Here is a 488,815-nt window from a genome sequence, read left to right as displayed (position 1 = left end):
GTGTGTATCTCCTTCAGGGGTAACTTATACTAGGATCACCCCTTAGGATTTGGAGAGAGAGAGAAGTGAGAGAGACACTGTCAGAATTCAGTTACTCTTCACTTCTTTTTCTAAGCTCCTCAAAGCAGTGACTTTTAGTATACCTTAAAGGCCTTAAAATTGCAGAATGTGTGGCAGGTACAACAAACTTGAACTGTCTAATAAGCCTCAAAGCTGTGCAGAGGCAAGTGTACACCTGCCAGGCAAAGTGCACAGAGTATAGAATATCTGTTCTGATCAAGTAGTAGTATATGTTTGACCATATCCTTCTCCTCTGATAATAACTTTGGGCTTCCTAGATGCTCGGTAAATCCATGTAAGTGAAGGAATACAATTTATTCACCTTAATCTTGACCTCACACTGAGTCCATTCTAGCAGTAATTGGGGGAGGTGTACTTACCTGGCATTCACCCTCATATGGGTAGTGATCATTTTATAAAATATTGAGGAACTTAATCTCCCTCTTGAAGATATTCTTGTATTCAAGCCTTATCTGAGTGAGTAATTGAGGCAATCTATTGAGAGCCCCAGTATATTGGATCACTTTTCGAAGTGTTCAGACACCTCCATCTGGGAACTGTTTCTCTCTATGCCTGTCAATATTAGATTAGTTTTATCTTTTTAGGGTTTCATGCAAAAGGAATCATACAGTGTATTTTTGTGTGGCTTTTTTTTCACTCAGGATAATGATTTTGAGATTCATCCTATAGTTGAATACCGGCAATGAAGGAACAGCCTCACACAGGGAGAGACAACTGCTTATGAAATCAAGGGAGACTCATTGTGCCCAATGAGTTCAGCTATATCTGAATCCAAATACATGTAATCATTCCAATTTCCAGGTTCCTAGACTTTCCCAGTAAATGTCCCAAATCTCATCTAATACACCTCCACAAATTGTGGATCTAATAGCTATTGTAATTTTTTGAAGAAATAATGTCCAAAACTTCCCAAAGTTGATGAAAAAATGTTAATTTACACATCCAAGAAGCTTACTGAACTCCAAGAAGGATAAATACAAAGATATAGTTTTACCTAGACACATCATAGTCAAACTGTTGGAAGCCACACACAAAGAGAAAATCTTAAAAGAAGAAAGAGAAAAACAACTGAACATGTACAGGAGAGCATCAACATAAATAATATCTAACTGCTCATCAGAGAAGATAGACCCTAGAAGGCAGAGAAATGGCATATTCAAAATACTGAAAGAAAAAATGGTAACGAAGAATTTTTTTATCCAGCAAGACTATCCACTAATTATAAAGGTGAAATAAGGACATTCTTAAATTTAAAAAGACTGGAAGAATTTCTTGATATCAGAACTGAATTGTGAGAAATACTAAAGGAAATTCTTTGCGCTGGAAGAAAATGACATCAGACAGTACCTCGAATCAGCTGGAAGAAATTAAGAGAGCCAGAAGTAATAAATTTCTGGGTTTTAAAAAAAAGAACCTATAAATATATTTTCTCATTTCTTCTGTTAAATTCTTTAAAAGACATGAGATTGTACAAAGAAATAATTGTAACACTGTAGTATTGGTTTGGTAACATATATAGATATAATATATATAAAAATAATAGCACAAGAGGGGAAAGTAATAGAGTTACATTGGAGGAAACATTCTATATTTCATAGGAATTAAGTTAATATTCGTTTGAAACAGACCATAGTCAGTTAAAATGCATACTGGAATCCCTAGCACAGACACTAGGAAAATAGCTCAAAAATAGTAAAAAATATTCAATAGAGAAATTAAAATGATATACTGAAAGATTTATTTAGCACAAAAGAAGTTAATAAAGGAAGGACAGAGAACAAAAAAGCCTGAAGACATAGAAAACAAATAGCAAAATGGTAAATGTAACTCTGATCCTATCAATAACTGCACTAAATGTGAATGGTCTAAAAAAACAATTAGAAGACAGAGATTGGGAAAATGAATAATAAAGCAAGATCCAACTATATGTGATCTACAAAAGACACATCTTAGATTCAAAGACAAACAGAAGTTGAAACTAGAAGGATGGAAAAGACATATCATACAAATAGTTACCAAAAGATTGCTAGAGGGTTGTATTAATACTGGACAATGTAGATTTTAAAACAAGAAATATTATTAGAAGCAAAGAGGGACATATCCAAATGACAAAATGTCAATACATCAGAAAGATATAAAAATTATCAATGCTTACAAATGTAACAACAGAGCTTCAAGATACGTGAAGTAAAATTTGACAGAAATGAAAGGAGAAAGAGACAATTCAACAACAATACTTGGAAATTTCAACTGCCTCCTGTCCATAATGGATTAAAAAGAGGAAAGACAATCAGCAAGGTTATAAAAGACTTGAACAGCACTATCAACCAAATTAAATTAAGTGACGTGTATAGATCACTGCACTCAATGACTACAAAATACACATTCTTTTCAATAGCACATGGAACATGCTCCAGGATAGACCGTGTACTCAGCCATAAAATAAATTCAACAGATTTAGCAAGAATGAAATAATATAAAATATGTTCTCCAACCACAATGGAATGGGAGCTATCAAGAATGGAATATATCTGGGATATCCACAAACATTTGGAACTTAAATGACATCCATCTGAATAATACATGAGTCAAAGAATAAATTGGGAACAAAATTTGAAAGTACTTTGAAGTGAATGAAAATTTAAAAAATAGAATATCAAAGTCTATGGGATGTGCCTAAAGCAGTACTTAGAGAGAAATTTATAGTATTAAACACCTATAGTGGAAGAGAGGAAAGTCTCAAATCAATAATTTAAGTTCCTACCCTAAGAAAGGAAAGAAAGGAAAATAAACCAAACTGAAAACAAGCAAAAGAAAGGAAATACAAAAGATTAGAACACATGTCTGTGAAATACAAAACACAAAAATCAATAAAACCAGAAATTGGCTGTTTACCAGATAAAGTTGACAATCCCTTAGCTAGCATCCCCAAGGAAGAGAGAAGATAGAATTTACCAAAATCAGAAATTATAAAGGGCCACCCACAGAGAAATTAAAGGATTATAAGAGAATATTATGAACAACTTTATGCCACAAATTAGACAATTTATAAGATATTGGCAAATTCTTAGATCCAAATTTCCAAAACTGACTCAAAGAGAAATAGAAAATCTCCATAGATCTGTAACAAACAAGAAAATTAAATTAGTAATTAAAACCCTTTCAGGGAAGAAAAGCCCAGATTCGGATGACTCAACTGGTGAATTCCATTGACTATTAATGGAGAAAATAATCCCAATCTCCCACCATCTATTTCAGAAAATATCGAAGGAGAGAGCTGGTCTCACATCATTCTATTAGGCCAGAGTTACCTTGATTTCAATGGCAAGTGAAGACATACATGCAAAGACAAGACCACTATCCCTCATGAATATAAATGAAAAATCCTTAACGATGTGTTAGTGAGTGATGTCACCAAGATGGGGGAGTAGGAGATGTTAGCCTCTGTCCTCCCAGAAAGATCAACAATTAGACTGCTACCTACCCATGATCAAAAAGAGTTCTGGGAGAGCTCTAAAGCCCTCTTAAGAAACTTTAGCAACATAGCAGAACAAAAAATGTGAGGATAACCACACATAAAGAGAAAGAACAGCAGCTTCATTTTGCCTGCATCACCCCGTCCTTTAAGCTGGCATTACTCAGTGCTAAGAGGGAACTCCTCAGCTAGAAAGCGCTCTCCATTCAGGGGAAGAGAGAGCAGAGTGAACGACCAGCGTCCCAGCCTTTCAGGGCACACATGAAGTACCCACTTTGGTTTCCCCCCACCCAGAGTCTGGCAAAGCAGAGAGATATAGAGATGGCTAGGGACAGGGAAGAAGAGCAGGGTTTACCAATATCGGGCACACAGCAGTAAAGACCACAGTTGTGTGACCTGTTCTATAGATAACCCCAACATGGAAGGGCAAGGGGAACAGTGCACTAAGAGAGATACACAGCTCTGTGGGAGCAGGGGAGGAGCAGTCTCTGAACACGTTCCAGGAAAGGGGTCACCTTCCATGCCAAGATGAACTTTGCATGAATAAAGATTTAAGTGAGGACAGACTGAGAAGAGTGAAGAGGGGAATGGGGTGTCGACCAAATTTCATCCACCTGCAATTTTACCTACTCAAATTTTATCTACCACGGCAAGAAGTTAGTATCTAATATTTTAAAATAACTTGTAAATACAAGTATTCGTACTAGTTATATAAATGGAGGTAAACACAAGAACAGCTATGATAGAAATGGCTCAAGTGGTTTCCATGGGGAATGGAACTGGGGGGATAGAAAGGACTGGGGTTGTGAGGTTGGGGAGGGCCTGTCACGGTTCTTTATAAAGCCTTTAGTACTATTTGATTTTAAAGGCACAAGTATGGATTCCTTAGATAAATATTAATTTTTAAGTGAGGTTTAAAGAATGAGTAAGGTTTCTACAAGGAGAAACTTGTAGTTTCTCAGTTTACTTTTCCTGCCACTCTAGTGCCTACGACCACAGGGCGTGGGAAAGCCCTGGCCCCGGCTTCAGAGTGGCTGTGGCTTCACGGGAACATGGATGATCTGTCCCTGTGGTACCACAGCATCACGTCTGCCTGCGATCCTGCTCTAAACCAGCAGCCTCTGTTACTGCCAGAATCCCAGCATCATCCCCGCTGGCAGTTCTTCATGCCAGGCCCCACCCACTGGACCAGACTCCTGAAATGCTGAAATGGACCTGAATCCCTACTTTCTCCATCCCTAGTTCAGCCTCCTTTTTTTATACGTGGCCCACGTCAGCCTCTGGACAGCATCCACGAAGCACTGATGGTCTCCCACCAGAACTCATTTGTACATTTCTGCCTGTTCCTCCTTCACCCGCTCTCTTCCTGCAGAATGGCTTGGCTGCTCCTTGGAGCTCCTGCAGGATCGATGTATCAGTTAGAGCAGCTCTAAGGAAACATCTGGTGAGGGGGAAACAGGACTCACTCGAGGCAATTACCAGACGTAGGAGGTACTGCTGATTTCCACAACCAAATAATGCACTGCACCAAGCTCCAAGGTAGGAAAGGGCAGAGATCCTAGAGCCAGGCTGCTGAGGTTGGAATCCCTATAACACCACTTACTAGCTATGTGATTTGGGGCTCTTGATTGAACCTCTCTCTGTCTCAATTTTCTAATCTGTAAAATGGGGCTACTAATGGATCATGGAGGATCCAAGCCGAAGATACTGAAAGTGGTTAAGAGGTTCTTGCATTAATCCAGACAAAAGACAATAAGGGTCTGAACTGAGGCAGTGACAGGGAGGATGAAGCTGAGGACACCAAATTAGAAAGTTATTTCGGAGGCTGAATGGCACAATTTGGTACCAAGTGACCATGGGGGATCAGGCACGAGAAGAAGGGGACAGGTAGGAGGAGAGAGAAACCATTTAAGTGTAGCTCCTAATTTTTTTATGAGGGTAGCTGAGTAAATGTGGAAGCTATTAACATTGACAGTTCACAAAAGAGACTCATATTTGCTGTGTGTGTGGCAGGGAGGGGCATATTCCAGAGTTCTGTTGTAATGATGACATGTCTCCTTTCATTTTCATCACCACACTGTGGTTCCGATCCTCAGATGATGAAAGTGTGTCTGCAGCCTGACATTTGTTACCTCACTTAATCCTCACACGAGTCCCATGAGGTAAACGTGCTGCTATTATCTCTGTGACGTAACAGGGTACTTGAGTCTCAGAGAGGTAAAGCAACTTGCCCAAGATCACACAGCACCCTGGCTGGGATTTAAATCCAAGAGGATTGGACTCCTTGAGCTATCAGCCTTCCAGTATTGCACAGTGCCTCTCAAATACACTCTTCCAGAGAGGCGTCCTAGATATTTTCATCTGTGCAGTCCTCCTGCATGAAATAGTTCAGATTCTTCTTCCTAATTTTCATTTGAAACTCTCCTTGTATACTCTAGAATTTGTCCCAGCTAGTGAAAAGGTGTTTTACCATATTATATATTTGTCACAGCTGCTCTATAAACCTGCATGTGTGCACTGTGTTGGCACGGTGTGGTTTCTGTGTCTAATTACAGTGTTGAAAGCTACTACATGCACAGATAGATATGTATATAGATTAGGAACACAGAGCGGTTCCCCTTTCACATAAAAGTGCATGTGCTGTAGAGGAAGAATAGCATATTTTTAACTCTTGAGCACTATTTGCTTAGCTGATAGGTAAGTGAAATGAGGGGGTGTTAGAAAGCTGTGAATAATGTTCAATATGAATATTATAGGTTACCTGGGAAAAAGGGGTTTTACAGTATAAAATGATACTGCCAAAATCCAGCAAAAGGCTTAAAAGTCCAAACCACTCTAAACATTGATTTGAGTCAATCGTGCAAGTTAGAACATTCCATTTCCCCAGAAAGAAGTCATTCCTGAGAAAAACTGTGCAAATGAAATGTAAGAAGGAGAGAGAAGAAAAAGTAAGATTGCAGATCCACAATGAACAGCGTCCACTTGCATCTTTTGGGAAATTTATTTCTACCCCTCAAAAAAAGAGAGCCACAAACAATGGTTTTCCCGATGAAACCACCCCAGCTGGATCATGCTAAAAAGCTTTCAGGAGGGAAGCAGTAAGTAAATTCAACTGTTCAGAGACATTTGGATGTCATCCTAAAGCAGCAGCCCCAGTAATCGCTGCGCCATCAACAACTAAAAGGATCCAGACTATTAGATATGGACAACAGAGAAATAATGGATGCTAAAGAGGTCGGAAACAGAAATGATGGCATTCACCCACTACATAGCTTCAAAGCGGATGAGGGGGAAATGGAGGCTCCATTTTCTAACTACTGAACTATTAAAACACACACACACACACACACACACAGACTGATAAATGCCAGTATCAGTTTTATCACGTAGGTGGTTAAACAGTCACTTTCTTCTTCAATATTTTGAAATATACAAGGACTTTGGTATTCTACTAATTTCAGAGTTGAAGAGGCAGGACGGCTTCCTTCTCTGCCAATGTGCAGACTGGGAAGATTTGATGCTGGGGCACCAAAGGTTCCAGAACCTTGGAGGCAGGATGCTGGAACATAAGGCAGGCAGGGATGCACAAAATCTCTATCCGTGAGCTTAAAGAATTTTTGGATAAGAAACAGTTCTGCTTCTCCAGCCAAGCTTTCACTACTTGCCAAGAACATTATGCTTCGGTAGCCCAGTGATTCTTGCAGTAAGGACCCACGAAGTCTGCTTACATCAGAATCAGCTGCATCCCTTGTTGAAATGCAGACGCCCAGGCCCCAACCTACTGAAGCAGAATCTCTTGAGGTGGGGCAAGGATTCTCATGCCACTGTCCTTGAGACTTAGCAAGGTAATTAATGTGACCAGATGTCGTGGTTTGACTGGGACAATCCGAAATTCCAAGATCTTCGAAGTATTATGATATAGACTAGGGGTCCACAAACTACAGCCCATGGACCGAATTTGGCTGCCATTTGTTTTTGTAAATGGGTTTTAATTGGAACACAGTCATGTTCGTTCATTTTTGTCTTTGGCTGTTTTGACTCTACAACAGCAAAGGTGGATAGTTGCCACAGACACTGTATGGCAGGCAAAGTCTAAAATATTTACTATCTGGCACTTTACAAAACAAGCTGGTTCACTCCCAATGTAGACCAAAGGTTTTCAACCATTTCTGCACATCAAAATCATGTAGGGATTTTTATAACACTACTTCCCCAGACCTAGTCCCAGAGTTTCTGAATCAATTGGCCTGGGGTAGGACTGGATATAGCTATCATTTAAAAGCCTGTTCAGGTGATTCTAATGCGTGGTCAGGAAGAGGCCAATTGCTCTAAGGGAGACTGCACATACTTTGGAACCAGGCTGAAAAGACTCTGCTCCATAATCCCTCCCTTCATAATCCGGCTGAGTGTCCTTGGGCAGCCTGTGTAACTTGCGTGAGTCTCAACTGCTTTATCTGTAAAACAGAGCTACCAATAGTCACTTTGTTGGGTGAGGTATTAGGAAGATGAGAGACAATATACGCACACCTCCCGAGACAGGGCTTAGCATCCTGTGAGACTAAATAAATGGTACTGGCAGTGATGAGGAGGACGATAATGATGATAACCATGATAGAGGGTAATGCCTATGGCTTCAATAATGCAATTGGATATACATTCATTAAGCACTGTCTGTGTGCTCTGGAAGGGGAAACCTTGATAAATAAGATGTGATGACCACCTGAAGGAGCTCACAGTCAAGTAAAACAAACAGACACGTAAGATAGCGACAGCAAGAGAAAAGAAAAACGGGCCAAGAAGATGGAAAAACGAGTCACAAAAGAGAAACTAAATTCTAATAAATATAGACAAACATGTAAACTTCAGCAATAATCAGGGAAATGAAAAACAAAACTCGAATGAGACATTTTCTCCCAGCAAATAGGCAAATATTAAAAATATCCCACCTTCACAGAAGCATAATTTTTACAGGCTTTTTAAAGGGTGAATTGGCAGGTTAAAATCTGCACACTTTTCAAATCCTCTATTTCCCTTCTAGGTATGTAGTCTGGAGAAACACATATGCTCTAACAGACCTGTGTAGGAACTTTCACTGTGGCATGGCTGCAGCAATGTGAACCATCTAAATACCCATAAGATGGGGAATGGCCAACTAAATCTTCTTGCCTCCATTCTATCTAATTCAATGCTAAAGTATTTTTTAAAGTGATTTAAATGCATACAGGTACAAAACGGACAATCACACAAAGTACTCTGTGTCAAAGATGCAAATCATAGAAAATGCCAGAACATAGGTATAATAAAGCACACACATGCACACTCAAAACAAAACTTTACTTTTTTACCCATGTATGTGTATGTAAATTCCCAGACAAGATTACTTCTGGAAAGGAAAGGTAGATTTTGAGAGTAGCCTAGAGGAGATTATATTGTTTGAATATTTAATAAAGTGAATGTATTGATGTACTGCTTATGTACATCTTTTAAAAGAAAAAAAAAACACCAGACAATAATTGAATGTAGTGAGTATTATTAGAGAAGTATGTGTAAAGTATGATGGGGGAACCAAAAACAATGCTGCTGGGGTGGGATGGAGAGGAGGAGGTGCCGCAGAGATAGGGTAATGCTGAGCTAGGCCTTGAAGGAGAAGATGTTGGTGGCATCCCAGAAAGAGAGGGGACCATATGCAGGGGCTCAGGGGCATGGCATGTATGCTTTCATTCATTCATCCCATTATTCACTCAACAAACATTTGTGGAGTGTCACCTCTGAGCTCAGGAGTGTTTCAGGTGCTGGAGAGACAGCAGGGAACAGACAGACAAAGGTCCCTGCCCGCACGTTGCTTCTCTTCTAGTCTGTCTAGATAGATAACATGCAAGAAACAATCAAGACGCATAGTGTGACGGGGAGTGCTGTGCGGAGAATAATGCAGGGAAAGGAGGTGGGAGATGCTGCGGTGGGAACGGGGTCCCCTACTTTAGTTGGGGTCACCAGAGAAGATTGTGCTAGGAAGTAGCATAAACAGAGAGCTGAAGGAGCTGAAAGAGCTAGCCATGGGGACAACCAAGGGAAGAATGTTCCAGCCACAAGGACAGCAGGTGCAGAGGACCCCATGCAGGGCTGAGCTTGACGTGTCCCAGCGACCACCAGAAGGACAGCATGGCTGGAGTGGGTCAGCAAGAGGACAGAGAGACGGTGGATGGAGGCTGGGAGGTGTCGTGCAAAGCTTTGTGAAATGTGGAAAGGATTTTGACTTTTCCTCTGGGCGGGGTAGGTGGGGGTGGGGAGCGGTCACCGTAGGCTTTTAAACTGGGAAGTGGCTTGATTCATTATATGTTTCAAAGATACCTCTGGATGCTTGACTGAGAAGACTCCAGGGGGCTAACGTGGAGGCAGGGAGACAGTTGGGAGCCTCCGGCATTTGCAGGGTCTGCTCAGGGCCTGGGCAGCTGAGTCCCGGGGCGCTGGGTCACTACATACAGGGGTGGGAACACGGAATCTCAACAGCACGTGGACATCACTGGCATCTTCCTCGGGTAGCAGCATCCTGATGCTCTTTGACCGACCTGCCTATACCCTTGCAGGACCCAGAGGAAGAGTACAAATGAAGGGCCATATACCACATGCCCAGGGATTTGAAAGTTATAAAGCAATCTATTAAAGTGTCATTTAAAATATGTACTATCCTCCTATCTTCATAATGACTCGGAAGGCCAAGTTCAAATTTGGAATCCTCTGACTTCTCAGGTTTTCTTGCCAGAATATAGCAGCATGGGGAGAGCTGGCTCCTGGCTTATGGCTCCCGGATCCCTACCCTCAGCCTGTTCCCCACTTCTCTTCCTACTCCCAGCTCTGCCCATCACTGTAGTGGCTTTTTGTACGTGTGTGAGTATATCATAACCTGCACAGTGAAAATGGGTGGACAGCAGTCTTTACATCCCCTCTGGCTTTCATGTGCCATGTGCCCTCGGGAGGACAGATCCAGGGAAGAGCCAACTTGGGCAGGGAAGTCCAGGGTCTCTGTGACCAAGAGAATGGTCCAGAAGGGAGGGTGCAGGTTGAGGTGGGCAAGTGCCCTTGGCCTGTGGCCTCCTTCTCCCCTGGGAAGATGTGATGGGAGAAGGACTAGAGTGGAGACTTCTAGGGTGGATGACTCAGTGCAGGGATGTTTTCTGCATGGGCTTAAGAATGGCGCTGCCCTCCTCAGTCAAGCTGGCTGAGCTTAGGTCACTGCTGCTTACCCAAGGGACATGGGACACCTTGGTTGGTATTTCCTCTAAGAAGCCACACAATGGTGGTGGGAGGCGGTTCTTAGGAATTTAAATCATGAACGGAGGGGCTGAGGGAAATGTCTTGGAGCTGGTTTGTACCAGCCACAGGGTCTTGAAGAGACTGTCGCTTAAGTCCTATTCTCTGGATTATTGGAGGTCTCCTGGTTCCAGTCCTTTCTTAGGCTTCTTTGATCAGCTATGCCTTCCATTCCATGAGCTTTCTAAGGCTTGCACCATTCAGAGATAGTTACTGTGCCTGTAACCAAGAAACCCCACAAGATGCAGGCTGTGTTACAAAGAATTCCATGTGTCACATTAGAGTGGTTGAACTTTAGTCTGCAGAAAATTGGAGGCTTTTAAACAGAGAGCTGGCTTTTTTTTTTTTAATGTCTCTAGAGAGACACAAAAGATGGGCTGAAAGGGAAGAAACTCTGTCTGGCCTTCCTTGCTCCTCCAGCACTTCAAACGGTGGATTAAACAGAGGCACCTATTATGAAATATAAGTTCAACTTCAAGAAGGAAAGAAGAAATCTTCAGGGTAGGTAGGTGAGAGAGACACCGGGAGACTGGCGATGAGCAATTGAGCTCATTTTCAGGCAAGAACAAAGATTCAAGGCCGACTCCCAGGAATTAGAGATCGGGCAGTACAACATCAAATCCCAGTTCAATTCTAGAAGACATTATAGAACAGATGGTTTCTGAGCAGGGAGAAGCCAACGGAGGTTCAGTATGACCAAGTCATGCCAGACTCCTGTCAGCCCCAGCCTGCTCCTGTATAGCTCCATGAACTGGAAGTCTTCAGCAGTCAGATGCATATTAGGTGCCTTGGCCTCACCACTAGTGTGGTCTTACTAACACTGCCCTAAACTTGATATACGTGCCCTGATTCCACTCAGTCAGCTTTTCCCTAAGCCTATAAGGTCTCTTAGTCTCTTGCTGAAACCATTATCTCAGCCCACCTGTACAGGGTCTTGAAATCCTGTTAATCCCTTGCAAAGTTCTTCCTTGAGAAAACTCTCCCTTGAGAGACTGCCCTTGGGTGGATGTCTGCTGTCTCTCCATGACCAGCATCCACTTCCCCTTGTGTAACAGCTTCATATCTGGCCTTGATAAAGGACCCTTCCTCCACTCCCACTTCCGTGCTCAGCTCGGGGGAGCTCACTTTGTCTCCAGCTCTAGAGCCTATCTTTATCATATGAGCAAGGAGCCGCCACTGAAGAGTTTTACTATGTCCCTATGAGGACAGACTCAATGGCAGGGTGATGTGATCAGAGATGCATCTGGGTAGAATCCCTCTGGGTGCAGGGTGAGGAAGAAACTGCATGCAAGAAGATCAGCTGGAAGACTGAGGGGAATTTTGAGGAAAGAAATGGCAGTTTGGACTAGCATATTGGCAGGAGGTGGAAGAGAAGTAGATCGACTCAAGTGACTTTTAGGAATTAAAGTCAACAGGCTGGTGATGAATTGGATATGGGGGATGGAGGGAGAAAGAGATGTCACAAATGATTCCTAAGTTTGCGCTTTGTGCAAGTGAATGGATCACGGTGACTTCACCGATAGAGGGAAATCAGAAAGAGAAGCAGACTCGAGGAAGGGAGTCATGAAGAGCATGGCTTCAGTTTGGAGTATTTTGCAACACCTAAGAGAAAGTGTTAAGAGGCAATTGGATATACAAATATGGAACACTGAGGATGTATCTGAGTTGGAGATATTAACTTGCCAGTCCACGTAGAAAGCCAAAGACGTGCATTATATCAGTGAGGGGAGAAGAGCGAGCCAGAGACCAACCTCATAACTGTCCCCTCTGTGTTCCCTCTGACAACTCTCTCTTTCCATCTTACATCTATGCTCTTGGTTTTTCTACCTCTCAAAATGCACGCACCCATGACTTGTTCCTACTTAAACCCAATATTCCCCCCCTGCTAATTTCTGCAGATGGTATTTTGACTTTGTTAAATATTTTTCATGGCAGAATCATAGCAATGCCTTGCATAGAGATGGCAAAAGAGATCTGGGCAGACGATGAGGCTAATTCTATTTTGTCTTTTATTGGTTCTTGAAATGGAGACACCAGGCATCTGGAATCTGAAACCCTGTACTCTATGCGTCCAGACCTCCTATTCCATACTTCATGAAGCATCTCCAGTTTGGGAGATTACACAGTAGGACAGGAATGGATGAACTAGTTTATGTCCTGTGGACAAGGGTCCGGCACAGAGAGCAGGCTGGAAGCCATGCAGGATGGGGAGCAAGGTAACTTGGGGATATTATCTGACTTATTCCATGTGGTCCCAAGAATAAGGGCAGGATCCATGACTTACACCTCTTGTGTTCTTGGGCCAGGACAGGCCTGTTACAAAGTGGGCTTCCATAAATGTGTGTTAATAACTCTGCAGATGATGAATATACGGAGCAGTGATGAGGCCTGGCTGAGGATGCTGAAGATGTCATTCAGACATCCTGGCATATATTACCCTTAAGTGCTGCCTCAGTGGATGGGCATCTGCACTTACAACCCAGCAGAGTCTTGCCCCTGATATCAAGATATCCATGGGCCTGCCTCCCGCCGTCCCTCCCTCACCCTACCATCCTCCCAAGAACCTGTGGAATTCAGACACCAGAGACTCCAGGAAGGTCCTAGAGAAGAGGCGATCAGGGGTGAGACTCTCTCAATCATTTATTGCAGCTCTCATTGGCTTTCCTAGAATCAGCCAGAGCTGAAATCTGATTGTGGAACCGGGGATTCTGGATTGCGGGGGTATGGACCCAGGGAACATTTATTAAGCAAGACTATATGTAATGTCCACTTAATTCTCACTGCACACTGGCGTTCTTATTACTTTTGCTTAGGGAACTGAGGCTCAGAGAGGCTGAGATTGTCCAGCCTGCAAGCAGTGGAGCATGCATCAAATCGAGACCAGCCCAATTCCACAGCCTGTGTTCATTCCACTCAACTTCACAGCCTCTCTTCAAGGTCTTGATGAGGGGGTCTCACCTCATACACACTCTCCAGTGAGTGTAAAGAGAACACCTGAGCTAGAGCCACTTTCTCCTAACGTATTATGAGGATACTCTGGCTTAGAGTCGAAATCAGAACTCAAACCACACCTTACTCTCCGCTGGGCCATGCTGCCGGTGAATCAGGCCAGCGCCCCTTGTTGACACGCTTTCTAAATGATCATTCTTCTCTTTCATTTTTTAAATTTGGAACCAATTTGCTCCTCTCTGCTTGATTAGGATCTAACACTTGCCTAATCAAAACAAATGGAGTGATAATCAGAGCTTGCTTTTGTGCAGCGTGTTGCAGTGGGTGCCAGCCTTCCCCAGCCCCTCCCTGGCTGGAATACAAACACCTTCCTCAGGTAAGCTAAGCTCTACCACGATTCTAAGCTTACTCTGATAGAAAAGAGTGAGATGAGAGCCTCATCTCTGCCTGAGGGAGTCGGGGGGCATTCTTCCTGCTGCTGCGTAAGTGGAAACTGCCACGTGACCTACAGCCATCTCCTTCCCCTCGTTCTGCTGGAGAGGTCCATGCACCTGGTTTTCACTTCAGCAACTCTGCTCATCCTTGCTGTGGCAGATCCCTCTTCTCAATCCCAGCAGCACGCCTGGGCAGGAGCAGGGACAGGCAGTCCTGCTCCAAATGGAGCCCTTGGCTAGACCCACAGTGTTCCCACCCACATGACTTGAAAATATCCACAGCCATTGCTTTCCTGAGCGTCTGCTATGTAGGGGCCTGTCTCCATGCTAGGTACTTTACATAAATCATGCTATTTAATTCTCTCAACAATCTCTTCCTTCAAATATTTATTTTGCATTTCCTGAGTGCTAGGCACTGTCCGAGGGATGCAGCAAAGAACAAAGCAAGCAAACCCCTCTCCTTGTGGAACTCGTGTTCTTTTGTGGAGGAGCACCTCTCTAAATGATACTGCTACCCCCATTTTTAAAGAGAAAAATAAGGTTCTGGGAGTTTTCATAACTTGGAATTTCACACAGCTGATAAAGAGAAGAGATGAAATGTAAGCGCTGGCTTCTAAGACCCGAACCTATGCTCCTTCCCTTACATCCTACCTCTTGCAGCTGATCGCAGATCTTACTCCCAGAATTCCTATGATTGGAGGGGTAAGATCAAGATATAACAGCTTGTGCCTGGGTTCGCACAGCTAGCAAGTTCCCAGGGGCAGCTGAAAACTGGTTCTTACTAATTCTAAAGGTCTTTCAGTTAATCAGGTCACAGAGCATGGAAAAACCTCATAATTCTAGCTTATGGACAAGCGTACCCACTCTGCAAAGGCATGGCTCCAGCTGCTGTGTCTGCATGGGTTCATCTGCTCCTCCTAGCTGACCTATGAATGTAGGTAATTTTAGTATTATTTCCTTCTTATAGATGAGGAGACTGAAGGATTGAGTGTTTATGAAACTCCCCCAAAGTCATGGAGCTAGGAAGGGGCAGAGCTGGGATGTGAACCCAGGCTGGCTGATGCCGGGTCCAATTCCTCCCCACTATGTCTACTCACTCCTCAAAGATGAGATACAAATTGATCTTGCATTAAAGGAAGCCTAGATTCCCAAACGTCCCCAGGGTTATACTATCATGCCACTTGCTCGCAAGTTTGAAAGGTCTTTTCTCATAAAGAGCAAAAGATGTGGAGGACTAAGAGTTCAGTCTTGACAGGCATGCAGGGGAAAAGTGTTACTGGCAAGAGGAAAGGGTGTGCAAAGGTCCAGGGGTAAGGAAGAGCACATCCTGGTTCCCCAAAACATGGGCCAGATGATCACTCAATCCTTTTGACACCAGATGTGGAAACGGTGCTCTCCCAACCAGGAAGAGCCCCTCCCTGGCCAGCTCCTTCTGGGGAGCATCTTTTTCCTCCTGGGACTGGTGCTGTAACATGTCCAGGGGATCTCCAGGCAGAGCAGCTACAGACTTCGTGGGGCCCAGTGCAAAATGAAAACGTGAGGACCCCTACTCAGAAATTATTAAGAATTTCAAGATGGCGACAGTAGATCATTAAACCAAGCGTGGAGCTCTCCTAAGCACAGGGCCCTGTGAAACTGCACAGGCCACATGCCCACAAAGCCAGGCCTGCCCCTGGTCTCCCTGAGCTACAACGTCACCTCCCTTATCTCATTTTTTCTTCATGACAATTCTGGGAACTGAGTATTGTCACGCCCAAGTTCCAGCTGAGGAAACTAAATCTGTAAGGCCAAGAATGACTTGATCAAGTTCTCGGAATTAGTAACCATATCAAGATCAGAATAATAATGAAATGACAACTAATGCATAACATTTGTGGAGTCCCGGGGCTCAAAGCTGAGATCCTCTGACGCCAAAGCCCATGTTCGTACACAGTCTGCTACTGTGCCTCCTGCCCACAGCTCAGGGCTTCTGTGTCTAATCCCGACTTCAGACGGTTTTGTGCCTGGATTGTAAAAAGGGCCTGGACCAGTTAGGCTTTGCCGAGAGATGGAATCAACACATGTCAACAACCATCCAGTGCCATGAACATCTTCCCAAAGCCTAGAGAGGAAACCCAAGTGGAGATGCCGGGTAGCCTGAACTTCTTAACAAACTGTTGTTGCTGCCGAGGCCACCTCATCCCTGGGCTATCCCAGGGACCAGGCCTCCACGCTGCACTCAACAAGCAGATCGAGAAGCTTGTCTCCTTGATAACCAAACACATCCATTCAAGGCATCAGAGTTTTCTATTCAATTATCACAATTTTTAAGGGGGTTTAAAAACAGAACCCCAAGTTCACACCCACTCACTCTTTTACCCTATTTAGTCCATTTAGACCAAAATTAAGAAGACTCTGTTATCCAGGTCATTTCTTTCCCATGTGATGGAGCATAATCCAACCACATCCTTAGATGTGCAAAGTGCTTAAGACCGTGGAGTCAGGCATAACTGAGTTTAGGCCCAGCCCCTCGTGTTACCAGATGTGTCAACTCGAGCAAGTATCAAACCTCTCCTAAGCCTCAGTTTCTTCATCATGTAATAAAGTAATGCCCAGTTCACAAGGTTGCGACTCTTAAGCGCCCAGCACATTGGTAACGTGCTTCATGGGTGTTAACCATTAGTAGTGGCGTGATTGGCAGTAATGTTATTAAGTTGTTCTCAGCTAACTCCTCTGCTGGTTCAGTCATGTATTCATTCATTTATCAACATATAGAAATATTGCTGCATACTTCCTATGTCCAGCTCTGCACCACAGTTTGCAGAAACAGAATGAGATTGAGGCCCAGATCCAGAGGAGCTCACAGACTAGTCAGCAAGGAGGAGGTAAACGTGGACCTAAATAACTAGACTACAGAGAAGACAATGTTCACAGAGAACTGGAAACAGGATCTCAGACTGGGTGGACTAAGGAAGTCTTCTTGGAAGAGGAAATATTAAGCTGGGCTGTTAGACTGAACAGTAAGCACTCAGTAGGTAGTGTTTCAATTACCGGCCAATGAAAGCCACACTACCTCTTAAGAATGGACCTCTCTATAGTTCCCCGACAGCATGGCTGCATGCAAATATTCTCCAGCTCAGAGTTTGACTTTCACTTTTGAAAAGGTAAAACAGATTTTACTTCTGAAATTAAAAAGGGTGTTTTTTCATATTCCAAAGGTCTATAGTTGGGACTCAGGCAGTAGAAATTTATAAACAGGGGCCCTTTGAATGAGGAGGGTAGACAATGACTTAGGAGTAAGGATTCTATCATGTATCGCAGGATATTTTCTAAATGCTTAGCCCACAGATGTATGCACATAAAAAGATTTGTCATTTATCATTTAAGTGACCCATAACGACATCTACTCCCCCCTTTGCCCTGTGGCAGCAGGTTCTCGTGGCTCCTTCTTTGATGGCTTGAGCACCAGTGTCCATTTCCCCATCTGCCTTAGAGGACACATCTGATTAATCCAAAACAATTATGATGATCCCATTTCTATTGCCCGTGATTCATGCAGGGGAGCTATGTGACTCAATTCTGGAGAACAGACTTGAGCAGAAATCAGCTGGGTGGCTTCCGAGAAAGGTTTCCTCTCTGACAAAAAAAAAAAAAAAAAAAAGACACCAGAAATGTGGTGTCATATCTTGTTTTTCACGTTCTTGTTCTTTTGGATGGTGTTGATTCTGGGTGTGATGCCTAATATTGCTGAATCTACTTCACGACCATGAAGAAAAGCTAGCTTGTACAGAAAACTGACCTATCACAACAGGAGAGGAGAAAGCCAAGAATAACCAGATCACCCGTGACATCATTGAGCTGCTGAATTATCCAACCTTGGTGCCACCCTACCTTCCAACTTCTCCTTATGTGCAGTAATGAACTGTTCTTATTGTGTAACCTGAAAGAATCAAAGCTCTTTGTTACAGGTGGCTAAAAGCACGCTTTCTGATGAAGCTCTAATATAGCGGCTTTTGAAATCAAAGAATTGGTCCTGGCTGTAAACGTAAGGAGAGATAAGGAAGTTTATCAACAAAAACTGTTGTTTCTAAGCCTTTCATTACTTAGGAAACTTGATTCCCTGTGATTGCCCATCCTGCATGTGACATCCATCCATACTACAGAGGCAGTAGTAGTCAATCCTAGCCTTAAACTCTTGCTAAAGAGTTGACTTCACCACCCTCTCTTTGCTAGCTAACAGTTGAAGACCCAATGGCACATCGCCAGGTGACCAAAGACCACTTTGAGTCCTGGGGAGCATTTTGGATATTAGATGTGGAACTCGGGGTAAGAATGAAATAGTAACAGGTAGTGAGACAATCAGGGAAACCTGGTGACCAACCACACCCACAAGTGGGGTCGATCTGAACACCAGGTGATAGGGTAGTACTTTCCTATTGGAAAAATTTGACCTTTTTGTTAAAAAGCAACACTATACGTAGCTTCTTACATCAGAGGTGGCTTAGGAGTGTCACTTTTATTCTCCGGAAATCTATAAAAGAGCAACATGAACCCCACGGTCTGGAATGGATAGGATGGAATTAAGTAAAAAAATAAAATTAGAATCTTACCCATTAGCAACTTTACTACTAATGGAAGGGGAAAGGAGGGGTCCATAAAATCAAGATAAGTCATATCCTACAGATAAGCTCCTAGCTGGCCACACAACTCTAAGCAGGTCACTAAGATAATCTGGCCTTTGGTTTACCCACAAAAATGGGAATGCTGCACTTGACTTGCGGCTTGTGCTAGATTATATTCTGTCAATTGGCTAAGGCTGGGATTATACGAAGATCAATTAAAGAGGTATTGAGAGTGTTTTATAAACCATGAAGCGCTATGTGAAACAAGACTTGTTTTAAAAAAACAAAAACAGACAAAATAGTTCTAGGGCGCTCTTCTTACATGTGACTGTGTCATAGTTCTAAAGGGAAGATAGACCATTAAATTGGGTCATGATATAACACTGAGTGACCTATGATAATACTCAGAGATCTCATTTATAGACACCTTCTGGATACCATGCACTGAGCCAAGTGTTTTCGATACACTGCCTCTAATACCAAGAATGACCTTGCAGGAAAAGCATTTTCAGATGAAGACATGGAGACTCAGGTTGAACAACTGGCTGAGATCACACGACTTGTAAGTGACAAAGCCAGGGTGCAGACTTTTACATGTCCGGCTGCAAACCTCATGTTCATTCTGCTCTACTGAGCCATATCAACTAGGAAGTCCGATGGCTCCTTCATTACGCATATTAGACTTTCAATGCAATCACAATTGCTTTTTAGGGGCTGGAACCGTGGCCGAGTGGTTAAGTTCACGCACTCTGCTGCAGGCAGCCCAGTGTTTCGTTGGCTCGAATCCTGGGCACGGACATGGCACTGCTCATCAAACCATGCTGAGGCAGCGTCCCACATGCCACAACTAGAAGGACCCACAACGAAGAATATACAACTATGTACTGTAGGGCTTTGGGGAGAAAAAGGAAAAAAAATAAAATCTTAAAAAAAATTGTTTTTTAAAATTCTGTCCTTCTGTTCATTTAAATACCTTTCCTCTTATCAAAACAGCTGTGCCAATGTTTGAGGCAGGAGAAAAACCCACATATATATATCTGGTCCGCATACATATGACCCATGGATATACATTGTCTTTATAGGGAAGCACGTGGCACAAATCTTACATCAATATGATATAATCTGTAGCCATAAACCATGAAAATCATTAAGATGTTTTAAAAACATAGGAAAATGCTTGAGAAATAAAGTGAGATAACGAAAAAGAAAAAATACCAAGAGGTATGTGCGCTGAAATGACCACAGTGATTTAGAAAGCATTTTCATAGACTAGAAAGGACTCTGCAAACAGGGCCTTCTTATCCACTTAGAGTGGATGAACAAACTGAGATCCACAGGCCAGGTCTGACGTGCTGCCTGTTTCGTAGAGCGTGTGAATGCAGCCACACGCCTTCCTTTACGTATACTCTGTCACTGCCTTCATGCTACAAAGTTTAGAGCAGGAGGCCTCTTAGCCCCTAAAGCCTAAAAATCTTTACTATCTGTGCTTTCCAGAAAACGTGTGCTGACCCCAGACTTAGAGGGCTGCAATTATAAACATGTGCCCTTGCCCACTGCTCAGTATTAGTCCTGTGGGAACAGTAGATAAAGAGTAGAAATCAGTACCGTTAGAAATCACCTCCCACTAACACATTTAGATTTGGCTTTCTTGAATCCAGCCGAGATTCACCCGTCAGGTGTGTATTCCCAGTTTTACTGAGATGAGAACCTCCATGGGTTGTGTTCAGAGGCCTCGAGCACTGCCTTGCAGCTCTGTGGGTTTCTGCTGCAGACTCAGGAATGGCCACTTTATATCACTGTCAGTGAAACTCATATAATAAAGTGCAGGCACTGCTAACTCAAAAGTCTATAGGAGCTAGACACATCATGCAAATGAGGAAAGTGGGCTGCTTGTAAGACAACAGGCAGTGATAGACACAGAGGCGAATGGGAAAAAATGCCCATCCCATCCGTCTAATGACGGAGGCTGCTGCCCACCCCCGGCTGGTCACTGCTCGGTGGGAATGAAGAGCCAGAGTGGCCAGCTATTTTAATGTTTCTAAGGAAGCTGAAAATCCAGATATTAGGTGACATAAAATCTCCCCATATTCAAAAGTTGGCAACTATTTTTTTAAATCACCACATGGAACAATAGAAATTTGCCAGACCAGTTTGGTCCGTAGGCTGAAAAGTTGTCCAAGTCTGCTAAAATTAAATTCACAAATGTGTGAGTTCGCAACGGTCTCAGACGTATACCTGACAGACATAGATTTGAATACCTGATGGATATTCACGTCCTTACACAAGGTCTACTTCAAAGTATTAAAGCTCCAGACACTCAGATAAATATTAACAACTACGTTTAATGAGTGCTTGTCACATGCTGGGCACTGTTGTAAGAGCTTTACATATGTGAACACATCTATTCCTTTATGAGGCAAGGGCCATCTTCACCAACACCATTGTACAGACATGGAAACTGATGCATAGACAGGTTAAGTAATTCACCAAAGATAACAAAACCCATAAGTGTAGAGATGGGTGTGAACCCAGGCAACGTGGGTCCAGACTTTGTGTTCTTAGCGGAAACTCTCCCCCTTTAATGTGGACATGGATCATTTGAAGATCTAGTTAAGGGCAGATTCCGCTCCCTGGGAGCCCCTTAGAAATGCAATTCATCAGTTCCCACCCCAGACCTGAAGTTTTGGGGTGGGGCCCAGCAATCTGTTTGCCACGCCCTCCAGATGGTTCTGATGCAAGCTGGAGTGCTTAGAAATGCAAAGCCTCAGTCATAGGGCTCCCACAGCCCCACCCTTTCAGATGAGCCCAGCTTGCCTGTGGAAGTAACCCGTGTCAGATCTCCCTCTCTTAGGACCTTGACTCTCGCCTGGGTAGCGCAGACACAGCAGAGAGTGCCAATGGCTCTTAGTATCTATAATTCCTGACGCCTCATGAAGAGCAGCACTTCTTTAAATAGAAGCAGGGGCTGTGGCCTTAGAATGTCTCTGTTTTGCACATTTACCCTCCACTCAGGCCAAGATCAAGCGAGAGGAAGTTATCCTGGTTTGACTCAAGTCACCTGTTTGTTTCCACTACCACCTGTCAAAGGTGACTGCCACCGTGTGCTCTGGGCTTGACACCCCCTCTCAGAAGCCCCCATGCCCTGGCTTCAGATGTCCATAGCCTTTGGAAGGGAAGATTGGTGGGAGCTGGGTGTAATTGGAGGCGGGGTGTCGGGGGACCACAGAAACCACACAGCTGTTATCTGGAGCACCAGAAGTGTTTTGACAGTTTTCAAGATGGACATTAAATCACTTGCTGGAGAGAAAGTGAAGTGGGTGTCAGTCAGACTGGGAATGGCGGGGGGAGGGTGCAGCTGGCAAGTAGCAATTGCAGTGACTGTGTGATGGGAGTCAGAATGAGATTCATAAATCTTGATTATTCTCTGTCTCAGCTGATTTGAACCAAACGCCTTGGACAGAGATAGAGTTCACATCTCGCTGAAAACTGCAAAAAAAATCTGATTAAATGTACAAACTGATATAAATAACCCTCGATCCATGTTAATGTTCAAACTGTCACCACTGAGGAAAAGATTTTGCAGATCCAGGATCTGTTTTGATAAGAAATGGCATACTGGATCCCCAGGAACCAGAGGGATCCACCTCCCTCCTTGTGTGTTTTCACTCTGGTCCCAGGAACATTATCGCTCTGGTGCCTGAATGCTAGCTGCTCTTATAATGAAGGCAATTAGTACAGCCAGCCCTCCTGATTCTGGATGCCCTCCTGGTAAAATCAGGCACTCTATAGAAAATGGAAATGGAAAGTCATTACTATAAAGCAATAATAAAGCAAACCATTCAATTACGGATGAAAAAACGGCACTTGCTTTAATAATATTTATGCTTAAGAGCATTAAAGTACCAGCATATTACCATTTTTGCATACATAATGAATGAACTTAGAGACCAGAAGGATTAGGATATAAAAATGATGGTGCCCTATGATAGGATAGATGATGGCGTCCTTCCTCACACACCAACACCGTGCCTCGGGATCTGGGGATGGAGGGATGTGTGAAGACCACAGGACCCCTGGACATTCCTATCACTGTTTAGAAGTCAGGCTTGATTTATGCAAATTGATTTTATACCCTGCAACTTTGCTGTAGTTGTTGATTACTTCTAACAGTTTTCCAGTGGATTCTTTGGGGTTTTCTATATATAAAATCATGTCGTCTGCAAATAGTGAGAGTTTCACTTCTTCCCTCCCTATTTGGATTCCTTTTGTTCCTTTTTCTTGCCTGATTGCTCTGGCCAGGACCTCTAGTACTATATTGAATAAGAGTGGTGATAGAGGGCATCCTTGTCTCGTTCCTGTTTTCAGGGGGATGGGGTTCAGTTTTTGCCCATTGAGTATGATGTTGGCTGTGGGTTTGTCATATATGGCCTTTATTATGTTGAGGAGTTTCCTTCTATGCCCATTTTGTTCAGTTTTTATCATAAATGGCTGTTGGATCTTGTCAAATGCCTTCTCTACATCTATTGAGATGATCATGTGGTTTTTATTCCTCAGTTTGTTGACGTGGTATATCACACTGATTGATTTGCGGATGTTGAACCATCCCTGTGTCCCTGGTATGAATCCCACCTGATCATGACGTATGATTCTTTTGATGAATTGCTGAATGCCGGTTGCCAAAATTTTGTTTAGAATTTTTGCATCTATGTTCATCAGTGATATTTGGCCTGTAGTTCTCTTTTTTCGTGGTGACCTTGTCAGGTTTTGGTATCAGCGTGATGTTGGCCTCATCGAATGTGTTAGGAAGTGTTCCATCTTCCCTAATTTTTTGGAATAGCTTGAAAAGGATAGGTATTAAATCCTCTCTGAAAGTTTGGTAGAATTCCCCAGGAAAGCCATCTGGTCCTGGGGTTTTATTCTTTGGGATGTTTTTGATTGCTGTTTCAATCTTTTTCCTTGTGATTGATCTGTTCAAATTGTCTGCCTCTTCTTGAGTGAGCTTTGGGAGATTGTAGGAGTCCAAGAATTTATCCATTTCCTCTAGGTTATCCATTCTGTTGGCATATAGTTTTTTTGTAGCATTCTCTTATAATCTGTCGTATTTCTGCAGAGTCTGTTGTTATTTCTCCTTGCTCATTTCTGATTTTGTTTATTTGAGCTTTCTCCCTTTTTTTCTTTGTAAGTCTGGCTAGTGGTTTGTCAATTTTATTTATCTTCTCAAAAGACCAGCTCTTTGTCTCATTGATCCTTTCTACTGCCTTTTTCGTTTCAGTAGTATTTATTTCTGCTCTGATTTTTATTATTTCTCTCCTTTTGCTGACTTTCGGCTTCATTTGTTCTTTTTTCTCTAGTTCAGTTAGGTGTGCTTTAAGGTTGCTTATTTGGGATTTTTCTTGTTTGTTAAGATGTGCCTGTACTGCGATGAATTTTCCTCTTAACACAGCTTTTGCTGTATCCCATATGAGTTGGTATGGCATGCTATCATTTTCATTTGTTTCCAGGTATTTTTTTATTTCTTCTTTAATTTCTTCAATGATGCATTGCTTGTTCAGTAGTGTGTTGTTTAGTCTCCACATCTTTGTGCCTTTCTCAGCTTTTTTCTTGTAATTAATTTCTAGCCTTACAGCACTATGATCTGAGAAGATGCTTGTTATTATTTCAATTTTTTTAAATTTGTAGAGGCTTGCCTTGTTTCCCAACATATGGTCTATCCTAGAGAACGTTCCATGTGCACTTGAGAAGAATGTGTATTCAGCTCTTTCAGGGTGGAGTGATCTATATATGTCTATTAAGTCGAATTGTTTTAGTTTTTCATTCAGCTCCACTATTTCCCTGTTGATTTTCTGTCTGGATGATCTGTCCATTGATGTGAGTGGGGTGTTGAGGTCTCCTACTATTATTGTGTTGTTTTTAACATCTTCCTTTAGGTCTGTTAATAGTTGCTTTATGAATCTTGGTGCTCCTGTGTTGGGCGCAAAGATATTTATAAGCATTATTTCTTCTTGATGAAGTGTCCCTTTGATCATTATATATTATCCCTCTATGTCTCTCTTTACCTGTCTTATTTTGAAATCCACTTGGTCTGATACGAGAATTGCAACACCTGCCTTTTTTTCCTTGCTATTTGCTTGAAGTATTGTCCTCCACCCCTTCACCCTGAGTCTGTGTTTGTGCTTGGGGCTGAGGTGTGTTTCCTGGAGGCAACAAATTGTTGGATCATGTTCTTTAATCCATTTTGCCACTCTATGTCTTTTTATTGGAGAGTTCAATCCGTTCACATTGAGAGTGATTACTGATGCATGTGGACTTAATGCTGTTAATCTGTCACTCATTATCTTGTTTTCCTGTGTTTCTTTTCCTGTTTGCTTTAGACTACCCATTTAATACTGCAATTTCTTATGCTGGGTTTCTTACATTTTTCCTTATGTATGATTTGTGACTCTGTTCTGTACTTTATTTTAGTGTCTACCTTGAAGTTTCTATTTAGAATCTCGTGTATAATATAGTCTATTCTCTGGTGGTCTCTTACCTACTTGACCAATACTGATTTAGACCCTTTGCTCTTCCCCTCCTAAATAATTATTTTCATTTTTTATTCCAACTTGTCTTACTAATTTGTAGTTCGAGTGCTAAGATCATCTTTGCTTTGGTAGTTTCCTTACCTTTACCCTAACGCTATAATTGAATATTTGCTATCTTGTTCTGGTTCTATCCATCGGTCTCCCTAGTCTGTGGATTGTGTCCCCTCTCTCCCTTTTTTCTTTTTTCAGGTATGAGAGCCTTCTTGAGGATTTCTTGTAATGGAGGGCTTTTACTTACAAATTCCCTTAACTTTTGTTTGTCTGGAAAAGATTTAATTTCTCCCTCATATCTGAAGGAAATTCTTGCTGGATAGAGTATTCTTGGCTGAAGATTTTTATCCTTTAAAGCTTTGAATATGTCACTCCATTCTCTCCTAGCTTGTAGGTTTTCTGTAGAGAAATCCACTGACAGTCTGATAGGGGTTCCTTTATAGGTTATTCTCTTTTTTTCCTTTACTTCCCTGAGTATTCTCTACTTATCTTTCCTATTTGCCAACTTTACTACTATGTGCCTTGCAGTAGGTCTTTTTACATTGACAAATCTAGGAGAGCTAAAACCCTCCTCTACACACATTTCTCCATTGATCCCTAGACTTGGGAAGTTCTCTTCAATAATTTCGTTAAGCACACTTTCTGCTCCATTTTCCTTTTCCATACTCTCGGGAATTCCTATGATCCTTATGTTCTTACTCCTCATTGAATCCATTATCTCTCGGAGATTTTCCTCATTTTAATTCTTAGTTCTCTTTCTTCCTCTGTCTGGCGCCATTCAGACTATCTTCGATTATGCTAATTTTCTCCTCTATATTGTCTACACGGGCATTCAGGGAATCCGTATTCTGTTTTATCTGGTCCATTGTGTTTTTCATCTCAAGTAATTCTGTTTGATTCTTCTTTGTGATTTCAATCTCTTTTGTAAAGTAACTCCAGAACTCGGCTTGTTTCTCTATCTTTCTCTCTACCTCATTGAGTTTTTTGATTATAGCTGCTCTGAATTCATTATCATTTAGTTTACCTAATACCAAGTCCTCAGGACTTAATTCTGTGTTTTTATTGTTTTCCTTCTGGTCTGGGGCTTTTATAAATTGCTGGATGGTAGAGGAGCGGTTTTTTCTCATGGTGGTAGAATTCAGTTGCAGTTACAGCCTGTCACCACTAGATGGGGGTCGAGAGCGGCATGTTAGCTCTCCGCCTTGGGGCAAGATGGCTGCGCCCACTGGCTTCGCTGGGGGGGAGGGGCTGTTACTCACACGCACTGGTCTGGGTTCAGATCAGTTCTGTTCTCTGGTCTCCCAAGGCCCTTGATTTGTGGGGTCCCCGTGGACGGAAGCTTTCCCCCCGTCAGCGGGTCTCCACTGAATCACTGGCAGGAGTCCTGGATGATCCCCCCGTCGTGTGGCCCCTCCCCCGCTCCTTCCCGACCTGCGCTGCAGCGACCGCAGACTCTAGGGGAGGGAGCGATGTTCTCTCTACCGTTCCAGCGCCTCCGAAGGTGTAAGCAAGATTTATGATCTCCACCTTCTTGGTACTGTAGGTCTCTAACGAGCTGGCATTATGTTTATTCTCTGAAATTCAGTTCTTTCAATCTTTTGTTGTATATTGGAGGGGAGAGAATCCCAGGTCAGCTCACCCCGCCATTTTGCTCCTATGCCCGAGTAGAAGTCAGGCTTGAGAGGCAAGATGGAGGGGAGATCGGATGAGAAAGAAAAGTTGAGTAGCTGGCAGCTTCCGCTTGCAGGATAAGAATGTGATGTTTGCCACCCTTTGTTAGACGGCTGGAAGAATCGTTAGCACCAAGATGTGGAAATTAAAGATAGTGTGGAGCAGGGGTTGCAAAGTCACATGACTACGGGAGACAGGTGGCACCACAAAGGGAATGGAGATGGGGTGACTGTGTTGAAAGTAAACACCTGCTTGCTATTCAGCTCCTGTCAGTTTTTTGCCACGAGGAAGCATGGGCCCAGCGTTGCCAGATCTTCTGATTTTCAAGAGAAAGTCGAAAACTTGATGTATGTCTAAATTTCCCAATTTTCCAAACACTATGTGAGCCAAATACAATGTTTTTGAGGACCAGGTATGGCTCCTGGGGCACTAGTTACGGTCTTTGGTGTAGTTTCTAATACTTAAAAGCAGAGGTCAGGATATTGTGTCCTTTCCTGACCTTGTCAACAGCTGGCTGTATTACCCTTCCCTCTCTAGGACTCAGTTTCCTCATTTGTAAAATAGAGTCTTTTAGGCTGTGAACACTTTGAGGGCAATTATTATGTCTCTTTTGCTCACCAGGATCCCTCCAGAGCACAGCAACATGCTGGGAGCATAGCTAGTGCACAGGAAATGTTTGTTGAATGACTGAATAAATGAAAGAATGAGTGAGGGTCCTAACATCCAGTCTTCTGGTTCCTTACTGTCAGTTCTGACCAGTCTTCTCTCTGCAACTCCTCGTCCTGTTGACCAAGACATAAACCCTGGTCCCCAACTCTGCTGCTTGCTCAATTTATATTTCCCTTTATCCACTTTCACTCATTTAGTCATTCATCTATGAAATCTTAACGTAGTCCCACTCTCCTAGGTTAGGTCCCGTGCTGGGCACTGGGCATAGAGACAACGACCTTAGCTCTGCTCTCAAGCAGCACCCAAACTAGAGAGGTTGAATAACAAGTGAGCCTCGAAGAAGAATGCCATGTGATCAACTCTCTAGTGGAGATGTGTGCAAGGAGCCATTTTGGTGTATCTTTTTGACTCAGCTGTCTAACTCACCCATAATCCTACCTTAGAAAACACATTCTAGAATCCTGGTGCTGCTCCCTGACTTCTGAAAATTCATGTCAGAAGTCCCTCTCTGCTCCCTCCTGACAGTCCTTCTCAGCATAATCCTGGCTGTCCCAATCTCCCTTGGGTACCATCCATGGAGTCTGCCTTTCCTTCCAAATTGTGTTATCTTCTCAAGGCTCTTGCCTCCCTCAGCCCTTCAGCATTAAATATCCTAAACCTATATCTTAGCCTTATTCATCAAGGGAGTTCCTTGAAGACTCTTTCCAACTTGAAGAACCCTAGTGCTGATTTCACATGAACTCCATGATTCTGCTGATGACTGATCCTGGAGACGTGCCCTCCTGACACAGGGGACTTCATTTAAACAGTAACTCCTCAACAGAAAGAGTCAGCTCCGGACAACACTGCCATAAAGGGTGTCCATTTTTGCCAGAACTACATACCTCCTGTTCTATGACTATGATTATGCAAACAATTGCTGGAATCTCTTTATGCATTTATTTTTTATTTCTGACTACAAACTGAGAAATTTTTTCCTAGCTCATTGCTTTCACAAAATATATTGTCACATGCAGCCAACACACACTCCTAGTATCTTATTTTCCAATTCTTTCTTAGAGCCATCAGTCAATCAGGTACATGGTCTGCCTCCCAAGTTATCACAAGGGACAGTGTGACCAAATGTTTGCTGCTGCCCACCAGGGAGAACCATGCCAGTGGCCTCTGACAGCAGTTTCCAGGCGCCTCATCTTCCAACTGCTAAGCTAACGCTGCATATTTTCAGTTGTTGTTATAAAATCACCCCACTCCTGGTACTAATTTCTGTGTTGCAAAGAGAGCTAGGCTATGTTGTAATAACAAACGAATCCTCAGGTGTCAATTGTCTAATGCAGACAATGCCTACTTCTTGCTCATGCCACGTGCCCTGTGTTGGCTGGCAGGAGCTGTGCTCTGCCCCCACCTCAGGGAGGCTCCACCAGAAAGTGCTTACGGTCCTCTCAGCACATGGCTTCTGGGTGGATGGTGGCTGAGTGACAGTGGGGAGATCACGCGGGCTACTCCCTGCCTCAGCCTGCCTCTGAGCCAGGACTAATGTCCCGGCCCTGTTTACCTGCAGGAAAACGGGACAGAGTCCCCTTGGATGCCCAAAGGGAGGACCAGATATGAGTGAGTACCACAAGTTTCTACCACATTTACTTAATATCGTCTTTCAATTGAATGACTTTTACATAAAAAGCTCTCATTTAAATTAGAACTTGTACTTCTTGAGAGAAATTATATGTAAAAGGAAACTTAACATAACTGGTATCATTTGCCAAAAATAGATGGTAAGCACAAATATATCAGAAACAGAAACGAAGTACACTTTAAAATTTTACGTAGATATTGTCGATAAAGGGTCCAAGTGGAAAACCACTCTTTCTTTATAAAAAACAAGGAGGTAAGCTAACGATAGAGAGGTGTTAAAGGTACACTAGCCCCAAACTCAGACACTCTCCTTGGCAAAATCAGACAGAAAGAGAAGTAAAATGTGAGTAACATCCTAATTATCCTAATTATGTGACTCGGTGTTATTTAATGCCCTGTCCACGTAGCTTCTAGAATGATGTAGTATATACCAGCCGTACTCACACCTGTGAGCTACTCTGACCTAGAGCATGTCTAGGTGAACAGAATCAGATATTTGGGGCCTGGTCTGACCGCCACATTTGTAGGCAGATTCCTATATCCTTACCTATAAGGACGGCCTCATCAGAGTTGCTGTGTTCGCAGGAGCAAGACAGCGTGTGAGAGGGCAAAATCAGTCTGTTCATATTTTGGTAACAGTCGCACCACCTCCCACCACAGTTGTGACAACCAAAAACATCTCTCCTACCTGACAATGTCCCTGGGTGGGATTCTAAGAACTCTTAGCTGAGAAATGTTGGTTTAACTTAAATCCAAAAAATTGGAGAGGCAGCTTGAGGAGTAAGGAATTTGGCCTCTAGAGAGAGGTCTGACCTTTGTCCTCGCTCTTGGGAGAATTTCCTGAGTGACTGGAATGTCTCTGTTATTCATGAGGGGCCACACCCGAATAGTTTATGCTAATGAAGTTCCTCAAAGGGGGCCCAGAGATAGTTTATAAACTGTTACCCAACTGCCTGAGAGGGGGCTGGCCCTGCCCGGACCACAAAGACCAACGCTGTGCTCAGAGGCTTTGAGCTTCACAGCAGCAGCCTGACGTGGGTGGAGGGGAGGAGGGCTGGAGATGGAGCTCAACCACATGGGCAATCATTCAATCAGTCATGCCGAAGTCATGGAGCCTCAATGAAAACTCTGGACAACAAAGCTTGGAGGAACGTCCTGCCTTGGCAATACCACATGGAAAGGCCACACTTGATGTCCGGAGGATGAGGCATCTCTGAGGAGGACAGAAGCTCTGCATTTGGAACTGCCTGCCTGATTCTGCCCTAGACGCCTCTTCCTTTGGCTGGTTCTGATGTGTATCTTTTTGCTTTAATAAAGCACAATCATAAGTATAGCACTTTCCTGAGCTCTGAGAGTCATTCTAGTGAAATATTGCACCCGAGGGTAGTTGTGGGAACCCCAAAATTTGTAATCAGCTGGTCTGAAGTGAGAGTGGCCCTGAGGATCCCTGAACTTGTGGCTGGAGTCAGAAATCTTGGGCAGACTGGGCATCTAGAAGACTATATCCTTAACCTCCCGTTAAGCTAACTCCAAGTACAGGTGTAATAGGGTCATCTATTTTTAACCATCAATTTTATTAATTTTGTCTTAAAAATCTTTTCTCTGGTGGCTCATCATAGCTCCTTTGGGGGAAGGGCTGTGTTCAAGAGCTTTAGCTCACTGTAACAGCCAGGAGTAGTTTCCAACACATTAAGTCACATAGGTGTGGTGGAAATAGCCCGGACCTCGGAATCATGACTATAAATCCTAATTCTGTCCCTTTGCTTATATATAGTGGGCAAGCGACTTCACCTTTTTGAGACATGCTGTCCTCATGTGTAAAATGGTGATGACAGAATTTTCATTCGTCCATTCACTAAGTATTCAGGGAGTGCCCACCATGTGCCAGGCACTGAACTGGCCCCCAGGGTACAGCAGCGAACAACACGAGGTCCCTGCCCTCAGGGAGTTCACATTCCAGTAGGAGAGATGGACCACAAATGAACAACTTCAGATGATGAAAAGCGCCACCAAGGAAATGAAGCAGGTAAGGAAGAGAAAGGGACAGTAAGAGTGGGTGTTCTTTTCAACAGAGCCCTTCGAGAACACCTGAGGAGAATCATTTGTGCAAAGGTCCTGAGGTAGGAACAAGTTTGGCATATTTGAAGTACAGAAAAACACAGTCATCAAGGATTAAAGAAAATTAAGCCTACAAAATTAATGAACTCAGTACCTGGCACTTAAATGAAAATTCAAGGATCTTTTAGGTATCTGCATAAATGTGTGTTGAATGTTACCAGAAAACACCCCAGGAATAATACTGATTGAATTCTATTGTGTGCTTCCCATAGATTTAATATCAACTAATGTATGTGATGCTCACAACAACCTCCTGAGGGAGATAACGTTCTCTTCACCATTTTGATAGAAGAGGAAACTGAGGCAAGTGTCTTAAGTGAATTGCCCAAATTCACACAGCTTTTAAGTGGTAAAACTAGGAATAGGAACTGGGTAGTTGGCTCTCGATGACCGTGCCCCCGACCACTCTGCTGAACTGCACGTTTTAACAATAGCTCCAATCTAAGATCTGGTCTCTTTGTTGCGACCTCTCCAAACACACTTGGGCTTTTACTGTGAATTTCTTATTTAATAAATTTATTTATTCAACAAGCATTGATCAAACACCTGCCAGGTTCCCGGCCCTCGAACAGGCACAGGAAATATAAAGAATGTGGCCCAGCCTCTATACCTCCTGGAGTGCAGGGGTAGAGACAAGGGCAAAATTATAATGTACTATTTCAAGCCTCGAAATGCCATTTAACTGTCTCATGCTTTTCAGCTTGTCTTCCCAACTGGGACATGTCAGCCGAGGCTGTGATGTACAAAATTTATTGCTAGGGTACCTGGACATTTTCATAAACAATGGAAAAAATATTAGTGGCTTCTGAGAAACAAAAAGCTATGGTAGTGTAATTACAAATTTCAGGAAATCTTCAATAGTGCTTAGAAAAGATTCCTCTAACCAGGTTTTCTCAGCTGCCTGAATCTTGATTTTCTTCTCCCTGGAGCTTTCTTTATTAGATTTGGCTCATTGGATGAGGAAAAAACCTTCCATTCTTTTTAGTGTTCTTGCATATCATTTCTCCTCTCCCTGCTCCTCAAACTCATACACTTTGACAGGAAAATGCTGAGTCCTTTCCGCAGATGCCACGTGAGAGGAGGTAAGATGTGAATCTGTGTCTTCCTGTTTGACGGTAAAATGGGCTTGTCTGCAAGCCACTCTCTGCTGGCTTATCTGCTGAGACACAGGCCCTGTTGCCTTGGTTAATTAATCCTTGAGATTGACTTGGAACTTGTACATATCTCCTTCACAATCATTAAAAAGGCATTAACTGATTATTCAGGTCTAGAATCTACTCTGTTCTCCAACTTTACAGCCCTCTCAATCTCTTCCAGAAACTCCAAAGGCTCTTTGACCCTGGCCCGGCTTTCATTAATTTTGGTTTGAATAACACATGGGAAGGGAAGCCTGGAATCTATAGATTTCATATCCTCACTTCTGTAACTCAGATCTCAACCTCATATAGTCCTTGTAATTTTGCCTCCCTTTCTATTATAATCCCTCACATTGTCTCCATTCCAAACCCGTTTTCTTCATGCACACACACACAAGCACACACACTCATGACCACACACATACCTGTTATCAGGCTGTTATTGGCAGTCCACCAGCCAAACCCAGCCTGAAGTCATGATTTATTGTACCTGCTCGTGTGTTTTAAACAGTTAAATTTCAATGTTTTCAGGCAACAGGTGGGCTCTCCAGTTTGCCATAGTCTCCACCCATCTTTATTCTCTGGTTTCACTTGTTGATCTTACCTGCCTGGCCCCTGGAGGAATTTGAGTTAGCAATCCATAGCTCTAGTAACATTGAACTACTTCCACTTTCCTAACCATGCCAAGCTGTGTCTTAGCTTTCTGCCACTGCACACGTACCTCCATACTTGGACTCTTTTTTCCTTCTCAAGCTGGTAATGATAGCTGTGAATGTGGTATGTGTGCTAACCGTTCTCACAACAGGGAGTGTTGTCACGTCCATTCTTACAGAAGAGAAACCCAGGTTTAGAGAGATTAAGAGAATTGTTTAATATCGTGTAGCTGATCAATGGCAAATCCCAGACTAGGAATCAGCTATCAGCTCCAAAACATACTCTCTCTTCTAAGTTATCTAGTCATTCTGCCTTCTTCTTCAATACCCAGTTCAGACAATCTCTCCTCTGTGAAGGCTTCTTTCACTTCCCACAGGCAGAATCAGTCATTCCCTCTTGAGTATTCCCTCAGCACTGTACATAATGTGTCTTTGTGAAGTCATCAGACTTTGTTGCATTTATTTGATTCCATGTAAATATCCCCCTAGACGAACACTTCTCAGACTTGACAGTGACAGACATCCAAGAATATATCCAGAGATTGCCGGGTTTCCTTGAACCTCAATTTAAAAGCCCTACCTTAACAAACAAAACTATATTTAAAAATTACACTTTCCACACTGTAAAGCCACTTAGACTATAAACACATTAAAAACTCCCACCCATACTAGTCTATAGACCTCTTGAAGGCAGGGACCACGCCTTACTCATCTTTGGCCTCATTGCTCACCTTGGGCCTGGCCCAGAATGCAGTTTCTGAAAATGTTAGTTGAAGGAATGGAAGAATGGATGCTAATGTGGGCTTCCTAAGAACAAGGGAGATGTGGCCCACGCTGCCAGGATAAATTAAGCTAAAATGAAAGGCTGACTTGGCAGAGTTGATTCCCCAAGGTCAGTGGCTGTAGTTCACACAGGTCTTATAGCCAAGATGGTTAAACTGGTTTTTACACAGGAGCATTGCACTTCCCACCCCACTGAGGTTAGGCAAGAACATGTGACCTGCTTTAGCCCATACAATGTGAGTAGAAGTGAAATATGTCACTTCTGGGTGGAAGGCTATTTAAGAGCTGGTGCACATTTGGCCACACTGACCATGCAACAGTCCAGATGGCAGAGGCTGCCTCTGCCTACAGATCTGAACAAGGATGACACGTGGCAGAGGCTGGAGCCTACTGCTCTGGACAAGAAGCATGCCTGAAGGGGAAAGACCCCTTTGCTGTGTTAAGCCACTGGAATCTGGAGATTGCTACTCCAGGAAAACCAATTCTCTCATTCACTTGACAAATATTTATTGAGCACCTAATATGTTCTAGGCACTATGCTGGGAGCTAAGGATATAAAAGTGTGCCAAATCAGATATGGCCTTTGACCTGAGAGAAGTGCAAGTCTATTGGGGAAGACAAATACTTATTAAAGAGACTACAGCATAACAATGACAGATGCTTTGAGAGGAGGAGCATGAGGCCATGAAACAAACTAACAGAATCAGGTGATCAGAAGACATTTCCCTGAGGAATTCACAATTGAGCAGAGAGCTGAAGGAAGGGAACAAGTAACTAGATAAAGGGTTTGGGGGAGAGGAGAGGCACACGTGAGACAGAGGGAGCAGCATGTGCAAAGACTCCAGGACAAGACCCCACAGTTTAAGGAGCTGCGTAAAGGCCACTGAAGCACCAGCGAAACTAACTCAGAACGTCCCACTTTCTCTGACCACCAGCAGGATGGAAGCTGCCAAGTGAGACAGTACAGGAGAAATTACTCAGGACCTCAAGGTCCTAGGAGCTAATTCACAGACGCCAGCTGAGTCCGAATCCGTGCTGCATGTCCTGAATGCCTGACTTCCTGCTTGATTTGTGTGTGTGTGTGTGTGTGTGTGTGTGTGTGTGTAACGGGGGCACCGTATTTAACTGCCTTGGTCCCCAGACGTTTGTCCTTGAAGGGAAAGAGAGAAAAGTAGTATTGAAGCGGCTTCCCTTGATATTGCCTCATAAACCCCCATTTCCCCTCATAGTTCATAAAAACAAAGTGTGGCGGCCCTGACGGCCATTGTCAGCTGATGGATAGAGGCTCCAGTCGCCAGGGCCTGAAAAGATGCAAATGAGAAAGGGAGGAAATGGCCTAATCTTATGAGTCTGCGCACCTTTGGAACAGAAGCCCAGGGGCATTTGAAAAAATGAAACAGGGGAGCAACATTTATTAAGTTCTAGGGCTTTCAGATATGGTCCCTTTTAAGTCTCTAACTTCTCTAAATTGAATATGTTAACATTCCCATTTTGCAGATGCTCCTGAGGCTAAACCATACAACAGATAAGGAAACTGAGAAAGAGAGAAGTCTCAAAAGCGGTAATGGTCAAGCCAAGACCTAAGTTCAGTTCCATCTGATCCCAAATCCTCCTGGCGTGAAGGGATAAGCCTCTGACAGTGCAAAAGGTAAAGCAGGAGTTAGAAAAGCAAATGCCTCCAGGAGCCAGTGCAGGCAAATGAGAGAAGCAGCCTGGGAGAGACACAGCAGAGGGGGGCCTGGACAGCATGTGTCTTTTTGAAAAGAGACAGCTACTAACCACCTCCTGTTGGTAATTACCATGTGGCACTGAGGAAAGATCTCCTCATATTTAAGGAGAACCCCAAAATGCAGATAATTACGTGAAATCTCCAAACTATTAAAATTCTAGCATCTAATAGAAATACATACACACATACATACATGCCTACCTCTGCAAGGACCAAAGCTATATCTGAGCCTCATTTAAGCCAGTGGTCCTCAATCCAGTGTGATGCTGGCTCCCAGGAGATAGTCGGCAATGTCTGGAGACACTTGTTTCTCAAAACTTGGGGCAGGAGTGCTACTCTCCTCTGCTGGAAGGAGGCCAGGGATGCTTCTAAACATCCCCCCCATGCACAGGATAACCCCCACCAAAGAATTATCCAGCCCCAAGCGGCAATAGTGCTGAATTTGAGAAATCCTGGTTTCGCATGTGGTCCCTCGAGCTCTGATGACTGATTTAAAGTTTTCTTCACCCAGCTAAGTCTTCTCCAGCTCTTATTACCCCTCACAGCTGTCCTATGCCAGGGATGGCATGATACTTGCTTTTCATTTGGTTTGCCTTGTTCCAGACCTGGGCTAATTCTTGAGTTACACTTGCAAATCCAGCTTAACATTCAAGTGTATAAGAAACAGGAGCAATTCAACTCCAGTCAATAACGTAAACAAAGCCTGGTTTAGATAAAGCCCATTACCAGGCCTGAAGTGGCCCAGGGCACCTCTGCTACTGCTGATTAGCCTAAATGCTAAACACAAACCAATTAACACACTCTAAGGCTGCTTATCTCCTGTCACTTACTGTAGAAATAAAGCCCTAGGCTAAATACACATATTGATTTAGCCATTAAATCCAGCATCACTCAAAATAAAACTCATTATATTATTGAGTAAAAACAAAGTCACCTTAGTTTTCAGGATGGGGTATTATTAAGAAATTCCACTTTTACACTTTCCCATTGATTTCCCAAACTGGCCTGAGCACTTCCTTCTACCTGCCACCTTCTGGGTCTTAACCAGCACCAAGGCTAACTTAGAGAGTGGAGTTTTTGTATTCACCTTAAGAAGATCTTTGCTTTTAGCCCTAAAACTACACACTCATATGGGAACCCTTCTTCTTGAAAATGCTATTTCAGCATAGGCGGGGAAATTTTATGCTTGAAAGAAAAGACATTAAATGGGAAGATGAGCTCGGATATTAAGTAACAACAACAAATATAAAAACCACAGGCATTATAATAAAAATGGGTTAACTCTGAACATTAACCATAGGCACTGAGCTGATGCTTATGGACAAAAAAACAGAAATACCTTCCCAGTTCAGGTGGAAACCACTGACTCAAGAGTCTGAAAAAACGTAATCAGGAAATCACTTTGACCAGGTAGTTTAATTTATTCTGTATAACATGCTATATGTCATATCCCACAGTGGGCATTTTACTATTTTGGCAGCCATCACATTTTACCAAAATATTTTAGTCCTTCTAAAGGGAAACAAAGCCCCCGTGGATGGTCTGTTTTATTCACCTTCATATCCCACATGCTGACCCAAGGTGTTGGCACCTAGAAACACTGTTGCATATGTAACGCAGAGACATTGGCCATGAAATGGATGCTTCCAGAAGTGCCCACAGAAGGTAAGCATCTGCTTCTTGTGTTGAATTTCCCCACAGATCTCATTTAAGGGCTCTTTTACCTTTATTTATGATTAATAAGACTAGACACATGATCTTAACCATTGTACATCTCTCTACCAAATGCTGTCCTTACCAGAGCATCTTTAAGGCCACTTCCCCTGAACCGGCCTGAGCTTCAGGCCCACAACAGGCTTCGTGAAAACCCCAATGGAACGTAGCCTCGAAAAGAGGGAGACCCGCACTCCTCAGAACGCCTCGAGACCAGTGTCCTTATCGACTTCGCGTCTGTCCTTCCAAGAAGCCAAGACCACGGTTGGCGATTCAGCGCCCGACTCCCGGGCACCGCATGCCCAGGCTGGCCCCGTGCCCGGCACACACCGCCCGTTCCACGAACGCCTGAAGCGCACGAAGAGACCCCCTCGCTCCCCGCGCCGCACAGCTGTCCCGCGACCTGACGGGCACCTCTGGGCGCACAAGCCTATTCCTTAGGGACACCCTCCTGGGAGAACTCCTGCGGCCCCGCCCACATGCTTGGGACCTTCGCGGAGCGGGAAGGTGCGCTGACAGGGACGCAGGGTCCCCGCTACGCTCGCTCACGGGGAACCGCAGCCTCCTCCCTCGGCTTTCACTTGAATGTCACACCCGAAACCATGCAACGTCTACAAGCAAACATAGGCAGTGTGCTCTTTGACATCAGTCTTAGCAGCCTATTTTCAAGTACCACGTCTGACTGGGCAAGGGAAACAAAATACAAAATGAACAAACGGGACTACATCAAAGTCAAAAAACATCCTCTGCACCGCAAAGGAAACCATCCACAAAACCAAAACACAACCTAACAACTGGGAGAAGATTCTTGCAAACCGTATATCGGATAAGGGGTTAATATCCAAAACACAGAAAGAACTCATACATCTCAACAGCGAAAAACATCAACAACCCAATTGAAAAGGCGGGCAAAAGATCTGAGCGGTGATTTCTCCAAAGAAGGTATACGGATGGCCAACAGGCATATGGAAAGGGGCTCAACATCCTTAGCGATCAGAGAAATGCAAATCACAACTACAAGGAGATGTCCCCTTACTCTGGTCAGAATGGCTCTAATTAACAAGACAAGAGACAAGTGTCGGAGAGGATGTGCAGAGAAGGGAACTCTCCTGCACTGCTGGTGGGAGGGCAGACTGGTGCAGCCACTACGGAAAGCAGGATGGAGTATCCTCAGAAAACTAAGAATACATCTACCATATGTATGATCCAGCTAGCCCACTGCTGGCTATTCATCCAAAGAACTTGAAAACACCAATGCAGAGGGACACACGCACCCCTAGGCTCACTGCAGCATTATTCACAACAGCCAAAACTTGGAAGCAACCTAGGTGCCCATCAAGGGAAGAATGGATAAAGAAGATGTGGTATGTATACACAATGGAATGCCACTCGGCCCTAAGAAATGATGAGATCCGCCCATTTGTGACAACGTCGATGGACCTTGAGGGTATTATGTGAAGTGAAATAAATCAGAGGGACAAAGTCAAACACCGTGTGATCTCACTCATAAGGAGAAGATAAAAACAACGACAAACGCACACAGAGCAAAGGAGATTGCATTGGTGGTTACCATAGGGGGAGGGGGGAGGGGAGAGAGCCAAAGGGGTGATGAGGCTCACATGTGAGGTGACGGACTATCATTAGTTTTCGGGTGGTGAACACGATGTAATCTACACAGAATTCAAAATATATTACAACGTACATCTGAAAGCTATATCATCTTAGGATCCACTGTTACTGCAATAAAATAAAATAAAATAAAATAAAATAAAATAAAATAAAATAAAATAAAATAAAAAAGTGTAGGAGCCTCAAGAGGCTCACAGGCTTTTGAAAAGTTATTCCAGGGATTTTTATGGCTTAGCTCAGGGCGGCAGACACCAGCCTGAGACACAGCTGTGGCACAGCTACTAACTTCAACTAAACTGGATTCCGACTGGAGGGAAATCAAAACTACTGCAATCATAATTTCTTGAAGGCTTCACTTTGTGCCAGATCCTGTGCCGACTGCTTTGCACCAACTGTCTCATTTAATCCTCACCTCCAAAAGGCAGGTTACCGTTATTCTCCCCATTGTCAAGGTGAGGAGGCGGAAGCAGAAAGATGGCAATCTGCCTGGAATTCACAGAAGGATTCTCTAGGTAATGACATGACTTTTGGACAAGATTTCAAGGTTTAACACATTACAGTGCAGATGCAGATCCCAGTATCACAGAACGTGAAAAACACTGAGTCCTGCCAAATGTCTTAAAACACTAATTATGGATCCTCACAATCTCTTGGCCTGTTTTCTCAGATGAGGGAAAACCCAGCGTGAAAAACCGTTGATGAGATGTCTGCAGAGGAGGACTACGTCTGGTCTTTAAAGCCGGGACCTATCCCAGTAGATTCTGAGTCAGTGGGTCCAGAGTAGGCCTTGAGCGTCTCTGTTCTTTTCCAAAGCCCCACAGGCTACACTTCCGTGCCCTTGGAGTTGGGAAGTACAGTCATGCCCTACATCGGGACGTTTCAGTCAACAACGGGGGTCCCATCAGATTAGTCCCATATGGCCTAGGTGTGTAGGAGGCTCTGCCATCCAGGTTTAGGAACTCCGTGGTGTTTGCACAGTCTCGAGATTGCCTGACCATGACACACTCCTCAGAACTCATCCCCACTGTTAAGCAAAGCATGACTATACCGCCTTGGATTCTCCACGGTCCCAGACCTGAACTGTTTAGATGACTGCACACGCAGAGGGCACCGTGTCTGAGGCAGAGAGCAGCTGGAATCACAAAAGCTCTCGACAGAGAGTCAAGGAAAGGCGTGCTCTGCTTACACGACTCTCTACTTTTCTCTGGGTCTGAACCATTTCCTAGCTAATCTGCTTTTTTGAACCGAGCAGCTTTGCCAAAAAAAAAAAAAAAAGAAAAAACACAAAGTTACCAACAAACACTAAACAAACCAATATAAACAATACATATTAAATAAGCCTAACCCTACTATGCTACTGAAAAGGCTTTTATTTCCCTGGGATAATTTGGACAGCATTAGATTGTTTTACCAAGAGCAGCCAAGTCGAGGCAGATTATTTCTAATTCCACAGTGCTGCAGACGCGGTCAGTAGCAACTGCAAGCCGGAAAGGAAACAAAACAAAGTTGGGTGTAATCCATTCAAGTTCACACGTTTCACCAGGGACAGCCTCCAAGCCTTGAATAGTTAGGTATGCATTTAGCCATTTCTTTAATCAACCACTACTAACGCCTGCTAAAGGCCAGACACTGCTCTAAGTACTTTACGGATATGAAATATCCTCTCACCTTTACACTCACCTATGGAGTGTGTATGATAATCATCCCCGTTTTACAGATCAGGAAACTGACACACAGAATGGTACAGTAACTTGCCCGAGTTCACACAGCCCGTAGGTGGCAGAGCCAGGACCCATGTGACAGAGTCTGGCTCCAGAGTCCACGTTCTGAATCACCACGCTTAGTCCCCAAAAACCTAGAGAAAGCGCCAGCCTCAATCGAAAAGTTTTCTTTTCCCCACCCTACAGTCCCTACGCGGCGGCCCCAGTCTCCAGGGCATGCTTTCAGCTCCTCTGACAGGCCCTACTCCTCCCTTGCCCTGTCCCAACACTCTCCCGCCCAGGTCCTCCTTTTCTTTTAGGCATCTGCTCTCAGCTTCAACATCACTGCCTAAGTCACCAAGTCTAACAGGAAATGCCGTCTTTCTCAACACTCGACACAAAATTGCTTTTACGTATCTCCTAGGTAATTGGTTGCTGCCTGTCTGTCCTTTCCAACCAGGCTGTGAGGGCCAGTACGTCAAACAGCCTGTCAGTCTTGCTCACCAAGTGTCCAGACCACTGAACACGCACCGACCAGAGGAAAGGAAGGACTTGTCCCAAAGTCAACTCTCCAGACTTTCTGTGCAAGGAGGGAACGAACGGAGCACCCTCCAGCCTCACGCTTTCTCTTCCATGCTTTCAAGTGTGGGGCACATACCTCTGCTCACAACGCTCCCCGGACAGCCCCCACTGCACCCCTAACAGGTAGACTTCTGCACAGTCAAGGGCTTTGGAAAGCACTGGCTCTGCACACAAATCTTACGTGGCCCTCGACAGGCCACTTCCCCTGAACCGGCCTGAGCTTCAGGCCCACAACAGGCTTCGTGAAAACCCCAACGGAACGTAGCCTCGAAAAGAGGGAGACCCGCACTCCTCAGAACGCCTCGAGACCAGTGTCCTTATCGACTTCGCGTCTGTCCTTCCAAGAAGCCAAGACCACGGGTGGCGCTTCAGCGCCCGACTCCCGGGCACCGCATGCCCAGGCTGGCCCCTGGGCAGGTGCCCGGCACACACCGCCCGTTCCACGAACGCCTCAAGCGCACGAAGAGACCCCCTCGCTCCCCGCGCCGCACAGCTGTCCCGCGACCTGACGGGCACCTCTCGGCGCACAAGCCTATTCCTCAGGGACACGCTCGCCTCCCACCAGCCCCCAGGCCCACGCCCCCCAGGTACCTCTCTCAGATGGAATCCTCTTCGCAGGCGCCCTGGTCGTCCGTGTCCGGCGAGCAGGAAGAGCGGGAGCTGAAGGACGGCCTCCTCAGGCTAGCGGCCGTGGCTGTGCACGGCCCGGGCTGCTGTGCCCAGCGGGGACGCGGAGCGCCGTCCACGGACGCCGGGGGAACGGACGAGCCCGGCCCGGGAGAGAGCAGCACAGCGCGGCCGGACTCCGCCGGGCTCGGCTCTGGGCAGGCAGGCGCGGCTCGCCGACGCCTCCCACGCCTCCCAGGACGGCGGCCCAGCAGCCGCGCGCTCCTCTCCTCTCCTCACGCGCGCGCGCGCCGCTGCCCAGACGCTGCCCGGCCGTTGCCCCGCCCCCCCTCCCCCCTCTGGCGGTGGACTGCGGACAGCGACAGGGACACCCTCCTGGCAGAACTCCTGCGGCCCCGCCCACACGCTTCGGACCTTCGCGGAGCGGGAAGGTGCGCTGACAGGGACGCAGGGTCCCCGCTACGCTCGCTCTCGGGGAACTGCAGCCTCCACCCTCGGCTTTCACTTGAATGTCACACCCGAAACCATGCAACGTCTACAAGAAAACAGAGGCAGTATGCTCTTTGACATCAGTCTTAGCAGCCTATTTTCAAGTACCACGTCTGACTGGGCAAGGGAAACAAAATACAAAAGGAACAAATGGGACTACATCAAAGTCAAAAAAGTCTTCTGCACCGCAAAGGAAACCATCCACAAAACCAAAACACGACCTAACAACTGGGAGAAGCTACTTGCAAACCGTATATCGGATAAGGGGTTAACATCCAAAACACAGAAAGAACTCATACATCTCAACAGCAAAAAAAAATCAACAACCCAATTGAAAAGGCAGGCAAAAGATCTGAGCAGGGATTTCTCCAGAGAAGGTATACGGATGGCCAACAGGCATATGGAAAGGGGCTCAACATCATTAGCGATCAGAGAAATGCAAATCACATCTACAAGGAGATGTCACCTTACTCTGGTCAGAATGGCTCTAATTCACAAGACAAGAGACAAGTGTCGGAGAGGATGTGCAGAGAAGGGAACTCTCCTGCACTGCTGGTGGGAGGGCAGACTGGTGCAGCCACTGTGGAAAGCAGTACGGAGTATCCTCAGAAAACTAAGAATACATCTACCATATGTAGGATCCAGCTAGCCCACTGCTGGCTATTCATCCAAAGAGCTTGAAAACACCAACGCAGAATGACACATGCACCCCTAGGTACACTGCAGCATTATTCACAACAGCCAGAACTTGGAAGCCACCTAGGTTTCCCATCAAGGGAAGAATGGATAAAGAAGATGTGGTATGTCTACACAATGGAATGCTACTCGGCCCTAAGAAATGATGAGATCCGGCCATTTGTGACAACGTGGATGGACCTTGAGGGTATTATGTGAAGTGAAATAAATCAGAGGGAGAATGTCAAACACCACACGGTGTTTGTGATCTCACTCATAAGTAGAAGAAAAAAAACAATGACAAACGCACACAGAACCAAGGAGACCGGATTGGTGGTTACCATAGTGGGAGGGAGGAGGGGAGAGAGCAAAAGGGGCGATGAGGCTCACATGTGAGGTGACGGACTGTAGTTTTCGGGGGGGTGAACACGATGTAATCTACACAGAATTCGAAATATATTGCAACGTACATCTGAAAGCTATATCATCTTAGAATCCACTGTTACTGCAATAAAATAAAATAAAATAAAATAAAATAAAATAAAATAAAATAAGATAAAAAAGTGTAGGAGCCTCAAGAGGCTAACAGGCTTTTGAAAAGTTATTCCCGGGATCTTTATGGCTTAGCTCAGGGCGGCAGGCACCAGCCTGAGACACAGCTGTGACACAGCCACCAACTTCAAGTAAACTATATTCCGACTGGAGGGAAATCAAGACTACTGTCATCATAATTGATTGAAGGCTTCACTTTGTGCCAGATCCTGCGCCGACTGCTCTACACCAACTGTCTCATTTAATCCTCACATCCAAAAGGTAGGTTACTGTTATTCTCCCCATTGCAAAGGTGAGGAGGCGGAAGCAGAAAGATGGCAATCTGCCTGCAATTCACAGAAGGATTCCCTAGGTAATGACATGACTTTTGGACAAGATTTCAAGGTTTAACACATTCCAGTGGAGATGCAGATCCCAGAACGTGAAAAAAACCGAGTCCTGCTAAAGGTCTTAAAACACTAATTATGGATCCTCACAATCTCTTGGCCTGTTTTCTCAGAGGAGGGAAAACCCACTGTGAAAAACCGTTGAGGGGATGTCTGCAGAGGAGGACTACGTCTGGCCTTTAAAGCCGGGAACTATCCCAGTAGATTCTGAGTCAGTGGGTCCAGAGTAGGCCTTGAGCATCTCTGTTCTTTTCAAAAGCCCCACAGGCTACACTTCCGTGCCCCTGGAGTTGGGAAGTCCAGTCATGCCCTACCTCGGGACGTTTCAGTCAACAACGGGGGTCCCATCAGATTAGTCCCATATGGCCTAGGTGTGTAGGAGGCTCCGCCATCCAGGTTTAGGAACTCCGTGGGGTTTGCACAGTCTCGAGATTGCCTGACCATGACACACTCCTCAGAACTCATCCCCACTGTTAAGCAAAGCATGACTATACTGCCTTGGATTCTCCACGGTCCCAGACCCTGCACTGTTTAGATGACTGCACACGCAGAGGGCACCTCGTCTGAGGCAGAGAGCAGCTGGAATCACAAAAGCTCTCGACAGAGAGTCAAGGAAAGGCGTGCTCTGCTTACACGACTCTCTACTTTTCTCTGGCTCTGAACCATTTCATAGCTAATCTGCTTTTTTTAACCGAGCAGCTTTACCAAAAAAAAAAATAAAGAAAGAAAGAAAGAATGAAAGAAAGAAAAGGTTACCAAGAAACACTAAACAAACCCATATAAACAATGCATATTAAATAAGCCTAACCCTACTATGCCACTGAAAAGGCTTTTGTTTCCCTGGGATAATTTGGACAGCATTAGATTGTTTTACCAAGAGCGGCCAAGTCGAGGGAGATTATTTCTAATGCCACAGTGCTGCAGATGCGGTCAGTAGCAACTGCAAGCTGGAAAGGAAACAAAACAAAGTTGGGTGTAATCCATTCCAGTTCACACGCTTCACCAGGGACAGCCTCCAAGCCTTGAATACTTATGTATGCATTCATCCATTTCTTTAATCAACCACTACCAATGCCTACTAAAGGCCAGACACTGCTCGAAGTACTTTACGGATATGAAATATCCTCTAACCTTTACACTCACCTATGGAGTGTGTACGATAATCATCCCCGTTTTACAGATCAGGAAACTGACACACAGAATGGTACAGTAACTTGCCCAAGTTCACACAGCCCGTAGGTGGCAGAGCCAGGACCCATTTGACAGAGTCTGGCTCCAGAGTCCACGTTCTGAATCACCACGCTTAGTCCCCAAAAACCTAGAGAAAGCGCCAGCCTCAATCGAAAAGTTTTCTTTTCCCCACCCTACAGTCCCTACGCGGCGGCCCCAGTCTCCAGGGCATGCTTTCAGCTCCTCTGACAGGCCCTACTCCTCCCTTGCCCTGTCCCAACACTCTCCCGCCCAGGTCCTCCTTTTCTTTTAGGCATCTGCTCTCAGCTTCAACATCACTGCCTAAGTCACCAAGTCTAACAGGAAATGCCGTCTTTCTCAACACTCGACACAAAATTGCTTTTACGTATCTCCTAGGTAATTGGTTGCTGCCTGTCTGTCCTTTCCAACCAGGCTGTGAGGGCCAGTACGTCAAACAGCCTGTCAGTCTTGCTCACCAAGTGTCCAGACCACTGAACACGCACCGACCAGAGGAAAGGAAGGACTTGTCCCAAAGTCAACTCTCCAGACTTTCTGTGCAAGGAGGGAACGAACGGAGCACCCTCCAGCCTCACGCTTTCTCTTCCATGCTTTCAAGTGTGGGGCACATACCTCTGCTCACAACGCTCCCCGGACAGCCCCCACTGCACCCCTAACAGGTAGACTTCTGCACAGTCAAGGGCTTTGGAAAGCACTGGCTCTGCACACAAATCTTACGTGGCCCTCGACAGGCCACTTCCCCTGAACCGGCCTGAGCTTCAGGGCCACAACAGGCTTCAGGAAAACCCCAACGGAACGTAGCCTCGAAAAGAGGGAGACCTGCACTCCTCAGAACGCCTCGAGACCAGTGTCCTTATCGACTTCGCGCCTGTCCTTCCGAGAAGCCGAGACCACGGCTGGCGCTTCCAGCGCCCGACTCCCGGGCACCGCATGCCCAGGCTGGCCCCGTGCCCGGCACACACCGCCCGTTCCACGAACGCCTCAAGCGCACGAAGAGACCCCCTCGCTCCCCGCGCCGCACAGCTGTCCCGCCACCTGACGGGCACCTCTCGGCGCACAAGCCTATTCCTCAGGGACGCGCTCGCCTCCCACCAGCCCCCAGGCCCACGCCCCCCAGGTACCTCTCTCAGATGGAATCCTCTTCGCAGGCGCCCCGGTCGTCCGTGTCCGGCGAGCAGGAAGAGCGGGAGCTGAAGGACGGCCTCCTCAGGCTAGCGGCCGTGGCTGTGCACGGCCCGGGCTGCTGTGCCCAGCGGGGACGCGGAGCGCCGTCCACGGACGCCGGGGGAACGGACGAGCCCGGCCCGGGAGAGAGCAGCACAGCGCGGCCGGACTCCGCCGGGCTCGGCTCTGGGCAGGCAGGCGCGGCTCGCCGACGCCTCCCACGCCTCCCAGGACGGCGGCCCAGCAGCCGCGCGCTCCTCTCCTCTCCTCACGCGCGCGCGCGCCGCCGCCCAGACGCTGCCCGGCCGTTGCCCCGCCCCCCCCCCTCCGGCGGTGGACTGCGGACAGCGACAGGGACACCCTCCTGGCAGAACTCCTGCGGCCCCGCCCACACGCTTCGGACCTTTGCGGAGCGGGAAGGCGCCCTGTGTTATATACCCCCAAGAGGATGCTTTACATATGATTGAAATGTCCCTCCCACAGTAGTCACAAGATTGCCCTTTGGGCACAGCGCTTGATGGACACAGCAGGTAGTGGGTCTGCTATCTCGGTGGGCTGGGCGTAGCAGGAGGCAAGTCTATTGTCTCAAGCTGGGTGGTCACAGGTGAGCACAGCAATCAGTTCCTAGCCTAAGGAAAGATGCTTAATCCTTAAGGAAATGCCAACATTGGGAGCGGGAGGGAAGTTGCACCTTTATCTCAAGGGCCTTCGCTCTTGCCATAGGGAATCTCTAAAGCAGATATACAATGCATGCTCAACTGCCTCGGTCAGGCCCTTTTGGAAAGGCAAGGTCAGGCCGAATTAGGTTTACACCAAATGGCTTCCTCATATTCTCCAATATATCCTATTGCTTGCCATTTTTATTTGTCACTTCATTACATATAGTTACAGAAAAAGTCACGAGCCTGATTTAGAAATTTTGGATAAATTATTTTTACATATCACCCATGAAGAGACTATATAGCTTATTGAATTGAAATGGCTTTAAAACCATGTGAATTAAACTGAATGTGGCTACAACTAAAGAACTTGGGGGATAGGAGAATATTGGAGATTATTGATCTTTAACTTCTGCATTCTTTGGATAAAAATTTCAGAGAATTTTGTGGTAAAGGAATTTCTTGCCACTAATGGGGGTAAATATAAAAAGTATAATGCATGATCAAAGTTGATAATATCAAGGTTTCTCTGAAAATAGGGAGTTATGAGAAAACAAGTAAAATGGCATTAAGTATAGAAATAAAAGTTCTGCTTTCCAGACAAGCTCAGTTATGTTTGCTAAAAACAACAAATCCAGCTTGTCTCTGACTCTTCTTCAGCTTTTCTTTTGGATCATCTCCTCCTAGTTTTTGTGATACTTTGCTTCTGTGTTGTTATCTGTGGAAGTATGTTCTGTCGCAAATATCATGTTATGCTATCACTTTCTGAATTTTTCGGACTGGGTTTTTAATGCCTTTTGTACTAGTATACTTTTTTTCTTTTCTTTTGAGTTCTAAAACACTGTTTGATTTGCTTAAGGGCACATTTTCTAGCCCTTGATTTTATATCCATGTATAAGAGTGTAAACAGACTTCTGATCTGTATATTACCGCCTTAGACTTGTTCACATAATCTTGGGAGGAGGAAAAAATAATGTTGCTGAATTATTTTTGGATTAGCATTTACATTATTCTAAGGATTCATGAATTTACTCAAAAGCCGCTATTTGGCTTCAGCCTTTGCAATGCTGAATAGTTGAATGCCTACTTCAACAACATTTCTGCATCCCTGAACCCACATGTGATCAATGACCATACCACTGTGTGGGTTATCATCATATAACATCATAAGGGTAACAATGTCAATAATATGAGCAAGGCATGGCATTTGGATTCATTGCTAATATCTGAATATTCACTTGCAAATATTGGCAAGCACTCTACGTGTAACTTGTAGTGAAATTTTCTTTTGTCAAAGACAAACTGGGGCTGGCCTGGTGGCGCAGCGGTTAAGTGCACATGTTCCACTTTGGCAGCCTGGGGTTTGCCGGTTTGGATCCTGGGTGTGGACATGGCACCACTTGACAAGCCATGCTGTGGAAGGTGTCCCACATATAAAGTAGAGGAAGATGAGCATGGATGTTAGCTCAGGGCCAGTCTTCCTCCCCCAAAAGAGGAGGATTGGCAGCAGATGTTAGCTCAGGGCTAATCTTCCTCAAAAATAAATAAATAAATAAATAAATAAATAAATAAACAAAGACAAACTATTTGACATACAAGATATTTTAGAACTTCCTTGTCATATACTTAAACAATATGTTATAGGAGCTATTGCATATTTAAAAGGTTACTTGGATGAAAGAATGCTGTAACACTGTGCTTTTGCAGACATTAATATCAACAGTGCAGGGACTGGTCTGGGGCATAGTGGTTAAGTTCGCACACTACGCTTTGGAGGCCCACAGTTCACAGGTTTGGATCTCCAGTGTGAACCGAGCACCGCTTGTCAAGCCATGCTGTGGCAGCATCCCACATAAAATAGAGGAAGATTAGCACAGATGTTAGCTCAGTGACAATCCTCCTCAAGCAAAGAGGAAGATTGGCAACAGATGTTAGCTCAGGGCCAATCTTCCTCACCAAGAAAAACACCCCACAAAAAAAACGAGTGCAGGATTTCTGACAATCGTTGCCTGCAGAGAAAGTGGTTTGTTTGCTGTTATTTACTTGTTGGAAAAGTAAGCAAACTAGTTTGCCTTAAGGTTACAAGTATTTATTTATAGTATATGGCATCTTCTGTAAAAATCTCCATATTCAACTATGGGGAAGGCCTCGAAATTGGTGTGCAAACAGCGAAAGCTGAGATGCAGATGGAAAATCAGAGAGAATTTTGTCATTCTGAAAGCCAGTTACATTGTACCATTGCCACAATTCCAGCTCTGTGGTTTAAGTACATAAAGATGTATTATCAATAAAAATGTAAAAAGGGCAACAACTTTAAGTCTGTTTTTGAAAAGACTCAGAAAGCCTTTCTAGAAGCAGCACACTTTCAGTTTGTGGGATTTTGTCGATAAAATTGCATCTTCACCATTGACCAAGTCTTTAATTCCAGGAGTTGAAAAGGAGATAAGTTTTGCCTCAGTTACTATTAGAGAGATGACAGTATTGCTATCAGCAGTACCCATTACTGGCAGAATTAGCTGAAAAGTACTTTATTCTTCAATTGACCTAAGTTGAGATTAAGTATGTAATTTAGTATCCTAAATGTGCATTATCATGAGCAACGGAGCAATCTAGGAGCTGATAATGTTGAGAAGTTATTGTTCGTGCAGCATGTTACATTTTAAAATGGTTACTAAGTTTTAAAATAAGCTAATTATAATTAGATCTTGACAAAATTTCACATTTATTCTTTTGGCGTAAGCGTTCAATCCAGGATGATGCTATTCAGCTTCAGCTGAATATGGATTTTACACTAAGTCATTGATAAAAAAGTATTTGCTGCATGTCTAACTTTTATGTCTAAAAAGATCTCAGAACTTTAGTATTTTGGGTTGCAAATATAAAACTGCACTATCTTACTACAGCATTTCACAAAACTAGCTGATAAGAGGTAATTTTAAGATTTAATTTTATTGGTCTTTTAAAAGGCCTTGTAATGTTGAGTTTTCATTATTTATGACCATACAGAACATGGTGCGTAGATTGCTATGAAATATGCAGCACAGGGCTATTGGGAAGAACACATCAAAGAGGAATATGGAAATGCTCCGAGAACTGCAGGGGCCTCTTAAAGTGGTTGTTTTCCTGATTTTTCTTTAATACAGTTGACACCTTACATGATATACTATTAGATGCCAAGCAAGTTCCCATTAAAATGTGAAGTTTTGTTTTATTGTTACTTAATAACAGGTAGATAATGATAGGCAGTCTTTTTGTAGGAAGATAGCAAAGAAAATAAAACCAGATGAAGACTCAAGTAAAACTCCTATAAAAACTCTGTGATGTTTACAGTTTGCTCTTGCATGATTAATTACTTGGGAAGTCACTTATTTGCCATCTCTTTCTCCCCTGCTGGACTGTAATCCATTTGAGGGTAAGGACTCTACGTGGTGTGTCCTCCGCTGCCTCTCCAGAGTGGCAGGCACTTAGAACACGCAAGGGTTTATTAATATAAATTACTGTATTGTGTTTCATTTTGACTACAAAGTAATATCTACTTTAAAAAGGAAAATATTATTACTACCTCTAGCTATTGCTGTTTCTGATAGTTTAGCACATTTCTTTCTGGCCTTTTTACTATGCTTATTTAAATTGTTGAGATCACATTATGTATACAGATTTGTGCCCTGCTTGTTTTTTGCTTAATGTTATATCAATATTTTTTGTTATGTTATTGAAATCTTTGTATAAACATCATTTGAAATGACTATGGTATTCTGTCATATTTGATAGAATGATATGTTTCTTAGTCATTTCCAAAATTTTAGCATTTACTTTCTGCCTGATTTTTTGCTATTATAAGTTATCCTGAATTGAATATCTTTTTATTTTTTAGTCCATTTCAGATTTTTTTCACCTTGGTATAGATTTCTAAAATGGTAATTACTGAGACGTGAAAGAATATGAGTATTTTTAGAATTCTTAATTATATTGTCAAATTATTTTGTGGAATTGTATCATTTTGCATTTCCACCAGGAACATATGAGAGAGTCCACTTTATAACTTCTTGCCAATATTTAATGTTACTTTAAAATCTTTTGCTAATTTGATAGAAGAAAATGATATGTTGTAATTAGTGTGTCTGTGATTCCTAGAGAAGTCAGACTTTCCCCAAATGTTTATTAGCTGTTCTCTTTTTCTTTTTCATTAATTTTCTGTTGACGTCCTATTCTAGAGTCTTAGTAGTTTTTGATGAGCTTTTTATTAACTAAGACTAATAATCTGTCACATTTATAACAAATACCAATTCCAAGCCCTTTTAATTTTCATTTATGCTGTCTGGTATTATATAAAGCTGTAAATTTGGACTTTTTCCAAATAGTAAACTGATTATTGCAACACCCATTTGTTGAGTAATCCTTCCACTTCTTCTTCTTCTTTTTTTTTTTTTTGGTGAGGAGGATTGGCCCTGGGATAACATCTGTTGCTAGTCCTCCTCTTTTTGCTTGAGGAAATTTGTCGCTGAGCTAACATCTGTGCCAGTCTTCCTATATTTTATGTGGGATGCTGCCACAGCTTGGCTTGACGAGCAGTGCCAGGTCTGCACCTGGAATCCGAACCCCTGAACCCTGGGCCACTAATGCAAAGTGTGTGAACTTAACCACTACACCACCCGGCTGGCCCCTCTACTTCATTCTTAATGTAGCCATTTCTTACTTTTTATGAAGTTTGCGTCAGTCCAGTTATGTTATTTCCTAACTAAAATGATACAGTGCAACATTATGTATAATCGTGTGTAATCATAATGTAACATTGGTTTCTGTACTGCTTTACAGACTGAATGTAGAAAGTGACACTGCATGAAAGAGACCAAAAATCAGTTCTTCATCCCAAGGACCCGTTAAACTCCAAGAAGCATCATATTCAAATAATAATCAAATGATTTCCCAGAGTTTTTCTTCAAATGGAACTAAAAAGGATATCAATAAATGTGTAGATTTTAAAGTGAAAGATAGTAAATTGACAAATGTTGGGAGTAAGCTTGACCATGGAAATAAAAACTTTAGCAGTCCTGAGATTGCCAAAGATGTGAAACCCAAAGCTGAAGGCAAATGGAAAAGATGGGCTCATTTACTTGCTCAGAGGGAGAAGATGAAGGAACACAAGAAAGAAAAGTACAATAAATTTGGAGACAGTTCTGAAAAATGTGTTTTGGAGAAATGGAAGAGAATCCAGTTTTCTCAGGATTACAGTTCCAACAAGATAATTAAGGAACCCTCAAATCTAGAAGAAGGAAGATCAGTTTCAAAATCCCAGCAAAAATCCTGTGATACTCTCCAGAAGCTTGTAGGAGGAAGTGTCTTCAGTGTAGATTCTACCAAGTCGAAGACTAAGCTGGAGAACAAAGAATGCCTGGAAGGCTGCCGGGTGTCATTAAATTTGACTAGGCACCCAAGAGAACGTTTATTTTCAGATTCCACGTGTAAGCAGACTGTTCATGAGTCAAAAGGAAAATATCATCGTGAGCATCATGAAAGTAATGATTCAAGTTCTAGTGCAAACCTAACCCAGGTAAAGTAGTACAAAATGAAGAATACAGGTTTTAGTGAAGAGTTTCAATATGGTCAGATTTGAGTTGTTCCTTTCACTGATTATGATCGTAGAGGGCTGATTCAAATTTAGTTAGGAAGATTTGTATTGGTTCCTTTATTTTGCCCTTTTAATTCCAAGTTCCTTAGGAAGATATCCTGGTAAGCATGAAGGATAAGTAATAGAAGGGAATGTGTAAAAATGTAGAAAGATGCAGTTAGAGATAGTCCTTTCAGAAAGCACTGCTCCAGTGTCTTAGGCTCTTCTGTAACCCCAGGTACTATAGAACACCCAGGGCTTAATATCCGGAATAGCTTTAACAAATTATTTTTGGAGTGCCCCTGTGTGCCAGGCACTGCAGTCACAGTCTGTTTTCAGAGACTTATTCCTGTGAGGAGACATGCAAGCTGTCACCCTAAGTCTGATAAGTACTTATCACTTAATATGGGATTACAGTGGAGGATTAACATGGCCTTGGTACACTGTGGAGGGATTAGTTAAGAAAGGTTTACTGGAGGGGGTAATGTTTAAACTGAGAACTAAAGAATGCATAGGAATTATTCAGGCGAAGGCGAGGTGGGTGGGATGGGAGAAGGAGGGATGTTCTAGGCAAAGGGAACTACAGTCCTGCGTTAATGAACCCTTAACGAAGGGATGTGTTCTGAGAAATGTGTGGTTAGGTGATTTTGTCATTGTGCGAACATCATAGAGTGTACTGAAGGGAAACAAAATTTACCACCCCAAAATGTGTCTCTTCAACATGGAGATTACTTTAGGTTGGTTATTTTTAAGAAACAAAAGATTCAGGAAGTCTTTCACGTTACCTTCCCCTTAACTGCCTAAACGAATGTAAAAAACGTGTCTCAGGAAGTGAGCTATCACCTTAGCACAACATGAACTAGGTGGTAGACAGGGAGGAACCTAGACAAGCCTGTTTGTTGGGCTCCCCTTTGTGTCCATCTGTTTCTGTATGGCCCAACACTTGTTTTCCAAATATTTGCTCCTTTTCACCTACTTGTAAATTATCTTCCTTCCCTTTGAAGTCCCTGACTCTGCCCGTCCCCGACATCTTTTGTCTTTAGCTGAGGATGTTATTTAAGGTGAGAGTTTCAGCCATTTTGGCAAGTTACTCAGTTTTCCTAGATTTCTCCCATATATATGTGTTATTAAGCATTTGTTTGTTTTTCTCATGTTAATCTGTCTCATGTTAATTTAATCTTACCAGCCAGAAGAATCTAGAAGGGTAGAGGAAAATTTCTTCCTCTCCCACCATACTTGCACAAACCTAGATAGTATAGCCTATACTACACAGCAATGCTATACAGTACTAATCTGTGGGACCACAGTAGCATATGCGGTCCATTGTTGACTGTACATGTACAGAGATCCAGGCTACAAAGCTTGGCACATCTAGTTTGCTTTGAAATTATGTAATAAATTGGCTTTTGTGGACTAATTTGAGAAACTAATCTCTATAGCTTTGTTTCTATGGCAAATTATTTACCTTTAAGAAAACTTTTAGAACTTCGGTAACTTTAGAACTTGAAAACTTCAGAAATTCTGAAATTTAGAGACTGCTTGAAATAGTGGTGGTTGAACCTACCTGCTTTTAGGAATCAAGACTATAGATCGCAGTATAAGATACTTCCTGTGAAAAACGGAGGGATTATAAAGAGCAAGGCCAGAAGAGCTTGAGAGAGAGCACTTTTTGTTCAGTGAACTTAAAGGGTCCAAAGAGAGAAAGAATTGAGTTTGTTCTTTTTATTGCTTTCTTAAAGGAAAGCTCCAGTTTTCTCCTGTGTTATAATTAGTTCCCTAGAGTAAATGCAAGAAAGGAACTTGAAGTTGCCAGCATGTTCAGTAAACATCGTCGTATCATTGCTTCATCTTCTTCTTGTGGTGTACACCTCAGGAATAGTATGAGAAATCCCTGCAATGCATCTTCTGGGTTCCTTTGGTCTCTATACTGAATTGCTACACAAACCGAAGGAGGTACATAGCATGAATATTAAGTTGTAGGGGAAGCAGTTTTTGCATGTGTAGGGGAGGAACACATTTCCTCTACCCTCTCTTGGTTCGTCTGGCTGGAGAACTAATTAAATTCACAGGAGACAGAATAGCAGGAGAAAATTAAACAAAGCTTTATATTCTGAGGACCATGGCCCAGGGCCTTTCTTCCCGAAGGAAGAAAGGGTACCGAAGAAGTGGGGTGCACAGAGTGGTTATATACCCCCAAACAGGATGTTTCATGTAGGATTGAAATGTCCATTTTACAATAGTCGCGAGACTGCTCTGTCAGCACAGTGATTGATGGAAACAGCAGATAGGTCTGCTGTCTCGGTGAACACAGCAGGGTGGCAGGTCTGTTGTCTCAAGCTGGGTGGTCACAGGTGAGTTGGGTGGTCGAAGGTGAGTGCAGCAATCAGTTCCTAGCCTAAGGAAAGATGCTTATCCTTAAGGAAATGCCAATGTGGGGGGGAAGTTGCACCTTTGTCTTAAGGCCATTTGTTCTTGCCATAGTAAATGTTTTAAAGCAGATATGCAGTGCGTGCTCAATGGCCACAGTCAGGTCCTTTTGGAAAAATGCAAAGTCAGGCCGAATTAGGTTTACACCAAATGGCTTCCTCGTGTACTCCAATATATCCTATTGCTTGCCATTTCTATTTGTCAATGTATACATGGGAGAGGCTCAGGCAAGCCAAGCAACTCACCAAAATGGCTGAAACCACCACCCCAAACATCATATCCAGCTGAAGACAAAGGATGATGTTAGGGGTGGGGGGAGTCAGTTACAGGAGGTTACCAGACAGGCACAATAAACAAATGCAGATTTAAGTGCTTGCCTTCCCCATTGATTAAGTCTCTAGAGATAAGGTCATCCCCCCTTCTTCCTGGTAGAGAGGGAGATATCGTTACAGATGGAGATTTCCTTTACAATGTAAATGTCTCTTATAAAGGGTAAGTAAATTCTACTTACCAGTTGCCTTCCAGCCCCAAATAATCATCATGCCAAAGAGACATATCTTGGGATGGCCAATTCCAGGCCCCCACACATGATTACTTTCCAGTTATTGGAATTAATACTCTTTATAAACTATGCCTTTAATAGCAGTCTTATCTGACTTAAAGTCATTGAGACACAGGAGCAGTAAGGAAATATTGTTCTTTCTTGAATATATTATCTTTAGTATATTATTGACTGTAGCTAATCATCTTAATATTATGTTTATTGTCGTTTTCCTCACAAATTCCGCAATAGATAATTATCTGCCTGAAATAATGAGTGTACTTTACAAGGAAATAATTGTATTTTCTGGATTTAGTAATCCTGTGGTTTAGAAATCTTGTTATACTTTCCTGAGAGAAAATAACTTCTTCTGTTTCTGAGGTCTTGGAGTCCTTTGATATAGACCACTCTGAGTTTGCGCCCTTCCCTCACCATGGCAAATTAATGTTCTAGAGATTTGTCACTTATAGGCCACTTTTACAAACAGTATCCCACTTAATCCTTACAAGTCTGTGAAGTAGAAATTTATCAGTTTATCAAACATTAATTAAATGTACTTATTATGTACCAGGTATGTTTCTAGGTTCTAGGGACTTAAAGATAAATAAGGTGCTCTTTATCCTCAAGAAGTTCCCAGGGAGGGAGATTTGTAAACAAATACTCTGTGATACAGTGAAGGAAATAGTAGAGCCCTAAGAATTGGGTTGGTGTTAGTATAAATTTTGGGATGAGTTTAGGGAGGGCTCACAAATGTGGAGATTCTTAAGCTTGGTGTTAAGGGTATATAGAGCAAGGAATAGCAGTTTTGTCCCACCACGGTTGAGGGCTAGTGTGTGTAATGGCACAGAGTTGTGAAATTGAATGGCAAGAGTGTGCGTGGGCACTAAGCTGGTCAGTATGACTGGAGTTGAGATATGTGGAGAATCCATAGGAGAAGAAGTTAGAGAGGAAGCCAATGTATTACTTCATATCCCATGGGAAAGATTGGTTTTCTATCTTGTATTCTGTAGATAGTACAGAGCCCCTGAAATGTAATCAGGGAAGCAGTCTAATCAGATTTTCACTTTAGAACCACTCCAGTAGGTAAAACCATTATTACCCTCATTGTTGGTATTCTTTTTGTCATCCCTAGGGAAAGCTTCATCCCATTCCATGTATTTATTAAGCATGGTGGGGGAGGGCAAATAGTTAAATGCCCATTAAGACTTTCTTTTTGGATAAGGAGGAAGTTTTCAGGGACAATTGACATGAACTTTTCTGGATTTGGGGGTGATAGAAAATTTATTGAAGTCACTGGAAGTGGCCTGTGGTCAAAGAGAGTGAAGGGTAGTAGTGACGTAAGTGACAGAATTAAAGATTTCAAATGTCAGGAGCTTCAGGAAGTTCTGCTATTAGCTTGCTTGGCACTTCTTAGCTGAAGAGAACCTTAAAGATCTAGTGAGCTTGAAAATCAGGTGGAGAAGGGATCATGAAATCCAGGGTCATGGAATAGAAAAGCTGTCATGGGCCTAAGTGTGTGACGTATAAAGTGTTATATCACGTGAAGATGGATGTTAGGCAGTTAGGTTGGAAGCTGAATTCCCAATGAAGCAGCATTCGATACACTTGTTTAAAGAGGGTCTGTAATTTGTACCATGTGTAGCCTCCTGTAAAATACATGTGAGTTTGGTGTTAACTTGGAGAATTCTTAGAAGATAATTTGGTTTAGTAGTGTCTTTTGCCAAGTTCCCTACTGGTTTGTAGGGTCAGGTAGGTCTCGTCCACTCAGCAAAAGTGCCAGTGAGACACTGGAGTTAGTGGAGAGATTTTCAATCTCTGCTGGAAGACCAGAAATAAAGCACAAACCTCTGGTGCTCCACCCCTGTGTAATACAATTGTGCGTTTTTTGGGTTTTCCTCCTCAACCATGTTATAATCTTCAAGTTCCCTTTGTTGTTTTGTCATGTCCCTTTTAGAAATGGCTCAGTTACTTCTGGATGAAAACTTCCCACCACCGAAGGCCAGCCTGTTTACCTTTGCCATGGTTCTTTCTATTTCTTAGAGTGGCATATAGTTTTTTTCTCAGAATATGAATATTTGTAGGAATGCATATATGAATGAGAAAACCCTAAAGAATTTCTACCGTCTTTCATGACTTAACAGAATGAGGCTTTTCTATTCTAGGGGCAGTTTCTCATCTGGGGGTAGTTTTGCCCCTTAGGGGGCATTCGGCAACTGCCTTCGTGGAGACATTGTTGATTGTCAGGAGAGGGAGCGGGTCGTGCTAGTGATATCTAGTGGGCTGAGGCCAGAGATACTGCTAAACATCCTACAATGTGCAGAACAGCCCCCAAAGCAAAGAATTATCCGACCCCAAGTGTCAATAGTGCCCAGGCTGGAAAACCCTACCCTGGGTATCTGCTTCATTCTTAACTAATAAAATTACTTTGCGTTTCAGAGTTTTGAAGCACCGTGTTCTTCAGTGTCCCTTGAAAGTATTCAAGATACAGATCAAGAGGTTACTCAAATACTTATTTTTTGGAAGATTTTTAATGAAATTATGTCAAACAGTTCTAGTTTTAATTAGAAATAATGACCATAAAAACCTTGGTGATATAAAAATAACAGTGATCGCTACTTAAATCAATATATAAGTTTTTATGAAGTGCTGGAAAATTATTTGGAAAAGTATTTACATTTACTTGATCACCTTTTTGCCTTTGTTTCTGATAAGCTCTAATCTGTTTTGAATGAAGAGCATGCAGCCTATGGCTCACAAGTTATGTCGATTTTTATTTAGTGTTATCACACTTTTGGCATGCTTATGCCTAGGCTTGCCAAAATGCAGTATATTAACGTGTTTTCGCCTCCTTTTTCTAATTAGCAATAACGTGAAAATGTTGTTCAGTGAAAATGAGAGTGCTGCATATTTATTTTTACCTGCTGCTTCATTTCCCTGCTAGAATCTCCTGATTGACCCTCAGAGTTGTTGCATAGGATTTTATGGTCTCTGGTCCTAAATTAAACTTAGATTCATAGAATACTTTGTGTTTTCTATTTAAAGAAGACTTTAAAACCATGTTGTTTGCTTTTTATTTGTGACAGCATTCAAATTTTTGTATTTTTCTGTCTTCTGGGTCAGTGCTGCTTGGTAGAAGAAAGATCTCAGCCCTTTGCTCTAAAGCCAGATTATATTTTCATTTCTTTGGATCAAAATACATCAGGGAACTACTCCCCCTAAGTGAGAAGGGTCTTGAGAGCTAGACTTCAGTTTGTGATGGTTCATAAACTATCTTAGAAATCTCAAGAAGAGCACTCACCATCCACATAAAAACATATTTGGCTCCTAAAATACTTTGAAGTGCTAATAGGAATGAGGATTAAGTTATTTTGAAGGTGTACCATGTACTAGGCTCGGTGAGAGGAGCATCACATTATCTCACTTAATCCTCACACAAATGCTCAAAGGGAATAGGTATTTAACATTCCTATTTTGTAGATGCATAAACTGAGACTCAAGGCAGTTGTATAACTTGCTTGCCTAAATTAAAGTAATGAGAAAAGACCTATTTTTAGAAACCCTGTGTGTGTTTACAATCTCTATTCTTTTACCATGCTGTCTCCATATTTCTGTAAATTTCTTTATTTCCACAAATCATCTCGTCTTAAGTCAGTTAATTGCCGTCTTCTCTTGCTAATCTGCAGACTAAATAATTCAAACTATTTTACTGTGAGTCCTTTACAATGTAGATGCAGATAGTAGAAGAGCCTCGTGCTGCGCATGTGGGAAAAAGTGTGGATTTACCTGTGCTTCCACCTTCTGGAGAGTTAACGAGGTTGGAAATTGACTTGGTGGAAGATGATGTACATTCTTCTGCTGGTATACTCTATATGCGTATGATAATGTTCATGATCTCCTGTGCTTTCTTAAAAATTAAGAAAGTATATTTCTTTTGGCTACAACGATAAGGTCTAATATTTGTCTTATCATCATTTGTTTTATATATCTCACATTATTAGATGGTTAGAAAGATTTTCGCTTTCTCTTTTTGCCAAGGGGCGGTAATCAGAGTTGTGAGTTGTGTTTTATTCTTGCTCTTAATCATAACTTTTAACAATTTCATTTATGTAAAGCACTGATCAGAAATAATGCAAATTGCTCAAAGGTATTTCTATTCATGGATTTCTTATATATAAAATTTTGATCATTCTCACTATGGGAGAAGATAATGACAGATATTATCCAAAATCTGTTGGTATACTCTCTCAATTTGTGTTTATAAAAATAGTAATGCTGTCTTACATTCACATTGCATTTTTCAGTTTACTAAGTGTTTCCTGTGCATTAACTTATCTGATCCTCACGTTTACGTTTTCTTTCTTTTACACATATTTATCTTTTCAATTATATTTTACTCAGAGTATATTTAAAATTAACTTATAATTCCTAAGCACACAATTACCAGTGATGCAGGACAGTGTTTGGCAACATAGTTACTACTAGGGCAGGTTAGTTTATGATTGAAAATTCACCCATTTATCATATTCAGCTGAAGTCAAAATTCAGCAATTCATAATATTCTGCGAGTGGATAATTAAACACTGATTACTGTTCTTAAATAAGAATTGGAGTAAATTTACCTTTGTTATTGTTGTCTAAAGAAATACCTTCTCTTAAGAATGCTCTCAAAGTTCTGTGATATCGAAATTTTAGTTATTATACAACTCTATTATGAGGTGTCATCAAATCCTAACTTTGCTGTTTTTCTCTAGCAAATACTGCTTCAGACAAAAAGCTTCTAATCGTAATTGATACAGATATTCTGATGAATCATCTCAAATTTGCTAAAATTTTGAAGACAACAGAAATCACAGGTATTTATAAAACATTTACTGATTCTGATTTTCTTATTTGAGTTGATATTTTATATTAACAGTGATGTGGGGTTTTTTCCCCACGTATGTTTCCATTTCGGTATGCTATTAAGCACATATGTATTAAGCATAATCAGCTTAAGTAAAAAAAAAAAACAACAACAGAGCCTTCACAGGTTAACCCAGCAATCTAAACTTCTCTTGTTTGATATCGAATAGTATTTGTTTTTGTAACATTCTTTTGACACTTACATCTATTTTTAATTTTCATTTTTTATGTATTATCTCTTTGTTTAGGTTGTGAATTCCTTACTTTAAAAAACTTCAAATTCTCCTACAGCAGTTCAATTTAGTAATAAGTACTTGTTGACTTCTAAGAAATCTTTTCATTTTTCAGGCTTTGACAGACTTGTATTAATAATTCCCTGGGTTGTTGTGCAAGAGCTAGATTGTATGACGGCAGGAAAACTGCTAAAACATGCCCAGCACAAAGCCATACCTGCAGTTCATTTCATCAATGACAGTCTCAAAGATCAAGATCGAAAGCTATGGGGTCAGTCAATACAACTCGAATCTCAAAAACTTTGTAAGTATTGTTCTCTCACGGTCCTTCCTGATTAAGATTTGTTTGGGTGCTGACTCGTTGGAGGGAAATGGTGCAGAACTTCTAAGAAACTTATAACAATTGGAATGTGAAATGCAGAACACAGTGATCGTTTGGGGTATTCTATTAGGCTTTGGTTTTGGGGGTCTTTGATTTTTCTTTTTCTTTTTCTCCTAGACCACCTTAGGTTATGTGTGTATTTCACAGATAGTGACAACATAGTTCTAACGTATAGTTGTCTATATTACAGTACTTTGAATTCCTTTTGTAAAGATCATTGTTGAGTGATGAGGCCAGTAAGTGATCTGGGTTTCTAGTCTGTCACTGTATGCAGTTAGTATGATGCAGAAGCAGGCACTGTTTTCCTCTCGTCTGTCAGAATCTATAGTAAGCAGGTGTTCTTATAATAAAGGTCTATAGATTTCCTCCTAATTTTTTTTTTCTGTATTAGTTTCTTTTATGTCATTTTTAAATCACTCTAGTCTTAGAACCAAGTATGTTTTTTATGTTTTATATAACTTTTTAGAAAAAAATCTGTGTGTAGAGCAACACTGTTATATACACGTGTAGAGGATTTATTTCATGCTTCAAAAATTTGTTTCTTCCCAACTCAGAATTATTTGTATATGTAGATTCACATTATTTTAAATATCATGGATTTATGTTATTTACTGTACCCATATTTCACTATAAGACATGAAAGACTTTGTCCAAAACTGAATCTAATCATGATATTAATCCTGAGAAGCCTTTTGGCACAGCTATTTAGTCTTAACTCTTTGAGGAAAAAAGGCTTCCACCATCCATTCATTCATTCCCTTTGCAAATATTTATTAGCTCTTGGTATATCCCAGATACAGTGCTTATGCATTTTGAGAAGTAAGTTCGTATGATGTTTCAGAGCTTTTAAAGGAAAACCATGAGTAAATATGACTTATTAGAATCAATAAAATGTTAAAATATTTAAACACATTGTATTAAATTGGACATCTTAGTCTTTTTTTTTACTTTTCTTTATGAAAAATTTCAAATGCAGAAGAGAATAATATAATGAATCCCTATGTACCTATCACTTGTTTTCCACATTTTGCTATTGTTTATTTTCTCATTTTCTTTTCTACTTCTCCCCCAACTCCTGGAACTCCTGCAGTAGTTTGAATCAAACCCCAGATAACATATCATATCATTTTTACCCATAAATACTTTGGTATGTGTTACTAACATATAAGACTTTTTATTTTATTATTATTTTCTTGTTGCTTTTTCTCCCCAAATCCCCCCAGTACATAGTTGTGTATTTTAGTTGTGGGTCCTTCTAGTTGTGGCATGTGGGACGCTCCCTCAACATGGCCTGACCAGTGGCCATGTCCACGCCTAGGATCTGAACCGGTGAAACCCTAGGCCACTGAAGTGGAGCACGCAAACTTAACCACTCAACCATGGGGCCGGCCCCAAGACTTTTTATTTTAAACAGCCACACAGTTAACAAAACTAATCCCTGATCTAAGCTATCATTTTGGTAAAGCCCCAGTCCTTATAAGCGGTGGGAATTTTTCTTACTCTTAATATTTTATTGTTTTTAGTTTGTTGATGCAAAATGCATTTTATTATATAATGATATAGATATTAATGATAATTATAGATAACACTTATATGACCATTATTCTCCAGACCCTTTTCCAAGTGCTTTACAGCTAATATCTCATTCAAACCTTATAGTACTTGTGGAAGATAATTTTATTAGCCCCATTTTTTTTTTTTGAGGAAGACTGGCCCTGAGCTAATAACCTCCAGATCAAAAAGTGGTTGTGAAGATTGGTTAATATGTTACATTATAGTCCTTGATTGCTCATGGCCTGCAGTAGGTGATAATTCTCTCATGTCTTCATTATATGAAAAGCTTATGCAGGTTGATTGGAATATGTAAACTTCTCTTCCCCTAAATGGACAAAGATTATTAATGGGTAATTCACAAAAGAAGAAATACAACTAGTCAGCCCATTGTTTGCTGCAAATATGTTCCTGTTTGTTGTTTTTAATATTATTAATTTCCCATGTATAAAAATTTTTATTTTGTAGCTTTCACTTTTTCCTTTTTTTTTTTTTTATTGCTTCTAAGTTTAGAAAGTTCCTCCTTCTCAGCAGCTGCTGGGAATACTTACAGTGCTTCAGGGCTTTAGGAATATGAGTTAGTAACTTTCAGGAGAGCAATTTATCAGTGTGGATCAAGAAGCCTAAAGATATAATTCTCTTTCTAGAAATGTATCCTAAAGAAATAGAGATGCTCACAGTGATTTATATAAATAGTGTTCACCACAGCGTTATTTATATAGCAAAAAATTTGAAACAATGTAACAATTGGAGAAGTTATATACGATGCTATAGCCATATGAGGGAATACTATATTTTGAAAAATGTTAATCAAATGTAATATTAAACAAAATACGATTTAAAAGAATATAAAGTACAACTCCAAATTTGTTAGATTATGCATATATACTTAGTGAATGTTGGTTATATTTAGCTGATGAATTATGAGTTATTTTAATTTTCTTTATATTTTCTGAATTTTCCTGATTTTCTATAGTTATTTTATTTTTATAATAAGGTAAAAATAATTAAAGGCAAAAATAAAGTTATATGCCACCTCCCCTACCAGACGTTTGTTCCATCATTTTTATGTTTTCTTTTATTATATTTTTTGTTGATTCATTTATTTGCCAAATATTTGTGCCAATGCTGTTGTAAGTGTTGGGGCTGCAGCAGTGAATGAAACACACACAGCCTGCTGCTGAGAGGCTTAAATTCTATTTAGTATTAAAAATCATATTAACTGTAGTTTATACAGAATTTGTTTTAGTGTTGTATGTCAGTATAGGTCATTGCTGTTGAGGTGCCATTTAAGCTGACTCTTAGTAAGTATATATAACTTAAAAAGCACATGCTGTTGCCATATGTTGGGCCAAGTGCTTCATATCAATTTCCTCCTTTAAACCTCCTGGTTAAGCAGTTTGCCCAAGGTTATACGTCTGGTAAGTGAGAAAGCAGGGATTCAAACCCAGATTCGTCTGTTTCCAGAGACTTTGTTTTGTTCACTTTTGAATAGTACCTGAGCAGATGCTCAAAAATATTTGTTCAATAAATACTTCATGACTATTCTTGCAGTTTTAAGTGTCTTTTCCAACCCCATGTATCCTAAAAACGTCTTTTAAGTTGAGATAGCTTTAAGCATGATGTAATCGCCTAATTTACTTATAATCTCTAAGTGACTGAACTGAGACTAGAATTCATAGCATTTGGTTTCTAGTATGGCACTTAACTTGCTGATTATGTTTCTTTCCTTTGTGTTCCTGAATAGGCATATCTTATTCCATTTTAGCAGTAAACTAACCACTTTGTTAAACCCATGACTATATGCTACTGAATTCTAGATCTAGAATTTTCATGGCATTATTTTACTGTGTCTTACCTTCCTCTTTTTATTTAAAAAGTTTTCTTTCTTTTAGATGTTTTTGATTTGTAAATACAGCCTAGATTGTTCATATAGTATCTGGATTTTTTTTTCCTTTTTCTCCCCAAAGCCCCCTGGCACATAGTTGCACATTCTTCGTTGTGGGTCGTTCTGGTTGTGGCATGTGGGACGCTGCCTCAGCGTGGCTTGATGAGCAGTGCCATGTCCGCGCCCAGGATTCGAACCAACGAAACACTGGGCCACCTGCAGCGGAGCACGCGAACTTAACCACTCGGCCACGGGGCCAGCCCCAGTATCTGGAATTTTAGTGTGCTGATTGATTGTTGCTTTTGTTAAATTTGCAGATGGATTGAGTGACGAGAACAATGATGATTGAGTATTAAAATGCTGTCTTCAGTACCAGGAATTATTCCCTTGTTCTCTTGTTATTCTGTGCATGTGAGTTTCATAGTCATTTTACTCTTTTGTTTTAATAGCAACTTATCCCAAAGAATTTTTAAAAATCATACTGTATCCACCATACCAAGGATCTGAAACATGCATAATTTTCTAAATCTGCCGGTAAGCATATTCAGTTATATCTCACATTCTTATAATGTGTAAGCTATAGAAGAATGAGATTTGAATCTCATGAAATTTCATTTCAATTTAATTTGTATGATATTTAGAAGACTTTTGAAAAAGCAGGGGAAAGTCAATTTAATATCCCAGTAAAGTAGTTCAGAAATAAAAATCTGACATTTTTTGGTCATGAGGCAAGAAGCTTATTTAATCGACTAATTAGTTTGTTGGGGAGGGTAGGTTATGTAACACTTATGTCCTGGGTGCCTGTTATGGGGTTGGAGTTGGAGTCCTGGGTCTGCCACTTATCAGCTTTGTGACCTTGGAAAGTTGCTTCACTTAGTTTTCTTACGTGTAAAATATAGGGAGAATAATAATACTTGCCTCGTGAGGTTATTGTGAGTATTTAGAGAAAAAAATATATATATATATATAAAGGACTTAAAGTTGTGCCTAGTACATCAGATGCTCTCTATAAGAGTTTTTCCTCCTCCTTCCTTCCTCCTCCTTCCTTTCTTCCGTTCCCAAGTGATATTTTCATAACTTAATTCTAAGGTAAAACTAACAATGTTAAGCAAAATTGTATTCATCATATGTGAGAAAAAGCTCTGAAGGAACCAAGCAGAGCAATTTTAATTTGCAGCTTTAGTCTGAATTTTATTCACTGCAAAATGGGAGTTTTACAATTTCATGATTGTGCCTGAATTCTCTGTGAAATGGAGTGATTATAGAAATGAAGAGCCCTAAGATTTTTCTTGTAAGGGGGCTTGGTCAGTTATCATTTTAGCTGTCTTCAAAGATGTTATTCATTTTGGCATTAAATGAAATATTAGAGATTTCTATCTCTAGGTTTTAAATTTTTTTTGATGAAGGACATAATATATCGTTTTGGAGTTTGTTCAAGGCTGAAATAGAACTAGTAATATGTTGATCAGTTTGAATTTGAGATAAGCTAGATTTGAGAGATAATTGCTATGTAATTTTTTTAAAGTTCAACTTAGAATGAAAATTAAATTGAAGAGACTTTATCAACTCTCCATTATTTCTGCAATCAGTGTTTTGGGATTAACAGATGTAACATTTTGTAGTGAAATGAACATTTGTAATCAAACCTTACTTTTTAAAAAAAATTATTTTATTGAGGTCATATTGGCTTATAATATTGTGCAAATTTCAGATGTAGTTTATTATGTGGGGCCAGCCCAGAGGTGTAGTGGTTAAGTTTGTGTGCTCTGTGGCCTGGGTTTCATAGGTTTGGATCCCAGGTGTGGACCTACACACCACTGTAGCAGCCTCCCATGTACAAAATAGAGGAAGATTGACACAGATATTAGATCAGGTGCAATCTTTCTCTCACACACACACACACAAATACATTATTATATATCAGTTTCTATATAGACTGCATCATGTATACCACCAATAGTCTAGTTTTTATCTGTCACCACACATATGTGTCCATTTACCCCTTTCACCCTCCCCGAATCCCCTTCTCTGGTAACCTCCAATCTGTTATCCTTATCCATGCGTCACACCTTACTTTTCATTCTGGCGTTAGCATGCTCCACATGAGCCTGTTTTTATTTTTATTTTTTCCTATAAAGGGTGATAGTCATGCCTACTGTGTAAGTCACACCTCCTTATTATAAGGATACATTTATATTGCTTAAATGGATGATGAAGATGATAATTAATATTAATTGATAATGATAGTAAAGGAGAACCCTTCTATCATACTATATACTATACCTCATTCTAAGTGCTCTACTTACATTTACAATCCTAAATATGGGCCAGCAACCCCTTGTTAGTAACTTCAGTCCATATCTCTCTTCTAAACTCTAGACTAGTACATTCATCTACTTATTTGATATCTCTACTTGGATGTCTCACAGACATCTGGGACGTACTGTCTCCAGAAACGAACTCCTGATCTTTCCTTCTAAACTGTTTCCATCTGAACAAAAAGTCCCACCTTCCACCCATTTGCTAAAGCCAGAAAACTCGGAGTCATTTTTGATACCTGGCTTCCCCTCATAATCTATATCCAGTCAATTCGCGAGTCTTGTATGGTCTTTTCTTTATCTCCCCTGCCACCATCCTATGTCAAGCCATGTTATTTTTCCTCTTTTCTTCCTTTTCTACTCTAAGATTAATTATGCTCTCTACTTCTACACTAGCTCTCCTTCATTTACTCTTCAAAAAGTAATAATGGTATTTTTAAATTTTTAATTTAAAAAATTTCATTATGGAGAATTTCAACATATTCAAAATGAAAGAGAGCTGATAAACTCCAAAGTACCCAGCTGCAACAATTACCGTAATTCTGCCGTCTTCTATCTATATTTCCATCCACTCTCTGTTCCCCATATGGTTATCTTCATACAGTTCTTTTTTTTTTTTTGAGGAAGAACATACAATATTAAAATGCACAAATCTTAACTCTACAATGTTGACAGTGGGTACACTGGTGTAGCCTGCATCCTCCTTGATATATAGAACACTTCCATTGCCCCTTTGTGCTCTTTTTCTGGTTTCTAAAGGTGGAAGCTTAAGTCATTTATTTGAGACTGCTGTAGATTTCTTTTTAAGCACTGCTTTAGCTGCATCCCACAAATTTTGATATGTTGTTTGTTTATTTTTATTCAATTCAATATCCTTTATAACTTCCCTTATGATTTCCTTTTTGACCCATAGGTCATTTAGATGTTTGCTGCTTAATTCCAAATATTTGCAATTTTTCCAGTTATCTTTTTGTTATTTATCTGTACTTTAATTCTGCTATGGCTTGAAAACATAATTTATAGGATTTCTATTCTTTTAAATTTGTTAAAGTTTGTTTTATGGCCAAGAATATGGTCTACGTTGGTGAATGTTTTATGTGCACTTAAAAAGAATGTATATTCTGCTCTTGTGGGTGGAGTATTCTATAAACTTCCATTAGGTCAAGTTGGTTGATAGTGTTGTTTGGGTCTTCTATAACTTTTCTGATTATCTGTCTACTTATTCTACGATTACTGAGAGAAGAGTATGGAAATCTCCAACTATAATTGTGGATTTGTTTACTTCTCTTTTCAGTTCTATTTGTTTTACTTCATATATTATGAAACTCTGTAGTAAGATGGATACAAATTTAGGATTATTTAGGATTCTCTTCTTGGAGAATTTACCCCTTTCTCATTATATAATATCTCTCTTTGTTTCTGACAATATTCCTGGTTCTGAAGTCTCCTTTGTTTAGTGTTAAGATCACTATTCCAGTTTTGTTTTGGTTAGTATTTATGTGGTATATCTTTTTCCATCTATTTACATCTATTTACTATCTGAGTCTTTAGTTTTTTTGAGGATGGCATAGAGTTGGTACTTTTGTCCAAGCTGACAATTTTTGTCTTTTAATTGATGAGTTTATATCATTGATTTATTTGGTTGGATCAAAATCTACCATTTTGCTAATTATTTTCTATTTGTTTCATCTGCTCTTTTCTTCTCTTTTTCTTTCTTAGGTTATTTTTTATGGTGCCATTTTATCTCCATTATTGATTTATTTATACCTTTTTGAAAAAACTTTTTAATGGTTTCCCTAGTGTTTCCAATATACGTCTTTATTTGATCCAAGCCTACTTTCAAATAATATTATATTGCTTCACATGAGGTGTAAGGATCTTATAACAGTATATTCCCAATTTCTTTCTCTCATGCTTTGTGATGTCATTGTCATATATTTTACCTTTATGAAATAATAAACACATAGTACTTTGCTACTATTTTTGCTTCAGTCATTTACTGTTTAAAGCATTTAAAAATAAAAAAATGAATATTTTAATCTTTCATTCCATTTTTAGCACTTTTCATTGCTTTTTATAGATTCAGGTTTTTGTCTGGTATCATATTCTTTCTGCCTAAACAACTTTCTTTGACATGTGTAAGTTTGTTGGCAATGAATTTTCTAGTTTTGTTTGCCTGATAATGTCATTATTTATTATTTATTTTTGAAAGGTATTTTTGCTGGATATGCAATTCTGGGTTGACTTTTTTTTCTTCTGGTATTTCAAAGATGTCACTCCATTTTCTTCTAGCTTGTGTGGTTTCTGATGAGAAGTCTGCTATAATTGTTTTGATTCCTCTTTATATAATGTGTCTTTTTTCCCTCTCATTGTTTTCAGGATTTTTTTCTTTGTCTTTTGCTTTTTTAGCAGTTTGTTTTAGCAGTTTTTAGCAGATGTGCCCAGGTGTGTGTTTGTGTATGTGGGGGCAGGGTAGAGAAGAGGGAAGTTATGCTGTTTGATGTTCTCTGAGCTTCTTGGATCTGTAGTTTGGTGCCTGTCTTTAGTTTTGAAAAATTCTTAGTCGTTATTTCTTCAGATATTTCTTCTGCTCCATTCCCTCTTTTGTCCTCTGTTATTACAGAATTACATTGTAGTAGCCAGCCTCCAAGATCACCCCAATGATCTCTGCCTCTTAGTATTAAAGCCTATGTGTAGTCCCCTCCTCCACCATACCAGGCTCAGTTGACTGCATAATAAAGAGCAGGCATCAGAACTGATAATGTTACTTCTGCGATTAGGTTATAAAAGACTGGGACTTCCTTCTTGGTCACTCTCTTTCTTCCTCTCTCTCTTGGATCACTTCTTCTGGGGAAGCAGGCTGCCATGATGTGAGCAGCCCTCTGGAGAGGCCCACATAGTGAGAAACTGAAGCCTCCAGCCAAGAACCAGTGAGGGCCTGAGGCCTGCCAACAGCCACATGAATGAGTGCCAACTAACCTTGAAATGGCTGCAACCCTAGGCAATACCATGCTCCTGCCTTGTGAGAGAACTTGAGCCAGAACCATCCAGTCAGGTTGCTCCTAGATTCCTGACTCTTAGGAGCTGTGAGAGAATAAATGCTTGTTTTAAGTTGCTAAGTTTTGGGATAACTTGTTACACAGCAGTAGATAACTAATACATGTGTGTATGTTAGACTGTTTGATGTTGTCCCACAGCTCTGGGTTTTTTTTTTAACCTTTTAGTCTCTTTTTGTTTCAGTTTGGGTAATTTCTGTTGACTTGTCTTCAAATTTGTTTTTCTTTCCTCACGTATTTCAAGTCTGCTGAGGAGCCTGTCAAAGGCATTCTTCATTTCTGATAACTGCTTTTTTTTTAATTGCTAGCCACTTCCATTTGATTCTTATAATTTTCATCTGTGCGGAAACTGCCCATTTGATTTTGCATGCTATTTACCTTTTCCATTAACTTTTCCATATCCTTTAGCATATTAATCAAAATTATTTTAAATTCCCAATCAGATACCTTCAACATCTGTGTCATATCAGAATCTGGTTCTGTTGATTGCTTCATCTCTTGGCAGTGTGTTGTTTTTTCTAGGCAGAATTTATGTGCAGCTTTTAGGGCTCACCTACTCTGTGGTTTCCTCCCTTCTTCAGTTTCGCCTTTAACTTTCTATCTGCCCTGGCCAGTCCTGAACATTGTCTTCTGACATTTCAAGCCACTAAGACTGTGGCTTTCTGTCATAAGCCGTTGATGAATTGGGGAATGCCCTCAGGCGAAAAGATAGAAACTTCTTGTTTTCACCAGTGTAGTGTCTGTCTTGAGGGTAGACCCTCTTCTAGCTTCTGCCTACATTTTAGTGCTCTCGAGAGCCTTCAGATAGTTTTCTGTTGTTGTTCAGATTTTCTAATTCTCATCTGTGGGAAAGTTAGTCTGATCAAGCTGTTCTGCCATTAACAAAAGCCGGAAGCCTGCTGGACTCCAGAATAACAATTTAACAGACACAGATGTGATCATGTCACTTCCCCATTGAAGCCCTTAAAAATGTCTTTGCATTTGTTAAGGTCCTTGCCTTTCTCTCTAGCCACGTAAATTGGTCTCCTGCACTATGCTCTAATTATACCGACTTCTTTCTGCAAATAGCAAATTTACACCATTTGTCTTATGCTCCCTCAGACTAAATTTGTAATTGCCTGCCCTGTGTAAATTATTTCTCTTACTGTGGCTCTCTATTTATTTCTTTTTGGATGATCGTATTCTTGTGTTCAAATCTGGCTTCCACGTACCAGGTATAACTTTGGACAAGTTACTTAAACTTTTTACACCTCAGGTTCTCATCTGTGAAATGGCGATAAGATTAGTACCACTCCCACCTAGGAGGTTTGTTGTGAGAATTAAATGGATTGATATGTGTAAAGTGCTTAGAACAGTGCCTGGTACCAGGAAAACTTTTGATATATAATAATTATTATTATCCTCAAAAACTCATATGATGTGCCTCTGCTATGTGTTAATTCCTTTATCTTTTCTGTTAAAAAAATTGCTATCCTTTGTTAATATGTATGCTGAGAATCACCAACCTCTGATTAGATCCCATGTATTTTGAGTTGCTGTGTGATTTATCTTACAAAAAATAAAATATTTTTTACTCCTAACCTCAACCTTAGGTATGATAGAAATTTAAGAAACAAAGGCCTAATAAGTGGTGTGAAGTCACTCAGTAAAGAATAATTGAGTGCAGAGTTGTTAAACTTATCTCTGAACACAGATGTATGTCATCAGCCCTGTATATCTAAGCAACAATTGAAAGCAGGTAGTATTCTTACTACAAATAATTAGAAATATATCTTATTTTATATACTAAGATTATTGATAACAATTGGAATTAATAGTAAATTTTCATCTTGTACATTTAAAATAACATTGTTTGGAATATTTGCTGGCACATAAATGGTAGAAATAAATGAATGCTATAATGGTAATCCAAAAGAAAACATAATTAACATTATTGCCTTCTACATACACTTTTACAAATTAATTTGAATTTTTGTCTGCACACTCACATTTTTACATATTTATAATCACTGTATGCATGCTATTTTGTACCTTGAAGAGTATGGCTTTTAAATTAATAGTAGCTACAGGAAATATTCATTTGAGGTGGAGAGAATTTTTTTGTTTCTTTCTACAATTAGCCTTATATTCATAACCTTCTATTAATACAGTAAAAACTCAGTAATAGAGAAACTTGAGGGACTCTAGTAATAATTATTTTTTAATTTTAAACTAATACTTAAAAAAGCTAAAGGCCATACTGTTGTTTAATCTCTTTTTCTTGACCAGAATAATCTGTTCTATAGCTTGTTATTTGATGGTATATTATATTAAATCTGACATAATTTAAAAATACATCCCACCTTTTTCCTCTGTGGGGAGTGTAATTATTGAAATCTCTAATATTGTATGTACCTTTTACATATAATTATAGAAAAATTCATATGTACACATGCTACTTTTTTGACCTTTTTGGTAATAAAATTTCTTTTGTCATAAAATTCAAAATGGCATTTATTAGAGGTAACAGGATATTCCAGTGTATGGTTTTTCAGGGGTCACATACTTTCAGTTTGCCCATTATATGACTGTCATTTTTAATCCTTAGTTTGTATGTCTAGAGATAAACCACTTAATATTTTGAATTTTCCAATAAAGAAATTGCAGTTCTTTTCAGGTATCAAAATAGTAATGTTAATGAAATGATATTAATTAAAATAATAAAAGCTCATTTTAAAAGGAGAGGGTGTAAAGGCAGTTAAGCTGGAGATTTTGGTGCTTTCATAACATATTTCATCCTTCTTGATGTGAGCAGCAATTGGAAAAATATACTATTTTTGGAAGCAAAACATTTTGATCCATAGTTCTTGGTTTTCTATTATAAATATATGTAAAGCATTTTTTGAATTTTTCCTTTTTTGGAAAATAAAAATAAAATTGTAGTTAAAATATCACACTCATTTCTTAAATTTCTATTTTAGTAAAAATATTTAGTTGCCTTTTGTCAAAAAGATAAAGCATTGGCTAACATAGTATATTTATCTTGCATCTAAAACAAGTATACTAGAGATACATGTTTCTAAAGAAAGTATAGGTTTGTTTTCCAAGTAATTCAAATACTAATTATATACATAAAGTATTTATTAATTATGGCTTAATACTAACTGTATATGTGAAATGTTTACTATTCGTGTCCTAAATAAAGCCTGTAACTGGTTTTTTTAAAGAAGCAGCACCTTTGGAAGAGAGCTATGAGGAAGAATCTACAAATTCTGGACTACTCATTCTACTTGAAAGCATCATATCTGACCTTGAAAAATCTCTTGGAACAACTTTATCTTCAATATTAGAAACAGAAATGAAAATTGCTTTTGGAAACCTTTGGATGGAGGTGATTATTTCAACCCTAATAGTTGAAAATTTCTCTTTTATTGCTAAAGATTTGTTACCTTACTTTAAGAAATATTTCTTGTATAAAATGTGTAAGCTTCATTGAACTAATCTATATAATATTATGGTTTTTTTTTGAAGTTTTTGAAAATACTTTTTGAAAATTAATTGATGGACATTTCCTAAAGACCAGGACTATATTTTATTCATTTTTTCAGTGAACAAATATTTATTGTGAATCTCCTAGTGTCAAACACCTTGCCTCATGGAGCTGAAGTTGAATTCAGAAAAATTTCTCTCATATGTGAGTCAAAATGTCTTGTATAGGGAATTCCCCTAGCAATATGTATTCAAAGAAGTATATATTTTGGCTTATGTCATGTAAATATGAGAATCAGAGTATAAATTTGATCTTATTAGCAAGATATCTTGAATTTTCTTTAGACTCACATCTTTTCTGCAATCAGTAAAACACAGCATTTGGCAATAGTGGCCTTTTTAGTTTAGTTTAAGGTTTGTTTGCTGTTGACATTTATAGCTGGGAGAAACATTATTCCCCATCAACTATAGACTGTATCTATTCCAGATGTTCACGGAGATGCTAATGTTTGCCAATATGATGTGTTTGCTGCTTGGTTATTATCAAGTGTTGAACCAAGATGAAGAATGATCAGATGCTTCTAGGAGGGTTGACATAAATTAGATATTTCCTAATAGAGTCTAGGAAAATCATTGCATGTGAATGCTTCCAAAAAGGCCATGCTGACGTCTTGAGGTACTAAGTGATCAATCTTTTTTTTTTTTGAAAGATTTTATTTTTTTCCTTTTTCTCCCCAAAGTCCCCCAGTACATAGTTGTATATTCTTAGTTTTGGGTCCTTCTAGTTGTGGCACGTGGGATTCCGCCTCAGCGTGGCTTGATGAGCAGTGCCATGTCCGCGCCCAGGATTCGAACTCACGAAACACTGGGCTGCCTGCAGCGGAGCGGGAGAACTTAACCACTTGGCCACGGGGCCAGCCCCTCAGTCTCTTTTTATACATGTCTTTGCAAGAGTGTAGCAAGTGTCGAGCATAGTTGACAACTTTTTCTATATAGATTTTTTCCAATTATATGAAATAACTAGACTGATTTCCTCAAAGAAATGACTGTGTTGAAAAGTAGATTGATGCCCTTTGCTGGTTAAAACTATGCTTTTTCCAATTAGAACTGTGCTTGCTTTTCACACATATAGTTTCTGAAACTATAAGGACTAATACAAATATGAATTTTACAAAAGCAATTTGCAATGGAATTAGCCTTTAAGTTTATGATTGACTTTAATAAAACATCTTTTTAGTTTAAAAAGAATTTAACTATATTTTGCCCAAAAATGTATGTAGGAATTCCTGAATAGGTACTTTTTAATAATAGGAATAATAAATAAATCAATAGATGCTATTTTTTTCTAAATACTTTTTAGATGCTGTACTTGAAACCACCATGGACTCTAATACATTTGTTACAGTGCTTTAGAAAACATTGGTTGGCTATATTTGGATTAGTTATGGAAAAGAACTTGCTTTTAACCATTGAGAGCCTATATGAAAATCTCTACAAAGGTATGAATCTTTTATTTTGTATTTAGCAGTGTTGTGTTAAAGTGAGACTAGGAGATATATTCCATGGGATGTGAAGATGAATTAATAAAAAATTTGTCATTTACTTCTTAATTATTCATTTTTAATTCTAATTTCTAATAGGAATTTGTGACAGCTGGTTGAACAGAGCTTATGACTCTTAATGGTATCATTGTTGATGTTACTGGATGTTGTGAATATATAATTTTTAATAATGTTTAAAACTTTTTAAACCATATTTTACAGTTTATTCAGATATACAAATAGAATTATTTAGATTTTTTTTAATTTCTCATTAGGTTTAACATGCAAACTCTGACCACATTTCATGTACTAATTTTAAAAATAATGTATCAAGGTTTCTATCTAAGCTGTAGGGATAAGGAATAGGAAAGCTTTGGCTGTGGTGCGTAGTGAATTTTAGAACCACCAAAGACTATATTCCAGCACTTAGTTGGTGGCTTTTAAAGTACGTGGTACAGAACCTCTCGCAGCACCTCTGGAGTTGCCACAGACTGGAGGAGGAAAGGTTGGTGAATGGGGAGCCTGGTAAGTGGCCTCTGGCCCTCAACTCCGACTTTAGTCATGCAGCTTCCTTTTATCTGTTTATCTTTGGAAATTCCATGTAAGATTTGAAAAAGAAAGTTTCTCTGCTAAGAAGAAAAAGATGTGAAAAGCACTGATCTAATGTTATTAAAGCCCATTGTTGTATGATGAAGAAAACTAGCCCTGAGAGGGTAAGTGATTTATCCAGAGTCAAACAGGTATGTATTGCTGTACCTTTAAAAAGCAAAGTGTAGGGGCCAGCCCCGTGGCGTGGCGCAGTGGTTAAGTTCACAAGTTCCACTTTGGCCACCCGGGCTTTGCCAGTTCAGATTCCAGGTGCCGGTTCGGATCCCGGGTACAGACATGGCACCGCTTGGCAAGCCATGCTGTGGCAGGCATCCCACATGTAAAGTGGAGGAAGATGGACACGGATCTTAGCTCAGGGCCAGTCTTCCTCAGCAAAAAGAGGAGGATTGGCAGCAGATGTTAGCTCAGGGCTAATCTTCCTCAAAAAACAAACAAATAAAAAGCAAAGTGTAACCATTACTAGGATGTTCAGTTCTTGATTTTTTTGAACTCCTAACATGAAGTGATCTATTTATTCTATGTATTACTTTATTTATTACTTATATCCTGTCAACTTTTAAAAAGTAACTGTGAGTATGAGGGCTATTAAATAACAATCTGATTACAAGAGGGTTTAAGTTAGGTTTAAAGGCACAAGAGCCAGGTAATAAAGAATCAGAAAGATAGCTTTACCGTAAAACATATGCAAACAATTATTGCATCACTTGAATACAGATTTGAACACTCAGCTTCCTGGAAGCTAAGACAGAACAAAAGCAAAAACGTATTCTATAGTAGGTATACCAGTTCTCTCTCTCTTTCCCCTGAAGTGTAAACTCTTTGAAAATTTTTATATTTTTAAAAATTCCTCCAGGGGATTTAAAGCTCCTAATTAGCGACTTATGACTTATACGTGGTAGATGTTGCATGAATGTCTCTTTTTAAAAGTTACCAATTTTTAAAATAAAGATACTTTCCAGGCATTGTCTTTAACTTATGGAACTTATTTATTAGGGGTATTATTATTTAAGGGACATGGAACAACCTACTGGACATGTCTTCAAAGCAGTTTTACAAGATATATAGAAACACTTTTCATATCTTTTACTAGGGGCATAATTTAGTGGAGTCTCTCAAAAGAGAAAATCCATAAACCGTGTATGATCTTGAACGAGATTTGGTTTCAAACAGAGGGTATCTGGTTGCCATCTTCCATCTGTCTGTTTTCCAGCGGTGGGCCGTGTTTCACTCTTACACGCAGCTCAGAGGTAGTGGGCAGCAGCTCTAACTGGCAGTAGGGAGAGAAGTGAAAAGATGGTGACTTTTGCTTCTGCTAAAAAGTCATTTTTGGAATCATTGTGTGTGTAATTTATTGACCCTTGGTCTAGAAGAATCTGATGCCTAATGTTTACTGACTTGTGAAGAATACATAATAGAAGTACAAAAGTGCCTTCTGCTCCAAAATAATTTTGAATTGGAAAAATCACAGTTTATGATTTTGTTTAATATCTTTTTTTTTCTTTAAAGATTTTATTTTTTCCTTTTTCTCCCCAAAGCCCCCCGGTACATAGTTGTGTATTCTTCGTTGTGGGTTCTTCTAGTTGTGGCATGTGGGACGCTGCCTCAGTGTGGTCTGATGAGCAGTGCCATGTCCGCGCCCAGGATTCGAACCAACGAAACACCGGGCCGCCTGCTGCGGAGTGCGCAAACTTAACCACTCCGCCACGGGGCCAGCCCCTTGTTTAATATCTTTTAATAGTATCCTCAGCTGTTGAGTTATGCATATGTGTTTAACTTCAGTATAGCAAACTCGTATCCTTAGATCCATTCATAGAAAATTGTATGGAAAATGACTAATAGTTTTTTCTGGCTTTGTTATCTATATTTACTTTAATCTAAATAATTATTGACCTATATAAGCATTAAACTGTTTAAACCGTGTAGATTTCTTTACGTTGTGTCTAAGTACTGAATTTATGTTTATTTCCCTTTTGCCCAAATCTTAGTAAAGGATTTTTGTATGACAGAAGTCAAATGATTGATTCAAGAATGTAAGCCCTCCTGAACACTGACTGCCTTGGAGAAGCACCCTTAAAAGAAGTTGTGTCCAGTTTCTCCTCCTCAGGAGACTTACTGGATTCATCTAGTCTACATGCTGTCCTATGTGTAGCATCTCTCATCTCTCTTTTCCCACAGGAATTTAAACTCATTGATTTAAAAAATAACTAAAAATGTGTTTTTGGTTTTTTTTTTGAGGAAGATTAGCCCTGAGCTAACTACTGCCAGTCCTCCTCTTTTTACTGAGGAAGCCTGGCCCTGAGCTAACATCTGTACCCATCTTCCTCTACTTTATATGTGGGACGCCTGCCACAGCATGGCTTGCCAAGCAGTGCCCTGTCCGCACCCGGGATCCGAACCGGCGAACCCCGGGCCGCCAAGGAGCAGAACATGCGAACTTAACTGCTGTGCCACTGGGCCAGCCCCCAACTAAAAGTGTTTTGTAAGGAAATAATAGTGTTTGTTTGATAAAGGAGAAGCCAGAAGCTTGGCTATAACCATCAGATTAGATTAGAATTTCTGAATGTTGTATAATTAAGTATTAAAATCTTTTTATTTTCATTTCATCTTTCAGTATTTCATAAACAAATGCTTCTTGTGTAAGTGATACAGAGGAACTCTGGGGGCCGGCCCGGTGGTGCAGCAGTTAAGTGCACATTCCGCTTTGGCGGCCTGGGGTTCGCTGGTTTGGATCCCAGGTGCGGACATGCCACCGCTTGGCAAGCCATGCTGTGGTAGGCGTCCCACATAGAACGTAGAGAAGGATGGGCACGGATGTTAGCTCAGGGCCAGTCTTCCTCAGCAAAAAGAGGATTGGCAGATGTTAGCTCAGGGCTGATCTTCCTCAAAAAGAAAAAAAAGAAAAACAGAGGAACTCTGTTACTTTACCTCACAGTTCCAGTAAAAAAACTATGCTGATGTTTCAGAATATAACAGAGTCTCTGAAACGATGAACATTAAAAGAAAACAAAACAAACACATTGTAGCATGGTTATTCTAAATGCCTTTGAAAACTATGTAGCATTCTATCTTAGTAATGGAAAGAATTTTTTCTGATCTGAGTTTTGGTGACATTAGAAAGTTACTTATCTTCACTGTTCTTAACTTTTTAAATCTTTGAAATTATTGCCACTAACCTCTAATTGGTTTGAGAATTTAATGTAAGTAATTTAGTTTCTTGAGAGAAAATTGTTATACCATTAAATCATTATTTGTAGATTAACTCACTTTACTAATTTACAGGGGACAAAAATTCTGCCAGCTTCTTTTGCCCACAGCTCACTTTTACCCAAATTGTTTATTTTTTGCTGAAGTTGTGTTGTGCAGAGAGAGAGCACACATTATTTTCAATAAACCTAGTATTACATTTCATGTAATGGAATGTGAAGGTAAATCTCAACGTGATAACTGAGTTGATTGAGAGGTACCACATAGAACTTACACGCCTACCACCAAAATGTGACTCTTCCAATGCCTCCACAGTAATTTGTGTATGAAACAACCTCAGTTTTCAAAATCTGTTGTTTAACTCATTTGGTGATTCTCTCTCTTTTCTGAAGAGGATAATGTTCTTTCACTTAACTTTTACTTTGAAGTTGACCGTGTTTAGGGAACTCCTGGAATCTGAATACACAATACCAGAAGCAACTCCAAGAACTTTATCTCCAACAAAGCCTGTTTAATTGTTGCTTTTTATACCAGAGCGATAAATTAGGAGTGGCATGTAGGTGTGAATGCGTACTCTTCTTAACTTCCATAATTAATATTAGATTGGCTTTACAAAGATGTTTTTGTGTTGTATACTCATTCTTATGTGTTTTTTCCTTCTTAATTTTCAGTTTCCAGCTAACAGTGCAGTGGATTTTACAACAGTGGAATTCCTGCTTCAGGATTCTAAGAGTTTTTACATGCTTTCAGCACAAGGTCGCATTGTGATGCTATTCTTCCACAGGCCTTTGCTCAAGTAAACTGCTCCAAACATTTGCAGAGGTAAGATACCTTTGGAATGCTGTTTAGAGTAGCTAATCACATACCTTCTAAAAATGTATTTAGCAGACAACAGCAGGTAAAGGATATTTTCATTCTAACTTATTCTAATGTACTAAAGGCATTAAGCAAATACTAAGTGAATTGAATGGAGAGTAAACAGTTATTATTATAAGTTATAAAACACACATCCTCCTATGGAAGCCGTGTCACAGCAGTGCTGGGATTTTATATTATTTCATTTATGGATGGAAGAAAGCTGTGCAGTGTTGTTTGATTGTTCATTTTCCAGTGCTCCAGACCAGGGGATCAAAACATGCATCAAAATACTCTGGAAATTTTTTAAAACATGCAGATGCCAAGCCTTTATCAGACGTTACTGAGTCAAATTTCTGGCAGTGGTGCCCAGTAATGTTGTTGTTCTTGTTTTACTTTTTATTTTGAAATAATTTAAAAGTTAGAAAAAAATTGCAAGAGTAGTACAAAGAATTCCCGTATATATCCTTTACCTGGTTTCCTGATGTTACATCTTAGCACATTTGCTTCATTGTTTTTCCTTTCTACCTGCCTACCTGTCTATCAACTTACCTATCCACATTTTTTTCTGAACTCTTTAAGAGTGTGTTGTGGGTCTGATGCTCCTTTACCCCTAAATAGTTCCATATAAATTTCCTAAAGAATAAGGATATCTTATGTAACTAGCATAATTAGTTAGGAAATCAGTGCTGATACAGTACAATTTTTGAACCTATAGACCTCGTTCAGACTTTGCCAATCGACCTACCAATTTAACAAGTGTCTTCATGTGATTCTTGTGCAGTCAGCCTAGGAGTCATGACTTTTTACCCCTTTTAAACTATGTAAGTTTTGTCCCTGGTAATACTCTATTTCTACAGTCTTCTAATTTCAAATCTGGGAAATTCTGGGAGTTTTGTGTGCCAGAAACTGCTCAAAAAACCTCATTATCAAAATTACTAGATAAGATATTAATGCTGCTTTCATCTAACATATATATATATATATATATATATATAGTCTGGAAGGGGTGAGATTACGGAGGAAGCTCACTTTTCCTCACATAACCCTCCGGAGTCCTGTGGATTCCAGCTCATACCACATTCTGGATTTCCCTGAATTGGCCTATGGTTTGCATCAGTATTACTCAAGCTTTTAAACTAGAAAGCAATATACAAATATTAATACTTTTAAAAATATTGCTCTTACAAACAATGACTTTATTTTAATATATAATCTATAAATTATGTTATATTAATTACATGTAATGAATTAAAATAATATAATTATATAATAAAATATAAAAATTATAAAATATAATTTTAATAATTATATTATTGAGTTTATGTGATTTTATTATATAATTAATATTATGTAGTATGTAATTATTACATAATTATTTTTACATAATTAATTATAAATCTATATAGTAAACAAATGGGTGCACTTTATTACAAAAATATCAACTCGTATAAGCACAGACATAGCTAAAGTATTGGTAAATTTCCCCCAAACGATGCTTAGGTCATTTAACATTTAAATCAAGCACATGGTATGAATCCCTTTAAAACACGCTTTTGCTGAAGTATTTGTGCACATACATGATTAGAGTCCTTTCTTTCTGTTGACTGATCACACCAGTGAAATGTGAAATGAGTTGTTTGACTGACTGGACTTTTAGAAATCAAATGGGATAGGCACAGGGTTTGGAGAAAAGCCAGGTCTTACGTACAGCAGTATTCTACAGTGCAGGGACGGCCACTTTCACATGGCTTTGGGTCTGGGCTGCCCGTGGCCTGTGTGTGATGCTGTCGGTGACGGGCCCTGAGATCCCCCACAAGCCCCGGAGCGGGCGGTGCTTCAGTGGACCAGTTGACCCATCTCTACCACAGACACACGGCACAAAGCACACTGAGAGGTCGTGAAGCTCAGTTAATATTTAAAACGTTTTGATGCTCAGGTAAAAGGGGATTCAAGTTGTCACCAATTAGTAGGAAAAGACCAATTATTATACAGACCTATGATCTTTTATAAGCAGAAACATTAAAGGAATCTAAAAGCTGTCACTTTTTATGAAAGAGCAGATGGCCTGAATTAGACCCCTAACATATAATGAGTGTGAGTGTGTCTGTCCAGGTCTGGATGCAGATGATCCAGATCTAGGTATAGACAACTGAACAGGAACACTTTTAAGGGCTGTTGGGGGAGGGAGAGAAGAGAATGGAAAACACACTGTCGATGTCCTTTGAGTCATTCTATTCAGTACTATCTATAGGGATTGATCCAGAAAAAGCATTGCCTTCTGTTCCAGACTTTAACTACTTGGAAATATGTTTAAATTATCATATTTCAATAAAATTCACAGTTTAGGCAGTAGAGACTTCCTGAGTCCCTCCTCTGGGCCAGACACTCAGCTACTATGATGAACAAGCCACAGCACTGGCTCTTCAGGAGCTGACAGTCCAGTGGAAGGAGCCAGGTATATAAATAGGGCTGTTACCCTACACCCCAATTTCCTACCTTATCACCCCATCACCACTAAATTAGCATCTGGTTCTTGGAAGGAGTAGTTTGTCTCATGTCAGCTCCTGAGTTTTCTCCTTAGTGGTCGTGTTCCTCCCCAAACCCCTAAGTCAAAGGCCACCACTGCCTTTGCTGCAGCTCATCTCCTGAAACCCCCCAAAGGGCTCCACATACAATTATGGAGATTGTGTAAGGCACCCTTTGGGGACATAGACTACTGTAGGTTCACAAGGTGACTAAGGGAACTTCATGTAGGAGAAAACATGGCAGGCTAAGTCTGGCTTTTCCCAAAGGCAAAAGAAAACTTTTTGCAAAGAAGTTCAAATCTTTGTAACCCTCCCAAGCATCTCCCCAAGAAACTTGAAGAACACCCGTGTCCTTTGCTAAAGCAATTATCTTCTAGTTGGGACTGGGGACTGGGGTGATGGCTGAGGGAGCCTCCTTCCCTGAGAGATCTAGCTGGTGCTTTGCCATTTAAGGCTGATCTTTGAGGTGTCTATGGCAGTCTGAAGTGAGAGTGGTCCTCATCACTCTTCCAGGTCTTCTGGAGGAAACCTTTGATTCAAACACACACACACACACACACACACACACACACCCACACACACACACACACACACAAACAGGCACACACATACACCACCTGTTTCCTTTGCCCTTAGACACAGGAATTCTTAAGCACGGGGTCATCAATGCTTGTTTCCCAGAGCAAACCCCTAGGGACTGGAGGAGGGTGATGAGTGAAGGGAGTAGCTAGTCTTCCAAATAAAGCAGGAACAAGCGATAATAGCCACGGGACTGTGGCCTTTGGGGAGAGGGACTGGATTAAACTGTCTGCTTTGAAGGTAAATTGTCTGACTGAATTAGATAAGGTTTTTTTCCAATTTGGTTTGCAACTATAGTGACAGGAACATTTTTGTTTGAGTTTACTCCACAATCTCAATAGTCATAGATTATCTACAAACAGGTTCAGATACTTAGGAATAAGGATTTTGGGTAATAAAGATTCTTTTCATTGAGTGTGGGGTAGTAACTAGGAACAAGAAGAAGAAGCATGCTAAAGTGGTGGGATGATTCAGCATGGGAGAAATAGTGAACCTTCTGTAAACCTGAGGATCTTTTCTTGACTCAGCAGCAAGAACTGGTGTCTTAGCACTTTTTTGCCAGAGTTACTAATGACCCATTATAAAAGAACAACTGAGGTTGATTATTTATCACGAAGGGATTTCTGTGTGTAGATAGAGCAGCATTTGCTCGATTGAGCCTCTCTCAGTCCTAATCCAGCGCAAAGGCACTGCTTGGCCTGGAGAGGGGTGTGGCGTGCCCTGAGGAAGCTGGACAGAATCTTCTTCCCTCGAACCACGTGTTCATTCATCTAGTTTCTGCTCTGCTCACTCTTCCACTAGTCTGTTTTCTCCACTAATGGCCTGCCCCACCTCTCTCTCTCTCCCAACACTTTCTATTCTCCATTCATATGGCAGACAGAAGATGCTGTGCATAATGGAGCCCAGTTCGTGAACACAGGTCTCTCCTGGTCAGAGGGGAACTTCTCCTGTTTTCTTTTATTCTCCTTTTGTCCCTCTTTTCAGAATTTTAGCCAATTACCTCTTTTTGCTCCTCACCTTCTGTGACAAGTCCACTGACCTTCTTAGTTTTAAGACAATAAGGGGGATTTGTTCCTGTAAACTCTTTGGTTAAAAAAAAATGAAAAACAGTTCTGTCAGAGATGGAAGTACAGGTAAGATCTGAAGCTCGTCACCGCTGGGCAGTGCCAGTTCACTGGGGGCTCTGTAAGTGACCTGAGAGGAGACATATTTAGCAGTTAAAAGTATTTTTAGGAGACCTTAAAATAGAGCCAAAGAATAAATCTAACAGAAACAAGAAAAGGAGAACTTGGATTCTGGGATACCCTGTGGTTCTTGAAATGTGAATAAAATTACTTCCTGAAAAAGCTCAAAAAGGTTGTTAATCATTCTCTTCTCAGTCACCATGTTCAGCAGGGTCTCAGGTGCCTGTCTGACAAATAGCTCCATGGGCGTGAGTGATCCAAATGAGGCACAAATCTTTACACACTTCCTACGTGTCAAAACAGCCTGCAAGATTTTAAAGAAACGTCCTCACTTGACAGCTCCCGTCAGTAGGCCCTGGGACCATGCGGGGACCCGACACGTTAGGTGGACCTGTTCCAGCTACTCCATTCTTTCCTTTTTCATTCCCTTTCTTTTCCTCTCTCTTTTTAATTGAGTATTTTATATGTTACCACCTTCATAACTCTAATGTTCTTGGTGGTCAAATGTTACTGAAATCAGGATCCTGAGAGTAGTTCAAGAAATAGTGTAAGTGGGAGTGCAAGAAAGGTTCTTCAACGGATGTGTTGAGTCCAGCACACTTTTATCTTATCAGTTGGTTTCTTCTTCCTTGAGAGAAGGAGGGGAATAGCTTGAATGAAAAGTACATAGACCAACTTGCTATAATGCGTCATCTTAGAAGTTGACTTTAGACAGATGAAGTTGAAGTCGTATGTGAACACATAGTACACCAATTCCTTCCCTAACCCTTCTATTAGGGCTCACTGTGCCCTCACCATGTGATGGTCATTGTGTTTTTGTGCTATGCTCCATGAGAGCTATCAGCTGCAATTAACCACCTCCTTTTCAGATATTTAAAATCTACCAGTGGGAACAAGTATGTACACAAATAACTTTATTACTAAGTGGAAGGTAATGTCCCTGTAAAGATATAAATAAAGCTCTTGAGTGTTCTTAGGAGAAAAAGATCAGATCTAACTAGAGGAATGTGAGGAATTCATGCAGGAATGGATTTTCCACTCAAAATGATTTCTCAAGAACTACTAAGCCTCCAGCAGCTAGAGATTCGTAAGAGGTCATTCCAAAGCTCTGGGAATTGTGCCTGGAAAGCCAATAATGTGGTAAGGTTTAGGTGTATTTGGGAAATGTTCATGTAGGCTCACTGAGATGTTCCAGGAGACATTTATGGATAAAAGACAATGAAGAAGACACAGATCCTGTCCGTGGAGAGCGTCCAGTCTGGTGTGGGACATGATGAATAAAAAACAATGTTTGCTACAGTGTTAGAAGTGCTGTATTAGAGGCACATACAAGGGAGGAGGAGGAGGAGTCAGAGAAGGCAGTAAAGACTGGTCCTGAAAGAGACAGACAATTTTATTAACCTGCATGAATTACAGGGGAAACTAGAGTTTATACAGAGATACAGAGATGTGAAATGCACATCCTGTTGAGCAAATTGTAAGATTCAGTGGCTAGAGCGTGTGGGACAGGACGAGCCAGGAGGGGCAAGAAATGAAAGTCCAGATAATTAGGTTAGGGAAGGACCTTGAAGGCCAAGGAAAAGAATTTGGATTTATTTGCCAGGCAACAAAGGCTTCTAAGTGAGGAAATAAAATAATCATACAAAATTATATAAGTAAATACTTTTTTCTTTAACCAAAATAAAACACAGAACCTCCTCTCCTAAAGACTATGGAATACCAAAGAATAGACAGACATACAAATCCAAATAATCTGGCGAATAGGGCAGTTAAAAATTTTTCATAATGGTCAAGGGCAAGGACAGCCCTGAGCTCCTAGGATTTTAAGATACATGAGAGCGCCAATGTCTGTGTTCATCACCAAGCCCCAAGTGTTCAATTAAAATTTGTTGAAAAAGTGAAGGAAATATCAGATAAGTGAGTGAAACAATGAAAATGACCCCCAAATAATTTCAATCTTTATGAAAGGAGGAAGAACAAGGAAGACCAGTGCCCTCCAGCTTTGCGTAGACAGCTTCTACATGAGAAGGAGGGAATCAATCCTACATCTTGTGTTCTCCTTGGATGAGTCAATAACTAAATGGTAGTAAAAAGAATATGTCCCAAAGTCAGGGGAAAACAAGAGGTACCATTCCTAGTGAGCACACTTCCTGTGGACTTTCAACACATGTGCACAACACATAGGTAGGAATGAAGAGATGATAGGATGCTGTAATTGGTGAAACTGAGAGCAACAAACGTACTCATCTTGGTTACATGATAAAAATGACTATAGGAGGGATGAACACTAACACTCCATAGCAGAATAAATATCGAGTAGTTAATTAACAGTTTCAGCAGAAGTGATATGTAAATACACATACTTACTAAGGAAAACAAAGTAGGAAATCCTATTATCTGTTTAATATCTGTGACCTCTTTAAAGCTAGAAACCACATATTTGATGTCTTTGGTTCCTAGCACTGAGCACACTGCCTTAGTAGGCTAGCAGGCTCTCAAAAAATAAATACTAAATGCAAATGAATATACTCAGATGCCCCTTCAAGTGTCTGCATCCATCACCTTCCTCCAGGGTGTGAAGGTGGTGTGGTCTACCCACCATCACCTGCCATCACCCAGGGGGACCTCAGGAGACCATCCTTCCTCTGGAGCCCACCTGTCATTTCAAGGTTATGACAGTAAGGTGGCAATTTTTTACGAGATTTTCTCCTTCTTTCCTTTTACTGTTTCGAGGATCGCTAGGGTGGCCGTAAAAACAAGAGCCTGATAGCTCTGGAGAGAGCCAGGATGAGGGCAGGGCAGGTTGTACAAGCCCTTCCACAAATGCTCTGCCAGGCCCCTGCCTTGTGTGCGCAACACCTCAAAGCTGACTTAAACGCATCCCACTGTTCCAGGATGGCTGCCTTTCCAGACTGTAGACTGCTGCTGGGGCAACTTGCCAAATGCTGCTCCTGGTCTGAGAAGGTTAACCAGTGTCCATGCTGCATGGTAATGAGCCTGCAGAATCAATGCCTATCGACACTGAGATTTCACTTGGATCTAACTCTGCCAGATAAAGCAGTAAGAGGCGTGAAATCCAGCAGTTCACCTGAGAACAAATTTCATGCCGGTAAATTCTAATCTTTGCTATTGGCAGTGTTGTTCAGCTCTGCAAAGGCTGCCCCGCCTTCTGCCCTTTCCCAGCCTGGAAAGCAAAGCCAGCTTGGGTCACACCTGTCCTGGTGGCAGAATCCATTGTGTGTCACGGCCTCCCCTCCATGTCAGCACAAATATCCTTTAAGCCAAAACTTTCCTCTTACCATTTCCATGACGGAATCATTTCATCTGTAATAATTTTCCATCAGAGGCTGGAGAGGAGGCTGCTGGAGTTTACCTGCTGTTCAAACCAGGCACGGTGGAGAGAGACCATTTTTCTTTGTATTTGAAACCACCAGGAGGATGAAAATGCCCCATCAATACAGCCAATCAGGAGTATTTTATATCTATTGCTGCAGTGAGAAAGCCCACCTGTAACAAAATAGAAGAGGGATGCAAAGAAATAAGAAGCAAAAAATAAAGAAGAGAAGGAAGAAAGATTTAGAGAAAAAAGGGAGCAGGAATAGTCAATCCTTCCTGTCGAAATGCTCTGTGGTTTATAGCGAAATAGTGCTTTGCACAGCCGGGGTTGTTTGTCAAGGGTTAAATGTCACTCAAATCACGCCCGTTATGAACTGGAAAGTGTGTACGTGTGTATGCGTGTGTGTGTGTGTCTGGAAGGATCGAGATGTGACGCTACTTTCTTATGCATTTCAAATGGAGCCACGCTGGCCTGGAGGTGACCTGCCACACGATTTTTAAATTATCTCTGAGCGCGCTCCGCTTGTTTTGGAAATGCTCTAAATAAAAATAATGGACTGTCTTTTAATAAGTCTCATTGTGAGGATTCCACATGGCAAACCACGCAGCGCAGCTTGGAGGCAAACATCGGGCATGTGTGATCTCGCTGGAAGAGAGACAAATGGTGATGCGAGGAACTCGATCGAGGGACTGCTGACAAGAAAATGGCATTTGCAAACTGACCCATCTGTCAGGGTGGAGAATATTGGCACCTGTCATGCAATTTCAGTCATGACTTTTAATAAAGCTGCTTTCCCTTAGGTAAAATTGGAACTTGACTGTAATGTTAGCTGCGAGCACGTCTTGTTTTCCCCTTCAGAGCGCTTTTTTACGTGAGGCGGTTCAAATGAGTCTTAAAGCCAAAGTAATGATGTTTACCAGCTTTTCCCCTGTTCTCCCCAGAACTCTGGATTTGAAAAAGATGTTGCACTGAGTTTTCCTTTTTTTTTCTTTCTTTCTTTTGCAAAATGTCTCCTTTTGCCAATGAATGCTGGTTTCGGCATAGACTTTCATACGGTTCGGCTCACCCTTCTCCCCACCATCCCTGACCTCCCTCTCCCCCTCGCCTCCGCCTCTGACTGGGTTGTTTCAGTGAATTTAGTCCGAGGAAGTATGTATATAATAAAAACTCGATTGGGATTTGTTGGGTGTCAGTCAATAAACCAGTCAGAGTTTAATTACCAGGCAAGTGATGGGCTGTGGTGACAGGCACCAGCTCCACTGGAGAGGATTTCTTTTGGGGCAACCACTACAGAAAAAAAAAAAAAACTAAAAATGAGGTTACTTTGAATGTGTGTGTGTGTGTGTGTGTGAGAGAGAGAGACAGACAGACAGACAGACACAAGGAGAAGCTAAGAGACAAAATCGAAAAGCAAAAAGTTGAGTGCAAAAGCCAAAGAGAAATGAAAAGTTAAGGAACTCCACTGCTGCCGTCAACCCTATCGAAACTGGAACTCTCACTTCCTACCAAAACTATCGGAAAGAATTACTGTATAAAAAATGACATAATGTGTTAAATGCTGTTTCACACAGTAGGAATCAAGTGTGTTTTCTCCCTTATTAACTTCCCACAAACAATGAACCATTTCTTTCCCACCCCTCCCAGCGCCCAAACACCACTTTGGAGCAAGATTCCAGGTTGAGAGACCCTACTACAGATTCAGGATTATTGGGGCGGGGAGGGGAGGGCGGGGGGAATATTCTTGTCTTTTTTTCTAAAGGCAATTCACACTCAACATAGATTTTATTTTTGACTAGTTATAGGAAATGTCATCTTCTACCTGTCATGTGTCATGAAGCTGTATGTGAAGATGCAGGGTATTTTGACTGAAGGGATGTTCTATTTTCTTTTCACTGTTCTCCAGTGGTATGTCTCAGTTTGTTTATTTGAAATTCTTAGATCATTTTAAGGAATTGTGGGGATCTTTGACTCAAGGTAGTATATCCACTACTCAGAGAACCCCTCTCGGCTGGAGTAGGAGAGGAAGGGAGGCATCGGGCTGTGCTGAGAATCTGGGATGGTGGAGGAGGCCCAGAGTATAGATCCTTTCCTAGAATTTAAATTCCATTGAATTTTACCAGAGTATCCTGGATCTTTTCCTCCTTTCTGGAATTCTTTTAGAATTATACAAAAGCATGAGATTTTTATAAATATATCATAAAGGTTTAAGACAAAAAAGATCAGGCAGGATGAGCTGTGAAGATATATGAAAAAAAATTATACACAGCACCAAAGCAAAATCAGCAGGCTTTTGGCTTTTGCCAATTCTTTGTGAAGAAAATATTTGGCATTTTGCCTAAAATCTTAGCAGCAAACATCAGCCATTCAAGCTTAAATTGATATTGAAAAACAAAACCAAAAAGGAAAATAAGACAAAACCCTGCACCCCTGGGCCAGAAAATTGCCTGTGACCTGAGTCCTGGAAACCTATAAACTAGAGCCAATTCCCCCACTTCCATTTGCCCTGGGTTGAATCCTTTCTAGGCCTCAGTTTACCCAGCTTGCCGCTCAAATGCCAATGCTCTTGGGGACCAATAAATTCCTCTATGGTTTCAGTCCAGGTAGCAAGTGATCAATTTCAATAAACTTAAGAATGAGCAGGCTTTGTTTAAATGTCTGTTAAAACAAACTTTATGACTGCTTCAGTGCTGTATCAGATAGCCCACCATGTCCACATACCCCATAAAACACGTCACCAGGCTTCCCGAATATGTCAGGTTAAGAGAACCAGAATCTTTCCTGGAGCATTTCTGTTTTGAATGTCTCACCCCATATGAACAACCTTTAAGTCCAAACCTAATGGGACATTGTAACCAGAAGAACTAGAATTAGAAGAAATAATAGTGGTATTGTCTCAGAGAAAAAAGGAAGATCATGAAGTGGAAAAAATAAGCGAAATACTATTTTAAATTAGCCAAAAGGAGCTTCATTCTCTATGGTTTGACATTTTGCAGTGTCAAAAAACTGCCTGCGTTTTCAACCCATCAGGATTCTTACCTGCCGCAAAACTGCGATCAAAGGAAAGGCACAGACAATCATCCAGCCACAACTGGATTATAATCCAATGCTTACCAAGAAGGTAAGACAAACCTAAACACGCCTCAACAACAAAAAGACAGGCGGGTCCCTCTTTTAAGCCCACTATTTCTGTTGAGTATCATTTATGTACATCTTCAAATAAAAGAGAAAAGCAAACACTGAAACAGTTATTAAGTGTGGAGCTTTCCACTGCTTCCAAGCGATCACTATCATGGAGAGATGTCTACGGCAACTCTCTGTGCAACATCCCTCATTGCTGTTGTTGTTGAAATAACCATGGGGTTTCAGAAATGAGTAAAAATTAAACTACATCTTTATATTATCCTATTTTTAAAGATCTCCAGGAATGGGATTTTCACAAAAGGAATAACACTCTATTATGGTGCCCTAAAACCCTTCACCACTTTATATTCGAAGTGCTGCACTAGGAGCTTGTTTCCTCTTGTTCTCTTAAGAGAGAGAGGAGAGATTTCACTTATGTGCTGTTTTTTTAATTTTTATAGACCAGCTCACTAGCACAGGATGAAAGATTTGCACAAAAATGGGTGTGGAAGTCACTGTTGGCAACAAGTCCCTGCTGGCGGATTGTTCCCCGGCAGCAAGCTCCTTTGTGCCCAGCACTCCTGTTGTAGTTGTTAGCACACGCTCCTTCATTCACTCACACACGGATCCCTCGTTCATTGGGGCAGGCCACGCATTTTGACCAAAGACCTCCTTAAGCTCTAGGGAGATATTCAAAAAAAGGAAGGCAAGGCCCCTGCTTTAAAAGAGCTGGCCTTCTCATGGGGATAGACTGAAAACAACCAAACACGTAAGCAAGAGAAGCATCAGGTGGTGATGAGTGTTATGTGGAAAATGAAAATAACACGCACTAGAAAGCTCCTTTGGTTTTCTGGTCAGGAAAGATCTCTCTGAAGAGGTGACATTGAAGCAAAGGAGCCAGGTGAGTGAAGGTCAAAGCAAGAACATTCCGGGCAGAGGGGACATCTTGGAACCTTGGGAAAGGAAATGAAGGCTGGCGTTTTTGAAGTGTAATGAACAAAGGCAATGTGACCAGAGACGAGTTAGGACAGGCAGGCGGGAGGAAGACCATGTAGGGTCTTGTACCCATGGCAGCAGTTTACATTTTCTGCTAGGTTTAACAGCAAGCTATTGTAGGGTTTCAGAATGAAGACTGACATGATTTGATTTGAGTTGAGTTTTAAAAGCATCACTCTAATGTCTATTTAAGTGGCCAAAAGTAGAAACAAGGAGACCAAAGAGGGGATATTGCAATGGTCCAGGCAAAAGATGGCTTGTGGCTTGGGCTGGGATGACTGTAAAGAGATGATGAGAAGTGGATAGATGCAGGACTTATCTTGAATTAGTCAACAGGAACTGCTGATGTATTGCTTGATGCTGAGAGATAGTGAAGTATATCCTTCAGTATGAGCGGGCTATACTGTGTGACACACAGCACCAAAATCTTAATGGCTTAGAACAACTTAGATTAACTCCCCCTCCATGCTCCATGTCCATGGAAATTCAGTAGGGACTTTGTTCCACATTGTCCCCACTCAAAGACCCAGGTTGATGGAGACGCTGCACTTGGAATGTGGCTGCTTGCTGCATTAGGATTAAAAGAATACAGACAATCATGCACTGACTTGTAAATGCTTCCACACAATGGTGACACCTGTCACCTCTACTCACAGCTCATTGGCAAGGATCATTTGGTCAAGGGGAGGGAAAAGTAGAGTTATTCTCTGTGGAAAACAGTGGAGGGAAACCGGGTATTGGGGCACATAGCTAATATTGATCACAGGAGGTGTCAAGGGCAATGCCTCCATTTTTGATTTGAGTAATGGCATAGATGGGGCCGCCATTTCTTGACTGGGAGATGAGGGGAGGAGCTCTTGTAATCCTTCACCATGATTATAGCTGTTGGTTCAACACTCATCTTGCCAGAGACGGTGCAAGCTCCATACTCCCAAGGTCACTACTGTCCTAGACTCTATGAACCCAGCACCATGACTGGAGTATAATATTTGGTGATTTTATGAATGAATTAATGAAGCAAAGAATAAGTCATTAAGCCTTTTTTTTTTTTTCACTTTCCAAGGGTGGCAAACGATTCTATTTTCAACCTTCCTGTCTGAAGTCAACCCAGAAGTCCACATTTAAGCCTGTATTATAAGCCAGGGCTCAGCTGCATGGGCTGATTCACACAGGAGGGGTTAACAGCTACATACTTTCCCTGGCCAACATTTGGCTGTGATGAAGTTTCGTGCTCTAGTTCCTGATACCTCCATGAGTTTTGGCAACTTATCTGAATGCTTCAGATTATCTTCCTGGTCACCAGCTGACTTCTCAGTTTTTGAGTTAGCTGCACTTTCAACTCCAGCTAAGGGACACTTTGGTCAGCCAAGGCATTCTGACACTATCCTATGAGCCATTGGAAGTATGGACCATTTTCAAGTCAAGAATTGGCATGAACTGTGTGCTGACTGGAAACTCCTGAGGGCTGGTGCTATATTCCTTGAATCTAAACATTCCCAACACCAATCAGAGTAATGGTCACACATAGGCACACAATAAAAACTTGACATGTGAATTACTGAGCAAATGAATGAACACATAGATGATTGAATGAGGTTTAAAAAGATTAATGTTGTGGCAGTAGCAGGTTTAATTGGAGGAGGTACAAGCTTGTGGCAGAAAAACAAGCCCTGTTGGAAGAGTCTAGAGGTGAATTTATAATGCCCAGATACCGTCTGTCTCAGTTCAGTGAGTCCCTGGCTGAAGAGTGATATTTAAAATTGCAACTCAATATTCCTTCTGATTCAATGTCAGTGCGACTTGTTAGAAAGACACAGGGCAAGATTTAAAGAAATAACTTGTAAAAAATTTATATAGAGAGATAAAGTTATGTCATCAGAATTACTAATACCTGACTCCCCATGCAACAGTAACTCTGAATTCCAACACTATATAATTTGATCTAATGAAAACATGCATTGAGTACAACTTTAAGATGATAACGCTTATGGTTTTCAAACCCTTTTTAAATCTGTGATATCAATTTAGGCACCTGCTCAAGACACCCAAACCACACTTTTGGCATATAGGAATACTAAAATCCACTTAATTTTCCAGTGGTATATTAACGTGGAGTTGTTTACTTGCAAGAACAGAAACACAACTAAACTAGCTTAGAGGAATGCAAGTGCTCATATGAACAAACCACAAGCAGGACAGGACACAGCTGGAAAGGTTGTGTGCAGCTGAGCTTTGAGGATGGCTGAGACCAGGTTCTCACACACCATCAGCTTCTCTCCTTGTCTCCCACTCAAGTCCACTTCCTTCTGTATGTTGACTCTGTTCCTTCACACGACAGATCAGCTTCCTTCACAGTAAGGAAGACACGGCAGCCAACAGCTCTAGACTCTGATGTCTCCTCTAGGGAGGAACTCAATCCCTTTTCCAAGCTCCAATTGGATGGCAAAGCAAGATGCAGATCATCTGTCACCTGGAGATGAGAGGGAAAGTGATTGGCAGCTTTTACTGAAACCACAGGGCTGTGGCTCTTGATCAGTGGTAGGAGCAGCTCTCTGAAGAAGAATGGGGTTGTTTCCAGCTGAAGAGAGCCTAGGCACTCATTCTTCCACCGTCTCTCTATGCTGTAAACCTTCAGGAGGCTGCTGCTGCTGCTGTTTACTCTGCTGGGGTTGTTTTTTATTTTTAACCCCCACTGTATGAGTGAGAGAATGAGCGTGTATTAGCTTGTTCAGGCTGCCATAACAAAGCACCGCAAACTGGGTGGCTTCAACAACACAGATTTATTCTCTTACAGCACTAGAGGCTGGAAGTCCAAGATCATGGTTTAAGCAGATTTGGTTCCTTCTGACGCTGTGAGTGAGAACCTGTTCCAGGTCTTTCTCCTAGTTTCTGGTGGTTTGCTGGCAATCTTTGGTGTTCCTGGGCTTGTAGATACACCCCCTTGATCTTTGCCTACATCTTCACCTGGCACTCTCCTTATGTGCATACACATCCAAATTTCCCCTTCTTATAAGGACACCAGTCATATTGGATTCGGGCCCACTCTTGTGACCTCATTTAAACTGAACCTCTGCAAAGACCATGTCTCCAAATAAGGTCCCACTCTGAGGAGCTAGGAGTTAGCAGGGCAACATATCCTTTATGGGGGGAGGGGGGACACAATTCAACCCATTACAGAGGGCGAGGACATTTTTGCTCAATAAAATGGGTGGACTTCTTGAGAGTGAACATCATTCAGTCTCTAACTCAGTTCTTCTTAAATCCCTTTCACTTGCTAATTTATTGTGTTCTTAGCATTGCTATCTGTGTTTTAGGAGGTTTTTTTTTTTAACCAAAGTTAATATTGTCTATTTGCATTTAACTTTGGCAATACAAATGTAAACAACTTCACTTTTCTTCACTGTTACCAAATCATAAGTAATTACACATTTTTTATTGTAGACCTATGGACAATCAACATACAAATTCTTTATTTAGAACTTTTTCAACCAAATTAGTTTTTCTTTAGAATATTTCTCAAAAGGAACATTGGCTTCTTCCCCATCTAGCTACTAAAATAATTCTCAATAAAATCAATCACTACAGTATAATATGTTAAAACCGTTTCACACATTCCGGTAATCGAGTACTGGATCCCCTTTTGAATTTATGTCTTCCATGTTACATCACAATAGGTATTAAAGAAAGAGGTTAAGGGAAAAAATGAATGACTAATAAGTGGTATTATTCATTGTGATAATTTGTGAAGGGGAGAAAATTCGGTTTTCAAATGAAAAGGTATCAAAATCAAGGATTGATCTGAAATTTTGTTTTAAAATAGTGTCATTTTTTGCCCCGGTCTGTGAAACCATTTGTGCCCTCAGATGAGCCACTGGGAAGACTTGCTGGAGTCTCTGAGCAGAGGAATTCCTGGACACCCAGCTTACCCATTCTGGACTCTCATAAAATGTTCTCAACATGATAAAAATGTGTGTAAGTATATTTTTTTCTTATTTTTTAAATTAGTAAAAAGATAACTGAGTGGGACCCTCAGAATGGTGTAATGAGTAACTTGGCAATTTTCCCCAAAAAGCAATGATGAAACTGCATAAAATTATTAAAACAATTACTTTCACACTATGAAAATTGAGCAAACACATAAATGAATCAAGAAGCATTTATTCAAGCAAAACTACTGAACTCTAGGAAGGGACGATGAGAGTGTCCAGAGTTTTAGCCTAGGGATGCTCCCATCTCCCTCTGGCTTTGTTTTACCAGAGCTGAACAAGGTATGAAAACCAGCACCTTTGAGCTCTAGGAGACTGCCATGAGTTAGAATGGAGTATGGAAAAACCCCATGCCTGGAGGTGCTGTGCAAAAGGAATATGAACCTCAGTGCAAACAATTGGGGATGGATAGCTAACACAGATGGTCTGAGGGTGCAGTATCATGAGACTAACCAGAGGTTAATCAAGACAATTCTGGAAATGAGAAAGCCAGAGAAGCTCTTAATAAGATTTGACATATTCGTGGCGGTCTGGAAGGTTGGGTGTATGCATAAAGTTGTGAGAACCCTAGCCATCTGTTCATCTCTGGCTGAATATGAGGTCTTGAGTATGCAAAGAGGTGACAGGAGAAGGCCCTGCAGAAAGTAAAAAGTCAAGGATTTATTTTTTTTATTTTCTTGAGGTCATAATAATTTATATCATTGTGAAATGTCAGTTGTACATTATTATATGTCTGTCACTATATTAATGTGCCCCTTCACCCCTTGTGCCTTCCCCCCAACACCCTTTGCCTCTGGTAACACCAAATTGTTCTCTTTGTCTGTTAGTTTATCTTCCATTTATGAGTGAAATCATATGGTGTTTCTCTTTGTCTGCTAAAAGCTGGGAATTTTAATGTGTTTCCCAACCAACACTCAGATCCATTGTCAAGGGGTAGAATGGCAACATCTGGCCATTCATCAGCTGACCACTAAGCTATGGTGACCCAGAAGTGACTCTATGAAGCCAGGCTTAGAAGAGAAAAAAAGAATTAAAAAAATAATAATAAACTGGTCAGAGACATCAGCCTCTCCATGTTGCAAAGGAGACAGATTACATAATTAGTCAAGTCGGTACACAAAAGCAACAATATCAATTCTGGGAGAAGTAGGAGATCTAAATCCAGAGTTGGTGCAATATTATCTAAAATGTCCAGTTGTCAACAATAAAAAATGAGACCTGCAAAGAAATGGGAAAGTGTGAACCATACATGGGGAAAAGTCAACAGAAACTGTTTCTGGGGGAGGTGAAGATATTGGACTCAGGAAAAAAATACTTAAAAAGAGCTATTATAAATATATTCAAAGATCTAAATGAAACCATATTTGACAAACGAAAATAATGTCTACAATGGCTCATCAAATAGAGAATCAATAAAGAGAGATTACTTTTTAAAAAGAACATAACAGAAATTCAAGACATAAAGTGTTGAATATCTGAAATGAAAAGTTCCAAAGACAAGCTCAACAGCAAATTGAGTCGTCAGAAGGAAGATTTTGTGACCCGGCTGATAGGTCAATGGAGATTTCCAGTCTGAAGAAACAAAGATAAAAGGAATAAAAATTAACAGAATGTCACAACCTGCTGGGAAAACAGTCAAGCATAGCAAGAATACACATGACTCAAGTTCCAGGAGTATAATAGTTACTTTGAAGGAGAGCAGAGAAAAGGGCAGAAAAGTTCTTTGAAGAAATAATGGCCCAACATTTCCCCAAATGAGGAAAAACCAATCTAGAAATGCAAGAAGGTCAACAAACTTCAAGCAGTATAAACAAAAGGAAATTCACATATTAACACATCATAGTCAAGCTACTGAAGGCCAAAGACAAGTAGAAAATCTTGCAAGAAGCAAGAGAAAGAGGACTCATTATGTACAAGGGAACCACAAGCAACTGAAGCTGACTTCTCTTCAGAAACAATGGAGGCCAGATAACATTGAAAATGCATTTTTCTCTTTCTTTTAACTGATTGTAAAGATGATTGCACAAAACGATAAAACTGTATTGTTGGACCTATATAAAGATGTAATATATATATGAAAATGGGACAAAGGCAGGGAGGAATGGAGCTATATTGAAACAGTTTCTAAACCTTACTGGAAGTTAATTAATATTAATCTTAAGAGTATTATGTTAAGATGTATATTGTCTTCCCCTGAATAACTACTAAGAAAATAATTCAGGATATTAAGAGAACCAGTAAAATGTTCCTCTGGAAAAAATATATTTAATATAAAAAAGCAGTAAAAAAGGCACAAAAGCACATAAAACATAGGAAACAGCAAAATGGGAGTTATAAAGTAAACAATATTGATAATTGAATTAAATTTGAAATGTATGAAGGACTCCAATTGAAAGCTGAGATGGTTGGGGCCAGCTCTTTGGCATAGTGGCTAAGTTCATGTGCTCTGCTTCCGTCACCCAGGGTTTGCAGGTTCTGATCTCAGGTGGGACCTATCAGCCCTCATCAGGCCACACTGCAGCCACATCCCACTAAAGCAGAGCAAGATTGGCACAGATGTTAGCTCAGCAACAATCTTCCTCAGGCAAAAAGAGGAAGACTGCCAACAGATGTTAGCTCAGGGCCAATTATGTTCAGGGAAAAAAAAACAAAGATTGTCAATCTCGAAACACAACAATATACAACTGTATGCTGTTTACAAGAGACACACTTTAGATTCAAATAGACAAACAGGTTCAAAGTAAAATCATAGTAAATTACACCATGCAAATAGTAACAAAATAGCTGAAGTGGCTATATCAATATCAGGCAAAATACTCTTTGATGTCAAAAACGTCACTAGAGACAAAAAGGAATATTTTATAAGGAGGAAAAGGGCAACTTACATAAATATTTAACAATTATAAACATAAACATATTTGACAACTGAGCAACAAAATACATGAAGAAAGTCTGACAGAATTAAAGAAGATATAAACAAATTGTCAACAATGGCTGGGGTCTTTAATATGCCATTCTCAGGCTGGGTCCAATGAAGAAAGAGAAACCTCACAGTAATTTGAACAGGAAACTGTTAATATAAATGACTATTAATTAATACTTACATAAGCAAATTAGAATAATGAGAGATTAGCAAGTAAGTAAACAGAACGCTACAGAATATAAGACTAGACATATAAGGAACACTAAACAGGGCTGAGATTGAGGGCCCATGGGAGATCCACTTGACAGGACTGAGATGCAGACCTTGTGGGAGAGGGCGAGGCATTCACTTACTGAAAGGACAGTGCAATAGGCTGTGAGAATGGATCTTCAAGAAGCCCACCCCCTAGGGTGCTGCGTAAAGCTGTCCACGGGACATCTCACCAGAGATACTTAACTGCAAAACTGCTCAATGGGAGACACACATGGAAGCTGCTGATTAGTGTGAGCTGCTGGCACCAGGCACTGGAGAAGCTCTGAGTGATGCAGGAGCCAAGGAGATACTCCACCACAAAATAACCCAAGGATGGGTGTGTGATTAAAGAGCAAAAGTGTATTTACAGAGCAGCCAGAATGAATGAACTTATAGCTGAGTCAATAATTTTTTAACTGTCACACTGTATTCCCAATAATGGAGAGAAAAACTAGATTAAAAAATGAATATGAACAATCTTATCTGCCAATTGGAATGGTGTCACGTATAGAATAGAGGCACAGACCATATGCTAGGCTATAAATCACTCAATATATTTAAAAGAACCGAAATAATGTCAAGTTCTCCTATCACAATATAATTGAATTAAAAATCAACAGAAAGAAATGTGGGAAAATCTCAAAGTTTGGAAATTAAACTACCTGCTTCTAAACCGCCCATATGTCAAAGAAGAAATCACGATGGAAACTAAAAATAATCGGAATGAATGAAACAAAAACAACATCCCACAACTGATAACAAGTAAACGAGGATGCAGAGGAAAATTTATAGCTGTAACACCTATATTAGAAAAAATCATTTTAAATAAATACCTAATTGTTCACCTTAAGAAGATATAAAAGAAGAGCAAAAAAACTAAAAGCAAGCAGAAGGAAGGAAATGATCAAGAAAAGAGAAGACAGGGAGAGGGGCAGAGCGAAATGGCGGGGTGAGCTGACCTGGGACTCTCTCCACTCCAAACTACAACAAAGGATTGGAAAAACTGAACTTCAGCCAATAATCCTAATGCCAGACCATCAGAGAACTACAGAAACAAGACCACGGAGGATGGAGAGGCTGCAGACGGCCTTGGAGGAGCTAGAATGGGGTAGGAGAGAACTTCGTTCCCTCCTCTAGAGACTGGGATCGCTGCTGTGGGTGAGGGAAGGAGTGGGGAAGGGGCTGCACAACCGGGGATCGTCCAGGACTCCCGCCGCTGGTACAGTGGAAACCCACTGACAGGGGAAAGCTTCTGTGCATGGGGACCCCATCAAGCCAGGGCACCGGGAGACGAGAGAACGAGAGCTGGTCAGAATCCAGATCGGTGCGTGAGAATAAGGGCCCCTGCTCCCCAACCTGCACTGGTTGCCGCCATCTTGCTTGAAGGCGGAGAGCTTAGAATGTGTGGCTCTCAACCCCCATCTAGTGGTGACAGGCGGTAACTGCAAACGAATACTACCATCATGTGCAAAAACTGCTCCTCTAACATCCAGCAATTTATAAAAGCTCCAGAACAGAAGGAAAACAATAAAAACACAGAATTAAGTCCTGAGGACTTGGAAATAGGTAAACTAAGTGAAAATGAGCTCAGAGTAGCTATCATCAAAAAGCTCAACGAGGTAGAGGGAAAGAAAGAGAAACAAGTCAATGACTTCTGGAGTTACTTCACAAAAGAGATTGAAACTATAAAGAAGAATCAATCAGAAATACTAGAGATGAAAAATACGATGGATCAGACAAATCAGAATACGGATTCCCTGAATGCCCATGTAGACACCATAGAGGAGAAAATTAGCATAATCGAAGATAGATAGGCTGAATGGCTCCAGACAGAGGAAGAAAGAGAACTAAGGATTAAAAAGAATGAGGAAAATATCAGAGAGATATCAGATTCAATGAGGAGAATGAATTTAAGAATCATCGGAATTCCTGAGGGCATGGAAAAGGAAAATGGAGCAGAAAGTGTGCTTAATGAAATTATAGAAGAGAACTTCCCAAATCTAGGGATTGAGGGAGAAATGTGTGTGGAGGAAGTTTTCAGATCTCCTAGATTTGTCAATGTAGAAAGACCTACTGCAAGGCATATAGTAATAAAAATGGCAAAAATGAAAGACAAAGAAAGAATACTCAGGGCAGCAAGACAAAAGAAAATAACCTACAAAAGAACTCCTACCCGACTTACAGCGGATTTCTGTACAGAAAACTTACAAGGTAGGAGAGCATGGAGTGACATATTCAAAACTTTAAAAGATAAAAATCTTCAGCCAAGAATGCTCTATCCAGCAAAAATATCTTTCAGATGTGAGGGAGAAATTAAATCTTTTCCTAACAAAAGTTAAGGGAATTTGTAACCAAAAGTCCTCCACTACAAAAAATCCTTAAGAAGGCTCTCATACCTGAAAAAAGAAAAAAAAGTGAGAAAGAGGTCACAAGCCACAGAGTAGGGAGACAGATAGCTAGAACCAGAATACGATAGCAAATATTCAACTATAGCATTAGGATAAAGGTAAGGAAACCACCAAAGTAAAGACGATCTTATCACTCTGACTACAAACTCATAACACAAGTTGGAATAAGAGATGAAAATAATAATATAGGAGGGGAAGAGGAAAGGGACTAAATCAGTCTAGGCCAAGTAAGTAAGAGACCACCAGAGAATAGACTATATTATACATGAGACTCTAAATACAAATTTGAGGGTAGCCACTAAACTAAAAAACAGAACAGAGCCACGAAATATAAATAAGGAAAAATCTAAGAAACCCAGCATAAGAAATTGCAGAAGTCAATGGGTAGGCTAAAACACACAGGACCAGAAACAAAGGTAATGCAGGGAAACCAGATATGACAGCATTAAGTCCATGTGCATCAATAATCACCCTCAATGTAAACGGATTGAACTCTCCAATAAAAAGACACTGAGTGGCAAAGTGGATTGAAGAACAAGATCCAACAATTTGTTGCCTCCAGGAAACACACCTCAGACCCAAGGACAAACACAAGCTCAGAGTGAAGGGATGGAAGACAATACTTCAAGCTAATAGCAAGCAAAAGAAAGCAGGTGTTGCAGTACTTATATCAGACAAAACGGATTTCAAAATAAGGCAGGTAAAGAGAGACACAGAAGGGCAATATATAATGATCAAAGGGACACTTCATCAAGAAGAAATAATGCTTATAAATATCTACCCATCCAACACAGGAGCACCAAAGTTCATAAAGCAACTATTAACAGACCTAAAGGAAGATGTTAAAAAAAAAACAATAATAGTAGGGGACCTCAACACCCCACTCACATCAATGGACAGATCATCCAGACAGAAAATCAACAGGGAAATAGTGGAGCTTAATGAAAAACTAAAACAATTGGACTTAATAGACATATACAGAACACTTCATGCAAAAACAGCAGAATACGCATTCTTCTCAAGTGCGTGTGGAACATTCTCAAGGATAGATCATACGTGGGGAAACAAGGCAAGCCTCTACAAATTTTAAAAAATTGAAATAATGACAAGCATCTTCTCCAATCATAATGTTAGAAGGCTAGAAATTTATTACAAGAAAAAACCTGAGAAAGGCACAAGGATGTGGAGACTAAACAATATGCTACTGAACAAGCAATGGATCATTGAAGAAATTAAACAAGAAATCAAAAAATACCTGGAGACAAATGGAAATGATAACATACCATGCCAACTCATAGGGGATACAGCAAAAGCTGTATTAAGAGGAAAATTCATCTCAATACAGACACATCTTAACAGACAAGAAAAATCCCAAATAAGAAATTTTAAATTACACCTAATCGAATTAGAGGAAGAACAAACACAGCCCAAAGTCAGCAGAAGGAGAGAAATAATAAAAATCAGAGCAGAAACAAATGCTATTGAAACGAAAAAGGCAGTAGAAAGGATCAATGAAACAAAGAGATGGTTCTCTGAGAAGATAAATAAAATTGACAAACCCCTAGCCAGACTTACAAAGAAAAAAGGGAGAAAGCTCAAATAAACAAAATCAAAAATTAAAGAGGAGAAATAACAATAGACTCCAAAGAAATACAACAGATTATAAGAGACGACTATGAAAAATTATATGCCAACAGAATGGATAACCTAGAGGAAATGGATGAATTCTTGGACTCCTGCAATCTCCCAAAGCTCACTCAAGAAGAGGCAGACAATTTGAACAGACCAATCACAAGGAAAGAGATTGAAACAGCAATCAAAAACATCCCAAAGAATAAAACCCCAGGACCAGATGGCTTTCCTGGGGAATTCCACCAAACTTTCAGAGAGGATTTAATACCTATCCTTTTCAAGCTATTCCAAAAAATTATGGAGGATGGAACACTTCCTAAGACATTCTACGAGGCCAACATCACGCTGATACCAAAGCCTGACAAGGACACCACAGAAAAAGAGAACTACAGGCCAATATTGCTGATGAACATCGATGCAAAAATTCTAAACAAAACTTTGGCAACCAGAATTCTGCAGTTCATCAAAAGGATCATACATCAGGATCAACTGGGATTCATACCAGGGACACAGGGATGGTTCAACATCCGCAAATCAACCAACGTGATACACCACATCTACAAACTGAGGAATAAACACCACACGATCATCTCAATAGATACACAGAAAGCATCTGACAAGATTCAACAGTCGTTCATGATAAAAACTCTGAACAAAATGGGCATAGAAGGGAACGACCTCAACATAATAGAGGCCATATATGACAAACCCATAGCCAACATCATACTCAATGGGCAAAAACTGAGTGCCATCCCCCTCAAATCAGGAACGAGACAAGGATGCCCTCTATTACCACTCTTATTTAACATAGTACTGGAGGTCCTGGCCAGAGCAATCAGGCAAGCAAAAGGAATAAGAGGAATCCAAATAGGGAGGGAAGAATTGAAACTCTCGCTTGTTGCAGATGACACGATCTTATATATAGAAAACCCCAAAGAATCCATTGGAAAACTCTCAGAAGTAATCAATAACTACAGCAAAGTTTCAGCATATAACAGTAATTTGCATAAATCAGTAGCATTTCTATATTCTAATAACAAACTAACAGGAAAAAGAACCCAAGAACACAATACCATTCACAATCGCTACAAAAAGAATACAATACGTCGTGGTGAATTTAACTAAGGAAGTGAAAGACCTATACAATGAAAATTAAAAGGCCTTTCTGAGAGAATTGGATGATGACATAAGGAGACGGAAAGACATTCCATGTACATGGATTGGAAGAATAAACATAGTTAAAATGTCTGTTCTGCCTAAAGCAATTTATAGATTCAATGATATCCAAATCAGAATCCCAATGACATCCTTTACAGAATTAGAACAAAGAATCCTAAAATTCATATGGGGCAACAAAAGACCCCAAATTGCTAAAGCAATCCTGAGAAAAAAGAGGAAAACGGGAGGCATCACAATCCCTGACTTCAAAACATACTCCAGAGCTACAGTAATCAAAACAGCATGGTACTGGTACAAAACCAGGTGCACAGATCAATGGAGCAGAATTGAAAGCTCAGAAATAAAACCACACATCTATGGGCAGCTGATCTTCGACAAAGGAGCTGAGGGCATACAATGGAGAAAGGAAAGTCTTTTCAACAAATGGTGCTGGGAAAACTGGAAAGCCATATGTAAAAGAATGAAAATTGACCATTCTTTCTCACCATTCACAAAAATAAACTCAAAATGGATGAAAGACCTAAAGGTGAGACCTGAAACCATAAGACTTCTAGAAGAAAACGTAGGCAATACACTCTTTGATATCAGTATTAAAAGGATCTTTTCAGACACCATGTCTTCTCAGAGAAGGGAAACAATAGAAAGATTAAACAAATGGGACTTCATCAGACTAAAGAGCTTCTTCAAGGCAAATGAAAACAGGATTGAAACAAAAAAACAACCCAATAACTGGGAAAAAATATTTGCAAGTCATATATCTGACAAAGGCTTAATATCCATAATATATAAAGAACTCACACAACTCAACAACAAAAAATCAAACAACCTGGTCAAAAAATGGGCTGAAGACATGAACAGACATTTCTCCAAAGAAGATATATGGATGGCCAATAGGCACATGAAAGATGTTCATCATCGCTGATCATCAGAGAAATGCAAATCAAAACTACACTAAGATATCACCTTACACCTATTAGAATGACAAAAATATCTAAAACTGATAGTAACAAATGTTGGAGAGGCTGTGGAGAAAAAGGAACCCTCATACACTGCTGGTGGGAATGCAAACTGGTGCAGCCACTATGGAAAACAGTATGGAGATTCCTCAAAAAATTAAAAATAGAACTACCATAACCCCCAGCTATCCCACTACTGGGTATCTACCCAAAGAGCTTGAAGTCAGTAATTCCAAAAGTCCTATGCACCCCAATGTTTATTGCAGCCTATTTACAATAGCCAAGACTTGGAAGCAACCTAAGTGCCCATCAACAGATGATTGGATAAGAAGATGTGGTGTGTATATATACAATGGAATATTACTCAGCTATAAAAAAGAACAAAATCGTCCCATTTGCAACAACATGGATGGAACTTGAGGGAATTATGTTAAGTGAAATAAGCCAGTTATAGAAGGACAATCTCTCTATGACTCCACCCATACGAGGAATTTAAAAATGTAGACAAGAGAACAGATTAGTGGCTACCAGGGGAAAGATGGGGGGGGGGTTGGGCACAAATGGTCAAGGGGTGCACCTACAAAACGAGTGACAAACGATAATGTATAACTGAAATTGCACAAGATTGTAACCTATCATTAACTGAATAAAAATTAAAAAAAAAGAATAGAGAAGAGATGCAAGTCTATTAGAAATAATAAAAAATTACGGCAAAGTTGCAGGGTACAATACAAACTTACAAAGATCAGTTGCATTTCTATACTCTAATAATGAACTAACAGAGAATTGAAGAATACAATCCCATTTACAATTGCAACAAAAAGAATAAAATATCTAGGAATAAATTTAATCAAGGAGGTAAAAGACCTATACAATGAAAACTATAAGACATTACTGGAAGAAATTGATGATGACATAAAGAAATGGAAACATATTCCATGAACTTGGATTGGAAGGATAAACATAGCTAAAATGGCCATACTACCTAAAGCAATCCACAGATTCAATGCAATCCCAATCAAAATCCCAATGAAAATCTTCACAGAAATAGAACAAAGAATCTTAAAAATTGTATGGGGCAACAAAAGACCCAGAATAGCCAAAGCAGTCCTGAGAAACAGGAAGAAAACTGATGGCATCGCAATCCCTGATTTCAAAACATATTACAAAGCTATAGTAATCATAACAGCATGGTACCAGAACAAAAACAGGCACACAGGTAAATGGAACAGAACTGAAAGCCCTGAAAAAAACCACACATATATGGACAGCTAATCCTCAATAAAGGAAGCAAGAGGGGCTGGCCTGCTAGCACCGTGGTTAACTTTGCTCATTCCTCTTTGGTGGCCCAGGGTTGGCCAGTTTGGATCCTGGGTGTGCACATGGCACCGCTTGGCATGCCATGCTGTGGTAGGCATCCCACATATAAAGTAGAGGAGGATAGGCACAGATGTTAGCTCAGGGCCATTCTTCCTCAGCAAAAAGAGGAGAATTGACAGCAGACTTTAGCTCAGGGCTAATTTTCCTCAAAAACAAATAAATAAATAAAAAATAAAGGAACCAAGAACATAGAATGGAGTAAGGAAAGCCTCTTCAATAAGTGGTGCTGAGAAAACTAAGGAACCACATCTAAAATAATGAAAGTAGACCATTATCATTCTCCATAGACAAAAATAGACCCAAAATGGATCTAAGACTTGAATGTACGACCAGAAATTATAAAACTTCTGGAAGAAAATATAGGCAGTACACTCTTTGCCATCAGCCTTAAAAGGATCTTTACAAACATAGTGTCCACTCAGACAAGGGAAACAAAAGAAACAATAAACAAGTGGCCACGACTTCATCAGACTAAAGAGCTTCTGGAAGGCAAAAGAAACCAAGATCAAAATGAAAAAACAACCCAGGAACTGAGAGAAAATATTCGCAAATCATATATATGTTAAGGGATTAATCTCCATAATATATAAAGAGCTCACACAACTGAACTATGAAAGAATAAATGACCCAATCAATAAGTGGGCAGAGGATATGAACAGGCATTTTTCCAAGGAAGATATACAGATGGTCAATAGGCAGATGACAAGGTGCTAAACATCACCAATCATCAGGGAGATACAAATCAAAGTTACAGTTAGATATCATCTTACGCCTGTTAGAACAGTTACAATCACCAAGACAAAAAAATAACAAATGTTGGAGTGGTTGTGGAGAAAAGGGAACCCTCATCTACCGCAGGTTGGAAGGCAAACTGGTGCAGCCACTTTGGAAAACAGAATGGAGATTTCTCAAAAAATTAAAAATGTAATTACCATATGACCAAGCTATCCCGCTACTGGGTATTTATCCAAAGATCTTGAAATCAACAATACAAAGAGACGTATGCACCCCTATGTTCACTGCAGCATTATTCACAATAGCCAAGATGTGGAAGCAACCCCAGTGCCCAATGACTGATGATTGGATAAAGATGACGTGGTATATATATACTATGGAATACTACTCCACCATAAAAAGGACATAATTGTCTCATTCACAACCACATGGATGGAACTTGAGGGCATCATGTTGAGAGAAATAAGCCACACAGAGAGAGAAAAGACCATATGATTTTACTCATATGTAGAATATAAACAAACTTATGAACAAAGAGAACAATTTAGTGGTTACTGTGGCGGCAGGAGAGTCGGTACAAGGGGTGCAGTGGCACATTGATATGGTGTTTGATAAATATTGATGTACAACTGAAATTTCACAATATTATAAACTATTTAGACCACAATAATTTTTTTTAAATTGGTTTTTTGTAAAGTTCAAAAAAAGTGAGACAACATGAGTGACATCAGCATCATGGTGGAATTTTCCCCCTTGTCTCTCCCCTCTCAGTTACAGCCAAATGGACATGCACTGACCAAGAGAGGATTTCCTATACAGCACTAGAGGATGCCTAAGAGATCCATGCATCTATACATCTGAAGGTGGGTGGACTCAACCCCCAGTAAGCAGTGCTAGGGGAGAAGCCCCCACCACCCTCCCTGAGCAGCAGCAATCCAGGTTGTGGATCCTCACACAGTGGCTTGCACAAGTGGTGAGGACAGCCCAGCTCACATGACTGCCAGTGGAGCATGGATGGTGGCACCCTGGCCTGTGTGACTGCTGGCACAGTGGAGGTGGCCTGGCCCACACAACTGTGAGCAAATGGAGTTGGGGCATAACAAATAGCCCCTTTGCCCCAACACTGGCATGTGGAATGTGTGACCAGAGCCTTCAGGAAACACAGCAGAACTGATGACCCAGCCCCCACTGGTGGCACCCCCCCCCCAACACCAGCTCAGCAGCAGCAGGAGATACATATAGTTCTCCAGGTCCCTGGCAGGGAAAGTGACACCTGTGAACCCAGCACCCCTGGCAGCAGTGCAACCAGCACCTTCAGACAACCCAGGACAAGCATCACCGGTCATGATGGGGCAGCAGCACCCATGCCTATGGGAGCCAACAGAAAGCCAGTGGGGTCTCAGATAGACCAGCCTCACTATACCTGGAAGACCTAGAAAAAGAACAAACAAAGCCCAACGTCAGGAGAAGGAAGGAAATAATGAAATCAGAGCAGAAATAAATGAAACAGGAAGTAGAAAAACAATAGAAAGGATCAATGAAACTAAGAAGCGGTTCTCTGAGGAGATAAACAAAATTGACAATATCTCAGCCAGATTCAGAAAAAAAGAGAGAAGACTCGAATAAATACAATCAGAAATTAAAGAGGAGTAACTACAGTGGACACTGCAGAAACACATTGGATTACAGAAGATACTATGAAACACTATATGTCAACAAACTGAATAGCCTAGAAGAAATGGATAAATTCTTAGAACCATATGACCCCTCAAAACGGAATCATGAAGAAATAGAGAATCTGAATACACCAATCACAAGCAGAGATTGAAACTGTTATCAAAAGCCTCCCAAAGAAAAAGTCCAGGACCATACAGCTTCTCTGGTGAATTCTACCAAACATTCAAAGAAGATGTAATTCCTATGCTTCTCAAACTATTCTGAAAAATTGGGAGGACAGGACACTTCTGAATTCATTTTCTGAGGCAAACATTATCCTGATATGAAAACCAGACAAGGACAACACAAAAAAGCAAAATTACAGGCCAATATCAGTGATGAACATAGACGCAAAAGTACTCAACAAAATATTAGGAAATTGAATACAACAATACATTAAAAGGATCATACACCACGATCAGGTGGGATTTACTCTAGGGGTGCAGAAATGGTTCAACATTAGCAAATCCATCAATGTGATGTATCACATTAACAAAATGAAGACTGAAAATCACATGATCATCTCAATAGATGGAGAGAAAACATCTGACAATTTCCAACATCCATTTTTGATAAAAACTCTCAATAAAATGGGTATAGAAGGAAAGTACCTCACCATTACAAAGGCCATATATCACCAACCCACCACCAACATCATACGCAATAGTCCAAAAGTGAAAGCCATTCCTCTGAGAACAGGAACAAGACAAGGGTGCCCACTCTTGCCACTCTTCTTCAACATAGTACTGGAAATTTTAGCCAAAGCAGTAAGGCAAGAAAAAGAAATAATAGGTATCCAAAAAGGAAAGGAAGAATTAAAACTATCACTATTTGCGGTTGACATGATTCTATATACAGAAAACTGTAAAGAATCCAACAAAAAACTATTAGAAATAATCAACAAATACAGTAAAGCTGCAGGGTACAAAATCAACATTCAAAAATTATTTGCATTTCACTCCACTACAGTGGCCTGTGGTTTGCCAGTTTGGAACTATACACCGCTCATCAGGCCATGCCATGGTGGCATCCCAAAGAGAAGAACTAGAATGATTTACAACTAGGATATAAACTATGTACTGGGGCTTTGGGGAGAAAATAAAAGAGTAAGATAGGCAAAAGATGTTATCTCAAGGCCAGTCTTACTCACACACACAAAATCAGTTGCATTCCTATACACTAATAATGGACCAGCAGAAAGAGAAGTCAAGACTATAATCCTATTTACAATTGCAACAAAAAAGAATAAAATACCTGGAATAAATTTAACCAAGGAGGTGAATGCCATATACACCAATAACTATGACATTAATGAAAGAAATCAAAGAAGACAAAGAAATGGAAAGATCTTCCATGTTCATGTATTGGAAGAATAAACACAGTTAAAATGTCCATATTACCTAAATCAATCTACAGATTGATCTACAGCTCAATCTACAAACTTAATGCAAACCTGAATGGAATACCAATGATATTCTTCATGAAAAGATAAAAAAGAATCTTAAAATTTATATGTAAAAACAAATAAGACTGAATAGCCAAAGCAATCCTGAGGGGGGAAAAATACACTTGGATGTATCATGCTCCCTGAACTCAAAATATAGTACAAAGCTGTAGTAATCAAAACAGCATGGTACTGGCATAAAAAACCCAGATATACAGATCCTTGGAACAGAACTGAAAGCCTAGAAGTAAAACCACACATCAAGGGACAGCAAATCTTCAACAAAGAAGCCAAGAACACACAATGAAGAAAGGACAGTCTCTTCAATTAACAGTGTTGAGAAAATTGGAGAGCCACATGCAAAAGAATGAACGTAGACCACTGTCTCACATGATACACAAAAATTAACTCTAAATGGATTAAAGACTTGGATGTAAGACCTGAAACCATAAAACTCTTAGAAGAACATATAGGCAGTACAGATTTGGTGTAGGTCTTAGTAGTATCTTTCTGAATACCATGTCTCCACAGGAAAGGGAATCAAAAGACAAAATAAAGAAATGGGACTACATCAGACTAAAGAGCTTCCGCAAGGCAAAGGAAACCATCATCAAAATGAAAAGACAGCCTACCAATGGGAAGAAAATATTTGCAAATCATACATCTCACAAGGCGTTACTTTCCAAAATATATAAAGAACTCATACAACTCAATAACAAAAAAAAGAATAATCCAATCAAAAAAATGGACAGAGGATATGAACAGACATTTTTCAAAGAATATATCCAGAAGGCCCACAGGCACATAAAAAGATGTTTGACATCACTAATCATCAGGGAAATGCAAATCAAAATGACAATGAGGTATCACCTCACACCAGTCAAATGGCTATAATTACCAAGACAAAAAATAGCACATGTTGGAGAGGATGTGGAGTAAAGGGAATGCTCATAAACTGGTGGTGGGAATGCAAACCAGTGCAGCCACTGTGGAAAACAGTATGGAAATTTCTCAAAAACTTAAAAACAGAAATACTGTATGATCCAGCCATCCCACTACTGGGTATTCATCAAAAGAACATGAAATCAATAATTCAAAAAGATATATGCACCCGTATGCTCACCACAGCATTATTCACAATAGGCAAGATGTGGAAGCAACCTAGGTGCCCATCAAGGGACAAATGGATAAGAAAGTGTTGTATATATATACAATGGAATAGTACTCACCCATAAAAACAGACAAACTCATCCCATGTGAGACAAGATGGATGGATCTTGAGCAAAACAAGTCAGACGGAGAAAGAAATACTGTATGATTTCACTCCTATGTGGAATATAAGCAAACACATAGATGAGAATAGATTAGTGGTTACCAGAGGAAAAAGGGATGAGGGAGGATGAAATGGTAAAGCCACATATGTATGGTGACGGATAAAAACTGAATTATTGGTGATGAACACAATGCAGTCTAAAGAGAAACTGAAGTCTAATGATAGACACCTGAAATGTATACAAGGTTGAAAGCCAATAGGACCCAATAAAATAACTGTATATACAGGTACATATATATATATATATATATATATATATGTAAATATAGACAGTGACCACTAAAAATAGGCACACATAGAAAAAGCAAGTTAAAATGGAATTTAAAATAAATATTATTAACCCCAAAGAAGCAAAAAAGAGAAAGGGGAACAAAAGCCAAATGGAAAAAAAGAAAACATATAGTAAAATGGATGACCTAAATCTAACTGTCAATAATTACATTAAATGTAAAAGCATAAAATTCTCCAATTGAAACTTAGAGTTTGTCATAACAGATAGAAAAACAGCACTAAAAAAAAGCAAAAGAATATCTTAAATACTCAGAGTCTTTGTTAAATTCTATCATATGTAGTTTCGTTATTTTGACAAATATTTTGAATTGCTGCATAGCACTCTAATTTATGGTTATAATAGAATTAATCATGTTTAGATATTACGATGCTATACATTAAGTTGGACAACTTATCTAAGGTCTTTTCAGTTCTTGCTCTTTGTTAATTTAAGACTTATGATTTTATTCTCTTTTATGGCCACTAGCAATCCCTGACTGAGTACTTCTGTGGTTCATGAGTTAGAGGATACTAATGTAGCATGATCCAGAGTTGTGTCAAATTCATTCAAATTCATTGCATCCTAGTTAGCAATAAAATAGTCATACTTATCATTCAGGAATCCCTTACAAAGGACCATGATCCATATAATTTCAAGTCCTAAATCATATTGCTATTCAATTCCAAAAACCTCACAGAGCATTGGATCTCAGCCTCCAGAGACCGTTCATTGCTGGGCTTTATCACATGTATCTAGAAAACTCACGTCTGTGAGAATGTCAGAGTCTTTCCCTGCTTGGCCAAATGGGATCTCCATCTCTCCTCCAGCTACAGTTCTGACACGGGAAGCTCAAATAATTTCTTGACAGGACTTAATTTCTTCATTCCTCCATTATAGCTCTTAATATTACTAAGTTGAGCACATAGGAGAGAATAATCTGGTCAGTGAATACATAAACACTGGCTGGAAAAGACTGGGCCACATAAGGAGGACTAGGTTATTTGGAACCATTGTTCAGTTCACTGGAATGGGAGGAACTGGGAAGCACATAATCAAATGGGGTTCTTAGAACAATTAATGAAAACGTTTACGTCTCACTATTTCAACGAGAAGGAAACACTAACTTACACATACCATGGTTTTGCACCTACCAAAACTGATCAGTCCTCCTTGGGATTCCTCTACTGGGAAAGAACAAAGAGAATCCAGAGCTGGGAAAGGAAAAAGAGACCATGAGAGCAAGCATAATTTAGGGTTACCATGAAAGGAAGTAACATTTGGCTCCTCCATTCCATTTTGCATAATACCACTAACTGTACAAACACAATATGAAAAGATTAGAAGGATTGTAGATAACCCCAAACTCTTCCCCTAACCCCCAGGAAACCCAAACACTTCAGCAGACAGTTTTCTGGCCTGTCCTCCACTTTGGGGAAGCTGCTCTGCACCTGAGACTAGGCTGCTCAGCCCTGCCCTGAACAGGTCCTCGTCCCTCCATTCACACCTTCCAGGACTGAAAAGGAGCCACGCCATCCAACCACACCTTACCTCATGGCCTTGGGGTCCCGTGAGGTTGAAGAGGTTAGAAAAGACATAGAACTGGTCAGGAAGTATTCAGTATTCCAATTCCAGAAAAACTGACTGCGATTAAAGACATTACGACATATTCATGTAATAAACGTGAAGTCAGGAAAAATATCGTGAACATGGAAAACATTCCAGAAATACTGTCAGTAGAAAAATCAGGTTATAAAACTAGGTACAATATGATACCATTTGAAGAACATATGTGTATCTCAATATCAAATGACTGAAAAATCATCAGACTTCAATAGACAGAAAACAAGCTAGAAAGTTGTACATTCAAATATTAACAGTGCTTATCTTTTGTTCCTGATGGGGGTTTTGTTTAAGTATGTATTAACTTGCTGATTCAATGGCCATTTCTTAAAATATCTATGCATGTGAAAATTTGTTGTGTGTTAAGTGGAAGCTGTTTTCTAAAATGTGGAAAGTTCATTCTTTTTAGTAGGTCTTGGAGAAATGTACTAAATTTGGGTTGTTTTACTAAATGTTTTTTGTTTCTTTCAGTTACCAGTGACACAATCTCCTCTCAGGTTTCTAGGCATGCTCATTGTTGGATGACTGTCTAGACAGATGGTCAAGTCCCTGAGTATAGCTAATATGTACTGTTGCTGGTCTCGGGGTTACATCCTTCTGCAAGTTTTCTGTACGGAACCCTTTCCCACCCTGTGAGTCACGTCCTCCAGAAAGCTGCTCAATTATCTTATCCCATCAGTCTCACTCAGCAACCACCATCATCAGAATAAAAAATGTAATGTAGGAGTTACCGTGTGACCCAGCACTTCTGCCCTTAGCTATATACCCAAGAGAATGGAAGTATGCATTCACACAAAAACTGGTACACAAATGTTCACATTTCTAACAGCCAAAAAGTGGGAGCAACCCAAATGTCCACAGATGGGTGAGGAAAATGTCGTTTATGGATATAAGGGAATATTACACGGACATAAAACTGAAGGCTATTTTGATACCGACTCCTCGTGGATGACCTTGAGGACACTGTGCTAAGTAAAATGAGCTAGTCATGAAAGCATAAATTTTGCACGATTGCTCTACTATGAGGGTCCTAGAGAAGTCAAATTCATAGAGACAGAAAGGAGAACGGTGGTTGCCAGGACTGGGCGGAGAGGGGAATGGGGAGTTAGTGTTTAATGGGACAGAGTTTCAGTCGAAGATGAAAAAGTCCTGGAAGTGGACAGTGCTGATGGTCACACAACAATGTGAATGCACTTACTGTCACAGAACTGTACACTGAAAAGTGGTTAAAATGGCAAATGCAATGCCATGTATACTTTCCAAAGTAAAGTAAAAGAATAATGTGCTTATCTACCACATGGACGAACTTTGAAAAACTCTTGCTAGGTGAAAGGAGCTAGACATAAAAGGACACACACTGCATGATTCCATGTAGACTGAATTTCAAGACTCAGCAAATCCATGGAGACAGACGACGTGTTAGTGGTCTCCAGAGTATGGGAGGACGAGGGATAGGAAGTGACAGCTAACAAGGCCAGGGTTTCTTACTAAGGTGATAAAATGTTTTGGAATTAGATAGTGGTACTGATTTTTACAACCTTGTGAATATAGTAAAACGTTTTCTTTTGAGTACATTTTTACAAGGTGAATTTTGGGGCTGGCCCAGTAGCATAGTGGTCAAGTTCAGCACACTTTGCTTTGTTGGCCCAGGTTCACACGTTTGGATCCCAGGCATGGACCTACGCCACTCAACAAGTCATGCTGTGGTGGCACCCCACATACACAATAGAGGAAGATGTGCACAGATGTTTGCTCAGGGCCACTCTTCCTCAAGCAAAAAGAGGAAGACTGGCAACAGGTGTTAGCTCAGGGCCAATCTTCCTCACCAAAAAAACAAAAAACAAAACAAAAAAAAACAGTGAATTTTATGATCATGAATCTATCTCAACTTAAAAAGTAATGTAAAAATTTGCAACATAAATTCCTTACCATCACGGTGCTCTCATAGGTCATCAGAGTTTAATCACAACCCGACAGTGGTGACTGCAGTCAGAATGACATCACTGCCGTATAAAACACCAAGTCACATTATCTGAATCTCCCTAGTGGCCTTCGATGCATCTATTCCTATTCAGGGTTTACTTTACTTACCAGAAGGAATGTAAAAGTGTCAACTATGTCATTTGAGTCTTTTTATCACCCCGAATACTAAGATGGCATGCTCTGGCATATCATAAGCACTTACTAAAAATCTGATTATTCTACCCCAAATTCTAGTTCTAGACATTTCTTAAGAAAATACTGAGATAAAGAAATGCATGTACAAGTATGTTCAATACTTAGTTTATGACAGCCAAAACTAGAAACACAAAAATCTAACGGAACAGGTTAATTAACTTGGTTCTGCTATATGATGGCAGGTACAGCATTATTAATCAGGATGATACTGGTCCAAGTGTAAAATACGCACTCATAACTGGGGATCCAGTTGAAACTTAAGACATAGATTCTGTTCTCAGATTTTCTAAACGTAACTGCTCTTAGAGTTCATGACATTTTAATGCCTTGGGTTGTTCATCAGTAAAACTAAGAGTGTGAAGATCACTTACTAAGCATGAATATCTTGGAGAAATATAATCTACATAAAAACTTAATAACATGTTGTAATCCTATATAAATATGTTAGATATTTTTACTGAAGAACATTGCATGCCCTCTAATTGGGTATTATAAAAGAAACAATTATTCTTAGATTAAAATTGTGCTTATCAGCCCTGCTCTGATAATGCTCACAAAACAAAGGGAAAAAAGTCAGGACTTTTGCTTGAGAATGCATTTTTAATTCATAAATCAAGAGTTTCTAGAAAAGAGGAGGAGGAAATTTCCCTCCCACCGAAATGCAGCAGAATCAAAGAGACATTTGTGAATCACAACCTGCCCAAAGAAGCTGATGTGATCAAGCATCTCATAAGTGAGAACATCAGTAAGACTCTCAGTGCCCTGAAGCAGCAAAGAAAGACGTGGGGAAATAAAATGATTCCTTAGTTTCTTCTATTTCAATCAGTATTTGGAAATGTTTTTGGGAAGACAACTAAAATCAGATATTATTGCAAAGTTTTGTTAAGTTTTTCTTATATCAATAATTTAAAATCAATGATGTTATGGAAAAAAAAACTATCCTCAATGTTGACTTTTTTGTGTAAAACAATTATTTTCCCTTTTCATGGTTCTTCTTTTGGGGATGGCAGGACTGAGGAGGAAGTCAGGAGGCACCAGGCTTTTCTTGGGGCACAGAATGACTTCCTTACACGACACTCTCCAGGTCCACACCCGCCCTGCTCATACACATAAACGGATGGAAAAGAGGACAGAGCCTGGAGTACGGGAATAGGTTTACAGCACGTTCCTGGGGTCGGAGCTCTGGGAACCCCCAGGCTCTGAGACAGTAGCTGCCCCTCAGAGCTCCCAAGTAGAAAACTCCCCAGGCTTTCCCAAACTGACCTCGGTGCCCCCTGGCTGGAAATCTCCCTTTAGGGCTCAATGTCCTACTTCCCTCTTGCAGCCAAGCAGCTGTGAGGAGAGAAGAGGAAGAAGCGCCAGGGAGCCCAGAGCCACCAGACAGTGAAGCCACAGAGCCACAGCCATCACACCTGCACAGGTGAAGGACATGCACCAAATCCCCGTCACCCCAGCACAGCCACGCACCTGTCACAGCCTCGCAGCCACACCCACGGCACGGAGGCGCATCCCACCGCTCACTCGCGTCTCTCACACACACACCCCGCCACACGCTGCCCGTCTGTCCCCACAGACACACACCGTCCTCTGCCTTTCAGGCCCGAGAGTCCCGTGAGGACTGGCGTCCCTACTACGGGCCTCCAGGCTGTGAGCGCTTCCGCCGCCAGCCCTCCTGGTTCACGTCGGGCTCGAATTGACTCGCTTCACAGGATTCCCGCATCCTGTGCTAACACATCCACAAATGAGCTCCACTCACCCTGCAAAGAGGGAGAACCGCGCGAACACGGAATGGAAGCCGAAGATCTGGAGTGACCGCTACCCTCTGGGAAGTGTCGCTCCAACCTGAACATCTCTGGGCGCCGCGGCTCGTCCGAAAGGCCGCCGAAGCGCGGAAGTCCCGTTGGAACGGCAGCTCGAGAACCGCCCGGAGCCCGGCCCGAGCGCAGGTCTCTCCACCAGGAGCGCGACGCGAGGGCGCGTGCGCGGGCACGGAGCCTGCGCGGAGGCCGCTGGTGCGCGTGCTCGGTCCAGAGGCGGCGCTGCGCCCAGGAGGCCGAGCAGGGCTGTGCGCGCAGAGCCGCGCGGGAGGGTCGGCGGGGCGGCCCCGGGGCGAGAGCGCACGGCGGGTGTGAGCTCTGAGGGCGGGGCCCCGGGCGAGTCCCCTCAGGCGGCTGCAGCCTGGGGACAGCATGTGGGGCAAGCAACTCTCGATCCCGCCGGGGATGGGCTGGTTTATTCAGTGTCTGTTAGCTGCGTTTAAACAGTGTGTAGGAGTGAAGTAATACACATTTACTTAATTCTCTAGGCTAAGCTATAATAGTCAAAATGGAATGAATAATTAAATGTAAAAGCGATCTGGAGATACACCTGCATATGTTTTTGTAATATTAAGTTAGGGACAGATTTTCCAACCATAACTGAAGAGAGAAATGCTAAATAAATACTGAGATTTGACTTGATAATTATGTGTAAACATCCGAATCATCTAAATGACAATCAATTATTGAAATAAAAATTGATGCAAGACAAAAATTCAATAACTTAACACATGTAATGAACAGACAGATAATCTCAAGGCACTGTGTTTTTGTCGCTCAAAATAATGGTCACTAGTCTAAGAGGAGAGTAGCAATAACTATAGAAATATAAATTATATATGCAAATTATCAGCATTACATGATGATAGTTGAAAATACAAATTACCATTAGTAATAAATATTATCATCAAATACATCAGAATCAGAATTACTTGACCTTTTAGGAATTGATCCTGCTCTCCATAATGAGTAACTAAGAAAATATGGGTCATTTTATTCCCTTAACTCTGTTTATGCTCCTGAATCTCCTGATGCATTTTATTGCTCCATCTTTTTCATAATTATTTTTTGTAGCTTCTTTCTCTTCAGCTGAGACGTCTCCTACGTTCTCTTTACACTATTCCATAAATGATCCCAATTTCTTCCTAGGCATCATTGGTGAATTCCATGCTTGTGATGACAATGTAGTGATAAATTATCCATGTGTTTTTTCCTCCAGTTTTGTCTATTCCTCAAGTGACTCTCCTGGATGTAGCAATAGGCCAGTAGCGATGCATGACATTTCGGTCAGGTCAGGCAGTGAGAAGGAAAGAAAATCTAAACTCTCTCTTTGAGATTTTCAATGCAAGATCTGGGTGGAAGCCGACAAATAATTTGGAAGTACCCACGATTAGTCAGTATGAGGATTTTATGCTCCCTCAAGAGTAATTGAGGTGGGGGGTCGGGATGGGGGGTGAAAGGGATGAAGAGGGTTGAATAACAAACTTCCAGCTATAAATAAATGTCTTGGGGATGTAACGCACTTGTTGACTCTATTTATATTTATATTAACTATAGTTAACGCTATATTGTGTATTTGAAAGTGGCTGAATAGATCCTAAAATTTCTCATCAGAAGAAAAAAATATGTAATTATGCATAGTGATGGATGTTAACTAGACTTATTGTGGTGACCATTTCACAATATACACAGATATTGAATCGCTATGTTGTACACCTGAAACTAATATAATATGTCAATTATATCTTAATTATTGTTTTTAAAAAGAGTACTCGAGGTTGTTTTATCAGATGGACAAAAGAAGCTATTTCAAAGGAAACAAGAAGACCTAATATTTAGAGTCTAATATTTAGACTCCGTGGGGTCCTTGAGAAATGACTCTGTGTCCTGGCCACACTACTGGACAGTGCACTTGAAATACCAAGTAAAGTAAAAGAAATAAATGATATCAGTGCCCCACAAACATTTTCACGTAGGATGATGTAGGAATCCCGGGTTCCCTCCTACCCTGTCCCCCACACACAAATCTTGACCAGGGACAGAATTACAGAAAGGAAAAGGCTGAGTAAATTTACACCACAGTCATCACCACACACCCGCCAGAAGCCTCAAATTAAAATCTGGACAGTATTAAGTGTCAGCAAGAATGTGAAGATATGGGAATTACAGTGTGGGACTATCAATTGGTTTGTTGACTTTGAAGAAAAAAATGACAATATCCCCAGTAAAGCTGAAGATATGGTTACCCTATGATCCCTGCTTAATACCATAAGTAAATCCATGCGAATGGTAACCAGATATATATATGTGTGTATATATATATATATATATATACACACAGAAGAATCGTCTCAGAAGCATCATTTGTAACTGCCAAAAGTGAACCCAATCCAGACCTCCATCAACAATTGAAGGAATAAACAAAATGGTGTATTCATAGGATTAACTTGCAACACTGAGTATGAATCTTAAATACTTAATATTGAATGAAAGAAATCAGATGCAACAGTATATATATGTTACCCTAATTACACAAGGGAAAAAAAACAGGCAAAAATCAGACTATGATTTTGGCATAGAAATAGACATGATAAGAGTATAAAGAAAGGCAAGGGAGGGTTATTATACTAATTTGGATATTCGATACCCTGGGGGCAAGAGGAGTCTAGCAACAGTAGGGGGCATGCAGGAGACCTACTGGTGGTAGTAGTACTCTATTTCTTGACCTGGGTTGATGTCACACAGTTGTTTATTTAATAACCATCTATATGTATCCATTTTTTTTTGTTAAGATTATGATAGTTTACAACCTTGTGAGATTTCAGTTGTACATTATCGTTAGTCATGTTGTGGGTACACCACTTCACCCTTTGTGCCCTCCCCCTACCCCCCCTTTCCCCTGGCAACCACCGATCAGTTCTCCTTGTCTAATATGTATCCATTTTTGTGTTTGTATATTTCACAATGAAAATGAAATAGAAGAAAGGAAGGTGAAAAGAAAGAAATTTCTCTATTCATGAAGTTCTTAAAGTTATAATTTTGGTCAATCAGGTTTTTCTCCAAATTCAGATTCTAAAAAAGTGAAAGCACAAACACTGTTTTCAGGACAAGTGTAACTGTTCTTTGTAAATGTATTTCAAGTCAATGACCAGCTCACACTGACCTCTGAGTCCGTAGGTTACAATCTGATTGCCTCAGTACTTAAAATAAGCTTAACTGGACATTTTCAAAGATTATTTTCACAGAGCTACAATTCTCTCAGGCTCTTTTTTCTGTGGATCTCAAAACAGGAATCCTGCCTCAGCAAATCTAGCATTTATTTGTCAGTATGCTTTGGAGGAGAAAGAAAAAAATTCTTAATTTTGTCAACTTAATAATGGAAATTGAATGTGACTGTTGGGGGAGGCGAGCCTCCTTTCACAATTATGAAAGAACACAGGTTTATTAACCGTGGAGGATCCCAAAGTGAAGCCTCTGGGTCTCTTCCTAGGTCTGAGTTGACTTGTGGTGTCTTCTTTTTGTCCTTTTCTTCATATTCTGATGATTAGACCACTTAACCCTCCTTCATGCTGACAGATCACCGTTGGAGCTGTGAGGTTCCTGTTACCCCAAGCTGGTGGCATAGTCTCTCCAGTTCCCGCTTTCCTCATTGCCACTGGAAAAATCCCCTAGGTTTCCTCAGTTTGAAGTTCTGCTTATTTCAAAATAGTTTCATTATCCCTGCTACTGCAAACATCTCGCCCTCTTGTTTCCAAGAACAATGTTTAATGAAAAGACCTCTTCTTAAACTAAAGATGAAATCCCATCATTCTACTTATTGTATGTAGGAAATCCACATCTACAGGACCCTTCAGAGAGGGACCCCTCTTGCCCTGGAGTAATCCTATTAAGCACCTTCATCTCACTGTTTCTAATTATAATAAGAAAGTCAGAAGAAACTCGGTTTCTCCTATAATGAATTCATACAAGAATTTCTGCAAGTGACAAAACGTTGGAGAGAATGACTTCAACACTCAACAGACTGATTTTTTTTAAAAAAACAGATCTGATTATTTCCTACAATGTGAACAGCCTTTGTGTGTCTCCTATGGCTTGACTGACTCACAAAGTTGTCCTTTCTTTTCCTCCAATACCAGAAGTTGGAAGGAAACCCCTCCCAGCTACTGTAACGTATAAGCATGTAACTCATTGTCTAAACACTGTAATCGTGGAGGATGTTAAAACTTGGCAAAGTGGAGAAGATTGTTCTGTGCCATGCATCATGAGGTCATGACCATCAGTGAAGACTGTCAGAGCCCTCAGTGGCCAGATGGCCCGCGTGCATCAACTGGCATGGTGTCACTGAGTTGGAGATCTCTCCTTGTGTTCCAGGAGTAAACACATGGAAGATGTCATAGACATACAGAAGGGAATGCTGTGTGAGGTCGTAGCGAGGACTCTCCTCTTCAGACCAGGGCAGGGAACCCAGCACACCAGAGGGATATGGCACCTGCATAACTGCTTCAGTGTTTTTGTTATTATTGTTGTTTTTTATCAAAATAAAGCATTGTTTGCTTTGATTCTCATTCAGAATTTTCTTGATGATACATTCCATCCTTTGAATTATAGAAAATTCCTGTATTTCAATGAGGCGAGGACATGTTCACAGGAAAATGGAGTTCCCTTATATGTATGAATCTTCTTGTGTCCATTAAGGAGACATGGCAAGACAAAGCTTTCCTCAGCACACTCCACAGACATCCACTGTTAACTCTTCCCACTTCCAATGTCCTAGTTCAACATGTCAGTTCTGGCACTCCAAAAGTAAGTAATAGTTCTTCTAAGTGATCTAGGATTAACAGAGAAATTTCTCTGCTAGGGACCTTATCCCTATAGTGGAAGCCTAGGCTGAGAAACCCTGAAATCCAGCTTAATAAAGTTTCTCTCTGTTGTCTTATTCATTCCGCTGCAGTAGACATTTTTAAAAAGTTCTGGAACCTACCCAATATCCCCTTTTGGTCTCGGGTCATTTTTCCAAATCCAGTAGTCCCTGTGGCACTGAAGTCTCAGGGAAGGAGTAATCAAATCAGCTAGCTCAACATGATATTCGTGATCAAGTTGTTTAACATAGCCTGATCACATGTACCCCTCCCAGAAAAGAGAGACAAAGGATGCAGCAATCTGTGAACATCTTTGGGGAGGCCAATGGCTCCATCACTTGATGTTGGATCTTTCTTTTGTAAAAGGGGTAAAAAAGAAAAAAAAAATTCATATAAAATAAAAGAAGATCCAGGGACTGGCACCGTGGCCGAATGGTTAAGTTCGTGCACTCCGCTGTGGCGGCCCAGGGTTCGGATCCTGGGCGCGGACATGGCACTGCTCGTCAGGCCGAGTTGAGGCGGTGTCCCACATCCCACAACTAGAAGGACGTGCAACTAAGATATACAACTATACGGGGGGGGGGTTGGGGAGATAAAAGCAGAAAAAAAAAAGATTGGCAACAGTTGTTAGCCCAGGTGCCAATCCTTGGGAAAAATAAAAAAATAAAGAAAAGAAGATCGGGCTTCTCTTTGGCTTTAGGCAGAGTTCTTAAAATCTATATAGGAAGGAAACTCAGAATTCCTGTCCTGCAATGGTTACCTTTGTGATTGCATTCCAAGGCTCCCTTTCCAAAATTATTGTTTAAAGAAATACTAATCCCTTATGGTAATGCTGTTGACGTAAGAAACTTTATGTAGTGCTGGTGGAAATATAAATTAGGAGCAATTAAAATTTTTCTCAGTTCATGCTCTCTTATACGCCTAGCGTAAGAAAATAAAAAAATATACAGAATGTTTTAGTATGAATATATGTTAATACCAGCATCGTTTATAATCGCATATTATGGAAAACAACTAAATTTCCCAAATATTGAGATGGTTAAGTAAGTAACGAAACACCCTCAATATAATTTCGTAGCCGTTAAAATGTTTAAGTGTTTATTTTTTTGTATGGGGAAATTATTTTCTTACGATACTGATAGCTGAAACTGGGTTATAATTGTATATTAAGTTATAATACTTTAAAATGCACACACACAAGCAAAATTCTATAGCACACAAACAAATTTTCACATTTCTTTTTATTGTACAAGCATCTTATGGCCATTTGTCTCTCCTTCCCTGGCTTGTGTGATTTCCACATTTCCTCAGATAATATTATTAATTCTTATAATAGAATTATTAAAGAACAGCTATTTCATGTCACTTCCTTCTCTGTTCCTCTTTGAGGTTCCTGGACCCAGGACCCTGGACCAGCTGGCTGTCCTACAATGCAACTCAATTCACCCAAATTCTGACACTGTTTACCTGGAGACAGCATCAGATTTCACAGGTTGAGGGTTCAGTCCTACCAGACAGTTCCCCCCCCCAACTTCAGGTGCCAATCCCAAGCCCCAGTTGTCACTTGCACTTCTGACCGACAGGCTATAGATCAGACGTTCCCACAACCTCCTCCTTGGGTTCAATTTAATTTGCTACAGCAGCTCAAAGAACTCAGAGATATGTTTTACTTTTAAGATTACCAGTTTATCATAGAAGAATATAACTCTGAAACAACGAAATGGAAGAGATGCCTAGGGCAAGGCATGGGGAACCGGCACAGATCCATGCACTCTCCAGGCATGCTACTTTCCCAGCACCTCCACGTGTTCACCCAGAAGCTCCCCAGACGCTGTACTGTTGGGGTTTTCCGGAGGCTTTCTCTCGTGGGCGTGATCAATTATTAACTCCGTCTCCAGCCCCTCTCCCTCTCTGGAGGATGAAGGATGGGGCTCAAAATTCCAAACTTCTAGTCAAGACTTGGTCTTTCTGGTAACCCGCTCCCATCCTGGAGTCATCCGGAGGCCCACCAGAGTCACCTGTTGGGACAAAAGATGCTCCTACTGCTCTCACCACTTAGGTTTTTACAAGGGTTTTAGGAGCTCTGTGTCAGGAACCAGGGGAAGACATCAATATATATATTTCTTATTATTTCACAGTTCCCAACTCATGTTTACTCCTATTCCATGAGCTTTCAGTGTTCACAAAACATAACATTTTTTTAAACAGTTAAACTCTTTATAGAGGTACTGGATCATGTTCTCAGCCTAGTTTTTATCCATTGTCAGAGATTGAAATACCCTAAGTAATCTTAGAAATATGTGTGTGAATGAGATTTTATTTTGCTGAACCTACAAAAGGAATAATATTGCAGTGTTCTCCTATTTGTAGTACAAATGTGGCTAAAGTGACAAATGTGGAATCCTCGCTGAGCCTTGACACAGAGGGAAAACGTCTCTTTGAATGATATTTGAGGTGAGGAGAAAGTAGAGCATTAGCACAAGAAGAATGGAGAGTCAGAGTAGGAACTGAGGGCTGGGGAAACAGACACTCACACATTGCTGTGAAAACGTAAAATGGTACAGTCACCATGAGAAATTTTTCAAGTGAAAAGACACTCAAGTGAAAACTCATCACAAGTGAAAATGCACCCAGAAAATACACTTTTGAAAATTTAGCTTACATGTAAGCCTACATAGATGAAAACTGTAGTTTATGCAGGTTTAATAATTGGAGCGCTGCTTGTAAGAATACAGGGAAATCCTTAATGCGTGTTACTAGAAGGCGGGTTATTTAACCTAGGGTGCAGCCACACATACTGTGACCTAATTTGAAGCTGTGGGAAATGACGACACATCTAATGTACTGATTTGGAACCACATGTGTGTGAAGAAAAAAATAAATACCTACAAATGCATATATGTATTTGAGATTGCATATTAACATAGTATAGACCTATATATTTATATACGCATATAGGTAGGTGTATGTATTTTCAGCATCTGCCTACTTGTATATGAAAGTAACTTCTCTGCAAGGATACACACCAAAATTAAAGCACTGTTCTCTCTGAAGTGAACTACTGTGTGTCTGAGCACTTGGAAGGAAAGTTTGCTGACCCCTTTTACCTTTTGAACGGTTGTGCTATGTATGCATTACATACTTAAATATGTAATAATGCTGATAACTAAAATGTGGGCCTCCTTTGAGAACTTTACATTTCCCATTTGCTCCAGTTCCTCATGAATCTAACTACTGTAGGGGAGCAGAATTTGCTACCCCAAAATGTGTCTCTTTGGCTTGATCAATTTTAAGAGCAAAAGACTTTGACCTTCCCCATAACTGCCTAAAAGAATTCTAGATGGAAGGCCTGTTCCAGGAGGGAGCTCCTACCGTGGAAACTACAGTGTGATATGAACGAGGTGTGACAGACAGCGAGGAACCCAGAGAGGCCCGGTGGATCACAGTCCTCTCTGTCTCCAAAGTCTCTGCCAGGTACGGCAACAATTATTTACCAAACATTTACTTTTCCATCTCCACGTGAATTGACCCTGGAAGTCCCAAACCCCCACCGCCAACATCCCCTGTGTCTTCAGCTTGAGTTGGTAATTAAGGTGGTGGCTTCAGCCGTTTTGGTGAGTTACTCAGTTTTCCTAGGTTTCTCCCATGCATACACGTTATTAAACTTTGTTTTCTTTTTCTCCTTTTTTCTGTCTTATGTCAATTTAACTCTTAGAACAGCCAGAAGAACCTAGAAGAATAGAGGGAAAATTCTTCCCCCCCCATCCTATGTAGGGATTCAGCTTCTAATAGCCCCTTCTTTCCGGATTTTGAGCCTCTGGCTGCAGCTTATCCATGTCTGCATATGCCTGAGGAGCAGAGTATTTGTAGTCAGATACTCATGAACAGGCGTTACAGATTACGGATGCTTCCCCGTCTGTGGCCTCTGGGAGCAGTCAAGCCCACCCAGGCTTAATACAGCAGAGAAGGGTGCAAACATGTGCTGTATCGACAGTCAGTATCTGGAGACAGTAATGTGAAATGGAAAAAACGTTGTGAGATAATAGGAAATATAGATAGGTCTCTGCCCACAGTTCCTGACACAGCGCTCCTGGAACACTGGTAAATTCCTAAGTGCCAAGAGCAATAGAAGCTTCTTTTGTTCTAACTAGGCGACTCTGGGTGAGCTCCTGTGTGGCTTTTGGATGCAGGCTGGACACCAGAAAGACCAGGCTGTGATTAGAAGCTTGGGATTTCCATCCCCCCTTTCTCCTCCAACTTCTCTAGAGAGAGAGGAGGGGCTGGAAGTCGAGTTAATAATCGGTCATGCTTATGTGAGGGAGCCTCCATGAAATCCCAATACTATGGGCTTTGGGGTGCCTCCAGGTTGGTGAACACATCTGTCTACAGTGGGGGTGATCCATCCCGACTCCACAGGGACAGATGCTCTCATGTTTGGGACCCTCCCCAACCTGACCCTGTGTGTCTCTTCATTAGGCTGTTCATCTGTATCATTCGTCATATCCTTCAATAAACTGGTAAACATATATAAATGTTTCCCTGAGTTCTGTGAACTGCTCTAGAAAATTAATCGAACCTGAGGAGGAAGTTGTGGTAACCTCTGATTTGTAGTTAAATTGGACAGAAAATGTGGGTAACCTGGGGACCTACTACTTGCCATTGGCATCTGAAGTGGGGGGCAGTGTCATGGGACTGAGCCCTCAACCAGTGGGATCTGACGCTATCTCCAGCTACAGAGTGTCAGAATTAGGTTAAATTGTAGAACGCCCAGCTGGTGTCCACGGAATTGCTTGGTGTGGGGAAAACCCACACAGATTTGGTGAAGTGAGGTGTTCCGTGTGAAAATTAAGATGAGACACCGGGTAAAGGAGAACTGTAAGGTTTTTCCTAACACGAAGGCGTTGCTTTTTGTTTTCTTTTCAAAGAACTCCTGCAATCAATGATCTTGAGAAAGCACTTGCATTTACTCTTCTCTTTTCTACAAGAAGTCGTTAGAGGTTAAAAAGGTCAGCTCTGAAGGAAGCTTGTCTGACCTGGTAACATGGCTTCAGCACTTAGTAAACGTGATAACTTCGTAGATGTTATGTAATCACTTCTGACCTCAGAATCTTCAGCTCTAAAATAGAAATATAATAGTAAGCACCTCCAGTGTTGCAAGTGAACTGAACATTAGAGAGGGGATACTGCGCATGCTACATACACAAATATAAAAATGATTAGATTATGAACCCAATGTAGCCAAGAATACGGAAACTTCTCAGGAATGAAGTGTCCTCCAAGAGATAAAAGAGATGTAGCTCCTCTCAGGGCTCTCTCTGGTGGCAAATGCAAAATGAAAATGCATAATGGGAGAGGCATTGGCTGCCACTGACACTGCCGGGAGAGGCAATCCAGCTCATGTGGTCTGTGGACCCTCACTAGGCCACTTAGGAAGGAGTCTTGGGTGGGGAACACTTCCTCACCAAGAGGTAAGGAGTCTGCACAGCCTGTGCTGGACTTGTCACCTCTTGTGGGACTATCTTTTCCCATTCCAGACTCAATGTGTTCTCCTTCGTTCTGCTTAAGCTTGGGCGTCACATGGCAGCTGGCCAACTCCACTGCTATACTTGTCCCTTGCAGAGGGGGTCAGGTTCTTTCTTCTACAGCATGTGAAGGGTGTGTGCAGGCCAGCTGCGCTGCTTCAGCTGCCAGGAGGAACCCACTGGCCATGGGGGACCACTGCCTACCACTGAAACTGATCTTGCTCTGTCTCCTCTGTGTGAGTAAAGCATTGTTCCACCCAGTGCTTGGCTGCATTGTGTTTTCCTTGGAGACTCCAATACTAAGACGCAGTGGCAGAAGTGTTTGGGTTTCTGCCTCTGGTGATAGGCAACACATGCTGCTTGCATGGCAGACACCATCCACTCAAGATAGACTCTCATCATCTCTGACACTGTCATCACCTGCTGTACAGCAACCTGTTTATACATAGGGCTTACAGCATCTTTCAGTAAAAACATATATAAAAACTCAAGCCTCAATAAGATATATGTGTGCACAACCAGATACTATGGAGTTTTCACTCAAAACTCAATGTTAGGTAGACCACAATTTATCTGACAGAGGGCATAGTCAGTGCCTAGTTAGCCCTGAAGATCATCTCTGCCTCCACTTTCCTGTCATCCCAGCCATCTCTTTTCCTGCAGTCCATTCTGTTTCTGCCCTTTCATACACAGATGGCAAATGAGCACACAGAAAGATGCTCAACATCCTTGCCATCAGGGAAATGCAAATTAGAAATAACAATCAGATACAAGTACAGGCCTATTAGAACGGCCAAAACCCAGAACACTAACAACTGCAAATGCTGAGGCGGACATGGAGCAACAGGAAGCTTCATCCATCGCTGTTGGGAATGCAAGACAGTGCGGCCACTTTGGAGGAGAGTTTGGAAGTGTCTTACAAAGCTAGACATTCTTGCCCTAAGATCCAGCAATTTCACTCCTTGATATATACTTGAATGAATTGAAAACATATATCCACACAAAACCTACAGTTGAATGTTTATGTCAGCTTTATTCATTATTGGAAAAGATGGCAAATAAACAAGATGCCCTCGAAGAGGTAAATGGCTAAACAAACTGTTGTCTATTCAAACAATGGAATATTATTCAACAATAGAAAAGAAATGAATTATCAAGCCAAGAAAAAAACATGGAGGAATCTTAAATGCACATTTCTTAGTAAAAGAAGCCAATTGGAAAAGGCTGCACACTGTCTGATTCCATTTATGTGCCATTTTGGAGAAGGCAAAACCAAGGAGATGGTAAAAACTTCAGTAGTTACCGGGACTTGGGCAGAGGGAGGGAGGAATGAATAGGAGGAGCACAGAGGATTTTTAGAGCAGAGAAATTATGCTGTGTGATACTGTAACAGTGGATAGATGTCCTTATACAGTCTTCAAAGCCCATTAAAGATAAAACACACAGAGTGAACCCTAATATAAGCTGTTTACTTTATATTGTATCAGTGTTGGCTCATCAAATATAACCAATGTATCTCACAAATGCAAGATATTGATGACAAGGGAAAGTGTGCGTGAACTGGGGTATGAGGGAGGATATTGGAACTTGTGCTGTCTGCTGTATATATATATATTTTTTTTTGCTGGGGAAGATTGGCCCTGGGCTAACATGTATTGCTAATCTTCCTCTTTTTGCTTGAGGAAGACTGCTGCTGAGCTGACATCTGTGCCAATCTTCCTATATTTTGTATGTGGGACAACACCACAGCATGGCTTCATCAGTGGTACATAGGTCTGCACCTGGGATCGAGCCTGGGACACCCGGGCCACCAAACTGGAACATACAAACTTAACCACTATGCCACTGAGCCAGCCCCATGCTGAATTTTTCTGTAAACTTAAAATTATTCTAAAAAGTAAAGTCTATTAATAAGAAAATTAAATCCTAGAACAGGGAGTTATTTGTGTACTGATGGCTTTCTCCTTGCTAGAACCTAAGTTTGGTTTGGGTGTTTCCCATCTCATGGACTCAGGCGACATGACCTTTTCTTCTCACCTGAGAACAGTGGGGAAGGAACTGAATGCAATCCTGTCACTGCTCAAAGTGTAGCTTAGTGATGGGCTGGATTGCAACCCTGACCCAGAAAGTTCCCTTGGGGCTTCTGGAAGGAAAGCCCTGTCTAGTGAAAAGGGGTATGACAGGGCATATTTTCTCTCACTGTCTTTGGACATTTGGGGCCAAGGATCGAATAGTCTTGTGACAATGGACAGAACACTCTCACTATGAGAGAAAATGTAAATCTACCACTCCTGGAGTAGTCATGAGGTTGTTGATAGAGCCCTTTCATCCTTGAGCCACAGGGGCTCTTGACACTCTGTTGTGGGAGCTAATGAACTCTGTATTGTTTTCTTAAATTAAGGTAAAATTCACGTCACGTAAAATTCACTGTGAAAAGGTGAATCACTCACAATTCAGTGGGGTTTAGGACATTCCCAGTGCTGTGCAATCATCACTGCTGTCTGGACCACAAGATTTCATCATCCTAAAGGAAACCGCATATAAATTAAGCAGTCGCTCCCCATTCCTCCCTATGCCCAACCTCTGGCAACCAGGAAGGGACATTCTATCTATTGATCTGCCTTTTCTGGACTTTTCGTATCTATAGAAACACAAAGATTTCTCCTTTTGCGTCTGCCTTCTTTCACTAGCATAGTGTTTTTAAAGATTATACACACATCAGCAGTTCACTTCTTTCCATGGCTGATTCATATCCCATTGCATGGATGTCCCCATTTTTGTTTCTCCCTTCATCAGTTGATGGACCTTGCACCTTGGACTATTATGCACAGGGCTGATGTGAATATTCCTAGACAAATTGTTGGTTGTATACCTGTGTTTGATTTTAGGGGGTAAATATCTAGGAGTGGAAGTGCCAGGTCATATGGTTATTCTATGTTTAACTATTTTAAACAAACTTCAAATTCAGGTTGAAATTTGCTCCACAAAATTGAGTTTCAGCACCAAAAGTAACAGCCATATTTTCTGTACTATTGGTAGAAAAACCCAAAAACAATTGCTTTGGTAGGTTTTCCAGGTTTTGCTTGTAAAGCAAGATGAGACAGTAGATATAGTCATGGAGAAAGACAGAAGAGAATAGACAAATCAGGTGCTGGTATCCATGACCTCTGACTCTGTCTTACCCTGAAACAGAGCTGTTCAGCATCCCTGCGACAAGCTTATGAAGACATAGGCTCAGCACAGGAATGTGAATAGCAACAAGCAGACAAAAGTTTCTGCAGTAACCCCTCAGTGCTTCCTCAAGGGCCCCTTCTAATCATTAAGTTTTCCTCTGTATGAGCCATCCTTCTTTGTCCCTTTGTATGCCCTGCAACTTCTTGCAGGAGACTGAGTATTTGGAATAGGATGATGTGACAATTGAGGATGTCAGGTTCTCCCCATCCCCAGAGTTTCTTGTTTCTGCTTATTACAATAGTCCTTGTTCATTTCTTTAGTGAATTTTCTGATCCACTCCTGCGAGTTCTGTATTCTTTGTCATGTGTGGCCCCTGAAGTCTTTGTCCCATTAGCCCAAGGGTCGGCTAGGGTTTCTGAGTCTACCGGGTCTTCAGATGTCCTCCTTGGGAAAGAGGGTGAGTGAATTCTCTATGTGAGAGGGAAAGCAATCATATCCTTTGGTGAAAAGAAAGAGAGTGTGGTGCCAGCATCCACTTCTGCTTTCACTCTCGCACACAGAAGACTATGTTTCCTAGACCTCTTGGTTTTGGAAAGGATATGTGGCACCTTCCAACCAATGGCATCACTTTTAAGCCAAAGAATAAAAGAGGAGGTGTAAGACCCTAGGTGCTCTTTCTGTCCTTTGGTGGCAACTGAAGAAGGCATCAGTTTCAGATGGTGTACCAACAAGATCATGGGGCCTCCATCAGCCTTGCCCCACGTGACTTAGGAAGCAGGGGTCCCTTCACCTCAACTATCAATGTATGATGTAAATCTGAGGAGAAATACATCTTTAGTCATGAATTTCTCAATTGTTGCATTTATTACCGGAGCATTACCTAAGTTATCCTGGAGATTACAATGACCTACCCTCTCAGATTGTCTAACAGATCATTCTTCCAGAACAGCATTTGCCGAATCTCATGCTGCTGTGTTCTGCATTAATGTCTCCTGATTACTGCCTGTCACAGATGGGGCCCTGAAAAGAGACTGTGAGGGGGAGGATTCCATGTGGAAGGTTTAGGGAAGCGTTCTGGGGAGATATCCCTATGGGAAGTTAGCAAGGTGGGGATAGTTGAAGGAGAAGCTGAAGGCCAAGACAGTTGCCACTGAGTCTCTGCCAACTCTCAAGGATCTCTGGAGCTGGGACAGCCCTTTGGTGTTGTCCCAAATTGAGACCAGGCTTCTATTCCCTTATCAGCCAGACATGGGCCTCTGGCTGTCCCTCGAGAGGGCTGTGTCCTAAGGTTAGGCGGTTCCCTATGCTGTGGGCATATCCTGTGAGGGAAAGAGCTGTGAGCTGTCCTCAGCCAATGTTCCCAGGAGCTGTGCGGTGGATGCATTGGCCTTGAGCATGACCCTGGGCTGAGTCTCAATGTTTCCATGGCACTTCTCCTTCACCCTCATCTTCCCTCCCAACCCAGTTAATAATCTCACAAACTGAGAAGTCCTTGGGATGACATACGTAGAGCTTCTGCCTTTCCCTATGATTGGATGAGAGAACTGATTGGTGAAGACCAGAATCTCTCTCTCTAGAATCCAGACCCCTTACCCAGGGGCTTTGGTAGATCTCCAGAAGTGTTCCAACCTTAGCTGCAAATGCTGAAGTTGTTCCTAAAACAGTGGCCCCAGTTTTGCTCTAGTCTGGTGGTTGTAGTTAGAGAGAGTTCAATTCCCTAAGGAGAGTCAGAGTGGTCTCCAAGGTCTTGTGGTCACTGGGACAGGCAGTGTACACATCAAAACCTAAGGGCAGGTTGAGGAGTCAAGAAGGGTTCTCATTGGTCTCCTCAATGGTGAAGGAAAGGCCAGTACATCTTGGTACCTCTTCCAGAGCCACCAAAACCGAGGGGGCAGCAGTCAGGTGAATGGGCCAATCATGTCATTCAGGGAGAAATCCTAAGGCGAACCAAGGGAAAGGCAGTGTTTGAGAGTCAGGTTTCCCATTCAGAGACCCTCCTGTCTTGGCAATTGGAGGTGGTATGAATATGGTTCCCAAGGTTCTGGAATACTCTGGCATGAATCCCTCACTGTGATGAGACAGATCACCAAGAGAGGCTTGCGGGACACTGTGAGTGGGGTGAGGTGGCATTTAGCTGGATGGTATGGCTGTCAATGGGACAGATTTTTTGTTAGCTCCTGTAAATGGAAGATGCATCAATGAATGGACCACGTGGCAAGAGATTCTTGAGGGACGTGAGTGAGGAGTACAATCCCATGTCTTACACCACTTTGGAAAGACTGAGTTCACTCCTAATGTGATCTTGTTTTCACTTACACTGGAAGACGAGATGCAAGCACCCATCCCCACCTTACACCTGCAACAGTTTAAACAGAACCCTGCTTTCCAGTTCCTCAAATATTCTGACGATTTCTCTCTGACACTATATGCACCTGAGGGATTTCAAGAGATTCACATTGTTATTTTCTCTTCCCTTTAGTTAGCTCTTGGGAAGCCAGTTTTGGTAACTCATACTTTCCTTCAAAAATTAACATGTCACCCAGATTTTCTAACTGCTTTACTCATGGACTTCAGCAACCAATTTCCAACTGGGAAACCCAAAGATGGGATAAATTGTCCCTCCTCTGCCACAGCTGTACCCACGTGACTTACTGAATGTTGCTACCTGCCGGGTCGGCTCTCAGGAGCACCCCAGTCCTGGAGGAGACACTCGTGGGACACCCGTGCCTTCATCCTGGCCCTGGACTAGCCCTGGGACCTGCCACGACTCTTTCTCCCTGGAGGGACAGCACAGCCTTCCCCGCCTTCCTCTGGCAAGTCTCCTTCCTGGGTGGCTGTGCCGCATCAGCAAGGGCCTGGGCTGCCGGGAACCAGGATTGATCCTCAGCTTCTGGCTGTCCTGAGACAGCCTCCCTGGCAGAGTCCGGCCTGCCAAGTGTCTGAGTGACACTTGCAGTGATCAGGAAGGAGGGGATAACTCAGAAGTGACAAGCGATTCATCTGGTCCTTGCTTACATGGTGTTTCCTGGGGATGAAGCTCGAAATGCCGGGTGGTCACCCCGTAGCTGTTGGTTCTCAGGCGGGTTCTCCAGTTGAGCCAGACCCATGTCTGTTGGACACCCACACGGGGAGCATTTCCAGATTATACTTGGTGAGGCTGTGTCCATGCACATCCACAGAACGTTAGTTTGGTGGCATTGCCCGCAGGACCCCCAACTCACACCTTTCTTAGGCCTCATCTTTCCAACTTCCCAACAGGAAAGGTTCACACCTCAATGACAGAACCACCGCACAAGACTGTGGAAAAGACCCTAGTCACCCCAGGGGCTGCGTGCTTCATGGGCTCGGGCCCAGCTACCACTTTCGGAAAAGCCAGTCAAATTACACCAGAGTGTGTAAACTGGTGATTGTCCAAGACCATGGACCTGAGTACCTCACAGGCCCAGAGGTCACCCTGGGCAGCAAGGAACACTGTGGGGTCATTCCTGGTCAGGATGATGGTCTGTTATCCTGGAAAACCAGAGCTCACCTGGGATCCATCAGATCCAGCCTGGAAGGAGTGGCCACGATGGACCTGACAGAAAGGCTGGGGGCATCTAGGGAATTTCTGCCCTAAGAGAGAATTGCATGCGGAAGTGCAGGGATTCTGAAAATCCTAGTTCACAGGGAGCACCAGGTTCGTGGAGGGAGACCTGGCTGTGGCGCTAAAATCTGCCTCCCCAATCTTTCCCCTTGGAGAGAAAATAAGCAGGAAGTGGGAATCAGAGTCATGGACCGGAATCCCAGGAGGACCAAGCCCAGGTCAAAGGTGAACAGGGAGACCCTAGAGGGGCCCAGAGAGGGAGGGTCCTGCCTGCCCTTAGTCCCTTTGCACAGGGCCTTCCTCTAGCCTCGCCCTCTCCACGTGCACATTTTGAGGTTTTACAGGATTTTCCCCACTTACAGTGGATGCAATTCCAGGGACTGAATCAGAAAACAAGTTCCTCATTTGGGCAAGAGGAACTGGGAAAATGTTCCCTCGTCCTCCAAGTGCAGAAAGGCAGCCACGGTCCTGGGCAGGAATTGTGCTAGGCACAGGCCAGGGCCAGCTTTTTGGCTATTGAGGAAGGTTAGGTCTGAGCTAACATCTGCAGCCAGTCCTCCTATTTTTGCTGAGGAAGACTGACCCTGAGCTAACATCCGTGCCCATCATCCTCTACTTTATATGCGGGATACCTGCCACAGCGTGGCTGGACAAGGGATGCTTAGGTCCGCACTCGGGATCTGTACCAGCGTACCTCAGGGGGCCAAAGGGGACCATGGGAACTGAACCGCTGCACCACTGGGCTGGCCCCAAGCAAGTGCTACTTTTAAAGACACCCCCGTTTCCGTGGCTGTTGTTCTGCCAGAGAAAGTCCCTCCAACGTCTCAGCCCCGGGAGATCGGAGGGGCCGCTTCTGCTCCAGGACCAGGTGAACCACACTGCAATGATCCTGTCCTCTGAGTGAGGGGGACACGGGACTGTCCTTCAGCAGCCAGGGACGGCACTGGCCCTTCTCCCTTCACCACATGCCCTGAGCGGAGGACTCTGCGAGGTTTCTGAATTCAAGGAGGAATGTGAGATTCTGGATCTCATTTTCATGAGCACAGAGAGTGAAAGGATCACATGTCCACTCCCAGGCAGAGAAAAATCAGAAATTTAATAGAATACCCAAACTTAGCATTTATCATTGACAACAAAAACATGGCCCCTCCAAAGAGGGAAATAGGCGCTGGGGAAAATGTGTGAGGGAGATGGGGGGATCGTCCACTCCCTTGTTGCCTTCAGGGACCCCAGGAAATGGATCACAAAGTTTTCATTCACATCAGCCTCTGAGAGGTGGCCCCATGCACCTGAGTGTCCCCGCTGTGTCCCTGCTGCAGTTCAGCTGGTCTCAGGAGCGTCATCTGCCACCACCGCTGGGCTCTATTTTGGGGGCCTGGTGTCTGGATAGAGAGAGGACTTTCCTAGGGGGCCTCCCCCAGAAACACAGCATACTCTCCCCCCTCCCCGCACCCACTGTACCCTGTGCCCCAGCCCCGGTGCTGAGTGCTCAGTCAGCCAACAGCACCCCATGTCCCTGACACAGGGGCTGATATTTAGTGTCACCCACTTCACAGAGGAACAAACCAGTCCCAGAAATGCGAGGGGAATCGCCCGTGACAGGACTGCTCAGCGGTGGAGCTGGGGCCCCAGCACCACAGCTGTCTGACTCCCCTGGCCCAGACTTGGCCTGAATCTGTACTGAGCCCCTGGATTCAGCCACTGCCAGTCCAGACACTCACTCAGCCCTGGGCGGGAAGATGACTGGCTCTTCTTGTCTTTGAAGAAGAGTCGAATCTTTCTGGTCCACTGGTATCGTGGCTCCAGCTGACAGGACAGGCTGTAGCTACAGGACAGAGTGAAGTTGTGGGCTCCCAGGAGCCACGCCTGAGCTGTGCCTCCCAGAGCCTCCCAGCAGCTGGAGTCCCAGGGCCCCAGGGGTCGCCATGCAGCCAGATCTGAGGTTGACCATGGAGCCACGGCCATGGGCTCTGGAGCTGGTCTGCAGAGAGAGTCTGCCCTGCCCTCACCCAACTCCTGCCCCGCCTCACCTCGCCTCCTCGCTCAGGGGCTCCACGGCCTGGAACCAGGCCCCCAAATGCTCATCGGGCTGCACGGTGTACAGATTTGCAGCCTTCTGGACCATCTCGATGTCCTTGATGAATTTGAATTCCTGGGACAGAGGAAGGACAGGATGGAGACATGGCCTGGGTGGGGGACCCTGCAAGGCTCTTGGAGGGGGTGAGGAGGGGGACAAGGAGCCAGTGTGGGGCCTTTGCCAACTTGGGAACTCTCCTTCCCTGCAATTCCAGTCAGGACGTGCCTGTTCTCACAGTTGGCCCGAAATAGATCCTCTACCAGGAAGGGGTCATTGATGCCAGCCCTTCCCCCACCCGCCAACACCATAGGATCCCCAGCTCTGTATATTGAACTCTGTAAATAAATGTCCGACCCCAGGGATTGAGTTAGAGGGCTTGTTATGAAAGGGGGGCTCTCTCATTCCCACACACCCACACTCACCACAGTGAGGCTGCAGCTCCTTACCTCATTCCGACAGCTGAGCACATTGCCCTGGAAGGCAGACAGCCAAAGTCCATCAGAAACAGCCCCCTTAGCCCAGAACTAGCCCCCATCCCACCCCTTCCAGTGTTGCACTGCTGCCAGTGGGCAGGCCCTTCCAGAGACCGGACTTGGACCTGGGCCAGGCTCTGGGCTCCAGACCTGGGGGCAGAGGAGCTGAGACCTTGTAATCTAACCCTCTCTGATGACACATGGGGAGACTGAGGCCTCAGGCAGGAAGGGACAGCTCAGCCTCTGATGTGCTTCCTGACTGGGAGGGGCCCGACTTCTCTTCCCTCTTGGGCAGGGCCAGAGGGAGAGGCTGAGTCCAGCTCAGACACCACCTCCTGCGGCCACACAGCCAGGCAGCTCTGAGCCTCAGCACCCCAGGGAGCCTGGATGGCAGCCTAGGCAGAGCCTCCCATCACTCATTGTTGAGATGGGCCTGATGCCCTGGCTTCCACAGGAGGCTGGGAGGCTCTGCAGAGAGGACCTTTCCAAGTGTGAGAGCTCAGGGCTCAGGCAGGACTCTCTCCTCCCAAACCCTCAGGAGCCTGATCCCACGGCCCCACCTCCAGGCTCACTCACCTCCACATAATAATCCGTCTCATCATGCAGCAGCTCCAGGTAACTGAAGATCATCTCGAGGGAGGGGATGACACCCTGCTCCATCAAGGTGGGGATGGTGATGAGTTCCAGCACTCAGGTGCCCCCATGAACCCTCCCCTGAAACCCCTTACCCCAGCCACCTGCCCACCCCAGGCTCCCACGTACAGTAGCCTAGGACCCTCAGGAGCCCCCACCACACACAATGCCCTCCTCCCCTCCCCTCCAGGAACACCAAACTCCCCCAGTCACGTCCCAGGGCTGGGTGTGGCCAATCCCAGGGGGTGTGGCCCCTGTCCCTCCCCACCCCAAAACCACCCTGCTCCCAGCCCTTCCAGGCCTCCTCCTGCTCACTGCCAGTGCAGGCACTTCAGGCTCGGCAGCCACAGCAGATGCGCTGGAGGAGGAAGGCCCCTCTCCTGGGGCAGGCCTCTAGCTGGGAGGGGGAGCACCCTCTCCTCTGACTCCTGGGCACCTCCCCCCCAGGCACCCTCACCTGCTGCCGCCGCCTCTCCCGGGCTCCATGGCGGCCCCTCTGTGCAGTGGCCAACACGGAGGTCGCCTCCTGTCAGTGCCGAGGACAGGGTCAGAGAGGCCCTGCTCCCTTCCACATGTCCCTCAAGGCCCCTGACCTCAGACCCTGGCCATCTGGCTCCAGTCCCCTGCTGCCTATGCTGTTCCCACCTCCAGGGTGCTCTGATTCTAGACCAGTCCTGGCTCCAAGACTCACTCTTGTGTGACCTTGGGCCTGCCCAGGCTTCCCTGAGACTCTTTCCTCATCAGGAAAGAGTGGGGAGAACTCCACCTGCCTCCAGGGCTCTCCTGAGGACTCCCTGTCATCTGATTGTCATCACTGCTCTCCCCTCAGCTCTCGAGGAGGAGCCAGCACAAATCTCCTCCCATTCCTGTCCTCCCTTGGACGGTATCACCTTGCCGTGAGGCCTGCACCATGTCATCTCCCTCCATTTCCCAGAGGAGGAGACCGAGGCCCACAGAGGGGCAGAGACTTGCTCAAGGACCCACTGAGGAGAGGCCAGTCTCTGTCCCAGCCAGAGTCCCTGTCCCCGCTGCCTTCACCCCTCGCCCTGCCCCACCACTGACCACGGTCCTGACCTCTGCACTCCCAGAGTGTGTCCCGACAATAACCAAACTGAGACATGGAGGGAGAGGGCAGAGGGTGTTGGTGGTGGCCGTGCGGCATCTCCTTCCTGCCCCACCGACAGGGGTCTCTGAACCCTAGGATGGCCTCACCATAGCCTCACTTCCTAGGCTGCCCTCAGGATGTTCCCGGCCCCCTCGCATACCCCTCCTCCCAGATCTCCAGCCCCAGGTTACCTTCAGGAACAGTCTCTTGCTCACGTGCTGCTGTCCCCTGCACCACTTCTTAAAGGTGTAGGATCTCTCCCTGGGGGAGTGGGGAAAGAAAGAAAGAAAGATTATGGGGTGGTCGAAGGGCAAATCCCGTTTGTTTGACATCCCAGAAGACCCAAACAGCCTGGGGCCTGGATGAGGGATTTCACTGGGTTGCTCTGAGCCCCGAGGTCCCCATGGGACTGGGGAGGGGCCTCTCCTGTTGTCACCTGGGGCCTCCATTCCCGTATCTACCACACAGATCAGTTTTGAACACTCTTGGTTTCAGTTGGATGGAGATGTCTGTTGCTGCAAAGGAAACACTTGAGAATCTCCAACTGGGCTCAAGTCAGGATCTGATATTGAAGGAAATGAGTTCCTGGGCAGAACCGCTGGCCTAAGGGCCCTGAGAGGCTCAGGGACCCAGCAACCAGATCAGTCTGTGTCCCAGGCATTCACTGTCTCCCAGGTGGTCTCAGCTGACTGCGGGGCCATGGCGACCCAATGCCGGGTGCAGGGTCCACCTCCCCCTCGTGGTGCTTGGATGGAGGGCAGCCTACCCACCTGGACACTTGTCCCCAGGTGTGTTTGAGACGCTTAATGGCAGGGCTCTGCAGAGCAGAAAAGATCGTGTGGAAGGATGCGAAATTTCTGAGGCCTAGGCACCCCTAGGGAAGGGAAGAGATTGAGCTGTGAGTGGGGGCTGGAGCTCTCCAGCTCTGGATTCTGTCCCCTCATGGACTTCTCCTGTCCTGGATGAGACAGATGCCCAGGAAACCCAGGGAGGGCACACCTGGGACCTGAGGAGTAACACTGCCAGGCGCAAGGATTTTTAGCTGAACACAAGGAAGGAGCACAGGAAGGAAGTGAGCTTGCCATCACCAGGACCTCAAGTCAAGGTCAGTGTGGCCCTGGCAGGAGTGTCTAGGGCCAGTGCAGGGACTCAGACCACAGACTTCAATATCGACAGCTGAGAAACAAGAGGCAATTCCCATGACTCCAGACAGGGCCTCCATGGGCCTCCCATGACTTACCTCGGCCACATGAATCCACAGCTCTACCATCCTGGCCCTGTCCTGCGCTGTCATGCCCAGGGCCCCGAGGCACGTAGCGATGACACTGTTGGCCAAGGTGTTCGTGTGTGCCACAGTGTCACGGATGGTGGGTGCCAGGAATTTGTGGTCCCTGCGGTCTCGCTGGGACCAGATGGAGCCCAGGCAGTGGGCAGGCACCAATTTCTTGAACAGCTCCTGAGGAAGATTCAGAGTGTTGCCAGCACTGCCTCACCCCAGCTTGGCATCCATGGTCCTCCACAGTCCCAGGCGGGTTGAGGACAGAGCAGGAGCTCAGGAAGCAGAGGATGTGATCTCTGAGGTGTGTGGGATTCCCTGGGTTTTGTCTGTGTCCACTGAAGGTGTCAGCACAAGATGACTGGGACACAGTGCTGTGCAGAAGGGAGGGCATTTGCTCCCAGCCCCATCTCACTTCCTCCAAGCTCCGGAAAACAGCCCTCACCAGCCCACCCCAAGGGACATCTTCCACCCATCGCAGTCCCCTCTCGGGTCCCACTCCCCATTCCCATGCACATTCCCCCGAGGCAGGGAGAAGCACCGGCTTTATGTGATTGTCTCTGCTGGAGTCAGTACACATCACATGCCTGATGTGTGCTGAGGATTTGAAGGCCCCCTGGGCACACGCGTGATCGGCCCAAGGACCTGGCAGCACTTCAGTGAGCTCCCTCCTGCACCAAAGGGCCAGACCCTGCCCAACTTCCTCTCTGTTCCACCTCATTCATCGGCACAGCCACCCCGTGCAGCAGGTGCCCTTAGTGTCTGGCTCTGCTGTGCACGTGGGGACAGCAAGTGCTTGGGGTTAAGAAAGTGCCCAAGTCGCAGTGTTGGTAACGGGGGAGCAGGAATGTGAACCCAGATCATCAGATTTTGGATCAGGGAATGGCAGGTGTGGGGCAGCTCATGGCACAGGAAGGCAGGGCCCCCCTGCCCTGCAAGCCCCACTGCTCACTGCCTCCATCCTTGTCAGCTGCTCTGCCACCAGCCGGGGAGGTAAGTCCAAGATGTTCGGCTTCTCCTCCAGCAGCTGGTTTTCGGTGGTCACAGCCCAGGGTCCAGTGGGCTCTAGTTCAGGAGCTGGCACTAAGGCTGAAGCTAATGGTGCCCCTTCCTCCAGCCCTGTAGGGTCCGATGCAGGTGACGCTGGCTCCAGCTCTGCCATGGGTGGTGGGGCTGGAAGTGGAGATGGCTGTAGCCCAGGGGCTGGTTCTGGCTCTGGCTCTGGCTCTGGATGTGGCAGGAGCTTTGGAGCTGGCTCTGCAGCAGGATAAGGAGAAAGTTTCACCCACACACCTGACAGTTTCTGTGCCTTTCCAAAGATAGGAAGGACTCCACCACCTTTAAGGGAACTCTAGACCATGAACCTCAACACAGACAGTCTTCTCAGACTCCAGTCCCCTCACCTTTCTGTTTGGCCTCAATGGCCTTCAGGTGCTCCAGGTGTCCTGGCAGAAGGTAGGCATGGTCCTCCACATGTGAGCCACCAAAGCTGACGTGCAGATTGGCCAGCTGCAGGGTCCAGCATGGAAACTGTAGGGGCTCCCTGCAATCCTGTCCTTGGCCCAGCCAGGTTCCCAGCAGGAAATAGATAGCACTGCGGGGAGGCAGATGGGCCAGAGAGTCAGTGGCCCGGCCTTTCCTTAAACACTGCCCGCCCAAGGCACTCTTGTTAGCATCTGGGCCCCTGTGCCATCCCCTCCCCCTCCAGAGGAGGGGCCCATCCCAGCCCTGAGCCCCCGCTGGCTGTCCTGGCAGTGGCAGGCCTGCTCATCCAGCAGGCCGAACACAGAGTCTGTGAGAGTCTCTTGTTCCTACTGACACTCTCCTCCCCAAGGGTCTGGACACAGCCCACCCCAGCCCTCCATGCAAGTGGACCACTGGAATGAAGACTCCAGCAGATCTGTGAGCAGCTGGCTCACACACCTCCTACTATGGACCTGGTGGTGGTGCTCACAAGGGGTGGATGTGGAGAAAGGGAGGCAGAAGGAGCTGTGACTCTGCTGGGATTGGGTCTCTAGGAGGCAACTCAGCCCAGCCTCCCTTCCGGTTCTCAGGGGGCCTGGGACCCATGCATAGCTCTGAGTCCAGTCCTGCTGGAGTGGAAGCCACCAGAACTCAGCCCTCCCATGGGAATCACAAGATGGGTGAGATGCAGGGTTCTCCCAGGCCTGACCCGGCCACAGCCTCCATCCTCTCCCCGCACCCTGTTTGCTAGAGACAGGAGGCCATCCGTCTGCACCCAAAGACCACTCACTTTGGGAGGTGGTGCTGTCTTCCAGCATCCTGCACACAATGGGCCAAGCTGCCTCCATGTGTCCCAAAGGGGATGAGGGCATCGGCCGGGATGGAGGGGAGATGGGACCTAGGAATGATGTCAAGTGTGACTGACTCTCAGATTAGAGAGGAGGACCAGGGAGGCTGTCTGCTTCATTTATTGAGTGACCCTTAGTGTGTCCAGATGCCCTGCACACAGTACGTCCTTCATAGACATTGTTAAATGAACTCCAACCAGAACCACCCCAGGTGTCTGAGTGGGCCTGTGGCCCCTCTGTGGCCCTAGAGATCCCTAAGTGGCTACACCAAGGACAAGCACCAGGACCAGCTGGATGGCATCTCAAACTCCTTGACAGGGTGCTCTCCAGGTGCTTTTCCAAACTCAAAAAGCCACAAGCCAGTGAAGGGAGACGAAGACTACTTTCCGTGGGGGACAGAGAAATAATCACCACCAGCAACCACAGCATGGCCCACCACCCTCTCTGCAGAGCCGGGCACCAGGGCAGCACCTGGAGGGCTGATCCCATTCATTCCTGGGAGAAGCCTAGCAAGTACATCCTCTCCCACCCCACGTTTCAGAGGAGCCAACTCAGGCTCAGAGAGATGCGGTGACATTCCCAAGGCAAGACACACAGCTGGCAGTGGGCAGAGTCACCACTGTGCTGAGGAGGAGGTGGGCAGTCACCTGGGAAACAGCTGGTCCAGCACCTGGTGGGCTGTGCTGGAGCCTGAGTAGCTGCAGAGGGAGGTGATGACACTGCAGAGGACTCTGCTGGGGAAGGCTGTCAGCACAGACTCTGAGAGCCTCTGCATCACGCCTGCCTGGAGGGCACGCATCCTGCAGGCCTCAGTGACAGACAGAGTGGACTCATCTTCACTCTGGGTGGGATGAGGAGGACAGAGGGTCAGGACCACCACTTCAAACCACCAGGATTATCAAGGTCTGCAGCTGACCCAGGAACTCCTAGCCCCTCCCACACATCTGCAACAGGAGACACATGAGCTCCCACACTCAGCAAGGTTCTGGGCTCTCACAGTACAATCTGACTTTGGGTGTGTTGAAGGATTCCACACTGAGCTCCCTCGAGGCCATTTGCTTGCTGAGGGACAACAGAGCTCCCTCTGTGCAGAGCACCAGCCCAGTGAATCCTCAACAGACACCCCCTCTCCACAGAGGAGAGCAGAGGCTTAGGCATGCCCAGTGGCTTCTCTAGGTCCTGTGGGTCAGAACTGAGAACCACCCAAAGTGAGGGCCGAGGGCCAGCCCCTCTAACTGCCTGAGGCTTCAGTGGGCCCCGACCTGGAGGGAAACGTTATGCAGCCACCCCACCCCTCCCAGGTCTGGAAACAGTGTACAAGGCAGTGACACACTCTGAGAATCCCTTTGACTTCCAAAACACGCTGATGGTTATTTCTCTTACATTAAAGGGAGTTTGGAGACCCTCGTTGTCGAGGTTCCATTTTCCAAAAAAGGCAAAATTCAAAGATACTCAGGGCCTATTGGGAAGTGACAACGACAACAACCTTTTCTCTAATCTTCCTAGGGAAATGCAAAGACTGCCCTCCTACCCTCCTATGCAGCTGGTGGGGAAGAGCGGAAGTCCAGATTCCTTTGGGACTGTGGGACACTCATGGGGGACAGCCCTGTTAGGGTCCCAGGAGAACAGCAGTTTGAGGTTGGATTCTGGGCCTGCCCTGGTCATCTCAGGGGCCTGGGTGGGAAGACCCCTCTGTGCCCACTCTCACCTCAGAGCAGCCCTGGTTATTGATGGTGGCATGGTGCAGCTGGTCCCTGTCCAGGGAGATGGAGTACCCGAAGCCATCCGTCAGCTCTTCGACCACCTCCTGTGTGCTGCTCTGCAAAGACAGTGCCCGAGAGCCGGGCCGGGAGGTTTCAGGGGCCTTCCTCGGCTTGGCCACGGGAGGAAACCCCAGCACAGATCAGGTACCCAGCAGCGTCTGCATAGACCTCCAGCCAAGGAGGGAATGAGATGATACCTGGATGGCTCGGGACTAACCTATGGGTAGAGGAGTTTGGTCCCCAGCACCCACTCTCCCATCATGTTAGCCACCACCTAGGCTAGGAACAAGACGCACTGTCAGGCTTCCAACACCGAGCAAACGGCTCCTGCCCAGGGTGGGTCCCCGCTCTGCCCCGCCGTCCCTCACTCCATTCCCCCCCGACACACAAGGAGGCTCAAAGGGGTGTGCGGGTGGCACCCAGTTGTGGCCTAACCCTGTTGGCCTGCCCTGTGTTACCTGAGGGCTCCTCCTGACAAATGGACAGAGGCGGTGCAGGTGAGGGCCAAGCCAGTGTCTATAGTGACTGAAAAGTCTCTTTTTCTTGGCTTTCCTGAAGCCACAGCCTCCACAACTCGGGAGACAACAGGAAAACATGCTGTTCTGTTGAACGTCTCCACTCAAGTGAGCTCCGTAGGACACTATGTCTAGAATGTGGGTGCCTGGAGACCAGTGTGCTAAGTTCTGTTGGGGTCTGTCTCCAAGGAAGTGAGGTCACTACCTCTGGGTTCCCTTACCTTGGCCCCTTCTTCAGTCACACCCACCGAAAACCCCTCTGGGATCTTGGCTGCTCACCCTCCTTGCCCATGTCACCTCCAGAACTGTACAAAAATAGCCAGCACAGATCCCAACACAGGACCCTGTGATGAAAGCAGGGTTCAAGCTTGAGGACATGCAGCTGAGTTCCGACCTCTTTTTTCCTACAAGCTCTGTGTCCTGGAAACGCCATCGTGCCTCCCAGGGGCTCCTCAATCACCCAACCTGCACGATGGGGACAATGCCAGAAATATCTCCCTCGGGACATCCTCAGGTGTAGAACAGACAATAGCGACAACACCTGTGGTCTGGTTACCATGTGTCTGATGCACACACTTAGAGATGAATGAATGACAAGAAGGGGTGGGATGTAGTGTGGAGTAGCCCTCAAAACAGGCCTGGGTTCCAGCTCTGCACCTTTAAGAGGTGGAAATTAGGGGAAATTCAGATATTTCCATTCACTGGCATGAAACCTTGCATGGTCTCCTGTTTGACTTAGAATCAGACCCAAGTGCCTCGTGTCGGCCTATGTGGTGGGCAGCCTCCACCACGGCTCCCGGTGCTCACTGTCTTCTGCTGTGCGCATCCTTGTGGAACACACAGTGGTCAGGAACTGGCTTCTGAACAGAATGCAGCCAAGGTGATGGGATGGCACGCAACCCAGGGTTAAGAACAAAAAGCCTGGCCCTTCCTTCTTACTCATTTTCTTCAGCCCCCTCCCTCCTTCCCTCCTCATGTTTCCATCTCTCTCTCTCCCTGTATCATATATCTCTGGAACTAGGGGAGCAAGTGTGCATGTTTTCAGTTGCCCTATGTAGAGGCTCTATAGGAGAGAATGGAGGGAATGATCGGCCAAGGACAGGCAGGAGAACCTGAGTTTGAATTTGGATTCTGGGCCGGGCCTGGTCATCTCAGGGTTCTGGGTGGGAAGACCCCTCTGTGCCCACTCTCACCTCAGAGCAGCCCTGGTCACTATTGTTGGCGGGGTGGAGCTGCGCCCGGTCCAGGGAGATGGAGTACCCGAAGCCATCTGCCAGCTCTTCAACCGTCTCCTGCATGCATCTCTGCAAAGACAGTGCCCGAGAGCTGGGCAGGGAGGTCTCAGGGGCCTGCCTCGACTTGGCCACAGGAGGAAACCCTGGCACAGATCATGTACACAGCAGCATCTACGTAGACCTCCAGCCAAGGGGGGAATGAGATGACACCCGGAGGGCTCAGGACTAACTTATGGGCAGAGGAGCTTGGTCCCCAGCACTCACTCTCCCATCCTGCTAGCCACCACCTAGGCTGGGAACATGACACACTGCCAGGGTTCTAAGGCCAAGCAAATGTCTCATGCTCACGGTGGGTCCCCGCTCCACAGCGCTGTCCCTCACTCCACTCCCCCCCGACACACAAGGAGGCTCAAAGTGGTGTGTGGGTGGCATCCAATTGTGGCCTAACCCGGTTGGCTTTCCCTGTGTTACCTGAGTGCTCCTCCTGCCAGTTGGACAGAGGCGGTGCAGGTGAGGGCCAAGCCAGTGTCTATAGTGACTGAAAAGTCTCTTTCTCTTGGATTTCCTGAAGCCGGAGCCTCCACAACTCGGGAGACAACAGGAGAACATCCTCTTGTCTTCAGTGTCGCCACTCAAGTGGGCTCAATAGGATGCTATGTCTAGAATGTGGGCGCCTGGAGACCAGTGTGCTAAGTTCTGTTGGGGTCTGTCTCCAAGGAAGTGAGGTCACTTCCTCAAGTTTCCCTTACCTGGGCCCCTTCCTTCAATCACACCCACCGAAAACCTCTCTGGGATCTTGGCTGCAATGCAGGACTGCAACCTCTTGCCACTTGAGAAGTAGTGGTTCAACTCTATGATGATGTTGGTCTTGCTTTCTAAGTGTGTGTGTGTATGTGTGTATGAGACTGTTTTCTGCATCTTGCCACGTGGGTCAGATTGACTCCTTTCCTTGGAAAAATTGTCTCTAACCACTTTCTCTGGGCTTTATTTTCATGTCTTGAACAGTGCTGTCCAACAGTAGAATTTCACACTCTATCTTATGAAATTTAAACTTTTTTTAAATACTCACATTTAAAAAAGTAAAAATAAACAAGTTAAACTAATTTTAATAGTATATTTAAACCCATTATAACCAAGATATTACCATTTGTCCAGGCAATCTATATAAAAATTAATAGTGAGATAGTTCACATTTTTTTTTATTGGGATCAACAAATCCATTTACATAGTCTCCGTTTGTAAGTTGAAACTTTATACATATGCGGTTTCTGTGTCCCCCACTCAGAACCTGGGCTGACATGTTAGAGAGGAAATAAAGCAGAACAGGCATAAGTAACGCTCACTGTCAATCCAGCTCAGCATGAACACTCACCACTGACAAAAAGGCTGTCCCTGACCAGGCAGTAGAGGCCCCCTCTGGGTCACATGGTGGATCAGCTGGTTCAGCACCCAGGAATGCTGCTCTCTGTCACATGGGGTCTCTGTCACACTCTCCATCATGAGCCATGGGGTCAGGGTGGTAGGTGCAGACAGCTTCCATGCTGGAGGCTGCCCCTTCCTCCACAGGCCCGGGGAGAGAGGAATGTGGGGACTCTAGAGAGATGTCCTGAATCCTCTGATAATGGGGGCCAGAGGGAGGGAGGAGCAAATTGGCAGTCAGTGGGAAGAGTGAAAACTGGGGTGGTCACCGAAAGTGTTCATGACTCTCAAATGCTCAGAAAAGGGACTTCCCTGAGGGAGATCAGTCTACAGCCCAAGACAAGGGGCCCAGGCTGCTCTTCTTGAACAAGGATCCAAGCAGGGGAGGAGGCAGGAGGAGGACGAGCAGGAGAGACAGCAGGTGGGGTACGGCTGGCTGGGACTCACCCTGCCGGGAGCTGCTGGCACCAGGGTCTCATCAGGTGCTGCAGGACTCTCTCAGTGGAGTTCAATGTGGCTGAGCCCTTGCTCATGTCTGTCAAATACTGGAGATGGTGGAGTTGAGTGTGAGGGCCTTCAGGTCGTGCCCCTTGGCTGCAAGAAGAGAGGGAGAGAGATGGCCATCACTGAGAGCTGGCCTGAGACCAGACCAGAAGCCTGAACTCAGTATCATCTGTTGCCTTTGCTCCCAGTGGAACCACCACCCAATGCTGTGCTCGTCCAAGTCGAAGCCAGCATATCTCTCAGCTCCTCCTCCCTCCCCTGCCAGTAACACCAATTGCACTTACAGATTGCTCCTCAATGCGTTCCTTCTGTTCATTCACGTCCCAGGTAGGTCTGATCTTTTCTCACGGGAACCAACACCCTAACATGCTCACTGGATGCATTGTCTAAAGGATGTTCTCTGCCTTGAACATTAGAAGCATTTTTCTGAAATGAAGATCTCACTAGAACACTCCTGCTCTAGCATCACCCATGGCTCCCTAAGTCCTTCAGGGTTAAGTTCAAACTTCTTGACCTGGCACTCAAAGCCCTTGCACATCTGACTCCTGCTGACTCTTCAGCCTCATTGATGCATTCACTCTGAGTTAGGCTTTGTGCTTCAGGCAAACCAAATTCCTGTCAATTCTCCTGTACACTATGCTGTTTTTGCCTACAGGGCCATTGCTCATGCAATTTCCTCTGCCAGGAACATGCTCCACACCTTATTTCCCTATATAACTCCTACTCCTTCTTAAAGACCCCAATTGGGCAAAACTTCCTCCAGAGAGCTCTTCCCACCCAAAGGATGCCAGGTGCTTCTCCTCAAAACATCCCACCTTGTATTAGAATTTTCTGTGACTTTGACAAGACCAGGGGCTCTCTGTGGGCTGCATCAGATTGAAATATTGGTATAATCCTTGTGATCAACATGCTTGCCCTCAAAGCAGAATTGCACACATCGGCTTCCCAGCTGCCCAGTAAGAATTGGTCAGTTGAGGTGTGGGGCTGGAGAGCTCCTCTGGGGAAGGGAGAGGGGCCCCCTAGGCCTGTGGTGTCTTCTGGTTGCTCAAGCAATGAGGAAGTAGGCAGGAACATGCTGCCCAGCTCAGGAGCTGTGGAAAGGGCTGTCGTCTGGGAGAGACAGAGACCCCACACAGTGGGTGAAGCCCCACAGGCTCATCTGCACTCCAACAGTGGCTGTCCCGGGACAACCATTCACAGGTGAGCCATAAATGTGAGTGACAGAAGGAGGGATTGTGTGAGTAGAGGGATGTTCGAGCCTGTGAGTGAGATGAACCCAAGAGAGACAGTGTGCTTGAAGAAGAGAGAGACGCGACAAAGAGATAAGTAGAGGCACAGATAGAGGGGATACCTGGATGGACAGAGGAAGAGCGGACAAATGGAGGGTCACAGGGAAAGCAGGAAGAACAAAGACAAGGAAGAGAAGTTGAGACATGGGAGGAAAGAGGACGGAAGGAGAGAAGAAGGACAAACAGGCGAACAGGCAGGAGGACAGTTGGACAGATTGATACCTGGACAGATGCTCGGGTGGATAGATGGAAGGAAGGAAGGAAAGATTGGAGGGAGGGAGGGACGGAGGAATGAAGGATAGAAGGAAGAGAGGAAGGAAGGAGTCTGAGAGGAGGGAGAACTGGGAAAATCACCTGCCCACGTTCAGAGGGTGCTTTAAAGGGAGGTTAAGGCTGAGAATACAGGACCCCTAACTCCCAGGCTTGTGTCCACCTGTCCCAATGCTGCCTGTTATTACTCGTAGAGACGGGCATATGGATGTAAAGGAAACCTTGAGCCCTACCCTCACAACACACAAAACTCAATTCCTGGACACTTTGACCTAAAGGGGAAAGGTAAAATAATGAAACTTCTAGAAGACAACATAAGAAAACATCCTTGGGACCACAGGGTAGAAAAAACTTCTCAAAGGAGACACACACACACACACACACTCTCCATAAAAGAAATATCGGTAAACTGGGATTCATTAAAATTTAGGCTTTCGGTTCATCATAAGACACATTACAAGAGGGAATTTGCAAGTCACAGGATGCGAAGAGATTGTCCCACTTCCAATATTCAGCAAAGGATTCACATGCAGAATACAGAAAATCTTCAGCATATTTCTTAAATAAAATGCAGTGAAAGAGATACATATTAATGCTGGTTATTTTAATGAGCCACATTTATTTTACAAGGACAGTGAACAAAGCAATCTGAAAAGCAGGGGGTGAAAAACGAACAGTAGATAAACAGAATCCCGGGAGGGTTTGGAAAAAGCAATAGAAGCCCCTTACATAACAGTTCATTGGCCTTAGAAAAGGAAAGTACTACTGGATTCTGTTAGGAAGTCAGAAAGATTGAAATATCTAGTGGCTTCAGTGGAAAAATAAGATAGGAAAAAATAACTATGATAGTTATTTCATTTTCCTCCAAATGACTTTATCCCTTAGAAAGCAAGGCACTTTCCTTTTCAATCATCAACACATCAAAGTTTAATTTCCCTCCATTTAGCCTTTTTCGTGGCCATAGGTTAGAAGCAGCAAAGGGGCTCAGCAGGCTGAACCAGTCTGCAGACATACTCTGTCCTGTTCCACACTGGCTCACACACGTGCAAAGTGGTCGCTTCTCACAGGGGAAAAGCCTGCAGGGCTGAGGGGCAGCCACCCCTTGGACCCTGTTTGTTTGTACCATTGGAAATTTCTCCTGAGTCCCTACTCAAAAAGGAAGTGGGTGGGGGGTAGAATAAGAAGGCCATATATTTGAAGGAAATAGGAGAAAATATTTCATTGTGAAAGTAATAAATGTTGCTTTTCAGAAGTCATGTGTATGTTGAAAGTCTATGTCTTAAGGTACCATAATGAAACAATGTACACCTCATCTTCTCCCTCTTTTATCTGAGCATTAGGTTAAAATCCATGAAATTCCTAAGCTTAAAAAAACACACAAAAATCACAAGGAAAGTTTTGGAGGTCATGGATGCGTTCAGCACTTGGTTGTGGGGATGATATCATGGGTGTATGCATATGTCCAAACTAACCAATACACATATAGAAAACGTGTGCATTTTTTGTCTATTACTCATACCTCAACAGAGCTAAAAATTCAAATAAATTCCTAAGTTTACTTTTTGAGGGTGTATAAAAGTCAAAATTTCTAATAAAATTCAGATTCTTAATTTCTGAACATAAATAGCATTCCTGCTTTGATGGGTGACCCCACGACTCTCAAAAAAATCAAGAGCAATTGCTACTGTCAATCTCAGTGGAAGTTATTTTCAACACCTCACCCCCTCCTTTACACCTCATTATTTAAAAACCAAGGAAATAGTCTTCAGCTTTTAAAATGAAGGAGTAAATGAGTCAGCTTGACATTATACTTTATTCAAGATTTAATGTTAAGTAAAGGAAATAACTGAGCATGAGCAGAATCCCTTCCATAACTCATCTTTTCTCCTATGCTGATAATAAAAATGACACTCTACTGAAACATAGTTTGCATGATATATTCTCAAGTAAATATACTTAACTGCTGGACATTTTATTTTGAGATTCTTATTCAATTTCTTCATATTTATCTATAAAACTTATTTGGCATCTTTCATCTTTTTACCATTTTCATCTTTTTAACTTTCGAAGGTTTAACTTTCCAAGAGACTATTTTTTAATGACGAGCTAACTGATGAATTTGTGCACCAACTGTTTTTTTGAGACTGAATATACAAATGGACAAAGGCCAGATCATATATGACAGTATAACTCTGACCCCCAACGTGGGAAGCAAACATCCCAAGAAGCCAAATCACAGCCCCTGCAGCATTCAGCACAGAACAGTCAGCACTTGGTCAGTAACTGCCAGTTTCCAAAACTCTTGTTCTGCTTTCAACACAGGACCGCCAGAGAAAGCCACGTATGCTCCCTAAACCATCACATAGGATGCCTGCCTTCTACTTAGTGACCTCCGGCTTCCCCATGTCAACAACTTCCAATCAGGCCACCCCTCCCCCACTCCCCTGACCTCTGCCACCCTCTCCCCTCCCTTTCCCTTCTCTCCTCTTCTTGTGCATGCAACAATCCTCTCCTGTCGCATTACAGTCTCTGCAATATTTTTAGCGTGTGATAGAGCAGCTCCTCCCTCAGAGTTCTTCCTGGTCCATATTTTCCTAGCTTAGCTTATGCGTTTATTTTTTCCATGTAGGATCATTTATCTAACTCAACAGAAAAGCTCGTTAAAATTTTATTGGCATTGTATTCAATTTATAAAGTAATGGGACTGACCATTTAATGAAACTTCCTAACTTAAAACATAGACTGACTTTCCATTTGCCAACTATTTTTAATTGAAATTTATAGTGTGATCGTTGTAGATTCTACACTGCTGTAAGGAATAACTCCAAAAGTTCCAGTGTACACTTTACCCAGTTCCTTACAATGATAACATTCTGCAAAACTATAGAACGATACCTGAGCCAGCTTGTTGGCATTGATGCAATCCACTATCTTATTCAGATTTCTCCAGTTTTACTTGTACTAATTTGTTCCTGTGTATTTAGTTCTGTACAATTTTATCAGATGTGCAAGTTTCTGTATCCATCACAGCTAAAATAATGACCAGTTTTATCACTACAAGGTATTCTTGTATTGCCTATTAAAAAATCAATGGATGTTATTTTTTAGAGCAGTTTTACGTTTACAGCAAAATTTAATGAAATACACAGTGTTCTCATATAGTCCTTGCCCCCACATATGCATAACCTTTCTGTTGTCAATATCCCTCGTCAGAGTAGTATACTTTTCACAATTGATGAACATACATAGGCACATCATTATCACTCAAAGTCCATAATTTACATTAAGGTTCACTCTTGGTGTCAGAGATCACTAAGGTATAACTCTGTGGTCCCTTTCTGGATTCTCTACTCTGTTCCATTGATTTATGTAGCTGTCCTACAATGAAAATGATGATGCTGTGATTACAGTATGTACAAGGCAATACTAAATATTGTTAAAGTGTTTACTGCCGCATTATTCTTCCTGTCATGATTGTTTTAGCTACTCTCAGCTATGTGCCTTTCTATATAAATTTTAGAAAAAGGTGTCTCTGTCTACAAACTGTGGTGGAATTTTTATTAGAATAATATTAGACCTATAGATCAATTTGGGGATAATTGAGACCTGTACTCATTATTCTATCCAGTAACATGGTGAGGACTGCAGAATTCTCAGCACATAACAACTCCTTCCAAACCCCCACACCAGGAGGAGACTCAACCAAACTCTGGCGTGGCTTCTAGCTGCATAAGTCTGTGTAACCGGAATGACTCCAGCCCACCATGAAAATGCCTTCCTGAGAGCTCAAAGCTGACAGAAAAATTTGCTATTTATTTTAGTCAACACCCAATTATAGGCCTCTGATCCCCCTTCTTAGAGTATTTACTAAAGAGGGCTTACAACTGTAGATATGTATCTCTCACAATTCTCTAAAGGACCTAAGAGCCACTCCTTTGAAATACGATCATTAAGACAGATAGAGCCTCTTTCTCTCAACTTCTGAGTGAGGATAGAATCCTAACTTTGATAACTGCAAAGTAACGAACACAGTGGGTCTAATCACAGTTACACTGACCAACCTTTGTCCTTTTTCACTTCTTTGACTCTACTGAGCCCCTGAACCCTGCTCCTTCATTCCCTCCTTAAAATTCTAGATTCACCTCCGTACAAATCTGAGCGCAGCTCAGCTTCTGTCAGCTGTTACTGAATAAAATCTGCTTTCACCACTTTAACTAATTTCTGCTGCATTTGTCTCTGACAATAGTAAGGCTCTCAATTTATTTGCATCTTCTTTAATCACTGTAATCGGTATTTTATAATTTTCAGCATCAGATCCTGTACACATGTTCTTGAATTTATGCCTGAATATTTCATGTTCTTCGGAGTGGTTTTAAATAATACAGCATTTTCAAGTTTATCATCTGCAGGTTCATCATTAGTTGTAGAAATAAAATTGTCTTTTGTGTGTTGATCTTGTACTTTGTACTTGGTGAACTTTTTGTACTCATGTATTAGTTCTGATTTTTTTTTTTTTTTGTAGATTCCCAGAGTTTTTTTACACAGACAACAATGAAACTAGGAATGGTTACATTTTTTCCTTTCTAAACTCTATGGCTTTTATTTCCTTTACTTCGGTTATTGCCAGAAGCTTCAGTATTTTGTTGAATAAGAGTAGTGAAAGTGGTATTCCTTTCCTTGTTCCTTATTGTGGGGAGAATCATTTAGTCTTTCCCTGTTAAGCATGAAGTCAACTGTGCATTTTCTGTAGATGACCTTCAACAAGTGAAAGTAGTTTCCATCTATTTCAAACTTGCTAGAAAATTTTATGACAAACAGGAGTTGGATTGTATCAAATGTTTTCTCTACATCTCTTGCTTATTAACAAGTCTTGCCCTTAAACAAATAGACAGCCAGTTATTTCTCTGGCAAAAATTGGTTTATCTGGGATTAGCAAAGAATAGCCATTTGGAGTGTGCAACCATGGCAAGCCATGCAGGAGCACCCAGCAAGGAAGAGAGGAGAAGCTCTTTTATCTCAGAGTGGGGAAAACTGTGGGGGCTATTGGACACAGTCTTGAGGGCAGTGGCTTTTCATCGGCAGAGTTGTGACAGTCTCTCCTTGGCTTAGTTTCTGACTGGTCAGGAAGAGAAAGTCTTTATTCTTCCTGTTGCACTGCGCCTTTGACATAGGGCATGAGAACTCCCTCTATTAGCCTTCCAACACTATTTCAACTACGTTTCCGTTTATTAACTTTCACATGTCCCCATTTTGATTGCGATCTTTCTCTGAAAGCACTGTTGATCTGCAGTCAGATTTTTCCACTTTCAGTAGCCTCTCGTCCCTCGATGCCAGGAAGGAGCTTCTCTGGGAGTCATGTCCCAGGTTGGAGGAAAAACACACAGATTGGAAACCTATCGCGGCCACATTTGAGGAACACAGAGTGAGAGGAGGGAGAACTCTCTGGCACTTTTTACCTGAAGTTTGCACGCTATCAAGATCAGAGGCATTGGAGATGATCTGAAGTGTCATGTCATCCTCAAAGGTTTGGCAGACAAACTTCCAACAGACCTGGTCCAGACACCTTGGAAACCTTCGCATCAGATACTGTCTGCTTCCATTTGGAGAAATCTTTATTTTTAAGTCACCAAATGATGTGCAGTTCCCCCCAGAGTTTGTGCTTTCTTCAGGTGTGTCGCGTGAATCCAAGTCTTGAGTTTTGTGGCAAAAAGCTTGGCTAGCAGCGCCCGACTGAGGAAAATACTATCACCTTGGTTGAGTTTTGTTAGTTTGAAATTTTTGGTAAGTTGTTCCTTGTTTTCAAGTTGTTAAATTTATGAGAATGGAGCTGTTTATATTATTTTCAATGGCTGAAGAACCTGCAGTGATCTATCCCTCTAGTGTGTCTCAGGCCTTTGAGGGTGAAGAGGCTTCCCCAAAGCTTCTTGAGGCAGAACCCTGTTTGCTGTTGGCCCCTAACAGCTTGAGTGCATCTGGGTTGGGGAGGAGACAGAGACTTCCAAGAACAAGTTGTTTCTTCTTGAAGGAATGCTGAAGATGCCCAAAGTATGGTACTTTGACATACAAATTATTTGGCGCCAAAAGCAATCGAGAGCCAGCAGATGCAGGAAAAACTCTTGATCTCCACCTTGACTGCTTTAAATGAAGGATAGACTTCCTCTTTGGAAAGGAAATTTATGTTTACAAAGGAAATTTCCATTAGTAAAAGCATCTGCACCAGAAAGAGAATGACTCTTAGAGAATTTTTTTTTGAGGAAGATTAGCCCTGAGCTAACATTCCCCACCAACCCTCCTCTTTTTGCTTAAAAAGATAGGCCCTGAGCTAACATCCATGCTCATCCTCCTCTACTTTATACGTGGGATGCCTGCCACAGCATGGCTTGATAAGTGTTGTGTAGGTCCGCACCTGGGATCTGAACTGGTGAACCCCAGGCCATCAAAGCAGAATGTGTGAATTTAACCCGTGTGCCACCAGGCCAGCCCCTACAGAATTTTTTTTTTTTTAGGAAGATTAGCCCTGAGCTAACTGCTGCCAATCCTCTTCTTTTTGCTGAGGAAGACTGGCCCTGAGCTAGCATCCACGCCCATCTTCCTCTGCTTTATGTGTGGGACACCTGCCACAGCCTGGCGTGTCAAGTAGTGCCATGTCTGCACCCGGGATCAGAACCGGCAAACCCCAGGCCACCAAAGTGGAACGTGCGCACTTAACCAGTGAACCATCAGGCCAACCCCTAGAGAATTTTTTTAACTGAGAGATTTATCTGCATAACAAGGCAAGCTTTATTTATTATACATTTTCTCCCCTCATCTTCCCATAATTTTTCTTCAGCCACTTCCTGCTGCTGCTCACCCAGATGGCTTCCTGCTTCCAAGCTCCCCCATGTGCACCCAGTGTGGACTGGACTTGCAACTGGCAGCTGGTGTGGCGCTGCCTGCTCGAGGGCTGCAGAGCACCATCCTAAGTCTCATCCGCAGCATGACCTACCTGGCCAGCAATACTCAGGATCTGCCACCACTGCACAGGATTGGGGCAGCTGCACTGATGGTTCAGATTGTGGGCAGTACCCAGCCCAATTCCCACTCACTTTTGTTGACCACACGCCTGTGCTGTTTGCAGATGGTACAGATTTAAAAGAGAAGTCATATCCTGCTGTTAAAGTGGAACTGTTGGACTGACTTGAGGGATTTTTCAACACCTGTAAAACTAAAGAGAAGCTGGGAGAATTATCAGAAGAGTTCTACAAAAATGAACTACTATCGATTGAAATGTTGAATATACATGTGCCTGCAGTTGCTAAATTGAGATGTCTTTTAGATAGTTCTCTAGGGAAGATTTACTAGACATTCCGACATCACTTATCCAAACAAGCAACAGAAATGCTCCAAATTTTAGATACTGTGACTCTGGAGGAAACTGTCCAAGATGATGATACCACTGCTTGTGAAACCAATGCAAGAATTGAAATTGCTTTAATAAAACAGAAAACTTGGGGCCGGCCTGGTGGCACAGTGGTTAGGTTTGCGTGTTCTCCTTCAGTGGCCCGGGGTTCACCGGTTCAGATCCTGGGTGCAGACCTATGCACCACTCATCAAGCCATGCTGTGGCAGGAGTCCCACATATAATGTAGAGGAAGGTGGGCATGGATGTTAGCACAGGGCCAGTCTTCCTCAGCAAAAAGAGGAGGATTGGTGGTAGATGTTAGTCAGGGCTAATCTTCCTCAAAAAAAAAAAAAATTATAACAATAAAACAGAAAAAGCGAGAAAGATGATAATAAATGCATTATATGAATATGCCTCAATAGGATTTCACACATCCTAGGTACTTTATTTTCTGGCACATTGTTATGGGATATCATGCAGGTGATTTCGACATATCCTGAGTGTTTTCAATGCGTGTCCGACACCTGATTCTGGCGTGTCCGGCAGGTAGTTTCAGTGAATCAGGCACCTGGTTCCGGCGTATCCAACAGGTGGTCCCGGCATGTCTGGTAGGCGATTCCAGCACATGTGACATGTGGTTCCGGCGTATCCGGCAGGGGATTTCGACGTGTCCGGCAGGTGGTTCCAGCATGTCCAGCACCTGGTTCTGGCATGTTTTGCAGGTGGTTCAGTCATGTCGGCACCTGGTTTTGGCATGTGCGACACCTGTGTCTGGTGTATCTGGCAGGTGGTACTCACAAGACTGGCAGGTGGTTCAGATGTGTCTGGCACCTGGTTTTGGCATGTGCGACACCTGCGTCTGGTGTATCCGGCAAGTGGTTCTTACAAGACTGACAGGTGGTTCAGGTGTGTCAAGCAGGTGGTTCTGGCATTTCAGGCACCTGGTTTTGGCCTCTGCTGTACCTGTTTCTGGTGTATCCATCACATGGTTCCAGTGTGGCTGGCACATGGTTCTGGCATATTCGGCAGGTGGCTTCAGCGTACTGGGTGCCTGGTTCCGGCGTATCTGACAGTGGGTTCCATGGTTTCTGGCAGGTGGTTCCTGCGTGTCTGGCATGTGGTTCCGGTACGCTCTGAATGTGGTTCCAGCGTGTCCGTCAGGTGGCTACCATGTGTCCAGGACCTGATTCCATCGTGTGCGGTTGGTACTTTCAGAGTGTCCAGGTGTTGGTTCCAGCATGTCTGGCCGTTGGTTCCCGCATGTCCAGGGGTGATTCCGGTGTGTCCGGCAGATTGTTCCGGCCTTTTCCAGAAATTGCTTCTGGTGTACCCAGGACCTGGTTCTGGTGTATCTGGCAGGTGATTTTGGCGTGTCCAGCAGGTTGTTCCAATGTGTTACGCTGGTGGTTCCGGCCTCCGTGGCAGGTGTTTGTGGCATGTCTGGCACCTGATTCTGGCGTATACGGCAGGTGGTTTCAGAGTATCTGGTACCTGGGTGTGGCACATCCAACTGGTGGTTCCGAAGTGTCTGGCAGGTGGTTCCGAAGTGTCTAGCATGTGGTTCTAGTACGTTCGGAAGATGGCTCAGGCGTGACCGTTGGGTGCTTCAGGCATGTGCGGGAGTTGGTTCTGGCGTGTCAGAGTCATCGTCCCAGCATGTCCGTCATTTGGTTCCAGGTGGTTCTGGCTTGTCTGGTGGGTGCTTCCAGTGTGTCTGGCGGGTCGTTCTGGCATGTCTGTGTGGTGGTTCCAGAGTGTGTGGCGGGTGGTTACGGCATGTCTACCAGGTTTTTCCAGCATCCAAGGTGCCTGGTTCCAGCGTATCAGGCAGGTGATTTTGGCGTGTCCAGCAGGTGGTTCAGGTCTGTCCGGGAGATGGTTCCGGCGTGTCCAACATGTGGTTCTGGCATATCTGAGAGGTGGCTCCGGTGTGTCCGGCATGTGGTCCCGTTCTGTCTGGCACATGGTTACGGGGTATCATGCAGGTGATTTCAACGTGCCCTGTCGGTTATCGAGGCCTGTCTGACACCTGGTTCTTGTGTGCCCGGCAGGTAGTTTCAGTGAATCAGGCACCTGGTTCTGGCATATCCAACAGGTGGTCCCGGCATGTCTGGTACGTGATTCCCGCCTGTGCAGCACATGGTTCCGGCGTATCCGGCAGGTGATTTTGACGTGAGCGGCAGGTGGTTCCAGCATGTCAGGCACCTGGTTCTGGCATGTCTTGCAGGTGACTCACTCGTGTCTGGGACTTGGTTCTGGCATTTCTTTAAGGTGGTTCATTCATGTCCAGCACCTGGTTTTGGCGTGTGCAACACCTGTTTCTGGAGTTCTCGGCAGGTGGTTCTCACAAGACTGGCAGGTGCTTCAGGCGTGTCCAGCAGGTGGTTCTGGCATGTCGGGCACCTGATTCTGGTGTGCCCAGCATGTGGTTCCAGACTGTCTGTGAAGTGGTTCAAGCTGGTCTAGCAGGTGTTTCAGGTGTGTCCAGCAGCTGTTTCAGGCGTGTCCGGCACCTGGTTCTGGCCTGTGCTGGACCTGTTTCTGGTGTATCCGTCACATGGTTCCAGCGTGTCTGGCACATGGTTCTGGCATATTCGGTAGGTGGCTTCAGCATACTGGGAGCCTGGTTCCGGTGTATCTGACAGTTGGTTCCATGGTGTCTGGCAGGTGGTTCCTGTGTGTCTGGCATATGGTTCTGGTACATTCGAAAGGTGGTTCCGGCATGTCCAGCAGGTTGCAACAGTGTGTCTGCGACCTGATTCCATCCTGTCCGGTTGATGCTTTCAGAGTGTCCTGGCTTTGGTTCTGGCCTGTCTTGCAATTAGTTCCCACATGTCCGGTGGGTGATTCTGGCGTGTCTGGCAGACTTTCCAGCCTTTTCCAGAAATTGGTACTGGCGTATCCAGGACCTGGTTCCGGTGTATCTGGCAGGTGATTTTGGCGTATCCAGCTGGTTGTTCTGGCGTGTTAGGATGGTGGTTCCAGCTTGTGTGGCAGGTGTTTGTGGCGTGTCTGGCACCTGGTTCTGGCATATTTGGGAGGTGGTTTCAGTGTATCTGGTACTTGGTTCTGGGATATCCAACAGGTGGTTCCAAAGTGTGTGGCATGTGGTTCTGGTAGGTTCAGAAGATGGTTCCGGCCTGTCCGTTAGGTGCTTCCAGAATGTCTGGAAGTTGGTTCTGGTGTGTCAGACTCATGTTTCCAGTGTGTCCAGTGGGTGGTTCCAGGTGGATCTGGTGTGTCCGGTGGGTGCTTCCGGTGAGTCTGCTGGGTCATTATGGGATGTCTGTGTGGTGGTTCCAGAGTGTTCAGCGGGTGCTTTTGGCATGCCTGTCGGGTTTTTCCAGCCTCTAAGGTGCCTGGTTCAAGCATATCCAGCAGGTGAGTTCTTTCTCAGCTTCCTAAAGAGCTGGAAGCAAGACAGTTTGTGGCTTGTCTCCGCTTGAGGGACGGAGACAGTGCTTTGTGCCATCCACCTCTCGAGCAATATAGGGCATGGTTGAGAGCAAATGGGCCTTTCTGACATAGGGGCTTTCTGACACTCTCTCCACGAATGCACAAGGACAGTTGGTTAAAAGCCTCTTGTCTCTATCCTCCTAAGCTTGTGGAATCACAATCATTCGGGCCTTGGCCCCATTGCTTAAGGGGAAGATGTAGCCATTACCCCTGAGCCGAGTTGGCAAGAGGGAAATGTGGCAGAAGCAGAAGTTCTAAAGCAGCGAGTTAAGGGCTGGGAGGAAATGGCGTTCAGCTGCCTGTGTATGAGAGGTTCCCAATATGCTGTAAGAGCACTGTGGAAAGCGACTTCTTTCTCAGCTTCCTAAAGAGCTGGAAGCAAGATGGTTTGTGTCCTGTCTCCCCTTGAGGGATGGAGGCGGTGCTTTGTGCCTTCCACCTCTAGAGCAATGTAGGGCACGGCTGAGAGCAAAGGGGCCTTTCTTCCATAGGTGCTTTCTGACACTCTCTCCTCCAGTGCACAAAAGCGGTTGGTTAAAAGCCTATTGTCTCTCTCCTCCTAAGCATGTGGATGCACAATCATTCGGGCCTCAGCCCCCTTGCTTAAGGAGAAGATGTAGGCATTTTGTCTGAGCTGGGTTGGCAAGATGGAAATGCCCCAAAAGCAGAAGTTCTAAAGCAATGAGTTAAGGGCTCCAAATAAACAGCATTTCAGGTGCCTTTGTATGAGATGTTCAAGGTACACTATAAGAACAGTGTGGAAAGTGAGTTCTTTCTCAGCTTCCTAAAGAGCTGGAAGCAAGATGGATTATTGCTCATCTCCCCTTGAGGGTTGGAGGCAGTGTTTTGTGCCTTGCAATTTTAGGGCAATGTAGGACTCTGCGGAGCAAACTTGGCCTTTCTTCCATAGCTGCTTTGTGAACACTCTCTCCACCCATGCACAAGGGCGGCATGACAGGTTGCCAGTATGCTGTAAGAGCACTGTGGAAAGCGAGTTTTTCTTAACTTCCAAAGAGTGGTTGGTTAAAATCCTATTGTCTCTCTCCTCCTAAGCATGTGGAAGGGCAACCATTCGTGCCTCAGCCGAATGATTCGGGCGGGACTTGTGTGACCCACCTGCCTTAAATGCTGGAACCAACTGTTGGACACTTCAGAAGCATCATCTGGAAACGGTGGAACCACCCACCGCAGATGTGAGAATCAGGTCCAAAACGTGCCAGAAGCACCTGCAGGACACACCAGAACCATCTGACTCAAACGCCAAAATCACCTGCCGGATACACAAGAACCACTTGATGGACACTCCAGAATCACATGACGGGCATGAAAGAACCATCTCTCAGAGTGCCAGAACCATGTGCTGGAAATGCCGGAACCACATCACTGACAGACATGAACTACCTGCTGGACACGCCTGAACCACCTGCTTCACTCGCCGGAACCACCTTCTGGACAAGCCAAAATCACCTGCCAGATACACTGGAACCAGGCCCCTTAGAAGCCGGAAAAAGCCAACAGACATGCCAGAAGCGCCTGCCGCACACTCTGGAACCACCATACAGACATGCCTGAATGACCCGCCATACACACCAGAAGCACCCACCAGACACGCCAGAACCACCTGGAACCACCCGCCGGACACACTGGAACCATGACACTGACACACCAGAACCACCTTGCAGACATGCCAGAAGCACCCAAAGGACATGCTGGAACCATCTTCCGAACGTACCAGAACCACATGCCAGACACACAGGAACCACCTGTCACACACTTCGCAACCACCTGTTGGATATGCCGAGACCATGTGCCAGATACACTGAAACCACCTCCCGAATACGCCAGAACCAGGTGCTGGCCATGCCACAAACACATGCCAGACAAGCTGGAACCACCAGCCTAACACGCCAGCACAACCTGCCGGACATGCCAAAATCACCTGCTGGATAAACCGGAACCAGGTCCTGGATACGCCAGAACCAATTTCCAGAAAAGGCCAGAGCAACCTGCCAGACAGCCTGGAATCCCCCGCCAGGCATGCGGGAACCAACTGTCAAACACGCCGGAACCAACACGTGGACACATTGAACGCACCAACCACACACGAAGGAATCAGGTTCCGGACACATGGTAGCCACCAGTCGGACACGCCGGAACCACCTTCAGAACATACTGGAACCATATGCCAGACACACAGGAACTACCTGCCAGACACCACGGAACCAATGGTCAGATACGATGGAACCAGGCGCCCAGTACGCTGAAGCCACCTGCTGAACACGCCCAAACACTGTGCTGGACATGCCAGATCCATATGATGGATACACCAGAAACAGGTCCAGCACAGGCCAGAACCAGGTTCCAGAAACAGCTGAAACAGCGGCTGGACACACCTGAACCACCTGTTAGACCAGCCTGAACCACTAGATGGAGAATCCTGAACCACATGCCAGGCACACTGTAACCAGGTGCCCGACACGCCTGAACCACCTTCTGGACACGTCTGAACCACCTACAAGTCTTGTGAGAACCACCTGCCGGATACACCAGATACAGGTGTCGCACACACCGGAACCAGGTGATGGACATGACTGACCACCTGCAAGACATGCCAGAACCAGACATGCCAGATGGGGAAGAGGTGATTTTGGGGGAGAGGAGCTTTGTAGATTTCTCACTCGGGCACTTACCTGTTTTGTTCTCCATCCAGGTTTTTTCTGGGAGCAAGTTCTTGAGAAACCTATAATGAAAAGTATGAGCTATCTACATAGGGAGAACTCAGACTTCGTTCAGCAATTCCCTGGGCATCTGGAGACTCGATAGAATACTTTTTTCTTTTTCCATTGCCAACACCCATGCCCATTCAGGCCTATGTGAGTTTTTACAATGCTCCTCCAACTGGTCTCCAAGCCTCCAGCGTGCCTCATTTCTCTTCATCGTAGAGGACAATAGCAGATCAATGTTTCTGAGGCATGGCTCCACCAGTGCCCTCTCTGATGCGGAAACCTTCCTCTCACTGCCTACCTGATAGACTCCAACTCTCTGCCTTAGCACTCAAGGGCCCCTCCGCCTTTCATGTATCCCACAGTCCTGCCAAACCGAACAGTACCCACTACCCAAAAACACACATTGCATTCTTCTCTTTCACCTCTGCCTGATCAGATGATGGACTTGAAACAAAGCCATCATTTGCTAGTTAAGTGACTTTTGCACAGGTCATTTCACCTCCCTGACCCTCAGTTTCTGCATATATAAGTGATGAATAGTAAGATTCACCTCATATTGCTCTTATAAAGAATTAAAATTGACTTAGAGAGCATATGCAAAAACAGCTGGCTCCCTGCCTGACATGCTGCAGTCACCAATAATTATTCGGATCTAAATATTGGCTCATGCCATGCCCTGCTTCTTTTCCTATTAAAACCTTATCCTTCAAAAATCGGTGTGTACCCTTTCTTGAAAACTAGCCCAAGGTGTAAACTGAAGTTCATTTTCCTAAGCTGCTCAGTAACATTTATAACGCAAAGTCTAATGCGTTAGATCGGTTTTTTTTTTAAGCAAAAGAAGCTAACTCTGGCTAACTTCAGTTTTCTTATTGAAGAAATTGACTAGAAGGATTTACGGTAACTCACATAACTGAAGGGAATTTTTGAAAAAATCAACAAACAAAAAGCAAAAATAAGCTTTGGAAGACACAATAGAGCACAGTGTATAGTTATTATTACTGCCGTTCACCAAATATTGTCGGCTCTTCTCTGGCACACAGAAGGGATGTATCTTCTTGGCCCCTTAAAGTCAAATGTGACTTTGTGAGCCTTTGGAAAATGAAACTTGAGCAAAAATGAGGCTGTCTCTTCCAGCAAACCTTTGGCAAACAGTAGGAGTGTGTTTTTCCTGCCTGGCAGTTGTGCAAGAAGTTGGATCGAGCATCTTTTAGCTGCCATCTACTCAATCCTCCAGACTGAGCAAGGATAATACAGAGCCAGCCCCTGATGACATGGAGCATGTTCGAGAAATAAACCTTGGTTATTTTTAGCTGAGACTTAGGAGTTTGTTGTGAATACAGCACAACATGGACTATCTGACTGATGAAAACATATGTAGGGGAGGAAGACATTTCCTCTTCCCAAATGTGGGTTCGTCTGGCTGGAGAACGAATTAAATTCACATGAGACAGAAAAGCAAGAGAAAATTAAACAAAGCTTTATGAGGAACCGTGGCCCGGTGCCTTTCTTCCTGAAAGAAGAAAGGGCACCAAAGAAGTGGGGTGCACATAGTGGTTATATACCGCCAAATGGGGTGTTTCACATGTGATTGAAATGTCCCTCCCACAATAGTCACAAGATTGCCCTGTCGGCACTTGATGGACACAGCAGGTAGTGGGTCTGCTATCTCAGTGGGCATAGCAGGACTCAAGTCGATTGTCTGGAGCTGGGCGGTCACAGGTGAGCTCAGCAATCAGTTCCTAGCCTAAGGAAAGATGCTTAATTCTTAAGAAATGTCAACATTGGGAGGGGGAGGAAAGTCAGTTACAGGAGGTTACCAGACTAGCACAATAAAATGCAGATTTAAGTCCTTGCCTTTGGTATTGATTAAGAGTTTTTAGAGAGAAGGTCATCTCCTTTCTTCTTCCTGGTACAGAGAGGGAGGCAACTTTTACAGATAGAGATTTACCTTACAAATGTAAATGTGCCCTAACAAAGGGCAAGTTCCATTCCTCCTTCCCTGTCCCAGTTTATCAAAAGCAATCAGCCTCAAATAATCCTGATGCCAAAGAGACATATCTTGGGGTGGCCATTTCCAGGTCCCCACACATACATATTACCAATTTCCTGTGCTGTTGACCAAAATGACTTCAGTGAGCCAATATTAGAATTCCTTTTCACAAAGGTGGATAAGTGACAGATTAGAAGTCTACACTGTCCCAGGAGTGTAGACAGATACCATGCTTATATATAGCAAAAATATTTCCTCATTTTGTCCTTTACCTGTCAATAAAAAAGTATATCTATAGAAATCTGGAGGTAAAGCTCCAGACAAAACCAACATGGTGACAAGGAGGAACATTACATACTTGTAAAAGGAGCGACAGATGAGAAAATAATAATAATGGCTGGGAACTTATACAACCTTGCATTGAAAGGGATCTCATATGGAACTCAGGAAATATTTATAGCTGAAAGCACTACATGGCAAAATCTGGTGGATGGAATTAAACAATACTTAGAAGAAAGATACCTTCAACATATGTATCTAAAAAGAAAAATTAGAAACCAATGAGCTACTTGTTCAAGAAGCTAGACAAAGAGCAAGACAGTAAAGTCAGGAAGAAAGGAAATGCGGAAGAGAAACGCCAAACCTTTGTTTCTATTTATTTGCTCTTTATTTATTGCTAAGGACTGAATTCTCTCTCCCCACCATTCATATATGGAAGCCCTGACCCCTCCTTGTGACCATGTCCAGACACAAGGTCTTTAGGAAGTAATTATGGTGAAAATGAAGTCATAATGGTGGAACCTAAATGAGATAGGACTGTGGCCTCATCAGAAGTGGAAGAGATCTCTCTTTCTGTTTCTTCACACGCATACACACACCCCGCCATCTGAGGACTCAGTGAGAAGGGGACCTTATGCAAGCTGAGGAGAGAGCCCTCGCCAGAACCTGACCATGCTGGCATCCTGAGCTCAGGCTTCCAGCCCCCAGAATGGTGAGAAAATAAATTTCTGTTGTTTAAGTCACCCACGCTATGGCATTTTGTTATGGGAACCCAAGCTAAGACGCTTATCTTTCACAGTTTGTTCCTAGGTTCTGGTACCAATTCCAATGTGTGTGGGGTTGTGGGTCGGGGGAGTCCCCCCCACCAACAAGCAATTCTTGGGACACCAGCTGGGTGTCCTACAATTCAACTCGATTCTGACACTATGCACCCAGAGACAGCATCACATCCCACAGGTTAAGGGTTCAGTCCCCAAGACTGCCCCCACTGCAGGTGCCAAGAGCAAGTCTAGGTTGTCGCCTATGCTTCTGAGCAACTGGCTGTCAGTAGGAGGTTCTCAAGACTCTCTACTCCGGTTCGACGAATTTGCTAGGGCGGCTCCCAGAACTCAGAGAAACCTTTTACTTACTAGATTACCTGTTTATTAGAAAAGGATATGACTCGGGAATAGCTCGATGGAACAGACGCATAGGGCAAGACATGGGGAAAGGGCACTGAGCTTCCACGTCCTCTCCAGGTAACCACTCTCCCAGAACCTGCACATGGTCACCAACCTGGATGCTCTTGGAAATCTGTCCTTTTGGGTTTTTATGCATAAGCCGTTTATTTATTCTCTTACCCTCAGCTGCTGTTTTTCCTTCCCCATTTATAGCCCAAAGCCAATCAAAGAAGGACATGTGCAGTGTGATGCTGTTCCTGTACATTTTTTAAGTGCATAACAATGTAAGAATTTGTTAACGGAGACATACACATGTATGTCTTGACTATGCATAAAAATGTAATCTTTTGTTAATGGAGCCATGCACATGGATATTCTTGGAATCATAAAGAATGTAATTAATTTTAGGATATTGATACCTATGATGAGGGAGGGAGGAGAACGGGATGGAAATGTGAATTTTAGGTGTGACGGCAACATTTTGCTTCTTAAAAACAGAGATATCGTTGTGGGCTGAATCATGTCCCTGAAAATTCATATGTTGAAGTCCTAACTCCAGGACCTCAAAATAGGGCTGTATTTGGAGAGAGGGCCTCTAAAGAGGTAATTAAGGTAAAGTGAGGTCACATGGGTAGGCTCCAATCCAATGTGACTGATAGTCACGTAAGAAGAGAAGATTAGAACTCAGACACACACAGAGTGAAGACCATGTGAGGACACAGGGAGAAGCGGCCGGGGAGAGAGGCCTCAGAAGAGACTATACCGGCCAACGCCTTGATCTTGAACTTCAGCCTTCAGAACCGTGAGAAAATAAATTTCTATTGTTTAAGCCATCCTACGTGTGGTATTTTGTCATGGCAGCCCCAGCAAATGAATGCAACATCGGAAGCAAATAGGGCAGAATTTAACGTCTGTTCTTTCTGGGTATTGGGGCCGGAGATAGAGGTCATACTATGTACTCTTCTGCATATTTGAAATATTTCCATAATAGTTAAGAAAATAACAAGCAGATCCCGAAAAAGAATAACCAGAGAGTAGAAATTTATGTGTGATTACCTTACAGGCCAAGGTGGGTTTCGTGTTGGGCAGGTGGTTCTCTTCCACAGGGTGTGTCAGTCACCCATGAATTCCCGTCTCTTGGCTCTGCCATTCCTGACGCCTGTATCATTGTCTGCAACCAATCTGCACAAGGAGAAAGAAGGAACACGGAGAAGACACACCTGCTTTCAAAAGTTCCAACCTGGAAATGGCACACACCACTTCCACTCCCATTGCATTGGCTGAAACATAGTCACATGCCACACCTCACTGCAAGTTGCTGGGTGACTGCCTTCCTGGGCACCCAGGACAAGGATGTGGACAAACAGCCAGTAGTCCCACCCACAATGTCATCAGGTTGACCCTGGTCTTCATGGTGCTGCTCAGTCTACAGTGTGTCTGCCAGGTCTATGGTTAGGGTTTAGATATTTTACAAAGGCGCGGGGTTGGGGGTCATGGTTTGGGACTTCAAAGAGGAGGAAGCCAATTCACAAGGAGACAGAAAACCAAATGTTTGCTGGGCCATCTCTAAACAAATGAGAGAGAACTTGTGTAAAATGGGCCCGGCTAGGTACCTTCTTCTCTACCACATCTAGAGTTCCCTACGTTGACAGCTCCTTCCTGGAACAGGCCTTCTGTCTTAAATTCTTTTAAGCAGTTAGGGGCGAGGCCAAAGTTTCTTTTATATATAAATTTTATGTGTATATATGTAATTTATAGAACTAAATAAATGAATTTAAATATAGATACAATGGATTATATATTCTATTATATATCAATATTAATATATATTATATATATATAGATAATCTCCTTGGTTCTCCAGAGAACCCTGACAAATACAGGAGGAGTTAATATTCTTTTATCGATGGCATTTACATTTAATCATTTGAAATTCTTAGTTATGACATTGTTATGGCTTGCAAGGAAGTGTCCTTTTCAGTGTTTCATTTAGAGGCCTCAAGATACCAATTTTAAAAAGTTTCCCATTTTATTTGTTTGGTTTGATAGGCTTTTTCCAATTGAGTGCACAGATAAACCAATTTAGGAATTTTCAAAGGAGCTCCATTTAGGCCAGTGAAGCTTTAAATCACCCTGAGTAATCTGAGCCCAGTGGGACAAAAATCTACATGTAGAAGGTCTGTATTCTTTAAAGACAAAACCAGCAGGAGTCCCAGAGTGGGGCTGTTCTTTGGTGGTCCTCTTAGAAAATGGATTTCTCATTTGTATGAACTTACCAAAGGATCAAAGGCCCAAAAAAGGAGTGAAAGAAACAGAAGTTTCAAACAAAGCTGACAATGGAAGGATGGCCAGAACCACTATCAAAGGACGCCTACATAAAGAGTCTGGACCTCTACCAAAAATGGGAGGTCCAGGCCCAGGAGGACTTACCACCAGGAACCAGAGCCACCAGGAGGAGACGACAGAGCACAAAAGATTCTTTGCAGGCACCTTGCTTGTGTCTGTGAAGTGGCACCAGAATTGAAGGTCAGTAGCTAGGGATCCCACTTCTGTCACCATGTAAAGTCAGCAAATAAGAGGCATAAACTGCAAAAGAACCAAAAAGTTTATTTGGGGGTCTCGAGAATTGCAATTCAGGAGATGTAGATTCGAGTAGAAGCTCAAGTGTGCTCCTAGGAAGACAAAGGAGGCAGGGGTAGATAAAAGGAAAGGACACAGGCTTACAAAGGTCTACAGTGAACAGTTAATGACTGGTTCTGGCATGGGGTGAGCTGACTTGCCAGAACATAGTTGGTCCTAGGCAGACTGCCCCTTCTTGGAATGAGGAAACACTTCAAGATGTGACCTCTGCTGTCAGGTAAAGCTCAAAAGTTCAGTTAACATCTGGTGGTGGATGTGGTGTACAAGCATAAGCCCCACTTCCTTAATGGCCTCCCAGCTCCATTTTAGAAGCCTTGAAAATGGTACTCCATTTTGTCATTGTCATCCACCACAGTCACGCACCATGTAACAATATTAACGATGTTTCGGTCACTAATGGACCACATATATGACAGTGGTCCCATACGGGTAGCACCACATAGCCTGGGTGTGTAGTAGGCTCTACCACTTAGGTTTGTGTAAGTACATTGTGTGATGTTCACACAACAGTGAAAGTGCCTAATGATGCATTTCTCAAAACATGTCCCTTTCATTAAGTGAGGTATGCCCGTACTGATTTTAGTCTTGTGAATGTTGAATAATGAATCATTCATTTCAATTATTTGAGTCAGCCCCACTGGCTGAAGACGGTAAAGGCTGACTGAAGCAAAAAACTAAAATTTGTTATTCAACATTCACAAAAACAAATGAGTAAAGAACTTTAAGTTCTATATCAGGGTTCATGTAAGGCAAAAACATTCTAAAGGAAAGATGGATTTGAGGACATATATGATTCTGAGTGTAAATGTCTGGCTACAAGCAAAAATTCCAGGGAGCATTTCAGACTTTCGAGGCAGTGGAATTGGTGAAACCAAAGTCAAGCTCTCCAAACAGTAAAGGGGGCCCAGGTAATATCTGGAGTACAGGTGGAACAGGCAGAAAATTCCATTAATGTAATTGTATGATATGATGAACGGACAGAGTTGGAAAATAGGATGGCAGGGTAGGGCAGAGGGACCTGGAGGGCCCAGGATGGATGGAGAGATCAGCTGGGCTGGTGGCGGGAAGGGGCCATGGGCACACCCTCTTCATGTCCCCTCCCCCACCCTCTGAAACCCTTTGTGACTCTTCAGTGCTCTGTGATGCAGGCCTGGGATTATAGGCAAGTGTGGACACTCTCAGAGCTCAGTTGCCTCAGGCAGCCTTGCGATTCAGAAAATGGAGTTCAGTCAATGGAATGTTCTCTCATTTCTGAATAGCCATATTGAGTTGTTTTTGAGCATCTGCTCAACATTCTTAGATAGTGACCACAACCTCACCATCGTGTGTGGGTTGTGGTTGCTTCTTCTGTTCCTGTGCTTCCTGGTGGGGATTCCATCTTTACCAACCTTCTGGAAAACCAAAATCTACCAAAAGGTAAGGATCCCTGGGCAAGCCACCAACAGGGATTTTTTATTGTTGTTTCCATTTCTAGTCCCACATTTTTAAATGAGTTGGTCCAGAGAGACTCCTAAGATGGCAAGTCTGAATAGAGGATAGAACATCATCCTTTTAGGGGACTAGGCCAGGCAGGACTAGGGGTTCAGCTGGGACTGTTTCCCATTTAAAACTCACAGACCATCTGGGTGTGGTGGAGGATTCCTGGATAAAATCCCATCACTGATTTCACGGCCCTGCATTAGGTTATTTAGAGAGTTTGGGATCTGTGTAGGAGAACACTGTTCCCAACACTGGATCATGAGTCACATTCCCATGTCGGGCGTCATTCGACCAAACCGTCCTTTGTATTGGACAGATCAGGAGAGCAGGGCTGAGCCTCTGAGCAGACACTGGAGTGTGAGCTCTGTCCCAGGATACAGGGTCCCATCTGAGGAAGCACAGATGTGACTGTGGGCCTCAGAGTCTATGCCCGCCTTGAGCAGAGGACTTCTGACTGAGAACATCAAGTGTGGACTCTAGCCAAAAATCCTCCTTCGAGTTTTTCAAAGAAGGAAAAATTGAAAGTATCTTATCACCTTTAGAAATTCAGAAAGGGAAAGAACACAAAGTGCTAGTAATAAAAATAGAGAGTGACATTAATCTTGGATGAATATCTGAGTTTCCTAGAGAGAGGAGCAAGCCAACTAAGTCCTCGCTCCTCATTCTTTTCTTTTTGTTCTCAGCGTCAGGGCAGAGCCAAGAGGAGAAGAAGAGGTGGAACATCAAGTGGTAAGGTTCCACCTATCCCACCTGAGCTCTCCAAGGGTGACCCTTCCTGTCCTCTCCATGAGGTCCCAGGTCCATGGTCTCTGAGGATGTCAGTCACTAGACAGAGTCCCTCTCAGAAGATAGAGGCCTCAGAGGAAAGGCTCATGGGAAGGTAGTCAGAACCCGAGACATTTCTCAGATTCCTGCTCTGCCCAGCTCTGGGCATGAAGCAGTGATGGGCCTGGACAATGGGTGTTGCCCAGTGGGTGGCCATGGGAGACGTCAAGAGTCAGAACTTCTGTCTCCTGACCTTATGAAACTACGTTGACTTCCTGGATGATCAGACTCCTTGAGGTAACCATTGACCTATGTTCCTCACATGGTGGTTTTGAACATCCCATGGGATAATGTATGTGGCAGTACTTTATAAATGAAGCAACAAACACATGTGAACCTTATTAATATTATCATTGACCGTTTGACCACATCTACTGATTCTTGGGGCTTTCAGAGTTAATAGCCCGTTAATATCCCAAGGGTCTCCCATAAAGGGACTCCTGTGTAACACCTACACTTCTACCTTTATTACATGTAATTCACTCTTCTGGTTTCCCAGGTTGGAGAAATTACCAGAGGGAAACAGAGGAGAAAAGGAGGCTAATTTCTATTCTGAAAAGGTGACTAGTCTTTTCTTTCCTGATCGCTCTTTAACATGTTCTCTGCAATTCCAGGGATTCAGTACAGCCTGCAGTAGTCATGGGAGGGGTTTGCCATAGGAACGGGTATGTGAATGAAGGCCTTGGTGTGAGGGCTGCTGAGTGTATGGTGAAGTCATAGACGTGGGGCATTGTGAAGGGGCAGCAGGCTTCAGGTGGCCCCTCCCCTGACAGGCCAGCAGGTCCTCCTTTCCTTGTTCTGGTCCTGGCTACAGTTTTCTACTTCCTGTCTCCCGCAGGCCCCTAGGCCGGCCTCTCGATACCACCCGCTTTCGTCAACTATTATGCCCAGACCCCTCCTGTGAGGCGTGTAATAGCACAACTGCTGAGATCAATCGGCTCCTGGAGGACCTGGAAGATGATACCGCCTCTGTGTCCTCTATGGCTTCCACAGCTTCTGGGACTGAGTCATCATTCACTCTGTCCTCCGCCTTCTCAGAAGTCCCTCCAGGAGACCTAACACCATCCCCTCCACCTGACCCTTCCCCACCGCACCCCTCCGTCCTCTCACCTAACCCAATGACACCCTTAGCTGACTTTCTTTCACCCTCACCACCGGGTCACTCTATGCCACCAGAGCCTTTTCCTCCCTTGGAGTCCAAATTCCCAGCAGATCGTCCCCCACCCCAACCCCTTGCCCTTCCCCCTCTGCCACCACATGACACCCAGGCAACGGGTCCTATTCTCCAACCAGAGGCCACTCTGTCTCTGAATACGATCTTCTCTCTTGACCGCACCCTTTCCCAAGATATTAACGCCTTACCAAATTTGTCCCAGATAATCAATCCCACTGATTCACTGGCTTGTCATCACACAGCACCAAGCCTGTCTGTCTCACCACCGACAGACCACCCTTTAACTGTGACTCAATCTAAATCGGTTTCCATCTTATTGAAGTCTGTTCCAGAGAACTCATCTCCAGATAGCCCTGGTGGGTTGTCCACTTATGTCCCAACAATCAGAGGCACTGACCATTCAAGCCTGTCAATTTCAGAATTATCCTGGTGGCAAGCTTGTGCCAAAGGCTTGTTCTTAGCACCTTCCACCTTGGCACCATGTGATTTTAATCAAGAGTTTCTTGCCCTCCATTCTTCAGAGTCCTCTCTGGAGAGACACCCTACAGCTAACCTTATAGAGCCTGGTAACCTCTCATTTCTTAGCCCTCATGTCCTGGCACTCCTGGAGAGACAAGTCCGAAAGAGGAGTGATTTCCTGATGTGGAAGGAAAAGGAGAAGGAGAAGGGTTCTTTTCCAAAAAAACTTAGGCCAGGCCACCAACTAAATCCTTCGGGGAAAATGTCAGAGTCAAATGCTGATGAGTGTGACTCAGCATTCTCCCTTCCTTTTTGGAGCAGTGCAGGCAAACCAAAGGAGCTGCACATGCATGAGCAGCCCCCATATCCTAAAATCTTGGAGGACCATTTACAGGAAAAATGTATGCAGCTCTTCTGGGGTCTCCCATCTCTGCACAGCGAGTCCTTGCCCTCTGCTATCCGTGACTCAAGTGACTGCACCACAATCTTCCTTTTCAATACCATCTCAAATGCCTCCACGGGCCAAGAATCCCCAGTACCTCTCCATCGCCCACCTCCATCCTTGCCTGAGATCCAGCCCCAACCCTTGCCTCAAACCCTGCCCCAATCCCAGCCCCTACCTCTCACTCAGGTCAAGTCCCAGGCCCACCTTAAATCCCCACTCCCAATCCTACCATCTGGTCCTCTACCCCAGATAAGGATCTGTGGAGTGTGTCACCATAGACCCCAGGATGAATCAGAGTCTCTCACCTCATCTGAAATTCAACAACTGGAATGGAAAGTGTTGCAGAAGCAACAGGAAAGTTTGTGGGGTTCCCCCTCTGTAGTCCAAAGATCTCAGGAAGAATTTTGTTCTTCAGCTCCCAACTTTCCTTACCATCAGGCCTCCCAGGCCCATGCCTCCATCTCCACCCTTCCCGTAGAGTTTCCTCTCAGTGATGAGCTGAGGAAGAAACTGGAACATCACCTTCGAAAGAGGCTCATCCAACACCGGTGGGGCCTGCCCCGCAGGATCTGTGAGTGTCTGTCACTGATGATGCCTCCAAGAGATTTCTCAGAGATAGCTAAGTCAGAGAGCAATCGTGGACTCTCACGGATCTCGGTGAACAAAGATCTAAATGTTGGATTGAGCCAATCCAAAAGCTTCCATGAGAGGGGTTCAGAACTGCTTGAGGTAGAGAAGGAGATGGGGAAGGATCAGGGACATAGCCCAGAGAACGGCCCAAAAGCTCATCTGTTGAGTGACCCAGAGAGCTCTTCAGATAAGGATCCGGCATATGACTCTGAGAAAGACCTAAATAGTCACGTGGCAAGTCTGTCAGGGAAAAATTCAAGGGCCTTGGAGGAAAGTCTAGATCAGAAACAACTTGAAAATGTCCTGAAAGCACATTTGAGCAAGAAGTTTGAGGAAATCAGTGAGGCTCGGCTCCCTGGGATGGTGCGCAGTTCATGGCATGCCAGCAAGCAGACATTGCTGCTTTCTGACAAATCCCGCACCCAAATAACACAGAGGAGTTTGCCACCTTCAGTGGGTGGGGACTCCTCCCTGAATACCTTCCAGGAGCTTTGCTTCATTGATTCCAGCGCACAACAGATGATGGAAAGCCATATTAAAAGCTTTCGTATGAGAATGGAATGGGGCCTTCCCTGCAGGGTCCTTGAATCCATACAGGCATTTAAATTGGAAGATGCTGCATCCCAGTCCTTGACCTATTTCTACTGTCCCCCCTCAAATAACCCAACTTTGGAAGTGGACTCCAAATCCGAGGGCTTCGAGCCCCATAGAGGAAGCTCTAAATCTGTTCTTCAAGAAAAAGCGGAAACAACAAATTCAGCCCTGGTCCTGGATCGTCTTTGCCCTGCTACTTCACCTATGGGCAGGCAAGGACAAGGGGTGCCGAGGCAATCACCCTCTGGTATCAACCAAGAGATTGCAGAGGTTGTTCAGAGGAGTAAGGGTGCCAGGCAGACTCATCTGCCTGTCACATGTGGCATCACAGGCAAAGCGAGTCAGAAATTTACTCAGCTAGGCAACAGATGCCCCCCAGAGCTGCCTGCAAGGCAAGCTGGTGCCAAACATGAGACAAAGGATGAGAGAGTGAGTCCCAGTGATAGAAGAGAAGGGCGACAGGACAAAAAGATGAAGTCGGAACCCTTTTCCGTGCACAGCATGGCCAGGGACATATTCAGGGCCAAGGAGCTCAACGCTCTGCAGTCAAAAACTGGTAATGTGTTGACAACCAGCAAGCCAGGAAGCTCCCAAAGGATACGTGAGAATCACAGTAAAATAGAAATTATTGGGACCATTGAAAGCCCTGCACCAAAAAGACAAGTTCCCCAAGACCCGAAGTCATCGGATCTTAAGGAACATCTGTTTAGGGAATTAAAGTCGAAACTAGAGAAGAGGAATCAGAGCCAGGTCCAAGGCCAACACACTGACAGGTCCCCTGCCTCAGAGAGCTTGACTTGCAAGGCCTCACTGACTCATGCCTGCGGTGTCTCCAGTGGGGACATGGGAGCTTCCCAGGTGCTGCATGTCCATCTGGAGGACACTGGGATCAGCAGGCAGCAGCGGCAGGAGCCTTGGATCCCTAAGAAAGACCGAAAGAGGTACGAGGATAAGAAATTCCCACCAGCTACAATGAGAGTGAGCCCCCCGGGCACCAACAAAGAAGAGCTTGGTGGAGGGGATGCAGGGTTGGGGACATCCCAACCTACAAGAAAGAGTTTCCCTACTCAGATCACAGCATCAGAGGAGACGCGTGGGAGCAAGTCTTCCCAGACCTCATCACAGAAGGCACAGCCTCCTCCTGAAAGTCTGTTCAGAAAAAAGATGAACCACATTTTTCAATGGCTTCGTCCTGGGACAAAAGGCAAAAACCAAGAACATCCCCAGGAAAAGGGCAGCCCCATATCATCTGCACAGAGCAGAGGCCTGGTTAAAGGGAGAGCTGCCGTTACTGGGAGCACCACGGCTCAGAAGACCAGGAGGGTCCCTGGGAAGTTCCCAGTGGAGAAACTGGGGCAGCAGTGTGCAGCAGAGGTCACCCGCCCTCAAGAGCCCCTTCCTTCCCTGAGGAAGTTTGTGAAAACTGACCAGAAGGCAGAAGAGCAGGCCCAGGCAGAGCCCGTCCAGGGGCATCCTTCCAACTACTGGGCTCCCTCCTGTAAAGTGCCAAGCACCAAGTCCTGCCACCAAGAAGTTGTCTTTGCTGGCCAGAATTATCCTACATGTTCTAGACGGATCAGAGACCAGAACAGACACCCTCAGAAAGTCATGGCGTTTAAAGATCAGCTATTGGATCAGAAGCGTCCCTTATCTGTGCCCCGCAGGGAGCATGTGCCCCATCCGAGCTCCACCTGCAGGCATCAAGCCGGCCCAGGGGCCTCCAGCTGTTCTCACCACTGCTAAAGGCACTATGTTTAGGGATCTGTCTCTATGTCAACAGAAAACGCTTTTCCAGCGTTTCGAGAGCGGAAAATTTCCCACCGCAAAATATTTCCTTCTTGTGGAGAATATTACTTCTCCCCAATAAATGATTCTCTAATAATAGTGATGTCTTTTCTGTGTCCTGTGTTGGGGGCATGGGTTTCAGGTAACTCAGGGCTTGTGCTTAGGGAAAAGGAGGAGTGAGTTCAGCTCTTACTGATTGCTTCCTCTGGCTTCTAAAAGGTCACCAGTGCTCTGGAGCTCTTGTTGACAAAGAGATATCACGTGCCCCCAAAAGCCCATTTCCTCCCTGTTGAAGTTTGAGGAGGTGGGCTCTGCCTCCTGCCTCTTCGCTTAGCCTTAACGAAAGTGTAGAGCAGCCCACACCTTCCGCTCACTGAATGTTTTACATCCTTCAGAGAGTAGGGAAGACAGGTGTTCTCTATCCGAAGAGGGTCAAGAATAGGTATGCAATTCATAAAACAACAATGAAGAAAAAACAGTGGCTTCATCATGATTTAGAGGTCAGTGACCAGAGGACCCCACAGGTGGGTGAACCCTGAATGGGATTTGGGGGGTGGGGGAGGGTATTGCTGCAGTGGATCCTGGGCTGGTGGGGGAGGGGCTAGGAACAGCACAGACGCGCCTTAAGAATCTGTCATGCGAGTCATATTAATGTGTTAGGGAAGAATACTTTAAACTTTACATTGAGGTTTCCCTACTGGAAAGGCACCTGGGGGAAGTGGTTCCCCTCTAGGTATTTCTTCAGACTGCCAAATGATATTTTGTTGCAGAGCAAAAGCATCACTCAGCTGCCAGTAGTAACAATGTTGACCAGGTAGCCACCTACCTCCCAGGATAAAATAAAGCTGAGAGTAAGGAAAAGATGACTTGGAGTAAGCGAGGAGGGAAGAAAAAATGAAGAGGGGAAAGAAGGACCTTGCTGGTAGAACAAAGCTTTATGCCTCATCATCCATATGGTGACCCTGTCCTGTTCCCCCCGCCCCCTCCTCAATCTGATCCAGGCATCACCACCTTGAGGCTGATCCAGGCACTGCACAGCACACTGATGCCTTATTCCAAAAAGGCACTGGGCTGTTCTTTGAATACTAAACAATATCTGCAGGGAGGTCGTCAGGCATGGCATCCCCCTCTTTGGGGAAGGTGATCTTGCTGCCTTCCTTCCATCTATGCTTAATAGGAATATACAAGATCTTGCCCTTAGTGTGTACAGTTCACCTATCGGGATGGAAGTGCCGCCTCTGATATTCACGGCCTTGGTGGAGCCATGGCTGGTCTCCCCCAGAACACCTGCAGCTCATGAACCAGAGGTGAGTCCCAGACTGTGCACCAGGTTACAGATATATGGGGGTCTCACCATGGACTACACACATACCCACCCTTACAATAGGGGTTTGGAGGAAAGGCAACTCCACTTAGACAGACTGGGACTCAAAAATTGGCTGAGTGTCAACTGGGGCAAAATTCAAAAAGCATTATGATGGTGAGCATTAAATACATTAAGTTGTAGACGTCTAAGTAAAATAAAGATGGCTACAAGGGTGGAAAAATAAAATACCAATTTTGTTTTCTAAAAACAACATGATTTTAAAAATGGAAGGGAGGAGAAAAAGGGAAAAATAGAATAAAATGATTGTTCTATAAGTAATAAGAGGGGGTCAAGATATAGGTGACAAACGAAATAAGACTCCGAGTAAGGGAAAGGAATTTGAGGACATTAGAAAAGATACAAGTATAATGGTAACTATTGTAACAAAACCAAACACGCACGCGCGCACACACACACACACACACACACACACACACTACACAAATGGGGTGAGTATCCCAGAGGGCACTGGAGGTAGTTTTCCCAGAAAGGCTTGTGAATGCTAGGTGTTAAAACGAAAACCAAAAACAAAACCGGTGTCCACTACAGCCTCTCTCACTCCACACTTGTATCTTCTTGTCCAGAGTTATGCCATTGAACCCACAATGTCTGAAACTTGAGGTCAAAGAAAGAATGCAGATTCTGTGGAGGTCCTGGGAGGGGGATGGGGCCCAGGGCGGGAGACTTGAAGAGGTGAGGAGGCCATGGAGGGCTCTACCATCGATGTGGATAGACCAGCCAAAGACCAGCCTCTCAGTTTCTACATCATCTCATCTTAGGGTCCTTTACTTCCATTCCAGTGTAGTTACTGCCACACTCCAGAGCTTATCACCAGGAACACTTCAGCCATCCAGATTATTACAGTCGGACATTCCACCCCTTGGCCTCGTCTCTCATTCTTCTGATTCATATGCCCCTTGTTAACTTTTCAACTCCAGGCCCTTCATTTTTCCACTTACTCCTTGTCTGTCGGTCAAGCTCTTGTTTACATTTCCTCCCTCTCCGGGGTAGACTCGATGGTCTGTCAGCTAACCAACATTTAAAAAGCTCCGCTACTAATGGGCCCCATCCAATCCCTTTTAATCCTTCCTGTCTGGCAAAATCCCATCTCTCTGCCTTTCCCAGAAATGCCTTCCTATAACTAATTGATCACTATTGGATTAAATCTCACAATGGAGTCTACCGATGCCACAGTAAATTCAGCCCCAGTACTAGCTGGAAATCACTCACTCATTCCACAAAGAATTATCCCATGCTTACTAACATGAGAACAAGACAAATGGAGCTTAGGTCGCTGTTTCCTTATTCCATTCTCTCTCCAGGGACACTCAAACGTATTTCAAATCTCCTCCACTTTCCTCAAATTTAGGCTGTCTCCATTTGCTCAGTAGATGTGCTGGACCACTGATCACAGAGGAACTAGAAGTCAGGAGACAGGAACTTTCCGTCAATAAACCTTCACAAAAACCTTTTCCCGTTCCTCCTTTCCTTCTTTCCTGTTATATGAAAAGAGGTTTCCTTCCTAACCTCAATGATTACACTTCCTGAAATGTCCTTATTGAGAGAGCTAAACCCTCGTCTTGACGGACTGAGCCCCCTTGCCAGGTATCCTCTCGTCCCCTCCCTCTCTTTAGGAGGCACTCAGCTTCTTTCATTATTTTAAGCTTCTATTACAGAAATGTTTAAACAAGCACGAGAGCAGTGGAACTTCCCATGTACCCCTACCCCACTTTCACAGTCATCATCTGGCACGTGTGATACGGCCCGTCTCCTACACTACGGTTAAGGGGCAAAAGCCCATGGGAACATCCTGACATCCGTCTCTCAGGTGTATGCTTTGTGCCCATGTCACAGCTCTCACGTTTCTTTGACATTTACTACCTGTGGAGCTCACTGACCCAAAACAGATGGACAGAGCCATGGGGAGGAAACGCACTGAGCTTCAGATGCTCTGGCCATCAGTTCTGCTCAGCCCTGTAGTCAAGCCTGAGAAGTCACTGAGTTAACTCCTCCCTCCACCCCACGCAGAAAGGAATCTTCCTAAGCAAATGCAGTGCACGGTGTTGCAGTCCCTCAGTCACACAGTGACTGCAGCACGTAGAGAGCACAGAAGGAGAAAACTGTACATGTGATAAGGACTTCACATCACCATGCAAGTGTTTTCAAAGATTTAGAAGAAAGTTTCTTTCCTGTAATACATTTAAAACGAGCTACTGTATGATGAGTTAAACACAGGAGATCAAACACTTTATCTCCTCTCCTTCCCCAAAAGTAAAATATTACATGAAAAGATGCTCCACATCATTAGTCACCAGGGAAATGCAAATCAAAACCACTGTGAGATAGCACTTCACACACAGGATGGCTAGAATCAAAAAGTTAGATAATAGCAAGTGTTAGAAGGCCGAGAAACTGAAACCCTTCTATGCTGCTGGTGGGTATGAAAAATGGGGCAGCTGTTTTGGAAAACCATCTGGCAGTTCCTCAAAAGTTAAACACAGAATTACCATATTACCTAGAAACTCCACTTCTAGCTATACACTCAAGAGAAATGAAAACATATGTCCACACAAGAACTTGTACACAAATGTCCACAGCAGTATTATTCATAACGGTCAAAAGACGGAAACAACCTAAACGTCCATCAACTGACGAATGGGTAAATAAATTACGGTATATCCACACAATGTAATATTTTTTGGCAATAAAAAGTACTGATACATGCTACAATATGCACAAACCCTGACAACATTATGCAGAAGTGAAAGAGGCCAGTCACAAATAACCTCATATGATTCCATTCATACGAAATGTCCAGAACAGGGAAATCTAGAGAGAGAGGAAGTAGACTAGTGGTCGCTTAGGGCTGGGGGGATGAGAGGACAGGGGCATGACAGCTAAAGGTTATGAAGTTTCTTTTTGAAGTCATGAAAATGCTTTAAAATTGACTGTGGTGATGGTCACCCATCTGTGAATATACTAAAAATCATGGAATTATACACTTTAAATGGGTAAGTTGTATAGTATGTGAACTATATTTCAATAAAGCTGCTAAAACAAGTAAAGGATTTAAAAAGAATAAGGCCCTTGAGGATGACAAGAAGGGGAGAAGATATGACAAAAGATGTCAACACATTTTTTGAAGACGGAAATCCGGTGCAGGAGTGGTAACTGACTAGCAGAGCAGAGGAAGTGCCGGCAAACCAACTCACACCACAAAACCCCAGAAGACGGACGACCCGGTGGCACCAGATAAGGAAGAAATTAAGGGTTTCATGCTGTACACATGTTGAATATTTTGTTCTTTCCTTTGGTTCTTGTTTTATATTATGTATAATTTTTTTAAAAAAAATTTTGGGGGGGATGCTCTTTTCCAGTATTTTGCGAAACCCTGTTGAAATGTTAGCACACTTTAAATGTGCAAAGAGGATCCAGGGTTTCTTGCCTGGGACAGAACCTGCGACAACTGTTTTAAAGTCACCATTGCACACTTCTGGGGTCTGGGTAGGCTAGCGATGGCAGGTGCGGGAATAAAGGCCAGAAATTTCAAAGGTTAGGCAAAATTTGGGACAACAGCCAACAGTCCATTTTTAAAATGTATTTATTTAAAGATAAACTTGTGGAAAAGTTGGATGGATGGTAAACAACCTTCCCCCCCCTTATCCAGGTGTACCCATTAGTATTTTGACCCATTTTCGATATCTCTCCATTTTGTCTCTGTCTCCGCTCCCTCCCTCCCCTTTCTCTCTATATCAGCACACACACACACACACACACACACGGATGTCCATGAATGTGCCATGTCCGCGCCCGGGATCCAAACCGGCGAAATGCTGGGCCACCAAAGCGGAGTGTGCAAACTTAACCACTCGACCACGGGGGCGGCCCCACCTGAAACTATTGTTGGTGGAGCTTATCTTGCTCAGACTTTAAAGGATGACTTTACAATCATGAGTCCTGGGGACCTTAGGGGCAGTCAGGACCAGACTTGCTATAAAAAAAACAATGCCAGAGAAGCAAAGATACATAGAGGGATTTGTCTGAACAGAGACCTCCTGCAGTCGAGGGAGGGTACATGAGAGGGGTGGGCTTGAAGTGTACCTTCCTTTTGGGTAGAGACGATGGTGAAGCTGTGGATGAGGGAGAAGACAGGGAAAGAAAGGAGCTGTCATTACTGGTAAACCCTCTCACATGGGAGGGAAAGGATTGGGTGTCTGCGGCCAAGATAGATTCATCACACTCAGCGAGGGAATGCGGGCAGGCAAAGGGAGGACATGACACAGGGCTTCATTCCAGCAGTTTAGCACTAAACAATGAAGCTGTAAAAGTTATACCTATTAAATGACTAGCTAGCGTGGGGAGAGATGAAATAAATATATATACACCATCAACAAAAATGACATTATTGTTTAAAAAGGTACAGAGATGTCAATGGGAATTTTGGGGAAAAGATAGAAAGTAGATGGGGAAAAAAATCATAAAACCTTTCATGGAAGAAGTAACCATAGGTGTGATTCCAAAAAAATCTAAAGGTACTGTCAAATATGATTACAACTGTGCTCACTAGAAGTTATGCTAAAGAGAAGCCTAGTCCCTAAATCAAGATGAGTTTGACCCTGCAGGTCATGGTCCAGCACAATTGCTCTGTAAAATAATGGAAAAGTTTAAAATTTTGCTGGGAGGAGGGGATTTGGCAGAGAAAAAGAGGGAGCAGCAGGGTGAGACACCGTATGGGTGGAGGGGGCCAGATTTGAGAACCTTTAGAGGCTGACTAGCCTAAGAGGGATTCGGGGAAAAGAACAACTACCAAACATTTTCAAGTTGTTTGCCCTGGGTCCACGGATGTGCCACACCCTTGTGGCCCTCTTTCTCATGCTTCCTGTTGGTTGATACAGGCTACTCTGTTCTCTCATGCTTTTTGGTGATAGTGGATTCTTTTGAGGAGATAAGGGGAGGTGGGGCTGCTGCTGAGTGTATTTCTGGTTTCATACAGGTAAAAACACATTATGTATGAGGGGAAGTTTTAGTTGAAGGCCGAGTAGATCTTGGGGATGTAAATCCCTGGGCACAGGACCGACTTTCAAAGATGACGTGGGGGTCCAAAAGGAGATCACCAAGCAATAAAAGGCTCTTAGGTAATAGCTGGGTAACAGAATAAATAGAAAATTTCACCAAGGTGAAATATATGTTATGGTGAATATGTGGAGTTGGAAGGTAAGTTGGAAGGATCTAAAGGGCCTCAGGGGTGGACTGATTTGCTGGCCTGGATGGTGGGGGAAGGGTTGTGGGTTCATCACTTCTGTGTTTTCCCCTCCCCGACCATCAAGAACCTTTGGTGTCTATGCTAAAGCTCTGTGACGTGGGCCTGGAACTCTAGTCTAGAATGTGCACTCTTAACGCCCAGCTGCCTGAGGTGGCAGTGCACTTCTGGTGATGCAGATCACCCTCTTTGTCTGAGGAATGTTAATGCACCACGGCTGAGCTCCAGCTTGAGTTCCTAGGTATTCCCATCCCTGCCTTCCTGTGTGGGGTGGGGCTCCTTCTTCTGTCACTCTGCTACCTAAAGAGGAGTCCATGTTTCCCAAAATTTCGGAAAGAGAGAGACATCAATCAGGTAAGTAAATCAGGTCCCTCAGAAATATCAAATCTTTCTTTTCAAATAGATGCATTCAATGCTATCAATTTCTCCCTAAGTACTGCTTTTGCTATACCTTATAAATTTTAATATGTTCTATTTTAATTTTCATTTAGCTTAAAATACTTTGAGACTTCTTCCTTGACCAATGTGTTTAGTAGCATGTTGTTTAATCTCCAGACATTTTAGGATTTCCAGCTATCCTTCTGTAATTGATTCCTAGTTTAATTCCATTATGGTCTGAAAACATACTTTGTCCAATCTCTATTTATTTTATTATTATTATTATTTTATTTATTATTAAAGTGTGTTTTGTGGCCAAGAAAGTGGTCTATCTTGGTGAATGTTCCATGAGAGTTTGAGAAGAATGTGTATTATCGGATGAAGTACTCTACAAAATGTCAATTAGATCACGTTAACTGATGGTGCTGTTCAGGTCGACTGCATCTATACTGATTTTCTGCCTGCTGAATCTGTCCATTTCTGAGAGAGAGGGTGAAATCTCCAAACATAACAATGGATTCAACTATTTCTCTTTGCAGTTCTACCAGTTTTTGCCTCATATTTTGACACTATGTTGTTCGATGTATACATGTTGAGGACTGTGTGTCTTGTTGGAGCATGGACCCTTTATGGTTATGTGATACCCCTCTTTATCCCTGATAGTTTTCCTTGTTCTGAAGTCTGCTTTGTCTGAAATTAATATAGTTACTCCTGTTTTCTTTTGGTTAGTGTTAGCAGGGTACATTTTTCTCTGTCTTTATTTGTAATCTACCTGTATCTTTATTTTTAAAGTGGGCATTTTGTATACAACATTTAATTGGGTCTTGTTTTTTTATCCACTGACAGTCTCTGTTTTTTAATTGGTGAATTTACACGATTTATATTTAGCGATTTTTTTAAAATACGGTAGGACTCATACCTACAATGTCTATAACTGTTTACTATTCATTATATCTATTCTTTTTTCTTCTCTTTTTCTGCGTTTTCTGGTTTTAGACAAGCATTTTCTATGATTCCATTTTCTCTTATCTCTTACTATATCAAGTGTTCTTTAAAAAAATTTCAGTGGTTGCTGTAGAGTTTGTAATATACGTTTATAAGTAATGTAAGTCCTCTGTAACATTGTTTTCATTCCTTTCACTTATCCATATACTATAATCACCCAATACATTGTCACTATTATTATTAGCTCAATTGAGAATAAGAAAAATAAAAGTTTCATTTTACCTTAATTTATTTCTTCTCTTCCTCTTTTTAATCAAGATCCAAGTTATCATTTTCCTTCTCCCTGAGGAACTTTTAAAAATTATTTATTGCAGAGCAGGTCTGCTGCTGATGAATTCCCTCAGTTTTTGTTTGTCTGAGAAAGGTTTTATTTCTCCTTCACTTTTGAATGATAATCTCACTAGATATAAAATTCTAGGTGGGTGGTGTTTTTTCTTCTTTCAACACTTTAAATATTTCACTCTCTTCTTGCTTGCATGGTTTATGATGAGAATCCCACAATTCTCATCCTTGTTCTTCTAGATGTAGGGTGTTTATTTTCCTCTGGATTCTTTCAAGATTTATCTTTTGGTTTCCTACAGTTTGAAGACGATATGTCCAAGTATAGACTTTTTTAGTATTTATCTTGTTGGGGTCTTTTCTGAGCTTCTACAATCTATCGTTAACCTGTCATTAATTTTGGAACATCCTTGGCCATTATTACTTCAAATATTTTTCTACTCTGTTCTTTCTCTTTTCTCCTTCTGGTATGCCAATTACACATGCTACATATTTTGAAACTGTCTCACAGTTCTTGGATAGTCTGGGCTTTAAAATTTTTTTTCTTTTTCTCTGTGAATTTCAGTTTGCAAAGTTTCTATTGACATATATTCAAACTCACATATTCCTTCCTTGGCCGTATGCAATCTACAGATGAGCCAATCACAGGCCTTCTCCATTTCTTGTAGTGTTTTTGGTTTCTAACATTCCTTTTTGATTCTTTCTTAGAATTTCCCTCTGTCTGTTGACATTCCTCATCTGTTCTTGTGTGCCATCTATTTTTTCCATCAGAGCCCTTAACATACTAATCATGGTTATTTTGGATTCTATGTGTGATACTTCCAAAACCTGTGTCAATGTGAATGTGGATCTGATACTTGCTTTGTCTGTTTAGACTATTTTTTCTTGCCTTTTAGCATGCCTTGTAATTTTTGGTTGAAAGCCAGACATGCTGTATTAGGAAATAGGAACTGAAATAAATAAACCTTTAGTGTGAAGTTTTATGCTCATCTGGCTAGGTGTTGGGCTGTGTTTAATATTTACCGTAGCTGTGCATGTCAGAGGCTTCAATTTCCTCTAGTGTCCTTGTTTTTGTGTTTCTTGTGTCTTTAGGTTCCCCTAAATCTCCTCCTTAAACAGAGCCTATGCCTTGCAACTCTTTCAGCTATGATCCCATCACTATACTGCAGCCCTGGGGACGAGGTGGGAAGGTGTTAAGGGAGGGGATATAATTAAATCTTTTAGTGGGCCTGTGTCCCTGGGTTGTGACCTTCACAAGTGTTTCTAAGCTTTTTTTTCCTTTCTTTGAACTCTTTAGATGAGACAGGAAGGCTACAGAGGGCTGCAGTTGGGTAATTGCCCTTCACCCACGTGGGATAAGGCTTGGTACTCTTTTCCCCTGCTGAGGAGGCTTCTATTACGGAGCACACTCAGGGGATATTTCAAAGTCCTTTCAAAATGGTAACCTTTCTCCCCCACCCTCCCATGCCAGAAACATCAGAGTTTCTTCATGGTTCTTCACTGTGAAAACTTAGTAGGGTTCCTGGAAGTAAAACTCACGAGTAAGTGGGGCCTCCCCTTAAATGGTCCTCCAGGAGTTTCTCACTTTCATGCTAGCCCACATGCATCCTCAGCAGTTTGTCAGTGTCTTTTACGTGTTTCTACCAGTTTATGGCTCTAGTGGCTTCTGCTCCAGGTAAGCTGATCTTAACTGTGATTCTCTGCATTCACCCTCTCTGAAGATTTTGGGTAGTAGTTTGCCCTGCAACCTCAATTCTCTGGTGACTTCAAGAAAAGCCATTGATTTTCAGTTTGCTCAGCTTTTGCTTCTCCTAAGGACCGTAGTAAAGACTCCCAAGATCTTTAAGTGTTGGAGCTGGAACCAAAAGTCGCTCCTCAAAGGATAATTCTTTATTTTCCTGTTCCCTTTCTCACATTTTTAAATGAGTTTGGCTGGGCCAGAGAGACACCTAAAATGGGAAGTCTGAGGAGAGGACAGACCATTGCTCTTTTAGGGGAAGAGAACAGGCAGAACTAGGGCTTCAGGGAGGACTAAGGATTCCATTTAAAGCTCACAGACCATCTGGGTGTGCTGGTAGGTTCCCAAATAAAATCCCAAACAGTGATTCTGTAGTCCTTGATTCAGTTATTTAGCATTTCAGATCTGTGTAGGAGAACACCGTTCCCAGCACTTGATCATGAGTCATCTTGCCATGTCAGGCGCCACTTGCCAAGCCTTCCTTCGTGTTGGGCAGATCAGGAGAACAGAGCTGAGTCTCTGAGCAGACACTGGAGTGTGAGCTCTGTTCCAGGATACAGGGGCCTATCTGAGGAAGCACAGATGTGACTGTGGGCCTCAGAGTCTATGCCCTCCTTGAGCAGAGGACTTCTGACTGAGAACATCAAGTGTGGACTCTAGCCAAAAATCCTCCTTCAAGGTTTTCAAAGCAGGAAAAACTGAAAGTATTTTATCACCTTTAAAAATTAATAAAAGGAAGGAATGCAAAATTATAGGAATTAAAATAGAGAGTCATATTATTCTTGGATAACAAATATCTGACTTTCCTAAACAGAGAAGTGAGACCAATGAGTCCCAGCCCTTCCTTCTTTTCTTTTCGTTCTCAGTGTTAGGGCAGAGCCAAGAGGAGAAGAAAAGGTGGAACACCAAGTGGTAAGCTTCTACCTATCCCACCTGAGCTCTCCAAGGGTGACCCTTCCTGTCCTCTCCATAAGGTCCCAGGTCCATGGTCTCTGAGGATGTCAGTCACTAGATACAGTCCCTCTCAGAAAACAGAGCCCTCAGAGGAGAGGATCATGGGAAAGCAGTCAGAATCTGAAACACTTCTCAGATTCCTGCTCTGCCCACATCTGGGCATGAAGCAGTGATGGACCTGGGCAATGGGCGTTTCCCAATAAGTGGCCATATGAGATGTCAAGAGTCAGAACTTCTGTCTCCTGACCTTGTGAAAGTACTTTGACTTCCTGGATGATCAGATTCTTCCTTGAAGTAACCAGTGACCTATGTTCCTCACATGGTGTTTTTGAGCCTCACATAGGATGACATACATATATGAATGAAAGCCCTTTGTGAATGATAAAGCAACATACATACGTGAGCTTTATTATTATCATTAACCGTGTGATCTTGAATCCCAATTCTTGGAGCTCTCCAAGTCCAATCTACCAAGGGTACCATACAGGACATTCTACTCTGCCTCCTAAAATATCTCTTTGCTTCTGTCTTGATCACTTTCCTGGTTTCCCAGGTTGGAGAGCTTGCCAGAGTGAAGCAGAGGAGGCAAGGAAGGTGCTTTCTCTGCTGCAAAGGTGACTAAATACAATCCTTCTTTCCTGTATCCCGCTTCTTAGCAGGGTCTAAGAATTTCTAGGGCCTCAGTGAAACGTGAGATTGATAAGGGAGGGAAAATCCTCAGATTTTGAAATCCAGATTGTGAAAGTCTTAGGGAGAAGGAAATAACATAGATTGTGAGCTCAAGGAAGTGGGGGGATGTGAAAGGACAGTATGCAATGGGTGCCCCTAACTCTGTCAGACCTGCCAGGGCCCCATATATTTGTTCTGGTCCTGGCTGCAGCTATGTATATCCTGTCTCCTTCAGTCCCCGGGGCCAGTATCACGATACCACCTGCTTTCGTCAACTGCTATGTCCAGACCCCTCCTGTGAGGTGTGTAATAACACAACCATGGAGGTCAATCGGCTGCTGTTCCTGGAGGACCTGGAAGATGATACTGCCTCTGTGTCCTCTCTGGCTTCCACAGCTTCTGGGACTGAGTCATCATTCACTCTGTCCTCCGCCTTCTCAGAAGTCCCTCCAGGAGACCTAACACCATCCCCTCCACCTGACCCTTCCCCACCGCACCCCTCCGTCCTCTCACCTAACCCAATGACACCCTTAGCTGACTTTCTTTCACCCTCACCACCGGGTCACTCTATGCCACCAGAGCCTTTTCCTCCCTTGGAGTCCAACTTCCCAGCAGACCATTCCCCACCACAACCCCTTGCCCTTCCCCCTCTCCCACCACATGACACCCAGGCAACAGGGCCTATTCTCCAACCAGAGGCCACTCTGTCTCTGAATACGATCTTCTCTCTTGACCGCACCCTTTCCCAAGATATTAACGCCTTACCAAATTTGTCCCAGATAATGAATCCCAATGATTCACTGGTTTGTCATCACACAGCACCAAGCCTGTCTGTCTCACCACCGACAGACCACCCTTTAACTGTGACTCAATCTAAATCGGTTTCCATCTTATTGAAGTCTGTTCCAGAGAACTCATCTCCAGATAGCCCTGGTGGGTTGTCCACTTATGTCCCAACAGTCAGAGGCACTGACCATTCAAGTCTGTCAATTTCAGAATTCTCTTGTTGTCAGGCTCCTGCCAAGAACACGTTCCTCCCCACATTATCACACTCTGATTTTCAACGAGAGCAAGTTTCCCTCCGTCTACCAGAGACCTGTCTCTGGGGAGACTCTGCTACCAATCACATGGAGGCCAGCAGCCATTCTTTCCTTGGCCTTAACGGCCAGGCATTCTTGGCAAGACAAATAAAAAAGAGAATGGATTTCCAGATATTACAGAAGAAAGAAAAGGAGGAAGGACTATTTTCAAAACAAATGTGCTCAGAAAACCAACGGATGTCTTCAGGGAATTCATTGCAGCCACTTGACGTACAAGACACCACAGCCCCCTAAACTGGCTGGGACATCACAGGCAAACCAGAGCAGCTGAGCATTTGTCAACAGCTACTGTATGTCAAGACTTTGGGAGAAAACTTGCAGCAGAAATATACCCAGCTCTTTTGGGGTCTTCCCTCTCTGCACAGTGAGTCCCTGCTGGCCACTCTCCTGGTTTCTAGTAGTAGTGCCCCACTAGGGTCCCATTTTGTCTTATTCAATGGAATCTGTAATGCTTCTGCAGTCAAGATGTGGGATCAAGAATCTCCATCACTTCCCCATTCTCACCCTCCTCCCCTCCCCGATGTACATCCGCAACCCTTCTCTCAGACCAACCCCCAATCCCAGCCCCCACCTTTCACTCAGGTCCAGCCCCATGCCCACCTTCAATCCCCACTCTCAATCCTACCATCTTCTTCTCCATCCCAGATTAGGGACCATGGAGTGTCTTTCCATAGATCCAAGATTGAGTCAGACTCTCATATCTCAACTGAAAATCAACACCTGAAATGGCACATGTTGCAGAAGCAACAAGAAAGTCTGTGGGGTTTAGTCCCTGCATTCCAAAAATCTCAAGAAGCCACTTGTCCTCAAGCTCTCACCCCTCCTTTGGTCAGCCAGTCCTCCCATGCCTATGTACCAGTCTCTGTCCTTCCTGGCCATTTTCATATCACCAGTGAACCCCAGGATAAAATGGAGCTCCACATTCCAAGGAGGCTATTCTCACACTGCTGCCTCTATGCCAGTAGGAATCTAGAGTCTCTGTGTAAATGCACAGAAACATCTCAGCAAAAAGGCAGACATGCTCACTCACAGCTCCGTCAGCTTCAGGGCCAGAGTAGCAAGGATCGAGCAGACACTGAATTGAGTTTCCCAGGAAGCTTCCATGAGACGATCTCAACAAAGTTTCAACTAAGGCAGGACATGAAGAGGAATCTTGGATATATCCTAGAGAAGAGCCCAGAAGATAGTCCTCCAAGGGTCTCAGAATGCTACCTACTAAAGAGTCTGAGGGCTGCCTCAGAGACAGAAAGTAGCTGTGTGTGTCACTCAAGAAATTACTCAGGGAATGAACTCTTAAATGTCTCAAGGAAGGACACAGACCAGAATGAAATGAAAACCATTCTTAGATTACATCTAAGCCAGAAGTTTTGGCAGATCACTGCGGGGAGGAGCCCCCTTGGGGTGTGTCATTCATGGCTGGCTGAGGACAACCCATCCCCTCCTTCTGGGAGTTCCCAGAACAATATGGAAAACAGAAATTTGAAAAACATAACAGTAGGTGGGGTCCACCCCCAGATGACCACTCCAGAGCTTTCTTTTCTGGATCCCAACACCCGACAGGTGCTAGAAGCCCATATTATAAGGTTTCGTGTGAGTCAGAGGTGGGGCCTACCCCTCAAAGTTCTTGAATCCATAAAATCCTATAAGTTGAGAGAAGCCAAAACATGGCCTCTTCCCCAATTTGACTTTCTCTCCTCAGCCACCTATATTTCTGGGGTGGATTCCAAAGCTGAGGTTTCCAAGCCCCCTGAGGGAAGCTCTAAAAGTTTTCAGGGAAATAAGGTGAAAACAACGAATTCAGTCCCCATCCTGGATCTTCCACTCCCTGCTACCTCATCTGTGGGCAACGAAGGACAGGGGTCCCTAAAACCATCCCACTCTGATATCGACCGGGAGCTTGCCAAGGACATCCAGGCAATCGAGCATGGCAGACAGACTTCAGAGATCCTCACACACAGCTTTATAGACAAAGTGAGTCACAGTAAGACTGCACTAGACAATAACAGATGCAGCTGAGAGGTGCCCACAAGGCAAGCTGGGGCTGGACATGTGCCAAGGGATGAGAATGTGAGTTCCAGTGATAGAGAGGACATGATTCAGGGCCAGAAGATAGTGGAGAAGAATTGAAAACATTTTTCCACGTCCACCATGAACTTCAGGGAGATATTCAAGGCTGAGGAGCTGTGCGTTCTTACATCACAATCTTGTGACATCTTGACAACCAACAAGTTGGGAAGCTCCCAAATGGTAAATATCAATGTGAGCAAAGTAGAAACTACCCTGACCAGTGAACGTCCCTCATCAAAAATACCAGTTCCCCAAGATTCCAAACCATCAGACATTAAAAAACAGCTCCCTACCGAGTTGAAGTTTCAATTGAAGAGCAAGGAACATAGCCAGCCTAAAGGCTCTCCCGCTGACATATCCCTTACTTCAGATAGCTTGCCTTCGACTCCTCACTGACTCAGTCCCAGAGCGTCTCCAGTGGGGACATGGGAGCTTCCCAGGTGCTGCAAGTCCACTTGGAGGACAATGGAGATTAGCGGGAACCCTGGGCCTCTAAGCATGTCTCATGGAAATGCCAGGATAGGAATTTCCCACCAGCTGCAAAGAGAGTGAGACCTCTGGACTGCAGAGCAGGAGAATGTGGAAGCGAGGATTCAGGAGTTGGGACGTCTAAAGCCAGAAAGAAGAGCCACTCTATTGAGGACAGAGAATTACAGGGCACTTCCCCGTATCTGTCACAGAATGAACAGTTTCCTCCTGAAAGTTACTTCAGAAAAATAATGAGGCAGTTTTTTCAGTGGATTAATTCCAAGGAAAAAATCACAGGGCAGGAAAGTCCCCAGCAAAAAGCCAAGTTCACGTCAACCTTTGCACCGCTCTGAGACCCAGGCTCAAAGTGAAGCTCTCGTGAGCTGTGGGCCTCCTGAAGCTCATGAGCTCATGGGAGCCATCGGGAAGATCCTAGAGGTGAAACTGGCATGGAGATACGAACCTGAGGCTGCAGAGTTAAGTCAGCAGAAGGGGGAACTGCAGGCCCAGGTAGAGCCTGACGAGGGGCATCCCTCCAACTACGGGGCTCTCTGACCCACAGCCAGGGGAATGGGCAAGGACCACATCCTGCAGCCAAGATGCTGTCCCTCCTGACAAGAGTTTTCGTACAAGGGTTAGACAGAAAAGAGACAGGATCAGACAGCCCTGGAAAGTTGTGGCCTTCAAGGACCAGCATTTATGCCAGAGTCAACCCCCTTCCCCACCCTACAGGGAGTCTGTGCCCCATCCAAGACCCACCTGCATGCATGATGTATGCCACGTCCCTCCAGCCACCCTCACCTCTAATGAAAGCACTGTGTTCAGAGATCTGACTCTTCTATTCAAACAGGAAATGCTTCTCCAACACTTCCAGGGAGGAAAAATGTCCCCAAAGAAATCATTCAGTCCTTGTTGAGAAAGCATTGCAGTTTTCACGAGAACACATCCTCTGATGAGAACCATGGTTAACACAACCAAGGATACTGATCGTCCTCAATAAATGTTTCTGCTAGGAGAGAGTAGTGTTCTCTGTGTGGTGCTTTGGGGGAGTGGATTTGGGGTTCCCAGCGCTTATGCTCAGGGAAAGGAAGGAGGGAAGTCAGCTCTGACTGATTTCCTCTTTCGGTTTCTGCAAGATGACCAGTCCCTTGTAGGGGGCCTGACAGTGGCTTTCTCAGTTTTATCTTGGGTCCTGTATTTGACCTTATTCAGATGTCCTGTACTTAAAACACTTTACTTTTTCATAAAAAGTACAAAAAGTTTACTCTAAAAACTTCCGGGCCTTTTCAAAATGAGAGAAACCCTTCAAGTCCAGAACTTGGCTCAACTTGTCTTTCCATCTGCTCCCTCACTATCCTGAACTATACACAGCTGCAGGGTGGGATGCGTTCCTCTGGAAGGATACAGCCAGAATTTCCCCTTGTTGCCTCAGAAAGTTTTGGAATTGGAAGTGTGGGGGTGTTTAGGCCCTGAGGTGAGTGGCAGGGGGAAATGTTGCTCTTGGATCTCTTGGTGAGGAATGAATGTCACCTGCTCCTAAGAGCCTTTCTCTCCCTCAGGAAGTCTGGGTGGTGGGCCACGTCTCCACGCCTCAGCTGACCCTAACGAAAATGGGGAGCAGTCCACCCTTCCCCTTCCTCTACCCTTCCTGGAGCAGAAGGGAGGAGAGAACTTGCAGCTCTGAAAAGGACCAGAGATAGGAATATTTTCCTGAAAACGGTAACTTACCTTCATTTAGAAAAAGTTGCTGATTCCTGAGTATCTCACAGGTGAGCAGTCAGTGCAGGTGTGCGTATGGATGGGTTTTGCGATTGTGGACACTGGAGTGGCCAGGGCAGGGTCCAGGAACTGGGTGGGTCCCGCTGAAGAATCTGTTATATGTGGGGTGTTAATCTGTCTGTAAGGCACATTCTGAGCTCAACAATGAGGTCTCCCTGCATGTGAGGACACCTCAAGGAATGGGAAGAGCCGCTCCCGAGGGAAACTGCCTCAGGATGCCCAGCTTGGTAGAATTATTGCAAGACCAAGAGATCACCTGGCTATCATTTGTAGGAATGGTCGTCGGGCAGCCATCCAGAATTTGGGGCAAAAGGAGAAAACAAGTAGGGAAAAAGGAATGGTGGAGTGAGTGGAAAAGGAAGGAAAAAATGAGGAGGGGAAGAATGACCTTATCATCACTCCTCATGATCCCTGAGGGTCACTTCGAGCTCACAATGTCTCTTCCAGACAGATTAACACCCCACATCCTGGCCATCCACTCCACCCAGCACTACCTTACCTAGGCCTCACCTCCTGGAGACTAATCAGGGCTGGGGGGAGCACAATGATACCACTGCAGCTAAGAGAACTTGGGATAGTCTTCGAGATTGAAGACAGTATCTCCAGGAATGTTGTCAAGGAGGTTGTCCTCTCATTTGGTGCCTGCCTTCCCAGCCATGCTACATCTTACACCAAGGTTACAGTAATTTAGGGGTGGGTTAGTTACTATATAACAAATACCCCAAAAGTTAGTGGCTTAAAAAACCAAGTATTTATTAATTCATAGTTTCTGTTGGTGAGGAATGTGGGCAAGGCCTACCTGGGTTCTCTGCTCCAAGGTCTCTCACAAGGCTGCAATTAAGGTGTCAGCTGGGGCTGGGGTCTCAGCTGAAGGCTTGCCTGGGGAAATACACACTTCTTCGCTCACTTCTATAGCTGCTGGCTGGATGCAGTTCCTCAAGGCCTGTTGGACTGAGAGCCTCAATTCCTGGATGGCTGTTGGCTGGAGTTGGCCGGAGGCAACCTTCAGTTCCTTGTCATGTAGGCCTCTCCAACATGGCAGCTTGCTTCATCAAAGCCAGGAGAGAGTCTGCTAGCAAGACAGAAGTCACAATCTTGTAAACTAATGAGGGAAATGATATCCCATCACCTTTCCCTTATCCTATGAGTCAGAAGCAAATCATGAGGTCCAGCTTACACTCAAGGGGAGCAGTTTATACAAGGGTGTGACTAGCAAAAGAAGGGATCTTTGGAACCTTCTTAGAACTCTTCCTAACACAAGGGTTTCTTCTTGGACATCCCACTGAGTTCACTGAAGCAAAAGTGACCAAAGGGACCAAGTGGATCCTTGTGCTCATCCATATCCACGTCATCAAAGTTAAAGCTGTTTAATGGCTAAGTGGAGTAACGTCTGGTAAGAAAAACATCAAAGAGATTGAAGCATCCAAGGAAGGAGGGAAAGGTGGCAGGGAGGTAAAGGCGGTGTGGGGTCATCATGAACGGTAAAGTGAAAGGAGCCCTTAGAACCACCTGCCTCACCACTGCCAGTATTCAGACTTAGATGGGAGGAAAAATTAGGTGCAAGACGGCTCATCCTCACTCCGCCACCGTATCTCCACTCTGCTCTAGCTCCCCAACTACAGGCCTAAAGAAGCAACCTTCAGTTCCCATAGAGATAGCCAGGCTTATAGAGGAAGCAAACCCTACAGCTTGCAAGGTTTAACTTCTGCTCTTATTGATATATTTAATATAGCACATCCATCATTTCAAATTTGCTTCTCACAGCTTGAACATCAGAGAGGATGAATCACACAATCGATGGCAAAGCCAGTACTAGGGAATTCAGCATGTAGCTCCCATTCTGGGATGTTTTCCATGAACCCATTGCCAAAGAGCTTCTAACCAAGGGAGAGGTGGTGGCTCAAAAGGGCTGACTTACTGGCTGGGGTCACAAAACAAGTCATACCTGGTGCCCAGATATTTGCTTCTATTCAGAGAAACACTGGATGAGTCAACGAGACAGAATTTGCACACTCAGCACATCTAGGCAGTGAACTGTCCAAATGAGGTGACAGTACCACCCAGGAGTGATCCCACACTCTTGTTCTGCTTCTAGTACTGTTTTCCTTTTTCCCAGATTCCAGTTCCTATGGGAAAGCAGGACTCTTACCAAAAGAAGGAAAACGTATTAGCTGAACAGTGACTGGAGAGATGAGGATGAATTTCTCTAGAAACAGATTGCATGGGCTTGCTGCTTATACCCAGAGATCAGTGCTGTGGAGCTTGGGGGGTGTGGGGGGTGGGGGTGGGGGTGGGGTTGGGGGTCTCATTTACACCATATTCTGTGGCGCCTGAAGAATTTTCAGTGACATAGAATGTGATGGGAATGGGTTACCTGAATTTTTATACACTCAAGCCCACACTCCAAACCTAATGTCAGGGCCAATAAAATGCATGAATTGACTGGTACCTTGATGTGGCTTGGGTATGGGAACCCCAGATCCCAGCTTCAGGTACTGTGAATTTCTCTGGTACCAGGTGCTGCCTAAGGGAATCAGCTTTCTTGAGGCAGCCTTCACATGGATTAACACTCAGAACTGTGCCCTAATCTGCAGCCACAATGAAGGGGACAAGGCTATGAGAAGGGGCTCTTCTCTCTCTCTCTTTTTTTTTTAAAGATTGGCACCTGAGCTAACAACTGTTGCCAATCTTCTTCTTTTTTTCTCTTTTTGCTCCCCAAATCCCCTCAGTACATAGTTGTATATTTCAGTTGTGGGTCCCTCTAGTTGTGGCATGTGGGACGCCGCCTCAACGTGGCCTGATGAGCAGTGCCATGTCCACACCCAGGATCCGAACCAGTGAAACCCTGGGCCGCCAATGCGGAGGGTGCGAACTTAACCACTTGGCCACGGGGCTGGCCCCGGGGCTCCTCTTGAGGCCTTTCCTCTGGAACTTCCATTGGCCCTGGATCAGAGCCTAAATTAGGCTATTTTCCTGGGGTCACAAGGACACATTTGGTCTTCCTTAGGGAGGCCAAGTGGAAGCTCAGAGATTTGTGGAGGCTGCCTCCCTATCTCTCCCAGGAGACTCGGGGTCTGTTCCTTCCTTCTATGGGGGCCAGGAGGTAGAGAAGGAACTGAGTATTATGCAAGTTTAGCAATGCTTCACTGTGGGAGGGGGTTGGGCTGACAAGAGTAGGTAATTTTCCTTTGCAGGGATTCTTGCCCAGCTTGAGGCAACCTTCATTTGAAGCAGGATAATGCTGTTTCTACCCTCCACCTGAGGGGACTCCAGAAGGAATAAAAGTTACCTTTCCTCATTTGTCTTACAGGAAGTTCTGGGCTTCTGGGTTCAGGAGTTATTAATGGCTTTCATGTTTCCTGAACCCAAGGAGAAGTTGTGAGACACCTGTCGTACAGTTGTGGACACCTGTCCAGACCCTCATGTGGGAGGAGACTTTAGCTGGCTGCTCCAAGGAGAGAGGAGATAGGGGTTGACACAAATGCTGGGGTGAGAGAAGGAGAGTTGCCTAAAGGTAGCAGTGGCTCCAAGACCCTGAGAATCAGCATGTAGACACGAGTCCCTTAGGTGGACGGGTTCTGTGTGGAAGTCCCCTAGGAGACAGCGCAATGTTTTAAGGGATGAAGTGATGATGCTGAGATGACTAATCATCAAGCCCCATCATCTTGAGAGCTGTCGCAAGACACGGCATTGCTCACACTTAGCACAGAGGCTGTGCAGCCACTGGCCTTTCAATGGGCCTGAAGGGCTTGGGCAATGAAAATCCCAGGGGCAACCAAGATGGACTCAAGATCACAGGCTCTTACCTACATATTTGATGGTGAATACTTAACTAAATAGGCAAAAAGCTCCCATTAATGACTACTATTGTATATCTTCCTACCCTTTAAAATGGGGTCTTTGAGCCAGATTTAATTTAATTTAGAAAAATTAAGTACTGCTTATTGTACTTCAATGTTGTGAAACAAATTTATGCTTTTTATGTATATTATCCCATTTAAACTTTACAATGCTTTGAAGTAGGTTTCTTTACCCTCTTTTATCGAAGAGCACGACCTGAAGGGCAGAGAAGGTAATATATATTCAGAGTGCTAGCACAGAAGAGGGAGCCAGGGATGGAGAGCCCCCTTACGCTGTGAGGGATTCTTTGGATGTAAATGATGGCAAGTACAATTCAATTGACTTTAAAAACAGGATCTGTTGACTCAGGCACCTGAAAAAGGTCTGGGAGTAAGGCTGCCCTCAGGCAGGAGGATTCATATTGGGGCTCAACTGATGTCATCAAGTTTCAGTTTCTATCCATTTCTCTGCTCTAGATTCTGGACTGGCTACCTTGTAAGTCTGTCTGGCAAGTTCGTAGCTACATCTTCCAAACTAAAAGCACAGCTAAAAATGGGTTGTTTCTCCCACTAGTCCCTTTAAAAGTCCCACTGTGCCTTATTGTCTCCAGTTGGGTCACATGCCCATCCCTGACCAAACGCTGTTGCCAAAAGCATGGACCAATCTTTTTGGCCAAGCCTGACTTCAATGCCCTCCTTTAAAGTAAGAGCGTTAGTGATAAACAACTCCAGTTGACATGGACTGAAACTGACAACGGGGTTAGATCCCCAGAGGGCAAAAGAAGGACTATTTTTAGAAGGTGAGTGAATGCTGAGTGTCAAAATAAAAACAAAAACAAAACGGATGTCTACTTCAGCCCTCTCTCTCACCACCCCATTTCTGCCTTCTTGTCCAGAGTCATGCCATGGACTGAAGGTTAGAGTTAGAGGAAATGCCAATTCTGTGGAGGACAGGAAAGGAACTCAAAGTGGAAGGAATCAATCAGAGGCCCCAACATCCATGCGGATAGACCATCCAATGATCTGATCTCTCACTGTCTGCTCCTTCTCATCTTAGAGTCCTTTACCTTCATTCCAGTTCAGTTACGGCCATATCCTAGAACTTATCACCAGCAACACTTGTGTGTTCTGAAAAAATACAGTCTGACATTCCACCCTTTATCCTCTCAGCTTATGCCCTCAGCATGTTAATTCCTCAACCTATTCAGGAACTACAAGCCACTCTATACTTTCCCCTGCTCACCTGACAACCTTTGTCTTCATTTCCTCCCTCTCCAAGCAAAACTTCATGGGGCATCACTTAATCCTAAACCTAAATCTACTGCTCTGCTCTAAACAGCCTACCCCCTTCTTTCATTCGTTCTGTCTAGCAAAATCCAACTCTGCCTTTTTTAGAACTGCCTTCAAATAAGGGCCTGCTTCCTCTTGGATAAAATCACACAAGTGTGTTTGTGCCCCATAAACTTCTGTTCTACATCTGTTGCTCAGCTCCACCACTGCCTCAGAATCCAGTCATTCCTCCTGTGTTACCATGTGCCAGACGCTCTTCCAAGCACTTGGGACACCCAGTGGAGGCAACAGAGGCCCTGTCTCGGGGGAGCTTCTGTGATTGTTTTCTCAGTCAACTCGCTTGCCTAAGTTCTCAAAACAATTCCAGTTTCCTACACCTTGTCCACACTCCTCGCTCATTGATCATATGTGCTGGACCACCAGAGGGAAACAGAGAAGTCATCAGATGGGAACTTTTCTTCATAAAAACTTCAAAACAAAACAAAACCAAAACCAAAATGAGATCCTCCATCTCTTCTTTCCTCCTTCCTTCCCACCATACTGAAATGTTTCCCTCAATGCTTTCCTTAATCCTCCCAACCTGGGATCTGCCCGCCCTTTCCAAGTCACAACACTTTCACATGTGTGGACTATCTGCCTTAATTATCTACTTTTCCAGAGGACCAAGACTACATTTACCTCATCACAGCTGGAAACACCAAGCAGAGCTCAGAATCCTCTGGAGGAATACATCGGCAATAGGAGGGATCTATGGGGAGGTCCTGCCCAGCATGCTCTGGGGCGGGGCCACGTCTGGGGGCAGGGCCTGAGAGACTCTGAGAGCCTGTTTGGCTTCTTGAGGGCGACGGCACGAGCAACATGGCCAGACATCTCACCTCAGGCTTCTGGAAGATATGAGTTGAGATTTAATTCAAAGACGGTTCTGAGGAAGGTTTCTGGATGCCTGAGTGACCTTCCCCACTGCCCAGCCTGAAGGATCCTTTCCTCCATCTGCCATTTCCATTACGGTGGGCAGGCCCTCACAGCCCCGGGGCCCCCAAACTCTCACTCCAGGCCCAGCCTTAGAATGTGCTCAGAGGCCTGGGGGCAGGGCTGTGCCTGCCCAACACCACCCCCTTTGACCATGGCACTCTTAGGAACTCCACCAAGGTGAGAATAGTAATAAATAGAGTAACAACATTGACAACTGTTAAGGCTTCACCTTACACTGGCTGCCTGGCCTTGCACAAGTAGCCTGAGTCTCAGATCTCATCTATTATGCGCAGATACTGATGTGTACTGATAGGGTTGGTCCTCGGAACTGGAATGAATGAGTAAAGAGTTTTGAACAGTGTTTACCTAACACTAGAAGTTTAATATGTGCTACCCATTATTATCACTCATTTAAAATGCTAGGCCTCCTCTTTATTATTTTAGAAGTATCAATTTACCACTCATTCATTCTTCCTTCCTTCAGAATGAATTTATTTAGTACCTAACATGTGCCAGACACTATGCCAGGCTCTGGAATACAATGGTAAGCAAAAAGGTAGAGTCTCTGCCTTCATGGATCTTACAGTCTAGAGGGGAGATCAGGCAGAAATTAATTATACAAGATTGTGTAAATGTCCCATGTTACATTCTATGAAGGGTTCATGAGCTGGTTGTCGGTGCCAAGGGAGCTTAAAACATGGGGATTTGGCCTAACCAAGGAGAAGAGGGTCTTCCTCACCCATCCCTCAGGAGCTGATGAGGCTTAAGAGGTAAAAGGTGAGTAGGAGACAACTTGGCAAAGCAGGGAGGGAGAAGTGTTCCAGGCAGAGGAATCTGGGTGATGAGAGCAGAGAGAGTGAGGAGGGAGGAATGAGATGCAACAAGAAGAGGGAAAAGCGTGGGAGGCACAGATTAAGCAGAGTTCTCTGGGCCAAATCAACTAGTTAAGTCTTTGGAGCAATGGGGAGCCAGGGGAAATTTTTAAGTTAGGATTTATTTATATGTGTAGGGTATTCAGATTTTAGTTGTATTATTTGAGTTTCCAAAAGATTACTGTGAATTAATACTGTGAATTAATGATTTACAGCGATTTAATGTGAAGAATGCTTTGGATGGGGTAAAGAGGATGTGAGAGACCAGTGAGAAGGCCACTGCAGTAATCTACGAAAGAAATGATGTCAGCATGGACCACAATGGTGGTGACCAAAGTGGAGTAACGTGGACGGATGTGAGTGGCATGACTTCATTAATTCTAATAAGACGGAACATTTTACCTTTTGTTTCGCTCCAGTGCCCAAGAGGTACAGGTTGGTGCAAGATGTGGGGTCTTTTATAGAGTTGGACAAGTCAGCAGACACGAAACATTTGCAAAGGCTGCTTGAACTGCTGACTAGCCAAAATCAAAGAGGAAGTTGACCTTCAACCCTTTGTTTCATTCCAGCTGCAGAAGTCATTTTCAGTTACTCTCTGACTCAAGTAAACACCACTCCCTGTCACCTTATCCCTTTGAGGGTTGGTTCACTTCTACATTTTCACTGGGACACGATTCTCACTGACAGTAGAAAGTTCGGCACCCAGACCTGCAGATGTGAAGACACTTGCTCCTCTCTCGAACTATTAGTACTTCTGGGAAACACGTCCCAGTGCCAAACTGTCCTGGTCCTGAAATGACCCCGTTATTTGGGGAGGTAGTGAAGGAAACTGCATGTTTTAAACCTCGAGCGGCACTCTCTTTGGACATCGAAAGGTGTAAATGATAAAATACTTACTAGACTTAAAGACCAGGGAGTAAAAGGGGGGCTGGATGCTGCCCAGACTCTGTGTGTCAGCAAAACATATCTGAGCTAAGCGAAGGACCAAGACCAGGACCAAGTGTTTTCCTCAGTGGAATAATTAGACAACAGAGGTGGGCAATTTAGGAAAGATAACTTCTTCTGTCCCTGCTTTAGAATTTCTATTACAAACAAAACCCAATCCTTAGCAAGATTTAAGAGCATGGGACAAAGACTGCTAGATGTTGAACTGCTGGGAGTGGGCCCACGTTTTATTTATCTTCGTATCCAAGCACATCCGCAGTGCTTGCCACGAGGCAGATACTCAGTGAATGCTGGGTAGAACAAGGATTCCTCTGTGTTTTCATGGGGTATTTATATGGTATGGGAATTCAGTCATTTTTTGCTCCACTAGGTAGAGATGGATGCTTTCTGTTCTCCATGTTTACTTTGAACACCATTTAGCTACAGGGATGTTCTAAAATGAAATAATAAGGAAACCAGCTTTAATACGATTTTATATATACAGACAGATACACTTTCTGACCACGTGCAGATATGAATGCTCTCCCTGGAAGATGCTTTTGTAACAGAATTGCACTAGAATGAGGTTAGAGATGGGGAAGAAAGGGAAAGTAAGGTAAAATTCACAGCTTAATTTGTAGACAGGATTGCTGCTTTAAAAATGAATTTCAGGTGCTTCTTGGCATACTTGGCCCAAGCACTGGAGATTTAACAGTGATTTGTGATTTGGGGGGTGGGGGTGTGGGAAGAGTGGGGGGGGTGGGAAGGGTGGGGGTGGGGGGAGGGGGGCGTTTATTGAGCTTTCCCTCAGGGAGCGGGAACCTCACTTGCCTTAGTGCTGCAGCATCAGAAAGCGCGCGAGGGCGCCCACTCCCGGGACAGTAGGAAGAAAGGGGAAGGGCACCAACGTGCAGCGGGCATCCAAACTTCACGAGGAAAGCTTGCTCTCCCCCGGCTCGGTCCTCCTCCTCTTTCCACTGCCGGGGAAACCGCCCTCGGGTGCTCTGCGGCCTCTGGGACAGAGAGGAAAACTCCTAAGCACGGGAGGATCTTATTCCCTGACTCGCTTTGGGTTGCAAAGCCAGTCACCAGACCTCAGAGATCTTTGCAAGGGTTTACGAACTGCTTCTTGTTGTTTTCCAAAGCAGGGGTCTGTGGTCTGTGGTCCGGATGGACACCGACTGACTGAACCGGCGCCTCGCGATGGGCATGGAAGCCGCTTCCGCCCCCAAGCCCATCAGAGGGCCGTGGTCAACCCCCCCCCGACCCCGCCCCGATTCCTCAACAGCCCCTCCAAATCATCTCCATCGCCTGCCTCAAGCGGGATCGTCCCGAAGAGATCAGAGGCCAGCTAGTCAAGAACTCTCCGTTTCCCCGCACCACCCCCCACCCCCGTTTGAACGTCCCTCTATTTCTCTCCACCCACCCCTCCCCTTTCCCTTTGGTTTTCCAGGAAGAGGGATTCAGCTTGGCAGTTCCAGGGTCCTGGCTCCACGTGGGGTGCCCTGGGAACCGTCTGCTCAGCCTCCCCCAAAGATCTCGTTCCCTCAGTTTGCCAGCTGCTTTCTCTTCGGGCCCGTCTCTTTCTTTCCTTAAGCCGCTGAGCACACCCAAGTCTCTCCCAGCATCCACACCTCTCCTTTCCGCTCCTCCACCACCGCCTTCTCTCTCTACCTTTCACGGCTAAGCTGCTGCCAAAAGACCTCGACTCCTCGTCAGCCATCCAGTCATCGCCTCGTCTCTCACCGGCTCCTCGAAAGACTCCCCAAATCTCGTCGCCGTCCCGTCCTAGCAAGAGGCCAGGGCACGCCCTTCGGTTCCTTCGCCTTCCTAAACTCTCTGTGGTGTCTGAGGAATGCTGCCCACGCCTTCAGTCTCTGCAAGTTCTCTCCACCCTCTTTCTCTGGGGGATGGCCCCCTCCCCAGGTGCCCTTCCTAACCTCAGACCCCTCTGTCTCCCTTTCCTCTGCGGCTTCTCCTCCCGACCACTTCTCCAAGGGTTCTGTTCTCGAAGGCACGGTCTTCAGGGAACAGGAACCCCTCGGGTCTCAGAGCAAGCTCATGCGCTCTCCTACGATTCGACTCGCCCCCCGGATGCCCAGGGCTTCTGAGTGCGTACGACTGACGTCACCCTGCCCCTGACTCCACGCTGCTTTCTCTAACTGTCTGCTGGACGCACCTCTCGGGATGTCCAAAGGCTTCTCAAAACCGACACGTCCAAAAGGGAGCCCGGTATCCTCCAAAAGAACCCTCCCCCTCCTCTTACCTTCCTTTCATCACCTCAGAAAACCTCTGCCCATCTCATCCCCGGCCGCCCCCCCCCCCCCCCCCCCCCGAGAGCGAGAGGCCTCAGGGCCACGCTTGAGCTCTCTGTCTCACCCACTTGGCAGCCTACCGACTCCCAAAGGGAGCCGAGCGCCTTCCCGTCTTTGCCGTCCCCGCTGCTCTGCCGCATGCCTTCCTGTCTCTTGCACGCAACCAGCCCAGTAGACTCCTTACTGATCTTGCCGGCTGGCCTCCTGGCACACCGCACCCCCCCCTCCCCGCTTGAACCCATCCTCCACACTGTTGGGAGGGTGACCCAAGAGGAAAACCCTGCCGTTACTGACACCACGGTGCCCGGCCCCCACAGGGGTGGACGTGGGCGAGAAAGTAACCAAAGTTTCTGAGGTTGTTTTGCAGAACAACAGGAAGACGGCAGATCAGAGAGCAGCTTGATGGCAGCCCCCCCGGACCCCGCCCGAGCGGACATCGTGCAGAGGCTTGGACCAGCCGAAATGACGGATCGCCCACTTTCCGCGTCACGGACAGAGATCCTCGGCGTGCAACGCGTCGAACCCCACTGACTTCGCACTTGTGACCCACGAAGAAATACGAGTGACAGTCGCACCTGAGCAGAGGACTCTTCAAGCTTCACCCCCAGCGCTCTCCTGGTCCCACCCCTACCCCAACCCCAGATAAACGCCCCAATGTTTTGTTTTCCCTTTGAGGAGGCGGGTTTGAGTTTTACGCCCACCTCCTTGTCTGGCCGCCTCTTGATCATAAACCTCTTTCCTTGCTGCAACCCTGACTTCTCGCTGATTGGCTTGGCTGCGAAATCGGGTACCCGGACCTGAGTTTGTGTGTGGTCCCATCGCTTCCCTGCTTGAAAGGAATCCAGGGTTCTCCACTGCCTGCAGGCCAAACTGGAGCAGAATCTCCAAGGCCTCGCCCCTGCAGCCTTCCTCCCTGCTCCTCACCCACACGCGGGCCACCCTCCCGCCACGTGCGACTCTCTGCAGACCCCAAACAGGTTCTGACTCAAAGGACTTCAAGCTCATCGAGCGAGCCTAATCCTAGCAGGGTAATCCCTTCGATCCAGTGCACACCGCAAGTGTTCGACCTGCCTCTTCTTGGCAGGACTCAGAGGAGAGAGAGGTTGGACGGGAGGACGGGAGGACGGGCGGAGGCGGAAGGGGTGGAAGTCCAAGGCTCAGGGAAAGGCAGCAAGCGGAGAGCAAGGAAAGGTGGATCACCTTTCCTGCAGCGCCTGCTCCCCCCACCCATGCCGGCTCGCCTTCTTCCATCCTCAACCTCTTCCCCGCCCCGCTTCCTGGGGCATTTCACACTCAGCGCCCGCCGGAAGAGCACGGCAGCAGGACCAAAGCAACACGGAGAAGCAGCTGCTGCCAAAGCCAAAGGGAGGAAGAGGATCCGGAGAACCCTTTTTCCTTTCACTGGCGCCCGGCGCCTGCATCCTGCTCCCGATTCCAAATTTCACGCGGTCAACAACTGGCACCGCTCCTTCCTCCTCGCCCTGGGCTGGAGGCAGCACCGCCTCCCGCTTCCCTGAAGGCCCAAGGGAAACGCACGCACCGAGGGGATCCCACCGGCTGGAAGCCCCTTTACAGATTTCCGCTGTCTGCACTTGGACCTCAAGGGTCTGCGCGGCGCGCCCTGCCCCCACGACCACCCCGCGTCACTCCTTAATCGCCCCCCCACCCCGCCCCGCTGGAGCCCAAGGCTGAGAATCCGGTCCCAGCACCCGCCAGCCCGCCGCGCCCCGCCCCGCGCCCCCCACCCCAGCGCCGCCGTCAGCGCCTGTGCAAAGGCACGCGCCCCAGGGATGGGAGTGGTGGCCCCAGGCAGCCAGCACGGGCGCCAGGGTCGCCGGCAGGACAGGAGAAGGCGCAGGTCCCTGCTCCCGGGGGCGGGGCCCGGGCGGTGGAGACCCCGACGGGTGCACGGAGGGAGGCGGCCGCCCGGGGCCCTCACCTGCCCATGCTCTGGTGGGCCCGCGGCCTCCCGCAGTGCAACGGCCACTACCTGGCGGCGGCGGCGGCGGCGGCGGCGGCTCCCCAGCCTGCGGGGCTCCTGGCGCGCGCATCGGGACGGCCTGGCGGCTGCTCCCGCGCCACACTGCCGAGCCGCCGGCGGCGGCGGCCGCGGCGGCGGCCGCGGCGGCGGCGGCGGCGGCGCCGGGCTCCCAGGCCCGCGGAGCTCGGGGCAGGCTGACCGGGACTTTCTGGTCGCTGCGGCGGCGGGTCCCCAGGCCCGCGGGGCCAGCCGCGCCGCCCCCGCGCCCCGCGCCGGGGCAGGAGCGCACGGCAGGCCCAGGGGGCGGCGCGCAGCCGGGCCTCGGCCGCCGGCCCCGAGTCGGGCCCCGAGGACGACGTTCCGCCGGGCTCAGCGGGGCTGGGGGCCGCGCGCTGCACGAGCACCTCTGGGTCCTTTCCCCGCTCCACCGCCCGCTCGACGCATGGGGAAGACTCCCTTCCCCGACCACAGCCCGCCCCGCGCTGACAGAAGCGGGCGCACAGCGTGCACGCGGTGTGCCACACCCCGCCTGTGGCGCCCGAGAGCCCCCAGGCTCCTCCCGGGGACCGCTTCTCCAGGCAGGGCCGCAGGAAGAGGGCGGCGAGGCGGCGGGGCAAGGACCCCGGCGACTGTGTGGGGGATGGCCACGGTCAGGGTGCTCAGGAGGGTCGTGCTTCTGCGCAGGGGGCCGACGTGTGTCCAAACACACTCGTCGGAACTCTGCAGGTGGAGGCGGGTCCCCACCTACCTTGGCCCTCCGAGTGTTCTCCAAGCCGGCTGGGAAGATTCCCGGCCGCAGGACAGGAGGGAGCGTGGGAGGCGCTTGGCGGCAGTCAGAGCCCTGGGGTCCTTTCTGCCCACACGCGCTGCCACGCGCACAGGTGGCGGCGGTGTGGGGATGGCGGCCTTCAGCGCGGCGTTCCTGGCGGGCGGCCCCAGGGGGCAGGAGGGCCGCCTGGCCCCCGGGGGCGGCACTGAAGCAGAGGGAGAGGGGGGCCCACCGCCGTGGTGGGAAGCCCTGGGGATGAGCGGAGGCCCACGGGGCTGGCGGTGGGGGGTGGAGGGGGGCGGAGCGGGGCACGCGTGTCAGGAGGTGGCCATGGGTGAGGGCCAGGCGGCAGGCCTCGCGGTTGCGGGCAGCCCCTCCCCTCCCCTCCGGGAGCCCCGAGCCCAACGGTTGGAGCCCGCGCCCCGCCCAGGCCCCGCCCAGGCCCCGCCCCAGCCCCGCCCAGGCCCCGCCCCCAGGCCGCCAGCCCGCCGTTGCCTAGCAGCGCCTGGCTGTGATTTGACCCTTAGCCTCGCGCAGCCGCCGGGGCCCTGACACTTGGCGGGGCTGTCCGGCTGGGCTGGACGCTCTTCGCGGAGCGCACCAGGTCAGTGCTGTGACCCGCAGCGATGGCCTCCTGGTTTGGCCGCCCCGGCCTCGGCTCCGGCTTAGGCCATTCCCTGGGGCGAGTGGGCGGCAGCGTGGCTTCCCTCCCCGCACACCTCTCTGACTTCACCAGAGGTGTGCTGAGGAAGGGGACGCAAAAGCTGCCAGACTTACCCGACTCGGGGAGAACGGAGACGGAAGCCATTCGGGCGACCGGACCACCCGAGAAGGAGAGACCGGCAACTCCAGCTCGGAGAGACACCGCAACTCTGCGGGAAAGCCTCGAGGAAGGAGACACGAGGCTCGCCTCCCTGCAAGAAGAAGGCAGTCACCTGAGGGAAGCACTGGAGCCACAGAGACAACGGGCTCGAGCCGCTCCAGTGGTTGACCCGAACACCCTCGACGCCGGGACACAACTAGAATCTGAGGGGTCTCAACTGAAAGGGATCGAAGGTCACCTGGAGGAGGAAACCCAGCATCCTCCAAGGACCACTGAAGAGCAAAAGCAGAGGAAGGCGCTGAAACTTGGGGCCGAAAAGACGATCCCTCTGACCGAGCGGCTTGATGAGCCGGACGACGATGAGACCGGGCCACGAACTCAGACGATCCAGCCGCAAGACTGGCAGAGCCAGGGCCTTCCCGCTCGCCTAGCTTCGGCTGCCTCCGTCCAGGATGCGGGGGGCCTCCAGCAGCAACTGCAAGCCTCTGCTTTGGAAAGGGAACGAGTGTTGGCCGTTTTCGACGAGAAGCTGAGGGAAAACAGCCACCTGAAAAGGGCGTATCACACAATGATGGACCTGCTGGTGGCCAAAGAAGCAGAGCTCGCGAAGCTGCGAGGCGAAAGTCAGACACGGCGCCCTCGATCTGACAGCGGCGGTGAGGACATGTTTCGAGAAGCGATCCGGCACTTATCACGCCTCGTCCGAGCCAAAGACATTGAAATCGGTGCCTTGAGCCAGAAATGTCAGACTTTACTGACCATCTGGCAAACGTCCGACGCTGGCCATGAGGTTCGGGGCGTGGACGCGAATCAGTTGGAGGAGCTTCTCCGGGAACGGGGCACGTTGAAGCAGCGGGTCAACGTGCTGGAGGAGTGGCAGCGGCTGGTGCTCACCGAGGTGCACCATCTGCAGCGGGAGTCATCCCAACTTCAGAAAGAACTCCCACCACTCGAGGCACGGGCCTCAGTGGACAGCGAGGAGAAGTGTCGGCGACAGATGCACTCTGCCGCCCCGTTCCCGCGTCCTCGAGGGGATGCGACCCAACTCCGGCTCTTGGGGAAGAGACTGGCACAGATGCAGCTCGGCCTAGAGCAGCTCTGCAATGCCAAGGAGGTTCTCTTGGGTCCACCCGCCCTCACGTCACCACAGCCGCCCGCCGCATCGTCGCGGACTTGCGAGGCGGCCGGCTCTCAGGAGGCAATTAAGTCCGAGGCGCCGGGCGAGTCTTCGAAAGGGCCGCCAGCAGAGGTGGAAGCCTTAAGGCGAGCCACGGAGGAAAAAGACGCAGCCATCAGAAGCCTCCAGGAGGAGGCTCAGAGACTGTCCGAGGCGATGGCCGCCACCTCGGAACGGGAGAGAGAACGGCACGCACAGACGGATTCCGAAATTCAGCGGCTCAAGGAGAAACAGGAGGCTTTACAGAACACGCTGGAGGACAGAGAGCTCTTAATCGAGGCGCAGAGGGAGGAATTCCTTTCTCTGAGGGAAACCCTCACGACCCAAGCGAGCGAAAACGAACTGTTGAGGCAGGCGGTGACAAACCTGAAGGAGAGGATAGTCCATCTGGAAGCGGATGCGTGCCAAGTCAAACGGGAGAATGCAAAACTGCTGGAAAGGTCCAGGGAGAAGGACACCGAAAACCAAGCCTTACAAGAGACGAACAGGCGCCTCTCTACGATGCTGAGGGAGAAGGAATTCGAATGCGTCTCCGTGAAGAAGAAGGCTCTGGCTTTTGAGTGCCTCCTGAGAGAAAAAGAAGAGGGCCGGGCTGGGGAATTGAGCCAGCTTCTCAATGCAGTGACCTCCATGCAGGAAAAGAGCATTGTCTTTCAGCACGAGAGAGATGAGGCGGCGCTGGCGCTGAGACAGGAACGAGTGGAAAAGTGCGCCCTGCGGGAGGAGGTTCGCCTTTTGCGCGACAAGGGAGCGCGCTTAGGCCAGGAGCTGGGGACGTCTCGGACGCAGGCTTCAGAATGCGAAGACTGGCATCTCCGGGCAGCGCGGCTGGCAGAAGACAGAGCGGCTCAACTCAGGAGGAAAGTCACGGCGCTAGAGGAGAGGCTCCTGTCATCTTCCCACGCCATGCAGAAGGCGAGCCAGCGGGCCGCTGCCCGGGTCGGGTCCCTGCAGGAACAACTGACTGCGGTCACCCAGCAGAAAGAGGAGACTGCCCTCCAGCTGTCCGCCTCCCGGGAAGCAGAGAAGCAGCAGGCCGGAGCCCTGGCCAACCTGAAGGTGGTCCTGGCCGAATGGATGCAAAAGGCAGACGGCCTGGAAGGGAAGCTGAGGTCGCTGCAGGGACGGCTGGAGAGAGCGCAAGCCGCCTCGCGCCTGCAGGAGGAGCAGATCGGAGGACTGCAGCGACAAGACGAGGCCCGACGGGAAGTGCTGGAGGACGTCCAAAAGAAGTGGACCGACTTAGTGAGCACCCTGGAAGGAAAAGCAGACAAGGCCCTCCTGAGAAAGCTCTTCACGGACGCCTTGCAAAGCGCCAGACACGAACGCCGGGAAGCGTTCCGACGGATGGGAAGCACCCTGGGTGTGGAAAGGGAGGCCATGGAGCAGTTGCTGCAGGAAGAGCAGGGCGGCCTTACCGGATGGGTGACCGGGCGGCTCGGATCCCGCAGTGCCCCCGACACGCCTCCTCCTCGGAGACCCAACCAGCAACCCGAGCTCAAGAGTTCCTTCTCGGAGCTTTTCGTGAACTTTCTAGAAGCTGAGTCTCAGGGAGCTTCTCCACCACGACAGCTCCCCGCTCAGCCCAGGAAGCGTCCCGGAGCACCCGCCAGGAAGACACTGCCTAAGAACGTGCCAGCTCTTCTGAGAACCGCCCTCGCAGCCACCCCCAGAAGATCGGACGGGAATCCCTGCTCCCCAGCCGTGTCTCTCATCGACCCACCCGGCCCCGGAACCGGAGGGTCTGGGCACCTTCTCTTAGACGCCGTGACCGACGTCGTGCCCACCGGCACACCTTGGCTGCTGCCACCCGCCAAGAGTGCTGCCGGGCTGCTCCAAGGCCTGTCCAAGCCCTAGAGGCTCCCCAAGCCGCAGAGGAGACGACGGCGCTTTCAGGAAAGCCGGTCCCTCGCTGCGGGTTCCTTAGCACAAAGTGGCCTTGTGCTAAAGCTCACAGGTTTCTCTGCGGCTTCACTGGAGCTTTCAAAGAAATAGCTATGGTTCGCGCTTTCAAAAGGGTGTCGCTGCAGGTAGCCACCCACCTTAAAGCGGACGGACGTCACTTCTCTGGAGAGCAGGCGCGGCACGGGTGGGATCGCAGGCTGTGGGCCAAGGACGCTTCCGATTCTGTTTGTCACGCTGTCACCGTCTGGGAGGAGCTGGGGGGCGTGGGGTGGGGGGGTGGGGGTTGGGTCTGGGAGGTGGGGGGGTTGCGGGCGGGTGGGGGCTGGGGGTGTGGGAAGAGTGGGGGGGTGGGAAGGGTGGGGGCGGGGGGAGGGGGGCGTTTATTGAGCTTTCCCTCGGGGAGCGGGAACCTCACTTGCCTTAGTGCTGCAGCATCAGAAAGCGCGCGAGGGCGCCCACTCCCGGGACAGTAGGAAGAAAGGGGAAGGGCACCAACGTGCAGCGGGCATCCAAACTTCACGAGGAAAGCTTGCTTTCCCCCGGCTCGGTCCTCCTCCTCTTTCCACTGCCTGGGAAACCGCCCTCGGGTGCTCTGCGGCCTCTGGGACAGAGAGGAAAACTCCTAAGCACGGGAGGATCTTATTCCCTGACTCGCTTTGGGTTGCAAAGCCAGTCACCAGACCTCAGAGATCTTTGCAAGGGTTTACGAACTGCTTCTTGTTGTTTTCCAAAGCAGGGGTCTGTGGTCTGTGGTCCGGATGGACACCGACTGACTGAACCGGCGCCTCGCGATGGGCATGGAAGCCGCTTCCGCCCCCAAGCCCATCAGAGGGCCGTGGTCAACCCCCCCCCGACCCCGCCCCGATTCCTCAACAGCCCCTCCAAATCATCTCCATCGCCTGCCTCAAGCGGGATCGTCCCGAAGAGATCAGAGGCCAGCTAGTCAAGAACTCTCCGTTTCCCCGCACCACCCCCCACCCCCGTTTGAACGTCCCTCTATTTCTCTCCACCCACCCCTCCCCTTTCCCTTTGGTTTTCCAGGAAGAGGGATTCAGCTTGGCAGTTCCAGGGTCCTGGCTCCACGTGGGGTGCCCTGGGAACCGTCTGCTCAGCCTCCCCCAAAGATCTCGTTCCCTCAGTTTGCCAGCTGCTTTCTCTTCGGCCCGTCTCTTTCTTTCCTTAAGCCGCTGAGCACACCCAAGTCTCTCCCAGCATCCACACCTCTCCTTTCCGCTCCTCCACCACCGCCTTCTCTCTCTACCTTTCACGGCTAAGCTGCTGCCAAAAGACCTCGACTCCTCGTCAGCCATCCAGTCATCGCCTCGTCTCTCACCGGCTCCTCGAAAGACTCCCCAAATCTCGTCGCCGTCCCGTCCTAGCAAGAGGCCAGGGCACGCCCTTCGGTTCCTTCGCCTTCCTAAACTCTCTGTGGTGTCTGAGGAATGCTGCCCACGCCTTCAGTCTCTGCAAGTTCTCTCCACCCTCTTTCTCTGGGGGATGGCCCCCTCCCCAGGTGCCCTTCCTAACCTCAGACCCCTCTGTCTCCCTTTCCTCTGCGGCTTCTCCTCCCGACCACTTCTCCAAGGGTTCTGTTCTCGAAGGCACGGTCTTCAGGGAACAGGAACCCCTCGGGTCTCAGAGCAAGCTCATGCGCTCTCCTACGATTCGACTCGCCCCCCGGATGCCCAGGGCTTCTGAGTGCGTACGACTGACGTCACCCTGCCCCTGACTCCACGCTGCTTTCTCTAACTGTCTGCTGGACGCACCTCTCGGGATGTCCAAAGGCTTCTCAAAACCGACACGTCCAAAAGGGAGCCCGGTATCCTCCAAAAGAACCCTCCCCCTCCTCTTACCTTCCTTTCATCACCTCAGAAAACCTCTGCCCATCTCATCCCCGGCCGCCCCCCCCCCCCCCCCCCGAGAGCGAGAGGCCTCAGGGCCACGCTTGAGCTCTCTGTCTCACCCACTTGGCAGCCTACCGACTCCCAAAGGGAGCCGAGCGCCTTCCCGTCTTTGCCGTCCCCGCTGCTCTGCCGCATGCCTTCCTGTCTCTTGCACGCAACCAGCCCAGTAGACTCCTTACTGATCTTGCCGGCTGGCCTCCTGGCACACCGCACCCCCCCCTCCCCGCTTGAACCCATCCTCCACACTGTTGGGAGGGTGACCCAAGAGGAAAACCCTGCCGTTACTGACACCACGGTGCCCGGCCCCCACAGGGGTGGACGTGGGCGAGAAAGTAACCAAAGTTTCTGAGGTTGTTTTGCAGAACAACAGGAAGACGGCAGATCAGAGAGCAGCTTGATGGCAGCCCCCCCGGACCCCGCCCGAGCGGACATCGTGCAGAGGCTTGGACCAGCCGAAATGACGGATCGCCCACTTTCCGCGTCACGGACAGAGATCCTCGGCGTGCAACGCGTCGAACCCCACTGACTTCGCACTTGTGACCCACGAAGAAATACGAGTGACAGTCGCACCTGAGCAGAGGACTCTTCAAGCTTCACCCCCAGCGCTCTCCTGGTCCCACCCCTACCCCAACCCCAGATAAACGCCCCAATGTTTTGTTTTCCCTTTGAGGAGGCGGGTTTGAGTTTTACGCCCACCTCCTTGTCTGGCCGCCTCTTGATCATAAACCTCTTTCCTTGCTGCAACCCTGACTTCTCGCTGATTGGCTTGGCTGCGAAATCGGGTACCCGGACCTGAGTTTGTGTGTGGTCCCATCGCTTCCCTGCTTGAAAGGAATCCAGGGTTCTCCACTGCCTGCAGGCCAAACTGGAGCAGAATCTCCAAGGCCTCGCCCCTGCAGCCTTCCTCCCTGCTCCTCACCCACACGCGGGCCACCCTCCCGCCACGTGCGACTCTCTGCAGACCCCAAACAGGTTCTGACTCAAAGGACTTCAAGCTCATCGAGCGAGCCTAATCCTAGCAGGGTAATCCCTTCGATCCAGTGCACACCGCAAGTGTTCGACCTGCCTCTTCTTGGCAGGACTCAGAGGAGAGAGAGGTTGGACGGGAGGACGGGAGGACGGGCGGAGGCGGAAGGGGTGGAAGTCCAAGGCTCAGGGAAAGGCAGCAAGCGGAGAGCAAGGAAAGGTGGATCACCTTTCCTGCAGCGCCTGCTCCCCCCACCCATGCCGGCTCGCCTTCTTCCATCCTCAACCTCTTCCCCGCCCCGCTTCCTGGGGCATTTCACACTCAGCGCCCGCCGGAAGAGCACGGCAGCAGGACCAAAGCAACACGGAGAAGCAGCTGCTGCCAAAGCCAAAGGGAGGAAGAGGATCCGGAGAACCCTTTTTCCTTTCACTGGCGCCCGGCGCCTGCATCCTGCTCCCGATTCCAAATTTCACGCGGTCAACAACTGGCACCGCTCCTTCCTCCTCGCCCTGGGCTGGAGGCAGCACCGCCTCCCGCTTCCCTGAAGGCCCAAGGGAAACGCACGCACCGAGGGGATCCCACCGGCTGGAAGCCCCTTTACAGATTTCCGCTGTCTGCACTTGGACCTCAAGGGTCTGCGCGGCGCGCCCTGCCCCCACGACCACCCCGCGTCACTCCTTAATCGCCCCCCCACCCCGCCCCGCTGGAGCCCAAGGCTGAGAATCCGGTCCCAGCACCCGCCAGCCCGCCGCGCCCCGCCCCGCGCCCCCCACCCCAGCGCCGCCGTCAGCGCCTGTGCAAAGGCACGCGCCCCAGGGATGGGAGTGGTGGCCCCAGGCAGCCAGCACGGGCGCCAGGGTCGCCGGCAGGACAGGAGAAGGCGCAGGTCCCTGCTCCCGGGGGCGGGGCCCGGGCGGTGGAGACCCCGACGGGTGCACGGAGGGAGGCGGCCGCCCGGGGCCCTCACCTGCCCATGCTCTGGTGGGCCCGCGGCCTCCCGCAGTGCAACGGCCACTACCTGGCGGCGGCGGCGGCGGCGGCGGCGGCTCCCCAGCCTGCGGGGCTCCTGGCGCGCGCATCGGGACGGCCTGGCGGCTGCTCCCGCGCCACACTGCCGAGCCGCCGGCGGCGGCGGCCGCGGCGGCGGCCGCGGCGGCGGCGGCGGCGGCGCCGGGCTCCCAGGCCCGCGGAGCTCGGGGCAGGCTGACCGGGACTTTCTGGTCGCTGCGGCGGCGGGTCCCCAGGCCCGCGGGGCCAGCCGCGCCGCCCCCGCGCCCCGCGCCGGGGCAGGAGCGCACGGCAGGCCCAGGGGGCGGCGCGCAGCCGGGCCTCGGCCGCCGGCCCCGAGTCGGGCCCCGAGGACGACGTTCCGCCGGGCTCAGCGGGGCTGGGGGCCGCGCGCTGCACGAGCACCTCTGGGTCCTTTCCCCGCTCCACCGCCCGCTCGACGCATGGGGAAGACTCCCTTCCCCGACCACAGCCCGCCCCGCGCTGACAGAAGCGGGCGCACAGCGTGCACGCGGTGTGCCACACCCCGCCTGTGGCGCCCGAGAGCCCCCAGGCTCCTCCCGGGGACCGCTTCTCCAGGCAGGGCCGCAGGAAGAGGGCGGCGAGGCGGCGGGGCAAGGACCCCGGCGACTGTGTGGGGGATGGCCACGGTCAGGGTGCTCAGGAGGGTCGTGCTTCTGCGCAGGGGGCCGACGTGTGTCCAAACACACTCGTCGGAACTCTGCAGGTGGAGGCGGGTCCCCACCTACCTTGGCCCTCCGAGTGTTCTCCAAGCCGGCTGGGAAGATTCCCGGCCGCAGGACAGGAGGGAGCGTGGGAGGCGCTTGGCGGCAGTCAGAGCCCTGGGGTCCTTTCTGCCCACACGCGCTGCCACGCGCACAGGTGGCGGCGGTGTGGGGATGGCGGCCTTCAGCGCGGCGTTCCTGGCGGGCGGCCCCAGGGGGCAGGAGGGCCGCCTGGCCCCCGGGGGCGGCACTGAAGCAGAGGGAGAGGGGGGCCCACCGCCGTGGTGGGAAGCCCTGGGGATGAGCGGAGGCCCACGGGGCTGGCGGTGGGGGGTGGAGGGGGGCGGAGCGGGGCACGCGTGTCAGGAGGTGGCCATGGGTGAGGGCCAGGCGGCAGGCCTCGCGGTTGCGGGCAGCCCCTCCCCTCCCCTCCGGGAGCCCCGAGCCCAACGGTTGGAGCCCGCGCCCCGCCCAGGCCCCGCCCAGGCCCCGCCCCAGCCCCGCCCAGGCCCCGCCCCCAGGCCGCCAGCCCGCCGTTGCCTAGCAGCGCCTGGCTGTGATTTGACCCTTAGCCTCGCGCAGCCGCCGGGGCCCTGACACTTGGCGGGGCTGTCCGGCTGGGCTGGACGCTCTTCGCGGAGCGCACCAGGTCAGTGCTGTGACCCGCAGCGATGGCCTCCTGGTTTGGCCGCCCCGGCCTCGGCTCCGGCTTAGGCCATTCCCTGGGGCGAGTGGGCGGCAGCGTGGCTTCCCTCCCCGCACACCTCTCTGACTTCACCAGAGGTGTGCTGAGGAAGGGGACGCAAAAGCTGCCAGACTTACCCGACTCGGGGAGAACGGAGACGGAAGCCATTCGGGCGACCGGACCACCCGAGAAGGAGAGACCGGCAACTCCAGCTCGGAGAGACACCGCAACTCTGCGGGAAAGCCTCGAGGAAGGAGACACGAGGCTCGCCTCCCTGCAAGAAGAAGGCAGTCACCTGAGGGAAGCACTGGAGCCACAGAGACAACGGGCTCGAGCCGCTCCAGTGGTTGACCCGAACACCCTCGACGCCGGGACACAACTAGAATCTGAGGGGTCTCAACTGAAAGGGATCGAAGGTCACCTGGAGGAGGAAACCCAGCATCCTCCAAGGACCACTGAAGAGCAAAAGCAGAGGAAGGCGCTGAAACTTGGGGCCGAAAAGACGATCCCTCTGACCGAGCGGCTTGATGAGCCGGACGACGATGAGACCGGGCCACGAACTCAGACGATCCAGCCGCAAGACTGGCAGAGCCAGGGCCTTCCCGCTCGCCTAGCTTCGGCTGCCTCCGTCCAGGATGCGGGGGGCCTCCAGCAGCAACTGCAAGCCTCTGCTTTGGAAAGGGAACGAGTGTTGGCCGTTTTCGACGAGAAGCTGAGGGAAAACAGCCACCTGAAAAGGGCGTATCACACAATGATGGACCTGCTGGTGGCCAAAGAAGCAGAGCTCGCGAAGCTGCGAGGCGAAAGTCAGACACGGCGCCCTCGATCTGACAGCGGCGGTGAGGACATGTTTCGAGAAGCGATCCGGCACTTATCACGCCTCGTCCGAGCCAAAGACATTGAAATCGGTGCCTTGAGCCAGAAATGTCAGACTTTACTGACCATCTGGCAAACGTCCGACGCTGGCCATGAGGTTCGGGGCGTGGACGCGAATCAGTTGGAGGAGCTTCTCCGGGAACGGGGCACGTTGAAGCAGCGGGTCAACGTGCTGGAGGAGTGGCAGCGGCTGGTGCTCACCGAGGTGCACCATCTGCAGCGGGAGTCATCCCAACTTCAGAAAGAACTCCCACCACTCGAGGCACGGGCCTCAGTGGACAGCGAGGAGAAGTGTCGGCGACAGATGCACTCTGCCGCCCCGTTCCCGCGTCCTCGAGGGGATGCGACCCAACTCCGGCTCTTGGGGAAGAGACTGGCACAGATGCAGCTCGGCCTAGAGCAGCTCTGCAATGCCAAGGAGGTTCTCTTGGGTCCACCCGCCCTCACGTCACCACAGCCGCCCGCCGCATCGTCGCGGACTTGCGAGGCGGCCGGCTCTCAGGAGGCAATTAAGTCCGAGGCGCCGGGCGAGTCTTCGAAAGGGCCGCCAGCAGAGGTGGAAGCCTTAAGGCGAGCCACGGAGGAAAAAGACGCAGCCATCAGAAGCCTCCAGGAGGAGGCTCAGAGACTGTCCGAGGCGATGGCCGCCACCTCGGAACGGGAGAGAGAACGGCACGCACAGACGGATTCCGAAATTCAGCGGCTCAAGGAGAAACAGGAGGCTTTACAGAACACGCTGGAGGACAGAGAGCTCTTAATCGAGGCGCAGAGGGAGGAATTCCTTTCTCTGAGGGAAACCCTCACGACCCAAGCGAGCGAAAACGAACTGTTGAGGCAGGCGGTGACAAACCTGAAGGAGAGGATAGTCCATCTGGAAGCGGATGCGTGCCAAGTCAAACGGGAGAATGCAAAACTGCTGGAAAGGTCCAGGGAGAAGGACACCGAAAACCAAGCCTTACAAGAGACGAACAGGCGCCTCTCTACGATGCTGAGGGAGAAGGAATTCGAATGCGTCTCCGTGAAGAAGAAGGCTCTGGCTTTTGAGTGCCTCCTGAGAGAAAAAGAAGAGGGCCGGGCTGGGGAATTGAGCCAGCTTCTCAATGCAGTGACCTCCATGCAGGAAAAGAGCATTGTCTTTCAGCACGAGAGAGATGAGGCGGCGCTGGCGCTGAGACAGGAACGAGTGGAAAAGTGCGCCCTGCGGGAGGAGGTTCGCCTTTTGCGCGACAAGGGAGCGCGCTTAGGCCAGGAGCTGGGGACGTCTCGGACGCAGGCTTCAGAATGCGAAGACTGGCATCTCCGGGCAGCGCGGCTGGCAGAAGACAGAGCGGCTCAACTCAGGAGGAAAGTCACGGCGCTAGAGGAGAGGCTCCTGTCATCTTCCCACGCCATGCAGAAGGCGAGCCAGCGGGCCGCTGCCCGGGTCGGGTCCCTGCAGGAACAACTGACTGCGGTCACCCAGCAGAAAGAGGAGACTGCCCTCCAGCTGTCCGCCTCCCGGGAAGCAGAGAAGCAGCAGGCCGGAGCCCTGGCCAACCTGAAGGTGGTCCTGGCCGAATGGATGCAAAAGGCAGACGGCCTGGAAGGGAAGCTGAGGTCGCTGCAGGGACGGCTGGAGAGAGCGCAAGCCGCCTCGCGCCTGCAGGAGGAGCAGATCGGAGGACTGCAGCGACAAGACGAGGCCCGACGGGAAGTGCTGGAGGACGTCCAAAAGAAGTGGACCGACTTAGTGAGCACCCTGGAAGGAAAAGCAGACAAGGCCCTCCTGAGAAAGCTCTTCACGGACGCCTTGCAAAGCGCCAGACACGAACGCCGGGAAGCGTTCCGACGGATGGGAAGCACCCTGGGTGTGGAAAGGGAGGCCATGGAGCAGTTGCTGCAGGAAGAGCAGGGCGGCCTTACCGGATGGGTGACCGGGCGGCTCGGATCCCGCAGTGCCCCCGACACGCCTCCTCCTCGGAGACCCAACCAGCAACCCGAGCTCAAGAGTTCCTTCTCGGAGCTTTTCGTGAACTTTCTAGAAGCTGAGTCTCAGGGAGCTTCTCCACCACGACAGCTCCCCGCTCAGCCCAGGAAGCGTCCCGGAGCACCCGCCAGGAAGACACTGCCTAAGAACGTGCCAGCTCTTCTGAGAACCGCCCTCGCAGCCACCCCCAGAAGATCGGACGGGAATCCCTGCTCCCCAGCCGTGTCTCTCATCGACCCACCCGGCCCCGGAACCGGAGGGTCTGGGCACCTTCTCTTAGACGCCGTGACCGACGTCGTGCCCACCGGCACACCTTGGCTGCTGCCACCCGCCAAGAGTGCTGCCGGGCTGCTCCAAGGCCTGTCCAAGCCCTAGAGGCTCCCCAAGCCGCAGAGGAGACGACGGCGCTTTCAGGAAAGCCGGTCCCTCGCTGCGGGTTCCTTAGCACAAAGTGGCCTTGTGCTAAAGCTCACAGGTTTCTCTGCGGCTTCACTGGAGCTTTCAAAGAAATAGCTATGGTTCGCGCTTTCAAAAGGGTGTCGCTGCAGGTAGCCACCCACCTTAAAGCGGACGGACGTCACTTCTCTGGAGAGCAGGCGCGGCACGGGTGGGATCGCAGGCTGTGGGCCAAGGACGCTTCCGATTCTGTTTGTCACGCTGTCACCGTCTGGGAGGAGCTGGGGGGCGTGGGGTGGGGGGGTGGGGGTTGGGTCTGGGAGGTGGGGGGGTTGCGGGCGGGTGGGGGCTGGGGGTGTGGGAAGAGTGGGGGGGTGGGAAGGGTGGGGGCGGGGGGAGGGGGGCGTTTATTGAGCTTTCCCTCGGGGAGCGGGAACCTCACTTGCCTTAGTGCTGCAGCATCAGAAAGCGCGCGAGGGCGCCCACTCCCGGGACAGTAGGAAGAAAGGGGAAGGGCACCAACGTGCAGCGGGCATCCAAACTTCACGAGGAAAGCTTGCTTTCCCCCGGCTCGGTCCTCCTCCTCTTTCCACTGCCTGGGAAACCGCCCTCGGGTGCTCTGCGGCCTCTGGGACAGAGAGGAAAACTCCTAAGCACGGGAGGATCTTATTCCCTGACTCGCTTTGGGTTGCAAAGCCAGTCACCAGACCTCAGAGATCTTTGCAAGGGTTTACGAACTGCTTCTTGTTGTTTTCCAAAGCAGGGGTCTGTGGTCTGTGGTCCGGATGGACACCGACTGACTGAACCGGCGCCTCGCGATGGGCATGGAAGCCGCTTCCGCCCCCAAGCCCATCAGAGGGCCGTGGTCAACCCCCCCGACCCCGCCCCGATTCCTCAACAGCCCCTCCAAATCATCTCCATCGCCTGCCTCAAGCGGGATCGTCCCGAAGAGATCAGAGGCCAGCTAGTCAAGAACTCTCCGTTTCCCCGCACCACCCCCCACCCCCGTTTGAACGTCCCTCTATTTCTCTCCACCCACCCCTCCCCTTTCCCTTTGGTTTTCCAGGAAGAGGGATTCAGCTTGGCAGTTCCAGGGTCCTGGCTCCACGTGGGGTGCCCTGGGAACCGTCTGCTCAGCCTCCCCCAAAGATCTCGTTCCCTCAGTTTGCCAGCTGCTTTCTCTTCGGCCCGTCTCTTTCTTTCCTTAAGCCGCTGAGCACACCCAAGTCTCTCCCAGCATCCACACCTCTCCTTTCCGCTCCTCCACCACCGCCTTCTCTCTCTACCTTTCACGGCTAAGCTGCTGCCAAAAGACCTCGACTCCTCGTCAGCCATCCAGTCATCGCCTCGTCTCTCACCGGCTCCTCGAAAGACTCCCCAAATCTCGTCGCCGTCCCGTCCTAGCAAGAGGCCAGGGCACGCCCTTCGGTTCCTTCGCCTTCCTAAACTCTCTGTGGTGTCTGAGGAATGCTGCCCACGCCTTCAGTCTCTGCAAGTTCTCTCCACCCTCTTTCTCTGGGGGATGGCCCCCTCCCCAGGTGCCCTTCCTAACCTCAGACCCCTCTGTCTCCCTTTCCTCTGCGGCTTCTCCTCCCGACCACTTCTCCAAGGGTTCTGTTCTCGAAGGCACGGTCTTCAGGGAACAGGAACCCCTCGGGTCTCAGAGCAAGCTCATGCGCTCTCCTACGATTCGACTCGCCCCCCGGATGCCCAGGGCTTCTGAGTGCGTACGACTGACGTCACCCTGCCCCTGACTCCACGCTGCTTTCTCTAACTGTCTGCTGGACGCACCTCTCGGGATGTCCAAAGGCTTCTCAAAACCGACACGTCCAAAAGGGAGCCCGGTATCCTCCAAAAGAACCCTCCCCCTCCTCTTACCTTCCTTTCATCACCTCAGAAAACCTCTGCCCATCTCATCCCCGGCCGCCCCCCCCCCCCCCCCCGAGAGCGAGAGGCCTCAGGGCCACGCTTGAGCTCTCTGTCTCACCCACTTGGCAGCCTACCGACTCCCAAAGGGAGCCGAGCGCCTTCCCGTCTTTGCCGTCCCCGCTGCTCTGCCGCATGCCTTCCTGTCTCTTGCACGCAACCAGCCCAGTAGACTCCTTACTGATCTTGCCGGCTGGCCTCCTGGCACACCGCACCCCCCCCTCCCCGCTTGAACCCATCCTCCACACTGTTGGGAGGGTGACCCAAGAGGAAAACCCTGCCGTTACTGACACCACGGTGCCCGGCCCCCACAGGGGTGGACGTGGGCGAGAAAGTAACCAAAGTTTCTGAGGTTGTTTTGCAGAACAACAGGAAGACGGCAGATCAGAGAGCAGCTTGATGGCAGCCCCCCCGGACCCCGCCCGAGCGGACATCGTGCAGAGGCTTGGACCAGCCGAAATGACGGATCGCCCACTTTCCGCGTCACGGACAGAGATCCTCGGCGTGCAACGCGTCGAACCCCACTGACTTCGCACTTGTGACCCACGAAGAAATACGAGTGACAGTCGCACCTGAGCAGAGGACTCTTCAAGCTTCACCCCCAGCGCTCTCCTGGTCCCACCCCTACCCCAACCCCAGATAAACGCCCCAATGTTTTGTTTTCCCTTTGAGGAGGCGGGTTTGAGTTTTACGCCCACCTCCTTGTCTGGCCGCCTCTTGATCATAAACCTCTTTCCTTGCTGCAACCCTGACTTCTCGCTGATTGGCTTGGCTGCGAAATCGGGTACCCGGACCTGAGTTTGTGTGTGGTCCCATCGCTTCCCTGCTTGAAAGGAATCCAGGGTTCTCCACTGCCTGCAGGCCAAACTGGAGCAGAATCTCCAAGGCCTCGCCCCTGCAGCCTTCCTCCCTGCTCCTCACCCACACGCGGGCCACCCTCCCGCCACGTGCGACTCTCTGCAGACCCCAAACAGGTTCTGACTCAAAGGACTTCAAGCTCATCGAGCGAGCCTAATCCTAGCAGGGTAATCCCTTCGATCCAGTGCACACCGCAAGTGTTCGACCTGCCTCTTCTTGGCAGGACTCAGAGGAGAGAGAGGTTGGACGGGAGGACGGGAGGACGGGCGGAGGCGGAAGGGGTGGAAGTCCAAGGCTCAGGGAAAGGCAGCAAGCGGAGAGCAAGGAAAGGTGGATCACCTTTCCTGCAGCGCCTGCTCCCCCCACCCATGCCGGCTCGCCTTCTTCCATCCTCAACCTCTTCCCCGCCCCGCTTCCTGGGGCATTTCACACTCAGCGCCCGCCGGAAGAGCACGGCAGCAGGACCAAAGCAACACGGAGAAGCAGCTGCTGCCAAAGCCAAAGGGAGGAAGAGGATCCGGAGAACCCTTTTTCCTTTCACTGGCGCCCGGCGCCTGCATCCTGCTCCCGATTCCAAATTTCACGCGGTCAACAACTGGCACCGCTCCTTCCTCCTCGCCCTGGGCTGGAGGCAGCACCGCCTCCCGCTTCCCTGAAGGCCCAAGGGAAACGCACGCACCGAGGGGATCCCACCGGCTGGAAGCCCCTTTACAGATTTCCGCTGTCTGCACTTGGACCTCAAGGGTCTGCGCGGCGCGCCCTGCCCCCACGACCACCCCGCGTCACTCCTTAATCGCCCCCCCACCCCGCCCCGCTGGAGCCCAAGGCTGAGAATCCGGTCCCAGCACCCGCCAGCCCGCCGCGCCCCGCCCCGCGCCCCCCACCCCAGCGCCGCCGTCAGCGCCTGTGCAAAGGCACGCGCCCCAGGGATGGGAGTGGTGGCCCCAGGCAGCCAGCACGGGCGCCAGGGTCGCCGGCAGGACAGGAGAAGGCGCAGGTCCCTGCTCCCGGGGGCGGGGCCCGGGCGGTGGAGACCCCGACGGGTGCACGGAGGGAGGCGGCCGCCCGGGGCCCTCACCTGCCCATGCTCTGGTGGGCCCGCGGCCTCCCGCAGTGCAACGGCCACTACCTGGCGGCGGCGGCGGCGGCGGCGGCGGCTCCCCAGCCTGCGGGGCTCCTGGCGCGCGCATCGGGACGGCCTGGCGGCTGCTCCCGCGCCACACTGCCGAGCCGCCGGCGGCGGCGGCCGCGGCGGCGGCCGCGGCGGCGGCGGCGGCGGCGCCGGGCTCCCAGGCCCGCGGAGCTCGGGGCAGGCTGACCGGGACTTTCTGGTCGCTGCGGCGGCGGGTCCCCAGGCCCGCGGGGCCAGCCGCGCCGCCCCCGCGCCCCGCGCCGGGGCAGGAGCGCACGGCAGGCCCAGGGGGCGGCGCGCAGCCGGGCCTCGGCCGCCGGCCCCGAGTCGGGCCCCGAGGACGACGTTCCGCCGGGCTCAGCGGGGCTGGGGGCCGCGCGCTGCACGAGCACCTCTGGGTCCTTTCCCCGCTCCACCGCCCGCTCGACGCATGGGGAAGACTCCCTTCCCCGACCACAGCCCGCCCCGCGCTGACAGAAGCGGGCGCACAGCGTGCACGCGGTGTGCCACACCCCGCCTGTGGCGCCCGAGAGCCCCCAGGCTCCTCCCGGGGACCGCTTCTCCAGGCAGGGCCGCAGGAAGAGGGCGGCGAGGCGGCGGGGCAAGGACCCCGGCGACTGTGTGGGGGATGGCCACGGTCAGGGTGCTCAGGAGGGTCGTGCTTCTGCGCAGGGGGCCGACGTGTGTCCAAACACACTCGTCGGAACTCTGCAGGTGGAGGCGGGTCCCCACCTACCTTGGCCCTCCGAGTGTTCTCCAAGCCGGCTGGGAAGATTCCCGGCCGCAGGACAGGAGGGAGCGTGGGAGGCGCTTGGCGGCAGTCAGAGCCCTGGGGTCCTTTCTGCCCACACGCGCTGCCACGCGCACAGGTGGCGGCGGTGTGGGGATGGCGGCCTTCAGCGCGGCGTTCCTGGCGGGCGGCCCCAGGGGGCAGGAGGGCCGCCTGGCCCCCGGGGGCGGCACTGAAGCAGAGGGAGAGGGGGGCCCACCGCCGTGGTGGGAAGCCCTGGGGATGAGCGGAGGCCCACGGGGCTGGCGGTGGGGGGTGGAGGGGGGCGGAGCGGGGCACGCGTGTCAGGAGGTGGCCATGGGTGAGGGCCAGGCGGCAGGCCTCGCGGTTGCGGGCAGCCCCTCCCCTCCCCTCCGGGAGCCCCGAGCCCAACGGTTGGAGCCCGCGCCCCGCCCAGGCCCCGCCCAGGCCCCGCCCCAGCCCCGCCCAGGCCCCGCCCCCAGGCCGCCAGCCCGCCGTTGCCTAGCAGCGCCTGGCTGTGATTTGACCCTTAGCCTCGCGCAGCCGCCGGGGCCCTGACACTTGGCGGGGCTGTCCGGCTGGGCTGGACGCTCTTCGCGGAGCGCACCAGGTCAGTGCTGTGACCCGCAGCGATGGCCTCCTGGTTTGGCCGCCCCGGCCTCGGCTCCGGCTTAGGCCATTCCCTGGGGCGAGTGGGCGGCAGCGTGGCTTCCCTCCCCGCACACCTCTCTGACTTCACCAGAGGTGTGCTGAGGAAGGGGACGCAAAAGCTGCCAGACTTACCCGACTCGGGGAGAACGGAGACGGAAGCCATTCGGGCGACCGGACCACCCGAGAAGGAGAGACCGGCAACTCCAGCTCGGAGAGACACCGCAACTCTGCGGGAAAGCCTCGAGGAAGGAGACACGAGGCTCGCCTCCCTGCAAGAAGAAGGCAGTCACCTGAGGGAAGCACTGGAGCCACAGAGACAACGGGCTCGAGCCGCTCCAGTGGTTGACCCGAACACCCTCGACGCCGGGACACAACTAGAATCTGAGGGGTCTCAACTGAAAGGGATCGAAGGTCACCTGGAGGAGGAAACCCAGCATCCTCCAAGGACCACTGAAGAGCAAAAGCAGAGGAAGGCGCTGAAACTTGGGGCCGAAAAGACGATCCCTCTGACCGAGCGGCTTGATGAGCCGGACGACGATGAGACCGGGCCACGAACTCAGACGATCCAGCCGCAAGACTGGCAGAGCCAGGGCCTTCCCGCTCGCCTAGCTTCGGCTGCCTCCGTCCAGGATGCGGGGGGCCTCCAGCAGCAACTGCAAGCCTCTGCTTTGGAAAGGGAACGAGTGTTGGCCGTTTTCGACGAGAAGCTGAGGGAAAACAGCCACCTGAAAAGGGCGTATCACACAATGATGGACCTGCTGGTGGCCAAAGAAGCAGAGCTCGCGAAGCTGCGAGGCGAAAGTCAGACACGGCGCCCTCGATCTGACAGCGGCGGTGAGGACATGTTTCGAGAAGCGATCCGGCACTTATCACGCCTCGTCCGAGCCAAAGACATTGAAATCGGTGCCTTGAGCCAGAAATGTCAGACTTTACTGACCATCTGGCAAACGTCCGACGCTGGCCATGAGGTTCGGGGCGTGGACGCGAATCAGTTGGAGGAGCTTCTCCGGGAACGGGGCACGTTGAAGCAGCGGGTCAACGTGCTGGAGGAGTGGCAGCGGCTGGTGCTCACCGAGGTGCACCATCTGCAGCGGGAGTCATCCCAACTTCAGAAAGAACTCCCACCACTCGAGGCACGGGCCTCAGTGGACAGCGAGGAGAAGTGTCGGCGACAGATGCACTCTGCCGCCCCGTTCCCGCGTCCTCGAGGGGATGCGACCCAACTCCGGCTCTTGGGGAAGAGACTGGCACAGATGCAGCTCGGCCTAGAGCAGCTCTGCAATGCCAAGGAGGTTCTCTTGGGTCCACCCGCCCTCACGTCACCACAGCCGCCCGCCGCATCGTCGCGGACTTGCGAGGCGGCCGGCTCTCAGGAGGCAATTAAGTCCGAGGCGCCGGGCGAGTCTTCGAAAGGGCCGCCAGCAGAGGTGGAAGCCTTAAGGCGAGCCACGGAGGAAAAAGACGCAGCCATCAGAAGCCTCCAGGAGGAGGCTCAGAGACTGTCCGAGGCGATGGCCGCCACCTCGGAACGGGAGAGAGAACGGCACGCACAGACGGATTCCGAAATTCAGCGGCTCAAGGAGAAACAGGAGGCTTTACAGAACACGCTGGAGGACAGAGAGCTCTTAATCGAGGCGCAGAGGGAGGAATTCCTTTCTCTGAGGGAAACCCTCACGACCCAAGCGAGCGAAAACGAACTGTTGAGGCAGGCGGTGACAAACCTGAAGGAGAGGATAGTCCATCTGGAAGCGGATGCGTGCCAAGTCAAACGGGAGAATGCAAAACTGCTGGAAAGGTCCAGGGAGAAGGACACCGAAAACCAAGCCTTACAAGAGACGAACAGGCGCCTCTCTACGATGCTGAGGGAGAAGGAATTCGAATGCGTCTCCGTGAAGAAGAAGGCTCTGGCTTTTGAGTGCCTCCTGAGAGAAAAAGAAGAGGGCCGGGCTGGGGAATTGAGCCAGCTTCTCAATGCAGTGACCTCCATGCAGGAAAAGAGCATTGTCTTTCAGCACGAGAGAGATGAGGCGGCGCTGGCGCTGAGACAGGAACGAGTGGAAAAGTGCGCCCTGCGGGAGGAGGTTCGCCTTTTGCGCGACAAGGGAGCGCGCTTAGGCCAGGAGCTGGGGACGTCTCGGACGCAGGCTTCAGAATGCGAAGACTGGCATCTCCGGGCAGCGCGGCTGGCAGAAGACAGAGCGGCTCAACTCAGGAGGAAAGTCACGGCGCTAGAGGAGAGGCTCCTGTCATCTTCCCACGCCATGCAGAAGGCGAGCCAGCGGGCCGCTGCCCGGGTCGGGTCCCTGCAGGAACAACTGACTGCGGTCACCCAGCAGAAAGAGGAGACTGCCCTCCAGCTGTCCGCCTCCCGGGAAGCAGAGAAGCAGCAGGCCGGAGCCCTGGCCAACCTGAAGGTGGTCCTGGCCGAATGGATGCAAAAGGCAGACGGCCTGGAAGGGAAGCTGAGGTCGCTGCAGGGACGGCTGGAGAGAGCGCAAGCCGCCTCGCGCCTGCAGGAGGAGCAGATCGGAGGACTGCAGCGACAAGACGAGGCCCGACGGGAAGTGCTGGAGGACGTCCAAAAGAAGTGGACCGACTTAGTGAGCACCCTGGAAGGAAAAGCAGACAAGGCCCTCCTGAGAAAGCTCTTCACGGACGCCTTGCAAAGCGCCAGACACGAACGCCGGGAAGCGTTCCGACGGATGGGAAGCACCCTGGGTGTGGAAAGGGAGGCCATGGAGCAGTTGCTGCAGGAAGAGCAGGGCGGCCTTACCGGATGGGTGACCGGGCGGCTCGGATCCCGCAGTGCCCCCGACACGCCTCCTCCTCGGAGACCCAACCAGCAACCCGAGCTCAAGAGTTCCTTCTCGGAGCTTTTCGTGAACTTTCTAGAAGCTGAGTCTCAGGGAGCTTCTCCACCACGACAGCTCCCCGCTCAGCCCAGGAAGCGTCCCGGAGCACCCGCCAGGAAGACACTGCCTAAGAACGTGCCAGCTCTTCTGAGAACCGCCCTCGCAGCCACCCCCAGAAGATCGGACGGGAATCCCTGCTCCCCAGCCGTGTCTCTCATCGACCCACCCGGCCCCGGAACCGGAGGGTCTGGGCACCTTCTCTTAGACGCCGTGACCGACGTCGTGCCCACCGGCACACCTTGGCTGCTGCCACCCGCCAAGAGTGCTGCCGGGCTGCTCCAAGGCCTGTCCAAGCCCTAGAGGCTCCCCAAGCCGCAGAGGAGACGACGGCGCTTTCAGGAAAGCCGGTCCCTCGCTGCGGGTTCCTTAGCACAAAGTGGCCTTGTGCTAAAGCTCACAGGTTTCTCTGCGGCTTCACTGGAGCTTTCAAAGAAATAGCTATGGTTCGCGCTTTCAAAAGGGTGTCGCTGCAGGTAGCCACCCACCTTAAAGCGGACGGACGTCACTTCTCTGGAGAGCAGGCGCGGCACGGGTGGGATCGCAGGCTGTGGGCCAAGGACGCTTCCGATTCTGTTTGTCACGCTGTCACCGTCTGGGAGGAGCTGGGGGGCGTGGGGTGGGGGGGTGGGGGTTGGGTCTGGGAGGTGGGGGGGTTGCGGGCGGGTGGGGGCTGGGGGTGTGGGAAGAGTGGGGGGGTGGGAAGGGTGGGGGCGGGGGGAGGGGGGCGTTTATTGAGCTTTCCCTCGGGGAGCGGGAACCTCACTTGCCTTAGTGCTGCAGCATCAGAAAGCGCGCGAGGGCGCCCACTCCCGGGACAGTAGGAAGAAAGGGGAAGGGCACCAACGTGCAGCGGGCATCCAAACTTCACGAGGAAAGCTTGCTTTCCCCCGGCTCGGTCCTCCTCCTCTTTCCACTGCCTGGGAAACCGCCCTCGGGTGCTCTGCGGCCTCTGGGACAGAGAGGAAAACTCCTAAGCACGGGAGGATCTTATTCCCTGACTCGCTTTGGGTTGCAAAGCCAGTCACCAGACCTCAGAGATCTTTGCAAGGGTTTACGAACTGCTTCTTGTTGTTTTCCAAAGCAGGGGTCTGTGGTCTGTGGTCCGGATGGACACCGACTGACTGAACCGGCGCCTCGCGATGGGCATGGAAGCCGCTTCCGCCCCCAAGCCCATCAGAGGGCCGTGGTCAACCCCCCCCCGACCCCGCCCCGATTCCTCAACAGCCCCTCCAAATCATCTCCATCGCCTGCCTCAAGCGGGATCGTCCCGAAGAGATCAGAGGCCAGCTAGTCAAGAACTCTCCGTTTCCCCGCACCACCCCCCACCCCCGTTTGAACGTCCCTCTATTTCTCTCCACCCACCCCTCCCCTTTCCCTTTGGTTTTCCAGGAAGAGGGATTCAGCTTGGCAGTTCCAGGGTCCTGGCTCCACGTGGGGTGCCCTGGGAACCGTCTGCTCAGCCTCCCCCAAAGATCTCGTTCCCTCAGTTTGCCAGCTGCTTTCTCTTCGGCCCGTCTCTTTCTTTCCTTAAGCCGCTGAGCACACCCAAGTCTCTCCCAGCATCCACACCTCTCCTTTCCGCTCCTCCACCACCGCCTTCTCTCTCTACCTTTCACGGCTAAGCTGCTGCCAAAAGACCTCGACTCCTCGTCAGCCATCCAGTCATCGCCTCGTCTCTCACCGGCTCCTCGAAAGACTCCCCAAATCTCGTCGCCGTCCCGTCCTAGCAAGAGGCCAGGGCACGCCCTTCGGTTCCTTCGCCTTCCTAAACTCTCTGTGGTGTCTGAGGAATGCTGCCCACGCCTTCAGTCTCTGCAAGTTCTCTCCACCCTCTTTCTCTGGGGGATGGCCCCCTCCCCAGGTGCCCTTCCTAACCTCAGACCCCTCTGTCTCCCTTTCCTCTGCGGCTTCTCCTCCCGACCACTTCTCCAAGGGTTCTGTTCTCGAAGGCACGGTCTTCAGGGAACAGGAACCCCTCGGGTCTCAGAGCAAGCTCATGCGCTCTCCTACGATTCGACTCGCCCCCCGGATGCCCAGGGCTTCTGAGTGCGTACGACTGACGTCACCCTGCCCCTGACTCCACGCTGCTTTCTCTAACTGTCTGCTGGACGCACCTCTCGGGATGTCCAAAGGCTTCTCAAAACCGACACGTCCAAAAGGGAGCCCGGTATCCTCCAAAAGAACCCTCCCCCTCCTCTTACCTTCCTTTCATCACCTCAGAAAACCTCTGCCCATCTCATCCCCGGCCGCCCCCCCCCCCCCCCCCCGAGAGCGAGAGGCCTCAGGGCCACGCTTGAGCTCTCTGTCTCACCCACTTGGCAGCCTACCGACTCCCAAAGGGAGCCGAGCGCCTTCCCGTCTTTGCCGTCCCCGCTGCTCTGCCGCATGCCTTCCTGTCTCTTGCACGCAACCAGCCCAGTAGACTCCTTACTGATCTTGCCGGCTGGCCTCCTGGCACACCGCACCCCCCCCTCCCCGCTTGAACCCATCCTCCACACTGTTGGGAGGGTGACCCAAGAGGAAAACCCTGCCGTTACTGACACCACGGTGCCCGGCCCCCACAGGGGTGGACGTGGGCGAGAAAGTAACCAAAGTTTCTGAGGTTGTTTTGCAGAACAACAGGAAGACGGCAGATCAGAGAGCAGCTTGATGGCAGCCCCCCCGGACCCCGCCCGAGCGGACATCGTGCAGAGGCTTGGACCAGCCGAAATGACGGATCGCCCACTTTCCGCGTCACGGACAGAGATCCTCGGCGTGCAACGCGTCGAACCCCACTGACTTCGCACTTGTGACCCACGAAGAAATACGAGTGACAGTCGCACCTGAGCAGAGGACTCTTCAAGCTTCACCCCCAGCGCTCTCCTGGTCCCACCCCTACCCCAACCCCAGATAAACGCCCCAATGTTTTGTTTTCCCTTTGAGGAGGCGGGTTTGAGTTTTACGCCCACCTCCTTGTCTGGCCGCCTCTTGATCATAAACCTCTTTCCTTGCTGCAACCCTGACTTCTCGCTGATTGGCTTGGCTGCGAAATCGGGTACCCGGACCTGAGTTTGTGTGTGGTCCCATCGCTTCCCTGCTTGAAAGGAATCCAGGGTTCTCCACTGCCTGCAGGCCAAACTGGAGCAGAATCTCCAAGGCCTCGCCCCTGCAGCCTTCCTCCCTGCTCCTCACCCACACGCGGGCCACCCTCCCGCCACGTGCGACTCTCTGCAGACCCCAAACAGGTTCTGACTCAAAGGACTTCAAGCTCATCGAGCGAGCCTAATCCTAGCAGGGTAATCCCTTCGATCCAGTGCACACCGCAAGTGTTCGACCTGCCTCTTCTTGGCAGGACTCAGAGGAGAGAGAGGTTGGACGGGAGGACGGGAGGACGGGCGGAGGCGGAAGGGGTGGAAGTCCAAGGCTCAGGGAAAGGCAGCAAGCGGAGAGCAAGGAAAGGTGGATCACCTTTCCTGCAGCGCCTGCTCCCCCCACCCATGCCGGCTCGCCTTCTTCCATCCTCAACCTCTTCCCCGCCCCGCTTCCTGGGGCATTTCACACTCAGCGCCCGCCGGAAGAGCACGGCAGCAGGACCAAAGCAACACGGAGAAGCAGCTGCTGCCAAAGCCAAAGGGAGGAAGAGGATCCGGAGAACCCTTTTTCCTTTCACTGGCGCCCGGCGCCTGCATCCTGCTCCCGATTCCAAATTTCACGCGGTCAACAACTGGCACCGCTCCTTCCTCCTCGCCCTGGGCTGGAGGCAGCACCGCCTCCCGCTTCCCTGAAGGCCCAAGGGAAACGCACGCACCGAGGGGATCCCACCGGCTGGAAGCCCCTTTACAGATTTCCGCTGTCTGCACTTGGACCTCAAGGGTCTGCGCGGCGCGCCCTGCCCCCACGACCACCCCGCGTCACTCCTTAATCGCCCCCCCACCCCGCCCCGCTGGAGCCCAAGGCTGAGAATCCGGTCCCAGCACCCGCCAGCCCGCCGCGCCCCGCCCCGCGCCCCCCACCCCAGCGCCGCCGTCAGCGCCTGTGCAAAGGCACGCGCCCCAGGGATGGGAGTGGTGGCCCCAGGCAGCCAGCACGGGCGCCAGGGTCGCCGGCAGGACAGGAGAAGGCGCAGGTCCCTGCTCCCGGGGGCGGGGCCCGGGCGGTGGAGACCCCGACGGGTGCACGGAGGGAGGCGGCCGCCCGGGGCCCTCACCTGCCCATGCTCTGGTGGGCCCGCGGCCTCCCGCAGTGCAACGGCCACTACCTGGCGGCGGCGGCGGCGGCGGCGGCGGCTCCCCAGCCTGCGGGGCTCCTGGCGCGCGCATCGGGACGGCCTGGCGGCTGCTCCCGCGCCACACTGCCGAGCCGCCGGCGGCGGCGGCCGCGGCGGCGGCCGCGGCGGCGGCGGCGGCGGCGCCGGGCTCCCAGGCCCGCGGAGCTCGGGGCAGGCTGACCGGGACTTTCTGGTCGCTGCGGCGGCGGGTCCCCAGGCCCGCGGGGCCAGCCGCGCCGCCCCCGCGCCCCGCGCCGGGGCAGGAGCGCACGGCAGGCCCAGGGGGCGGCGCGCAGCCGGGCCTCGGCCGCCGGCCCCGAGTCGGGCCCCGAGGACGACGTTCCGCCGGGCTCAGCGGGGCTGGGGGCCGCGCGCTGCACGAGCACCTCTGGGTCCTTTCCCCGCTCCACCGCCCGCTCGACGCATGGGGAAGACTCCCTTCCCCGACCACAGCCCGCCCCGCGCTGACAGAAGCGGGCGCACAGCGTGCACGCGGTGTGCCACACCCCGCCTGTGGCGCCCGAGAGCCCCCAGGCTCCTCCCGGGGACCGCTTCTCCAGGCAGGGCCGCAGGAAGAGGGCGGCGAGGCGGCGGGGCAAGGACCCCGGCGACTGTGTGGGGGATGGCCACGGTCAGGGTGCTCAGGAGGGTCGTGCTTCTGCGCAGGGGGCCGACGTGTGTCCAAACACACTCGTCGGAACTCTGCAGGTGGAGGCGGGTCCCCACCTACCTTGGCCCTCCGAGTGTTCTCCAAGCCGGCTGGGAAGATTCCCGGCCGCAGGACAGGAGGGAGCGTGGGAGGCGCTTGGCGGCAGTCAGAGCCCTGGGGTCCTTTCTGCCCACACGCGCTGCCACGCGCACAGGTGGCGGCGGTGTGGGGATGGCGGCCTTCAGCGCGGCGTTCCTGGCGGGCGGCCCCAGGGGGCAGGAGGGCCGCCTGGCCCCCGGGGGCGGCACTGAAGCAGAGGGAGAGGGGGGCCCACCGCCGTGGTGGGAAGCCCTGGGGATGAGCGGAGGCCCACGGGGCTGGCGGTGGGGGGTGGAGGGGGGCGGAGCGGGGCACGCGTGTCAGGAGGTGGCCATGGGTGAGGGCCAGGCGGCAGGCCTCGCGGTTGCGGGCAGCCCCTCCCCTCCCCTCCGGGAGCCCCGAGCCCAACGGTTGGAGCCCGCGCCCCGCCCAGGCCCCGCCCAGGCCCCGCCCCAGCCCCGCCCAGGCCCCGCCCCCAGGCCGCCAGCCCGCCGTTGCCTAGCAGCGCCTGGCTGTGATTTGACCCTTAGCCTCGCGCAGCCGCCGGGGCCCTGACACTTGGCGGGGCTGTCCGGCTGGGCTGGACGCTCTTCGCGGAGCGCACCAGGTCAGTGCTGTGACCCGCAGCGATGGCCTCCTGGTTTGGCCGCCCCGGCCTCGGCTCCGGCTTAGGCCATTCCCTGGGGCGAGTGGGCGGCAGCGTGGCTTCCCTCCCCGCACACCTCTCTGACTTCACCAGAGGTGTGCTGAGGAAGGGGACGCAAAAGCTGCCAGACTTACCCGACTCGGGGAGAACGGAGACGGAAGCCATTCGGGCGACCGGACCACCCGAGAAGGAGAGACCGGCAACTCCAGCTCGGAGAGACACCGCAACTCTGCGGGAAAGCCTCGAGGAAGGAGACACGAGGCTCGCCTCCCTGCAAGAAGAAGGCAGTCACCTGAGGGAAGCACTGGAGCCACAGAGACAACGGGCTCGAGCCGCTCCAGTGGTTGACCCGAACACCCTCGACGCCGGGACACAACTAGAATCTGAGGGGTCTCAACTGAAAGGGATCGAAGGTCACCTGGAGGAGGAAACCCAGCATCCTCCAAGGACCACTGAAGAGCAAAAGCAGAGGAAGGCGCTGAAACTTGGGGCCGAAAAGACGATCCCTCTGACCGAGCGGCTTGATGAGCCGGACGACGATGAGACCGGGCCACGAACTCAGACGATCCAGCCGCAAGACTGGCAGAGCCAGGGCCTTCCCGCTCGCCTAGCTTCGGCTGCCTCCGTCCAGGATGCGGGGGGCCTCCAGCAGCAACTGCAAGCCTCTGCTTTGGAAAGGGAACGAGTGTTGGCCGTTTTCGACGAGAAGCTGAGGGAAAACAGCCACCTGAAAAGGGCGTATCACACAATGATGGACCTGCTGGTGGCCAAAGAAGCAGAGCTCGCGAAGCTGCGAGGCGAAAGTCAGACACGGCGCCCTCGATCTGACAGCGGCGGTGAGGACATGTTTCGAGAAGCGATCCGGCACTTATCACGCCTCGTCCGAGCCAAAGACATTGAAATCGGTGCCTTGAGCCAGAAATGTCAGACTTTACTGACCATCTGGCAAACGTCCGACGCTGGCCATGAGGTTCGGGGCGTGGACGCGAATCAGTTGGAGGAGCTTCTCCGGGAACGGGGCACGTTGAAGCAGCGGGTCAACGTGCTGGAGGAGTGGCAGCGGCTGGTGCTCACCGAGGTGCACCATCTGCAGCGGGAGTCATCCCAACTTCAGAAAGAACTCCCACCACTCGAGGCACGGGCCTCAGTGGACAGCGAGGAGAAGTGTCGGCGACAGATGCACTCTGCCGCCCCGTTCCCGCGTCCTCAAGGGGATGCGACCCAACTCCGGCTCTTGGGGAAGAGACTGGCACAGATGCAGCTCGGCCTAGAGCAGCTCTGCAATGCCAAGGAGGTTCTCTTGGGTCCACCCGCCCTCACGTCACCACAGCCGCCCGCCGCATCGTCGCGGACTTGCGAGGCGGCCGGCTCTCAGGAGGCAATTAAGTCCGAGGCGCCGGGCGAGTCTTCGAAAGGGCCGCCAGCAGAGGTGGAAGCCTTAAGGCGAGCCACGGAGGAAAAAGACGCAGCCATCAGAAGCCTCCAGGAGGAGGCTCAGAGACTGTCCGAGGCGATGGCCGCCACCTCGGAACGGGAGAGAGAACGGCACGCACAGACGGATTCCGAAATTCAGCGGCTCAAGGAGAAACAGGAGGCTTTACAGAACACGCTGGAGGACAGAGAGCTCTTAATCGAGGCGCAGAGGGAGGAATTCCTTTCTCTGAGGGAAACCCTCACGACCCAAGCGAGCGAAAACGAACTGTTGAGGCAGGCGGTGACAAACCTGAAGGAGAGGATAGTCCATCTGGAAGCGGATGCGTGCCAAGTCAAACGGGAGAATGCAAAACTGCTGGAAAGGTCCAGGGAGAAGGACACCGAAAACCAAGCCTTACAAGAGACGAACAGGCGCCTCTCTACGATGCTGAGGGAGAAGGAATTCGAATGCGTCTCCGTGAAGAAGAAGGCTCTGGCTTTTGAGTGCCTCCTGAGAGAAAAAGAAGAGGGCCGGGCTGGGGAATTGAGCCAGCTTCTCAATGCAGTGACCTCCATGCAGGAAAAGAGCATTGTCTTTCAGCACGAGAGAGATGAGGCGGCGCTGGCGCTGAGACAGGAACGAGTGGAAAAGTGCGCCCTGCGGGAGGAGGTTCGCCTTTTGCGCGACAAGGGAGCGCGCTTAGGCCAGGAGCTGGGGACGTCTCGGACGCAGGCTTCAGAATGCGAAGACTGGCATCTCCGGGCAGCGCGGCTGGCAGAAGACAGAGCGGCTCAACTCAGGAGGAAAGTCACGGCGCTAGAGGAGAGGCTCCTGTCATCTTCCCACGCCATGCAGAAGGCGAGCCAGCGGGCCGCTGCCCGGGTCGGGTCCCTGCAGGAACAACTGACTGCGGTCACCCAGCAGAAAGAGGAGACTGCCCTCCAGCTGTCCGCCTCCCGGGAAGCAGAGAAGCAGCAGGCCGGAGCCCTGGCCAACCTGAAGGTGGTCCTGGCCGAATGGATGCAAAAGGCAGACGGCCTGGAAGGGAAGCTGAGGTCGCTGCAGGGACGGCTGGAGAGAGCGCAAGCCGCCTCGCGCCTGCAGGAGGAGCAGATCGGAGGACTGCAGCGACAAGACGAGGCCCGACGGGAAGTGCTGGAGGACGTCCAAAAGAAGTGGACCGACTTAGTGAGCACCCTGGAAGGAAAAGCAGACAAGGCCCTCCTGAGAAAGCTCTTCACGGACGCCTTGCAAAGCGCCAGACACGAACGCCGGGAAGCGTTCCGACGGATGGGAAGCACCCTGGGTGTGGAAAGGGAGGCCATGGAGCAGTTGCTGCAGGAAGAGCAGGGCGGCCTTACCGGATGGGTGACCGGGCGGCTCGGATCCCGCAGTGCCCCCGACACGCCTCCTCCTCGGAGACCCAACCAGCAACCCGAGCTCAAGAGTTCCTTCTCGGAGCTTTTCGTGAACTTTCTAGAAGCTGAGTCTCAGGGAGCTTCTCCACCACGACAGCTCCCCGCTCAGCCCAGGAAGCGTCCCGGAGCACCCGCCAGGAAGACACTGCCTAAGAACGTGCCAGCTCTTCTGAGAACCGCCCTCGCAGCCACCCCCAGAAGATCGGACGGGAATCCCTGCTCCCCAGCCGTGTCTCTCATCGACCCACCCGGCCCCGGAACCGGAGGGTCTGGGCACCTTCTCTTAGACGCCGTGACCGACGTCGTGCCCACCGGCACACCTTGGCTGCTGCCACCCGCCAAGAGTGCTGCCGGGCTGCTCCAAGGCCTGTCCAAGCCCTAGAGGCTCCCCAAGCCGCAGAGGAGACGACGGCGCTTTCAGGAAAGCCGGTCCCTCGCTGCGGGTTCCTTAGCACAAAGTGGCCTTGTGCTAAAGCTCACAGGTTTCTCTGCGGCTTCACTGGAGCTTTCAAAGAAATAGCTATGGTTCGCGCTTTCAAAAGGGTGTCGCTGCAGGTAGCCACCCACCTTAAAGCGGACGGACGTCACTTCTCTGGAGAGCAGGCGCGGCACGGGTGGGATCGCAGGCTGTGGGCCAAGGACGCTTCCGATTCTGTTTGTCACGCTGTCACCGTCTGGGAGGAGCTGGGGGGCGTGGGGTGGGGGGGTGGGGGTTGGGTCTGGGAGGTGGGGGGGTTGCGGGCGGGTGGGGGCTGGGGGTGTGGGAAGAGTGGGGGGGTGGGAAGGGTGGGGGCGGGGGGAGGGGGGCGTTTATTGAGCTTTCCCTCGGGGAGCGGGAACCTCACTTGCCTTAGTGCTGCAGCATCAGAAAGCGCGCGAGGGCGCCCACTCCCGGGACAGTAGGAAGAAAGGGGAAGGGCACCAACGTGCAGCGGGCATCCAAACTTCACGAGGAAAGCTTGCTTTCCCCCGGCTCGGTCCTCCTCCTCTTTCCACTGCCTGGGAAACCGCCCTCGGGTGCTCTGCGGCCTCTGGGACAGACAGGAAAACGCCTAAGCACGGGAGGATCTTATTCCCTGACTCGCTTTGGGTTGCAAAGCCAGTCACCAGACCTCAGAGATCTTTGCAAGGGTTTACGAACTGCTTCTTGTTGTTTTCCAAAGCAGGGGTCTGTGGTCTGTGGTCCGGATGGACACCGACTGACTGAACCGGCGCCTCGCGATGGGCATGGAAGCCGCTTCCGCCCCCAAGCCCATCAGAGGGCCGTGGTCAACCCCCCCCCGACCCCGCCCCGATTCCTCAACAGCCCCTCCAAATCATCTCCATCGCCTGCCTCAAGCGGGATCGTCCCGAAGAGATCAGAGGCCAGCTAGTCAAGAACTCTCCGTTTCCCCGCACCACCCCCCACCCCCGTTTGAACGTCCCTCTATTTCTCTCCACCCACCCCTCCCCTTTCCCTTTGGTTTTCCAGGAAGAGGGATTCAGCTTGGCAGTTCCAGGGTCCTGGCTCCACGTGGGGTGCCCTGGGAACCGTCTGCTCAGCCTCCCCCAAAGATCTCGTTCCCTCAGTTTGCCAGCTGCTTTCTCTTCGGCCCGTCTCTTTCTTTCCTTAAGCCGCTGAGCACACCCAAGTCTCTCCCAGCATCCACACCTCTCCTTTCCGCTCCTCCACCACCGCCTTCTCTCTCTACCTTTCACGGCTAAGCTGCTGCCAAAAGACCTCGACTCCTCGTCAGCCATCCAGTCATCGCCTCGTCTCTCACCGGCTCCTCGAAAGACTCCCCAAATCTCGTCGCCGTCCCGTCCTAGCAAGAGGCCAGGGCACGCCCTTCGGTTCCTTCGCCTTCCTAAACTCTCTGTGGTGTCTGAGGAATGCTGCCCACGCCTTCAGTCTCTGCAAGTTCTCTCCACCCTCTTTCTCTGGGGGATGGCCCCCTCCCCAGGTGCCCTTCCTAACCTCAGACCCCTCTGTCTCCCTTTCCTCTGCGGCTTCTCCTCCCGACCACTTCTCCAAGGGTTCTGTTCTCGAAGGCACGGTCTTCAGGGAACAGGAACCCCTCGGGTCTCAGAGCAAGCTCATGCGCTCTCCTACGATTCGACTCGCCCCCCGGATGCCCAGGGCTTCTGAGTGCGTACGACTGACGTCACCCTGCCCCTGACTCCACGCTGCTTTCTCTAACTGTCTGCTGGACGCACCTCTCGGGATGTCCAAAGGCTTCTCAAAACCGACACGTCCAAAAGGGAGCCCGGTATCCTCCAAAAGAACCCTCCCCCTCCTCTTACCTTCCTTTCATCACCTCAGAAAACCTCTGCCCATCTCATCCCCGCCCCCCCCCCCCAGAGCGAGAGGCCTCAGGGCCACGCTTGAGCTCTCTGTCTCACCCACTTGGCAGCCTACCGACTCCCAAAGGGAGCCGAGCGCCTTCCCGTCTTTGCCGTCCCCGCTGCTCTGCCGCATGCCTTCCTGTCTCTTGCACGCAACCAGCCCAGTAGACTCCTTACTGATCTTGCCGGCTGGCCTCCTGGCACACCGCACCCCCCCCCCCGCTTGAACCCATCCTCCACACTGTTGGGAGGGTGACCCAAGAGGAAAACCCTGCCGTTACTGACACCACGGTGCCCGGCCCCCACAGGGGTGGACGTGGGCGAGAAAGCAACCAAAGTTTCTGAGGTTGTTTTGCAGAACAACAGGAAGACGGCAGATCAGAGAGCAGCTTGATGGCAGCCCCCCCCGGACCCCGCCCGAGCGGACATCGTGCAGAGGCTTGGACCAGCCGAAATGACGGATCGCCCACTTTCCGCGTCACGGACAGAGATCCTCGGCGTGCAACGCGTCGAACCCCACTGACTTCGCACTTGTGACCCACGAAGAAATACGAGTGACAGTCGCACCTGAGCAGAGGACTCTTCAAGCTTCACCCCCAGCGCTCTCCTGGTCCCACCCCTACCCCAACCCCAGATAAACGCCCCAATGTTTTGTTTTCCCTTTGAGGAGGCGGGTTTGAGTTTTACGCCCACCTCCTTGTCTGGCCGCCTCTTGATCATAAACCTCTTTCCTTGCTGCAACCCTGACTTCTCGCTGATTGGCTTGGCTGCGAAATCGGGTACCCGGACCTGAGTTTGTGTGTGGTCCCATCGCTTCCCTGCTTGAAAGGAATCCAGGGTTCTCCACTGCCTGCAGGCCAAACTGGAGCAGAATCTCCAAGGCCTCGCCCCTGCAGCCTTCCTCCCTGCTCCTCACCCACACGCGGGCCACCCTCCCGCCACGTGCGACTCTCTGCAGACCCCAAACAGGTTCTGACTCAAAGGACTTCAAGCTCATCGAGCGAGCCTAATCCTAGCAGGGTAATCCCTTCGATCCAGTGCACACCGCAAGTGTTCGACCTGCCTCTTCTTGGCAGGACTCAGAGGAGAGAGAGGTTGGACGGGAGGACGGGAGGACGGGCGGAGGCGGAAGGGGTGGAAGTCCAAGGCTCAGGGAAAGGCAGCAAGCGGAGAGCAAGGAAAGGTGGATCACCTTTCCTGCAGCGCCTGCTCCCCCCACCCATGCCGGCTCGCCTTCTTCCATCCTCAACCTCTTCCCCGCCCCGCTTCCTGGGGCATTTCACACTCAGCGCCCGCCGGAAGAGCACGGCAGCAGGACCAAAGCAACACGGAGAAGCAGCTGCTGCCAAAGCCAAAGGGAGGAAGAGGATCCGGAGAACCCTTTTTCCTTTCACTGGCGCCCGGCGCCTGCATCCTGCTCCCGATTCCAAATTTCACGCGGTCAACAACTGGCACCGCTCCTTCCTCCTCGCCCTGGGCTGGAGGCAGCACCGCCTCCCGCTTCCCTGAAGGCCCAAGGGAAACGCACGCACCGAGGGGATCCCACCGGCTGGAAGCCCCTTTACAGATTTCCGCTGTCTGCACTTGGACCTCAAGGGTCTGCGCGGCGCGCCCTGCCCCCACGACCACCCCGCGTCACTCCTTAATCGCCCCCCCACCCCGCCCCGCTGGAGCCCAAGGCTGAGAATCCGGTCCCAGCACCCGCCAGCCCGCCGCGCCCCGCCCCGCGCCCCCCACCCCAGCGCCGCCGTCAGCGCCTGTGCAAAGGCACGCGCCCCAGGGATGGGAGTGGTGGCCCCAGGCAGCCAGCACGGGCGCCAGGGTCGCCGGCAGGACAGGAGAAGGCGCAGGTCCCTGCTCCCGGGGGCGGGGCCCGGGCGGTGGAGACCCCGACGGGTGCACGGAGGGAGGCGGCCGCCCGGGGCCCTCACCTGCCCATGCTCTGGTGGGCACGCGGCCTCCCGCAGTGCAACGGCCACTACCTGGCGGCGGCGGCGGCGGCGGCGGCGGCTCCCCAGCCTGCGGGGCTCCTGGCGCGCGCATCGGGACGGCCTGGCGGCTGCTCCCGCGCCACACTGCCGAGCCGCCGGCGGCGGCGGCCGCGGCGGCGGCTGCGGCGGCGGCGGCGGCGGCGCCGGGCTCCCAGGCCCGCGGAGCTCGGGGCAGGCTGACCGGGACTTTCTGGTCGCTGCGGCGGCGGGTCCCCAGGCCCGCGGGGCCAGCCGCGCCGCCCCCGCGCCCCGCGCCGGGGCAGGAGCGCACGGCAGGCCCAGGGGGCGGCGCGCAGCCGGGCCTCGGCCGCCGGCCCCGAGTCGGGCCCCGAGGACGACGTTCCGCCGGGCTCAGCGGGGCTGGGGGCCGCGCGCTGCACGAGCACCTCTGGGTCCTTTCCCCGCTCCACCGCCCGCTCGACGCATGGGGAAGACTCCCTTCCCCGACCACAGCCCGCCCCGCGCTGACAGAAGCGGGCGCACAGCGTGCACGCGGTGTGCCACACCCCGCCTGTGGCGCCCGAGAGCCCCCAGGCTCCTCCCGGGGACCGCTTCTCCAGGCAGGGCCGCAGGAAGAGGGCGGCGAGGCGGCGGGGCAAGGACCCCGGCGACTGTGTGGGGGATGGCCACGGTCAGGGTGCTCAGGAGGGTCGTGCTTCTGCGCAGGGGGCCGACGTGTGTCCAAACACACTCGTCGGAACTCTGCAGGTGGAGGCGGGTCCCCACCTACCTTGGCCCTCCGAGTGTTCTCCAAGCCGGCTGGGAAGATTCCCGGCCGCAGGACAGGAGGGAGCGTGGGAGGCGCTTGGCGGCAGTCAGAGCCCTGGGGTCCTTTCTGCCCACACGCGCTGCCACGCGCACAGGTGGCGGCGGTGTGGGGATGGCGGCCTTCAGCGCGGCGTTCCTGGCGGGCGGCCCCAGGGGGCAGGAGGGCCGCCTGGCCCCCGGGGGCGGCACTGAAGCAGAGGGAGAGGGGGGCCCACCGCCGTGGTGGGAAGCCCTGGGGATGAGCGGAGGCCCACGGGGCTGGCGGTGGGGGGTGGAGGGGGGCGGAGCGGGGCACGCGTGTCAGGAGGTGGCCATGGGTGAGGGCCAGGCGGCAGGCCTCGCGGTTGCGGGCAGCCCCTCCCCTCCCCTCCGGGAGCCCCGAGCCCAACGGTTGGAGCCCGCGCCCCGCCCAGGCCCCGCCCAGGCCCCGCCCCAGCCCCGCCCAGGCCCCGCCCCCAGGCCGCCAGCCCGCCGTTGCCTAGCAGCGCCTGGCTGTGATTTGACCCTTAGCCTCGCGCAGCCGCCGGGGCCCTGACACTTGGCGGGGCTGTCCGGCTGGGCTGGACGCTCTTCGCGGAGCGCACCAGGTCAGTGCTGTGACCCGCAGCGATGGCCTCCTGGTTTGGCCGCCCCGGCCTCGGCTCCGGCTTAGGCCATTCCCTGGGGCGAGTGGGCGGCAGCGTGGCTTCCCTCCCCGCACACCTCTCTGACTTCACCAGAGGTGTGCTGAGGAAGGGGACGCAAAAGCTGCCAGACTTACCCGACTCGGGGAGAACGGAGACGGAAGCCATTCGGGCGACCGGACCACCCGAGAAGGAGAGACCGGCAACTCCAGCTCGGAGAGACACCGCAACTCTGCGGGAAAGCCTCGAGGAAGGAGACACGAGGCTCGCCTCCCTGCAAGAAGAAGGCAGTCACCTGAGGGAAGCACTGGAGCCACAGAGACAACGGGCTCGAGCCGCTCCAGTGGTTGACCCGAACACCCTCGACGCCGGGACACAACTAGAATCTGAGGGGTCTCAACTGAAAGGGATCGAAGGTCACCTGGAGGAGGAAACCCAGCATCCTCCAAGGACCACTGAAGAGCAAAAGCAGAGGAAGGCGCTGAAACTTGGGGCCGAAAAGACGATCCCTCTGACCGAGCGGCTTGATGAGCCGGACGACGATGAGACCGGGCCACGAACTCAGACGATCCAGCCGCAAGACTGGCAGAGCCAGGGCCTTCCCGCTCGCCTAGCTTCGGCTGCCTCCGTCCAGGATGCGGGGGGCCTCCAGCAGCAACTGCAAGCCTCTGCTTTGGAAAGGGAACGAGTGTTGGCCGTTTTCGACGAGAAGCTGAGGGAAAACAGCCACCTGAAAAGGGCGTATCACACAATGATGGACCTGCTGGTGGCCAAAGAAGCAGAGCTCGCGAAGCTGCGAGGCGAAAGTCAGACACGGCGCCCTCGATCTGACAGCGGCGGTGAGGACATGTTTCGAGAAGCGATCCGGCACTTATCACGCCTCGTCCGAGCCAAAGACATTGAAATCGGTGCCTTGAGCCAGAAATGTCAGACTTTACTGACCATCTGGCAAACGTCCGACGCTGGCCATGAGGTTCGGGGCGTGGACGCGAATCAGTTGGAGGAGCTTCTCCGGGAACGGGGCACGTTGAAGCAGCGGGTCAACGTGCTGGAGGAGTGGCAGCGGCTGGTGCTCACCGAGGTGCACCATCTGCAGCGGGAGTCATCCCAACTTCAGAAAGAACTCCCACCACTCGAGGCACGGGCCTCAGTGGACAGCGAGGAGAAGTGTCGGCGACAGATGCACTCTGCCGCCCCGTTCCCGCGTCCTCGAGGGGATGCGACCCAACTCCGGCTCTTGGGGAAGAGACTGGCACAGATGCAGCTCGGCCTAGAGCAGCTCTGCAATGCCAAGGAGGTTCTCTTGGGTCCACCCGCCCTCACGTCACCACAGCCGCCCGCCGCATCGTCGCGGACTTGCGAGGCGGCCGGCTCTCAGGAGGCAATTAAGTCCGAGGCGCCGGGCGAGTCTTCGAAAGGGCCGCCAGCAGAGGTGGAAGCCTTAAGGCGAGCCACGGAGGAAAAAGACGCAGCCATCAGAAGCCTCCAGGAGGAGGCTCAGAGACTGTCCGAGGCGATGGCCGCCACCTCGGAACGGGAGAGAGAACGGCACGCACAGACGGATTCCGAAATTCAGCGGCTCAAGGAGAAACAGGAGGCTTTACAGAACACGCTGGAGGACAGAGAGCTCTTAATCGAGGCGCAGAGGGAGGAATTCCTTTCTCTGAGGGAAACCCTCACGACCCAAGCGAGCGAAAACGAACTGTTGAGGCAGGCGGTGACAAACCTGAAGGAGAGGATAGTCCATCTGGAAGCGGATGCGTGCCAAGTCAAACGGGAGAATGCAAAACTGCTGGAAAGGTCCAGGGAGAAGGACACCGAAAACCAAGCCTTACAAGAGACGAACAGGCGCCTCTCTACGATGCTGAGGGAGAAGGAATTCGAATGCGTCTCCGTGAAGAAGAAGGCTCTGGCTTTTGAGTGCCTCCTGAGAGAAAAAGAAGAGGGCCGGGCTGGGGAATTGAGCCAGCTTCTCAATGCAGTGACCTCCATGCAGGAAAAGAGCATTGTCTTTCAGCACGAGAGAGATGAGGCGGCGCTGGCGCTGAGACAGGAACGAGTGGAAAAGTGCGCCCTGCGGGAGGAGGTTCGCCTTTTGCGCGACAAGGGAGCGCGCTTAGGCCAGGAGCTGGGGACGTCTCGGACGCAGGCTTCAGAATGCGAAGACTGGCATCTCCGGGCAGCGCGGCTGGCAGAAGACAGAGCGGCTCAACTCAGGAGGAAAGTCACGGCGCTAGAGGAGAGGCTCCTGTCATCTTCCCACGCCATGCAGAAGGCGAGCCAGCGGGCCGCTGCCCGGGTCGGGTCCCTGCAGGAACAACTGACTGCGGTCACCCAGCAGAAAGAGGAGACTGCCCTCCAGCTGTCCGCCTCCCGGGAAGCAGAGAAGCAGCAGGCCGGAGCCCTGGCCAACCTGAAGGTGGTCCTGGCCGAATGGATGCAAAAGGCAGACGGCCTGGAAGGGAAGCTGAGGTCGCTGCAGGGACGGCTGGAGAGAGCGCAAGCCGCCTCGCGCCTGCAGGAGGAGCAGATCGGAGGACTGCAGCGACAAGACGAGGCCCGACGGGAAGTGCTGGAGGACGTCCAAAAGAAGTGGACCGACTTAGTGAGCACCCTGGAAGGAAAAGCAGACAAGGCCCTCCTGAGAAAGCTCTTCACGGACGCCTTGCAAAGCGCCAGACACGAACGCCGGGAAGCGTTCCGACGGATGGGAAGCACCCTGGGTGTGGAAAGGGAGGCCATGGAGCAGTTGCTGCAGGAAGAGCAGGGCGGCCTTACCGGATGGGTGACCGGGCGGCTCGGATCCCGCAGTGCCCCCGACACGCCTCCTCCTCGGAGACCCAACCAGCAACCCGAGCTCAAGAGTTCCTTCTCGGAGCTTTTCGTGAACTTTCTAGAAGCTGAGTCTCAGGGAGCTTCTCCACCACGACAGCTCCCCGCTCAGCCCAGGAAGCGTCCCGGAGCACCCGCCAGGAAGACACTGCCTAAGAACGTGCCAGCTCTTCTGAGAACCGCCCTCGCAGCCACCCCCAGAAGATCGGACGGGAATCCCTGCTCCCCAGCCGTGTCTCTCATCGACCCACCCGGCCCCGGAACCGGAGGGTCTGGGCACCTTCTCTTAGACGCCGTGACCGACGTCGTGCCCACCGGCACACCTTGGCTGCTGCCACCCGCCAAGAGTGCTGCCGGGCTGCTCCAAGGCCTGTCCAAGCCCTAGAGGCTCCCCAAGCCGCAGAGGAGACGACGGCGCTTTCAGGAAAGCCGGTCCCTCGCTGCGGGTTCCTTAGCACAAAGTGGCCTTGTGCTAAAGCTCACAGGTTTCTCTGCGGCTTCACTGGAGCTTTCAAAGAAATAGCTATGGTTCGCGCTTTCAAAAGGGTGTCGCTGCAGGTAGCCACCCACCTTAAAGCGGACGGACGTCACTTCTCTGGAGAGCAGGCGCGGCACGGGTGGGATCGCAGGCTGTGGGCCAAGGACGCTTCCGATTCTGTTTGTCACGCTGTCACCGTCTGGGAGGAGCTGGGGGGCGTGGGGTGGGGGGGTGGGGGTTGGGTCTGGGAGGTGGGGGGGTTGCGGGCGGGTGGGGGCTGGGGGTGTGGGAAGAGTGGGGGGGTGGGAAGGGTGGGGGCGGGGGGAGGGGGGCGTTTATTGAGCTTTCCCTCGGGGAGCGGGAACCTCACTTGCCTTAGTGCTGCAGCATCAGAAAGCGCGCGAGGGCGCCCACTCCCGGGACAGTAGGAAGAAAGGGGAAGGGCACCAACGTGCAGCGGGCATCCAAACTTCACGAGGAAAGCTTGCTTTCCCCCGGCTCGGTCCTCCTCCTCTTTCCACTGCCTGGGAAACCGCCCTCGGGTGCTCTGCGGCCTCTGGGACAGACAGGAAAACGCCTAAGCACGGGAGGATCTTATTCCCTGACTCGCTTTGGGTTGCAAAGCCAGTCACCAGACCTCAGAGATCTTTGCAAGGGTTTACGAACTGCTTCTTGTTGTTTTCCAAAGCAGGGGTCTGTGGTCTGTGGTCCGGATGGACACCGACTGACTGAACCGGCGCCTCGCGATGGGCATGGAAGCCGCTTCCGCCCCCAAGCCCATCAGAGGGCCGTGGTCAACCCCCCCCCGACCCCGCCCCGATTCCTCAACAGCCCCTCCAAATCATCTCCATCGCCTGCCTCAAGCGGGATCGTCCCGAAGAGATCAGAGGCCAGCTAGTCAAGAACTCTCCGTTTCCCCGCACCACCCCCCACCCCCGTTTGAACGTCCCTCTATTTCTCTCCACCCACCCCTCCCCTTTCCCTTTGGTTTTCCAGGAAGAGGGATTCAGCTTGGCAGTTCCAGGGTCCTGGCTCCACGTGGGGTGCCCTGGGAACCGTCTGCTCAGCCTCCCCCAAAGATCTCGTTCCCTCAGTTTGCCAGCTGCTTTCTCTTCGGCCCGTCTCTTTCTTTCCTTAAGCCGCTGAGCACACCCAAGTCTCTCCCAGCATCCACACCTCTCCTTTCCGCTCCTCCACCACCGCCTTCTCTCTCTACCTTTCACGGCTAAGCTGCTGCCAAAAGACCTCGACTCCTCGTCAGCCATCCAGTCATCGCCTCGTCTCTCACCGGCTCCTCGAAAGACTCCCCAAATCTCGTCGCCGTCCCGTCCTAGCAAGAGGCCAGGGCACGCCCTTCGGTTCCTTCGCCTTCCTAAACTCTCTGTGGTGTCTGAGGAATGCTGCCCACGCCTTCAGTCTCTGCAAGTTCTCTCCACCCTCTTTCTCTGGGGGATGGCCCCCTCCCCAGGTGCCCTTCCTAACCTCAGACCCCTCTGTCTCCCTTTCCTCTGCGGCTTCTCCTCCCGACCACTTCTCCAAGGGTTCTGTTCTCGAAGGCACGGTCTTCAGGGAACAGGAACCCCTCGGGTCTCAGAGCAAGCTCATGCGCTCTCCTACGATTCGACTCGCCCCCCGGATGCCCAGGGCTTCTGAGTGCGTACGACTGACGTCACCCTGCCCCTGACTCCACGCTGCTTTCTCTAACTGTCTGCTGGACGCACCTCTCGGGATGTCCAAAGGCTTCTCAAAACCGACACGTCCAAAAGGGAGCCCGGTATCCTCCAAAAGAACCCTCCCCCTCCTCTTACCTTCCTTTCATCACCTCAGAAAACCTCTGCCCATCTCATCCCCGCCCCCCCCCCCCCCCCCCCCGAGAGCGAGAGGCCTCAGGGCCACGCTTGAGCTCTCTGTCTCACCCACTTGGCAGCCTACCGACTCCCAAAGGGAGCCGAGCGCCTTCCCGTCTTTGCCGTCCCCGCTGCTCTGCCGCATGCCTTCCTGTCTCTTGCACGCAACCAGCCCAGTAGACTCCTTACTGATCTTGCCGGCTGGCCTCCTGGCACACCGCACCCCCCCCTCCCCGCTTGAACCCATCCTCCACACTGTTGGGAGGGTGACCCAAGAGGAAAACCCTGCCGTTACTGACACCACGGTGCCCGGCCCCCACAGGGGTGGACGTGGGCGAGAAAGCAACCAAAGTTTCTGAGGTTGTTTTGCAGAACAACAGGAAGACGGCAGATCAGAGAGCAGCTTGATGGCAGCCCCCCCCGGACCCCGCCCGAGCGGACATCGTGCAGAGGCTTGGACCAGCCGAAATGACGGATCGCCCACTTTCCGCGTCACGGACAGAGATCCTCGGCGTGCAACGCGTCGAACCCCACTGACTTCGCACTTGTGACCCACGAAGAAATACGAGTGACAGTCGCACCTGAGCAGAGGACTCTTCAAGCTTCACCCCCAGCGCTCTCCTGGTCCCACCCCTACCCCAACCCCAGATAAACGCCCCAATGTTTTGTTTTCCCTTTGAGGAGGCGGGTTTGAGTTTTACGCCCACCTCCTTGTCTGGCCGCCTCTTGATCATAAACCTCTTTCCTTGCTGCAACCCTGACTTCTCGCTGATTGGCTTGGCTGCGAAATCGGGTACCCGGACCTGAGTTTGTGTGTGGTCCCATCGCTTCCCTGCTTGAAAGGAATCCAGGGTTCTCCACTGCCTGCAGGCCAAACTGGAGCAGAATCTCCAAGGCCTCGCCCCTGCAGCCTTCCTCCCTGCTCCTCACCCACACGCGGGCCACCCTCCCGCCACGTGCGACTCTCTGCAGACCCCAAACAGGTTCTGACTCAAAGGACTTCAAGCTCATCGAGCGAGCCTAATCCTAGCAGGGTAATCCCTTCGATCCAGTGCACACCGCAAGTGTTCGACCTGCCTCTTCTTGGCAGGACTCAGAGGAGAGAGAGGTTGGACGGGAGGACGGGAGGACGGGCGGAGGCGGAAGGGGTGGAAGTCCAAGGCTCAGGGAAAGGCAGCAAGCGGAGAGCAAGGAAAGGTGGATCACCTTTCCTGCAGCGCCTGCTCCCCCCACCCATGCCGGCTCGCCTTCTTCCATCCTCAACCTCTTCCCCGCCCCGCTTCCTGGGGCATTTCACACTCAGCGCCCGCCGGAAGAGCACGGCAGCAGGACCAAAGCAACACGGAGAAGCAGCTGCTGCCAAAGCCAAAGGGAGGAAGAGGATCCGGAGAACCCTTTTTCCTTTCACTGGCGCCCGGCGCCTGCATCCTGCTCCCGATTCCAAATTTCACGCGGTCAACAACTGGCACCGCTCCTTCCTCCTCGCCCTGGGCTGGAGGCAGCACCGCCTCCCGCTTCCCTGAAGGCCCAAGGGAAACGCACGCACCGAGGGGATCCCACCGGCTGGAAGCCCCTTTACAGATTTCCGCTGTCTGCACTTGGACCTCAAGGGTCTGCGCGGCGCGCCCTGCCCCCACGACCACCCCGCGTCACTCCTTAATCGCCCCCCCACCCCGCCCCGCTGGAGCCCAAGGCTGAGAATCCGGTCCCAGCACCCGCCAGCCCGCCGCGCCCCGCCCCGCGCCCCCCACCCCAGCGCCGCCGTCAGCGCCTGTGCAAAGGCACGCGCCCCAGGGATGGGAGTGGTGGCCCCAGGCAGCCAGCACGGGCGCCAGGGTCGCCGGCAGGACAGGAGAAGGCGCAGGTCCCTGCTCCCGGGGGCGGGGCCCGGGCGGTGGAGACCCCGACGGGTGCACGGAGGGAGGCGGCCGCCCGGGGCCCTCACCTGCCCATGCTCTGGTGGGCCCGCGGCCTCCCGCAGTGCAACGGCCACTACCTGGCGGCGGCGGCGGCGGCGGCGGCGGCTCCCCAGCCTGCGGGGCTCCTGGCGCGCGCATCGGGACGGCCTGGCGGCTGCTCCCGCGCCACACTGCCGAGCCGCCGGCGGCGGCGGCCGCGGCGGCGGCTGCGGCGGCGGCGGCGGCGGCGCCGGGCTCCCAGGCCCGCGGAGCTCGGGGCAGGCTGACCGGGACTTTCTGGTCGCTGCGGCGGCGGGTCCCCAGGCCCGCGGGGCCAGCCGCGCCGCCCCCGCGCCCCGCGCCGGGGCAGGAGCGCACGGCAGGCCCAGGGGGCGGCGCGCAGCCGGGCCTCGGCCGCCGGCCCCGAGTCGGGCCCCGAGGACGACGTTCCGCCGGGCTCAGCGGGGCTGGGGGCCGCGCGCTGCACGAGCACCTCTGGGTCCTTTCCCCGCTCCACCGCCCGCTCGACGCATGGGGAAGACTCCCTTCCCCGACCACAGCCCGCCCCGCGCTGACAGAAGCGGGCGCACAGCGTGCACGCGGTGTGCCACACCCCGCCTGTGGCGCCCGAGAGCCCCCAGGCTCCTCCCGGGGACCGCTTCTCCAGGCAGGGCCGCAGGAAGAGGGCGGCGAGGCGGCGGGGCAAGGACCCCGGCGACTGTGTGGGGGATGGCCACGGTCAGGGTGCTCAGGAGGGTCGTGCTTCTGCGCAGGGGGCCGACGTGTGTCCAAACACACTCGTCGGAACTCTGCAGGTGGAGGCGGGTCCCCACCTACCTTGGCCCTCCGAGTGTTCTCCAAGCCGGCTGGGAAGATTCCCGGCCGCAGGACAGGAGGGAGCGTGGGAGGCGCTTGGCGGCAGTCAGAGCCCTGGGGTCCTTTCTGCCCACACGCGCTGCCACGCGCACAGGTGGCGGCGGTGTGGGGATGGCGGCCTTCAGCGCGGCGTTCCTGGCGGGCGGCCCCAGGGGGCAGGAGGGCCGCCTGGCCCCCGGGGGCGGCACTGAAGCAGAGGGAGAGGGGGGCCCACCGCCGTGGTGGGAAGCCCTGGGGATGAGCGGAGGCCCACGGGGCTGGCGGTGGGGGGTGGAGGGGGGCGGAGCGGGGCACGCGTGTCAGGAGGTGGCCATGGGTGAGGGCCAGGCGGCAGGCCTCGCGGTTGCGGGCAGACCCTCCCCTCCCCTCCGGGAGCCCCGAGCCCAACGGTTGGAGCCCGCGCCCCGCCCAGGCCCCGCCCAGGCCCCGCCCCAGCCCCGCCCAGGCCCCGCCCCCAGGCCGCCAGCCCGCCGTTGCCTAGCAGCGCCTGGCTGTGATTTGACCCTTAGCCTCGCGCAGCCGCCGGGGCCCTGACACTTGGCGGGGCTGTCCGGCTGGGCTGGACGCTCTTCGCGGAGCGCACCAGGTCAGTGCTGTGACCCGCAGCGATGGCCTCCTGGTTTGGCCGCCCCGGCCTCGGCTCCGGCTTAGGCCATTCCCTGGGGCGAGTGGGCGGCAGCGTGGCTTCCCTCCCCGCACACCTCTCTGACTTCACCAGAGGTGTGCTGAGGAAGGGGACGCAAAAGCTGCCAGACTTACCCGACTCGGGGAGAACGGAGACGGAAGCCATTCGGGCGACCGGACCACCCGAGAAGGAGAGACCGGCAACTCCAGCTCGGAGAGACACCGCAACTCTGCGGGAAAGCCTCGAGGAAGGAGACACGAGGCTCGCCTCCCTGCAAGAAGAAGGCAGTCACCTGAGGGAAGCACTGGAGCCACAGAGACAACGGGCTCGAGCCGCTCCAGTGGTTGACCCGAACACCCTCGACGCCGGGACACAACTAGAATCTGAGGGGTCTCAACTGAAAGGGATCGAAGGTCACCTGGAGGAGGAAACCCAGCATCCTCCAAGGACCACTGAAGAGCAAAAGCAGAGGAAGGCGCTGAAACTTGGGGCCGAAAAGACGATCCCTCTGACCGAGCGGCTTGATGAGCCGGACGACGATGAGACCGGGCCACGAACTCAGACGATCCAGCCGCAAGACTGGCAGAGCCAGGGCCTTCCCGCTCGCCTAGCTTCGGCTGCCTCCGTCCAGGATGCGGGGGGCCTCCAGCAGCAACTGCAAGCCTCTGCTTTGGAAAGGGAACGAGTGTTGGCCGTTTTCGACGAGAAGCTGAGGGAAAACAGCCACCTGAAAAGGGCGTATCACACAATGATGGACCTGCTGGTGGCCAAAGAAGCAGAGCTCGCGAAGCTGCGAGGCGAAAGTCAGACACGGCGCCCTCGATCTGACAGCGGCGGTGAGGACATGTTTCGAGAAGCGATCCGGCACTTATCACGCCTCGTCCGAGCCAAAGACATTGAAATCGGTGCCTTGAGCCAGAAATGTCAGACTTTACTGACCATCTGGCAAACGTCCGACGCTGGCCATGAGGTTCGGGGCGTGGACGCGAATCAGTTGGAGGAGCTTCTCCGGGAACGGGGCACGTTGAAGCAGCGGGTCAACGTGCTGGAGGAGTGGCAGCGGCTGGTGCTCACCGAGGTGCACCATCTGCAGCGGGAGTCATCCCAACTTCAGAAAGAACTCCCACCACTCGAGGCACGGGCCTCAGTGGACAGCGAGGAGAAGTGTCGGCGACAGATGCACTCTGCCGCCCCGTTCCCGCGTCCTCGAGGGGATGCGACCCAACTCCGGCTCTTGGGGAAGAGACTGGCACAGATGCAGCTCGGCCTAGAGCAGCTCTGCAATGCCAAGGAGGTTCTCTTGGGTCCACCCGCCCTCACGTCACCACAGCCGCCCGCCGCATCGTCGCGGACTTGCGAGGCGGCCGGCTCTCAGGAGGCAATTAAGTCCGAGGCGCCGGGCGAGTCTTCGAAAGGGCCGCCAGCAGAGGTGGAAGCCTTAAGGCGAGCCACGGAGGAAAAAGACGCAGCCATCAGAAGCCTCCAGGAGGAGGCTCAGAGACTGTCCGAGGCGATGGCCGCCACCTCGGAACGGGAGAGAGAACGGCACGCACAGACGGATTCCGAAATTCAGCGGCTCAAGGAGAAACAGGAGGCTTTACAGAACACGCTGGAGGACAGAGAGCTCTTAATCGAGGCGCAGAGGGAGGAATTCCTTTCTCTGAGGGAAACCCTCACGACCCAAGCGAGCGAAAACGAACTGTTGAGGCAGGCGGTGACAAACCTGAAGGAGAGGATAGTCCATCTGGAAGCGGATGCGTGCCAAGTCAAACGGGAGAATGCAAAACTGCTGGAAAGGTCCAGGGAGAAGGACACCGAAAACCAAGCCTTACAAGAGACGAACAGGCGCCTCTCTACGATGCTGAGGGAGAAGGAATTCGAATGCGTCTCCGTGAAGAAGAAGGCTCTGGCTTTTGAGTGCCTCCTGAGAGAAAAAGAAGAGGGCCGGGCTGGGGAATTGAGCCAGCTTCTCAATGCAGTGACCTCCATGCAGGAAAAGAGCATTGTCTTTCAGCACGAGAGAGATGAGGCGGCGCTGGCGCTGAGACAGGAACGAGTGGAAAAGTGCGCCCTGCGGGAGGAGGTTCGCCTTTTGCGCGACAAGGGAGCGCGCTTAGGCCAGGAGCTGGGGACGTCTCGGACGCAGGCTTCAGAATGCGAAGACTGGCATCTCCGGGCAGCGCGGCTGGCAGAAGACAGAGCGGCTCAACTCAGGAGGAAAGTCACGGCGCTAGAGGAGAGGCTCCTGTCATCTTCCCACGCCATGCAGAAGGCGAGCCAGCGGGCCGCTGCCCGGGTCGGGTCCCTGCAGGAACAACTGACTGCGGTCACCCAGCAGAAAGAGGAGACTGCCCTCCAGCTGTCCGCCTCCCGGGAAGCAGAGAAGCAGCAGGCCGGAGCCCTGGCCAACCTGAAGGTGGTCCTGGCCGAATGGATGCAAAAGGCAGACGGCCTGGAAGGGAAGCTGAGGTCGCTGCAGGGACGGCTGGAGAGAGCGCAAGCCGCCTCGCGCCTGCAGGAGGAGCAGATCGGAGGACTGCAGCGACAAGACGAGGCCCGACGGGAAGTGCTGGAGGACGTCCAAAAGAAGTGGACCGACTTAGTGAGCACCCTGGAAGGAAAAGCAGACAAGGCCCTCCTGAGAAAGCTCTTCACGGACGCCTTGCAAAGCGCCAGACACGAACGCCGGGAAGCGTTCCGACGGATGGGAAGCACCCTGGGTGTGGAAAGGGAGGCCATGGAGCAGTTGCTGCAGGAAGAGCAGGGCGGCCTTACCGGATGGGTGACCGGGCGGCTCGGATCCCGCAGTGCCCCCGACACGCCTCCTCCTCGGAGACCCAACCAGCAACCCGAGCTCAAGAGTTCCTTCTCGGAGCTTTTCGTGAACTTTCTAGAAGCTGAGTCTCAGGGAGCTTCTCCACCACGACAGCTCCCCGCTCAGCCCAGGAAGCGTCCCGGAGCACCCGCCAGGAAGACACTGCCTAAGAACGTGCCAGCTCTTCTGAGAACCGCCCTCGCAGCCACCCCCAGAAGATCGGACGGGAATCCCTGCTCCCCAGCCGTGTCTCTCATCGACCCACCCGGCCCCGGAACCGGAGGGTCTGGGCACCTTCTCTTAGACGCCGTGACCGACGTCGTGCCCACCGGCACACCTTGGCTGCTGCCACCCGCCAAGAGTGCTGCCGGGCTGCTCCAAGGCCTGTCCAAGCCCTAGAGGCTCCCCAAGCCGCAGAGGAGACGACGGCGCTTTCAGGAAAGCCGGTCCCTCGCTGCGGGTTCCTTAGCACAAAGTGGCCTTGTGCTAAAGCTCACAGGTTTCTCTGCGGCTTCACTGGAGCTTTCAAAGAAATAGCTATGGTTCGCGCTTTCAAAAGGGTGTCGCTGCAGGTAGCCACCCACCTTAAAGCGGACGGACGTCACTTCTCTGGAGAGCAGGCGCGGCACGGGTGGGATCGCAGGCTGTGGGCCAAGGACGCTTCCGATTCTGTTTGTCACGCTGTCACCGTCTGGGAGGAGCTGGGGGGCGTGGGGTGGGGGGGTGGGGGTTGGGTCTGGGAGGTGGGGGGGTTGCGGGCGGGTGGGGGCTGGGGGTGTGGGAAGAGTGGGGGGGTGGGAAGGGTGGGGGCGGGGGGAGGGGGGCGTTTATTGAGCTTTCCCTCGGGGAGCGGGAACCTCACTTGCCTTAGTGCTGCAGCATCAGAAAGCGCGCGAGGGCGCCCACTCCCGGGACAGTAGGAAGAAAGGGGAAGGGCACCAACGTGCAGCGGGCATCCAAACTTCACGAGGAAAGCTTGCTTTCCCCCGGCTCGGTCCTCCTCCTCTTTCCACTGCCTGGGAAACCGCCCTCGGGTGCTCTGCGGCCTCTGGGACAGAGAGGAAAACTCCTAAGCACGGGAGGATCTTATTCCCTGACTCGCTTTGGGTTGCAAAGCCAGTCACCAGACCTCAGAGATCTTTGCAAGGGTTTACGAACTGCTTCTTGTTGTTTTCCAAAGCAGGGGTCTGTGGTCTGTGGTCCGGATGGACACCGACTGACTGAACCGGCGCCTCGCGATGGGCATGGAAGCCGCTTCCGCCCCCAAGCCCATCAGAGGGCCGTGGTCAACCCCCCCCCCGACCCCGCCCCGATTCCTCAACAGCCCCTCCAAATCATCTCCATCGCCTGCCTCAAGCGGGATCGTCCCGAAGAGATCAGAGGCCAGCTAGTCAAGAACTCTCCGTTTCCCCGCACCACCCCCCACCCCCGTTTGAACGTCCCTCTATTTCTCTCCACCCACCCCTCCCCTTTCCCTTTGGTTTTCCAGGAAGAGGGATTCAGCTTGGCAGTTCCAGGGTCCTGGCTCCACGTGGGGTGCCCTGGGAACCGTCTGCTCAGCCTCCCCCAAAGATCTCGTTCCCTCAGTTTGCCAGCTGCTTTCTCTTCGGCCCGTCTCTTTCTTTCCTTAAGCCGCTGAGCACACCCAAGTCTCTCCCAGCATCCACACCTCTCCTTTCCGCTCCTCCACCACCGCCTTCTCTCTCTACCTTTCACGGCTAAGCTGCTGCCAAAAGACCTCGACTCCTCGTCAGCCATCCAGTCATCGCCTCGTCTCTCACCGGCTCCTCGAAAGACTCCCCAAATCTCGTCGCCGTCCCGTCCTAGCAAGAGGCCAGGGCACGCCCTTCGGTTCCTTCGCCTTCCTAAACTCTCTGTGGTGTCTGAGGAATGCTGCCCACGCCTTCAGTCTCTGCAAGTTCTCTCCACCCTCTTTCTCTGGGGGATGGCCCCCTCCCCAGGTGCCCTTCCTAACCTCAGACCCCTCTGTCTCCCTTTCCTCTGCGGCTTCTCCTCCCGACCACTTCTCCAAGGGTTCTGTTCTCGAAGGCACGGTCTTCAGGGAACAGGAACCCCTCGGGTCTCAGAGCAAGCTCATGCGCTCTCCTACGATTCGACTCGCCCCCCGGATGCCCAGGGCTTCTGAGTGCGTACGACTGACGTCACCCTGCCCCTGACTCCACGCTGCTTTCTCTAACTGTCTGCTGGACGCACCTCTCGGGATGTCCAAAGGCTTCTCAAAACCGACACGTCCAAAAGGGAGCCCGGTATCCTCCAAAAGAACCCTCCCCCTCCTCTTACCTTCCTTTCATCACCTCAGAAAACCTCTGCCCATCTCATCCCCGCCCCCCCCCCCCCCCCCCCGAGAGCGAGAGGCCTCAGGGCCACGCTTGAGCTCTCTGTCTCACCCACTTGGCAGCCTACCGACTCCCAAAGGGAGCCGAGCGCCTTCCCGTCTTTGCCGTCCCCGCTGCTCTGCCGCATGCCTTCCTGTCTCTTGCACGCAACCAGCCCAGTAGACTCCTTACTGATCTTGCCGGCTGGCCTCCTGGCACACCGCACCCCCCCCTCCCCGCTTGAACCCATCCTCCACACTGTTGGGAGGGTGACCCAAGAGGAAAACCCTGCCGTTACTGACACCACGGTGCCCGGCCCCCACAGGGGTGGACGTGGGCGAGAAAGTAACCAAAGTTTCTGAGGTTGTTTTGCAGAACAACAGGAAGACGGCAGATCAGAGAGCAGCTTGATGGCAGCCCCCCCGGACCCCGCCCGAGCGGACATCGTGCAGAGGCTTGGACCAGCCGAAATGACGGATCGCCCACTTTCCGCGTCACGGACAGAGATCCTCGGCGTGCAACGCGTCGAACCCCACTGACTTCGCACTTGTGACCCACGAAGAAATACGAGTGACAGTCGCACCTGAGCAGAGGACTCTTCAAGCTTCACCCCCAGCGCTCTCCTGGTCCCACCCCTACCCCAACCCCAGATAAACGCCCCAATGTTTTGTTTTCCCTTTGAGGAGGCGGGTTTGAGTTTTACGCCCACCTCCTTGTCTGGCCGCCTCTTGATCATAAACCTCTTTCCTTGCTGCAACCCTGACTTCTCGCTGATTGGCTTGGCTGCGAAATCGGGTACCCGGACCTGAGTTTGTGTGTGGTCCCATCGCTTCCCTGCTTGAAAGGAATCCAGGGTTCTCCACTGCCTGCAGGCCAAACTGGAGCAGAATCTCCAAGGCCTCGCCCCTGCAGCCTTCCTCCCTGCTCCTCACCCACACGCGGGCCACCCTCCCGCCACGTGCGACTCTCTGCAGACCCCAAACAGGTTCTGACTCAAAGGACTTCAAGCTCATCGAGCGAGCCTAATCCTAGCAGGGTAATCCCTTCGATCCAGTGCACACCGCAAGTGTTCGACCTGCCTCTTCTTGGCAGGACTCAGAGGAGAGAGAGGTTGGACGGGAGGACGGGAGGACGGGCGGAGGCGGAAGGGGTGGAAGTCCAAGGCTCAGGGAAAGGCAGCAAGCGGAGAGCAAGGAAAGGTGGATCACCTTTCCTGCAGCGCCTGCTCCCCCCACCCATGCCGGCTCGCCTTCTTCCATCCTCAACCTCTTCCCCGCCCCGCTTCCTGGGGCATTTCACACTCAGCGCCCGCCGGAAGAGCACGGCAGCAGGACCAAAGCAACACGGAGAAGCAGCTGCTGCCAAAGCCAAAGGGAGGAAGAGGATCCGGAGAACCCTTTTTCCTTTCACTGGCGCCCGGCGCCTGCATCCTGCTCCCGATTCCAAATTTCACGCGGTCAACAACTGGCACCGCTCCTTCCTCCTCGCCCTGGGCTGGAGGCAGCACCGCCTCCCGCTTCCCTGAAGGCCCAAGGGAAACGCACGCACCGAGGGGATCCCACCGGCTGGAAGCCCCTTTACAGATTTCCGCTGTCTGCACTTGGACCTCAAGGGTCTGCGCGGCGCGCCCTGCCCCCACGACCACCCCGCGTCACTCCTTAATCGCCCCCCCACCCCGCCCCGCTGGAGCCCAAGGCTGAGAATCCGGTCCCAGCACCCGCCAGCCCGCCGCGCCCCGCCCCGCGCCCCCCACCCCAGCGCCGCCGTCAGCGCCTGTGCAAAGGCACGCGCCCCAGGGATGGGAGTGGTGGCCCCAGGCAGCCAGCACGGGCGCCAGGGTCGCCGGCAGGACAGGAGAAGGCGCAGGTCCCTGCTCCCGGGGGCGGGGCCCGGGCGGTGGAGACCCCGACGGGTGCACGGAGGGAGGCGGCCGCCCGGGGCCCTCACCTGCCCATGCTCTGGTGGGCCCGCGGCCTCCCGCAGTGCAACGGCCACTACCTGGCGGCGGCGGCGGCGGCGGCGGCGGCTCCCCAGCCTGCGGGGCTCCTGGCGCGCGCATCGGGACGGCCTGGCGGCTGCTCCCGCGCCACACTGCCGAGCCGCCGGCGGCGGCGGCCGCGGCGGCGGCTGCGGCGGCGGCGGCGGCGGCGCCGGGCTCCCAGGCCCGCGGAGCTCGGGGCAGGCTGACCGGGACTTTCTGGTCGCTGCGGCGGCGGGTCCCCAGGCCCGCGGGGCCAGCCGCGCCGCCCCCGCGCCCCGCGCCGGGGCAGGAGCGCACGGCAGGCCCAGGGGGCGGCGCGCAGCCGGGCCTCGGCCGCCGGCCCCGAGTCGGGCCCCGAGGACGACGTTCCGCCGGGCTCAGCGGGGCTGGGGGCCGCGCGCTGCACGAGCACCTCTGGGTCCTTTCCCCGCTCCACCGCCCGCTCGACGCATGGGGAAGACTCCCTTCCCCGACCACAGCCCGCCCCGCGCTGACAGAAGCGGGCGCACAGCGTGCACGCGGTGTGCCACACCCCGCCTGTGGCGCCCGAGAGCCCCCAGGCTCCTCCCGGGGACCGCTTCTCCAGGCAGGGCCGCAGGAAGAGGGCGGCGAGGCGGCGGGGCAAGGACCCCGGCGACTGTGTGGGGGATGGCCACGGTCAGGGTGCTCAGGAGGGTCGTGCTTCTGCGCAGGGGGCCGACGTGTGTCCAAACACACTCGTCGGAACTCTGCAGGTGGAGGCGGGTCCCCACCTACCTTGGCCCTCCGAGTGTTCTCCAAGCCGGCTGGGAAGATTCCCGGCCGCAGGACAGGAGGGAGCGTGGGAGGCGCTTGGCGGCAGTCAGAGCCCTGGGGTCCTTTCTGCCCACACGCGCTGCCACGCGCACAGGTGGCGGCGGTGTGGGGATGGCGGCCTTCAGCGCGGCGTTCCTGGCGGGCGGCCCCAGGGGGCAGGAGGGCCGCCTGGCCCCCGGGGGCGGCACTGAAGCAGAGGGAGAGGGGGGCCCACCGCCGTGGTGGGAAGCCCTGGGGATGAGCGGAGGCCCACGGGGCTGGCGGTGGGGGGTGGAGGGGGGCGGAGCGGGGCACGCGTGTCAGGAGGTGGCCATGGGTGAGGGCCAGGCGGCAGGCCTCGCGGTTGCGGGCAGCCCCTCCCCTCCCCTCCGGGAGCCCCGAGCCCAACGGTTGGAGCCCGCGCCCCGCCCAGGCCCCGCCCAGGCCCCGCCCCAGCCCCGCCCAGGCCCCGCCCCCAGGCCGCCAGCCCGCCGTTGCCTAGCAGCGCCTGGCTGTGATTTGACCCTTAGCCTCGCGCAGCCGCCGGGGCCCTGACACTTGGCGGGGCTGTCCGGCTGGGCTGGACGCTCTTCGCGGAGCGCACCAGGTCAGTGCTGTGACCCGCAGCGATGGCCTCCTGGTTTGGCCGCCCCGGCCTCGGCTCCGGCTTAGGCCATTCCCTGGGGCGAGTGGGCGGCAGCGTGGCTTCCCTCCCCGCACACCTCTCTGACTTCACCAGAGGTGTGCTGAGGAAGGGGACGCAAAAGCTGCCAGACTTACCCGACTCGGGGAGAACGGAGACGGAAGCCATTCGGGCGACCGGACCACCCGAGAAGGAGAGACCGGCAACTCCAGCTCGGAGAGACACCGCAACTCTGCGGGAAAGCCTCGAGGAAGGAGACACGAGGCTCGCCTCCCTGCAAGAAGAAGGCAGTCACCTGAGGGAAGCACTGGAGCCACAGAGACAACGGGCTCGAGCCGCTCCAGTGGTTGACCCGAACACCCTCGACGCCGGGACACAACTAGAATCTGAGGGGTCTCAACTGAAAGGGATCGAAGGTCACCTGGAGGAGGAAACCCAGCATCCTCCAAGGACCACTGAAGAGCAAAAGCAGAGGAAGGCGCTGAAACTTGGGGCCGAAAAGACGATCCCTCTGACCGAGCGGCTTGATGAGCCGGACGACGATGAGACCGGGCCACGAACTCAGACGATCCAGCCGCAAGACTGGCAGAGCCAGGGCCTTCCCGCTCGCCTAGCTTCGGCTGCCTCCGTCCAGGATGCGGGGGGCCTCCAGCAGCAACTGCAAGCCTCTGCTTTGGAAAGGGAACGAGTGTTGGCCGTTTTCGACGAGAAGCTGAGGGAAAACAGCCACCTGAAAAGGGCGTATCACACAATGATGGACCTGCTGGTGGCCAAAGAAGCAGAGCTCGCGAAGCTGCGAGGCGAAAGTCAGACACGGCGCCCTCGATCTGACAGCGGCGGTGAGGACATGTTTCGAGAAGCGATCCGGCACTTATCACGCCTCGTCCGAGCCAAAGACATTGAAATCGGTGCCTTGAGCCAGAAATGTCAGACTTTACTGACCATCTGGCAAACGTCCGACGCTGGCCATGAGGTTCGGGGCGTGGACGCGAATCAGTTGGAGGAGCTTCTCCGGGAACGGGGCACGTTGAAGCAGCGGGTCAACGTGCTGGAGGAGTGGCAGCGGCTGGTGCTCACCGAGGTGCACCATCTGCAGCGGGAGTCATCCCAACTTCAGAAAGAACTCCCACCACTCGAGGCACGGGCCTCAGTGGACAGCGAGGAGAAGTGTCGGCGACAGATGCACTCTGCCGCCCCGTTCCCGCGTCCTCGAGGGGATGCGACCCAACTCCGGCTCTTGGGGAAGAGACTGGCACAGATGCAGCTCGGCCTAGAGCAGCTCTGCAATGCCAAGGAGGTTCTCTTGGGTCCACCCGCCCTCACGTCACCACAGCCGCCCGCCGCATCGTCGCGGACTTGCGAGGCGGCCGGCTCTCAGGAGGCAATTAAGTCCGAGGCGCCGGGCGAGTCTTCGAAAGGGCCGCCAGCAGAGGTGGAAGCCTTAAGGCGAGCCACGGAGGAAAAAGACGCAGCCATCAGAAGCCTCCAGGAGGAGGCTCAGAGACTGTCCGAGGCGATGGCCGCCACCTCGGAACGGGAGAGAGAACGGCACGCACAGACGGATTCCGAAATTCAGCGGCTCAAGGAGAAACAGGAGGCTTTACAGAACACGCTGGAGGACAGAGAGCTCTTAATCGAGGCGCAGAGGGAGGAATTCCTTTCTCTGAGGGAAACCCTCACGACCCAAGCGAGCGAAAACGAACTGTTGAGGCAGGCGGTGACAAACCTGAAGGAGAGGATAGTCCATCTGGAAGCGGATGCGTGCCAAGTCAAACGGGAGAATGCAAAACTGCTGGAAAGGTCCAGGGAGAAGGACACCGAAAACCAAGCCTTACAAGAGACGAACAGGCGCCTCTCTACGATGCTGAGGGAGAAGGAATTCGAATGCGTCTCCGTGAAGAAGAAGGCTCTGGCTTTTGAGTGCCTCCTGAGAGAAAAAGAAGAGGGCCGGGCTGGGGAATTGAGCCAGCTTCTCAATGCAGTGACCTCCATGCAGGAAAAGAGCATTGTCTTTCAGCACGAGAGAGATGAGGCGGCGCTGGCGCTGAGACAGGAACGAGTGGAAAAGTGCGCCCTGCGGGAGGAGGTTCGCCTTTTGCGCGACAAGGGAGCGCGCTTAGGCCAGGAGCTGGGGACGTCTCGGACGCAGGCTTCAGAATGCGAAGACTGGCATCTCCGGGCAGCGCGGCTGGCAGAAGACAGAGCGGCTCAACTCAGGAGGAAAGTCACGGCGCTAGAGGAGAGGCTCCTGTCATCTTCCCACGCCATGCAGAAGGCGAGCCAGCGGGCCGCTGCCCGGGTCGGGTCCCTGCAGGAACAACTGACTGCGGTCACCCAGCAGAAAGAGGAGACTGCCCTCCAGCTGTCCGCCTCCCGGGAAGCAGAGAAGCAGCAGGCCGGAGCCCTGGCCAACCTGAAGGTGGTCCTGGCCGAATGGATGCAAAAGGCAGACGGCCTGGAAGGGAAGCTGAGGTCGCTGCAGGGACGGCTGGAGAGAGCGCAAGCCGCCTCGCGCCTGCAGGAGGAGCAGATCGGAGGACTGCAGCGACAAGACGAGGCCCGACGGGAAGTGCTGGAGGACGTCCAAAAGAAGTGGACCGACTTAGTGAGCACCCTGGAAGGAAAAGCAGACAAGGCCCTCCTGAGAAAGCTCTTCACGGACGCCTTGCAAAGCGCCAGACACGAACGCCGGGAAGCGTTCCGACGGATGGGAAGCACCCTGGGTGTGGAAAGGGAGGCCATGGAGCAGTTGCTGCAGGAAGAGCAGGGCGGCCTTACCGGATGGGTGACCGGGCGGCTCGGATCCCGCAGTGCCCCCGACACGCCTCCTCCTCGGAGACCCAACCAGCAACCCGAGCTCAAGAGTTCCTTCTCGGAGCTTTTCGTGAACTTTCTAGAAGCTGAGTCTCAGGGAGCTTCTCCACCACGACAGCTCCCCGCTCAGCCCAGGAAGCGTCCCGGAGCACCCGCCAGGAAGACACTGCCTAAGAACGTGCCAGCTCTTCTGAGAACCGCCCTCGCAGCCACCCCCAGAAGATCGGACGGGAATCCCTGCTCCCCAGCCGTGTCTCTCATCGACCCACCCGGCCCCGGAACCGGAGGGTCTGGGCACCTTCTCTTAGACGCCGTGACCGACGTCGTGCCCACCGGCACACCTTGGCTGCTGCCACCCGCCAAGAGTGCTGCCGGGCTGCTCCAAGGCCTGTCCAAGCCCTAGAGGCTCCCCAAGCCGCAGAGGAGACGACGGCGCTTTCAGGAAAGCCGGTCCCTCGCTGCGGGTTCCTTAGCACAAAGTGGCCTTGTGCTAAAGCTCACAGGTTTCTCTGCGGCTTCACTGGAGCTTTCAAAGAAATAGCTATGGTTCGCGCTTTCAAAAGGGTGTCGCTGCAGGTAGCCACCCACCTTAAAGCGGACGGACGTCACTTCTCTGGAGAGCAGGCGCGGCACGGGTGGGATCGCAGGCTGTGGGCCAAGGACGCTTCCGATTCTGTTTGTCACGCTGTCACCGTCTGGGAGGAGCTGGGGGGCGTGGGGTGGGGGGGTGGGGGTTGGGTCTGGGAGGTGGGGGGGTTGCGGGCGGGTGGGGGCTGGGGGTGTGGGAAGAGTGGGGGGGTGGGAAGGGTGGGGGCGGGGGGAGGGGGGCGTTTATTGAGCTTTCCCTCGGGGAGCGGGAACCTCACTTGCCTTAGTGCTGCAGCATCAGAAAGCGCGCGAGGGCGCCCACTCCCGGGACAGTAGGAAGAAAGGGGAAGGGCACCAACGTGCAGCGGGCATCCAAACTTCACGAGGAAAGCTTGCTTTCCCCCGGCTCGGTCCTCCTCCTCTTTCCACTGCCTGGGAAACCGCCCTCGGGTGCTCTGCGGCCTCTGGGACAGACAGGAAAACGCCTAAGCACGGGAGGATCTTATTCCCTGACTCGCTTTGGGTTGCAAAGCCAGTCACCAGACCTCAGAGATCTTTGCAAGGGTTTACGAACTGCTTCTTGTTGTTTTCCAAAGCAGGGGTCTGTGGTCTGTGGTCCGGATGGACACCGACTGACTGAACCGGCGCCTCGCGATGGGCATGGAAGCCGCTTCCGCCCCCAAGCCCATCAGAGGGCCGTGGTCAACCCCCCCCCGACCCCGCCCCGATTCCTCAACAGCCCCTCCAAATCATCTCCATCGCCTGCCTCAAGCGGGATCGTCCCGAAGAGATCAGAGGCCAGCTAGTCAAGAACTCTCCGTTTCCCCGCACCACCCCCCACCCCCGTTTGAACGTCCCTCTATTTCTCTCCACCCACCCCTCCCCTTTCCCTTTGGTTTTCCAGGAAGAGGGATTCAGCTTGGCAGTTCCAGGGTCCTGGCTCCACGTGGGGTGCCCTGGGAACCGTCTGCTCAGCCTCCCCCAAAGATCTCGTTCCCTCAGTTTGCCAGCTGCTTTCTCTTCGGCCCGTCTCTTTCTTTCCTTAAGCCGCTGAGCACACCCAAGTCTCTCCCAGCATCCACACCTCTCCTTTCCGCTCCTCCACCACCGCCTTCTCTCTCTACCTTTCACGGCTAAGCTGCTGCCAAAAGACCTCGACTCCTCGTCAGCCATCCAGTCATCGCCTCGTCTCTCACCGGCTCCTCGAAAGACTCCCCAAATCTCGTCGCCGTCCCGTCCTAGCAAGAGGCCAGGGCACGCCCTTCGGTTCCTTCGCCTTCCTAAACTCTCTGTGGTGTCTGAGGAATGCTGCCCACGCCTTCAGTCTCTGCAAGTTCTCTCCACCCTCTTTCTCTGGGGGATGGCCCCCTCCCCAGGTGCCCTTCCTAACCTCAGACCCCTCTGTCTCCCTTTCCTCTGCGGCTTCTCCTCCCGACCACTTCTCCAAGGGTTCTGTTCTCGAAGGCACGGTCTTCAGGGAACAGGAACCCCTCGGGTCTCAGAGCAAGCTCATGCGCTCTCCTACGATTCGACTCGCCCCCCGGATGCCCAGGGCTTCTGAGTGCGTACGACTGACGTCACCCTGCCCCTGACTCCACGCTGCTTTCTCTAACTGTCTGCTGGACGCACCTCTCGGGATGTCCAAAGGCTTCTCAAAACCGACACGTCCAAAAGGGAGCCCGGTATCCTCCAAAAGAACCCTCCCCCTCCTCTTACCTTCCTTTCATCACCTCAGAAAACCTCTGCCCATCTCATCCCCGCCCCCCCCCCCCAGAGCGAGAGGCCTCAGGGCCACGCTTGAGCTCTCTGTCTCACCCACTTGGCAGCCTACCGACTCCCAAAGGGAGCCGAGCGCCTTCCCGTCTTTGCCGTCCCCGCTGCTCTGCCGCATGCCTTCCTGTCTCTTGCACGCAACCAGCCCAGTAGACTCCTTACTGATCTTGCCGGCTGGCCTCCTGGCACACCGCACCCCCCCCCCCGCTTGAACCCATCCTCCACACTGTTGGGAGGGTGACCCAAGAGGAAAACCCTGCCGTTACTGACACCACGGTGCCCGGCCCCCACAGGGGTGGACGTGGGCGAGAAAGCAACCAAAGTTTCTGAGGTTGTTTTGCAGAACAACAGGAAGACGGCAGATCAGAGAGCAGCTTGATGGCAGCCCCCCCCGGACCCCGCCCGAGCGGACATCGTGCAGAGGCTTGGACCAGCCGAAATGACGGATCGCCCACTTTCCGCGTCACGGACAGAGATCCTCGGCGTGCAACGCGTCGAACCCCACTGACTTCGCACTTGTGACCCACGAAGAAATACGAGTGACAGTCGCACCTGAGCAGAGGACTCTTCAAGCTTCACCCCCAGCGCTCTCCTGGTCCCACCCCTACCCCAACCCCAGATAAACGCCCCAATGTTTTGTTTTCCCTTTGAGGAGGCGGGTTTGAGTTTTACGCCCACCTCCTTGTCTGGCCGCCTCTTGATCATAAACCTCTTTCCTTGCTGCAACCCTGACTTCTCGCTGATTGGCTTGGCTGCGAAATCGGGTACCCGGACCTGAGTTTGTGTGTGGTCCCATCGCTTCCCTGCTTGAAAGGAATCCAGGGTTCTCCACTGCCTGCAGGCCAAACTGGAGCAGAATCTCCAAGGCCTCGCCCCTGCAGCCTTCCTCCCTGCTCCTCACCCACACGCGGGCCACCCTCCCGCCACGTGCGACTCTCTGCAGACCCCAAACAGGTTCTGACTCAAAGGACTTCAAGCTCATCGAGCGAGCCTAATCCTAGCAGGGTAATCCCTTCGATCCAGTGCACACCGCAAGTGTTCGACCTGCCTCTTCTTGGCAGGACTCAGAGGAGAGAGAGGTTGGACGGGAGGACGGGAGGACGGGCGGAGGCGGAAGGGGTGGAAGTCCAAGGCTCAGGGAAAGGCAGCAAGCGGAGAGCAAGGAAAGGTGGATCACCTTTCCTGCAGCGCCTGCTCCCCCCACCCATGCCGGCTCGCCTTCTTCCATCCTCAACCTCTTCCCCGCCCCGCTTCCTGGGGCATTTCACACTCAGCGCCCGCCGGAAGAGCACGGCAGCAGGACCAAAGCAACACGGAGAAGCAGCTGCTGCCAAAGCCAAAGGGAGGAAGAGGATCCGGAGAACCCTTTTTCCTTTCACTGGCGCCCGGCGCCTGCATCCTGCTCCCGATTCCAAATTTCACGCGGTCAACAACTGGCACCGCTCCTTCCTCCTCGCCCTGGGCTGGAGGCAGCACCGCCTCCCGCTTCCCTGAAGGCCCAAGGGAAACGCACGCACCGAGGGGATCCCACCGGCTGGAAGCCCCTTTACAGATTTCCGCTGTCTGCACTTGGACCTCAAGGGTCTGCGCGGCGCGCCCTGCCCCCACGACCACCCCGCGTCACTCCTTAATCGCCCCCCCACCCCGCCCCGCTGGAGCCCAAGGCTGAGAATCCGGTCCCAGCACCCGCCAGCCCGCCGCGCCCCGCCCCGCGCCCCCCACCCCAGCGCCGCCGTCAGCGCCTGTGCAAAGGCACGCGCCCCAGGGATGGGAGTGGTGGCCCCAGGCAGCCAGCACGGGCGCCAGGGTCGCCGGCAGGACAGGAGAAGGCGCAGGTCCCTGCTCCCGGGGGCGGGGCCCGGGCGGTGGAGACCCCGACGGGTGCACGGAGGGAGGCGGCCGCCCGGGGCCCTCACCTGCCCATGCTCTGGTGGGCCCGCGGCCTCCCGCAGTGCAACGGCCACTACCTGGCGGCGGCGGCGGCGGCGGCGGCGGCTCCCCAGCCTGCGGGGCTCCTGGCGCGCGCATCGGGACGGCCTGGCGGCTGCTCCCGCGCCACACTGCCGAGCCGCCGGCGGCGGCGGCCGCGGCGGCGGCTGCGGCGGCGGCGGCGGCGGCGCCGGGCTCCCAGGCCCGCGGAGCTCGGGGCAGGCTGACCGGGACTTTCTGGTCGCTGCGGCGGCGGGTCCCCAGGCCCGCGGGGCCAGCCGCGCCGCCCCCGCGCCCCGCGCCGGGGCAGGAGCGCACGGCAGGCCCAGGGGGCGGCGCGCAGCCGGGCCTCGGCCGCCGGCCCCGAGTCGGGCCCCGAGGACGACGTTCCGCCGGGCTCAGCGGGGCTGGGGGCCGCGCGCTGCACGAGCACCTCTGGGTCCTTTCCCCGCTCCACCGCCCGCTCGACGCATGGGGAAGACTCCCTTCCCCGACCACAGCCCGCCCCGCGCTGACAGAAGCGGGCGCACAGCGTGCACGCGGTGTGCCACACCCCGCCTGTGGCGCCCGAGAGCCCCCAGGCTCCTCCCGGGGACCGCTTCTCCAGGCAGGGCCGCAGGAAGAGGGCGGCGAGGCGGCGGGGCAAGGACCCCGGCGACTGTGTGGGGGATGGCCACGGTCAGGGTGCTCAGGAGGGTCGTGCTTCTGCGCAGGGGGCCGACGTGTGTCCAAACACACTCGTCGGAACTCTGCAGGTGGAGGCGGGTCCCCACCTACCTTGGCCCTCCGAGTGTTCTCCAAGCCGGCTGGGAAGATTCCCGGCCGCAGGACAGGAGGGAGCGTGGGAGGCGCTTGGCGGCAGTCAGAGCCCTGGGGTCCTTTCTGCCCACACGCGCTGCCACGCGCACAGGTGGCGGCGGTGTGGGGATGGCGGCCTTCAGCGCGGCGTTCCTGGCGGGCGGCCCCAGGGGGCAGGAGGGCCGCCTGGCCCCCGGGGGCGGCACTGAAGCAGAGGGAGAGGGGGGCCCACCGCCGTGGTGGGAAGCCCTGGGGATGAGCGGAGGCCCACGGGGCTGGCGGTGGGGGGTGGAGGGGGGCGGAGCGGGGCACGCGTGTCAGGAGGTGGCCATGGGTGAGGGCCAGGCGGCAGGCCTCGCGGTTGCGGGCAGCCCCTCCCCTCCCCTCCGGGAGCCCCGAGCCCAACGGTTGGAGCCCGCGCCCCGCCCAGGCCCCGCCCAGGCCCCGCCCCAGCCCCGCCCAGGCCCCGCCCCCAGGCCGCCAGCCCGCCGTTGCCTAGCAGCGCCTGGCTGTGATTTGACCCTTAGCCTCGCGCAGCCGCCGGGGCCCTGACACTTGGCGGGGCTGTCCGGCTGGGCTGGACGCTCTTCGCGGAGCGCACCAGGTCAGTGCTGTGACCCGCAGCGATGGCCTCCTGGTTTGGCCGCCCCGGCCTCGGCTCCGGCTTAGGCCATTCCCTGGGGCGAGTGGGCGGCAGCGTGGCTTCCCTCCCCGCACACCTCTCTGACTTCACCAGAGGTGTGCTGAGGAAGGGGACGCAAAAGCTGCCAGACTTACCCGACTCGGGGAGAACGGAGACGGAAGCCATTCGGGCGACCGGACCACCCGAGAAGGAGAGACCGGCAACTCCAGCTCGGAGAGACACCGCAACTCTGCGGGAAAGCCTCGAGGAAGGAGACACGAGGCTCGCCTCCCTGCAAGAAGAAGGCAGTCACCTGAGGGAAGCACTGGAGCCACAGAGACAACGGGCTCGAGCCGCTCCAGTGGTTGACCCGAACACCCTCGACGCCGGGACACAACTAGAATCTGAGGGGTCTCAACTGAAAGGGATCGAAGGTCACCTGGAGGAGGAAACCCAGCATCCTCCAAGGACCACTGAAGAGCAAAAGCAGAGGAAGGCGCTGAAACTTGGGGCCGAAAAGACGATCCCTCTGACCGAGCGGCTTGATGAGCCGGACGACGATGAGACCGGGCCACGAACTCAGACGATCCAGCCGCAAGACTGGCAGAGCCAGGGCCTTCCCGCTCGCCTAGCTTCGGCTGCCTCCGTCCAGGATGCGGGGGGCCTCCAGCAGCAACTGCAAGCCTCTGCTTTGGAAAGGGAACGAGTGTTGGCCGTTTTCGACGAGAAGCTGAGGGAAAACAGCCACCTGAAAAGGGCGTATCACACAATGATGGACCTGCTGGTGGCCAAAGAAGCAGAGCTCGCGAAGCTGCGAGGCGAAAGTCAGACACGGCGCCCTCGATCTGACAGCGGCGGTGAGGACATGTTTCGAGAAGCGATCCGGCACTTATCACGCCTCGTCCGAGCCAAAGACATTGAAATCGGTGCCTTGAGCCAGAAATGTCAGACTTTACTGACCATCTGGCAAACGTCCGACGCTGGCCATGAGGTTCGGGGCGTGGACGCGAATCAGTTGGAGGAGCTTCTCCGGGAACGGGGCACGTTGAAGCAGCGGGTCAACGTGCTGGAGGAGTGGCAGCGGCTGGTGCTCACCGAGGTGCACCATCTGCAGCGGGAGTCATCCCAACTTCAGAAAGAACTCCCACCACTCGAGGCACGGGCCTCAGTGGACAGCGAGGAGAAGTGTCGGCGACAGATGCACTCTGCCGCCCCGTTCCCGCGTCCTCGAGGGGATGCGACCCAACTCCGGCTCTTGGGGAAGAGACTGGCACAGATGCAGCTCGGCCTAGAGCAGCTCTGCAATGCCAAGGAGGTTCTCTTGGGTCCACCCGCCCTCACGTCACCACAGCCGCCCGCCGCATCGTCGCGGACTTGCGAGGCGGCCGGCTCTCAGGAGGCAATTAAGTCCGAGGCGCCGGGCGAGTCTTCGAAAGGGCCGCCAGCAGAGGTGGAAGCCTTAAGGCGAGCCACGGAGGAAAAAGACGCAGCCATCAGAAGCCTCCAGGAGGAGGCTCAGAGACTGTCCGAGGCGATGGCCGCCACCTCGGAACGGGAGAGAGAACGGCACGCACAGACGGATTCCGAAATTCAGCGGCTCAAGGAGAAACAGGAGGCTTTACAGAACACGCTGGAGGACAGAGAGCTCTTAATCGAGGCGCAGAGGGAGGAATTCCTTTCTCTGAGGGAAACCCTCACGACCCAAGCGAGCGAAAACGAACTGTTGAGGCAGGCGGTGACAAACCTGAAGGAGAGGATAGTCCATCTGGAAGCGGATGCGTGCCAAGTCAAACGGGAGAATGCAAAACTGCTGGAAAGGTCCAGGGAGAAGGACACCGAAAACCAAGCCTTACAAGAGACGAACAGGCGCCTCTCTACGATGCTGAGGGAGAAGGAATTCGAATGCGTCTCCGTGAAGAAGAAGGCTCTGGCTTTTGAGTGCCTCCTGAGAGAAAAAGAAGAGGGCCGGGCTGGGGAATTGAGCCAGCTTCTCAATGCAGTGACCTCCATGCAGGAAAAGAGCATTGTCTTTCAGCACGAGAGAGATGAGGCGGCGCTGGCGCTGAGACAGGAACGAGTGGAAAAGTGCGCCCTGCGGGAGGAGGTTCGCCTTTTGCGCGACAAGGGAGCGCGCTTAGGCCAGGAGCTGGGGACGTCTCGGACGCAGGCTTCAGAATGCGAAGACTGGCATCTCCGGGCAGCGCGGCTGGCAGAAGACAGAGCGGCTCAACTCAGGAGGAAAGTCACGGCGCTAGAGGAGAGGCTCCTGTCATCTTCCCACGCCATGCAGAAGGCGAGCCAGCGGGCCGCTGCCCGGGTCGGGTCCCTGCAGGAACAACTGACTGCGGTCACCCAGCAGAAAGAGGAGACTGCCCTCCAGCTGTCCGCCTCCCGGGAAGCAGAGAAGCAGCAGGCCGGAGCCCTGGCCAACCTGAAGGTGGTCCTGGCCGAATGGATGCAAAAGGCAGACGGCCTGGAAGGGAAGCTGAGGTCGCTGCAGGGACGGCTGGAGAGAGCGCAAGCCGCCTCGCGCCTGCAGGAGGAGCAGATCGGAGGACTGCAGCGACAAGACGAGGCCCGACGGGAAGTGCTGGAGGACGTCCAAAAGAAGTGGACCGACTTAGTGAGCACCCTGGAAGGAAAAGCAGACAAGGCCCTCCTGAGAAAGCTCTTCACGGACGCCTTGCAAAGCGCCAGACACGAACGCCGGGAAGCGTTCCGACGGATGGGAAGCACCCTGGGTGTGGAAAGGGAGGCCATGGAGCAGTTGCTGCAGGAAGAGCAGGGCGGCCTTACCGGATGGGTGACCGGGCGGCTCGGATCCCGCAGTGCCCCCGACACGCCTCCTCCTCGGAGACCCAACCAGCAACCCGAGCTCAAGAGTTCCTTCTCGGAGCTTTTCGTGAACTTTCTAGAAGCTGAGTCTCAGGGAGCTTCTCCACCACGACAGCTCCCCGCTCAGCCCAGGAAGCGTCCCGGAGCACCCGCCAGGAAGACACTGCCTAAGAACGTGCCAGCTCTTCTGAGAACCGCCCTCGCAGCCACCCCCAGAAGATCGGACGGGAATCCCTGCTCCCCAGCCGTGTCTCTCATCGACCCACCCGGCCCCGGAACCGGAGGGTCTGGGCACCTTCTCTTAGACGCCGTGACCGACGTCGTGCCCACCGGCACACCTTGGCTGCTGCCACCCGCCAAGAGTGCTGCCGGGCTGCTCCAAGGCCTGTCCAAGCCCTAGAGGCTCCCCAAGCCGCAGAGGAGACGACGGCGCTTTCAGGAAAGCCGGTCCCTCGCTGCGGGTTCCTTAGCACAAAGTGGCCTTGTGCTAAAGCTCACAGGTTTCTCTGCGGCTTCACTGGAGCTTTCAAAGAAATAGCTATGGTTCGCGCTTTCAAAAGGGTGTCGCTGCAGGTAGCCACCCACCTTAAAGCGGACGGACGTCACTTCTCTGGAGAGCAGGCGCGGCACGGGTGGGATCGCAGGCTGTGGGCCAAGGACGCTTCCGATTCTGTTTGTCACGCTGTCACCGTCTGGGAGGAGCTGGGGGGCGTGGGGTGGGGGGGTGGGGGTTGGGTCTGGGAGGTGGGGGGGTTGCGGGCGGGTGGGGGCTGGGGGTGTGGGAAGAGTGGGGGGGTGGGAAGGGTGGGGGCGGGGGGAGGGGGGCGTTTATTGAGCTTTCCCTCGGGGAGCGGGAACCTCACTTGCCTTAGTGCTGCAGCATCAGAAAGCGCGCGAGGGCGCCCACTCCCGGGACAGTAGGAAGAAAGGGGAAGGGCACCAACGTGCAGCGGGCATCCAAACTTCACGAGGAAAGCTTGCTTTCCCCCGGCTCGGTCCTCCTCCTCTTTCCACTGCCTGGGAAACCGCCCTCGGGTGCTCTGCGGCCTCTGGGACAGAGAGGAAAACTCCTAAGCACGGGAGGATCTTATTCCCTGACTCGCTTTGGGTTGCAAAGCCAGTCACCAGACCTCAGAGATCTTTGCAAGGGTTTACGAACTGCTTCTTGTTGTTTTCCAAAGCAGGGGTCTGTGGTCTGTGGTCCGGATGGACACCGACTGACTGAACCGGCGCCTCGCGATGGGCATGGAAGCCGCTTCCGCCCCCAAGCCCATCAGAGGGCCGTGGTCAACCCCCCCCCCGACCCCGCCCCGATTCCTCAACAGCCCCTCCAAATCATCTCCATCGCCTGCCTCAAGCGGGATCGTCCCGAAGAGATCAGAGGCCAGCTAGTCAAGAACTCTCCGTTTCCCCGCACCACCCCCCACCCCCGTTTGAACGTCCCTCTATTTCTCTCCACCCACCCCTCCCCTTTCCCTTTGGTTTTCCAGGAAGAGGGATTCAGCTTGGCAGTTCCAGGGTCCTGGCTCCACGTGGGGTGCCCTGGGAACCGTCTGCTCAGCCTCCCCCAAAGATCTCGTTCCCTCAGTTTGCCAGCTGCTTTCTCTTCGGCCCGTCTCTTTCTTTCCTTAAGCCGCTGAGCACACCCAAGTCTCTCCCAGCATCCACACCTCTCCTTTCCGCTCCTCCACCACCGCCTTCTCTCTCTACCTTTCACGGCTAAGCTGCTGCCAAAAGACCTCGACTCCTCGTCAGCCATCCAGTCATCGCCTCGTCTCTCACCGGCTCCTCGAAAGACTCCCCAAATCTCGTCGCCGTCCCGTCCTAGCAAGAGGCCAGGGCACGCCCTTCGGTTCCTTCGCCTTCCTAAACTCTCTGTGGTGTCTGAGGAATGCTGCCCACGCCTTCAGTCTCTGCAAGTTCTCTCCACCCTCTTTCTCTGGGGGATGGCCCCCTCCCCAGGTGCCCTTCCTAACCTCAGACCCCTCTGTCTCCCTTTCCTCTGCGGCTTCTCCTCCCGACCACTTCTCCAAGGGTTCTGTTCTCGAAGGCACGGTCTTCAGGGAACAGGAACCCCTCGGGTCTCAGAGCAAGCTCATGCGCTCTCCTACGATTCGACTCGCCCCCCGGATGCCCAGGGCTTCTGAGTGCGTACGACTGACGTCACCCTGCCCCTGACTCCACGCTGCTTTCTCTAACTGTCTGCTGGACGCACCTCTCGGGATGTCCAAAGGCTTCTCAAAACCGACACGTCCAAAAGGGAGCCCGGTATCCTCCAAAAGAACCCTCCCCCTCCTCTTACCTTCCTTTCATCACCTCAGAAAACCTCTGCCCATCTCATCCCCGCCCCCCCCCCCCCCCCCCCCCCCCGAGAGCGAGAGGCCTCAGGGCCACGCTTGAGCTCTCTGTCTCACCCACTTGGCAGCCTACCGACTCCCAAAGGGAGCCGAGCGCCTTCCCGTCTTTGCCGTCCCCGCTGCTCTGCCGCATGCCTTCCTGTCTCTTGCACGCAACCAGCCCAGTAGACTCCTTACTGATCTTGCCGGCTGGCCTCCTGGCACACCGCACCCCCCCCTCCCCGCTTGAACCCATCCTCCACACTGTTGGGAGGGTGACCCAAGAGGAAAACCCTGCCGTTACTGACACCACGGTGCCCGGCCCCCACAGGGGTGGACGTGGGCGAGAAAGTAACCAAAGTTTCTGAGGTTGTTTTGCAGAACAACAGGAAGACGGCAGATCAGAGAGCAGCTTGATGGCAGCCCCCCCGGACCCCGCCCGAGCGGACATCGTGCAGAGGCTTGGACCAGCCGAAATGACGGATCGCCCACTTTCCGCGTCACGGACAGAGATCCTCGGCGTGCAACGCGTCGAACCCCACTGACTTCGCACTTGTGACCCACGAAGAAATACGAGTGACAGTCGCACCTGAGCAGAGGACTCTTCAAGCTTCACCCCCAGCGCTCTCCTGGTCCCACCCCTACCCCAACCCCAGATAAACGCCCCAATGTTTTGTTTTCCCTTTGAGGAGGCGGGTTTGAGTTTTACGCCCACCTCCTTGTCTGGCCGCCTCTTGATCATAAACCTCTTTCCTTGCTGCAACCCTGACTTCTCGCTGATTGGCTTGGCTGCGAAATCGGGTACCCGGACCTGAGTTTGTGTGTGGTCCCATCGCTTCCCTGCTTGAAAGGAATCCAGGGTTCTCCACTGCCTGCAGGCCAAACTGGAGCAGAATCTCCAAGGCCTCGCCCCTGCAGCCTTCCTCCCTGCTCCTCACCCACACGCGGGCCACCCTCCCGCCACGTGCGACTCTCTGCAGACCCCAAACAGGTTCTGACTCAAAGGACTTCAAGCTCATCGAGCGAGCCTAATCCTAGCAGGGTAATCCCTTCGATCCAGTGCACACCGCAAGTGTTCGACCTGCCTCTTCTTGGCAGGACTCAGAGGAGAGAGAGGTTGGACGGGAGGACGGGAGGACGGGCGGAGGCGGAAGGGGTGGAAGTCCAAGGCTCAGGGAAAGGCAGCAAGCGGAGAGCAAGGAAAGGTGGATCACCTTTCCTGCAGCGCCTGCTCCCCCCACCCATGCCGGCTCGCCTTCTTCCATCCTCAACCTCTTCCCCGCCCCGCTTCCTGGGGCATTTCACACTCAGCGCCCGCCGGAAGAGCACGGCAGCAGGACCAAAGCAACACGGAGAAGCAGCTGCTGCCAAAGCCAAAGGGAGGAAGAGGATCCGGAGAACCCTTTTTCCTTTCACTGGCGCCCGGCGCCTGCATCCTGCTCCCGATTCCAAATTTCACGCGGTCAACAACTGGCACCGCTCCTTCCTCCTCGCCCTGGGCTGGAGGCAGCACCGCCTCCCGCTTCCCTGAAGGCCCAAGGGAAACGCACGCACCGAGGGGATCCCACCGGCTGGAAGCCCCTTTACAGATTTCCGCTGTCTGCACTTGGACCTCAAGGGTCTGCGCGGCGCGCCCTGCCCCCACGACCACCCCGCGTCACTCCTTAATCGCCCCCCCACCCCGCCCCGCTGGAGCCCAAGGCTGAGAATCCGGTCCCAGCACCCGCCAGCCCGCCGCGCCCCGCCCCGCGCCCCCCACCCCAGCGCCGCCGTCAGCGCCTGTGCAAAGGCACGCGCCCCAGGGATGGGAGTGGTGGCCCCAGGCAGCCAGCACGGGCGCCAGGGTCGCCGGCAGGACAGGAGAAGGCGCAGGTCCCTGCTCCCGGGGGCGGGGCCCGGGCGGTGGAGACCCCGACGGGTGCACGGAGGGAGGCGGCCGCCCGGGGCCCTCACCTGCCCATGCTCTGGTGGGCCCGCGGCCTCCCGCAGTGCAACGGCCACTACCTGGCGGCGGCGGCGGCGGCGGCGGCGGCTCCCCAGCCTGCGGGGCTCCTGGCGCGCGCATCGGGACGGCCTGGCGGCTGCTCCCGCGCCACACTGCCGAGCCGCCGGCGGCGGCGGCCGCGGCGGCGGCTGCGGCGGCGGCGGCGGCGGCGCCGGGCTCCCAGGCCCGCGGAGCTCGGGGCAGGCTGACCGGGACTTTCTGGTCGCTGCGGCGGCGGGTCCCCAGGCCCGCGGGGCCAGCCGCGCCGCCCCCGCGCCCCGCGCCGGGGCAGGAGCGCACGGCAGGCCCAGGGGGCGGCGCGCAGCCGGGCCTCGGCCGCCGGCCCCGAGTCGGGCCCCGAGGACGACGTTCCGCCGGGCTCAGCGGGGCTGGGGGCCGCGCGCTGCACGAGCACCTCTGGGTCCTTTCCCCGCTCCACCGCCCGCTCGACGCATGGGGAAGACTCCCTTCCCCGACCACAGCCCGCCCCGCGCTGACAGAAGCGGGCGCACAGCGTGCACGCGGTGTGCCACACCCCGCCTGTGGCGCCCGAGAGCCCCCAGGCTCCTCCCGGGGACCGCTTCTCCAGGCAGGGCCGCAGGAAGAGGGCGGCGAGGCGGCGGGGCAAGGACCCCGGCGACTGTGTGGGGGATGGCCACGGTCAGGGTGCTCAGGAGGGTCGTGCTTCTGCGCAGGGGGCCGACGTGTGTCCAAACACACTCGTCGGAACTCTGCAGGTGGAGGCGGGTCCCCACCTACCTTGGCCCTCCGAGTGTTCTCCAAGCCGGCTGGGAAGATTCCCGGCCGCAGGACAGGAGGGAGCGTGGGAGGCGCTTGGCGGCAGTCAGAGCCCTGGGGTCCTTTCTGCCCACACGCGCTGCCACGCGCACAGGTGGCGGCGGTGTGGGGATGGCGGCCTTCAGCGCGGCGTTCCTGGCGGGCGGCCCCAGGGGGCAGGAGGGCCGCCTGGCCCCCGGGGGCGGCACTGAAGCAGAGGGAGAGGGGGGCCCACCGCCGTGGTGGGAAGCCCTGGGGATGAGCGGAGGCCCACGGGGCTGGCGGTGGGGGGTGGAGGGGGGCGGAGCGGGGCACGCGTGTCAGGAGGTGGCCATGGGTGAGGGCCAGGCGGCAGGCCTCGCGGTTGCGGGCAGCCCCTCCCCTCCCCTCCGGGAGCCCCGAGCCCAACGGTTGGAGCCCGCGCCCCGCCCAGGCCCCGCCCAGGCCCCGCCCCAGCCCCGCCCAGGCCCCGCCCCCAGGCCGCCAGCCCGCCGTTGCCTAGCAGCGCCTGGCTGTGATTTGACCCTTAGCCTCGCGCAGCCGCCGGGGCCCTGACACTTGGCGGGGCTGTCCGGCTGGGCTGGACGCTCTTCGCGGAGCGCACCAGGTCAGTGCTGTGACCCGCAGCGATGGCCTCCTGGTTTGGCCGCCCCGGCCTCGGCTCCGGCTTAGGCCATTCCCTGGGGCGAGTGGGCGGCAGCGTGGCTTCCCTCCCCGCACACCTCTCTGACTTCACCAGAGGTGTGCTGAGGAAGGGGACGCAAAAGCTGCCAGACTTACCCGACTCGGGGAGAACGGAGACGGAAGCCATTCGGGCGACCGGACCACCCGAGAAGGAGAGACCGGCAACTCCAGCTCGGAGAGACACCGCAACTCTGCGGGAAAGCCTCGAGGAAGGAGACACGAGGCTCGCCTCCCTGCAAGAAGAAGGCAGTCACCTGAGGGAAGCACTGGAGCCACAGAGACAACGGGCTCGAGCCGCTCCAGTGGTTGACCCGAACACCCTCGACGCCGGGACACAACTAGAATCTGAGGGGTCTCAACTGAAAGGGATCGAAGGTCACCTGGAGGAGGAAACCCAGCATCCTCCAAGGACCACTGAAGAGCAAAAGCAGAGGAAGGCGCTGAAACTTGGGGCCGAAAAGACGATCCCTCTGACCGAGCGGCTTGATGAGCCGGACGACGATGAGACCGGGCCACGAACTCAGACGATCCAGCCGCAAGACTGGCAGAGCCAGGGCCTTCCCGCTCGCCTAGCTTCGGCTGCCTCCGTCCAGGATGCGGGGGGCCTCCAGCAGCAACTGCAAGCCTCTGCTTTGGAAAGGGAACGAGTGTTGGCCGTTTTCGACGAGAAGCTGAGGGAAAACAGCCACCTGAAAAGGGCGTATCACACAATGATGGACCTGCTGGTGGCCAAAGAAGCAGAGCTCGCGAAGCTGCGAGGCGAAAGTCAGACACGGCGCCCTCGATCTGACAGCGGCGGTGAGGACATGTTTCGAGAAGCGATCCGGCACTTATCACGCCTCGTCCGAGCCAAAGACATTGAAATCGGTGCCTTGAGCCAGAAATGTCAGACTTTACTGACCATCTGGCAAACGTCCGACGCTGGCCATGAGGTTCGGGGCGTGGACGCGAATCAGTTGGAGGAGCTTCTCCGGGAACGGGGCACGTTGAAGCAGCGGGTCAACGTGCTGGAGGAGTGGCAGCGGCTGGTGCTCACCGAGGTGCACCATCTGCAGCGGGAGTCATCCCAACTTCAGAAAGAACTCCCACCACTCGAGGCACGGGCCTCAGTGGACAGCGAGGAGAAGTGTCGGCGACAGATGCACTCTGCCGCCCCGTTCCCGCGTCCTCGAGGGGATGCGACCCAACTCCGGCTCTTGGGGAAGAGACTGGCACAGATGCAGCTCGGCCTAGAGCAGCTCTGCAATGCCAAGGAGGTTCTCTTGGGTCCACCCGCCCTCACGTCACCACAGCCGCCCGCCGCATCGTCGCGGACTTGCGAGGCGGCCGGCTCTCAGGAGGCAATTAAGTCCGAGGCGCCGGGCGAGTCTTCGAAAGGGCCGCCAGCAGAGGTGGAAGCCTTAAGGCGAGCCACGGAGGAAAAAGACGCAGCCATCAGAAGCCTCCAGGAGGAGGCTCAGAGACTGTCCGAGGCGATGGCCGCCACCTCGGAACGGGAGAGAGAACGGCACGCACAGACGGATTCCGAAATTCAGCGGCTCAAGGAGAAACAGGAGGCTTTACAGAACACGCTGGAGGACAGAGAGCTCTTAATCGAGGCGCAGAGGGAGGAATTCCTTTCTCTGAGGGAAACCCTCACGACCCAAGCGAGCGAAAACGAACTGTTGAGGCAGGCGGTGACAAACCTGAAGGAGAGGATAGTCCATCTGGAAGCGGATGCGTGCCAAGTCAAACGGGAGAATGCAAAACTGCTGGAAAGGTCCAGGGAGAAGGACACCGAAAACCAAGCCTTACAAGAGACGAACAGGCGCCTCTCTACGATGCTGAGGGAGAAGGAATTCGAATGCGTCTCCGTGAAGAAGAAGGCTCTGGCTTTTGAGTGCCTCCTGAGAGAAAAAGAAGAGGGCCGGGCTGGGGAATTGAGCCAGCTTCTCAATGCAGTGACCTCCATGCAGGAAAAGAGCATTGTCTTTCAGCACGAGAGAGATGAGGCGGCGCTGGCGCTGAGACAGGAACGAGTGGAAAAGTGCGCCCTGCGGGAGGAGGTTCGCCTTTTGCGCGACAAGGGAGCGCGCTTAGGCCAGGAGCTGGGGACGTCTCGGACGCAGGCTTCAGAATGCGAAGACTGGCATCTCCGGGCAGCGCGGCTGGCAGAAGACAGAGCGGCTCAACTCAGGAGGAAAGTCACGGCGCTAGAGGAGAGGCTCCTGTCATCTTCCCACGCCATGCAGAAGGCGAGCCAGCGGGCCGCTGCCCGGGTCGGGTCCCTGCAGGAACAACTGACTGCGGTCACCCAGCAGAAAGAGGAGACTGCCCTCCAGCTGTCCGCCTCCCGGGAAGCAGAGAAGCAGCAGGCCGGAGCCCTGGCCAACCTGAAGGTGGTCCTGGCCGAATGGATGCAAAAGGCAGACGGCCTGGAAGGGAAGCTGAGGTCGCTGCAGGGACGGCTGGAGAGAGCGCAAGCCGCCTCGCGCCTGCAGGAGGAGCAGATCGGAGGACTGCAGCGACAAGACGAGGCCCGACGGGAAGTGCTGGAGGACGTCCAAAAGAAGTGGACCGACTTAGTGAGCACCCTGGAAGGAAAAGCAGACAAGGCCCTCCTGAGAAAGCTCTTCACGGACGCCTTGCAAAGCGCCAGACACGAACGCCGGGAAGCGTTCCGACGGATGGGAAGCACCCTGGGTGTGGAAAGGGAGGCCATGGAGCAGTTGCTGCAGGAAGAGCAGGGCGGCCTTACCGGATGGGTGACCGGGCGGCTCGGATCCCGCAGTGCCCCCGACACGCCTCCTCCTCGGAGACCCAACCAGCAACCCGAGCTCAAGAGTTCCTTCTCGGAGCTTTTCGTGAACTTTCTAGAAGCTGAGTCTCAGGGAGCTTCTCCACCACGACAGCTCCCCGCTCAGCCCAGGAAGCGTCCCGGAGCACCCGCCAGGAAGACACTGCCTAAGAACGTGCCAGCTCTTCTGAGAACCGCCCTCGCAGCCACCCCCAGAAGATCGGACGGGAATCCCTGCTCCCCAGCCGTGTCTCTCATCGACCCACCCGGCCCCGGAACCGGAGGGTCTGGGCACCTTCTCTTAGACGCCGTGACCGACGTCGTGGCCACCGGCACACCTTGGCTGCTGCCACCCGCCAAGAGTGCTGCCGGGCTGCTCCAAGGCCTGTCCAAGCCCTAGAGGCTCCCCAAGCCGCAGAGGAGACGACGGCGCTTTCAGGAAAGCCGGTCCCTCGCTGCGGGTTCCTTAGCACAAAGTGGCCTTGTGCTAAAGCTCACAGGTTTCTCTGCGGCTTCACTGGAGCTTTCAAAGAAATAGCTATGGTTCGCGCTTTCAAAAGGGTGTCGCTGCAGGTAGCCACCCACCTTAAAGCGGACGGACGTCACTTCTCTGGAGAGCAGGCGCGGCACGGGTGGGATCGCAGGCTGTGGGCCAAGGACGCTTCCGATTCTGTTTGTCACGCTGTCACCGTCTGGGAGGAGCTGGGGGGCGTGGGGTGGGGGGGTGGGGGTTGGGTCTGGGAGGTGGGGGGGTAGCGGGCGGGTGGGGGCTGGGGGTGTGGGAAGAGTGGGGGGGTGGGAAGGGTGGGGGCGGGGGGAGGGGGGCGTTTATTGAGCTTTCCCTCGGGGAGCGGGAACCTCACTTGCCTTAGTGCTGCAGCATCAGAAAGCGCGCGAGGGCGCCCACTCCCGGGACAGTAGGAAGAAAGGGGAAGGGCACCAACGTGCAGCGGGCATCCAAACTTCACGAGGAAAGCTTGCTTTCCCCCGGCTCGGTCCTCCTCCTCTTTCCACTGCCTGGGAAACCGCCCTCGGGTGCTCTGCGGCCTCTGGGACAGAGAGGAAAACTCCTAAGCACGGGAGGATCTTATTCCCTGACTCGCTTTGGGTTGCAAAGCCAGTCACCAGACCTCAGAGATCTTTGCAAGGGTTTACGAACTGCTTCTTGTTGTTTTCCAAAGCAGGGGTCTGTGGTCTGTGGTCCGGATGGACACCGACTGACTGAACCGGCGCCTCGCGATGGGCATGGAAGCCGCTTCCGCCCCCAAGCCCATCAGAGGGCCGTGGTCAACCCCCCCCCCGACCCCGCCCCGATTCCTCAACAGCCCCTCCAAATCATCTCCATCGCCTGCCTCAAGCGGGATCGTCCCGAAGAGATCAGAGGCCAGCTAGTCAAGAACTCTCCGTTTCCCCGCACCACCCCCCACCCCCGTTTGAACGTCCCTCTATTTCTCTCCACCCACCCCTCCCCTTTCCCTTTGGTTTTCCAGGAAGAGGGATTCAGCTTGGCAGTTCCAGGGTCCTGGCTCCACGTGGGGTGCCCTGGGAACCGTCTGCTCAGCCTCCCCCAAAGATCTCGTTCCCTCAGTTTGCCAGCTGCTTTCTCTTCGGCCCGTCTCTTTCTTTCCTTAAGCCGCTGAGCACACCCAAGTCTCTCCCAGCATCCACACCTCTCCTTTCCGCTCCTCCACCACCGCCTTCTCTCTCTACCTTTCACGGCTAAGCTGCTGCCAAAAGACCTCGACTCCTCGTCAGCCATCCAGTCATCGCCTCGTCTCTCACCGGCTCCTCGAAAGACTCCCCAAATCTCGTCGCCGTCCCGTCCTAGCAAGAGGCCAGGGCACGCCCTTCGGTTCCTTCGCCTTCCTAAACTCTCTGTGGTGTCTGAGGAATGCTGCCCACGCCTTCAGTCTCTGCAAGTTCTCTCCACCCTCTTTCTCTGGGGGATGGCCCCCTCCCCAGGTGCCCTTCCTAACCTCAGACCCCTCTGTCTCCCTTTCCTCTGCGGCTTCTCCTCCCGACCACTTCTCCAAGGGTTCTGTTCTCGAAGGCACGGTCTTCAGGGAACAGGAACCCCTCGGGTCTCAGAGCAAGCTCATGCGCTCTCCTACGATTCGACTCGCCCCCCGGATGCCCAGGGCTTCTGAGTGCGTACGACTGACGTCACCCTGCCCCTGACTCCACGCTGCTTTCTCTAACTGTCTGCTGGACGCACCTCTCGGGATGTCCAAAGGCTTCTCAAAACCGACACGTCCAAAAGGGAGCCCGGTATCCTCCAAAAGAACCCTCCCCCTCCTCTTACCTTCCTTTCATCACCTCAGAAAACCTCTGCCCATCTCATCCCCGCCCCCCCCCCCCCCCCCGAGAGCGAGAGGCCTCAGGGCCACGCTTGAGCTCTCTGTCTCACCCACTTGGCAGCCTACCGACTCCCAAAGGGAGCCGAGCGCCTTCCCGTCTTTGCCGTCCCCGCTGCTCTGCCGCATGCCTTCCTGTCTCTTGCACGCAACCAGCCCAGTAGACTCCTTACTGATCTTGCCGGCTGGCCTCCTGGCACACCGCACCCCCCCCTCCCCGCTTGAACCCATCCTCCACACTGTTGGGAGGGTGACCCAAGAGGAAAACCCTGCCGTTACTGACACCACGGTGCCCGGCCCCCACAGGGGTGGACGTGGCCGAGAAAGTAACCAAGGGTTCTGAGGATGATTTGCAGAACAACTGGAAGACGGTTGATCAGAGAGCAGCTTGATGGCAGCCCCCTGGCCCCCGCCTGACTGGACATCGTGCAGAGGCTTGGACCAGCTGAAATGACCTATCGCCCACTTTCTGCGTCTCGGACAGAGATCCTTGGCATGCACCACGTCGAACCCTACTGAGTTCGCACTTGTGACCCATGAGGAAATGGGATCGACCGTTGCACCTGAGCAGAGGACTCTTCAAGCTTCACCCCCAGTGCTCTCCTGATCCTACCCTTCCCTCTGGAGGCGATATAGTCCTTGTCTACAAATATTACTTAAGGCCATCTATGCTGTCACCTACAAATTAGCCCAGCTTCTTCGTGGACCCCCTCCAGCAAAAGACTCTAGAAGCTATCATAATTAAAATCAACAAGCCATCCCACTAGAGCCCTCAGAGACTCCTCTGGTGAAGAGGCTTCGGCAACCTCCTCTCATGCTTCCTGGAAAACCCAAAACTTGGGTAAGTTTCTGTCGGTTCCTGAGCAAGAAGCCCGCCTCATTGGTCCTGCATTCGGCAGTATTAGAGCAGCAATCAGTGGCCTGTTTTGGAAATAGAGTCTTTCCTGGACACTGAGGCCTCCATTCCCAGCTGCCTATTATCGCTTTAGTCCTGGAAGCAGCACGCAACAAGTGTGGGAAGGTTACCAAGGCCTCCTTGCAACAGGATGGATCCAAAAATGGTCCCTGTGGCATGTCCTACCTGTCAGATTCGGTGCCCTCCCCTGTCCTCCATCCATTGCCGAAAAGCACGGAGCTGCAGATGTCACCTCTCCCAGAGAACCCTTGGCTACCTTACTGATCTTATTGGCTGCCCTCTTGGCCCCCCTTGGATCCATCCTTCACACTGCTGGGAGGGTGAACTAAGAGGAAAACCCTGCCGTTACTGACACGGTCCCGGCCCCCATAGGGGTGGACGTGGCAAAGAACGTAACCAAAGTTTCTGAGGTTGTTTTGCAGAACAACAGGAAGACGGCAGATCAGAGAGCAGCTTGATGGCAACCCCCGGCCCCCGCACGACTGGACATCGTGCAGACGCTTGGACCAGCTGAAATGACAGATCGCCAACTTTCCGCGTCACAGACAAGGATCCACGGCATGCAACACGTCGAACCCCACTAACTTCGCACTTGTGACCCACGAAGAAACACAAACGACAGTCGCACCTGAGCAGAGGACTCTTCAAGCTTCACCTGCAGCGCTCTCCTGGTCCCCACCCCTACCCGAAACCGAAACCGCAGCTAAAAACCCCAGCATTTTTCCTTTGAGTTTTGCGTAGCTACTCTCACCTCCTTGTCTGGCTGCCTCTTGTTCATAAACCTCTTTCCTTGCTATAATCCTAACGTTTCACTGATTGGCTTTGCTGCAAAATCGGGTAAACAAACCTGAGTTTGTGTTTGGTTTCATCGCTTCCCTGCTTGAAATAATTCAGGGTTCCTCATTTCCTGGAAGCTGAACTTTAGCTGAATCTCCAAGACCTCGCCTCTGCAGCTTTCCTCCCTGCTCCTCACCCACATACAGGCCACCCTTCTGCCACGTGCAATTTTCTGCAAACCCCAAACAGGTTCTGACTCAAATGACTTCAGGACCATCTGCCTTATCACAACAGAGCCCTTGCTTCAAGAAACTACACACCAGAAGTGTTTAATTTTCCTTCTCTTCACTTAGATGCTGCAACTCTCACCCCCTCTCAGGTGATGGCCTGTCTGCATGCTTAACAGATGAGCTCAACAACAGTTTATTTGTCAAGTAATCTCCCATCCCAGGGGAATACACTGCACTCCATGCAGAGCCAAACAGGGAGAGCTCTTTGGAAGAGAGTAAATATGTATGGCTATGGGAGCACACTTTTCAGTGACAAGAGGGTGGTTGTGACCCTTGGTTCCTGCAGGAAGGTATGATTGCCTTCTTTGAGTAATTACACAGGCTGATAGTAAACTGGAGCCTACTACTTGTGGAGCAACTGTGCCTGGTCCCTGTAATAAAGGGGTCTTTTTGGTGAGGGGACCTTAACTGTGGGAGCAGAGAGGGTAGGGAACTTGCAAGTAGGCCATTTAAGGCCCTCTGATTTGACCGGAAGTCAAGGCCACACTTAATACTGAATCTTCGTTTCAGGCCTCATACCAGAATTGATTCTTTGATGCCTTGACATCAATTACACCTTGGTGATGACTGAGACTTTTAGGGAGGAAGACAAATTCTTCCCTGGAGGCACAATTGGCCAGAAAGGAGAAGTGGTCATCAGCAAACTCAAGTATATGAACTCTCGTTGACATTCACTCGGTTGATCCTAAGGGAATCCCCAGGTACTAAGCAACCTGGGGAAGGGGTAACATCCTCCAGCATCATGGCATCTGGCAATGGAGTGGGGACAGGGGAGAGCACCCTTGCCAGCAGGTAGGACATGCCATGTGGCCCAGGTTTGGCTCCATCCTGTAGCAAAGAGGCCTTGCTAACTCCTGAACTTGTGGGGTACTGCTTCCATGACCCAAGGAATAGTGGGCAGCTGGGTATGGAGGCTCAAGGTCTGGGAGAATCCCGAAGATCCCAGTGCATGACCAGTGATTGCTGCTCTACTGTAGTATAATGCAGGGCCAAGGAGGGCGGTTTCTTGCATCAGAAGCCCAGAGACAGTGTATGCACATCGTGGGTGGTCCAGAGGCTCCAGGAAGCGTAAGAGGAGGTCGCTGAAGCCTCTTCACTGAAGGAGTCTCTGAGGCTCTGACAGGAGTGCCTGGTGATTTTAATTTGGACAGTTTGCAGAGCCTTTTGTTGGAGCAGACCCCCGCTGAAGGTGGGCTAATTTATTTGTAACAGCATAAATAGGCTTAAATAAAATTTGCACACAAGGGTTATGTTGCCTCCAGAACCAAAAAACTACTAAAAGATTGTGGACTTGTATGTCCATTACAAGTGTGTCAAACAAATGTCCTCGAAGGAGGAGGTCATAAAAGTTGCTTCATACCTGTACTCCTGGGGAAAGGGGGATTCAGTGAGGATCCTGTCTGCAAAGACTGCCTGTGAGAGCAGAATGGCTTAGGTACTTGTGGGTAACAAGGTAAAAACATGTCCTCTCAGAGGTGATGACAAACTGTGGCTGAGAGGATGTTCAAACAGGCTCTGAACAGAATGTATTAACCAAATATAAAATAGCAAAATATTCAGCCTTGTGTAAATGAAGTGGGATCCCAGGTGTTTTAAGGGTACCCAAGATTTGTTTCCACTAGGTACAGTCTAACACAAAGATACAGAAATAGCTGTCATGAAGAAAGAAGTTTTCTGTCCTCACAGATCTTGATCAACAGAAGGCAGGGCACACCGTGGAGGGCCACACAGGGCAGCGCCAGGGTCAGTCAGGAGGCAGAAGGAGCAAGGGGAAAACGTGGGCAAGAGCCTTTCTTGTGGATTCCACAGGAAGCGAGGAGCAAGGTGACGAAAACAGGTGTTAGATTGGCTAGTTTGACTCATTTCAGTGGGCTCAGGGCTCAGTGGTGTCCCTGGTTGTCTGGTCCCTGTCCCTGAGGTGATGAGGGCAGAAGAGTGGCCCAGAGTGGAAGAGCCTCATAGAGGAGGGGGTTGGGGTGTTGACTCTAGATGATTACCTATGAAAGGAGCGCACTGAGGAGTCATCTGCTATCTCTAGCAACTAGTTAGCCCTGGCAGAGACAGTCCCTCCAAGGTGACCAAGGCCTCAGATGTCAAAGCGTTTAGTACAGAAAGTGGAAAACGTGGTTACTACACTAAGTATAACTGTAATTTGAGCCCTGGTGTAAAGCCTTGAAGGTTTGCCAACTGGTGCATTTTAGCAGATGTTAAAGTTAGTTCAGAACCAGTGTTGTAGAGGCAAAAGGCCAGTCAGTGCCATTTATCTTTTCACCATATAAATTATTTTAGTAAATTTTCAATTTCTAAGTGGGCCAAATTGTGAGCCTTTCTGGAATTCGTTCTTTTGTGTGATTGCTTCCTCCAGATGTATCCAGCTTTCTCTCCTTCATTTATCTTTTGATTGGTCTGATGGTCAAGGATGCACTTGAGGCTGGGGAGTGTCTTTCTGCCCTGCTCTTGTTTATCAGTTTTCCCTCCAGAGAGGCTCAGGTCGGGAGCATCAGGGTTAGGGCCACTCTCACAGCAATGGTTGTATTTAAGTCAGGTTTGAATTAACACCTTCACTGTGCCACAGGGGTGCTGTGCGTTATTTTCCTCATAACCCTGAGGATCAGGGTTTTGTGCCACCCAGGCTTAGGCAGCAGGGTGCATGGAGGAGCACAGGCCCCCCCACCATCCAGACGTTAAGGGGTGGAAGCCATCTTCTGCTGCAGCTCTACCTTCTCCCCCCTGGGGACTGATTCCCTCCCCCTCCCCTTCTCTCTGTGCATATTCTCTCAGGACATTTTTGCCTGGAGAGTCACAGTGTTTGTGTTTCTCCATCCAATGACATGTGGGCAGACCTTCTGAGTGGTTATGGAGAAAGAGAACCAGGTGTTGGACCTCATAGATGAGTATCCTTTTCCTCCAGGGAATGCCAGTCAATCTCCCCAGTACTGAAGTCCACATCCGGGAGGTCATTTTGTCTATGGCCAAGGTGGGGACCTCAAGCCTCTTGATGACAAGATTAGTCCTTTGGCATGCTGGTCAGGAACAACACTAAGCAAAGCCCAAGTGTGCTGGTTAGGGGTTTTGCATTGGGAGAGAAGTTGAATATGAAGTGCTCCCCTACACACACTTTTGTCTTTTGTCATCAGTGCCTGGGCCATGAGCTGCCATACATGTGCACCTCGAAACCCTTATGGGTCTGGAGAGCCCCTGACAGCAGCAAGATGAGCAGCAGCACAGGAGATGGGTGAGCTCACTGCCTTTGCCTGAACAGCACTGACTCAGGAGGGAACCAGGAGTCCTTCTGAAATCTTCCTGGGCTTGTGGCCTCCTTCCTTTTCTCGAGCTAAAGAGGGGGTCATCCCCAGGACTGTATGGGGGGTGTACTTTCCCAAACAGTGTCTCTGTGACTGCCCCAAGCAGCCACTGATGGTAATCGGGCTAGACACAGTGACCAAGGAGCACCAGCCCAACATTCAGGAAGTGGAACTCAAGCACCCACCAGTTAGGAGGTTGTGTTGTCACTGGCCTCAGGTGCGAGCCTGGGAGACTGCCTGCCAGACACAGGCCACACCTGATGGCACCTCAGTCCAGTATACAGTAAATTAAGAATATGTTTTGCCTTGTGGGCAAGAATGAGACATTTGGGTGGGAAGAGATGGCAGCATCCACTTGAGAGAACAGAACACAAGCTAAAGCTCAAGCTGGCCGGCAATCGGCCCTCACACCCGAGATGGTAACTCCTGCCAATGACCCAGTTAGTTAGAAGAGGAATAGTTAGTGAAAGATGTCTGGGTGTCCTCAGGTGAGGTTGGGTCATCTTGTTTATGATGCTGTTTTAGTCACCTCCTCTTTACTCCATTGGTGAGAGAGAGATTCCCATCCAAGACTCATGGGGATGTCTGAACACAGAACACAGGACACTCGGCAACAAACAGACAGGATGAGCAGGAGTTTGTTAGTTTATCATGTATACTCACAGCCTGGGGAGGAGGACAACACACACCATGCAGGGCCACATGGGGATCGCACTTGGGGGCTGACTGAACAAGCAGAGGTTTGGGTAGTAACAGGACTCTGTGGTAACAAGAGGGTGAGGTGAGCCCTGGTTCCCACAGGAGGGTGTGATGGGCTTGTTGGAATAATTCCATGATAGGGAACTGAAGCCTGAGGTCGGGAACAAGCAGGCACTGTGTCTGGTCCCTGTGATGAGAAGGGTTGTTTGGCCAGGGGACCTTACGTGTGGGAGAAGAGGGCGAAGAGGAGTGGGGAATTGCAGTTAGGCCATTTGAGGTCCCCTAGATTTACCGGATATCAAGACAGTTCATAATATTGCATCTTAATATCATGCCTTATACCACAAGTAGTTATTAAAAAAGTAATTCTTCCTAGAAGTAACAATAGAGTTCACCAATGTCATAGGAAGGAGATAAACACACAAAAGTCAGTTGTATTTCTGTGTACGAGCAATGAATATGTGGACAGCAAAGTTAAAAATACACTTAGGATCACTAATAAAAAAATACTTAGATGTAAATCTAACAAAACATGTCCAGGACTTGTATGCTGAAAACTACACAACACTGGGAAAAGAAATCAAAGATCTAAATCAGTGGAGAGACAGATCATGTTCATGATTGGAAGACTAAAGGCAGTAAAGATGTCAATTCTCCCCACATTGATATAGAGATCTAACGCAATAAAAAAAACCAGTAAGATTTTTTTGTAGCTATAGACAAAATAATTCTAAAATTTACATGGAAAGACAAAGGAACTAAAATAGCTAAAACAGTTTTGCAAAAGAAGACTAAGTGGGAGCCATCAGTCTACCTGGTTTCACAACTTATATACAGCTACAGTAACCAAGACTGTGTAGTATTTGCAGAGGGATAGACACATAGATGAATGAAACAGAACAGAGAACCCAGAAATAGTCCCAACAAATACGCCCGACTGATTTTTGACAAAGTTGCAATAGTAACTCAATGGAAGAAAGATAACCTTTCTAACAGACTACAGCTGTTTAAGGCTTGTTGGGGAAATCAGGCCAAAGATGGAACCACAAAAAAGGAAGATAATGATTTGAATGAGGTGCTAGGATGTGATGATGGGAAGGGAGGGATAATCTGTGCCCAGCCCAGGAGTAAAGTTGCAATTGCCAGGTGACAGTTTATTTCATCTTTCTGAATTCTCCTGTTTCTGACAGACGAGCTCCATAGGCTCTGGTAATTTTCCCATCAGTTAACACACTCTAAACTCAGGTCACCCCTAGCTACGCATACACTGCCTCAGACTCCATTAGCCTTCCCATTAGCATCATTCTCAGGCTATATAAGGTGGCAAGAGGACTCTCAGTAGGTTCAAATTTACCTCCTCCCAGGTTCAAGTCTGGCAGGAAAGAGAGCACTTCCAGACTTTGTAACTTTCATTCAATTCCTGGGATTCATTCTGATTGGACCAACCTGGTGAAGCTCTGCACACACAAAAGCACATACATACCCTGGAAGTATATCTGGGGTGCTTTGTATGTGCTTGACAGGCCTTGGTAAGGTCTGCCCTCAGTGCCAGGCATGGAGCCTCACCTGATCCAGGTAGACCGAAAGGAGAGTTTAGTTCTTCAGAATAAACTCTAGCTCTTGTAATAGAAGCATGAAATCCTGGACAGGCAATGCAACAAATGTCCTCTCTAGCCTCCCCGGGAGAAGTTCCATGGTTAATACACAGATTTTCTCTCCAAATATTAATGTTCATGTGGATTGTAAACTCCAGTCACTCTTTTTTTGACTTTGTCAGAGGATGCAAATTAGGTGGCACTGAACTTTCTCAGGCTGGGACACTGTTCTCGGCTACCCCAGAGCAGTCACATATTTGCAGACATCATGCAGCCCGAGATGGCTAAGCTTGCCACTTCCAGATGCCTCTGCTAAGTTGTAAAGTTCCAGCCCCTTGATCAGGAGCTTAAATGGAATGAGCTGGCCCTGTCTGCAGGAAGGCTTTGGGGTGGCCCCTCACCGAAAAACTGACCAAAATCTCTGAATCACCGGTTTTTCTGACTCAAAGTCTTGGCAAAGAACACAAGCATTCTTTGCTCATCAATCAATAGAGGTATATCAATGCATCTGCCTCCACTTTCTTCCAGTCACCCTCAGCCTCACCATCCAGAGCTATGGGATCCACACCTTCTACTACGTGTTGTGACACTTACTACCCACTAATACCCATGGACTGTGTACACTGTCAAGCTGGAAGACTGTGATTGTTCAGTGGTTTGCAATACCCTCTAGGCTGAGAATGAGTCAAGGAGAGTGGTGGATTTCATCTTATCACGACTCCCCCTGGCTAAACTCCCTAACCTCTGCCTTCCCCAGTGTCATTTCTACTTTGGGTATCAGTGAGCTCTTCTTTCTCCATTGAATAGCTTTTAATATCTGATCTTGACCCAAGATATGTGTATTGGGTTTTGCTGTTGTTGTTTGTTTGTTTTGCTTGTGTGTGTGTGTGTGTGTGTGATCCAAGGTTGTTAAAGTTTGAGTATATCTATTCCCTGGTACCCAACAGATAGTGAAATGAAATATACACGCATACATCTTTTTTATTTACTTATAAAATGTTTCATAATAAACACAGCATAAAATATATGTTGTGAACATCTTGAATATGCATAATAATGAAACAAACATGTGAACGCACCCCAACTAGAGAAGTCGTTGAGTCGTCTCTGTACTCCTTCCCCATTCCCATCTTTGTCTTCCAGTGTCCTACCATCCTCTCTTACTAAAGGTCACAAATATCCTGATTCCCGTTTTTCCCTTCATTACTTTACCTTCCTGTATAGTATTTTACCACATATGTGCATTTCTCTAAACAATATTAGTTTTGCTTGGTTTGAACTTTACAAAAACGTTATATTTCCTTCTTTCACTGAATAGTATGTTGCTGAAATTCAGCCATTGATGCTTGTAACTGGGAGCTCTGGTTTATTTTCGGCGCTACATAGTTTTCCATTGTATTACTTTTCCACACATTCCTTCCTTCACAAAAAAGGCGATTACGCGTGGGAAGCACGTTGCACAGTACCTGGCGCAGACTGGGCGCTCCATAAATATTTGTTACATTATTGAATGAGATTGAGTCCCGACTGACTGTAATGCTGACATTTGTTTCCCCAGGCTGGATTCTCTGCCCTTCGCCCTAGTCCCGAGTATCCTGCCAGCTCTTCCGCCCTGAGTTAATTGCAGTTATAAAATTTCGTACCAGCAACAAGAAACCCGGCGGCCTGCCTACGCACCTAAGACTACAATTCCCTGAAAGCACTTCGGTGATCTTGCGTCCATTTAAGTTTACGTTCCTTCCGGGTGAACTTCCGGGTTACGTGGGCGGGGCCGAAAGAGTTCTCCAATGAGCTCGCCTGCGGACGGAGCGGGGCGGGGAAATGGTCCGGTGAGCGTCTAGGCGGCGGCGGCAGCGCCGACGAGGGGACAGCTGCGGGGCCGTCGTGGTGGGAGGCGTCTCTGAGCCGCGCCAGCCTAGCCGAGCCGGGTGGAGTCCGGCCGCTCACCCCTGCTTTCTCCCGGACTCGTTGGTTCCCCCGGCGTCCGTGGACGCCGCTCCGTGTCCCCGGTGGGCACAGCAGCCCGGGCCCTCCACGCCCATGGCCACTAGCCTGAGGAGGCCCTCCTTCAGCTCCGGCCCTTCCTCCTCGCCCGACGCAGACGACGAGGGAGTGCGCAGCACCTGCGAAGATGCTTCTATTTGCAAGAGGTGCCTGGGGGCTGGGGCCTGGGGGCGTGGGGCTGGGGGCTGGTGGGAGGCGAGCCTGTATCTGAGGAACAGGCTTGTGCGCCAAGAGGTGCCCGTCAGGTCGCGAGACAGCTGTGCGGCGCGGGGAGCGAGGGGGGTCTCTTCGTGCGCGTCACACGTTCATGGAACGGGTGGTGTGTGCCGGGCACGGGGCCAGCCTGGGGATGCGGTGCCCGGGAGTGGGACGCTGAAGCGGCACCCGTGGTCTTGGCTTCTTGGAACCAAGTCTTGCTGGAAAGACAGAGGTGAAGTAGATAATAATAGCGTTGGTTTCGATGGGTTTCTGAGGAGTGCAGGTCTCCCTCTTTTAGAGGATACATTCCACTGGGGTTGTCATCATCCCCATTGTGCACCTGAAGCTCAGGTCAGTTCAGGGGAAAATGGCCTGTCTAGACCACATAATATTTGTGTGCAGAGCCCAAAGCTTTCCAGAGCCCTTGAGTGTGTGCACAAGAGCCTACCTGTTAGGGGGCTGTGTGGGGAGCATTGTGAGCACAGGTATGTATCCTGCACTTGAAAGCATGAAAAAGAAAGCATGAGGCTCAAGGGTACTCCCTCCATTCCTTCCTTCCACAGAAATTATTGAGAGTTCACTCTGTGCCAGGCCCTTCCTTTCTACTGGTTGGTTGGTGGGTATTCAGTGATCAGGACACATGATGAGCAAGACTGACGTGGTGTATGACGTAGTGGACCTCACAGCCTGGTTGGAAAGGATAGACAGGGAGCAAATAAGTACATGAAGTAGATAATTACAATTTTGTGTTGAGTGCTGGGAAATACAGCATTTACCATTAGAGGTCGTATTTTAGACGATGATGTTTAAGGTTAGAACTAAAATAAATAAATAGTGCAGGAGAGCATTCAGAGAGAGCAAGAAAGGAGAGGAACTGAAAGAATGCCCTGGAAGCTGGGCCCGCATAGGGACTATAGGGTGGGGAAAACAAAGGCTGGCACTTTTTGTACGTTCTTGGAGACTAAGCAAAGTGCTTCAGAACATGACTCTGGAGCCAGACTGTGTCAGACGGACCCTAGCTCTGCCACTTAGGAGCTGTGTGAACTTGGGCGAGTTACTAAACCGTTCTGTGTCTCGCTTCCCTGATCTGTAAAATGGGGTGATCATAATCGGTACTTCATAGGTGAGTGTAAAGATTGAATGATATTTCGTTATTAGTAAAGTACTTAGAGCAGTGTCTGGCATTTAGTAGTTGTTAGTAGTGGTTGATTAAATGAATGGATAAATACGTACATAGGTGTTAAAGGCTTGGAGACCGTTAGTGGTGAAATGTGTGGACTTAAATGGATTATACCCAACTTTATTTCTTCTCCAGCGCAGTTGCTACTGATCACATCTGTAGCACTGTTGAATTGGAAATAGTATCTCTCGTATCTACTGCTATTTGCAAAGAAAATCTGAAGTGCCGTCAGAATTATCAAAGGGAAATAAAATAGTTTTCAGTAGCACATTAGGGTTAGGCTTATTTGATATTGATTGGTTTTATTGGTTTATTTAATATCTGTTGGTAACATTTTTTGCAAACTTATTTAAAAGTAAACTAGCTATAAAATAGTTCAGACACAAAGAAATGTACAGAGAAATAGTTTAACTAGAGTATGTTTTTCCTTGACTCTCTGTTGGATGGTTTTTATAATTTCAGCTCTTCTCTGCCTCAGTTTCCAATGCCCTCTGTGTCTGCAGATGTCTAAACATGTAGGGGAAGTTTGGGTTTGGAACTGCGGGGAATCTAAGGCAGTAGTTCCCAACTCACACTGCACATCACTGTTGTCTGTGGGGCTTTTTAAAAGAGCACAGATGCTCAGGGCCTGCGCTGGACCCACTGACTCAGAATCTTCTGGGATAGGTCCTAACTGAAAAGACCACACACGTTCGTCATCCGGAGGCATTTCATCAAAGGTTTTTTGCATGGGGTTTTCCCTCATCTGAAAAAACATGCAAAGAAATTGTGAGCATCTATAATATAATGTTTTAAGATCTTTTGCAAGATTCAGTGTCTTTCAGGTTCTGTGATACTGTGATCTGCATTTTTACTGTAATGTATTAAAACTTTAAATCTTGTGAAAAAGTCATGTTATTAAATAAGGATTCCTTGTGTGAATCATGGGCAAGTTACCCACTTTCTGCCTCAGTCTCCTCACCTTTAAAGTGGGGATGATAGTGGTAACCTACCTTTTGGATGTGAGGGTTAAGTGAGATAATCGATGCAAAGCAGGTAGCGCAGGATCTGGCACAAAGTCAAGGCTTCCATAAGTTATTATTATATTAGTTTTGATTTTCCTCCAGTCTGAATAGTATTTGGTTGAAGTTACTGAATAGGTTGTAGCTGTGGGTCAGGCTGGTGTCTGCCGCCGTGAGTTAAGCCATAAAAATCCCTAAAGTAACTTTAAAAAAGCCTGTCAGTCTCTCGAGGCTCCTACACTTCCGTTACTTCTGTTTTTGCTTGCTCCCTCCTTTGGAACAGAGCCCGTCTGGGGATCCTAATGAGGTCATCTGTCTCATGGGTTGTTGTGAGGATTAAATGTGGAGTGCTCGGCACACAGTAGGTGTCATCAGACCATCACCATCATTGTTGTCATGATGGCCTCGTGCTATCACTCCTACAATCTGATAGTTAGGACTCGTCAGATTGGATATACTAGGTTTATACCTAATAATTCCATTTGTTTCAGCAGATATCTGTCAAGCACTTACCATGATAGCTAACTCTCCCCACTCCCCATTCTCTCTCCTTATCTTCCCTGTCGTGCTGTGCCCCTAGTCAGTTCTCTAATCTTTTGTTTACCCATGATCCCCCCAAACCCTCCCAGTGTCCTCTGAAATTACCACTCCATAATCACCAGCCACCTCTATTTCCTCAGCCTCTCCTTAGTCCTTCCCTCCCTCTCTTTGCCTTGACCCTGGCCCTTCCCTAGGAATATCCTTTTCTTGAGGCCCTGTCAAGTGGTGCTTCTGTTTTCTCATACACTGCAGATCTCAGGATTAGCAGGTTGGAGATTTGTGTCTTCTCTGCTCTTTGTCCCCTGCCCCATTTCTTTGAGATCCATGGTCCTCAGCTGGAGCACCCTCTCTTCCTCCTCATTACTCTTTTCTGCCTGATTACTCCCCTATTTCATTGAAGATTTGGGTGCCTGGCCCACAGCCTTCCTCTCTGCCTCAATTCTTGCCATTATCCTAGTTCACATCAGTGTGCATGTGGAGGACCCAGTGTACACCCAGGGCACTCATTTTCTTCAAAGCCTCATCTGCAGTGCTGACCTCTTCTCATCCACCTGTCGCCATTCCCACCATGATAGCCTGGATTTCTGTTCTGAGGCCCTCAGCATCTTTTTCCATAGGACCTCCATGGTATTTTTTATCCTTTAGACGCTTCCTCTAGGCTCTTACCTCTCAGTTGAGCTCGGGGTTCATAATGTATCGTTCCGGAATTCTCTTGGCAATGCCTCAACTCCCTTGCCCTTCAGTCCCAGTAAGCCCAAAACCAAACTACCCATTTTTGTCTTGAGTACTGGTGATAGGACTCACAGAGCAGGGCAGCTGGGTACTATTTCGAATTCATGTCACCCCACCTCACCTGTGCCCTCACAGAGCCTGACCATTCTAGTATGATTCTCTTGTCAAGTCACTCTCCCATGCTCCAGAATATTTAATGCAGACGTTTTCCACAAACTTCTGATTTACTCCCCCCAACCCTTCATTCTCAAGATAATATGGGTGATGTTTTGAGCATGCTTAACATAGAAAATAGAAGCCTTCAGATTGGAACTCCATTCACTTCCTACAAGAATCTTAACCAACCTATCCTACTGTTAGAGTTGCCATGTCCTCCAGCAAAGACCACCAGAAACACATCAGTAGGTAAACCAGTTGGGTTTAATTACTCTTTGTAATGAGGGAGGCCTCACATCATAGGGAACTCTGTGGCCTATCAGGATGAGGGCGTTAGAAAGAACTTACAGGATTTGGGCTTTGGGTGGATAGTTTGGGGAGGGTTCAAGGAAGCAGGGATTTGCTCTGGACTGGGTGCTGACAGGAGGCAGGGACGATTCTGTGATCGTGTAGCTCAATCAATCAATTCTAGAAGGAATTGTGACTAGAGTGAGACAAACGATATAATTCATAAAGAAGCCACAGTTGCTCACTTCAGCCAGGAGAGAGGGATGTTTGGTATTTTCTGGATGGCATGACGGCCTTCTATTTGTCTGTTTAGGCAAAATGATGAAGTGGTCTTGTTTTGTCTCACATCATCGCTGTTGCAGCGTGACCTTGTGCTGGTGTCTGTGAGAAGTTTATGTCCAATAGGTAAACAGCATGGTTTGTGTGAGCACGAGGCCAGCTTCTAACAACAGGAAAGCCTGGCTCATGGTGAAGTGGGGTCAGCAAGCCGAAGAGTCAAAAGAAAGATTTCTTGGACTCTCAAGGTCTGGCAGTAGTGCTCTTTTATTTAGATAATAGTGTGGAATAACATGGGGACAGGACCCATGGGCAGTCAAGAGCTGCTGCATGGGGACAGGACCCATGGGCAGTCAGAGCTGCTGCTGCTGCTGCACACATGGGTTGAGAGTAGGGCTAAATTTAAGCCATAGGTATGTGAGTTATCTCTTTACAAGAGAAAGGAAAGAATATGTAAAAAAAAGTTGTTAAAGTGGTATCAGTGCTGGTGGGGTCTGGTTATTGGGTGGTCTTATAACTTTTAGATAAGAATCAAACAGGATTAAGTAAATGGCAGAAGCCACCACCTTAAATATTATCTTCAGCTAAAGACAAAGGAGGATGTTGGTGGTGGTGGGTAACCATGAGGTTACCAGACAAGTGCAATAAACAAGACTTAAGTCCTTGCCTCCCCATTAAAAGTTTCCAGAGATAGGGTCATCTCCCTTCCTCCTGGTGCAGAGAGGGAGACACTCCCCACAGATGGAGACTTCCTTCACAAATACAAATGTCTCTCATCAAAGGGCAAGCAAATTCCACTCCTCAGAGCTTCCTCATCTGCAGTTTTTAAAAGTAACCAGCCTAAAATAATCCTCATCAATGGTACCGGGCTAGCACCTGGATGTCAGCACTGCTTTTCTTCTTTTCACAGTGGAGGAAGTGAGTCTTAAAAAGATAGGTGTTTGTCAGGCAGGAGAAAACAACATGACCTAAACAGCAATGCAGATTGATGCAGAGGATTATTTGCAGAGGATTATCTGCAGATTATGCAGAGTATTAGGAGAAGTGGACTTTCAGTAGGGGTGTGGGTGGCCAGAGAACTCCAGAGAGGTTGTCAGAGAATGAAATGTAGAAGTCCCAAGGTGAATAGAAGGTCCTGAGGGGTTTTAAGTGGAAGAACTGACATGATCTGGTGTGTGTTGTAGAAAAATCCCCAGCAGCCGTGCAGGAGATGGGGTGGTGACAAAGAGAAGGTCTGTGCTCTTTTCCTTCCCCACTCCCGTAGCCCTTGCTCACGTCTGCTCGTTCACCCGGTCTATTGCACCACGTCCTTGTTGTCGGACCTGCTTTGGTCTAACCCCCTCCTCCAACCCAGTGTTTATGCTGTGGCCAGGGTGATTTTGGGGAATCACAAATCTTGTCCTATCACTTTGTCACTTAAAACCTTTGGATGTCCCATCAACCAGAAGGTAAAAACCTACACGACGTTGCATGACACTACACCCTTCATGATCTGATCATGCCCTGGATACCCACCGCTGACTGGAAAACTCCATTTGGAGGTCTCAGAATGATCTCAAACTCATTATTTCCAAAACTGTCTTCAAGATCATCTTCATGTGCTCTCCTCCTCGTCACCTCCCCAAACCCAGTGAATGGGCTGTTCATTCAGTTCCCAAGTGCAAAAGGTAGGAGTCAGCTTGGAACTGCCCTTTCACTTACCCCGATGCGATCAGTCCCCCAGACCTGTTGATTATGTGTGCTGAACATTTCTGGAACCAACTCTTTTTCTCCACCTCTGCTGCTTCTATCTCACTGCAAGCTGAGGTCACCTGTGGTCTGAGCTATGGCACTAGTCCGCTAACTGAGGACCCTAAGTCACTCTTCCCTCCCCCAAATCCATATCTCCCACTGAAGCCAGAGGTTTGTAAAGGGCATATGTAATCCCTCATTTAATGACTTCTTGTGGCTGTGGGAAAAAGACCAAGGATTCCTACGTGTTCTCCACAGCCCTGCCTGCTCCGTCGTACTTCTCCAGCCTCACTTCACATCACTCCGTGCTTCCCTTTGGGGTCTCCTTTGTTCTTCAGATATGCCCTGTTCCTGCCTTCTGTGGGGCCTTTCAGCACGCTGCTCCCTCTGCCCACAAGGCTTCCTCCCAGCCTTCCTGTCTCAGTAGTTCTACATCATCTCTCAGATGGAGGCATCCATTCAACACTCTTTATTGAGTGCCTGCTCAGTTTCTGGAGACACTGTTCTAGTGCAGTTACAGTAGTGAACAAAACTGGAGCTCTTATGGTGCATTTTTTTTTCCAGGAGGCAAACAGAAAGGAAGCCAAAATACCTGGCATGTCAGGTGGAGGTAGATGTAGTGGGAGTGTTGGAAGGAGTTGTCACTGGAGATGGGATGGCCAGGGAAGGCCCTGCTGACAAGGCCAATGCTGGGGAAAGACTTGTGGGGGGTGAGGAGTGAGCCCTGTGGATATCTGGGGAAACAGTGTCCAGGTAGACAGAACAGAGAGCAGAGAGGCCCTGAGGCAGGAGCTGGCCTCCCCTGTTCTAGGAGCCACAGGCCAGCATGAGTGAGAGGGAGAAGAGTAGCAGATGGAATCTGGGATGCCGTGGGGACAGATGCTGCAGGCTCTTGTAAGGCCCTAACTTGTGCTCTGAGATGGAAGCCACTGGAGGATTTTGAACTGAAGAAGGTGACGTGACTTGAATTTCCACAGGATCGCTTCAGCTTCTCTGTGGAGAACAGACCGTAGAGGACAAGGATAGAACAGGGAGATGAGTTAGTGGTACTGGAATATCCCAAGTCAGAGATGCTCGTGGCTTGGATCAGGATGGTAGTGGAGCAAGTGCTGAGAGTCGGTCAGATTCTGGGTCCACTTTGAAGGTAGATTGAGCTGATGGAATGCGTTGACAGACTGGATGTCGAGGGAGACTCAAGTGTCAATGATGACTGCAAGGTTTTTGGTTTCTCTCAGATGAGGAACCCTCAAGGAGGCCTCTCTGATGCCCGCAGTCAAGATCTTGCCCTTGTTATATGTCCTCATGACACTCTCTGCATCGCCTTTGTGGTCATCAGCCCAGTTGTAATTCAGACATAGTGTTTCATGTTTTTCTCTCTGACTAGAGTAAATGTGGTACAGAGCAAGGACCATGTCTGCCTTAATGCCGTGTGCATTGTAGACGCATAATAATTTGTCAGATGGCTGAAGTGAAGAGGAACTCAGTGTAGATGGTCAAGATTACCTTTCCTGATGAGGTCTTAAAATTCTGGTTTTCTGTTTTACTGGTTTTCAGTTATCTGTATGTTTTAGAAACCAGTCCAGGGGCTGTAAATCTGAAATTCCATTGTGAATATTACAGAGTTTAATTTGATTTTCCAATGGAATCGAAAAATGCCCCTCTTGACATGCAGGCAGGCCACAGTGTCACCTCTCAGGAAAGGCGGACTTTTCCTGGGGGCCTCGGCCTTTCCAGCACACTAATCATATCTTCACAGCTGTGCCCCAGAGAGCAGGGCTGAAATTTTCATCAGAAATATTTTGACGACAGTGGCTGCTGCTTTCCTCCCTGGAGATGATATGTCACTTTAGAACTAGAACATTCTATTGAGGATAAATTAGCTGCCAAAGTTGCCCATCAAGAAAGTCAAATAAATTGTGGATTTTTTCCCATTTTTTAAAAAGAGGAATTAAATTTTGGAAAATATCTGTGAAAGATAATGATCTTAGATCTAGAATATTAGCATCACATCATTTTTTTCTCTTAAAAACTTTTTTTAATTAATTACAAAAGTGAATACTTTTTCCCCTCAGTAGCATAATATGAACCTATTGTATGTAGTTTCACACAGATCCACTTCATTCTTTTTAATGGCTGCACAGTATTCGCAGTGTGGTTGTAATTTACTTGACTGCTCTTCTGTTGGATTTTTGCACGTGGCTTGAGTTTTCCTATGAGATGGATTTCAGGGGAGAAGTTTCTGTAAAATGGTTCTTGAAAGAGGTTATGTTAGTTTTCATTCCCATCTGTAGTGAATAAGATGCTAATCACCGAATATTCTTAGTTTCTTAAATTGTTTATCAACTGGCAGCTGGAAAATAATACTTCTTTTTAATTTGTATTACTATAATCACTAGTGAGGCAGAATTTTTAATCTGCTCACTATGATTGATATTTTCTATGTGAGCCCTCTCTCCATATCATTTTCCTAGTGGGCTGTTGTCTTTTACTTGTTTGGTTATTTGTGTTTTTATTATTGATTTGTAAGAACTTTTTATGTCAGGGATAGTAATCTGTTGCCTCTGTATTTGTTGCAGTATTTTCTCTCAAACTCATGCTTGTCTTTCAGTTTAGCTTGTATTGTACATTTCATAATACAGAAATTGTGAATCTTTACGGTGCAGAATCTGACAACTTAACTTTATGGCTTGTGGATTTCAGGTAATGCTTTGAAAGACCATATTCTCAATCATTCTAACATTTTCTTGTAGCACTTTTATGTTTTTGACTTTTATGCTTAGATCATTCATCTATCCTTATTATTTTATATATTATAAAGTAGCAGTCTAACTTAATTTTATCTCAAATTATTAGCCAGTTGTCCCTACACCATCTATTGAATGGTCTCTATTTTCCCATTGATTTGAAACATCACTTGGATTATATACTAAATTCTTATATATATTTTAACACAGCAATACATTTGTCATTCTTGAGTTCCAGTTGAAATTGCTTTTTTTTCATTTTGATGCCTGAAAACTTTGACTCACAAAGTTACTTAGCTGTGAATTGATTCAGAGCTCCCATAGCTTGTTTCACAGGGTAAGAATAGGTTTGTACCAGGGAATATCAGAATTTTTTAGTCTGTTTGAGCAGCTGTGCTCCAGGAAGAAAGAAAAGGAAGGGGTACTAACAAAAGACATGTGTCTGAGTCTGTCCCTTTTCATCAGGAAAGCAATAGCTTTACGGGAAACCCTATCCTGTAGGCTTCTATGTACTTCTCCTTAGCCAGAACTAGGACATGTGGCCCCACCCCTGGCTGCAGGAATGCGTGGGGAGGTGAGAATTTCTACTTGGGTAGATTGACACCTCAAACAAAATTGGGTCCCTCTTCGTAAGGAGAAAGGGGTGAGTGGATATTGAAAAGGGAACTTGGAGGGTCAACTACATTTCTCATCTTATCTTTTTTCCCCCCAAATTTCCCCAGGTATTCTTAAGAGAAATTGGGGGGTGGGAGGTGGGGGGCGGGGAAGAAGAGGGAGGTGGGGGGAGGGGGAGAGAGGAAGATAATGTATATAATAAAAAGCTCAAGTTGTCAGTGTTCAGTTTGATGAGTGCTGACAACTGTATATATCTGTTACCACCACCAGAAACAAGATATAAAATATTTCTGAAACTCCAGAAATTTCCCCGTATCTCTTTCTGGTTAGTCTTCTAACCTCCACTTAACAGTCCTTTTCTGATTTCAGCCACGATTGATTAGATTCGCCTATTCTTGAATGTCATGTCAGTGGAATCATATGATATGTATTCTTTCTGTGTCTTCTTTCACTCAACGTGTTCTTTGAGATTCGTCCATGTTGTGTGCACTGTCAAAGATCAGCAAAGCCAGATAGTAGTTAAAGTGGTAAGGACAGATTTTAATCACTAATAACTACTGCAATAAAGAAAAGACTCCAGTGTGAACTAAACCCAACTTTGATTTGTCCAGAGGGCATTTTAAAGGGAGAATGAGGGAGTAAGGAGAATAATGAGTAGAGTCAGAGAAGAGAAAAATTACACAAAGTGGGAAAGAGGGATCGGTCCATGTGAAACCATCTGAAATTGCTAACTGGAAGACTGGGGCCCTATCTTTAAGTGTTGGTTGGAACAAACAGTAAATGCTTTTGCCAGCGTTGAGTTTTCTTAGGCGGGCACTTCAAGGGGGACTAGCGTCATCCTAGGGGTGTGGCTTTGAGCTGTTAGAAGCTATCTTAGTGTTTGTTCAAGTCTTTATAGAATAAACCAAGTTTGAGGCCTGTCGAGAAGAGGGCTCAGGGGAGCCTGGCTAGAGTTTGGTCAGGGAGAGAACCTTTGTCAGTGTAAAGTAGTTTGCTCCTTTTTATGTTGTGTGAATATACTCTGATTAGTTCATCCATTCACCTGATTATGGATGAGTTGTATCCAGTTTTTGGCCATTGTGAATAGCCTGCAATGGACATTTTATATGTCTTTCATTTCTCTTGGATAAATGTCTAGGAGTGGAATTGCTTAGTCAGAAGGTGGGTATGTATTTTAATTGCCAGACTAATTTCCAAAGTGGTTTATCAGTTTACACCAGCAATATATCAAAACTGCCATTGCTTCATATCCTTGTTAACATTCGGTATTGTCAGTGTGTGTGAAATAGCATTTCATTATGGTTTTAAATTGCATTTCCCTGGCAACTAACGATGTTAAACATCTTTCTATGTGCCTGTTGGCCATTCCTGTATCTTCTTTTGTGAACTGTCTTTCCAAAACTGCGCATTTTTGATGATGTATACATGCACACGTGTATATACGTGTATGTGTTTTATTGTACATGTGTATGTATATACAAACAGGTACACAAGCACACTCACAAACAGATACACATGACGTAAACAACTGAAGTGTTGGAAGAGGGGTCTAGATCAGGTGGGTAAGTAGGTTTGAAAAGCAGCAGAATGAAGTTCTCTGCAAGGTTGCACATCTTGAGGAAACTACCTTAACATCTGTCTGTAAAGCAGTGCCTTCCTTGTAGGCTTGTTAGGAGGGTTATGTGTTCCTATGTGTTAAGCGTTTAGAATAATGCTTGGCGCCTAGTGAGCACTCATGAGTGTTGATTAGAAGTAAAATGAACCAACCCAGCCTTGATCCTCATCAGCCAGCGAGCAGAGAGGGCACCTTCTCGTGCCCTGAACCCTCTGATGAAGGGATGCCTATGGGAGGCTTTTTCACACCTTTGCCATGAAATTCCCATTGTGGCAGTTGACACCCACGCAGATGGGACAGAGTCAGTAAATCTTTCTTGGATGAATAGATAGAGGTTGGGCCAGGTCAGTGTTTCCCACGGGAGGAATGTGAGATGGTTTTAGGCGGTACACAGACTGGTATTTTAAATTTAAATAATTAGGTATTTATTACAGAATGCGTTAGGTCTGATATGCTACCAGATATCTTCTTCTGAGTATTAAAAAAAAGGTAGTTGATTTCAAGACATATTAAATTGAACATGCGGTATGTGAATGTCATGAAAATTTTTAGAGTAGTAGTGGATTGAATGAAATTGAGAAAATCTTTGAGGTCTGTCTAAATCTGAGATATTTGATTCTTTGCATCTGGGTTTCAAACATGAAATTAGGACATACAAGTAGAAGGGATGTTCTCTGGGTTTTGGGAACAGAGGACTAATGGGAATGGACAGCAAACAAGATGCACAGGATCGTGGTATGGAGATAAGTAGTATTAGATTTTTGGTATCTACTTTGGACAGTCTTTATGTATATGTATATGTTCATTCTAGCAAAATTGGGAACATCCTGTATATGTAATTTTGTATTCTGCTTTGTTCGCCTGATGCGATAATTCCAGGTTCAGTATTCTTGTACAAAAATCTTTGTGTCCATTCTTGTTTCCTTAGGATAAGATCCCAGAAGTGGGGTTGTTCTGTCATTGGGTACACATGCTTTTCTGGCTTTCTGTACCTGTTGCCACGGTGCCTTCGACGTGCCTGTGCCAGTTGATTGTTCTGGCGGCGGTGTTGAGTGCCATCCTCCTCAGCCCTCTCCAGCGCCAGCTTCTGTTAAAAAATAGTTCTGTTGCCAATTTGATAGGAGAAGTACTGCTCTCTGCTTTTGCTTTCATTGTGCTTTTTAAAAAATTATTGATAGAGCTGATATGTGTGTTCATTGATCAGTTGGATTTCTTTTGTGAATTGTTCTTTTTTTTGTCTTTTGTCCTTTTTTTCCTTCTTGGATATTAGGGCTTTTTTCTTACTAATTTACTAGTCCTTTATACTGAAAGGATGTTAATACTTTGTGGTGTGTCACAGATATTTTTCCTAGTTTAATATTTGCCTTTTATGTTTGTTACTGTTTTCTTCTTGTGAAGCAATGCTGTGTTTGATTGATTCTGTGACACATGTGTTCTTGCCTTTTAACTTTTTTGAAATCAGATGTGATTTATTCTTGATGTGTCCTGCAGTCACTGTCAGGTTGTGTTAGATTTGTCATTACCTGTGCAAGTGGACATGGTCGTTATTCCTGGTGGCAGGGCTGGACCTCTGCAACCACAGCCCCTGGATGCTTTTGTCCCCATACCATTTAAAGGCCATTTGAAGAAGGAGCACAGATCCTGATTGCTGTTTGAAAACCATCCATTGATACCTTCTGATGGGATCAAGAAAAGGTATCAAAACTTACAGAGTGAAGGGCAGCAGCTTGGAAGAAAATCTCAGAGAAAGATGATGATGGTCTTTTAAGAAATGCGGCGTCACCAACACCCTCGATGGTATGAAGGTCGCTATTGTGTGGAAACTCACAGATATCCTGAAAGTGAAAACTTAATCAACTTATTTCCCTCATCTTTTTCTTTTTGTGTGTGTACGAGAGAGAGATGATGGTAATCTGTTTAAAGAAGTCTAAAAGAGCTTTTTCAATAACCACAAAATTAAAATTCTAAGCGATAAGAAAAACTAATCGGCAGTGTATTTTCTTTCTTTTTTCAGTCTTACAATTGATTGCATCTTAGATATAATGAGATATGGCATGTGGTTGTTAGTGTACAAATTTTAAAAACATAGATACATTTAAAAAAACCCAGAAATCTCAGAGATAATCATTAACATTTTGATACCAATTAGTCCTCCACTACTTCTGTATTTACAGACATACACATATGAAACTGGCAACCAGTTAGCCATTGATGATTAAGTAGCTAGGAACTAATATTCTTTTTCCTTTTTGCAATTACTGATTATAGCTTTTAGCAGTTTATCCTACCCATTGTTAACTGTGCTGTTTAGGCAGTATGCTATCTGACTCCCTCTAGGTTCCTATAGATAACATCTCCCTGGAGCCTGGGTCACCATGGTAATGGGTGTTTAAACTGTTTTTCAGGAATTAGAACCCCTTTGTCCACTCCAGGCCAGTTGAGACCACCAACTCATCAGCTGGACCCACGCAGATATCTGATAGGTGACCTTTTGATGTCAGGAGGCTAAAAACCCCATCCTCACATCATGTTCACACTGCCATTTTGTGAGCATGTGTCCTCTAAAGAGGCATGAAGTCTGACTATGCATGCACACATCATCAATTACTTCACCTCTCCTCGCCTCCAGTCACTTATCTCCACATTTCAGACCACCTTGCCCCCCTATCCCATAAATATCCTTGAGTTCCTATTTTCGGGGAAGTGGATTTGAGACTCATGCTCTCGCTTCCTCACGTGGCTGTCTTGTGATTAAACTCTCTCTCTGCTGCAATCTCGTCATCTCTGTATTTGGCTTTCCAGGTGGCAGGCAAAAGTGAGCCTGGCACGGTAACACACCTATTTGTGGCACATACGCTACATGTATTTTTGGTCTTACCTTTTTCTCTGAAAAGCGTATCTTGACCATCTTGCCATGTCCAGTTCTTTTAGTTTATGTTTTCAAGATTGGTTAGTATTTCATTGCGTGGATGCACTGTGATTTGCTCAGCTAATCGCCACTTGATGGCCTGTAAGTCCTGAAACATGCTCATTCACCTCAGAACTCCCATGAGCAGTGCCCAGCAGCACTCTCTTCCTTACTCTTTCCCACAGTGTGTTGTAAAGCTTTTTATCTTGGCCAATCTCATAGGCAAATCAGTGAGGTCCTTTTTCCTCGAGACAGGGGAACCACTGTCAGTCATCTTGATTTGAAGATCAGAAAGAAACACGTGTTAGAAACACCAGGAAGCAGGAATTGTGGGAACTAGGATCAGATGTACTTGTGTTCCGTCCTGTTGCATCTCCCCACCTTTTGTGCTGCGCATCACTGACCACGTCCAGTGTGCTGTTGAGATCAGTCCCAGGCTCCTGCCAGGCCCTCTGTGACCTCAGCTGGCTTCTCTCTCTAGAGTCCTCTCTGGTTTCTCCTGTTTTCTACTGTTCTCCAGCCCCCATGCCTACTTTCTGATACTAGAACGCTCCCAGTCCATTCCCACCCCGCAGCGTTTCTATCTGCTGTTCCTCCCGTCTGGAATGCCTTTTGCACAGCTGACTTTGTCCAATTCCCTAGGACTCAACTCAGCATCCCCTCTTCAGAGAGGCCTTCCCTTTCACCTTCTCTAAAGTAGGTCCCTCTATCCTCCATACTGTTGAATCCTTCATTTGTTATAATCTCTTATTTATGTTTGTCTCTGTCCCTTCTCTGTCTTGTCACCACTGTATCCCCAATGCCTCGCACTTAGCAGACACTCAATAAATGTTGCTTGACTGAATCAATAGTATTTAATTGACTGATAATACAGAACTGAGAGGAATAGAAACCGCTCCTTGTTATCCAAGAGGCAATAATAAGTCCAGGAAGGAGCGCTTAGAGGGAGGCAAATTGACCAGCTTTTCAGCAGTTGCTTAGCAGTGGAGTGAGTGCCTTCTTTGTGGGGAGTAGTCAAGCAGTGGCTTAATGCTGTTGAAAGCATTCTTGCGCTGGATATTGGAGTTGACTAGATCATTTCTAAGTCCGCTTCCTACCCTTAACCTGTTTGTTTTGTGTTCTCATCACTGCTCTACCACTCCTGCCTCAACTGCAGGTATGGCTTTTACCGCCAGATGGCACCAGAGGATTCCTTTGAAATCAGTGTTCATCACATGGCCACCAAAAGTGAGAAAACCCATTTCATTGCACTTAGACCCCCAACATGTGCTTGAAACAAAAGCTTCACGAAACAGTCTTAACCCTTACTATGTGTAATGCATGCTTATATTTTCCGTTTTACTTTGTTTTTTTAAATGCAGACTTGCATAGTATTCAATTGATTTCATATTAAAACAGCTCACTGTTTGAAAAGCACTCTTTTAGATAACTGAGCAGGTTTACTCTGTAAAACTTGTGGGTCTGCTGTTTTCCTTGGACATCCGGGCTTATAGCAAATTGTGTCCTTTAGTGAGTCTTTGTGTGTTTCTGTGCTGAGTTGTTGCATCGAGTAGCTGAACATGTGCTTCCTTAGGAGTGTCTATGGATGTACAAATATGGATGGAGAGACTGTGGGGGACATGTTTGTAGGGAAGTCAGCACCTGTTGCAGTCAAGGCAGCAGCAAGCCTTGTGAGTAGATAGAAAGAAAAGATATAGTATCTGCTTCTGGGGCCTCAGAATCCAGCTGGGTGAGATCCCATACACACACACACACACACACACACGCGCGAGCGCGCGCGCGCACACCCATATCTTAATTTTCAGCTTACTTATCAAGCAACATGGAGATGGGTGTATTATTTGGGATATCACTTAGGATGCTACAGCCTGCAAGTAACAGAAGCCAGGCTCAAGTTGACTCAAATGGTGAAGACGTTTATTATCTCACAAACTATCCGTTGAGAGGTAGAGCAGGCTCCAGGTCCACAGGGGTGTGGCGTGGCATTGCCTTAGGGATCCAGGTTCCTTCCATGACTTCTCAGTTGTCCCGATGCTGGTTCCACTCATGGTTGCCAGAAGACTTCCAGTGGTAATCTGGGCTTCAGCTCCTAGGCTTGGAACACTAAAACCTTAATTCCTTGTAATGTACACTGAGAGAGAGTTTAGGCTACCATAGCATTTGCCAGGTTGTAGCTGTTTTGTTTACTTTCCCCTGGTTTCCCCACTATGACCTCCTTAAGGGACATGAAATGACTGGCACTTAGCACAGAGTTGGGAGAAGTACTTAGGGAGTTAGTAATGATGTTTGCCAGATACTTCTGGGTCTCCCTTCTCTGGACCCAGAACTTTTGGTTGAGTGGAGTTATGTGACTAGATCTGGCCAGGGAGCTTGCTAAGTAAATAAATAGTTGTAAGTTGTAAGTATGAGGGGAGGTTATTTGCTGTTTAGGCTTCTGAGAAAGGAATTAGCGACATGAGGAAAGAGAGAGGTAAGAAATGACCACTATGGGAAACGTGATGGGCATGTATATGAATAAAAAATGCATGGATGAGTATGTTTAAATTTGTAGAGGAGCACTCTATGTGCATTGATTGGCCTTTTGAGGGAGATAATTTTCCTCTGGATCCTTGACCTGGCTCCTGGGAACTTGGCCTGAACCTGTTCTCTACTCATCTGCCTCCTTTTTCATCCCTTTCAGGTTTGCAGTAAGCATTGGCTACTGGCATGACCCTTACCTCCAGCATTTTGTGAGACTGTCTAAAGAGAGGAAGGCCCCTGAGATTAACAGAGGCAAGTGACCATCTCCCTCCCAGGATCTCCTCATCAGCCGAGAGGCCTGAGGTTTTAGGGACTCATTCTTAGAGAGTTCCGGTGTGCACTCTCTCCACTAGTCTACGGAGTGCTAATTTCCCAACATCCTCACCAACACAGTGTATTATGGAACTGTTTAATCTGTTAATCTGATACTTGAAAAATGCTATAGTAATTTTATTTTATATTCCTCCTATTTACGGGTAAGATTGAAGATCATTTTCATATGTTTAAAAGCCATTCATATATCTTTTACTGTGAATGGTCTATTTAGCTGCCGTATTAAAGTGTTAGTAACAGTATTAGGCTCTGCAAATAATTTCCATCAAAGAAGTCACAGAATTTGAGACAGGAGTGTGGCGTAGCCTCAGCCAGACTGAGAAACTGACCAGGTAATTCCTGTGTGTGCTGGAAATCTTGGCCCTAAGGATGGATCCTGAGGTAGGTTCTTTCAGAAATACAAAGAAATTTTGAAGTGGAGGTTCCTGAGAATAAGGACACGGTATTTCCTTTGAGCTGAGGGTGAATCCAGGCATCCGTAAGATTGGGCGAGGCCTGGCAAAGAGGCCTTAAGCCTCCCTCCTGTGCTCTTGAGGCACATTTCCTTCGGAATGCTGCAGAGGGACGCACCATGGCGCCTGACTCTGTGCTTCGGGCAGCATGTCAGCCCTCCTTCCTTCCTTCTTCCTCTGCCTGGGTTTGCCTCTGTACTGGGGACCTGCAGCCCAATAGGAGAGTGCTTCCCAAACAGTGTGTGGTGAGGATCTCTTTTCCCCAATATCCAATCCATTGTGGATGACATTTCTGTAAAATACAATAAAAATGATTTACTAGCAAAATAAAATGAATAAGACATGCAAAATACAAGCCCAAATTATTTACTAGTAGATTCAACAGGCATAAGATTCCTGTGTCAAATTGCAATAAAACTTTTTTTTTTTAAAGATTGGCACCTTGCGCTAACATGTGTTGCCAGTCTTCTTTTTTTTTTTCTTCTCCCCAAAGCCCCCCGGTACCTAGTTGTATATTCTAGTTGTGCCTCTGGTTGTGCTACGTGGGATGCCACCTGAGCATGGCCTGACGAGTGGTGCCATGTCCACACCCAGGATCCAAACCGGTGAAACCCTGGGCCGCCAAAGCAGAGCATGCGAACTTAACCACTCAGCCACAGGGCCAGCCCCACAATAAAAGTTTCTAAATGCCACTCTCAAATTTTGTTCTTAAAATAGTCACACTTAGAGCAGCCAGCCTTACAACACAGACAGACTTTATCTTCCTTTGTTCTTCTTTATTTCTCATCTCCTTTGCCCAGCTCCCCACCCCAGAGCTTAACAAGTCAATTTGTTAGACAAGCATTCCTCCCTCAATCTGTGATGCCATGTTACAGACACCGAGGCTCTAACCTATACAGGGTGGAGATGACAGGAACACAATAAGAAGTGTGGCTTTCTTTGCTTCGACACTCATCCATCCAATATCCTGACCTAAAAATATTATTTTCCATGTGACCTTGCAATTTCGAGTTTTACCACAGAACTAAGTAGCTTTTACTATAGCTATGAAAAGGCACACTTCCTAGAGGAACATTTAGATCAGATGTTTTCATGTAAAATACTTGTCTTTCGTAAGTAGAATTATAGTGCATTTTATTTTTCTTAGGATAGTTAATTCTGCCATTAAATAGATTGTACTTACTTTGGTTCAAACGGCTGAAAAAAAAAAGAAGAGAATTTAAAATTTGCTATTTCTCCTATAAAGTCATGGATAATCCGCTGACCCCGAGGAAGGGCAGAAGTGCTCTGTTTGGCTCTCCTGCTGCAGAGAGCTTTGCAGGGATTATTTCTCATCGCTGAGTGACAGCTTGTTTCTGTCTCTCTCTGTTAGGATATTTTGCTCATGTCCATGGCATCAGGCAGCTTATAAAGGCATTTCTACAGAAGACAGAATGTCAGTGCCAAATTATAAACCTGGGGGCTGGGATGGATACAGCCTTCTGGACATTAAAGGTAAGTTAATATCCCCCCTCTTTTTTCCCCAGTTGTTTAAATTTGATTTTGTGAAGATTTTCACCATATTCAAAACTTTTAAAACTATATTAAAAGGGATGCAGTGACAGCCTGTCTCCCACCATTGTCCCCACCTGCTTGCACACCCCCCCCACAACCCCCATCAGCCCCGTACTTTATCTCACCGGGGCCCTGGTGAAGGATATGTGGGTTGTTTCTCATCTTTTGTTGTTACAAACAGGGTTATAAAAAAAATCTTTGTATATATTTCCCCCTGCATGTGTGGAAATATATCAGGAGAGAAAATTCTGCCAGTGGAATTGCTGAGACAAAGAGCACATGCCTTTGTAATTTTGATAATAACTAAGATTTTATTGTCAGCATAGCAGTGTTTAGGTAAAATTTCTCTGGGCGATGATAATATGATACAAAGCCCTTTTGTAGCCAATCTGTGATTTGATCCCTTACCTGCTCTGTTAGGATTCAAGAGCAGGTGTAATTGCATTCACAGGACAGGAAACTTGGGTCTCATTACAGGCAGAAGCAGGACTAAAGCACTGGGCTTTGACTCCTGGGGTGGAATTTTGCCTTCAAACCTTTGCCCTACGAAGATTCCACTGATCGTATTTTCTTTTTTGTAGGTTTGTACAGATTTTTTTAGGGTCTTCTATCAGGTCAGTCATGTGGCAGTAATGGGTATGTGCATTTCCCCAGATTTCTCCAGATGTACACCAAGATAAATTAGAGTGTGAGGGCATAACCCGACCTGCATATCTGTTTTGTCCCTAATCAGCTCACCTGATAAGATGGCCTTTAGTCATCAGAGCTCCCAGCCTTTCTCTTACTCAAGGGAGAAGTCGGTGGCATCAACATGGTCTTAGTATTAAACGCTTGCCTCTGCATTCTTCATTTAGGATAAGATAACTAACATTTATGAGGTGCTTTTACATACATGGCCTCACGAATTAACATGAGACCTCTGTGAGAGGGGAGAGCTTTACACAGATGGGGAAAGTGGGGCTACGAGAGCTTGTGTCTTTCCCCAAATTGGATATCTGGTGGCACTGGAATGTGGAACAAACATTGGAGCCCAGCTCATCGAACTGCAGACTCCTTCCCCTTTCCTCTACACACAGCCCTGTGGGTGTTCCAGCGGTTCTTTTCTGTAGGTTGATTGTGCCTGTGTAACACGGGGACCATGGTGTAGCAGAAGGAACTGGAAGAGAATGCAGCGTAAGCGAATGTGCAGTGTCAGTGTTCACAGGGGCCGCTGGAGAAATCCCTCCTTTGGGCCTGACACCTTTTTGACTGGTCCCATGGTTTGGTTTTTTCCCCGTCTTGCAAGTGAGTTAATAATTAATAAATCTGAGATTTTTATTTCTGAGCAAGGTACACAGAGGCTTACGTGCTCCTTCCAAGGAAAAGGCTGTCTGTCAGTAGTGAGGAAGGAGAGTAGCACAGGGTCTGAAAGTCTTTTGTGGAAGTTTTTTGTTTTGTTTGATAATCATATTGGTCTGAAGGGATTTTTTAAAATCTAAAGTTCCTCCTTTTTTGAAAAACAATTATTATGTTTGCTCTTTTGGAGCCGAGGTTGCATGGGCCAAATCCAGCCTGCCACCTATTTTTAGAAATCAAGTTTTATGGGATGCAGCCACTCCCATTTATTTCCATATTCTCTGTGGCTGCTTTAGCACTGTGACCGCGGAGTTCAGCAGTTATGACAGACCGTCTGGCCTTCACAGGCTAAAATACTTATTTCTGACTCTTTACAGAAAATTTGCTAATCCCTGTTTTAGAAATATATGTGCTCCTATAAAAGAGTGAGGAAAATCTTGTCTGTTGGTCTTGTTGTCTCACGCACCTCCCACCTTGGATGGTCCCCTGGCTGCCCCAGCAGAGGCTTAGCTGTGAGTCAAGGCTTTCTGCTGTCACTACTATATGAGTTTGCTCTGTATGATCTCAGGGGCCCAGGACTGGAGGGTTGAAGACTCCCATCTTCGGGCAGCGGGCAAGAATAGGGCAAGGGAGAGCCGGTATTGTCACAAAGAATAAGGAGTGAGTGAAACTCTTAAGGGGCCTCAGTTGTTTGGTGTCTCTTGAATTCTGTTTCTACAAACTGAAAGGTCAAGTACATAGGGGAAGGATTGTCAATTTTGCTGGCCTGTGAAACAGTCGGCCATGTTGGATCTGCTTTGAGACTAAGTGGTACCCTTCCTCCTGGCTGCCCTCTGGTACTTATAGTCAGTCTTGGGTGTCTTCCCTGCCTCCTTGAGACGTGTGAGCTACTTGGGAGTGGAGTGTCAGAAGGGCCTAGAGAATCACAGACTAAAAAGTGAAAGTATCACTTCCCACAGCCATTTTGCCCTTTTCTGAAAGCCGAGAAAGAGGATGTCTGTTTCTTAAAAGCTCCAGGTGTGCCTTTTGGAAGCTTCCCTTCCACAGTGCCCTCTTATTCAGAATCCTTGGGAGGATCAAGTGAGCTACTGCAGGGAAAGCTCTTTCCAAAGTCAGAAGACCCATTTGAGTTGTAGGACTCTATGCTATCTGTCATTCATTTGCTTTTAATTGCTCTCTTTGTCTTCTGAAATTTTAGACTATCTTTAACTTTCCATACCCTGCGAGTAAAAGTTCTTGAAAGGTCTCGTAGAATTTCCTAGAGAAAGTCAGGAAACCCCTTAATGGTTTCACTCACTCCTTATTCTTTATGACAATACCGGCTGGCTCTCCCTTGCCCGCTGCCGGAACATGGGAGTCTTCAACGCTCCAGTCCTGGGCCCCTGAGGTCATACAGATCAAGTTCACGTAGCAGTGGCAGCAGAAGGCCTTGACTCGCAGCTAAGCCTCTGCTGGTGCAGCCAGGGAACCATGCCAGGTGGGAGGTGCGATTTCCACACATCCTCTAAACACGTCCTCCACGGATCTTCAAGTAGATTACATAGCCCTACTCTGCTGATAGGCGGGAGCTCCTCTGATGTCAGGAAACTGTCTTGTTTATTCCTCCCCCCACCCTCCGCCACTGCCTCCCTCGTACCTTCCTTTCCTTCCTCTCTTCTCTCTCTCTTTCTCTTGCCCCATCCTTCCCTCTCTCCCTCCCTCCCTCTCTTCCTTCCTCCTCCCCCACCCCTCCAGATCCCCTAGGACTTTAACTGAGGACTAGTGTCTGCATAGGGTGGGGGAGCTGGATCTCACATTTCTGACACTTGCCCTTAGGGGTCACCTTCCTACTAGGAAATGCTTGCTCATGATTTCCATTCCCATCATGCTGTCCCATCAGGGGGTCTGCTGCCCCTCCATACTGCTCTCCATCTCTTACTACTGTCTACATAAATGGTTCTCTCTCCTGCCCAGTTGCTCAGGGCAGAAACAAGGGTGCCATCCTTATTCCTCCTTTTTCTTTATTCCACCCTCTATTGACACCACCACCAGGTTCTGGATATCAGCAAGTTTCTTTTTAAATAAGTAGTTCTGCATTTCTGGAATATAAGCACAGATGGGAGCAGAGATGTTAAAAGAGTACTAGGCCAGAAGGTGGGCAGGTGGGCCAGGTTGTGGAGCACCCAGCATCTTAGCTCGATCTTAGAGGTGGGAAGAGCTGCTGCAGGCAACATGAAGTGTGTCGTTGAAAGAGATCAGAAAGGGATGTTGTTAGAGTCTGTGCAGTTGGGGACAGAGCGGAAGAGGAGAGGATGCATTCTAGGATAGTCAGCAGGCAGGGCTGAGTGATTGATCAAACAGGGTGGAGATGGAGAGAATTCTAGGATGACCAGTGAGTGACTGTGGGGAGAAGGGTATAGTACCAACCAAGCTAGGGAAAGCAGAAGGGGGAAGCAGGGCCGTGTGTGTGTGTCTCTATGTGTGAGGTGTTCACAGTTTTTTTTTTTTACTGCAGCTCACAGTAAAAAATAAATGTATATCCCAATCTAGCACCCACATCTATGTACTGATGTATGTAAATAATAAGGGCACACACATGGTGCTTACTAGGTGCAGGCCCTGTTCTCTCACTCCTGTATTTCCTCATTAATCCTCACAACCCCACGAGGTGGCATCATTTTCTCTACTTTTCAAATGAGGAAGCCTTGGCTCAGGGAGTTTAGTGACTTTCCCAAGGCCTCAGAGTGAACAAGTGGTGGAGCTGGGATTTGAACCCTGTCCACCCGGGCTGCAGAGTCCCTGTCCTTTACCACCCCAGTATACTCCACTGTCAGAGAAAAAAATAAATATATTACAAAATAGTACTTACCCTCACCTCATGTGATGCTTTCTGATATTTGCTATTTTATTTCATTTCATCCAAAAGATTCTTGTCCATACCCACTACACTGATTTCCTGACTCTCTCTAATTGGTCTCAAGCTGCTTACTGTTACATCCTACGTCCAGAGTGCCTCCTGCTCCTCCCCACTCCATCCCAGTGGATGCATCCCCAGTTCTGGCTGCCCATTACTTCTTGCCTAGGTGACCACAGTAACCTCCTAATTTTTTGTGCCATCTGTTCCTCATACTGAGACCAAAGTAATTTAGAAAATGCATTTCTGACCATATCATCCCCTGATTTAAAATCCTTAAATACCCCATTGCTCCTCGGGCCTTGGTACTTGGTCTGTGAGGATGATCAGTGAATATATGACTGAATAAATAATTATAAAGATAACTGTGTTTTTTCTCAGGATGAGGGTCTTCTCCCAAGGAAATATTTTGAAGTTGACTTTCCGGTGATAGTCACGAGAAAGCTACACAGCATCAAGTAAGTGTGGCTTTGGCCAGAAGAGAGAGCCTGGTAGAATTCAGAACCAGCCTTCAGTAGACAGCAGGTCTGAGTGCCAGAGACCTCATTTTAGGGCCCTGCTCTCCTCACTTGCTTTCTTGCCCCGAGACCCTCATTCCAGTGTGTCTTGCAGTCTTCAAAATGAAAAATACCCTCCCTTGTGACTCTTCTCTCCATTCATGTAACTTCTCTGAACACTTAAAAAGTGACCTATCATAGTTTAGTAATCTGAATTAAAATTCACATAATGTGTATTTTGTTTACTTCTTTATCCCAGGGCACAGAAAGGTACCTGGTCCAGAAAAGATACGTAGTAAATATTTTTTGAATGAATGAATGAATGGGAAACTGAACTTAATCATTTATTATATATGAGATATGTGGGGGCCATTCTGAGTCGAGGTTTCAAGGAGTTAGCAAAGTTGTAGATGATGAGTTTGCTCATCTTTGCCGAGAGCTTTCCGTGTTAAATGCTTCACTTGGATTGTCTCATTCAATCCTCAGAGCAGACTCATGAATTAGTGCTATTATTAGCCCCTTCTTACAGATGAGGAAACTGAGGCTCAAGGAAGTTAAGTTAATTTGCCTAAAGTCACCTGGCTAGGAAGGGGTGGAGCTGAGCTTTAAACCCTGACTTCAAGCCCAAGGTCAAGGTTTCTCAGTACAGTCGTGTGTCCCCTAGCAGTAACAGGGATGCGTTCTGAGAGATGCATTGCTAGGTGATTTCAGTGTCATGTGAACGTCGTGGATTACACTTACACAGTCCCAGATGGTGTAGCCTACTATACATCTGGGCTATATGGTGCTAATATTGAAGGACCACTAGCACGTATGTGGTCTGTGGTTGACTGAAACGTCATTATGTGGTGTGTGACTTAGTTTTAACCTGTACTCCCTCCTTTTAAAATTATTTAAATAAAATTCTAATTCTTATATTTAAACATTTTAATAAACGCAAAAGTTTCTACCTGTCCTTTAGAGATGTCTAATCCTCACAAACTGGAAATGTTTTTTCTTTTCTAGTTTATCCTAGGAAAATAAGTTTTTTACCCTTTCCAAATATAAAATTGCATTTTACATTAAATAGGCTTTTTGGATAATATATGGCAATTCTGATGCTCTGGGAACTGCAAAGTACTACTAAGCTTGTTAAAACTCTGAGTGAAGTAAGAGTAAGTAGGCTCTAAATCAAGGCCAGACACGGTTTCCTGGGGTGAAAAACGCAGTGGCGTTTGTGTATGGTTATTGGTATAATGAATTTGGCTCTCGGATTTCTGATTTTTTACATATTCTTCATTGAGGGAGTTATCACATAAATGTTACTGAACTTTAGGTCTGAGTGAAAGTCAATTTTTGTTATCTGTGAGAAACAATAGCTATCTTAAAAATTTTGTTTGAGAAGAGGCAAGAAACTTGGGATGACCTGAAAAATGCTGGAACATTTGGAAAATGCGTGCTAGCCTATCTGTAGCTATTTCTAAGTATTTCATGATCAGTTTGCAATTTGACATCAAATTCTGAGTGTAATGCTTAGCTGACCTAACCCGAGAGCTGTATCCGCTGGATTTTTGCTGTACGTGGTCAAATGTAATTAAACAGAAGGCCTTCTGTAGTGGCCCTTGCTTTGAACAGTAGCAGTATACAAGTCCCATCTCTGTAGTGGGCCTCTGCATTTTTAGAGTAAATGAGCTGCTTGACTTATCCTTCTCTCTCCCATCTTCCCATAGATTCAAGTCTCTCCTATCAAAAACCAATTTAGACTTACATTCAGAGGAGACACTTCAAATGGGTAAGTATCCTTGACCTAAGTGATACAGTACGGACTATGTAACTGTTTTGGCTTTCCCCCCTTTCCTTCTTAAAGATGGTCTGTATCTGTGGGCATGTGTGTGCATACATGATGTCATACAGCATGTGCTTCTGCTGATACATTTAGACTTTTATTGCAGTTACCATGGAGGAATTTAGAACAATTGCTCGTATGACTCTTCTTAAATGTCCACAGGTCCCCAATCTTAAATCTTTTTTAAAAAATTTAAATTAGCTGCCAACATTTCAAAAACAGGAGATTTTTCATGAGAATCTTGATTTCCAGCTTTCCTTGGAAAAGTTACATCTGGCAACATTAGACCCGAACTCCTACGTGGCAATAATTGAGCAGCGGCCGCCTTGTTGGGAGGGGTCGTGCATTCTCCACTTCTGTCCTCACCCCTCCCCGTTGTCTTATACTTTACCTACTTCCCTCACTTCTGTTACCTCCTCAGCCCCTGCAGTCAACTTTTCCCCTCAAGTTTTAATTATGAGTGTTTCCAACAACACTTCCTCATTTCTAAGCCTTTCAACTTATGGTAAACCTCTTCCAGAATCTTCCATCATTTTCAGTCTTTGTCTGACAGAGAAAAGATCAATGGGGTTATTAATAATTCAGATCAGGGCTGGCCCGGTGGCGCAGGGGTTAAGTGCGCATATTCTCGGCGGCCCGGGGTTCGCCGGTTCCGATCCCGGGTGCGGATGTGGCACCTCTTGGCAAGCCATGCTGTGGTAGGCGTCCCACGTATAAAGTAGAGGAAGATGGACACGGATGTTAGCTCAGGGTCAATCTTCCTCAGCAAAAAGAGGAGCATGGGCAGTAGTTAGCTCAGGGCTAATCTTCCTCAAAAAAAAAAAATCAGGTCAGAAAACATGCTTAGAGAGGATGGTCTTCTCGGATGGTCAACACAATAACATCAGGAACATCACAGCTCGATAAGCTGCCTTTTACACACAGCCACAGTGCTTCAGTCCTTCTTTCCTTCTGCTAATCACATTCACAATTAAGTTTGTACAGAAAACATCTCCCCCATCCTTGGTTTCCCTCATACAGTTGGAAGTAGAACCTATTCAGGCTTTGCCGTTTGCTGGCCTCTTTGCTTTTCCACACTTTTGCTATCATTTTCTACATATTTGGTTAATATTTGTGTCAGAATGGTTATCTGTAACAAAAGATCTAATACTTTGAGTTCCTTTTGATGAAATAATGTAGAAATATATGAAATAGAAAGTAAAGACCCTCCATAATCTCACCCACCCCCAGAAGATAACCACTATTCAGTGTGTTCTCCTACAGATGAGCAGTATACCCAGAGACAGGTAAATAGATGCACACTTAAATGCAACCCAGGGCCTGGCACAAAAGAGGTTCAGTACTCCTTTTTTGAATGAATGTATATACACATCGAATAAATATATGTTGTAGTTCACTGTGTATTTGTTGAATTATAGATTACATGGAACTTTAATTAACAGTGAATAATTTATACATACTGTTTTGCAACTTGCTTTTTTTCATACCCAGTAAATCATGGCTGTCTTTTCATGTCGGCCTGTAGGAATCTACTTCATTATTTCTAATGGCTTTATAGTACTCCTTTGCGTGGAAATTCCATTTAATCTCTTTCCTACCGATAGTCATTTAGATTGCTGTCTTTTTCATGTTTTTGTATTAAACAGGATTGTAGGAAACATATGTATATGTGCATATCTGCAGGAACTGTTTGCTCAAAGAATTGGCCATTATGAATTTTAGCTACTGCCCAACTGTTCTTCAAGACCTCTTTATGAATTCCTACTTTCACAAAGGTGGGTCAAGATTCTCTTTCCCTACACCCTCACTTACACTGGGTATTGTTATTTTCTAAAATTTCTACCAATCTGATAGGCTGAAATGATGTCCTATTATTTTAAAGCTTTCTATCACTTTGAAGGCTAGTGAGGTGGCTGGAGTATCTTTCCTTAGTTTTATTGGCCTGCCTGGCCCCATGCCCAGTTGGGTGAGCGGTGTGGGATAGGCTGCAGACAGACCAAAGAAAAGACCTGGAGATGGCAAACAACACATAGGGGTTTATTAGGAGTTACTTACAGGGAATGTCCAGTGGTGGCCGGCTAGATGGAAGTGTGCACCTGCTACCTCAGGTCGGGAGGGGGTTGCTTCTATAGGAAGGGGCACAAAGGCTATATGCTTGCCAAGAGGAGCTGTCCCTGATACGGCCAGCATTCCCAGGAACAGTAGTTCATGTGGAGGGGCTCTGTGTTTCTTTAAGACATGATGGTCTTTGAGTGAGATAAAGTAAGATCCAGGCTGGCCAGGCCTGGGATCATTACAAATTTCAGCAGCTGGGCGTCCTGTCCAGATGGTTGGCATCCTGCCCAGGACGACACATGGCTCTTAAAGGGCACTCAGGGTAGTGCCCCTACATGGCTGTTGGGATGACTTTGTAAATTTCCTTTTTATTTCCTTTGCCCTTTTTTTCCCAGTTGAATTGCTTCCTTTTCTTTTCAATTTATAGGAACCCTTTATGACATAAAGATATGTTCTTTGATGGAGGTCCCTTGTCAACCTTTCTATTGCAGATGTTTTCGTTAATCTTGTATTTGATTTTGTAACTCTGTGTGTGTCTTTTGTAGGCAAATCCACCCGCTGTACAAACTATTGGGACTTCCTGGCTGATTGTGGTGTGGATGTTGTAAGTACCAATTTGCTGTGTGCTTCCCCGCTCCTTCTTCTGTTCCTCTTTATCCCCGCTCCTTGTTCTCTTTCCCTTTATCAATAAACTCTGATTGCTCAAACAACCAAATAGCCTTGGCGGTACCTATCATTCCTCACCCTTTGCGGCTCCGGACAACAGCAACCCTAACTAGTGAGTGTTAAGGGAAAAAAAATCAAGCGCCTGCTTTTAATTCATGGCAAATGGGCTGAAAAGCTGATTTAGTGAATTATAATTTTAGATTGAAATTCCCAAGGCAGTTATAGAGGAGCTTGTCAAACCACAGAAACCAATGGAATCAAGAGATGACTTGAACAGGGCAGTGGTTCAATCCGTTTCAGAGATACCATCCATTATGCAAACCCAAAACCTTGAAAACTTTCTAACGTACAACCCTAGCAATCTCTCATTCACCTAAAGTCTCAAGGCCCCTCTCTTGACTCAATTTAAAATGAAAAATGCCTGGTATGACTTACAAATGTAAAAATAATTAAATCATGTTATGATGTCTGGGGAACACCAGTGAAATTGGCCAAATCTCATCATAGTTTGATTTCAAACATAGTTTGATCTCAAATGGGAGTTTGGCAGGGTCTTCTAGAACAGTCCTACCTTCTCAAATGCCTTCAGCTCTGCAGAAAAATGGAAGGCAAAGCATGCCCTCGGCATTCTAAATGCCTCAGTCCCTCTCCAGGGCAGGCGGCCTCCATTCCTACTGTGGGCTCAAGAAAACATCAGCAGGAAAGCCCGCAGAGCCTGCCCCCTTCCATACCCCGTCCCCTTAGTGGAGAAGGCTGGCTGCAGGTACCCCAGGAAATCAGACTCTTCTCCTCCTTTGGCTCAAGTTACAGTAGACCAAATTCTGGAATCTGGTTTGCATTATTCTCTGGAGAGCTACTTAAGAGCTGCTTAAGGGCTTGAAATCCCTCATTCAGACATAATCTTGAAATAAAAGATGATATCCTAATGAAAAATGCATTACAGCTTTCTCTGTTGGGCCAGCCATACTGATAGGCAGGATAGAAGGAAGGAACTAAGAAAAATGAAGAAGAAAAGCAAAGGAAAATTAGGAGACAAAGGGGAGAGAAGAGGAGGAAGAAATTTATGTCACATACTCTGCGTGGGGGCACTTTAAATGCCATTTCAGTTCATCCTCACATAATCCCTTGCAAATCAGTCATATTGAGCCCATTCTGCAGATGAAGAAATTGAGGCTTGGTGATATTAAGTAACTTGTCCAGGGTCACACAAAGAGGATGCAGTGGATTCTGACTCAGAGATACAAAAACAGGCACCAAACAATGTTGCCTCTAACTGCTCTCTTCCTTCCTCTGAAGGGTCTAACAGAGGTTTGTTCTAGAACCATAGTATTATAGTGGGTGCATGGACCCTATGGAGACAATGTAACCTCATGAGATAAGAAACAGATTTAAAAAAATGAAAGAAAGAAACAGATTAATATAAGTAACCTGGCATCAAATAAAACTATCTGTCAAAGCAAAACCAGACCCAGTTTTTCTAACTCTCATGTCATACTCAGTCCACCTGACCAGAATCTGTTTTATAAGTAGTTTATATGGATCAAATATGGGACTCCTGATTCATGAGTGAACAGCTGAGAATTTTCCTGCCTTCAAGAAAATGTTCATTGGGAAGAAATGAGATAGTTATTTGTGAATTGTCTTTTTCTGCCTCAATGCTTCTGTTTCTATCGGGCTCCTTTTGTTGGGGTTGCAATATATCTGGGAGTATTTCCCCCACGCTGTTGCAAAATCTGTAAGAGGGAAAAAAAACAAAATAGCACATGGAAGCCATAATTCTGACAACTACAAAGGGTACGGGTGTGCCAATTACTTTCTGAAATGAGTTTAAGCCAGAGTCACAGACTGGTGGCCGGCTGGCTGTATCCAGCCCACAGGTGGGTTTTGTTTGTCCGCAGTCCTGGCCCACACCACGCTTTGAAGAAATTTCGATCTGTTGCCAACATTAAGAACCAGACAATTTCACCTCTAAACCTGGCTTTGCAGTTTCTCTTACTAAGTGGAAGATCTGATAACCCTGACGCCACATTTGCACGTGGAAAAGAGTAGCTGGAACGGAGCAGTGGCTGCCGGTTTAGACAGAGAATGTGCGTCCCAGTTTCTCCCCACCTGGTCTATTTCATTCATTTATATAATCGCTGTGGGCCCAGATGGCATCTGAGTTGCTGACCCTTTGTTTAAGACATTAAGAAGATGTAGATTGCAAAGCCAATCATTATTAGACTTTTCCCAAAAATATTCCCAATAAGAGACTCTTCAGTCAGTAGTATGATAGCAGTGATAGAAGGTAAAGCATATGAGACCAAAATGATTTGAGAAATGGAAAAACCCAGTAGTTGGGTCCATTTGGTTTTCTGCTCTAGGATACTCACTTTTTGTTTAGAAAATACGTTCACTTTTACTTCATTTACTCCTTCCAAAAATCCTGCAAGTAAGAAATTACTCTCAGATCAACAACCTGAAACCGAGTGACCTTAAATAGGTTATCCAGCCAGGATCATCCAACTATTAAGTTGCAAAACCAGGTTATGAACCCAGTTTTAGCCAGCTCCAAACACTGTGCTTTTGTAAACCCATGAGACTTGTTTCCACCTCAGGGCCTTTGTACCTGCTGTTCCCTCTACTGGAAACCTCTCCACCTCGATCTTCACATGGCAGGATCTTACTCTTTCATTTCATTTACATCACCTCCACAGAGAGGTTTCCCCTAACCATTTCACTTAAAATAATATCTGTGCATGCACACACACACACACACACACACCCCAATTACTCTCTAGACTCCTGCTTCTCAAAGTGAGGTTCAGGGATCAGCAGCATCAGCATCAACTGGGAAGTTAGAAATGCAGAGTCTGAGGCCCCTCCCCAGTCCTGCTGAATCAGAATCTGCATGTTAACAACACCGCAGGTGATCCATGTGCATTTCACGTTTAAAAAGCACTGCTCTACAGGAGCCCTGCCCAATGGAAATGCAATGGGAGTCACAAGTGTCATTTTAAGTTTTCTATAGCCACATTAAAACGGTTAAAAGAAAGACTCGTTTGTTTGCTGTCTCCTCTACCACCCTACTAAAAGATGCCATTTCCACAAGAACAGGTCCTGCCTCTGTCTTGTTCTCCACTTTATCCTCAGTACCTAAAACAGTACTGGGCACCTGGTAAACGTTATTGAATGTTTGAAGAATGAAAGAAGGAAAAGACATTCTAGTACTTTCTGTGCGGCAGCGTGGTACAGGGAAAGAAACCAAGCACTCTGAAATTGGACAGATGTGGTCAACTCAACCAATGACCAGCTGAGCAAACTTGAGCAAGTGGTTCACCCTCCAGGAGCCACCTGTAAACCAGGATTGTTGCTGTTTAACTCACAGCCTCATCATGACACCCCGATGTGATAACATATCTATAAAGCAACCACCACCACAATCACAAGGGTTCAAGAAATGCCAGTGCCTCTCCTCTGTCTTCTTTCATTCTTTCCAGATACCATGTGTGAATAATGCTGGGGACCACTTTCCCCTGGGAGGCATGAGCATGACTATTGAAGCTGTTACCAGCGCACTGGGTTCTTGTTGTCCCCCAGGATAGAAATCAAGAGAGACAACAAATGGGAGTAGAAAAGTAAAAGTTTATTAGTTTGTGCACAAGGGAGGCACAAGGGAGCCAGCCACCGGCCCCTTTCCTTTCCACACCGGCCCCCTACTTCTGTAGGGATGTTTGTTATGTTATGTTATCTTGATAACCCTTGGGAAGAGGCCATGAGGGCGAGGCCTGGTCACCTCTTTCCCTTAGTTGTCTATCTCATTCATCCCCTCCTCTGTTGTCGCCAAGTCAAGGTTAAATTCCAGCTGGACCTGAGCAGAACCTGAAACTTCTGAAAAATCAAAATCTTGAAAAACTTTCTATCAGGGACTTAACTCTCAACCCTGGCGTTGGGAGCCCCAGCTCCCAGCTTTCTCCAAGCCTTTGGCTCTTGCCTCCCTGGCTTGCCTCGTGCTGGTTCAGGGACTAAGTGCCCAGGTTGAATGGGACTTGACTAAATCTTATAAGTATACTGACACCTGCAGTTGGGCTCTGCACCCTTCTCCAGGCCCACTGTCAGTTTGACACTGGCTTTACCATCATGGGGGACAACCCAAGCATCCCCGGAGACTCACCACTTGGGTGAAACACTTTCAATTGGATGAGTTATGCCTCAGAAACTCCATCTTGGAGAATACTTGAGTGGTTTCTCTGTGCCTTTGTGATGTAGTTGGACAGGTAGATCAACCTATAATGTCATTTGAGGTACAACCCAATTTCTCAGAAATCAAGAGCAACTGTCCTTAAAAAAATCCTTGCAAGACTGGGAATGCAGCTCTAGAGACAGTTCAGGTTCCACCCATTTCAGTTACCTCAAAGAGCTTGCCAACCCTCCAGGGAATATCTAGCCCATCATTAATTCCTAGGACTGAGGAAAAAAAGTAAAAAAGGAAGGAAAGAAAAATGGCCATAAGAGCAGCTTAGCCAAAAATCTAGCATCTTGAGTGTCTTCTCCACAAAACATTAGTAAAAGGCCTAAAACAAAACTTGGATTCATAGCCAGGGAGCTTTGTATTACTGTACCTGATTCATAGCTGTAATTTTAAAACAATAGCTGCGGAGTTTTTCTTTGTCTCTATGTGTGCTATATGTGTGATATTTTATCTCCAGATGGTATAATTTCTAAAGAACTATATGCAGTTGGTTTAAAGTAAGCACTTACATAAATTATTTCTAAATGGAATAGAAACCACCCAAATGTCTTTCAAGTTAACATGATATGAAATAATCTTTGGTAAAGAGAAGCTTAGTTAAGTTTGTTGGTTTGATTAAAGTAAGCATGCCCTTAAAGTTATCAACATTGGATATGATGCAGACAGGCAGCCTAGGTTTACTAGTCAAATAAGCCCATGTTATCCTTGTTCCAAATTTGTTAGCAAAGTAATAAGTTAAAATGATGGCTAATTTTGTCTAATGTCTCATGAAGTTTTGCAGGCAACCTAAATAATTATTGGGAACAAGTAAACTAAATAGACACGAAAAAGATAAGAGTGTTGGGTGAACTTTTTAACAATTATGTGTTATGGCATGTGTATTTAAAATCACTTCCAAAATATTTCTGCTAACTTGAAACTTTGAAGTTTTGCCAGGTGAAATTAAATGATAAAAAACTCTTTAGATATCTGGGTAATTTTCAAATACAGTAACCTATTGAAACATTGTCACTAAACATGTCTAAGTTTATCTACTTTTGGCTTCTTATTACAGAGAAACTAAAATATGCTTAGATATTGTATTCTTTTAAAGATTGTACTATGAAATAACATGTTTTTAGAAATTATAAAAAGCGCTTAGAATGCTAATATAAAAGATAGTACATAATTGCTTACTTTTTAGTTTTCACTAAGGTCTGTAAGGGTTCAAAATTCTACTAAAAATTAATAAGGAAAACATCTTTGTATTCAACAAAAGCCAGGTGTATGCTTCAGTAAAGAAGGTATAAACAATGGAAATATTTTTGTTTTGTTCAGAAAGATAAATTTGGGGCCGGCCTGGTGGCGCAGTGGTTAAGTTCGCACATTCCTCTTTGGCGGCCCAATGAAGACAACTTGAAACCATGGAGGGTGACTTCCCATTGCCCTGGAGCTGAGTGGTTTCCAAAGCAAAGCGGTCGTGGTTACTGTACAGTCTGTAAACCACGAGGGAGACCACAGCTCGAGTCGTCTCTGTCACTTTGATGAGTTCTGCCGTGGCAGCCAGCTGGCCTGCCACAAGGTCTCATCCCTTAGATCAGTTTAAGTTTTCTGCCCAGACACTGTGTATCAGCTCATACTGAAAGATGTGTTGTGGCTTTACCCTTTTACTTGGGGGAGGTGGGTGAAGGGAGGAAGGAGTGGAGGGTTCAGCCTACTCCCACTTATTAATCATTGGCCTGTGTCCATCCACCAAGTGAGGCTTGCTTCTCCGTAGCTTTAACACACACATCCTAATCCATCAGTCTATCCTGCCCTGAAAACCAAATGCACATGGTCTCATCTCAGATGTGTTTTTAAATCACATTAGATTGATGGCATGAGAGAAAGCAAAACCTAGATTTAAACATAACTGGAGTGACACTAGAAATAAATCTGCTAGGGCTGCCTAGTTGGATATGAGGAAACCCAAAGCCAGCTGCGCTGGGAGCAGCCCTAATTTCTTCTTGCTCTCCCTCTTGCTGAAAACACAGCAACCAGAAACACTTGCAGAATTAGTAGGCTATTGGGAAGCACACCAAAAACAAAAAGAAATACAAAAACAAATAAATGGGGGGAAAATTAAAGTCTTTAACCTGTGGATCTCTAACTACTCAAACAGTAGAGTAAGATTTCAGGCAGAATACCTGGTATAACCATTTAAGTACAGATGTCACCATTTAAAAGACGGAGTTGTACCAGGGAACCAAGAGGTGTCTTTTACTGGTTTGAATCAATGCCACTGTTTCCTTTTCTACAACAGAGTGAGGTTGTCATCCCCTCTTCCTACATGGGAGAAAGAGAGGAGAGACAGAGCTAATGAAAATGTCCTCAAAACACTGCTGTCCCTTGTAAGGCTGGAGAGCTATCCAAGGCCAGTCCCAGCACACTCAGCAACTGTGGGTCCAAGGGGTTTCTGGGAGTCTTCTCAACAGACAGGTTTGGGTGGCTAATGATTCCCTCTATGTTGGAGAGATTCTCCTCCAGCACTTCCAATCGGCACCACTGAGCATCATAAGGGTCTCGCATGGGTGAATTTCTGGAGTAGCAGATCGAGGACACAGAGATACCATGTGGTCCTCTGAAGTGAGGATCAAGGGAATCTAGCTCTATCCATGTCTCTTCAGCGTAACAGTTATACGGCGGCTACCAAATATTGACACCATGCCCCAAATATCACAAGTGATGGCTGAGAGAACCATAAAGCTGGAATGACATCTTCAGTAACCATGTCATGACAGCGAGGCCGGTTCATACCTTCATTTCCCAACAGCAGTATTTAAGAACATGAGAAAATCTGGCATCTTCTATCCTTTCATTCAGAAAATTCTCCAGACCCTACGATGGGACCTCCTGACACGCATTCCACCATGCACCCTACATCAACTTCAAGTCACCTGAATCAAACACCCCATCTCTATTTCCAGCTGCCGCAAAGCAACACAACACATGTTGGAAAGGTCTGATCTTCAGGCCTTCCTCTCCCCCAAAGGGCATCTGACACTTCTCACAAGATACACAGCTTTGAAATTAGAACTGGAAAAGAGCACAGTGACCCTCAGAGGGCTGAAGCAACCCCATAGCAGAAATCAGAACATTCCTACAACCAACGATTAAACAACCGAAACCTTCCCAAACATCTCCTCCTTTCTCTGGTTTGCTGTTGTTGCAGTAATCCTCCTAACACCTTTTGTAATTCTAATCGCAAACTGGAAGCCATGACTTGCAATGTTATAAATACTGATTTTCCAGTTCAAGTAGGCATTGACTGGCTTCTGTTTTGATAGGAAGGGGCTGTTTGAGGCCTCCTAAAATGTTGCAATTAGTTAGTTCTCGCTGTTGAAACAGACAAGATATTGACAGACACGTTTACTGTTTCCATTTAACCGGCTGGAATGTTTATGCCTAAATGTACTTCTCTCAAGCTTTGAAAGCATAAGGCGTATTTTTTAAAGTGGAAGAAATCAATCAATACATATTATATTTTCATATATAATATATATTACATAATACACACATATAGTAATATATATTATTATATAATACACACTTACTATATATTTCTGAAGTTAGGTTATTTCTAAAACTCTTGCAGGCTGTAATTTAAACTTAGAAAGCACATCTCTTCAACAGCAAGGCACCTTGTCAGGAAAAAATCCTTATTTTACCTATTGGCCTTGTGAAGATGATAATATCACTTTAGCTGACAAAATCTGTGTTTGGCTGACAACTCCAATTAATTACTGAGATGCAACAGAGATGGGACCAGCCATCCAGATGTTTTCCAGAAAGAGATAAAAGGTGGGGGGGGAGCAAAGGATGTTTGCCTTTGGGGCATCTGCTCCAGTGTTTTTTAAATGTTATGGCTGGCAAGAAAGCCGGATTACTAATTTATTTTACCTGCACTTAACTTTCTACTCTCCTCTCCTTTCCCTCATCGCTAGGAGACTGTGGCAGAGAAGGGAGATGAACATCTGTTGCGAAGGAGGCGCCGGTTAGAAAGGGCAGGGGTGCAGGATGTAAAAACTCTTAGGGCACCGACTGTCGTGCAGACCTTGATGCTCCTGATGCCAAAGCAACCCAGGGTTCCTGCAGCCACCTGGGGATAGAAAGTCCTGGAGATGGGGAACATCCTCAGTCTTTTCTACCAAGACAAAACTCACCAGCGTCATCTTTTTAACCGTTCCCTGTTCATTTTGCTCTAACTTGAAAATACTAAAGTCGGATTCCAGACACGCAAATACATTTGAGGGCGATTTTGAGAGATTCCAGGAGAACTCAAAGCCCTTCAGTCAATCTAGCTATCCTGCTTCATGCCTTAGTGTCCCCAACGCAGCAGAGCAGAGCCCCACAAGAGCCTGGGCTGGGAAACACCCCGCGGGCACCTGGGCTGGGGATTCCCAGGCGTGGAGCTAGGCAGCTTCAGAAAGCACCTCCCTGGGTGAGGGGACTGAGGCAGGCAGGGCAGTGTGACACCAGCTCCCCTAGCCCTGAAATACAGTGATCCCTGGCCAGCCTCCAGCCCTCTCCGCGCTCCCCCGAGCAGCCCCGCGAGGGTCCGCAGAGGCCTCGTGGGGCGAAGGGCTCTCGGAGAGGTGCCTGGATGTCGAAGGGCGTGGGAAGCCGCAGCTTTCCCTCTGGGTCTTCCCCACGCATCTATCCCCTGCGCCGAGCCCAGAGTCCTACCTGTACCACTCTAGCCCCTTTTCGTAGTTCCTGTCGAAGAAGCGTGGCTCTATGCCCACCGCCCACACCTCCGGATGGACTCGGATCGCCTCCAGCCGCGCGGGTGCCTCCTTTCTTGACCCCAATGATGAGCGCCTGTGGCAGCGTCTTCTCCCCATAGTTGGGGGTGCTGAGGGCGCCACCCCTCTCGCTGCTCCCATTGACCGCTCTCCGGCCTGCGAGCTCGTCGTGGGTGGTGCTGGACTCCTGCGCTTCCCTCTCCAGCAGCGCGCTCTGCGCCGTGATCATCTCTACAGGGGCCACCGGGATCCGGAGCCAGGTGTCCCGAGCGCCCCCGCTGCCGCTCGCCAGTCCCCAGCCGTCGGCCACGGGGGCAGAGGGCTGCTTGGAGGGTTGCTTGGAGGGCTCCGGGGGCTCCCCGCGGCTCGCGTTGTCCGGCGGCGGCGCGGACGGCTGCGAGGGGGTGCCGAGGCGCACGGGGGGCGGTAGTAGAGAGGGTGGCGGCGGGCTCGGCGGCTCCTGCAGCACCATGGGGAACTGCAGGGTGCCCGAGCCGCCCAGGAGGCTGTAGCACAGGTAGGTGACAGACAGGGACAAGGCGCAGAGAAAAAGCAGCTTGCGCGCCAGGCGGCGGCAGCGCGGCCAGAGGTGGAGGCGGAGGAGGTGCGGGCCACGGGGTCATCGCGGCTCCGGGCTCGCGGCGGCAGCCCCCGGCGCTGCCCGGACATGGTTTCAGCCGCCGCCAGCGCCCCCGCCCGCCCAGGCTGCATGAAGCGACGCCACTGCACCCCCGGCCCTGGCCGCTATCTCGCTGCGCCGGGGAAGAGCCCGGCTGCATGATTCCCCTCCCCACTCTTCCCGCGCAGTCCGGGTGGCCCCCCACCACCTCCCTCAGCCTCCGGCAAGGGGACCGAGGGGGACGCGCGGACCCACCGGCTTCACCTGCTCCGTCTGCAGCGCCCCCGCTTCCCCGGCTCCGACGCGGCTCCTGCTTCAACCTCTGCCGCCGCGAGTTCCTTCCCCGCTGCTAACTTTCTGCGGGGAGAGAGAGGCGCGGAGGGGAGGCGGAGGGGAGGCGGAGGGGCCCGGGCGCGCGGTCCGCGCCGCCGAGGGAAGGGGGAGTGCGCCTCGCGCGCGCCTGCGGAGGGGGACGCGGAACAGAGGCGTGCGCTACGCCTGGGGCACCCGGCAAAGCGGAGATCGTGCCCCTCCACCGCCCCGCCCCCCGCCCCGCACCACATTCATGCTGGAGAAGTTCCCCGCCCAACCCCGCGTGCTTCCCCTCCCCTGGGAGCCTGGGACGCCAATTTCTCCTTCTCTCTCCAGATACTTTCAGGGACTTAGAGCCCGACGCCTGCCTCCAGTGCGGCCCAACAGGAAGCTTGGGGCCACAAGGTGGTGAGCTCTCGCTTCCCCTTTTCTCATGGGACTCCAGGCAAACTCGGTCCATCCGTGACCCGCCCTTCTCCCTCCCTGGACATCGTCGTGCCTTTGACCCAGGAGGAATTTCTTGTCCGTACCAGGTTTCCCATCCCAACTTCCATCTTTCCAGCCTCCCCATCTTAGCTTGAAGCTCCTGATTGGTGGAGCTTCGACACAAACCCCCAGATTTCCTTGCCCTAGAGCTTTTGCCTCTGTCCCGCCACCGGTTGACTGTGCTTTCTGCTCCAAAAGGAGAGGCTGTCTCCTCCTCGACACCCTGAACCACAGATGCACATGCGCCCCTTGGGGGCCATTGCCGCTAAAGGAGTTCAGATTTCCCTGGACCAAAATAGACTGAGACTATCATCGCTCTGAACACCTTATAAGCAGAGAGAAGCTGTGCTGCTGTGTCTGTGCATCGCTTCATTGAATTAAAAAGTATCTTCTTTGCAGAGAGATTTCCGTCCCTCACCTCCCTCTCCTGGGGGGAATGGTAAACATCAGAAGGCTTTGGAACATTCAAAACTAGACTTTGCTTCCTGTTTCCTTTTGCTCAGGGAGGTAGAGGAAACGCGAGGCTGGAATGTCAGGAAAAGGCAGAGCTATCAACTGAGGCACTCCAGCGGACTCTGCTTCCTGGGGGCAGGGGCTGGCCCTGCACGCACCTGGCGCCAGTCTTTCCCAGAGGCTGGCTCCAGTGAGTCCTGTTTACCCTGCTAGCCACAGCTGGGTGCCTGGAGGGTCTGCTTTCGCCTACAGGGCTGGTGTGCTTGGCATCTCCGGTTTTGTTTGATCACATAACAGGGACAACGGTTGAAAGAAAATGTATATAATGTCTAAATATTAACTAGATACCTAGTGCCAAAGAGAGAAAAAAATGCTACTCCAATAACATGAACGCAGACTTTTCCCTGAGTGAACAGAAGCTCACGGCTGCTCTCAGCTGGACGTGAGCTTCCTTCACTGCAGCTTCAGCTCAGATAAAGATTATTCCTTTAGAATATATTTTTTATGGTACACCGGAGACCTCTGAAATGCAGAGTCTGGTGTCCTGTAAATCATTTCGTGGAACTAGGGATGCTTTTTCAAACTCCACGCGACTGCACTCCTGTAATGTTAATGGGAAGGGGCCAACTGGAGCTGGGAGCAGCACAGCTTGCCCATCCCTCCTTCGGCTCCAAGCCCAGCTCTGGGTGGTCGCCCAGGAGGGCCCGGTTGCAGCAAATATTGTCACTGCCGTGGTCCATCTCCCTTTCAAAGCTCAGGCGCCAGGATGCCCAACACGTGGTCCAGGGGCCTCCCTACAGTCCCTGCCCGGCTCCCAGACTTCTCTGTGCCCGCTCTGGGCAATCCAAATGAACCTGCTCTGTAGCTAGTTTTACTAAACATGTGCTTTCAAATTTGGAAAGGTTTTGATAAAATGGTACTAACATTTAACCTAGAGGTGGCAAACTGGTAACAAATTAAGAGCTGAATGTGGCCAGCGCAGTGATATTTAGAAGTTTAAACTGGTTGCCATGTTTTAAAATTGAGGACTTTCCCAAAAAATTTGGCTATGAGGTTTCTGCTGAAATAGTGGATCCAGCAACTTTGGGCCCCTCAGCCAGAACTGAAAGACCCCCCTGATATGGAGCATGTGCCCTGTTCTTCATGGTGCCCCCCCCCCCGCCCCAGAGTGCCCTCATACATTTATGTTACTTGCCTGGATGCTGCTAATGAGGACACTTCCCAGTGTCCCTTCTCCCTCTTGTCCACAGATAGTCCTACTTAAATAAGAGACTCTTGAAAGAATGGAACCCCATTGGTGAAATGTTAGGCCCCACAACTGATGGGGAAGAGGTGATTTTGGGGGAGAGGAGCTTTGTAGATTTCTCACTTGGGCACTTACCTGTTTTGTTCTCCATCCAGGTTTTTTCTGGGAGCAAGTTCTTGAGAAACCTATAATGAAAAGTACGAGCTATCTACATAGGGAGAACTCAGACTTCGTTCAGCAATTCCCTGCGTGTCTGGAGACTGGATGGAATACTTTTTTCTTTTTCCATTGCCAACACCCATGCCCATTCAGGCCTATGTGAGTTTTTACAATGCTCCTCCAACTGGTCTCCAAGCCTCCAGCGTGCCTCATTTCTCTTCATCGTAGAGGAGAATAGCAGATCAATGTTTCTGAGGCATGGCTCCACCAGTGCCCTCTCTGATGCAGAAACCTTCCTCTCACTGCCTACCTGATAGACTCCAACTCTCTGCCTTAGCACTCAAGGGCCCCTCCACCTTTCATGTATCCCACAGTCCTGCCAAACCGAACAGTACCCACTACCCAAAAATACACATTGCATTCTTCTCTTTCACCTCTGCCTGATCAGATGATGGAGTTGAAACAAAGCCATCATTTGCTAGTTAAGTGACTTTTGCACAGGTCATTTCACCTCCCTGACCCTCAGTTTCTGCATATGTAAGTGATGAATAGTAAGATTCACCTCATATTGTTCTTATAAAGAATTAAAATTGACTTAGAGAGCATATGCAAAAACAGCTGGCTCCCTGCCTGACATGCTGCAGTCACCAATAATTATTTGGATCAAAATATTGGCTCATGCCATGCCCTGCTTCTTTTCCTATTAAAACCTTATCCTTCAAAAATCGGTGTGTACCCTTTCTTGAAAACCAGCCCAAGGTGTAAACTGAAGTTCACTTTCCTAAGCCGCTCAGTGACATTTATAACGCAAAGTCTAATGCGTTAGATCGTTTTTTTTTTTTAAGCAAAAGAAGCTAACTCTGGCTAACTTCAGTTTTCTTATTAAAGAAATTGACTAGAAGGATTTATGGTAACTCACATAACTGAAGGGAATTTTTGAAAAAATCAACAAACAAAAAGCAAAAATAAGCTTTGGAAGGCACAATAGAGCACAGTGTATAGTTATTATTACTGCCGTTCACCAGATATTGTCGGCTCTTCTCTGGCACACAGAAGGGATGTATCTTCTTGGCCCCTTAAAGGCAAATGTGACTTTGTGAGCCTTTGGCAAATGAAACTTGAGCAAAAATGAGGCTGTCTCTTCCAGACAAACCTTGGCAAACAGTAGGAGTGTGTTTTTCCTGCCTGGCAGTTGTGCAAGAAGTTGGATCGAGCATCTTTTAGCTGCCATCTACTCAATCCTCCAGACTGAGCAAGGATAATACAGAGCCAGCCCCTGATGACATGGAGCATGTTCGAGAAATAAACCTTGGTTATTTTTAGCTGAGACGTAGGAGTTTGTTGTGAATACAGCACAACATGGACTACCTGACTGATGAAAACATATGTAGGGGAGGAAGACATTTCCTCTTCCCAAATTTGGGTTCGTCTGGCTGGAGAACGAATTAAATTCACATGAGACAGAATAGCAAGAGAAAATTAAACAAAGCTTTATGAGGAACCGTGGCCCGGTGCCTTTCTTCCTGAAGGAAGAAAGGGCACCAAAGAAGTGGGATGCACATAGTGGTTATATACCGCCAAACAGGGTGTTTCACATGTGATTGAAATGTCCCTCCCACAATAGTCACAAGATTGCCCTGTCGGCACTTGATGGACACAGCAGGTAGTGGGTCTGCTATCTCAGTGGGCATAGCAGGACTCAAGTCGATTGTCTGGAGCTGGGCGGTCACAGGTGAGCTCAGCAATCAGTTCCTAGCCTAAGGAAAGATGCTTAATCCTTAAGAAATGCCAACGTTGGGAGAGGGAGGGAAGTCAGTTACAGGAGGTTACCAGACTAGCACAATAAAATGCAGATTTAAGTCCTTGCCTTTGGTATTGATTAAGAGTTTTTAGAGAGAAGGTCATCTCCTTTCTTCTTCCTGGTACAGAGAGGGAGGCAACTTTTACAGATAGAGATTTACCTTACAAATATAAATGTGCCCTAACAAAGGGCAAGTTCCATTCCTCCTTCCCTGTCCCAGTTTATCAAAAGCAATCAGCCTCAAATAATCCTGATGCCAAAGAGACATATCTTGGGGTGGCCATTTCCAGGTCCCCACACATACATATTACCAATTTCCTGTGCTGTTGACCGAAATGATGCGGGGTCGGTGAGCCGAGGAGTCGAAAGAAAGATTTCTTAGACTCTCAAGATCTGGCAGTAGTGCTCTTTTATTTAGAGAATAGTATAGAATAGCATGGGGACAGGACCCATGGGCAGGCAGAGCTGGTGCGTGGGGACAAGACTCACCGGCAGTCAGAGCTCCTGCTGCTGCCCCTAGTTGAGGGTTAGGGCTAAATTTAAGGCATAGGTATATGATTCATCTCTTTACAAGACAAAGGAAAGAACATGAAAAAAAGTTAAAATGGTATCAGTGCAGGTGGGATCTGATCATTGGGTGATCCCATGACTTTTAGACAAGAATCAAACCGGATTGAGTAAATGGCAGAAGTCACCGCTTGAATTTTATCCTCGGCTAAAGACAAAGGAGGATTTGTGGGGGGGGAGGGGTGGGGGTCAGTTACATGAGGTTGCCAGACAGTAACCAACTTAAGTTCTTGCCTCTGGCATTGATTAAGAGCTTCTAGAGATAAGACCATCCCCCCTTCTTCCTGGCACAGAGAGGGAGGCATCTTCACAGATAGAGGTTTCCCTTAGGAATGTAAATGTTTCCCAACAAAGGGGCAAACAAATTCCATTCCTTGGAGCCTGAATCTCATCTGTAGTTTTAAAACTAACCAGCCTAAAAATCCTCATCGTAAGCCATTTTAAAATTAAGCAGCCTAAAAATCCTCATCAAAAATGACTTCAGTGAGCCAATATTAGAATTCCTTTTCACAAAGGTGGATAAGTGACAGATTAGAAGTCTACACTGTCCCAGGAGTGTAGACAGATACCATGCTTATATATAGCAAAAATATTTCCTCATTTTGTCCTTTACCTGTCAATAAAAAGGTATATCTATAGAAATCTGGAGGTAAAGCTCCAGACAAAACCAACATGGTGACAAGGAGGAACATTACATACTTGTAAAAGGAGCGACAGATGAGAAAATAGTAATAATGGCTGGGAACTTATAGAACCTTGCATTGAAAGTGATCTCATATGGAACTCAGGAAATATTTATAGCTGAAAGCACTACATGACAAAATCTGGTGGATGGAATTAAACAATACTTAGAAGAAAGATAGCTTCAACATACGTATCTAAAAAGAAAAATTAGAAACCAATGAGCTACTTGTTCAAGAAGCTAGACAAAGAGCAAGACAGTAAAGTCAGGAAGAAAGGAAATGAGAAAGAGAAATGCCAAACCTTTGTTTCTATTTATTTGCTCTTTATTTATTGCTATGGACTGAATTCTCTCTCCCCGCCATTCATATATGGAAGCCCTGACCCCCCTTGTGACCATGTCCAGACACAAGGTCTTTAGGAAGTAATTATGGTGAAAATGAAGTCATAATGGTGGAACCTAAATCAGATAGGACTGTGGCCTCATCAGAAGTGGAAGAGATCTCTCTTTCTGTTTCTTCACACGCATACACACACCCCGCCATCTGAGGACTCAGTGAGAAGGGGACCTTATGCAAGCTGAGGAGAGAGCCCTCGCCAGAACCTGACCATGCTGGCATCCTGCTCTCAGGCTTCCAGCCCCCAGAATGGTGAGAAAATAAATTTCTGTTTAAGTCACCCACGCTATGGCATTTTGTTATGGGAACCCAAGCTAAGACGCTTATCTTTCACAGTTTGTTCCTAGGTTCTGGTACCAATTCCAATGTGTGTGGGGTTGGGGGTCGGGGGAGTCCCCCACACCAACAAGCAATTCTTGGGACACCAGCTGGGTGTCCTACAATTCAACTCGATTCTGACACTATGTACCCAGAGACAGCAACACATCCCACAGGTTAAGGGTTCAGTCCCCAAGACTGCCCCCACTGCAGGTGCCAATAGCAAGTCTCGGTTGTCGCCTATGATTCTGAGCAACTGGCTGTCAGTAGGAGGTTCCCAAGACTCTCTACTCCGGTTCGATGAATTTGCTAGGGCGGCTCACAGAACTCAGAGAAACCTCTTACTTACTAGATTACCTGTTTATTAGAAAAGGATATGACTCGGGAATAGCTCGATGGAACAGACGCATAGGGCAAGACATGGGGAAAGGGCACTGAGCTTCCATGTCCTTTCCAGGTAACCACTCTCCCAGAACCTGCACATGGTCACCAACCTGGATGCTCTTGGAAATCTGTCCTTTTGGGTTTTTATGCATAAGCTGTTTATTCATTCTCTTACCCTCAGCTGCTGTTTTTCCTTCCCCATTTACAGCCCAAAGCCAATCAAAGAAGGACATGTGCAGTGTGCTGCTGTTCCTGTACATTTTTTAAGTGCATAACAATGTAAGAATTTGTTAACGGAGACATACACATGTATGTCTTGACTATGCATAAAAATGTAATCTTTTGTTAATGGAGCCATGCACATGGCTATTCTTGGAATCATAAAGAATGTAATTAATTTTAGGATATTGATACCTATGATGAGGGAGGGAGGAGAACGGGATGGAAATGTGAATTTTAGGTGTGACGGCAACATTTTGCTTCTTAAAAACAGAGATATCGTTGTGGGCTGAATCATGTCCCTGAAAATTCATATGTTGAAGTCCTAACTCCAGGACCTCAAAATAGGGCTGTATTTGGAGAGAGGGCCTCTAAAGAGGTAATTAAGGTAAAGTGAGGTCACATGGGTAGGCTCCAATCCAATGTGACTGATAGTCACGTAAGAAGAGAAGATTAGAACTCAGACACACACAGAGGGAAGACCGTGTGAGGACACAGGGAGAAGCGGCCGGGGAGAGAGGCCTCAGAAGAGACTAAACAGGCCAACGCCTTGATCTTGAACTTCGGCCTCCAGAAGCGTGAGAAAATAGATTTCTATTGTTTAAGCCACCCTACGTGTGGTATTTTGTCATGGCAGCCCCAGCAAATGAATGCAACATCGGAAGCAAATAGGGCACAATTCAACGTCTGTTCTTTCTGGGTATTGGGGCCGGAGATAGAGGTCATACTATGTACTCTTCTGCATATTTGAAATATTTCCATAATAGTTAAGAAAATAACAAGCAGATCCCGAAAAAGAATAACCAGAGAGTAGAAATTTATGTGTGATTGCCTTACAGGCCAAGGTGGGTTTCGCGTTGGGCAGGTGGTTCTCTTCCACAGGGTGTGTCAGTCACCCATGAATTCCCGTCTCTTGGCTCCGCCATTCCTGGCGCCTGTATCATTGTCTGCAACCAATCTGCACAAGGAGAAAGAAGGAACACGGAGAAGACAAACCTGCTTTCAAAAGTTCCAACCTGGAAATGGCACACACCACTTCCACTCCCATTGCATTGGCTGAAACATAGTCACACGCCACACCTCACTGCAAGTTGCTGGGTGACTGCCTTCCTGGGCGCCCAGGACAAGGATGTGGACAAACAGCCAGTAGTCCCACCCACAATGTCATCAGGTTGACCCTGGTCTTCATGCTGCTGCTCAGTCTACAGCGTGTCTGCCAGGCCTATGGTTAGGGTTTAGATATTTTACAAAGGCGCGGGGTTGGGGGTCATGGTTTGGGACTTCAAAGAGGAGGAAGCCAATTCACAGGGAGACAGAAAACCAAATGTTTGCTGGGCCATCTCTAAACAAATGAGAGAGAACTTGTGTAAAATGGGCCCGGCTAGGTACCTCCTTCTCTACCACATCTAGAGTTCCCTACGTTGACAGCTCCTTCCTGGAACAGGACTTCTGTCTTAAATTCTTTGAGGCAGTTAGGGGCAAGGCCAAAGTTTCTTTTATATATAAATTTTATGTGTATATATGTAATTTATAGAACTAAATAAATGAATTTAAATATAGATACAATGGATTATATATTCTATTATATATCAATATTAATATATATTATATATATATAGATAATCTCCTTGGTTCTCCAGAGAACCCTGACGAATACAGGAGGAGTTAATATTCTTTTATCTATGGCACTTACATTTAATCATTTGAAATTCTTAGTTATGACATTGTTATGGCTTGCAAAGAAGTGTCCTTTCCAGTGTTTCATTTAGAGGCCTCAAGATACCAATTTTAAAAAGTTTCCCATTTTATTTGTTTGGTTTGATAGGCTTTTTCCAATTGAGTGCACAGATAAACCAATTTAGGAATTTCAAAGGAGCCCCATTTAGGCCAGTGAAGCCTTAAACCACCCTGAGTAATCTGAACCCAGTGGGACAAAAATCTACATGTAGAAGGTCTGTATTCTTTAAAGACAAAACCAGCAGGAGTGCCAGAGTGGGGCTGTTCTTTGGTGGTCCTCTTAGAAAATGGATTTCTCATTTGTATGAACTTAGCAAAGGATCAAAGGCCCAAAAAAGGAGTGAAAGGAACAGAAGTTTCTAACAAAGCTGACAATGGAAGGATGGCCAGAACCAGTATCAAAGGACGCCTACATAAAGTCTGGACCTCTACCAAAAATGGGAGGTCCAGGCCCAGGAGGACTTACCACCAGGAACCAGAGCCACCAGGAGGAGACGACAGAGCACAAAAGATTCTTTGCAGGCACCTTGCTTGTGTCTGTGAAGTGGCACCAGAATTGAAGGTCAGTAGCTAGGGATCCCACTTCTGTCACCATGTAAAGTCAGCAAATAAGAGGCATAAACTGCAAAAGAACCAAAAAGTTTATTTGGGGGTCTCAAGAATTGCAATTCAGGAGATGTAGATTCGAGTAGAAGCTCAAATGTGCTCCTAGGAAGACAAAGGAGGCAGGGGTAGATAAAAGGAAAGGACACAGGCTTACAAAGGTCTACAGTGAACAGTTAATGACTGCTTCTGGCATGGGGTGAGCTGACTTGCCAGAACATAGTTGGTCCTAGGCAGACTGTCCCTTCTTGGAATGAGGAAACACTTCAAGATGTGACCTCTGCTGTCAGGTAAAGCTCAAAAGTTCAGTTAACATCTGGTGGTGGATGTGGTGTACAAGCATAAGCCCCACTTCCTTAATGGCCTCCCAGCTCCATTTTAGAAGCCTTGAAGATGGTACTCCATTTTGTCATTGTCATCCACCACAGTCACGCACCATGTAACAATATTAACGATGTTTCGGTCACTAATGGACCACATATATGACAGTGGTCCCATACGGGTAGCACCACATAGCCTGGGTGTGTAGTAGGCTCTACCACTTAGGTTTGTGTAAGTACACTGTGTGATGTTCACACAACAGTGAAAGTGCCTAATGATGCATTTCTCAAAACATGTCCCTTTCATTAAGTGAGGTGTGCCCGTACTGATTTTAGTCTTGTGAATGTTGAATAATGAATTATTCATTTCAATTATTTGAGTCAGCCCCACTGGCTGAAGACGGTAAAGGCTGACTGAAGCAAAAAACTAAAATTTGTTATTCAACATTCACAAAACCAAATGAGTAAAGAACTTTAAGTTCTATATCAGGGTTCATGTAAGGCAAAAACATTCTAAAGGAAAGATGGATTTGAGGACATATATGATTCTGAGTGTAAATGTCTGGGTACTAGCAAAAATTCCAGGGAGCATTTCAGACTTCGAGGCAGTGGAATTGGTGAAACCAAAGTCAAGCTCTCCAAACAGTAAAGGGGGCCCAGGTAATATCTGGAGTACAGGTGGAACAGGCAGAAAATTCCATTAATGTAATTGTATGATATGATGAACGGACAGAGTTGGAAAATAGGATGGCAGGGTAGGGCAGAGGGACCTGGAGGGCCCAGGATGGATGGAGAGATCAGCTGGGCTGGTGGGGGGAAGGGGCCATGGGCACACCCTCTGCATGTCCCCTCCCCCACCCTCTGAAACCCTTTGTGACTCTTCAGTGCTCTGTGATGCAGGCCTGGGATTATAGGCAAGTGTGGACACTCTCAGAGCTCAGTTGCCTCAGGCAGCCTTGCGATTCAGAAAATGGAGTTCAGTCAATGGAATGTTCTCTCATTTCTGAATAGCGATATTGAGTTGTTTTTGAGCATCTGCTCAACATTCTTAGATAGTGACCACAACCTCACCATCGTGTGTGGGTTGTGGTTGCTTCTTCTGTTCCTGTGCTTCCTGGTGGGGATTCCATCTTTACCAACCTTCTGGAAAACCAAAATCTACCAAAAGGTAAGGATCCCTGGGCAAGCCACCAACAGGGATTTTTTATTGTTGTTTCCATTTCTAGTCCCACATTTTTAAATGAGTTGGTCCAGAGAGACTCCTAAGATGGCAAGTCTGAATAGAGGATAGAACATCATCCTTCTAGGGGAATAGGCCAGGCAGGACTAGGGGTTCAGCTGGGACTGTTTCCCATTTAAAACTCACAGACCATCTCGGTGTGGTGGAGGATTCCTGGATAAAATCCCATCACTGATTTCACGGCCCTGCATTAGGTTATTTAGAGAGTTTGGGATCTGTGTAGGAGAACACTGTTCCCAACACTGGATCATGAGTCACATTCCCATGTCGGGCGTCATTCGACCAAACCGTCCTTTGTATTGGGCAGATCAGGAGAGCAGGGCTGAGCCTCTGAGCAGACACTGGAGTGTGAGCTCTGTCCCAGGATACAGGGTCCCATCTGAGGAAGCACAGATGTGACTGTGGGCCTCAGAGTTTATGCCCTCCTTGAGCAGAGGACTTCTGACTGAGAAGATCAAGTGTGGACTCCAGCCAAAAATCCTCCTTCGAGTTTTTCAAAGAAGGAAAAATTGAAAGTATCTTATCACCTTTAGAAATTCAGAAAGGGAAAGAACACAAAGTGCTAGTAATAAAAATGGAGAGTGACATTAATCTTGGATGAATATCTGAGTTTCCTAGAGAGAGGAGCAAGCCAACTAAGTCCTCGCTCCTCATTCTTTTCTTTTTGTTCTCAGCGTCAGGGCAGAGCCAAGAGGAGAAGAAGAGGTGGAACACCAAGTGGTAAGGTTCCACCTATCCCACCTGAGCTCTCCAAGGGTGACCCTTCCTGTCCTCTCCATGAGGTCCCAGGTCCATGGTCTCCGAGGATGTCAGTCGCTAGATAGAGTCCCTCTCAGAAGATAGAGGCCTCAGAGGAAAGGCTCATGGGAAGGTAGTCAGAACCCGAGACATTTCTCAGATTCCTGCTCTGCCCAGCTCTGGGCATGAAGCAGTGATGGGCCTGGACAATGGGTGTTGCCCAGTGGGTGGCCGTGGGAGACATCAAGAGTCAGAACTTCTGTCTCCTGACCTTGTAGAAACTACGTTGACTTCCTGGATGATCAGACTCCTCGAGGTAACCATTGACCTATGTTCCTCACATGGTGGTTTTGAACATATATGTATGTGACAGTACTTTATAAATGAAGCAACAAACACATGTGAACCTTATTAATATTATCATTGACCGTTTGACCACATCTACTGATTCTTGGGGCTTTCAGAGTTAATAGCCCGTTAATATCCCAAGGGTCTCCCATAAAGGGACTCCCGTGTAACACCTATGCTTCTACCTTTATTACATGTAATTCACTCTTCTGGTTTCCCAGGTTGGAGAAATTACCAGAGGGAAACAGAGGAGAAAAGGAGGCTAATTTCTATTCTGAAAAGGTGACTAGTCTTTTCTTTCCTGATCCCTCTTTAACATGTTCTCTGCAATTCCAGGGATTCAGTACAGCCTGCAGTAGTCATGGGAGGGGTTTGCCATAGGAACGGGTATGTGAATGAAGGCCTTGGGGTGAGGGCTGCTGAGTGTATGGTGAAGTCATAGACGTGGGGCATTGTGAAGGGGGAGCAGGCTTCAGGTGGCCCCTCCCCTGACAGGCCAGCAGGTCCTCCTTTCCTTGTTCTGGTCCTGGCTACAGTTTTCTACTTCCTGTCTCCCGCAGGCCCCTAGGCCGGCCTCTCGATACCACCTGCTTTCGTCAACTATTATGCCCAGACCCCTCCTGTGAGGTGTGTAATAGCACAACTGCTGAGATCAATCGGCTCCTGGAGGACCTGGAAGATGATACCGCCTCTGTGTCCTCTATGGCTTCCACAGCTTCTGGGACTGAGTCATCATTCACTCTGTCCTCTGCCTTCTCAGAAGTCCTTCCAGGAGACCTAACACCATCCCCTCCACCTGACCCTTCCCCACCGCCCCCCTCCGTCCTCTCACCTAACCCAATGACACCCTTAGCTGACTTTCTTTCACCCTCACCACCGGCTCACTCTATGCCACAAGAGTCTTTTCCTCCCTTGGAGTCCAAATTCCCAGCAGACCGTTCCCCACCCCAACCCCTTGCCCTTCCCCCTCTGCCACCACATGACACCCAGGCAACGGGTCCTATTCTCCAACCAGAGGCCACTCTGTCTCTGAATACGATCTTCTCTCTTGACCGCACCCTTTCCCAAGATATTAACCCCTTACCAAATTTGTCCCAGATAATCAATCCCACTGATTCACTGGCTTGTCATCACACACCACCAAGCCTGTCTGTCTCACCACCGACAGACCACCCTTTAACTGTGACTAAATCTAAATCGGTTTCCATCTTATTGAAGTCTGTTCCAGAGAACTCATCTCCAGATAGCCCTGGTGGGTTGTCCACTTATGTCCCAACAGTCAGAGGCACTGACCATTCAAGCCTGTCAATTTCAGAATTATCCTGGTGGCAAGCTTGTGCCAAAGACTTGTTCTTAGCACCTTCCACCTTGGCACCATGTGATTTTAATCGAGAGTTTCTTGCCCTCCATTCTTCAGAGTCCTCTCTGGAGAGACACCCTACAGCTAACCTTATAGAGCCTGGTAACCTCTCATTTCTCAGCCCTCATGTCCTGGCACTCCTGGAGAGACAAGTCCGAAAGAGGAGTGATTTCCTGATGTGGAAAGAAAAGGAGAAGGAGAAGGGTTCTTTTCCAAAAAAACTTAGGCCAGGCCACCAACTAAATCCTTCGGGGAAAACGTTAGAGTCAAATGCTGATGAGTGTGACTCAGCATTCTCCCTTCCTTTCTGGAGCAGTGCAGGCATACCAAAGGAGCTGCACATGCATGAGCAGCCCCCATATCCTAAAATCTTGGAGGACCATTTACAGGAAAAATGTATGCAGCTCTTCTGGGGTCTTCCATCTCTGCACAGCGAGTCCTTGCCCTCTGCTATCCGTGACTCAAGTGACTGCACCACAATCTTCCTTTTCAATACCATCCCAAATGCCTCCATGGGCCAAGAATCCCCAGTACCTCTCCATCGCCCACCTCCATCCTTGCCTGAGATCCAGCCCCAACCCTTGCCTCAAACCCTGCCCCAATCCCAGCCCCTACCTCTCACTCAGGTCAAGTCCCAGGCCCACCTTAAATCCCCACTCCCAATCCTACCATCTGGTCCTCTACCCCAGATAAGGATCTGTGGGGTGTGTCGCCATAGACCCCAGGATGAATCAGAGTCTCTCACCTCATCTGAAATTCAACAACTGGAATGGAAAGTGTTGCAGAAGCAACAGGAAAGTTTGTGGGGTTCCCCCTCTGTAGTCCAAAGATCTCAGGAAGAATTTTGTTCTTCAGCTCCCAACTTTCCTTACCATCAGGCCTCCCAGGCCCATGCCTCCATCTCCATCCTTCCCGTAGAGTTTCCTCTCAGTGATGAGCTGAGGAAGAAACTGGAACATCACCTTCGAAAGAGGCTCATCCAACACCGGTGGGGCCTGCCCCGCAGGATCTGTGAGTGTCTGTCACTGATGATGCCTCCAAGAGATTTCTCAGAGATAGCTAAGTCAGAGAGCAATCGTGGACTCTCACGGATCTCGGTGAACAAAGATCTAAATGTTGGATTGAGCCAATCCAAAAGCTTCCATGAGAGGGGTTCAGAACTGCTTCAGGTAGAGAAGGAGATGGGGAAGGATCGGGGGCACAGCCCAGAGAACGGCCCAAAAGCTCATCTGTTGAGTGACCCAGAGAGCTCTTCAGATAAGGATCCGGCATATGACTCTGAGAAAGACCTAAATAGTCACGTGGCAAGTCTGTCAGGGAAAAATTCAAGGGCCTTGGAGGAAAGTCTAGATCAGAAACAACTTGAAAATGTCCTGAAAGCACATTTGAGCAAGAAGTTTGAGGAAATCAGTGAGGCTCGGCTCCCTGGGACGGTGCGCTGTTCATGGCATGCCAGCAAGCAGACATTGCTGCTTTCTGACAAATCCCGCACCCAAATAACACAGAGGAGTTTGCCACCTTCAGTGGGTGGGGACTCCTCCCTGAATACCTTCCAGGAGCTTTGCTTCATTGATTCCAGTGCACAACAGATGATGGAAAGCCATATTAAAAGCTTTCGTATGAGAATGGAGTGGGGCCTTCCCTGCAGGGTCCTTGAATCCATACAGGCGTTTAAATCGGAAGATGCTGCATCCCAGTCCTTGCCCTATTTCTACTGTCCCCCCTCAAATAACCCAACTTTGGGAGTGGACTCCAAATCCGAGGGCTTCGAGCCCCATAGAGGAAGCTCTAAATCTGTTCTTCAAGAAAAAGCGGAAACAACAAATTCAGCCCTGGTCCTGGATCGTCTTTGCCCTGCTACTTCACCTATGGGCAGGCAAGGACAAGGGGTGCCGAGACAATCACCCTCTGGTATCAACCAAGAGATTGCAGAGGTTGTTCAGAGGAGTAAGGGTGCCAGACAGACTCATCTGCCTGTCACATGTGGCATCACAGGCAAAGCGAGTCAGAAATTTACTCAGCTAGGCAACAGATGCCCCCCAGAGCTGCCTGCAAGGCAAGCTGGTGCCAAACATGAGACAAAGGATGAGAGAGTGAGTCCCAGTGATAGAAGAGAAGGGCGACAGGACAAAAAGATGAAGTCGGAACCCTTTTCCGTGCACAGCACGGCCAGGGACATATTCAGGGCCAAGGAGCTCAACGCTCTGTAGTCAAAAACTGGTAATGTGTTGACAACCAGCAAGCCAGGAAGCTCCCAAAGGATACGTGAGAATCACAGTAAAATAGAAATTACTGGGACCATTGAAAGCCCTGCACCAAAAAGACAAGTTCCCCAAGACCCAAAGTCATCGGATCTTAAGGAACATCTGTTTAGGGAATTAAAGTCGAAACTAGAGAAGAGGAATCAGAGCCAGGTCCAAGGCCAACACACTGACAGGTCCCCTTCCTCAGAGAGCTTGACTTACAAGGCCTCACTGACTCATGCCCACGGTGTCTCCAGTGGGGACATGGGAGCTTCCCAGGTGCTGCATGTACGTCTGGAGGACACTGGGATCAGCAGGCAGCAGCGGCAGGAGCCTTGGGTCCCCAAGAAAGACCGAAAGAGGTACGAGGATAAGAAATTCCCACCAGCTACAATGAGAGTGAGCCCTCTGGGCACCAGCAAAGAAGAGCTTGGTGGAGGGGATGCAGGGTTGGGGACATGCCAACCTACAAGAAAGAGTTTCCCAACTCAGATCACAGCATCAGAGGAGACGCTTGGGAGCAAGTCTTCCCAGACCTCATCACAGAAGGCACAGCCTCCTCCTGAAAGTCTGTTCAGAAAAAAGATGAACCACATTTTTCAATGGCTTCGTCCCGGGACAAAAGGCAAAAACCAAGAACATCCCCAGGAAAAGGGCAGCCCCATATCATCTGCACAGAGCAGAGGCCTGGTTAAAGGGAGAGCTGCCATTACTGGGACCACCACAGCTCAGAAGACCAGGACAGTCCCTGGGAAGTTCCCAGTGGAGAAAGTGGGGCAGCGGTGTGCAGCAGAGGTCACCCGCCCTCAAGAGCCCCTTCCTTCCCTGAGAAAGTTTGTGAAAACTGACCAGAAGGCAGAAGAGCAGGCCCAGGCAGAGCCCGTCCAGGGGCATCCTTCCAACTACAGGGCTCCCTCCTGTAAAGTGCCAAGCACCAAGTCCTGCCACCAAGAAGTTGTCTTTGCTGGCCAGAATTATCCTACATGTTCTAGACGGATCAGAGACCAGAACAGACACCCTCAGAAAGTCATGGCGTTTAAAGATCAGCTATTGGATAAGAAGCGTCCCTTATCTGTGCCTCGCAGGGAGCATGTGCCCCATCCAAGCTCCACCTGCAGGCGTCAAGCCGGCCCAGGGGCCTCCAGCTGTTCTCACCACTGCTAAAGGCACTATGTTTAGGGATCCGTCTCTATGTCAACAGAAAACGCTTTTCCAGCGTTTCGAGAGCGGAAAATTTCCCACCGCAAAATAATTCCTTCTTGTGGAGAATATTAATTCTCCCCAATAAATGATTCTCTAATAATAGTGATGTCTTTTCTGTGTCCTGTGTTGGGGGCATGGGTTTCAGGTAACTCAGGGCTTGTGCTTAGGGAAAAGGAGGAGTGAGTTCAGCTCTTACTGATTGCTTCCTCTGGCTTCTAAAAGGTCACCAGTGCTCTGGAGCTCTTGTTGACAAAGAGATATCACGTGCCCCCAAAAGCCCATTTCCTCCCCTGATGAAGTTTGAGGAGGTGGGCTCTGCCTCCTGCCTCTTCGCTTAGCCTTAACGAAAGTGTAGAGCAGCCCACACCTTCCGCTCACTGAATGTTTTACATCCTTCAGAGAGTAGGGAAAACAGGTGTTCTCTATCCGAAGAGGGTCAAGAATGGGTATGCAATTCATAAAACAACAATGAAGAAAAAACAGTGGCTTCATCATGATTTAGAGGTCAGTGACCAGAGGACCCCACAGGTGGGTGAACCCTGAATGGGATTTGGGGGGTAGGGGAGGGTATTGCTGCAGTGGATCCTGGGCTGGTTGGGGAGGGGCTAGGAACAGCACAGACACTCCTTAAGAATCTGTCATGTGAGTATATTAATGTGTTAGGGAAGAATACTTTAAACTTTACATTGAGGTTTCCCTACTGGAAAGGCACCTGGGGGAAGTGGTTCCCCTCTGTAGGTATTTCTTCAGACTGCCAAATGATATTTTGTTGCAGAGCAAAAGCATCACTCAGCTGCCAGTAGTAACAATGTTGACGGGGGAGCCACCTACCTCCCAGGATAAAATAAAGCTGAGAGTAAGGAAAAGATGACTTGGAGTAAGCGAGGAGGGAAGAAAAAATGAAGAGGGGAAAGAAGGACCTTGCTGGTAGAACAAAGCTTTATGCCTCATCATCCATATGGTGACCCTGTCCTGTTCCCCCCGCCCCCTCCTCAATCTGATCCAGGCATCACCACCTTGAGGCTGATCCAGGCACTGCACAGCACACTGATGCCTTATTCCGAAAAGGCACTGGGCTGTTCTTTGAATACTAAACAATATCTGCAGGGAGGTCATCAGGCATGGCATCCCCCTCTTTGGGGAAGGTGATCTTGCTGCCTTCCTTCCATCTATGCTTAATAGGAATATACAAGATCTTGCCCTTAGTGTGTACAGTTCGCCTATCAGGATGGAAGTGCCGCCTCTGATATTCACGGCCTTGGTGGAGCCATGGCTGGTCTCCCCCAGAACACCTGCAGCTCATGAACCAGAGGTGAGTCCCAGAGTATGCACCAGGTTACAGATATATGGGGGTCTCACCATGGACTGCACTCATACCCACCCTTACAATAGGGGTTTGGAGGAAAGGCAACTCCACTTAGACAGACTGGGACTCAAAAATTGGCTGAGTGTCAACTGGGGCAAAATTCAAAAAGCATTATGATGGTGAGCGTTAAATACATTAAGTTGTAGACGTCTAAGTAAAATAAAGATGGCTACAAGGGTGGAAAAATAAAATACCAATTTTGTTTTCTAAAAACAACATGATTTTAAAAATGGGAGGGAGAAAAAAAGGGAAAAATAGAATAAAATGATTGTTCTATAAGTAATAAGAGGGGGTCAAGATATAGGTGACAAACGAAATAAGACTCCGAGTAAGGGAAAGGAATTTGAGGACATTAGAAAAGATACAAGTATAATGGTAACTATTGTAACAAAACCGAACACGCACGCGCGCGCACACACACACACACACACTACACAAATGGGGTGAGTATCCCAGAGGGCACTGGAGGTAGTTTTCCCAGAAAGGCTTGTGAATGCTAGGTGTTAAAACAAAAACCAAAAACAAAACCGGTGTCCACTACAGCCTCTCTCACTCCACACTTGTATCTTCTTGTCCAGAGTTATGCCATTGAACCCACAATGTCTGAAACTTGAGGTCAAAGAAAGAATGCAGATTCTGTGGAGGTCCTGGGAGGGGGATGGGGCCCAGGGCAGGAGACTTGAAGAGGTGAGGAGGTCATGGAGGGCTCTACCATCGATGTGGATAGACCAGCCAAAGACCAGCCTCTCAGTTTCTACATCATCTCATCTTAGGGTCCTTTCCTTCCATTCCAGTGTAGTTACTGCCACACTCCAGAGCTTATCACCAGGAAGACTTCAGCCATCCAGATTATTACAGTCGGACATTCCACCCCTTGGCCTCGTCTCTCATTCTTCTGATTCATATGCCACTTGTTAACTTTTCAACTCCAGGCCCTTCATTTTTCCACTTACTCCTTGTCTGTCGGTCAAGCTCTTGTTTACATTTCCTCCCTCTCCGGGGTAGACTCGATGGTCTGTCAGCTAACCAACATTTAAAAAGCTCCACTACTAATGGGCCCCATCCAATCCCTTTTAATCCTGCCTGTCTGGCAAAATCCCATCTCTCTGCCTTTCCCAGAAATGCCTTCCTATAACTAATTGATCACTATTGGATTAAATCTCACAATGGAGTCTACCGATGCCACAGTAAATTCAGCCCCAGCACTAGCTGGGAATCACTCACTCATTCCACAAAGAATTATCCCATGCTTACTAACATGAGAACAAGACAAATGGAGCTTAGGTCGCTGTTTCCTTATTCCATTCTCTCTCCAGGGACACTCAAATCTATTTCAAATCTCCTTCACTTTCCTCAAATTTAGGCTGTCTCCATTTGCTCAGTAGATGTGCTGGACCACTGATCACAGAGGAACTAGAAGTCATGAGACAGGAACTTTCCATCAATAAAGCTTCACAAAAACCTTTTCCCGTTCCTCCTTTCCTTCTTTCCTGTTATATGAAAAGAGGTTTCCTTCCTAACCTCAATGATTACACTTCCTGAAATGTCCTTATTGAGAGAGGTAAACCCTCGTCTTGACGGACTGAGCCCCCTTGCCAGGTATCCTCTCGTCCCCTCCCTCTCTTTAGGAGGCACCCAGCTTCTTTCATTATTTTAAGCTTCTATTACAGAAATGTTTAAACATGCACGAGAGCAGTGGAACTTCCCATGTACCCCTTACCCCACTTTCACAGTTATCATCTGGCACGTGTGATACGGCCCGTCTCCTACACTACGGTTAAGGGGCAAAAGCCCATGGGAACATCCTGCCATCCGTCTCTCAGGTGTATGCTTTGTGCCCATGTCACAGCTCTCACGTTTCTTTGACATTTACTACCTGTGGAGCTCACTGACCCAAAACAGATGGACAGAGCCATGGGGAGGAAACGCACTGAGCTTCAGATGCTCTGGCCATCAGTTCTGCTCAGCCCTGTAGTCAAGCCTGAGAAGTCACTGAGTTAACTCCTCCCTCCACCCCACGCAGAAAGGAATCTTCCTAAGCAAATGCAGTGCACGGTGTTGCAGTCCCTCAGTCACACAGTGACTGCAGCACGTAGAGAGCACAGAAGGAGAAAACTGTACATGTGATAAGGACTTCACATCACCATGCAAGTGTTTTCAAAGATTTAGAAGAAAGTTTCTTTCCTGTAATACATTTAAAACGAGCTACTGTATGATGAGTTAAACACAGGAGATCAAACACTTTTTTATCTCCTCTCCTTCCCCAAAAGTAAAATATTACATGAAAAGATGCTCCACATCATTAGTCACCAGGGAAATGCAAATCAAAACCACTGTGAGATAGCACTTCACATATAGGATGGCTAGAATCAAAAAGTTAGATAATAGCAAGTGTTAGAAGGCCGAGAAACTGAAACCCTTCTATGCTGCTGGTGGGTATGAAAAATGGTGCAGCTGTTTTGGAAAACCGTCTTGCAGTTCCTCAAAAGTCAAACACAGAATTACCATATTACCTAGAAACTCCGCTTCTAGCTATACACTCAAGAGAAATGAAAACATGTGTCCTCACAAGAACTTGTACACAAATGTCCATAGCAGTATTATTCATAACGGTCAAAAGACGGAAACAACCTAAACGTCCATCAACTGACGAATGGGTAAATAAATTACGGTATATCCACACAATGTAATATTTTTTGGCAATAAAAAGTACTGATACATGCTACAATATGCACAAACCCTGACAACATTATGCAGAAGTGAAAGAGGCCAGTCACAAATAACCTCATATGATTCCATTCATACGAAATGTCCAGAACAAGGAAATCTAGAGCGAGAGGAAGTAGACTAGTGGTTGCTTAGGGCTGGGGGGATGAGAGGACAGGGGCATGACAGCTAAAGGTTATGAAGTTTCTTTTTGAAGTCATGAAAATGCTTTAAAATTGACTGTGGTGATGGTTACCCACCTGTGAATACACTAAAAATCATGGAATTATACACTTTAAATGGGTAAGTTGTATAGTATGTGAACTATATTTCAATAAAGCTGCTAAAACAAGTAAAGGATTTAAAAAGAACAAGGCCCTTGAGGATGACAAGAAGGGGAGAAGATATGACAAAAGATGTCAACACAATTTTTGAAGACGGAAATCCGGTGCAGGAGTGGTAACTGACTAGCAGAGCAGAGGAAGTGCCGGCAAACCAACTCACACCACAAAACCCCAGAAGACGGACGACCCAGTGGCACCAGATAAGGAAGAAATTAGGGGTTTCATGCTGTACACATGTTGAATATTGTGTTCTTTCCTTTGGTTCTTGTTTTATATTATGTATAATTTTTTAAAAAAAATTTTTGGGGGGGATGCTGTTTTCCAGTATTTTGTGAAACCCTGTTAAAATGTTAGCACACTTTAAATGTGCAAAGAGGATCCAGGGTTTCTTGCCTGGGACAGAACCTGCGACAACTCTTTTAAAGTCACCATTGCACACTTCTGGGGTCTGGGTAGGCTAGCGATGGCAGGTGCGGGAATAAAAGCCAGAAATTTCAAAGGTTAGGCAAAATTTGGGACAACAGCCAACAGTCCATTTTTAAAATGTATTTATTTAAAGATAAACTTGTGGAAAAGTTGCATGGATGGTAAACAACCTTCCCCCCCTTATCCAGGTGTACCCGTTAGTATTTTGACCCATTTTCGATATCTCTCCATTTTGTCTCTGTCTCCGCTCCCTCCCTCCCCTTTCTCTCTATATCAGCACACACACACACACACACACACACACACACACACACACACACACGGATGTCCATGAATGTGCCATGTTCGCGCCCGGGATCCAAACCGGCGAAATGCTGGGCCTCCAAAGCGGAGTGTGCAGACTTAACCACTCGACCATGGGGCCGGCCCCACCTGAAACTATTGTTGGTGGAGCTTATCTTGCTCAGACTTTAAAGGATGATTTGACAATCATGAGTCCTGGGGACCTTAGGGGCAGTCAGGACCAGACTTGCTATAAAAAAAACAATGCCAGAGAAGCAAAGATACATAGAGGGATTTGTCTGAACAGAGACCTCCTGCAGTCGAGGGAGGGTACATGAGAGGGGTGGGCTTGAAGTGTACCTTCCTTTTGGGTAGAGACGATGGTGAAGCTGTGGATGAGGGAGAAGACAGGGAAAGAAAGGAGCTGTCATTACTGGTAAACCCTCTCACATGGGAGGGAAAGGATTGGGTGTCTGCGGCCAAGATAGATTCATCAGACTCAGCGAAGGAATGCGGGCAGGCAAAGGGAGGACATGACACAGGGCTTCATTCCAGCAGTTTAGCACTAAACAATGAAGCTGTAAAAGTTATACCTATTAAATGACTAGCTAGCGTGGGGGGAGATGAAATAAATATATATACACCATCAACAAAAATGACATTATTGTTTAAAAAGGTACAGAGATGTCAATGGGAATTTTGGGGAAAAGATAGAAAGTAGATGGGGAAAAAAATCATAAAACCTTTCATGGAAGAAGTAACCATAGGTGTGATTCAAAAAAAATCTAAAGGTACTGTCAAATATGATTACAACTGTGCTCACTAGAAGTTATGCTAAAGAGAAGCCTAGTCCTAAATCAAGATGAGTTTGACCCTGCAGGTCATGGTCCAGCACAATTGCTCTGTAAAATAATGGAAAAGTTTAAAATTTTGCTGGGAGGAGGGGATTTGGCAGAGAAAAAGAGGGAGCAGCAGGGTGAGACACCGTATGGGTGGAAGGGGCCAGATTTGAGAACCTTTAGAGGCTGACTAGCCTAAGAGGGATTCGGGGAAAAGAAGAGCTACCAAACATTTTCAAGTTGTTTGCCCTGGGTCCACGGATGTGCCATGCCCTTGTGGCCCTCTTTCTCATGCTTTCTGTTGGTTGATACAGGCTACTCTGTTCTCTCATGCTTTTTGGTGATAGTGGATTCTTTTGAGGAGATAACGGGAGGTGGGGCTGCTGCTGAGTGTATTTCTGGTTTCATACAGGTAAAAACACATTATGTATGAGGGGAAGTTTTAGTTGAAGGCCGAGTAGATCTTGGGGATGTAAATCCCTGGGCACAGGACCGACTTTCAAAGATGACGTGGGGGTCCAAAAGGAGATCACCAAGCAATAAAAGGCTCTTAGGTAACAGCTGGGTAACAGAATAAATAGAAAATTTCATCAAGGTGAAATATATGCTATGGTGAATATGTGGAGTTGGAAGGTAAGTTGGAAGTATCTAAAGGGCCTCAGAGGGGTGGACTGATTTGATGGCCTGGATGGTGGGGGAAGGGTTGTGGGTTCATCACTTCTGTGTTTTCCCCTCCCAGACCTTCAAGAACCTTTGGTGTCTATGCTAAAGCTCTGTGATGCGGGCCTGGAACTCTAGTCTAGAATGTGCACTCTTAACGCCCAGCTGCCTGAGGTGGCAGTGCACTTCTGGTGATGCAGATCACCCTCTTTGTCTGAGGAATGTTAATGCACCACGGCTGAGCTCCAGCTTGAGTTCCTAGGTATTCCCATCCCTGCCTTCCTGTGTGGGGTGGGGCTCCTTCTTCTGTCACTCTGCTACCTAAAGAGGAGTCCATGTTTCCCAATATTTCGGAAAGAGAGAGACATCAATCAGGTAAGTAAATCAGGTCCCTCAGAAATATCAAGTCTTTCTTTTCAAATAGATGCATTCAATGCTATCAATTTCCCCCTAAGTACTGCTTTTGCTATACCTTATAAATTTTAATAAGTTCTATTTTAATTTTCATTTAGTTTAAAATACTTTGAGACTTCTTCCTTGACCAATGTGTTTAGTAGCATGTTGTTTAATCTCCAAACATTTTAGGATTTCCAGCTATCCTTCTGCAATTCATTCCTAGTTTAATTCCATTATGGTCTGAAAACATACTTTGTACAATCTCTATTTACTTTTGTTAAAGTGTGTTTTGTGGCCAAGAACGTGGTCTATCTTGGTGAATGTTCCATGAGAGTTTGAGAAGAATGTGTATTATCGGATGAAGTACTCTACAAAATATCAATTAGATCACGTTGACTGATGGTGCTGTTCAGGTCAACTGCATCTATACTGATTTTCTGCCTGCTGAATCTGTCCATTTCTGAGAGAGAGGGTGAAATCTCTAAACATAACAATAGATTCAACTATTTCTCTTTGCAGTTCTACCAGTTTTTGCCTCATATTTTGACACTATGTTGTTCGATGTATACATGTTGAGGACTGTGTGTCTTGTTGGAGCATGGACCCTTTATGGTTATGTAATACCCCTCTTTATCCCTGATAGTTTTCCTTGTTCTGAAGTCTGCTTTGTCTGAAATTTATATAGTTACTCCTGTTTTCTTTTGGTTAGTGTTGGCATGGTACATTTTTCTCTGTCTTTATTTGTAATCTATCTGTATCTTTATTTTTAAAGTGGGCATGTTGTATACAACATTTAATTGGGTCTTGTTTTTTTATCCACTAACAGTCTCTGTTTTTTAATTGGTGAATTTACACCATTTATATTTAGTGATTTTTTAAAAATACGGTAGGACTCATATTTACAATGTCTATAACTCTTTACTATTCATTATATCTATTCTTTTTTCTTCTCTTTTTCTGAGTTCTCTGGTTTTAGACAAGCATTTTATATGATTCCATTTTCTCTCATCTCTTACTATATCAATTGTTCTTTAAAAAAATTTCAGTCATTGCCGTAGAGTTTGTAATATACGTTTATAAGTAATGTAAGTCCTCTGTAACATTGTTTTCATTCCTTTCACTTATCCATATACTATAATCACCCAATACATCGTCACTATTATTATTAGCTCAATTGAGAATAAGAAAAATAAAAGTTTCATTTTACCTTAATTTATTCCTTCTCTTCCTCTTTTTAATGAAGATCCAAGTTATCATTTTCCTTCTCCCTGAGGAACTTTTAAAAAATATTTATTGCAGAGCAGGTCTGCTGCTGATGAATTCCCTCAGTTTTTGTTTGTCTGAGAAAGGTTTTATTTCTCCTTCACTTTTGAATGATAATCTCACTAGATCTAAAATTCTAGGTGGGTGGTGGTTTTTCTTCTTTCAACACTTTAAATATTTCACTCCACTCTCTTCTTGCTTGCATGGTTTATGATGAGAATCCCACAATTCTCATCCTTGTTCCTCTAGCTGTAGGGTGTTTATTTTCCTCTGGATTCTTTCAAGATTTATCTTTTGGTTTCCTACAGTTTGAAGACGATATGTCCAAGTATAGACTTTTTTAGTATTTATCTTGTTGGGGTCTTTTCTGAGCTTCTACAATCTATGGTTAACCTGTCATTAATTTTGGAAAATCCTTGGCCATTATTACTTCAAATATTTTTCTACTCTGTTCTTTCTCTTTTCTCCTTCTGGTATGCCAATTACACACGCTACATATTTTGAAACTGTCTCACAGTTCTTGGATATTCTGGGCTTTAAAATTTTTTTTCTTTTTCTCTGTGCATTTCAGTTTGCAAAGTTTCTATTGACATATATTCAAACTCACATATTCCTTCCTTGGCCGTATGCAGTCTACAGATGAGCCAATCACAGGCCTTCTCCATTTCTTGTAGTGTTTTTGGTTTCTAACATTCCCTTTTGATTCTTTCTTAGAATTTCCCTCTGTCTGTTGACATTCCTCATCTGTTCTTGTGTGCCATCTATTTTTTCCATCAGAGCCCTTAACATACTAATCATGGTTATTTTGGATTCTATGTGTGATAATTCCAAAACCTGTGTCAATGTGAATGTGGATCTGATGCTTGCTTTGTCTGTTTAGACTGTTTTTTCTTGCCTTTTAGCATGCCTTGTAATTTTTGGTTGAAAGCCAGACATGCTGTATTAGGAAATAGGAACGGAAATAAATAAACCTTTAGTGTGAAGTTTTATGCTCATCTGGCTAGGTGTTGGGCTGTGTTTAATATTTACCGTAGCTGTGCATGTCAGAGGCTTCAATTTCCTCTAGTGTCCTTGTTTTTGTGTTTCTTGTGTCTTTAGGTTCCCCTAAATCTCCTCCTTAAACAGAGCCTATGCCTTGCAACTCTTTCAGCTATGATCCCATCACTATACTGCAGCCCTGGGGAAGCGGTGGGAAGGTGTTAAGGGAGGGGATATAATTAAATCTTTTAGTGGGCCTGTGTCCCTGGGTTGTGACCTTCACAAGTGTTTCTAAGCTTTTTTTTTCTTTGAACTCTTTAGATGAGACAGGAAGGCTACAGGGGGCTGCAGTTGGGTAATTGCCCTTCCCCCGCGTGGGATAAGTCTTGGTAGTCTTTTCCCCTGCTGAGGAGGCTTCTATTACGGAGCACACTCAGGGGATATTTCAAAATCCTTTCAAAATGGTAACCTTTCTCCCCCACCCTCCCGTGCCAGAAACACCAGAGTTTCTTCATGGTTCTTCACTGTGAGAACTTAGTAGGGTTCCTGGAAGTAAAACTCACGAGTAGGTGGGGCCTCCCCTTAAATGGTCCTCCAGGAGTTTCTCACTTTCATGCTAGCCCACATGCATCCTCAGCAGTTTGTCAGTGTCTTTTACGTGTTTCTACCAGTTTATGGCTCTAGTGGCTTCTGCTCCAGGTAAGCTGATCTTAACTGTGATTCTCTGCATTCACCCTCTCTGAAGATTTTGGGTAGTAGTTTGCCCTGCAACCTCAATTCTCTGGTGACTTCAAGAAAAGCCATTGATTTTCAGTTTGCTCAGCTTTTGCTTCTCCTAAGGACCGTAGTAAAGACTCCCAAGATCTTTAAGTGTTGGAGCTGGAACCAAAAGTCACTCCTCAAAGGATAATTCTTTATTTTCCTGTTCCCTTTCTCACATTTTTAAATGAGTTTGGCTGGGCCAGAGAGACACCTAAAATGGGAAGTCTGAGGAGAGGACAGACCATTGCTCCCTTAGGGGAAGAGAACAGGCAGAACTAGGGCTTCAGGGAGGACTAAGGATTCCATTTAAAGCTCACAGACTATCTGGGTGTGCTGGTAGGTTCCCAAATAAAATCCCAAACAGTGATTCTGTAGTCCTTGATTCAGTTATTTAGCGTTTCAGATCTGTGTAGGAGAACACCGTTCCCAGCACTTGATCATGAGTCATCTTGCCATGTCAGGTGCCACTTGCCAAGCCTTCCTTCGTGTTGGGCAGATCAGGAGAACAGAGCTGAGTCTCTGAGCAGATGCTGGAGTGTGAGCTCTGTTCCAGGATACAGGGGCCTATCTGAGGAAGCACAGATGTGACTGTGGGCCTCAGAGTCTATGCCCGCCTTGAGCAGAGGACTTCTGACTGAGAAGATCAAGTGTGGACTCCAGCCAAAAGTCCTCCTTCGAGGTTTTCAAAGAAGGAAAAACTGAAAGTATCTTATCACCTTTAAAAATTAATAAAAGGAAGGAACGCAAAATTATAGGAATTAAAATAGAGAGTCATATTATTCTTGGATAACAAATATCTGACTTTCCTAAACAGAGAAGTGAGACCAATGAGTCCCAGCCCCTCATTCTTTTCTTTTTGTTCTCAGCATCAGGGCAGAGCCAAGAGGAGAAGAAAAGGTGGAACACCAAGAGGTAAGGTTCTACCTATCCCACCTGAGCTCTCCAAGGGTGACCCTTCCTGTCGTTTCCATGAGTTCCCAGGTCCATGGTCTCTGAGGATGTCAGTCACTAGATACAGTCCCTCTCAGAAAACAGAGCCCTCAGAGGAGAGGCTCATGGGAAAGCAGTCAGAACCTGAAACATTTCTCAGATTCCTGCTCTGCCCAGCTCTGGGCATGAAGCAGTGATGGACCTGGGCAATGGGCGTTGCCCAATAAGTGGTCATATGAGATGTCAAGAGTCAGAACTTCTGTCTCCTGACCTTGTGAAAGTACTTTGACTTCCTGGATGATCAGATTCTTCCTTGAAGTAACCAGTGACCTATGTTCCTCACATGGTGTTTTTGAGCCTCACATGGGATGACATACCTATATGAATGAAAGCCCTTTGTGAATGATAAAGCAACATACATACGTGAGCTTTATTATTATCATTAACCGTGCGATCTTGAATCCTAATTCTTGGAGCTCTCCAAGTCCAATCTACCAAGGGTACCATAAAGGACATTCTACTCTGCCTCCTAAAAGATCTCTTTGCTTCTGTCTTCATCACTTTCCTGGTTTCCCAGGTGGGAGAGCTTGCCAGAGAGAAGCAGAGGAGGCAAGGAAGGTGCTTTCTCTGCTGCAAAGGTGACTAAACACAATCCTTCTTTCCTGTATCCCGCTTCTTAGCAGGGTCTAAGAATTTCTAGGGCCTCAGTGAAACGTGAGATTGATAAGGGAGGGAAAATCCTCAGATTTTGAAATCCAGATTGTGAAAGTCTTGGGGAGAAGGAAACAACATAGATTGTGAGCTCAAGGAAGTGGGGGGATGTGAAAGGACAGTATGCAATGGGTGCCCCTACCTCTGTCAGACCTGCCATGGCCCCATATATTTGTTCTGGTCCTGGCTGCAGCTATGTATATCCTGTCTCCTTCAGTCCCCGGGGCCAGCATCGTGATACCATCTGCTTTCGTCAACTGCTATGTCCAGACCCCTCCTGTGAGGTGTGTAATAGCACAACCGTGGAGGTCAATCGGCTGCTGTTCCTGGAGGACCTGGAAGATGATACTGCCTCTGTGTCCTCTATGGTTTCCTCAGCTTCTGGGACTGAGTCATCATTCACTCTGTCCTCTGCCTTCTCAGAAGTCCCTCCAGGAGACCTAACACCATCCCCTCCACCTGACCCTTCCCCACCTCCCCCCTCTGTTCTCTCACCTAACCCAATGACACCCTTAGCTGACTTTCTTTCACCCTCACCACCGGCTCACTCTATGCCACCAGAGCCTTTTCCTCCCTTGGAGTCCAAACTCCCAGGAGACCATTCCCCACCCCAACCCCTTGACCTTCCCCCTCTCCCACCTCATGACACCCAGGCAACGGATCCTTTTCTCCAACCAGATGCCACTCTGTCTCCGAACACGATCTTCTCTCTTGACCGCACCCTTTCCCAAGATATTAACCCCTTACCAAATTTGTCCCAGATAATGAATCCCAATGACTCACTGGCTTGTCATCACGCAGCACCAAGCCTGTCTGTCTCACCACCGACAGACAACCCTTTAACTGTGACTCAATCTAAATCGGTTTCCATCTTATTGAAGTCTGCTCCAGAGAACTCATCTCCAGGTAGCGCTGGTGGGTTGTCCACTTATGTCCCAACAGTCAGAGGCACTGACCATTCAAGTCTGTCAATTTCAGAATTCTCTTGTTGTCAGGCTCCTGCCAAGAACATGTTCCTCCCCACATTATCACACTCTGATTTTCAACGAGAGCAAGTTTCCCTCCGTCTACCAGAGACCTGTCTCTGGGGAGACTCTGCTACCAATCACATGGAGGCCAGCAGCCTTTCTTTCCTTGGCCTTAACGGCCAGGCATTCTTGGCAAGACAAATAAAAAAGAGAATGGATTTCCAGATTTTAGAGAAGATAGAAAAGGAGGAAGGACGATTTTCAAAACAAATGTGCTCAGAAAACCAACGGATGTCTTCAGGGAATTCATTGCAGCCACTTGATGTACAAGACACCACAGCCCCCAAAACTGGCTGGGACATCACAGGCAAACCAGAGCACCTGAGCATTTGTCAAAAGCTACTGTATGTCAAGACTTTGGGAGAAAACTTGCAGCAGAAATATACCCAGCTCTTTTGGGGTCTTCCCTCTCTGCACAGTGAGTCCCTGCTGGCCACTCTCCTGGTTTCTAGTAGTAGTGCCCCACTAGGGTCGCATTTTGTCTTATTCAATGGAATCTGTAATGCTTCTGCAGTCAAGATGTGGGATCAAGAATCTCCACCACTTCCCCATTCTCACCCTCCTCCCCTCCCCGATGTACATCCGCAACCCTTCTCTCAGACCAACCCCCAATCCCAGCACCCACCTTTCACTCAGGTCCAGCCCCACGCCCACCTTCAATCCCCACTCTCAATCCTACCATCTTCTTCTCCAACCCAGATTAGGGACCATGGAGTGTCTTTCCATAGATCCCAGATTGAGTCAGACTCTCATATCTCAACTGAAAATCAACACCTGAAATGGCACATGTTGCAGAAGCAACAAGAAAGTCTGTGGGGTTTAGTCCCTGCACTCCAAAAATCTCAAGAAGCCACTTGTCCTCAAGCTCTCACCCCTCCTTTGGTCAGCCAGTCCTCCCATGCCTATGTACCAGTCTCTGTCCTTCCTGGCCATTTTCATATCACCAGTGAACCCCAGGATAAAATGGAACTCCACATTCCAAGGAGGCTATTCTCACACTGCTGCCTCCATGCCAGTAGGAATCTAGAGTCTCTGTGTAAATGCACAGAAACATCTCAGCAAAAAGGCAGACATGCTCACTCACAGCTCCGTCAGCTTCAGGGCCAGAGTAGCAAGGATCGAGCAGAGACTGAATTGAGTTTCCCAGGAAGCTTCCATGAGACGATCTCAACAAAGTTTCAACTAAGGCAGGACATGAAGAGGAATCTTGGATATATCCTAGAGAAGAGCCCAGAAGATAGTCCTCCAAGGGTCTCAGAATGCTACCTACTAAAGAGTCTGAGGGTTGCCTCAGAGACAAAAAGTAGCTGTGTGTGTCACTCAAGGAATTACTCAGGGAATGAACTCTTAAATGTCTCAAGGAAGGACACAGACCAGAATGAAATGAAATCCATTCTTAGATTACATCTAAGCCAGAAGTGTTGGCAGATCACTGCAGGGAGGATCCCCCTCGGGGTGTGTCATTCATGTCTGGCTGAGGACAACCCATCCCCTCCTTCTGGAAGTCCCCAGAACAATATGGAAAACAGAAATTTGAAAAACATAACAGTAGGTGGCGTCCACCCCCAGATGACCACTCCAGAGCTTTCTTTTCTGGATCCCAACACCCGACAGGTGCTAGAAGCCCACATTATAAGGTTTCGCGTGAGTCAGAGGTCGGGCCTACCCCTCAAAGTTCTTGAATCCATAAAATTCTATAAGTTGAGAGAAGCCAAAACATGGCCTCTTCCCCAATTTGACTTTCTCTCCTCAGCCACCTATATTTCTGGGGTGGATTCCAAAGCTGACGTTTCCAAGCCCCTTGAGGGAAGCTCTAAAAGTTTTCAGGGAAATAAGGTGAAAACAGCGAATTCAGTCCCCATCCTGGATCTTCCACTCCCTGCTACCTCATCTGTGGGCAACGAAGGACAGGGGGCCCTAAAACCATCCCACTCTGATATCTACCAGGAGCTTGCCAAGGACATCCAGGCAATCGAGCATGGCAGACAGACTTCAGAGATCCTCACACACAGCTTTATAGACAAAGTGAGTCAGAGTAAGACTGCACTAGACAATACCAGATGCAGCCGAGAGGTGTCCACAAGGCAAGCTGGGGTTGGACAAGTGCCAAGGGATGAGAATGTGAGTTCCAGTGATAGAGAGGACATGATTCAGGGCCAAAAGATGGTGGAGAAGAATTGAAAACATTTTTCCACGTCCACCATGAACTTCAGGGAGATATTCAAGGCTAAGGAGCTGTGCGTTCTTACATCACAATCTTGTGACATCTTGACAACCAACAAGTTGGGAAGCTCCCAAATGGTAAATATCAATGTGAGCAAAGTAGAAGCTACCCTGACCAGTGAACGTCCCTCACCAAAAATACAAGTTCCCCAAGATTCCAAACCATCAGACATTAAAAAACAGCTCCCTACCGAGTTGAAGTTTCAATTGAAGAGCAAGGAACATAGCCAGCCTAAAGGCTCTCCCGCTGACATATCCCTTACTTCAGATAGCTTGCCTTCGACTCCTCACTGACTCAGTCCCAGAGCATCTCCAGTGGGGACATGGGAGCTTCCCAGGTGCTGCAAGTCCACTTGGAGGACAATGGGGATTGGCGGGAACCCTGGGCCTCTAAGCATGTCTCATGGAAATGCCAGGATAGGAATTTCCCACCAGCTGCAAAGACAGTGAGACCTCTGGACTGCAGAGCAGGAGAATGTGGAAGCGAGGATTCAGGAGTTGGGACGTCTAAAGCCGGAAAGAAGAGCCACTCTATTGAGGACAGAGAATTAGAGGGCACTTCCCCGTATCTGTCACAGAATGAACAGTTTCCTCCTGAAAGTTACTTCAGAAAAAAAATGAGGCAGTTTTTTCAGTGGATTAATTCCAAGAAAAAAAATCACAGGGCAGGAAAGTCCCCAGCAAAAACCCAAGTTCACGTCAACCTTTGCACCGCTCCGAGACCCAGCTCAAAGTGCAGCTCTCGTGAGCTGTGGGCCTCCTGAAGCTCATGAGCTCATGGCAGCCATCGGGAAGATCCTAGAGGAGAAACTGGCATGGAGATACGAACCTGAGGCTGCAGAGTTAAGTCAGCAGAAGGGGGAACTGCAGGCCCAGGTAGAGCCTGACGAGGGGCATCCCTCCAACTACGGGGCTCTCTGACCCACAGCCAGGGGAATGGGCAAGGACCACATCCTGCAGCCAAGATGCTGTCCCTCCTGACAAGAGTTTTCGTACAAGGGTTAGACAGAAAAGAGACAGGATCAGACAGCCCTGGAAAGTTGTGGCCTTCAAGGACCAGCATTTATGCCAGAGTCAACCCCCTTCCCCACCCTACAGGGAGTCTGTGCCCCATCCAAGACCCACCTGCATGCATGATGTATGCCACGTCCCTCCGGCCACCCTCACCTCTAATGAAAGCACTGTGTTCAGAGATCTGACTCTTCTATTCAAACAGGAAATGCTTCTCCAACACTTCCAGGGAGGAAAAATGTCCCCAAAGAAATCATTCAGTCCTTGTTGAGAAAGCATTGCAGTTTTCACGAGAACACATCCTCTGATGAGAACCATGGTTAGCACAACCAAGGATACTGATCGTCCTCAATAAATGTTTCTGCTAAGAGAGAGTAGTGTTCTCTGTGTGGTGCTTTGGGGGAGTGGGTTTGGGGTTCGCAGTGCTTATGCTCAGGGAAAGGAAGGAGGGAAGTCAGCTCTGACTGATTTCCTCTTTTGGTTTCTGCAAGACGACCAGTCCCTTGTAGGGGGCCTGACAGTGGCTTTCTCAGTTTTATCTTGGGTCCTGTATTTGACCTTACTCAGATGTCCTGTACTGAAAACATTTTACTTTTTCATAAAAAGTACAAAAAGTTTACTCTAAAAACTTCCGGGCCTTTTCAAAATGAGAAAAACCCTTCAAGTCCAGAACTTGGCTCAACTTGTCTTTCCATCTGCTCCCTCACTATCCTGAACTATACACAGCTGCAGGGTGGGATGCGTTCCTCTGGAGGGATACAGCCAGAATTTCCCCTTGTTGCCTCAGAAAGTTTTGGAATTGGAAGTGTGGGGGTGTTTAGGCCCTGAGGTGAGTGGCAGGGGGAAATGTTGCTCTTGGATCTCTTGGTGAGGAATGAATGTCACCTGCTCCTAAGAGCCTTTCTCTCCCTCAGGAAGTCTGGGTGGTGGGCCATGTCCCCACGCCTCAGCTGACCCTAACGAAAATGGGGAGCAGTCCACCCTTCCCCTTCCTCTACCCTTCCTGGAGCAGAAGGGAGGAGAGAACTCGCAGCTCTGAAAAGGACCAGATAGGAATATTTTCCTGAAAACGGTAACTTACCTTCATTTAGAAAAAGTTGCTGATTCCTGAGTATCTCACAGGTGAGCAGTCAGTGCAGGTGTGTGTATGGGTGGGTTTTGCAATTGTGGACACTGGAGTGGCCAGGGCAGGGTCCAGGAACTGGGTGGGTCCCGCCGAAGAATCTGTTATATGTGGGGTGGTAATCTGTCTGGAAGGCACATTCTGAGCTCAACAATGAGGTCTCCCTGCATGTGAGGACACCTCAAGGAATGGGAGGAGCCGCTCCCGAGGGAAACTTCCTCAGGATGCCCAGCTTGGTAGAATTATTGCAAGACCAAGAGATCACCTGGCTATCATTTGTAGGAATGGTCATCGGGCAGCCACCCAGAATTTGGGGCAAAAGGAGACAACAAGTAGGGAAAAAGGAATGGTGGAGTGAGTGGAAAAGGAAGGAAAAAATGAGGAGGGGAAGAATGACCTTATCATCACTCCTCATGATCCCTGAGGGTCACTTCGAGCTCAAAATGTCCCTTCCAGACAGATTAACACCCCACATCCTGGCCATCCACTCCACCCAGCACTACCTTACCTAGGCCTCACCTCCTGGAGACTAATCAGGGCTGGGGGGAGCACAATGATACCACTGCAGCTAAGAGAACTTGGGATAGTCTTCGAGATTGAAGACAGTATCTCCAGGAATGTTGTCAAGGAGGTTGTCCTCTCATTTGGTGCCTGCCTTCCCAGCCATGCTACATCTTACACCAAGGTTACAGTAATTTAGGGGTGGGTTAGTTACTATATAACAAATACCCCAAAAGTTAGTGGCTTAAAAAACCAAGTATTTATTAATTCATAGTTTCTGTTGGTGAGGAATGTAGGCAAGGCCTACCTGGGTTCTCTGCTCCAAGGTCTCTCACAAGGCTGCAATTAAGGTGTCAGCTGGGGCTGGGGTCTCAGCTGAAGGCTTGCCTGGGGAAATACACACTTCTTCACTCACTTCTATAGCTGCTGGCTGGATGCAGTTCCTCAAGGCCTGTTGGACTGAGAGCCTCAATTCCTGGATGGCTGTTGGCTGGAGTTGGCCGGAGGCAACCTTCAGTTCCTTGTCATGTAGGCCTCTCCAACATGGCAGCTTGCTTCATCAAAGCCAGGAGAGAGTCTGCTAGCAAGACACAAGTCACAATCTTGTAAACTAATGGGGGAAATGATATCCCATCACCTTTCCCTTATTCTCTTAGTCAGAAGCAAATCACGAGGTCCAGCTTACACTCAAGGGGAGCAGTTTATACAAGGGTGTGACTAGCAAAAGAAGGGATCTTTGGAACCTTCTTAGAACTCTTCCTAACACAAGGGTTTCTTCTTGGACATCCCACTGAGTTCACTGAAGCAAAAGTGACCAAAGGGACCAAGTGGATCCTTGTGCTCACCCATATCCACGTCATCAAAGTTAAAGCTGTTTAATGGCTAAGCGGAGTAACGTCTGGTAAGAAAAAGATCAAAGAGATTGAAGCATCCAAAGAAGGAGGGAAAGGTGGCATGGAGGTAAAGGTGGTGTGGGGTCATCATGAATGGTAAAGTGAAAGGAGCCCTTAGAACCACCTGCCTCACCACTGCCAGTATTCAGACTTAGAGGGGAGGAAAAATTAGGTGCAAGACGGCTCATCCTCGCTGCGCCACCGTATCTCCACTCTGCTCTAGCTCCCCGACTATAGGCCTAAAGAAGCAACCTTCAGTTCCCATAGAGATAGCCAGGCTTACAGAGGAAGCAAACCCTACAGCTTGCAAGGTTTAACTTCTGCTCTTATTGATATATTTAATATAGCACATCCAGCATTTCAAATTTGCTTCTCACAGCTTGAACATCAGAGAGAATGAATCACACAATCGATGGCAAAGCCAGTACTAGGGAATTCAGCATGTAGCTCCCATTCTGGGATGTTTTCCATGAACCCATTGCCAAAGAGCTTCTAACCAAGGGAGAGGTGGTGGCTCAAAAGGGCTGACTTACTGGCTGGGGTCACAAAACAAGTCATACCTGGTGCCCAGATATTTGCTTCTATTCAGAGAAACACTGGATGAGGCAACGAGACAGAATTTGCACACTCAGCACATCTAGGCAGTGAACTGTCCAAATGAGGTGACAGTACCACCCAGGAGTGATCCCACACTCTTGTTCTGCTTCTAGTACTGTTTTCCTTTTTCCCAGATTCCAGTTCCTATGGGAAAGCAGGACTCTTACCAAAAGAAGGAAAACGTATTAGCTGAACAGTGACTGGAGAGATGAGGATGAATTTCTCTAGAAACGGATTTCATGGGCTTGCTGCTTATACCCAGGGATCAGTGCTGTGCAGCTTGGGGGGCGCGGGGGTCTCATTTACATGATATTCTGTGGCGCCTGAAGAATTTTCAGTGACATAGAATGGGATGGGAATGGGTTACCTGAATTTTTATACCCTCAAGCCCACACTCCAAACCTAATGTCAGGGCGAATAAAATGCATGAATTGACTGGTACCTTGATGTGGCTTGGGTATGGGAACCCCAGATCCCAGCTTCAGGCACTGTGAATTTCTCTGGTACCAGGTGCTGCCTAAGGGAATCAGCTTTCTTGAGGCAGCCTTCACATGGATTAACACTCAGAACTGTGCCCTAATCTGCAGCCACAATGAAGGGGCCCAGGCTATGAGAAGGGGCTCTTCTCTCTCTCTCTTTTTTTTTTTAAAGATTGGCACCTGAGCTAACAACTGTTGCCAATCTTCTTCGTCTTTTTTTCTGTTTTTTCTCCCCAAATCCCCTCAGTACATAGTTGTATATTTCAGTTGTGGGTCCCTCTAGTTGTGGCATGTGGGACGCCTCCTCAACGTGGCCTGATAAGCGGTGCCATGTCCACACCCAGGATCCAAACAAGTGAAACCCTGGGCCGCCAATGCGGAGTGTGTGAACTTAACCTCTTGGCCATGGGGCTGGCCCCGGGGCTCCTCTTGAGGCCTTTCCTCTGGAACTTCCATTGGCCCTGGATCAGAGCCTAAATTAGGCTATTTTCCTGGGGTCAGAAGGACACGTTTGGTCTTCCTTAGGGAGGCCAAGTGGAAGCTCAGAGATTTGTGGAGGCTGCCTCCCTATCTCTCCCAGGAGACTCGGCGTCTGTTCCTTCCTTCTATGGGGGCCCGGAGGTAGAGAAGGAACTGAGTATTATGCAAGTTTAGCAATGCTTCACTGTGGGAGGGGGTTGGGCTGACAAGAGTAGGTAATTTTCCTTTGCAGGGATTCTTGCCCAGCTTGAGGCAACCTTCATTTGAAACAGGATAATGCTGTTTCTACCCTCCACCTGAGGGGACTCCAGAAGGAATAAAAGTTACCTTTCCTCATTTGTCTTACAGGAAGTTCTGGGCTTCTGGGTTCAGGAGTTATTAATGGCTTTCATGTTTCCTGAACCCAAGCAGAAGTTGTGAGATACCTGTTGTACAGTCCTGTCCAGACCCTCATGTGGGAGGAGACTTTAGCTGGCTGCTCCAAGGAGAGAGGAGATAGGGGTTGACACAAGTGCTGGGGTGAGAGAAGGAGAGTTGCCTAAAGGTAGCAGTGGCTCCAAGACCCTGAGAATCAGGATGCAGAGACGAGTTCCTTAGGTGGGCGGGTTCTGTGTGGAAGTCCTCTAGGAGACAGCACAATGTTTTAAGTGATGAAGTGATGATGCTGAGATGACTAATCATCAAGCCCCATCATCTTGAGAGCTGTCGCAAGCCACGGCATTGCTCACGCTTAGCACAGAGGCTGTGCAGCCACTGGCCTTTCAATGGGCCTGAAGGGCTTGGGCAATGAAAATCTCAGGGGCAACCAAGATGGACTCAAGATCACAGGCTCTTACCTACATATTTGATGGTGAATACTTAACTAAATAGGCAAAAAGCTCCCATTAATGACTACTATTGTATATCTTCCTACCCTTTAAAATGGGGTCTTTGAGCCAGATTTAATTTAATTTAGAAAAATTAAGTACTGCTTATTGTACTTCAATGTTGTGAAACAAATTTATGCTTTTTATGTACGTTATCCCATTTAAACTTTACAATGCTTTGAAGTAGGTTTCTTTACCCTCTTTTATAGAAGGGCATGACCTGAAGGACAGAGAAGGTAATATATATTCAGAGTGCTAGCACAGAAGAGGGAGCCAGGGATGGAGAGACCCCTTACGCTGTGAGGGATTCTTTGGATGTAAATGATGGCAAGTACAATTCAACTGACTTTAAAAACAGGATCTGTTGACTCAGGCACCTGAAAAACTTCTGGGAGTAAGGCTGCCCTCAGGCAGGAGGATTCATTTTGGGGCTCAGCTGATGTCATCAAGTTTCAGTTTCTATCCATTTCTCTGCTCTAGATTCTGGACTGGCTACCTTGTAAGTCTGTCTGGCAAGTTCGTAGCTACATCTTCCAAACTAAAAGCGCAGCTAAAAATGGGTTGTTTCTCCCACTAGTCCCTTCAAAAGTCCCACTGTGCCTTATTGTCTCCAGTTGGGTCACATGCCCATCCGTGACCAATCACTGTTGCCAAAAGCATGGACCAATCTTTTTGGCCAAGCCTGACTTCAATGCCCTCCTTTAAAGTAAGAGCGTTAGTGATAAACAACTCCACTTGACATGGACTGAAACTGACAACGGGGTTAGATCCCCAGAGGGCAAAAGAAGGACTATTTTTAGAAGGTGAGTGAATGCTGAGTGTCAAAATAAAAACAAAAACAAAACGGATGTCTACTTCAGCCCTCTCTCTCACCACCCCATTTCTGCCTTCTTGTCCAGAGTCATGCCATGGACTGAAGGTTAGAGTTAGAGGAAATGCCAATTCTGTGGAGGACAGGAAAGGAACTCAAAGTGGAAGGAATCAATCGGAGGCCCCAACATCCATGTGGATAGACCATCCAATGATCTGATCTCTCACTGTCTGCTCCTTCTCATCTTAGAGTCCTTTACCTTCATTCCAGTTCAGTTATGGCCATATCCTAGAACTTATCACCAGCAACACTTGTGTGTTCTGAAAAAATACAGTCTGACATTCCACCCTTTATCCTCTCAGCTTATGCCCTCAGCATGCTAATTCCTCAACCTATTCAGGAACTACAAGGCACTCTATACTTTCCCCTGCTCACCTGACAACATTTGTCTTCATTTCCTCCCTCTCCAAGGAAAACTTCATGGGGCATCACTTAATCCTAAACCTAAATATACTGCTCTGCTCTAAACAGCCTACCCCCTTCTTTCATTCGTCCTGTCTAGCAAAATCCAACTCTGCCTTTTTTAGAACTGCCTTCAAATAAGGGCCTGCTTCCTCTTGGATAAAATCACACAAGTGTGTTTGTGCCCCATAAACTTCTGTTCTACATCTGTTGCTCAGCTCCACCACTGCCTCAGAATCCAGTCATTCCTCCTGTGTTACCATGTGCCAGACGCTCTTCCAAGCACTTGGGACACCCAGTGGAGGCAACAAACAGAGGCCCTGTCTCGGGGGAGCTTCTGTGATTGTTTTCTCAGTCAACTCACTTGACTAAGTTCTCAAAACAATTCCAGTTTCCTACACCTTGTCCACACTCCTCGCTCATTGATCATATGTGCTGGACCAACAGAGGGAAACAGAGAAGTCATCAGATGGGAACTTTTCTTCATAAAAACTTCAAAACAAAACAAAACCAAAACCAAAATGAGGTCCTCCATCTCATCTTTCCTCCTTCCCTCCCACCATACTGAAAGGTTTCCCTCAATGCTTTCCTTAATCCTCCCAACCTGGGATCTGCCCACCCTTTCCAAGTCACAACACTTTCACATGTGTGGACTATCTGCCTTAATTATCTACTTTTCCAGAGGACCAAGACTACATTTACCTCATCACAGCTGGAAACACCAAGCAGAGCTCAGAATCCTCTGGAGGAATACATTGGCAATGGGAGGGATCTATGGGGAGGTCCTGCCCAGCATGCTCTGGGGAGGGCCACGTCCGGGGGCAGGGCCTGAGAGACTCTGAGAGCCTGTTTGGCTTCTTGAGGGCGACGGCACCAGCAACATGGCCAGACATCTCACCTCAGGCTTCTGGAAGATATGAGTTGAGATTTAATTCAAAGACAGGTTCCGAGGAAGGTTTCTGGATGCCTGAGTGACCTTCCCCACTGCCCAGCCTGAAGGATCCTTTCCTCCATCTGCCATTTCCATTGTGGTGGGCAGGCCCTCACAGCCCCTGAGCCCCCAAACTCTCACTCCAGGCCCAGCCTTAGAAGGTGCTCAGAGGCCTGGCGGCAGGGCTGTGCCTGCCCAACACCACCCCCTTTGACGATGGCACTCTTAGGAACTCCACCAAGGTGAGAATAGTAATAAATAGAGTAACAATATTGACAACTGTTAAGGCTTCACCTTACACTGGCTGCCTGGCCTTGCACAAGTAGCCTGAGTCTCAGATCTCATCTATTATGTGCAGATACTGATGTGTACTGATAGGGTTGGTCCTCGGAACTGGAATGACTGAGTAAAGAGTTTTGAACAGTGTTTACCTAACACTAGAAGTTTAATATGTGCTACCCATTATTATCACTCATTTAAAATGCTAGGCCTCCTCTTTATTATTTTAGAAGTATCAATTTACCACTCATTCATTCTTCCTTCCTTCAGAATGAATTTATTTAGTACCTAACATGTGCCAGACACTATGCCAGGCTCTGGAATACAATGGTAAGCAAAAAGGTAGAGTCTCTGCCTTCATGGATCTTACAGTCTAGAGGGGAGATCAGGCAGAAATTAATCATACAAGATTGTGTAAATGTCCCATGTTACATTCTATGAAGGGTTCATGAGCTGGTTGTCGGTGCCAAGGGAGCTTAAAACATGGGGATTTGGCCTAACCAAGGAGAAGAGGGTCTTCCTCACCCATCCCTCAGGAGCTGATAAGGCTTAAGAGGTAAAAGGTGAGTAGGAGACAACTTGGCAAAGCAGGGAGGGAGAAGTGTTCCACGCAGAGGAATCTGGGTGATGAGAGCAGAGAGAGTGAGGAGGGAGGAATGTGATGCAACAAGAAGAGGGAAAAGCGTGGGAGGCACAGATTAAGCAGAGTTCTCTGGGCCAAATCAACTAGTTAAGTCTTTGGAGCAATGGGGAGCCAGGGGAAATTTTTAAGTTAGGATATATTTATATGTGTAGGGTATTCAGATTTTAGTTGTATTATTTGAGTTTCCAAAAGATTACTGTGAATTAATACTGTGAATTAATGAATTACAGTGATTTAATGTGAAGAATGCTTTGGATGGGGTAAAGAGGATGTGAGAGACCAGTGAGAAGGCCACTGCAGTAATCTACGAGAGAAATGATGTCAGCATGGACCACAATGGTGGTGGCCAAAGTGGAGTAACGTGGACGGATGTGAGTGGCATGACTTCATTAATTCTAATAAGACGGAACATTTTTCCTTTTGTTTCGCTCCAGTGCCCAAGAGGTACAGGTTGGTGCAAGATGTGGGGTCTTTTATAGAGTTGAACAAGTCAGCAGACACGAAACATTTGAAAAGGCTGCTTGAACTGCTGACTAGCCAAAATCAAAGAGGAAGTTGACCTTCAACCCTTTGTTTTATTCCAGCTGCAGAAGTCATTTTCAGTTACTCTCTGACTCAAGTAAACACCACTCCCTGTCACCTTATCCCTTTGAGGGTTGGTTCACTTCTACATTTTCACTGGGACATGATTCTCACCGACAGTAGAAAGTTCGGCACCCAGACCTGCAGATGTGAAGACACTTGCTCCTCTCTCGAACTATTAGTACTTCTGGGAAACACGTCCCAGTGCCAAACTGTCCTGGTCCTGAAATGACCCCGTTATTTGGGGAGGTAGTAAAGGAAATTACATGTTTTAAACCCCTAGCGGCACTCTCTTTGGACATCGAAAGGTGTAAATGATAAAATACTTACTAGACTTAAAGACCAGGGAGTAAACGGGGGGCTGGATGCTGCCCAGACTCTGTGTGTCAGCAAAACATATCTGAGCTCAGCGAAGTAACCCAGGACCAAGTGTTTTCCTCAGTGGAATAGTTAGACAACAGAGGTGGGCAATTTAGGAAAGATAACTTCTTCTGTCCCTGCTTTAGAATTTCTATTACAAACAAAACCCAATCCTTAGCAAGATTTAAGAGCATGGGACAAAGACTGCTAGATGTTGAACTGCTGGGAGTGGAGCCCACGTTTTATTTGTCTTTGTATCCAAGCACATCCGCAGTGCTTGCCACGAGGCAGATACTCAGTGAATGTTGGGTGGATCAAGGATTCCTCTGTGTTTTCATGGGGTATTTATATGGTATGGGAATTCAGTCATTTTTTGCCTCACTAGGTACAGATGGATGCTTCTGTTCTCCATGTTTACTTTGAACACCATTTAGCTACAGGGATGTTCTAAAATGAAATAATAAGGAAACCAGCTTTAATACGATTTTATATATACAGACAGATACACTTTCTGACCACGTGCAGATATGAATGCTCTCCCTGGAAGATGCTTTTGTAACCTAAATTGCACTAGAATGAGGTTAGAGATGGGGAAGAAAGGGAAAGTAAGGTAAAACTCACAGCTTAATTTCTAGACAGGATTGCTGCTTTAAAAATGAATTTCAGGGGCTGGCCCCGTGGCCGAGTGGTTAAGTTCGCGCGCTCCACTGCAGGCGGCCCAGTGTTTCGTCGGTTCGAATCCTGGGCGCGGACATGGCACTGCTCGTCAGACCACGCTGAGGCAGCGTCCCACATGCCACAACTAGAGGAACCCACAACGAAGAATACACAACTATGTGCCGGGGGGCTTTGGGGAGAAAAAGGAAAAAATAAAATCTTTAAAAAAAAAAATGAATTTCAGGTGCTTCTTGGCATACTTGGCCCAAGCACTGGAGATTTAACAGTGATTTGTGATTTGGTGTGACCCAGAACATGGCCCAATGGTCCTCTATCCTTTGAAGCAGTTAGTCTCTTCTCTTGATTGCTGTTCTGGACTTTCTCACCATCACTCCCCATCAGGGCCCCATTCCTTCTGCTCTGTCCTAGTGGAACAGTCCCTTGACCTTCATTCTCCCACTACTCTAGTCTCGACTTCTCCTTGTTGATAGATTACTCTATTATTGCTTCTCAAATTGTGGTTCCCAGACCAGCAGCATTAGCATTGCCTGGGAACTTGTTAGAAATGCAGATTCTCGGGCCTCACTCTGGACCTACTCAAGAAGAAACTTTGATGTGGGGCCCGGCAATTTTAACAAGCAAGGTAATCTCCAAGGTGAGAACCACTGCTGTACGCAAAGCTCAGTTCTGAGCATATCACCCCTTTGCCCAATACCCTTTATTGCTTCCCTGCCGACAACCACATGAGTGTGTGTGTGTGTGCATGTCTGTGCGCGCCCTTCTATCCAAGGCCTTCTGCAATCAAGCACCAGCTCAGGTGTCCCCACGCAGGGAGGTGTGTTCCACAGTCATCCTAATGGGTTACCTGATCTTCCCTCTGCTCTCCTGCCGCCTCTCTCTGTTAATGTTGGGTCCTCTGCTATAAATACCCACCTCCTCCCTCTCCTTGTAGAAACCTTACTCATTCTTTAAGGCTCACTTAAAAATTAATATTTATCTAAGGAATCCATACCTGTGCCTTTAAAACCAAATAGTACTGAAGGCTTTATAAAGAACCACGGCAGGCCCTCCCCCACCTCACAACCCCAATCCTTCCTATGCCCCTAGTTCCATTCGCCATGGAAACCACTTGAGCCATTTCTATCATAGTTGTTCTGGTGTTTACCTCTATTTATATAACTAATATGCAAATACTTGTATTTAAAAGTAATTTTAAAATATTAGACACTAACTTCTTGCCATGGTAGATAAAACTTGAGTAGGTAAAATTGCAGGTGGATGAAATTTGGTCGACACCCCATTCCCCTCTTCACTCTTCTCAATCTGTCCTCACTTAAATCTTTATTCATGCAAAGTTCATCTTGGCATGGAAGGTGACCCCTTTCCTGGAACGTGTTCAGAGACTGCTCCTTCCCGGCTCCCACAGAGCTGTGTATCTCTCTTAGTGCACTGTCCCCCTTGCCCTTACACGTTTGTATGCATGTGTCTCCCATTCCCACCAGCTTGTAAGAGCCAGGAAAGTCTAATCCGTCTTTTACTTTCTCTGAATCCTCCCAGGGCAAAGCACAGGGCCTAGGATATAGTACACACTGAGCAAATGTGGCCAATTTAACCGTAAAGTAAAATATCTGCCTGACCTTTGAAGCTTGCTGGTGTGACAGCAGTACTTGGAATGAGTCTTCCCGTTCCAATGTGGTTTTCCAACATTATTGTGGAGAATAGTAAACTGGAGTCAGGAGACTTGAGCCACACCACCTTCTTGGTGACTTCTTTTAAGACCTTAGGGAAGGCGCTTAATGGTTTTGCTTCCGTTTTTTCATCTATAAAGTGGCAACAATAATATCTATGGACAGAGTTGTAGGGAGGACCAAATACAACAGCACAGGTTATCAGGTATAAGGCATTACATTGATTCCTTATGTTTAAAACAAAAAGGCAAACCATTTTATGGTAGCACATAGGGCTATAATGAACATTAAAACCAACCTTTAAATAGAAAACTTTATTTTTAGATGATCCAGGGGGTCTTTCTTCCAAGATCAGCCTAAGATTTTTTCGGAGGAAACTGTATTCTCATTGTCCTGAAATTTGAAGCAAGAAAATTCAATCATTTAAGACCATTTGCCTATTCTGACTTGTTGATGAGAAATCACCACTACTGCCACCCTTTTAGCCTCTGAAGGGATTGTAAGCTTTGTCTTGATTTGATGGCTCAAAAATAAAATCTACCAAAGGCACATTTTCTAAGCCTTGTCTGGCTCTACCCATTAGAAAAGTGTGAGCTACTGTTCTATCAAAAGTAATTATATTTTAAATCTACAACCAAGTCTCAATTACCAAGGTTAATGGGACTACATACATACATAATTCTCTCTTACATTTATACAGCGCTTTTAACTTCTTCAAAGCACTTTTCACTGTACTGCATATATAAAACAGATGCATTTTTTTGAATCCACAAATAAGGTAAAAAATAAATCTTAAGATCAATAATTTCAACTTTGTACCTGTCAAAAGCTATTAGAACTTGCAAAATTGTCTAATAGGACTTTCATTGCCCTACTCTCCTCTCGACCCCTCTCAACTAAGGCCAGAAAAGACCGAAAGATCTGGAGGAATCTCCAGAGGAGAGGAAGCCAGAGAAGGAAGGAAGCCAAGGACCTGGGCCATCCACAGCCTGGATCATTAGCTCCAGCGTAATTGAGAATAACTGACTGTATGTGTGACTATGGCCAGAAAATCCAGAAAGAGATGAAAAGGCAAAGAAAATGATGTGTGAGTAACAGTATTTACAGGGTCTGTCTTTGTCATTCTCTCAACAAGCATTATTGAGTGCCTACTGTAATGACAGTTGCTTTCAACAAAGAGGATAGACATAGCAATGAACAACCCAGGCAAGACTGCTATTTTCATAGTGATGACCTTCCTGAATGGTACAGACAGACAACAAACACAAAGACACACAACTTCACATAAACAAGATAACTTCAGGTGGCACTAAGCTCTGTGGAGTCCATAAACACAGGAATGTGATAGAGCCTTGGGGAGGGGATGCTGTTGTAGATAAGGTAGCCAGGGAAGGCCTCAGGGTATCTGAGCTGCAATCTGCGAGAAGAGCCCACCCTGTGCAGGTCTGCAAACCAGAGGATGGAATGAGTGAACTCGCCAAGTATGCTAGAGGGAGAGGGGTCCAGGCCAGTTTCAAGGGGTTCCAGGAAAGTCACTGTTCTGTGGTTATTCACTTTGTGTCCTTTTGGGGATATTACTAAAACCTCTCCAGGACCCCGGATTTACTGCCTCTACAATGCGGGTTGCTAACACTGATCATCACCTGGACAGGGGAGCGCTGAGAAATAATGGGTAAACAATTGTGAGGAGCCACATAAATGCTAAATAATGCTCACGGTAATAAGCTTTTATTAAAGTCAGCACCTTGATAGGCAGCTCACAATCGGATACCTTGGCAAATGTGTAAATTGACGTGGCTGCTCCCTGTGCACACCAGCACCATCCTTTAAAACAGAAAAATTAAATGAGCCTATGGTCATGATATTCGAAGTAGTTAGTGATCAAACAACTGTCTGGAGAGAAAGCTGGTGTGTGAAGTGTACAATGGGAGCAGGAAGATAACGGCACATCACAGCCCAGCTCACACAGAGGATAACTCATGAATTGACTGGATGCTTGCTGGTGCACACACCATCCGCTCCAGGGTGGTACTCTAACCCCGTCAGGACTAGGTGCTGCCACCAAAAGCCCCAGCAGACAGGAAGGGGAGTGAGAAGGAGCCAGAACAGAAGCATCTCTGGCAGCAGCCCTCTCTGGCCCTCTTGGCCTTGGAAAGCCACCCCTGGGGGAGGAATGAGCAGCCAGCACCAAGGGCCCTACCTTGGAAGGGCACCAAGGAAGTGGTGGGGGGGTGAGGGAGGAGGGATGAGCATTGCATTTCTCCCTACGAGAATGAACTATCCCAACGCCAGGAGAGACTTCAGTTGTCGTTATAACTGAGCCTCCCCACACAGAGATATGAGTCCACCCCTTAGAAGCAAATCTTCCTCCCCCAAAACCTCCCCCCAAAATATAACATTAACATCACAAAAAATGAATTCTTTTTTGTGGGTCCTACCATCTCTTTGATATAAATACACAAGTGCCTAAACATTCTTTCCCATCTCCCATCCCACATCGGCAATCAGATTGTGACACACACACACAAGCACATGCTCACACAAATACCACACACACCCAATTCCTTTGTTAAGCCCTGGCTCAGCTATTATAAGGTACCTGTGGAGTGTAGGTCACATAGCAGAAAAGTTTAAATTACTGTTGCTTCTACTCTGAAAAGCAGACAGGAAGAAAAGACAATAAAAAAGAAAACACTTATTTTAAGGCTGATACTAAACACTCTACTCCACGTTGACTGAGGTCACTTTCCCACTGTGGGATGGGGAGAATCGAGATGATCTCTGAGGTGCTATGAACCCACAGTGCAGACTTCACGTTTTGAGGCTTGACTAGAAACGACGGGGACGTGAAAAAGAACACGGCGAGATAATCCTAGTCTTCAGGAAATTATGGTTTAAACTGGGCTGGAGAAAGACCAAGATCCTCAAAAAGATCTAATTGATTTTAACCAAATGGAGTAATTTTAAAATGTTAAATACACTGGGATATCATATTTAAAGTATTCTGGGAGAGCACGCCGCATGGGACGTGGTAAGCGCTGAATTTCCTGCTGCTAAGGGAGGCATTCCTATCTGCCAGTGTCTCATGCTGCTCAGACCTGAACCATTCATTTAGGTAGACCATTTGTCCAAGTGCGTCATTTCCCAAAATAGCCAATGGAGGAATCCAGGGAGAACTGTCCTGAGGAGATGTGGTCATCCTCAAGGCCAAATCAGTCTAGACTAAAATGGTTCTTAGCAAGACTGCCCAAAGGGCTTCTAGACTTTGTTTGGTAAGTGTTGTTAATGCCTTGGTAACAATGGACTGTTGATAAGGTGGGAGATAATGTCAGAAGGAAGGAAGGTACCCGCTCACATCTTTTGCTTTTAACTTAAGCTAACCCATAAAATCCATTATCAAACCCCAAGGAATGCTCCCAATTATTGTCTTGGACCCTTCATTTCGCTTTGCTTTGTTTTTTTTTTTTCAACTCTCTATTTCTGTTTTTACCTGGCACTGACTTGCTTGACTCCTCTTCTCCTCTCAGCTTCTGGCTCTGTGCTCCCCCTTTAGACTTGATGAGTAATTTTGGTTTTCCTGCTTTTCACCTTTGGCACCCCTTCAAAAATGGGTTAGGTTTATCTTCTGGCTCTTTCTACTTCTGACTGCTTGGAAGTTTGGATCATACTTAGCCAAGTTTTGATCCCAGGACCTTTCCCTGGCTTTGACCTGTCTCAGTGGCATCTGTGCTGGGCTTGACTCCTCCAGGTGAGGGCGTCGGCAAGAGGGAGGATCAAGCAAAGATCAAGCAAGGAAACAGGAAGAATACCTGGCTCAGCTTAAACTGTGCAGGGCACTGAGGCCTTGCTGGCCGTCCAGTCTCTGCCTCCTTCTTCCTCTGCTGCTTTCATTCCCTCCCGTCTCTGACTTTCAATTTTTAAGTTTCCACCTTCTGACTGGTCAATCCTCTTCTAGCATCCCTTTGTAAGATTGAAATGGGAGTGGGAGTGATATCCATTAGCCAAAATAAGTTCGATAGCTGGGAGAAACTGCTGAATCTCTGGTGTCTTCATAGCACTTATCAAATCCCAATTAACCATATTAGTTGGCAAACTGCTCTGGCTTCCCAGGGAGTCAGCTGGTAGGTGAGTGAACTGTCGACGAAAATAATCCATATCCAATCTATAAATGAAAATTTGGGTGAGTTTATTCTGAGCTTAAATCTGAGGATTATAACCCGGGAGAGTCTTTCCACAAAGGAACAGAGCACTCCAAAGAAGTCGGGGTATAAGGGTGGTTATATACCCTCAAAGAGGATGTTTCACATAGGATTGAAATGTCCCTTTTACAATAGTCGCGAGACTGCTCTGTCGGCACAGCGATTGATGGAAATAGCAGGTAGGTCTGCTGTCTCGGTGAACACAGCAGGGTGGCAGTCTGTTGTCTCCAGCTGGGTGGTCACAGGTGAGCTGGGAGGTGAGTGCAGCAATCAATTCCTAGCCTAAGGAAAAATGCTTATCCCTAAGGAAATGCTAATGTGGGGGAAAGTTGCACCTTTATCTCAAGGGCCTTTGTTCTGGCCATAGGAAATGTCTAAGTAGATATGCAATGCGTGCTCAATAGCCACAGTCAGGCCCTTTTGAAAAAAAGAATCAGGCCGAATTAGTTTTATACCAAATGGCTTCCTCATATACTCCAATATATCCTAATGCTTGCCATTTTTATTTGTCATTTCCCCCTTTTGATCTCTAATCTTTCGATAGAAAGCATTGATGATCAAAATATTGTCCCTCGGCGCCAGGGTGGTTGCTGCCTGCCCTGGGTCCATCATGTCCCTCGGTGCTAGGCTTTTATCTTATTTATTTGCCTAGTCGTCCACGTTGGGGGGAAATAGTGGACAAGCATGGAGGTATATTTATTAACAGAGGAAGCATTTCATATGTTATGTAATTAATTTAGATTGTTGCACAAACATTGTATATGCGCTTTTCTATGACACCTTGCATTTACATTGTATATGATTATAGAACAAGTACAGTAACGATAATAACAGCATTTTTAAAGGATTAGTCTGAAATGCATTCTTAGTCATAGTCTCTAGCAGAAAAGGAAATTTGTCCAGGGTTATAAGACAGATCAACCATCTAAAGCCGTCGAGCAATCATTACTTTAGTTTGTATGCTACTCTTACAACACTGAGAAAAGAAAACAACAATTAGTTTGAATATTATGACCAGTACAAGGATTCCAAGAAGTAGTAGAAATAAGAATTCCAATCTGGATTGGAAAAGGGAACTGATACCGGAAGGGAGCTAACCAAACAACTCAAGACTGGGTGTCGGATCACATAAGGCATCCACTTGCTTCTTCAGAGATGACACATTGGAAGATTCATGACGTATAAAAGCACAGCATTCAGTCTGAATGATTGTCTATGTACCACCTTGGGATGCAGTAAGAATATCTAAAGCCATTCTGTTTTGAATGACAGCCCTTCTCATTAAAGGCATTTCAGTATTTAATGAGACTATTCCTGCTTGACTATTGTTAAGGGCTTCTTGAGTAAATTTAGTCAGATCTTCCATATGTAATAATGACATCTTTTAGGTCCAAAGGATCAAATATGGCTGCAAATATAGCCATACCAGTGGAGCACTGACAAGCCCATCCGGCCTTAAAGAGAGGGAGATTGGCGACAGGTTTTAACTCAGCCTGACTCCTTCCCTGCTTTTAAAGGAAACTCGGGGTGCAATGTTTTAGCCATCCAGGCAGTAGCCAAGGCCAAAGATTTGTTCCACATAACCATTGAGTTCCATTAGGAGTCACTCGATAAATTCCTGGCCTTCAAGACCAGTCTGTTCCAAATTAATCACTTTAAGTATGATAGGATTCCAAACAATTATAAAATAGGTATACAGTTTAAGCATAACAAAGGTTTAAATGAGGAGATATAAGGTTGGGAATACAGGCCTGGTCCGGAGTCTTGGGACAGCTGTCTACAACAGATGTCGTCTTCTTATCCTCCTGGTTTGGTCCTTTTCGACAGGGCTGCAAACAGTCTTATTTGATGTCTCTTTCAATACATAAATTCTTCAGGTTACAGTCCATGATCCTTAAGTTCTGGGACTTCTCTGTGAAAGAATCAGCTACAAATCTTTCATTTCTTTTAAGCACCACAATAAGACCATGAAAACAATGTAATACATCCCTTAAGCAAAGCTGGTTCATATATTTCTTCATTTAATTGCATAGGCTGTTATATTATTTAAAAGGAGACAGCCGATGTTTACAAAAAGTATAGATCTAAGATTAAAGAGCACTAGCAGAAGAGCTTTTGGCCGTGAGAGAGTAAATCTTTCTGAAAGCTTGCCAATTAACTACTGGTTGTGCCATTAGTTCCTTTTACCAATACTGAGGATTGAGGATGGTGGGCACAGTAGAAATGCTGCAATATTGGCCAAACATTACAAATAGATTTGAGTTCCCCCAGTCACTGTGTAACTCAGGAGGAATTCCTCAAACAGGAATTTATTCTTTTCGATAATAATTTACCTAAAGCCATCGCTCTTCTGCAAGGAAAGGCCTCAAAACAATGTGAGAACATACAGATCATTACAAGATATGTTTATCCTTGAGATGGTGGCATTTGGACAAAGTCCAATTGTCATACCTCAAAGGGTCCCTTAGGAAGGGAAAGTGGCCTTGTGAGTGGGTTTCTTATTGGGCCCGAACCACATCTGCGAGGGGGTGTCAAAAATTCCCCCTTTTGACTGCCACATCTGTTTCTCTTGTTCTGTGGTAATTTCTTGAGCCTGTAGAAGGAAATCTTTTACTGGGTTAGCAGAGTTAACAGAAAGTAGCAGGCATTCTTGAGGCTAGACAGTGTAACATCCTCACCTACACTTAAGTAAGACTCATTTGTAAACCAAATTAAACAATAGAATGCAGTCGTGGTCTTCTCTCCCTTGTGATGTTGGAAGGTAACAAGGTTAATGGTTGGAGCAAATTATAAATTAGTTCCTGCATCCAGGGGCAGGCAGTCAAGAAGACTTCTAGATGTCAGAGTCAAAGCATCTTTTTGCAGCTTGAAATGTCTGATGATGTCATCGGGCACTCAGGTATCTTTTGAGTGGCTTACAGCTTACACAGCAACAGATAGGAATCTCTCTTAAGTTTCTATCAAGTTGTTCAGCTTCAGTTTGCAAGGTTTCAGGAAAAAGAGCATGATCAATTCTCAATGATTCCAAATGAAAATGAGGGAAAAATTGAAAACATTAGTTTGGAGGTTTGTAACCAGATATTTCAGTAGAAGAATTCAGGATGCAGTTCACTTCACAGGTAGAAAAAGCCTCAAAGACAATTAACAGAACTAGGATCTAATATCCACAAATGCGTATTATAATTTTTCACTGAAACAATTCTTCTCTCTAAAATCACCCTCATTTTTACCAAAGATAGTCAAGTTAAGACTAATTGGTTTGCCAAAATAAGTTTAGTTTCAAGAAACTTGGCCCAATTATTTACATAAGTGCAGCAAGAATAGCAATTGATCATATAGGTTCTTAAATCTGCTTTGCTGGAATTTTTCATGAGGAATCTCAGATTGAACTTTAAAGACTTCTTGAGGCCAGAAAAGTCAAGCCAAGGATTTGTGCCATGAGGCCTTGCCTGCAATACCTTAGATTTGGGTGACTTCTCTCCTTTCTTGAGATTCCCCAGAATATTTCGAGGTTCATTGCACCTGCCAGATAAGCAAGCTTCCTTACTTACCAGGTAAGATTGCTGGAATCTCTCTCTGTAAAGCAAGGTACCAGGCCCATATTTCCAAGTGGCTTTATTTCCAGAAAGTCAACCTTATTCCTCAAAGGCAGTATTGTCATATCTGAGTCTGTGTCTTTCTCTCAAACATGACATTCCAGTCAAAGTTTTGGTAAGATAACAAATGTGTACTGTTACAAGGAGAACAGATTCTTATTGAACTTATGCAAATAACTATATTGCCAAGAAATAGCCATACTCACAAAGAGTTTCCAAATTCTGGAGGGATCAGGTAGGGAGAAAAAGACAAATGTTTCAGTTTTGCTCACAAAGGTATAATTTCACTGATTGCTATAAGACATGGTTAGCATAAGAGAAAAGATTTCCTTAAATCTGAGAAAACAAAACAACACATCAAAAACAATATTTCAAACAAAAGTCGTAAAAATTATAATCATCCTCAGTTCATTCAGTCCTGTATAACCGGTTCTTGATCTTAATCTCTGTTAGCAGTTTTGTGTTTTTTTTTAACATTAAAACTCATTTACTTAATTGGATTTACTTTAATCTCAGTCTACTTGACCAGGCATAAAACTCCTTTCAGAATTTCTCCTTCACAAACCTTCTACAACTTTCTTTTTGCCTTCAGAATTTGTCCCATGCTTTCTTTCTTCTCTTCTAGTACATTAGGACAAATTTATCTTTCTTAACCAACCAAACAAAAATATTTCCATTCTTTATACCCTTTTTACTGAAAACTTACATTTTAACTTTCCTTGAATGCAGAGCTGTTTTCCTTATTAATTTCCAATGGCTTTAATTACATATGTTAATTAGAACTTTTAACCATTAACAGACCCTAGTAAACACTAAAAGGTAAGCAATTACAAATTGTCTTTTATATCAGCATTCTAAACACTTCATAATTTCTAGGAACACATCACTTTACAGTAAAAGACCCATAGACTTTAGCATCTCTGCAATAAAAACCAAAAGCAGATAAACTTAGATGTTTAGCAACGTTTGTTCTATCCAATCCAAAAATTACCCAGATACTCAGATTTTTATCATTTAACTTGACTTGGCAAAACCAAAAAGAATTTCAAAGGTGCTTTCTTTTCCAAGTATACAGACCATAAAACAGTTATTGTACCCACTTTTATCTATTTAAACCGTTTGTTTCCAACACTTATGTTCAGATTACCTATGAAAACCTCATGAGACATGAGACAAAACTGGTCCTCATTTAAAGCTATTATTTTGCTGACGAATTTCCAACAGACAACATGAACTTATTTGACTAGTAAACCCAGGCTGCATGCCTGCATCGTTATGCAAATACCGACAACTCTGACAACAAGACTATTTTCAATCAAACCAACAAACTTAAACAAGCTTTCATGTACCAAAGGTTAATTCACAAGACGTTAACCTTGAAAGATACTGGGTTAATTTCTACTACATTTAGAATTTATGTAAGCACTTACTTTATGCCAAAACTCTTGATTTCTCAGAAACTGGGTTTTAACTCAAATTACATTCCAAGTTGATCTACCTGTCCAACTGCATCACAAAGGCACAGACAAACCCAAGTTTTCGATTTACAGGAGGTCCAGGTTCTGGTCAGGTCCAGCCTGAACTTAACCTCGACTTGGTGACAACAGAAGAGATGATGAGCAAAACAGACAAAGAAAAGAAGAGATGAGATCAAACCTCGCCCTCATGGCCTCTTCCAGAGGGTTATCAAGATAAGAGTCACACAACGGTTCCCATGCTGGGCACACAACCCCAGGACAGTTCACAGAATAAATCACAGGTCTCCTACCCTTATAACTGACTCAGTAGGTGACTAAAATACTCAATGAGTCAACTGTCAAGAGAGGGCACCCCACTTAGGGTTGCTGGGGTGATCAGGCCCAGAAACCCAAAGTTGGGGCTCCCAGGGGTGGAGCCTTTTACTCCTTAAAGATTTGTTTCCCGGTTGCAAAGCTAAAAAGGAGACGAAAATGGCCATTGTAACTCTAAGAGAGGTGAAGACATTTGGGTTAGTTCTATTCAGAAAAACTTTTTGTAAGCGCTTACTTTAATAGAAGGAATAGAGCTCTTTAGAAAAGAAGGAGATGGGCTCTGAGATTCCAAAGGCAGCTGCAGAGGAGATGGAAGGGATAAACGGGGTGGGACAGTTTGTGGCTTCTTATCCTTTTTAAATTCAGATACAGTCTCTGCCAATTTACGGTTAGTCTCCTGTAAAGAATTCACTTTATCATTATTACGTTTTGAAGCCTCTAAATGCCAATCATAATAAGCTTCACATTCTTTTGCTTTAGTTTTAGAGCCGGCTCTTTCTACTTGTGCGCACAAATACAGTAGCTTTGAGATATCGAACGTTCCCCACTTTGGCCACTTAAGTCATTCTTAGTTAATCCTTCCCATTTTGTTAGATACTTGCAAGCATTGTTTCCATACAGCAAACCAGCTGGAGTTCCATTGGGAGGTCGTCCATCCGGGAGCTGGCCGGCTTTAAAAAGCAGGGTTTCCCATTTTCTTTTTGCTTGTCTGTTTTTTTTTTTTGATAAAGTCTGAACAACTTCTAAGGACAGTGTAGTGGGTCAGAAGTGTGCTGCTTGTGAGTGTTACTCCCCATAGAAAGGTCGTAAACACTCTCTTACGTGCCTCGGTTTTTCCCTCCGGCCGCCTAATACTGCCGTGGGAGCTCGGAGCGCAGGTGACCAGCCCTTATGTGCGCGTCCCCGGACGAGCCTGTAATTAATTACCGTGAATGAGAGTGGAGTTCCCTATGGGACCGCTGCATGTCTGAGGATTGATCCTCTGACACTCCCGCTGAGGTCCTTAGTCACCTAAGGGCGCCTTTTGGTAAAGGCCGGGAGGAGCAAGTGTCCCTTTTCTTCGGAGCTGAAGACATTCAGTCTCTCATTTCTCTATCAAGCAGTTTGTTCAGACTTTATAAATACAATTCTTTCCAATTCAAAGCCAAATTAAAAGGACAACCAACCCAGCTCACTCCAAGCTCCTCTAAGCCCCTGAGGCTTAGGAATTCTCTCTAGGTTTTTCTCCACCTAGGAACTGTACCGGTACCCCTCAAAACCTCTAGTCTTAAGACCTTACCCAGCTCATATAAACTCTTGGACCATCGACTTAAAATAAGGAGGTCCGGGTTTCAGGAGAACTCACCAAGGTCACCTGAAGAATGCAGTGATCCGGAGGGCTCAATGGGCCCTTATTGGTACCGAATGCCGGTTCAGTGTAGATTCCAGGTGGCCTCCGGTGGGTGTCTCTGAAATCCTGCCGCGACTACGCCAAGAACTGTCGACGAAAATAATCCATATCCAATCTATAAATGAAAATTTGGGTGAGTTTATTCTGAGCTTAAATCTGAGGATTATAACCCGGGAGAGTCTTTCCACAAAGGAACAGAGCACTCCAAAGAAGTCGGGGTATAAGGGTGGTTATATACCCTCAAAGAGGATGTTTCACATAGGATTGAAATGTCCCTTTTACAATAGTCGCGAGACTGCTCTGTCGGCACAGCGATTGATGGAAATAGCAGGTAGGTCTGCTGTCTCGGTGAACACAGCAGGGTGGCAGTCTGTTGTCTCCAGCTGGGTGGTCACAGGTGAGCTGGGAGGTGAGTGCAGCAATCAATTCCTAGCCTAAGGAAAAATGCTTATCCCTAAGGAAATGCTAATGTGGGGGAAAGTTGCACCTTTATCTCAAGGGCCTTTGTTCTGGCCATAGGAAATGTCTAAGTAGATATGCAATGCGTGCTCAATAGCCACAGTCAGGCCCTTTTGAAAAAAAGAATCAGGCCGAATTAGTTTTATACCAAATGGCTTCCTTATATACTCCAATATATCCTAATGCTTGCCATTTTTATTTGTCACAATAAATATCTGTCAGATGAATGGATGCACACACACTAGTTGTGTAGCATGGCATCAGGTGCTTTAAATAATACAAAGTATAAGGCTTCATCCTTGGCTGAAGAAGGACATCTTCTCATGGCCATTCACAAAAGGACTGTTTGGAAATATCACCAAGCGCTAGACCAGCTTCGCTATTTCTTCTAGAAAACAAGAAGAAATCTCTTGTTTCAAGAGATGTTTGTGTCATCTCTTAATGCACAACTGGATTCATGTGGGCAAAAGGGAACGTCAGCAAAGCCCTGGTTAAAGCATAACAGACACCCTTGGGCTAATGAACTGTCGAAGGTATTAGTGTCAGCGGATTTTCTACATAACTGCTTTGTAAACAGCGACACGCATAAACCATAAACAAGGAGAATGAAGTGAGCACCCACAGACCCACCACTCATGTCAAATCATACAATGTTGATATCACCCCAGAAGCCTCCACTCTCCTGTCTGATAATCTTTCACTTACTTTTCTTTATAATTTCATCACCTTTATAAACTCCCATAAAACATTTAGTTATATCCAGTTTGGGGATCAAAATAGATTAAAAAACAACAATTGCAGGTGCATTCAACATTGGACATGAAAAAGAACACTGGTTTTTTAATAAGATACTTGAAGTGTACACTTTCTGTAGGTGATCAAGACATTTACTCTTTTGTCCATTTTTATGTTTGCTGACTGCCAATCACTCTACTCCTTAATACTTCAAAGGTATTTTTCCCAAAGCTGCCTTTTGTCTTACACTAATGCTTTCCCGGACTCAAGTGAATTTTGAAGGAGACTGAGCTCATCATGATGAAATGGATGTTGACATTCCATAACCATCATTGTAATTATTCCTAATTTGTACTTTGCTTCAAAAACTCTCTTCCCTTGCCCCCTAAAGTCTGTACTTTCAGAATAGCATCTACAGCTTTAATTATACCTGACAATAAACTACTCTCACCACAAAATCTTGTTAATCACAGTGTACGTTACTATCTTCAAATATCCTGTTTTTTAAAAACTGCATTTATATCAGGTTCCCAAAGAGTTAAAATATTAGCAATGAATGTTTTAACTGTTTCTGTAATTACTGTTTGTAATTACTACAAATCAAAGTTGTACAAACTTTGGATTGGAGGCTGGTTGAATTATCTACCAAACTGGGGTGAATGGTCCTTTAATCAACCGTATACTGAACAAATCTACAGAGTAAAAACTGAGATGGAATTTGAGTGACTTGGTGTCCATCGAGAATCAAATCTGATGCTGTAGTGTTAACAAGGGACTTCAGGTCCAGAATAATTCTGTTAATCACACTTCTTCTAAATTAGTTAATGTTGTGGGTCCTGATGAGACAGGATTTAGGAAGGCAGAGAGCGGCGGGGAATGCTCCTGGTGATAGGATCCTTAGAGCAAAGGACAGAAGACAAAAGGAGAAAGCTGTATTCGTGAGAAGTGAGCTGGACCATAACCGCTATAATTATAAGCTTATAATGTCACCACACTGCTTTCTGTAATGTAATATTTTTGTTGTCTGTTATTTTCCTTGATTCAGGTTTTGTATTTTTCATGATGTAGTAGTGAGATCTAGTCTCATTTTTCTGTGTATTTGGATACATTGAGTAGAGTGCTCTGGCTGAGTAAAGAGTTTCACGTATGGGAGACTTGAGAAACAAGAGTGGCAAGGAAAGTTAGGTCAGATTATGAAAATTCTTAAAATGTTTATATTGGACTTAATCCTTCAGAAGTCATTTAGTGTTCTCTTTTCTTTTTTTTGTAAATGAGAGCACCATGAGGATAGGCGTGTTTTTGATGATCTATTTTATTTTATTTCTTTCTCTTTTCTTGGAGGAAGATTGGCCCTGAGCTAACATCCGTGCCCATCTTCCTCCATTTCATCCGTGGCTTGCCTGCCACAGCATGGCCTGATAAGCAGTGTATAGGTCTGTGCCAGAATGGGAACCTACAAACCGCAGGCCGCCAAAGAGGAGCACACAATCTTAACCACTACACCACCTGGCTGGCCCCATTTTTGATGATTTCTAAGGGGTAAAAACTAGGCAGGGAGATTAGGTAAGATGATATAGCAAAAATTCAGGCATTAAGAAATAAGGTTAGACTAGGCTGGCGATGGCGGCCATGGATTGGAAAGGAAGGAAGGATGGATGCAGCATCATAAGGGAAAAATTTGCTTCTTTCCCTTTGTCTTTTCAGCCATTTGGGCTTAACGGTGTTCAGTGCTCCTGATTTATTTCCCTTCCCCTTTATATTTTCCTTCTTCCCTTGATAATCTACTTTTGCTTTCCTATTTTTCCCTCTCTTCTCTCCTTTGCTTGCATTCTTATCACCTTCCCTGATAGGACGATGACTGAATTAGGCAGGTAGACATCAAATGGGAGATCTGAGTAGAAACTAACTATAAGATTTACTAATTAGAGTATGTTGCTGCTTAAAACATTTTTTTTAACCTTTCATCTGCAGTTAAAAAGAAGAAAAGAAAGGTGAGGAGGCAAAAAAGGAGTAGAGAGGAAAAGGGAGAGACTCATTTATCCATTCATTCAAGAAGTGCTGTGTTTCCAGAGAAAGAGAGAGTGCCAAAGAGATAGAGAAAACACCACACAATAATTTGTGTTATTGTAGTTGTATCATCTATTTCCCCTTCTAACTCAGTTGGGTAAAGTAGAGATGCCAGATGGGAGGCTAAAGACTAAGGTGAGATGGGCAGTCTCCCTCCCTCCCTTATTGCCTGCTGCTTCTCATATCAAAAGATGGAATCTACATCCCTCCCCCTAGGTCTCAGTGACTGGCTCAACCAATAGGATGCTGTGGAGGTGACTTTCTGGGACTTCTGAGGCTAGGCTGTAAGAAGCCTGGTCTTTTGGAATATTTCCTCTCGGGATGCTTTCTTTTGGAACCCAGCCACCACTTTGAGAGATGCCCAAGTCACATGAAGAGGCCACATGCAGGCCCTCCAGTTGGCAACCCCGAATAAGATAACAGCCAGCATCCTCAGCAAACACAGAAATGAACCATCTTGACATCCAGCACAATAGAGGCAAAGAGGATTTCAGCCCAAGCAGACATCTGACTGTACTTCCTAGGAGACCCCAAGCAAGAACTGCCCAGCGAATCCCAGCCAATCCACAGAACAATAAGAGACAAGAATAAGTTACTGTTTCAAGCTACTCCACTTTGTTGTGGTTTGTTATACAGCAATAGATAACTCTTTTCATCCTTACACGAGACACAAAGAATATCGAAAGTTTGAAGATTCATAACGCCACCCGGAATGCATGTATATTTTTTACGTATTTTTTTCCTTTTAAAGGTCACTTTCTTGGTTCTGGGCTGGGCTCTTGCGGGCCTGGCTAGGGTCAAGCACCCACCCTGTGGTGTGGGGGTGTGTCTCTGGGGATGTGGAGGTGTGGCACTCCCATTGGTCAGCCTGGGGCATGTGCTCACCCAGTGTGCCAGGGGCTGGTTCATATGAACCAGGAGTGCAGAGGCAGCCGATGACAGTCAGCATGTATTAGCGGAGGGGAAGATGAATGCCGAGCGGATCAGGACACTAAAATATATTTCAGTTCTACAATAATAATTGTATACTAAGTATTGTTTTATTTTATCATTATTAAAAAACAGATTCCATGAAGCTAAAAAAAAAAAAAATAAAGGTCACTTTCTTATTCATTAGCCTTGAAATTGGAATTTGAATTGACCTTGATCAGAAATCCTAAGAAATGCTTAAGCAAATATTTTAAGCACTATCATATTTTGAGTACTAGTTCAGGATAAAGTGGTATTGATGTGACAAGAATAATGGATGTGTAATCAGAAGATGGAGTTTAAGTCCTAGTTCTGTCATTTATTACGGTGTGGCCTACAACAAGTTATTTAACATTTCTGCTTCCTAGTTTCCAATGCTATAATGTAATCGAAGGTATTTAGTGATGCATGACAAAACACAGACATTCAGTGAATTTCCATTTCTTTCCTTCCTATGAAAGTCCTGTACTCATAAGTGCAACCATATCAGAGCCTATCATACTGCTTCCTAAAACTAAATATTTTTATTATGTATCAAATATTTCCCTTGATAACTATTTCATAAGCTTCCATAGTCTTGCCTTTACTAGTGTGATCTGCCTCACTTTTCCTGTGGGATAGTTTACTTAATAGATTTTGGGGACTCATTCTGTTGCTGGATTCTTACAAAGACTCTTTTGTGATAACCTTCTTTGGTTTTCAAGGACATGACTCTGTTTCTCGAGTGTGGTTCCCTACTGTAGCATAAATGTTAACAAGTTAAATGCATATCACATAAGAATTTTAATTGTTCATCATATGTTTATGTATTGAAATATAGAGTCGAATTGATATAATTGGTAACATTACCCATTTGCTTTGATTTGAGATGTCAAGTGATTAAAAAATTTTTAATTCAGAATTGAATTACCTTGCTTATTTGAATTTATCATTTTTGCATAATTAGGATGAACTAATTTAATTTGCAGTTATCCTTAAATGACTTAACTGATGTCTGCTGAGGTTCTCAAGGCCACAGGATTATGGAGTCATGCTGAACATCACTCTGTCTCTTAGGGTTGGAAGTACAAGTGCACCTTGTGAAGCCTGGAGACAGCAGTTACGAGCTTGATTTTTCTCCATTAATGTTTTTTTCTGTTTTGTCCCCCTCACCTCACTCTAGGCTGCTGCATGTTTCCCAGAAGCACCACACATTGCATTTGGAGGTGGTCCTCCTTTTCCAACTTTGTTCTGATTTTATGTCATTTTTACTTGGTGTTGAGCTCACATCTCAGTTCTGCAAAGGAAAGCTGGTTATTTATCTGGTAACTTATGGTTGGAATCCCCAAGACAGTGCTCTTAATAGAAACTGAGGGTCCTTTAGCAAATATTGCTTTTTGATGATGCATTTTAATAAGCCTTTAAAAAATCTGGATACCAGACTACCGGCTAGGGTACCTGGAACCAATAATTTTAAAATAGTGTTTTTCAAACTGCAGGTCCTGACCCACTAGTGGATTATGAAATAATTCTAGAGGTTGTGACAAGCACTTAAAAAACAATGAAACAAAATGGAATAGATAATATTAGAGTGTATTATACGTAAAAAGGTAAGAACAGTTTCATAAAATTTTTATATTCTTTTGGTGTGTGTGCGTATATACTGATTTATGATAAAAAATAATTTATAGATTTATTTTGTGAGTTGCCATCAAAAGAACTTGAAAGTCACTGCCATGGGTTTAAAGTTATCTGAAACAGTTTTGTAATATAGCAGTTTGAAATGAAGCCCCAACAATATATGTAACAAATAAAAGTGTAGATAGGTTTTAGTTGCAAATTTTAAAGGGACTGGCAAGTTACTTTTCCTGAGAAGTCTAGCCCTGGGATGACTGGGTATTTTCCAAAGGGCCAGGAACCAGTTATCCCAATAAACGGTAGGGGCCTAAATGCTCCCTCCCTGGGAGGCTCTGAGGTAACGTTCCTCATCTCACTTGTAATGCTGTCGTTGCCCTGCTGCAGTGGCTGTTGGAAGTACTGCGTCTTCCCTAACCAGATCAGAAGGACCCAGTTTTCCCAAAGTCTTGATCTGCCAGAAAGATGGCATTGCACTTCTCCCCGATTTGTGGGACCTGCACCCAGCTTGGAGAGCTAGAAAACTCCAGCCCTTAACTCCCCTCTTTGCTAGGGAACCACATTTTCCTTCCCACTGGGTCCTTGGAAGATGGGAAGCAGCAGTAAGTTTACTTGTGTTTTATCCACACCATGTGAGTCTGTGTTTTTGTGTGAAGGCTGACTCATGTGGAGGAAAGTTCTCTGCCTAGAATTATAAAATTAATGCTAATCAGAGTAATGCAGCATGCCACTTCCAATCTGCTAATGAGCTTTGGGGAGAGATGGCACATCTTCCCGCAGCTGATGGATGCCCCTTTTAGAGGATCTACGACATCCTCCCCAGGTCTTCACTCAGCTGGGCTAACACACTTCAGAGCAAAAGAATCCTCAGGGCAGGATGGGACCCCTTGCTTTTCTGGTTCTTGTCCCTTGAATTTTCCAAACTTCTCCTCACTTTTCAGTCTACTCTCTCTGCCACTAAAATGGCTGCCTATTAAACTCATCAGTGGAATCTTCCATACTGTGTCACTTAAACTTTTTCCATCTGCTTATGGTTTTTACTATTTTTTCATAGAAAGCCCTGACCTAAATCTCTACTCTTCTTTTATAATGCTTTCATTTTGACCTTACTACTGCTGAAAGTCAACCAAACTCATTCATCACTGTCCCTCCCCCCAATCTCCATTAACATTATCCTGTTATCCAGGTTTTTAACATACACTCAAGAGATTGTCAACAAAAATGGACTAAACCTTTACATGGAACTTCTTTACCCCCACATGGGACATTTTCAAGAATAGGAGCTTTCAGATGAATTAACAATGTAGATAAATTTGTTACCAACACTAGAATCTCATTCTAAAATATTTTCTACAGCTCAAAACATGGCATAAGGCAGATTCCTAGTTGTCTTGAAGATTCTGAGATTGTCCTTAAGAGCAGTGTTATGAGAGGATATGAGGCACAATCTCAGTCGCCCCAAGAGTTAATTTAAATGGAGAAAATGAGATGGTTTCCCAAAACACTGGAATTGATTTTTCCCTGAGTCTCTCCATAGTTGTAGATTCTGATAATCACAGAATATAGAGAAGGAAGAAACTTGGTGTTCCTTCTAACTGCCTCATTTCACAAACCAAGAAATTGAGGAGAAGAGACATGAGGTCATTAAAGTCATCCAGTTACTTAGTTGCTTACTTCGACTACGGTGGTTTCAGAAAGGATGCAGAAAAGTACAAGTATTTGAGAGCTACTTAGGGACTGTATTAATCAACACTGTAATAATCAGCTCTGTGTCCTTGGGTGCTGCGACAGCTGGGGGTCCACTGCCGCAGCTGAGAAATAAAGTGTGAGGAAGAAACAAAAACTGAGGGAGTCCATCGCCACTAGACCTGCCTTATAAGAAATGTCAAAAAGAGCTCTCCTGTCTGAAATGAAAAGGCAAAGGATACAAAGCTTTAAACAAGTTGATAAATAGATAAAATCAGAAAACTGCAACTCTGTATCAGAACATGTTAGTAAACAATTATGATGCAAAGGTTAAAGGGAAAGAAAGCATTAAAAATAACATTAACCATTCCAATTTGGTAACAAATTCACAATACAGAAGGAAATAATTTTGACAACAAAAATAGCAAGGGAAGAAGAAAAGGACAGAACTTGCCTAGTCAAATGAAGCAAAAATGCTATCAGCAGAAAAAGAACTATCTCATCTGTGAGACCTTTTATACAAACCTCATGGTAACCACAAAACAAAAATTAAGGCAGAGTCACGAAACATAAAAAAAGAGGAAACTGAAAAACACATCACCAAAAACTGTCAAGCTGAAATTGTAGTGAGAAACACAAGGAAAAAGAAACAAAGGAAATATAGAGCAACCATAAAACAAAAGATAAAATGGCAATAATAAGTCCCTATATATCCATAATCATCCTAAATGTAAATGGATTGAATGCACCAATGAAAAGACAGAGAGGCTGGACAGGTTAAGAAAAAGACCCAAAAATGTGCTGCCTCAAGGAGACCCATCTCAGCTCTAAAGAAAAACATAGGCTCAGAGTGAAGGGGTGGAAGATGATACTCCAACCAAATGACAACCAAAAGAAAGTGAGTGTAGCCATAATTCTATCAGACAAAATAGACTTCAAGCCAAAAAAGACAGGAGACAAAGATGGGCATTATATAATGATAAAGGGGATAATCCATCAAGAAGACATAACATTTATTAATATATATGCACCTAACGTAGAAGCACCAAAGTCTATAAAACAACTATTAACAGATCTAAAGGGAGAAACTGACAGCAACACCATAAGAGTAGGGAACTTTAATACCCCACTTACATCAACGGATATGTCTTCTAGAGAGAAAAATCAACAAAGAAACGTTGACCTTAAATGAAACACTAGACCAGATGAATTGAACAGATACATATATAATATTCAATCCAAAAGCAGCAGGATATACATTTTCTCTCAAGTACACATGAAACATTCTCAAAGATACACTGTTTGTTGGGAAACAAAACAACTCCCAATAAACTTAAGAAGACTGAAAAGATATCAAGCATCTTTTCCAACCACAATGGTATGAAACTAGAAATCAACCACAAGGAGAAAGCTGGAAAAGTCACAAATATGTGGAGCCTAAACAACGTGCTATTCATTAACTATTGGAACAACAACAAAATTAAAGGAGAAATGGAAAAATATCTGGAGACAAATGAAAAGGAAAATACAGTGTACCAAAATCTATTGGATACAGCAAAAGCAGTTCTAAGAGGGAAGTTCCTAGCAACACAGGCCTACCTTGAGAAACAGGAAAAATCTCAAATAAACAATCTAACAATACATCCAAAACAATCAGAAAAATGAAGTGCCCAAAGTCAGGAGAGCAAAGGAACTACTAGAAATCAGAGCTGAAATAAATGACATGGAGAGTAAAAAGAAAATAGAAAAGATCAGCGAAACTAAGAGCTAGTTCTTTGAAAATATAAACAAAATTGACAAACCTTTAGGTAGAATAAGACAAAAAGAGAGAAGCCTCAAATAAATAAAATCAGAAAGAGAAGAAATCACAAGCAATATAACAGAAATACAAAGGATTACAACAGTATTCTTTATCAATGTTATAAACTACATTAACAAAATGAAGAATAAAAATCACATGATCATCTCAACAGATGCAGAGAAAGCATTTGACAAGATTCACCACATATTTATGATAATAACTCTCAATAAAATAATTATAGAAGGAAAGTACCTCAACATAATAAAGGCCATATATGACAAACCAACAGCTAACATTATACTCAATGGTGTAAACTGATAGCTATCCCTCTAAGAGCAGGAACAAGACAAGGATGCCCACACTCACCCTTCTTAGTCCTAGCCAGAGCAATCAAGTAAGAAAAATAAATAAAACATATTCAAACTGGAAAGGAAGAAGTAAAACTGTCACTACTTGTGGATGATGAGATTTTACATATAGAAAACGCTAAAGAATCCATCAAAAAACTAAAAACAAACTAGCAGAAATAAAAAATCAAGAATAAAATCCTATTTACAATCACAACAAAAAGAATTAAGTGGGTAGGAATAAATTTAACCAATGAGGTGAAAGACCTATACACTGAAGACTATAAGACATTGTTGAAAGAAATTAAAGACATAAAGAAATAGAAGGATATTCTGTGCTCATGGATTAGAAGAATTAACATAGTGAAAAAGTCCATATTACCTAAAGCAATCTACAGATTCAATGTAATCCCTATCAAAACCCCAATGACATTTTTCACAGAAATAAAAGAATTCTAAAATTTATTGGAAACAACAAAAGTCCCCAAAGATCCACAGCACTCCAGAGAAAAAAGAACAAAGCTGGAGGCATCACATTCCCTAATTTCAAAGTATACTACAAAGCTGTATTAATCAAAACAGCACGATACTGGCAGAAAAGCAGACACAGATCAATGGAACAGAATTGATAGCCAAGAAATAAACCCATACATTTAGGAACAGCCAATTTTCAACAAAGGAGCTAAGAACATACAATGGAGAAGGGAAAGTCTCTTCAATAAACACTGTTGGGAAAACGGACAGCCGCACACAAAAGAATGAAAGTAGACCATTATCTTACACCATGCACAAAAATTAACTCAAAATGGATTAAAGACTTGAATGTAAGACCTGAAACCATAAAACTCCAAAGAAGAAAACGTAGGCAGTAAGCTCTTTGCTATCATTCTTAGCAGTATGTTTTTGAATATGTCTCCTCAGGAAAGGGAAACAAAAGAAAAAATAAGCTAATGGGACTACATCAAACTAAAAAGTGTCTGTATGGCAAAGGAAACATCAATAAAATGAAAAGACAACCTAGCAATTGGAAGAAGATATCTGCAAATCATTTATCCAATAAGGGGTTGCTATCCAAAATATATGAAGAACTCAACAACAAAAGAACAAACTTAGTCAAGAAATGGGCAGAGGATTTGAACAGACATTTTCCCAAAGATATACAGATGGCCAACAGGCACATGAAAAGATGTTCAACATCACTAATTATTAGAGAAATACAAATCAAAACCACAATGAGATATCACCTCATGCCCATCAGAATGGCTATTATTAAAAGGCAAGAAATAAGAAGTGTTGGAGAGGGGCCAGTGCCATGGCCGAGTGGTTAAGTTCGTGTGCGCTACTTCAGCAGCCCAGGGTTTTGCCGGTTTGGACCCTGGGCCTGGACATGGCACCACTCATCAAGCTATGCTGAGGTGGCATCCCACACAGCACAGCCAGAAGGACATACAACTAGAATATACAACTATGTACTGGGAGGGTTTGGGGAGAACAAGAAGGAAAAAAAGATAGACAACAGATGTTAGCTCAGGTGCCAATCTTTACAAAGAAAACAGAAGTGTTGGAGAGGATGGGAGAAAAGGGAGCCCTCATACACTGCTGGTGGGAATGTAAATTGGTGCAGCCACTGTGGAAAACAGTACAGAGATTCGTCAAAAACTTAAAAATAGAATGACCAGGCATGACATCAGCATCATGGCAGAGTGAGCTCTTCCCTTAGACTCTCCTCCCTAAGAAACAATGAAAAGGATATTCATAAACCAACAGAGGACAGGCACACAACACAAAAGACATCTGAGAGACCCATGCAGCCATATGTCTGAAGGTGGAGGTGCTGGACCCCCCAGGAGGAAGAAGGAGGAAGTAAGGGGATCTCCTCTCCCTCCCCAGCAATGACCTAGGGCACAGGACCATGCACAGCTCTGAGAAAAGAGGGGCCTGGGGGGGAGACTCTGTGGGAATGCCTTCGCTCTCCAAGTTCCCTCACATCCCATAGGAAAGCTCCACAGAGGAGGCTAAGCTATTGTGGGGTTGTCTTCATGAAGCCAGCATGCCAGGAGGACAGACAGCGAGGGCAAAGAGAGAACACCCACCGGATGGCACATGCAAAAGAAGTGCCCCTCCCCCTGCTGGGCTCACAAGCTCAGGCAGTCAGCCAGAGCAAGGGACCCCATCTAGAGTGCCCGTGCATACATTAGCAAAGCAGCAGCTACAAGCAGGCAATCGCAGATGGGTCCTGTCAGCATAGATTCCAAAGGACAAGCACAGACACCAGGGATCACAGCAGGCTCAGAATACACAGCTCCTGAACCTCCTCCAGTGGTGGCAGGTGGAATCTGAAACCAGATACTATCTATGTGAAGGCACAAACCAACCCCATCAAATAGTATGAAGAAATATATTAATAGTCCAGACCAGAAGGAAAATGAAAAGCACCTAGAAATCAATCCTGAAGGCACACAAATTTACAATGTAAACGACAGAGAACTCAAAATAGCTAACATTAAAAAACTCAACGAGTTACAAGAAAATTCAGATAGTTCAATTAAATCAGGAATAAAATTAATAAACAGAGGGAATACTTCACAAAAGAGATTGACCCTATAAAGAGAAACCAATCAGAAATGTTGGAGATGAAAAACACAATGAGATAAAGAAAAATCTGGATACCCTGAATTACAGAGCTGACGTTATGGAAGACGGAATTAGCAATCTGGAGGACCGAAATATAGAAAGGCTTCAGATGGAGGAGGAGAGAGAATTGAGACTAAAAAGAAACGAAGAAATTCTCTGAGAAATATCTGATTCAATTAGGAAATGCAACATAAAAACTATGGGTATTATAGAGGGAGAAGGGAGGGAGAAAGGAGCAGAAAGTCTGTTCAAACCTGGGAAAGGAGCTGGAATTACAAGTAAAAGACGCTAACAGAACTTCTGATTACATCAATGTAAAAAGACCTACTCCAAGGCACAGAGTAGTAAAACTGGCAAAAGTCAGTGACAAAGAAGAAATATTTTTAAAGGCAGCAAGGCAGAAGAAAATAACTTACAAAGACCATATCAAACTTTCAGGAGATTTCTCAGCAGAATCTTTACAGGCTACGAGAAGGTAGAATGAGATATTCAAAATTCTGAAAGACAAAAACCTTCAGCCGAGAATACTCTATCCAGGGAAAAAGATCCTACAGATATGGTGGAGAAATAAAAACTTTCCCACATAAACAAAAGCTGAGGTAGTTCATCGCCACAAGACACCCCAAACAGGAAATGCTCAAGAAGACCTTCATACCTGAAAAAGAAAAAAAAGAGTTCACAAAGCCTTGAGCAAGGAGATAAATAGACAGCCAAAGTCAGAAAATTGCAGCTCTCTACCAGAACAGGTTAGCAAAAACTTAATTATGACCTTAAAAATAAAGGGAAGGAAAACATCAAAAATAACTATAATCTTGTGATTTTAACCACAAAATCACAACACAAAACAGAATATGTTATGACCAACAAATCAGAGGAAGAGGAAAAGGATGGAACTGGCTTAGACCAAGGAAATAAGAGGCTATCAGAAAATGGTATAGCTCATCTACGAGATTTTTTATACAAACCTGATGGTAACCACTAAACAAATAATCAGAACAGAGACACAAATGATACAAAAAAAAGAAAACTGAGGGGCTGTCCCAGTGGCATAATGGTTAAGTTCTCATGCTCTGCTTCAGCCACCCAGGGTTTGCAGCTTCAGGTCCCAGGCACAGACCTATGCATCTCTCATCAAGCCCTGCTGTGCTGGCATCCCACATACAAAAAACAGAGGAAGATTGCCACAGATGTTAGCTCAGCAACAATCTTCCTCAAGCTAAAAGAGAGGAAGATTGCTTACAGATGTTAGCTCAGGGTCAGTCTTCCTCACACACAAAAAAGAGAAAACTGAGAAAACCATCATAGAGAACTACCAAACTGAAATGGCAGTCCAAAATACACAAGACGAGAAACAAGGGAAATACAGAACTGGAAAACAAGTGATAAAATGGCAGCATTAAGCCCTTGTATATAAATAATCACTCTAAATGTAAATAGATTGGATTCTCCAATCAAAAGACAGAGTTGTGGGATGGATTGAAAAACAAGACTCATCAATATGCTGCCTTCAGGAAACACTCTTAGCTCTAAAGGCAAACACAGGCTCAGAGTGAAGGGACGGAAGATGATACTCTAAGCTAATGGCAAACAAAAGAAAGCAGTTATTGCAATACTTACATCAGACACTGTAGACTTCAAGATAAAAAAGGCAATGAGAGACAAAGAGGGGCAGTATATAATGATAAAAGGGACACTCCAACAAGAAGACATAACACTTATAAATATACGTGTACCCAACAAAGGAGTACCAAAGTACATAAAGCAACTATTAACAGACCTAAAAAGAGATATTAACAACAACATAATAATAGTAGGGGGCCCCAACACTCTACTTACATCGATGGATAGATCATCCAGACAGAAAATTAACAAGGAAATAGTGGAATTAAATGAAAAACTAGACGAGATGGACTTAATAGATATATATGGAACATTCTATCCAAAAACAGCAGAATACACATTCTTCTCAAGTGCACATGGAGCATTCAAAGGACAGACCATATGTTTTGAAACAAGACAGGCCTTGATAAATTTAAGAAGATTGAAATCACATCAAGCATCTTTTCTGACCAAAATGCTAGGAGACTAGAAATCAGCTACAGGAGAAAAGCTGGGAAGTGACAAATATGTGGAGACTACACAACATGCTACTGAACAACCAATGGATCATTGAAGAAATTAAAAGAGAAATCAAAAAATATCTGGAGACAAATGAAAATGAAAATACACCACACCAACTCATATGGGATGCAGAAAAAATGGTCCTATGAGGGAAATTCCTAGCAATACAGGCCCAGCTTAAAAAACAAGAAAGATCTCACATAAGCAATCTTAAAATACAGTTAGAAAATGAACCAACAAAGCCCAAAGTCAGCTGAAGGAGGGAAATAATAAAAATCAGAGCAGAAATAAATGAAATTGAAACCAAAAAAGAAAAAAGAATAGTAGAAAAGATCAGTGAAACAAAGAACTGGTTCTTTGAGAAGATATGCAAAATTGACAAACCCTTAGCCTGACTCTCTAAGAAAAAAAGAGAGAAGGCTCAAATAAATAAAATTAGAAATGAAAGAGGAGAAATTACAACAGATACCACAGAAATATAAAGGATTATAAGAGAATACTATGAAAAACTATATAGCAACAAACTGGACAATCTAGAAGAAACAGATAAATTCTAAGACTCATACAACTTTCCAAAACTGAATCAAGAAGAAACACAGAATCTGAATAGCCCAATCACAAGTAAAGAGATTGAAACAGGTAGCTTAGTGGGAAACTACTTACCCTGACAAAGTTACCCACTCAAAGCTAACAGCCAACATCACAATTAATAGTAAAACACGGTATATTTTTCCTCAAGACTGACTTGATTTCTACTATTTCTACTTCTCCTTTTCCTTTAATGCATGGATCCTGCTAAACCTTATAAATCCATTACAACATAAAGTGGGGAATGAATAAAGAGCTCACCTGAGGGATGTTCACTTTCTGTGGCTCCTGGGCGAGTACAGAGGACTGTGGTTCAGCTGAGGGGACAGAGAGAAGACGGGGTCCTGAGATTTAGCTGTCTTACAGCTCTTAGATTCACCTCCTCAAATCTCAGCACCCCAGTTGGGGATCATCCTCCCCATGGGCACAGGGCCCTCTGGGCCTTGAAAAGGCACAAGAAGGATCATGGACAGGCAGCAACACCTCTCTTTGTGTGATTCTGAAATGACCATGGAGCTGAAATCTGCAGTTTTTTACTGAGTGAACATAAACTTTACTCGATTGATTTAACAATAACGCATGTGTCCTTCTGAATAACAGAAAGAAATAAAAACAACCGATTAGTTGAATTAAAGTACGCCAAACGACAAGACACTATTCCTTCATTAAAGTTAACTTAGCAGAAAAATACTCAGTATGCATCATTTATCTATTTTTCTCAGTAATATTATTTAACCCCTGGTATACACAATCCACGGAAAGCCTAGTAAAAGAGATGGGAGGATTTAAGGCAGGAATTTTTAATTGTTCATTTCAGCTGGGAAGTATTTCTCAAAAGGCCCTTTTGATAGATGCTTTTGGTAACTTACCTGTGAGAGAGTGAACTGTCACAAACTGCGTTTCCCTGGACAAGTCACTGAAATTTTCAGGCCCAATGTCTTTAAATCTTTCAAAAGAGTTAGAAGTAGGTGACCTTGGAAAACTCTTCACAGATCATCATTCTTGGATCCTGTGACGTCAGGATAACGTCACTAATGTCACATGTGGTGGTGGACATGTGTGACAGCAGCGCATCTGTAAATAGCGGGGGCCATTTAAGGGGACTGGAGACAGAACTTCCTCCCTCTGCCTGGTTGTCCCTTACCCCCAGACCTTGCCCTCACAGCTCTCCAACAAAGCAGCCTTTCCTGAGCAGCCTGCCCCTGGGCCACCCCAGCTCACCTGTACTTCCCAGGGACAGCCCAAATGCCCCACTGTCACACAGTGTGGTGGCTCCTGAAGGTGGCATCATCATCAAGTCTGGTTCATTCTGGGCAGGGGGATCAAGACCTGCTTCTGATCTTGCAAATCTAGCATCTGCTCCTTTCTGGGCTCTTGTCTCTGCTCTGAAGCTCTGGAGAGAGGTCTAAGGTCAGAGGGGCGCTCTCTTCCAGGTAAGACTCCCTCACAGAGGCCCCCTGCTTCCTGCCTCACAAGGGCTGGTTTGTTTCAAGGCAACTGGGACATGGATCTGAGAAATAAATTCATTTTAGGGGCAAAAAGCCTGACTCTTGGAATTCATTATAACATTAGACTTCAAGGACAGAAAGCCTGACAATGCAGAGGGGGCCAGGCACCTCTGTCTGACCCAAGGGACCTGAAGAGACACTAGAAATCCCAGGATACATGTGACACACGGTGGGATTCCATCCACATCCTTTCCTTTACATCCTTGGGGATGCAGGGACAGGCCATGTTCCTAAGTGCTGTGAAGGCTGTAATGCCAGTCTTGGGCAGGTGTGACATCAGACAAAGCCTGAGACTGAAGCGAAGCACACCTGCCCTCGAATCCAAATTCCCTGGCTGGGAGCTCCTGACTCGAGCACATCGGGCCACCGACCCGAGCCTCGGTTTCCGGTGAAGTGGTTGTCAGGGTACATTAAACTATCCAGTAAAAAAACAAAGCGTCCTCTAACTATAAGAGCAGTTGTCACTTACTTAAGGCTTCCTACCTGGCACTTGTCTAAAATAGTGATCTATGTTTCCAAACGCCGCCGTGAAACAATCATTATTAATAGTTATAGATGAGAACCCTGACTCTCGCCCAGGTTCCTTCTGTCGCCCCTGCTTACAGGTGACAGAGCTGGCACTGACCGGGCCTGTAGTGCTCCAGAGCTTGGGCTCCACCGCAGACCCACGGTCACCGTCCGCCTGATAAACGCACTCCTCCCTCCCGCACCCACCGCCGCCGACACGGCTTCTCTCCGGTCGGGCTGCAGGCGGGCTGGTCACACGATCCTCGAGCACCCCGGACCGCCCCGAACACCTGCGCCCCGGGAGCCCGAGGGCCGGGGTCTCCCCCATCGGCCTTACCCGATCTGACGGCCCGCCCGGGTTTATACACCGCCGCGGGGGGCGACGAGGTCCCAGACACTTCCTGCTCCCATCCCCAAGCACAGGCACACCCTTCCCAGCTAGTCCCTCGCCCTAGGTGCGCACCCTGCATTTTCCGAGCACACCCCAAAGTTCCCCAACGGTTCTCTGGAGTCCTGAGAAGACAAACGAGGAGGCTACGGCTGCACATGCGCAGAAGGAGCGTGGCGTCCCCTTCCCAGAGTCCAGGCCGTGAACCTCACCAATTTAAAACTACATTTCCCATAGGCCTCCGCGTCTACATTTCAAGTCACTCTTGGCCTTTCCGCGAAAGCGGGAGGACGATGTTCTTAAATCACTCCTGCCCAGGGTCCTCCGAGCCCGAAGAGGTTAAGGGTTAAGCCTGAACTCTGCTGTCAAATGCAAAGAGTAATCCGCTATTGGCTCCCGATTAAAATAGCATTTTTTTCATAAGTCATTTGGAGGTAATTGGGGAAATTTGAATACGGATTGGATATGGAAAATATTAAAATATTACTTAGATGGTGTGAAAAAAATTTGGAGTTATGTAGGAAAATTGACTTTGTAAAAAGAAAAAGACATGACGACTGAAGTAGTTAAATTATATAGCTGTAAAATTATAATTTTACAATTTTTCAACCTGGGACCTCCACCCTGTTCCTTTACAGCCGCCGGACCCACCAACCCCTGAGCCCCATCCTGGCGCGCCTGGGGCCCAGTGTGCAGACTCTACTGAGGGTCTGCACAGGTGCTCCAGGGGTGGATGTTTATAGGAAATCTGTTGGGTTTTATACATTAACATTGCTTCTTGCTAAATCCTCTTATTGTTTCATAAATTTTTGTGTTAAATATCTTGGATTGCCATGCACATAACGACAAGTTTGCTTGCTTTTTTGCTGACGTTTATAATTCTTTGTCATTCTTTAGCAAATTACAGATAAAAGCACAAGAATGCTGGTTAAACTATATTAAATCAATCATAATAGACTTTAACATAAAGATCACGAAGGAGGATGGATTCCAAGATGGCGCCGTGAGTAGTCCTCTTTGTCTCTCGCCCTTCGAGTCTACAATTATTTGGACACTTATCGCTTGACAAAGGATATCCAGACAGCATCTCAGGACGTCTGAGACACCCACGCGACTATACATCGGAAGGCGGACGGACTTTCCTCCGGCAGGATGTGGAAATAGGTGAAAACTCTCCGACCCCGATGGGCAGCCTAGTACCCGCAAGCGGCTTTCTTCCAACGGACGCCCCCAGAGGATCCACACACATCTAGGGCAGGAGCGAGAACACAACAGAGGAGCGACGGTGGAAACAGGTGACCAGAACCCTACTTAAACCCCCCGCAATTACTCCTAAACGCAGAGGGAAACTTTGGAGTTGCACACCTGAGCCCGCGGGGAGAGTCTCTCCCCGCCATTGGCGGGGAGACCCGGCCTGGTGCTCGGGGCGCCCGGAGGGTCCCAGAGAGAGACACGGAGGGCACGGAGGTCTCCCAGCTGCCGTTGCCCGCCCCGTGGGACTAGGGATTGCCGGAGATCTCGGAGAGGACCGGGGCGGGGGAACTTTCAAAGGCGGGTCCGGCGACCCGGTGGGGAAGCGCCGGAGCTCCGCCAGGCAGCAGACAAAACTCTCTGTCTGCCGGTAGCAGAGGGGCCACGCTGAGCACTCAGGGCTCCCGGCAGAGGCCCGGAGAGAAGCCCAGAGGGCGGGGCGACCCCCAGCTGCCGTTGCCCGCCCCGGGGGACTAGGGATTGCCGGAGATCTCGGAGAGGACCGGGGCGGGGGAACTTTCAAAGGCCGGATCGGCGACCCGGAGGGGAAGTGCCGGAGCTCCGCCAGGCAGCAGACAAAACTCTCTGTCTGCCGGTAGCAGAGGGGCCACGCTGAGCACTCAGGGCTCCCGGCAGAGGCCCGGACAGAAGCCCAGAGGGCGGGGCGACCCCCAGCTGCCGTTGCCCGCCCCGTGGGACTAGGGATTGCCAGAGATCTCGGAGAGGACCGGGGCGGGGGAACTTTCAAAGGCGGGTCCGGCGACCCGGTGGAGAAGCGCCGGAGCTCCGCCCGGGCAGCAGACAAAACTCTCTGTCTGCCATTAGCAGAGGGGCCACGCCCAGCATTCAGGGCTCCCGGCAGAGGCTCGGACAGAAGCCCAGATGGCGGGGCGTCCCCCAGCTGCCGTTGCCCGCCCCGTGGGACTAGGGATTGCCGGAGATCTCGGAGAGGACCGGGGCGGGGGAACTTTCAAAGGCGGGTCCGGCGACCCGGAGGGGAAGCGCCGGAGCTCCGCCAGGCAGCAGACAAAACTCTCTGTCTGCCGGTAGCAGAGGGGCCACGCCCAGCATTCAGGGCTCCCGGCAGAGGCTCGGACAGAAGCCCAGAGGGCGGGGCGTCCCCCAGCTGCCGTTGCCCGCCCCGTGGGACTAGGGATTGCCGGAGATCTCGGAGAGGACCGGGGCGGGGGAACTTTCCAAGGCGGGTCCGGCGACCCGGAGGGGAAGCGCCGGAGCTCCGCCAGGCAGCAGACAAAACTCTCTGTCTGCCGGTAGCAGAGGGGCCACGCTGAGCATTCAGAGCTCCCGGCAGAGGCCCGGAGAGAAGCCCAGAGGGCGGGGCGACCCCCGCTGCCGTTGCCCACCCGGTGAGGCTAGGGATTGCCGGAGATCTCGGAGAGGACTGGGGCTGGAGAGAGTTCCAGAGACCCAGCTTAGTAGCCTAGGGGGAAACCCTACAGGCTCACAGAAGCCTTAGGGAAAGCCTCTGCACAGCACCAGTAGAAGGCACCCAGCCGCCAGCCACAAGGCTGGAAGACCCCAGGGCAAAAGCAGCATAGCTAGGTGTACTAACCACAGACTGTAGAAGATGCCAATAGCTCTCCTGCGACCCATAGAGGACAAGTGAGATTTGGTGGGTGCTGACAGCAACCGAGCGACAAATAAAAGTGATCCCACCCCTGGCCGCTGGAAAAGCCCATAACACCGTTGCAGACCCCAAGGAGAGAGCGCATCTAGGTGGGCAACAACAGTAGGCACCTGCAGCCTGAAGCCCCCCGTGACGGCCCGCACGGCAGAGGAGGGAATCCAAAGGGCCACTGTGGCTACGAAGAGGGGCCCAGGCCCAGTTAGCAACTACGGACAGGGTTCCTGGTTGGTGAAGTATAAACAGCTGCTCCCCCCACCGCAGCAGCTGAAACAAGTGAAAGGAGCAACTAAACTCTATCTCCATGCGGAGGCACAAATCAACATCATCAAGCAATATGAAAAAATACATTAAATCTCCAGAACAGAAAGAAAGTAACAAATACACAGAAAACAATCACAAAGAAAATGAGATATATAACCTAAATGATGATGACTTCAAAACAGCCATCATTAAAATACTCACTGAGTTAAGAGAGAATTCTGACCGACAACTCAACGAGTTCAGGAGCTATGTCACAAAAGAGTTTGATACGATAAAGAAGAACCAAACAGAAATACTGGAAATGAAGAACACAATAGAGGAGATTAAGAAAAATCTAGATGCTCTGAACAGTAGGGCCGATAATATGGAGGAAAGAATTAGCAATTTGGAAGATGGCAATATAGAATTGTTGCAGGCAGAGGAGGAGAGAGAAGCAAGACTTAAAAGAAATGAAGAAACTCTCCGAGAATTATCAGACACAATTAGGAGATGCAACGTAAGGATTATAGGTATACCAGAGGGAGAAGAGAAGGAGAAAGGGGCAGAAAACCTATTCAAAGAAATAATGGCTGAGAACTTCCCAAATCTGGTGAGGGAGATGGATCTTCAGGTGACAGAAGCCAATAGATCTCCAAACTTTATCAATGCAAGAAGACCAACTCCACGGCATATAGTAGTGAAGCTAGCAAAAGTCAACGACAAGGAGAAAATATTAAGGACAGCCAGGCAAAAGAAACTAACCTACAAAGGAACCCCCATCAGGCTATCAGCAGATTTCTCAGCAGAAACTTTACAGGCTAGAAGAGAGTGGAATGATATATTCAAAAATCTGAAGGACAAAAACCTACAGCCGAGAATTCTCTACCCAGCGAAAATATCCTTCAAATACGATGGAGAAATAAAAACTTTCCCAGATAAACAAAAATTAAGGGAGTTCATTGCCACAAAACCTCCTCTTCAGGAAATCCTCAGGAAAACCCTCATTCCTGAAAAATCCAAAAAAGGAAAGGGGCTACAAAACCAAGAGCAGAGGAGATAAGTAGAAGGACAACAACAGAGAGTAGCAGCTCTACATCAGAACAGATTAAACCATGGGACGAGAAACAAAGGAAACTGAAGAAAACCGGAAAACAAGACACAAAATGGTAGTGGTAGGCCCCCACGTCTCAATAATCACTCTAAATGTAAACGGATTGAACTCCCCAATCAAAAGACACAGAGTGGCAGGATGGATCAAAGAACAAGATCCAACAATATGCTGCCTCCAGGAAACACACCTCAGCCCCAAAGACAAACACAGACTCAGAGTGAAGGGATGGAGAACAATACTCCAAGCTAATAATGAACAAAAGAAAGCAGGTGTCGCTATACTAATATCAGACAAGGTAGATTTCAAAGCAAAACAGATAAAGAAAGACAAAGAGGGACAGTATATAATGATAAAAGGGACTCTCCACCAAGAAGACATAACACTTATAAATATATACGCACCCAACACAGGAGCACCAAAATTTGTAAAGCAACTCTTAATAGAACTAAAAGAAGACATCAACAACAATACAATAATAGTAGGGGACCTCAACACACCATTAACACCAATGGACAGAACATCCAGACAGAAAATCAACAAGGAAATAATAGAATTAAATGAAAAATTAGACCAGATGGACTTAATAGATATATATAGAACACTTCATCCAAAAACAGCAGGTTACACATTCTTCTCAAGTGCACATGGAACATTCTCAAGGATTGACCATATTTTGGGAACCAAAGCAAACATCAATAAATACAAGAGAGTTGAAATAATATCAAGCATCTTTTCTGATCATAACGCTATTAAACTAGAAATCAACTACAAGAAAAAAGCAGAGAAAGGTGCAAAAATGTGGAGACTAAACAACACGCTTCTCAACAAACAATGGATCATTGAAGAAATTAAAGAAGAAATCAAATATTATCTGGAGACAAATGAAAATGAGAACACGACATACCAAATCATTTGGGATGCAGCAAAAGCAGTCCTAAGAGGGAAATTCATCGCAATACAGGCTCACCTCACTAAACAAGAAAAAGCTCACGTAAGCAACCTCAAACGACACCTAACAGAACTAGAAAAAGAAGAACAAACAAGGCCCAGAGTCAGTAGAAGGAGGGAAATAATAAAAATAAGAGCAGAAATAAACGATATTGAAACAAAAAAGACAATAGAAAGGATCAATGAAACAAAGAGTTGGTTCTTCGAAAGAATTAACAAAATTGACAAACCCCTAGCCAGACTCACCAAGAAAAGAAGAGAGAAATCGCAAATTAATAAAATCAGGAATGACAGAGGGGAAATCACAACAGATACCAATGAAATACAAGAGATCATAAGAGAATACTATGAAAAACTATATGCCAACAAATTGAACAACCTGGAAGAAATGGACAAATTCCTAGACTCCTACAATCTCCCCAAACTGAATCAGGAAGAAATGGAGAATCTGAATAGACCAATCACAAGTAAGGAAATAGAAACGGTAATCAAAAACCTCCCCAAAAACAAGAGTCCAGGACCAGACGGCTTCTCTGGAGAATTCTACCAAACATTCAAAGAAGACTTAATACCTATTCTCCTCAAACTGTTCCAGAAAATTGAGAAAGATGGAGAACTCCCTAACACGTTCTATGAAGCCAACATCACTCTGATCCCCAAACATGACAAGGACAACACAAAGAAGGAGAACTACAGGCCGATATCACTGATGAACATAGATGCAAAAATCCTCAACAAAATTTTGGCAAACTGATTACAGCAATACATCAAAAAGATTATACACCATGATCAAGTGGGATTTATACCAGGGACACAGGGATGGTTCAACATCCGCAAGTCAATCAACGTGATACACTATATTAACAAAATGAAAACCAAAAACCACATGATCATCTCAATAGATGCAGAGAAAGCATTCGACAAGATCCAACACCCATTTATGATAAAAACCCTCAGTAAAATGGGTATAGATGGAAAGTACCTCAACATAATAAAGGCCATATATGATAGACCCACAGCCAACATCATACTCAATGGACAAAAGCTGAAAGCCATCCCTCTGAGGACAGGAACAAGACAAGGGTGCCCACTTTCACCACTCCTATTCAACATAGTTCTGGAGGTGCTGGCCAGAGCAATTCGGCAGGAAAAAGAAATAAAAGGAATCCAAATAGGTAACGAAGAAGTAAAACTCTCGTTGTTTGCAGACGACATGATCTTATACATAGAAAACCCCAAAGAATCCACAGAAAAACTATTAGAAATAATCAACAACTACAGCAAAGTAGCAGGGTATAAAATTAACGTGCATAAATCAGTAGCATTTCTATACACTAACAATAAACTAACAGAAAAAGAACTCAAGCACTCTATCCCATTCACAATCGCAACGAAAAGAATAAAATACCTTGGGATAAACTTAACCAAGGAAGTGAAGGATCTATACAATGAAAACTACAAGACTCTCTTGAAAGAAATAGGCGATGACATAAAGAGATGGAAAGACATCCCTTGCACATGGATTGGAAGAATAAACATAGTTAAAATGTCCATACTACCTAAAGCAATATACAGATTCAATGCTATCCCAATCAGAATCCCAAGTACATTCTTCACAGAAATTGAACAAACAATCCTAAAATTCATATGGGGCAACAAAAGACCGCGAATTGCTAAAGCAATCCTGAGCAAGAAAAACAAAGCCGGCGGAATCACAATCCCCGATTTCAAAACATACTACAAAGCTACAGTGATCAAAACAGCATGGTACTGGTACAAAAACAGGTCCACAGATCAATGGAACAGAATTGAAAGCCCAGAGATAAAACCACACATCTATGGACAGCTAATCTTCGACAAAGGAGCAGAGGGCCTACAATGGAGAAAAGAAAGTCTCTTCAACAAATGGTGCTGGGAAAACTGGACAGCCACATGCAAAAGATTGAAAATTGACCATTCTTTTTCACCACACACCAAAATAAACTCAAAATGGATCAAAGACCTAAAGATTAGGCCTGAGACAATAAGTCTTTTGGAAGAGAATATAGGCAGTACACTCTTTGACATCAGTTTCAAAAGAATCTTTTCGGACACTGTAACTCCTCAGTTGAGGGAACCAATAGAAAGAATAAACAAATGGGACTTCATCAGACTAAAGAGCTTCTTCAAGGCAAGGGAAAACAGGATTGAAACAAAAAAAACAGCTCACTAATTGGGAAAAAATATTTACAAGCCACTTATCCGACAAAGGGTTAATCTCCATAATATACAAAGAACTCACACTACTTAACAACAAAAAAACAAGCAACCCGATCAAAAAATGGGCAGAGGACATGAACAGACATTTCTCAAAAGAAGATATGAATATGGCCAATAGACACATGAAAAGATGTTCATCATCGCTAATCATCAGGGAAATGCAAATCAAAACTACACTAAGATATCACCTTACCCCCGTTAGATTGGCAAAAACATCCAAAACCAAGAACGACAAATGTTGGAGAGGTTGTGGAGAAAGAGGAACCCTCATACACTGTTGGTGGGAATGCAAACTGGTACAGCCACTATGGAAAACAGTATGGAGATTTCTCAAAAAGTTAAAAATAGAAATACCCTATGACCCAGCCATCCCATTACTGGGTATCTATCCTAAGAACCTGATATCAGATATCTCAAGAGTCCGTTGCACCCCTATGTTCATTGCAGCATTATTTACAATAGCCAAGACGTGGAACCAGCCTACATGCCCAGAAACTAATGATTGGATAAAGAAGATGTGGTATATATACACAATGGAATACTACTCAGCCATAAAAAAAGACGAAATTGGCCCATTCACAACAATGTGGATGGACCTCGAGGGTATTATGTTAAGCGAAATAAGTCAGTCAGAGAAAGACGAACTCTATATGACTCCACTCATAGGTGGAAATTAGTATATTGAGAAGGAGATCTGATTGGTGGTTACCAGGGAAAAGGGGGGGTGGGGGGAGGGTACGGAGGGGGAAGTGGTGTACCCACAACATGACTAACAAAAATGTACAACTGAAATCTCACAAGGTTGTAATCTATCATAACATTAATAAAAAAAAAAAAAAAGGATCACGAAGGAGAGAAAGTGGTCACAACATATGTCATTTAACAAACATTTATTGAAAACTGACTGTACAGTCGACATCATTCTAGGTGCTGGGATAGCAACATCAAATAAAAGAGAGTAAATTCCCTACCGCCATGGAGTTTATGATCAGGGTTGTTGTGGGGCCTATTAGTCAGGGTCCCCTCAAGAAACAGGTGTCAGTTGTCAAGAAACCATGGGACACTTGAGGAGAGTCTAATAAAATAGGGTTCTAAAAATGTGGGTAGGGTTAGTGAAGCATCCTGTAACTAGTGTTGGTAGAGAGTTATTATCACCCCCAGGGCTGTAGTGAGAGTAGGTAACACTATCAGAACTTAGCACAAAAGGCCACCCTTACGAGAGCTGTGGTCTTAGGAAGAGAAATATTGTGAATGCCCATTACATGGCTCAGCACGGAGAGCCAAAGGAATAAATACCCAACACCTCACTTGTTCTCTTCCCTCTGATATCCTATCCTCTGTTAAGCATTTATAAACCCCATTCAATACCTATTCTTAGAATTCCATCCACATATGTCTCTTCTAGACCTTTTTGTCACCAATTTTCCAGTCTTATTCTTGTTTAGCCCCCTACTACCTGTCAACTCACTGAGCTACTGGACATAAATCAGTATAAATTGAAACTCAAGTACATGTCAGTTCTTCACAAAGTGAACTAAATATACCTCCTTAAACTCTACCCACTGGGAAGATTTTTTTCACCACATGTTTCAGAACCACCCCTAAGTGAGACTGTAATTGTAGCAGCCATAATTTCCAATGATGCCACCATACACTGTAAACCCAGTTTGAAGGAGAGTTGATGGGTATGTGGCCACAGGTCTCCCTTGGGGACTTTTGGGAAATGTTTAATTGTATATTCTTGTGACCAAGTTATGAGGAATTTTGTCAAAGGGACCCAGCCTTCCCTTTAGTCAAAGCCTCCTGTCTATAAAGTAGGATATATCAAGGATTTAGAAAGAGAATCTGAATCCCTGTTGTGGTGATTTGTGTTCATTTTCTGCCCACAAGATCCAGAATTTCACATGTATATAGATATATATCTCAAGAAGCATCAAGGTAGAATACCCATCTATTTCATTTCAATGAACTTCATGATCAAAGAGCCACCACCACTTATCCCTTCATGTCACCACAAAAGATGGCTGCACATGAGAAACACTCTAAGAGTTTTAAAAAACATTTGTCAGTATCCCATTAGAGAAAATACATATTTCATTGCTTTGAAATGCAACATGGGCTGCTCCTGAGTCCACAGGGAGTATACTCATATTGATTAATTTGAGCCTATCCAAACATAATTCATCCTTCCTAATCTAATATGGTAAGATCCACCCGCTTATATGCTACCTAGTTTCTGCTTTATTGGGCAAGATCTTGAGTTACTTTTGTGTTTTTGGTTTTTTAATTTCTGGATTTCTTGCAATTTTACTCTGAACATAGCTGTTTTTTTATTCCCATTATGGGCCTGGACCCAGTAAGGCAGTTCGGACAGGGCCTGAGGATAGTGCGTATCTCCTTCAGGGGTAACTTATACTAGGATCACCCCTTAGGATTTGGAGAGAGAGAGAGAGAAGTGAGAGAGACACTGTCAGAATTCAGTTACTCTTCACTTCTTTTTCTAAGCTCCTCAAAGCAGTGACTTTTAGTATACCTTAAAGGCCTTAAAATTGCAGAGAGTGTGGCAGGTACAACAAACTTGAACTGTCTAATAAGCCTCAAAGCTGTGCAGAGGCAAGTGTACACCTGCCAGGCAAAGTGCACAGAGTATAGAATATCTGTTCTGACCAAGTAGTAGTATATGTTTGACCATATCCTTCTCCTCTGATAATAACTTTGGGCTTCCTAGATGCTCGGTAAATCCATGTAAGTGAAGGAATACAATTTCTTCACCTTAATCTTGACCTCACACTGAGTCCATCCTAGCAGTAATTGGGGGAGGTGTACTTACCTGGCATTCACCCTCATATGGGTAGTGATCATTTTATAAAATACTGAGGAACATAATGTCCCTCTTGAAGATATTCTTGTATTCAAACCTTATCTGAGTGAGTAATTGAGGCAATCTATTGAGAGCCCCAGTATATTGGATCACTTTTCAAACTGTTCAGACACCTCCATCTGGGAACTGTTTCTCTCTATGCCTGTCAATATTAGACTAGTTTTATCTTTTTAGGGTTTCATGCAAAAGGAATCATACAGTGTATTTTTGTGTGGCTTTTTTTTTTCACTCAGGATAATGATTTTGAGATTCATCCTATAGTTGAATACCAGCAATGAAGGAACAGCCTCACACAGGGAGAAACAACTGCTTATGAAATCAAGGGAGATTCATTGTGCCCAATGAGTTCAGCTATAACTGAATCCAAATACATGTAATCATTCCAATTTCCAGGTTCCTAGACTTTCCCAGTAAATGTCCCAAATCCCATCTAATACACCTCCTCAAATTGTGGATCTAATAGTTGTAATTTTTTAAAGAAATAATGTCCAAAACTTCCCAAAGTTGATGAAACAATGTTAATTTACACATCCAAGAAGCTTACTGAACTCCAAGTAGGATAAATACAAAGATATAGTTTTACCTAGACACATCATAGTCAAACTGTTGGAAGCCACACACAAAGAGAAAATCTTAAAAGAAGAAAGAGAAAAACAACTGAACATGTACAGGAGAGCATCAACATAAATAATATCTAACTGCTCATCAGAGAAAATAGACCCTAGAAGGCAGAGAAATGGCATATTCAAAATACTGAAAGAAAAAATGGTAAAGAAGAATTTTTTTATCCAGCAAGACTATCCACTAATTATAAAGGTAAAATAAGGACATTTTTAAATTTAAAAAGACTGGAAGAATTTCTTGATATCAGAACTGAATTGTGAGAAATACTAAAGGAAATTCTTTGGGCTGGAAGAAAATGACATCAGACAGTACCTCGAATCAGCTGGAAGAAATTAAGAGAGCCAGAAGTAATAAATTTCTGGGTTTAAAAAAAGAATCTATAAATATATTTTCTCATTTCTTCTGTTAAATTCTTTAAAAAACATGAGATTGTACAAAGAAATAATTGTAACATTGTAGTATTGGTTTTGTAACATATATAGATATAATATATATAAAAATAATAGCACAAGAGGGGAAAGTAATAGAGTTACATTGGAGGAAACATTCTATATTTCATAGGAATTAAGTTAATATTCGTTTGAAATAGAACATAGTCAGCTAAAATGCATATTGGAATCCCTAGCACAGACACTAGGAAAATAGCTCAAAAACAGTAAAAAATATTCAATAGAGGAATTAAAATGATATACTGAAAGATTTATTTAGCACAAAAGAAGTTAATAAAGGAAGGACAGAGAACAAAAAAGCCTGAAGACATAGAAAACAAATAGCAAAATGGCAAATGTAACTCTGATCCTATCAATAACTGCACTAAATGTGAATGGTCTAAAAAAAACAATTAGAAGACAGAGATTGGGAAAATGAATAATAAAGCAAGATCCAACTATATGTGATCTACAAAAGACACACTTAGATTCAAAGACAAACAGAAGTTGAAACTAGAAGGATGGAAAAGACATATCATACAAATAGTTACCAAAAGATTGCTAGAGGGTTGTATTAATACTGGACAATGTAGATTTTAAAACAAGAAATATTATTAGAAGCAAAGAGGGACATATCCAAATGACAAAATGTCAATACATCAGAAAGATATAAAAATTACCAATGCTTACAAATGTAACAACAGAGCTTCAAGATACATGAAGTAAAATTTGACAGAAATGAAAGGAGAAAGAGACAATTCAACAACAATACTTGGAAATTTCAACTGCCTCCTGTCCATAATGGATTAAAAAGAGGAAAGACAATCAGCAAGGTTATAAAAGACTTGAACAGCACTATCAACCAAATTAAATTAAGTGACGTGTATAGATCACTGCACTCAATGACTACAAAATACACCTTTTTTTCAATAGCACATGGAACATGCTCCAGGATAGACCGTGTACTCAGCCATAAAATAAATTCAACAGATTTAGCAAGAATGAAATAATATAAAATATGTTCTCCAACCACAATGGAATGTGAGCTATCAAGAATGGAATATATCTGGGATATCCACAAACATTTGGAACTTAAATGACACCCATCTGAATAACACATGAGTCAAAGAATAAATTGGGAACAAAATTTGAAAGTACTTTGAAGTGAATGAAAATTTAAAAATAGAATATCAAAGTCTATGGGATGTGCCTAAAGCAGTACTTAGAGAGAAATTTATAGTATTAAACACCTATAGTGGAAGAGAGGAAAGTCTCAAATCAATAATTTAAGTTCCTACCCTAAGAAAGGAAAGAAAGGAAAATAAACCAAACTGAAAACAAGCAAAAGAAAGGAAATACAAAAGATTAGAACACATGTCTGTGAAATACAAAACACAAAGATCAATAAAACCAGAAATTGGCTGTTTACCAGATAAAGTTGACAATCCCTTAGCTAGCATCCCCAAGGAAGAGAGAAGATAGAATTTACCAAAATCAGAAATTATAAAGGGCCACCCACAGAGAAATTAAAGGATTATAAGAGAATATTATGAACAACTTTATGCCACAAATTAGACAATTTATAAGATATTGGCAAATTCTTAGATCCAAATTTCCAAAACTGACTCAAAGAGAAATAGAAAATCTCCATAGATCTGTAACAAACAAGAAAATTAAATTAGTAATTAAAACCCTTTCAGGGAAGAAAAGCCCAGATTCGGATGACTCAACTGGTGAATTCCATTGACTATTAATGGAGAAAATAATCCCAATCTCCCACCATCTATTTCAGAAAATATCGAAGGAGAGAGCTGGTCTCACATCATTCTATTAGGCCAGAGTTACCTTGATTTCAATGGCAAGTGAAGACATCACATGCAAAGACAAGACCACTATCCCTCATGAATATAAATGAAAAATCCTTAACGATGTGTTAGTGAGCGATGTCACCAAGATGGGGCAGTAGGAGATCTTAGCCTCTGTCCTCCCAGAAAGATCAACAATTAGACTGCTACCTACCCATGATCAAAAAGAGTTCTGGGAGAGCTCTAAAGCCCTCTTAAGAAACTTTAGCAACATAGCAGAACAAAAAATGTGAGAATAACCACACATAAAGAGAAAGAAGAACAGCTTCATTTTGCCTGCATCACCCCATCCTTTAAGCTGGCATTACTCAGTGCTAAGAGGGAACTCCTCAGCTAGAAAGAACTCTCCTTTCAGGGAAAGAGAGAGCAGAGTGAACGACCAGTGTCCCAGCCTTTCAGGGCACACATGAAGTACCCACTTTGGTTTCCCCCCACCCAGAGACTGGCAAAGCAGAGAGATATACAGATGGCTAGGGACAGGGAAGAAGAGCAGGGTTTACCAATATCGGGCACACAGCAGTAAAGACCACAGTTGTGTGACCTGTTCTATAGATAACCCCAACGTGGAAGGGCAAGGGGAACAGTGCACTAAGAGAGATACACAGCTCTGTGGGAGCAGGGGAGGAGCAGTCTCTGAACACGTTCCAGGAAAGGGGTCACCTTCCATGCCAAGATGAACTTTCATGAATAAAGATTTAAGTGAGGACAGATTGAGAAGAGTGAAGAGGGGAATGGGGTGTCGACCAAATTTCATCCACCTGCAATTTTACCTACTCAAATTTTATCTACCACGGCAAGAAGTTAGCATCTAATATTTTAAAATTACTTTTAAATACAAGTATTTGTACTAGTTATATAAATGGAGGTAAACACAAGAACAGCTATGATAGAAATGGCTCAAGTGGTTTCCATGGGGAATGGAACTGGGGGGATAGAAAGGACTGGGGTTGTGAGGTTGGGGAGGGCCTGTCACGGTTCTTTATAAAGCCTTTAGTACTATTTGATTTTAAAGGCACAAGTATGGATTCCTTAGATAAATATTAATTTTTAAGTGAGCTTTAAAGAATGAGTAAGGTTTCTACAAGGAGAAACTTGTAGTTTCTCAGTTTACTTTTCCTGCCACTCTAGTGCCTATGACCACAGGGCGTGGGAAAGCCCTGGCCCCGGCTTCAGAGTGGCTGTGGCTTCACGGGAACATGGATGATCTGTCCCTGTGGTACCACAGCATCACGTCTGCCTGCGATCCTGCTCTAAACCAGCAGCCTCTGTTACTGCCAGAATCCGAGCATCATACCCCCTGGCAGTTCTTCATGCCAGGCCCCACCCCCTGGACCAGACTCCTGAAATGCTGAAATGGACCTGAATCCCTACTTTCTCCATCCCTAGTTCAGCCTCCTCTTTTTATACGTGGCCCACGTCAGCCTCTGGACAGCATCCACGATGCACTAATGGTCTCCCACCAGAACTCATTTGTACATTTCTGCCTGTTCCTCCTTCACCCGCTCTCTTCCTGCAGAATGGCTTGGCTGCTCCTTGGAGCTCCTGCAGGATCGATGTATCAGTTAGAGCAGCTCTAAGGAAACATCTGGTGAGGGGGAAACAGGACTCACTCGAGGCAATTACCAGACGTAGGAGGTACTGCCGATTTCCACAACCAAATAATGCACTGCACCAAGCTCCAAGGTAGGAAAGGGCAGAGATCCTAGAGCCAGGCTGCTGAGGTTGGAATCCCTATAACACCACTTACTAGCTGTGTGATTTGGGGCTCTTGATTGAACCTCTCTCTGTCTCAATTTTCTAATCTGTAAAATGGGTCTACTAATGGATCATGGAGGATCCAAGCCGAAGATACTGAAACTGGTTAAGAGGTTCTTGCATTAATCCAGACAAAAGACAATAAGGGTCTGAACTGAGGCAGTGACAGGGAGGATGAAGCTGAGGAGACCGAATTAGAAAGTTATTTCAGAGGCTGAATGGCACAATTTGGTACCAAGTGACCATGGGGGATCAGGCACGAGAAGAAGAGGACAGGTAGGAGGAGAGAGAAACCATTTAAGCGTAGCTCCTAATTTTTTTTATGAGGGTAGCTGAGTAAATGTGGATGCTATTAACATTGACAGTTCACAAAAGAGACTCATATTTGCTGTGTGTGTGGCAGGGAGGGGCATATTCCAGAGAGTTCTGTTGTAATGATGACATATCTCCTTTCATTTTCATCACCACACTGTGGTTCCGATCCTCAGATGACGAAAGTGTGTCTGCAGCCTGACATTTGTTACCTCACTTAATCCTCACATGAGCCCCATGAGGTAAACGTGCTGCTATTATCTCTGTGATGTAACAGGGTACTTGAGTCTCAGGGAGGTAAAGCAACTTGCCCAAGATCACACAGCACCTTGGCTGGGATTTAAATCCAAGAGGATTGGACTCCTTGAGCTATCAGCCTTCCAGTATTGCACACTGCCTCTCAAATACACTCTTCCAGAGAGGCGTCCTAGATATTTTCATCTGTGCAGTCCTCCTGCATGAAATAGTTCAGATTCTTCTACCTAATTTTCATTTGAAACTCTCCTTGTATACTCTAGAATTTGTCCCAGCTAGTGAAAAGGTGTTTTACCATATTATATATTTGTCACAACTGCTCTATAAACCTGCATGTGTGCACTGTGTTGGCACGGTATGGTTTCTGTGTCTAATTACAGTGTTGAAAGCTATTACATGCACAGATAGATATGTATATAGAGATTAGGAACACAGAGCGGTTCCCCTTTCACATAAAAGTGCATGTGCTGTAGAGGAAGAATAGCATATTTTTAACTCTTGAGCACTATTTGCTTAGCTGATAGGTAAGTGAAATGAGGGGGTGTTAGAAAGCTGTGAATAATGTTCAATATGAATACTATAGGTTACCTGGGAAAAAGGGGTTTTACAGTATAAAATGATACTGCCAAAATCCAGCAAAAGGCTTAAAAGTCCAAACCACTCTAAACATTGATTTGACTCAATCGTACAAGTTAGAACATTCCATTTCCCCAGAAAGAAGTCATTCCTGAGGAAAACTGTGCAAATGAAATGTAAGAAGGAGAGAGGAGAAAAAGTAAGATTGCAGATCCACAATGAACAGCGTCCACTTTCATCTTTTGGGAAATTTATTTCTACCCCTCAAAAAAAGAGAGCCACAAATAATGGTTTTCCCGATGAAACCACCCCAGCTGGATCATGCTAAAAAGCTTTCAGGAGGGAAGCAGTAAGTAAATTCAACTGTTCAGAGGCATTTGGGTGTCATCCTAAAGCAGCAGCCCCAGTAATTGCTGTGCCATCAACAACTAAAAGGATCCAGACTATTAGATGTAGACAACAGAGAAATAATGGATGCTAAAGAGGTCGGAAACAGAAATGATGGCATTCACACACTACATAGCTTCAAAGCGGATGAGGGGAAAATGGAGGCTCCATTTTCTAACTACTGAACTATTAAAACACACACACACACACACACACACACACACACACAGACTGATAAATGCCAGTATCAGTTTTATCACGTAGGTGGTTAAACAGTCACTTTCTTCTTCAATATTTTGAAATATACAAGGACTTTGGTCTTCTACTAATTTCAGAGTTGAAGAGGCAGGACGGCTTCCTTCTCTGCCAACGTGCAGACTGGGAAGATGTGATGCTGGGGCACCAAAGGTTCCAGAACCTTGGAGGCAGGATGCTGGAACATAAGGAAGGCAGGGATGCACAAAATGTCTATCCGTGAGCTTAAAGAATTTTTGGATAAGAAACAGTTCTGCTTCTCCAGCCAAGCTTTCGCTACTTGCCAAGAACATTATACTTCGGTAGCCCAGTGATTCTTGCAGTAAGGACCCACGAAGTCTGCTTACATCAGAATCAGCTGCATCCCTTGTTGAAATGCAGACGCCCAGGCCCCAACCTACTGAAGCAGAATCTCTTGAGGTGGGGCAAGGATTCTCATGCCACTGTCCTTGAGACTTAGCATGGTAATTAATGTGACCAGATGTCGTGGTTTGACTGGGACAATCCGAAATTCCAAGATCTTCGAAGTATTATGATATAGACTAGGGGTCCACAAACTACAGCCCATGGACCGAATTTGGCTGCCATTTGTTTTTGTAAATGGGTTTTAATTGGAACACAGTCATGTTCGTTCATTTTTGTCTTTGGCTGTTTTGACCCTACAACAACAAAGGTGGATAGTTGCCACAGAGACTGTATGGCAGGCAAAGTCTAAAATATTTACTATCTGGCACTTTACAAAAAAAGCTGGTTCACTCCCAATGTAGACCAAAGGTTTTCAACCATTTCTGCACATCAAAATCATGTAGGGATTTTTATAACACCACTTCCCCAGACCTAGTCCCAGAGTTTCTGAATCAATTGTCCTGGGGTAGGACTGGATATAGCTATCATTTAAAAGCCTGTTCAGGTGATTCTAATGCGTGGCCAGGAAGAGGCCAATTGCTCTAAGGGAGACTGCACATACTTTGGAACCAGGCTGAAAAGACTCTGCTCCATAATCCCTCCCTTCATAATCCGGCTGAGTGTCCTTGGACAGCCAGTGTAACTTGCGTGAGTCTCAACTGCTTTATCTGTAAAACAGAGCTACCAATAGTCACTTTGTTGGGCGAGGTATTAGGAAGATGAGAGACAATATAAGCACACCTCCCGAGACAGGGCTTAGCATCCTGTGAGACTAAATAAATGGTACTGGCAGTGATGAGGAGGATGATAATGATGATAACCATGATAGAGGGTAATGCCTATGGCTTCAATAATGCAATTGGATATACATTCATTAAGCACTGTCTGTGTGCTCTGGAAGGGGAAACCTTGATAAATAAGATGTGATGACCACCTGAAGGAGCTCACAGTCAAGTAAAACAAACAGGCACATAAGATAGTGACAGCAAGAGAAAAGAAAAACGGGCCAAGAAGATGGAAAAACGAGTCACAAAAGAGAAACTAAATTCTAATAAATATAGACAAACATGTAAACTTCAGCAATAATCAGGGAAATGAAAAACAAAACTCGAATGAGACATTTTCTCCCAGCAAATAGGCAAATATTAAAAATATCCCACCTTCATAGAAGCATAATTTTTACAGGCTTTTTTTTTTTTTAAAGATTTTATTTTTTCCTTTTTCTCCCCAAAGCCCCCCGGTACATAGTTGTGTATTCTTCGTTGTGGGTTCCTCCAGTTGTGGCATGTGGGACGCCGCCCCAGCGTGGTCCGACGAGCAGTGCCATGTCCACGCCCAGGACTCGAACCGACGAAACACTGGGTCGCCTGCAGCAGAGCGCGCGAACCCAACCACTCGGCCACAGGGCCAGCCCCTTTACAGGCTTTTTAAAGGGTGAATTGGCAGGTTAAAATCTGCACACTTTTCAAATCCTCTATTTCCCTTCTAGGTATGCAGTCTGGAGAAACACATATGCTCTAACAGACCTGTGTAGGAACTTTCACTGTGGCATGGCTGCAGCAATGTGAACCATCTAAATACCCATAAGATGGGGAATGGCCAACTAAATCTTCATGCCTCCATTCTATCTAATTCAATGCTAAAGTATTTTTTAAAGTGATTTAAATGCATACAGGTACAAAACGGACAATCACACAAAGTACTCTGTGTCAAAGATGCAAATCATAGAAAATGCCAGAACATAGGTATAATAAAGCACACACATGCACACTCAAAAACAAAACTTTACTTTTTTATCCATGTATGTGTATGTAAATTCCCAGACAAGATTACTTCTGGAAAGGAAAGGTAGATTTTGAGAGTAGCCTAGAGAAGATCTTTCACTTACTATATTGTTTGAATATTTAATAAAGTGAATGTATTCATGTACTGCTTATGTACATCTTTTAAAAGAAAAAAAAACCACCAGACAATAATTGAATGTAGTGAGTATTATTAGAGAAGTATGTGTAAAGTATGATGGGGCTACCAAAAACAATGCTGCTGGGGTGGGATGGAGAGGAGGAGGTGCCGCAGAGATAGGGTAATGCTGAGCTAGGCCTTGAAGGAGAAGATGATGGTGGCATCCCAGACAGAGAGGGGACCATATGCAGGGGCTCAGGGGCATGGCATGTATGCTTTCATTCATTCATCCCATTATGCACTCAACAAACATTTGTGGAGTGTCACCTCTGAGCTCAGGAGTGTTTCAGGTGCTGGAGAGACAGCAGGGAACAGACAGACAAAGGTCCCTGCCCGCACGTTGCTTCTCTTCTAGTCTGTCTAGATAGATAACATGCAAGAAACAATCAAGACGCATAGTGTGACGGAGAGTGCTGTGCGGAGAATAATGCAGGGAAAGGAGGTGGGAGATGCTGCGGTGGGAACGAGGTGCCCTACTTTAGTTGGGGTCACCAGAGAAGATTGTGCTAGGAAGTAGCATAAACAGAGAGCTGAAGGAGCTGAAAGAGCTGGCCATGGGGACAACCAAGGGAAGAATGTTCCAGCCACAAGGACAGCAGGTGCAGAGGACCCCATGCAGGGCTGAGCTTGACGTGTCCCAGCGACCACCAGAAGGACAGCATGGCTGGAGTGGGTCAGCAAGAGGACAGAGAGACGGTGGATGGAGGCTGGGAGGTGTCATGCAAAGCTTTGTGAAATGTGGAAAGGATTTTGACCTTTCCTCTGGGCGGGGTAGGTGGGGGTGGGGAGCGGTCACCGTAGGCTTTTAAACTGGGAAGTGGCTTGATTCATTATATGTTTCAAAGATACCTCTGGATGCTTGACTGAGAAGACTCCAGGGGGCTAACGTGGAGGCAGGGAGACAGTTGGGAGCCTCCGGCATTTGCAGGGTCTGCTCAGGGCCTGGGCAGCTGAGTCACGGGGCGCTGGGTCACTACATGCAGGGGTGGGAACACGGAATCTCCACAGCACGTGGACATCACTGGTCTCTTCCTCGGGTAGCAGCATCCTGATACTCTTTGACCGACCTGCCTATACCCTTGCAGGACCCAGAGGAAGAGTACAAATGAAGGGCCATATACCACATGCCCAGGGATTTGAAAGTTATAAAGCAATCTATTAAAGTGTCATTTAAAATATGTACTATCCTCCTATCTTCATAATGACCTGGAAGGCCAAGTTCAAATTTGGAATCCTCTGACTTCTCAGATTTTCTTGCAAAAATATAGCAGCATGGGGAGAGCTGGCTCCTGGCTTATGGCTCCTGGATCCCTACCCTCAGCCTGTTCCCCACTTCTCTTCCTACTCCCAGCTCTGCCCATCACTGTAGTGGCTTTTTGTACGTGTGTGAGTACATCATAACCTGCACAGTGAAAATGGGTGGACAGCAGTCTTTACATCCCCTCTGGCTTTCATGTGCCATGTGCCCTCGGGAGGACAGATCCAGGGAAGAGCCAACTTGGGCAGGGAAGTCCAGGGTCTCCGTGACCAAGAGAATGGTCCAGAAGGGAGGGTGCAGGTTGAGGTGGGCAAGTGCCCTTGGCCTGTGGCCTCCTTATCCCCTGGGAAGATGTGATGGGAGAAGGACTAGAGTGGAGACTTCTAGGGCGGATGACTCAGTGCAGGGATGTTTTCTGCATGGGCTTAAGAATGGCGCTGCCCTCCTCAGTCAAGCTGGCTGAGCTTAGGTCACTGCTCCTTACCCAAGGGACGTGGGACACCTTGGTTGGTATTTCCTCTAAGAAGCTACACAGAGGTGGTGGGAGGTGGTTCTTAGGATTTTAAATCATGAACGGAGGGGCTGAGGGAAATGTCTTGGAACTGGTTTGTACCAGCCACAGGGTCTTGAAGAGATTGTCGCTTAAGTCCTATTCTCTGGATTATTGGAGGTCTCCTGGTTCCAGTCCTTTCTTAGGCTTCTTTGATCAGCTATGCCTTCCATTCCATGAGCTTTCTAAGGCTTGCACCATTCAGAGATAGTTACTGTGCCTGTAACCAAGAAACCCTACAAGATGCAGGCCGTGTTACAAAGAATTCCATGTGCCACATTAGAGCAGCTGAACTTTAGTCTGCAGAAAATTGGAGGCTTTTAAACAGAGAGCTGGCTTTTTTTTTTTTTAATGTCTCTAGAGAGACACAGAAGATGGGCTGAAAGGGAAGAAACTCGTCTGGCCTTCCTTGCTTCTCCAGCACTTCAAACGGTGGATTAAACAGAGGCACCTATTATGAAATATAAGTTCAACTTCAAGAAAGAAAGAAGAAATCTTCAGGGTAGGTAGGTGAGAGAGACACCAAGAGGCTGGCGATGAGCAATTGAGCTAATTTTCAGGCAAGAACAAAGATTCAAGGCTGACTCCCAGGAATTAGAGATCGGGCAGTACAACATCAAATCCCAGTTCAATTCTAGAAGACATTATAGAACAGATGATTTCTGAGCAGGGAGAAGCCAACGGAGGTTCAGTATGACCAAGTCATGCCAGACTCCTGTCAGCCCCAGCCTGCTCCTGTATAGCTCCATGAACTGGAAGTCTTCAGCAGTCAGATGCATATTAGGTGCCTTGGCCTCACCACTAGTGCGGTCTTACTAACGCTGCCCCAAACTTGATATACATGCCCTGATTCCACTCAGTCAGCTTTTCCCTAAGCCTATAAGGTCTCTTAGTCTCTTGCTGAAACCATTATCTCAGCCCACCTGTACAGGGTCTTGAAATCCTGTTAATCCCTTGCAAAGTTCTTCCTTGAGAAAACTCTCCCTTGAGAGACTGTCCTTGTGGTGGATGTCTGCTGTCTCTCCATGACCAGCATCCACTTCCCCTTGTGCTGTAACAGCTTCGTACCTGGCCTTGATAAAGAACCCTTCCTCCACTCCCACTTCCGTGCTCAGCTGGGGAGAGCTCACTTTGTCTCCAGCTCTAGAGCATATCTTTATCATATGAGCAAGGAGCCGCCACTGAAGAGTTTTAGTATGTCCCTATGAGGACAGAGTCAATGGCAGGATGATGTGATCAGAGATGCATCTGGGTAGAATCCCTCTGGGTGCAGGGTGAGGAAGAAACTGCATGCAAGAAGACCAGCTGGAAGACTGTGGGGAGTTTTGAGGAAAGAAATGGCAGTTTGGACTAGCATATTGGCAGGAGGTGGAAGAGAAGTAGATCGACTCGAGTGACTTTTAGGAATTAAAGTCAACAGGCTGGTGATGAATTGGATATGGGGGATGGAGGGAGAAAGAGACGTCACAAATGATTCCTAAGTTTGCGCTTTGTGCAAGTGAATGGATCACGGTGACTTCACCGATAGAGGGAAATCAGAAAGAGAAGCAGACTCGAGGAAGGGAGTCATGAAGAGCATGGCTTCAGTTTGGAGTATTTTGAAATACCTAAGAGAAAGTATTAAGAGGCAATTGGATATACAAATATGGAACACTGAGGATGTATCTGAGTTGGAGATATTAACTTGCCAGTCTACGTAGAAAGCCAAAGACGTGCATTATATCAGTGAGAGGAGAAGAGCGAGCCAGAGACCAACCTCATAACTGCCCCCTCTGTGTTCCCTCTGACAACTCTCTCTTTCCATCTTACATTTATGCTTTTGGTTTTTCTCCCTCTCAAAATGCATGCACCCATGACTTGTTCCTACTTAAACCCAATCTTCCCCCCCTGCTAATTTCTGCAGATGGTATTTTGACTTTGTTAAATATTTTTCATGGCAGAATCATAGCAACGCCTTGCATAGAGATGGCAAAAGAGATCTGGGCAGACGATGAGGCTAATTCTACTCTGTCTTTTATTGGTTCTTGAAATGGAGACACCAGGCATCTGGAATCTGAAACCCTGTACTCTATGCGTCCAGACCTCCTATTCCATACTTCATGAAGCATCTCCAGTTTGGGAGATTACACATTAGGACAGGAATGGATGAACTAGTTTATGTCCTGTGGACAAGGATCCAGCACAAAGAGCAGGCTGGAAGCCATGCAGGATGGGGAGCAAGGTAACTTGGGGATATTATCTGACTTATTCCATGTGGTCCCAAGAATAAGGGCAGGATCCATGACTTACACCTCTTTTGTTCTTGGGCCAGGACAGGCCTGTTACAAAGCGGGCTTCAATAAATGTGTGTTAACTCTGCAGATGATGAATATACGGAGCAGTGATGAGGCCTGGCTGAGGATGCTGAAGATGTCATTCAGACATCCTGGCATATATTACCCTTAAGTGCTGCCTCGGTGGTTGGGCATCTGCACTTAGAACCCAGCAGAGTCTTGCCCCTGATATCAAGATATCCATGGGCCTGCCTCCCGCCGTCCCTCCTTCACCCTACCCTCCTCCCAAGAACCTGTGGAATTGAGTCAGACACCAGAGACTCCAGGAAGGTCCTAGAGAAGAGGCGATCAGGGGTGAGACTCTCTCAATCATTTATTGCAGCTCTCATTGGCTTTCCTAGAATCAGCCAGAGCTGAAATCTGACTGTGGAACCTGGGATTCTGGATTGCGGGGGTATGGACCCAGGGAACATTTATTAAGCAAGACTATATGTAATGTCCACTTAATTCTCACTGCACACTGGCGTTCTTATTACTTTTGCTTAGAGATGAGGGAACTGAGGCTCAGAGAGGCTGAGATTGTCCAGCCTGCAAGCAGTGGAGCATGCACCAAATCCAGACCAGCCCAATCCCACAGCCTGTGTTCATTCCACTCAACTTCACAGCCTCTCTTCAAGGTCTTAATGAGGGAATCTCACCTCATACACACTCTCCAGTGAGTGTAAAGAGAACACCTCAGCTAGAGCCACTTTCTCCTAATGTATTATGAGGATACTCTGGCTTAGAGTCGAAATCAGAACTCAAACCACACCTTACTCTCCGCTGGGCCATGCTGCCGGTGAATCAGGCCAGTGCCCCTTGTTGACACGCTTTCTAAATGATCATTCTTCTCTTTCATTTTTTAAATTTGGAACCAATTTGCTCCTCTCTGCTTGATTAGGATCTAACACTTGCCTAGTCAAAACAAATGGAGTGATAATCAGAGCTTACTTTTGTGCAGCGTGTTGCAGTGGCTGCCAGCCTTCCCCAGCCCCTCCCTGGCTGGAATACAAACACCTTCCTCAGGTAAGCTAAGCTCTACCACGATTCTAAGCTTACTCTGGTAGAAAAGAGTGAGATGAGAGCCTCATCTCTGCCTGAGGGAGTCGGGGGGCATTCTTCCTGCTGCTGCATAAGTGGAAACTGCCATGTGACCTACAGCCATCTCCTTCCCCTCGTTCTACTGGAGAGGTCCATGCACCTCGTTTTCACTTCAGCAACTCTGCTCATCCTTGCTGTGGCAGATCCCTCTTCTCAATCCCAGCAGCATGCCTGGGCAGGAGCAGGGACAGGCAGTCCTGCTCCGAATGGAGCCCTTGGCTAGACCCACAGTGTTCCCACCCACCTGACTTGAAAATATCCACAGCCATTGCTTTCCTGAGCGTCTGCTATGTAGGGGCCTGTCTCCATGCTAGGTACTTTACATAAATCATGCTATTTAATTCTCTCAACAATCCCTTCCTTCAAATGTTTATTTTGCATTTCTTGAGTGCTAGGCACTGTCCGAGGGATGCAGCAAAGAACAAAGCAAGCAAACCCCTCTCCTTGTGGAACTCGTGTTCTTTTGTGGAGGAGCACCTCTCTAAATGGTACTGCTACCCCCATTTTTAAAGAGAAAAATAAGGTTCTGGGAGTTTTAATAACTTGGAATTTCACACAGCTGGTAAAGAGAAGAGATGAAATGTAAGCGCTGGCTTCTAAGACCCGAACCTATGCTCCTTCCCTTACATCCTACCTCTTGCAGCTGATCGCAGGTCTTACTCCCAGAATTCCTATGATTGAAGGGGTAAGATCAAGATATAACAGCTTGTGCCTGGGTTCACACAGCTAGCAAGTTCCCAGGGGCAGTTGCAAACTGGTTCTTACTGATTCTAAAGGTCTTTCAGTTAATCAGATCACAGAGCGTGGAAAAGCATCATAATTCTAGCTTATGGACAAGAGTACCCACTCTGCAAAGGCATGGCTCCAGCTGCTGTGTCTGCATGGGTTCATCTGCTCCTCCTAGCTGACCTGTGAATGTAGGTAATTTTAGTATTATTTCTTTCTTACAGATGAGGAGACTAAAGGATTGAGTGTTTATGAAACTCCCCCAAAGTCATGGAGCTAGGAAGGGGCAGAGCTGGGATGTGAACCCAGGCTGGCTGGTGCCGGGTCTAATTCTTCCCCAGTATGTCTACTCACTCCTCAAAGATGAGATACAAATTGATCTTGCATTAAAGGAAGCCTAGATTCCCAAATGTCCCCAGGGCTATACTATCATGCCACTTGCTCGCAAGTTTGAAAGGTCTTTTCTCATAAAGAGCAAAAGATGTGGAGGACTAGGAGTTCAGTCTTGACAGGCATGCAGGGGAAAAGTGTTACTGGCAAGAGGAAAGGGTGTGCAAAAGTCCAGGGGTAAGAAAGAGCACATCCTGGTTCCCCCAAAAAAGGGCCAGATGATCACTAACTCCTTTTGACACCAGATGTGGAAACGGTGCTCTCCCAACCAGGAAGAGCCCCTCCCTGGCCAGCTCCTTCCGGGGAGCATCTTTCTCCTCCTGGGACTGGTGCTGTAACATGTCCAGGGGATCTCCAGGCAGAGCAGCTACAGACTTTGTGGGGCCCAGTGCAAAATGAAAACGTGAGGACCCCTGTTCAGAAATTATTAAGAATTTCAAGATGGCGACAGTAGATCCTTAAACCAAGCATGGAGCTCTCCTAAGCACAGGGCCCTGTGCAACTGCACAGGCCACATGCCCACAAATCCAGGCCTGCCCCTGGTCTCCCTGAGCTACAACGTCACCTCCCTTATCTCATTTTTTCTTCATGACAATTCTGGGAACTGAGTATTGTCATGCCCAAGTTCCAGCTGAGGAAACTAAATCTGTAAGGCCAAGAATGACTTGATCAAGTTCTCGGAATTAGTAACCATGTGAAGATCAGAATAATAATGAAATGACAACTAATGCATAACATTTGTGGAGTCCCGGGGCTCAAAGCTGAGATCCTCTGACGCCAAAGCCCGTGTTCTTACACAGTCTGCTACTGTGCCTCCTGCCCACAGCTCAGGGCTTCTGTGTCTAATCCCGACTTCAGATGGTTTTGTGCCTGGATTGTAAAAAGGGCCTGGACAAGTTAGGCTTTGCCGAGAGATGGAATCAACACATGTCAACAACTGTCCAGTGCCATGAACATCTTCCCAAAGCCTAGAGAGGAAACCCAAGTGGAGACGCCGGGTAGCCTGAACTTCTTAACAAACTGTTGTTGCTGCCGAGGCCACCTCATCCCTGGGCTATCCCAGGGACCAGGCCTCCACGCTGCACTCAACAATCAGATCGAGAAGCTTCTCTCCTTGATAACCAAACACATCCATTCAAGGCAACAGAGTTTTCTATTCAATTATCACAAATTTTAAGGGGGTTTAAAAACAGAACCCCAAGTTCACACCCACTCACTCTTTTACCATATTTAGTCCATTTAGACCAAAATTAAGAAGACTCTGTTATCCAGGTCATTTCTTTCCCGTGTGATGGAACATAATCCAACCACATCCTTAGATGTGCAAAGTGCTTAAGACCGTGGAGACAGGCATAACTGAGTTTAGGCCCAGCCCCTCGTGTTACCAGATGTGTCAACTCGAGCAAGTATCAAACCTCTCCTGAGCCTCAGTTTCTTCATCATGTAATAAAGGAATGCCCAGTTCATAAGGTTGTGACTCTTAAGCGCCCAGCATATTGGTAACGTGCTTCATGGGTGTTAACAATTAGTAGTGGTGTGATTGGCAGTAGTGTTATTAAGTTGTTCTCAGCTAACTCCTCTGCTGGTTCAGTCACATATTCATTCATTTATCAACATATAGAAATATTGCTGCATACTTCCTATGTCCAGCTCTGTACCACAGTTTGGAGAAACAGATTGAGATTGAGGCCCAGATCCAGAGGAGCTCACAGACTAGTCAGCAAGGAGGAAGTAAATGTGGACCTAAATAACTAGACTACAGAGAAGACAATGTTCACAGAGAACTGGAAACAGGACCTCAGACTGGGTGAACTAAGGAAGTCTTCTTGGAAGAGGAAATATTAAGCTGGGCTGTTAGACTGAACAGTAAGCACTCAGTAGGTAGTGTTTCAATTACCGGCCAATGAAAGCCACATTACCTCTTAAGAATGGACCTCTCTATAGTTCCCCGACGGCATGGCTGCATGCAAATATTCTCCAGCTCAGAGTTTGACTTTCACTTTTGAAAAGGTAAAACAGATTTTACTTCTGAAATTAAAAAGGGTATTTTCTCATATTCCAAAGGTCTACAGTTGGGACTTAGGCAGTAGAAATTTATAAACAGGGGCCCTTTGAACGAGGAGGGAAGACAATGACTTAGGAGTAAGGATTCTATCATGTGTCGTAGGATATTTTCTAAATGCTTAGCCCACAGATGTATGCACATAAAAAGGTTTGTCATTTATCATTTAAGTGACCCATAACGACATCTACTCTCCCCTTTGCCCTGTGGCAGCAGGTTCTCGTGGCTCCTTCTTTGATGGCTTGAGCACCAGTGTCCATTTCCCCATCGGCCTTAGAGGACACATCTGATTAATCCAAAACAATTATGATGATCCCATTTCTCTTGCCAGTGATTCATGCAGGGGAGGCTATGTGACCCAATTCTGGAGAACAGACTTGAGCAGAAATCAGCTGGGCGGCTTCCGAGAAAGGTTTCCTCTCTGATAAAAAAAAAAAAAAGGCACCAGAAATGTGGTGTCATATCTTGTTTTTCACGTTCTTGTTCTTTTGGATGGTGTTGATTCTGGGTGTGATGCCTAATATTGCTGAATCTACTTCACAACCATGAAGAAAAGCTAGCTTGTACAGAAAACTGACCTATCACAACAGGAGAGGAGAAAGCCAAGAATAACCAGATCACCCGTGACATCATTGAGCTGCTGAATTATCCAACCTTGGCGCCACCCTACCTTCCAAACTTCTCCTTACGTGCAGCAACGAACTGTTCTTATTGGATAACCTGAAAGAATCAAAGCTCTTTGTTACGTGTGGCTAAAAGCACACTTTCTGATGAAGTTCTAATATAGCGGCTTTTGAAATCAAAGAATTGGTCCTGGCTATAAACGTAAGGAGAGATAAGGAAGTTTATCAACAAAAACTGTTGTTTCTAAGCCTTTCATTACTTAGGAAACTTGATTCCCTGTGATTGCCCATCCTGCATGTGACATCCATCCATACTACAGTGGCAGTAGTAGTCAATCCTAGCCTTCAACTCTTGCTAAAGAGTTGACTTCACCACCCTCTCTTTGCTAGCTAACAGTTGAAGACCCAATGGCACATCGCCAGGTGACCAAAGACCACTTTGAGTCCTGGGGAGCATTTTGGATATTAGATGGGGAACTCGGGGTAAGAATGAAATAGTAACAGGTAGTGAGACAATCAGAGAAACCTGGTGACCAACCACACCCACAAGTGGGGTCGATCTGAACACCAGGTGATGGGGTAGTACTTTCCTGTTGGAAAAATTTGACCTTTTTGTTAAAAAGCAATACTATACATAGCTTCTTATATCAGAGGTGGCTTAGGAGTGTAATTTTTATTCTCTGCAAATCTATAAAAGAGCAACATGAACCCCACGGTCTGGAATGGATAGGATGGAATTAAGTAAAAAAATAAAATTAGAATCTTACCCATTAGCAACTTTACTAGTAATGGAAGGGGAAAGGGGGGTCCATAAAATCAAGATAAGTCGTATCCTACAGATAAGCTCCTAGCTGGCCACACAACTCTAAGCAGGTCACTAAGATAATCTGGCCTTTGGTATACCCACAAAAATGGGAATGCTGCACTTGACTCGCGGCCTGTGATAGATTATATTCTGTCAATTGGCTAAGGCTAGGATTACACGAAGATCAATTAAAGAGGTATTGAGAGTGTTTTATAAACCATGAAGCACTATGTGAAAGAAGACTTGTTTTAAAAAAACACAAACAGACAAAATAGTTCTAGGGCGCTCTTCTTACATGTGACTGTGTCATAGTTCTAAAGGGAAGATGGACTATTAAAGTGGGTCATGATATAACACTGAGTGACCTACGACAATACTCAGAGATCTCATTTATAGACACCTTCTGGATACCATGCACTGAGCCAAGTGTCTTCTATACACTGCCTCTAATACCAAGAATGACCTTGCAGGAAAAGCATTTTCAGATGAAGACATGGAGACTCAGATTGAACAACTGGCTGAGATCACACGACTTGTAAGTGACAAAGCCAGGGTGCAGACTTTTACATGTCCGGCTGCAAACCTCATGTTCATTCTGCTCTATTGAGCTATATCAGCTAGGAAGTCCGATGGCTCCTTTATTACGCATATTAGACTTTCAATGCAATCAAAATTGTTTTTTAGGGGCTGGAACAGTGGCCGAGTGGTTAAGTTCACGCGCTCCGCTGCAGGCAGCCCAGTGTTTCGTTGGCTCGAATCCTGGGAGTGGACATGGCACTGCTCATCAAACCACGCTGAGGCAGCGTCCCACATGCCACAACTAGAAGGACCCACAATGAAGAATATACAACTATGTACTGGAGGGCTTTGGGGAGAAAAAGGAAAAAAAATAAAATCTTAAAAAAAATTGTTTTTAAAATTCTGTCCTTCTGTTCCTTTAAATACCTTTCCTCTTATCAAAACAGCTGTGCCAATGTTTGAGGCAGGAGAAAAACCCACATATATATATCTGGTCCCCATACATATGACCCATGGATATACATTGTCTTTATAGGGAAGCACGTGGCACAAATCTTACATCAATATGATATAATCTGTAGCTGTAAACCATGAAAATCATTAAGATGTTTTAAAAACATAGGAAAATGCTTGAGAAATAAAGTGAGATAACGAAAAAGAAAAAATACCAAGAGGTATGTGCACTGAAATGGTCACAGTGATTTAGAAAGCATTTTCATAGACTAGAAAGAACTCTGCAAACAGGGCCTTCTTATCGACTTAGAGCGGATGAACAAACTGAGATCCACAGGCCAGGTCTGACGTGCTGCCTGTTTCGTAGAGTGTGCGAATGCAGCCACACGCCTTCCTTTACATATACTCTGTCACTGCCTTCATGCTACAAAGGTTTAGAGCAGGAGGCCTCTTAGCCCCTAAAGCCTAAAAATCTTTACTATCTGTGCTTTCCAGAAAACGTGTGCTGACCCCAGACTTAGAGGGCTGCAATTATAAACATGTCCCCTTGCCCATTGCTCAGTATTAGTCCTGTGGGAACAGCAGATAAAGAGTAGAAATCAGTACCGTTAGAAATCACCTCCCACTAACACATTTAGATTTGGCTTTCTTGAATCCAGCCGAGATTCACCCGTGAGGTGTGTATTCCCAGTTTTACTGAGATGAGAACCTCCATGGGTCGTGTTCAGAGGCCTCGAGCACTGCCTTGCAGCTCTGTGGGTTTCTGATGCAGACTCAGGAATGGCCACTTTATATCACTGTCAGTGAAACTCATATAATAAAGTGCAGGCACTGCTAACTCAAATGTCTATAGGCGCTAGACACATCATGCAAATGAGGAAAGTGGGCTGCTTGTAAGACAACAGGCAGTGATAGACACAGAAGTGAATGGGGAAAAAAGCCCATCCCATCCGTCTAATGATGGAGGCTGCTGCCCACCCCCGGCTGGTCACTGCTCGGTGGGAATGAAGAGCCAGAGTGGCCAGATCTTTTAATGTTTCTAAGGAAGCTGAAAATCCAGATATTAGGCGACATAAAATCTCCCCATATTCAAAAGTTGGCAACTATTTTTTTAAATCACCACATGGAACAATAGAAATTTGCCAGACCAGTTTGGTCTGTAGGCTGAAAAGTTGTCCAAGTCTGCTAAAATTAAATTCACAAATGTGTGAGTTTGCAACGATCTCAGACATATACCTGACAGACATAGATTTGAATACCTGATGGATATTCCCGTCCTTACACAAGGTCTACTTCAAAGTATTAAAGATGCAGACACTCAGATAAATATTAACAACTACGTTTAATGAGTGCTTGTCACATGCTGGGCACTGTTGTAAGAGCTTTACATATGTGAACACATCTATTCCTTTACGAGGCAAGGGTCATCTTCACCAATACCATTGTACAGACATGGAAACTGATGCCTAGACAGGTTAAGTAATTCACCAAAGATAACAAAACCCATAAGTGTAGAGATAGCGTGTGAACCCAGGCAACGTGGGTCCAGACTTTGTGTTCTTAGCGGAAACTCTCCCCCTTTAATGTGGACATGGATCATTTGAAGATCTAGTTAAGCGCAGATTCCGCTCCCTGGGAGCCCCTTAGAAATGCAATTCATCAGGTCCCACCCCAGACCTGAAGTTTTGGGGTGGGGCCCAGTAATCTGTTTGCCACGCCCTCCAGATGGTTCTGATGCAAGCTGGAGTGCTTAGAAATGCAAAGCCTCAGTCATAGGGCTCCCACAGCCCCACCCTTTCAGATGAGCCCAGCTTGCCTGTGGAAGTAACCCGTGTCAGATCTCCCTCTCTTAGGACCTTGACTCTCGCCTGGGTAGCGCAGACACAGCAGAGAGTGCCAATGGCTCTTAGTGTATCTATAATTCCTGACGCCTCATGAAGAGCAGCACTTCTTTAAATAGAAGCAGGGGCTGCGGCCTTAGAATGTCTCTGTTTTGCACATTTACCCTCCACTCAGGCCAAGATCAAGCGAGAGGAAGTTATCCTGGTTTGACTCAAGTCACCTGTTTGTTTCCACTACCACCTATCAAAGGTGACTGCCACCGTGTGCTCTGGGCTTGACACCCACTCTCGGAAGCCCCCATGCCCTGGCTTCAGATGTCCATAGCCTTTGGAAGGGAAGATTGGTGGGAGCTGGGTGTAATTGGAGGCGGGGTGTCGGGGGACCACAGAAACCACACAGCTGTTATCTGGAGCACCAGAAGTGTTTTGACAGTTTTCAAGATGGACATTAAATCACTTGCTGGAGAGAAAGTGAAGTGGGTGTCAGTCAGACTGGGGATGGCGGGGGGAGGGTGCAGCTGGCAAGTAGCAATTGCAGTGACTGTGTGATGGGAGTCAGAATGAGAATCATAAATCTTGATTATTCTCTGTCTCAGCTGATTTGAACCAAACGCCTTGGACAGAGATAGAGTTCACATCTCGCTGAAAACTGCAAAAAAAAAAACCCTGATTAAATGTACAAACTGATATAAATAATCCTCGATCCATGTTAATGTTCAAACTGTCACCACTGAGGAAAAGATTTTGCAGATCCAGGATCTGTTTTGATAAGAAATGGCATACTGGATCCCCAGGAGCCAGAGGGATCCACCTCCCTCCTTGTGTGTTGTCACTCTGGTCCCAGGAACATTATCGCTCTGGTGCCTGAATGCTAGCTGCTCTTATAATGAAGGCAATTAGTACAGCCAGCCCTCCTGATTCTGGGTGCCCTCCTGGTAAAATCAGGCACTCTATAGAAAATGGAAATGGAAAGTCACTACTATAAAGCAATAATAAAGCAAACCATTCAATTACGGATGAAAAAACGGCACTTGTTTTAATAATATTTATGCTTAAGAGCATTAAAGTACCAGCATATTACCATTTTTGCATACATAATGAATGAACTTAGAGACCAGAAGGATTAGGATATAAAAATGATGGTGCCCTATGACAGGACAGATGATGGTGCCCTTCCTCACACACCAACGCCGTGCCTCGGGATCTGGGGATGGAGGGATGTGTGAAGACCACAGGACCCCTGGACATTCCTATCACTGTTTAGAAGTCAGGCTTGATTTATGCAAATTGATTTTATACCCTGCAACTTTGCTGTAGTTGTTGATTACTTCTAACAGTTTTCCAATGGATTCTTTGGGGTTTTCTATATATAAAATCATGTCGTCTGCAAATAGTGAGTTTCACTTCTTCCCTCCCTATTTGGATTCCTTTTATTCCTTTTTCTTGCCTGATTGCTCTGGCCAGGACCTCCAGTACTATGTTAAATAAGAGTGGTGATAGAGGGCATCCTTGTCTCGTTCCTGTTTTCAGGGGGATGGGGTTCAGTTTTTGCCCATTGAGTATGATGTTGGCTGTGGGTTTGTCATATATGGAATATATTATGTTGAGGTAGTTTCCTTCTACGCCCATTTTGTTCAGAGTTTTTATCATAAATGGCTGTTGGATCTTGTCAAATGCCTTCTCTACATCTATTGAGATGATCATGTGGTTTTTATTCCTCAGTTTGTTGACGTGGTGTATCACATTGATTTGTGGATGTTGAACCATCCCTGTGTCCCTGGTATGAATCCCACCTGATCATGACGCATGATTCTTTTGATGAATTGCTGAATGCTGGTTGCCAAAATTTTGTTTAGAATTTTTGCATCTATGTTCATCAGCGATATTTGGCCTGTAGTTCTCTTTTTTCGTGATGTCCTTGTCAGGTTTTGGTATCAGCGTGATGTTGGCCTCATAGAATGTGTTAGGAAGTGTTCCATCTTCCCTAATTTTTTGAAATAGCTTGAAAAGGATAGGTATTAAATCCTCTCTGAAAGTTTGGTCGAATTCCCCAGGAAAGCCATCTGGTCCTGGGGTTTTATTCTTTGGGATGTTTTTGATTGCTGTTTCAATCTTTTTCCTTGTGATTGGTCTGTTCAAATTGTCTGCCTCTTCTTGAGTGAGCTTTGGGAGATTGTAGGAGTCCAAGAATTTATCCATTTCCTCTAGGTTATCCATTCTGTTGGCATATAGTTTTTTGTAGTATTCTCTTATAATCTGTTGTATTTCTGCAGAGTCTGTTGTTATTTCTCCTTGCTCATTTCTGATTTTGTTTATTTGAGCTTTCTCCCTTTTTTTCTTTGTAAGTCTGGCTAGTGGTTTGTCAATTTTATTTATCTTCTCAAAAGACCAGCTCTTTGTCTCATTGATCCTTTCTACTGCCTTTTTCGTTTCAATAGTATTTATTTCTGCTCTGATTTTTATTATTTCTCTCCTTCTGCTGACTTTGGGCTTCATTTGTTCTTTTTTCTCTAGTTCAGTTAGGTGTGCTTTAAGGTTGCTTATTTGGGATTTTTCTTGTTTGTTAAGATGTGCCTGTATTGCGATGAATTTTCCTCTTAACACAGCTTTTGCTGTATCCCATATGAGTTGGTATGGCATGTTATCATTTTCATTTGTTTCCAGGTATTTTTTATTTCTTCTTTAATTTCTTCAATGATCCATTGCTTGTTCAGTAGTGTGTTGTTTAGTCTCCACATCTTTGTGTCTTTCTCAGCTTTTTTCTTGTAATTAATTTCTAGCCTTATAGCACTATGATCTGAGAGATGCTTGTTATTATTTCAATTTTTTTAAATTTGTAGAGGCTTGCCTTGTTTCCCAACGTATGGTCTATCCTAGAGAATGTTCCATGTGCACTTGAGAAGAATGTGTATTCAGTTCTTTCTGGGTGAAGTGATCTATATATGTCTATTAAGTCCAATTGTTTTAGTTTTTCATTTAGCTCCACTATTTCCCTGTTGATTTTCTGTCTGGATGATCTGTCCATTGATGTGAGTGGGGTGTTGAGGTCTCCTACTATTATTGTGTTGTTTTTAACATCTTCCTTTAGGTCTGTTAATAGTTGCTTTATGAATCTTGGTGCTCCTGTGTTGGGCGCATAGATATTTATAAGCGTTATTTCTTCTTGATGAAGTGTCCCTTTGATCATTATATATTGTCCCTCTGTGTCTCTCTTTACCTGTCTTATTTTGAAATCCACTTGGTCTGATACGAGAATTGCAACACCTGCCTTTTTTTCCTTGCTATTTGCTTGAACTATTGTCCTCCACCCCTTCACCCTGAGTCTGTGCTTGTCCTTGGGGCTGAGGTGTGTTTCCTGGAGGCAACAAATTGTTGGATCATGTTCTTTAATCCATTTTGCCACTCTGTGTCTTTTTATTGGAGAGTTCAATCCGTTCACATTGAGAGTGATTACTGATGCATGTGGACTTAATGCTGTTAATCTGTCGCTCATTATCTTGTTTTCCTGTGTTTCTTTTCCTGTTTGCTTTAGACTACCCATTTAATACTGCAATTTCTTATGCTGGGTTTCTTAGATTTTTCCTTATGTATGATTTGTGACTCTGTTCTGTACTTTATTTTAGTGTCTACCTTGAAGTTTGTATTTAGAATCTCGTGTATAATATAGTCTATTCTCTGGTGGTCTCTTACCTACTTGACCAATACTGATTTAGACCCTTTGCTCTTCCCCTCCTAAATAATTATTTTCATTTTTTATTCCAACTCGTCTTACTAATTTGTAGTTCGAGTGCTAAGATCGTCTTTGCTTTGGTAGTTTCCTTACCTTTACCCTAATGCTATAATTGAATATTTGCTATCTTGTTCTGGTTCTATCCATCAGTCTCCCTAGTCTGTGGATTGTGTCCCCTTTCTCCCTTTTTTCTTTTTTCAGGTATGAGAGCCTTCTTGAGGATTTGTTGTAATGGAGGGCTTTTACTTACAAATTCCCTTAACTTTTATTTGTCTGGAAAAGATTTAATTTCTCCCTCATATCTGAAGGAAATTCTTGCTGGATAGAGTATTCTTGGCTGAAGATTTTTATCCTTTAAAGCTTTGAATATGTCACTCCATTCTCTCCTAGCTTGTAGGTTTTCTGTAGAGAAATCCACTGACAGTCTGATAGGGGTCCCTTTATAGGTTATTCTCTTTTTTTCCTTTACTTCCCTGAGTATTCTCTACTTATCTTTCCTATTTGCCAACTTTACTACTATGTGCCTTGCAGTAGGTCTTTTTACACTGACAAATCTAGGACAGCTAAAACCCTCCTCTACACACATTTCTCCATTGATCCCTAGATTTGGGAAGTTCTCTTCAATAATTTCGTTAAGCACACTTTCTGCTCCATTTTCCTTTTCCATATTCTCGGGAATTCCTATGATCCTTATGTTCTTACTCCTCTTTGAATCCATTATCTCTCGGAGATTTTCCTCATTTTTTTTATTTCTTAGTTCTCTTTCTTCCTCTGTCTGGCGCCATTCAGACTATCTTCGATTATGCTAATTTTCTCCTCTATATTGTCTACACGGGCATTCAGGGAATCCATATTCTGTTTTATCTGGTCCATTGTGTTTTTCATCTCAAGTAATTCTGTTTGATTCTTCTTTATGATTTCAATCTCTTTTGTAAAGTAACTCCAGAACTCGGCTTGTTTCTCTATCTTTCTCTCTACCTCATTGAGTTTTTTTTATTATAGCTGCTCTGAATTCATTATCACTTAGTTTACCTAATTCCAAGTCCTCAGGACTTAATTCTGTGTTTTTATTGTTTTCCTTCTGGTCTGGGGCTTTTATAAATTGCTGGATGGTAGAGGAGCGGTTTTTTCGCATGGTGGTAGAATTCAGTTGCAGTTACAGCCTGTCGCCACTAGATGGGGGTCGAGAGCAGCGTGTTATGAGCTCTCCGCCTTGGGGCAAGATGGCTGCGCCCACTGGCTTTGCCAGAGGGGAGAGGCTGTTACTCACACTCGCCGGTCTGGGTTCAGATCTGTTCTGTTCTCTGGTCTCCCAAGGCCCTTGATTTATGGGGTCCCCGTGGACGGAAGCTTTCCCCCCGTCAGCGGGTCTCCACTGAATCACTGGCAGGAGTCCTGGATGATCCCCCGGTGGCACGGCCCCTCCCCCGCTCCTTCCCGACCCACGCCGCAGCGATCGCAGACTCTTGGGGAGGGAGCGATGTTCTCTCTACCGTTCCAGCACCTCCGAAGGGGTAAGCAAGGTTATAATCTCCACCTTCTTGGTACTGTAGGTCTCTAACGAGCTGGCATTATGTTTATTCTCTGAAATTCAGTTCTTCCAATCTTTTGTTATATTTTGGAGGGGAGAGAATCCCAGGTCAGCTCACCCCGCCATTTTGCTCCTATGCTCGAGTAGAAGTCAGGCTTGAGAGGCAAGATGGAGGGGAGATCGGATGAGAAAGAAAAGTTGAGTAGCTGGCAGCTTCCACTTGCAGGATAAGAATGTGATGTTTGCCACCCTTTGTTAGACGGCTGAAAGAATCGTTAGCACCAAGATGTGGAAATTAAAGATAGTGTGGAGCAGGGGTTGCAAAGTCACATGACTACGGGAGACAGGTGGCGCCACAAAGGGAATGGAGATGGGGTGACTGTGTTGAAAGTAAACACCTGCTTGCTATTCAGCTCCTGTCAGTTTTTTGCCACGAGGAAGCATGGGCCCAGCGTTGCCAGATCTTCTGATTTTCAAGAGAAAGTCAAAAACTTGATGTATGTCTAAATTTCCCAATTTTCCAAACACTATGTGAGCCAAATACAATGTTTTTGAGGACCAGATATGGCTCCTGGGGCACTAGTTGCGGTCTTTGGTGTAGTTTCTAATACTTAAAAGCAGAGGTCAGGATATTGTGTCCTTTCCTGACCTTGTCAATAGCTGGCTGTATTACCCTTCCCTCTCTAGGACTCAGTTTCCTCATTTGTAAAATAGAGTCTTCTAGGCTGTAAGCACTTTGAGGGCAATTATTATGTCTCTTTTGCTCACCAGGATCTCCCCAGAGCACAGCAACATGCCAGGAGCATAGCCAGTGCACAGAAAATGTTTGTTGAATGACTGAATAAATGAAAGAATGAGTGAGGGTCCTAACATCCAGTCTTCTGGTTCCTTACTGTCAGTTCTGACCAATCTTCTCTCTGCAACTCCTCATCCTGTTGACCAAGACATAAACCCTGGTCCCCAACTCTGCTGCTTGCTCAATTTATATTTCCCTTTATCCACTTTCACTCATTTAGTCATTCATCTATGAAATCTTAACGTAGTCCCACTCTCCTAGGTTAGGTCCCGTGCTGGGCACTGGGCATAGAGACAACGACCTTAGCTCTGCTCTCAAGCAGCACCCAAACTAGAGAGGTCGAATAACAAGTGAGCCTGGAAGAGGAATGCCATGTGATCAACTCTCTAGTGGAGATGTGTGCAAGGAACCATTTTGGCGTATCTTTTTGACTCAGCTGTATAACTCACCCATAATCCTACCTTAGAAAACACATTCTAGAATCCTGGTGCTGCTCCCTGACTTCTGAAAATTCATGTCAGAAGTCCCTCTCTGCTCCCTCCTGAAAGTCCTTCTCAGCATAATCCTGGCTGTCCCAACCTCCCTTGGGTACCATCCATGGAGCCTGCCTTTCCTTCCAAATTGTGTTTTCTTCTCAAGGCTCTTGCCTCCCTCAGCCCTTCAGCATTAAATATCCTAAACCTATATCTTAGCCTTATTCATCAAGGGAGTTCCTTGAAGACTCTTTCCAACTTGAAGAACCCTAGTTCTGATTTCACATGAACTCCATGATTCTGCTGATGACTGATCCTGGAGACGTGTCCTCCTGACACAGGGGACTTCATTTAAACAGTAACTCCTCAACAGAAAGAGTCAGCTCCGGACAGCGCTGCCATGAAGGGTTTCCGTTTTGGCCAGAACTACATACCTCCTGTTCTATGACTATGATTATGCAAACAATTGCTGGAATCTCTTTATTCATTTATTTTTTATTTCTGACTACAAACTGACCAATTTTTTCCTAGCTCATTGCTTTCACACAATATATTGCCACATGCAGCCAACACACACTCCTAGTATCTTATTTTCCAATTCTTTCTTAGAGCCATCAGTCAATCAGGTGCATGGTCTGCCTCCCAAGTTATCACAAGGGACAGTGTGACCAAATGTTTGCTGCTGCCCACCAGGGAGAACCCTGCCAGTGGCCTCTGACAGCAGTTTCCAGGCGCCTCATCTTCCAACTGCTAAGCTAATGCTGCATATTTTCAGTTGTTGTTATAAAATCACCCCACTCCTGGTACTAATTTCTGTGTTGCAAAGAGAGCTAGGCTATGTTGTAATAACAAACGAATCCTCAGGTGTCAATTGTCTACTGCAGACAATGCCTACTTCTTGCTCATGCCACGTGCCCAGTGTTGGCTGGCAGGAGCTGTGCTCTGCCCCCACCTCAGGGAGGCTCCACCAGAAAGTGCTTACGGACCTCTCAGCACATGGCTTCTGGGTGGATGGTGGCTGAGTGACAGTGGGGAGATCACGCAGGCTACTCCCTGCCTCAGCCTGCCTCTGAGCCAGGACTAATGTCCCGGCCCTGTCTACCTGCAGGAAAACGGGACAGAGTCTGCTTGGATGCCCAAAGGGAGGACCAGATATGAGTGAGCACCACAAGTTTCTACCACATTTACTTAATATCGTCTTTCAATTGAATGACTTTTACATAAAAAGCTCTCATTTAAATTAGAACTTGTACTTCTTGAGAGAAATTATATGTATAAGGAAACTTAACATAACTGGTATCATTTGCCAAAAATAGATGGTAAGCACAAATATATCAGAAACAGAAACAAAGTACACTTTAAAATTTTACGTAGATATTGTCGATAAAGGGTCCAAGTCGAAAACCACTCTTTCTTTATAAAAAACAAGGAGGTAAGCTAACGATAGAGAGGTGTTAAAGGTACACTAGCCCCAAACTCAGACACTCTCCTTGGCAAAATCAGACAGAAAGAGAAGTAAAATGTGAGTAACGTCCTAATTATGTGACTCAGTGTTATTTAATGCCCTGTCCACGTAGCTTCTAGAATGATGTAGTATATACCAGCCGTACTCACACCTGTGAGCTACTCTGACCTAGGGCATGTCTAGGTGAACAGAATCAGATATTTGGGGCCTGGTCTGACTGCCACATTTGTAGGCAGATTCCTATTTCCTTACCTATAAGGACAGCCTCATCAGAGTTGCTGTGTTTGCAGGAGCAAGACAGCGTGTGAGAGGGCAAAATCGGTCTGTTCATATTTTGGTAACAGTCGCACCACCTCCCACCACAGTTGTGACAACCAAAAACATCTCTCCTACCTGACAATGTCCCTGGGTGGGATTCCAAGAACTCTTAGCTGAGAAATGTTGGTTTAACTTAAATCCAAAAAATTGGAGAGGCAGCTTGAGGAGTAAGGAATTTGGCCTCTAGAGAGAGGTCTGACCTTTGTCCTCGCTCTTGGGAGAATTTCCTGAGTGACTGGAATGTCTCTGTTATTCATGAGGGGCCGTACCCGAATAGTTTATGCTAATGAAGTTCCTCAAATGGGGCCCAGAGATAGTTTATAAACTGTTACCCAACTGCCTGAGAGGGGGCTGGCCCTGCCCGGACCACAAAGACCAACCCTGTGCTCAGAGGCTTTGAGCTTTGCAGCAGCAGCCTGACGTGGGTGGAGGGGAGGAGGGCTGGAGATGGAGCTCAACCACATGGGCAATCATTCAATCAGTCATGCCGAAGTCATGGAGCCTCAATGAAAACTCTGGACAACAAAGCTTGGAGGAACGTCCTGCCTTGGCAATACCACATGCGAATGGCCACACTTGATGTCCGGAGGATGAGGCATCTCTGAGGAGGACAGAAACTCTGCATTTGGAACTGCCTGCCTGATTCTGCCCTATACGCCTCTTCCTTTGGCTGGTTCTGATGTGTATCTTTTTGCTTTAATAAAGCACAATCATAAGTATAGCACTTTCCTGAGCTCTGAGAGTCATTCTAGTGAAATATTGCACCCGAGGGTAGTTGTGGGAACCCCAAAATTTGTAACCAGCTGGTCTGAAGTGAGAGTGGCCCTGAGGATCTCTGAACTTGTGGCTGGAGTCAGAAATCTTGGGCAGACTGGGCATCTAGAAGACTATATCCTTAACCTCCCGTTTGGCTAACTCCAAGTACAGGTGTAATAGGGTCATCTATTTTTAACCATCAATTTTATTAATTTTGTCTTAAAAATCTTTTCTCTGGTGGCTCAGCATAGCTCCTTTAGGGGAAGGGCTGAGTTCAAGAGCTTTAGCTCACTGTAACAGCCAGGAGTAGTTTCCAACACATTAAGTCACATAGGTGTGGTGGAAATAGCCCAGACCTCGGAATCATGACTATAAATCCTAATTCTGTCCCTTTGCTTATATATAGTGGGCAAGTGACTTCACCTTTTTGAGACATGCTGTCCTCATGTGTAAAATGGTGATGACAGAACTTTCATTCATCCATTCACTAAGTATTCAGGGAGTGCCTACCATGTGCCAGGCACTGAACTGGCCCCCAGGGTACAGCAGTGAACAACACGAGGTCCCTGCCCTCAGGGAGTTCACATTCCAGTAGGAGAGATGGACCACAAATGAACAGCTTCAGATGATGAAAAGTGCCACCAAGGAAATGAAGCAGGTAAGGGAAGAGAAAGGGACAGTAGGAGTGGATGTTCTTTTCAACAGAGCCCTTCGAGAACACCTGAGGAGAATCATTTGTGCAAAGGTCCTTAGGTAGGAACAAGTTTGGCATATTTGAAGTACAGAAAAACACAGTCATCAAGGATTAAAGAAAATTAAGCCTACAAAATTAATGAACTCAGTACCTGGCACTTAAATGAAAATTCAAGGATCTTTTAGGTATCTGCATAAATGTGTGTTGAATGTTACCAGAAAACACTCCAGGAATAATACTGATTGAATTCTATTGTGTGCTTCCCATAGATTTAATATCAACTAATGTATGTGATGCTCACAACAACCTCCTGAGGTAGATAATGTTCTCTTCACCATTTTGATAGAAGAGGAAACTGAGGCAAGCGTCTTAAGTGAAATGCCCAAATTCACACAGCTTTTAAGTGGTAAAACTAGGAATAGGAACTGGGCAGTTGGCTCTCGATGACCTTGCCCCCGACCACTCTGCTGAACTGCACGTTTTAACAATAGCTCCAATCTAAGATCTGGTCTCTTTGTTGCGACCTTTCCAAACACACTTGGGCTTTTACTGTGAATTTCTTATTTAATAAATTTATTTATTCAACAAGCATTGATCAAACACCTGCCAGGTTCCCGGCCCTTGAACAGGCACAGGGAATATAAAGAATGTGGCCCAGCCTCTATACCTCCTGGAGTGCAGGGGTAGAGACAAGGGCAAAATTATAATGTACTATTTCAAGCCTCGAAATGCCATTTAACTGTCTCATGCTTTTCAGCTTGTCTTCCCAACAGGGACATGTCAGCCGAGGCTGTGATGTACAAAATTTATTGCTAGGGTACCTGGACATTTTCACAAACAATGGAAAAAATATTAGTGGCTTCTGAGAAACAAAAAGCTATGGTAGTGTAATTACAAATTTCAGGAAATCTCCAATAGCGCTTAGAAAAGATTCCGCTAACCAGGTTTTCTCAGCTGCCTGAATCTTGATTTTCTTCTCCCTGGAGCTTTCTTTATTAGATTTGGCTCACTGGATGAGGAACAAACCTTCCATTCTTTTTAGTGTTCTTGCATATCATTTCTCCTCTCCCTGCTCCTCAAACTCATACACTTTGACAGGAAAATGCTGAGTCCTTTCCGCAGATGCCACGTGAGAGGAGGTAAGACGTGAATCTGTGTCTTCCCGTTTGACGGTAAAATGGGCTTGTCTGCAAGCCACTCTCTGCTGGCTTATCTGCTGAGACACAGGCCCTGTTGCCTTGGTTAATTAATCCTTGAGATTGACTTGGAACTTGTACATATCTCCTTCACAATCATTAAAAAGGCATTAACTGATTATTCAGGTGTAGAATCTACTCTGTTCTCCAACTTTACAGCCATCTCAATCTCTTCCGGAAACTCCAAAGGCTCTTTGACCCTGGCCCAGCTTTCATTAATTTTGGTTTGAATAACACATGGTAAGGGAAGCCTGGAATCTATAGATTTCATATCCTCACTTCTGTAACTCAGATCTCAACCTCATATAGCCCTTGTAATTTTGCCTCCCTTTCTATTATAATCCCTCACATTGTCTCCATTCCAAACCCGTTTTCTGCATGCACACGCACACAAGCACACACACTCATGACCACACACATACCTGTTATCAGGCTGTTATTGGCAGTCCACCAGCCAAACCCAGCCTGAAGTCATGATTTATTGTACCTGCTCGTGTGTTTTAAACAGTTAAATTTCAATGTTTTCAGGCAATAGGTGGGATCTCCAGCTTGCCATAGTCTCCACCCATCTTTATTCTCTGGTTTCACTTGTTGATCTTACCTGCCTGGCCCCTGGAGGAATTTGAGTTAGCAATCCATAGCTCTAGTCACATTGAACTACTTCCACTTTCCTAACCATGCCAAGCTGTGTCTTAGCTTTCTGCCAATGCACACATACCTCCATACTTGGACTCTTTTTTCCTTCTCAAGCTGTTAATGATAGCTGTGAATGTGGTATGTGTGCTAACCATTCTCACAACAGGGAGTGTTGTCACGTCCATTCTTACAGAAGAGAAAGCCGGGTTTAGAGAGATTAAGAGAATTGTTTAATATCATGTAGCTGATCAATGGCAAATCCCAGACTAGGAATCAGCTATCAGCTCCAAAACATACTCTCTCTTCTAACAAGTTATCTAGTCATTCTGCCTTCTTCAATACCCAGTTCAGACAATCTCTCCTCTGTGAAGGCTTCTTTCACTTCCCACAGGCAGAATTAGTCATTCCCTCTTGAGTATTCCCTCAGCACTATACATAATGTGTCTTTGTGAAGTCATCAGACTTTGTTGCATTTATTTGATTCCATGTAAATATCCCCCTAGAGGAATACTTCTCAGACTTGACAGTGACAGACATCCAAGAATATATCCAGAGATTGCCAAGTTTCCTTGAATCTCAATTTAAAAGCCCTACCTTAACAAACAAAACTATATTTAAAAATTACACTTTCCATACTGTAAAGCCACTTAGACTATAAACACATTAAAAACTCCCACCCATACTAGTCTATAGACCTCTTGAAGGCAGGGACCACGGCTTACTCATCTTTGGCCTCATTGCTCACCTTGGGCCTGGCCCAGAATGCAGTTTCTGAAAATGTTAGTTGAAGGAATGGAAGAATGGATGCTAATGTGGGCTTCCTAAGAACAAGGGAGATGTGGCCCATGCTGCCAGGATAAATTAAGCTAAAATGAAAGGCTGACTTGGCAGAGTTGATTCCCCAAGGTCAGTGGCTGTAGTTCACACAGGTCTTATAGCCGAGACGCTTAAACTGGTTTTTACACAGGAGCATTGCACTTCCCACCCCACTGAGGGTTAGGCAAGAACATGTGACCTGCTTTAGCCCATACAATGTGAGTAGAAGTGAAATACGTCACTTCTGGGTGGAAGGCTATTTAAGAGCTGGTGCACATTTGGCCACACTGACCATGCAACAGTCCAGACGGCAGAGGCTGCCTCTGCCTACAGATCTGAACAAGGATGACATGTGGCAGAGGCTGGAGCCTACTGCTGTGGACAAGAAGTGTGCCTGAAGGGGAAAGACCCCTTTGCTGTGTTAAGCCACTGGAATCTGGAGATTGCTACTCCAGGAAAACCTATTCTCTCATTCACTTGACAAATATTTATTGAGCACCTAATATGTTCTAAGCACTATGCTGGGAGCTAAGGATATAAAAGTGTGCAAAATCAGATATGGCCTTTGACCTGAGAGAAGTGCAAGTCTATTGGGGAAGACAAATACTTATTAAAGAGATTACAGCGTAACAATGACAGATGCTTTGAGAGGAGGAGCATGAGGCCATGAAACAAACTAACAGAATCAGGTGATCAGAAGACATTTCCCTGAGGAATTCACAATTGAGCAGAGAGCTGAAGGAAGGGAACAAGTAACTAGATAAAGGGTTTGGGGGAGAGGAGAAGCACACGTGAGACAGAGGGAACAGCATGTGCAAAGACTCCAGGACAAGACCCCACGGTTTAAGGAGCTGCGTAAAGGCCAGTGAAGCACCAGCGAAACTAACTCAGAACGTCCCACTTTCTCTGACCACCAGCAGGACGGAAGCTGCCAAGTGAGACAGTACAGGAGAAATTACTCAGGACCTCAAGGTCCTAGGAGCTAATTCACAGACGCCAGCTGAGTCCGAATCCGTGCTGCATGTCCTGAATGCCTGACTACCTGCTTGATTTGTGTGTGTGTGTGTGTGTGTGTGTGTGTAACGGGGGCACCGTATCTAACTGCCTTGGTCCCCAGACGTTTGTCCTTGAGGGGAAAGAGAGAAAAGTAGTGTTGAAGCAGCTTCCCTTGATATTGCCTCATAAACCCCCATTTCCCCTCATAGTTCATAAAAACAAAGTGTGGCGGCCCTGACGGCCATTGTCAGCTGATGGATAGAGGCTCCGGTCACCAGGGCCTGAAAAGATGCTAATGAGAAAGGGAGGAAATGGCCTAATCTTATGAGTCTGCGCACCTTTGGAACAGAAGCCCAGGGGCATTTGAAAAAATGAGACAGGGGAGCAACATTTATTAAGTTCTAGGGCTTTCAGATATGGTCCCTTTTAAGTCTCTAACTTCTCTAAATTGAATATGTTAACATTCCCATTTTGCAGATGCTCCTGAGGCTAAACCATACAACAGATAAGGAAACTGAGACACAGAGAAGTCTCAAAAGCGGTAATGGTCAAGCCAAGACCCAAGTTAAGTTCCATCTGATCCCAAATCCTCCTGGCGTGAAGGGATAAGCTTCTGACAGTGCAAAAGTTAAAGCAGGAGTTAGAAAAGCAAATGCCTCCAGGAGCCAGTGCAGGCAAATGAGAGAAGCAGCCTGGGAGAGACACAGCAGAGGGGGGCCTGGACAGCATGTGTCTTTTTGAAAAGGGACAGCTACTAATCACCTCCTGTTGGTAATTACCATGTGGCACTGAGGAAAGATCTCCTCATATTTCAGGAGAACCCCAAAATGCAGATAATTACGTGAAATCTCCAAACTATTAAAATTCTAGCATCTAATAGAAATACATACACACATACATACATGCCTACCTCTGCAGGGACCAAAGCTATATCTGACCCTCATTTAACTCAGTGGTTCTCAATCCAGTGTGATGCTGGCTCCCAGGAGATAGTCGGCAATGTCTGGAGACACTTGTTTGTCAAAACTTGGGGCAGGAGTGCTACTCTCCTCTGCTGGAAGGAGGCCAGGGATGCTTCTAAACATCCCCCCCATGCACAGGATAACCCCCACCAAAGAATTATCCAGCCCCAAGCGGCAATAGTGCTGAATTTGAGAAATCCTGGTTTCACATGTGGTCCCTCGAGCTCTGATGACTGGTTTAAAGTTTTCTTCACCCAGCTAAGTCTTCTCCAGCTCTTATTACCCCTCACAGCTGTCCTATGCCAGGGATGGCATGATACTTGCTTTTCATTTGGTTTGCCTTGTTCCAGACCTGGGCTAATTCTTGAGTTACACTTGCAAATCCAGCTTAACATTCAAGTGTATAAGAAACAGGAGCAATTCAACTCCAGTCAATAACGTAAACAAAGCCCGGTTTAGATAAAGCCTATTACCAGGCCCGAAGTGGCCCGGGGCACCTCTGCTACTGCTGATTAGCCTAAATGCTAAACACAAACCAATTAACACACTCTAAGGCTGCCTATCTCCTGTCACTTACTGTGGAAATACAGCCCAACACTAAATACACATATTGATTTAGCCATTAAATCCAGCATCACTCAAAATAAAACTCATTATATTATTGAGTAAAAACAAAGTCACCTTAGTTTTCAGGATGGGGTATTATTAAGAAATTCCACTTTTACACTTTCCCATTGATTTCCCAAACCGGCCTGAGCACTTCCTTCTACCTGCCACCTTCTGGGTCTTAACCAGCCCCAAGGCTAACTTAGAGAGTGGAGTTTTTGTATTCACCTTAAGAGGATCTTTGCTTTTAGCCCTAAAAATACACACCCATATGGGAACCCTTTTTCTTTAAAATGCTATTTCAGCATAGGCAGGGAAATTTTATGCTTGAAAGAAAAGACATTAAATGGGAAGATGAGCTTGGATATTAAGTAACAACAACAAATACAAAAACCACAGGCATTATAATAAAAATGGGTTAACTCTGAACATTAACCATAGGCACTGAGCTGATGCTTATGGACAAAAAAACAGAAATATCTTTCCAGTTCAGGTGGAAACCACTGACTGAAGAGTCTGAAAAAACGTAATCAGGAAATCACTTTGACCAGGTATTTTAATTTATTCTGTATAACATGCTATATGTCATATCCCACAGTGGGCATTTTACTATTTTGGCAGCCATCACATTTTACCAAAATATTTTAGTCCTTCTAATGGGAAACAAAGCCCCAGTGGATGCTCTGTTTTATTCACCTTCATATCCCACATGCTGGCCCAAGGTGTTGGCACCTAGAAACACTGTTGCATATGTAACGCGGAGACATTGGCCATGAAATGGATGCTTCCAGAAGTGCCCACAGAAGTTAAGCATCTGCTTCTTGTGTTGAATTTCCCCACAGATCTCATTTAAGGGCTCTTTTACCTTTATTTATGATTAATAAGACTAGACACATGATCTTAACCATTGTACATCTCTCTACCAAATGCTGTCCTTACCACAGCATCTTTAAGGGTACTTACTAACCAGTTTCTTCACCAGCTGCTCTTAAAGCATAGTTCTGCTGTGCCTCCTATCACTGGTAGAGAAAGAAGCGTCCTCACTGCTCAGGGAAGCAGGCAGAATCCACAGTCTCTCCTATTTATCCAACACATCTTATTGAGGGAAACCGTTATACTCGAGAACAGTATTTGTCAGCACGGCAGGAATCACCGCCTTAAGAAAACTTTCTGTAGGGCATCAAGATTACAAGGTGGAATAAACAGGTGCATTCTTCTCCTTTCTCTCCAGAAAGTCCACTAAGATGACTGTAAATACACTTTAAGTAGCATAAATATACACGGATAAACTGAACTTGAGAGGGGACAAGAGTGGGTGACAAAACTGACTTGGCAGAATGGAAAAAGCTGGAACTAAGCACCCACACTGGCAGACACAAAAAAGGAGCAAGCAAATTTGTTCCAAAGGAACGTGGAAGGCCTGGGACTTGGGGGTACCAGGCACTTGCAAGAGGTGAGTGCATGGCATAAAGCTAAATACAGCAGGATTGGTTAAAAGTCTACTTTTCTCGTCCTGCACTGCCAGGCCATCCCTTCACCTGCTTCCAACCTACCCTCTCAAGTGTCACGATGAAAATACCTTCAATATGAAAGAGAAGCAAACACAGTGTTTGGCTCCAGAGGGAACATTAATCTAGTTCATTCCACTGCCCATAGTGACCAGTTCAGAGATGGCCGTTTTACCTAGTTCCAGTGAAAGTCACCCTCAGAACTTTTTTTTTCTTTTAAAGATTGGCACCTGGGCTAACAACTGTTGCCAATCTTTTTTTTTTTTTAAATTTTTTTTAAGGATTGGCACCTGGGCTAACAACTGATGCCAATCTTTTTTTTTTCCTGCTTTATCTCCCCAAACCGCCCCTGTACACAGTTGTATATCTTAGTTGCAGGTCCTTCTAGTTGTGGGATGTGGGATGCTGCCTCAACGTAGCCTGACGAGCGGTGCCATGTCCGCGCCCAGGATCCGAACCCTGGGCCGCCGCAGCAGAGCGCGCGAACTTAACCACTCAGCCATGGAGCTGGCCCCTTGGAACTTTTGCTGGAAATATTAAGCAAAAGACACATTCCTTCTTCCGGGATTGCTAACCCGGTAGCATCGAGCCTGCAGCTTCTGGTGGTGGTCTTTGCGCAGGGGAGAGCTTGCCTGAGATCAATGTCAACAGGAGAGCCAGTCCAAAAACTGGCAGAGGCAGATTCACGCAGGGCATTGTTGGAACACCAGTTACTCCGGGATAAAATTAGCCAACGCTTACTAGCAGTTACTCTGTGTCAGAACCTGTTCTAAGAGATTTACTGATATTAAATCAATTAACCCTCATGCAGCCTTATGACGTAGGTACTATAATTGTCTTTGTTTTCCTGATGAGGAAACTGTTTGGATAAGTAAGTAGTGGAGCAAAGATTCTAACTCAGGGTGTCAGGTTCCAGAGCCTAAAAGTTTAAACGTTATACTGTATAATCCCTGGTGGTGAGTTCCGTGAGTCAACACACTCGTTTAAGTCAGTTGGAGGTGGATTTCTGTCCCTTCTGTCGGAGAGAGACTTAACCAGTCAACTATCTCGTCTACCCAGAAATCTTTACTGATGGCCACCTGACAAGCAGAGAAAGACTATTTGTGTAAAATGCCTTAATAAACACTTCTGTGACTCGTTTTCCAGTAAGGAACTCTAGCGATGCATTTGGGCAGCTAAAGTCCTTTCTCTGGAAACGGAATAATCCAATTCTTGTGTTCTTTCTAAAGGCATATGTTCAACAGCTCTTATTTCTGGATAGCCCCCAACACCTAGGCCCACCTTTCCACCATTCGCCTGGATTTGCCAGCTACTCAGATTTCTGGTTAGCAAGGAATTTAAGTCTTAACCTCTTCCACTATTTCTGAGTTATTTCCTCGATAATAAACAAACTAGGACTTTGCCCAACTTTTCCCACTTGGCTTCATGAGATATATTTCAAGCATGGTAAATTTTTATTGTCCCAGGAGCTCTGGAGTGATCCATAAAAAACAATGATCCCAGAGTCCTCTCCTTTTTCATGCCTCCACTTTTCCTGAGGAATTCCAGCCGTCCCCAAGGCTTTATGACCACCTACGCCCTGAGGACCCACAAACTTCACAGGGCGTCTTGACTCTTCTTCTCAACACCATACCTCTCATTCCAATCTCCTACTCAATACGTGCAACTCGAAATCCCTTAGAGGCAACAACGCCAAAACAACCTCATTCTCTTCCACGTTGCTCTAGAAGCTCCATCCACCCACTTCTCTACCTCTATTTCAGTTCCGCTAATGGCATTATCATTCACTCAGGATTTGACAGCAGACGACTTGGCTTTTTCATCATCCTTGCACCGGCTTCCATGTTCAATTAGTTACTAAGTCCTGACAACACTCCCTTAAATATCTCCCAGAGACAGTCTCTCTTCTCTTCCCCTCATTGTTTCTCGGCAGAACTATTGCCAAGAGCCCACTAAATACCCTCCCACCTCCAGGTCATCTCCATTCTAATGTGCCCTCGCCATCGTAAACAGCACAATCTCTCTTTAAAAGGTGTTTTCGATTTTTAGAGAAAAGGGCACAGCAGATACAAGCAGTGAGGAAACCCTTTCCTGAATTCCCTTTAAAATGCCCTCAAACAACCAATAAGAGCATGGTGTGATATCTCTGCCAACAAGATGAAATCAATCGCGTTCTGAATCAGGGCTGAGTTGACCTTAATTGCAGTGTCTTTTGAAATAGATTTAAAAATGTATCGTATATCACAAGCTTGTTGAAAAACTTCAATTACTTTGCTATTGCCTAAAGAAAGACAAATCTCAATATATTTTTAAACGTTCTATTTGGAAATAATTTAAAACTTACAGAAAAATTGAAAGAATAAAAATATTACGAAGAATACCTGTATACGCTTTACTCAGATTTACCTATTGCTAACATTTTATGTTATCATTTGCTCTATGTAAATATTCAGACACACCACACAATTATTTTCCAGAACCACTTTAGAGTATGTCGTATATATCACGGCCTTTTACCTTTAATAGTTCAGTGTGTATTTCTGAGAATAAGAGGTGTTTTTATGTCACCACTGTCCAGTTATCCTCTTCACTAAATTTAACACTGATTCAATACTTTTATCTAATCTGCCGTCTGAATTCCAATATCGTCAATTGACCCAATAAAGTCCCTTATTGCAGTTTTCTTCCTTCTAGTACAGGACGTAGTAGATCACAGATTGCATTTAGTTGCTGTGTCTCTTTGGTTTCCTTTAATCTGGAACATTCCTACAACCTTTCTTTATCTTTTATGACATTGACCTTTTTTTTGTAGAGTCCATTTTTTTCTTTTAAATGGAACTTTCCTCATTTGGGTTTGTCTGATGTTTCCTCATGATGAGATTTAAATGAACCATTCCCCGACTGGATGCCACATAAGTAAAACCCTGTCCTCCTTAGGGTGACATGTCTAGGAAGCCCAGATATTTTCAATGTGGCATTCAAGGTCTCTAAATTTTGACTCTTCCTAGAGTCCACACATTCCTCCTTTTGATATTACCCATGAACGCTGTCTGACTGAACACCTAGGGATCAGCCATTGTGGAATCTGTTTGCCTGTCCAACATCCATTCCTTTGGGGAACGCCCCCCCAACCCTGAATTCCTTACTAATGCTGCCCAATCTTCATTTTTTCCATGGGGTAGATCCCACTTCTGTGGTTCTAGAGATATCATCAGGGACCAGGAATGGCCAATCAAGGTCCTTCCTCTCCTTAGCCACAGAAATGCAAGGATGGGCACATATCCCAAGGTGAGCTGTCCTGGGCTTTCTCCGGACTTCACAGGATGTACCTCTTTTCCTCAAACCTTGTGAATTATAAGGAGTGCATGTGTGGATCTGTAGAGGAAGGGCAGCTTATTACAATACAGAGAGAGAGGATAATAAGGGAAAACATAGCTACAACTTGAAGTGTGTGTGAAAAAGAGAGGACGAGATATGTGATGACATCATTTAAGCAGCTGATTGCGTCATGCCTGAATCCTTCATTAGCCAGGACTTTTCAGTTGCATGAGTGGGTAAATTCCTGTGTGGATTAAGCTAACTTGTCAACTGCAAGAATCTGACTTGATGCTCTTTTTTCATACTGGCCTGTGTTGCTGAAGTCCAAGCATGGTAACAGACTCAGATGATAATACACACACTTACTCTTCAACGTTGTGCACATTTATCTACAGAACAGATCAACATTTCTTAGATTCTGCGTTCACATATTTCTGTAAACACTGTTCAGCTTTGCTCATGATTAGTCAGGTAGAAGATGTAAGTACATAATTATTTAAAATTATACTTTAAACAGAAAGTTCAATATGAATTCCTGAGAACCCCTAGGATGTATCAAAGGAGGTCTCAGAGGAAAATTCATAGTTCTAAATGTTATGAATTTTAAATTATACAAATGAAAATAAATTATACCTAAATCAAGGAAAACAGATGGCAGCACTTTCCAAAGATCAAAGCAGAAATTACCCGATTATGAAATAGAAAAAAAAAAGTTGAAATGATGAATACAACTCCAAACATGGTTTTCTGGGGAAAAAAAATCTGTTCACTTAATAAAGAGAAGAAGAACAAAATTCAAATTCTCAATATTGAAGAATGGAGAAAGAGTCTCAGACACAGAGGCAATCCAACCTTGCAAGAAAAAATACATGCCTAGAAAGCTTCAGAAGTGAATTCTGTCAAATCCTCAAGAAATAGAAAAGTCTTATGTCATTTAATCTGTTATAGAACATTCTTTTAAAGCATAATGTGATAAATGCTCACAGAGAAATATTAAAAACTTATCAGGGCACTTCGGCAGGAGCATTTTTTTAGTTCTCAAAATTAGACTATGGATTGATCAAATGGATGGGAGAGGGACTTTCATCCCAGGCAATGGGAATCTCGAGGGCAAAGGCTCGGAGGGATGAATACATGGAGGAAATAAATATTCATCAAATGACACAAGCCCGAAAAGAATGAAAAAAGGACTAAGTGTCAGGACTAGGAATGGAAAATAGTCCAATAATCTGGAGTGATGGAGCTGATTCTAAAAATACCAAATATGGTACTAAACTTTGGTAGATAAGACCGGGAAAGTAGTCACATCTGTGATGTCAGTTATTCAACACTAACTCAAAAGGACTCAGAAATATGATGTGGTTAGCAAAAACGTGAAGAATCTTAGGTTATACTGCAAAAGTATACTGTCTAGAAAGAAGAAGATGATAGTCTCCCTCCACAGTGTTCTGGTCAGTACACTTTAATATAGTACTCAGTTTTAAAGGAATATTAATTTCTTAAAAAGAGACAGAACATATCCAGAGGAAGACTAGGATAATGAGGAGTCACTTGGTGGAAAGTGTTGTTTTGCCAATTCTCATTCTTTAGGGAACAACACTTCATTTTTCCTTAGGGAATCATCTCTCCCATCCCCATTCTTAGCCCATGCTGGGCCTTAAAATCAGCCAGAGCAATAGTCATATAATCCAGGCATGTCCCGTCACAGTTTTATCCTCTGGGCAAAAGCGACTGATTAGTTTTGAGGCTCATGATCACCAAATCAGGTCAGGACTTCAGTTGGAACTATTAGGAAAATGTGCACTTTCTGTTTGGCTTGCTGCATTGATGGGACGTAAGTCTGGGGTTACTAGAGGACAGTGTGGCCATGAAGCCAGTGGAGAAAATATCACAGATGGAGAGAGACAGGTTCCTGATGTCATTAATGAGAACCTTGGTCTAATCGTTCCTGAAGCCAACATGAACTTTTCAGTTATTTGAATTTACAAATGTTCTTTACCTAGTTTAAGTTCAGTTTCTGCCATTTGCCGCCATAAGATTTCTACCTAATTCAACCTTAAAACATGTCTTATGAGATACGAGTAAAGGAACTGTTAATTTTGAAATTGAAATGGCACATGGACATCATGACTGCTCTCCTTAAACTCTCAAAAACCATTTCATTGACATCAAGAACAAGGTAAAGATGCTCTGCACACGAGCATTATTTTTCATTTTGGGGAGGTTTTATAAAATACAATAAGACAAGAAAAATAAATGATTGCTGAACTATTGTAAAAGAAGAGAAAATTTTTTTATCTTTGCTGATACGATTATAAATATAGAAAGTCTAAGAGTCTACAGACAAAAGCCATTTTAGCAGCAGTTAGCTCAGGGCTAATCTTCCTCAAAAAAAAACAAAAACATTTTAATTTGATAAAGTGGCTGGATATAATATAAATACACAAAAATCAATACATTTCTGAATTGAGCACTCAGAAATAAAAATGGGAAAAACATATTCATAAACATGATAAAAGCTAGGAAATATTTAGAAATGCATTAAATGCAAAGATATGGGAATTAAATGAAGAAATCTATAAAATTGCATTTAAGAATATGAATGTAGATACAGTAAGTGGGAAGATAAATGTCCATGGATGGCATGACAACATATTAAAATATCAACTATTTGAAAATTATCATATTAATTCAATATAATTTCAATTTGGATACCAAACTTTTGTCAATTTTATAAAATGATGGTAATTTTCATTTGGAGAACTAATTTCCCCAAATAACCAAAAATACAATAAAGAAGAATAGTGAGGAATGACATGCCTTGAAGGTATTACAACATATAATGAAATTATCATAATAAAAACAATGCAGTATTAGCATAAATAAATAAATAGATGGGGGTGAACCTTGAGATAAATTGCATTATAGATGACAATTGTAAATAATGAAAAATGCCAGTAACCAAAGCATACTTTTATTTAACAAATAGTGTTGGCACAACTGCCTTTTATCTGGGAAATAAATGAAATCTGTTACTTTATACTGTATATTAAATTTTAGATAGATTAAAAATCTAAATGTAAATAAAAAATAATATAGTTAAATCCCATGTTATAATTTTAAATGATATGCATCTCTCTAGATATTTAAACCACACAAAACAGCTCTAAAATTCTCTCCTAGCACTTTCTCTTGTCCTCAGTCTTATCCCAGCCCTCTGGTAGAAGAGGACGGGTATAAAGCAATCAGTCACACAACAAATTAAGGATTCTCCTGAGAACCTAGGAAGGTATCAGGGTAGAATGTTACCACCACCAATGTCTGCAGAGAATTGCTATAAACAACAATTAGAAAGCATTTTCATCCCAAATCTTATCTGGTCTCAGATCACATTTCTTTTTTGGTTCTCAGCAAGGAAAGAATTTCCTGTATCATTATTTTTACTGATTATCTCCTGCTCCATCTTATCTACAAATATACCATTTTTTATAAGGAGGAAGAACAAATCAACTAAAGCAACTACGCTTCTTACTAAGGTGACACACCATTGCTGTTCCAATACATACTCCTGGGAGAGTCTGGGAAAAATGGAGGTGGAAGCATCAGAAGAGAGTAAGAAAACTCACACTTATTGTTCACCTACTACATGCAAAATGTTTTTGACATCTCATCCAAACCACAAGCAGAGTAAGTATGTCATTCTTCCTGTCTCATAAATAAGGAGACTAAGGCTCAGCAAGGTGAAATAATTTGCTCAAGGTCATTGTGATAACTTTCTTGATGAAGCTTCCTGACTGTTCTCTCCTTTCAGGACTCTTGATTTCTCTTTGAGAAACTATCCACCCCCATTCTGAGTCCTTGTGCATCCAGGGATGCGCACATGGCTGAGGCAGAGCCAATCACTGTGTTTCCCTCCCTGGACACAGAGATTGGTTCAGAGATAGGCACGAGACCTAGCAAATGCTACCTTTGAACTCTGCATATACATAGACTGACAAATTCCTCTATTTACTTAAATCACTTTACATTGGGCTGCTGTCCCTGGTATGGAAAATGTCTTGATTAACCGAGTCACCACAGAGCTAAGAAATGATAAAGCCAAGATATAAACGTCTTTCTTCTTGACTCCAAAGGTCATGATCTTTCTACAAGGCCCTGTTTCCTGGTAAAACACTCTTAGCTGGAGGAAAATAGTATAATTCACTCAAGAATCTGCTGTGATAACTGACAAGTCCTCAGCCTGCTGTGAACTCTACACTGTCTTTGATTAGTGAAGAACATTCTGGGAAATTTGATGGAAATGAGATTTCAATTGTCCTGAAAAAAACAGCGAAGTCCAGTTCCCAAGGATTTGGCTTTATTCAACAGGTGCATGGTCCTGAAGCAAAAGAACGTTAACATGGAAAGAACAATGGGCTCTGAGTCAAAAGAAAAGAAAGAGAATTCTGCTTCCACCATTCAGCTATGCGATTTGAGTCAAGAGGGTGCACTTTTCTGAACTTTAATTTTTTCTCTTCCTCCTGGCAGAGCTTTTGTGAGACGAAAATAAGATCTTGGCTATTAAAGTACTTTTATTTATTTTTTTAATTGCAAAGGGCTCTAATGTAATATTGTTAAATGTTGCTGGGGTATCTGGGTACAGCTTAGAATTCCAGTGCCATTATTACAACAGATAATCACCGAGTATTTAGACCCAGCATTAAAAACAAATAACATATTTAAAGAAACGAATATTGGTTAAAAAATAAATAAGTAGGATCAACTTAATGGCATTTACTAATAGAAGAAATTCGCTCAAAGGCAGTCTTAGATAAAAATGGTGACTAGAAAATAAACACTGTATATCATATTCTCTTTACAATATCGTACGAAATGGTAAGCTATGTAGATAACATAAGATAAAATGGGTAAATAGAGAGAATAAGTTATAATAAGATTGAAAAAATAAATCTAAAAGATTAAAAATACCAAACAAGACTACATAGAACAGAAAGAAAAATATGATAAGGTAATAATAGGAAAAAGGAAGATATCATACAGCTAACGGAGTTGAATAACGTACTAAGAGGAGCAGAACGACTCAAAGCCAGGCAGCTCACTGGATCTGCTGGCGGTTACCGCGTGGACGGTGTGTGACAGGTACGGGGGGTTTTATGTCCCGTATCCCATCTATCCTACCAATAGCACTGCAAACCCAGGATCAACATTCCTATTTCACAAAGAGGGAAGCTGAGACCCGGAGTGACTAAAAGATGTGCCTGAGGTGTCACAGTGCGTGGAAGTGCAGCTTCGACGGGAACGCCGGTGTTGGGGTTTCTAGAGCAGACTGGCTTCCTTCCACGCGACCCCTGAAACAGCTGGGGCTCCCCCTCAGCGTTTCCCCAGGGCTGGTGTTTGTTATGGGTGTCACTGGGATTTCAAGAGAGGACTGATATCCTTAGGGCATGAGGTAGTCTCGCAAGAGTCAGGGATCCACCACCCATCCTTTCAGTTACAGCCCCATTTCCCCCCACCGGAACCGTGTCTTGGACACGCGCAGCCCCTGTGCAGCTGGCGTGGAGTGCCCAAGCCCGGCCTCAGCCAATCAGCTTATCGCATTCCCTTCACAACAGCGAGTGTTCCAGGGAGAGCAGACGGCTGAAGCCGGCCAATCAGAGCCAGGGGTCTCAGATGGCAGGGCTTCCATTTGAGCTTAGGTTGTCGCTCGCATCCCACCCCATCCTGCGTATATGGTCGGGACTTCAACCGACAATATGAAGAATCACAACGGCGAGAGCCATCCACCCCACAAGGAGGAGCACCTGCCTGGGAATGGGCCACATAGGGTGCAAGACGGAGCCAGGCAGTGGAGAAAGAACCACCATTCTGCTGTCATTGCTTTACCCTCAGTCACGCCAAAGCGAAGGCAAAATGCTCCCCGCACCTTACAAGTGCTTGAGCTGGCGAGCCCGGGGATTCCTTCCTCACAACCTAACATTTACAGAGACATCCTCTGGAAGCCTTAAATCGCTGTGTGAGAAACCATGAAGGAAGCCAAGAACAATTCTCACGCCTAGCTTCAAAGCCCTAAGATGCTGACTCTCTGGGACCACGGACGTCACTGTCAGACCACCAAGGCACGAACTAGGAGCCGCTGGCATATCTCAGACTACTTGGATGCTTGCTTTGAGGACTAGATATTTTAATTATGTGGCTAAGAAGAACACGGGTTCCCTTTTGTGTTGGGTTTCAATAGAAAGCGTCAGATAAACCTGGATTCAGACATTAGCTTTGTCACATACTAGAGACATGAGCCTTGGGAAGTTAGTGGTTCTGCCCTACTGCTGTGCCTTGGTACATAATATTCCCTCTACCTGGCACACGCTTCCACCCCTCTTCCACCTCCCCTGTTTGCCTGGCTGAGCCCTGGTCATCATCCAGATCTCAGCTTAGACATCACTTCCTCCAGGAAGCCCTCCTTAACTTCTCACCCTAAGGTCTAAATGAAGTTTGCCTTTTCCAGGTTCCCAGAGAACCTCCATTCTCTTCTTGTCCCAGCACTTGTTTCACTATTATAATCATCAAAAATAATCATAAATATCTAGTTCCCCCACCAGAATAGAAGCTTCCTGAGGGCAGGGAGTGTACTATAGTATTCACGATCTAAGCCCTGTCGTGAACTAGCAGGGTGCAAAAGTTTTACTGAATGAGCAAGTATCTCAGTCTTTCCATTTCCTCCTCTGTGTAATGGACATCACTGTAGCCAGCCTCACAGGACTGCTTGGAGATTTAATTCAGTATGTAGATAGCCCAGCACACACCTGGCACACAGTAGGTGCTGAATAAATGTTAATTCCCTTTTACTTCGTTTACCCTTTCCAAGAAATGTGCGCGTTAAGGACTCATTCTTTGCTAATCAATAACTTGATATCCCTGAGTGCCATTAATAAAACTAATAAAATCCTCACTATTTCCTCAAAAGACCAAGGCAACTCAGGGGTTGTCAATCGCAGCTTGACAGTAATTCCTGGGTCACACTCACCGTGGAAAGCTCTTTTTCTCTCAGAAGCTGTCAACATGGAATAAAGTGATTAAAAGTGTTAAAAATCATATATAATAAATGGCGCCAATATAAAACTTAATGCCCCTAATATTTCCTCAGAATTGCTACCTTTTCATTAATTGAAGCAAGAAATGTTCCACTTAGTTAAAATAGCTACTTAGTATCCTGCTCATAAACACATCTGCAGCCCAAGTTCACTGGTTCAGTGGGTTTAAATTAGTTGGTATCAATGTTATTGATGATACGAGGATTCAGAGCGCATGCTGAGGCTGTGAGGAGGGTGATGCTCTGGGCTTCCGTATTCTCTGCAGGCACGGACTAGGGGCTCTGCTGGGGTGTGCTGGCGAGCTGACTGCAGGGTCTTATAACAAAAGCTACAAGGAGGACCACCACAGGCCACCTGATGGAGACGCTGGCATCACAGTGGATCCTTTGCTGCAATGAATGGAAACTGATCCTGCTGTGTGCCTGAGGGAGAACAACACTGTTATTGAACATCTATCTTATATACGAGGCAAGGCAGAGCCCAGTGGTTAAAGGCACTGACTCCAGAGTCAGGCAGCTTTGGGTTTCAATCTGGCTCTGCCACTCCCTACACATCCTTGGGCACAGCACTTAATCTCGCTGAGCTGCTGTCTTTATCTGCAAAATGGAGATAGTAACAGCACCTGAGTCCTGAGGTTATTGTGAGGATGAAGTCCACCTGTCACTTAGCACAGCGCCAGGCACGTGCCAAAGGTTAGATATTCTCCTTTTCCTAATACATGTGTGATGTCATTTCATCTTCACACTGGTCCTATTAGATACACATTATTATCCCACTAGAAGGTTCACTGGATTAAGAGCCAAAACATCTGGGTTCAAAAGTTTTTTAGACTGGCCAAAATCCAGACCACTGACACCACCAAATGCGAGTGAGGATGAGGAGCAGCAGGAACTCTTGTTCATTGCTGGTGGGAATGCAAAAAGGTCCAGCCACTGTGGAAGACAGTTTGGCGGCTGCTCACAAAACTAAGCATACTCTTACCAAGGACCCACCAATTGTGCTCCTTGGTATTTACGCAAAGGAGCTGAAAACTTATGTCCACACAAAAACCTGCACGTGGATGTTTACAGCGGCTTTATTCATAACTGCCGAAACCTGCAGGCAATCAAGATGTCGTTCCACAGGTGAATGGATAAATAAGCTGTGGGACATCCAGACAATGGAATATTATTCTGTGCTGAAAAGAAATGAGGTATTAAGTCATGAAAAGACATGGAGGAAGCTTAAATGCATATTACTAAGTGAAAGGAGCCAATCTGAAAAGGCTACATACTGTATAATTCCAACTATATGACATTCTGGAAAAGGGAACACTACTGAAACAGTAATAAGATGCGTGTTTCACAGGGTTGGGGGGCCGGGAGAGAAACAGGCAGAGTATAGAGATTTTTTAGAGCAGTGAAACTATTCTGTATGATACTACGATGGTGGGTATATGTCTTTAGAAATGTGTCCAAACAAATTTATGTTGTACACAGAATGTACGACACCAAGAGTGAACACTAATGTATACTCTGGACTTTTGATGATTAAAAAACAAACCTGTCCCAGAGATAAAGTAGCTGTGTCACCTTAGCTCATGCATTCAATCTCTCCCAAAGTCATGTTCTTATCCATAAAATGGGAATAAATAACCCAGGTGAGGTCACTATGAGTTTAACTGAGGTCATGCCTTAGAAAGGGTAAGGGGACCAACAGGTCACTGTTAGACCCCAAATAAAAGGCACCCACAGTTCCATGGGGCCTCAGCTTGGGGAGGGCACATGTTTCAGGAGGCACAGCCTGGGGCTGGGAGACCTGGAGGCAGGCACAGAGCCAGCGCTGATGGGAGGAAGCTGGAGGTGTTTACATTCCTAATTACAGGAACCAAGGCTTCAGCACAGCCAGGTATCATTCCAACAGACAAGGTTAATAGGATGTGAATGGGCCTAGCTGCCACCACTCTGCTCGCGGACGACAGGCGTGGAGACGAAGTCAGATGAATTAGCCTGCAGCCTGGCCGTGCTGGTCAACTTCAGCTGTTTGGAGGCACAGATTAAAATTCAGTCTTGCAAATTCTACGTTTCTCCCAAAACCTCCTCGTGGTTGCCTTAGGTCTGTTCTCCAGAAAGGGGCCGCCACGGGGAGCAGTGTGCAAGTCAGACATTTGGCCAGTGGCCTCAAATGCGGTCCCCTTTCCCCCTCCAATGGTGAAGTTCAGGAAGGAGGAATGTACTAAGAGCACCAGCTTCAGAGTCCAAACCCTGCCTCGTGCAAGGTGTGTGAACTGCTGCCAATCATTTAACCATTTTGGAATTCAATTTCCTCATCTGTAATATGGGAATAGTCCTTTTAGGGTTGCTGTGAGGATAAAGCACTTACAGGCACATAGGAATCTAGCTCAATAAATATTAGTGAAAATTATTAGCAGTATTGCTTTAATGGGCTACCTGGGCAAGTTCTGAGCCCAGGCATCCATCAATTTGTAGTCCACGCCCTACCAGCCGGCGGCCGCTTTAACTAGACCGATTAACAGCCTGTTTCTGATCAATGATTTATGGCTTATGTTTCCCTGTTAATGAAATGTAATTGCCAAGCCCGAGATGTAATGCGGCGGCAAAACAAACCACCATCTGAAAATTACATCCTGGGTCCCATAAGTAAAGCGGCAACAACATGCCGGAATGCCTTATGATCAGAGGGAGCGTCACCAGGCCTGGCCTTCGAGGCGCTTGTTCTGTTTGAAGGTGGAAGAGGTACTCCTCGCCAGTGTATTCTTCCCCATAAAAATTAACGCTGTAACAGGACGCCAAATGGCTTCAGCTAATGTGCTTTTGAATGAGGACTACATTTTATTCATAAGCATCAGTGTCAGGACTAAAATAACATTTTTATGGACACTGCAAGCATAAACAGCAGTGCTGACTGAAACAGGACTGCCGCTGAATTGACTTGTTTCCCTCCACGTGGCTGCTCAGACAGCAGGGGACTGGGAACCAGAGACCCTGGCTGTGGGTCTCTCTTCTGGTCTCTCCTGTTTTGTGACATTGGGGGCAAATTAACTAAAAACGAAAATGAAAACAAAGCACTCCCTCTAACCTTCAGCCTCATGGTCTGTAAAGTGGGGTAATAATTCAACTGACCTCCCAGAGATATTGTGAATATTAAGCTCATTTATTCATTCATCCATAATGCCAGTTTCCAGGCTTGGTTCTGGGCACACGGAAGTAATCAAAACAGAAACAACTGCTTGTGTGGAACTTACATCCCAGTGGGAGAAGACAGACACTAGGAAATGAATAATTACGTTGGATGCCACGTTAGGGAGAGGTAACTGTTACTGAGAAAAATTAACTGAAAGAAGGAGACTGGAGATGCTAATGGGCGGTGGAGGATGCAGGCAATTTTAAATAGAGTGGTCAAGAAGGTCATACTGAGAAGGTGACATTTAAACAACCTGGTGGGTCTACATACATCAGGACTTGAGCAGAGAGCCAGACTCACACAGTAAATATCCAATAGATGGTAGGTATTGCTGTTCCCAGGAGAATGGTATGAAAATACATATATGAGAGAGCTTTCAAAACGGCAGAGCTGTATAATCCAGATCAGTGGGTTAATATGTGTGAATGACTGAGTAGACTTCTGACACCCCATCCTGCAATCAAGAGCGACCCTAAGATGGATGCCGTGGGCAGGAAAAGCTGCGTTTGACCCCAGGAAGGCCAGAGGGTCCTGGGTCATGTGTTGAACAACAGGCGGCCTCCTACCTCCTACAGCATCCACATGTGGTGAGCGCTCAGCTGTTGGCCCAGAGACTGAACGAGGCCAAGGGGTGTGGAGAGACAAGGAGGGGCCTTGGTTTCCCCAAGAGCTACCTGAATTCCTAAGGGCTTTTATGGATGGAGGAGGTTGCTACCGTGTCATTTTAGCCCTTGAATTTCTAGAGATTCGTAGAGTTAAACATCCTGGATTGTGATTTCCCCTGTCTGGAATCAGAAGACCAACATTCAAATCTGGGCTTTGAATCTTCTTAACTGTGTGATATTGAAAGATGTCACTTATCCTAAAATGTGCATGGTGAGAGTAGCTCATGAGTCACAAAACCAGTACAGGGTAGAAGTGGGACCTAAAGGCAAGTGTTTCTGACTAAAAACCCCACATTGACATGGATTTGGGATGGTGGGAGCACAGCTCTGTTAGGACAAGGTAAGACTCCACACGACTCAGCCCTGCCTTAGCTATCTAATTGTCTTTCCCCCCAACAAAGAACTTTCTGATAAGAGGAGGGCCATGTCTCTGGATTCAGAGCACATTACACGTGTTACTTACCTTCATCTGAAAGGGGGGAGTCAAACTAACCTCATGTCACTGAGGGAAATAAAAATAATATGTTTATCGAATATTAATGTGACAGACACAATGCTAAGCACTCTCTGGGCATCACTGGCTTTAATTCTTTTTTTTTTTTTTTTTGAGGAAGATTAGCCCTGAGCTAACTGCTTCCAATCCTCCTCTTTTTTGCTGAGGAAGCCTGGCCCTGAGCTAATATCCTTGCCCAGCTTCCTCAACTTTATACATGGGACGCCTACCACAGCATGGCTTGCCAAGCTGTGTCATGTCCGCACCTGGCATCCGAACTGGCGAAGCCCGGGCCACCGAGAAGCAGAAGGTGTGCACTTAACCGCCGTGCCACTGGGCCAGCCCCCACTGGCTTTAATTCTTACAGCGAGGTGGTACTATTGTTCCCATTTTTCAGAACAGGAGACTGAGCCCTGGAACGTGAAGATTTTGCCCAACATCACACAGCCTGAAAATGACGATGAAACTCAAGCATCCGCCTCCAGAGACTGTGCGATGACTCTCGACTATCCATAGACCTTCGAGGAGCTCGATCACTTGTGGGCACACAGCAGGGACCTAATCAAGAGACACTAGCCCTAACCTTTCTCTGAGGGCAAACCCTCTCCTCAGTGCCCCTGCACACTGATCCTCTTCCCACATCTAGGTCTTTGCGAAGAAGGGGCTCCCTGCCTGAAATACCTTTCCTGTTTCTCTCCTCACCACAATACCCTCCATGTTTATCAAGGCCAAAGGGAAGATCTACTTCCTCCAGGAAGCCAACAGGGATCACAATGGGACAAATGGGTTAATCTGAAACTCCAAATATTCTATCTGTAGTGAAAGTATGTTTTTTGTTTTATTGCCTGCCTATGTCATTAATCACTCCTTCTGGAAGTAACCTCCAATTTTCTTTTGAGGGAGCCAGCACATCCAAATTATCAGTCCAGGTGATTTATCTGAAGCTCAACTCCAACCCCAGGCTCCAAGAATGAGATACCACCCAACCTGGGCCAACTACCGTACCTCAGGATGTTTGTTAAACCTATGTTGGGAAATAGACACAATTTTTATTCTGGGGTGGACAAGCTGGTAGGGTGTAGACCCTGGAGATGCCTGTGCCCATCTTTTCCCTTATTGAGGAGAGACTGGTTAAGAATCAAGAATAAAACAAAAGGAGATATATACCCAATGGCATTATTTGAACTCCTTGATCCAGCCATATCTGAATCAGTTAAGTGTTCCAATACATGTATTCTTTTCTCCTGAAGCCATTTTGAGTTGAGTTTCTACCACTTGCAACTAAAAGACTCTTAATGCACACACATTCTTCAACATTTTAGCCCTGCAGACTCACCCTTTCATAATTTTCTATTACAAAGAATGTATTCTATTACCCCAGAGATCTTATAGGCTCCTTAAGGACAGCAGCAGATTCCTTTTCTAAGGGACCAAGAACTTATAAGAGAGTTCAGGGTACTTTGTGCCTGATCATGTTAATTAAAATAACCTGTTTAGCACCTATGACACTATGCACAGAGATGGGGATATAAAGTCAGGTTCTAATACTGATTCTACACTTTACTAACTGGGTGACCTTGGCAAAGTCCTTTCATCCATCTAAGTCTCAGTGTCCTCATATAAACTGGAGAAAATAATAATGTCCAGGACTTTGGGTGTAAAAGTGAAGTGATCAGACTCATTTCTTGAGAAAGGCAAGCAGTTTCTCCCTCTCCCTTCCCTTTTCCTTGGTCCCCAAGTCTGTCTGTATCCACACAGGCAAATGTACCTACTGTTCCAGGCAAGTGAACGAGTGGGAATGAATCTGCCAGCAGACATGTCAGCTCTGCTTGGAAACACAGTGGAGGCCTGCTGGACTGGCTCACATCGCACAAGAGGAAAAGCACCATCACCCCCTCCCACAAGGGCTCCTGCGAGAGTTCAAGGGCATGATGCTTAGGGAACCCCTCTGGAAACTGCCAATCACTATATGGATGTGCCTCAGAGAATCAGGGAATTAAAGGGGATAAGCTTTCTGTAGGTCGGCGAGGGGCTACGGATCCTTCTCAAAGGTCAAAGGAACCCAAGTACACACTCTTCTTCACTGGCCCAATAAAGTGCCATAAAATGCCAAAAAGTTCATGGGGTGCGTTCTAAGTGTTGGAAACAACACTCAACATTTAATACATGTTTCTAACCATCACAATTTATTCAAAAGACATGCACGCAGTCCTGGCTAGATGCGTCTCACCGGGGGTAGGAGGCTAAAGAAATGGCCCCAGGAAGCTCAGACTAGAGGAGGAGGCTGTACCCAACTGCACCAAGAGAGGCCATCCGGGGTCCTGAGTGACGCCCCAGGTAGCAGACACCGTCAGTCCCTGTCCACACTCCGGGACACACTAGCCGTACCAGTGGCTGAAGGGAGGTGGTATACAAATAGCCAAGCTCCCTCGCCTCTTGGGTGGGATCACCTTGAAGATCAAGTTCTCCATTGGCTCCCAGAGCTCCCAGTGGGATGATGAACCCACAGTGGCAACCTACCCATTATTAGATGCCCTCCCTGGCCGCGCGCCCCTATCGCTGTCTCCTGGAAACACTTTCTGAATATACTCTTTGCACTTAAGTTGTTGTCTCAGGGTCAGCCACTGGGACAACCCAAAGTAAGACATCCGGTGAGGTAAGAATCACCCTGCCTGCTTCATAGATGAGGGAACTGAGGCTCAAGGTCACACGCATACTTCCCCCACTCTCTCTAGTTGGATGCTGGGGTTCACATGGAGCTTCATGCACACTCGGCAAACCCTGGGGGCAGCTCTGACAGGAGAATCTTTCCTGGCATTCTCCACCATCGACTCCAGTGTTGGCACACTGCCCATGTCGCTACCACAGATGAAACCAAGTAGCAGCAAGGAGTGAATAATACACTTGCCTCATCTTTATTAATATGTATTGAGGTCCATTGAGTGCCAAGTGCTGAACCACGCCGTGCAATAAATATTAACTCAGGACAATGACACGGATCATTACCTCAGAAATGAAGGCGGATATTATCCCCAGATCCCATAGCTCGGAGGAAGCAACTCAAGGGGGTTATAAGAACACGGTTTAAAAAGAAAGAGAGCCAGAAAGCCAGTGTCTTCCCAAGTGTCTTCAGTGTCTTCCCAGGCTCTCCCAGGGCATATCACCAGCCTTGTCCTTCCTCTGCAATCCCAGCCGCACCCGACTTCTGGGTCATTCTTGAGCAGCCTCATTTCCACCCACAGTGAGCCTTTGGAACTAGCTTGCTGCTATGGCAGGCAGCCTCTAAGAGCCCCAGTCATCCACACCTCCTGGTGCTCATGCCCTCATGCCGCGTGGAATCCCCTGGCCTTGGGTGTAGACTCCACCCTCTGACTCATTTCTGGCAGAACACGGCAGACATGATGAGATGTCACCTCTGAGATGAGGATGTGAAACTCTCACTTCCCTCTTGCTGGCACTGTGGCTCTTTCACTCATTCACTCTAAGGAAAGCCACACTGAGAGCTGCCCTGGGGAGGTGTCCCTGTGGCCAGGAACTGAGGGCAACCCTCCAGCCAACAACCAGCGAAGAACTGAGGCTCTCGGCCCAACAGCCTGCGTGGAATGGAATCCCACCAAGAACCATGGCAGTGAGCTTGAAAGTGGCCCCTCCCCATCTTGAGCCTGAGATGACCACAGCCCCAGCTGGACCCAGAACGCAGCCTGCAGACTCTGAGGTGGAGGACTCGGGTAAGTTGTGCCTGGATTTCTGACCCAGAGAAACTGTGAGCTAATTCATACACGCTGTTTTAAGAAATTTTAGGATAATTATTACACAGCAACAGATAACTAATATAGATGGCTTCTCATAATCTTCAGTGTCATCTCACCTGACATGGCCAGGCGAACAGTGCCACATCTAATGCTGTTACCAGTTCTACTTCTCCCAGTTTCACTTCCATTAACACTACAATGCCTGGTGCCAAGGAAGTGCTCAAGAAGTACTGGATGCCACCTGTCTTAGTCTGTTTGGGCTGCTCTAACAACATAGCACAGACTGGCTGGCTCATAGCCAACACAAGTTTATTTCACACAGTCCTGGAGGCTGGAAGTCCAAGATCAGGGTGTCACCATGCTCAAGTGAGGGCTCTATTCCAGACTGCAGACTTCTTGTTGTGTCCTCACGGGGCAGAGGGGTGAGAAGTTCTCTCAGGCTTCTTCCTAAGGGCACTAATCCCATTCATGAGGGCTCCACCCTCATGACTTCATCACATCCCAAAGGCCCCACCTCTTAATACCATCACCTTAGGGCTTATGGTTTCAACATATGAATTTTCAGGAGACACAAACATTCAGACCTTGGCCCTACCATCATCAACACCATCATTATCATCAACATCATCATCATCACCGTTGTTACTTAACAATCATTACTGTGAAGAAGCTTCTGTGTATTACGGGTAACAAGCCCTTTACCTACATTATCATATTTAAACCTCACATCTGATCTTTTCAAGATGCAAATCTGACCCCCGACTCCGATGCCCCCATGTTGGCTAAAACATTTTTTGATTTTCCAGTTGTCTTATGATGTACATCAAAATCCCTGACTCGTTCTAGGCATCCTTCCACTCTCCCTGTGTCAGGCCGCTGGCTTTGAGTTCCTCCAAAGCCCCTTGCTTCCTCCTGCCTCAGGCTCCCTACACCTGCTGCCCTGTGTGCAGTGCCCCCTCCCTCCCTGTGCCTCCTGTCTCATGAATTCCACCTCTGAGGTCTCTGCTCCAGCTCTCAGCTCCGCGTGGCTTCAGCTGATGCCTGCCCACCCCAGGTTAAAAGGCCTGTGACAGACTCTCACAAGCCCTATACATCTCTTTACAGATCTTTCCCAGAGCTGATTTTCTTTATTTGTTGATTCTTTGATGAATTTCTATCTCCCTCCCTGGACCCTGAACCCCATGAGGGTGGAAACTATAGGTGCCTTCTTCCTTGAACACTGTAAATGCCTTGTTGGTGTGCCATTTTTCTCCAGCCCTTTCAATAGGGCTGCACAAAGTAGGCACTCAATAGGTACTGAGTGAATGAGGCAACCATATTTTAAAAATGAGGAAGCTCAGAGAGCTTAAGTAACTTACTCCAGATCACAATGCTGATAAATGGCAAAGCCAGATTTGGACTCAGGCAGTGGAACAGTTAGGATCTTTATGTAACCCTTGCACATAAAAGCACTGCATTCCTCAGGCCTAAAATGTCCCTTTTCTTGATAAACTGGAAGCCACAGAAAGGAGTCTTCCTGGACTCACCTTAAACACCTGTTTCTTGAAATGTCCCAAACTGCAGAATGTAAGTATCTATTTGCCCTGGGCTTACTTACCCTTGGGTCATCTTTTCTGTGAACTCAGAATGGTTAACTTCTCCAGACTTTAGACTATCTTTTCTGGAAACTGACAACAATGACCTAATCTTAGTAGCACTACCGTCCCTGTTTCCCACCCTCCCTCCTCATGAACACATAACATATCTGATAACTGCCAGGAGTCTAGTGTGATGTGAAATCAGGCTTTCTCCCCTGCTACAGTGGAGAGAAAGGTTTCTCTTCTCTCACTGTTTTCTGTCAATCTCACTCTAGCACAGTGGTTCTCAAACTGTGGTACCAGACTAGCAACACCTGTGTTACCTGGGACGTGTTAGAAATGCAAGTCCTTGGGCCCCATTCCATGCACTGCATCGGAAACTCGGCAGGACGGGCCCAGCCATCTGTGTTTTAACAAGCTCTCTAGGTGATTCTGGTACATGCTGGAGTTTGAGAACCACTGACTGACAGCCAGACTGTGTGATTCACCCTATACACTTTGCCTCCCCAAGGAAAGCTTTTCAACAGAAAGTGAGTCAAGTTGGAGCTTCGAGAAAGAAATGAGGGATTAGGCTTAGGATTTGTGGCTCACTCTCAGAGCAGAGAATAAAACCAAGATGATGGGTAAAATTTATGAAAACGACATGAAGGAATGAAAATGGAGAACTATGCCTTAGCAAACGGAGCTTCTAAGAGGAAAGGAAGAAACAAATGGACACCTAAAGAATAGCCAGAGAGTACGAGGAGAAACAGAAGAGTTGTGTCTTATTATGGAAGCTCTGGGAGAAATGAACTTGAAGTAGGAGGACCCGCTTCCTCCCCAGGCTCCACCTCCACCATGACCAATTTGGCGATCTCAGGCCAATAGCTTCGTGTCTCTGGAACATTTTTCATGCTCCGCCATTTCCCTGACATCACTCTCTGCAGAATTACAAGCATGCATCTCAACACTGGACCTCCAGTCTTGGTACATCTCCTATTCTCCTTGAACTTCCTATCTCCCCCAACCACTGCTACTCTGCTTCTTTGAGACTCTTCCTTCACATTGTCTCAGGTCACCTGTACTGAGCGACTCTTAAGTGCCGGGCACTTAAGTAGGTATTTTCACGTGTGTCATCTCATCGAATTCCCACAGCTACCATGCAATGTAAGCACGAGATATTCATTTTGTAAACAAGCGGACTGAAGCAGAGAACATTCAAGTGACTGCCCAGTTTTGTAGAACTGGTCATTGGTGGCCCAGGAACGTAAACCCAGTAGCCTAATTTGAGCCAACACTCCTCACCGCTACATTCCACCTCCACAGTATGATGCCTACACTGCGCTAAGACCCTGTACCCCGAGATTAAGAGTCTCCCCCTCAATTGATGAGGCTGGGAGTTCAGTTAGCAGAATTTACCTGGTACACCTTGCCACCTTGGCCCAAAGCTGAACTGCTGTTCCAGTTCTCTATGAAACATGCTGTGTGTCTCACTAGGATCCTGAGTCACTGTAGGCTGAAGATAACAGAAGCCATGCCACCCCCAGGCCCCCATGTCATCCTTTAATGAACCTCCAGCCCTGAAAGCACCATCTGTGTGAGTCTGTTCCTCCGGATTTCCAGAAACCTGACTCACAGGCTGGTGAATCCTGTGTGTTACACAGTATGTACGTCCCACTTTCATTCATTCAGTCAACACTCTTTGACGGAGCCCTGACTACATATATACCAGACTCTGCTGCGGACTGGGCAGTCAGAGCTGACTAAGAGTCTCTGCTCTCCAGGGACTGTGGCATCCACCACGAATTATAACACACACAGGTGACTGTGGCCAGAAAAACAGTAAAAGGTTGTTTAGAGAGCTCATAAAAGGGAGTGATTACCTGAGGGAGCAGAGGAAGGTTGCTGAAGGAGGCAGAAAAGGAGAGAGGAGGATTCAAGGCACAGGATGTGCATTATGAACACACGTGCACTGCGTGCAAACTGCCGGTCGAGCCTCGTCCTGCAGGTCTGACATGCTTCGTCCCATTCATTTTGCACAAAATCCTGGGATGGAGGTCCTGTTATCATCCTCCTTCTACAGCTGAGATGAAGCCAACGGTCACGTAAAGCAGGGAGAGCAGTCCCACCTCTTTCTGAAACCTGGACATGCTTAGGGAAGGGTGGAAAGGTTGGTGAGGCTGGAGCACAGGGGGCTATGGTGGAAAGAGAGCCTAAAGAAGGAAGCTGGGCTGATGGTGAAAGGACTGCAACAGCAGCCTCATCGTCCTGTCCTTCCCTCTCCCTTCCTCTGCGCATTTTTCTTCTAGCACTTACCATCACGCAACGCAGTACATATTTCATCATTTATTGGTATCACTGACCTCCCTCCACTTGAATGGAGCTCCGTGAGGGCAGGGTTCTTGCCTGTTTCCTTCACTCTTGTATCCTCAGTGCCTAGAACAGTGCCTGCTACCCAGCTGGTGCTCAATAAATATTTGTGGAATAAAGAAGAGATGGTTGCAGACTAACAACTAGGACTTTCAGGTAGACACAGGTTTCTAAATGGAGACTGAAAGTTTTAAACAGAAGGGCCATGATCGATTTTATTTTAATAAGAGAGCTGTGGCTGGGGAGGCATTTGCCTCCAGAAAGTAAAGCCAGGCACCTGTTTGTGACAAGAGAACGGTGGCTGAGGCAACAGAGTCAAGGTGACCCTACACAGGCTGCCAGATGTTCCTCCAAATCAAGGCCTTATCAGCACACATGGTCTGACTTTTTTCTGGGGGTTTTGAAAGGCAGAGGGATGGCTATTTGTCAAAGAACACCAGGAAATCGGGAACCCAGCTGGGTGAGTGAAGAGCACAGAACACGGTGAAAGTGGGTTACCCTCAGTTCATCTCCCCTAACATCCTCCTCCAGCCTCAGCTGTGTCCTGGGCCAAGCAGGATGGTCCTTATTCTTCTAGCAAAGCTTTCCAGAAGGTGGGGTGTGTAGGCACAAACGAGGGCCACTGGGGAGACGGATGGAAACCCCGTGCATGTGTGGGCATGTGTGTGGAAATATACAAACACATGCTGGTGTGCACTCATGTACATTCTTCTAAATTCCCAGGGGAACATGACTGCAGCTGTTGATGAGGTGATGATACCAAGGGTCATTTGTTGAGCACTAACTGTGTGCCATGGCCAGGCTGAGCACGTTCCATTTATGAGACAGGCGTCATTATCATTATCCCCATTTTGTTAATAAGGGATTGAGGCTCCAAGACCGGGCAGTTACTACATGGAGAACCAAAACTGGGAGCTGAGCTGTCCTGCATAGACTGCCTCCTCGTGGGGGCTTGGCCCCTTCGTTTCAGTCTTTAATGAAAAGCCCCACTGTCACCTGTAGGATGAGGTGGCAGAGGAAGCCTGTGGACTCTGTGCCCTCCATACAGCAACTCTGGACAGACCGCAGGTGAAAGCCCTCTGCTGCATGGGCCCTGCTCTGGCATTTACCAGGCTCCCTCTGTGGGCCTGGGGTGTGCTCATGGAACAGAGCTTCTCTGCCCTGTCATCTGCGAACAATCGCCACCACAGTGCCACCCTTAACTCTCCACTACAGGGGCTGGCAAACTACTGTCCACAGGCCAAATCCAGCCACTTCCTGTCTGTGTCAATAAAGTTTTATTGGAACACAGCCACACCGATTCATTTCTGTATCATCCATGGCTGCTTACAGGCTACAATAGCAGAGCTGAGTAATTGCTATGAGACTGTATGGCCAGCAAAGCCTAAGATAGTTACTATTTTGCCCTTTACAGACGAATTTGCCAATCTGTAATCTACTGGATAGTCCTCAGGCTGGTTGAAGAGAAGAAGGAACCAATATTTTTGAGTACCTACTTTTTGCTATGTCTTTAAAAACTCCTAAGAGAGTTTTTATTTCTTTTACCCAAAGCAAAAGTAACAATCCTATTCTGATAAAATTCCATGTTGAAAATTCAAATTAAAAAAACTGATATTGTGTATATATATATATATATATATATATGAGTATGCGTTTATATGAAATTACTTATCATCTGAATTTTCACCATCCGGAGATAAACATTGTTAACATTTTGTTGGACACCATTCCAGACACACATAGACACATGAATATATGTGTATAGATTTACATGTATGTGTGTGTATATATATTTTCTACATAAATAAGATCATGCTATACATGCTCTTTTGTAACCTGCTTTTTGCATCGAACAATATATTACAGAACTCTTTCCATGTGAATGAATATAGATATAAGTAGGCTAAATAAAAGCAGAAGAAAGAAGCAAGATAGAAGCAATATTCAATAAACTTTTCTTTTCATAGAAGAATGATAGTGCCATTAATCTCATATATTCATTTAGCAAGTATTTATTGAGTGGTTCCTACATGCCAAGCTGGGAACACAATGGAGAGAAATACACCTTGAGCCTCTGTCCACTTGTCTTATAGTCCAATGTGGGATACAGACATTTATCCTAATAATCTCATAATTACATCAGTTGCATGATGAAGATGCATAGCGTGCTATGTATGATTAATAATCTAGCCTGAGGAAGCGATCTAAGCTCAAGTGTGGAGGATGGGGAGGTGAATTGAGTATGTGTTTTTTTTTATTTTACTGCTCTGACATCCTGGGGCCTTGCTGACGCTGGAAGGGACTGCCCCTCCAGGGGTCGGCTAATTCCTAGAGTTAGCAAATGACTCACCCTGGAGCACATCTTTCATATGCAAACCAACATGGGGCCCCCCAGCCCCCCACTACCTCTTACATGCCCAGCCACTATCCCTCTGCCCTAATGACTCGAAGGCCAGGTACCAGACAACCAGGGACAGTCCTGCCGAAAGGATTCAAACTAGCCAATCCCAAACTTGCTAAGCTTGCCTACACCGCCTGCCTCATTCCTTCCTCCCCGTGCAATCCACAAGAAAGGCTCTCACCCACGTTTTCCCCTCGCTCCTTCTGCTTCCTGACCCACACTGATATTGCTCTGTATGGCCCTCCACGGTGTGCCCTGCCTCCTGTTTCTAGGGATCTGTGAGGATAAAAACTTCTTCCTTCATGACAGTCATTTCTATGTCTGTGGGTCTTACCAAACCTGATTAAAATAAATCCCGGGTACATTTTAAAGCAGCAGGAGTCTGTCAGGTGGGTATGCGCAAAAATGGGGAGCTATTGTGGGATGGCAGATGTTTCAGGGATGCCTAAACCTTGGTGGATGGTTCTGACCATTCCACTGAACTTCTGTTGCCAGGATCCACAGGAGATGGTCACCATGCTGGGTACAAAGAGCATCCAGCAGCGGCTGGCTTCGTGGAACCACTGTTTAATACACTGTGATAAATGGTGTAGTCAGGAAGTACGCGGTGTTCATAGTGCAAAAAGAGGGGGACTTGATCCTGCCTCACAGGAGAAAAAGAGTATCAGAGAAAGTCTCCCAGACAAAATGACACCCACATTGAGTTCCAAAAGGTACGGAAAAGTTACCCAGGAGAAGCAGGAAAAGGTGAGGACGGGTGTGTCCCAGGACAAGAGCAGACAGCATGACGTGTTAGGGAATTAGTGGGCAAAGTGCACAGGCGGAGTGACATGGATGAAGCTGGAGAGGACACAGGGCCTGGAACATCACACCTGTGGTTTAGACTTCATCCTGGAGACAACCTAGAGCCACTGAAGTCTTAGGGAAGGAGCAACAAGTCTGATTTTTGTTTTAGAAACACCTGCTGTGTGGAGAACGGATCAGAGGAGGGCAAGACAGCAGAGAGGAAGACCAGGAAGGAGGCAGGTGGGATGGTCCAAGGGAGAGTTAATGGGGCCTGAAGTGGCAGCAATGGAAACGGAATGGAGGAAGCAGATTCAAGAGAGTGGCTGGAGAGAGGACGAGGGCCAAGGACGACATGGGGTTATGATCTGCACCTCTGGAAGGTGGTACCACCGTCCACGGAGGAACGAGCCACAGAAGAGAGGAAGCCAGTCGCAGGTGAGGAGAGGGGAAGTGCGAAGTTCAGTTTCAGAGTCTTACAGGACATCCAAAAAGACATACCCCACGGAAAGCTGCAAGCAGGATCCAGAGCTTAAGAAAGATGGCAAGTCGGAGACCTCATTTAGACACAGTTGTACACTCTCTCCATCACTATCATTTGGTACATGTCTCCAGGTCCTGAAGTATCTCATTCAAAACTTCTTCCCGGCTTTGCCTGAGCCTTGCTGTGGTTTTTTCTGCCTTTTTTCTACATTTTCTGTTTCTAATCCTGAGGAAGTCAGTAATGCAAGACATAATGAGAATGCTGAGACTTGCCTGTGTTGATCTGAATTTTGGCACAAGATTCATAAAGAGAATAGTGACTTTTATGCTCAGATGAGGAAACTGAGGTTTGGCCAGGTCAGAACCACCCACTGGACCAAGAAAAGACATGAGATGTGAGCTATATATATGTGTGTGTATATAATACACAGATCTTCTTTGACTTATAATGGAGTTAACATTTTGACAAACCCATCATAAGTTGAAAATATCGTAAGTTGAAAATGCATTTAATACATCTAACCTACCGAACACCATAGCTTAGTCTAGCCTGCCTTAAATGTGCTCAGAACACTTACATTAACCTACAGTTGGGCAAAATCATCTAACACAAAGCCTATTTTATAATAAAGTCTTGAATATCTCGTGCAATTTGTTGTGAGTATCTCAGTCTTCGCCCCGGGATCACGTGCATCATACTGTCTAGAGCTAGCTTGGGAAACGATCAAAATTCAAAATTCCAAGTATGGTTTCAACTGAATATGTGCCATTTTTGCACCATTGTAAAGTTGATCAATTGTAAGTTGAACCATTGTAAGTCAGGGGACCATCTGTATATATATTTATTTATTATAAGGAATTGGCTCACATGACTACGGAGGCTGAGAAGCCCTAAGACCTGCAGTCTGAAGACCTGAGACCCAGGAGAGCTGATAGTGTAAGTTCAATGCAAGTCCGAAGGCAAGACAGGACCAGCATCCCAGCTGGAAGACTGACAGGCAGAGAGGGAAAATTCTCTCTCCCTCTGCCTTTTGTTCTATTCCTGCCTTCAATGGACTGGATGAGGCCCACCCACATTTAGGGAGGGCAATCTTCTTTCCTGAGTCTACCAATCAATATGTTAATCTCATCCTGAAACTCCCCCACAGACACACCCACAATAATGTTTAGTCAAATATCTGGGCACCCCATGATCCAGTCAAGTTGACATGTAAACTTAACCATCACTGAGGGGAACTACGGCCCCAGGCCAAATCTAGTGGCCATCTAGTGATAAAGTTTTATCGTAACACAGCCATGCATAGGGTATTACGTATGAGTGTTTTTGTACTACAGCGGCAGTGTTGAATAGTTAGAACAGAGACTATATTGCCTGAAAAGCCTAAAATATTTACTATAGAGCCCTTTATACAAAAGGTTGCTGACCCTTTCTCTAGAAAATACCTCTGTTCTTTTTTCCAATGACTGGAACTCCTGAGACTGGGAAAACCAACTGTCATTGTCCCAGCTTACTGCACATTATATGGCAATCCACTCTCCCATCTTTAATTCAAAGCTAGCTTTGGCTGACACAGTACTAGTTAGCAGTTACCAGGCTTGAGTACCTACTGCGCGTCAGACACAGTAAGGGCAGCCTCACTCTCCTCCCACCTTCTTGCATGGTAGACATTTTCCTCACCATTTTGCAGATGAAGAAATAGAGGCTCAAAACTTTGAAGGTACTTGCTCGAGGTTACACAGCTACTAAGCGATGAGGCCAATTACACACCTGGGTCAGACGCTCTTCAAAAGCCTTGCTTTTTCCTCTCCAATCTGCTGACCTCCAAGAAAGAGGGCTCAAGGCCGGGCGGCAGCACTCTGTGTCTGACACCAGTGGACACAGCAGGGTGTCGCCTAGAAGAGCTTGGAGTTCCACTTCCTCTCCACAGAGGAGTTGAATCAGACTGTCAACAGCTGTAACTGCTCCTGCTTTCATTAAAGAATACACAATATCCTTCCACTTTCCTTTTATAGGCTGAGTATCATGGGACTGGGGATTGAAATTCCGAAGAAGCCAGCAACTGGCTGCAGTGTTAACAATTTGGGCATGGGGTTCTCAAAATCATTCAAGGGCAGGTTCAGAAAACTTGGACGTGATTCTCTGGGGGAAACAATGTAAAAAGAAAGAGACTTTGGGTTGGATAATAAATAACTGGGTGTAAAGACCTTTTAGGTCCTGGGGCTCTGTTAGTATCATTTATGGTCTCAGTATTGACAGGAAATCGGTTGGGCCATGTTGAAAGAATTAAGATACAGAATGTGATGAGAATTTAAAGGTGAAAGAGAGCATGGTGTGTTCAGAGAACTAAAAAGTTTCAGTCAACTGGAGCACAGAATGCAGGTAGGGAGCAGCAACGAATGAGGTGGGAGACAAATTATTCGCATTTACACAGGGCAAGAGAAACAAATGCATTAAATGCCTATGATGTACTGAGGATGTCCACACAAATTAGATTGATCATCCTAGTCATGCTCCAGCAAGTATGTGAGGTGAGAATTAGCCCTCATTTAAAAAATGACAACTCGGACAGTACATTACAAAATCGTGTTCGTATAATAATAATAATAATGATGATAATGATAATGATATATGCTAACCACTTAGTCTGTGTCAAGCAACAGGCCAAGTTACTTGCAAATATCCGCTCATTCAATCGGCCCAAGACCCTGAATGAGGGGTCAGATGCACACTGCAGTCCATGGGCCGAACCCCACCTGTGAGCTAAGAATGGTTTTTACATTATTAAGTGGTTGGAAAAAACCTAAAAGCAAAAGAAGGAGATTTTGTGATGGGAAAATTACATGAAATTCGAATTTCAGTGTCATGGAATAAAGCGCATTGGAACACAGCCACGCTCATCCGTTTACGTGTCTGTGGCTGCTTTAGAACCAGAACGGCAGAGGTGGGTGGCTGCAACAGAGAACAGATGTCCTGCAGAGCCAAAAATATTTACTATCTCCTGTCCCTTCAGAATTTGCTGACTCTAGCCCAGGAGACAGGTATGCACTCCTGTTAGACCCAGTTTACTGGTGGAAACAGAATTTTAGGGAGCACCCTCTCTGGCTGTGTTTCAGAGCTGGTAAGCAATAGAACGGTGGTTAGAAACAAGTACTGGGATCCCAGACACCCCCTTCTAAATAAGCCCCCACACTGCCTCCCACCGACCGCCCCTGCCCATGTATGTTTGCAGGACGCCCCAAAACTCTTCTGAAGATTCGGTGATGAGGACAGTCGAGACATAAACTGACATTCCTGGGGAAATACAGGCAGGACACTCCAACAGATAATTCACAAATGATCAATAATGGTTTGTAAAAAAGATAAATGAGCCACTTGTAATAAAATAAATGCAATTAAAACAAATAAATATAATATTTTAAATTATGAAGTTAAGATTTTAAATGATGACGTTGGAATACAGGACAGACCTGTAAAATTCACTGCTGCTGAGGGTATGGTTTTCCAGATACCCTTATACACATTTGGAGGAAATATAAACTGGAACAAACTTTCCAGAAATTAAACTGGCAGCATTATTCAACTTCTTCCCTAATGAAACCAGACAAGTTTCTTTTATTTAGTTCCCTTTATTTAATAGTTCTACCTCTAAGAATCCATCTTCGATAAATGATCTGAGATGTAAAGAAAGACACTGTTTATGCGGATCATGGAATGCTATTAATAAATACAGGTGGTCCACTCATAGGTAAATAAATTATCTTCCTATATCGTACTACTCAGCCCACGTAGCCATTTTTTAAAATCATGTTTTTGAAGCTATTTAATGTGTGAGTTTTATTCTGGGTGAGATCAGAATCCATAGAGAGATCTGACAGAGAAGGGACATTTAGAAAGTCTCTCTCCCCGCCATGCAAATAATAAGTTGGGGGCGGGGCAGATCACCCGTTAGAAGGCTACACAATACTCTCGGGGAGAAATGATGCTGGCTCAGACCAGTGTGGTTACAGTGGAAAGAAGTCTTCTGGATATTTTTCAAAAGCAGAGAAGACAGGATTCACTGCTGTGTTACTGGATACACATGGTGAGAGAAGAGGTCATGGATGATTCCAGGCCTCTGACCTGAGCAACAGGGTGAATGGGAGCAGCTCCTTACTGAAATGGGGAAGCCAGTGTTGGAGGACATTTGGGAAGAGAAAGGAACAAATAAGCATTTGGTTTCAGTACATTAAGTCTAAAATTATCATTATGGTAATTTCATGTGATTCTATAATTTTGAATATGTCAGTGATCTCCTATTACAAGTTATTTAAGGACCAGAAATGTAAAAAATTTTTTTTCTGCTTTTTGGTGAGGAAGATTGGCCCTGAGCTAACATCTGCTGCCAATCTTCCTCTTTCTTTTCTTTCTCCCCAAAGCTCCCCAATACATAGTTGTATATCCTAGTTGTAGGTCCTTCTAGTTCTTCTATGTGGGATGCTGCCTCAGCGTAGCTTGGTGAGTGGTATGTAGGTCTGCGTCCAGGATCCAAACTGGTGAACCCTGGGCCACCGAAACAGAGCATGCAAATGTAACCACTACACCACCAGGTCAGCCTCTACAATTTTTTTAAATGGCAATTTTTCTAATCACAATTTTTTGTTAAGGCATATAAAATAACACATTCATTACAGAAAATTTGGAAAATAAAAAAAATACACAAAGGAAATAGAAATTGTTTGTAATGCCCCCTCTCACAGATAACCACTGTTATATCTCGCCTGCAGCCAACAAATCCCATGCTGTGTTCTTGGAACATGGTCCTCAGTCACTGAAGGACCCTCAGAGGGGAGAGTTTCTCTGTCACCTGAGCTTTCAGAATCCAGCACCTTCCTTTGCTGGCTTCTCAGTCAGGACACATTTTCCATCCTGAAATCCAGACTGAAGGACCTCTCTGGAGGAACTTGCATCATGTAGTTTCTGAGCCTCGATTTCAACATCATTTTCATGTTGTCACCGAGGCCTTCCCAGGATGTGGTCCTGGAAAGTGGCCAGGCAGCTTCGTGCCTCCATGCCCTGGGATGCTACCCGGGACACCACAGAGGGCAGTTAGAAACGGCTTGAGCACAAACGGTCCTGGAGACCACACAGGGCCCTCTGATGTCTCACCAGATCTAGTGTCAGATACAGTAGTTCCAACTAATGGCTCGATGACTGATAAAATGGTATTTAGATAAAGACAGCTCAGAGAGATTTAAAGGTGACTTCTCAAAAAGAGAGGCAGACAGATTATGGAGAAAAATGGAGAATATATAAATTTCAAATTCCTTCAGTCATGGAACAAGTATGGATAAGAGCCTCGTCTCTGGTCAGAGCTGGGCAAGGAGCTGAGGCAGGTCTGAGCTGGCCCCTGCCCTATGAGCAAGCCATCTTGTATGTGTAATCCTCAGGAAGACAGACTTTTCCATGCCTCTGAGAGCTCGTTTGCTGAGAGGGAAGGGCCACTTATTAAGCATTCAGACACTGGTGCTCCAGCAGATTGTTGAGGCCATGGGCTATGAAGCCAAATAGCCTGGGGTCGTGTTCTGCCAATTATTAGCAAGTCACTCAATGAACCTTTCTGAGTGTCAGTTTCCTCACCTGTAGAATGGGGATGATAAAAGCCCACAAAACTGTTGAGTTCTTAAGAAGTACTCAGTAAATAGTAGCATTTGTGTGTGTGTGTGTCTGTGTGTGTGTGTGTGTAACTGTCAAGTATTCAAGGTCAGCAACATCGTCCCATCTTCATATGAGGAAATTGAAGTGCAAAGGGTTAAATGATGTGCCCAAGGTCAGAACAAGGCACTGGGATCAGACTCATTAACATTAGCCCTGAGTTCTTACAACTGTTTTCCAGGAGCCAAGCAGTACTCAGACTGGGCGGGAGAGAATGGGGTCTCTTACGGGCACAACTTGGAGAAGGGAATTGAAGGAGAAATAGACTGGCTTCTCGCGCTGGATTTCCTTTCCATTGGGTTGTTGTGACCAAGAAAGATAACCTCTTTTCTGCACTTTAATAGGTAGCTCCAGAGCCTTCCACCTTGTCCCCTCCCCTCCAGGCCATACAGCTATCCTACGACATTGCTCAGCTTAAAAGTCCTTCCTGGCTTCTCACTTCACGGGAGAGGGACTCCACACTGCTGTCACAATCTGGCACTAACTTAATTTTCCAACCTTCAAGTGTCCTGCTTTCCAGGCAAACTGAGCCATTGCTAATCCCTGTGCACATCCAGGGCCTTCCAGCTCCGCCTCCCTGCCCTCCCCTGACTATAGGAAATCATTTTCTACTCTGTGGTCTTTGTTTTTCAAATGAACATCCATCCCCCAGGGCGCTGGGCGTTCTTTGAGGAAGGATCCACTTATAATTCATGTGCTCCTAGTTACACCTCTAGTAATTCCACTAGCAATGAAGATGGGGACTTTGATATAGTAGGCAACAATGAATACTTGTTAAAAAAAAATGACATAAATAATAATGTTAGTAATAACAATAAGCTAAGAGTTATTAAGTGTGAACTATGTCCCTGACACTCCTCAAAACGCTTCACACGCATAACTCATTTAATCCTCACAACCACTGTGAGGGGCAGTTTCCGACAGGCTCCCGTGGATCCCTCACACCTTCTGGCAGTCACACCATGTCTAATCCCCTCCCCTGAGTGTGGGCTGGACCTGGTGACTTACTTCTAATGAACAGAATACACAAAAGTGATAGGATGCCACCTCTGAGGTTAGGTGACAAAAGACTAGGACTTCCGGCTGGCTGGCACTCTCTCTTTTCCTCTCACTTGCTCTCTCTGATCATCACACTGACACGCCGCGAGCTGCCTTATGCAGAGATCCACATGGTGAGGGACCATGGGAAGCTCCTGGCCAACAGCGTGGGAGTAACTGAGAGCTGGAACTCAGACCCAACCATCTGAAAGCAACTGCATCCTGACAACACCGTCTTGAGTGAGCTTGGAACCTGACCCACCTCAAGCCTTCAAGTCAATGCAGCCACAGCTGAGCCCGTGACTGCAGCCTTGAGAGAGGCCCAGAGCCAGAGGACCCACATGGGCCGTGCCTAAGCTCTTGACCCACGAAAACTGTGAGATGGTAAATGTTGTTTTTCAAGCCACTGAGTTTTGGGGTAATATGTTACACAGCAATAGATAGCCAATACAACCACTTAAGTACTCTTACTACCCCATTTTGTAGATTAGTAAAGCAAGGCCCAGAATGGTTCAGCAATTTCATGCAAATCATGCAGCTCATAAGCAGCAGAGCCAGGATTTGACCCAAGGCAGTCTGGCTCCAGAATCTTCACTCTCAGTTCCTATGCTGTAAGAATGGAGGGATGAACAGTTGGATGGTATTCTCCTTTCCCTCGCTGGAGGGGCCTGGTGCTCACCCCTGAAGGAGCCAAAGGAAGTGGCAATCTCACTATTAACCTCATCAAACTGTACCATCAGCCCAGACAGAGCATTTTACCAACAAGTAGCCTCTGCAAGAGTGTCCACATCTAATGCCTGGGTGGGAGGCGAGCGAACAAGGAGTGGGAACAGATTGCATGAGGCAAGGACAGATGCCATAATGCAACAGTGGCAAGCCGCGTATCTCACCATATGAAGTTAGGGCATAGGTAACTATTCTCCATCTCCCTCAAAAGAATGTAAAGTCCTCAAGCAAAGAATTTCGTATTATTAATTTTCACATCCCTAGTGCCTCGTAGGGGCTTTTTGTATAAAGGGTGCTGGTAGAAAGGGTGTCATATAAATGGCGTCCCTATTAAAGGAATGATTGAGTGAATAAATGAAACAAAAAAATGAACGAATGGATGGATGAATGAAGTGAGTTTATGATGACATGGATGTATTTAACCATGAGCTTCTTTAATATCTAATTCACGTATAAAGTGATTTTTTTCAAAGGCCAAAACACTTCCTTCACTTTAAAACAATTAGAGGAAGGGGAAAAGGAAACTAATATTAATTGAGCAATTATGATGTTCCAGGCCTTGTCCTCAAATTGTGTTTAATCGCCACAACAGTTTGACTGTCCAATTTCCATTTTGCAAAGGGGAAACTGAGGCTCAGACTGCTCATGGGTCTGCCCAGAGTTACACAGAGTGCAGATATCCGAATCCGTCATTTCAGACTCCAAAGCCCATTCCTATGCTGGTCCCGCCATTCATGCCTGCTAGATGAACGGGTTGGGGAAGGGAGGGTGCCCATGTTTAGGATGAGAGTCCCCCGTCCGTCTGTCATCGTCGTCCCCCCTCCGGCCCCCGGTCTGTCACCGACAGTGAGAGTGCCATCCATTTATGTGTTCAGTCCACAGGACTGCCACTGCAGCACTGCTCCACGCTCTGGGGGCAGCACATTTGCTTGGGGTCGGGGCTGGGATGGAGCTCTGCTCCTAGGGAGCTCAACACAGGTGCCTGGACTCAGAGCGTGTGACTGTGCTGGTGCTCACACTGAGTAATCAGCTGGTTTTCCCAGGCTCCCAGATGATCTGAAATGGGGACCATCTGCTCCTTCTCAGTACATGGCAAGCTTAAGTTCAAGCTCATGCTATGGCAAGCCCTTCATTTCCCTTAGGAAAAAAGAAGGGAAAGGGCACGAAACTGCAGCGTCTGCAGTGTGCCAGCCTGGTACACGCACACTGCCTCCTTCAATAATGGCCTGTGCTGCTGAGTTACCACCGCGTTCATTTTATGGAAGTGAAGCTGACCCTCAGAGAGGCGAAGGGACTTGCCCCAGGTCACAGCCAGGAAAAGAGGAGCTGGAATGAAATGAAGCCACCCAGCTCTAGAGCACAGACTCTTCACCCCACTGCTGCACTGTCCACTGACTGCTCTGCAAAGCACTTTTGTGCACATACACACACACACACGCATGCACACATGACCATGCTGCCACTCCCACCAGCTCTGCACAGGTAGACTGCAGGGCTCCCACCAGGGTCCCCACCAGTCCAGGAGGATAGCACTATTTCTGAATGAATTCAGCTAGAAGCCTCCATATGGCTAGGATCCCAGAACCTCCCTGTCTCAAATATCTATTCCAGATGGAAAAGTGCCCCAAACCCTGTGTTCCGAAGACTTTGGGCCCATGGTATGGAAGCACGAGAGATGCTCTAAAGGAACACTAAACCAGTAGTAACTCACATGTGGATGTGGCTGGTATATAACGTAAGTGATGACTAGCAGTAGTAACTATGATCACTAGCACTAATAAGTAGAGCTTTAGTTGGATAGTGAGTAACCACCAGACACTATTCTATGTATCTCACCTGGATTAACCTATTAATTCCTCATAGCAACCTTGTTTTATGAATTTTAAAGTTGAGGAAATACAACGCACACAGGGGTTAAATAACTAGCCCAAAGTCACACAGCCAGTGAGAGACAGGAGCAGGATCTAAACCCAAGCAATTGAGATCTAGAATCTGCACTCTTAAATACTACATTATACTACTTATCATTGACATGAATACAGGAAGGAGGCGGTGTGTCAGAAAACAAAAACACGAATGAAATACTAACTGACAGCTGTCACTCAAACTCAGGGAAACAAGAGTGTATGGAGCAGAGGGGGTGATGAGGGAAAGGGGCAAATTGGGGGGCTCATGCCTCATCTGAGGGGGCAGCCACTGCTCATCTCCCCCTGCTTGCTGCCTTGTGGGAAGATGGCTGCTGTGTTTCCAGAGCACCTGGTTTGCAGAGACACCAGATGCCCTGATCTACAGTGGAATGTCTGGATGTTAAACGTCAGCACTGTGCTGGCTGTGCGGGACACACTGCAGGCCTCGTTTCCTTGCAGGCTGCCTGTGTGCAACTCATCCTCAGAACGAGCAGGTCTCAGGCCATGAGCCCTCCCCTTCATTAGGCAGTCCTGCCATCTCACTTAATTCTGATCTCGAGACTCTTCCTGACCCCCAAGTTAAGATGTACCCCATCCTGCACCCACTCCGCTTCCTTCCCTCCCTGAAAGGGCCTCCACTTCTCCTGTAATCAGAGAGATTAATCCCTCTTCCCTCTGACAGCCCTCCACATATTTTGATCATTGGAATGATTTCTGAGCTGACATAAATCTGATCCCGTCTAACAAGAATGATAAAGGGGGCACCGTATTCACAGGTGGATTAGAGTAGCCGAGAGCCGCAGCCTCTGGGGCAGCTCGACAAGCCCCACCGACCCCAGGGCTCCATGAAGGCGGGCATAGAGGCCTTGAGCCACACACTCCCCATCCCCATCGGGGATCCCGACTCCACCACTGAGCCAGCTGTCTCAACCTTATCTTTCCCCTCTTCTCGCCTGAATCCAGGAGGTGATTCTCACATTAACTCACCCAAATGAAGGCAAACTAGTGATAACTTTATTAGGATTTTTGCAGGAAACGGGCTAAAGAGAAACACACCAAAATCCTAATCATGCTTATCTCCTGCTAAGAGAGAAGATTTGTGGGCAATTTTGTTAACTTTTCCTTTTGCTATTCCTAATTTTCCTAAAAGCACATTGTAGGATTTCTATCATAAGTCCGTAATAAGTGAAATAATAAAATATTTTGAATTTCCGATTTTAAAATAAGAACTATAAAATCCAGTTCTTGCTCTGGACCAGTGGTTCTCAAACTTGAGCCTGCACCAGAATCACCTGGAGAGCTTGTTAGAGCTTAGATTTCTGGAGCCCAACCCTAGAGTTTCTGAAGCTGCAGGGCTGGGGAGGAGCCCAGAAGTTGTGGTTCTAGAAAGCTCCCAGGCTACGGTGATGCTGCAGGTCTGGGACCACTGCTCTGGAACATTCTGAATATACTCACCAAAGTTAGGTAAGGGCAGCTTCAGCCTCCAGTGTCCACCCAGACACTTCACCTCAGAACCGGAGCCTTTACTGAGCTGGTTCCAGGGGGCTCTATGCAACACGTTCCAGGTATATCCACCTCTCCACTGCCACCCAGTACATCTCACATTTAGGTAGAGCTGGGTGGGCATGTGTTACAAGACCGTCTCCCTGCCACCAGACTACCCACCTTCCCAGAACAGAAATGGAGGGCAGTGATGGAATTCTCACCTCTAGCCAATGGGTAATTTCACTGCAACTTTCAGATGCTCGTCATCCGGTCACCCCCCAGTCAAAAACCAACCTGTCCAGCTGCTGGCCTACCTGCAGGAGCTCATGCTACCTGTGGAGATAAAGAATCCAGGGGCAGGTCACCCACGGAGCACCCCAGGTCCAAGCCTGTGGGTAGGAACATGAGGCACAGTCTTCAAGGGAGGAAGAGGCTTGATGCTCCAAGTGGTAGAGCTGCTCCACTGGGCCCTGTCAGGTGTCAGAGGATGCTTTCACGGGCTTATTTTGGAGAAATACGCTGGCCTCACCAGCCCTCTAATGGGGAAGAATTATAACATTATTGCACAGTGAGAGGCAGATAAGCATGGTGGTGAAACATGCAGGCAGTGACGTCAGAACTGAATGAGTTCAACATACCCAGCTGTATGACGTTCTAGTCATGTGACCTGGAGGATGGCCCTGAACCTCCTTGGGCCTCAGTTTCTCCATCTGCAAAATAGGTATAATCCTGCCATTTTAATGGATTACTACGAAGATTCAATGAGTTGCCCCACATACTACATTTAGAATAGTGCCATGGCACATGGGAGGCACTCATAAATGTTAGCTGCCATTTTCCAAAACAGGGGCACACTGTTAAATTTAATAATATAGACAGGGAAGTACTTGTAAAGAGTTCTGTATGTAAAAAGACATGATGTTGCAACCAAGTATACTAGTAAATATCTTGTTCATTATGATTTTGAGTAAAGAATAAACGCTTCAAGCCAGTACAGGTAGGTAAGCATGACATGGAGAGTGAGAAGGAAATTTTGCTTAACAAGATATTTGAAGAAACAGGCATGATATAAAAGGAAAGGACTCGGCAAGGAAGAGTTTTGTGGAAGACAGCAATGGAGCTCATGGATGGAAGGGTCAGAGCTATTCACAGAAGGAAATGCATGTGCCCGTGGACTCAATGACTTACTTCTTGGGCATGAAATATCCCAACTCGGGAATCCACACTCCCTCACTCGTTCTGATTAGGGACGTCCCTGTGTGGCAGGAGTTCTGGCCCTGGAGATGGCAGAGCCCCTCTGCTCATGGCTTCGTGAGTGGACTTGCCTGGCAAAGGATCCGGGATGCTGAAGTTAACATCCACTACCTCTGCTGCACCTCCTTCAAAAGGGGCCAGCCTCCCAGACACACTAATGGGGATCTTCCACCTCCAGCTCCCCAGCTCCTTTATACACCGAACACAATGTGCATCTCTAAAGCTGAACTCCCACCTTCTTTTACCGATGTGCATCTCTAGAGCTGAACTCTCACCTTCTTTTAATGATGTGCATCTCTAGAGCTGAACTCCCACCTTCTTTTATCTGTTACAATGTCCCCCGGGAACCTGATTGTCTTCAGCACAGAGATTCTGCCTGATTCATTGTAATGCACCTAGTGCTTAGCCTTTTGCCTTGCACATAGCAGCTACTTATTAGCTATTTGTGGAATAGATGAAATAAAAGGAATAAATGGTTAAGTGATATATACGAACATCATGTAATCGTTACAACATATCATCAAGAAAACTGGCAAGATGAAATAATGTTTATAAGCTAATGTTACATAAAACTACAGGAAGCAAGGTGATGTGTATGCTCTGATTGAATTGATGGGGAAATATTTCCTTCTGGGCTGAAACTGGAAAAGGAATGTACAAGAAGCGTTGTACTGAACAATTATCCCTTACTAAGCGGCAGGACTCGTGAGCATTAAAAGTCCAAGCTCTCAAGCCAGCTTCCTTGGGATCAAAACTCTACTCCACCATTTCTAGCTGTGGGACTTCGGGCAGGTATATAAGTATGCCTCAGTTTCCTCTTCTGCAAAGTGGGAGATCATAGGGCTGCATGAGCGTTTTCTAAGTTGAAACATGTCCGGCACTTAAAACAGTGTCTGTCACAATGCTGCATACATTTTTAAGATGAGAGGATTGGGGACATTTCTTTTTAATGCTCTTTAATTTTGTTATATCGGATGGTCCATTTTCAAGGGCACTCATGAAATCCTGCCCACAAAGAACACCAAATCACCTCGCCAGCTCCTCCTCCCCCAACGCGAGATTAGCCGACCTCCAGCAAGGCTGTCCTCACTCAACCAAAATACCTTCAGGTCTGCAAAGGACAAGGATGTAGAGCTACAACGGGAGGACGTTTGCCTCCAGCATTACAGCACTAAGTTCTTTGATGATTTCAAGAGTAAAACGCAGACGAATCCCTGTGGATACACGCTGTTGTGTCAAACTCACTGATGGTATCTGGTCTATCTAGGAATGGGAAATTCACAGGTCGGGCAGAGGCAGCAAGAACAGCTAGACATGGGCAGTTGGAGGGCAAGTTTGAGGTCCAGCTGTACCAATAACTGGCTGAGGTTTCTTTTTCTCAGACTATAGTGGGAATATTCCCAATATTGCGGGGCCATATGTGCCAAGACTGTACACAGGGGCAGGAGTTTAGATAGTCGATCTGAGACACTAATTAAGGAGGGGGTGGAAAGGCTAGAAGCTAGAGTAGAAGGTAAATCATGGTGGCAGACATGGATGTTCAGCAATCAGGAGCACGAAGAACTGGAGTTGGGCAGAGAAGCGGCAGACACCTTCAGCCTTGCACAGGGAACGGTCCTGGTTCATGAGTGAAATCTGGAAACTCAAGATTTAAGCTGCTGCATCTCCCTGCTTGCAATGTGGGGTCCAGGGGTGATGCCAAAGTGATATACATCAAGAAAGTGATTTTGCGTTGGTTCAGCAGCCCACCGTTGCTTTCTAGACTGGACTTGATTTTTATTCCTTTTGCTACTGCTGCCCTGGAACCTATCCCTGGCTTACTCTCTGTTTTGGTATAACTATGCTTTCCTCTGCATCCCAGATGGGAGGAGGAAGAGAGAAGTAATAGCAGTACTCTTAGCAGGTTTT

General features: G+C 47.1%; 3 protein-coding genes, 9 long non-coding RNA genes and 1 pseudogene across 36 annotated transcripts; 5 read left to right on the top strand and 8 right to left on the bottom strand.

Annotated features, from left to right (window-relative positions):
- The first annotated feature begins 20,804 nt into the window (after positions 1 to 20,804).
- On the top strand, positions 20,805 to 58,334 carry LOC138921522 (transcriptional protein SWT1-like; annotated as a pseudogene).
- A 943-nt stretch (positions 58,335 to 59,277) lies between these two features.
- On the top strand, positions 59,278 to 75,600 carry LOC138921496 (uncharacterized). Its single transcript, XR_011434131.1, has 5 exons — positions 59,278 to 59,627; positions 60,521 to 60,622; positions 61,020 to 61,208; positions 73,306 to 73,469; positions 74,928 to 75,600. It is a non-coding gene; the product is annotated as an uncharacterized lncRNA (long non-coding RNA).
- A 1,079-nt stretch (positions 75,601 to 76,679) lies between these two features.
- On the bottom strand, positions 76,680 to 117,519 carry LOC138921495 (uncharacterized). Of its 12 annotated transcripts, XR_011434128.1 has the most exons (8): positions 117,290 to 117,519; positions 115,285 to 115,358; positions 113,284 to 113,376; positions 112,887 to 112,946; positions 111,361 to 111,457; positions 88,625 to 93,990; positions 87,367 to 87,574; positions 83,973 to 84,695 (listed from the first exon to the last, which is right to left on the bottom strand). It is a non-coding gene; the product is annotated as an uncharacterized lncRNA (long non-coding RNA). The 12 variants fall into 12 exon arrangements; XR_011434122.1 differs by having other exon boundaries at positions 112,887 to 113,376; XR_011434127.1 differs by lacking the exon at positions 117,290 to 117,519 and having other exon boundaries at positions 115,285 to 117,283.
- Positions 117,520 to 135,565: 18,046 nt separating this feature from the next.
- On the bottom strand, positions 135,566 to 400,634 carry LOC138921490 (ral guanine nucleotide dissociation stimulator-like). Of its 8 annotated transcripts, XM_070255648.1 has the most exons (25): positions 400,504 to 400,634; positions 398,895 to 399,099; positions 398,287 to 398,342; positions 375,520 to 383,851; positions 372,328 to 372,422; positions 371,979 to 372,184; positions 194,245 to 194,514; positions 168,782 to 168,937; positions 167,408 to 167,533; positions 146,349 to 147,890; positions 145,836 to 145,946; positions 144,073 to 144,183; positions 143,012 to 143,205; positions 142,307 to 142,414; positions 141,456 to 141,646; positions 141,005 to 141,309; positions 140,017 to 140,232; positions 139,547 to 139,593; positions 138,968 to 139,037; positions 138,129 to 138,197; positions 137,615 to 137,689; positions 137,012 to 137,038; positions 136,519 to 136,640; positions 136,210 to 136,313; positions 135,566 to 135,870 (listed from the first exon to the last, which is right to left on the bottom strand). In XM_070255648.1, the coding sequence occupies exons 10-25, from the start codon at positions 146,484 to 146,486 to the stop codon at positions 135,851 to 135,853; spliced, it is 1,908 nt and encodes a 635-aa protein (XP_070111749.1). In that variant the 5' UTR covers positions 146,487 to 147,890; positions 167,408 to 167,533; positions 168,782 to 168,937; positions 194,245 to 194,514; positions 371,979 to 372,184; positions 372,328 to 372,422; positions 375,520 to 383,851; positions 398,287 to 398,342; positions 398,895 to 399,099; positions 400,504 to 400,634; the 3' UTR covers positions 135,566 to 135,850. The 8 variants fall into 8 exon arrangements, with proteins under 8 accessions (XP_070111749.1, XP_070111748.1, XP_070111746.1 ...); XM_070255647.1 differs by lacking the exons at positions 371,979 to 372,184; positions 372,328 to 372,422; positions 375,520 to 383,851; ... (1 more) ...; positions 398,895 to 399,099; positions 400,504 to 400,634 and adding exons at positions 194,623 to 194,835; positions 195,391 to 195,589; positions 195,895 to 196,033; positions 196,735 to 197,038; positions 199,253 to 199,404 and having other exon boundaries at positions 139,547 to 139,650; XM_070255645.1 differs by lacking the exons at positions 371,979 to 372,184; positions 372,328 to 372,422; positions 375,520 to 383,851; ... (1 more) ...; positions 398,895 to 399,099; positions 400,504 to 400,634 and adding exons at positions 194,623 to 194,835; positions 195,391 to 195,589; positions 195,895 to 197,038; positions 199,253 to 199,404 and having other exon boundaries at positions 139,547 to 139,650; positions 194,245 to 194,517.
- Positions 170,157 to 176,485, top strand: LOC138921493 (uncharacterized). The gene is made up of 4 exons (XR_011434116.1): positions 170,157 to 170,407; positions 171,154 to 171,199; positions 171,795 to 171,855; positions 172,134 to 176,485. It is a non-coding gene; the product is annotated as an uncharacterized lncRNA (long non-coding RNA).
- On the bottom strand, positions 236,374 to 238,911 carry LOC138921533 (uncharacterized). The gene is made up of 3 exons (XR_011434169.1): positions 238,560 to 238,911; positions 237,233 to 237,346; positions 236,374 to 236,572 (listed from the first exon to the last, which is right to left on the bottom strand). It is a non-coding gene; the product is annotated as an uncharacterized lncRNA (long non-coding RNA).
- On the bottom strand, positions 244,916 to 247,464 carry LOC138921548 (uncharacterized). The gene is made up of 3 exons (XR_011434186.1): positions 247,113 to 247,464; positions 245,775 to 245,888; positions 244,916 to 245,114 (listed from the first exon to the last, which is right to left on the bottom strand). It is a non-coding gene; the product is annotated as an uncharacterized lncRNA (long non-coding RNA).
- Positions 253,469 to 256,016, bottom strand: LOC138921560 (uncharacterized). Its single transcript, XR_011434203.1, has 3 exons — positions 255,665 to 256,016; positions 254,329 to 254,442; positions 253,469 to 253,667 (listed from the first exon to the last, which is right to left on the bottom strand). It is a non-coding gene; the product is annotated as an uncharacterized lncRNA (long non-coding RNA).
- LOC138921551 (uncharacterized) lies at positions 262,021 to 264,558 on the bottom strand. Its single transcript, XR_011434188.1, has 3 exons — positions 264,207 to 264,558; positions 262,880 to 262,993; positions 262,021 to 262,219 (listed from the first exon to the last, which is right to left on the bottom strand). It is a non-coding gene; the product is annotated as an uncharacterized lncRNA (long non-coding RNA).
- Positions 270,563 to 273,115, bottom strand: LOC138921550 (uncharacterized). Its single transcript, XR_011434187.1, has 3 exons — positions 272,764 to 273,115; positions 271,423 to 271,536; positions 270,563 to 270,761 (listed from the first exon to the last, which is right to left on the bottom strand). It is a non-coding gene; the product is annotated as an uncharacterized lncRNA (long non-coding RNA).
- On the top strand, positions 289,940 to 318,372 carry LOC138921492 (leucine carboxyl methyltransferase 1-like). 5 transcript variants are annotated; one of them, XM_070255655.1, is made up of 7 exons: positions 289,940 to 290,355; positions 306,874 to 306,965; positions 308,871 to 308,992; positions 313,662 to 313,738; positions 315,487 to 315,548; positions 317,249 to 317,377; positions 318,203 to 318,372. In XM_070255655.1, the coding sequence occupies exons 1-6, from the start codon at positions 290,246 to 290,248 to the stop codon at positions 317,254 to 317,256; spliced, it is 471 nt and encodes a 156-aa protein (XP_070111756.1). In that variant the 5' UTR covers positions 289,940 to 290,245; the 3' UTR covers positions 317,257 to 317,377; positions 318,203 to 318,372. The 5 variants fall into 5 exon arrangements, 2 of the variants coding, with proteins under 2 accessions (XP_070111756.1, XP_070111757.1); XR_011434114.1 differs by having other exon boundaries at positions 290,003 to 290,355; positions 309,634 to 313,738; XR_011434113.1 differs by lacking the exon at positions 318,203 to 318,372 and having other exon boundaries at positions 290,002 to 290,355; positions 309,634 to 313,738; positions 317,249 to 317,376.
- LOC138921491 (heparan sulfate glucosamine 3-O-sulfotransferase 4-like) lies at positions 306,089 to 370,293 on the bottom strand. Of its 3 annotated transcripts, none has more exons than XM_070255653.1 (9): positions 369,655 to 370,293; positions 362,609 to 362,881; positions 337,164 to 337,319; positions 335,798 to 335,918; positions 330,569 to 330,618; positions 328,192 to 328,293; positions 327,259 to 327,823; positions 308,682 to 308,695; positions 306,089 to 307,790 (listed from the first exon to the last, which is right to left on the bottom strand). In XM_070255653.1, the coding sequence occupies exons 7-9, from the start codon at positions 327,787 to 327,789 to the stop codon at positions 307,556 to 307,558; spliced, it is 780 nt and encodes a 259-aa protein (XP_070111754.1). In that variant the 5' UTR covers positions 327,790 to 327,823; positions 328,192 to 328,293; positions 330,569 to 330,618; positions 335,798 to 335,918; positions 337,164 to 337,319; positions 362,609 to 362,881; positions 369,655 to 370,293; the 3' UTR covers positions 306,089 to 307,555. The 3 variants fall into 3 exon arrangements, with proteins under 3 accessions (XP_070111754.1, XP_070111755.1, XP_070111753.1); XM_070255654.1 differs by having other exon boundaries at positions 362,609 to 362,878; XM_070255652.1 differs by lacking the exon at positions 369,655 to 370,293 and adding an exon at positions 362,987 to 367,585 and having other exon boundaries at positions 362,609 to 362,878.
- On the top strand, positions 338,584 to 344,854 carry LOC138921494 (uncharacterized). The gene is made up of 4 exons (XR_011434117.1): positions 338,584 to 338,788; positions 339,535 to 339,580; positions 340,168 to 340,228; positions 340,507 to 344,854. It is a non-coding gene; the product is annotated as an uncharacterized lncRNA (long non-coding RNA).
- Positions 400,635 to 488,815: the final 88,181 nt, after the last annotated feature.

This window comes from Equus caballus, chromosome 30 (genome assembly GCF_041296265.1).
Source record: "Equus caballus isolate H_3958 breed thoroughbred chromosome 30, TB-T2T, whole genome shotgun sequence".
In the NCBI taxonomy this organism is placed as follows: Eukaryota; Metazoa; Chordata; class Mammalia; order Perissodactyla; family Equidae; genus Equus; species Equus caballus.
This window is presented reverse-complemented; position numbering and strand designations above follow the sequence as displayed.

Bases quoted from the DNA above. Each gene is read 5' to 3' on its own strand.
- LOC138921490 (XM_070255645.1), bottom strand. From the start codon at position 146,486: ATGTTCTCCTGTTGTCTCCCGAGTTGTGGAGGCTCCGGCTTCAGGAAA. The intron at 144,184-145,835 runs GTGAGAGTGGGC...CTGTCTTTGCAG, and splicing joins GTGACCAGGGCTGCTCTGAG to AGCAGCACACAGGAGGTGGT. The intron at 139,038-139,546 runs GTGGGTAGGCTG...CCACTCCCCCAG, and splicing joins ACCTGGGGACAAGTGTCCAG to GGAGAGATCCTACACCTTTA.
- LOC138921492 (XM_070255655.1), top strand. From the start codon at position 290,246: ATGGCCACTAGCCTGAGGAGGCCCTCCTTCAGCTCCGGCCCTTCCTCC. The intron at 306,966-308,870 runs GCAAGTGACCAT...TCTCTCTGTTAG, and splicing joins GGCCCCTGAGATTAACAGAG to GATATTTTGCTCATGTCCAT. The intron at 313,739-315,486 runs GTAAGTGTGGCT...ATCTTCCCATAG, and splicing joins AGAAAGCTACACAGCATCAA to ATTCAAGTCTCTCCTATCAA.
- LOC138921491 (XM_070255653.1), bottom strand. From the start codon at position 327,789: ATGGTGCTGCAGGAGCCGCCGAGCCCGCCGCCACCCTCTCTACTACCG.